The 576,716-nt window shown below is 44.9% G+C and overlaps 5 protein-coding genes and 1 long non-coding RNA gene across 11 annotated transcripts in view; 2 read left to right on the top strand and 4 right to left on the bottom strand.

Moving 5' to 3' along the window:
- Window positions 1-17,789, bottom strand: part of CRY2 (cryptochrome circadian regulator 2) — a 19,947-nt gene extending 2,158 nt beyond the window's left edge. Inside the window, exons 1-11 of the mRNA XM_051964319.1 lie at window positions 17,489-17,789; window positions 7,955-8,063; window positions 6,929-7,071; window positions 5,961-6,145; window positions 5,601-5,689; window positions 4,400-4,540; window positions 3,318-3,629; window positions 2,993-3,144; window positions 2,572-2,774; window positions 2,234-2,323; window positions 1,868-2,053 (exon numbers count right to left, since the gene is read on the bottom strand). Of these exons, the coding sequence (XP_051820279.1) occupies window positions 1,911-2,053; window positions 2,234-2,323; window positions 2,572-2,774; window positions 2,993-3,144; window positions 3,318-3,629; window positions 4,400-4,540; window positions 5,601-5,689; window positions 5,961-6,145; window positions 6,929-7,071; window positions 7,955-8,063; window positions 17,489-17,721 (1,800 nt within the window). The 5' untranslated portion in view covers window positions 17,722-17,789 and the 3' untranslated portion in view covers window positions 1,868-1,910. The remainder of the gene's footprint in view (window positions 1-1,867; window positions 2,054-2,233; window positions 2,324-2,571; window positions 2,775-2,992; window positions 3,145-3,317; window positions 3,630-4,399; window positions 4,541-5,600; window positions 5,690-5,960; window positions 6,146-6,928; window positions 7,072-7,954; window positions 8,064-17,488) is intronic.
- Window positions 17,790-45,703: 27,914 nt separating this feature from the next.
- SLC35C1 (solute carrier family 35 member C1) lies at window positions 45,704-51,574 on the bottom strand. 3 transcript variants are annotated; one of them, XM_051964750.1, is made up of 3 exons: window positions 51,489-51,574; window positions 49,527-50,053; window positions 45,704-46,347 (listed from the first exon to the last, which is right to left on the bottom strand). In XM_051964750.1, exons 2-3 carry the CDS (start codon window positions 50,020-50,022, stop codon window positions 45,788-45,790), a joined length of 1,056 nt encoding a protein of 351 aa, XP_051820710.1. In that variant the 5' UTR covers window positions 50,023-50,053; window positions 51,489-51,574; the 3' UTR covers window positions 45,704-45,787. The 3 variants fall into 3 exon arrangements, with proteins under 3 accessions (XP_051820710.1, XP_051820709.1, XP_051820708.1); XM_051964749.1 differs by lacking the exon at window positions 51,489-51,574 and adding an exon at window positions 50,486-51,117 and having other exon boundaries at window positions 49,527-50,381; XM_051964748.1 differs by lacking the exon at window positions 51,489-51,574 and having other exon boundaries at window positions 49,527-50,889.
- A 129,169-nt stretch (window positions 51,575-180,743) lies between these two features.
- LOC127541540 (basic salivary proline-rich protein 1-like) lies at window positions 180,744-183,556 on the bottom strand. Its single transcript, XM_051966768.1, has 5 exons — window positions 183,305-183,556; window positions 182,357-182,680; window positions 182,005-182,210; window positions 181,421-181,854; window positions 180,744-181,288 (listed from the first exon to the last, which is right to left on the bottom strand). The coding sequence occupies exons 1-5, from the start codon at window positions 183,554-183,556 to the stop codon at window positions 180,744-180,746; spliced, it is 1,761 nt and encodes a 586-aa protein (XP_051822728.1).
- On the top strand, window positions 181,389-197,091 carry CHST1 (carbohydrate sulfotransferase 1). Of its 2 annotated transcripts, none has more exons than XM_051964692.1 (3): window positions 181,389-181,485; window positions 194,205-194,313; window positions 194,961-197,091. In XM_051964692.1, exon 3 carries the CDS (start codon window positions 195,003-195,005, stop codon window positions 196,263-196,265), a length of 1,263 nt encoding a protein of 420 aa, XP_051820652.1. In that variant the 5' UTR covers window positions 181,389-181,485; window positions 194,205-194,313; window positions 194,961-195,002; the 3' UTR covers window positions 196,266-197,091. The 2 variants fall into 2 exon arrangements, with proteins under 2 accessions (XP_051820652.1, XP_051820651.1); XM_051964691.1 differs by having other exon boundaries at window positions 181,391-181,485; window positions 194,202-194,313.
- An 8,241-nt stretch (window positions 197,092-205,332) lies between these two features.
- LOC127541087 (transmembrane protein 263-like) lies at window positions 205,333-553,785 on the bottom strand. Its single transcript, XM_051966179.1, has 3 exons — window positions 553,513-553,785; window positions 505,962-506,052; window positions 205,333-207,262 (listed from the first exon to the last, which is right to left on the bottom strand). The coding sequence occupies exons 1-3, from the start codon at window positions 553,516-553,518 to the stop codon at window positions 206,970-206,972; spliced, it is 390 nt and encodes a 129-aa protein (XP_051822139.1). The 5' UTR covers window positions 553,519-553,785; the 3' UTR covers window positions 205,333-206,969.
- On the top strand, window positions 222,292-225,080 carry LOC127541089 (uncharacterized). 3 transcript variants are annotated; one of them, XR_007948363.1, is made up of 3 exons: window positions 222,292-222,568; window positions 224,030-224,302; window positions 224,399-225,080. It is a non-coding gene; the product is annotated as an uncharacterized LOC127541089 (long non-coding RNA). The 3 variants fall into 3 exon arrangements; XR_007948364.1 differs by having other exon boundaries at window positions 222,292-222,702; window positions 224,402-225,080; XR_007948362.1 differs by having other exon boundaries at window positions 222,292-222,702.
- Window positions 553,786-576,716: the final 22,931 nt, after the last annotated feature.

The raw sequence follows: 576,716 nt of genomic DNA, 5'->3' as shown, positions 1-576,716 counted from the left end.
AACGTCACAGCAGCTAAGTGGGAGAAGGGGCAGAGTTCAGGGGACCGGCACTCCCGTCTGCCCCTTCTGATGCATCAGCCCCCCTGTCTGCGGATCCAGCCTCCGGGTGGGCTCTGACCGAGGGGCCAGCGATGCTGTAATTGGCACGAGACATGGTCTATCTGTACAACCCTCCGGGGAAGGACAGAGGTAGGCAGGCCGGCAGCTTATGGTTTGTCCCCATTTCACAAAGTACTGAGAAGGTGGCGAGTGACTGTGCAGCCACAGAGCCTAGTAAAGAAACATTAGAATTGGGGCAGGGAGAGACAAGTTGGCAAGTCTTTCTTGAAGGCAAGTCTCATGGAGCATCATGAGATGTAAAATGGATAATTTTATAATACATCAAAAACGGTTTGCACAAACAAAATCAATGCAGCCAAGATTAGAAGGAAAAGAGAAAGCTGAGAGAATTGTTTAATAGCAACAGTGTCTGTGATAAAGGCCTCATTTCTCAAAGAGATGGAGAACTGAGTCAAATTTATAGGAACACAAAATGCGTCCGGGACCATCCCAGCAGGACGTGCCCCTCCTAGCATGATGCGGGACACAGAGCCACAGCTCAACAACTGGCTGCTGGTTCAGGGCGCGCCGCTCGGTCGTGGCCAAAGCACCTGCTTGCCTCCCCCAGCTAGGCCAGCTCCCTGTCTCCTAACCAGGACAAGTTTCAGCAGGCCTTCAGTGCTCCCAGGACAATGCAGGACGACTCAAAAAATAAAGGATTTGGGAAAGGAACAGAGGGCAGGGAGCCGATGCTGCCTCACGGAAGGAAAGAAAAGAAAGGAGTCGGCCGAGGAAAAAGAGACTCCGAACGATGTGGGCGGCGGCAGCCTCAATTCAAGAACCAGAGAGAGACTAAGATGGGGAGACGGGTTCCCGTGACGGGGCCTCGGTGGCTCTGGGTGGGAAGCCCCAAGGGGAAGATGGAGGCTTTTCTCCAGAACCAAGGGAGCTCCTATTAAGACAAGGAGTTGTCCTGGCCCCTCTGAGACGGGCAACAAGGATGAATGCCCAGGACAATGGCGGCACTGACCCACAGTGGGACTACACAGTACTCCCTGAGGGCAGGAATCGCACTCTGACCTCCCGGCTAGGTCGTACCTAGCATGTTCTGGGCAGGGCTAAGAAAGCACTGTTGGCACAATAACCCAATGGGCTCCTCCGCAGCTCTGGAAGGGTGAGTGCTGCTCTCTGCTGGCTGCCTAAGGAATCCAATTCCTGGGAAACAGCAGGTGGGGACAACTAGGAGGGAAACTAGAGAACAACTAGAGAAGGGAGAAGGGGAGGAGAGAAGTGAGAAGGGGGAAAAGGAGGAAGAGGAGAGGGGGAGGGGGGCAAAGAGAAGGGGAGAAAGGGGAGGAAGGAAGGAAAGAAGGGGAGGAGGGGGAAGAGGAGCAGAGGAGGGGACAAAGAAAAGGAGAGGGAGAGGGGAAGGAGGAGGGGGACAAAGAGAAAGGGGAAAAGAGAAGAGAGGGGGAAGGGGAGAAAGAGAAAGGAGGAAGGGGGAGGGGAAGGACTGTTGCCTCAGGGAGCCTGTGTGAATGCCAAGAAGTCTCTCCTTCCGGTCTGCAAAGGCAGCACAGCCCCCCAGGTCCTGCGTGTGGTGCTCCCTCTCTTGGTCTTCCCTCCCCCTTTTACAGATTCAGCTCATTTTGAGGTGAGGAGGGATTAGGAAACACTCTCTTTGCTGGCAAAGGGAGGAAGGATTCTGATTTTCTTTCCCCATTAGAAGCTCTGAAAATGTCCAATCCTAAATAACCCCCTGCAACTTGTGGAGGGTGGGGGCACAAGGGGGCTGGGGGCTCGGAGTCGTCCCCTGCCCGGCACTCACCATGTCCCCTCTTCTGCTGCCCTCCGGCTGGTGCCCCTCGCTCTCACACATCTCTGCCCACCAGCTCTGGTCCGGGCACTGCCACCATCACGCGGGCCCGTTTGCCGTGCTCCCCTCCACAAGCCTCGTCCGGGGTCTCGTGTTTGCGTTTAGGGGACGCTGGGGGGCAGGGCGGGACCTTTGGGCCTGCAATGAAAGGAGAGCTAAGCTCTGTGGGCAGGGGAGAGGCCGAGGCGGAAAAGAACAAGCAAAAGAAGGGGGAAGTAAAGGCCCCTCCGGGCACCAGCACAGCTGGGCCGCAGCTGTGTCCCCTGGGAGGAGCCCGCCACAGCGGCTTTGCGGCTGACTTGGGGTCCCGTGGCTCACCTGTGCTGCTAAGGCCCGGCTGGCCCACGCTCGCTTCCACCATGGGGCTGCTGAGGTCTTCCATGCAGGACGGGACAGAGGCCAGTAAACCTGAGGAGGGGTTGGCACAGAGAAGGGGGGATGGTGAGATGGGGGGAGGAAGGCCGGATGGGACTCTGAAGCTGCTCCCCCATCAAAGTGGGGTCTGGAAAGGCTCAGCATCAGGCGCCCCCTCTGCTCCCCCCAGAGCCCAGTTCTCCTCCCCCTCCCTGGGGCTCAGAGAGAGAGAGCTACGCCTCCCCCTCTCTCCCTCCCCCCCGCCTGGGACAGGCTCGGCCCACAGTGGGACCCACACTCACAGAGGCCTCGGTAACGTGACAGCTGCTGGTAGATCTGCTTCATGCGCTCGATGTTGAGCCGGCTGGTCTCCGCGTGGTTGACCATGGGCTTGGGGTAGTCCACCCCGATGACGCACTTGGCCGCCTTCTGCACAGACTCGGGGGCGTTCCAGGGCTCATAGATGTAGCGCGAGGGGAAGCCCTTCAGCTGGGGGAGGTATCGCCTACAATGCACGCAGGGCCCGGCTTGCTCACACTCCACGAGCCTCCCCTCCCCCCCAGACTCGCTCACACTCCACGAAACCACCCCCCACACTCCCTGACACTCTACAAGCCCCCTCCAACTTGCTCACACTCTCCATGGGCTCCCCCCACTCAACTCCCCACGCCCCCCCACCCACTCGTGTTCTACAAGGAGCCCCCAGCACTTTCTCTCCCCCACCTGACGTAGTCTCCACTGGGGTCTGTGCGACGACCAAAGCCCACTGGGCAGTAGCAGTGGAAGAACTGCTGGAAGAAGGCGCTGCAGGACAGCCACATCCAGCTACCTGCATTCACGCTGAAGTCAGCATCCAGGAGCAGCTCATCAAACACCTAAGGGAGGAGGAGACTGAGGAAATCAGGGTGAGTGGGGGAGGTGTCTTCCCAAAGCCCAAGGACTAGCAGAGTCAGCGCTGGAACCCAGGCCCCCCGTGGGGGCTTCTGGGAAGTGCCTCCCCTGCCCCGTTGGGTCCACGTGCCCGGTCCTGGCTGCGGGAGACACTCACCCGGACGCCGCTCTCCCAGCTGACCCAGAGGTCTCCGCGGGTCAGGAAGCAGGCCACCGCGTGCCGCGCCAGGTGGTGGATCCAGCCCTCCTGCCGAAGCTGGGTCATGATGGCGTCGATCCAGGGGAAGCCGGTTTTGCCCTCGGCCCACTTGGCCAGGGCTTCTGGGTTGCGGTCCCAGGGGATCTGGATGCAGATGGGGTTCCCCTCCATCCGGTCAAACTTGGGGTTGTTGGTTGCCGCGGTGTAGAAAAACTCACGCCAAAGGAGCTGGCCGTACAGAGACAGCGGCGGCGTGTTATTCCTCTTGACCTGAAGGGAGAAGGGAAAGTCCCCAGTCATTGGCCCTCCATCCAGTCCAACCCTCGGCTTAAGTCCCTGCTGCGGGGGGAATTTGGGGGCCTGTACGGCGCTCTGCTCTCAGCTCTGCTCTCCTGACCCGGGAAGAGCCAGATCAGATGACGTCCTTCTCTGGGTTTTCCTTCTCTTAGAGGAGGGGTGGGCTCGGTTCTTAGCCCTAAGTCCCCTGGAGCAATGGCGCCCAGTGTGAAGGGCCACAGCTCCAGCCCCCGCCAGAGGGGACAGAGCAGCAGCAGGAACGGGCAGGGGGTCAGGAGGTCCCCGCTCGCGATCTCAGACCCAGGCCCCCGTCTCTCTTCCTTTCTACGCACGAACAAGGCTCAACCTCTGAAACTTGGCGAAGGAAGCCCACGAGAGCCGGGGCTGGGAGGCAGGCAGCCCTCAATTAAGCATGTACTCTGCTGCGCGAGATGACCGGTCCCTGGCTATAAAGTCAGCAAGGACCTGCAGACCCCAACCCCTCATCTACAGCCGAGGAAGCTGGGGCACCCGGAGGGCAGAGGGGGACACCTGTGGGGGCGGCCTGTGCCACGCTGCCCATCGATCCTCTTGCAAGGCTGGGACGGCTCCCGACAGTCCCAACCCAAGGGAACCGGGGCCAAATTCCGGCTGGCCGGCCGCCACTGCCTCTGAGCCCGAGCCCCTCTCCCCTCGGGGCCGGGGGGCCGGGAGCTGGGCCGGGCTCTGCAGGGGGCTGGGGCAGGGGCAGCCGCGGCCTTCACCTTCTTGTACAGCTCCCAGAGGCGGTAGTAGAAGAGGCGGCAGGAGAGGCATCCGAAGCGCAGGTAGGGGCTGAGGCCCGTGGGGCTGGCCAGCAGTGAGGCGGCGTTCATCCGCGGCCTCTCGTAGTTGGCGACCCAGGCCTGGAAGAGAAGAAGGAAGACAAGGAGCCTCCCGCCTCCTCTGCGGCAGCTCTGCCGGCCAGACCCTCCAGCCTCACCCTTCCACAAGCCCCCCGGCCAGAGCCCGGCCTTGCTTGTGAGCGGGCTGGCTGCAGCCTGAGCTGGAGAGTCTCTGGGAGGCGGGGGCTGAGCCACTGACAGGACGCTCTCAAGTCTCCCCCTGCAAAAAGCTGAGGGCCCTGTGCTCAGGGGCAGCCGAGCCACCTTTTTCACCTCTGAGGAGACCCTTGGCCTTGAATAGGCCAGACGCTGACCTTGGGCTCCTCCTCGCTCATGGGAAGAGATCCGGAGATCCCGGGGTCAGGGAGGCTCGGCCCCCGAAGTGTGACATTTACGCCTACGTCATCTTTCTGGGTCTAGAACCCCAGTGCTCCTCCCGCCTGTCTCCCTGTGGCTGCCCGGGGGCCCACGCGGAGGGGCCGGCACATCGCTCCGGGCTCTCAGCTCAGAGTGGAAGGCCTGGGACCCCCATCCTTCGCGGGACTGCGGACCAGGCCGGCCGTGGGGGCGCCCGGGGGCCCGTCTGTGGGAGGAGGGAGAGCCGCGCAGCCCAGGAGCCCGTGGTTTCTGAGCCAGCTCCCTGAGTCTGCCCCGCTGCCCGGGGGCTGGGCCCTGGCGGGGAGGACGGAGCGCGCTTGCGATACCGACATCACTAGGACCAGGGCAGCCCTCAGCAAGCCCACTCATCCAATTCAGGGAGTTGGAGCAGAGGTGGAAGAGGGGGGCCCAGGGCCACAGGCTCAGAACAAGGGCTCTTCCCCCAGGATCACTGCCCCCTCCTGTGCCGGAGGACCCAAGGCAGCCGGGCACTGCCCCTAGCGCTCATGGGGCTCCCGCTCACAAAGCAGTGTTTTCACAACCGCAGCTCAGCCCTTCCCCGCTTTCACTGAGAAGACCGAGGCAGAGACCAGGGGCGAGGTGAACCAGAATCCAGCTCTTTTGCACCATGTTTCCCTGGGACTTCCCAGCGCTTGCTCCTGCAGGGACGGGAACCCACTTCTCCCCCAGAGGGGCTTCCTACCTTCCTTTCCAGGTGCTTGTCCAGTCGGGCCAGAGCTTCCGTCTCGCCTCCTTGCCAAACAGCCGGGCCCAGTCCGTCGGTGGGGAACCCTGGCAGAGGAGAGCCGAGTCAAAGGGGCGCAGGTGGGTCTCCCCAAGGAGGAGGGCGCCACCCCCGGGCTGCCCCCTCTCCGGGATGCGGCTCTCCCCGGGCCCAGGCTTCCCTCCTCCTGGGGCTGCTCCTGCCCCTGCTCTCGGCCCCTCCGGCCCCATCCCCAGACCCACGGCTCCCGCTCAGCCGGCTCAGCCTTGGCGAGCTTCCCATCGTAGGGGCCAGCGACCTCAGCAAGGAGCCCCCCTGGGCCCGGGAGGGGGGGCCTACCGAGCTCCTCGAGGGAAGGCACGCCGTAGGCCTCGTCGTGGTCCTCCCGGATCTCAGCCTGGCACCGCTCCATCTGCTGGCGTGTCACGCCGCTCACGGGCTTTTTAGGCAGCTCCATGCGGCTGATGATGGCCTGAAAGCGCTTGTAGGTGAGGGGTGGTTTCTGCCCATTCAGCTCAATGATCCTGAGGATCCCAAAGGACACTCAGCATCACTCACAGGGCCTGCAGCTGGGGACCCCGCCTGCTCACCCCAACAGGCCCGAAGCCTCCTATCCTTCACTGGCCGGCTGCAGCACCATTTTACAGGGGGGGAAACTGAGGCCCCGACGGGCAGACTGCCAAAGCGGGGCACTGAGCCACCAGGGCCTGAGCTGCCAAGAGAAAAGAGGGCCCGCCGGACGTGGTCAGCCCTCCCGGGCCAGGCTCCCGGGTCACCAGATCGCGTCCCTGGGAGCCCTGGCCAGCACGGAGGATCCTTAGGGACACTTCTTCCCCCCCACTCCCCAGGAGCAGCCCCAAGGGCATCCCCTCCCTCTTGGGGGGCGGCCGTAGCCTCGGGGTGCCAGGGACGGCCTCCATCCCTCCGGAAGCCTCATGTTTGGGGAGCTCCGAGGGGGTGTGGGCCGCCCCTGCCCAGAGCCAGGCTCCCTGCCCTGCAGATGCTGCAAGCCCGGACTGGGGGGGCTGGGCTCTCAAGCTTCCCGGCAGCCAGACAGCCTGTGGGCGGGGCCTCGGGCCCCACCCCCTCACGTGGCAGGGGGAGGAGCGCCACGCTCACTGCTCCAGCTGCCCCTGCTCACGTGCGGGGCTGCGTGAGGCAGCTTCCGGCAGCCGCCACTAGGCGGGGTTCCTGGGCCGGAGCAGCGGCCTCCCTGCAGCGCCGCTGGCTAAGTCCGCGGCCGCCCCACGGGTGCCTCGGGGGCCTGAGCTGGGTCCCCACTCCCAGGGCCCCGCGCGGGCCCTCACCTGTCCAGGTCATAGAGGGTGTGGGAGTTTTCTGTTACCACCTCCACGCCGGCCTCCTTGGCCATCTTCACGATGGCCGCGTCCCGCTCTCTCCCAAAGGGCTCCGAGTCATATTCGAAGGTCAGCCGGGTCACGCCCCATTCCTGTGGAGAAGTGTCCGCTAGGGCCGGGCCTGGGGCCCAGCTCCAAGGAGGGAACGGGGCTGAGGACGGGAGGAGGGGCGGCTCTGGGGGGGCCCCCAAAGTCAGCCCGCTGACCCCCCCACTCTGCAGATCTCGGCCCCAGGTGCGGGCCCTGTTTCCCGGGCAGACTTAAGCAGGGAAACCTCCTGAGGTCACTGGCAAGCTGAGCCGCAGCCCACAAGCCCTGGCTGGTCAGTGAGCCTCACGGCCTCCCCTCCGACTCTCCTGGCAGCTCACGGGGCAGGTGAAGGCACTGGGAGAGTCGGGCAGGTGCCGAGGGCCCCCAGAGCCGGCCCCTGCGCCTCAGCACCAAGGCAAGGCTGCAAGCCTCCATCCAGAGCTGCAGGAACCAGCTGGCTGAGTGTGAACACAGGGCCAGGGGCAGCCCCGGAGCCCCGCGGCCCAGGCTTGGGCTGCTGGGGGGTGGGGGAACAGCTATCCCAGAATGCCCTGCTTTGAGAGCTGGCTCTCTCCGCCGAGCAGGGGAAAGCAGTGGGCCTGGACCCTTAACAAAGAGCTGGATGCAGCAGGAGCCGTGGCCGCTGTGCAAGATGCAGGCACTCCCTCAGGAAGGCAGACATTCCTCTCACCCCAATAATCTGGCCGGGCCGTCCTTCATCCAGCCTGGCTGGCTTGGAAAGGAAGCCACAGCCCGGGTCTGGGCTGGATGAAAAGCCTTTCTAAGGAGAACCCGTCTCCTGGGACTTCTCAGCGCTCCCCCCCAATCTGCCGGGGCTCCCCTCACTCGGCCTTCGTCCTGCAGCACCCGGGAGCCTGGGGGAGCCCCCAGAAAGCTGGAAAGGGGGGACGAGTTGGATTTCTCTCACCACCTACAAACCCTTACCTTGAAGAGTCTTGGGAACACATCAGTGGGTTGTCCTCGCACTACAAAGAGACGAGAGTTCAATTTCCTTAAGCTGATGTCCAGGTCTTCCAGGGACTGGAGAAGGAACCTGCAGGATTGAAGCAAGATTAGTGACATGAGACAAAAAAAGCAGTTCTCTGTATGAACAAAAGTTTGTGGTCAGATCTTTTTTTTTTTTTAAACATCACCTTAACTTCCCTCCTCTCCCTTGCCCAGAAAACCATCTCTTGTACCAAAAAGAGAAAAAAAAAAATAGAAGAAAGCAATAAAGCACAACCCAACAAGCCACAGCTGGGTCAGCCATCCCCCCAAGCCCCTGTGGTCCCAGAGGTCACACAGCACTGCATCTGGGGCACTGTCTTCGTTACTCTCATCCTGGTCGGTGCCGTTATTTTTCTGACTTCATCTAAGTCTCCCAGGCTTCTTGGAAGCGGAAGTGGAAGAACCACTTCTCCCGGTGCAATCAGTCCATCACGTACCACAGCTTGTTTAGCCACTCCCCAGCCAACAGGCATTCATCTCATTTCCAACCCTGAGATCTTTGGGTCAAAAGGTTTGGAGAAATTAGTGATTTTTCTCTCTTCAGATGAGAGGGCCTGGGTCTGCGGACCACAGAGCCCGCAATGGCAGTGGCCTTCTGCTGGGTAGTACACACAGAGAGCCAGACAGCTGGACAACGTCCTGGTCATGTGACCAGGCCGATTCCTTCATCTTCTTTGGCTCCTTTATTGAATAGCTTCATGCTGGGAGTCTGGAAGACCTAAATTTGAATCTTTTCTCAAATGGTAACTGTGAGATCCTGGGCAGCAAGTTGCCTAACTTCTCAGCCTCAAGTTTCCTCATCTATAAAATGGGGATAACTTATCTTATGGGGCATTTTGAGGATCTGAAGAGATGATGCATGTGAAGCACCTTGCAAACTTCAGAGCATCACAGAAACACTGGTTATTTGTAATCAAACTGTCAGGGTAATTTTTTAGAAACTGGTCCCACCTGTTTCCCGTTGTTGGTTCAGCAATGGCCCCTGCACACTGACAAGCCCAGTGGGTCAAACCGAGCCCTTTTCTCCGGCCTTTCCATGTCGGCTGCTCTGTGCGAGTAGAGGAAGAAGCCTTTACTGTTGCCCCTAAGCTGACAGCTTCTGGCTCATCCAGGGGACCTGCAGAGACTGCCGTCATTCGTCATTCCTGTCCTTGCCCTTTCACTGTGCTGCCAGGTGGTTTCTGTAAACCAGAACACTTTCACTCTATTTCTCAGGAAAACTTGAATCTGACTGTGGTAAAACCATTGGCTCTCAGGCATTCTGACTTCAAAGCCCATTCTTGATGTCTGTCAGCCCTGGAAACCCCATCATGGCTCCATCAGGGGACTTTTATTCACTTGTAGGCGACCGTTTGTGTCCCTACACTTCCAACATTCTAACGGGCACCAAGACAGAGAGGGTGGCAGTGTCTTCTCTGCACGTGGACGCTTCCACACTGCCCATGATGGGGCACGGACTCTCGTTGCACGGGGTGGGAAGGAGGAGTGTCCAACAGGCCCCAGCTGACACCCTCCAAGGCTGCAGCTGACGTCCACTGCTGGGTGGCTGCACAGGCCCAAAGCATCGTGTCAGGGACCGTCCTGGGAAGAGCGGAAGGACAGGGATCATCCTGACAGGAAACGAGAGCTTGTGCGAGCTGCCGAGTCTGGAAAAGCTGACAGCTTCAGCAATGGAAAGCTGAGGCAAGAATGAGCCATTTTTGTGCCATCACTGTGCCCTGAGGAAGTGAGGATGGGCCCCTGGCGATGACCTGTGGGGCCCTGGTGGGAATTTACATTCTAGGCCATGAGGCAATGTCTGGGGGGGTGGGGGGAGGCTAAGCTGCCCCCAGAAGACAAACCCATAAACAGAAAGCTGGACCCTTCAGGGGTCAGCAACGCCTCCTGAGGACTCCCTGGTGCTCAGCGTCACCCATTCCCCTTGGGCAGTTGGGCAGCTGCCAGCAAGTTTACCCTTACAGCCTTCTCCAAACCAGGCCCCTCTGGCTCCTTCTAGGAGTTCCTCCCTATGTTGCTTGTCCTTTTCTGGCCACTCTGGTTTGTCAGCAGTCTGCTAAATGTGGCCTTCCAGGCTTTCTGCGGCCACCAGAAGCTGCTCGGGCTTGTTGTGGGCTTAAGGCCGCAAGCTATCACTGCTACAGAACCTTTGATTTCCAGTCCGCCACCTCATTTTACAGATAAGGAAAGTTAAGTGATTAACCTAAAGTCACACAGAAGTCAATGGCTTATTAATAATCAAATTAACAAAAACCATATGATCATCTCAATAGATGCAGAAAAAGCATTTGATAAAATCCAACATCCATTCCAATTAAAAACGCTTGAGAGTATAGGAATAAATGGACTTTTCCTTAAAATAATCAGTAACATCTATTTAAAACCAGCAGTAAGCATCATATGTAATGGGGACAAATTGAAACCATTCCCAATAAGATCAGGAGTGAAACAAGATTGCCCACTATCACTGTTACTATTCAATATTGTATTAGAAATGCTAGCTTTGGCAATAAGAGTTGAGAAAGAGATTAAAGGAATAAGAATAGGCAATGAGGAAACCAAATTATCACTCTTTGCTGATGATACGATGGTATACTTAGAGAACCTGAGACTACTGAAAAGTTATTAGAAACGATCCACACCTTTAGCAAAGTTGCAGGATACAAAATAAACCCACATAAGTCATCAGCATTTTTATATATCACTAACAAAATCCAGCAGTTAGAGTGACAAAGAGAAATTCCATTTAAAGTAACTACTGAGAGTATAAAATATTTAGGAATCTATCTGCCAAGGGAAAATCAGAAACTTTATGAGCAAAACTACAAAACACTTTCCACACAAATTAAGTCTGATCTAACCAACTGGAAAAATATTAAATGCTCTTGGATTGGGCGAGCAAATATAATAAAGATGACAATACTACCTAAACTAATCTATTTATTTAGCACTATACCAGACTCCCAAAAAACTATTTTGATGACCTAGAAAAAATAACAAAGTTCATATGGAAAAACAAAAGGTCAAGAATTTCAAGGGAATTAATGAAAAAAAATCAAATGAAGGTGGCCTAGCTGTACCAGATTTAAAATTATATTATAAAGCAGCAGTTACTAAAACTATCTGGTATTGGCTAAGAAATAGAGTAGTTGATCAATGGAATAGGTTAGGTTCAAAGGACAAAACAGCCAATAACTTTAATAATCTAGTGTTTAACAAACCCAAAGATCCAGGTTTTTGGGAAAAGAATGCATTATTTGACAAAAATTGCTGGGAAAATTGAAAATCAGTATGGCAGAAACTAGGCATTGACCCACACTTAACACCGTACATCAAGATAAGGTCAAAATGGGTTCATGACCTAGGCATAAAGAATAAGATTATAAATAAATTGAAAGAGCATAGGATAATTTACCTCTTAGACCTGTGGAAGAGGGAGGAATTTATGACCAAAGAAGAACTAGAAATCACTATTGACCACAAAATAGAAATTTTTGATTATATCAAATTGAAAAGTTTTTGTACAAACAAAACTAATGCAGACAAGATTAGAAGGGAAACAATAAACTGGGAAAACATTTTTACAGTCAAAGGTTCTGATAAAGGCCTCATTTCCAAAATATATAGAGAATTGACTCTAATTTATAAGAAATCAAGCCATTCTCCAATTGATAAATGGTCAAAGGATATGAACAGACAATTCTCAGACAAAGAAATTAAAACTATTTATAGACATATGAAAATATGCTCCAAATCATTATTAATCAGAGAAATGCAAATTAAGCCAACTCTGAGATACCACTATACACCTGTCAGATTGGCTAGAGTGAAAGGGAAAGATAATGCGGAATGTTGGAGGAGATGTGGGAAAACGGGGACACTGATACATTGTTGGTGGAATTGTAAACACATCCAATCATTCTGGAGAGCAATTTGGAACTATGCTCAAAAAGTTATCAAACTGTGCATACCCTTTGATCCAGCAGTGTTTCTACTGGCCTTATCCCCCAAAGAGATACTAAAGAAGGGAAAGGGATCTGTGTGTGCCAAAATGTTTGTGGCAGCCCTGTTTGTAGTGGCTAGAAGCTGGAAACTGAATGGATGCCCATCAATTGGAGAATGGGTGAGTAAATTGTGGTATATGAACATTATGGAATATTATTGTTCTGTAAGAAATGACCAGCAGGATGAATACAGAGAGGACTGACGAGATTTACATGAACTGATGCTAAGAGCAAAACTAGGAGATCATTATATACCTCAACAATGATACTGTATGAGGATGTATTCTGATGGAAGTGGATTTCTTTGACAAAGAGACCTGAATTTCAATTGATCAAGGATGGACAGAAGCAGCTACCCCCAATGAAAGAACACTGGGAAATGAATATAAACTGCTTGCATTTTTGCTTTTCTTCCCGGGTTATTTCTACCTTCTGAATCCAATTCTCCCTGTGCAACAAGAGAACTGTTCGGTTCTGCACACATATATTGTATCTAGGATATACTGTCACCTATTTAACATGTAAAGGACTGCTTGCCATCTGGGGTGGGGGGGAGAATCAGAACATAAGTGAGTGCAAGGGATAATGCTGTAAAAATTACCCTGGCATGGGTTCTGTCAATAAAAAGTTATTAAAAAAAAAAGTCAATGGCTGAGTCCTCTGCCTCTTGATCCTGTGACATCTCCCCCCTCCGCCCCGCTTCTCCTGCTCATCCTACTTATTCTTAAATGTTTTAAGGTACCATGATGCCTCCCCCCCACCCAGGTGACCCTCTGTGGCAGTCATGAGTTTGGTGGCTAAATTAATTTATTGCCCAGTGTCTGGCCAGTCTGTTTCTGAACTGAGAAGGGTCAAGGCTGGAAAGTAGACCCGCTTTGTTGCTTGGTCCCTTAGTGAAAGTGACCCTACTAGGACTTGCTGCACCCCTAAAATCCAAGAATTATATTCCCATTGGGATGAGGCGATAAAGAATGTCTTGCGGGAGAACACCTAGAAAATGAGTTCTTTTCTTGGGACAACTTGGTATGGAGGGCAGCTTTACATGGGTGAGGATCTAAGACAAGTGTAATGGGATGATGACGAGTCAGAGGGCTGGCTGGAGAAAGCAAAGCTCTCGAGAAGAGCCTGGCCCAGGCAGGATGACCATGGGAAAGGTGACGGAGCCCATGTTGGGCCTCCTCTGGCAGGACAAGGAGCCAGCCTGAAGCCAGGCCTGAGGAAAACTTGTTAACAAAGAGAGCTCTTCACTTCTGGAAGTCTTCAACCACAGAGGGAAGGCCTGGTTGGCGGATGTGATGGGAGATTATTATTGAGCAGGGGGATTATTATTGAGCAGGGGTAAGACCAAATAGTCTCTGATCCTTCCACTTGGAGCTCTGGGAGTTTGATTTAACTCCCAGAAAACAGAGCCGGAAGCAGCCTCCTCTGAAGCACTCCAGCCCCCAAACCCACATTCACCTCTTCAGTGTCTGGGCAGAGCCAGGGACTCTTAGGATGAGCATCGGGCCTGCTCCCTGAGTTATCCCTGCTGCTCTCCAGAGAAGCCAGCCTCCAAGAACCTTACCTGGGCAGGAGGATTTCTATCAGAAAATGTCACCGCTTTGCTCAGTGCCCACAGAGCACCTGTTCTGCAGCCATTTTTAATCTGCAGGCTACATTTTGCCTGTTTGATTTGTTTCATTCTGATTCTCATCATTAACATCAAGCTTCCTCTCCACCTACTTTCCCTGGTTTCCTTTTTTACTGAAACCTTTCTAAGCCCTCTTAACAGAATGACCTCTGTTAATTATTTCCTATTTATCTCGTATCTCTCTCGCTTTGTACATATTTGTCTGCATGTTGTCTCCCTCATTAGCCTGGGTGCTTCCCAAGGAAAATGACTCTTTTTTGCATCTTTTGTAGCCCCAGAGCACAGCATAATATTCAGTATACAGCAGGTGCCTGCTAAATGTTCAGAGTGATTTGTCATCTAGGGAGACACGACGCCCTTCTTCTTCCCTTCTTAGAGGTGGCGCCCGTTGCTGTGCTCCCTCTGCTGTGCTAGTGTTACAGAGGAAGTTCAGGCAGAGGCCTGGCTGAATTTCTTTGTTCTTTGGGTCCCCCTGAAGGCAGAGGCCTCAGGCTGACCCCGGCTGTGGGCACAGGACCCCCGGCCTGGGGGAGGCAGCAGCCCTGGCCCTAGCTGAGAGCAGAGGCCCTGTCTCCAGAGCAGTTGGCTCTGCATAACATCAGGCTGAGCTGGAGCCTGGCCAGTCAGCCCTGGCAGACAAGGACCTTCTTGCATCAGATATAAACAGAGGCCTTTCCTGCAGTCCCACCCAGCTCTCATTCTCTCTCAGTGGGAGGAGGAAGAAAATAAAAGGCCCCGACTGCCCTTCCTGGCCTTCCAAGCCTATCTCCCCAGAGCAAAGCTTTAATTCGGAGTTCCCTGACCAGCTGGGGTTCCCAGCAGAGCCAGCCGGGATGGTGGAACAGACTGCAGGAGAGCCACCATCCCGGCCACAGGTACACAAACAAGTTGGGGCCAGGTGGTGGGAAGGTCAGAGGTCCATGGCCAAACTGAAGACCGACCCTCTTTATGGACAAAGATGCAAGGGACAAATGAGACCTTGCCAGGTCCAGTCACTTCTAGCCCAAGTCCTTAGCAAAGAAGACTCCCCTTATAAAATGGCTGAAAGTCCGTACCCCTCTTTGTAAGAGGGTGTAGAGTCTGCTTTTGTGCAGTGGAGACCTTTTTGGGTCTGGTCCTTGCCCTTGGCCAGCCTTCCATCATCACTGGGAAGACACGGGACTCAGCTGGCTGCTTATGTGGGGCACAAAGACACTGAAAGCAGCACTTTTCCAGTAGGATCAGGTTTCTTGGTCTGTGTTGTATGCATTATTACCCCAATAGGAAGGGGATCCAGGGCCTAGGGGCCGAATCTTTTGCCCTTATAAAAAGCTTTCCCTGCTACTAATTTAGAAAGGTGAGGATGGAGATTGCCTTCCCCTATGGACAAACAGAAAAGCAGAACCTTGAAAGCAGAAGGATCAAGTGACTTTCTGGGGCATTTGTTAGAAAAAGCAGGACATCCCTGATGAGTGTGCTCAGCTCTGCCCTGTGCTACATAACATCCCAGGCAACACCCATCAATTGCCAGGCAGCTACACGGGTGCTGGAGTCTGACTGCGCGGGGGGAGCCACTCCCAGTCAGCACGGGCCAATGGCCCGCTCCACCTGCCGCCACCCTGCAGGGCCCCCACCGGGGCTGCCCGCTAACCACTGCACCGGCCCTGGCACTCCCTGCTGCCCCGGAGCCCACACGGAGGGGCTCTACCTTAAGTTTTAAATGCATTCCCTTCTCTGGTTCTCCGGTGTGGCGCAGTGGAGGGGAGTACGGGGAGAGGGCGCATTCTGGGTGCAGCTGGTGCGTGCCAGGCCATCTACAAGTGGCCAAGTGGGCTTGGTGGGTGGGGGAATGCCCGCTGCCTCCACCCAGGGAGGAGTCCCTTGGCTCCAAGGCCTCAGGCTAGCCTATTCTCCCATTTTAGGCTGCTGCACCTTCAGTTCTGTCCTCCTGGGCCACTCCCTACTAGGCATGGAAAAGCTGCACCTGGGCAGGGTGTGAAGGCTCAGAACTAGCCCCATAACATACAAATCAGACGCCCATGGCTCGCCGTGTCACACCCCTCCTCCATTTAAAAAACAGTCACCGAACATTCATGGACAGTGCCCAAATCCTGCCAATCACTGCCCCTGCCAAATTCAAATGCAATTCGGAACCGGCACTTTTCAGGGAACAGCACGGTCCTGTCCAATCTCCATTAAATACCGCAGCTGGGGGAGGCAGTTGCTCTGGCCTCTGGACCTCAGGGCCCTGCTCCGTGCGATGAAGAGCCAGAAGTGAGAGGAGTCCATGCCCATGAGTCAGGAAGTGCCCCATAAAATGGTAACGAGACGAGCAGCTGCAAGACAGCCTCTCCCCTTGGCCCAGTGGGAGCGCTGCCCTCGGAAGGACGCACAGAGACAGGCCCGGCTCCGATTCGGATTGCTAATTAAAACAGATGCTGGGGAGGGAGGGGCAGTGATGGTGATACGATGCTGGGCCCGTCATCTGCTCTCTGAGGTCATGAGTTTAACATCCTGGGTGCTATTTATGGAGAGTGGAACACAAGCCTGGGGAGCGCCGCCGAGGCACCCAGCTTCGAGGGGCACAGCTCCGCACAAAGGGGGCAGACGGGGCATTAAGCGGCCCCAGAGTCAGAAGCTGCAGCCAGACGCCCGCGGGGAGCAGCCACCACGGAGCCACTAACGGAGGGCCCGGGACAAATGCAAACAACACTTTCTGCTGCATTTCGGAGAGCCTGGGGACACGGTGTCTCAAACCTGGCTGCAGAAGTAAACACAAGCTGTCATGTGTTCAGCCCTTGGAGGGCCTGTCCCCATCCTCTCTGGAATATCGGCAGAGTCCTGACATCACAGTGTTCCCGTTCCCTGTTCCCAGTCCACCCGACACAAAAATGACTCCACAGATATCTGTTCTCTACATGAAAAGGGAGAAGCCAGCTGCTCATTCAGCGACTAACCCCGGCTAGTGAGAATTCTTCGCAAGCAGCTTAATCCCCCGGGCACAAAGCATCTCTGTCTCAGGCGGACACGGCCCTTCCTCTGGCACTGGCTGAGACAAGGCCCGGCAAGAATTGGGATGAGAAGGGTCATTCAGGAAGCCGGAGATTTAGCAAGAATCTACCCAGGTCACGACACAGGAACCTAAGAGACTGTCCCACAAGGATGGGGGCTGTACTTGGAAGACCAGCCCCCACTAATGCCAGCTCCAAGCTCACACCCTGCGTGCCTCTTTCTGGTGAGGGTAACCAACCCTTTCTTCCCAGAGACCCAACTTCCCTTCCATGCTTCCCTAACACTCCCTAACTTCAGAGATCCTTCTCAGATGAGCTCGACCCCTCAATCCGGGAACGACTCCAGTGCACCTGCCCTGTCCCCAAATCTTCCTCCCCTTTGTTCCTTAAAGTGACGCCCTTCCCTCCCCTATAACCACCTCCCTCCATTTCCCCCTCCTTCCCCCGCCAAGTCCTTTCCCTATCGCCCCTTCACTTCAAGGGTCTTCCTTTCCCCTCCTCTCTCGGCAAATAAATTAATATTTATAAAGGGCTTGACAGTGTCTGGCACACAGTAGGCGCTTAACAAGCGCTTCTTTCCTCTCTCCCTTCACCTTCCCTTCCTTACAGAGGCCTCCCCGTTCCTCTCCCGCCTCCCTCCGGGGAGTTCCCCTTGCTGTCTCCCCTTGCATCCTCTCCGGATACGCCTCCCGGGACGGCGCCTCTCTCCGGTCCCCCCCCTGCCACCCAGCCATCCCGTCACCCCTGCTCTTTTCCCACCGTAGGCCTCTCCTACCCGCCCTCCAGCCGGCCCGACGGCCCTCGGGAAGCCAACCCTCCTCGCTCCCTCCCTCCGCCCCCGGCCGCTCACCTCCAGCGGTTGATGCCCACTGAGGACGAGGCCGCGAACCACGGATCGAGGATGTACACGCATCGCACGCAGCGCGCCCTGCGCAGGGCCGCCTGCAGCGCCGGGTTGTCGTGGAGCCGCAGCCCCTTGCGGAACCAGTGCACCGAAGAAGCGCCTTCCTCCGGGGCCGGGGTCTGGGCCGGGGTCTGGGCCGGGGCCGCAGCCGTCACTGTCACCACAGCAGTCGCCGCCATCACCGCCCAGACTGCGGCCGGCGCCGCCGCTCCGCCCAGGTTGGGCCCTTAGGCCACGCCCCCTCTCGATACCTCGACCAGTAATCTCTTTTCTATGTTTTCCTGCCCGCTCCGCTGCTCTCAGAGAGCCAGTTCTACTGGCTCGGAGCTTTCCGCGAATTGATTGGCCCAGAGGCCCGGAGCAGGTCCCGCCCACTCACGTTCCCACCATGTGTGTCGGTCCAGGCAGGGGGAGGGGCACGCGGGTGGGGCGGTGGTGACGCACTGCGCCTGCGTAGGCCGGCTTTCCGGAGGTTTCGGGCTACGTATGCTTTTCATTTTCCACTCTGACTAGCCAAGGAAGCGTCTGGTACCGGGCTAGCCTGGGCTGCGCGGACACGCGTGCTCCTGCCTTCGCGAGAATGCTCCACCTGCTGCTTTTGTCTCCCTTTGGTGCTGTTGGTTCCCGCCCTGCAGGCCCCGCCTCTCCCTCAAAATGTAGTTCTGGAATGGAAGAGGGAGGGGGCGGAGCCTGGACGGCAAGGGGCGGGGCTCGGAAGGTCCGAGCCCAGTGTCCAGTCCAATCCTCTCGGAGGCGTGGGGGAGCGTGGCCTGGGCTGCCGACCCTATGAATACTCTATTGGATGAGAAAACCCGACGCCCAGCCCCCTGCAGAGCAGCTGCACCTGGCAGGCAGCGAGCATTTATTGAGCACCTATGGTATGCGAGGCTACTTATAGACCACCGATGCCCCAGGTACACGCACAGGGACCGTTTCTCTAACACTGGGACTCAGCCTTTTTGCGTCATAGACTCCTTTGGCAGCTGTTAAACCCTATGAACCCCTTCTCAGAAAACTGTTTTTAAAACAATACACACAGGACTACAACGGGCCAATTATTATTAAAATTCACTTATCTAAATATCTTTAAAAATGAGTTCAGAGCCCCACCCCCTTCCTTCTTCCTCTTTCTTGAAACGGAGCTAATATGGAAACTTTTTTTGTGATATATATATATAATTGATACCCTATTGCTTGCCTTCTCAATGGGTAGGGGAGGGATCGGGAGAGGGAGAAACTGAAAACTCAACCTTTTTTAAATGCATTAAAATGCTTTTTGGGGGCTGAGGCATTTGGGGCTAAGGGACTTGCCCAGGGTCACACAGCTAGGAAGAGCATAATTATTAAAGTAAATTAATTTTTAAAAATCTGAAGACTCCTTGAGCTAATAGAATGTAAGCTCATTGAAGGCAGGAACCATTTCATTTTGTCTCCTGGTACCTGGCCTAGCTCAGTGCTTGACAGACACGAAGTCCTTAATGTCTGTCAACTGAGCCAGAGATCCACTTTTCTAGCCCTTCCAGAGTTCATGTTCTGTCGTCTCTTCCAGCTCTGTGACTCCATGATGCTTCCCTACAGCAATTTGGAACCCGGAAGTAGCACTGACCCTTTAGGCTTGAATCCTAACTCCACTGTGGGCTCTAAACTTAAAAAGGGACCGGGAAAGATTGGAGCCAGTCCCAGGAGTCCCTGGGAATCCGGCCCAGGAAGCGAGGAGGAAGGATATCGAGTTACTACATCTGGTGACGTAATCCTGAGCCTGATATAATAACTGCAGGTACAATTTGTGAAAAATGTCACTTTATGTTCCAGGAGCATGGGTTCCACTGAGAAACTGTTCCAAATGGACAATTAGGTAAATTGCCTTGAAACTGAGTTTTGTTTTTTTTTTTTTTTTTTTTTTTTTTAAAGTGAACTCAATACAGTGTGGACCAAGCTAGAACTACCCCTAGATTTAGAGTCAATGAAAATGGAGCCCATTGTGAGGATGGAGTAGGATCAGGTATGCTTTGTGAGTTCAAATCTGGCCTCAGACGCTTTCTAGCTGAGTGAGCCTGAGTAAGTCATCTCCCCCTGCTTGCCTCAGTTTCCTGAGCTGTCAAATGAGCTGCACAAGGAAATGGCCAATCATTTCGGTATCTTTGCTAAGAGACTCAACGGGGTTGAGTCAAACGGGGTTTGGGAGGAATCAGAAATAACAGTAACAACAATGCAAAGTCATTTGCAAATTCTGAAGCTCTTGTTCATATCAGTTATTATTATAATATATTTGAGGATGTCAATGGTTAATAATATTGGTCAGGACAATCTTATATAGAGTTTGTTCCTCTACGTCTCTATCGACTGGACTAAATCAGTCTCTAGTCTGTTATTGGGCAGAGTGGAGCAGACTAGGAAAGGAGAGTCAGGAATCAAAGAAATTTAATTTCAAAATGGGAGAAATAGCTGGGCAGGAAGGAGGCAAACTAGACACCTGTCAGGGCCTTGATTGATGTACTTGTCAAACAATGTAGCGAATCAGCAGGAGTTTGAGGCAAAATGTCCTGTGACAAAAAGTCCATTCATGGCAGGGCTTCATATCTGGGCCTGGTGGAGCTTGCCTGAGCTCAGGAGCCATCAGGTCAAAGGTTGAACGCAAAGGATTACTGTTACGTCAAGCCCGGGGCACGGCTTGTGCTTGCTGGGCCTTAGCTCTGGAAAATGGGGTGTCTCCTGACAGGATAGTGATACCTCTTACTTATAGTTATTGTAAGAAATGTGGTAGTCGTCTCCAAGAATGGACAAATTAAGAGAAAATGGCTTAGCCTGAAATAAGAGATTTACTGGAAAGACTCATGACCCGATATAAAGTGAAGCGAGCAGAACCAGGAGAATGCTGTAGCAGCGATATTACACAGTGAAAAATTGTGAATGACTTAGCTACTCTTGGCAAGAAAATTATCTAAGACAATTCCAAAGGATTCGTGATAAAGTCTTCTATTTGCCTCCAGAGAAAGAACTGATATTGTCTTTTAAAAAGGGACAGTTTGGGGTAGCTAGATGGTACAGTGGATAGAGCACTTGCCCTGGAGTCAGGAGGATTCAAATCCAGCTTCAGAAACTTAGTATTTCCAAGCTGTGTGACCCTGGGCAATTCACTTAATCTCAGCTGCCTCCAACAAAAAAATAAAAAGAATTTTAGATTAGATTTGAGAAATATCTTTTTATCAACAAGTATTGTTCTGCACCGGAGGAAGCAACTGATAGAAGGACTGGAATTTTCTTCCCTGATGATTCATAAGAATATAATCAGAATTTAGACACTGAGCTTAATAAATATAAAGAAAATCAACCTTGGAAAACCTTTTTCAGGGGTGTGTTGCAGTTGGCTTGAAGATTGTTAAATTTACCTCTAGGAAATTAGCAAATGCTACGAATTGGGATTGATTTATTGTTTTCTTGATTATGGAGCAAATGTTAATGATATAGATTAAATGTAAAAGCATGTTGCATGTACATCTTTTTTTTTTTTTTCAGACAGCCATACCATCTGAATTCTTATTGATGCCATAACTAGCCAGAATTTTAGAGAACTCATTGTGACTCCCACTTCTCACCTCTTGGCAGAGAGGTGGTGGACTACAGGTATGGAATGGGGTATACCTCATTAGGTACACCATTGTGAATATCTGTATTATTTCAATCGTACTTCTTTGTGGGAAGGAAAGTTAAGGAGGAGTGTGGGAAATCATTGAGAAGTGACAACAATGTAAAAAAAATTTTAATTAGTGAAAATGGACATAATCAGCCTTTTTTATTATATGTTTGAAGTATAGTCAGTTAGCAAGTATTTAGTAACAGCTTATCACATTTTAGGCACTGAGAAACTGCTATAGATACAAAAAAGAGCAATAAACAATTCTTTTTAAAATTGTTATCATTTTTATTATATTTGCACTGCCCAGCCTCATATATTCCAAAAACAAGCAATATTTAAGGCCTTTACATTCTATTTTCCCCTATTATTTAATTTAGCATTTTATTTCCCCCAGTTACACGTGAAAACAATTTTTGACATTCGTTTTTAAAACTTGGAGTTCCAGATTCTCTGGAAAGCCCCCATGAAGGGGATTGAGGTGAATGCGCTGTTCAAGGTCCTCCCTTGATGGACTCATGGCAGAAGGAGGGGATGGTGGCAAAGTCCTGTCTCAGGAAGGGATGGTCTGGGCTGGATGGGGGGTCCCCATGGAGCTGGGAGATGACTCCAAAGGCCTTTCCCAAATACTTCTGATTGCCGGGCAAGCGGCTTTCTTTATTGGGAAGGGACTTTCTGGTTCCACAGTCCAGGAGCTCAGATCAAATCTCATCTCCGTTGCTTAGTCTCCTGAGGTCTTGTGTAAACAATTACACGTGTCTGGGCCTCCGTTGGCTCCTTCTAAAATGGAGCAGTTGGATCAGGGGGCTCTGGAGCCCTTGCAGCAGATCCTTGCTGGGAGCCCCCGGAGCATCCATCATACCTGAGATGATCGCGCCCCCTTGTGGCAGAATCACTGGCTGCAGCGCGGTCCCCAGGGGCAGGTCCAGGCAGGTCCTCAAGCTCCTTGGTGTCCTTAGCAGACATTGTGGGAGCTGTCCTGGTGCTTTCCTAAGCAAGAGCCCCTCTCACGTGATCTCTGAACTTGGCCGCAGAAAATAGGAGCTAGCTGGGGCCTTGAACCTGCTACTTATTTGGAGTGTGGTCTCCAAAAGTCAGTTTCCATCTTCCTGTTCCTTGTCTGTAAATCTGCTAGTGATCCCTGCTCTTCAGACATCACGGTTTGTGGTGAGATGATAATAAACCTATAAATAACTATTTATATATATAATATACATAATATTGTATTATATAGTGTCACATATAAATATACATAATATTATATTATATATAATATGCATAATATTATATATTTTCATATATAATATATAATATATATGATATATAATATAATTTATATATTATATAATAGATGATATATATCATATTATTATATATAATATATATTACATAAAACTTTTAAACTTAATATAATCAAAATTGTCTATTTTGTGATCAATAATGATCTTTAGTTCTTTGGTCCCAAATTCCTTCCTCCTCCACAGGTCTGAGAGGTAAACTATGCTATGTTCTTCTAATTTATTTATAATCTCATTATAATAATATAATATATAATGTTATATATTATATATATAAAAGAAGTAATAAATTAAGATGAAGTGCTTTGATTGCCTGGAAAGTGCCTAATGGGGCGGCTGGGTTGTCTAGTGCCTGGCCTGGAGGCAGCAAAACCTTAATTCAAATTAGATCTCAGATATTTCCTAGCTGTATGAGCCTGGACTAGTTTGGCTTGCCTCAGTTTCCTCATGAACCAAAGAAGGTAATGGCTTCTCTGCTAAGAAAAACCCAAATGGGATCACAAAGAATAAGTCTTCAGAGCTGGAGGGTTTCGTAGGGATCCACCTTCTTTCCCATTTTACAAATGAAGACGTTATCTATTACGTGTGTCTGTTTTAGACACATGATTGTGGACTGAATAATAACTCAGGCTTTGTAATTCATAATAATATAAATAATGAATAAACAATAACTGACGATTTATAGTAATAATTAAAATATGAATAAAATGTTGCCATTTCTATAGAAATATTTTCAGTTTGCAGAATTTTCTTACAATGATTCTGGGAGACTGTTATCCAGTTGAGCCTTAGGAAGGGCAGGAGATGAGATGATATTTGTTTCTTTTTTTTCCAAGGATCTCTTTTATTTTTATTTTTATTTTATTAAAGCTTTTTCATTTTCAAAAGCTATGCATGGATAATTTTTCAACATTAACCCTTGCAAAACCTCTCTCTGGGGCTGGCTCTTCATCGGCCATCCCACGCTGTCTTTCCACAATAATAGATATCCCAATAAACTTTGCATGGAAAACGCCATCTGCGTCCAGAGAGAGAACTATGGAGCACGAATGTACATCAACGCACACAAGATAATAATCTTAATAATAACAAAAGTCAACGTGGCGGAGGCTTAGTCACTCACGATTCCTTATACAAACATTCAGTCCTTATATAAACATTCGTTCCGTCTTCATTCTTAGTGACGGCAATATTTACTGAGAGAACACTCTGGTGTGGGGAATCTTGGATTCAGATTCTGCCTCTGTTAATGACCAGTTGTGCAACTACTGACAAGCACTAAATGGTCTCTGAGTATAGCTTTCCTCAACTATAAAATGGGGTTAATAATGCCTACCACAACTACTTTATTCCCCAGTTGATAAGTAATTAAAGAAGATGACGGGCAGTTTTCAGACAGATCAAAGCTATAGATAGTCATTAAAATGCTCTCCATGACTATTGATTAGAGAAATGCAAATTAAAACAATTTTCAGGTACCTTGTACCTATCAGATAGCTAATAAGACAAAAAAGGAAAATGAACCTGGGACCTTTGATGCAAATTCCATCCTGTTTAGGTCAGTTTCCCGAGCCTGTCTAGTTAGCATTGTTAGTGGAGTTGTGAACTGATCCGACCATTCTGGAGGGCAATTTGGAGCTCTCCCAAAGGGCTATAAAACTTCATTTCCTTTGCTGCAGCAAGACCATTGCTAGGTCTGTATCCCAAATAGATTATAAAAAAGGGAAAAAACCCACATGTGCAAAAATATTTATAGCAGCTCTTTTTGTGATGGCAAAAAATTGGAAATTGAAGGGATGCTCATCAATTGGGGAATGGCTGAATAAGCTGCATTATATAAGCAAGACATGGGGCAATTCTTCTCTTTATGTCTGATCGACTCTCTCCCTGGCAAATGTTCCCAGTTTTCTCCTCCTTCCTCAAGCTCTATCCATCCTCCTCCTCCACAGATGTCTTCAGCTCCTACTTGCTGAGGAAGCTAAGGTTATCTCCCTGATTTTCCTCTTCTCCCTCTCTTCTCTCTCTCTTCCCCCATCATACTCTCAGCTCCAAACTCTGAGGAAGCCTTTGGCCCCATCCCCTCCAGGATCAGTCATCTTCAGGCTTAGGACCTCCAGGCCTCCCTGCTCCCTGTGACCTTTCAACTCCCATCTTCCTTCCCTTCACTTCTGCCATGGTTAGAGCATTCCCTCCAACTTGGGGCACAGAGTCATGAGTATCATAGTCACATTACCAAAGACAGAATTACTAGGAACAGAAACATTTAAATTGGTTCATCAGCCACCGTAGTGGAGTGACTTCTCATGGTACATGGAAGGGTTTTGCCAAAATCTTTGTCCTTCTCCCTCTTGGCTTTGCATTATATATTTTTGAGCGTGCATCCCATCCCTGTATTAAATGAGAAGTTCCTTGAGAGTAAAGATTATACCATGTTTTTATCACACATCTCATTTCTTTGGGATTTTCCAGGTGTGGAAGCTTCTTTCTCTGCCGTTGTAGCTCAGTGGAGCTCCCCAATAGGCAGGGCCAGGATTGATGATATCCATTTTACAAAGGAGCAAACCAAAGGCTGTGGTAAGCCTGGCACTGGCACTAGGTTTCAGAATGCCAAGCTCAGAGTTTACAATAACAAGTCTCCCGTCCTCCTCAGAGAACATCAAACAGAAGAAAAAATATTTAAAAAATCAAAACAAACATCCCAGAAACTAGACTTTGGAACAAGAGAGAGAAGATAAATATTATTAATCAATTCATTAAGCTCAGCAAACACATTTTCTAATGCTAATATATCCAAAATTGAAGAGGGGAGCCATTAGTTAAATTAAGAAACTGTTAACTGGGACAGGCGGTGTCAATAGAAATCTGACTAGAGGATTAGAGAACACAGCTCTGGAAGGGACCTTAGAGTTATTGGATCTCAGTCCTATTTTCCAGAGGAAAAATCGAACACCTAAGCTGGGGGTGCCCCTTTTCCTTTCCAAGATGGCAGCAGAAATTGGGTGGGACTGCTTGGTTATTTGAAAATTCTGAGGTTCAGCAAGGACAGGAGACTTGGCCAACATTTAGGGTTACAATTAGTGAGAGCCAGTCAGGCCCTATTGACTTGCCACTTAAAGTTCTTTTAAAAAGTTTTATTTCTACTTTTTCTATTTTTGATCTCATAGTCATTGTCTGATTTATTGCTCTTTGTGGATGGAGAACAAATGCTAAACTGAGAAAAGCTTTAGAAGGAAGTTTATGAGGTGCTCCATCACAGGGGAGATCCCAAACGGGCCCTAGTCCCACAATCTCTCCAAGTTTTACATGATATCGAGCTCAAACAAAAGGAAGAAGAGGATGGGCTAGCAGGAAGAGGTTTCCAAAGAACAGCATAGATTGTTTGGGATGTACAATGGGAGAAAGCTGCTCATGTTCCTGGCCACGAGCTTCCCTCCCTTGGAAGACTGGGGGTCAGTATAACCTGATGTCCTGAGGTAAGTATTAAGCAAATCTGGTCTGGCAGCCACACAGGACTAAGTTCAAACAATGCAATAGTTTCCCTACACCCTGAGGTTTAACCTCCCTGTTACAGAGGAAAACTGCTTTTAAATAAAACTCAGTGACCAGATTTTCTTATCTGGCAACGTATACAACATTCTGCTCCTGGAGGTCCCCGCCTTTTCTTTATCAAGAAAAACTAAGTGTGGGGCAGCTAGGTGGAGCAACAGATAGAGCCCCAGCCCTGAAGTCGGGAGGACCTGAGTTCAAATTTGACCTCAGACACTTAATACTTCCTTGCTGTGTGACCCTGGGCAAGTCACTTAACTCCAATTGCCTCAGCAAAACAAATAAAAAGCTATTTTATACAAATTATATGAATATATATAATAAAAACTAAGTGTGTTTCATCTTTTAGTTTTAATTTTGGTCCAAGAAACTAATCTGAGTTTCATGGCTTTCTAGTGTCATTTTCATTTGAATTATTGTCTTGTATACGTTTTTTCCTTACAAAGCGATGATTCTCTATTGTTCTGGTACACACAATGCTGGTATTCATTTAGTTCAGCTCTTCTGGAAGTATTGGACGAACACTTTGCTTTCAATTTTTTGTTACCATAAAAATCCTGCTGTTAATATATGGGGTCTTTCTTTTCATCTTGTATGAACAGGCTAGTCATCTTTTAAATAAGTTCAATTGTTTTTCCATAGTGGTTGGACCAAGTCATAGCTCCACCAATCAGGGGCTCAAGGAACAGAGTGCTGGCCCTGGAGTGAGAAGGACGGGAGTTCAAATTCTGCCTCGGACACTTATGAGCTGTGTGACCTTGGCCAAGTCATTTAATCTTCGGACAGCTGCCTTAGTTTCCCCACCTGTGAAATGGGAATAATAACAGCACCTATTTCCCAGAGTTGTTGTGATACGCACATATAGAGTGCTATTGGAAACCTTCAAGTGCTATATAAATGCCATTATTATTGTTTTTATTATTGTTGGTATGTCTATCATCCCATAATTCATCTAGGCGGTCTATTTCTGTCTTTGATCATCGTTGCAAAATTGATGAATGGAAAGCAGGCAGAATCTCAGAAGTTGTTTTAATTTTTGGTTTTCTTATTATTAGTCATTTCAATTCAGTTCAACAAACATTTATTAAGTGCCTACTGTATTCCGAGATACTGCTAAGCACCGATGATACAAAGGCAAAAATGAAAATAGCTTCTGGTCTCAAGGGGCTTAGCACAATCTGACACAGATAAAGCAAATCTACAGTATACCCAGAGGACCTACAGAGTGACTTCAGGGTGTGTGGGAAGGAAGCACTAATAACCGGAGGGAAGGGCCAGACCAGCCATCCCTCATTTTCTGTACTTAGTCACTCTCTCCCTCTCCTCCCCCTGCCTTTCCAACTTCCTTTTAGCTGTGGTCTGGAAAGTAGCCCCATGAGAACGGGGACTGCCTGTCTTTTCGCATATATTTGTACAGCCTCTATTTTGCACAATGTTCCACCACATAATAAGTGCTTAATAAATGCTGGTTAATGTGACTTGTCGACTTAGCTTGACTCAGACACTGACAATGTGCTCTAATAAATCAATCCCTTTATAATTTGTCAGTGCCGGATGTTCTAGCTGGGGAGAGATGGAAAGTAGCTTAAGTTCTAACTGGTTGGGAGAGATAACAATCACTCTTACTTAATGGAAATCAGCAGCTACAGAAATCTTTCCAAACCGACCGTCTCCAAGGAGAATGAGAAAATGTATTTTTGGGGGGGGGCAAGGAGATGAAATTCAGCAATCGTGTTTAGAGAACTTTCCACTGAAAAGGGAACTAGGTCCCATGGGCAACAGCTGTTTGGCAACCTAGATTCATTTGACCAACACAGCTGTCCAGCCTGGTATATCGCCCATAAACTGATAACATATGTCATGGAACTGACAATATATGTAAAGCCCTTTTGCAAACTTAAAATGAGATATAAATGCTAATAATAAAGTGTTATTATTATCTTGGATAGGTTGATAAGTTAATGTGATGTCATAATGATTAATAATTTGACTATTATTATAGTCAATATATTATATATATTAATATATGTAACTAATTATATATTATATTAATATAGTTACTAATCATAAAGGCAACCAGGCAGTATAGCGGATAGAGTGCTGAGCCTGGCATTAGGAAGACCTGAGTTCACATGTGGCCTTAGATGCTGATTAACTGTATGACCCTGGGGAAATCATTTAACCCTGTTTGCCTCAGTTTCCCCACCTGTAAAATAAGCTTGAGAAGGAAATGGCAAACTTCTCCAGTTTCTTTGCCAAGAAAAACCCAAAACGGGATCACAAAGAATGGATGTGACCGAAATGACTCAACCACAACAATAATAATGATTAACTTTCTTCTGTTGGTCAGCTCATCCTTTTAGTTATTATACAATAGAATGGGCAGTTGGAATTCTTCCACGTTTTCTTCCAATAAAGCCATAACTCATCCAGACAATGTTCTTGCTATTATTTATTCCATCCAATCAGTCTCAGCAAGAACAGCAACTGCAGCCTCATGTCAAGTTTATGTGCACACTGCAACTGGATAATTATAAAAATCAGAAAGTTAATTTATTCCCTTTTCCAGATCAAAGAGCTGACATCGTTCCAGTACTTGCCACTCCAACCCCGAGGGTTTGAGCTCCCACTCAGCCCCACATCCATCCTTCCCAGAGTCCTTGGGTCAGGGCTAGACTCCATGAATGAAGGCAGAGGCGTGGGAGATATACTGCTAGGACAGGTTGCCCTGTACTCCCAACCTGAGAACTTCCAGACATAACTCCGTGACTGGAGGTCAGAAGGAACACTTGATTCTTGGAATTATCTGGGCAACCCATTGTTGAGGTCGTGATGTTTGGCCCACAGCTGGGTCTGCAAGAAATTGTGGACCTTAGAACATAGCTGTGTCCCACTGGACTCTTCCAGTCTCATATAAAATCTCATTATTGAAGAGAATCAGTCAGTAAGTGTTGATTAAGTGCCTACTTTGTGCCAAGTAGCGTGCTAAACATTAGGAATACAAAGAAAGGCAAAAACGATCTCTGCTCAGTAGGAGCTTCACAGTATCTTGTGAAGAAATTCCCAGGAGCTCTCCCAAATCCACCTGGAGCTGACTCAATAGGCTCTTGTCTTAGGATAGTGGCTTTTCTAATAATACTAACTATGTACTATATCCTAATCCTCTCTCTTTATATATTCTGTATATATTATAGAATACTATATATATTCTATACATATACACTATATACTAATATACTAAGTGGAGGTCTCTTTCTAAGTCTTTATATACATATTATCATAGCGATATCAGAGAAAATCTTGCTTGCCTCTCCCAGGTAGTAAGTATACTCTGGTCCTTATTAAGTCCACTCAGGTTGTGTCAAATTAGATACCTGTGATCTTAGAGCAATAAGCATGCTGGGAAACCATAGATTATTAAAAAGAACATTTTAAAATCCCTAGCATAGCATTTGCAAGTATCTCCTTTCTTCCCGATTTTAGATTCTGTAATAAAATGGCATTATGGTTTTTTCATAAATCAGCAGAATCAGGAACGCGGGTTAAGCAAATCTACTACCCCGTAAAGCACCATCATTGTAAAGAGAGTAGGGTCATCACTGGCAGCAGTCTGTACAATAAATCATTACGGATGTTCTGTAACCAGCTTAACAAACAATTTCTGAAAGATCATGTGTCTGGCTACCGTGGTAGGAAGCAGCAGGTAAAGAGATATAACAATAAATGTCTCTAGCTGTTCCAACATTTAGTTACCAAATGGGTTGTTATCAAGGCACCTCACATTTCCAATTAGACCTTTCACAATTCTTCCCAGAAGTCTCTTTCTCATCAGGGATTAACCTACAATCTTTTGCCCTGGACACGTAGCCACCACAAGACACAACCTCATTGCCCTGGAGCTGGATATCCTGTTTTCTGGACAGGGCAGAAATTATTGGCACAGTCACTAAGTCCTTTTAACGCTAAATCTTTCGGTTCCAAAGTTCTTTTACAGTTCAACATCCATGAATTCCTGGCTTCCGGCATTTACAGAGTAAGAGATCTGATCGTGAAAGTTTTTTAATTGTTTAATTTGAAACTGCCTTGAAGTTACTAAGTGGAGGTCTCTTTGTAAGTCTTTATATACATATTATCATAGCGATATCAGAGAAAATCTTGCTTGCCTCTCCCAGGTAGTAAGTATACTCTGGTCCTTATTAAGTCCACTCAGGTTGTGTCAAATTAGATACCTGTGATCTTAGAGCAATAAGCATGCTGGGAAACCATAGATTATTAAAAAGAACATTTTAAAATCCCTAGCATAGGGATTTTCTTATGTTAGCAGTGGGGTAAACGCCAATTTATCCTAAAAACATATATCCTTTTAAACCAGAACACATTTATCATTATAGCATTTGGTCCTTTGAATAAAATTGACTTATATGATAATCAAAAAACCTTTCTACCGTGTAGGGAGATCTCTGTCGTAATGGCTAACATTTTAACCTTTCTAAAACACTTTGAAGTTTGTAAGATGCCATATGGATTTAATCTTCCTACCAACACTGGAAAATAGATATTATTATCCACTTGTCACCAACAGAATAACAGCCTGAGAGAGGTTAGTTTTCTTGGGCCACTGTCATCTTGCTGGCAATCGTCTTGAATTGGATTTGAACTCAGGTCTTGCTGATCTCAAATTTAGCATCCCATCCACCTTTTTAGCTTAGAGTATTTTCCCAGGCAAAGCCAATGAACATCAATAACACAAATTTCCCCCTTCATTAAAGTGTATTATATCAATCAGTCAGCAAGTAAACAAGCATTTATAAAGCACCAACCAAGTGCCAGGTTTTGTGCTAAACACTGAGAATACAAAGAGAAAGGAGATAATCTCCTCCTCTAAATCTAATGGAAAAGATAAGGAATAACAAAAATAAACCTCACAGAAAAACACAGTCTTCCAATTAAATCATAATTATTCTTCTTGACATGCGAGAAAGGCTGCAATGTTTGGCTAAGCTGTCAACCTGGATCTCCATTTCTAAATTACCCAGTTGGTCCCAAGATGCCTAAGATTGGGAAAAATCCTTCCTTGAAATCTTTGGGCGGTCTGCCAAACAAAAGGGCTTGAATTTTCACTTAACTTTGGATTTTCCAGAGATCAGTTGACATTCACTCCAGAAGGGGCCTTCATGGTTCTCCAATAATGGCATATCCCTTCACCTTGATGAGAAGGGTTCTTGGACATTTGTCTGGGGTTACGCGCTAGGGTTTCCCAAACATCCCCAGATAACCGTCCCAAAGTTAGTGTGTTCTGATTCCTGAGGTTTCATAACATGTCTGCTTTCAAAGTCTGCTGTACTATTTACCGATTCCAAATACATTAGTTGGGTTTTGTTTTTTAAACAACCAGAGCATGTATAATTGAATACATAAGATAGTAATTAATCAAAACAATTTATTTTACAGACAAAAGTCTCTAATAAATAATCACAGCATTCAGACCTTAAGATCTATCCTATTACACTGTCATTTCAAAATGAAAATCACTTGTGATCTATTTTCTTTTCCAAAATCACGATGCAAAAAAGCTTAATAAAACCCTCAACATAAAACAATTTCCTGGACTTAAAACATGAACACAAATCCTATCATCAGTCTAAATGTGAATGAATCTTTGAGCCAGGCACATGAAAAAAATCATTCTATTCCTCTACCAGTTTGAGTATTCTACAGCAACTACCCAAACTGGTAGATCCAGAAACTAGACAAGAATAATTATTCTTTTTCCCTCACAGCTACAAAGATATGGCAGTGGTAGTTACTTTTTGGAGCACAGGTCAATTACGTTGAGAATAATAGTAATATAATATGCTTTATGTATTTTATATTAATCATAATGATTTTTCCCAATTATTTAATCAAATCCCTATGACCCAAATTTAAAATAATTCAATTTTAAAGATCGCCATGTGATTCTATCTACTTTTCCACATTTACAATTTTTATGGTTGCTCAATCAAGTCCAACTCTTGGTGGCCCCAATTAGGGTTTTCTTGGAGTGTTTTTTGCTTCTTTAGCTCATTTTATAGGTGCAAACAGCATTCAGTGATTTGCATACGGTCACACAGCTACTAAGTGTCTGGTGCCAGAATACTAGTTATCCTTAAAAGTAAGCTTGGAAATTATTAACAATCCCCAACCTCCAATTTCCTAAGGAAGAAATTATTATTTCTCTAAGGGTAGTTTATAGCTTAATGGCAATCTTGCTATATTCTTTTTATCTCAGTGTGGTTTAAAGAACTTTCTTACTCTTTCTGCAATACTTTCTGAAATCTTGGCTTTTTTTTTTTTCCTATGCCTTTTTTCCCCCTTCTTTTAAGTTGGTCATTAATGGAAAATCTGATGGCTGGCAAAAATGAATGCTTTATATAGTTCCCGTTTAAGGGGACTTTTCACAAGTTCCATTTTCATGTTGGTGGGGAATCTGGAATTGATATGGCTTCCCTCGGCTCTAGATGATGCAACCCTACATACATCCCTCATTCCTACTAATTGAACTTCCAGTCTACGTGGTTCATGTAAATTATCTTTAATTTCTTTTTTTTCCCCTATACCGACCCCCATTAACCCAAATTTATCTTAATTGTACTTTATGTTAATTCAGTATTTCTCTTTCTTTCTAATATCTAATTAGATATTAAATAATAATGATAATCTAATTATATAATTTTAATCTAATATCTAAAATCTAATTAGATTTCTTTGATTAAGAGCTCATGTTTCAAAAATGGAAAAAATCAATACAAACTTATTTTAAAAAGAAAGACAGAAGGAAAGAAGAAGGTTCACATTTCAAATTGGTTCCAGTTCTAGTTTCCTCCACTGAATCTTTTTCAAATTAGCTCAATTAGAGCTGAAACTTTCAAGTTACAGGCAGTGCCTCATTTTACTATGTAAAACCTTCAAGTTTTGTTTCTAACTTAAGAACCTGAAAATGCATGATACAGTCCAATTCCTTTTTAGGAAACGGTTTCGAAATTAGCTGGGCAATAAAATTCTGCCAAATAATTCGGAAAAACTTACTGTGGTCTGGTAGCCAAACTCTTAGAATGAAATTTTGCTTATTTTCTTAATTTCTTGACTCTGGATATTAACAAGACCTTTTTTTCCCCATTTGGAGAGAAAAAAGGTAAGCTAATATATGCAACAGCCATTAAAAAAAATATTGGAACTACTTTTAATTTAAACAGGCATTGATATTTTTGTGTGAATAAGAAAATAGTCTATTAAAATTCATCTCATGGTGGGTTATTTAAAAACCAGTACTAAGTGATGATCATATTTTAGAGCTACTTTGGAGGAATATGTACACACACACACACACACAGACACACACACACACACACACACACAGACACACACACACACACACCCCGAGCTTTCATATTCAATACATTGGGAGTAATGATACTGTGTATTTCCAAGTTTAATAGATATGAAAATGTCATTTCTTCTCTGATTTTAGTAGAAACACTGCAGTCAATAGTAAAATGAATTATATACAGAATATAAATATGTTCTACATCCAGAAATATCCATGCACATACATAATAGTAGCTATTAAAGTATACATATATCTCTTGATAACACCTAATGCATTTTTAATCATTGAATGAAAATTCTCAGGATAATAATAAAATTCATAATTTTTTTTTATGAATCAAGGCCATTCTTAAACACAAGCTAGAGCTTAACTTTGAAATTTCAAGTTGTAAACCCACATTTTTTCCTATGTTCTTCAGGTCACTGGAGACAATTTTTTTTCTTCCTGAGACAAAACTTTAAAACCAGTTTCATTTCTATTTAAGGACTAAACATCTTTTTACTCCACAGACAGAAGGCAGAATCACAGAAAAGACAAGAAACATTTCCATTAAATATGTTAACCTATATCAAATCTCCTGTTGTCTCTGGAAGGGGAAATTAAGGGAGGGAGAGTGAAAAAAAAAATGAAACTCAAAATCTTACAAAAATGAACGTTGAAAACTCCTTACATATAGTTGTAAAAATAAAATACTATTTTTAAAAAAGGAAAGAAAAAGAGGGGAAAAGAAGCATTTCCATTGAAGGGAACATTTTTTAATAACCAAAAATCCACTTTTTAAACCGAGATTAAACATGGATCCTTTGAAAAAAGTTTGGACAAAAATTTGCATATTTCATTTCTCTACTGAGAAAGATTGCAATGTTTGTTTTCTTCAGAGAGGGAAGAATTTTACGTGCTCTCCTCCCCAGTTTGAGGTTCCCCCAATTTCTCCCAAGGTGACCATTGAGTACTCACCTTACCTGCTAGTAAAGGAGTTGTTTATCCCAGCTTTCTGACCAATATGTCAGAGTCCATTTCTGCCTTTATAACCATAGATCTGGTCTTTTTTTTTTTCCCCAGGTACAAAGGCTGTACATCTTGAAGTTGATTATTCTCAAACTAGACTATCCATTGACCAGTTTTGGTCAAACTCTCCTAAAGGAGCGAGAGAATCTCCTGAGCGAATGGTCAAGAGCTTCTGGGGATCCCCCAAGTCATCTTCCGATCCCCCTTCATTGTGAAGGAGTTCCTGCTTTTAAGAGCAGCCTTCCTCTTTCGGCCTTTCTATCTTTAAGTACAGAGCTGGGCGATAGGTACACATCCAAACGAGCCAGAGCAAAAACTGAATAAAGTATGGCAGATTTATGACTTTTAACCAGCTGACTTGGCCAGAGGGCCACGGGGCTGTGGAATTCCCCAGTCAGCTTCTGCTCCCGGCCAGGGCCATCTAGTCCCCAGCGATGGGCTTGCCAAGATTTGAGGGTTCACGTCGCCTGGCTCACAAGTAGTTTGGAGGGGCTAAAATTGGCTTTAAAAAGTGGCTTCAAGTCACTAACAAAAGAAGGGTTTATTCTGGCGTCATATAGGGCTTCCTGTAATCAACACACAAGAAGGCCATCAAACAGTCATGAACGGACATGAGCAAATGGCTCTTCCTAAATTTGAAAATTTGGCTTTTTTTCTCAATTTGATGCCACGATGCCAGAAGTTGGCTGGGCTAGGCCAGCTCGGGTTCAAAACACTTGCTATGGGGTTTTTAAAATTCCTCAACCTCTCTTGGGGTGGTCGTGGAAGCCCTTCAAGAGGAATTAGGTCCGATCTGGCTTTCTCTTTACTTCTTGTGTTGACTTGATGGGAAGCCATGATTTCTTTCTTCTCTCAGCCAGAACCTCCTCTCTAGCTCTGGGTGGATGCTCTCCTAAATGGCTGCATCCCATCTCCCCCTCACTCCCCTCCTGGTACAATTTCCCTTTTTTGACAACTCTTCTTCCTTGGCCAAATCTGTTTCTTCAAGTCTGCTCTTGATGGGTGAGCCGGGGGCAAGCAGCAGGCATATCAGCTGCCCAAGACAATTTTAGTTGGACAAGGATGGGGGAAAGAGGGAGGATTGGGGAAGAGAACTTGAACCTAGGGACGCAGGCCCAGTGGGTAAGAGGCTTGGGATGGTGCCCTGTGGGGAGGAGGCCGAGGGAAGGGTGGGGAGAAAGTGGGGCAGGGCCAGGCGGGGAGAAGTGGGTTGGGGGAAGTAGGCCAGGGGGTAGTTTCTTCATGAATTATTTTTGCTAATTAGGTCATAGAATATAGATCTGGTACTGGAAGATTCCTCAAAGTCCCAATGACCCAACCCCCTCTTTTATAGATCAGGGAACAGAGGCCCAGGAAGTTTAAAGATGTCACTCAAGATTACACAATGGAAAGCGTCCGAATCAAATATCATACATGAAAGGTCATTTGTCCCAGAATCCATCCAGATATTCAGGCAGCCGAAGACCCATCTGGATTGGGTTTGCCTTCCTACCTTATCCTTTGCTCTTACCCAAAAACCCCTGAACCCACCCAGGAGGCTTGACTTATGAGATAGAAATCTGTAAAGGGCTGAAACTCTGAGTAGGTGCACTGGAATCAGACAATGGAGCGCTTAAAGCTAATTACCGATTGGACAATACTCTATTAGCCTATGCTTGGGAAACGTCCCTTCCCACTATCCTGTGCTGGCTCGATCTTTTGGTGTATACAGAGAATGGTGGGAGGGATTAGGGGATGGAGTGAGACAAGCCAGGGTCACTTTGGGGGAGAATGAGGAGGAGAGAGGAGGTTGGTGGTGAGTCTCCTGGAGTTTCGTCCATCTCCTTTACTTCTCCCCCTAAAGACCAAGGACTTTTGCTGATCCTGACTCTGGCTGATCCTGAGGTCAACAGGGAGCTGACCCGGACTTCACAGAAATCTATTTCCCTACTACATTGCCATCTCGCCGATGGAGGGACTTTCCTTTCCACTTTCTCTATAGCCGGATTTCTTTTATATAACGAATCCTTCCATTAGAGTATGAGCTCCTTGAGAATGCGGACTGTCATTTTTTCCCTCTTAATATCATCTGTGTTTTACATGTTGCCTGGCACATAGTAGGTACTTAATGCAGCCTTTTTCATTCACTCATTTCTATTTCTGGAAGAATACAAGTGAGATCAGCAGACTTTAAATTTGAGTTGTTGTTTGTCATTTTGGCCGCGTCCAAGTCTTTGTGATCCCAGAGTGGTTGGCCATTTCTTTCGCCAGCTTACTTTACAGATGAGGAAACTGAGGTAAGCGTGATTCAGTGACTTGCCCAGAGTCACACGATAAGTGAGATTGGATTTGAACTTAGAGAGATGAGTCTTTCTGACTCCAGGTCTGGCACTCTATCCATTGTGCAATTTGGCTGCCTTTCAATTTTAGTATTTTGGAACAATGTCTTATCACCCCATCCTAACTACAGCTTTGCATTTAAAGTCTTTTTCTGGGGCAGTGGATAGAGCACCAGCCCTGAAGTCAAGAGAACCTGAGTTCAAATCCAGCCTTGGACACTTGGCAATTCCTAGCTGTGTGACCTTGGGCAAGTCACTTAACCCCGATTGCCTTTCCCAAATAAATAAATAAATGAAATAAAGTCTTTCTCAGCCCTAGTGATGATTCAGACCCCATCCTTCTGACTCAGGGAAGGGTCCTGCCCCTCCTCCTCTGCATGTCCTTCTCTCTGGTTCTCTCTCTCTCTCACACACATACATACATATGCAGAAAAAAACAGGAGCTGGAGTTTATAGTTTTCCACCTACGCCTCTCTCAGCATTAGCTGATTCAGAAAAGGCAAGATCTGCTGTCCTGATTTTCAATTCCCTCTTTCACGACTGCTTTTCTTTCTAAATTAGGCTGAACAACCAGTGAAGGAAGCCCCTCTGAACATCCTGGGGGTAAGAGCAGGGCCAGCCTTGTCAGGTGGGAAGGCAGCTCCCTTCCCCAAGGTCACCCAGGGAAGAACAAAACCAACCAACAGACTCCAAAGAGCTCGGGTTCAGGCTGCTCTGACACTGACTGACTGTGTGATCCCGGAGAAGTGACGTAAACTCTCTGGCATCAGTCTTGCCTTTGTTAGAGATACTATCTCCTGTACTTAATTCATAGAGCTAATGGCAGTGTGCTGGAAGGAGCCGGAGTCAGCAAGCCTGTGAAGTCCGACTCCTGTTGCTGTCCAGCTGACATCATCTTTCTGAGTCTCAGTTTCCTCACGTGTAAAATGCCTTTGTATAAGCCACATAAGTCTACCTAGCTGATTGTGAATGGGAAGTCTACTGGTGGGGGCTCAGAGCAGTAGTATTACAGGGACAATTCTATATGTATAAACTTATAGATAGCTCACCAGCTTGGGAAGAGGAGGGAAGGAGGAAAGGAGAAAAAAATAAAAATAAAACTTTTATAAAAGTAAATGTTGAAAATCTTTATTTTTAAAAAATAAAAAAAAATTCAAATCTGGCCTCAGACACTTAACACCTCCTAGCTGTGTGACCCTAGGCAAGTCACTTAAGCCCAATTGCCTTAGTAAAAAAAGAAAAGAAAAGAAAAAGAAAAAAAATATAAAAGAAGAGGGACAACTTCACAGAGTTATTCTTTTTTTAAAATTTTTAATAGCTTTTTATTTACAAGATATATGCATGGGTAATTTTACAGCATTGACAATTGCCAAACCTTTTGTTCCAATTTTTCCCTTTCTTCCCCTCACCCCCTTCCCTAGATGGCAGGTTGACCGATACATATTAAATATGTTAAAGTATAAATTAAATACAAAATACAAAATAAATACATGACCAAACCGTTATTTTGCTGTACGAAAAGAATTGGACTCTAAAATATTTTACAGTTAGCCTGTGAAGGAAATCCAAAATGCAGGTGGACAAAAATAGAGGGATTGGAATTCTATGTAGTGGTTCCTAGTCATCTGCCAGAGTTCTTTCGCTGGGTGTAGTTGGTTCAGTTCATTACTGCTCTAATGGAACTGATTTGGTTCATCTCATTGCTGAAGATGGCCAGGTCCATCACAGAGTTATTCTTAAAAGAGGACTAGGACTTCTGGCAGGAGCTCTTGTGTGTATGTGTGTGTGTGTGTGTGCCCTAGGCAAGTTTTTTTATTTTATTTATTTTTTATTAAAGCTTTTTGTTTTCAAAACATATGCATGGATAATTTTCAACATTCACCTTTACAAAACTGTGTGTTCTAATTTTTTTCCTCATTTCCCTTCACTCCCTTCTTTAGATGGCAATTAATCCAATATATGTTAAAAACAAGCACAATTCTTCTATACATATTTCCACAATTATCATGATGTACATGAAAAATCAGATCAAAAAGGGGAAAAAATGAGAATGAAAACCAAATGCAAGCAAACAACAACAAAAAGAGTGAAATGCTATGTTGTGATCCGCACTCTCTGGGTGCGGATGGCTCTCTCCATCACTTTATCTCCTTTGGAACTGGCCTGAATCATCTCGCTGTTGAAAAGATTGGCACGAGGTCTTGCTCAGCTCTTTTCAGGGCTGCTCACCCACCTCTCCCCTGTGCACCCTGGTAAAACTCTCTTGGCAGATGGGCTAGACCAAGCTGAGGGGAACTGATAGACCTCAAACCCCTTGGTGAGTTAGGGCACATGAAGACTTCTTTCTGCAGAACGGGCAGAAGAAAAATTTGTTCCAATGGCCACGAAGACAGCGTGCTGTGGAGGGCTTAGAGCTCGGTCAGACATTAAAGACAACAAAGTGAAACAAACATCCAGTGCATCCTGGACCATCACCAAGCATCCTGACTTTCTTTTGTCCTCCCGCTGCTCCTTGATTACTCAGGAAGGAGCTTTTGAAACTTTCTGCCTCACTTAAATTCAGTTTAAGTGCAAATCAAGGCGTCATCCCATATCATCACTGGTTCTCTATGAAAATGAAGGAACAACGATTACAACATCTGCGTATTGTTAATGGGAAGCACACTGGTGGGGGCTCATATAAAGTAGTGTTAGAGGTATTGCACGGCAGAACGACTTCTTCAAGCTAAAATCCCACCTTCTACAAGTGGAAAGTCTTTCTTACTCCCTCTTAATTCCTCCTCTTGAATTATTATTTCCTGTTTGTCCTTCGTATGGTTTATTTGTACAATTTTATTTACCTGCTTTTTTCCTTCATTCTACTGTGAATTTTTTGCGGGCAGAGATTGTCTCTTACCTTTCTTTGCATCCCCAGCCTCAATACTGTGCCTGGAACATAGTAAACACTTAATAAATGCTTATTGACTAACGGATTTGACCTCCAACCTTCCAGAATAGTTGTGGGGAACACCTTTTACATACCTGAAAGTACTGCAGAAATGATTTGTTATTATGACAATGATAAATTCCAGTCCTTGTTCCGCCACAAATTGCTTTCTGACCCTGAAGATGGCGTCTCTCTTTCCTGGACTACAGTTAGTTCCTCTGAAAAAGGGAGGTATTGACCTAGAAGGCCTTTGAGGTCCCCCTCCAGCTCCAGATCTAAGATCTTACAATCCTAAATGGCTTTTGAAAGTTCTTGGCTATGCTTTCTCTTAAAATATAGCCTGCATCCTTCTTTGAAATGAAAGCTTTCTTTGTTATCCTGGAGATGGGTAGGTGGACAAGCCATAGTAAAAGAAATCACAGGGGCTGTGAGAATTTTCTGTTTCTCTGTCTTAGGGAAAGTGGATTTTCTTTCTCCTTAGGATTAAACATTACTAACAGTCAGTCAATTAACATTAATTAATTAATTTTTAGGGTTTTTTTAATTAAAGCTTTTTATTGTCAAACATGTGTATGGATAATTTTTCAATATCGACGCTTACAAAACCTTGCATTCCAAATTTTCCCCTTCTTCCCTCCACCTTCTCCCCTAGATGGCAAATATTCCAAATTATGTTAAAATATATGTTAAATCCAATATATGAACATTAATTTATTAAGGGCCTACTAGGTGCCAAGCACTGTGCTGGAGCTAATCAAAAGGCTGCTTTAAGCTAAGTATGGTACAAAGACAAACTTTTTTTTTGAGAAATTCAATTTATTTATTTTTAATACCCATTGCTTTATGAATAATGTTGGGAGAGAAAAATCAGAGCAAAAGGGAAAAACCACAAGAGACGAAAATAAAACAGAAAAAAGAAGTGAACAGAGTATGTGCTGATTTACATTCAGTCTCCTCAGTTCTTTTTCTGGATGCAGATGGCATTGTCTGGCCAAAGTCTATTGAGATTGCTTTGGATCACTGAACTGCTGAGAAGAACTGAGTCTTTCATAGCTGATCATTGTATCTTCTTGCTGTTATTGTGTGCAATGTGTTCCTGGTTTTGCTTGTTTTGCTCAGTATCAGTTTGTGGGAAAAAGACAAACTTTAATATCCAGCAGCACACATGGTTCCTAGCTTTTCCTACCCTGCCCATTCTGGGGGGAGAGGATGGAAGGGGAAAGGTAGAACCAAAGTTATCTTGGACCTTTTTTAAACACAATAAAAAATTCAACTAACCTGTGTTTAAATCGTGTGTTTAAATACTCACAATATTTTTTTTTTCTTTTGACTGTCCTTTAGAAGAAAGGAAAACATGCAAATCTACCAAGATCTTAAAATATCTAACCTTTTGATGCTTTGTGAATAGTGGAAAAGCTCGGATCATTGATGGGAGAGCAAGAAAAAACCTTAGAGAAACACTGAACAACAGTCCCACTTCCACCTCCATCCTCCCTCTTACACATGTGGAAGCTGAAGCCCACAGAGTTGGAAATGGCCCATTATCCAGCTAGTAAGTAGCAGAATCAAGATTTGAACCCAAGATTCTTACCTTCAGATTCTACAACCAACAAGAAAAACCAAAAAAACTGAAGAAGTTAGAATATTAACTGGTTTATTGTGAGCATCAAGTGAACCACACTGACTTCTTTCTTGTGACTCAATGCTGGCTTTGGCTCAGTTCCCTTCTTATTCAATTGGGAGTCTGGTCCAACTTCTATCTTGTGGGAAAAAACTTTATTCAATTGTGGGAATTGGGAGAAGACCTTATTGCATGTTTGAACTTAGCCCTGAATGTCTGGGAGCTGGACCACCTGCTGCTTCCAGATCCCTAAATAAAAATCTAGTTAATAAAAAATGTTAACCAGATATCCATCGGGTTGAAAAACTGAAGCAAGGAAATTTCTAATAATTGTCCATTTCAAACAACTCATATGTCTTACCTGGAAACTGGTGCCATATTAATCCATCAGTTACTGTTTTCAACTTTCTTTGATTGTTTATAGACACATGGGGATGGGGGAGTGGGACACCTCCATTTCTGTTTTCAGGGGATTGTATCTATTCACTCTCCCCCTCTTGATTTGGAAAGTCCCTAATAATCGTTCCTCTAATTAGAAATTAGACTAGTAGTTTTATCATTTCCTTTTAACTAATTGGCCTTGTTTGATTAATTATTTTTAGTATATAAAAGTCTATTGTATTTGGGGTCCAGCCCTAAACTGAGGAGGCTTAATCCTACTTTATTAGGCAAGTGTTGTTTAATAAATCCATATTCTCAGAAGACTGAACCTTTGTTTTTCCTCAGTCATTTCATCTTTTCCCACTACTAAGCTAAAACCAAAACCAAACACCCAGATTAAAAGAAGGAATGGGACTCTGCTTATACAAATTGCCAGGAAAGCCCTGATTGAGGTCTTCTAGTTTTCTGTGAGCAACTAGATGTGAAAAAACAAATGTGAATACAATTTGGAAAAGAAAGCTCTTGGCAGGAATTATAGAACGGATTTATTTTGCTTAATTATGCTTATTTGTTATGTGAGGGTTTTATTTGGAGGGTTTTTAGTGGGAAGTAATAGAGATGTAAAAACAAAGAAAAAGAAAGGAAGGGTAGAAGGAGGTATAGAAAGAAGGAAGGAAGAAAGGAGAGAAAGAAGGAGGAAAGGAAGAAGAGAGGGAGAAAGGAGAGAGGAAGGAAGCAAGCAATGAAGGAATAAAGGAGGAAAGAAAGGAAGGAGAAAGAAAGGAAAGAAGGAGGGAAGAAAGAAGGAAGAAGGAAAAGGAGGAAGAGAGGGAGGAAGAAGGAAAGAACATTAAAAAAATACAGAGGAGAAAACAAAACATTATAAAGATATGCTAACAGGATAATGTTATATTAAATTTAATATTCATATTTTAAAAGAAAATATATGTTACAGATGCTCATGGTTGCATTAATGATCTTTGTTGTTCTTTGCATTTTCCTGTTTATTCACTAAATTCATATTAAGAAAGAACATTTTTGAAAAGTGTGAGTCATATAATTGATAAAATATTGTATAATTGATCTAATATTTCCTGCCCTCTCACTGGGTGGGAGAATCGTGAGAGGGAGAGATTTTGAAACTTTAAATTTAAAAAGAAAAGAATTTACTTAAAAAAAAAGCAAATTAAAAAAAGCACAAGTGAAAAGGATCTTAACATTTAGGATCCTGTTGCTGTTTAGTCATGTTCCACTTTTTGTGGCCCCATTCGGGATTTTCTTGGCAAAGATTCTGGAATGGTTTGCCATTTCTTTCCACGCCACATTTTATTGATGAAGAAACTGAGGCCCTTGTCTTTCACTTGTCTGGGAATTCTTGTAGGGCTTGTGTCCAATTACCATTTTTTCTTTTGAGATTTTGGTTGTAGTTTTCACAGTGTATCTTTTGAGTTTATGTCTTGGTAGTAGCTTTTTATGGTCAAGTTTTTTGTTTATTCGTTTTCTCGGCCCATTTCTTTTTATTATCGAACTTCATATTAAAGTTTGTTGTTGCTCACCTTGGGGTGAGCACTTTCTCAAGCTTCTGACTTTTGGGGGCTGCTGAATTCAGAGCTAGTTTTGGGGTTTTCCCTCCTGCAGCCCTCCTAAGCTGTCTTAGGCTGAAAAAAAGTTTCATGCTGACCTTTGTTTTGTTGCTCCAAAATTACATCTGAGGAGTTATTTTATTTATTTATTTTTGCTGAGGCAATTGGGATTAAGTGACTTGCCCAGGGTCACGCAGAGGAGTTTTTTAAAGTTGTTTGGGGGGAATGTCAGGAGAGCTCTTCTGGCTTACTGCCTTTATTCTCCCAGTTGTGGGGCATTTTTAAGTTAAACATTTTACAATTTAAAAATGCACCGAGACTTTTCAGACACTATAATGTGTGGGATGCTGATAGGTTGGCTGTGTTCACTTCTGGGATTCTACCTAGTTTCTCCCACTGCTGTTTTTCTCTTCTTGAATGATTTATGCCTCATGAAATGGATAATACCCTGTCCCCTTCACTCCTATTTTTCCTTCTTTTGGGGGGCTGCTTTTCTAGCTCTTCAATTTCTACAAATGAATTTTGTTGTTTTTCCTAGTTCTATAAAGTAACCCATTGGCAGTTTGATCGGTATAGAACCAAAATGGTAAGTCAGTTTGGGAAGTATAATTAGTACGTTGCTCGGGGCAAAGTACCTGATGTGGAACCAGTGGGCCTGAGTGCAAATTTTGGATTTGCCACTCACTTCCTATGCAGATTTGGGTAAGATCTATGAACCTTTCTTCACATATATAATTAGAGAGGTTGGATTATTTACCCTCTAAAAATATAACTATTATGTGGGTACATCCCAAACATGATCAATGAATACCTTTCCATATTTTATTCTTTGTTCCTGTTGCCTCCAAAAAAACCATACCACACTGCACCTCCTTCCTCTAAACCTCAACACAAGATACGAAGCAGTGGAGAGAACCTAGATTCTTTTTTTCCTTCTGCACAAAATGAATATAGGCTAGCACCAAGTGAACTGAACTTGAAGTCAGAAGAGTTGGATTCTCAGGCCGGCCTCTTATTCGCTGTATGACCACAGACAAACCACTTGGCGTCTCCAGTCTTCAGGACTTGGGTCAGCTACCTCAGATAACCCTTTTATGACTCACAGTGCATTTATGAAGCACCTATTGTATACAAAGCATGTGATGATCACTAGTGTAGACGAAGAAAGTGCTTTGCAAGCTGTAATGTAATCAATCAACAAGTATTTATTGAGCACCTATACATGGCAGATCTTTCACCCCTTTCCAAAATTGTTTCCAAGACTGAGAAGACTATGCCCCTCACATATGGCCTTTTATAAATCACAACATCAGTCTACCCAATATTTAGCATGTGGAGGAAGAGGATGGGCCGACAGAGAAAACTCTGCAGTGACCTCCAAGGCCTCTTCACTCCCCAGGGGCCAGATGGGAATAAAACGCCCTATAGCCCCCATTTGGGAACAGGGCATAAGCAGCAGTAAGAAAGAAGTCACATTTCCCTGGCCTGTTAGGAACACTGAAGGCATCATTTGAATCTCCCAATTTTAGGTGGAGAGGATGAGAATGGTAGTGTAAGGTCAGACACTTTTTTCACATGGAGAGCCTCCCCCATCAAAGTCCAGTCCAGAAAGTAAGTGAACCACAGACCAAGGTGAAAGGTTTGCCCACGGGTCACAGTAACCGGAGGCCCCATCACCTTAGAGACAGATCATCGGGGGCTGTGGCTGGGAGCAGACAGGGCAGCTGGAGGGCTTTCATCCGGGCTGGAGTGCAAGTCTGGGCTGTCCCCTGCTAGGGGCGGATCGTCCAATTTTCTCCATTTGGGCCAAGGTCACGCTTTCCTTGGAGATACGGCAACAGCAACTTTAGTACCTGCTTTCAAAGGGGGGTGGGGGGTGGGGAGGGGGAGGGCTGCTTCTGGCACATTCACATTTGCCTCCCACTCCTGACTTTAGTGGCTCCCAGGGATCAATAAGGATCTTTACAACAGCCATGAACAGCTTCTGATAGAGCATCCTCCATGGGAGAAGAGAGCACGAGGGAGGGGCCTGTCCTTCTGGCTTGGGTAATATAGCAAGGACAACTCATTTCTTCTGTCCTCTCATAGGCGACCCCTCCTCCAAGGTCTAAAAACACCCCAGAGATGGGAGAGGGGCCAGAAGACACTTACACAGCGCTTACACAGCACTCTTTGGCTAAATCTTACAGAGACTGATGCCTCTTTTCAGGCAGTAGTGAGAAAATTTCTGGGAAAACCTGGGCTTGGATGCCAGTTTTAATATTTATTGGCTAGCGCCACTCCTGAATCTCAGTTTCTTTGTCTGTAAAATGGAAATAATACAAGTACAACTGTACAAGACAGTTGTGAGGAGAGGATGCTGTAAACTGTAAAACACTATGGAAACGAGGATGATGAGACCGGAGCTTCTGGGTCCAGGAGGCGACCGACCGCCCCCCAGCTTCCTTCCCCGTGGCCCTCGCTCTCCCAGACTCCAGCTCCCCCCTAGGCTCTGCCCCCCACCGTACCCTGTGCTCTCCACCCCTGGGTAGGACTCTTCCTGCCCTCTGCCCAGGGCAGGCTCACACGCCCATCTCGCCCTTCTCGCCCTCCCTGGGGGCCAGCTCCTCCTGGGCCTTCTTCATCTCCAGCCCCTTCACCCAGGTGTAGGCCGAGGAGCCGCCCAGCACCATCAGGTTGCTGGTCCACCAGAGGAAGCTTTTGGTCTCCTCGAAGTACAGGACAGCCAGGACCGTCTGAGCGCAGGCTTTGGCCGTGCCGGACACGTTGTGCGTCAGGGGACTGGTGAACTTGATCTGCAGGCCCGTCACGTAGCCGATGGCGAAGCCAAAGAGCCCGCCCAGGGTCATCATGCCCCAGAAGTGGGCGCTGTCCAGCTTGTCGAAGACGGCCACGGTCTGCAGCTCCCCAAACAGCAGCAGCAGCGGGAGGAAGAGGACGCAAGCATTGACGTTGTTGTAGAAGGTCAGCCGCCAGATGCTGCCGTCCACCGCCGGCAGCACCTTCTTGGTGTAGATGGCATTGAGGGAGACGCAGAGGCTGGCCAGCACCCCGAACAGGGTGCCCACCCACGACAGGGTGCCCTCTTCTCCCTCCTGGTCCACGCCCAGCCAGAAACCACCTGCAGCCAGAGGAGAGGGAGAGAAAAGGAGTGGGGACGAATGTTAGACCACGGGAACATCATCCCCTGCAGGAGTCAAGAACGAAGCATCTGGAAGGGCAGAGTTCAAATCCCACTATTACTTGTCTCTACCTGCCTCAGTTTATTCATCTGTAAAATGGGAATAAGAAGAGCAACTATAACCTAGAGTTGGTATGAGGATCAAAGGAGAAAATCTATATGATCCACTTTGCAAACTTTAAAATGGCATATATCCATGGCTTGTCATTATTCTTAGAAAGAACACTCCAGAAGATCCAGGTTCAAGCCTCTTCTACCAAATACACCCATGACCTTAACCTTCATTATTTGTGGAATTAAAGTGTTGAGATAGATGATTTAAAAGATGACTTCCTGCTCTAAATTCTATGATTCTCTAAAAGCCCAATCACTTCCCTCATTTTACAGCTAGGAAAACAAAAACACGGACAGGCCCACGTGAGCATCTATTAAGCATCAACTGTGTGCCAGGTACCGGACATACAGAAACAAGTGTGACATACTCCCTGGCCTCGAGAAGCTGCATTTTATCCGTAGAGCCGGCATGGACATAACTAAGTCAACTCTGCAGCTGCTGGATCTTTTTTCGTTTGGACTTATTTTTATGATGATTTATTACTGACAGTAACAATCATAATAATCCCAGCTAGCATTTACATAGAGCTTGAAGGTCTAGAATGCTTTACAAATATCTCATTTTATCCTCACAACAATCTTGGAAAGTAGATGCTGTTCCCATTTTATAGAGGAGTAAAGTGAGATCATGTAATGCCGGAGAAACTGAGCAGGACAGAGAGTAGAGACCAATTCAATAGTTTATTAAATGGAGAGAGATACTGGGACCAAGGGATCCACGTTTGGTCCCAGGACTGGATAAGACTTTAGTCTCAAAGAGTCCAGCCCTTAAGTATCAGAGGGAAGCTTTTTATAGGATAACGAGAACAATGACATAATGGCGGAGGTACCCGGTGGGGGGGAGGCCCCAGGATGACACAATGGAGGGAGGTTACTAATATTCTAATGACATCTAAAATGGATAAACCTTTACCCTGTCAAACATTAAGAAGGAAAGTCTATAATCCAAAGATATAAAACCCTTATCAACCATTTAAGAGGGAATGATTAGAGCCGGGGTTTTGGGGCAGAGCAACTGAGGTAGACTTTTATCTTATCAAACATTAAGAAGGAAAAGTTATAACCTGAGGGAGAATAAATAGGACAATGGGGAAACTAGGTCAGGACATCGAAAGGGAACTTTGCACAACAGTCAGAAAAGCCATATGAAGTGTCCAGAGTCACACAGCCAGGGCATTAATGCTTCCAAAGCTGAGCCACGAGGGGAGGGCTGAGAGGGACTGGAAAGAGGCCTCAAACACTGATCTCCCCTCCTGCTTCCTTCCCCATGAAGCTCCCACAAAATCAGCTCCTTTCCTCCAGTCTCAGCCTCCAGGCCACACTCGGCCACAGTAATTATCTGATATTGCCTCAGACCAGAAAGCTAGAAAGTTAGTCCCATTTTTTGGATTCAAAGGGAGGCCCAGAGATTAAGCAAAGTAAGAATCCAGGTACAGAATTGGAACCTGGGTTCGTTGACCATAACAGAGTCCAGGCTCTTCTACCGGATGACTGTTGGGGCCGAGACGCCATAAAGGTCTCCAGCGCCGTCTCCTACACGAAGCCCGACCCTGGCCCCTTTTCTCCATAAGCGATCCTGGTATTCACTGTGTGTCCATCACGCAGACACTAATATATATATAAAGCTATATCTATATATGGGAATATATATATATATGAACAACAGCCGACATTATGTATCACGTCAGTCTGCAAATACTAGAAATGTCCTTTCTTTCGACCCTCTCTGCCACTGAGCTGGGTAAGTCCCTTGCGGGCAGACACCCTTTCCCCCAGTCTTTGGCGCCGGCCCATCAGGTTGGACTGGATGCCTCTGAGGCCTTTCCCAGCTCCTAAGCCTGCGCCCGAATGTTTCCTGGGGCTGATGACTCTTTTTTTTAACTGCTAAGTCACAGGAAGACCACATTGTCCTTGGAGACGGTAGGAGAGGCTATTAGGAAGGCATGAGCTGTGACGATTACGTTATAAATCTGATCATCAGCGATCAGCGGCCTGGGTTGGCCAAGTTCTGCTAGGATAAGGAGGCTCAGGGCGGTTCCAGTTATGCCAATAAGACCACGGAGCTGGGAGGAACCTTGGTTCAGGTCATTTTACAGATGAACAAGCTGAGGCCCCCAGAGGGAAGCAGCACACTCAGGGCCTCATGGGCATCTGGAGCCTGGCCTTCATTCTACTACATGTGTCTCAAACTAAAACCTTGAGTTTTGTTTCTTATTTTTCCCCAAACTCCGTCTCCATCATCCTAGACACGTGGTGCTGATTCTGAGAAATCAAGCGGCCCGTCCATGCCCAGCTGGCAAAGCTTAGAGGTCGGACCGCCGCTCCCCAAAGGGCTTACATTTCACCGGCGGAGCCCCGGCCAGGGCCTCCTTCCTCTTTGACCCGGGCCTACTGTCCCGCAGACAGCACCGGGTGGGGCTTCCTGAGTGATGCACCGGCACTCCCCTGCGCTGGTAGAGTAAGCTTGTCTGAAAAGGTGAGCTGGCTCTGGCCCTCCTGTTTCTGACGGAGCCCACCCGCCTCCCAGCGACTTCACCTTTCTGAGCCAAGAAGGCTCAAGGCTGGGGTCCAGTCCCACCCCGACCCTTCCGAACCAGGCGGTCCCGGACAAGCCTTTTGTCGGACAATCCCTGAATCTGGGAGCTGGAAGGGACCTCCAGGGACCTCCAGCGGGGGGAGCTCACGCCTACAGTGACCCCATAACGCCAGAGTTCATGGGAAATTCCTTAACGTGGGGACCTCAGGGGGCAGTCACTCCACTGGGGGACGGCTCCGATTGTGAGGAAGTTCTTCATACCCAATTGGCCACTTTGCTGCGTAACCCAGTTCCTAAGCCTCCCTCCGGCCCCCAGCATTTTTCAGCCGGTTCGCCCAGTCCCCGCGTTTCTCCCGGTTCACGGACGACGCCAGAATGGAGCTCCCCGAAGCGAGCACTACTGGGGTGCCGGGACCAGTGTGCGGGGACCAGCGCCCCCTAGGGGCGGGGGACGGGGCCCCGGACTCACCAATGATGACGCCACAGGTGAGCAGGGCGTAGAAGGAGGTGGTCTGCTTGAGCAGCAGGTAGGAGAGCAGCACGTTGAAGACGGTGGTGAGGGAGCGGCCCACGTTGTAGAAGGCCACCCCCACGTACTTGAGGCAGAGGTTGTTGAAGGTGATCATGCTGATGAAGACCACCGACAGGGGCAGGACGCTGCGGGACACCTTCAGGTCCATGCGCACCGAGGGGAAGTCCACGGCGCCGGGCCAGCACGCGGCCAGCAGGCTGAGGGCCTTGCACAGCAGGGCCGTTATCAGGCACTGGTAGAAGGTGACGAAGAGCGGGGCGTCCAGGCGCAGCGAGGGGCTGTCCAGCAGGTACTTGTTCAGGAAGACCATGGAGATGGAAATCACCCAATAGAGCGTCACCACCAGGGCGATCTGCACCGCCCTCAGCAGAAAGGGCTTCTCCTGCCCCGAGCCGCCCGCGGCGGGCGCCTCCAAGGCCCCGGCGAGCGCCATCCTCAGGATCCTGGAGCGCTTCAGGGGGGTCCTGTTCATGGCAAAGGAATTGGGGGGTGGGGGAGAGGTGAAGTCTGAGGTCACTGGGGAAGTCGGCTTAGGGCAGAAGCTGGGAAGGGTGAGGGGGTGGGGTGTGAAAGTACAGAGCCTTAAGGGGGACCGACGGGACGCGAGGTTCTAGGCAGAGAACATTCTGGTAACAGAATACTGGAAGTGGAGTCTTAGAACAGAGGACGCGGCTCTGGAGCTGCTGAGGGACTGCAGAATGCTACAGCATGAAAGGGTCTTGGAACATCGAATGCAAGTCCTCCCGCGGTCCTCCAGACTCTGAACCAAAAATGTGAGGAGCTAACACGGGCCTTCCGACCCGGAACATTAGAACCCAGAGGAGTCTTAGAGCGTGGGTTAAGTCCTCGAGACACTGAATAGTAACGAACCAAAAATGTGAGGAGCTAACACGGACCTTCCGACCCGGAACATTAGAACCCAGAGGAGTCTTGGAGCGTGGAACGTAGAACGTTACATTTGCCCGTAGAATGTTAGTAACGGAAAGAATGCAAACAGACGGAACGCTGGGAACTCCGAGCCACAGAACATTTGCAGACCCGAGTGGAACGTTCGGGGACGCAATAAACGGAACGTTCGGGCCGAAAGAAACGACCCTTGCGGCTACAACCAATGGAACTCCGGGAGCGGGGAGGGGCAGGGCGCTCCGGGCTGCAACAAAGGAAATGGAGCGGTGGAGCAGGAAGAAAGCCGCCTCCGAGGGTCGGTGGCCGTGGAGAGACCCGAGAACGTTAGGAGGCAGCCGCCGGCCGCCCGGAGCGGGCTTCCAGCCCTTTCATTAGACTGGGGCCGGGGCTGAGGCCGGGGAGGGCCAGGGACCTGCCCGGGGTCACCCAGGGGGTCGCTGGCTAGGCTGGCTGGGGGGAGGGAGGGGGTCCAGAAGAGATCTGCCTGCTCGGAAGTCCGGGGCTGAGTCGGGCTCGGGAGGGAGAAGCTGGGGGCAGCAGCGGCCGGTTCGGCGTCCCCCTAGTGCTCTGGTTCTAGCCAGACCGCTGCTCCGGGACATACTTCCTGCTCGCCCCTCCCCCTCCCGCTCCCGCTCCCGCTTTAAAGGGCCAGCACACCGGCGTTTCTTAAAGAGACCGGCCGCGGGAGCATCCCGCCGCGTGCGTTCCCAGCTTTTTTTCTACCTCCCGGTGTGTCGGGACCAGAACTCCCCCCATCCCTTCCCCATCTCCCCGAGATCAGTTCAGAGCCCGGCCCTTGCTCTCACTCTAGCCCGAGCTGTGGCTTGGTTTTTCGTGGGGGTGGGGGCGGGGAGTTCGGCTTTTCCTACCCGGGGGCGCTCGGGCATCCACGTCCTCAACCTCTCGCTCCCACCCTCCAGCTGCACCCCGAGTCCCCTCCCCTGCCTTTGCCGGCCCCTGCGGCCAGGCCCGCCGCTCCCCCAAGGCTCTCACCTGCCGGGTCTGGCTGCCAGCCTGTGTGCCCCGAACAGACCTGCACCTGCCGCCGCCCCGCCCTGGGGCCGTGCCAAGGGGAGGCCGCTTCCTGCTCCGGGGCCGGGGAGAGCCCGCCGGGCCGTCCGAGCCTACGACAGCTCCCACCCCTTCCCCAAAGCTTGCCCCACCCCTCCCGCGCCCTCCAGACTGAGGCGCTGCGAGGGACGAAGCTGCCCCAGGGCCTCCCAGCGCCCGCTGCCCCCGGGCATCGCGGGGCCTAAATCTTGGGGTCAGGGCCCACCTTCAGCCTAGGCCTAGATTCTGAGCTGATAGGGAAAGCCAGTGTTCACTCCTCCCCCCTCCCAAGATCCGGAGCGTAAATGGCGGGAAAGTGACCCCGCCGGACCCGGCGGCCCGGCAGGACCCGGCGGCCCGGCAGGACCCGGCGGCCCGGCAGGACCCGGCGGCCCGGCAGGACCCGGCGGCCCGGCAGGACCCGGCGGCCCGGCAACCCCCTGACCTTGGTCTTTTTTGAAGGGTTCTGGACAGGGTTCACAAGGAAGTTGTGGAGAGCAGATGTGCCTGTTGGGCTCCTATGAAGGGACTGGGACTTGGGAAATTACCAAAAAAAAATGAACTCCGGTTCTTAGGAAACTTTTAAGATTAAGGAAGATCTGATCTCACAATTCTTGGTAGAATTAGAGAATATTTATATTCTAGAATATTATAGAAGCAAGTATCTCCAGAAGACAGTGGAGAATTCGAATTCAGATCTCGACTTTAGAGGTACCTTTAGCTTTACCCTTGTGGCTTTTCTTAATTTACCAAGTCTCACGCTTTAGAAGCAGATCTTCCTACAAGTCCTCAAATCCAGGGTCAACGGCCCTTTTAAAAATGGAAAATGTCCCCAATGGGACAGAACTAAGGCCTGGATTTTAGGGGGGAATCATATTTCTACCTCAAAACATCTCCCCTACCAGCCTGGAAGGTCTAATTTTTCAATCACTAACGATTTCGGCAAAGAAGGAGGTGGAATGCTGCCCCTGGTACAGGGGTTCTTAACCCGGGGTATTGTGAAAAAATTTTTTCCACCTTTATTTTTACTAATCTTGAACCAAAGGTAGGGTTTTCTTCTATTTATTTAATGCATTTAAAATAGATTATTCTGGGAAGAGGTCAGTGGGCTTCCCCAGATTGCCAAAGGGGTCCAGTGATATAAAAGTGGTTAAAAATCTTACCCTGCCTTAGAAAGTCTCTTAGTTACTCCATAAGCATTTATTAAGTACCTACTGTGTGCCACATGCAGGGTTAAGCCCTGGAGATGCAAAGAAAAGCAAGAAACCGGTCTTCCTTCAAGGAGTTAATGAGGGAAATAATATTCAAACAATCACATGATATTAGAGATGGACAGGATAAATGAGAAAGAATCTCAGAGGGAAGAAGTTAACATTTAGAAGAATTGAGAAAGACTTCTTGTAGAAGAATGATTTTGGCTGGGATTTGTAGGGAAGCAAGGGAAACCCGGAGTCAAATCTGGCTTCAGACACTTCCTAGCTGTGTGATCCTGGGCAAGTCACTTAATCCCGTTTGCCTCAGTTTTCTCATCTGTAAAACGAGCTGGAGACCCCAGCAACCCCAAATGAGGTCACAAAGAGGCAGAAATGATTGAACTACAAAAGCAAATCTGGAGGCAGAGATGAAGAGGGAGAGTCCCAGGCTGGGGAGGCAGACGGCCCTGGAAAATGCCTGGATTTGGGGAGAGTTTTGTTCTGATCAGTAAGGAGACCAGTGTTATCACCCGTAGCCTCCCTGGTGGAGAAGGAGGAAGGAAGGTTTAAGAAAGCTGGGAAGATCGGAAGAAACCAGGTCATGAAGGCCTTTAAAAGCCGATCGGAGGATTTGATATTTGATCTTGGGGACAATATAGGAGCCATGGGAGTTTGCTGAGTAGAGAGGGACCTGGGTTGGATCGGGCTGCACTTTAGGAAGATTGTTTTGATAGCTGAGTGGAAGAGAGATTAGAGGGACTGAGAGAACCTTGAAGCAACCGGGCTTGGAGGGGATGGATGCCTTGACTGATTTTAAGTAGAGAAGGAGATATAGACAAGAGATATATCTGTAGGATCAATAGGACTTGGCAATTAGACATGGGGGGGTGAGTGAGGAGTTGAGGAAAATGCATTTGGATTATTTGGGTCATTTGTGCCTTTGCTGGTACATTAGCAAAAATGAATTGATCTAATGAGCTTTGGTGACAGCGTGGATCTGGATCGATGACCTAGGAATATTCTCAAGTCTCTAGGGAGAGAGCTAAAAGTGGCTAAAAGTGCTGGGTCATCGGAAACACTTTCTGGGAGTCTGTTATCTTCATAGGATCATGGAATCCCAGCTATGCTACAATCTCAAAGGATGGCTGCTCTGACCTTTCCCTTTTTTTTTGTTTTTTGTTTTTTTAAAGTAAGGTGGAAAACAGTGGGCTTACACTTACCCAAGGTCCAATACTAGTCAGGGAAGTGGGGGAGGGGTGGTCCCTGGGAGTAGTAACCCACCCGATCCTCTGGGCCACATCAAGCAGCTCTAAGGCATTTCAAAGAAATGAATTATCAGCTTTTTGGAAAAGGAAAGACAAGAAGAGCGGACGTTATTTATAATGCAAAGCTTGGGATTCGTAAATGCGACTTTTACATGCTATGTCAGAACCAGAAAGTCCTAATTCTAATTGAATGTCAGATCTAGAAAGGACCTTTGAGAACACAACAACACAGATCCATCAAGCATCTTGTTAAGCTCCTCTTATGTGCCAAATACTGTACTGGGAACACATGGGTAAGAAACAAAGCACCGTCCCCGCAAAACTTCTCATTCTTCTAGTGTAATACCAACAATTAGTGTTTTTAAGGTTTACAAAGCATATTTATTTACCTTATTTCATTACGTCAAACCTAGAAGCAGCCTTCAGACGTTGTCACAGCTGAAATGGATCTGAGAACAGTTTCCGTGTTGGAAGGGATCAGAGAATGCCTAAGCTGGGAGGGACCTGAGAAACTGGAATGTCAGAGCCAAGAGGGACCTTAGAAACTGGAATGGCAGAGCCAAGAGGAACCTTAGAACCTGGAATGTCAGAGCCAAGAGGGACTTTAGAACCTGGAATGTCAGAGCCGGGAGGGTCCTTAGAACCCGGAATGTCAGAGCCAAGAGGGACCTTAGAACCTGGAATGTCAGAGCCAAGAGGGACTTTAGAACCTGGAATGTCAGAGCCGGGAGGGTCCTTAGAACCCGGAATGTCAGAGTTGGAGGGGCCTTAGAACCTGGAATGTTAGAGCCAAGAGGGACCTTAGAACCTGGAATGTCAGAGCTGGGAGGGTCCTTAGAACCTGGAATGTCAGAATTGGGAGAGACCTTAGTATATTTAATATCTGAGCTGAGAACAGGGACAGTCAGCCATGGGAGGGACAGAGAGGACAACCTTAATGCACAGAAAGCTGGCTGGGTAATATATCAGTAAAGAGGGTATTCTATTTTCTTGCTACAGTACATGGAATTTCCATTATTGAAACCATTTTATTATTTTCCCCCCATTCATTTATTGAATAATGATGAATGTTTTTGACCATTTTATGGATTTGTTTTGATTTGATTTGAAGGCTTCCAAAAATTTATTCATTATTACTGGTGGAAAATTTGAAGACAATTATAAATAGCAAGACTAGGCTAAGACTCATTCGACCTTCATCTACTAATACGTAGTAAACTAATAATGTTTGGGGATTTTTTTGGTAGTTGATTTTTCCTCCAAAGTTAGGTCACATACCAATGTTTCCTACTTCATGGTCAGTAAAATCTCATTTAATCTGAACGATAAGAAAACATGATATTCTTTATGTAAAACTCTTAATATTTCTCAATAAAAAGCTCTTTAAAAAGGAGGAGATTCTTTTTCCAACATTAAATAAAATAATATAAATTCACAAAATCTTGTTACTTTATAGTCATATCGCCAATATTGAAGGAAAACTGATCTCTTTTTGATGACTTATCACAAAAATCAATTTAGGATGATGCTGCTGGGCCACCAGCTTTTTAAGTGGAAGGAAAGAAAAGCACCTACTATGTGCTAGGTGAATTTCCCATAACAACCCTGGTGGGTAAGTGCTACAAATACCCCCACTTTTCAGGTGAGACAGAGTTCAAGGGACATGTCCGGGGTCCCACAACGAGGAAGGAGAGGCTAGGTTTTAATTTGGATGCTCTGGACACCAGGTCTGGCACTCTTGCTCTTGTCTAGATAGTTAAGCCTCGGTTTCCCCTGCTTTCGGGGCTTTAGCATCTAATTAGGGGTGGACAGAGCTATACCCAGATAGCCAGAACACAGGGCAGGGGGTGATAAGCTGGTACTCTGGCAGCGCCCCAAACCACCCCAAACGGTCTCTACTTCCTGCCAGCAGAGTCAGGCAGGGATGGGCCTGGTTTTGCAGGGAGGGTTATTTTAATGGATTCTTTATTAAAAAATGGAAAACACCGTTCTCCGCTCAAGACCCATGCAAAGCCAAGGAGGCTGGATTTGGCCCCTGCCAACCCCGGCTCTAAGCTAAAAGGACTTGGGTAGGATCAATGAGACATTCGAAAAACTGCCAGCTCGGAGCTTTTTACCACATTTTGGGTTTTTTCTTCTTTGACACTGATCTTTATCCTTCATGACGGAGATGGGGCTTGAAGGGGAGGGCATTTCAGGCAGTACAGGGAAGTGTTGGAGAGCAAAGGACCGGAGGCTGGAGAACACGACATATTTTCCTAGAGTAGCTAATAGGCTTGTAAGTAGCCAGATGTCGCTGCGGATCTGGAGGCGGGAAGAGCCGAGTTCAAATCCAGCCCAAGACATCGGCCAGTCGTGTGGCTCTGGGCAAGCCACTTTCTCAGCCTCAGTTTCCCGAGAATGGGAATCCCAGTAGCACCTTCCTGCCACAGTTGCTGTGAAGATCACACGAGTCGGTCCTTGTAAAATGTTTGTGCTCTGCAAACCTGAAGACGATACAGAAACGCCAGCTTTTATTCTTGGCTATTATTATTCAGCTCTTGTTCCGTATTAATCATCCGTCGTTTATTAGAACTCTATGTGCTAATGAGATGAACCTGCCAATTAATTTTGCACTCACTTCTAACGTGATCTGTTGTCTGTGTCATTTCAGTCTTTAATTTTCATTTAAAACATCGGATGGATATAGTAGCAAGAGTCCTAGTCCCGGAGTGGGAGGATCTGAGTTCGAAAATCAGCCTTTGCGACAGAGGAAAGTCCTTGGTCCTCTCTGACCCTCTGTGTGCTCCTCTGTAAAATAAGGGGGCTCCAAGCCAACCAGAAGTCACGCCGTCTCCCTCAGTAGCTCCTCAATGACGGAGGTGGTTTTTGCCTTTTGTTTGTATCCTCAGTGCCTGGTATACAGTAGGCATTTAATAAATGCTAACTGACTACTATCATCAGCTGCTTTTAGTACGTTCAACAGGATGCCAGTAGGCGTGGCTACACCATCTGTAGCTGCCCGGCATTATCAAACACTTTTTAAAAATTACAATTCTATTTCAATAGGCGTTTGTTGTTGTGAAATTGTATGGGACCCCATCAGCCGCGGTATACCAACGCTACCCATAGGCCTTTGGGGGCAAAGATAAAAGAAGTTTGCCATTTCCTTCTCCAGGGAATTAATGGAGTAGAAGGTAAGTGACTTGGCCAGGATCACAGAGCAAGGAAGAATCCGAGGCAGATTTCTACTCAAGGAAGAAGAAACGAAGGAAAGAATGAGGAAGGAAGGAAGGAAAAGGGAGGATGGAGGAAAGGAGAGAAAAGGGAAGGGATGGAAAAAAGGATGGAAGAAATGAATAAAGAAAGATGCATTTATTTGTAAATAGAAACAAGGTTATTAATAAACAACCTGATAAAGAGCTTTCTAGGTACTGTGCTAAGTTCTGTCTCTATATTGGGATTTTTGGTTAGGAAAAGCAGGCCATTCAAAGCTGAACTGGAATTGAGAAGAAAGAGCTTGCTCCCATGCACTCTCTCTCTGCAGTTTGCTCCCACCTGCTCCCTCTGCAGCTTGCTCTCTTGTGCTCTCTCTGCAGCTTGCTCTCTTGTGCTCTCTCTGCAGCTTGCTCTCTTGTGCTCTCTCTGCAGCTTGCTCCCACCTGCTCTCTCTGCAGCTTGCTCCCACCTGCTCTCTCTGCAGCTTGCTCTCATCTGCTCTCTGCAGTTTGCTCCCACCTGCTCCCTCTGCAGCTTGCTCTCTTGTGCTCCCTCTGCAGCTTGCTCTCTTGTGCTCTCTCTGCAGCTTGCTCTCTTGTGCTCTCTCTGCAGCTTGCTCCCACCTGCTCTCTCTGCAGCTTGCTCTCATCTGCTCTCTGCAGTTTGCTCCCACCTGCTCCCTCTGCAGCTTGCTCTCTTGTGCTCTCTCTGCAGCTTGCTCTCTTGTGCTCCCTCTGCAGCTTGCTCTCTTGTGCTCTCTCTGCAGCTTGCTCTCTTGTGCTCCCTCTGCAGCTTGCTCTCTTGTGCTCTCTGCAGCTTGCTTCTACCTGCTCTCTCTCTGCAGCTTGCTCTCTTGTGCTCTCTCTGCAGCTTGCTCCCACCTGCTCTCTCTGCAGCTTGCTCTCATCTGCTCTCTGCAGTTTGCTCCCACCTGCTCCCTCTGCAGCTTGCTCTCTTGTGCTCTCTGCAGCTTGCTTCTACCTGCTCTCTCTCTGCAGCTTGCTCTCTTGTGCTCTCTCTGCAGCTTGCTCCCACCTGCTCTCTCTGCAGCTTGCTCTCATCTGCTCTCTGCAGTTTGCTCCCACCTGCTCCCTCTGCAGCTTGCTCTCTTGTGCTCTCTCTGCAGCTTGCTCTCTTGTGCTCCCTCTGCAGCTTGCTCTCTTGTGCTCTCTGCAGCTTGCTCCCACCTGCTCCCTCTGCAGCTTGCTCCCACCTGCTCCCTCTGCAGCTTGCTCTCTTGTGCTCTCTGCAGCTTGCTCCCACCTGCTCCCTCTGCAGCTTGCTCCCACCTGCTCCCTCTGCAGCTTGCTCTCTTGTGCTCTCTGCAGCTTGCTCCCACCTGCTCCCTCTGCAGCTTGTTCTCTTGTGCTCTCTGCAGCTTGCTCTCTTGTGCTCTCTGCAGCTTGCTCTCACCTGCTCCCTCTGCAGCTTGCTCTCTTGTGCTCTCTGCAGCTTGCTCCCACCTGCTCCCTCTGCAGCTTGCTCCCACCTGCTCCCTCTGCAGCTTGCTCTCTTGTGCTCTCTGCAGCTTGCTCCCACCTGCTCCCTCTGCAGCTTGCTCTCTTGTGCTCTCTGCAGCTTGCTCTCTTGTGCTCTCTGCAGCTTGCTCTCACCTGCTCCCTCTGCAGCTTGCTCTCTTGTGCTCTCTGCAGCTTGCTCCCACCTGCTCCCTCTGCAGCTTGCTCCCACCTGCTCCCTCTGCATTTTGCTCTCTTGTGCTCTCTCTTTGGATCCCGCTGCTGGGGCACAGGCAGCCTCTCCCTTCGTTGTCCCTGGAAGATGGTCAGGGCTTCTCTCTCTTCCCTGCTGGCAGCTGTAGGGCTGGGAGAACATGGGCTCCTCAGATAATTCAGAGCCGGGACTTGGCGCCCAGGGCGACCTCCCCTTTCTTTCCCAGGGCTCAGGGACACTGGTTTCTGGCCTCTTCCCAGATGGGGTCTGGGGGAAGGCGCTGACTGTTAAGAGGCAGTGACCCCTGGCCTGCCCCGCAGCCCTCTGGGAGAAGACTGCTCCCTCCGGGCCCCAGGAGAGTTCTCCAGGCCCCCAGTTCTGGCCGGGCCCCCCCTGGCCTTGCTGTTTAGTGCTTTGGGGCCAATGAAATCCTCTTCCTCAGTCTAGCAAAAGGCTTCCCATTCTGAGGGTAAATGAAGACATCCTCACGAGCTGCTTGTGTGTTTGGGGCAAAACTGAAGTAAATGGCTGCCCCCCGCGGTCATTCCCAGTGTGGCTGAAGGCAGGCGGGACGGAGCGCTTATTTATCCGGGGCTTTTTTGGCTCTGGTCGTGGCTAGAAATACAAGCAAGAGCCTCGGGAGCTTCTGTTCCAATGGAGCCGAGAGCACCCCCGAGAGGGGGGCACGGCTCATTCTAGGCCGACTCACACTTGGTTTCACTCTTTCCCAGGATGCTGCATCTTTTTTAAAGTTTTTTTTCTTTTTCTTTTTTGCTGTTTGTTTGTTCCCGCCATTCTTAGCCCTCCAAGGAGTGAGAAGCTTGTGGGGACTGGAAAGACTTCGGAGTTGGAGGCCTGGAGGAGAACGCCCCCCGCTGTGACTCCGGGCCCCTAAGTCACTCCTCGGGGAGGACTCGGTTTAGCTGGACTTGATGACCCCCAAATACCTCTCTGCACTCCCCCCCAAACCCTTTGACCCTGGATTTCAGGGTTAAGCGGGGTCAGCCTCAGAGGTGAAGAAAGGTGACCTTTCTAGCCTCTGAAGGAGACCAGACCCCCCCACCCCCTCGGCCCCTCTGGGGGCACTTTGGGCTGTGAACTTCGTTAGTGGAGACTCACCAATGAAAGCCAGTGGGCAGTACGAGCGTCTCACCACCAGAGGGCAGCACAGGCCCGTAGCCCAGGGCAGCCGGCCTGGCCAGGCACCTTGGGGGGGTGGGGAGGGGGGGGGGCTGTGGGCAGGGAGAACTGCCAGGTCCGTCTGACCGGCCCCGCCCCTGCCCTCCCACCCCGTGGGGTCCGAGTCCTGTCCCTCAGCTCCCTTCCAGGAGGGCCAGCCCTTTCCCACCCTGGTGTAAAATTCTGGGCGTTTACAGTGGGAAAGAACTGCGGAACTTAGACTAGAGGAGGTCAGAATGAGGAGGGACTTTGGAATACAGAATGTCAGAGGTGGGAGGGGGCTTAGAACCTGGGATGTCAGAGCCGGGAAAGGGCTTAGAACCTGGGATGTCAGAGCCGGGAAAGGGCTTAGAACCTGGGATGTCAGAGCCGGGAGGGGGCTTAGAACCTGGGATGTCAGAGCGGGAGGGGGCTTAGAACCCGGGATGTCAGAGGTGGGAGGGGGCTTAGAACCCGGGATGTCAGAGGTGGGAGGGGGCTTAGAACCCGGGATGTCAGAGGTGGGAGGGGGCTTAGAACCCGGGATGTCAGAGGTGGGAGGGGGCTTAGAACCCGGGATGTCAGAGGTGGGAGGGGGCTTAGAACCCGGGATGTCAGAGGTGGGAGGGGCCTTAGAACACAGAATGTCAGAGGTGGGAGGGGGCTTAGAACCGGGATGTCAGAGCCGGGAGGGGGCTTAGAACCCGGGATGTCAGAGCCGGGAGGGGGCTTAGAACCCGGGATGTCAGAGGTGGGAGGGGGCTTAGAACCCGGGATGTCAGAGGTGGGAGGGGGCTTAGAACCTGGGATGTCAGAGGTGGGAGGGGGCTTAGAACCCGGGATGTCAGAGGTGGGAGGGGGCTTAGAACACAGAATGTCAGAGTGGGAGAGGGCTTAGAACCCGGGATGTCAGAGCCGGGAGGGGGCTTAGAACCCGGGATGTCAGAGCCGGGAGGGGGCTTAGAACCCGGGATGTCAGAGGTGGAGGGGGCTTAGAACCTGGGATGTCATAGGTGGGAGGGGGCTTAGAACCTGGATGTCAGAGGTGGGAGGGGGCTTAGAACCCGGGATGTCAGAGGTGGGAGGGGGCTTAGAACCCGGGATGTCAGAGCCGGGAGGGGGCTTAGAACCCGGGATGTCAGAGCTGGGAGGGGGCTTAGAACCCGGATGTCAGAGGTGGGAGGGGGCTTAGAACCTGGGATGTCATAGGTGGGAGGGGGCTTAGAACCTGGGATGTCAGAGCTGGGAGGGGGCTTAGAACCTGGGATGTCAGAGGTGGGAGGGGGCTTAGAACCCGGGATGTCAGAGCTGGGAGGGGGCTTAGAACCCGGAATGTCAGAGGTGGGAGGGGGCTTAGAACCCGGGATGTCAGAGCCGGGAGAGGGCTTAGAACCCGGGATGTCAGAGCCGGGAGGGGGCTTAGAACCCGGGATGTCAGAGGTGGGAGGGGGCTTAGAACCCGGGATGTCAGAGCCGGGAGGGCTGTTAGAACTTAGAATGTCAGAGCTGGAAAGGACTTAGAGATGACCTCTTCTTAGGAGAATGAAGCCCAGTGTGAGGGGGAGTGGGGTGCAAGGAAGCCCAGGGCCATTGTCAGCATCAGCCAAGGAAAAGCTTCCCAAAGGGAAACGTTCACAAGGAGGAGTCACTTGACTGGAAGCCGTTTTCTACTCACCTCTGGGGGGATCTGGGGGGTCCCCGAGGTGTGGGTCTGGGCCAGGCAGAAGCAGACATTGCTGGGAGGGAGCGGGGAGCGCCCTGGCTGACCCACCCCGGCCAGCGGATGCTCAGATGCGGTGGGCAGAGGCACACGAGCCCCCGACTGTCTCTGCAGGCCTTACTCCGGGAGGTGACTCAGGGGGCCCCCTCCCAGGTCAGCACTTCCCGCAGCGCTGGGAGGTGGCCGAGCCCCTTACAGGCTCTGAAGAAGGGAAGGAGCTTGTGCACGTGCAGCTGGTGATCAGTGCTACAGCCCAGAAATCCCCCCTCCCAGCTCCGCTCTCTCTGCTTTCAAAAATTGCCATTGACCTTTTGTTTTTACATTCCTTTCATTTCTGACTTTCTCCTCCTTTTACTGAATATTCTCAATAAAAAAATCTCTGATTTCCACTTACGCTTCCCAATGTTGCTCCATGTTCTCACTCATCATGGGTTAATTTGTCCGTTCACAAGCTGTCTTCTTCCAGTAGAATACAAGTCCTTTGCGTTCAGGGACTATTTTTTGCTTTTTTTTTTTTTTTTAAATATCACTGGGGGATCAGCACAATGTCTCGAATATACCGGGTGCTCAATAAGTGGTCTTTGGATTGGACGAGGGCCTTTTTTTGGATTGTGGCCTTTCTGCAGCCTGCCATGCTGTCCATCCCTCTCTCCTGAACACCCCCCTTCTCTCTCTCTTCAGGAGAGACACTTCTCCTCTTCTCCTCTCTGTCTCCCTCTACCCCCGTCTCCTCTGCCGGCTTTTCGACCGTATTACACCCATTCATTGTGGGTGTCCCGGCTGTAGGCCCTCTTCTTCCTCACGTTAGTGATGTTAAACACTCCGAGGGCCGCGGTCGGAACCAGATCAAAATGGAATAGTGAACAAAATAAACATAGAGAATGTGGCATTTCAGAATCAAGTTTCTATGCAGCCCTTTATATGTGGGTGAGTGGCCCCTTTTCTGTTGTAGGATGCAATGACTGCTCTGTTCTATCCTGCTTGATCTCAGCGGCTCCCATAAGTACCAGGATCTTCTCTATGCTGTTCATTCCCAGAAACACACACACATACACGAATCTATGCTTATGCATAATAAAATCCAGGTTTTTACTTCTATAATTTCTACATTGTGGAGAGAGACACACACAGAAACACACAGAGACAAAGAAAGACACACACACAGAGAGAGAGAAACAGACAGACAGACAGAGACAAAGAAAGAGAGACAGAGACAAAAAAAGACACACAGAAAGAGACAGACAGACAGAGACAAAGAAAGAGAGACAGAGACAAAAAAAGACACAGAGAGACAGACAGAGACAAAGAAAGAGAGACAGAGACAAAAAAAGACACACATAGAGAGACAGACAGAGACAAAGAGAGACAGAGACAAAAAAAGACACACACAGAGAGAGACAGACAGACAGAGACAAAGAAAGAGAGACAGAGACAAAAAAAGACACAGGGAGAGAGAGACAGACAGACAGAGACAAAGAAAGAGAGACAGAGACAAAAAAAGACACAGAGAGAGAGAGACAGACAGACAGAGACAAAGAAAGAGAGACAGAGACAAAAAAAGACACACACAGACAGACAGAGACAAAGAAAGAGACAGAGACAAAAAAAGACACACACAGACAGACAGAGACAAAGAAAGAGAGACAGAGACAAAAAAAGACACACATACAGAGACAGACAGACAGAGACAAAGAGAAAAAAAAAGACACACACACACACACAGACAAACAGACAGACGAGAGAGAGAGAGAGAGACAGACAGACAAAGAAACAGACAGACACAGACAGACAGACAGATACATTCACAGGGCCCTCGCCTCTCTCTTAAACTGGTCACACATCTTTAGCTGCCTCCAAGAAATCTCAAACTAAACATCCAGAGGCATTTAAACTCAATATGTTCAAAACAGAACTCGTTATCTTTCCTCCCAGTGTCTCTCTTTCTGTCCCTCTTCCCAATGTTTCTATGATTGCTGAAGGTATCACGGCCCTCCCAGTCACCCAACTTTGCCGTCTGGTCCTCACCCCTGCCTCCTCACCTGCACTTTCCCCACATATCCAATCAGTTCTCAGGTCACGTTGTTTCTGCTATTATGGGAGAAATATCTCCTTTCTGTGTTCCTGGAGTACATAACTGCTGCCTAAATTGATCTACCACAATGTAGAAATTATAGAGGCAAAAACCTGGATTTTTTTATGCGTAAGCATCAGTTCATATCTCAGACAGACAAATAAACCAGAATAAAGATTAAGACTCTAACAAGGCCTCTTATAGAAAAAATTACATCAAAGTTATAGAGAAATAATTCTTTTATATATTGCAATCTTAGGCTATAAAAGTTAAGGAAAAGATTCATAATCCCATGCTTCTTTCAATGGCACAAAAATTAAATTTAGTTAAGGAAAGTAATAATCTCATATGTCCCCTAAGGAAACAAATTTAGTCAAACAGATTTTATGGGCGCACTAAGTCAAATTATAGATTAAACTACATTTAGAGGGTTCACAATAAGCTGATTGAGGGGGCAGATTTATAGGTTACCGAGATAACCGAGAAAATTGGTGTCACGGAAATCTTTCCCTGCACAATCAAGCTAGGAGAGTTAACGAATAACTAAATCACTCTGGGGAGTTCAAACTCTGGTTTGGCTTGCACTGGAGAAATGTTAAATGGTCTACTCTAATGCTGTTATTCCAAGAGAAAAGTTTTGGTCAGGCGAAGTTAATATTAACAGAAGACAGGCTTGGAGTTAACTAAAAGTTGTAGGAAGAACGACCATGAGCCCTAAATAATAAAAAACAATACAAAATTCCCATAACACCACCTCTATCTTTCCTATTTGTCTCCTTCCAGCCATTTACACAGCCACCCATATCGCTTCTCTCTTGGATTGTTTCATTGACCTTCTCATTGTTCTCCCCGCCTCAAGTCTCTCAGCACAGTAATCCATTCTGAACTCCAACTGCCAAAGGGATTTTCTTAAAGAACAGGTCACTTCCTTTTCTCAGGAAAGTCCTGTGGCTTCCTAATACCTCCCGAATCACTTGTAAAATCTTGGTTAAATGTTAACGTCACATGCTAAAGCCCTTGATAAATATATCCCTTTTTGTCTCTCCAGTTGTCTTATACCTCGTCCCCCTTCTAAGATCTAGCCACGATGTCCACAAGAACTTGCGTTCCTCCCACACGACAGTCCATCTTCAGACTTGATGCTTTTTTTTTCTGTCTCTCATGTCTAGAATGTTCTTTCTTCTCATTTCTGGTACCCAGATTTTCAGGTTTCCCTCAAGATTTAACTCAGATTTCACCTTTTCCTGTCCCACAATTCCCAGTTCCTTCTCTTTAAAGTTATTTTCTTTCTAAAATATCTTGAATATACGTAATTATTTGGTGATAGTCTCCTGCTTTAGAATGAGTTCCTTGAGACTAAAAATCCTATTTTTGCTTTAGGCCCCGTTAGAGGAACTTCATAAATGCTTGTTGATTCATTGGATTAAAGTGCACCGAACTGATCTAAGTGGAGACCAGGGGCGGTAATCTTGTTATCTTATTTCCACCACTCTTGTGCTGAAAGGGTACAGATTTAGGGCTGGATGGGGGTAATAACTGAGGATTGAAGGGAGTTTTATAACCCCAAATCAGAGAGCTGGCAGGGATGGGAGCCCAGCAAGACAACACCAAGGTGAAAGAACTTGCTTTATTTTAGCTGGAAGCTTTCTCCTGGGTTTTGCTTGCTTCCTGGCCTGGTAGAGCAACCATTGCCCCCCGCCCATAGTCTGGGATTATGACCAAAAATACCGAGCCGTTCTGTGAAACATGGAGATCTCTTGGAACCTTCATTTCCACAGGTAGTAGCAAAGAGGAACTGAAAGGCTGTGTAGACAGAAGAGCCACATTTCCTAGGGTCTTGAAGACCCCTTAGTCTTAAAAATTTTTTTTTTAAAATAGCTTTTAATTTACAAGTTATATGCATGGGTAATTTTACAGCATTGACAATTGCCAAACCTTTTGTTCCAATTTTTCTCCTCCTTCCCCCCACTCCCTCCCCCAGATGTCAGGTTGACCAATACATGTTAAATATGTTAAAGTATAAATTAAATACAATATAAGTATACATAAGACCCCTTAGTCTTTCAGCATTTTCTAATAAATTCAGTCTCTTTAGGAAAGTGGATTTTAGAGGGGATCAGGTTATATGAACTTGCCCTTAAATCTGGCACATAGTCAAGACCTCCAAAAACAAAAAAAAGACATTTAAGATTTAGCCTAGATTGTGTGTTTTGGGGAAGACTGCTGGGCAATCTACTTAATGCTGTAAAATTTGGGTTTTGGATTACAGGGTCATTTCATTCTCTTTCAGATCTAAATCTCAGAATCCTACCTTTTGGGCCAAAGTGGGTCTGGGGGTAGAATAGTTTCAGAAGGACAAGAATCACAAATAAGAGATTTTGCAAATGAAGTGGCCTAAATCCAAAAAAAGTAGGGACTCCAGGTTAAATGGGAGTGGGTGGGAAATTCAAGATTTGTATTCTATCTTCAGTCAGTTAATAAGTATTTATTAAGGGAATTTATTAATTAAATTAAGTATATAATTAAGTTAATTATTTATTAAGGGAATTTAGTAGTAAATTAATATTTTATTGTTATTATATAATATAAGGCATATTATCTATATGCCTGTCACTATGTTAAAGTATTGGGGATACTTCAAAAAAGGCAAAAGACCATTCCTCTCTGTAAGGAGTTTGCAATCTAATAGGGAGAAAATATTCATATAAAATGTATAAAAAATCTTATAGGTTAAATAAGAAATAATTAACAGAGGGAAGATGCTGGAATTGAGAGATTAAGAGAGGCTTCCTGTAGAAGGTGAGATTTTATTTGATTATTTAAACCAGGGAAGCCAGTGAGTGGATATAAGGAGATCTGGGGTTTGCAACATCATATCATGAAATTTCTCTGTTGGCTCTAGATTCAAACAATCAGCAAGCATTTATAAAGCGACTACTGTGTTCCAGACGCTCTTAGATTCTGGGTTTATAAAGTGTGTACTTACCCTTCCTGCTGCCTCTGTATATTTTGCAGAAGAGGGTGCCTTGGGTTTATGGGGCTTTTTATTTATTTATTTATATTATTACTATTACTTATTTGTTATTATTATTATTGTTTTATTTATTATTGGAGTTTTTTATTATTATTGTTTATTTTATTATTATTATTTTGTTTTATTATTATTATTCACTTTATGCCATTTTTATAAATGCCTTTGGGTTGGCTTAAAAATCAACTGGCTGTTTAAGGTGCATTCACTAGCGGGGACTTGTGAACTTAGTTTAGGAGGGCAGACTCAGAGAGTACCTTGAACCCAGTACAATTTTAGGTAGGAAATCTCAGAGGAACACCAAAATACACACCAAATATGGCACAAGATATACAAACATATGGCAAAATACAAATCCCTATGAGATGACTTTGGGAGGGAGGGCCATAACATGAGGGGTTCTGAAAAAAGCTACATGTCAAAGCACTTCGGTTCCGTCTGGGAGGAAACCAAGGAATCGGACAAGTGGATATTGGGACCGTGTTCCAGGCTGGGGGGCGGCCAGAACCAAGTGTTGGGGAGGGGAAACTGAGAAACAGTAAGAACAGAAAGACTTGAGTGTAAGATGGAGAGTTATTCCGGGCCATTTTGCTGCAAGTTTAGGGTCAGTGATGGAATAAAGTGAAATGCTTGTAGCTCTTGCAACAGGAGACAAGAGGAGGTTGACTTAGCTGTAGCAGGAGGAGGTTATTCCACAAGGAGAAGCACTGAGAATACCTGAGCAAAGCTCCCATTGTGGCCTAGCAGCCAAGCGTGTGGGGACCGCTCTAGGTCCCAGGAGCTTCTTCTTCCTCCTTAGGAAATGAGAAGATGTCAGCTGTTTCCGCTGAGCCAAAAGAGTCTGTTTTAAGGAAAAATTAACCCAAAGCACCTGGGGCAGCGTGGATTAGAGTACTACTCTCCTTGAAGGAATTATATGGGAAAAGGATGGCAGGCTGAGTTTGGACTTTTGTGTAAAGAACTTTGAGGGTCCAAATGTTGCTCTCCTTGTAGGAATTATATGTGAAAAGCATGGCAGGCTAAGTTTGGACTTTATTGTAAAGAACTTTGGGGGTTCTAGTAGTTTGCAGAGCTAATAGGGAGCCATTTCATTTTCTCGGGGAGAAGGATTGGAAAGGGGAGAGATTTGAGGCAAGCAAAGCAGACCCTTAGGAGGCTTGAACTAGGATGGCCGCTGTGAGCAGGGAGAAGGCACCTAAGGCAGAAACAAGGCTTTCCGATAAATTGGGGTGAGGGAGGTCAGGAGTCAAGGATGAAATCAAAGTTGCAGACCGGGTAACCGGAAGGAGGTGGTACCCTCCTTGGAAGTTCAAGAGAGGGATGGCTTTGGATCTGTCCCAGCGCAGTCATGAATAACCCTGGGCAAGTCCTGTGATCCCTGCCTCAGTTTCCTCACCTGTAAAATGGGGCTAATGATCACTCCTACCTCTCAGGGTTGTCATGAAGACTAAGGAGATGTTTGTAAAGAGCTCAGCAGGTACCTGGTGCAGAGTAAGAGCTCTGAATGCTTGCTCCCTTCCCCCATCCAGAAGAGGACTCCCACGGTAGCCTCTGAGTTGGAGAAAGGGCTGGGGATACGTTTAGAGCCAGACACGGGTTCCAAAGTGCTGTATGGGCCCAGATAGGAGCCCACGGACCAGCAGCCTCCCCATCATCCTAGCCCTCCCCCAGGATCGAGGACCTCCCCCAGGAGGACCCCTCTCTCATTGCTGGGTCAGGGGATGTCGTGGCCAGGAGGAGGAGGAGCTGCCGGCCAGTGCCAGGACCCCAGAAGGTCCAGGGGAACGGGCCTGAGAGAGCGATCCGAGACAGCAGCGGGCAGACCTTGCGCAGGAAGGAGAACCAATGGGTTTAGCCTCAATGGAGGAAGCCACCGGGAATGGGCCAGAGCTTGGACTCTTCAGCTTGGTTCTCCAGATTCCGCAGCCAGCTCCTGCTTTAGGACCCCTAGAGCTGAGCATGGTGTCTGGCACTCAGAAGGCACTGACCCCTGGTGGGTCCTCCTGAGCTGTGTGCTTTGGGGCAGCCTCAGTTTCCCTACCTATAAAGTGAAGGGGTTGAACTGGAGGCCTTCAGGTCCCCTGACCCTCGAGGAGTCCAAGCAATGGTCTGATCTCCCTAGTCAAGGTCTCTTTCTGGAGTCTGAGCGTCCACTCCTGCTTTCCCCTCCTCCTACTCTGTCCTCTCCTTTCCCTCCCCCTACAAACCTGTTCTATCCAGAAATCATTCACCTTCAGCTTTCAAAGGGATCTCAGCCCCTCATCTACCAATCTCACTTTAAAGATGGGGAAGTGGAGACTTAAAGAAATGGTTAGGAACTAGATTATCTCTGTGCTCTAAGCCCGGCTTATCTTCAAAAAAAAAAAAAAAAGGTTTTTCTATTGATCTTTTTTATTGATCCATTTTCTCTTCCTCCATCTAGTCAATCATGCCTTATAACATATTTATAAAGGAGAAAACAACATTTGCCAAGACAGCATATACAGTATTCCGCTGCCACAGCCCCCACCTCTAGTGCATTTTCCTTAGAGCCAAACTTCTTCCTTGAATTACCCAGAAATCTGCTTTGGCTTTTTTGTTGTTTGTTTACACTGATGTAGACATCTTGGCTATTATTTTCCTTCTTTTCCTCAGTTTCCTCCTGTGTAAAATGGGGGCAGGAGAATTAGAATATTTGGAGGCTTTTTCTGAGTTCAATTCAATAAACCTTTATTAAGCACCTGCTGTTTGTGCCATGCATTCCCAGTATCCTCTCTGGGGCCTCTGGGACGTCTTCCTCTATAAAGCCTTCCCCGGAGAGCTCCTAGAGCCTTACCTGGCTCTGCCCCAGCTACCTGTGTGCCTGCAGGTAGGCGCCTTCCCTTCCCTCAGCCTCATTTTTCCCATTTTCTCTGACCTCCACACCTCCTGCCTCCCTTTGTGGCTGGCCTGCTCCCTGTCTGTCTGGTCTCCTCAGTGAGAGGGGATGTTCCAAGAGGGAAGAGGGGGCCCAGGAAAGGAGGCGGGATCCCCCAGGGTCCCTGCCCCCAGCCTCCCCTCCCCACCCTGTCCTTTTCCTTCCCCAGCCCCAGAGCAGTCAGTGTTTGGGGCAGATTATGCAGTGTTGACATTGGCATATGAATGAGGGGAGAGATGCAGCCAAATATTGGAATTAGGGAGAGCAGGAGCCCAGGCTGGGATCCAGGAAAGCGGGACAGCTGTGATATCTGGCTGTTCCAGCTGCCTGACCCTTCCGCCCACCCCAGTCCCAGGAAGCGCAACAGTCTCCAGGGGCTGCTCCCCGGCCCCGTGGAGGGAGGACTCGCTGAGGGGTAAGGGAACGAGGCAGCCCCCAGCCTGCCCGCCTGCTGGGATTTGGGGGGCACAGGGAAGGGCCCCCACTATTAAAGCATTCTGAGGTACAGTGGGAAGAGCATGGGACATGGATTTGAAAGTTCCAGGTTCAAATCTTGCCATTGCTACCTATTTCTTGCCCTTGATTCTTCAGCCGTGAGTTTCCTCAGGGAGTTATGGTAGATGAGCTTTAAGTGTCTTCTAGCTCTAAATCTATAATCTTTGGTCCCTGAGCTTTTACAGTCTGTGATTGATTCCTTTGGACAGAACAATGTTGTATTTTTATATCCACTTTTTCAAAATGTGAATCTTCTTGGGAGGGGGTTGGCCTGAGCAGCAATGGTCAGGAGGTACTACATAAGGACCCCAGGTATAAGGCTGGTGGCCAATTAATTTTATTATTATTTTTTCAAGGCAATTTCCCGGAGCCATACAGCTAGTAAAGTGTTTGAGGCAAATTTTGAACTCAAGGCCTTGTGACTCTGCTCTATCCATCCAGCTGCCCCAAGACCAATTCATTTTATATTCCACTTGGAGGGGGGAAGACTCACAAGGGCATTTCATTTCCCCTTTGGCTTCTAATTGGATACAAGTCCTGTATCGGATATTCCTCGTATAGAAACACATTTAAAAATCTTCCTTTTCATACTAAGAAATATTATTTCTCTATTGCCAGATTCCTGGGAAAAGCTCCCGGGGAAGGAGGGTGTTGAGTCGAAGACACAAAGGCTTTTTCAGGGAAAATAAATCGAAGGCAAAACTCAGGGATGTGATGTTAAATGTTTAACAACTGGCTCTCTGGGTGAGGGTGCGAGGAGCGTCTATGACACACTTTTAAGTTTAAATCACATCATTACCATTTTCTGCACCATTTTCTTAACTATGGAGACAATCAGACGTTAAGTCAGGTCCTGCTTTGTGGGATTTGCTGATTTCCCAGGTATACATTCCCTCCCAGAAAATTTAACAACTGGGTTCCTCTGAGTCCATCAGTTGGTGGTTCTCAACCCTTTTTTTTTCACTTAAAAGTATTACATTCTCCCCAAGCACATGTAAAGATAGTTTCTAACACTTGTTTTTGTAAGATTTTTGAGTTCTCCTTGCCTCCCTTGCCTCCTCCTTCCCCAAGCCAATCTTTGAACAAAGAGTAAGTCTTGTCTTGCTCACCTCATTACCTCCGCTGCTCCAGAATCAATGTTAAACTAAATGAAAGGGTTTCTGGCAGATGAACCTAAAAACGCCGAGTTGTTGTTCAGTCGTTTTTTTAGTTGTGTCTCCTCTCCATGACCCCGTTTGGGGATTTCTTGAAAAAGACACTGGAGCACTTGGCCGTTTCCTTCTCATTTTACAGATGAGGAAACTGAGGCAAATAGAGTCAAATGACTTGTCCAGGATCGCATAGCTAGGAGGCGTCTGAGGCTGGATTTGAACTCAGGGAGGGGAGTCCGGGCCCCGCACTCTACCCACTGCAGCGCCCCCTAGCTGTCCTTGTGTCTAGAAAGGTGACAGGCAATTAGTAGGTGATTAGAATAGACTTTGAGCATCTCTTTCCAACACACACAGGGATACACACAAACAGAAATGCCCATGTATACAAGACCCATTTATATCTGTACAAAATACATAGACAGACATATACACATACACACATATACATACACATTTGTGTACATACACAACACATACATAGACACACACACGTGCATATATAAAATACACACAGAGACATACACACATATAGATTTTATATATATAAATACATACACAGACACATGTACACAACACATATTTGTGCATATACACACTACAGCGACACAGACACATACACAATGCATATACAGGTATACCCCCCTCCCCCCCCTCCCCCCGGCGTTATGACTGTGCACATTTAAGCCGGGCAGATCGCGCTCCCTTCTCAGGCCGGGTCTTCCCGTCTCCGCCGCAGCTCCTCACTGTATGACGGCTACAGCCGCTTGCGGGGGAGGGGGGGGGGCGGCTGGGGCTGTTTGCTGTCGGACCGCCAAGCGTCCTTTCGTTCCAGGAAGGGCCGGGAGTTCACCCTGCAGGGGGCGCTCACCCCGGACCCCGGCGGTCTGGGACTGAGGAGGCCGCTGGGCGGGCCGGAGGAGACGCAGGCCGCAGACTCCGGGAGCCGGGGTTCGGGCTTGCCGCGGGTGACCGCTCCGGGTCTCAGTTTCCTCATCTGTACGAATGAGCGCGCTGTTCTACATGGGCCCTGAGGTCCTTTCCAGCTGTAGATCTATGACCCTAGGCAGTGAGTGACCTAAAACACAGAAGTTTTTTGCTTTTTCTGAAACTTACAGCGTTATTATTACTTTAATAATAGCTTTTTATTTCCCAAATCTGTGCCAAGGTGGATTTCAACATTCACCCCTGAAAAACCTTGGGTTCCAATTTCCCCTGCTTTCCGCCATTGCCTTTCCTAGACAGCAAGTAATCCAATATATAAAACAGAAACCTTAAAAGACTTGCCAAGAATCATGCAAATCTTAAGGGTCAGAGACAGAATTAGAATCCGGATCTTCCTGTTAGCGTGTCCAGTATTTGACCCACTTCCCCGCTTCTTAGGCCTAAATAAGGAGAAGAATTGTTGGGCGGGGGGCTTAGGCTGCCTCCCCCGGGGCCACCCCCCGCATAGGAAGCCCACACATGTTGCATGACGTGGGAGGTGCTGGGAGGGGAACCTGGGGCTGGGGCTGCGACGTGGAGCGGGCCAGCAGAACGCCCCCCGCAGCAAGGGGCCTCCCTCTCCGACCCCTGATTCAGCCTCGCTTTACGCAGAGGGGAGGCAGCTGCCCCCGGGCTAGCGATCCGGCCCCGGGAGGCTGAAGGAGCTTAGGGTGCAGTACCTGACCTAGCCACGAGGGGTCAGGCAAAGCTCGGAAATGCTGAGACTTCTCCCAGTCCCTGGGCTCTGGCTGGTCACGTTCCAGCAGGACCTGAGCCAACCTGTAACGCGGCAGCGTCACCTCCCCTTCTCCGGCCAGAGCCGGTCTTCCTCTGTGCCTTTGCCGGCTGGCTTCTGCTCTCCTCCAGCAGCGCGGGCCCCTGTCAAAGCAGGAAGCCATTCGCTCTAGCTGACTCTGGGGGTCTGTGAGACAACTTCTGGCTGTGCCCCGAGATTTAGGAGCTGGAGTCTCAGGGTTTTTTTTTTTTTTTTTTTTAATTTAATGATATATTTTTTCCCAATTACATGCAAAGATAGATTCCAGTATTCTTTTTTCTTCTTCTTCTTCTTCTTCTCCTTCTTCTTCTTCATCTTCTTCTTCTTCATCTTCTTCTCCTCCTCCTCCTCCTCCTTTTCCTCCTTCTCCTCCTCTTCCTCCTCCTCCTCCTCTTCCTCCTCTTCCTCCTCCTCCTCTTCCTCCTCCTCCTCTTCCTTCTCCTCCTCTTCTTTCTCCTTCTTCTCCTTCTTCTTCTCCTTCTTCTCCTTCTTTTCTCCTTCTTCTTCTTCTTTTCTTCTTCTTCTTCTTCTTCTCTTCTTCTTCTTCTTCTTCTTCTTCTTTTTCTTTTTTCTTCTTCTTCTTCTTTTCTTCTTCTTTTCTTTTTTCTTTTCTTCTTCTTTTTCTTTTTTCTTCTTCTTCATCTTCTTCATCTTCTTCTTCATCTTCATCTTCTTCTTCTCCTCCTCCTCCTCTCCTCCTCCTCTCTCCTCCTCCTTCTTCTTCTTCTTCTTCATCTTCTTCTTCATCATCTTCTCCTCCTCCTCCTCCTCCTCCTCCTTCTTCTTTTCTTCTTCTTCTTCATCTTCTTCTTCATCTTCTTCTTCTCCTCCTCCTCTCCTCCTCCTCCTTCTTCTCCTTCTCCTTCTCTTCTTTTCTTCTTCTTCTTCATCTTCTTCTTCTTCTTCTTCTCCTCCTCCTCCTCCTCCTCCTCCTCCTTCTTCTCCTTCTCCTTCTCCTCCTTCTCCTCCTCCTCCTCCTCCTCTCCTCCTCCTCCTCCTTCTCTTCTTCTTCCTCCTCCTTCTTCTCTTCTTCTCCTTCTTCTCCTTCTTCTTCTCTTCTTCTCCTTCTTCTTCTCTTCTTCTTCTTTTCTTCTTCTTCTCCTCTTTCTTTTTTCTTTCGCTCTCTTTTTCTTTCTTTCTTTCCTTCTTTCTTTCTCTCTTTCTTTTCCTTCCTTCCTTCCTTCCTTCCTTCCTTCCTTCCTTCCTTCCTTCCTTCTTTTCTCTCTCTCTCTCTCTCTCTCTCTCTCTCTCTCTCTCTCTCTTTCTTTTGCAAGGCAATTGGGGTTAAGTCATACAGATAATAAGTGTTAAGTATCTGAGGCTAGTTTTGAACTCAGGTCTTCCTGACTTCAGGATTGAGGCTCTACCCACACTGCCCCTTTAGCATTTATTTTTTTAATTAAACATTTTTATTTTCAAAACAAAAGCATAGATAATTTTCACCATTCACCCTCCCAAAACCTTGTGTTCCATATTATTTTTTCTCTCCCTTCCCTCCACCCTCTCCCCTAGATGGTAATAATTCAATATATTTAAATATAGGCAGTTCTTCTATACGTATTTCCACAATTATCATGCTGTACAAGAAAAATCAGATCAAAAAGGACAAAAATAAGAAAGAAAACAAAACAGCATTCATTTTAAATTTTTTTCTATTTTTAATAGTAACTTTTAATTTTCAAAATATATGCAAAAATAGTTTTCAACATTCATCCTTGCAAAACCTTGTGTTTCAAGTTTTCCACCCTCTCTTCTCTCCACTCCCTTCTCTAGACAGCTAGCAATCTACTATATGTTAAACATGTGCATTTCTTCTATACATATTTCCAGTTATCATGCTGCACAAGAAAAATCAGATTAAAAGGGGAAAAATGAAAAAGAAAACAAAACAGCATTCATTAAATTAAAAAATTTTAATAATAGCTTTTAATTTTCAAAATACATACAAAGATAGTTTTCAATACTCATCCTGGCAAAACCCTGTGTTCCAAGTTTTCACTCTCTCTTTCCCCCTATCCTTTCCCTCAGACAGCAGGCAATCCACTATATGTTAAACATGTGCAGTCCTTCTCTATATATTTCTACATTTATCATCAGCATTCATTTTTGAAGGATTTTGAGTCCTAAATTTTTCTCCCTCCTTCCCTTCCTTCTCCCCTCCCCAAGACAGAAAGCAATCTGATATAGATTATTCATGTACAGTCCTTTTAAACATATTTCCATATTAGTCATGTTGTGAAAGAAAAATCAGAACAAAAGGGAAAAACAACAAAAAAAGCAAAAATATTATACTCTACTCCACATTCAGTCTCCATAGCTCTCGCTCTGGCTGTGGATGGCATTTTCCCTCCCTAGTCTATTGGAATTGTCTTGGATCTCTGTTTTGCTGAGAAGAGCCAAGTCGATGATAGCTGATCATTGCACAATGTTGATGTTACCATTTCAGAGTCTTTAATACCATGGCATAAAATACAAAATTATTAAACCTCCTTTACCATACTCACATCCTCCCAGATGTTCTGTGTGAATCTGGGTAAGTCACTTAACTCTGGTTACCTCAATTTTTCATCTATAAAATGAGCTGGACAATTTAATTGTATAAATATGTATGTACATATTGAATTTAACATGATTTCTACCATGTTTGATATATATTGGACTATTTGCCATCTAGGGGAAGGGAAGTAGGGGAAGTGGGAGAAAAACAGGAACACAAGATTTTGCAAGGGCTAATGTTGCAGAATTATCTCTGCATATGTTTTGAAAAGTAAAAAGCTTTGATGAAAAATAATAAAATAAGATAGAGAAGGAAATGGTGAACTACTCTGGTATCTTTGCCAAGAAAACCCCAAATAGGGTCACAAAGAGCTGGACACGACTGGGAAAAAAAAGATTCAATCCGGATATTTCATGTAAGTGAGAAGCCCAGACTAATGGAAGAGGAAGGTGTATGTGAGTGGGAATAACTTTCCCAGCTCATCTCATTTGGATACCGGCTGATGCTTATTGTTCCTCATATTCTTGCTTCTTGGACTGGCCCACCCCACTTTCTTTCAAGACCTTGTTCTTGGGCTCTGCCGCTCGCATCAGGGAGCAAGAGAAAAAAGACGAGAGGAACACGAGCGAGGACAAAAGCCAGATAATAAGTGTTAAGTATCTGAGGCTAGTTTTGAACTCAGGTCTTCCTGACTTCAGGATTGAGGCTCTACCCACACTGCCCCTTTAGCATTTATTTTTTTAATTAAACATTTTTATTTTCAAAACAAAAGCATAGATAATTTTCACCATTCACCCTCCCAAAACCTTGTGTTCCATATTATTTTTTCTCTCCCTTCCCTCCACCCTCTCCCCTAGATGGTAATAATTCAATATATTTAAATATAGGCAGTTCTTCTATATGTATTTCCACAATTATCATGCTGTACAAGAAAAATCAGATCAAAAAGGACAAAAATAAGAAAGAAAACAAAACAGCATTCATTTAAATTTTTTTCTATTTTTAATAATAACTTTTAATTTTCAAAATATATGCAAAAATAGTTTTCAACATTCATCCTTGCAAAACCTTGTGTTTCAAGTTTTCCACCCTCTCTTCTCTCCACTCCCTTCTCTAGACAGCTAGCAATCTACTATATGTTAAACATGTGCATTTCTTCTATACATATTTCCAGTTATCATGCTGCACAAGAAAAATCAGATTAAAAGGGGAAAAATGAAAAAGAAAACAAAACAGCATTCATTAAATTAAAAAATTTTAATAATAGCTTTTAATTTTCAAAATACATACAAAGATAGTTTTCAATACTCATCCTGGCAAAACCCTGTGTTCCAAGTTTTCACTCTCTCTTTCCCCCTATCCTTTCCCTCAGACAGCAAGCAATCCACTATATGTTAAACATGTGCAGTCCTTCTCTATATATTTCTACATTTATCATCAGCATTCATTTTTGAAGGATTTTGAGTCCTAAATTTTTCTCCCTCTTTCCCTTCCTTTTCCCCTCCCCAAGACAGCAAGCAATCTGATATAGATTATTCATGTACAGTCCTTTTAAACATATTTCCATATTAGTCATGTTGTGAAAGAAAAATGAGAACAAAAAGGAAAAACAACAAAAAAAGCAAAAGTATTATACTCTACTCCACATTCAGTCTCCATAGCTCTCGCTCTGGCTGTGGATGGCATTTTCCCTCCCTAGTCTATTGGAATTGTCTTGGATCTCTGTTTTGCTGAGAAGAGCCAAGTCGATGATAGCTGATCATTGCACAATGTTGATGTTACCATTTCAGAGTCTTTAATACCATGGCATAAAATACAAAATTATTAAACCTCCTTTACCATACTCACATCCTCCCAGATGTTCTGTGTGAATCTGGGTAAGTCACTTAACTCTGGTTACCTCAATTTTTCATCTATAAAATGAGCTGGACAATTTAATTGTATAAATATGTATGTACATATTGAATTTAACATGATTTCTACCATGTTTGATATATATTGGACTATTTGCCATCTAGGGGAAGGGAAGTAGGGGAAGTGGGAGAAAAACAGGAACACAAGATTTTGCAAGGGCTAATGTTGCAGAATTATCTCTGCATATGTTTTGAAAAGTAAAAAGCTTTGATGAAAAATAATAAAATAAGATAGAGAAGGAAATGGTGAACTACTCTGGTATCTTTGCCAAGAAAACCCCAAATAGGGTCACAAAGAGCTGGACACGACTGGGAAAAAAAAGATTCAATCCGGATATTTCATGTAAGTGAGAAGCCCAGACTAATGGAAGAGGAAGGTGTATGTGAGTGGGAATAACTTTCCCAGCTCATCTCATTTGGATACCGGCTGATGCTTATTGTTCCTCATATTCTTGCTTCTTGGACTGGCCCACCCCACTTTCTTTCAAGACCTTGTTCTTGGGCTCTGCCGCTCGCATCAGGGAGCAAGAGAAAAAAGACGAGAGGAACACGAGCGAGGACAAAAGCCAGATATTGTCCTTTTATCCAGTTTCTTCTGCTCCTGTCACAGGGAGAGAAAGGCTCATAGCCATCCCAGAATGGGAAAAAACAGTTCTTTTCACTGCCAAGGTAAATAGAAATTGATATTCGGTCTTTATCTCCTGTTCTCTTTTTCTCTTCTTCTTGCTTACTCCCTCTTTTTTCCCTTTTCTTTTTCCTTCTTTTCCTCTCTCCCCTGCCTTTCCCTCCTTATCTCCTTCTGTTGTCCCTTCCCTCTCAAAATATCCACTAGGCAAGAGTTCTAGTTTTGTTCTTCCAGGCCAGGCCACGTTTAGCTATCCCATGTCCCAAGATGTCTGGCTCCTCTGGGTAACTGTCCTTCACCTATTCCTGCCTTCCTATTGGCTCCACGTTCGGTGCTTCTCCCATGGTCGTCAGCGGGGATCCTACTGGCCATTTCCTCCCACTGGCCACTGGAGGACGGTCCCCGGGCTTCTTCCCGCCCCAAGCCAGGGCCCAGCTCGGGCCCCCTGGAGCCCGGGCTCTCAAGGACTGAACCAGCCTGTCTTCTACTCATCCTTCCCCACCACCAGATTCCTCCTCATTAAACAAATGAATCACCATCCTAATTAATTTGAGCAACAGAATTTATGTAACTGCTCCCAGCAGGATGTCTGCTCTCAGTCAGAGGCAAAGAGATTAATTCCTCTCCCTGGGAAATACCAGCCGTGCTGGTCAATAAAGCTTAATGATGACTGAACCCTCCCATCTGTCCCTGCTCAGGGTCAGTCCCCCCTGCTGGCCGGGCACCCAGTTGGCCCAGTGCAAGCCCGCGCCCGTGCCAGGGAGACAAGGGCACCAGCTGCAGGCCACAAGGAGCCTGGGGATCATCCCGTCCTATTCCTCAGCTCATAGCCGGGAAGGGGAGGCCTGGAGAAGGGGTTGGTTCGTCTGAGGTTCCCCAGGGAGTGAAAACCAGAGCTTGGGTTCGGACGGAGGTCCCGGAGACCAGATATGGGGATTTGGCTGTAGCCAAGTCTATATAATGTGTCAGGGTATGATGTCCCTTGTCCTGAACCAGTGGGAGCATGGAGTCAGAGAGGGAGGAAGAGGAGGAAGGGAGGGAGGAAGGAAGGAAAGAAGGAAGAAAAGAAGGAAGAAAAGAAGGAAAGTAGGAGGAAGGGAAGAAAAGAAAGAAGGAAAGTAGGAGGAAGGGAAGAAGGAAAGTAGGAGGAAGGGAAGAAGGAAAGGAGGAAAAGGAAGGAAAGAAGGAAGGAAGGAAGGAAGGGTGGGAAGGAGGAAGGGAGGGAGGAAGGAAGGAAAGTGGAAGAAAAGAAGGAAGAAAAGAAGGAAGAAAGGAAGGAGAGAAGGAAGGAAGGAAGGAAGGAAGGAAGAAAAGAAGGAAGGAAGGAAGGAAGGAAGGAAGAAAGAAGGAAGGAAGAAAGGGTGGTTTGGGGTTGCGCCACCAAGGAGTTAGTGGCCACATTGAGAGCTTTGGAGAAACTGAGGCAGGGCAGATTGGAGGGCTGCTGGGGTCTCCGATTATATAGCCTGCTCTTGCTTTGCAGGGCTCACTTATAGAAGCAGAGTGGCTGGAGGGAGGAAAAAAATTGGGCTCCTCTCCTTCCATAATCCCCCTTAGGCTTGGCTCCATGGACAGTCATTCTGGGAAGGTTCCAGTCTGCACTTTGGATGCCTACAACTCTCATCCATTCTACAAAAAGAAAACAATTTGAAATCAGCAGGGATTGGGGTGATAAACTGGAGGTCTGTCAGAGGCAGTAAGGAGAAGCTGTTTCTCTGTAACTCTCTGCTTTGGGGTGCTGGACTCCAGTACAAACTGGCGATAGTCACCCAGTGTCTAATCCTCCTCGGAGGCTTAAAAAATTCCTATGGGACATTGACCGTGCTCCCAGGATGCTCTAAGACAGGAGTGCTCAATTTTGGGGAGATATCATGGACCCTTTTGGACCACAGACACCTCAGAATAATGTTTTTAAATGCATAAAAAATTTACAAAGGATTAGAAAGGACACCAATGGAAAAAGTTATCAAGATTAAAAAAATGTCATATCCATTTGTAGTACATCCTTCCCTCTACCCCCGGAAATCTATCTGTGTACTATCGGTATCTTTGTAATTCAGGGGCCTCTGGTTGAAATCCGGCCTCAGATACTTCCTAGCTCTAAGATTTTGGGCAAATCACTTAACCTATGTTCTCTGTTTTAAAATGGGGATAATAGTAGCATCTCCCTGGGTTATTGTGAGGTTCAGATCAAATGAGATATTTGTAAAAGCCTTGGCACAGTGCCTGGGGATTATAAATGTCATATAAATACTAGTTGCTAGTATTTTTATATTTATTTGTTATTTTATTATTTTGTCTGGTCCTTACTACAAGCCCACTGACAGGTGTAAGATGTCTAATTTTATCAGCGTGGAAATGTGACACAAAGCAAAGTTCTCTGGATTAGAGTCGGAAGAACGGCCTTGAATCCCATCCAGATGCTCTTTACTGCCTGGTGGGTCTGTGTATCAAATGTTTCATCTGTCTGGACTTGAGCCTCAGTTTCTCCATCTGAGAAATGTGGAGATTGGACTCTATAAGTTCCATCTAACTCTGAATTTATGATCCTTTGAAAGCACTAGTATCATCTGCACCATCTTGCCTTGCAGAGTTCTTCATATCTTAAAAAACTATTCATACACCACCTCCATTTCATGAAGCCATTGCCCATGTCCCCAACTATTAGTGACATTCCCCAATAAAACTTAATTATTTATTTTGTTTGATAGCTACTCATGTATGTGTATATTTTATCCCTGACAGAATATAAGCTTCTTGAAGGCAGAAATTTAGAGAGATAAAGCATTTAAACACTATGTATCAAGTTCTATGCTAAATTTTGGAGATGCAAATACAAGTGAAAAGAGATGGTCCCTGCCCTCGAGGAGCTTCCATTTAAATGAGGGAACTTCAAGTAGAAAAGGGAGCTGAAAAAAAAGGAGAAAGTTATACTGGGGAGGGGAGGAGGCAAGGAGCCCAGAGAGTCCTTAGGATACAGTGCTTGACCCAAGTGGGCGAGGAATAAAGGCTTCGTAGAATTATAGCTGGGTGCTTCAGTGGGTAAAATGCTGAGCTTGGAGTCAGGGAGTTCAAATTCAACTCAGATTCTTATAATTGTGTCACTCTAGGCAAGTCTTCACCCTATTTACCTCAGTTTCCTTATCTGTAAAATGAGCTGGGGAAGGAAATGACAATCATGCTACTATCTTTGCCAAGAAAACCCCAAATGGGTCACAACTGAAAAAAAGACTAAAAAAAATAAAAAAAATTACAGAATTTGAGACTTAGTCACCAGTGACCATTTAGTCCAACTCATACCTGAAGACATGATCATGACCACTACAAATGATTTTCCAGTCTCAGCTTTTTGACTCGTTATTTTTTATTGTTGTTCATATTTCTCTTTAAGGTTCTCAAAGCACTTACTTCATAACTTTGAAAAGTAGGTTGCAATTCCAGTTTTCCAGTCAAGAAAACTGAGGCTTGGAGGCTTAGATCTGGAAAAGATCCTAGGGGTCACCTGGACCTGCCAGTCCCTTCATCATGCACAGGAGAAGTAAATCCCAGGGAGCTTTAACAATTTGGCCCCAACTTCCCGATGGTTAGTGGGATTCGGACTCCAAGCCTTGCACCTTCTCCCATGGCCCCATGTCCCACTTGCTCAAAACTACCAAGCAAACTACCAGGTGTCAGAGTCAAGATTTGGATAAAGGTCTCTTTCTGACAATCATTCAATCAAATAGTATTTAATATTAAGTACCTTCAATGTGTCAATCACCATCCCAGGTACAAAAAAATGAAAAAATCCTTGCTTGCCAGGACCACTGAGATGTGAATTTTCTGCTCCTCGAACCTTTCCAACTCCAGTCTATGATATTAAGGATTTTTATTTAATTGGACAATGAATAAGTTTGTGGTTCAGTCATTTCTGACTCTGTTTTCTTGTTAAGGTTTTCTTGGCAAAGATACTAGAGCTGTTTGTTATGTTCTTCTTCATCTCATTTGACAGATGAAGAAACTGAGGCAAACAATTAAGTGACTTAGCCAGGGTCACACACCTGTTAAATGATCTGAGACTGGATTTGAACTGGGGTTTTCTTAATTCCACTATCCAGCTCTCTCTGATATATTGGAGCTTGCTCCTACAGGCTCCTGAGAGCCAATTATTACATTTTCAGAGTACCTACACCTTGCACACTGGCAAACATGCTACAAATCAGGGCATGATTTATTGTTTTGTTCATTTCTGAACTTAAGAAATATGGAGAAAAGGTTGATAATGCAGGTAATGCAAGATTACCCTTAAAGATGTGTCATGTGTATATCTCCCCCAAAGCCTTTGTTCAATGTTTACCAGCACACTCTTGGATGAAAGAGCGTAGATCTAAGAAAGGACAAGCAGGTCAGGGTACCTAAAATTCAGTTTAATTGGAAGGGAGGATATTAATCTTGTGAGACTGGGAAGAGGGGAACAATGGGAAACCCAGAATCACAGAATCTCAGGGTTGCAAAAGCCCTCCTGAGACCACCTAGTCCCATGTTGTATACCACTACCAACAAATGGTCTCTGGAACACCCCCAGACAATTGGTCATCTGTCCTTTGCTGGAAGACAGCTGCAAATTATTATCATCTGTGGCAGTGCATTGCACTTTGGGATGTCTCTCATTGTTGGGAAGATTTTGCTTCCATTGAGACAAAATCTGTCTCTCTGAAATTTGTTCTCATTGCTCTCAGTTCCTATTTAGCCTCATCTAAGAGGCATTTATTGAATTTGTCCCTCTTTCAAATGGCAGCCCTTCAAACATTTGAGGATAATCATGTGCCCTTTAGTCTTATTTTCTCTAGTTGAAACATGCCCAGTTCCTTCTTCTGATGTGTTTAGTCCCCTCTTCATCCTGGTTAAAAAAAAAACTTAGGGCTAGTTTGTCAACATCTTTGCTAAACTAAAGGATCTAGACATACACACTAATCTCCACGTGTGATCTGATCAAGAAGAACAATTCCAGTCATAGACAAGGGATCCTCAGCTGGCCAAAGTTCTCATTTTTATAAAGATTTTAAGTTCCCTTTTTTCTCTCTCCCTTCTTTACCATTTCCTGTCTCAATTTAGCAAGCAATCTGATACAGGTTATACATGTATAATCATTTTAAATTTATTTCCATATTAGTTATGTTGTGAAAGAAAAATCAGAACAAAAGGGAAAAACCACAAGAAAGAAAAAACAACAACAAAAATGAAAATAATTTTCTTTGATCCACATTCAGTCTCCATAGCTCTCTCTGTGGATGTGGATGACGTTTTCCATTCCAAGTCTATTGGAATTGTCTTGGATCACTGCATTGCTGAGAAAATGTTGATCATCACACAATCTTGCTGTTACTGTGTACAGTGTCCTCCTGGTTCTACTCAGCATCAATTCATGTAAGTCTTTCCAGGCTTTTTTGAAATCAGTCTGTTCATCATTTCATATTAAACAATAATATTCCATTATATTCATATATTATAATTTATTCAGCCACTACCCAATTGATGGACATCCAATCAATTTCCAGTTCCATTGCTACCACAAAAAGAGCTGCTTTTTTGTGCATCTTTCCTCTCTTTTATGATCTCTTTTGGATACACACCCAGTAGTGACACTGCTGGATCAAAATACACAGATATATAGCCCTTTGAGCCTAGTTCCAAATTGCTCTTTAGAATGAGTAGATCAGCTCACAACTCCACCAACCATGTATTAGTGTCTCAGTTTTCTCACATCCCCTTCCTTATTATCTTTTCCTACCATCTTAGCTAATCTGATAAGTTTGAAATACCTCAGAGTTGGTTTAATTTGCATTTCTTTAATCAGTAGTTATTTAGACCATTTTTTTTTTCATGTGACTATAGATGGCTTTAATTTCTCATTTGAAAATTGTTCATCCTCTTTGACTGTATATCAATTAGGGAATAACTTTTATTCTTATATATTTGACTCAGTTCCCTTTATATTTTAAAAATAAGTCCTTCATCAAAAACCCTGGTTATAAATTTTTTCCACAGCTTTCTGCTTCCCTTCTAATCTTGGCTGCATTAGTTTTGTTTATGCAAATCATTTTTAATTCAATGTATTCAAAATTATCTCTTTTGCATTTTGTAATGTTCTCTGTTTCTTTTTTGGTCACAAATTCCTCCCTTCTCCAAAAATCTGACAGGTAAATTATCCCTTGCTCTCTTAATTTGCTTATAGTGTCATCCTTTATATCTAAATCATGAACCCATTTCAACTTTATTCAAGTCTTTCTTTGAAATGATGACTCTTTTTTTAATACCCATATTCTCTTGATGATAGAGTATGATGGAACCCCATGGTTACTGAAATGTTGAAATTGAGGATTTTAAATGATATGAAGATTAAATAATCTTACTAATCCTTTTCATTGGCACAGCCCAGTTTTTTTTTTTGGGTAATCTCATTAGCACCCTGTGTGGTTGGAAGCAGTAATATGATAGCTTATTTCTATAGAATTAAAATGGATTACAAAACACTTTCCTTACAACCATCCCTATGGAGGAAGTTGTACAAATGTCATCGGACAGTTATGGAAACACTTTGCAAGTCTGAAAGTGTCCTGGAAGTGTGAGCTATTGTTCCTTCCTGCTCAAAATATTTTCTCTATTTTCTGGATATGATACTTGGGTGGAGTACAGTTGAATTAAATCGACCAGCAAATTGACTCACACTTCCTTTTCCTTTTTGAAGGGCACAAAAAATGTTGCAGGTGGACCCCACGATGCAACAGAAACCCACATTCCAATCACTGACCCAGTCTTGCAACAAGCTTCAGATGAAGGAAGAAGCAATATTGCAACAGAGGGTGAGGAGATTCACACTCACTTGATAGAACATTTAATGGTTAGGAGGAGCACAATCTGAATAGGAGATTCAAGGAGTATGGCATAGAGGGAAATAGAGGATTTGTTGAAAGAAACCTGGGGTCAAAACCTAGCTTTGCTACTTACCAACCTTCTCAGAGGAGATACTTAACCTTTTTTTTGGAAATTCACTTTTTTTTGATTACAAAATGAAAAGATTGAGATAGATGTTTTAGGACCTTTGAGTGAGTGTTCAAAACCATTCATAGATAAGTTGGAAGAAAATCTTTTTTTTTTTAAACTCTTAAACCTTCTTAGTTTATGAAAAGTAGAGTTTACCAAAAAAATACAATCTTCCAAATATACTTCTGTTTTGAAAAAAAGTTTTGTTTCACGAGTTCCTTGTAGGTCTGGTTGTGTGAATGTGTGATGTTTATCCCTTCCAGTCCACAACTTTCTCCATTGCAGTTTCGATACTTTGAGGGCCAGCCTAGAAATTAAATGGGAATTTTTTGAATTTTGCAGATGCTGAAGACGACCCATAAAGGTCAGCCAATAACAAAAGAAAAGTGTAGAAACTCAGAAATGCATAAATTTATGTATAGTATTTATGATACCAACAATTTTAATTTTAATTCAGACCTCTTTTCTGGTATGAAAAATTTCATGCAGATTTTTCAGATTGCAGGGCACTGCACCCTAATCCCTGCGATGTGGAAGAAATAATTGTAGGTATAAAGGCGGCGACAGACAGGTCTCCTTGGAATACTGTATTCCACATAAGCTTGTGACATAGCTCCACTAATTTGTGGCATCCCTCCTAATTATTATAATGGTGAATATTTATTTAGTACTTACTCTATGCTAAGCACTATGCTCAGTGCTTTACAATTGTTAACTTGATTTGATTCTTACAATAACCTTAGGAGGGGATGCCATTATAATTTCCTTTTTATAAATGAGGAAGGGGAGATGTCATGGGCTGAAGCTCGAGTTGATGCACTGAGGTCCCAAGCACATGAGGCTAAATAGTAATTGGACCATACTCTATTAATATATGCTTGGAGAAAGAATGGCCCCGCCCACTCTTTGCGCAAGTTTTGAGGTGTTGTATAGGAAATGATGTAGGGACGATTTTGGTGGGTGGAGAGAGAGGTAGAGAGACTGCTGGCTGGGTTTGTGTGACGGCTGCACACATTCCTATCGCCATCCCCTTCACCTCCACAAAGAATAAAGATTGAGGATTTTCCCTTAACCCGAATTCCTGATTCTGGCTGATTTTAAAATACGCGGTCATCACAGGTAAATGGCTTGCTCAGGAAATATCCGAGGCCACATTTGAACTCGGGTCTCTCTGATTTTTGATTCCTGGAGTTGCATTTACTGCTCCCTTTAGATGCCCCCTGCTTCCTGCGCCCTCAGTCTTAAGCCACGTTGTGGAGTGGGTTTGGGCGGATTATTCTGTGAATGGCAGGAGGATGGATGGATGCTCTGGTTACTTTGCTGTGATGATTAGCACCTGTGGCGTGGAATCAGGAACCCCTGCACAGGGTGTCTGGAGAGGAGAGAGCCTGCAGGGGAATAGATGCTGCAAATGTCTGTGTTGTATGACATGCATGTAATTATTCTCTGCGTACGCTTCAGTGACAACCATCCCACGCTGCAGGTCGGAGCCCCAGAGGGAGGGGAGCCCTCAGTTCTAGAGCTGAGCCCGGCACGGTCACTCGTGAGCCCTCAGTGGTGGGCCTCCTAGCAACAATCAGCCGGGAGACCGAAGGAGCTTTTAGCAAAGGCCTTTCCTGAGATGACATGGTAAGAACGGGAGTTACAAAAACGTTCCTCCCACCGCTGGGAACCTACACACGGGGGCTACAGGGCTCAGACTTGGAGTGCTATTGCAGGGAGGCACACAGGTGGGATATACATAGGACAAATTAAGTCCTGGCCCAGCAGGCCCTGGAAGACCTTCCTTTCCTTGGCCCCCTTTAACACAACTTGCTTAGCAAGGTCACATTTTTGCTTGCTCCCTCACAGTCTCCGTATCTGGGTCTGTTTCCAGCTCAGTCCAGTTTCTTCATTCTCATGGAGGAGAGAAAGAATAATGGGGCTGAGGGTGGCTCAGTGTACAGCATTCAAGGTCTGGAGTCAAGGACTTATCTTCCAGGTTTCAAATCTGTCCTCAGACACTTACAAGCTGTGTGATCCTGGGCAAGTTACTTAGCCTGCTTTGCCTCAGTTTCCTCAATTGTAAAATGTATTGGAGGGGGAAATGGCCAATTGCTCCAAGAAAATTTACCAAGAAAATCCACAATGGGGCCACAAAGAGTCAGACATGACTGAAAACAGCAACAACAATAGGTAAATCATTAGTAGACTGTTTTCTTCTCTTTCCCTACTTTTTTTTTTTTTTTTTTTTTTTTTGGAAAATCAGAACATGTGCGATTCTCCAGTGAGGTTTGTTTCTATTTTATCCACAATATTTCAAATATCATTCATGAAGGCTCAGCAATCATTTTATTGGTTAAAATATTTTATTTTTACATCACCATTTCCAAAGAAATCCTTCCTTTCAGTGAAAAATTTCTCGTAACAAAGATGAAAGGTAACAGGTTCTTTCCCTGGAAGCATGCACATATATTCTCAAATTGGCCTGGGGAAAGTGAAGAGAAACTTGGGCTGATATTCTCTGGTGGATGATGGATCACTTGCTTGGTTCTCCCCTCCCCTCCAGTTGGTGGCTGAGCTTGGAAAGCTGACGATGCTAGGTGCTGCATCTGGAAGAATCAGGGGTGACTTCAGGCTGATAGGGCTTTGGGGACAGCCTCAAGAAGATGAGATGTGATTTCATTTGGGGAGGAGGTAGAGGGAGGAAATTTGCATTGCCTTTTTCCTAGCATTGACCTGTAAGCTCTAAAAAGTGCCAGTGAGAAGGACAGCTTCAACTGGAGGCTTGTGCTTCCATCACAACGAGAAGGGAGGCTCCCAGAAAGATGCTCCCATTAGGATCAGATGGCATTCAGTGGGGTCAAATGTACACTGCGCTAATAAGCGGCTGTGCAAAACCCATCCCAAGGAAGTCTGCATGTTCCCTTTCCACCTGATTGTCCTGGTGATGATCAATGACTGGATTCTGTTCTAATCAGTTAATGACTATTACTAAGCATTTTTCTGGGTGCTAATAAGCCACTCATTTCACACCTGATTTATAGCAGTACATCTCGGGTACCTAATGGTGCTTGGGAGGAGCCTTAGACCCCAGGCCCATTGCCACTTCTAGAATCAGTGGCTCTGTAAGTGATGACTTTCCCAGGGGTTTTTCAGGTGAGGGAAAGGGCCAATGGATTTGAGGACTTGGGAACTTACTCCGGAAATCCCGGGGCGATGAACGCAGGGCAAATGGCATTGACAGGTGAGGGATAAGGATAGGCGAGGGCTGGGGGACCCTGGAGCTTTGGGAAGCAGGACCTGTTAGTCTCTGTGCTGGGGTGGGGAGAGGGAGGAAGATGAAGAAGAGGAGGAGTGGAAGGAGAAGGAAGGGGAGGGAAAGAGAGCTGAGAGAGACAGAATGAGAAGAGAGACAGAAAAAGGATGGAGTGAGAGAGAAGGGAGGAAGGGAATGAAAGGGAAGGAAGAAGAAGAAGAGAGAGAGGAAGGGAGAGGGAGGGAGGAAAAAAAAGGAGGGAGGACAGGAAAGGAGAGAGAAAAACGGGAGAGAGAGTGAGAGAGAGAGAAAGAGAGAGAGAAAAAGAGAGAAAGAAAGAGAGAGAGAGAGAGAGAGAGAGACAGAGAGAGAGAGAGAGAACACAGATTGTCAAAACCAAGCAACAAATTAATGATGTTTCAGTGTATATAATATTCCAGTTCTACAAAGAGGGGAGCAAGGTGATTTTTCTAATCTCTTCTCCAGATCCAAGCTTGGTCATTATAATTACATGCTATTCAGTTTTTCTCTTCTTTCCGTTCCCATTGTTGTAGCCACTGTGTGGGTTATTTCTCTGATTGTCATTGCCTCCGTTGCTTCTTCCACTTATTTCTCTACACATCCCATGATCCTACGAGACTAGCCCTCACAGACCACGATTCTGTGGCCATTTCCCAGCTGAAGGCAATCTCTCTGGGGGAGACATCGAAAGGGCTGCCGTGGGCATTGTGAAATCTCGCTTGTCTCTGCCCTCCCCGCTTTACCTGCTTGGAAGCGGCACCTCTGGGTCACCCAACCCAACCCCTTCAGCCACTTTCTTTTCACGTTTCCCGATTGTTTTCCAGAAGGGCCGGGCCAGTTGACATTGTGACCAACAGCGTGTCAATGTCCGTCTTTCAGTGGCGGGAGAGCTGCCCTGTGCAGGGCCTGATTCCAGGAGAGGGGACTCACACAGGGCACCTTCCTCACCCACTCTCCTTCCCTGAATACTCCCCTATCTTAAAATCCATTTTTCCCGGTTGGTCCCTCGGTGACCCACAGAGCCATCTCCTGCCCTCTGGTGCCTGCTTGCTGAACAACAGCCCGTGTTTTCTATCTCCAGATTTTTCCAATCCATCCCTGGCGAGCTGCAAGGAAAAATCTGACACCGGGATGCAGGAGACCCAGCCAACAGAAGCTGCACCAGAGAAGGGGATTCTAGAGAGGGGAACCTTGGGAAGTGGAGGATGTCCTCAGAGTGAGAATTTCCCTCATCTTGGGAGAGAAGGGACACGACCAGGACTGAGCGGTTTTGGAGAGGAGAGATGCTGGGAGAGTTCCCAGAGATGGGATGGTAAAGGCAGAGCCAGCTGGAGCTGCCCAGTACCTCTAGTTCTATTCTGGGCACTTCCAGGGTCCAGTAAGAGGCATGGGGCAAAGGGAGGGCAAATGAGCAGGCAGGGTCGTTTTTTAAAAGATTAATTTGCGTTTTTAGTATCTTTTGTTTTTACATCATTTTACCTTCCAAAGGGGCGTCTCTTATCACAAAGAATAAAAAAGGGGGGAAAGTTCAGAAGAATTAACACATCAGAAAAATGTTCTTGCATGCAGTCCATAGTCCCCCACCTGGGCAAAGCTTCTTCTCTGGAACTAAGCTTGGTCCTTATAATTTCACATCATTGAATTAATCGATTTAAAGCTGGAAGAGATTATAAACGCCATCGAGTCCAAATATTTGGGAGGTGAGAATGACCTCTGCACTGGGAATGAAAGAATTAAAATGGCTGATGAAGGGCCGGTTCTCAAGATGAAGAAAGGGCCTAGAAGGATGCAGCCAGCCCAGATGGACTAGATTCTCAGGAAGAACTGGCGGAGATAACTACTGAGCCATCGTCAGGGATGGTTGGAAGACTGGAAAGCGGGACAGACACCCACAAAGTTGGAGAGGGCAAATATTGTCCTGATTTTCAAAGCAAGGGGGGGAAATGAAGATTGGAAATTATAGACCGGTGAACTTGAAAAATTCTAGAATAGACCATTAAAGACCGGATTGGTGAACATCTAGGAAGGGAAGCAGTGATTACAAAGAGCCAGGGACAGACCACGCCGGACTAACCTTCTTTCTTTTGTTGGACAGGATTATTAAATGAATAGTTGGGGAGGATGCGGCAGTTTTTCATGTATGTTTTTCCTAATATCAAAGTTTTGGACAAAGTACTGTATAATATTCCTGATGGAGAAGATGGAGAAATCTGGATTGGAGGCCAGGTGGTTCAGGATGATTGGGTGATTGGACTCAAAGAGAAGTGTTCATGGTTGTTAATGGATCAATACCAACATGGAGGTCTCCAGCAGGCCGCTTCCGGGATCTGGGATAGCCTGGGCTAATGACAGGCAAAGGCCCAGAGGACGTGCTTTTCCACGTCCTCTCAGTAGGCTTTAGTCAATCGGTAGGCCCTAGCCAGGGCTCCGGGGATGACCGCCGCTCCATCCACTTTCTAAGTATCGGAGATTAGAATGTCCTGACTCCCCTAAGCCCTTCCTTTCTTTATTCTAGAACTTTTCCAGAACTCAAACACCCGCTTCTTGGAAGGTAGTTTAGAAAGATCTTCTGCTGCTTCCTCTTTTGGAAGGGACAATTCCAGGCCTGCGGCTCCTCTCCCATCTCCCTCGGGTCTTTCAGGGCAGCTCCCAGTGCCTTGATTGAGGTTTGGAATCTAAGCCCAGAGAAACTGAACGGTCCAAAGGAGGAAAAGTGAGCAGGGAGTGGGAGCCACGCTCCCCATCCCCCTCCTGGGAGCCACGCTCCCCACCCTCCTCCTGGGATTCTTTTTCTCAGGCTCAGCAGCTGTTGGAGAAGTGTTCTTGTTAATTGTTGTCCTTCCTTCTGGGAGAAGAGCCTGAGATCAGGGAGGTGACTAGGATGGGAGGAGATAGATAGATAGATGGATGGATGAATGAATGAATGAATGAGTGAAGGAATAAAAGGGTGAATGAGGACTCAATGAGTGCATAAATGGGCACACGGGTGAACGAATGGGTGCATTCATGTCGCTTCTGTTTGTCCTTTGCTCCAAGAAGGACGAGACGTCAGGTAATGGGAGCCAGGATGCGGGGCGGAGTTGGGTTTCAGCAAGGTTGGCTGTGCAGTCATAGGCCTCTCCTCGCCTCCAGAGCCAGCCCGGGCATCGGCAAGGGATGAGAGAGAGGAGAGGAGGGAGAGAAGGAAGGCAGCAGAATGGCCAGAAAAAGGGTCAGAGGTTGTAGGGGATAAAAAAGCAGGAGTCAAAAAGGCGTCACGTGGGGCTGGTTGGTTTAGAGTGAGACACTGATTCACGAAGTCAACAAGCATTTATCAGGCACCACCTAGGTACCGGGCACTGTGCTTAACGCCCATGCAGGGGGTCCCACATTGCCCCCGGAGCTATCAAATGAGACAAAAATTTATTAAAGCTTACAGTGAAGCAGTCAAAAGGCATTTATTAAGCACCTACTATGTGGTAAATGTTGGAGATGCAAACAAAGGCAAAAAAACAAAGTTCCTGCTTTTTTTTTTTTGCTGAGGCAATTGGGGTTAAGTGACTTGCCTAGGGTCACACAGACAGGAAGTGTTAAGTGTCTGAGGCCGGATTTGAACAAAGGTCCTCCTGACTTCAGGGCTGGTGCTCTATCCACTGCATCACCCAGCTGCCCCTGTTCCTGTTTTTAAGGAATGGTATGACAACATGTAAACAATGATGTCCATGGACTGAATGTACATTGGAAATGGGACGCACCTGGAGGGGCAGAGCAAAGCCCCCAAACCATCCTCTGCCTCTAAGTGGCTCCAACATGCCCCCGTCCTCAGCCCTCCAACCCCTCCCCCCTTCCCGTTCTGCTGGACTTCAGGAGGACAAGCTCAGGCTCCTGGGCAGCCTCCCTGGATCTGGCTGGATGGATGAGGATCGGCTGTCAGTTAAACAGAGCAGGTGCCCATCTGCTGAGAGACACCCTCCTGTCAGTGAGACCAGGGGATTTTTCTTACGGCCACTTCCCTTCCTTTCCCTGACCTCGCTGGGGACTGAATAAGTAAGGCTCGACCCCACCCCGGACGGCCCTGACCCCGGCCCCGGACGGCCCCGACTCCGGCCCTGGACAGCTCCGACCCCTCTCTGCCCGGGGAGGCAAGGGGCTGTTTGTGGGTCAGATGAAGCCAGCCGGACGTTTGGCCTGTGGCCCGAAGGGTGACCGGCATCTGTCCTCGGCCAGGCTGGGATGGAGAGGCGAGCTGGGGAAGGAGTGGGAAAGGGGCAGCGATGGGGATGCTTGAGTCCAGTCTAACTCACCGTGCAAGCTCACCTTTGCACAGAGCTTTCAGATCTGCCTGCAGGGACACAGGGTCCCCAGACTGTGAAGTCAGGGCTCCCTGCGGTCTCTGACGCTTCCCAGATGCTTCCTCTCAAGCCGCCCCTTTGTCTCTGCCCAGAAAGGAAACGTGGGGCTGCTGGGTGAGGGACCGCAATTTGAATCCTAGCCCGGACACTCGGTGGCATGAGCAGCGTCAAGTCCTTTCCTTGTTCCTCTCTGAGCTATAAAATGGGCACTTCCATCGTTTTTGTAAATCTTTGAATTATGATCATTGCTATTAATTGTTTATTCCTGGCTTCCCGGCACAGTGGAATCTGCCCCTGACACATGCGACTGTAGGAGCTTAATAAATGCTTGGCCGATCTTGCTCCCAGGTCAGTTTCTAAGGCCCTGAGACAGGTCTTTCCATATACACTGATGAGAAAAGATCATCCACGAATTCGAAACGCAGGGACTTCAGAGACCATTTGACCAGTCTTCCTCATTTGTCAGCTAAGGATACTGAGCCACGGGGACGAAGTGTCTGCCTGGGACGGCAAGGACGGTCAGTGACAGAAAGGAGGTTTGAATTCCTGTCACCCAACTTCAGATCCCAGTGCTCTTTCTACCGTACAGGGGCGGAAAGTGTCCGGGGGAGCTCCGGGGGAGCGGCTCGCTGTGGTGGCACAAATCCAAGCCAAGAACTGCTTATTGAGCACCCAGGGTGTCTGTGAGTGCCAGCTGGACTCAGGGCCCAGAAGACATCCTCCTCCTTCCTTCCCTGGTCACGAGCCCCGTTCTGGGATCTCTTGAAACCTTCTTTCTCTCCTTTTCGAGTCCTCCCGCTCCTTCCCCTCTGCCATCAAACTTCATCCTGTCACCTCCCTCCTGCCTTCTCTCTCTGTCCCCCCCGGACCCCCCTTTGGAATCCTCAGCTTCTCTCCAGGTATATCCGGGTGTGCACCCTTGATGTCCTCCCCAAATCACCAGCCGTTACTCCCCGCTCGCCACCTTGTATTTATTACCCATGTCTGCACTATTCTCATGGTAGAACTTATGGCTGCTGAGGCACAAAATTTGCACGTCTGTAGGGAATATAATTATTTCTGACCCCCTGTGGGGAACAGGGAAGTGGGTGCTTAATAAGTGCTTGTGCTAGAGACTGGTCCAAGTGGAAATAACTCGCTTCTGCTCACATGTCCAGTTCCTGAGGCAGGATCCAAGGGGACCTTGTTTCCCCAGCCACTGGGCTACCCAGCCTAGCTGGCCAGGGACTGAGAGATGACCTCAGGAAGCCTCTTGATTTAACGATGAGACAATGGAGATCCACAAAATGGAGGGGACTTACTTTCCTGGGAACCGAGTCAGGGGAAGAGGAGAACCTGTATTCCGGCCCTGGGCTCTGGCCCCCCTTCTAGTTAGGAGAAAAGTGCTGGGGTTTCACTAACCTTCACAGGGGCTATTTTTTTCTAGTTTATTTAATTTTAATAAATTGCTTTATGAATCATGTTGGGAGAGAAAAATCAGAGCAAAAGGGAAAAACCACAGGGAGAAAATAAAACAGAAAAAAGAAAGGAACAGAGCGTGTGTGATTTACATTCAGTCTCCTTGGTTCTTTTTCTGGATGCAGATGGTGTTTTCCTTCCAAGGTCTATTGGGACTGCTTCGGGTCACTGAACCGCCGAGAAGAACTGAGTCTCTCACAGTTGATCATCTCACTTTCTTGCCGTTGTTGTGTTCAAGGTATCCCTGGTTCTGCTTGTTTCACTCAGCATCCGTATTTTTTTTTCCTGAGGCAATTGGGGGCTAAGTGACTTGCCCAGGGTCACACAGCCAGGAAGCATTAGGTGTCTGAGGCTGGATTTGAACTCAGGGCCTCTTGATGCCAGGGTCAGTGCCATCTCACTGTCCCAGAAGTCGGCTGTTGCTTGGGATCAGGGGGAGCTCTTAAAGGAGGCTGTCCCCTTCCCTCCTCGGAACCCTGGCAGACCCAGGGCCACCCTTGATGGGAGGTACAGAAGCCTCCCCGGCACCTCCCACAGACCCGTTTCCCAGGAAGCTGCTGCCAGTCACGTTACCCTCCCTCCTTTATCATAGTTTCTCCAGAGGGGCTCCGGTGGGGAGCTGGTGGGTCGTTAATTCAACAGGAACCACGAGCTGGCGAGGACTTCGTGCGTCTCCTGGATCTCTCTCACGTGCCTGTCAATCTTCGGGCCGGTCCCTATGACTGGAGGATGCACTGCCTCTCTTCCCCAGGGGCTGCCCTCTGTCCTGGGGGTGGGATGGGGTCTGAGCGTCCTGGGCTGGAAAACTGGCCCTTGGGAGAAAGGAGGGAGGAGCCTCAGCAAAACAAGAGAGTCCCAGAGCTCAGAGGGGCGCAGAGGGGCCTAGTCCCGTCTCCTCTTAGGGAGGAATTCCCCGTAGTGTTCCTGCTGAGCGAGCCTTTCCCATTTCCAGGAGTGGGAAATTTACTGAGGCAGCTGGGTGGCACAATAGGTAGAGCGCCGGGCCTGAGTTCAAATCCAGCCTCAGATCTTATTGTTATTGTTGCTGATGTTATTTTCAGTAGCAGCGGCAACTTATTTTCCTGAGGAAATCTTTTTTTATTCCTTTTTTTTTTTCTAAAATAGATCAAGAAAAATACCATTGAAGACAAAATAAAACAAAACTGTCCTTCCCTCCTCACAAGCTGCTGTGATTTTCATAGGTGTAACTCTTACATGTTCATGTTACGCTTGTATTTTCAGCTTCTTTTATTTTATTTATTTATTATATTATATTATTTCTTTATTAAAAACCTCAGGTGAGGAGTTCTCAATGAGTCAGAGCAATTGCCCTCTTCCTCTGTGTCATAACGCTTCCCCTTTGTCTCTGGAATTCTCTTTTTTAGATTTTCCTGTTCCTCCCGAGCTTACTTCCTCCTTAGACCATCTTAGATAGACCATCTTAGGCCAGGAGATCCTTCCTAACCCTTCTTGGAATATTTTATAATTTGTGTTCCTTAAAGCCGTGTCAAATGCTTGGTTTTCCTTCCATGATAAATTCTAAGACGAAGCGGTCAGTTCCCCACAAGACTCCCATCTACCCCTTTGTGGTGAGTCTAAAAGGAAGAAAAGGAGTCGTGTTCATTAATTTCTCCAAATTTTGAGGGATAAAATGATTGCTGAGGCATCCAAACAATTATTAGCTGCTCTGCTTTTGGCAGAGAGAGACAGAGACGGGGCGTGTTCTGTGAGTTTCATTTTGCCAGGATTCAGTGATCCTTAGGAGCTTAGGTTTTCCTTCACACATTAATACCTTGCTTACTACTGGTTTTTGTACATATATACAAGGGCATGTGAGGCTCAGATTTACCGCTGTCTCCTTTGGATTTTATCTTCTATGGATTTCTGACCATCTCTACTTGAATTTTCTTCTATCTTTTGGCTGTTCTCGATGATGTGTAGCTCGGTCGATCTGTGTATCTGTATTGTTCATTGATTGATCTTCTACCTCTATATTATCAATTATTGCTTCTTTATATCATATCATGTCTGTCTATCTGTCTAGCTTATCTATCTCTATGTCTATCTATTTTATCTATCTACCTGGCTGTTTAAGTCTGTATATCTATCTATCTATCTATCTATCTATCTATCTATCTATCTATCTGCCTATCTAGCCATCCATCTACCTATCTATCCATCTATCCATCTATCTATCTATCTATCTATCTATCTAACTTATCTATCTACCTGGCTGTTTATGTCTGTCTATCTATCTATCCATCCATCATCTATCTATCTATCTATCTGCCTATCTAGCCATCCATCTACCTATCTATCCATCTATCCATCTATCTATCTATCTATCTATCTAACTTATCTATCTACCTGGCTGTTTATGTCTGTCTATCTATCTATCCATCCATCATCTATCTATCTATCTATCTGCCTATCTAGCCATCCATCTACCTATCTATCTATCTATCCATCCATCTATCTATCTTATCTATCTACCTGGCTGTTTATGTCTGTCTGTCTGTCTATCTATCTATCTATCTAATCTATCTATCTGGCTGTCTATGTCTGTCTGTTTATTTATCTATCTATATGTCTGTCTGTTTATATCTATCTACCTATCTAGTTTCCTCTCTCCCTTTCTTCTTTCTTCCCTCTTTCCCTCCCTCCCTCCCTGCCTCTCTCTGTCTGTCTCTCTGTCAGTCTCTGTCTCTGTCTCTGTCTCTCTCTGTTTCTCTGTCTCTGTCTCTCTCTCATGTATTTGTATATCTGTCTGTTTTTCTGTTTGTCTCTCTATTGATCTCTGTCACTTTCTCCCTTCCTTTGTCAGCTTAAAGCCCCTTAGGGGTAGCTTTGCAATCTTATTGTTTACAAAGTCACTAGTTCTTTGGTGGTTCTCCAGTCTAACCCTGTGCCTGCCATTTTTTTATTTCATGAGCCGCAGCCCACAAATCCAGATTCTGTTCTCAGACTCCCTCTTCCCAGGAGCTTGTGCACTTTGCATAAGAGCTTCGAACTGGGTGATCTCCTCCTTGAAATCTCCCACTTGATGTTACTGAGTTTGGTTCAGCGCTAATGGGAACGGAGGCTGGATTCAGCTCCGCGCGAGGTCCCTGTTTTCAGGAAGCTCATTGGGAGGATAGCTGTCGGACTGAGATCTAGGAACTAGATGATTCCCTAAGGTGCTAAACTTGGTCTAAAGACTTTTGGTGTCCAGATCATGGATTGGGAGGGAGGAGTTATCTTGGAGACCCCTGAATCCGCCCCCTCCGTCCTGCAGACACATAAAAGTCCTCCTTGCTTAGGGTCTGACTCTAGCCCCCACACTGCTCCTCGGGAGGCAGAGGGACCTGCCTGCCCCGCAGCTGTGAGGGGAGGCTTCTCGGAATCTGGGGGCCCTGAAAGATGGAAGTGGAGGGAGGAAGGCCTTTAGTGAAGAGGGGCTGGGCTCCTCACAGCAGAAGTTCCTAGCAGGAGTATTCTGGGCTCCCTCCATCTAGGTTTTCTTCCCAGCGGGGCTGAACAAGAACTTCAGGGGCCTGTAGTCCCACTGAGGGGATGCAGACTGTGGCTTTGGGTGAGAGCGGCCCGTGGTCTGTCTGGTGACCAGAGTCTCTACAGTGAGCCAGGCTGCCCCTCTGGGGACGAGCTGGAAGGAAGGGCCCGAAAGCTTCACCTCCCAGAACAGCCAGCTCGCCACTTCCCTCACCTGCGATACCTGCTTTCCCAGGGTGGGGCTTCCCAAGGCCACGACCCTCCGCTTTCTCCTCGTTCACCTTGACCCCCCGCAGACCTCCGGGCTCGGGGATTGGGTCAGCCCGTGCCCTCCCTTCCGGGGAGCCTCTGATCCCAGCAGCTGCCAGCTCTTTTCTTCCCTCATCGCTGAAGTACCATGTACAGTGATTAATACCCTCTCTTCTAGTAAGTAATTATAATTAATGTGAAATATCAAATCAGGAAATCAGGCATTATTAGGAAGAATTAGCTATTTATTTTCATTTTATGCTCTGTTCCCCTTACCATCTTCCTCTTTCTCTCTCTGTGTCCCTGGTCCCCCAGCCCCACCCTCATGCTGGGTGGGAAGGACAGAACAGTCTAAATTTCAAATGAGAGAACTTTTGAAAAGTGTTTGGACATCTTGGGAAATGATTGTGACTATTATTAGCCTTTTAAGTGGGGAGCAGGATCTGAGGGTTGTTCCTGACACAAGGACAGGGTACTCCTGGCTAAGTCAGCTCTCAGTGCTTGTGGGAAATTCCAGATCATCATTCGCAGAGCAAGTGTTTACCCGAATTGGTAGAATTTTCTCATTGCCAGGCCTTTACACCAATGAAATCACAAATCTAGTATTGGGGGAAAAGCAGGGGAATCCATGAGGATTTTAAGGGACCCCATGATTTTGGTGAATCAGGTATCTGGAGGAGGATGATGGGAAGGAGATCCTCCAGGGGAAGTGATGAAGGCTTTGCCAAGTGGGAGACTTCAGGCCCCTGACAGCATCATCCTTCGAGAGCTTCCTTTCTTCCCAACCTGACCTTCTTGGCAAGAATGGCGTGGCTGTGACCTTCCCAGAAGATGGTTCTGCTGGGAACACTAAGGAGGGTGGAAGGACTTGGGAAAGAACCGATTTAAATATGTAAGAATGAGGCCATTTGGATTTCAGAAAAACCTGGAAAGACATGAATCGATGCAAAGTGAAATGGCAGAATTAGAACAATATACACAGTAGCAGCAACACTGGGTGATGATCCACTTAGCTCTCCTCAGAAATACAATGATTCAAGACAATTCATGATAGAAAATGCATCCAAATTCAGAGAAAGAACTGTTAGACTCTGAATACAGATTGAAGTATACTATTTTCACTTTATTTTTTCATGTTTTTTCCCTTTTCTATTTATTTTTTTCACAATATGAATAATATGGAAATGTGTTTTATATGATTCCACTTATATAACTTATATGAAATTGCTTATTGTTTTAGGAAGGAAGGAGAAGAGAAAGGAAGAAAAATTTGGAATTCAAAATTTTAAAAATGAACATTAAAAATTGTCCTTACAAGTAATTGGAAAAAATAAATTACTATTAAAAAAGAATGACAATTCATTTTCCAGTAGATAGAGAATAAGAACAAGCAGTTCTCAAGGGAAGAAATCCAAGCCTTGTGAAAAAATTGTTCCAAATCACCAACAGTAAGAGAAACGCAAGTTTAAATAATTCCTACCCGCCAAATTGTAAAAAATGACAAGAAAAGAAAACGACAATTGTTGGAGGGGCTGTGGAAAGATAGGCACACCGAGGCAATGTGGTGGAGCTGTGATTTGTTCCTGCCAGTCTAGAAAACAATTGAAAATGAAATCTCCCAAATCATTAAACTGGTAATACTCTTTGACCCAGAGATAGCCTTGATAGGTATATATTTCCATGAGATAAAAGAAAGAGGGAAAAGTACAATTTATACAAACATAGAAGACCTTTCTGTAGTAGCAAAAAAAAGAAACTAATAGGATGTTCCATTCATTGGGGAATGGCTGGATAAATGATGATATGTGCAAAATAATGAAATATTATACCCTAAGAAAAAAAATGATAGGAAGAGATGATATTCAAGGATCAAAAATTCACACTGCCATCTAGCTAGTTATCCCTATGGTAACTTCTCTGATACTTCCCGCTTAAAAACTCAACAGTCAGAAGGGAAGCAGCTTGCTATGGGAGCTGGAGAGGAAACCTTGAAGCCAGGAAGACTTGGGTTGTCCCACTTCTGATAAATATTGATTGTGTGACCCTGGACAAGTCAATTAACTTCCAAGAAACTCTCAGACTCTATATTGCAGAGAAGTTGCCAAGTGGTAAGAGGGAGTTTCCTTACCTGAGTTTTTCCTGTATCAGTGAAATCCCAGGTTCATTCTCCATCCTCAAGAAATGATGAAAGGATGAACTCAGAGAAGCCAGCAAAGATGTATAGAAAGAATGAATAATGAAGCGAGCAAAATTATGGAACAGCAATAGTATTGTAAATACAAACAACTTTCAAAGAGTTAAAGTGAATCAGAACATTTCCTGACCGTGACTCAGAGGACTGGTCATTAGGTATGTTACTCCTCTCCTGAGGGAGAGGTAAGTGGCTCGAGTTTAGTAGGTCAAGTATTTAATCAAACAGTCCTACTATGTGACATGCTGGGAGACATGCATTTTGGGACATGGCCACTGTGTGGATTTATTTTACTTGACTATGCTTATTTGTTAAAAGGAAATTTCTTGTATTGTTTTGGGGGAATAATTGTGGGTAAAAGAGAGAAAGTCTAGTGATATTTTAAAAGAAAAGAAAAAAAGAAAATAGTATCATTGAAAGACTTTTTAAAACGTGCAGGAGAGAACAGAAGGAAGTTCAAAGGGAGACAAAGACATGCAGGACAGCTTTGAAACCAACTTGCTGAATTTGTGGAGTGCTTAAACAAGTCAGCTATACAGGACAGATTTGTGGCTTATACACAATCCTATTTTTCTTTTCTTATTTGTGTATATGGTTTGTTCTTGTTTGGTGCTTGTCAAGTTCAGGATAACCAAAAAAAACCCATTAAAATATATCTAGGATCCCAGGAAAAGCCACCCTGATTGAGGTTTCCTCTGAAATGAAAACCCTAGTCCATTATCACAAGAGGGCAGAAGTTTTGAAGGTATAGAACTGTAAGTTTCAAGAATCCATTCAACTCAGTTATCCAATTCAAATCAATGGAATAAATATTTTTGAGCAATTTTTACATTACATGCTGGATGCTAAGAATACAGGGAAAACACTTTTCTCCACCTGAAGGGACAGGTCCCACCCTCAAGAAGTTAGCATTGGACAAGGAGAAAAGAATCAGGAAGACCTCTCCATCTGAGCTTGAGGGTGGGACTCAAGTGGGCAGGACACAACTTCCGACTGCTACCTTGGGGATGGACCATTCTGAATTCAAGGACCCTTTGATATGATTTAGGTTCAGTAACTGATGAGATTGTAGGCGCCAAGGGTTGGGGTTCGGTTATGAGAAGCTCACAACGGCCATTCTCTTTGGCAAAAGGTAGCTTTATTTAGGAGAAGAGATTACAGACAAAATGGAGAAATAACGTAAGCACCAGGAGTGGGAAATAGGAAACAGTTGGGGGATCATATAGTTAGCAAGGAAAAGGGGTTCCACAATTAATGATGGAAGAGGCAAGTTCCCACGTGGAACTCATAATTAACCAAGAGAAAGGGGACACCCCACGAGGTTGGAGAATGCCCTTAGCTGACAGAGGAGTTTAGCGTCCTAAAAGTTAGTGAGCTACGAAGAGAAAGAATGGAAGAATGGGAGGGATGACAGCAGAAACGTCACACGGCATGGGGGACGGTGAAGAGAAAGAGGCAATGTTGTGTGGGCTATAGCCCAAAAGGGGTCGGCAAAGATGGCGTGAGCCATAGGGGAAATAGATTTATATATAACTCGGATTTCTGACTGAACATAGCAAGGTGGGGCTGCCCGCGACCTCCACAGAGGACGGGACTGTGAGGTTAAGCTGATTCCCACCCGGTCCTTCCCTGCTTGCCAGGGGTGGGGGTGAGGGCCGAGGAGTTCCATCAGTGTTAGTCTTTCTCTGCCAACCGGAACCTCAGGGCTTCGTGGCTTTCTTAACGAAGAAGGGGTCAGAGGAGGGATAATTCCTTTCTATTAGATACTCCCTTGGGAGAGAGACCCCCAGGAAAACAACAGGAAGGGGGTGGGGGAGAGGGAAGGGCTGTCAATCCTTTTTATTTTGAATGCAACGTGGTGATTGGGGGGAAAAGAAGCTAAGGATGAGTCTTCTCTATTAAAGTCTGAAATAGATGTAGAGTGAGAGTCAGATCCCTGGAAGTGGATGAGGAAGAAGGAGAAACCATCTGGGAAAGCTTGGCTGGCTTGGACGACGCTGGTGAGAAAGGACAAAAGTGTTGGAAGAGCTTCCAGGAGACCCCATGAAAGGAAGAGAGAAATCCTGTGGCTGCTGAAATGGGAACACGTTCAAATCTAATAACCATAACCATCTCACCCAGGAAAAATCTTCCCCGAGGTCCCTGCGATGGATTCGGAGATTCAGCCACCGTGTCGTGCGCCCCGGGGGAAAATGGGGGCATGGAGAGGTGTGTGGCGATGGGCCCGAGAACAGGAGATTCTGGGGAGGGAGAAAAGGAGAGGCAGCTGTGTGCCTGCTGCTGCAGGGGCATCCAGCTGTTCTAATCGGGTCCCAGCTGCCCACAGCAGCCCATTATTCCCTTGGCCTGTGTCATTTCTTAATATAGTTTTCGTAATATTTTCATATGATAATTATTTCAGAATATTATTGCCCCCTTGGTCCCTGCCTCCTACAAACCCCAGTAGAGCTCCCTTGGGGAAAAAACAGCCAAGAAAAATCTTTGGATAGTGCTCCTTCCATCATATTTGACTATCTCTCTGAAACCTTCTCTGCTAAGGGAGCAGAAAATGTTGGATCAGAGCTATAGCTACTTGAAGCAATTAAGTAGATAAGAAAATGCCTGGAAATATAGTTTAGCCTTTTAGGATCTTGTGGCTTTGAGGAAGGGGTGGAGTTTCCTGAGAACCTCCCTTCCCTCCCTCCTCTTTCCTTTCTCTCTTTCTCCCTTCCTCTCTCCCTCCCTCTCTCCCTCTCTTCCTTCCCCCCTCTCTCTCTCCTCCTTCACCTTTCTCTTCCTTCCTTCCTTCCTTCCTTCCTTCCTTCCTTCCTTCCTTCCTTCCTTCCTTCCTTCCTTCCTTCCTTCTTCCTTCCTCCCTCCCCTTTCTCCCTTCCTTCTTCCTTCCTTCCTCTCTTCCTTCTTCTGCCTTTCCATCCTTCTGCCTTTTCCTCCTTTCCTTCTTCCCTTCCTCCTACTTTCCTTCTTTCTTCCCTCTTTTCTTCTTCTTTCTCCTTCCTCCTCTTCCTCCCTCTCTGACTCCATGCTCCCACTGGTTCAGGACAAGGGACATCATACCCTGACACACTATACAGACTTGGCTACAGCCAAATCCCCATATCTGGACTCTGGGACCTCCATCCAAACCCGAGCTCTGGTTCTCACTCCCTGGGGAACCTCAGACAAACCAACCCCGTCTCCAGGCCTCCCTTTCCCGGCTATGAGCTGAGGAGTAGGACAGGATGATCCCCAGGCTCCTTGTGGCCTGCAGCTGGTGCCCTTGCCTCTCTGGCACGGGCGTGGGCTTGCACTGGGCCAACTGGGTGCCCGGCCAGCAGGGGGGACTGACCCTGAGCAGGGACAGATGGGAGGGTTCAGTCATCATTAAGCTTTATTGACCAGCACGGCTGGTATTTCCCAGGGAGAGGAATTAATCTCTTTGCCTCTGACTGAGAGCAGACATCCTGCTGGGAGCAGTTACATAAATTCTGTTGCTCAAATTAATTAGGATGGTGATTCATTTGTTTAATGAGGAGGAATCTGGTGGTGGGGAAGGATGAGTAGAAGACAGGCTGGTTCAGTCCTTGAGAGCCCGGGCTCCAGGGGGCCCGAGCTGGGCCCTGGCTTGGGGCGGGAGGAAGCCCGGGGACCGTCCTCCAGTGGCCAGTGGGAGGAAATGGTCAGTGGGATCCCTGCTGATGGCCATGGGAGAAGCACTGAATGTGTGTATAATGGGAAGATAAGAATGAGGAGAGAAACTGAGGCAGCCGAGGGGGTTTGGGGCCTTAGCAGGAGAACAGAGAGCAGTCTTTCACTGCTTCTTTCCAGATTCTCCCACCTTTCAGATGAGAGTAAAGATTAAAAACAGTACTGTGCAAAACTGTCCAGTGTCAGAGGGCCCGGGACTTAAGTCTAGCTGCATGGCTCACTGTGTGACCTTGGACAAGTGACTTAGAATTCCTGAGTTTCTGTTTCTCAGTAAAGATGAAGGAGTTGTACTAGGGGACCTCAAGGGTCCTTTTTTAGCTCTAAATATATGATCCTATTAATTCCTGGCCCACAGGACTGAGAAATCACATTAGAAAAGGAAATCTCTTTCCAAACTAACTGCAAAGGACATAAAACATTGGGTAGCTAGGTAGCACAGCGGACAGAGCGTCCACCCTGAAGTCAGGAAGTCTCCTGAGTTCAAATATGGCTTCAGACACTTACTAGCCATGTGACCCTGGAAAAGTCAGGTTGCCTTGTTTGCCTCAGTTTCCTCATTTGTAAAATGAGCTTGAAAAGAAATGGCAAACCACTCCAGTATTTCTGCCAAGAAAAGCCCAAACTGAAGAGTCAGACAATACAGGAAAATGGCTAAAAAACATAAAATATCTAGGGATCAACCTACCAAAGCACACAAAAGACTTGTGTAGATCTGATTACCGAGTACTCATTTAATTAGGTGGATTCAGTGCCCATGGCTGGGCCATGCCAATAGGAAAAAAAATTATACCATCAAAATAAATTTATACTTTAAGCGCTGTGCCAATCAAATGATTACAGGAATATTTTGGTAAAACTTGGTAAAATAATAGCAAAATTTATTTGGAAAAACAAAACCTAAAATTTCAAAGGAAATGATAAAAAGAGGCATGGGCAAAGGGGAAATAGCATTTCTGGACTGTATTATAAAGTAGCAATCATCAAAACTATCTGGTGTTACAAAAACAGGAAAGAAATAAATATTTATCAAGTGCAAACTACAGTACATAGATTTAAGTGCTTTACAGTTATTATCTTTTTTGATCTCTATAACAACTGGAATAGTTTGTCCATTTCTTCTCCACTTCATTTTATAGATGAGGAAACTGAGGCAGAGTGAAGTGACTTGCCTAAGGTCACACAGCTAGAGGCTAGATTTGAACTCAGATCTTCTTGACTTCAGACCTGGTATTCTAGCCTTTGTGTCACCTACCTTCCTTCATACGCTGCAAAAATGGCAAAAAACGGCAATTCACTCAATGCTGGAGAGATTGTGGAATGAGACGCACTAATACATTGCTGATGGAGCTGTGAATCGGTATCACTATTTTGAAAAGCAATTTGGAGCTATGGAAACAAAGTGACTAAAATGTCCATGTTCTTGGACTCAGATGTTCTATTATTGAATTTATACCCCAGGGAGTCATTGATAAGAAGAGAGTCCCCTTATGTACCAACATATTTATAGCAGCACTTTTTGTTATCACAAGGAATTAGAAACAAAGGAATGGCTAAACAACTTTCCTTACAGAATGTAATGGTATATAACTGCATGGGATGATGTAGAAAAGCATGGGGAGATTTACCTGAACAGGAGAAGTCAACAGAACCAGGAGAATAATATTCACAATGAGGACCGCAAGTGTCAATGGAAAAAAACAATCACACAGACAAAAGTGAATATTGCAAAATTCTAATGATCGAGCTTTCCTTGAATGAAGCAATATGAGAAGACTCTCAGCCTAGTCCTTTATAGGAATAAGAGGGCCATAGCTGTATCGTGAACATATTTTCAGGTTTTTTCTATGTATTAATCAGCTTCTTGTTCTTGTCCTCCTCCTCCTCCTTCTCCTTTCTTCCTCCTCTTCTCTTCTTCCTCTTCCTCTTCTTCCTTCTCCTCTTCTCTTCTTTTTCTTCTTCTTCTCTTCTTCTTCTACTCCTCCTACTCTTTCTTCTTCTTCTACTCCTCCTACTCTTTCTTCTTCTTCTTCTTCTTCTTCTTCTTCTTCTTCTTCTTCTTCTTCTTCTTCCTCCTCCTCCTCCTCCTCGTCCTCCTCGTCCTCCTCCTCCTCATCCTCCTCCTCCTCCTTCTTCTTCTTTCTCCTTCTCTCCTAGTCCTCCTCCTCTCCTAGTCCTCCTCCTCCTCTTTCTCTTCTTCTTCCTCCTTCTTTTCCTCCTCCTCCTCTTCTTCTTCCTCTCCTCCTCCTCTTCTTCCTCTTCCTCCTTCTCTTGCTTCTCTTCCTCCTTCTTCTCCTCCTCTTCCTCCTCCTCTTCATCCTTCTTTTAAAAATACCATTTGTCATGTGGAATGACTCTCTGGGCAGAGAAAAGAGATAGCAATTGAGGGAAACTATGGTGATGTAGAAAAAAACAAAAGGCATCAATAAAAACTTATTTAAAAAACAATCAAATTGAAGAATTTATATTTGATCCTGGAGGCAACAGGAAGCCACTGGAATTTATTGGATAGGGAGATGATGCAGTCAGACCTATACTTAAAGAAAATGACTTTGGCAGCTGTGTGGAGGATAGATCAGAGTGGGGAGAGATCTGAGACCAATTAGGAGGCTTCTAACAATAGTTCGGGTGAGCTCTGATGAGGGCTTGGACTAAGGTGGGGGCTATGTGAGTAGAGAGAAGGGTTTGGATGCTAGAGAGGGAAAAGGTAAAAACAAAAGAAATCTGCCAGTCAAACACTTGGAGAAGATGAGAGGCAATGTAAAAGAATTGTGAGGGAAGGAATTGGTTTGTGTCCCTGCCTTCCTAGTGCTCTGCACATAGTAGGCACTTACTCAATATTTGTTTAGTTGAATGGAGATTTTGGAAGCCCTGGGTAGATCAGGAATCAAGATTGCTTGTAAAAAAAGAAAGATTTATCAGGACTTCCTTAACAGATTATTCCTAATGAATAGGATATGAGTTACCCAGAGTTGTACTTAGGGTGGGGCGAAGGAGGCTTTGCTCCAGTATGCTATTATTTAGGGGTGCTGATAATGCTATTCCAGGATGCTCTTCCTTCTGATGGCAGCTGTACACATGTCCTTTGATCATCCCATTCCCTCCTCCCCACTCTGTATGACTCCAAAAGCAATTCTAAAGATCTTGCTTATTCTGAGGCACATTTCCTCCCCATCACTGAATCTCTGGCAAGCCCCTTCCCCATCACTGAATCTCTGGCGAGCCCCCTCTCCATCACTGAATCTCTGGAGATCCCCTTCCCCACCCTTAATTCTGACTTCCCTTCCTCTTTTCTCATGTCAGGTACACATAGTGCCAGTTCTGGTTCTGGTGCCACTTCCCCAAGTACCAGACTCTGTCCTTCTTGGAGCACTTCTAAATATTTGTGGAGCCCGAGCTGAGCTTTTAGAGCTTGCAGAGTTAATCGGCTGCAGGAGGGGAGCCGCAGGCTGGGCTGTTTCTCCCCTTGAGGTAATTAGGCATTAAGCTTCCTCGAGAACATTTTTCACGTCAGGCAGACAATGTCTTCTAGGAAGGAAAAGGGCAGAACTACGGGAGAGGGAGGAAAGAAGGCTGCATCGATCCAGTGGCAAGCCGAGCCGAGAGGGACATTAACATTTCCCCAACAATATGCCATGGAAAGTGTGCAAGTGGGAGAGGAGGAGGCTCAGACCGGTGTGGCTGCCATCAATCACGAGATCTCCGGATGTCACCGTAGATGGAGGGACCTGAGGGATCTCCTACCCAAGCCCCCTCATTTTATTTCTGGGGAAAATGGGTTCCAGAGGGGACTCGCCCGTACGAGTCAAGTGGCAAAGCCAAGCCATGATTTTAGAGCCAGGCTCCTTCCTTTGACCAAGGGCATCATTTTTAGGTTCATTGAGGACTTTCCTATCAATGACTTGTGAGGGAAGATGCTACAAATGTGTTTCTCCCCATTTTACAAGTGAGGACGTGACTTGCCCCAGGTCACTCAGCTAGTCTTGTGGCAACTGGAACTCAAGGCTTGATCTTCTGATTTTTAGCAGAAGGCTCCTCCTCCTCTGTGATATAAGCTCCTTGAGGGGCAGGAGTTATTTTTACTTTTTTCTGTGTACCCTCCGTGTCTAGTACGTAATAAAAGCTTACCATATGTTTGTTGAGTGGTTTCCATTCTATGTATTAAACAGTAGTATTAATGTTATTAAGATTCACAGGTTAGTTAGTCATCAGTCAGCATTAACTACCTTTTGTATACTAGGCATTGGACTAAGCTCTGGGAGCACAAAGAAAGGTAAAAACACAGTCCCTGTTTTCAGGGGGTCAAATGGGGGAGACGATGTGCAATATCCAGGGAATTAATCACGGTCTCAGAGGGAAGGTGCTTGAGAAAGGATTCTTGCAAAAAGGTGGGATTTAGTTGGAATTCGGAGGAAGCCAGGAGGGGGAAAGTTCCTGGAATGGGGTCAGGAGAGGGAACGTCCTATTAGTGGAACCACCAGAAGGCCAGTGTCTCTGAGCAGTCACAAGAAGCCTGGAAAGAAGGTGGGAGGGGGCCAGGTTAGAAAGGACTTTACAAGTCAGAGATGATAATTGAACCTGGAGGTAATAGGGAGCCATCAGAGTTTATTGAGGATTGGATCTGTGCTTTAGGAAAATTTTGGTGGCTAAATGGAGGATGGGTTGGAGTGGGGAGAGATTCAAGGCAGATAGACCTCCCCTCGGCTATCATAATAATCCAGGTGTGAGGGATGAGGGCTCCAACCAGGATAATGGCAGGGCCAGAGGAGAGAAGGGGCTGTGTGAGAAAGATCTTAGGAAGTAGAAAGCACAGGACTTGGTGATTGATTGGGTATGGGCAGAATGGGGAATTGAGGATGACCCCAGGTTTCAGGTTTGGGAGGATGATGGTGCCCTTGGCAGTGATAGAGAAGTTAGGAAAGGGCCAGGGTTATCCACAATAGGTACTTGGCAAAAAGACTCCAATGTCAATAATAAAACCAGTCACACTGATATAGGACTGGAAGGTTGCGAGCACTTTGCTCATCTTACCCTTGTGATATAGGGAGTTCCAGGAGTCTCGTCTCTATTTTCCAAATAAGAAAATGGAAGCTCAGATAAAGTGGGGTTACTTGCCCAGCAACATCCTGAGTAGAGGTGATAAATAATTTTAGACGTATAATAATAAGTACCAGGGATGAGATCTGATGGAGAAGAACTATGGACAGAGGGTCATAATATTGTACAGGAGGCAGCAACATAAAACCTTCCAAAGCAAAAGAAGAGTAAGAAAGTATAAATGACTGCCTGGCCAAGCTTTACAAATATCCGAGGAAAGAAGGAAAGCAAAAGCTAAAGGAGAAACATTAAGAAATACTTAATGAATGTAGGATTCCAGAGAATAGCAAGGAGAGAGAAACACGTTTTCTTAAATGGTTCTAGGACACATCGCCACATTGTTCCCTTGGCACAGAACCACAGAATCTCAGGGGTGAGGCCATGAATGGGAATCCTTTCCCAAGGCCGGCCATTCCCCTTTTGGTTAGCTCTGGTCTGCCTCCTGGTCTGCCATAAGGAACAACTTGTTTGTTGGTTGACTCTGCAATCTCTCTCCAGCAGAGATCAGCTTGCCCCGAGACTTTGGCCGTGGGACCCTGACGCCCAATCTCCTGACTCCTATTCGGACCCTTCTGAGACGACGATTAACCCAGGTAACTGGCAAGGATGACTAACTGTATCCCAGAATCCCAGGCCCGCCGAATCTGAGAGTTGAAATAAGCCTCTGCAGCCACTGACTTTGACCCATAGGTATCTATGAGTCATGATTTGGATAAGTTTCAAGCTGGGTTTTTGCCTTTACAAAGAAGAGAACTCAAAGTAATTTTTGCGGCTCATTCCAGCCCCAAGACATTCCATTCTTTGAACTTCAGTCATCTAGGTCTTACAGACCTTTTTTTATTTCTTTTTTAGACCTGGAGCTGACTATGGCTCAGAGGATGAGCTTCTTATTGCAAAATTCAGACTTAAATTGAAGAAAGTAAGGAAAACCATCAGACCGTATAGGTATGACCTAAATAACATCTTTTTATGAATATAAAGTAGAAGTGATGAATAGTTTTAGATGTATAATAAGTTAACAAGGATGAGATCTGCTGGAGAGAGTGCCTGAAGAACTATGGACAGAGGTCCACAATATTGTACAATATTGTTGCGGCAGCAAAATAAACCATTCCAAGGAAAAAGAAGAGTAAGAAACTATAATGGCTGCCTGGTGAGGCTTTAGGAATATCTAAGGAAAGAAGGAAAGCAAAAGGTAAAAGAGAAATGTCAAGATATACCCAGAATAGGGCTTATACCCCAAAGAGATACTAAAGAAGGGAAAGGGACCTGTATGTGCCAAAATGTTTGTAGCAGCCCTGTTTGTAGTGTCTAGAAGCTGGAAAATGAATGGATGCCCTTCAATTGGAGAATGGCTGGGTAAATTGTGGTATATGAACGCTATGGAATATTATTGTTCTGTAAGAAATGACCAGCAGGATAAATACAGAGAGGACTGGTGAGACTCACATGAACTGATGCTAAGTGAAATGAGGAGAACCAGGAGATCATTATACACTTCGACAACGATATTGTATGAGGATGTATTCTGATGGAAGTGGATTTCTTTGACAAAGAGACCTAACTGAGTTTCAATTGATAAATGACGGACAGAAGCAGCTACACCCAAAGAAAGAACACTGGGAAACGAATGTGAACTATCTGCATTTTTGTTTTTCTTCCCGGGTTATTTTTACCTTCTGAATCCAATTCTCCCTGTGCAACAAGAGAACTGTTCGGTTCTGCACACATATATCATATCTAGGATATTCTGTAACCTATTTAACATGTATAGGAATGCTTGCCATCTGGGGGAGGGGGTGGAGGGAGGGAAGGAGGGGAAAAATCGGAACAGAAGCGAGTGCAAGGGATAATGTTGTAAAAAAATTACCTTGGCATGGATTCTGTCAATATAAAGTTATTATAAAATAAAATAAAAAAATATATATGTATATAAAGATATACCCAGAATAACAAGGAGAGGTAAAAAAGCTTTCTAAAATGAGTGACACAAAGAAATAGAAAAAAAAAACAGAATAGAAAGGATAAGAAATCTCTTTGAGAAAATTAAAGAAATCAAGGAAAAATTTAACTTTAAAATTTAATGAAAAAGATGAATATGATAAAAAAGAACCATGGCAGGGGTTTAATAGAAACAGAAAAGATTAAGAAAAGGTGGCAAGAATACACAGAAGAGCTATACAAGAAAGAGCTTAATATCACCGATAACCACAATGGTTATTGATCTAGAGTGAGACAACCTGAAGAATAAGAGGTCAAAGATCAGTTTACATTCCAGTCCTAAAGCAGGGCAATGGTAAAGAATGTTCAGTCACTGAACAATTGGGCTCTTTTCATACACCAGAAAGGTGGGGCTTAAGTTTCTGCAAGACAGGTGCCCAATATGTGAACCGAGAATTACCAGAAGAACAAGAATTACTCAGAGAGGCAGGGGAAATAGAGATTAAATTGCTGAATTCTGGAGAAAGTAAGGGAATTTCAGAAAATCTACTTCTGCTTCATTGGACTACACTAAAGCCTTTTACTGTGTGGATCACAATAAAACATGGCAAATCCTCACTGACATGGAACAGGTCTCTGGAGGAGCTCGTATGTAGGGCAACAAAGTTAGAACCGAACATGGAACAATTGATTGGTTCAAGTTTGGAGAAAGAATACGGCAAGAATGTATGTTGTCATTTATTTAACTTTCATGCAGGGGGCATCATGACAAATGTCAGACTGGATGAATCGAAAGGTTGCCTGGGGAAATATCAACAATCCTAGATACACAGATGATAGCTTTTTGATGGCAGCAAGTGAAGAGGAAATGAGAAGAAGCCTCTTGATGAAAGTGAAAAAAGAGGGTGTAAAAGCTCGCTTAAAGATTGACATCAACAAAAGCTAAGATCATGGCAAGTGGTCCCATCCCTTCCTTTAAAGTGAAGAAAAAGAAAGAAAAAGAAGTAGAGTTAAGTTTTCTATTCTCGGGCTCAAAGATCATTGCAGACAGCAATGGCAGCCATGAAATTAAAACAATAATAACAATACGTGCTCCTTGGAAGAAAAACTAGGCCACGCCTGGGCAGCATACTAAAAAGCAGAGACATCACCTTGCCAACCAAGGTCCCTCTACCCAAAGCTATGGTTTTTCTAGTGGCCACAAACGACTGCGGGAGCTGGATGATAAAGAAGCTGAGTGCCCCAGAAGGGATGCTTCTGAATTGCGGTGCTAGAAAAGAATTTTCAGAGTCCCTTGGACAGTAAGAGCAAATCAGTCAGTACTTAGAGAAATTATTTCGGACTATTCACTAGAAGGTCAAGCTCAAATACTTTGGTCATATAATGAGAAGATGGGACTCAATGGGAATGACCCTGATGTTGGGAAAGATTGAAGGCAAAAGGAGAAGGGGAGGGCAGAGGATGAGATGGACTTGGAGTCATTGGACATGAGCTTGGACAGACTTGGCTGGTAGTGGCTGAGAGAAGGGTCACAAAGAGCAGGACAACAAATAAAACAACAAAATCTAGTCTTTAAGCTAACATCTTGTCTGGGACAGGTAAAAAGCCTCCATTTTCTAGTTTCCTTTGCATTTGTAGCTTGGCTCCAGAATGACATAACTCAAGAGGGAGGGATGACTGACGAGGGTGTGGTATTACTCATATAGATCACCACATTTCTGAGTAAATGTCTGATATTTTTAGTAACGCGGAGTCAAGTACGAGGGGAAATACACCCTAGATCGGTGCAGATGTTCCTGGAAAAAAGAGAAAGAATTTATTTCTCTGAAAGGTTGTGTAGGATGTTCGGTGGCTGGAACATTGAGCAGAGAAGGAGAACTCAACAGCTTTCCTTTCTCTGAGAAAGGTTAAAAAGGGATGCTTGAGACATGGGTAAGGGCAGAGGGGTGCAGTCCACACGGTGAGTAAGCAAGCTGATCAGGCAAGTGTTTGTTCCCACCGCGTCTGCATCCCAGGGAAAGCCCCTTCCTCGTTCTTAGCTGCAAGCTCCCTTTTAAGGGAGGGGGTGCTATCCCAAATCCCAGGGGCCTGGACTGTTGACCATTGTGTCCCTAAACACACACACACACACACACAGCCCAGTGTGACGGCCTACAGGCATTCATGGGGTGTTAACTACAAGTTCATACCTGGAAGATACATTGCAATATAAGAAACATGTATCAGGTAATTTATTCGGGATTAGAGCTAGGTGATAGTCATTTTCTAATAGGGCCTAAAGCCTCAATAAAGAAAGAATTCTGGCTCTGGAGTGCAAATTTCAGTCCTGAAGGCAACGACGTGGGTGACTTTGGGCAAGCCCTGTACTTCCCCCTTTTCATTTTTTTTTTATCCTGTTCCAAACCTATGATTCTATGAATGATACAAAGAGTTATGGAAATAGAAGTGTTTTGTGAGATCTGGGGTAAAGATCATTGCTCCCCAAAGGTATCATGGAAGGCTTCCTGGAGGAGGGGGTCCTTGAGTTGGGATGTATAAGCTTTTTGTTCAAATCCTACTGCTAGTGAATGTGGGCTGTGTGACCATGGGCAAGTGCTTTAAGCTCTTCTAAGACTTTGTGGCCAAAAAAAGCTGTCGATTGACTCTGGTGGAGGGAGCATCCACAGTGGGAATTCCCTAAGGATGAAATCAGAGGCCCAGGCCAAAAGAAGCATTTAAGGAAAGAGCATTTCAGTGTTTTGTGGCGTGGTGGATCGGGGTGGAGGACGGAGGGTTAGGGTCAGTTTGAAGGGTGGAGGACGGAGGGTATGGTCAGTTTGGCTGGAGTGGAAAGGAATCACCAGCGATAAGACCGGGTGAGTCGGGAAACAGCAGTTTTGGGGGGGCCTTGAATGGCAGGCTCTGGTGTTTGTCTGCTCCTCATTAGGCAAAGAGAGACAAGGAAGATTTAGAGCAGAAGAATGATGTGACTGAATGAATGCACAAGAAAGGCGATTCTGACAGGAAGACCCAGGGGCAGCTGGAGGCACAGTGGAGAGAGCTCCGGGCCTGGAGTCACGCTGCCTCAGATCAAACCTTCCCTCAGACACCTACTACTTTGGGGATCCTGGGAAAGTCTCGGATAATTGCTGGCTGAGACCTGGGCAAGTGACTTCAGGTCTGTCTGCCTCAGTTTCCTCAACTGTAAAATGGAGATAATCAGAGCCCAGTCAGCCAGAGCTCCAAAATGATTTGGATTGGTGGGAAACTTAGAAAAGCAAATCCCTGGGAATAGAGATTTTGGAGCAATCAAGCACAAACCTGACTATTGAAAACATGGGAAGAAATTTCCTATAGGATGAGAGTCTATAAAATGAAGAGTCAAAGAGTCAGTCCTGGAGAATGTCTGTAGTTTAGGGGGCAAGAGGAGGAAGTGAGTGAACAAAAGAACCAGAGAATGGGTCCCTTCTTCTAGATCCTCGTGATCCCTGAGGAGTTTTTATGCAGCCCTGGGCATATAAAATAGGTAGACAAATCAAACACTGATTGACAATAAATCATAAAGAAATGTATTTTTTAAAGCACTTCTTTGGCATACATGGAATCTTACCACTTATTAAAGATGAAAGCAAATTTGTAGACTAATGAGATGGATGTGCTTGTTTATTTTTATATAAAAAATTAAATGTTGGCAGAATATTTGATACTGCAGGACACAGAGCATTCAGAAACTTTTTGCTGTTGCCAAATTTTCACAACCCCCACATTCAGTCGGGGACCCACCATTTAAGAAGCTTTGTTATAAATGGCTCCCTTCCACATCACCCATGATCCCATCACACGTTCCTCATGCGGAAGGCCCTACCTCCCATTTCTGGCTGTCCTCCATACCTCATTATCCTTCCATAATGCCATTTTTTGGATTCCCTTAAACCGTGGCTCACGAGCCACCTTCTACAAGAGGCTCCATCTCAATGCCTTTTCTCCCCAAAAGTCTTGTACCATTTGGTCCCATTAGAATATAAGTTCCCTGAGGGCAAGGACTTTTTGATTTTGTCTTTTTATCTCCATTCTTTGATTTCTGACACTTAGTGGATACTTAATTAAGGATTGTTGATTGACTGCTGGTTGGAGGAGAACTAAATGGAAGAGGGAAAGTCCCTTGGGATTGGGGATTAGGAGATTGTTGACAATTCTGATGAAAACAATTCCAGGAGGGGATTAAGTGAAAGGAAGATTATAGGAGATTAAGGCGTGAGGGATGAAGAGCCCCACAAAAAGGAAGGGGAGAAAAAAGGGCTGGCAGCAGGTGTTTTGGATTCACTTTTGTTTGTCCAAAATCGCAACGTTTCATTGTGATAAGCAGGGTATCTTCTGCAATATGGAGAATTACTTAACTGGTGTAGTGTAAGGAGCCCCAGATTTGAGTTAATAGGATTGAGTTTGAATCCTAGCCCTTCGTAACCAGGGTCACAAATCTTCTCTCTGGGCTTTGATTTCTCCATCTGTAAAGTGGGGAGGGGGTTTGGACTCCATGAGCTCTAAGGTCTCGTCCAGCTCTCGAAATGCTGTGATTACGACTGTACCCTCAGCTCTGCTGCTATCTCCTTATTTATTAAAGGAGGGAATTGGTTTTGTCCAAGTACTCTCTAAGGTCCTTCCCGGCTCTAATGTCTGATTTCCTAATTCTAATTTCACTCATATAAATATCGGAGAAAGGAAAATGGATCGGATGATGGACTACTCTCTGGTATTGGATTTGTCATGATTAAGGCTTTTAAACTTCATCAGTGAGTGATGAGTTTGTTGGTTTTTTCCTCTTCCAGAAAAAAAGGTAGAGCTCCATGGTATGATTTATAGACGACCAACAATGAGAACATGAAGACTGGGTTCAAATCCTGTCTTTGACACAAACTGGTGTATCACACTGCAGTGCCTCTAGACAGTTCCTTAATTCCAGGAGTTGTTAGTTTTTTTATATGTTCTATATCCCTTTGGCAGCATGGTGAAAATTCTCAGAATCCTTCTTAGAATTATAATTTTATTTTCCCATTTGATAGTATTTTTTTAAATGACATGTAAAGGTTTTCAACATTCACTTTTTATAAGGTTTTGAATTCTAATTTTTCCCCCTCCTTCCCTCCCATCCTTCCTCCCCAAGAGAGCAAACAGTCTGATATAGGTTAAACATATACAATTGTATGAATCATATTCCCACATTACTGAATTTGTGAAAAAAGAATCAGAACAAAAGGGAGAAACCATGAGAAAGAAAAAAACAAAAAACAATCAAAAAAGTGAAAAAGAGATGCTTTTATCTGCATTCAGATTCTCTGGATGTGGACAGAATTTTCCATCGTGAATTTTCTGGAATTGTCTTGGAAGACTGTGCTGCTGAGAAGAGCTAAGTCAATCACATCTGATTACTGCACAATGTTGCTGTTACTGTGCACCACGTTACCCTGATTCTGCTCACTTCACCCAACACCAGTTTATCTGAAATCCACCTGCTCATCATTTCTTACAGCACAATGGTACTTCAAAACATTCATACACCACAACTTGTTTAGTCATTCTGCGATTGATGGGCATCCCCTCTATTTCCAAGATTCGTATTTCCAAATGCAAAAATAACATCCAAAGAATTGCAAAGGAAACCAGTTATATTGAAATATTGAAGAAGGAGCCGGGCTAAGAGCTCCTGTATCAGATACGATTTGGCAGGCCAGTCAGTTGCTGGTCTGAACTGGTGGAAGGATCTTTCACACTGGGAGTTTCCTAAATTGATGGATTCATGGATTCTGGACAAAAAAATCAAAAAAATAGTCCAGGAGAAGAGTCTCAAGAAAAGCTTTAGTCTAAAATAAGAAAAGACTGCTCTCTGTCTCATTCTTCCTGGAGTGGCAGGTTTAAAATCCCCATGGGGCAATGACTTTCCCTCCCGATGTCCAGATAGTACTTCATCCTCCTGTAACAAGTGAGAAGAGGCTAATACCTGGTGACTCAGAGGGAGACATGATGTGGAAAGGTTCTAAGGTGAGGAAACTGCCCCTCCCCCTATTCCCTCTATCTTTCATCCACAGCTGTAACCATTTCTTCAAACTGGGGGCCCAAGATGCTCGAGAAATGCCAGGAAAAGGAGATGGACTTGTTGCTGGGGTTGGGGTGGGGAGCTGAGAAGAGGGTGGATTGGTTGTCATAGCAACCAGAGCTCCCAAGATCAAGGGGAGGGAAAAAGGCAGGACCAGCATGGGAGTTGCCATAGTAACCGGGATCCTTAAGGCCAGCTTTGAAAACAACCTCTCCCTATCCCTCCCCCCCTCTCCAACATCACAGAGAGAACACCTCAGATTCCTAGAGATTTCTCACACAGACTAGTGGCCAGGGTCTCTCCGCCAATCACCTGTCAAGTCAGTTGTAGCCAGACACTCTCTTGGAGCCTAATGGAGACCTGAAAGATGGGGCCGGAGCCCCCAAACCATCAGAGTGCGGCCGATCTGGGGAGCCCAGGTTGCTCAGCCTCTAGCACTGGGAAAGAAGACGTGGTGGGGGGAGCGGGTGGGGGAGGAGCGGAGCCTAATAGCTGTCTTCAAGCACTTGTAGCGCTGTCATGTGGAAAAGGGATTAGGTTTGTACTGCTGGGCCACAAAAGGCAGAACCAGGATGAAGGACTGCAGAGAGGCGATCTCAGTTCTGTGAGGGGAAAACTTCCTAATGATGAGAGCTGGCTGCCTCGGGAGGCGGTGGGCTCCATTCCCCTGGAGATCTTACAGTACTGCTGCACCATTTATCAGGGATACTGTTGGGGGTGGAGGGGGGGATGCATACCTAGATATGGCTTGGATTAAATTACCTCACGTGCTCCCTCTGACCCCCAAAATTCCAGGTCTGAGTTGGAAGGTCAAGGAAAAGACCTTGCTCTGGGTGGTGTGCCCAGAATTTATCTCCTCCACCTAGCATGGTGCCTTTCCCTCTAAGATTACCTTCTATCTACCCTGTAGGTTTTAGGTATATAACTATTTGCATTTATGGAAGCATATTTTTTAAAATCCTAGTTTCTTCAGAAATATTAAGAAAGAATTTTTTTTCTTTAAAGTCCTTTCCAGATACATGAAAAAAGCCTTTGGCTGAATGGGGAATTGGTGGGTGATAGTCCAAAAATAAAAGAACCAAAAAACTTAGAGAAATAGCGTAAGGGTGACACCAGACTTTGCAAATAGAGTTAACTCCATTGTTCATATTAGCTTGTTTGAATCATTGCCATCCAGAAGTCACTGAGTTAGTGACTGCAGTATCTTTGCTCACCTGTCTGAAGTGAATGGGATGTTCTCCATTGAGAAAGAATTGTTGTTGTTGTTTGCCTTCTGTTCTCTGAAGAGATCCATGACATCAGGGAGGATATGTCGTGACATACAAGTGAATTAGGTTTGAGCGAAGAAGGACAGTGTAAAGTCACCAGCCTTATTTCTCCTCCAGCTTCATCTGGGTCCAATGACAAGATCAGGACAATTGGAGATGGTCCCGGACGCACTGGGAGATCTTGACCTTTTGGGGCTAAGATCTTTAACAGGTCTCAGTCTGACCGATGTAATGCCTGTTCCATAATTAAGACTAGGTAGGAAATGAGGCAGAGAATGGCCTCTTTTACCTAGTCAATCTGGGAGCGAAACAAACATGGCCACAGCAGAGGAGGACAATGCTGGGACTAAGATACCAGTGGAAGGGATGAGGTTTCTTTATCCAATTCTTAGGAGGAATGGAATGATCAATGGTAGAATGTTAATCTAATGTTAAGATATCTTTTCTTTGTTCAAGAGTCCTATAAATGTTGCCTTCAATCGTCTTGGGGCAGAAAATTATCGTTGAGTCCAGGCCATGGGGCTTTGTCATTTTGGACTATTTTTTTCTTTAAACAAGAAATGACTTGGATATAAAGGAACATAAATTAAATAAAATTGTTTCTGGCAAACTTGCACCTAAAACTGAGTGCTGATTTGAATGAATATTTTTGTGTTAGTATTATTTAATGGAAATTCTATTTGTACAGATATTTTCCTTCAATGTACACATGCCATCTTTCTTATTGGAATAAAAGCTCCTTGAGGGTAGGAAATGTTTTTGTCTCTTTGGGGGAGTATTCTTGGCCCATAGGGGAAGGGTTTCCCAGCTAAATGCTTGTCGATTGTCTGATCGATTCATAGAGGCCCGTTGACTTTTGCCATGTAGATGAATTTAATTTGGCTTTTAATCTTTTTCTGAGCCATAGTCTCTAACCTTTCTGAAGCAGTGCCTTGCATTTGTACAAGACCAATTACATTGGGGCTTTGCATAATGAACGCTACGTTGGATTGAGAATCAAGGAAATGCCAGCTGCGACACACTTCGCTTGATCATGGGTGAACTGCTTGAGGAGCTTGGGTTTCCTCCTCTGTAGCTCGGGCGTATTCTTACTTGTCCCGGCTTTCACAGGGAGGCTTAAATGAGATCATGTGTGGGAAATGCTCCGCAATCCTTGAAATCTATGTAAAGGACAGTGATTGTTATTAGTGGCGGGCAATCTGTTTGAGCCTCTGTGGCCAAAAGTGGTCAGATGGTGGCCAGCTCCCCGGGGAGAAGCCTGGCCAACCCAGCTGGGCCGGTTCTGTTGTCAGACGCACAGCCCGTCCCGGGGCGGTACTTGAAGTCTCTCCAGCTTGGCAGCAAAGGCAGGAATTGAAGGTCCTCTGACAGAGCTCTCAGGAAGCTTCCCAGAGGATGAGGACTTCAGCGGGCATCTGTCTTCCCACTGAGCTCCTCGCAGAGGCAGAACTCTGCCAGCCCGTGCTCCTGCTCACAGTGGTACCACGGAGAGCGCCCTGGAGATGGCGGCAGGAGCCCTGGCTCTAACAGCTCATTTGGAGCTTCAGTTTGCCATGTGTCCAATGGGTCACATAAAGCTGGCACTGTCCTTTTACAGGAATCATAGTTGGGAGAAGGGGATGACTGGCTTTTCTGACTCGGTTTAAGTTAGCAAGAATAGTTAGATGGACTCGACTGAACAAAATGTGGTCTATGAATGGAACAGATGTCACTGTGTTATAAGAAATAGCCAATATGATGCTATAGAGACAGAGAAGCGTAAGAAGACTTGAGCCAACGGATACACAGCATAATACATACACAAAACCACAACAATGTGAGTGGAAGGAAAAATGACAATGAAAATAATAAAACCCGAATGCAGGGAAATTATAATGACCAATCTGAGCCTCCAAGAAGAGATGTGAGAAGCACTTTGGGAGGAAGGGGTCCAGGGATGTGGACTTTTCTGATTGGCCGATTTATTTAGCTGACATGGCTTTTCTTCTTTTTCACAAGAGATGGCTCCCTAGAAGAGGGAGAAGGAAAAAATACATTGGGAAAAATAAAATACATCAATTAAAGTGTATTGTTTTAAGGAGAGTCCACTGTGTTTAGTGTAATGGGCTGAATCTGAGTTGATGCACTGAGATCTGAGCACTTAAGGCTAATTACCGATTGGACAATACTCTATGAGTATATGCTTGGAGAAGGAATGGCCCTGCCCACTACTCTGCAGGCTTGGTCTGTTGTATAGGAGACTGGGTGGAGGATTTGGAGGGTGGAGTGAGAGAGCCAGAGTCGCTCCTGGCAGATTCCTGTCGATTCCTCTCTCTTCATATCACCATTCCGTTCACCTCCACGAAGAATAAAGAGCAAAGAATTTTGCTGATCCTGACTCCGGCTGATTCTAAAGTATCCAGGGTGCTAATGTGGGTCTCACAGTTTAGAGTTCTATACTAAGTATTGGAAGTAGGCTTAGATATCAAATTTAGGCTAGAATGAGTCTTACCTCCATGGAGTTTATTCTAGTTTAAGTGGGGAAGAGTACAAGTAGCCATCACTCATACTCTCAATTTCACTATAGAAACAAAATTCTTTGTGAAGTTGGATGGGGAATATGGGAGATTTGACACTTTAGATAGCAAATGCACTCCAGACCACAAGTTTCCACAGCTCCCTAATGTTGTCAGAGAACAGAATCTAATAGTATGACTAGAGATAACTGGACTGAGATTTTACTCAGTGGAGACACAGTGGGAGCCAATACCCAATGGCTATTATTCAGAGCTGAAATTGGGGTCTGGTCCCCTCCCCCACGAGTCCAACTGTGAAATATTTTCCTCCCCATGGTATATATGTTGTAATTACTTACCAGGATGCATCTTGTTCCCTGTGATGGAATGTTAGTTAGCTCCTTGAAAGCAGAGTCTAGTTTAATTTTTTTTTATCTTTGTACTCCAATATTGGGCACACAGTAGGTGCTTAGTAAATGCTTATTGAATGAATGAATGATTAGGCTCTCTCTAGCCCCAAGGATTTCTATTCTCTGTATAGCTCTCCTGATAAATTTATTTGCAATAAAATACTGATACTAAGAAGAACTCCCTGTCTCTTTTACAGTGTAAATATATATATTTAAAATTATTATTATAGCTTTTTATTGACAAAACATATGCTTGGGTAATTTTTCAACATTGACCCTTGCAAAAACTTCTGTTCCAATTTTTCCCCTCCTTCCCTCCACCCCTTCCCTTAGATGGCAGGTAGTCACATACATGTTTTTTTTTAAATAACTTTTTATTGACAGGACCCATGCCAGGGTAATTTTTTAGAACATTATCCCTTGCACTCACTTCTGTTCCGATTTTTCCCCTCCCTCCCTCCACCTCCTCCCCCAGATGGCAAGCATTCCTATACATTTTAAATAGGTTACAGTATATCCTAGATACAATATATGTGTGCAGAACTGAACAGTTCTCTTGTTGCACAAGGAGAATTAGATTCAGAAGGTATAAATAACCCGGGAAGAAAAACAAAAATGCAAACAGTTTACCTTAATTTCCCAGTGTTCTTTCTTTGGGTGTAGCTGCTTCTGTCCATCTTTGATCAATTGAAAATTAGTTAGATTTTCTCTTTATCGAAGAGAACCACTTCTGTCAGAATACATCCTCAAACAGTATCGTTGTTGAGGTATATAATGATCTCCTGGTTCTGCTCGTTTCACTCAGCATCAGTTCATGTCAGTCTTGCCAGTCCTCTCTGTATTCATCCTGCCGGTCATTTCTTACAGAACAATAATATTCCATAACATTCATATACCACAATTTCAGTGTAAAATATTAAAAGTTTAAAAAAGCTTCCCTCAATATAATTTTGTGGGAGATGCTAAGGAAGTGAAATGGATTGCTCAAGCAACTGGTAAACCTTGGATTCAGGCACCCCAAGTCAAGCAAGCCCTCTCCCATAGCTTCCCGAGTGTAAAACACTCTTGGTCTGGAGTCAGGAGACCAGGATTAGAATCTTAAACATGGGACTAAGAGAAAGTCATTTCACCTTGAAGAGCCCCAGTTATTTCATCTATAAAATCAGTAAATTGACACTCATACTACTGCACTTGGAGGAGAAGTGCCAAAGAACTGAATTTACTGCTACCTTCTCTTCCCACCTCCCTGTGCTTTCCCCCCATTGACTGAGGAGAGGCCCTGGATCTGGGATGGACCAGTAGAACTTGAGAAATTTGAAAGCATCTTTATGGGAATAATAAGAATGATAGTAGTGGACATTGATATGAAGAGAACAAATGACTTACTTAGGATCACACAGCTAGTCTGAGGCTGGCTTTGAATTCCTGACTCTTACGCCAAGCCCTGTGCCCACTAAATCACCTGGCAGCCTCTGTTCTCATACTCTTTGGTTTATTAAACCCCAGCCCTAGTAGTACCCCAGGGGAAAATGTACTAATAGCTTAGGTTTTGGCTTGCCTTTAGAATTTCCTTACAAGAAAGGATTTAAAATAATGCAGATCATGAATCAAGTATGGGACAGATAATTTATTCCCCCCCCCACACACACAATGCTAAACATAAAGACAGCACACACGAACAGAATGACTTAAAACCACTGGTACAATGTCTGCTGGAACGTAAACGTCATGGGAACACAAAGCAGATCACAGCGCTGTTAATCAGGTTAATCACTTTGCGTTTCACCTCAGTTCTGTACTGTCCAAACAACTTCTGCTGGTAAAACAGTCAGTGAGCTCGGGCCATCAGCGGTCACTCTGGCAGCGCTGGAGGAGTTTCCAAGGAGTCTTGTCCCGTGGTCATTCAATTCCGATCTGCTACGACCCAGGATCTTTAGATCTCTTGATCTCCCACAGTTCCCTCCAAGCCAGGATGTCCAACTTGGGAGAGTCACTCACTGACCTTCAACCAGGAAAGAATAAACTGAAATGAAAAAGCAGCCAGGTAACCGAGCCCTTCTACACCAGCTGCCGTGTGGGCGCGGTCATCATGATGCTGGGGGCCAGGTAGTTGTTCTTTACTTCCTGAGCCTCAGTTTCCCAATCTGTAAAATGAGGTAGCTGGACTCAATGACTTCTGGGTTATGGGACTTGCTCAGGGTCTCCGAGCTGCTAATTCTGAGACCTGAATTCCAGACCAGACCATCCAGACTTCCATTTCAGCTCTCCATTACAAGGGGAAGAAGAAACAAAAGGGAGGAGGAGGGGTGGGATTAGAGAGCCACATTTGTCAGGAAATGAGAGCTGGTCTGGAATTTGGAGAAGGGGAGGTTGGTTCTGGATGTGTAAGTACAACAAATGGGGTGAAGTGTCCTGTGATCATCCGTTCCCAGAGCTTATGGGATCTGGGGGATAATCTGGTGCATCCCTTCCTCCACCTGACATAAGGAAAATAAGATTCAACGATGGGAAGAGAGTTGTTGCTTTCTGACTCCATATTTCGTGCTCTTCCCACTGCACCTCAGAATGCTTTAATGGTGGGGGGCCCTTCCCTGTGCCCCTCAAATCCCAGCAGGCGGGCAGGCTGGGGGCTGCCTCGTTCCCTTACTCCTAGGATTGTCCTCCCTCCACGGGGCCGGGGAGCAGCCCCTGGAGACTGTTGCGCTTCCTGGGACTGGGGTGGGCGGAGGGGTCAGGCAGCTGGAACAGCCAGATATCACAGCTGTCCCGCTTTCCTGGATCCCAGCCTGGGCTCCTGCTCTCCCTAATTCCAATATTTGGCTGCATCTCTCCCCTCATTCATATGCCAATGTCAACACTGCATAATCTGCCCCAAACACTGACTGCTCTGGGGCTGGGGAAGGAAAAGGACAGGGTGGGGAGGGGAGGCTGGGGGCAGGGGGCTCTAAGAGAGAGGGACCCGGGGGATCCTGCCTCCTTTCCTGGGCCCCCTCTTCCCTCTTGGAACATCCCCTCTCACTGAGGAGACCAGACAGGGAGCAGGCCAGCCACAAGGGGAGGCAGGAGGTGTGGAGGTCAGAGAAAATGGGAAAATGAGGCTGAGGGAAGGGAAGGCGCCTACCTGCAGGCACACAGGTAGCTGGGGCAGAGCCAGGTAAGGCTCTAGGAACTCTCCGGGGAAGGCTTTATGGAGGAAGACAGATTTGGGTGACAGAGGGAGGGAACGAGAGTCCCAGAGCCAAGCTTCCTGGGTTCCTGGCTTGATTCTTAATTCATCACGCGACCTTGGACAAGTTAATGGAGAGGTTGACCTGGATGATTTCCAGGCTTTGATTTTTCCAAGGCTGAGGATGGTTTCTGCCCCCTCCCCATCCCCCAACACCCGATGATTCTGTGAATGCAGCTCTGAAGGATGAGGACCTTAGAATAGCCAGAAAGAGGGGGAGGAGCAAGTCTGGGGGAGGGGAGGAGGATTTAGGCAGAGGGTCACCTTAGGAGGGACATCACAATCCGGAGCAAGCATGGTCCACACAGGGAACGATCCGCAGAATGCAGTCACGGAACCATACTGATAAAATGTCAGTGGTGGAAGGGACTTTAGAAAGTAAAGCAGAAATTTCCTGCCATCTGGAAGAGACTCAGCATCCAGAACATGGGATGTTAGAGCTGGAAGGGACCTTGGGATGTAGAACATGGAATGTCAGATGAAAGGTGTCTTAGAACATAGAATGTCAGAGCTCGAAGGAGCTTTAGAACCTAGAACCTCATCCATCACTCCCTCTTCCTCCCTCCTCTTATATCTTATAGAATTGAAAGTTACATAATAGGTAGATGCCTTATGGGAAGTCTTGGGAGCCAAAGCTGGAGGACTTTGAAAGTTGGTTTAAAGAGTCGGAATCAGAGCTCCTTTGTTCTGGGCTAAGTCCACCTGCTCTCACCTTTTCTCCAGGAGCATCTCCTCCTCCTCCTCCTCCCCGCTGTGACCTCCTTTCTCAGAGCCCCATTTCTCATCTGGCTGTTGATTTCAGTATCTCCTGGGCCCTCCTTCAGTGCTGACTTTCAACTCTTTTCTAACTAGAATCTTCCTTTTTTTTTCTTCCCCTTCTCCTCAATTTCCCAGGGGCCACTTATAAATTTGCATGTGATTTAAATCAAATTTACATATATTTATGGGACCAGAAAACTATTTTCCTTTGAAATCTTTATCATGATTCTCCTTCAGGACCCTCCATTTCTTCTTCCCTATTTCTCTTTTTAGCTGCTCTGTCCCTAAATCTGCAAGACAGAGGAGGAAATTAGGGATTGGGGAGTGATTTATCCAAGATCACACAGTGAATGAACGGCATAGTCAGGCCCAGAAACCTGATCTGCTGTCTCCCACCAAGTTCAGTGAATACCAGTTTTCTCCCTATTCCATTCCATGAGTAGACAGCATAATTTAACCTTCAGGTATATGTTTAAGAGTCCAGAGACCCGGGGCTGAATGGCAGATATGTCCCTTAGTTCTGTAATGTTAGCTAAATCACTTAACTTCTATGAACCTCAGTTTCCTCATCTGTAAAATGGGTCTAGATTTGGAATCAGAAAGCCCTGGGTTTGAGAACTGTCTTTAACAAAAATACCAGTTGTGAAGCTACAAACAAATGTTAACTTCTCTGTTTTCCAAGAAACCCACGAATGCTAGAAATTAGCACCTCAGCTGCTGATCTGTGTCCATGGAGGGAGTTTCTATATCAGGAATTCAATGGGTAAATGAAATCACAGGTTCAGATCCTCCATTTCTCCTCTTTCCTCACACTTACCCTAAGTATCAATGAAAGCAATATGATGAATAAAGCATTTTGTAAATTGAAAAGTACAGATATATTTCTTTCTTCTTTTCTTTCTTTTTCTTCCCTTTTTTCTTTCTTCCTTTCTTCCTTCCTTCCCTTCTTTCTTTCTTTCTTCCTTCCTTCCTTCCTTCCTTCCTTCCTTTCTTTCTTTCTTTCTTCTTTTCTTTCTTTCTTTCTTTCTTTCTTCTTTTTCTTTCTTTCTTTCTTTCTTCTTTTCTTCTTCTTCTTCCTTTCTTCCTTCCTTCCTTCCCTCTTTCTCTTCTTCTTCTTCTTCTTTTTCTTCTTCTTCTCTTCTTCTTCTTCTTCTTCTTCTTCTTCTTCTTCTTCTTCTTCTTCTTCTTCTTCTTCTTCTTCTCCTCCTCCTCCTCCTCTTCCTCTTCCTCCTTCTCCTTCTTTTTCTTCTTCTCCTCTTCCTCCTCCTCCTTCTCTTCTTTCTCTTCTTTTCTTTTTCTCCTCCTCCTTTTTTCTCTTCTTCTCTCTTCCTTTTTCATTTGTCCTTATGCTCTAATGAGTGTCAATGTTCTCTATCCAATCAAATAGCAAGTTTCTTGAGGGCAGGATGCATCACATATAGCTTTATATGATTTGATAGCAAGAAAGAGATTCTGAAGGTCATTTAGTAAAAAATTTTCATTTAAAAATTAAATTTTTTATTTTTTACTTTTATTTTTAGTACTATTGGAGTTACCAACCAATTCCAGACCCTCAGTAAACCCGCTCTTGTAACAAAAAACATAAGCAAAACCAGCTGACACAGAACAACATTCTGAATTCATAGTTTTCCACTTCTTCATCAAGAGGAAAGATATATTCTCAGCTTTTATCTGAATCCAAGGCTGGTCATCATCATTACAGAACTCCATTTCCTTGCGGTGCTTGTTGTGTATACTTTACTGTGATTCTTGTGGAGATGGCTTTCCTTTTTTCTGCTTCTGTTCAGGAGGTCTTCCCATGTTTCTCTAATTCCTCATATTTGCAGTTCTGTATGATCTATCAACACCACAGTTCTGTCACAGTCTTCCATCATGTTCATACACCACGGTTTTGCACCTGGTTCTCAATCCAAGTGGACCTATTTTATTTGCAGTTTTTTTTATTAATATAAAAAGGACTTTGCAAATATTTGGACACATATAGCACTTTTCTTTCTGCTTTTGATTTCCTGGGGCTGGGACCCTTGTACCCAGCAGTGGGATCTCTGGAGAAAGGACATCTTCTCATTAAAAAAATTCTTTCTGTTGTTCATTCATTGACAATATGTATGGTGTGGGAGGGAAGGCTCTTCCTGGATCTTGGACTCAAGTCTCTCCATATAATTCACTGACAGTAGAAAGGGGGAGGGAGGGAAAGTTAGGATTTCATTTTATAGATGAGAAAAGAATTCATGAGCTGGATGTCCAGGGGTCTTCCCAACTCCACAACCCTTTCCCTTACAGCCCTCCACTCATGACTACAGACTTATCCAAATTCAGACCCTCAAAGATTTTGTGGGCTGGAAGGAACCCTTAGAGGCCCGCACTCCTAACCCTTGTTTTACAGAGGAGAAAGCCCAGGTCCAGAAGGGGAGATGGTCTGCCCAAGGCTCCAAATGCTGTGGCCTCCTTCCCATCAGCCCTTGCTCACAAAGCTGCCTGGTCAGCCCCAGAGAGGAAGCAAAGATTACAATCTGCGGAGGGCTAATCTATAAGATTCAATTGTGGTTATCCGACAATTAGACTCCAGCAGCCCAGATGTTGCATAATTGATGCTCAGCCCTGGTCTCTGCAGCTTATGGAAATGAGGCAGCCGGGAGAAAATGTATGTGAGTGTAGGTTGGGAAACGGGGAGAGGGAATCATGGCAGGAGTCCCTGAGAAAGACCAGACTTCTTTCCTCCGTTGCTCCCTCTCCCCCTCCAAGGAACAGGGTGGCAGGGAATCAAACCAATGAGAAGCTGGAACTTCTATAGAGCAAGCAGGGGCTGTTTCCTATTTATCTCTTAATCTCTTGGTCCTCTGAGCAAATGACTCCACTAAGGTCATGCTAAAGGTGTATTTGTAGATCAGTCTTTCCCACCTTCACTCATTTAATCCTGCCAACAACTCTGTGAGATAGAAGCTATTATTTTTTAAAATTTTAAAACATTTTTATTTAAAGTTTTGAGTTCCAAATTCTACCCCTCCTTTCCTCTGTTTCCTCTCCTCTTCCCCTCCCTGAGATAGTAAGCAATCAGCTAGAGGTTATACATGTGCAATTATGTAAAACACTTCTCTATTAATCATTTTGTACAAGAAGACTCAAATAAAAAAAGTGAAAAATAGCACGATTCAGGCTGTATTAAATCAATATCAGTTTTTTCTCTGGAGGCCGATAGTTAGTCCTTTGGGATCTCCTTGGATCACGGCCCTGCCGAGAATCGCTAAGTCATCCACAATTCTTCGTGGAACAATCTTGCCGGGAACAACGTCCTCCTGGTTCTGTTCCCTTCACAATGTGTCAGTGCACGTAAGTCTTTCCAGATTTTTCTGAAATTGCCCTGCTCATCATTTCTTCTAGTACAATAATATTCCATTGCAATCATATGTGAGTTTATTTAGACATTCTCCGATTGATGAACATACCTTTGATTTCCAATTCTTAGCCACCACAAAAAAGACAAGAATTTGTATTTGGACACACAGGTTCTTTCCCCTGTTTTTGGATGTGTCCGGGATATAGACCCAGCAGTGGTATTGCTGGATCAAAGGGGATGCACAGTGTGATAGCCCTTTGGGCATAGTTCCAGGTGGCTCTCCCGAATGGGTGTATCAGTTCACAACTCCACCAACAATGTATAGGTCAATGCCTGACTTTGGGCAGACCATCTCCCCTTCTGGATCTGGGCTTTCTCCTCTGTAAAACAAAGGTTAGGCGTGCGGGGCCTCTAAAAAAATCTTTTTTTTTTTTTTTTTAAATCTTTTCCATGAAATCCATGAAATCTTTGAGGGCCTGAGTTTGGATGAACTTATAGTCATGAGTGAAGGAGTGTAAGGGAAAAAATTGTGGAGCTGGGAAGACTCCATGACGTTCTCCTTTTTCTCATCTATAAAATGGAATCCTGAGTTTCCCTCCTTCCCCTTTTCTATTTTTAATGAATTACATTGGAGTCAAAGACCCAGGAAGAGCTCCCTTTCCCTCCCACACTCTGGTAGGTGTGAGATGGTAACTCAGAGTTGTTTGTAATTTGCATTTCTCTGATTAATAGTGATTTAGAGTATTTTTTCATATGACTATAAACAGCTTTGATGTCTTTGTATGTCTTATTATTATTATTGTCATTTCACAGATGAGGAAACTGAGGTTCAGAGGAGTTAAATGATTTGTCCAGTGTCACACAGAGTCCCCAGCTTCCTTCAAGGTTTAACTATGGTACTGCCTCTTAAACATGAAGCTTTTTCTGTTCTTCCTGGGGTTGCTAATGTTCTCTCCCTTCTTAAATTGTCACATGTGCAAACTTAATCAACAAACATTTATTAACCAGGAGAAAATTGTACCCAGCAACAAGACTGCATGATGATCAACTATGATAGACTTAACTCTTTTCAGAAATACAGTAATGCAAATCAATTCAATAGACTTGGATGGAAAATACCATTCGCATCCGGGGAGAGAACTTTGGGGACTGAATGTGGATTAAAGCATAGGATTTTAACTTTTTTCCCCCTTTCTTGTGGTTCTTCCCTTTTGTTCTGATTTTTTTCACACCATGACTAATATAGAAATGTGATGGTAAATGCATAATCTATATAAGATTGCTTGCTATCTTGGGGAGGGAGGAGGGAAGGGAGGGAAGGAGGAAAGATTAAGCAAAAAAAGAAAGAAGAATAGAGTAATCATAGTTAAAAAAATTAAACAGACATTTATTAAGTGTCTGCTATGTATCAGGTACTGTGCTAGGCTTTGGAGATACAAAAAGGTAAAAATCCAGGCCTTTTCCTCAAGGAGCTTACAATCTAAATAGGAGAGGGGGTGGGAAGGGTGGAAAGGGGGGAAGAGACAACATGCAAACAAATACATAAAGAGCAAGCTATATGGATAATTAACAAAGGGAAGGCACTACAATTAAAGGGGTTGGGTAAGGCTTCCTGTAGAAGGTGGGATTTTAGTTGGGACTTAAAGGAAGTCGGGGAAGTCAGTAGTCGGAGCAGAGCAGGTAGAGCACTCTAGACATGGGGGACAACCAGAGAGAATGATCGGAAAAGGAGATAGAGGGTCTTGGTCTTGGAACAGTCAGGAAGTTGGGGTCACCAGGCTGAAGAGTAGATGTTGGGGAGTGAGGTATAAGGAGACTGAAAAGGCACGAGAGGCTGGGTTATGGAAGGCTTCTAGGATGGAAGCCATTTAAAGTTTCTAAACTTTTAATTTTATTCTTGTATCTCCAGTACTTGGCACACAGTAGGTGCATAATAAATACTTATTGACTAGGATAAAATTGTCCAGTTAGTGTGATTTGTAAGTTTCCTAATGAGGAACAACTTCCCTTCATCCTAATCTACCTGTCTCCTCCTTGCTTGAAGCTCTCTCTGCCCTTGGCTTTGAAGACACTGCACTATCTTAGTTTTCCTCTTCCCTCTCTGATTCTGTCTCTTTCATTTTCATCTTTACAAAAGTACAATCCCCCCTAGTTCTCTCATTTCATCTTGAAGTTTTCATTCCCATCCTCTTTGGTGATGACTCATATCGCTTCAGCTCTGAGAGAGAGAGATCACTTAGTAAAGTACTTGGCACATAGTAGGTGCTCAACAATTTTTTTAAAAAACAGCTTTTATAATAATCTAGTGTTTGACAAACCCAGAGACCCCAGATTTTGGGATGAGCATTCATTGTTTGAGAGAAACTGCTGGGAAAACTGGAAATTAGTATGGCAGAAAGTAGGCATGGACCCACACTTAACATGGAACACCAAGATAAGATCAAAATGGGTTCATGACCTAGGCATAAAGAATGATACTATAAATAAATTAGAAGAATATAGGATAGTTTACCTTTTGGATCTGTGGAGAAGGAAGGAATCTGTGACCAAAGAAGAACTAGAGATCTTTATTGATCACAAAATAGAAAATTTTGATTATATCAAGTTAAAAAGTTTTTGTTCAAATGAAACAAATGCAGACAAGATTAGAAGGGAAGCAACAAACTGGGAACAGACAATTTTCAGATGATGAAACTGAAACTATTTGTAGCCACATGAAAAGGTGCTCCAAGTCATTATTGATCAGAGAAATGCAAATTAAGACAACTCTGAGATACCACTACACACCTGTCAGATTGGCTAGAGTGACAGGGAAAGATAATGCAGAATGTTGGAGGGGATGTGGGAAAACAGGGACACTGATACATTGTTGGTGGAGTTGTGAACAAATCCAGCCATTCTGGAGAGCAATTTGGAACTATGCCCAAAAAGTTATCAAACTGTGCATACCCTTTGATCCAGCAGTGTTTCTACTGGGCTTATACCCCAAAGAGATACTAAAGAAGGGAAAGGGACCTGTATGTGCCAAAATGTTTGTGGCAGCCCTGTTTGTAGTGGCTAGAAACTGGAAATTGAATGGATGCCCATCAATTGGAGAATGGCTGGGTAAATTGTGGTATATGAATGTTATTGAATATTATTGTTCTGTAAGAAATGACCAGCAGGGTGAATACAGAGAGGACTGGCGAGACTCACATGAACTGATGCTGAGTGAAATGAGCAGGACCAGATCATTATATACAATAATACTGTATGAGGATCAATTCTGATGGACGTGGCCATCTTCAGCAAAGAGATGAACCAAATCAGTTCCATTTGTTCAGTAAAGAAGAAAACCAGCTACACCCAGAGAGGGAACTATGGGAATTGAATGTGAGCCACAACACAGCATTTCCACTCCCTCTGTTATTGTCCACTTGTATTTTTGTTTTCCTTCTCAGGTTATTTTTACCTTATTTGTAAATCTGATTTTTCTTGTGCAGCAAGATAACTGTATAAACATGTATACATATATTGTATTTAATGTATACTTTAACATATTTAACATACATTAGACTACCTGTCATCTAGGGGAGGGGGTGGGGAGACGGAGGAGAAAAGTTGGAACAGAAGGTTTTGCAAGGGTCAATGCTGAAAAATTACCCATGCTTATGTCTTGTAAATAAAAAGCTATAATAAAAATTAAAAAATAAAATAAAAAAGTCTTATCGATTTATTGAATGCTCCTATTTCTGTTACCTCTAGCATATTGTGTAGACTTTCTGTAGGGAATCTGGGAGAAGCATGGATAAAAATTGTACAGAAAGGATAACTGAATTCTGACCTGCATGAATAGAAAAAAAACCTGTCTTGGACAGAATACACAAATAATATTTGCAATATTTACAAAGGACTTCCTCTCCTCCTTAACAGCGTGGTGTAGGTAGTGTAAGTATTATGTCTATTTCTTCTTTTTTGAACATTTCAAACATAAACACCAAATAACACGAGACTTTCCATATACAAAGTAGAACAGACAAAGATTGCACTCTCCTGCCTATTTCCTCAATTTCCTCCCTGTACAACGAGCGGGCTGGACCAGATGCCCTCTGGGGTCTCAGGTAGTACTGACCCTACGACTTCTTGCCTGAAAAAGGAGGTCCCAGAGATATGTGAAGGACAAATCATCAGGATTTGAAAAGTGAATATTTGTGGGGAACGAGGAAAAGAGAAAGATCAAACGTAGCTTTGGGTTTTGGAATCTGGGCTGATGGGAAGACAGGAAGACAGCAGGAGCTGGGCAGTCAGGGACTGGCTTAAGGGGGAGAGAGTGGGCTCAGTTTGGGACCTGCCACAGGTGAGGAGCTCCCAGGAGGCAGCTGGCAAGGAAGGTCTGGAGCCTGAGTGAGAGAGAGGTCAGAGCTGGAGAAATGGCTGTATGAGTCAGCAGCAAAAAGGGAGGGAGCAATGGTTCCAAGATGGAATGAGATCATTAGGAGGGATTTTGTTTTTGCAAAGATGAGAGACAGAGAGAGAGAGAGAGAGAGAGAGAGAGAGAGAGAGAGAGAGAGACAGAGAGACAGAGACACAGAGAGAGAAACAGAGAAGGGGGTGGAGGAAGGGTGAGAGAGAGAGAGAAAGAGACAGAGAGACAGAGAGAGAGAGAGAGAGAGAGAGGAGAGAGAGAGAGAGAGAGAGAGAGAGAGAGAGAGAGAGAGAGAGAGAGAGAGAGAGAGAAAGAAGGAGGGAGAGAGCAAAGGAGGAAAGGAGAGGGAGGAAAAGGTGGAGAGACAGAAAGAGAGAGAAAGAGACAGAGAGAGAAGATTCAAGAGACAGAGACAGAGAAACAGAAACACACAGAAAGAAGAAAAAGGCAGAGAGAAAAAGAAATTTATATGTGTATATATGCATATACATACAAACATATTTCTATATTATATTATATAGAACATATTATAAACTTATTCTTCTCGTGAAATGTAAATCATAAATATATAGATTTCTACACAAACACACACATTTCTCTATATAAAGGTTATGTGCAAATTTAAGGATAGAAAGTGGTGAAATCCCGAGAGTCAGAAGTTCGTCTGGGAGGGGAAAGTTCAGAAAAAGTTTGGGCTGAGGGTGGGGAAGGAGAGGGAGAGATGATGATGTCTCTTTCAGACGCCAGATTAAAGATTTGGGAACTTGAGGGAGGAATCTAGTCCAAGCCCTTTGTTTTTACAGAATAGGAAACTGAGGCTCATAAAGGTTAAGTGCTTTGCCCATGGTCCCTTCGCTCCAAGATGAGGGTTTACCGAACATCCAGTTACTCTCAGGCTCTTCTGTTTCTGTGTATGGGGATTTTACACCACAGTCACACTCTCCCACCCCAGCTCTCCCACTTTGAAAGTTTCCCTCACCTTCACTCCAGACTCAGCCCAGATTGTGAATCTGACTCAACCCACCAGAGGGCGCACGGGAACCGTGGTCTTGGGGTCACTCTGCGCCTCCGGGGGTCCCCTCTTCTCCTGCCCCTCCTGAGCGCCAGCCCGGGGTAACTCCCCACTCCCACTCCCCTTTTGGGCTTCAGCAGCGCATCCTGACGCTCTCTGCCGGGGCTGGGTCTTAGCGGCTGCCAGACATCTTGGCGGGGACATGGGTGGGAGATGGACCCTCCCTCTGACCCCCTCCCAGAGATATGGCCGGGGAGGGGTTCCCCAGAAGCCTGTGTGTTTTGCTGACGGGCCCGAGCCTTCCGGGGGGAGCCCAGGAGAAGGTGGTCCCCAGTGCCAGGGCCAGGGAAGAAGGCCCCAAACCATCCCGCACCATCCGCTCTCTCCCCAATGACTTAAAATTCCTGGTCGGGGAGGAGACCCCGCAAATAGGATCAGAGACGGAGCTGCCTCTCAAGGGCATCGAGTTCCGCTCCCATTTTCCAGTCGAGGAGACTAAAAGTCACTCGAGATGGCATATTTTTCCTGAGTCACAGCTAGAAAATAAAGCAGCCGGAATTCGAATCCGTGCCCGCCTGTGCCAGGCCATCCCCCTCCCCCTGAGCCAGCTTGAGCTAAATGAGGGTCATCATACAGGGATCTATCTCGGGGAGAGGGACCGGCTCTGCCTTTCATACCTTGGCCCTGCTTAATGCTCTCTGACCCTGCTGGAACGTCTCCCAGCTCTCCGGGCATTTTCCCAGCTTGCCTCGAATGCTCTCCCTCTCCCTCTCCTGCCTTCCCTCCCTTCCTTCGGGACCTCTCCATCCGCAGGAAGCCTTCCGCAGCCCCTCCTCACGCTAGGGCTTTTTTCCTGTACTTATTTCCCAAGCATCCTGCGGACGTCCTGCTTGTACAGATTTATTTTCTGGCCATTAAATCATAAGCTCCTTGAGGGCAAATATTGTCTTTTGCCCCTTTTCGTATCTCTAGGAATGTAGCACAGGGTCTGACTCAGATTAATTAAGCTTCATAAAATTAACTAAATAGCCTGAGCATAAAACACAGAATGTTGGAGGCAGAGAGAGCCTTCGAAGCTAAGCACGGAACATTAGAACCAGAAGGACCCTTAGAACGTCGGAGCCGCCGGACTTGTGAAGGGTCGAAGAGCGTAGAATGTTCAAACACGGATTTTATCGGATCCAATTCGATGATTTTATAAAGGATTTGAGAGAGGGAAGTAATTCCTCGGAGAACGCGCAGGGAGCTGACGTAAGCCCTCCATGGTTTAACTCCCAACTGCCTTCCCGGCCGCATCATCCCTTTTGTTGCTTTATTTCCGATCCAAACGGCTCGCTGGCTGTTACTCCCCCTCCACAGGCCGCCTCCCACCTCTGTGCCTTTGTGCAGGCTCTTTCCCATGCCCAGAACAGACCAGTCCCTCATCTCCATCTTTTGGAGTCCATACCTTCCTGTCTTAGCTCAGGTGCCACGTCCTATAGGAAGCCCTTCAGCTCTCCCCAGTTCTCTTCCTTTCCAACCTGCTCCTCTAAAGGAAAGCTCTTTGCTGGCAGGAACTGCTGCATTGTTTTTGTTTTGTTACTCCAAACTAGCACTGGGCTTTGCACACAGTAGGCGCTTAATAATTTTTTTGTTGTTGTTGAAATAAATGACAGAACCTGGGTTGGGGGGGGGACCCAAGTCCTTTAACCATCCCCAACGATAAGAGAAGGAGCCTGGCAGGGGCCCAGCAACTCCTTTCCACTCTCTCTTATACTTTCTCTCTTCTTCTTCCCTTCACCTTTTTCCTTCCCAATTGAGGGAATCTCAGTGCTAGATTTGGATTTATTCAAATGATAGCTTCCACCTCTCCTGGTCCTACTCTGGGCAAATCACTTCAATTCCCTGGTCCTCAGTTTCCCCATTTGTAAAATGAGGGCTTCATTAGCTGGCTTCTCAGGTCACTGTCTCCGTCTCAGACAAGTCTCTTCATCTCATTGGGCCTCTCCTGGACTAGAGGGTCTCTCGAGTCCCTTCAGGATTCAGATTGACGACCCTGTGGCTGGATCTCACTATTAAGGCCCCTTGAAACACAAAATCCATTTCCCCCCCTCCTCTCTGTCCTCCATCTCTATTCCTGACTAGGCCCCAGAAGTCCAAGGCTTTGTTTGTTGGGAAAACAGTGATGGAGAGATAAGGTCAGACGGTGTCCCCAGAGCCCCCCGGGGGAGCTCTCTCTTTAATCCCCCACTAATCCAGGCTTAGTCTCCTTCTCTAAGCCCATATAGGTCCGTGAGAAGGGACTGAAGGGAGAGCAAGGCTGTGGTCCGGAAACCCCAGGCTCTCCGCTGGGGAGTAACCCGGAGCAGGAGGGCAGAGCCCGGGCGTCCAGGCCGCAGGTCAGGCTGTGCTTTTGAGAAGCAGAAATGAGCCAGCGATGGCGCCCACTGGTTTCTGTGGGCCCGGAGTGAGGGGAGGCCCTTGTTTATCCTTCTGGGACAAGATGCTTCCTGGGTTTGGAGCTGCATAAATATTTAGATCCCAGACCTGGAGCTTAAAAGGGACCTCCCATCATCCAGCTCAGTGAGGAAGCCCGGCCCCACTGAGTGCTCCCTGGAGATTTCCGAATGGGAGGGCTTGGAGATGAGTGCGAATCTCTGACCTCCCAGACCCCAGAAGGAACCAGAGAGAACACCTTACAAGGTGACAAAGGTGGATGTCTTCTCATTAGAGCCACAGCCAGAGCTCCCAAGCTTCATCCTTTAATGCTTTCAGTGCGTTCCACAGTCCAGCAGGCTCACTTTCTCTTTCAGGAGAGCGGTCTTTGGTTTCCTCCTACCGAACCTTTGCCCTGGCTGTGTCTGTGCCTCCCATGCCTTCTCCACTCAGAATCCCACAGTTCCTGTATGACTGGGGTTCCGGCTTCCTCTGCCCGAGGCCTTTGCAGCCCCCCCAGCTCCTGGAGCCTCTCTTACCTGTTACCCGCTGTCCACTTTGCGTGGATCTTCCCAATCGGACGGGCAGCTCCCCGAGGAGTCTCCTTTCCTTCCTTTGCATCCCGAGCACTTGGCAAGGGCCTGACGGAGACTCGGTGCCCCGTAAGTGCCTGACTGACAGAGGAGTGGGTACCATCACCCCACTGTGGCTGAGGATGCTTACGGGACCTGCTACGACTACCTGACTCCCGGCTGCAGAGCGGCTCAGTGGGGAGAGAGGGCAGAGCTCTGCCCCACCCACCATCCCAGTTCCTTAAGCGAGCGCTGGACACGAAGGAGCTCTTGGCGTCCCCTTGGCCTTGGCGAGCGTCAGCCAGCTGGGCCTGGGGCCCCACCCGCCCCTCGGGGAGCCGAGGCCTAGGAGCCTTTGGAATGACTTGGGCCTGGGGTCCATTCCAGGGATGCTTCCAGGGCTTGGCTCAGGGACTGGGCCACTGGGAGTGTCCAGAGGCTTTTGCAATTGCTTCCCCCATTCTGCTCTTTCTTTTGGGTCTCAGTTGATTACACAAAGGCAGAGCTGGGAGGGAGCTTAGAACATAGAATATCAGAGCTGTGGAGGGAGCTTAGAACCTAGAACACCAGAGCGGGGAAGGGCCTTAGAACATACTATGTGAGAGTTGGGAGGGAGCTTAGAACCTAGAACACTAGAGCTGGGAAAAAACTTGGAACATGGTATGTGAGAGTTGGGAGGGAGCTTAGAACCTAGAACACTAGAGCTGGGAAAAAACTTGGAACATGGTATGTGAGAGTTGGGAGGGAGCTTAGAACTTAGAACACCAGAGCTGGGAAGAAACTTGGAACATGGTATGTGGGAGTTGGGAGGGAGCTTAGAACTTAGAACACGAGAGCTGGGAAGAAACTTGGAACATGGTATGTGGGAGTTGGGAGGGAGCTCAGAACTTAGAAGACAGAGCTGAGAGGGAATTTAAAACAGAGAACACACACACACAACTATATACACAATGAATATGTCTATGAACTTATATACACGTGCATGGAGATCTATATTAGAAATTGGCTTCCCATAGAGAATGGGGGTTCCTGGAGGAAAGGGGCTATTTCATTTTTTCCTGTGTAATCCATCGAACTTCCTCCACTTATCCCGTGTGAACCTGGGCAGGCTGGACCGGATCTCCCAAGTGTTTGTTATTATTGATTCTGTGAAAACCAGGAGGGAGATGGCACAATGAGGTGGACAGAGCTTTATATCTGAACTCAGAGGCCCTGAGTTCAAATTCAGCTCTGTCCCTCCCCCCCCCCCCCATCTAAACCTGGGCAGGTCCTTTGTCCCTTCAAGGCTTCCTCTACAAAATGAGAGTGGGGGTGGAGTGTGGAGTAGACAACACCTAAGGTGTCTTGCAGTTCCGTATCTATGATCCCGTGTGTCACGTTAACCTCCTGGCCTCAGTTTCCTCATCTGTAAAAAGAGAGGGTGGGTCCAGATGACTTCTAGGGGATCCCTTCTAGCTCTGTGAGCCTTGAATTGGAGGGACCAGGCCCACTAGGCTTTGCTTTTAGACCCCAGACCCAATTCGCCCTGGCTGCTCCTCTTTGGAGCTGGGAGAACCCAGGCTCTGCTCCCCTGGAGGGGGAGGACACTTCCCCTGACTTCTTCCCTCTCAATCCATCATCATTAGTAACCATAAACGTCAGAGCCGGAGCCATTAGGCGGCTGCTCCTGGATAAATAACGCTTTTCATATTTAATTTATGAGTGGTTCTGCTGCCTCTTTGGGGTGTGCTGGGTTAATTAAGAGCTGAATTAGATGGAGATGCAGCTCCCTGAGGAGACTCAATTAAACTCTTTTTGGAAAAAAAAGAAAAGAAAAAGAAAAAAAGAAGAGAAAAAGAAGAAAAAATAAAGAGAGGGTACAACAGGAACGCAGGGGACCAGAGTCTGGTCTGTTCGGGAAGAAAGACCTGGATGGTGGCGGAGGTGATGGGTAAGGGTCTCCCTTCATTGTGGGTGAGGACTTTACCTCGGGAGAAACATTTCACACTATGAGAAGAGGGGACTCTCCATCTTTCCTCTCTGCTCACCTGCCTGGGATTGTCTGGAGCTGGACACCGGGCTCTGAGAAAGATAATCCCAATTAATCAATCAACGGGACTTCATTAAGTAGTCAGCCACCACATGCAAGGCATTATGGTCAACTCTGGGAACCAAGAAAAAACAAAACATGGTCCCTGCCCTCATGGACCTTACAGTCTCCAGCGGGAGACAGAATTCTGTACAGGAGACATGCAGAGTCAGTGGCAGGTGATCTCCAGGAGAAGCTGGGGACCGGGTGGGTCAGAGAGACCTCCCGAGAGTTCTGGTCTTTGGACCGTCACAGAAGAGCATTGGAGCATGAGGGACCCCAGGGCAGAGACCCAGAGAGAGGAGCCTCTGTGTTAGAACCGCCGAGTCAGATGTTGTCACTGGTGGCTGGGTAATACGTGGAGGGAGTAACGCGTAAGGAGACGGGAAATGTTGGGAAAGGGCAGGCTGTAAAGAACTTTAAACGGCCAGGGAAGGAGTTTAGAGTGAATGTCGGAAGCCGCAGAAAGTCATTGGAGTTTATTGAGTATGACGGTGGGGAGGAAGGGGTGACGTGGTCACAGCCACACATCAGGAAAGAGTTTTTACCACTGGGGGAAGGAGGGCTTGGGATGAGGACAGATTTGAGGCAGGGGGCTTAGTAGGAGGTCACTGTAACAGGCTAAGTATGGAGGATCTGGCCTGGGAGGCTGGCTGGAGGAGAGAGAAATCATCCAACTTAGCGATGGATTGGGTGCACGGCGAGTGAGAGGGGGGTTAAGGATGACCTAAAGTTGGGGGTCTGGGTGATTGTGGGATGGGTCCCCTTCCCAGCAATGGGAAAGTGAGCGAAAGGAGAAGGTTTTGGGGGAAAAGATAAATTCTGTTCAGGGCCTGTTGAGTTTGAGCCTGCAGGGTGTCCCATCATCCGATGGGCGGTTGGTGAGTCTGGCCTGGAGTTTGGGACAGAGCCTGCGGCTGGAGAACCCGCAGTAACCCAGAAGTAGCAGTGAAGTGGGACTGGGGCGTTTGTAGTTTGTAGGTGTGACTGAATGGGGAAGGAGCGTGAGAATGGCCATTCGCCATCACTGTTCTGCTCCGAAGGGAGAGCGGAAGCCAAATTACGGGTGATTAGAAAAGGGGACGAATGGAGGCATTTTTCATGGTTTTAGCTGAGGAGGGGAGAGAGACACAGGACAAAAGCTACGAGGACGGACCCGTCAGGGAAGGTTTTCCAAAGTGGGGAAAGACATGGGCGAGTTTGTGATCGGGGAAGGAACCGTATATAGGGAGAGAGCAAAGATCAGAGAGAAGAGTTGTTGGTGTGGCAATCCTCTGCGGAAGGGGAGGGAGAAGGAGGGCATGGGCAGAAGCTGGAGTGAAGGAGGAGGAAGGGGGGCAATATCAGAGAGAAGGGAACGGCCTACACCTTTGGTGAAGTCCGAGGGAAGCGGGGGAGTGTTGCCCTGCTGCAGGGAGATCCCGGCTGATATTGGCTGCCGTGTTTGTGGTGACCCGGGATCCCCGACTTGTAGGATCGAAGGAGGCAGATGGAAGAGATTGTCATTGAAGGGGGGAGCAAGAATAGGAGAGGGGAGTAAGAGATGTGAGAATAGCCCAGAGTTAGGCCGCGTTCGGCTAAAGTGAGCAGATCCCGCTCACTGTGTCACCTGGGGAACAGCTCTGCCCTCCATGTTCCTCAGTCTCGTGAAGTCGGTCAGCTAGGGCCGATTAAGTGACTGCTGTATACCAGGTGCTCTGCTGAGGGCTGGAGAAACAAGGAGCACCAACTAGCATTGATTAAGTGACTGCTGTGTACCAGGTGCTCTGCTGAGGGTTGGAGAAACAAGGAAAGGCACCAACTAGCATTGATTAAGTGATTGCTGTGTACCAGGTGCTCTGCTGAGGGCTGGAGAAACAAGGAGCACCAACTAGCATTGATTAAGTGACTGCTGTGTACCAGGTGCTCTGCTGAGGGCTGGAGAAACAAGGAGCACCAACTAGCATTGATTAAGTGACTGCTGTGTACCAGGTGCTCTGCTGAGGGCTGGAGAAACAAGGAAAGGCACCAACTAGCATTGATTAAGTGATTGCTGTGTACCAGGTGCTCTGCTGAGGGCTGGAGAAACAAGGAAAGGCATCAACTAGCATTGATTAAGTGACTGCTGTGTACCAGGTGCTCTGCTGAGTGATGGAGAAACAAGGAAAGGCACCCTCTCCTTGTCAAGAAAAGCCAAACAATTAACCTGATCTCTTCTCTTAAGGAGCTAAAAAATCTAATGGGGAAGCTGAAGGGCTAACAGCTGTGTGCAAACAAGGCATAGACAAATGTGGGAGGGATCTCCAGAGGGAAGTTAAGGAGAACTGGGGAAAGCTCCTTGTGGAAGGAGGGACTTGAACTGAGGCCAGAGAGGGCTAGGAGAGCCAAGGGCCAGAGAGGGAGAAGAACTTTTCAGCTTCAGGTGGAAAACAAAGGGTTGGACAAGCATTTCCTCCCCTTGTTGGGGAGGATGTTTTATGGTCAAAGGCTGCTTTGACGGTCTGTGGTTCCAAGACAAGATGCTACTACTTACTACTACTACTACTACTACTACTGCTATTACTACTATTACTGCTATTACTACTACTACTACTACTATTACTACTACTACTACTACTATTACTACTATTGCTATTACTATCACTAACTACTACTACTACTACTACTGCTATTACTAACTACTACTACTACTATTGCTATTACTACTACTATTACTACTACTACTGCCATTACTATTACTAACTACTACTAACTGCTACTCTTATTGCTATTACTACTATTACTAACTACTACTACTACTACTATTGCTATTACTACTACTACTACTGCTATTACTATTACTAACTACTACTACTATTATTGCTATTACTACTACTACTACTACTGCCATTACTATTACTACTACTAACTGCTATTACTATTGCTATTACTATTACTATTACTACTACTACTGCTATTACTAACTACTACTACTGCTACTGCTGCTATTACTACTACTTACTACAACAACAACTACTACTACTATTAACTACTACTCCTGCTACTACTACAACCTGACACTTATATGGCACTTTAAGGGTTTCCAAAGCCTGACAACAACCCTGGAAAGTAGGTGCCGGTTCTCGTTCCTATTTTGCCAATGAGAAAACAGGATTAAGGACTTGCCAGGGTCAGTGGGAATGTGTTCTGAGGCAAGATTTGAGCTCAGGTTTTCCTGATTCCAAGCTGGGCACGGTCTGGACTGAGAGGGGTCCCTGCCTAGATGCACAATAGACCAACTGCTCCCTCCTCAGCCTCCACCTCTCAAGAGCCCCCTTCACAGGCCCTCCCTCTGAATCCTGAGCCATCCCATGGGTTCTCAGGACAGTCAGGCGCTCCCCTGGGCACACTGACCGAAGGAGTAGTTCCCTGAGCCAGGGGCCCTTACCCCCAGCCTTAAGATCACACACTCAGATAGTAGCCAACAGTGTGGGGCAGTGGCTCCTCACCCACCTGGCTGCAGGGAGCTCTGACCCAAGGGGAGAGCTTAGGCCCAGGGAGGGAGCTCAGGCTCAGGGGGGAGCTCAGGCCCAGGTGGGGAGCTTGGGTCTGGGGGGGAGTTTGGGTTTGGGGGGGAGCTTGGGCCTGAGGGGGAGCTTCCTCCCCCTCTGCTCAGCCCTCTGTGTCTTCCTCAGGGCTAAGAAGAAGGCTGACTTTGATATGCAAAGAGGGGCCGCCCCACTTCTGGGAGCTCAGCTTTGAAGAGGAGGTCTGGGGAAAAGGAACCTGCCGGAATGTCCACTGAGCGTCGGGAGGAGGGCCTGCGTCCTAGTTCTTCCAAAGAGTCTCAGAGCAAGCCAGGCCAGGGGGGACAGGACTCTCCTGTGTGAATTGGGAGGGGAGATCTGTCCCAGATCCATCAGCGAGCGATCCGCATTTATGAAGCACCAACTGTGTGGCGGCCACTGTGCTAAGCCCTGGGAGTACAAGGAGAGGCGGAAGGCAGTCCCTGCTCTGGGGAGCTTACAATCAGATGGGAGACCACATACAGGGACCAAGCAAACTATGGAAGAAATAACCGGCAGAGGAAAGCTCTAGGACTCGGAGGGAGTGTGGGAGGCTTCTCACAGGAGGCGGGATTTTAGACGGGCCTGAAAGGAAGGCAGGGAGGTCAGTCACAGAGCAGAGAAAGGAGACTGTCTCAGGGGAGGAGCTGATCGTGGCTGGGCCACGTGCTATGGGTCTCGCTTCCTCATCTCTCCAAAGAGGGGGAGCAGCTGGCTGACTCTAAGACCCTTTCCTGCTCCCAAACCTAAAGCTCATCTAGGAGAAAAGCCCAGGGCTGGACTCCCGTCCATTTTCCCCTAGTCTCCCTCAGGACCGGGGGCAGCTCCCAGCCCACCCGAGCCCGAGGTGGACAGTTGTGGGAAATCACTCCCGGGACCCTCAGGGGTAATCAAAGCCTCCGTCTGGCCTCTGCCATCACAAACCCGCTCCTCCTTTGCCCACTTCCCTGATCTCTTATTTTATGCAATGGACACGTTGGTAAAAAGTCATATAAAAGCTGTTTATAAATCAGAACCCGGAGGAGCTTGAGCTTGGAGGCAGCTCCACAATAAGCCCCCTTTACAGGAATTTTGTAGAGCAAGAGTCCAAGGGCAAAGTAATCTTTTGCAAATAGATTTCATACATCCATTCAACAAACACTTTATTAAATTGTGTGTGTGTGTGTGTGTGTGTGTGTGTGTGTATAGGACTTGGGTAGATATGAATAAGTATGAGTCATGGTTCCTGCCCTTAATGCATAATATTGTAAAAAAGCTAAAGTGGGTGGATATTTCTTTTTAAAAATACATTTTTTACCCTCCCAATAATGGGGAGAAATTGAGGAGGGCTCCCACCACATAGGAAGGAAAGACTCCTTTTTGTCACACGGATGGTCCCTGATCCTTGCCACGTCCCCTTGAATGATGAGACTGTGAGAGTATGTGAATGGGCCTGAGAAGCCGTGGCTGCCAACAGCCTCCACTGGGAATTAGGTGAAGAGCTTTTGACGTTTAGCTGCCATTTGTTTAGGATTTTAAGGTTTTTCCACCCACTTTTATATGTGTGACTGAGTTGATTCTCACAATAGTCCTTGAGTGGACGAATCTGATATTATTATTCCCATTTACAGATGAGGAAAAGAAGAGATGGATATGGAAGGGAAATTCAGATGTAGCTCTGGGCAAGAGAGAATAAAAGCTCGTACCTTCCTTGGTGGAGGAAAAATAACTCTGAGCCCTGGAACTGCAGGACTAGAGCTAGAAATGACCTGAGGCCCTCACATTCCGCCCCCTCGTTTTACACGTGGGGAAACTGAGGACAAGGGAGGTAAATGAAGGGAATTGGTTAGGGCAAGCAGTAAGGTAGAGCTTGAACCCAAACCCTCTAAGATTTCAGAGCCAGTGCCCATTATTGCTTCACAGATGATTGATGATGAATTTGAGGCGGGAGGGAGGAGACAGACAGACAGAGAGACAAACAGAGACAGAGAGAGAGAAACAGAGAGGAGACATACACACAGAAACAGACACTTACAGACAGAGACAGACAGACAGACACACAAAGAGACATACAAAGAAACAGAGACAGACACTCACAGAGAGAAGACACACATACAGAAACAGACACTCACAGAGAGAGACAGACAGACAGACACACAAAGAGACATATAAAGAAACAGAGACAGACACACACAGAAATAGACACTCACAGAGACACACACACACACAAAGACAAGCACAAAGAGAAACAGACTTACACACAAAGAAACAGACACACAGAGAGAAATAGACACATACAAAGAAACAGAGACAGAGACAGGCACACAGAAACAGACACAGAGATAGAGTAACAGACACACAGGGTAACAGACAGACACATACAAAGAAACAGAGACAGAGACAGGCACACAGAAACAGACACAGAGATACAGAAACAGACACAGAGATAGAGTAACAGACACGCAGAGTAACAGACACATACAAAGAAACAGAGACAGAGACAGGCACACAGAAACAGACACAGAGATACAGAAACAGACACAGAGATAGAGTAACAGACACACAGAGTAACAGACAGACAAAGAAACAGAGACAGAGACATGCACACAGAAACAGACACAGAGATAGAGTAACAGACACATAGACACAAAAACAGAGACATGCACAAAGAGAAACAGACTTACAAACCTTTGTGTTTCTTTAAACAGACACACACACACAGAGAAATAGACACATATAAAGAAACAGAAAGACGCACACAGAAACACTCACAGAGATAGAGTAACAGACACACAGAGTAACAGACAGACACAAAAACAGAGACATGCACACAAAGAAACAGAGACACACAGAGACAGAGAGAGACAGGTGAGAGAGAGAGAGACAGAGAGGAGAGAGGGAGACAGAGAGAAGAGACAGAGAGACAAGACAGAGAGAGAGACAGAGACAGAGACAGAGAGAGAGAGAGAGAAAGACAGAGAGACAGAGACAGAGACAGAGAGAGAGGAGAGAGAGTCAGGGACAAGGAGAGAGGGAAGGAAAGAGGGAGAGAGGTTTGCTTTTGAATAATTTGAGCCCCCTTTCCCCCCTTTCTTCTCCCTCCCTTTCCCCCTTCTCCTCTGCATGGGCTTTGCTTAGCCCAGTAGGGACCCATAGAGCTGGGCCTGGGGCCGCAGCAGGGAAGGACAGATGGATGACCGATAGCCGTAGCTCAGTTTCCTTGAGCTCCTCTTGCACCCACATTGTGACTCCAAAAGGGGTTCCCATGGAGGCAGGTCATTGGGAGCCCCCGACCCCGGCCCAGGGGCCCCACAAGCTGGAGCTGGATCCCACACAGCTGCTGCAGATGCAGATGAAAAAGAGCCTCCCACTCCTTGCTCTAATGGAGCTCATTAGGAGCTGTGCAAACAATCGGGGGCCCTGGAGAGGAGGGAAGACTCCACCCCCACCCCCACCCCACTTGGAGGGAAGTGGGGGGAGAGGCTGCAGAGCTGGGGGTGGGGAGGGCAGTCATAGCTCCGGAGGGAATGGAAACTCCTGGCACATCAGTGGGCGCAGCATCCAGGCCCAACACTCCTTATTGGAGGTCCTGCCTGTAAACAATCGTGGGGCCAGAAGGGGTGGCCGGTCAGGCCCCCTTCCCTCCTCTACCAGCTTCGGAGCTCCAACCGGACAGGCTGCGCCTGAGCAGGAGAAGCGGGTGATGAAACGCCAGCCTGCTGGGGTGGGGGTCAGGGGGAGCACTTCAGGACAATGGCCAGTTCACAAGGGACCAGACTCATTCTCGCCAGCAACATTCTGTGTCCTGCCCTGGGGTCACTGTCCAGTTCTGACATCCCTTGTTCTAAGGTCCCCCCCCCCCAAGCTCTGACATTTCCTGTTCTAAGCTCCCTCTCAGCTCTGACATTCCCTGTTCTAAGGTTCCCCCCAGCTCTGACCCTTCAGGTTTTAAAGAGCCTCCCAGCTCTGACATCCTGTATCCTAAGGCCCCTCCTAGTTACCATATTTCCTGTCCTAAGGACCTTTCCATGCTCACCCATTTCACATTCTAAGGTTCTTCCCAGCTCCCACGGTCCATGTTCTGAGCTCCCTCCTCTCTCTGACAGACCATGGAAGTCTGTGACTAAGAACCACAGCCCAGAGTGCCTGGGGTACCTGACATCGCCATAAACTACCAGAAAGCATCTACAAAGTCTGTTCGGAGACCACCCAGTGACGTGGGACTTTCGAGCCCTTCCTCGGGGCCTGTGTGTCTTTGGGTATGGAGGCCCCCAAAGCAGCCCCTGAGAGGGCGTCCTTCCCTGGAGGGTGCAGGGGGCCGGGACCAGAACGAATCACCCTCACAAGAGCAGGCTGGGAAAGCTGCGTGCTAGGTGGGCTGTGGGTGACTTGATATTGCTGGGAGAAGGGCAATCTTGTCACTTCCTGACACGTGTGTTTAATGGAAAGCCCCAACTGGGCCCTAAAAACAAATGTCTGTCAGGCATCTGCACGGAACCTGTCCCCAGTCCGGTGAGCCCCCGGGGGCCGCGGGTACCGGGCTGCCCAAGGAGGGCCAGAGTGACTCACATTGGGACAGAGGAGATGGGAGCTTCTGGACCAGCTGGCTGTGGGCGTGAGCTTGGGAGTGGATCACCCAGTCTCATTTTTTAAAGTTCTGATCTATAAATTCATTAGGAGGGGCTTCCAGTGAGGAAGCCAGTGTAGATATGCACATTCTGGAAGGAACCTTAGAACGCGAGCTGCCAGAACTGTTAAGAACACAGAAAGGTCCCTACCTTAGAACCTAGGACTTAGCTAGGATCACACAGCCAGGCTGTATCAGACAGGAGTCGAATCCAGAACTTCCTGATTCTAAGGGCAGCTTTCTGTTCATGATGGGGCACTGCCTCTCTATCTATCCTTAACCTTTTCTGTGCCGGGGATCACAGGTCTAAAGTACCCCCATCCATATGCATGTATGTATGTGTACATCCCATAGGATTACGAAGGAAACCACTCTATTGAAATACAGATTTAATTTTTTTCCCATCCAAATTCGAGGGTCCCTTGAGGATTTGTGGATCCCAGGTTAGAACCTTGTGCTAATCTAAGGCTTCATTTAATACTTCTTTTATAAGGAAGTTAATGGAGGTTCTGGCAAATTACCGAAGCTTGTTTCAGTGATCAGTAGCGGAGGCAGCTCTTATTCCAAGGCCAGTAGCAAGCTTTCCTCCATCCCATTCTATGCTTTGATCCTTTTTTTTTTTTTTTCTGTAGCAATTTATTTATTTATTTATTTATTTATTTATTTAAATCCACATTGCTCTATGAATCATGTTGGGGGAAAAATTAGAGCAAAAGAGAAAGATTAAAAAAAAAAGTAAAAAGAAATGAACATAACATGTGTTGATTTCCATTCAGTCCCTTTAGTTCTTTTTCTGGATGCAGATGGCAGCCAGTTGGGCAGTAAAGTCTAAAATCCAAAGTCTTTTGGGATTGCTTTTGGAGATGCTTTGATCTTGAAGCAGGTGCAGGGCCAATGTTCTTCATCGCAGAGACAGGAGATCTGGAATCTGAGGCTTTTTCCTTCTTTTTCATCATTTTTTAAAATTTACTAGAAATGTTAGCTTTAGCAATAAGAGAAGAAAAAGAAATCAAAGGAATTAGAGTCGGTAATGAAGAAACAAAATGATCACTCTTCTCAGATGATGTGAAGGTATACTTCGAGAAGCCTAGAAAATCAAACTACAACTAGAACTAGAACTACAACATAGAACTAGAAAACTACAAGAAATAAGAAATAAATAGCAAAGTTGCAGGATCTAAAATAGTATTTTATTTTTACAATTACATGTAAAGATGGCTTTCAGCTTTCACATTTTTAAGATTTAAGATTCCAAATTTGTTCTCCCTCCCTTACCTCCCTCTTTCCCAAAATAGCAAATAGGTTATACACGTACAGTCATTTCAAACATATTTCCATATTAGTCATGTTATAAAAGAAAAATCAGAACAAAAGGGAAAAATCATGAGAAAGAAAAAGCCAACGGCAACAATAAGATGAAAATACTATGTTTCGATCTATATTCATTCTTCACAGTTTTCTCTCTCTGGATGTGGATAGCATCTTCCAGCCCAAGTCTATTGGAATTATCTTGGATCCCTATATTACTGAGAAAAACTAAGTGTATCATAGTTGATAAACATACAATGTTACTGTGTACAATGTTCTCCTGGTTCTGCTCACTTCCCTCGGTATCATTTCATAAAGGCTTCCCAGCCATTTTGGGGGCCAAATTGCTCTTCAGTTTGCAACTCCACCAACAATTCAATAGTGTCCCACTTTTCTCACATAGGATATGGGAAAATTTTCTTATATAAAAGTCTCTTATTTGGCTGTTGTGGATTTTGGCTCCTGGGATTCTGTTAGTGGTTCTCAAAGGGGGATGCCGTGAATGTCCGATAATTACACACAAACAAGTGAGTCTCCTGATTCTTTGGAAATGACCAATTTAACAATCCGTGAATTCTAACTCTTCCTGGCAAGGATACTTTTGTGCCCTGAGCAGGAAAAAAAAAACCTGGATAGCTACTGCCTTATTGCACAGTCTCTTCAAGAGGGACCCTCCCCCAAAGTTTGCTCCCCGTGAGCTTCAGTCATGTCAGGCAGTAAATCCTCAGTTTACCATTGGACCAAGCTTCTTCCCAATTCTCTCTGATGTAACCTTCTTTGCACTCTTGCAATATTTGAAGCTCCAAAGTTTAAAGACAATTACCATGGCTCTTGCCCAAACATTAGCAGGTAAATTCTGTGGCTCCTTCCTGTTGCATGTCTTGCAATGCAGTTTGAATGCCATATGCTGGCTTTAGTGAGCCTTCTGCTGGGGCCTCCAGGCTCCTACCCAGCATGTTCACTAGCTGAGGTTAAAACACTCGGGCTGTTGCTCTCCTGGAAAGCTTTTTATTCCTGCCAAAGCCAATACCTCCTTAAGTAGCTCGATTCCCAATTCTCTGAAATGTAGAGCATTAGGACGCAGTTATGTGACCCATCAGGTCCCAAAGCAAGGTTGTGTCAGAGATAAGATTTGAACTTAAAACTTCCTGACTCTGAGGACAGAATGAATCTCGGCGGGGAAGTCATAAGCTAGAGATTTTTATTTTTTTAAAATAATAGCTTTTTATTTTCAAATTACATACAAAGATAGCTTTCAACATCCACCCTTGCAAAACCTTGTATTCCATTTTTTTCCTTCTCTGCTTCTCCAACCCCTCCTCTAGAACTAAATAATTCAATATATGTTAAACATGTACAATTCTTCTCTACATACTTCCACATTTATGCTGCTGTGCAAGAAAAATCAGATCAAAAAGAAAAACAAAGAGAAAGAAAACAAAAAGCAAGCAAACAACAGCAAAAGGTGAAAATACTATGTTGTGATCCACCCTCAGTCTCCACAGTCCTCTCTCTGGATGCAGATGGCTCTCTCTATCACAAATATACTGGAATTGCCCTGAATCACCCCATTTTTGAAAAGAGCCACATGCAACAGAATTGATCATCACATTATCTTGTTGCTGTGTACCAAGATCTCCTGGTTCTGCTCATTTCACTGAACATCAGTTCATGTAAGTCTCCCCAGACCTCTCTGAAATTATCCTGCTGGTCATTTCTTACAGAACAATAGTATTCCATAACATTCATTTACCATAATTTATTTAGCCATTCCCCCACTGATGGGCATCCACTTCGTTTCCAGTTCCTCCCACTACAAAAAGCACTTATTTTTGCACACGTGAATCTTTCCCCCTTTTTTGTGATCTCTTTGGGAAAGCCAGAGGTTTTTAAAAACCTTGTTTCTATTGTGGATCCCTTTAGCAGACATCTGAGGAAACCTATGGGCCCTTTCTCAGAATCCTGTTTTTTAATACCTAAATTAAAATATCTAAGATTCCAAAGGAAATTAATTACATTGAAATAAAGAAACAATTTTCTTCCCATTAAAGTTTATAGACCCTCTGAAATCTGTCGAGGGACCTCCATGTTAAGAACCCTGCCATAACTTATTTCCCTTAACAACTTAGCAACTTAATATGCCTGCATCTACCAGGTGAAATGATCTTACTACCAATGGGCCACATGTGAATTTGCCATCAGATGACCTGGATTCGAATTTCATCTCTGCCACTCACTGCCCATGTGGTCTTGGGAGCGATGCTTCCTTTCTCATCGATAAAAAAGGATTGGACTTGGTTGTGTGGGAGGCCCCCTTTAATTCTAACCGTACTTCCACTTCTAACCTAAATTTAGTTTCTAATATAATCTAACCCAACCTGAGCTAATCTAATTTCCCTACTTTTTTCCAGACATCACAAATCTATGCACGGAAGCTCCGGCAGTTCGCTGGCATTTATCCCCATTCTCCCCCTCTTCCTCTCGCCCTCCGATTTCGCATACAAGTTGGGAGCCCCTGGAGAACAAGTTCCCTGTTTCTTGTAATAGAACTTCTGCTCCCATCGTGACCCAAAAGGACGTGTTTTGTAGCAACTCTGGATACAAACTGCCTTTCACCCACATGTGCGGGATTGAGGGGGAGCAGAACGGCTTCATGACTTCATTGTCCCCAAAGATCCACGAGTAGTTGAGGGAGTCTCCGGTCACTGATGTCACCCACAACCCCCCAGGACTTTGGAAATGCCCTCTAGATGCTCTGGGAGCTCGGTCTTTGTGCCCGATGGTAAAGTCTGCATTGGCTATCGAAGGATTCACAGAGCCAAATTCAGGGCGGCCGCCAGAAGGCTGACCCCCAGGGAAGTGAATGCTCAGTCTGAGCAAATACAGATTTACAAGTGCACAATCTTTATGTTTCCACATATATGAGCAAACATAAATACATATGTATATGTATTTTTTACATACACACTGAGAGACAGAGCAGAGAGAGACCAAAAGAAACAGAGCAAGAGAGACAGACAGATATAGAGAGTATGTGTGAGAGCAAGAGAGACAGAGACAGAGGGAGAGAGAGAGAGACAAGAGACAGAGAGCAAATAAAACAGAGAGACAGAGAGATAGAGACACAGAGAGACAGAGAGTTGGGGCAAGGGGAAGGGGAGAAGCTGAAGGAGAGAGCAGGAGATAGAGCAGGAGAGAGGGAGAGGAAAAGGGAGAGACAGAGAAAGAGACAGAGACACTGATAGAGAGAAAGAGAAAATACTGCTGAAAATGCCATGGAGAGGTCTATCAGTGGGGTGTGTCTGTGTAGCAGCCCAACGATGTTCCATTTGGTTACCATGGCATTTCTTATTTTGGTCAAGGTATCCTTGTGTCTTAGAAGATGAGATCCTGTCTTTAAGGAGTAAATGGTGAGTGGGAGGGACCGGCGGGGTAACCCTGACAAACACCTGGCGGGAGGAACCAGCTGGAACAAGGATCTCTGGGGACGAGCGTCACAGGGATGTGGAAGAAAGGAATTAAGATTCAGGTTGGCTAACCCTGGAAAGACTTCTGGGAGACTGGATTTTGAAAAGGGCCTTCTGGGAAGTGATGGCTGGAGATTAGACAAGAGGGAGAGAGGAGAATGGGTAGTGGAGGGCATAAAGTGCCAGCTTCCTGGGTTCAAATCCGGCCTCAGACACTTAGTAGCTATATGACCCTGGCAAGTCACTTAGACCTATTTGCCTCAGTTTCCTCATCTGTAAGATGATCCAGAGAAGGAGAAGTCAAACTGCTTAAGTTCTTCCTAGAAATCCCCCAATGGGGTCACAATGAGTTGGACTGAAAACAACTGACAAAGAAGAATATTGCAGATTGGAGGAAGTGGCTTGGATAAAAAGCATGGAAGAGCTAGGAATCAGTATGATCTGAGCCCCCCCCGTCTCTTCCCAGGGATTTGTTTGCACATTTTTCATTTTATTGATTTTTGAGCTGGAAGAGTTCTTAGAGAGGCTCTAGACTCCCCCCCTCACTTCCTCACCTCCTCCATCTTCCTTGGAGCTCAGTGAGGGGCCACTTTTTATGCAAGGTCTTTCTTCACACCCCCACTGGTTAGTGTGCTCATTCCCTTAAATTACTTCCAATATATCTCCTGTTTACTTGTTTAGTAAGCTATTAGATAGAGTTGATTTATGCTTACTTGTAGGTAAAAACTTACTTGTTGCTATTTTCCAAATTTATCATCCAGAGTTCTTAAGCAATCCAGAGGTATCTTAAATATTTCTTATTAGCTAATAAAATGAAATTTTCTTTTTAATTAATTAATTGGTCGGCGAGAACCTTAATATGTATATTTAATAAAGTGGAGAAATTTCCTTTCCCAGTAATAGCTACTCACATACAATTTAATAACAAACGAAATCAATCATAAAGCAAAGAGATAGATAACTATTTACAGTATTTTAGCTATGAAAAAGATCTTAGCCAGAGTCACTTTAAACCTCACTATAATAGAACAATACCCGATTCCTCTTCACCATTCAGTTTTTGCTAGATACAATTAAAGTCTCTTTAGGACTTTTTTTCATATTTCAAGGTAAGAGTTATACTCGATCTCTCAGTAAATAAACTTGGTTAGTCCTTTTTTTTGGTCCTGTATTCATAGGAAACGCTCTTTCTAGAATACGCTGTACTTATCATCCCCTCATAAACTCTTCAAGGAATTCTCTTTATAATATTTCTTTATATCAAGATAATTAAGATATTTCCAATAATTCACTTTTTCCTCTTTGTTTTCACCACAGATTTTTCATAGATCAAACATGAAAGACACGGATGTTCCTGGTTCTACGGAGGGAAGCTTCTCAAAGTAAGATGTCTTTTTAAATGGACGTCCACTTGCCTCAAACTGCCCTTTTTGGGGCACAGTTTGTTCACAGTTAAATATTTTTTAATAGTATTTTATTTTTCCAAATATATGCAAAGATAGTTTTCAACATTCACCTTTGCAAACCTTTGTGTTTCAAATCCCAACTACCCTTTTCAAAACATTCTATTTGCCTTTTAAAGACAGCGGGATTGCATTTGGAGTCTCTGTGGAATATCCTGATACAACAGGTTTTAATGGCACTTGGATCCTAGTTCATGAATCTAGACCTGGAAGAGATCTCAGGGGTCGCCTAATTGAGTTCTATCAGGGACTTTAAGTCACTTGCCCAAGGTCATACAGGGAAATGCCAGAGGCAGGGAGCGCAGTGCATCAAGCAGAGACCTGGTGATGGGGAGACTCAAAACCCAGCCCAGACTGGGTGACCCTGAATAAGTCGCTTCACCCTGTTTGCCTCAGTTTCCTCATCTGTAAAATGAGCTGGAAAAGGAAATGGCCGACCATTCCAGTCTTTCCCAAGAAAACCCAAAATGGGGACATGAAGGAGGCTCATGAAACAACCGAACAATAACAGCAACAACCAAAGGCTCCTTGAAATCAGGCTCTGTTTCACTTCTTGATATTCTCGGCATCTAGCATGGTACCTGGGCAGGTCCGCAACAAACCTTTGTCTAGATGAAATGAAAATAATGAAAATAAATCTAGTCTGTCACCACTCACTGGCTCCACCTGGACCTGCAGACTCTTCCCTGCTCCTTGAAGCTTCTAGTGCCTAGAAGTATCTGTATACAGTAGGCACTTCATAAATGTTTCTTGTTTGATTCTGCAAGTACGTGGAATGTGCCAGGCGCTGTACTAGTCACAGAGGCTGCAAAGACAAAAATAACATTCCATAAGCTCAGAGGTTACATCTCCCAGGCGCTCTAGCCCCCGGCTTCTCAAACTGTGATTTATGGCCCAATATGGAGTCTCGTAACTGAGTGTGGGGGTTGTGAAATTATGATTTATTATCAGCAAATGTTTGATTTGTGCACCTATTTTATGTGTCTGTATACCTGGAGTCACGTCAACATTTCTCAGGCATAAAAGAGGTCACAAGTGGAAAAAGCTGAAGAAGCTCTGTTCTAGATTTTCATTTTACAGATGAGGAAACTGAGTCTCAGAGAGGTTGATGGAATTCCTCATGAAGAGCCAGGATGGAAAGTTGCAGACCCCTCAGGGCCTCCCTCCTTAGTTCAATCTCTGTTTGGGGACTTCCCCCCTCCCCTTTTGTTTTCCGCGAATCCTCTTCTTCACACTAAGGCAGGAACCCAAGCCTGTCCCTGTCCCCTGAGCTGGGCTCCCCTCTGCCTGGCTGCTGGGAGGGGGGAGTTATTCATGCGTGGATGAAACCCCCAGAAGGGAGGTCGATGACACACTCTCGGTCTCTTGCCAAACGGCACAAATGGTTCAGTGAGTTTGACTTTAATATCTTTGGGGGGAGCCCAGCAGCCCAGCTGCGGGAGAGGGGGCTTTTCCTGATTATGTTGAGTGGGACTTAAAAGCCCTTCCTCAGTCACCACCAGCTTCTCCTCCCTTCCAAGCAGTTTGAACAGGGGATCTTTGGGGGCCCAGATTTGACTGACAGATCAGAGATCAACTAATTCAATTCGCTCATTTTACAGAAGGGTAAACTGAGAAAGGGACGTGCTGAGGCGCACTGCTCTTGGGGATTGGAAGTCTGGACCCTTTCATCTTTTCCCTTTCCCTGTCCCTTTCTTCTGTCACAGTGTCTCCCCATCTTCTCCCGCATTACTTTCAGCTGGATGTCAACTAATAAGTGTTTGGGGGTAGAGATTGTGAGGTTCCCCCCCAGCCCAAGGGTGTTTGGATGAGAAAGCCTTCTTGAGCAGATGAATGATTCTCAGAGACCGGCAGAGGGAATGGGCTCTTGTGGGAAGTACATCAGCTTTGGAGAGAAAGGTCTGGGCTCAAATTATCCATGGCAATCTTTGTGATTAGGGAAAAGTGACTTCTGGTTTTTGATCCTCAGTTTACCCATCTGTAAAAAATGAAGAGGTTAGAGTATATGGCCTCTTAGGTCCTTTTCAGTGTTAAACCCTCTGAGTTTTGGGCATCCTGACAGGCTCTATTAGAAAGACATTTTTAAAACTAGAGGGAGTAGCCTTCACATTTGATCATTGGGGTTTTGAGGCTCCCAAATCTGGGGACCTTAAAATCCCTGGCCAGTGCTGGGAGAGAAGCAAAGATCCTAAGCTCTTCTCCCTTGGCCTGTCCCCAGCACCCCAGTTTCCATGCCCAAAGTGCCACACTGGGTGACCAATAAGAGGAGTGAGAGTGGGCAGCCGCCAGCAGTCTTCCTCTCTGTCTTGGGTTTCCAGCTGACTGATGTGGTTTGTGTTAAGATTTTAATCTGCCCGGCTTGTTCCCTCTGCTCAGTCAAGTGGGAAGTTGGGTAGAGCGGGGAAACTGGTGAGGCCGGTGGCTGGGCAGGAATAGCTAGTGTCTGCCTCTGACAGGGCTCCAGAGTCCAGCTCTGGGCACAGGAGAGGCTGGGATCCGGGGCAGGGGGAGCTCCCCCACCATGGGAGGAGAAAGACCCCTTACATCCAGAGCTCAGGCTCATTTTTATTTCACTCTTGCCCTCTTGCTATTTCTCTATTTAACATTCTATTCTTTCTGTCTCTGTCGGTCTTCTCTCTCTCTCTCTCTCTCTCTCTCTCTCTCTCTCTCTCTCTCTCTCTCTCTCTCTCTCTTTCTATCTCTGTCTGTCTGTCTCCCTGTCTGTCTGTCTCTCTGTCTGTCTGTCTGTCTGTCTCTTTCTCTCTCTCTCTCTCTGTCTCTGTCTCTGTCTCTCTCTCTGTTTCTATCTCTATCTGTCTGTCTCTCTCCCTCTCTCTCTGTCTCTCTATCTCTCTCATCCCCCCCTTTGTTTCTGTCTTTCCTCTTTGTCTCTCTCTCTGTCTCCCTGTCTCTGTCTCTTTTTAGTCTCTGTCACTCCCCCTTTTTCTCTCCCCATTCTGTCTGTCTCTGTGTCTCTGTATTTACTATTTGATCTCCTTTTCTTCCCTTCCTATGTCCCCCTTCTCACTCTTCCCCTCCTCTTCCGCCTCTTCCTGCTGCTCCTTCCAGCTTCCTCATTTGTAAAATTGGATGGAATCAGTTGGGGGTTAATTTCACTTCCCAGAGACTGTCATTTTTTGGTCTTTTGTCCTTTTCCTTGTTCCCTCCCTCCCCTGTGGGCTCCTCACCTCAGCCCAGCCCTGGGGCAGCGGGGCTGGAAATGGAGAAATCCAGTCACTTGACACTAGGAGAAAGTGTGGTCAGGGCTCCCCCCAGTCCAATACTTAGCAGCAGCGCTCCCCATTTTCCAGATTGCCTTCAAAAGTGCTGGAAAGGACTTACTGGGAGCTCTTGCCCGGCTAAACTCTGAGGGGAAAATGCAGAATGGAAACTTTCAGAACTGGGGGCCTGGAGGGTGGAAATCCCCGAGTCTGAGGGAGCGGCTGCTTGACAAAGACCCTCTTTGTCCCCATCCCTTCATACCTTCCACCGCTCTCTCCCTTCCCCCCAACACTCATCAGGTTACAGGTGCTTCGTTGCTACTGAAGTTAGAATCTGGAATGTAAGAGCTGGACAGGACCTTAGAAGACAGAATGTGAGAACTCAGAATGTGAGAGCCAGGACGGGGCTTAGAACATAAAATGTGAGAGCTGGGAGGGGGCTTCGAACCTAGAATGTGAGAGCTGGGGGTGGGGATCTTAGAACCTAGAATGTCAGAGCCGGGAGGGGGCTTAGAACCTGGAATGTGAGAGCCAGGAGGGAGCTTAGAACATAAAATGTGAGAGCTGGGAGGGGGCTTAGAACCTAGAATGTGAGAGCTGGGGGGGGGATTCTTAGAACTTGGAACATGAGAGTTGAGAGGGATCAGCATGTGAGAACTGAACCGCTGAATTTTACAACTGGAAGGGACCTTAGAATACAGAATGTTGAGATCTGAGAGACCTTAGAACATGAAACATTGTCTGTTAGATTTGAAAGAGATCTTAGAATATGGAACAAATAATGTTAAATTAAGAAGGAATCTGGGACCCAGAAAGCTGGAGCTGGAAGGGATTTTAGAACCTAAAAGGACATTAGAATCTCTCCTTCAACCAACCAATTGACCAATATTTATTAAGCACCTACAGGATTAAGCATTCTGTGAAAAGTGCCCACAATAATAATGACAAAAATGAAACAGTCCCCATTTAGTCTCCAAGTGCTAGAACATGGAACAGAACATCGGAACTGAAAGAGAGCTTGGAAAAAGTCATTTTAAAATTCGAGAGAGTGTTAGCATCCCAGAGCAGATTGTTAGATCCGGAAGGGAGCTGTGGGCCCATTAGGGCTTTGAAGGAGACCTGCCACTGGCAGCCTGTGTTAGCTGGAGACAAGCTTCCATTTTTTCCAGCAAGTAGCACCATTTGTAAAAGTCACAGAGGGGAGAAAAATCAATGATGCTCTAAAGCAGACACGATAAAGCAGCCCAGAGGAAACAGCCTGGAAACGGGCTGTGCTGGGACACAGGGGGGCAGTCCTCAGTGGGATGGCGTACCCCATCCTCCTGAATGACCACGGCATCTCAGCATGGCTGGGGGCAGCGACTCTGTTTTGTCCTGTGGCTCCAGATCCTTGACCAGGAGTAAGTAACAAATCTCTTGTGCTAGTCTTGCTCTTTACAATCTGCTATCAATCTGCTTCCTTCACAACCCGGTCGGTGGGGTGAAATTTCCATTATACAGATGGAGAAACTGAGGCTGAGAGAAAATCAGATCATAAAGATGATCAAGTCTTCTAAGTGGGACAATGCATCAAGTTCTGGGCCCAGAGATGGGAAGACCTAAATCTGAATGCAAACTCAGGCACTTACCTGCGCAAGTCAATTAACCCCATGTCTGCCTCAGTTTCCTCATCTGTAAAATGGAAATCACAATAGCATCTAATTCTCAGGGTTATTGTGAGGATCAAGTGAAATGATCATTGCAACAAGTTTGGCAAAGTTTGGCCAATATTGTTGTTATTATTGTTATTAATTACATTAATATTATTATTACTGACAAAGCAACTGAAATCCAAAGAGAGAAGGTGATTTGTCCAGAATCACATGGCAAGAGACCGAACGAAAAACCAGGTGTCCGGTCTCTTAACCCAATATCCTTTCCTTCCCATGCCTCTTGTTTCTAGAACTCTAGTCAAAAATCAGAAAATCAGATAAAACACAGCCAATCAGATTCAGGTCTGAGACAGGATGGAGGAGAGAAAGAGATACTTAGTTATGGGCAGAGTGAAGGGAATTCCTATACATTTTTAAATGTAGATTTTATTTCATTAAATATTTCCCAATTACATGGAAATAATTTTAAACATTCATTTGAAAAAATTGGGTTTCAAAATTTCTACCTCCCCATTCTTCACTCTTTCTTCCTTGAGAAGGTAAATGATTTGACATAGAATATACCCATAAAGTCAGGTGACCGTGTTGCAAAAGAAAACACAAAAAAGCCTCAAAAAACCCCCCAGTTTTCTTAAAAGAATGCTTCAGTCTTTCATTCAGAGTTCGTCAGCTCTCTCTCTGTAGGTGGATAACGTTTTTCATCACAGGAATCGTCTTAGATTATTGTTTTCATCAGATCGGCTAAGTCTTTCACAGTTGATGATCTCTGTTATTTTATATTGCTGTTATTATGTGCAACCTTCTCCTGGTTCTGTTCATTTCACTTTGCATCAATTATGCAAGTCTTCCCGTGTTTTTCTGAAACGATTCCACTTGTTATTTCTTATAGCATGAAAGTATTGTCACAATAATATACTATAACTTGTTTAGCCATTTCCCAATTGAGACATTCCCTCAATTTCCAATTTTTTTTGCCACCACAAAAAGTTTATATATATGTAACACAAATAAGTTGCTTCCCTTTTTTTTTTTTTTGATCTCTTTGTGATATAGACTTAGTAATATTCTTACTGGATCAAAGGGCATGCACTTTTAAAGCCCTTTGGACAGTTGCAAATTGTTCTCCAGAATGGTTGGAGCAGTTCACAACTCCACCATAATGCATCGGGGTCCTGATTTTTCCATATCCCTTTTGGGAATTGTTATTTTCCTTTTCAGGCATGTAAGCCAATCTGATAGGTGTGAGTTAGTACTACAGCATTGCAGTGATTTAGTGATTTAGAGCATTTTTTATGTGACTATTGATGACATTGGTTTTTTCCCTCCTGAAAACTGCATGTTCCTGTCCATTGATCCTTTATCAACTGGGAATAAATTTGGCTCAGTCCCTTCCTATTTGAGAAATGAGGCGTTTTTCAGAGAAACTTTCCATACCCACCCCAGTTTCCTGTTTTCCTTCTAATTTTGATTGCATTAGTTTTGCTTGAACAAAATCTTTTTAATTTCATGCAATTAAAATGCTCAGTTTGACTTCCTGTAACCCTCTTTATCTTTTTTGGTGATAAACTCTTTATTCATAGATCTGACAGGTATACTTTTCCACGTTCCCATAATTTACCTTTGATATCACCCTTTATGTGTAAATCATTTATCCATTTTGACTTTATCTTTGTATAGGATGTGATATTGTTTTATTCCTAATTTCTGTCAAAATACTTTTCACTTTTTTCAATGATTTTTGTCAAGTGTTAAGTTCTTGCCCCCAAAGCCTGGATCATTAGACTTCTCAAACTCTAGATTACAATGGTCCTTTACTATTGTGTATCACAAACCTAATCTACTCCATTGATCCACCACTGTTTCTTAGCCCATATCAGATTGTTTTGATGCTTATTTCTTTGTAGCATAGTTTGAAATCTGGTATGGGCAGGCTGCCAATTTGTTACATTTGTTTTTATTGGTTCCTCGATATTCTTGTCTTTTTATTCTTCCGGATTAATTCTGCTATAACTTTTTCTACTTCTATAAAACAATTCTTTGGCAGTTTGGTACGTCACTGTAAGTAAATTAATTTAGGGAGAATTGTAATTTTTATTCCGTTGGCTTGGACTTCCCATGAACAATGACTATTTCTCTAATTGTTTAGACCTTCTATTATCCCTAGGTTTGTCTTGGCAGGTAGACTCCCATGTGTTTTATATTGTCTGCAGTCATTTTAAATGGAAATTATCTCTTCCTAGTGGATTTTGTTGGTAATCTATTGGAATACTGATGATTTTTGTGAATTTATTTTATATCTGGCAACTTTGCTAAAATTATTAACTGTCTCAACTAGTTTTTAATTGACCCTCTAGTGTTTTCTAACTATATCATCACATCATCTTCAAAGAGTGATTGGTTTTTTCCTCATTGTCTATTCTTATTCCTTCCATTTTTTTTCTCTTGTTGCTCTAGCTAGTGTTTTAGTATGATATTGAATAATAGTGGTGATAATGGGCATCCTTGCTTCATCCCTGACCTTACTGGGAAAGCTTCAAGTTTATCCTCATTATAGAAATTTCTTGTTCTTGGTTGGAATTCCTCTTTTGTTCACGGCAAAATTAATATAATGCAAACCCCAGAATTTGATTTTGGAGGCAACATCTCAGTTTGGGACCCTGATGCTGACTTCCTAGCTCCTCAAGCTTTAATACTACAACATCACCATTTATATGACACTCTTCACTTCTCAGTGAGAGTTCACACCTTTTATTTCATCCAGTGCCCACAATATCCTCTTGTATCAGCCAGGAAGGGTGTTTGTGTTCATTCCCATTTCACAGATGGGGCAAGCGAGGTACCAAGAGGCTACAGGACTTTCCTAGAGTGATAAAACCAGCTTGTGGCAGAACTTGAAACAGACCTAGATTTTCCCGATTCTCAGTCCTGTGTGTGTGGTGTCACAGGGTCTGGAGTCAGAATGGGATTTTTTGGCTTGTGTGTCGTAGATTTTGTTGGCAGCAGCAGGGGGAAGCCTAAGGGCTTCCTATCTTTAAAAGTAGAAAATAAAATATGCAGGATTATAAAGGAAGCCAATTTATATTGAAATGCAGATATTAAAAAGGATTTTAAGAGAAGTTCACTGACCCCAGGTTAAGCGTTCCTGTTACTAGAAAAATCCTAGAGTTTGCTGGGACAGTGCTGGAAACAATAGACTCTTTTATTTGGTGATTTTACGGGAAGGCCCTGTGACTTAACTGTAGATACTTGGGGAGCACAAAGGAGGAGGTCATAGTAAAAATTATAATAGTTAACATTCCTGTAGTGCTTTTAAGATAACAAAGTGCCATATGTGAATTTATCTCATTTGATCTTCACAATAACCCTGAGATGTGGGTGCTGTTATTATCTCAGTTTTACAGATGAGTAAACTGAGGCAGACAGATTACATGGCCAGCCCAAGGGCACACATTTAGCAAGTGCCTGAGGTAGAGTCTGAACTCAGATCTTCCTGAATTTAAGTCCAGAATTCTACCCACTCTATCATCGACATATCCAAACAAGAGTTTCGGAGGCTCCCTGATCCCCCCAAACGGAACGAATCTTTCTGAACTGCCCTGTAATAAAATGAGTAGTAAATGCCATGCTACGGTCTGGGAGTCAATAAAACTCAAAAGTGGAAAGAAACCTTAGAATACAGAACACAGAGTGATAGAGCTGGAAGGGACCTTAGAACATGGAACATGGGATGTCGGAGCTGGAAGGGACCTTAGAACATGGAACATGGGATGTCGGAGCTGGAAGGGACTTCAGAACTCAGAACTCGGAACACAGAGTGACAGAGTGAGAAGAGACCTCAGAACTCAGAACATGGGATGTCGGAGCTGGAAGGTTCTTTAGAATATAGAACACAGTGATAGTGCTGGAATGGACCTTAGAACATGGAACACGGGATGTCGGAGCTGGAAGGGACCTTAGAACAGAGAACACAGTGATAGAACTGGAAAGGATCTTAGAACTCAGAACAGAGAACAGAGTGATAGAGCTGGAATAGACCTTAGAACTCAGATCACGGGATGTCGAGCTGGAATAGACCTTCAAACACAACACAGAGTGACGTGCTAGAAAGGCTCTTAGGACATAGAGGGGAAACTGAGGCTGCTGACTTCCAGGGCAGTTTTCCCACTCCCCGTGGCTTCCTGATGAGCCCCAGTTCTCCCCCCTCCTCGGGCTGCCTCCGCCATGAGCTCCTGACGTGCTGACGTCAGGGAGACTTTTCTGCGAGCTCGCGGAGCATCTCAGCGGTCCCAGACGGAGCGGACCCTCGAGGCCACCCAGCCTGACCTCCCCACGTGGCGGAGCAGACAGAACAAGTCGCTCCAGATCCCTGAGGCGGGAAGCGGAGGCCTCCAAGCTGCAGCTTTCCTCTGCTTCCCGGCACCTGAGGGTCTTTGACCCCGAGAGGGGAAGCCAGGGCCTCATTTCCAAGCTGAGAAAGGACCCAGAGAAATACTCTAAAGGCTCACAGGGCGCCGCCTCTCAGGGCCCCGAAGCACCTGGCGGCCTGTCTCATTTGAACCTTGGCACAAACTCGTGAGCCGGGTGCTACCATTATTTCCATTTAACAGATGAGGAAACTGAGGTTAAGGGTGCCGGGCTAGCAGCGTCGGGGACAAGGTTTGAGTCTTCTTTGTCTCCAGGCCTTTTTCTGGAAAGAGCCCTCTGGGTAATGTCTGTGGCCCCGGGACGGCCGCCTGACTCAGCCTAGGGGCGGGGTGCTGCTTGGAGGCTTCTGGTTACCTTATGTCTCACTGGGCACTCTCCCCCTCCCTCCCCCCCAGACAGGCAGGGAGACAGACCGAGAGGGACATTGTGGGCCATCCAGGGACGACTCAATGGCCTCATTGTTCCCTCCTCATTCTCAGAGCCCGGCGGGCGGCCCTGGCCAGGCTGGGGCGACGGCCGTCCACAGGCCTCACTGCCTGTGTCCTCGGAGGACTGCCCGCCGGGCTGCGCACTGGGAGGGGCACGAGTCGGGCTCCCTGTAGTCAGCTTTCCCAGAGAGCCAGGCAGCCGGACCGGGTCGGGAAAGCTCCAGCCCCTCCCAGGGGACTTGTGTCCTGTGGAGCTAGGGTTCTGATTCTGGATTCTGGGAGACCGAGGGAGAGCCGCCCCGACGGCCGTTGCCTGATTCCTTCCGGGTCACTCCGTAACCTGATTCTGGGTCAGTCTGTAGACTGAGACCTTTTCATACCATATGCTCAATCAATCAACAAACGCTTCTTAAGCACCTGCTGTATACCAGGCATTGTGCCCTCAATCAGCTAACTTTCTACCTCACTGAATTGTGACCCTATCTGCCCAGCTCTTCAGTATGACTGAGGGAAACACACTTCTTAAGCACCTGCTGTATACTAGGCATTGTGCCCTCATTTGGTTTACTTTCTACCTCAGTGAATTGTGACCATATCAGTTCAGCTTCTTGCAGTTTGATTCAGGGAAACAGAGACATGACTGACTTGGTGCTGGAAAGAAGGAAGAAAACAAGCATTTATTAAGTGCCTGATTTGTGCCAAATACTTATACATAGGATCTTATTATCTTCTCTTATTATAGGATTATGTTATCCTCTCTGAGGGGTGGAGCTATTATTATCATTCCTATTTTATAGTTGAGAAAATTGAGTCAAATGAACCTTGCTCAGGGTCACACAGCTAATATTTATCTGAGGTAAGATTTGAATTCAGGGCTTCCTGACTCCAGGCACTGCTTAGCTGCCACTGGTGTAACAGGAGTGATGAATTTGGAATCAAAGAACCTGGATTATATTGTGGCTGTGGTTCTTCTCACTTGCATAGTTTGCGCACGGTCACTTCCCTTGGGAGGGGCTCAGTTTCCTTCTCTGGAAAACGAGGTGTTTAGGACTTTCCGGCCTGAAGTCCTTTGGTCTTTGAGAGATTGAAGGCAGCCTGGGAAGACGTTGTGAGCTCAGAGCTCCTCCCACTGCTCCTGAACCACAGGTCATTGTTCCAGGTGGAAACTGAGGTCCCAAAGACAGTGCTGGAATCCGAACACCCATTATTATCCTCTGGTAATTGCTCTGAGGCATGAGGTGGGGAGAAAGGTGGGGTATGGGCAGAAAATGGGAGAGTGAGAGGAAGGAGCTTAATTAGGCTTTAGAGGTGTAATGGCTGGTCAAAGAAAGTGTGGGTCCTAGAGATAATAACTTGGATGAAAGTCACCAAGATGATGGTAGACAGTCAAGTATTAATTAAGCACCTACTGCATATAGGACACTGTACTAATCACTGGAGATACAAAGGAAGAAAAAATGCTGTCCTCTGTCCTTTAGAAGCTCGTCTTGAGAAGATGAGAAGTATATACTGTATAATATGTATTCAAATATATATTTTATATATAACATAATATGCTATATTATAATATATAATATATATTCCTATATATATGTAATATAAAATACCATATATATATAATATACCCTAGCTTCTTAAACTTTGGGTCATGACTCCATATGGGGTTTCATAACTGCATGTGGAATCATGAAATTATGATTATATCAGTAAATTTTTGATTTCTCTCTATATTTTCTATACCAATATACTTGGGGTCACATAAAAATTTCTCAGGAGAAAAGAGTTCATGAATAGAAAAACTTTAAGATGCCCTGGTAGATACAATGTAAAACCCTGTGAATGAATATATATGTGTGTATATATATGAGATACTATATTCTAGAACATAGAGAATATGAAATACTTGATATAGGATACAATGTAAAATAACAGTTATAATATAAACAATGTAAAACACTATATATGGGATGTAACATACTATATTCTATAACATAAGCAGTAGGAAATACACACAGTGTAAAACAGCATAGAGGTGACACACACAGTGTAAAACACCGTATGTCCATCCAATGTAAGATTCTCTGTTTCTGCCATGGGCACCGCGTGTGTGTGAGTTAATCTCGGAGGAAAGGTGCTAGCCATGGAAAACTTGGGTAATGTCTCTTGTGGCTGTAGAAAAGAGTAAAACAGAGACTTCAGACTCAGTCTTTTTTCTTTCTCGTATTTGAGGATGTTTCGCAAAAGGGAGGAGAGGTGGTGATTTCGAGGGCGGGCCTGATTTCTTTTTTTCCTTTGAGACTGGGTTTCCTGTCTCACCCGGGCCGAAAGCACGGCCACCCCGGGGGGCTGTTCCAAGCAGGGAAGCTTTCTTTAACCTGTTCCTTCTTTCTGATGTGGGCAGAATTACCCCTTTTGGAGGTAGCCCGGTGAACCTTCAGTTGTAGGGGTTCACCGCGCTGGCAGATTCCCGATGGATATTAGCTGTGCTGAGGCTCAGAAACTGAAAAGGTCTGCCAGCCTGGAGCTCCCGGGCAGCAGGGACCCCCGGGTATATGCCATCGTGTGCCCCAGACCCTTCATTAGAAAATAATCATTTTTAGAGCCTGGATGGTTTCATCCTCTGAATTTGAGTTCCCAGCCCTTAATACATAGCGGGTGATTGATAGATGCTTGCTGATTGAGTCTCTGTGAGGAACCAAATCTCAGGACTCGGCCACATTCTAAGCGGGAGAGAGAGGTCCGCCAGTGAAACTCGGACCCCGGATCTCATCCAAGTCTCACCATCTCTCGTCCCTCCCTCCTCAGCTTGTTGATGATGCTTTGCTTGGATCTAAGGATAATGGAGAGGAGACAGGGCCATGGGGACTGGGAATGAGACCTGATTTACAACCAGAATATCAGAGAGAGGAGGGACCCAGGGACCATAGCTCATTTCCTTCATTTCCCAGAAAGAAAAGGGACTCGTTCGTGTCCTGTAGCTAATCCGGGACAGTCAGGAGCTTGGGATGGATGGCCTTTGAGATCCCTTCCAGCCCTAAGTCTGCTGCTCCCCTGTTCAGAGGGAGTGCAAGGCCCAGGCTTCCTGACTAAAGCACTGTCTGTCCCAGGAGCTGAGTCAGGGACCTGAGTCATCTGTTGATTGGATCGGAGTGTCTCTGCCCACTTCTGGCTTCGGGCTCTGCTAGCTCTGGGCCCCCACCCTTCCAGCCTGACCTAGGTGCCCAGTCTCTCTGTGGCTCATTAATTAATCCTGGCTTTGGGCCCGAGGGGACCTGGCATTGGATGCGGTGCCGGTGGGGGGGGGGGGGAAGCTCGGGGAGGGAGGAGCTGTCTCTGTCCTTCCCTGCTCTAGTCTAGAGTCTGCTTAAAAGAGAAAAAGGAAAAAAGAGAAAAGTGGAAGAAAGAGAATTCATAAGAAGCTAATTCCTCTTTAAAAATGAGACGCTGGTTATTGCTTCTTCCCCACTGCTCCCTCAGCCGGCTCACACCTAAAGGTGTGCTGGAAGCCGGCTGGGCGCGCAGGAAGTCGGGTCCTGGCCAAGGAGACCACTCATTTACAGTCGGGGTGGTGGTGGGGGGTGACACACCTGTCTCTCCAAGTGCACCTCCAGGAGGAGCAAGGCTCCCCCATCCTTCATCCCCACCAGGGAATTCCGGGAGCATCCATCGGAGAGAGCAGCAGGAGTCACAAATGGCTGCCAGACAACAATGGCGACTTTCTCAGAATCCAATGTAGCATCTTTGTAGAAAGGAAGAGGATAAAGACACAGTAAAAGGGTGCAGTGGGGGCTTCTTGTGTTCTGAGATCAGCACTCTCTGGGCCTAACAGGGACCGTACTAGTTGGTGAATCAGGTTCTGGCGGCCCCGGTGATGGGCAACATTCTGCTCAGTCTGATGCAGTTATTCCAAAGAATCACAGAAACAGATTGGGCAGGGGCAGCTGGGTGCTGCAGGGGGTAGAGCACCTGCCCTAGAGTCAGGAGGATCTGAGTTAAATCTGGCTCAGACACTTAACACTTCCCAGCTCTATGACCCTGGGCAAGTCACGTAACCCCAATTGTCTCAAGAAAGGAAGGAGAGAAGGAGGGAAGGAGGGAAGGAGGGAGAGAGGAAGGAAGGAAGGAGGAAAGGAAAGAAAGAGGAAGGGAGGAAGGAAGGAAGGAAAGAAGAAGGGAGGGAAAGAAGGAGAGAGGAAAGAAAGAAAGGAAGGAAGGAAGGAGGGAAGGAAGGGAGGGAGGAAAGAAGAAAGGAAGGAAGGAAGGAAGGAAAGAAAGAGGAAGGGAGGAAGGAAGGAAAGAAAGAGGAAGGGAGGAAGGAAGGAGGGAGGAAAGAAAGAAAGAAAAAAAGGAAGGAAGGAAGGAAAGAAAGAAAGAAAGAAAAAAAGAAAGGAAGGAAGGAAGGAAGGAGGAAAGGAAGGAGGGAGGAAAGAAGAAAGAAAGGAAGGAAGGAAGGAAGGAAGGAAGAAGGAAGGAAGGAAAAAAGGAAGGAAGGAAGGAAGGAAGAAGGAGGGAAGGAAGGAAGGAAAGAAAGAAGGAAGGAAGGAAGAAAGAAAGAAAGAAAGAAAGAAAGAGAAAGAGAGAGAGAGAGGTTGGCCCTACTCAAAACTGGTATTGGTCAACTTGATGCAGGAAAGGGGAGCTGATGATGTTTCTTTGTGTTCTGCTACCACAAGAGATACCATAAGATACTTGGGAACAAATTAGAAAGAGCAATATTTCACCCGCTAGTAAAATAATGCAGTGAGTGCTGATGTCTAAAGTAGGCTAACAATAATAATAATCAGTTATGTTTGTGTAGAGTTTTACAAAGCACTTTATAATAGATATTATCTCTCTGGATCTTCCCAACAATTCTGGGAGGTTGGCGCTATTATTATTCCCATTTTACTGACAGGAAATTGAGACTAGGAGAAGGTAAAACATCTACAAATAACTTACTATAATTTCTTTATTTGTGCAAACATGTTTTAAATAGAAGTAATTACAAGTGGATATCATAGTTTTATGTTTGAAAATTTTTTTTCATTTTATTCCATTTTCTTTGCCTTGTGGGTAAAAAAACACATTGCAGGGTCCTTCGAGGTATGTTAAAGGATTCCCCAGAGTTACGTAGCAAATAAGTATTTGCAGAAGGACTTGAACTTGGGTCTTTTTGACAGTGACTCTAGTGTGCTATCCATGGCTCTGACCTCGCTGTCTAATCATTGCCATTCGGGGAGCGGACTGAAGCCGTGAGCACTTTTATTATGTCCAGTGCTATATTCCAATGTGTTAATGATCCTATCAGTTTGGGAGTTCCCTCCAGTTGGGGCACTGGTAAACCATTCATGCTGCCCATTGCGGGGCCAGAACTAGGTCATGTGTTCCTTCTTAAGCAGAACTAAGGATAAAAGGGAGCTCATACCAAAGCCTTATTAATAACAGCTATTTTACATTTCTCTGGAGCTTTAAGGTTTTCAAGATGCTTTATGTGGGTCATATCATTTGATCTTCACGACAACCCTTGGTGGGAGAAAAGTGTTGTCACCACTTCCATTTTACAGCTGAGTAAACTGAGGCAAAGACTAAATTACCCAGCCTGTAAGGGTCTTCCTGGCTCCAGGTTCGGCGCTCTATCCGCTATCTGACTCATTAATCATCTGATCTGCAGAAATGACATCCAGTTATAGGGCTTCAAAAAAGAAAAAAACAGCATTAAATAGCTTCATTTGGTAGAATCTTCCTCCAATTATATTAAAATGAACTTGATAATGTAAGTTTCTTAATGTATATGAAAGATAGAAATGAGGGCTTCGTGCTTGAATATTGAACCAATGGATAAAAGCGATCATTAGAAATACTCTGCTCCCCTTTAGGCGAGACATTTGGGGCTTAAAACTATTAAGGACAAAACTGTGGCTATGGGTGCCGGGAGACTGACGTCCTCAAATCCGACATCAGCAAGGAGATCCCACTAAAAACAATCGGTATTTATGCCGTACCGATCCTAACACACACTCTCAGAAATATAAACAAGGCCATAAAAGATCTGAAAAGTCTCCTAAATCTCTGTTATTAATGAGACACAAGGCCCATCCCCATAAGGGAGCAATGGAAAGATGAACACATCCTAATCTAACCATTAGGAGGAGGAGGAGGAATAGTTAGAGCATACGATAAACTAGTTCAAAAACCAACAGAAATGCTTTTGGAACAAGTAGGTGTCACTGTGTTGGACAATCAGAGGTACTACCAGTGGATGGATGCCCTTCATTTGTCTGAGGTAATTGAAAGAGGCTGACTTCTCAAAGGAACCCATAAAACACCTGAGATCCAAGAGGGAACTCAAAGGTCATATGGCCTTATGGTCTTAACTATCAATATATTGACAGAGCTTTGAGCAAAGGGCTGTAATATGGATTTGTTAAAGGAATGGAAGATTTTTTTTTTTTTTTTGGCAAGGCAATTGGGATTAAGTGACTTGCCCAGAGTCATACTAGAGGTAGGACGTGTTAAGTATCTGAGGCAGGATTTGACCTCCTGACTCCAGCGCCTGTGCTCTAACCACCATGCCATCTAGCTGCCCCAAAGTGGAAGCATTTTGAACGGCAATTTAGAGCCACCGCCAGAAACTTCAAAAGGATTACTTTAAAAAGCCCAGATTATTGAATTCAAGGAAAGTAAGGAAATGGAAATTGTACAACACATCACCGAAAGCTGCAAAACTTTAGCACCTACTTAATGCTTAAGCAAGGTGAGATTTGGTGGTTAGAATTATCTGACTCTCATAATTTAGCAGGTGACAGATCTCTATTCTACAAAGACAGACCTCAAGAATTCAACACTTGGTTCATCACTACCGACAGAATTCATGTTCCTATCGGTTCGGGCACAACTTTGATTTCTAAAAATTTATGAATAGGGTATTGAGACAGCATCCAGGAGATACAAGGAAGACTTATCTTCCCTGAGTTCAAATATGGCCTTAGGCACTTTTTAGTTGTGTGATCCTGGGCAAGTTATGTCACTCTGCCTCAGTTTCCTTATCTGTAAAATGGACTGGAAGAGGAAATGGCAGAGTGCTCCAGGATCTTTGCCCCAAAAAATCCCAAATGAGGTCATGGAGAGTTGGACACGATTGAACAATAGTAATTGAATCCAGAACAGGGAATGGGTCTGTGATTTTCCTGGTATAGAAAGCTTTAGAATAAGGAAACTCTCCTGTTTTATATATATATATATATATGTATACACACACACACACACACACACACACATACGTACACACATATATATGTTATAAAATAGTTGTGTGTATATATATATTATAAAATATTTGTGTGTATATACACACACACACACACACACACACAAATTTTTTATAACATAATCTTAAAGCACTGCCTAGAGAGATGAGAAATTTTATGATTTGCCCATGATCATGTGCTCAGGATGTATCAGAAGTGGGATTGAAACCCAAGTCTTGCTCTCTATCCACATCACCAACATGTCTCTCCAAAACCCAAGAGCACAATTTTAATTGCTATTGCCATACATACTCAAAATATCATCCCCACGTACAATGAAATGCTTTCAAGATATAATCTACCTAGCAGAAGAAATCAAAGAAAAATGGTCACTTTATCCATGTAACAGTTTGCAGAAATTCGGGATGGTTTCTGTCTAACCTCACTTGAAAGCGATGAGATCAAGATGAATAATAATCATCATGATGAGAATAACAATAATAATAGACATTTATACTACACTCTCCTATTTCAAAGTGCTTCATCACGTTAGAGACATCACTGCAGGATCACTCAATCAGGGACCTGCAGAATGGCAGTGCTCTTAGTGACTTCAGAGCTGTCCAGTCCAACGAAGACCTAACCAGGACGCCTTTTGATGACATCTCCAAGACATAGTCGAAGGCCGCTATTAAGGGGAAAACGTTTTCTCCTTCTACCTCTGGAGACTATCAGCTCTCCTTTGGAATGGTTTTAATTGTTTTTCTCCAGACTACGTTAAAATGTGTTCTCTGAAATTTCTACCTGTTGCTAGCAGTTTTGTCCTCAGAGTTGCTTCTTGCAATAATGTTCCAGCATTATATTTTGTAGGGGGTGAAGAGACTTGACTCTGACACTTTGCCTAAGGTCACACGGCTTAGTGAGTGGAGGATGAACCTCCTGACAAGATGGGGCATTTGATTTCATCCTGTACAATAGACACCATTTCAGCGTGGGTCCCATTCCCAGGATTTGGTCATAAAGATAAGATTTTAGAACTAAGAGAAATCTTAGAGTTGATTTTGTGTCATCTTTTTCAGTTTGTAGATAGGAAAACTGAAGTCCAGAAGAAGGAGAGAGCATGGTACAATGGAAAGGAGGCTGACTCCAAGATTTCTACCTGTGTAATCTCAGATGAATCTCTTTGGGCCTCAGTATCCCCATCTGTCAAAACTGAAAGGGTGGACAAAGTGGCCTCTGAGATCTCTTTCAGTGCTAGCTTGGTGATTCTAGGAGATGACTTGGCCAGCCTAGCATTTCACTGGAAAATGGATGGATAAGGAATTAAATCCATTTCTTCTCAGCCCAAATGTGTACTTCCAAGTACAATACATTGCCACTCAATAAACATAGTTCATGTTTATTTTGCACAAAGGGATGGAATCAGGTGTGGTGCTCATAAATGTTTAACAATTGGCTCTCCATCCCTTCCCTCTCCCCCAGTATGTAGGACAAGCTTTAAAGTTTCATCTCTATTATTAAAGTTTTGTCCATTTCTCCTTTCTCAGATCTATGCAACCAACAATGCAATAATTGAAGCCCTAAATTTTAGCATTTGCTTATTTCTAAGGTATAAATGCTTACACTGAAAATTTAACAATCAGCTCTCATGAGCTCCAACACACCCCTGCGTGTAATTCTACTATAAGGACTCCCATAGCCTTGCTGATTTAAAGCCCTGCTCTCCTGATCAAGCCAGAGGATAGTTCAATGGAAAAAAAGGAATTAAGAGTCCAGCTCCTTTTATCGGCCTTCAAGGATTCTTGACGCTTTAGTCATAGCAGTCTTAAGTTGGCTCCATGAATTGCTTGGGATAGGAAATATAATTATAGTCAGTGGATTTCTACTGCCTGTCCTTCACTCCTCCCTCACCACTTTCCATTAGCAGCTTATAAAATATTATGACATCTTATTTTTAGTTCTAATTGGAAACCTGATTTACATACTCAGAATTCATCCTGTTGCCTGTCCGTCCATCCATATGTCCATCCACCCATCCATCCATCCATCTATCCATCCATCCATCCATCCATCCATCATCCATCAGCAAGTATTAAGTGTTTACTATGTGTCAAGTATTGTCTTAAGTCCTGGGGAGGCCGAGTTCTCCTCTCAAGCAGCTTACGTTCTATCGGTCAATCTTCAGCGTTGCCGATGACTTTAGTCTGATTGGTTCCTGTTTGAGAGCCAGGTAAGAGCCCGGGACTGGGAGTCAGGATTTCTGTGTTTGGGAGCTGGTCCTTCTAATTTCTAGCTGTGAGACTTTAGGCAAATCAAGTTAATTTCTTTAATCCTCAGTTTCCTCATCTGTAAAGGATGGGAATTATAATGCTTATGTTACCTATCGAGAACCACCGGATTTCAGAGTTCAGTGACCATCATGGCCCCAGCATACCCCCAAAGAATCAGTACAGTACCCTCAACTAGTAGCCATCCAGTCTCTGGGTGAGAGAGACCTTTATTGTCTCAAAAAAGACTTTTATTATCTTAAGGTCTTAATTACCGAGGATCCCACTCCCTCTTTTGAGATGGCCCACTCTCCTTCCGATACCTCTATTAGGGAATTTTTCCCGATCCTTCTCTTTTTCCTAATATAGCTAGAGAAAATCCCTTTTTGTTGTCTGCAGCTTTCTTTATCAGCTTCAGTTCTGAACTTTTGCCCTCCAGATACAACTCTCACAATAATCTGCCATGCTTTTTATCTCTGCCCTTCTTATCTCCCCTGCTGTACTTCTCTTAAAATCCAAGTTAGGGGGGAGCCTCCGTGCCTCCATGTTGGTCTGCTCCGCCGATGGCCGACTTCCCTCCACACCGATATTGCTTTCCCTTTGTTTCTTTGGAATCTCATTCTTGAGACTTACCCATCCTCCTTGTGCGACTCCTCCGAAGAGTTTTGTTTTATACGTTTGTTGTGAGAAAAGTGTCTTGTAAACATCAGAGCCCTATTAAGTTATTAATAAATAAGTCAAATAAATCATTACGCTATTAAGCACTAACCACACGTGAAGGATGTGGGATTTCCTAAGTGTGGAGAGTTCCTTAGGTTTCTCTATGAAATCCTAGAGGTGAATGGATTTGGAGGAGCACAGGTTTCAAGCTGGTCATCCAGGTAAATACACTCATTTTACAGATGGAGAAACTGAAGCCCAGAGACGGAGTAATTTTCCCAAGATCCATCAGGAAGTAGGTGACAAAGGTGGGGCCTGAATCCAGGTGTCCAAGTGCATAGTTAGTGACCGAATATCCGCTGGCTTACTAAAGTTCATACAGCTAGTGCCGCTAGGTGGCGCCGTACTGGATCAAGTTCAGGACCTAGAGTCGGGAAGACTTCTCCCTGAATTCAAATTCGGTCTCAGCACTGCCTAGGTGAATGATCCTAGCCACGTCACTTCACCCTGTCTGCCTCAGTTTCCCCATCTGTAAAATGAGCTGGAAAAGGAAGTGGCAAACCACTCCATGAGGTCACCAAGAATCAGAGAGGATTGAAATAAATCCCTGATTTCAAACTCAGCACTCCGTCCACTACAAATAACCCTTTTTATAGTAGTAATTAATTATATTGATTACAATTGCCAAAATGAATGAGGAGCAGCATGGTATAGTGACTGGTGAGCCGGCATCTAATGCGTCTGACTAGATGATTCTGTGCAAATCATTTAACCACTCGGTGCTCTGTAGCGAAGACTATTAGCTGCATAGCAGGTGTTCATTCATAAGGAAATGTTCTCATGAGAAGCTCCTTATCCTGATGAAATAATAGGTTTGGTTAAAAGAAAAATCACATGAACAATAACCTATTTTAGCCTCAATTTTTTAATCTGTAAAATGGGGCTAATCATGCTCATACTATCTACCTCATAGGGTCATTGTGAACTAACCACTAGGTAGCGCATTAAGTTCTCTAGTCTATCATATTAATTTTCCATGAGAGAGTCCTCTCTAGCCTTCATCAATGGAAGCCACTTATCTCCTTCCCTCCATGTTGACTGGGAAGTTCTCCCTACATATTATGGGAAGCAAAATTGAGCTCAGAGAAATCAGAAATATTTTTTGGCAGAACTAGAAGTCAAGGCCTGGATTTGGATTCAGAGGCTATAGGGAAAGTCTCTTCTTCGCTGTGTCCTCAATTTCCTCAGATTGAAGATAAAAGGAATAGTCTGGATCAATAATCAATTAACGCAAATTATTAAGCACCTGTTGTTTGCCAGGCACTGTACTAAATCCTGGGCATAAAAACTCCAAAGTGAATCATCTAGCTGAGGGTGTGTGCATCTATAGGTATAGAAAACAAGACAGGAAAAAAGATAATTTTGAGGGTGGAATCAAGAAAAGGTTTGTTTCCCAGGGCAAGCTGAACTTGGGAGGAAACTTTTTGCAGTCTGCTGCCAAGAGGGGACAGTTTTTAAAAATCATTTTTATCATCCACTCATTGATTAAACAAACATCTACTAAGTATACATCATTGCAAAGCTCTGAAACAGGCACTGGGAAGAGGACCTTTGGACAGACCTTACTTGGTCAGGGTCAGGTTCACTGTCCAGAGAGCTCCTTTGCCTCTGACTTCTTGTTGGGCCTTAGAAATTTCGACCAATTTCCTTAGAATGAGAGACTTAAGGGAGGGAGAACCTAAGGGTTCAAATAGGAAAGAGGGGAAAAGAGAATGCTGGGAACTAATGTTTTCCCCAGTCCACGGTGGCTCCTGCCCTTTCACCAGATGAGAACAGGAAAGCCAAGAATTCCTGAGAGGAAGAGGCTGGATGTTTGGCAACATCAATGCAAACGCAGGTGCCTTTAGTAGTCAAATAGGCCTTTATACTTTTTGGGCTCTAAGGGAAAATAGAGTAGGATAATAAATCAATTATGATTTTATATTATTATATATTAAAATGATATGTATAATATATAATTATAATAAATAAATAAATAGAAACTAGAACCAAAAGAGGTAGCTTAGAACACCAAATATCAGAATTGGCAGGGACCTTAGAACAGAGAACAAGGCAAAGTCCAAGATGGACTTTGGAACATAGAATGGATGTAGAGATAGGAGAGACCTTAGAACATAGAATGGATGTAGAGACAGAAGAGACCTTAGAACATAGAATGGATGTAGAGATAGGAGAGAATTTAGAACATAGAATGTTAGAACTGGGGGGACTTGAGGACATCAGAAGTGGTGGGGATTTTAGAACACAGAATGCTAAAACTAGGACCTTAGAATATAGAACACAGCATATCAGAGACTCTAGAACATAGATCAGATGTCAGAAATAGGAAGTATCTTAGGACACGGAATGTTAAGTACATAAAATACATAGAAAATCAGAGTTGGAGGGTCCTTAGGAAAAGACCATAGAAATTTGGGCACCTTTGGGGTCAGCTAGTCCAGCATCCTCAAATGGAGGGAAACTGAGGCTCACAGAAGGTCAAGACCCTTAATCAGATACTGGAACCGGTGGGTACCAGAGTCAGGACTTTAAGCCGGACCTCCAGACCTCTAGATTGCTTTATAGTACCAGTTAAAATATGATTGCTTTTTTGTATCTTTTTTTCTCCTTCAGTCTCCTGAGACAGAAGTTTGGGGAAGCCTGGGAGCCATTGTTTTATTGTGAGAACCCTCAGAGAATGAGTCAGGAGGTGGCAGATGAAATCAAAGTCTGAGCCTTCAGTCTCCCAGAGCTAAATACGCTAATGAGGTGGGTGGCTTAGACAGCCAGTGCTATGGAGATACTAAAAATCAGTCTTCAAGGACCCCAAACCTGATAATTGTCCTGTGCTGCCTGGAGCTGATGCATGAAGGGAGGAGAAAGAGGGAGGGGAAGAATACCTTCTGCTTCCCTTTTCCAAGCTACTCTCACAGGGTCAGCGGGGTCTGAGATGGCATCCTGGATCTGGAGGCACAAAGACCTGGGTTCAAATGCTGCCTCCAACCCTCATAACTGCATTCTGCTGAATGTTTTCTTTTTTAAATTGTTTTATATATTTTTCTGGTTATATCTGAATATTCATTTTTTTAAATACACATTTCTTTATGAATCATGTTGGGAGAGAAAAATCAGAAAACCACAAAAGAAAAAAAAACAGTTCTAAGCTGAATGTTCTGCCTCAGTTTCTTCAACATTAAAATGTTGCTAACAATGCTCTCACTAAACACCTGCCTCATAGCATTTTTCTAAGGGTCAAGTGAGATAGCAAAGATCTGGGCAAAGTTTAGAATATTAGACAGATGTAGGTTATTCTCCTGTTTGCTTTCTCTGGCTGGCATTCCCTGTCCTCCGCGCCTGGCCCCATCCTCCCTTTAGGTGGCAGGAAGGACCTGTCGTCCAATCCCAGCTCTGAACCGATAACAAGCCCATTTTTCTGAGCCTCAGTCTTCCCAAATGTACAATGCCTACAATTCCATTCATCTTCCATCCCTCCCAGGGTTGATGTTAGGGTCCAATAAGAGAAACAATGGAGAAGGAGAAGCTTGGAAGCCTGTTAGGAGTACCAGTGATTACTGGGAGCCTCCATCTCAAGCTGGAAAGGACTTTGGCCCTTCACTTAATCTCATTCTGCAGGTGAAGAACCTGGGTTTGAGGGGGGGAGTGACTTGCTCAGGATCACTCAGTGCTCCAAGTCTGCCCCTCTGGTCCCAGATCCAGGACTTTTCCCATTCTGCCTTTCACCCACTACTCCTACACTTGTCAAATCCTATTCATCCCTCTTCAAACCGATGATGTTCGTTATCACTGCTTGTTTTTGTTCAGGTTATTTTTTCTTTTTCTGCAGATCTCTGACTGGCTGGCTTGGGAATTTTCCAGTGAGGAAATTCCTTCTATAGGTGCCCAGCCTTCCTTCGAGGTAACTTCCAGGCCCGGGGTGCTAAGGGTCACAGCTCAGCGTGATCAGGGGGAGGACTCAGACTCAAGGAGGGCCCCTCCCTGGGCGGCCTTTCCCCTTCTTTCTCCTTCATCGCCTTCCTTCCCTTTTGCTTCTCCAGACCTCAGCCCTCCAGACCTAATGAAACGCAGGGAATTCGGTTCAAGCGCTCAGTGGGGACTGCGCTCAGTCTGAGTTCGAGCTCAGATGTGGCCACGGCCGAAACAGCCGGACAACATTCACTGAATCTTCCCAAGCCTTACAGCACGCGACATGACAAACGCTTGGGACTTGGGTGCAAAGACAGAAGTGAAACGCTCCCTTTCCTCCGGGAGTTTGCATTCACTCAGACACTAGAAGACAAAAAAGTAAAAAAAAAAAAAACTATGTGTCACATAACACAAAACAAGGTGCTGCTAAAAGTGGGGGAAGGAGTATCAGGAAATGGTTTATAGCAGAGGTGGCCCCTGAACTGTGCTCCCGAGGAAACCAGGGACCCTCGGGGGGAAGTGGGAGGGAGGCCAAGTTTAAGGACCTGGCTCAAGTCCCACTTCCTCCATGAAGTCCTCACTAATAGCCCTTTCCCTCTGGACCGCACAACTGAACTCCGAATCTCAGACGGCCTCACGGTTTATTTAACTGTTTTATGGATGCTCACTCTCTCTGTATGGGGGACTCCTTTATGGTAGGAACTGGGTCTTGCGCATCCTTGCAGCCAGCCACCGTTCAGAGCTGAAGCACAGTCAGGACATATTGATTGACTGATTCCAGGAAACTGGAAAGAAGGTCCTGGCATCCCTCAGATTAGCTCTGCCAAGTTGTAGTGCCTCTTAAAAAAAGAAAAAATAAGCTTCTGGATTCTTTTCTATTTACTACTTCCTTAATCCCTTTATTTTGGCTATTCAGGTCTCTTTTCTTTGCCCAAAAGGTAGCAGAGTTTGGCAAAACAAAACAGAACAGAACAGAAAACCCCCCAAAAGCAAAAACCCCAAACTTCCCCACTAATCGATAAGGTCACAGCAGAGACAGAGGCAGACAGACCTACTGAGTCAATTACTGTTACACACACATGTGCACAGATAAAAACGCATTCAGAGATGGAGAAAGGAAAAAGAGAAAGAGGGAGGGAAGGAAGGAGGTAGAGAGACAGAGACAGAGAGGCAGAGAGAGACAGAGAAAGCGAGAGAGATAGAGATGCAGAGAGACACAGAGCTAAAGAGATAAAAAAAAGGAAGGGGGACAAAGAGAGACAGAAAAACAGGGAGAGAAACAGAAAGACACACAGTGATCCAGAAAGAGACAGAGACAGAGAGACAGAGACGAGAAACACAAGCATATTCTGTTCAATTCAACTCAACAAGTAAGTTTATTCCATAAACATTAAGTGCCCATGTACAAATCCCTGTAGATGCACAAACAAAACAGAACAAAAATTGGTCTTTACCTTCCAGGAGCTGAGCTAACATACATTCACCTTATTTTATTTTCCAGGGATGTCTGAAAACTCCAGAAGCCCCAAATAGCCCTGGGCAAAAAGGAAACCCGGGATTTTAGAAGCAGATTGCATCAGGCCAGGTTTCCCACAAGAACGACTGGCAGGAGCAGGTAGAGAGTGGGTTCTGGGCTCCTTGCCTCGCGCTTTCCCGGGGTGGCTGGCATCTCCATGGTGGCACACCCCCCCTTCTGAGCCGGGTTGCAACATGTTGACTTTCCCATGCCAGAACAAACAGGACTTTCCCACTTGGGGAATGGCAACCCTCGCTGAGGATTCCAGGGCACGGCATCTTGGAGAGGAACATGAGAATGTGTTGGCACCTACTGGTGACCCCATTCTTTTATTCCACCGGATCAATGTGACCTTTTACGTGGTCCCGGACTCTCCCCATCAGTTGTTCCTTGGGCCTCTCTAGGGCTGAGGGACTCCTCGGGGAGGGATGGCGTTTGCCCCATTCCCCTTCATGCAGATTCCCCACTCCTCTAAGTCCCTGCACAAGGGCAGGGAGCAGGGATGGATGGGCAGTCTGGGGGCCAGACAGGATCTGAAAGAAAATAAATAGTAATGACCTTCGCCCTGGCGGCCACAGTTCTAGGATGCTCTGAGTGGGAGAGAGGGAGATTTATAGAATTAATACAATCATGTGTCCTGAGGGAACTGAGGGAGAGCTCTGTCTATCTTGAGCCATCTGCCAAGGGACTGTCACATCTTTCTGGTTCTGGGCCTTGGGCTGCAGAGAGAGCCGGCCCATGCATCGGAGGCCGGCCTGGTTCTTCTTCAAGGCCTGGAGCTGGCAGGAAGGTGGGGCTGATTTTGTTTCAGAATTTCCTGGGGAATGCATTCATGTATGCTCTCTCGCCACAGGGCTGCCTCCAAGCGTGGGGACTGTCTAGTTCTTAGACCCATTCTTCCCCTTTCTTAATAAAGGAAATGTGTGTGTGTGTGTGTGTGTGTGTGTGTGAAAGAGACAGAGACAGACAGAGACACAGAGAGAGACAGAGAGAGAGACAGAGAGACAGGAGAGAGAGAGACAGAGAGAGACAGAGACAGAGAGAAACAGAGACAGAAAGAGAGAGACAGAAGAGAGAGAGAGAGAGAGAGACAGACAGACAGGAAAGAGAGAGAGACAGACAGACAGGAGAGAGAGAGAGAGAAAGACAGGAGAGAGAGAGAGAGAAACAGAAAGAGAGAGAGAGAGAGAGAGAGAGAGAGAGAGAGAGAGAGAGAGAGAGAGAGAGAATGAGAATTGTATGGGTCTGGGAGGAGGTGCTGACCTGATACATGGCAGCTTTTTGACCCCTGCTCTTTTTTGGCCCTATGCAGAAGCACAGAATTGGGAACAGCTTCCAGCCCTTAGGAAAGCTCTGTGCGGGTGGGGCCGAGGAGGGTGGGGGACGCTCAGCAGTTTCTCACTCTTCTACGGGAGAGGATCCTATTCATAGAGCCAGAGGTGGCCTAGGAGCTCTGACATCACCGGGAGGGGGAAGGGCACGGAGCTGAGTAGTGGGGAGCACCATATGGCCCTGAGGAGCGGCGGGGGAGACCCACAACTGGGCAGCCCGATTCCCTGGCCAAGTGAGAAGAACCGAGGCTCGGGGTGGGCCAGTGGGGAGTGACTTAGGCCCGCTCCTTCCTCCACTGTTGGTGCTGGTGGTGGGGATTGGCAGGAGACATTTTGGCTGAGGGATCTGGGTGCCCGGAGCTGGGAAGACGGAAAAGGGGGCTCGGTGGCGGTCAGCCCGGTGGGGAGGTGAAGAGAGGGGAGGGAATTGGATTCGCTAGTCCCTCCTCACGGAGCTCTGCCCCCTGAGGCTTCTGCTGTATGGAGGAGTGAGGGCAGAGGTCATGCCCCTGGGTCCAAGGCGGTGGGAGAGAGAGAATAAGAGAGAGACAGAGACAGAGACGGAGAGAGAGAAACAGAAAGATAGAGACAGAGAGAGAGAGAGACAGAATGAAAGAGAGCGAGAGAGAATGAAAGAAAGAGAATGAGAGAGAAGCAGAGACAGAGAGAATGAGAGAGAAAGAAAGAGAGAAACAGAGCGAGCGAGCGAGGGGAGAGAGAGAAGAGAGAGAGCGAGAGAGAGCGCTCAGCTCAGCTCTGGGGGCCTCGAGGGGTGGGGAAGGTGGAGGAAGGAAGGAGGGAGGGAGTGGGGGGAGCCGGCCGGCGAAGGGGCGGAGTTGGGACCCGCAGTGCCCGCCCGCCCGCCCGCCCGCCGGTCGCTTTGGCTGCTGCTCGGGCGGCCGAAGCTCTCGGCTCCCGGACCGGAGGCGCGCAGGCGGACGGGCAGGCGGGCAGGCGGCTGCGGCGCTGCTGCTGCGCGGCCGGCCGAGGGCTCGGACAGCGGGGCTGTCCCTGCTCTCTCCTGCAGACGCCGGGCGCTGCGGCGCGCCCGGGCCCTCCCTGCTCCCGAGGCGGCTGCGGCTGCGGCAGTGGAGGCTCCCGGCTCCCGGCCCTCGGATCCCAGCTCCCGGCGTAGCCGCCCACCCCGGCGGGCCCCGGCGAACCAGGAGCCCGGGGGCGACCCGCTCGGGGCTTGCGTGCGCCCCCGAGTCATGGAGAGGGGCCGGTAAGGGGCGCACGGAGGCGCAGGAGGAGGAGGGGCCGAGGAGGAGGAGGAGGAAGACGAGAGATCTGAGAGGAGGAGAGCCCGAGGAAGAGGAGGAGGAAGAGAGATTCGAGAAGAGGAGGAGGAGGAGGCTGAGAGGGCCGAGGGCGGAGGATGCCGCCGCTGCCGCCGCCGGCGCCCGCGGACTCGGACGGAGCCTGAGCCCGAGCGGGATGGAGCCCGCGCTGGGCGCTGCAGCGGCTCCCGGCGCAGCCCAGACCAGGTACTGGACCGATCGGGCAGGGGCGGGGATGAGGGATCCCACGGGGCGCCCCCAGGCTGTCCGCGGAGTTCCCTTCCTTCCCCGCGCCCACCCTGGGCCACCAGGGCGGTGGCGTGTGCTGGGGGGGGGGGCGGCTCTAAGCTGGGGACCCGGGTCCCGGCAGCCCCGGAGACGACCCGAGAGAGGGCTGATCGGGGACCGGGGCGGGGGAGGCAGGCGGAGTCTCGCGGGGGAGGGCTCGGGGGACTTTGCCAACACGAGCGCTCCCCCTCCAGGTTCCCGGGAGCTGGGGGCGCCGGGGCCGCAGCCGGGGGGTGCTCCGACGGGCTGGGGCGCCTCTGATCGCCTCCATCCCCCGCCACACACCGACTTAAGAAGGAAAAGCAAACTTGTCCATTTAAGTTCCCTTAAACGAGGTCCCCCGCCTTCCTCCCCTGGCGTTGCCCGGAACGGGCTCAGGACCAGTTGAGCCGGGGCTTGGCCGACTCCCTGCCCGTCTCCCCTCCCACCCCCACCCACTGGGGGCTGCTTGGCGTCCTCCGGGGCCGACTCCCGGCCCCCTTACCTGGTTCGGGGGCAGGGCTGCGCGCCCGGTCGGGGTCAGATTTTCGGGCTGACCGGCACGAGGCAGGGGGGACAGAGTCGGAGGGGAAAGCGCCCGGAGCCCCGGGCCTGCTTCCCTCCCCCGGGGGCTGTGCCGTCACTTTCTCCTCCAGGCTCTGGGGCTAGAACCCAAGGGGTCATTCCCGTCCGGAGGGGAGGGGAGGCCCCTGCCGGGGGAACGAGGGCTCGCTGCCCGGGGAGTGGGGAAGGAGCAGGAGCTCGGTTTTCTGGCTGGACTTCAGGGCGCCCCGCGCTGTGTGTCCCCCACTTCCCTCTCCCAGCCTCTGCCCTCATCTGTGTTCTCAGCCCCGCTCAGCTGTGGCGAATAGAGGGAGGCTCGCGAAGCCAGCCCTTTGGAACGGAGACCCTGGGGATCCGTGACTTGGGGCACCCCCTCATCCCTGACCCCCCAATAATAGGATCTAGCATTGGGCTGGGAGACGGGGAGGGGCTTTTTGCAGGGACTGTGCCCGTGGGGCGGGTGGGGGATTAGTCCCAGGGAGAAACGCTGGCTCCCAGAGCTTTCCAGGGTGGGTGCTGAAGATGGATCCTGGCTGAGGAGGAACCAGGAGGAGCGGAGAGGCTTCTGGGGCTTGGGAGTGAGGGGCAGTTAGGCTGGAGAGAGCCTGGGGGGAGCCGACCCTCTCCGCCTGCCCTCTACTTTGTCTTTGGGAGTGAATGAGGATGGGGAGGGGGCCGCTCCCCGGCACAGGCTCCTAGGGATGCTATTTCAAATGGTTCCTGGAGGCTTCGGGGAATCGGGCCCACTGACAGGAGAGGAGTTTCCACCCCAGCCCCATCTCTGGTCATGCAAGGGCAGGGGGAGGGAAGGAAGGGTTTTGGGGGGCCTTTAGGGGTTGGGAGAGGGGACAGCCATCTGCTGCCCGTGTCTGATTGCGGGCTCTCCTCCTTTCCTTCCCCTTCTGGCTAGTGACGATCTCTAGGGAGAGGGCAGGTCTTGAGGTGGGGGAAGAAGAGAGAGGGACAATGGGGGGCTGCCGATTCGGCCCCTGCCATTAGCATGTCCCCCTTTCCCCGGGTCCCCCTACGACCCTCCTCTGCAGCTTCCTGGATCCACAGCACAAACATTTGCTTTCTAAAATCCGAATTTCCCTCTCTCCGAAGCAGGGCTGTCTTCTGGGGAAGCTTCCTCCTCCTCGTCCCTCAGTTCCCTGTCTCCTTGCAGCTGCTCCCCGAGCCCAGACCCCCCCCCCACCTGCTGGCCTCCCCGGGGTCGCCTCTGGGAAAAGCGGCCTCCAGGAGACACCCCCGCGGGGCAGTGCCAGCTGTGGCCAGGGGGAGGGCGCGGGCAGCCCAGGCCGCCCGGGGTGGACGGAGCTGGAGCCAAAGTTGGGCAGGTGTGGCCCCCGGGGAACGGCGTCTGTGGGGCCGGGCCCCAGGCACAGGTCTGTCTCAGAGGGCCCTCGAGGCGCTCCCGGTGGGGCCTCCCCGCTGCCGGGGTCCGCATCTCCGCGCTTTCCTGCCCCGCCTGTCCCCCTCTCACTGCCCCCAGCTCCCCTCCTCAGGGCCCAGGGCAGCTCTGATATTCACAATCTGGTTCAGAGCAGGTCCCGAAGCCCTTAGTCACTGTATGGTTTCCATGGAAACAGACTTGTTCCCCGTAATCAGTGATGTGGTGGTGAGAAGGGAAATGTATAGTGCGGGAGCCTCCACCAAGTCCGCCCAGGAGCCCGGAGGGGGGCCGGCCCTCTGGGAGCCCCCCGGCGTTTCTGACCCGGGGACCGGCCTTGGCAGAGGGGGCTTTCTGCTGTGGCCTCCGGGGCTCCTGCCTCTGGTGAGATTCTCAGCACCCGGACCACGCGCTGATGTTGGGGATCTGAGAAGCAGGGGGTCCCCCCATCTGCCCAGGCAGCTGAGCCCAAGCCCCCCGCAGGACTCAGAGAAGGGCAGCCTCCGGCCCCGTCCACTCGTCCATCAGTCTCTGTCCGTTCAGCTGGCAGATATGCGCCGAGCCCCAGCCGGGCCTGCTCCTGGTTCCCTCCCCTCCCTCGGGGGCCACACGGGCCCCTTTCTCTGGCCGGACCGCTGAGGGAGGCCGGTGGCCTTTGCCCTTCGTCCTGGTGCTGGGTGGGGGAGAATGCGAGCCAGCAAGCCCCTGGCTTTGGGCCCCGGGAGCCCCCGTCCCGCGGAAGGGAGCCGAGAGTGCTCTGTTCTGCACACAGATGGTGCTCCCTACAAGGGGACCCCCGCCCCCGCAGCTCACCTGTGAGGAGCCAGCATTTCGGGTCCCACCCCTCGTTCTGTTTGCTGCCTGTTGGAGCGGGAAGCTGAAGCATCGCAGTGGAGAGTGGGTCTGGGAGAGACCTTTGATGTCATTTAGTCCAATACACCCATTTTAAAGATGAGGAGCCTGAGTCTTAGAGGAGTAACTTCCCCAAAAGCAGGCATGATTTGCACTCAGGTCTCTGCCCCTACGCCTGTTACTTCCCACTTTCCCAGAAGTCTGAGGTACCTCTGGCCAACTCCCAAAGTATCCACCACAGAAGGACTCACTGTTACCTTTACTCTGGGATCGCCCCAAGTCGGGCCAGAACCAGGCCTTGGGTCTGAAACAGACCGATGTTCGTGCTGGGCTCCCGCCTGCTTCCTTTCATCCCCACTCTGCCCATGGCTTCCCCTGGCAGTGCCCGAGGGGAGGTGATCGTTGGCTCCCGCTGGCTTTTTCACACCCTCCCCAGGGCTCCCAGGCCCCTCTCTCAGGACCCCCAGAAGCTTCCAGGTTCCTTAGCACTGAAATCACTCCTGGCTGGGGCGCTGGGCCGGCTGCCGCCTGGCTCCCTCTCCCTCCATCCCATCCTTCTCCGTCGGGGGCCAGGTGCCCCAGCGCCCTCCCGAGAGTCCCTTCTTTTGGGCTTCCTGTCTGCTCCCGGGAACCATGCTGTTCATGGTTCAGCGTAAGCCCCGGGCTCGGCGGCATCGGGGCCCGGGGCCTCTCCCTGCCCCCCCTGCTCCTCATTCTTCCTGCGCTCCCAGGCAGTGCTGGGGGCACCTCAGAGGGGAGGGGCGCTGATTGGCACCTCCCCTCCCCCAATCCCCTTTTGCTTTGCCAGAGCTCTCACCTTGGCTCCCTGCTGCCCTGAACGGGGCCTGGCACCCTCCCTTTAGCGGACAGACCCGGGAGCCGAGAAGGTTGACAGAACTCCCCGGGCACCCCCGAGAAAGCTGGCGGAGCTCCCTGGGCACCCCGGCTGCTCCCTCCCAACTTAATGTCCTCTGCAAATTTCATTATAGGCTGTTTACTCCCGTTCTCAGGAGCATTGATGAAGAGCAGTGACCTAAGACCTGCCCCATCCCCCCTGCACTTTCCTCTCCAATCTGTGTGCTCCTCCCCCTCCCCCCTCTCCCTCTGACCCCTTTCCTTCCTCCTCCTCCTCCTCTTCCTCCTCCCCCTCCCCCCTTTCCCACCTCATAAGCTTCGGCTCTCGGCCTCCACCGACGAGTGCTTGGGGCCCAGCCTGTTTGAATTAATTTGGTGAGATTACACGAGGCACGGTATCAAATGCTTTGCTAAAAAATCAAGATATATTACCCCGCTTGCGTTTCCTTCATCTACCAGGCTTGTAATTCTATCAGGAAAGCTATCGAGTTTGTCAGGCGTGATTTCTCCCTCCCAGAGCCCCACAGGACGCTCCGACTACAGCCTTCCTTTCTTCTCCAAGTGCTGGGAGAATCTCCCTTTGTGCTTGTTCCTGATTAGCGAGGGAAGGGGCCCAGGATGGTGGAGCTGGCCTGGGGTGATGGAGCCGGTCCAGGGTGATGGAGCTGGCCTGAGATGGTGGAGCTGGCCCAGGGTGGGGGAGCTGGCGAAGGATGGAGAAGTCGGCCTAGATGGTGGAGCCGGCCTGGGGTGATGGAGTCAGCCTGGGATGGTGGAGCTGGGGAAGGATGATGGAGTCGCCCGGTGGCAGAGCTGGCCTGTGGTGGTGGAGCCAGCCCGGCTTTTCCCTCTACTAAGAGGGCCACATTTTTTGGTAAAAGATGGAGGTTGTGTTTAGAAGGACCAACCACATCAAGAAAGGTCTTTCTAGTGGATGAGATCTGGAGGGAGGAGAGAGAGCAAAGATGTAGTCCCTATCATAAGGAGTTTATAACTTAGGCGAATAAAAAATTGGAGAACATTCATCCACTCACTCACTCATTCATTCATTAATTCATTCACTCATTCACTCATTCTTTCATGTACTCATTCACTCATTCATTGATTCACTCACTTATTCATTCATTCATTCTTTCACTCATTCCTTCTGTGTCCATTAAACACCTGCTCCATGCTAGCCCTGCAGACAGAAATACCAGAATGAACCGGATCTGCTTTTGAGGACTTTTGCCTTCTTTCAGTGGGACTGATGAAGAATAGCTTGACCTAGAAAGCAAGGGGGCTGCTCTAAGAGATCGGAAGCCCTGAGTTCAAGGTTTACTTTGATGCGAACTGGCTGTGTGACCCTGTTAACCTCCCAGTGCCCTAAACAGCTTTCTAAGATTAATAAATTATAATTTCCATTCCCGCAAGGAGTTTCCATGTGGGGAATTCTCTACATGTGTGCACAGTGTCAGTGCGCTGGACTTGGGGGTCGGGAATCCAAATTTGAATTTTGAATGTACTTGACCTCAGTTTGGACTTCAGTCCCCCTTTGTAAAATCAGACCAGAAGACCTCTAAGGTCCCTCTCAGTTCTGGCCCTCTGACCCCAGGAAGTAAATCTCAAGCAGGGCGGCAGGCTGCAGTTATTAAGTGCTTATTCTACATTAAGTGTTGGGGTGACAAGTATACCAAAGAGAAAGAACCCCGGTTCTTAGGAAGCTTAATTTCAGCTGAGGGGAAACATCGGGCAGAAAGGAGAGGGAAAGTAGGCAGGGGCTGGTGGGGGGAAGGTGAACCAGCGTTTGCTTCTTAATGGTTGGAGGAAAGCGGGCCCCCTACATGAGGGGTGAGCTTCCCATTACCCCCTCTTGCTTCTGCCCTGTGTTTTATAGCTTTCAGGGCGAATGAAGAAGTAAAACGCTGGTTCCCGGGTGCCTGGATGCGCCCGCAGTCACGGCTCACCCTCTGGCCGGTTTTCACGGCTTATGAAGCCCTTACTTTCCCATGTGAGGCAGACAGTGTTACTTCTGTGTCCCAGAGGAGCGAGTTCACAACTGAGGCCCTTAGGCTCCAGCCAGGGTCCTTCCCACTGCACGGTGCGGCCGGGAGGCTGGGAGATGAGGGCCGGGAGGCCTGGTGGTCAGAGAGGCTGGGAGATGAGGGCCGGGAGGCCTGGCGGTCAGGGAGGCTGGGAGATGAGGGCCGGGAGGCCTGGCGGTCAGGGAGGCTGGGTGGTCAGGGCCAGGAGGCCTGGCGGTCAGCCTGGCAGTCAGGGCCAGGAGGCCTGGCGGTCAGGGAGGCTGGACGGTCAGGACTGGGCCCTGCGGCCAGTGTCTGGGAGGATTGGGCTGGGCCAGCTGGTGGGGAGAGCGCCTGGCTTCTGTTTGTGGCGCGCTGTGGGTGCGGGGAGACGACCAGCCTCGGGACTCTGGGAGAAGTATTAGAGCGTCTCCTCCGGGTTCCTCTCCCGCCTGAGATTTTGGCAGGTCCCCGTCCTTCCGAAGGCCTGTAGTTCCAAGGACTCCAGCCCTCTGAATCCTTAGCTCCTTTCTGGCCTAGCTCAGGGGTAGGTCTGAGTTCAAATCCTGTTGCAGACATTTCCGTGCTTTCTGGCTTCCAGTTGCAATCCAACAATTCAAAAACTCTTATTAAGTTCCTACTGTATGCACAGCCTAAACTAGGTGTGGCTTCCCTGGATTGTCGCCCCAGCCCACGTGAGGTTGTGCTTCTATTTAAATGTTCTATATTGCAATCCCCCCCCCCCCTCCCCCCGAAGAATGTGAGCACTTGAGGGCAGACTTGACTTTTGTTTCTGTGTCAGAGCCTCAGGCTCGGTATAACATGGTATAACTCGGAATGACTCGGAATCTCCATTTACGTCCCGACACTCTGGGCCCAGGCTCTGAAGCCTCGGAGCCTGGAGGGGCCCAAACGGGCTGTGGGGGCAAAACTCCTCGGGTTCCAGTCCAGCCTGTTCAAGATGGCCGACCCCGACGGCCGCTCACGTTCCACAGGGACTTAGGGATTCCGCCGTAATCAGCCCCGAAAATGTGGGGTGCAAATGGGGGGGCGAGGGGGACCACACGGCTGGGCGAGGGTCTCCCCAATTGTGTGTGTGTGAGAACAGGTGCTTGCCTGTGTGTGTACATGTTGTGTGTTTGGTGTATGTTTGTGTGTGCATGTGTATGTGTGTAGGTGTGTGTTTATGGGGGCGGGGACCAGGATCAGGGGTGGAGGGTCATCGCCTAGTCTGCCCCCCATTCCCCGGCTTTCTCTGCCCCTTCTCCTTGCTGATGTACACCCCCGGACACCAGCCCATCTGACCTGGAGCCAGGGGACAAATAAGGTGTCAGGGCCCTGAAGTAAGGACGAGGGGCAGCCGATCTCCCCCCAAAAGGTCTGGACCGCTTCACCCTTGGCAAAGCCAGGATGTGGGCCTTCCAGGGCCCGCCTCTGTCCTGGCTCCCGGCCAGCAGACACGCGGGGGGCCAGCTGTCCCCTAAGTCAGGGAGCAGGGCCGGGACCCCCGGGCTTCTGGCGCTCTTCGAGAATGGCTTTCTCAACTCCAGATTTCTCCCTTAATCTTGGGATCTCCCCCAGAACCTCATCCAGGGCCCCTCCCAGCTCCTGTTTTCCTAGGCTCCCCTCACAACAGCCCTGGAGCAGGGAGGGTCAGACAGGCACCCTTGGCTCCATTTCACAGATGTGGAAATCAACCACTGGAGCCTTTCGGCCAAAATCTTCATTTTAAGACGCGCTTAAGAAAGCCTGAAAGATTTAGTATCCGACAAGGGAACATTTTTACAAAGAAAATTGGTCTTGAAGGTGAAGGGCCTGCGTGGAAGCCTCCTCGGGAGCTCTGTGGTGGCCCAGCCGAGACTTGGGACCGGAAGCTTCTATTCGGGTCCCTGGGGCAGCAGGACCCCCGGGGGCGGCGGAGGGACACCAGTCTGAGCACCTTCCTCCGGGGCTAGAGAAAACCCTGCCTGCATTTCGTGCCTGTGAGCCCCACGCTCGGAGGGACGCTCCGGGCCTTGTGGGGAACCACATGGACTACCTTCTGATGTTTCCAGGGAAAAGGCGAGGGGGCGGGGAGGGGGGGCGAGGGATTATTAGCCAGCACTCCCCAGGAGTGGTCCCCCCAGTGGGGGAAAGTGCAGAGCTGGGACTTGGAGCCTCCCGTCCATCCTCCCCACTGTCCTCCCTCAGGGAGCAAATCCAGTGGAGGCTGAGCCAGTGAGAGGGGTGTGGGAGGGAGGGCCCCCATCCCACGGGCGGCCGTCTCTGCCCCAGGGGCAGAACCCGGAGCGTGCTGGGGGGCCGGGGAGAGCGGGCCGGGCCGGGCCGAGTGAACAGCTCCCTCGCCAGGCAGGGCCGCCCCCGTCTCTGCCCCTGGAAGTTTCCACAGAGTTTAGAGGAAAGTTTCCTTTCTCCGAGGGGCACAGAAGCCATTTGTGTTTATGGAAAGGGCGGGGCCGCAGGTGAAAAGTCCTGGCCCTGAGCAGCGAACTGGGCTGACTGGGCCCGCCAGCTCGGAACCCTTAGCAGGGGGGGAGGGGAGGCGTGGACCTTGGAGCCGGGTCGCGGGCAAAGGCAAAATGAGCCCATTTCCTTCCGGGGGGCTGTGTTGCAACAGCGGAAAAAAACCCGGGGGTGCATCCCCCAAAACGGCAGGACAGGGAATCGGTAGGGCCAGAGGCTGCAGTTTCCCACGCGGCCACTAGTGGGCGGAAGAAAGACTAAGCGTGTATAAGTGGGGGGGGCCCAGGGAGAACGGACGCAAACAGCCCGCGGACCCCACCTGGAGCCAAGGGGGCGGGGAGGGGGTCCGGGAGGGCCCGAGGCCGTGCCCCGGGGTCATGGCGCTTCTGTGGAAGCAGACCCTGGCTTTCAAAGCCCTTCCCCGAGCCGTCCCGGGGCGGATCCCAGGTCCCTGGGCTGGCCCTGGGGGAGCTGAAATCTCCCAACTTTCTACGTGCAATGAACGAACGAGTGAAAAAGCGCTTCATGAAGCGCCCAATCTGTGCCGGAAATGATCTGTGCTAAGTGCTGGGGCGGAAAACGAGACAATTCCTGCCCTTCCCCCCCATAGCATCCCCCCAGTTACTTGTTAATAGTTTTCAACGTCCCGCCTGGGAGACCTTGAGTTGCAGTTTTGTCTTCCTCCTCCCTCCCTAAGACAACGGGTAACCCGATGTAGGCTACGCATGTGCAGCCACGTTTCCAGATTAGTCCTATTGGGAAAGAAACAGCAGAAAGGGGGACCGGTCACGTGAAGGGAAAAAAAATAAGGGGAAATAACGTGCTCCTGGGGGCATTCAGACTCCATGGCTCTTTCCCGGGATGTGGACGGCCCTTCTCATCACGACAGCTCCTGCCTTTAAGGAAAGACATAAAGGAAAAGTTGGTTGCAAGGAAAAGGCCAAGATCTCGCGTTCTTCTTGGTCCGTCGATGGCGCTCATGGGAAGGCCCTGCCCTCAGGGCTCGGGGGGCACAGCCTGTGTCCCCGCTGCCCGGGCTGGAGGGCAGAGGTGGGATCGGGGGATCTGCTCAGAGGGCACTGAACAACTTCCCTGGCGGATTTAGAGCAGGAGGGAATCTTACGCTTCATTATTTCTACCCTGGGACAATGGGCTTGTTTTGTTTTTTAATATTTTGATAATTGTGTTCCAGTATAATTGGTTTCTCTTGTAGTCATATGTATTTGATTTTATGCATTTAAATCTATATAGTGCATTTATACTTGTGTTCAAAAAATCGATTGCTCAAGTCCTTGGGCTTCAGTTTCCCTCCCAGTAAAACATGAAAGGTTGGTCTGGATGACCTCTCAGATTCCTGGTGATTTTAAATCAGATAAACTGTTCATTCCCCCCAATCAATCTTCCCTCTCCTTCTTCCCTGTATTCACCAGACTGCCCAAGGGGAGGCCGAGAACCCCTAAGCTAGTCCAACTCTTACTGGTGAAGCATTTAGGCCAGAGAGGTTCAGCTGCAGCCACCATCAGGAGACCTTAATCCAGCCTCCAGGACACTCGGTTTCCAGGAAGATCCTCGCCAAGCCCCGATTGGGAGGAGGGGGAGCCTATGGGATTTTAAAAGCAGGCTGTCTCTTCCCATCACCCCTGATTTCCTAGGGTCACCCCATCTCTATGGACAGAACCGTGAAAGGAGGCTCTTGGAACCGAGGGCTGGAGACTCTACATCCTTGTTCTCAGACACGGGACTGGCAAGGATCAAAAAACAGGTGTAGGAGGTGTGAGGCAGTGGGACAGGGAGATTATGTCATAAAGGAGGGTTTCAAGAGTTTAACACAGTAGAGGTAGAACTGTTAGGCCAGTAGTGATTTCCAACCTGTCCCTCCCACGGGTGGCTGAGGTCCAGTGAACACGGTGGTTCTGAATTCAAATTCTGCCTCTGACACTCTTGGTGTGATACTGAGTAAGGCACTTCCCTCAGTTTCCTCTTCTGTAAAATGGGGATGGGAAAACTTTGACTCCTTAAACTGTTGTGTCATTGTAAGGAAGGCACCTTATAAACCTGAAAAACATGCAGAAATGTGAGTTATTGGTGTTCTAGGTAAGAGAAAATAGTTATTTATAAAAATAATTAGAATTCATCAACTACCAAAAATCACCTAACCAGTCCTCAAGAATGCTCCAGAAGGAAAAACACAACCAACCCAGGAAATGTATGTTGTTTCTTTTCACTGGATTTGAGAACCCGTGAGCTTTCTTTGAGTTTTTTCCACAGCAGATTTTAAAACTACACTCTGTGATCAGACACTGGGCTTCGTGCTGTTCCTTGTACAAGACACTCCATCTTCAGACTCCTTCTGGTGGTTTTCCTGTCCGAAGCTCTCTCCTTCCATTCCCTACCTCTTGGCCTCCCTGGCTTCCTCTGGGTCTCAGCTTAAATCCCGCCCTCTCCAAGAAGCTCTTCCGGATCCCCACCAATGCTCATGCCTTCTCTCTGTTGCTTCTCTCCAGTTTAGCCCGTGTATCTTGTTTGTCCATAGTTGTTTGCATGTTGGCAAGCTACCCCTTGGCTGACTTGTTCTAAGCCCATTTTCCTTCCTGCTGATTTCAGTTAAAAGGCTTCCAGCTACATGGGACAACTTAGCAAGTTGGCTTTGTTAATTCCCCTGTGGGGGACTGACAACAACATATATTATATAAAAATTCAGTTCAAGTCAACACGAGCCCTATCTAGTAGATGGTGAGCTTCTGAGAGAAGAGAGCGCCTTTTGTCCCTTTTTGTATCCCCAATACTTGGCACTGGGTATTGGTAAATATTCCTTGACACAGTTACTACTTTTTGGAAGGTATGGCCCTATAAGGATACAACATAACATATAAGTAACTACCAGGAAGTGTGAGGAGGTAGAACATATGAACAACTGGGAGACGCAGGGAATTATTATCAAGATGGTGGCACTTGAACCAAGGCTTCAAGGAAAAGAAGGATTTTGAGAGGCTGAGGTGAGGGGCGAGCGCTTTCAAATATAATTTGTGTGAACACAGGGAGAAAGGAGACAGAGTATTGATTTGGGGGAATGGGTAATTTATCTATGATTCAGAGTCACCAGGAGTCTGAGATTTTACTTTCATTTTACTTGGAAGGAAACTGAGGCTCAAGTACTTGGGCAATTGGTTTTTTGAACCCAAGTACAGAACTTTACATTTCATTCTTTTAAATTTCATCTTGTTAGATTTGGCTGAATCAGAATCCTGGCTCTTCCTCTTGATATTTGTGTAATTGACTTCAGGTAAATCATCTTAACTCTTTGGGACTCGGTTTCACAGGATAATAGATGTCTTGGAAAGGATGATTTTTCAGATGAGAAAATGGACACTTAAGAGAGGCTAGCTGATGACTCTTCAGCTTAATAAGTGTCTGAGACAGTATTTCTGATTTCAGGTCCAGGGCTTTAACCACTGAATATCGTCATGATGATAATGATAATAATATTTAGGGTCCACCAATAAAAAGGTGGGATAAGAAAAATAATTCTTTTATTTAATATTTACAGAGAGTGTTCAGAGGCAGTTAGTACAAGTATTATCTTCTTATTGTTGAGAAAACTGAGGCTTTATAGAGTGACAGAACCAGCAAAGGGTCAAAGCTAGAGTTATGAATCTGTGGATTCCCAGATTCTGTGGGATACCCAGTGCCCCATCCCGATTCCAGGTAAAATCACAGTAAAAACATCAAGGGGCAAAGGACTCAAAGCTATTGTTGGTGGACACAGAACCATCCTAATGACAAGTTTCTTGATGTGTCCTAAAAATGGGCTGCCTTGGAATATAAGTTGTAGCCCTAACATTAGTTCTTTGAAGGGAAAAATAGTTGTGGGTTTGGGGTTTTTCTTTTGGGGAAAGATTTTATTTATTTATTTGTTCGTTCATTCATTCATTCATTTATTTTCGGTCCAAGACCAACGATTTCATTGGTATAGGGAATTCCTGGTAGGGAAACTTCCTTGATTAATGTAGATAATTCTGCAATGGGACAAGTCACTTAACCTCCATCTGCCTCAGTTTCATTAATTGTAGAATGGGGACAATAAAAGTCCTTGTAGGGTGGTTGTGAGGACCGAATGAGATAGTATTTATAAAGCACTTCTATAAATACCAGCTGTTACTGTTATTTTCTTCTAACTTCTCCTCTCTGTAGTCAGTCTTAGGACCAGATGCTTTTCCGTTATTTTCTTTCTATTGTGCAGGTGGATAAAGTGATTGCTTTGGGTAATGGGAAAAAGGCATTATTATTACTATTATTGTTATTACTAATCTCATTCTCATCTTTTTCAATAGAATTCAGATAGAGAAAGTCTTTGGACAAGTCACCCTCTCGCTATTGTTCATTTCCATTTAATATTCTATAGACTATCTCACGGGCAGATAAAATGACTGCTTTTTGTAATCGAATAAAAATTATGATGGTGATTATTATGAATAACAACAATAAGCGCTGCCGTCTTCCTCTCTCTCCTCCCCCCCCCCGTGTCTCAGCAGGGCAGCGGCATGGACTTAAGCGGCCCCTGACTGAGCCTGGAGACCCTGGTAGCAGAAGGAGGTTCCCGAGGGGGCACCCGTGGGCGCCTGCTTCCCAGTAGCCCCCCTGGTAAGTGTCGGGGGAGGTGGTGCTGGTGCCGGGGTGGCCCTTGTCCTTCTCGGGACTTCAGCAGCCTCTGGCCCCCTCCCCTCAGGATGTGGGAGCTTATCTCGGAGGTTCCGATCCCTGGCCCCACACCACCTTTCCCGTTTCCTTTTCCTGCCCGGCAATGGGAGCTTTGGGACCAGCGCCAAAGGGAACCCTGTGCAAAAAAACCGATGGGGCATTTCTTCCTATCGCCCCTTTTCTACTTTTCCTGCTTATTTTAGTTGCTAAAATGCTCAGGGTCCTAGGGCCAGTCCCCTGGTGTGCACAACCTCACACCGCTACTAGGTTCCCAGGGAGAGCAGGGATTCATTTCCAGAGCACCAGGGATGAGACTGGAACTCTGGCCCGGCGCCCAAATCCAGCGTTCTCTCCCCGCAGGAAGGTTACTCTTTTGGAAGGGACTGGGAGTCTAAGCTTCTGTGTTACAGATGGGGAACCGAGGCAGAGAATGCGGCCCTTTCCCACACTGTCAGGCTCGGCTCGGAGCCCCTGAGCTCCCGGGATTCCGGGGAGAGGAGGGGGGATGCGGGGAGGGCGCTCCGGGAGCTGAGACCCGCAGCAAGGGGGCCAGAAGGCGCTCCCGCCCTGACCCTGCCCTGTGTCCCCAGATCCCGAGCCGCGGAGCCGCGTCCCCATGAAGGAGTCCAGTCATGCAATGCTCCTGGAAGGCTGTCCTCCTCCTCGCCTTGGCCTCCATCGCTATCCAGTACACGGCCATCCGCACCTTCACCGCCCGCTCCTTCCACAGCTGCCCGGCCGCCAGCCCCGCGAACTGTAGCCCGGGCCCCGGGGAGGCCGAGCTGGCCGAGCGGCTGTGCGAGGAGGGCCCCACGCTGGGCTACAACCTGTCCCGGAAGACGCACATCCTCATCCTGGCCACCACGCGCAGCGGCTCGTCCTTCGTGGGCCAGCTCTTCAACCAGCACCTGGACTTCTTCTACCTGTTCGAGCCCCTCTACCACGTGCAGTACACGCTGCTGCCGCGCTTCCCGCAGGGCAAGAGCCCGGCCGACCGGCGCGTGATGCTGGGCGCCAGCCGCGACCTGCTGCGCAGCCTCTACGACTGCGACCTCTACTTCCTGGAGAACTACATCAAGCCGCCGCCCGTGAACCACACCACGGACAGGATCTTCCGGCGCGGGGCCAGCAAGGCCCTCTGCTCGCCGCCCGTGTGCGAGGCCCAGGGCGCCGCCGACCTGGCGCTCGAGGAGGGGGACTGCGTGCGCAAGTGCGGCCTCCTCAACCTGACGCTGGCGGCCGAGGCCTGCCGCGAGCGCAGCCACGTGGCCATCAAGACCGTGCGCGTGCCCGAGGTCAACGACCTGCGGGCGCTGGTGGAGGATCCGCGGCTCAACCTCAAGGTCATCCAGCTGGTCCGGGACCCGCGCGGCATCCTGGCGTCCCGCAGCGAGACCTTCCGGGACACGTACCGGCTGTGGCGGATCTGGGACGGCACCGGGCGCAAGCCCTACAACCTGGACGTGAGCCAGCTGACCACGGTGTGCGAGGACTTCTGGAACTCCGTGTCCACGGGCCTCACGCGGCCGGCCTGGCTCAAGGGCAAGTACATGCTGGTGCGGTACGAGGACCTGGCCCGGAACCCCATGAAGAAGACGGAGGAGATCTACGGCTTCCTGGGCATCCCCCTGGACAGCCACGTGGAGCGCTGGATCCACAACAACACGCGCGGGGACCGCTCGTCCTCCAAGCACAAGTACGGCACGCTCCGGAACTCGGCGGCCACGGCCGAGAAGTGGCGCTTCCGGCTCTCGTACGACATCGTGGCTTTCACGCAGAACGCCTGCCAGCAGGTGCTGGCCCAGCTGGGCTACAAGGTGGCCGCCTCGGAGCAGGAGCTCAAGAACCTGTCCGTCAGCCTGGTGGAGGAGCGCGCTTTCCAGCCCTTCTTGTGACGGGCCGGGACCAGGGCGGGGGGCGGGGCGGGGGCTCGGACCCGGAGGACCCTTCTTAACTGTTGCCTTATCCCCTCTCCCTCCCCGGACCCCGTCTTCGTGCCCTCCCTCCCCCCGCCCCTGCTCTTTTCTCTTTGAAATTGCACTACGTCCTGGACGGACGTCACTAGGGAATGGAGGGGGATGAGGGGGGGGAGGCGCCCCCAGCCCACGGAAGCCAGGGCTCTCTGTGGATGGTGACCAATGTTTACAAATCCCCGCCCCGCCCACAGTCACACACGCTCACTCACCCACCTGCCGGAGACGGGCGGGACACAACTGTCGAGTTTCCCCGACGGAAGGGACCCGGGGTTATTGTACTTTTTGCACTTTTCCAAGGTAAGAGATTAAAAAGAAAAAGACCTTCTCGAATTCATGAATGGTGTCAATCCCCGCCCGAAGCCACCATTCTCCCGCGTCCCCTCTCCCCGCCTCCACGAGGGCCCCCCCCCCCCAACATCGGCCCCGCCCCCAGCCCCTGGCCATTGCCCAACAGGTTCTTTCTTCTCTGTTTTGTTTTTCCCTGTGAGGTGAATGTGGAGCTCCTTGTGCCCCTCGCCCCCCAGTCTGTTGCAATAATGTCGTTTGTTTGAGTCTTGTTGCCGGGCCTGGTCGCTGATTGGTGTATGAGTCTCTGTTGGCTTTTAGGGGTTCACCTGTGACAATTTTTTGTGCCAAAAAAAAAAAAAAGGAAAAAAAAAAGAAAAATAGTCGGGTTGGTTTGCTAATCAAAGAACGAACTGCTTTCTCTGTGTTTTCTGTAAATAAAAGAGGTCATTGATGCTCATTGTGCCAGAGGCACCCTTCGGGAGGGAAGGGGATGGGGGGGGGCGGGAGACACCCCTTCCTGGGGGTCGAGGTGAGGTTGATGGGCGGGGCGGGAGGGGGGAGAAGGGGGGGCGATGGTACTGTCCCCGCTGCCTGAGAGAAGGAGCCCAGTCTCTGGGACTAAAACCTAGAGGAAAACCCTCCCTGCTCATCCTCAGGTCCCGGGGACTGAGGCATCATGGGACCTGGAGTTAAACAAAATCGTCCAATCCCATCTCATCGTACAAATGAGAAAACAGATTCAGGGAGGGGCCATCACCGGCCTAACATCACCCACGTATTAAGTAACCCCTGGAATTTAAACCTGGGGGTCTCTGCCACCGGTGTCTGAGCCCCGCCTGCAAGCCCAGTTACTGCTTTACCCCTTGTGGGGGGAGACCCATAAGCCCCTGCGGGGACAGCCGATTAGGGCATCTTTCTTGGGCTGACCCTAGGGGCCCAGTCCCCCCTCTCCGCTCCGTGGGTCCCAGAAGTTTCTCTGGCCACAAAGGCATTGGCCAAGTCCCTTAGGAATGGGGAGGAGGAGCAGGAGAATGGCGGCTGGACCGGGACCTCTCCCTTCCGCTAGAACGGAAGCTCCTCAAGCTACGGGGCCTTTCTGGTTTTGCCTCCGCATCCCTGGTCCCCAGCACAGGCCTTGGTGTGTTAATAATAAATAAGGGGTTGGGGGCTTTCCCCGTCACCGCTCCCCTAGCACCCGGAGAACCGCCTCTGCCGTATTCAGGTGGGGCAAAGCTGGTGTGGAGCCCTCTCATAGGCCTGTGGAGGCTCCAGGTTCTCGGAGAAAACTGGAAAATCCCCCTCCCACATCCCCCACGTAGGCTGGTGTTGGGAGGCCACATGGGACCCAAGCAGGACTGGGTTAGAGCCGGGAAGATCCGGGGATTCAGAGCCGGGAGCCAGTGTGCTTATTAAGCACCTACTGTGTGCCGGAGGAGAAGCCACACAGAGTAGTCTGGGAGGGAGGAAGATTCGGATCTGGGGCTGCCTTTGACCTGCAGGGGCCGGGGTCTCTTTTACCCTCAGCGGCCCAGGCAGGATGATAGACTGGGAGTTCTCGTGTCATTGAAAACCAGGGACGTAACACGTAGACCTCCAAGCTCTCCCCGACCCTGCCAGTCACGGTGCTCAGCGAGAGGGTCTGGGAAGTTCCTCAAGGGCTGCAGACGGTGAACTAGAGCGCACCTCAAAGTGCATCACTTTACAAATGTGGAAACTGAGGCACTGGGGCGGGGGAAGGGACACAGAGATGCGCTTTGGGGTCCAGGCTTTTCTGATTCCGAGCCCGGCACTCAGTCCGCTGCACCACACCGCCTTCCTAAAGAACCTGCATTCTACTGGGGGCGGGGGAGGGAGGCAATGTCTATACAGGTAAGTAGGGAGTGATTTAGGGGGTGGGAGGGGCAGGGGGAATCACGTGAGGACCCTGTAAGGTAGAGGAGTGGGGGGGAGTGGGCCTTCTGGGCGGGGGCGGGAGGTGATGGGGATGGCCCCGGCCCTTGGAGCGCTGGGAACTTCTCCCAGAGGCCGATAAGTTTGGTTCGGCCCAAGCTGCGGCTGCTGGACAGTTTCCTCTGGCTCAGACGGTCACTGGCTGTTTTATGAAGGGAAATTTCCCGTCTGCCCCTAGTTTCTTCTCTGAGTGGGGACATTATAGGGTGGCCGGGCTAACCACGGGCACCGGCCCAGGCTCTCCCCTTGCGGCTCCGGGGGCTTTTCTGGGCCCTCGGTCTCCTAGTCTGTAAAAGGGACGAGGCGGGACTGGACTTCTGGACCTGCATCTGTGGCCAGATGGGCTTTTGGGGCCCTTTTAGGGTATAAGTGAACCATTCTACAAGGACGTAAGTCGGGCTGTAGATCAGCATCCCCAGGCCTGGGACGGGGAGGGCTCCGCGCCCGAACTTAAATGGAGGAAGTGACACGAATGTATCTCTCCTGGTTGAAATAAATGGTTTCGCTCGTGATTGTTGCTGTTCTGACATCTCCTCTCCCAGGGGGCTAACGCCCCCTCCCCGGGGCCTGACGCCCTTTCCCCTCCCCTCCCTGCATTGACAGCGGGGTCAGGCACCTTCCCAATTTTAGCCAGCTCCTTCCTGCAGCCGTGTCCATGGATCCCTGAATGGAGGCTTCCCCTGTAGCCCAAAATCTCCTGGCGGACCAACCCTTCAACAAACAGCCCCTCTTAGAGCGACCCCCGGGGGAGTCAAGAATCTCAGAACTGAGCCCGAAGGACACTCGGAGGTCAGGTTAGGTCAGTGCTCTCCCCCTGCACTTCTGAGTTACCTCCTAGCCTCTCCTTTAGGACCCTGGGTTAGGGGGAGCTCCTCCCTAAGTCAGCCATGTTGATCTCTTTGGGGGGGTGTCTTTGAGTTATTTTCAGCCCAAATTGGGACCAAGACGAGAGTTTTGTCCAGATGGGAGAAAGGGATCCAACGGCAGATTTTATTTGATTTATTATTGATGCCTTTTGTTATTATTTCACATTTATCTACACATTTATTCCCTTCCCTCCTCATCCCTTGTAGCCAAGATTAAGAAAGAAAGAGAAGAAAGGGCATTTCAGTCAGACTGGCCACCAGTGGCTGACGTTTCTCTGTGATATTCTCTACCTGCGGTTTTTCAGAGGAGAAAAGCCTTTTCTCAGCCCCCTAGGAGCACCGTATTTTCACAATATTCAGTGTCATTTAATCATTGTTTCCTTGGCTGCAGTGATGGCATTTGTTGTTTTCTGGATGCGCTTCCTTCGCCCTCTCTCTTCGAGGGAGTCTTTTCAAGCTTCTCTGAATCCTTTGTAGTGACCGTTTCTCACAGTCCAGTATGACTCAGATTCCTCCAGAGAGCTGAGACTTACCGAGCTCTTTCCTCAGAATAATCCCATGGGGGCAAGAAAGCGCATCCCTGCCTTACGAGTGGTGCACAATCAGCGGGATGAGGGGGTGCGGGGCTAGGCCGGAGGGTCCGGAGTCTGGAGGTTTGGGGTGAATCCCACCTGTGACACCCACTGCATCTTCCCGGCAAGTTTGAGGCTCCTCATCTGTGGGGGGAGCGGCTGGCCTTGAAGGCCCTGCCCCATCGTCAGACCCCCAGCACCAAGAGCTCCACTACCCGACGATGACATCAGGGCTGTGAAACCTTAGGGAGTCATCTGCTTCCTCCTTAATCACACGGGAAAGGGCCCGGATTGAGTCAGGATTCAAAACTCGGTTCTGTCAGCTTGCTGTGTGACCTTGGATAAGGAGTCCCTGTCTGAGAGCATGGTTTTCTGTAAAATGGAGGGGAAGGGACGGATCTGGGGGCAGAGGAAGCTGCTTCTGTCCTCCTTGTCTCCGAGTCTCTGCTTATCTCAGTCTCTCTGTTTTTCTCTGTCTCTGTTTTTCTGTGTCTTTCTCTCTCTGTCTCTGTTTCTCTGGTTGTCTTTGTCTCTGTGTCTCAGTGCTTCCTCCTCGTCTCTGAGTCTGTTTATCTCAATCTGTTTATCTGTGTCTCTTGTCTCTGTTTCTGTCCTCCCCTTCCCGTTATCCCATGTCTTTATCTCTGCTTTTCCTGTTGTCTTTGTCTCTCCGTCTCGCTGTTTCCATCTCTCTGTGTGTCCGGGTCTGTCTGTCTGTCTCTGTCTTGGTCCTCCCTTCATCTCTGTTTCTCCTCTCCTGACGTCCATCCAGCCTTTGAGATAACTAAGGGCAGTTACAATAGGAGAGCGTTATTGGTGCGGGGAACTTCCAGGTGGGAGAGGTTTTCTCCCAAGCCTGGTGAGTGCCTCCTCTGCAGTTCATTGCCTGAAAGTGGTGGGATGTTAGGGAGCGCAGCCCAGCCCAGCCAGCCTGCCCCAGAATGGAGACTTGAGCCTTGGTCTCCCTGGTTCCAAGGCTAGCCTTCTATCCATCGTTCCATGCTGTCTCATAATAATAAAAATATACTAAAGTAGTTAAGGTTTACAAAGCACCTTGTGTCTATCATTACTCCAACTGAGCGAATCTTTAGGATCACTTTTGATTCCCATAATAATCCAGAGCGGCAAATATTGCAAGCCCTGTTATTTTTAGTTTACAGATGAAGGAACTGAGGCCCACCCAATTTGAGTGCTGGGTTTGGGGTCGTTGAGCGAGTTGGAACGCATCCAGAGTAGGAAGCTTATCTCCATGTCTCAGGGGGAGATGGTCGCTTCCAGTTCTAAATCCCACGATCCTAATCTTTCCTCTGCCACACACTTGGGTTACTTCCTGTTGCCCAGGTTCCCCCCACTTTTGGCCCCTTCACGTTAGCCTTGAGGATGCAACATTGGCTATTCAGGCCTTTGAGGGCGCCCCGGGCAACCAGAGATGGGTGTTCTTTCCTCTAGGATGGGAATACTTGTTCTAGGATTCAGATTTCCCTGGGAAGCAAAGGCACTCACATGAGGAAGTGGGAGAGGAAGTGGAAGTCACTGTAGAAGCTGGAATTTACAAATGGGAGGAGAAAACTTTGGAACACAAAATTTTACCAAAATGAATGTAAATGTCCTGGGAAAAATAAAACACTACTGAGAACAAAAGAGATCTTACGGGGGAGCTGGCTGATTGGGAATGGAAACTGAAGCTTCCCCTTCTGGGAGGGCCTCCTTATTTCCCTTAAGCCTCATTACTTTATGCTGAACTAGGTTACTCTCTCTCCGTCTTCCATGTCCGTTATTCAAGAGCTGAGCTCGCACTAATGGGATTTCTCGGGGGTCTCCAGCTTGTGGTCTCACCACTGGTTTCCCCCCGGAATATCAGAATTCGGATGGAGTCTAACGGGAGCTTACTAAGAAGCAAACATTCAGGTGAACAAAACACTAAATAAAGGGCAGACCTGCTCTCGATAGAAACACAAAGGACTTAACCTGAATTTATAAGCAGTCTACACATGTCCCGTGCCCTTTCTTCTGGCTCTCTGCCTCTGCCAGGGACTTAAACTTGAAACCGGGCTCCCAAACAAATCAAGAACGTTGAGATGGACCGAAGTGGCCTGGACGGAGCTAGCTCGCCAGTGGAAGGAATCCAGGATTCTTAGGGAGTTATGGCTCTCACCACTGCACACTCCCCGTCCCGGGGCCTACCTGCCTTCTCAGGGACTACTACAACTATGGAATTGGAATATTACCCAGCGGGGAGAGCTCCCTTCTTCGAGAGGAAAAAACTCAGCGTTGCCACAGAACCAATCAATCTTCCTCGTTAATCAATCACTATCTCCCCCAGATACATACACATGTACATATATATATATATATATTTATATTTTAGACCTTTCCACAACTCCTTTGAATCATAGATCTACAACCTATAGAATTATAGAATCTAGATCTATAATATCTGGAGCTGGACATCTCATCGATCCCCCCATTTAGAGATGAGGAATCCGAGGACTATTGGGGATTTGCCCAAAGCCACACATGTAGTAGATGTTGGACGTAGGATTTGAAATTAGACCCTTTGGCTCCAGAGCTAGTATTTTTTCCCTCAATAGTATTTTATATTTCCCATTATATGTGAAGATAGCTTTCAACATTCATTTTGGTAAGATTTGGAGTTCTGATTTTTTTCTCCTTCTCTCTCTCCTTTCACTCCCCCCTCCTCAAGACTGCAAGTGATCCATATATTGTATCTAGGATATACTGTAGCCTATTTAACATGTATAGGACTGCTTGCCATCTTGGGGGGGGGGGTGGAGAGAGGGAGGGGAAAAATCGGAACAGAAGTGAGTGCAAAGGATAATGTTGTAAAAAATTACCCTGGCATGGATTCTGTCAATAAAAAGTTATTAAAAAAAAAAAAAAGACTGCAAGTGATCCTATTGATTGTCCGTGTGCAATCATTTTAAACATTTCTATATTAGTCATGTTGTGAAGGAAAAATCAGAACAAAAGGGGAAAAATGTGAGAAAGAAAAAGCAAACAAATAAAAAAGAGGTGAGGACACTGTGCTTTGATCCTCATTTGGTTCTTTTTTGGATGTGAATAGCATTTCCATCCCAAGTCTGGATGGGAATCGTCCTGGATCTCTGTAGTGCTGAGAAGAGCTAAGTCTGTCATAATCGATCACATAATTTTGCTGTTACTCTATGCAACCTTCCCCTGGCTTTCCTCACTTCTCTGAGCATCCAGAACTGGAATCTTTCCCACTATAATGTTTGGATGCACAAGGACACTTGGGTTCCGGGAATGGAACCCAAGCTCAATGAATTAGCCACTAACTTGAGTTAGAGCTAGAGTTGTCATCCAGGGGGACATCAAGATCTCTGCCCTTTGCCTAAGGATCCTAAGTGACACAAGTGAGAGGAGGAGCTTCCGATGAGAGCATACCCATTTACAGATGAGAAAACCAAGGAATAAAAATGGTACATCTGTGCATCTGGGAAGGAAAGCCCAAGGCCCGACCCCCAAGCTCTTCCCCGTGACCTTGTTTAACAAGCTAGAGGCAAATCATTTCCGTTTCATGAAATCTGAACCCCAGTTCTCTGACTATAAATGCAGCATTTTCCATTAAGTGTATTGATTAGCCAGTCAATCAATAAGCACTTATTAAGCACCAACTGTGTGCCAGACAGAAAGATAAGCATGAAACTGTCTCTGCTCTTAAGGAGCTTCACGTTGCCTGGAGTGGAGAGGAGGGCAGGCTGGTAAATTTGGGGAGTCAGAGAACAGGAAAGTCGGGGAGATCAGCAGCTGGAGAATCCCTACAGGATTCAGGCTCTGGAAATCAATCATGATCCCAAAGAAAGCCACGGGCAGGAAAGGAATCAGAAGGACCGTGGCTGTCGGCCAGCCCTGGGAAGTCTCCCGGTACGTTTTCCGGGAAAGAGTTCCCTTCTCCAGCCTCTCCACGGTTCCCAGGCAGCCATTCCCTTGTGAACGTCTCCATCTGCTCCTGAGAGTTGTATGGTCGAGACCACAGTTGGCGGCTTCCGTGAAATGTGTCAGTGTCCTGGCCTGGGGAAGGCCCCGCTATAAAGGAAAGGGGCTGTCTGAGCCCGGGAAGGCCGAGTCGGAGTGCTCCCCGATTCCTGGCAAGCCGTTTTTTCTTTTAAGGAAAGCCAGGTTCCCCAAAGCTACGGTCATGGAGTTCAGTCCTCGCTCGGTCATTAGCAACCCACAAGTGGCAGGGAGCAGAGAAGATATAAACAAACAAAAATTTTGTATAGAAACATATGAAATATGTATAATGTATATATTATATATGATGTAATATAAAAATATATATTATATATTTTATACATATATAATATAAAAATATGTTGCGTATAAATATATAAAATGAATATAACATAACATATAAATATATACATAAATATAAAATATATAAAATTATGAATATATATTATATATGTACAAATATATAATATAAATATATAAAATATCATATGTTGTCTATATGCATAATGGGCTTCTATCTGTGCCCTAGAAAGATCTCTGCTAAGGGCTGGTCTGGTTTTCCCATAAGGTTCTCCAAGGAGTGGGAAGGGGCCATCCCACCATGAGTAACTCTGCCCTCATTGTTAGCCATTTTCCCTCACACTGAGCTTGTGGAGGCTTCCAGGCTCCCCCATTGTTCCTGCTTTTGCCCTTTGGGGTCAGAACAAAGCTAGCCACTTCCCCACAGCTGCTGAGTCATTTTCAGTCCCGTCTGATTCACTGGGATTTGTTTGGGGTTTTCTTGCAAGAAATCCAGGGGTAGTTTGTCATTCCCTTCTCCAGCTCATTGTACAGATGAATAAACTGAGGCAATCAGAGTGAAATGACTTGCTCAGAGTCACCCAGTTGGGAAGCATCAGGTTGAATTTGAGCTCAGGAAGGTGAGTCTTCCTGATCCCAGGGGGCTCTAACCACTGCACCACTAGCTGCCTCCTTAACAATCTCCAAATAACACAGTAATGATATGTTTTCTCTACTACAGACTAAACATCTCCCCTTCTAGCAAGGGTCTTAATCCTGGGTCTTCACCATCTTGGCTGACCTTTCTAAAGGGACTCGGGCGTGGGCAGTGCCCTAAATGGGCTCGGGTCGGAGCCGGGTCTCCAGGACAGCCGTCGCCCTGGTTCTGGACCCCCCCGCTCCTCTCCGGAGCAACGTTTGCTTTCCCAGCTGCTGCTTCCTTCCGGGGCCCAGTGGGAGAACCCTCATGTCCCTGGCCTTTGCTCCTTGTGTTCAGGCTGCCATCTTTAACAGAAGAGAGCCGGAGGCCAGAGATCCTCAGCTTCAAACTTTATTGTCATTACAATTACACGGTCGCCTCCCACCCCGGACTGAACATCCAGCCCGCCCCAAGCCAAGGCCTCGGGATAGTCCCAGAGCCCCATCACTGCCCCGTCCTGGGCTGAGGGAGGGAAGGGCGGGTCTCAGGCCTTTGTCTGCTCCCCTGAGAGCTCTGGAGGGGCTGAGGGGACGAGAAGGGGGCCGCTGGCCAGCGCCAGAAAGGGTCCTTCCGTAGGTGGGCGGCTCTTCCCCTGCAGGCTTGGACTTTGCACCAGAGCTTCTTGAGGGGGAGAGCAAGGACCAACTCTTCATTCAGACCTGGGGAAGCTAGTTAACATCTGAGCTTCTTCCAACTTGGGGTCCCTGGGACCTGGCCAGTGGGAGGGAGGCTGGGAGACCCTCATGTGGCCCAGTCTCGGGTGATATTCTTTGGTGATGGTCCTGGGGGGAATTGGGGGGCTTCAGGCGTCAGGCTCTTCCCCACACGCCTCATGTCACAGACAAACATCTGAATCCTGTTCAGCCTCGCCTTCTCCACTGCCCGAAGGTCCGCCAGAAGAGGCAGGACAAAGGTAGCCATGGGGGGGGGTCATTTCTACTGGGAGTCCCACCTTCCATGGACTGGCCCTTTCCCTCCCGACCCCCGCCCAGAGAATGGCCTTTGTGGGACCGGAGGGAGTGTGTTTTGGCCTTGTCCCTGTGTGTTCAGAGAAGAAAATGTCATTTTCCAGGGCCCTAAGGAAGGGAGAACCCCTCACCCTGGGGTTAAAGAAACCATGGAATCGGGGGCATGCAGACTACGGGTCGGGGCGAGGCGCTCAGCCTCAAGTTGGGCAGTGGGCGAGGGTGAGCACGGCATCGTGGCAAGGCGGAAGGAGCGCTGGCCTTGGAGGTAGGACACGTGGGCTCTGGCCAGGCTCTGCCCCTGATTCCATCCATAAATCACTCCCCAGGCGCCGAGCGCTGGGGATTCACGGACAACATGAGAAGGGCTGCCCTCAGGGAGCTTTCAGAGGCGGTCACCCGTTCAGACCTGGCCATTCGTGGTTGCTGCTCCCGATCCCTGCCTCCCACGAAAGTCACCCTGAGGGGTTTCCCCCATTATCCCAACAAGGATCCGATGATATCCCCTGTGAGGGCTGGAATTCTGGGAGTCTATGTCTAGAGGCCACAAGTGCTGGGGGGAACTGGGAGAGAGCTTGCCCTATCCATGCTGAAGGAGAAGGAAGCTCTGACCGTGGCTGGGGGCAAGAACGTGGGGTTTAAGCCAGGTGGGCAGAAGAAGCCGCCCGGGCTCTGGCCGGCCATGGTGCTGTGGGATGCTTTTCCAGCTGACCCCGGTCAGGACCCAGCCCCTTGGTCCCCGTATCCCTCGGAGGTCATCCTCAGAGGCCCTGGGACCATCTTCCCTGCCTACAGTGAGGGATGGAGCTTCAGGCCGGGGATGACACCATGAAGAGCAGTGTCCAAGGTGTGGCCTGGGCCCAGCAGGGGCGGTGGTGGGAGGGGGGAACAGAGGAAACCGCTTCTAGCATGGCCTGGGGAGCAGTGAATGGGGCAGAGGAGGGCTGGACCCATCTGATGGATGAAGGGAGGCCTGGGGAGGACGAGGATCTGGCTCTTCCGCCAGATTAATCTGCCTTATCCTTCTTCCTGGTAGTGAAAGGGACTTTCCCGGCCACGGCAGAGCCCACGGCCCCCACGCCGCTGCTCACGGCCGACACGCCGCCCTTCACCAGCCCCATGCCCGCGGTGGGCACCGTGGTCACGGCCGATTTGGTGAACGCCAGGCTCTTGCTGCCCACCCAGGCAACGCCGCCCAGCGTGGCCCCCACAGCGCCCTTGGTGATGCTGAAGAGGCCCCCCGTCATCCTCCAGATCACCCCTCCCTGCTCTTCCAGCTGCCCGGGGGCCTTTTGTGAATCTGTGGAGAGAAGGAAGAGAGACAGGTGAGAGAGACTCCCTTCATCCTTTCCTTCCCTGGTTCTGAGCCACCAATGAGCACTGATTAAAAGCAACTTTCTACAGTGGAAAAAACATTAGTTGGAGGATCTGAGTTCAAATCCTTTCTCTGCTTCTGGGAGAGGACACAATCTTTCTGGACTTCAGTTTTAGAGGGATATTGTGGCTTAGTAATAGAGAGATGGGCGCAAAGTCAGAAAAACACAAATTAGTGTGAGGTCGGAGGCTTGAACCCAGCCCGCCCTACCCCTAACAGGTAATCCCCCAAAGGCGGGCCCATCTCACTTTGTATCTGTATCCCATCACCTGGGATGGGGGGACAAGGGCCTGATAAATCTTTGCTGAACAAACCCCAGTTCTTTTATAAAGTGAGGTGTTGTGGACAGGGCCGGGGATTTGGAGCTGAGATCTGGGTTCAGAATTGGGCTCTCAATCTGTCGCAACCTCAATTTCTTCCCCACCTTGGCTGGTACCGCTCAGGACCACTGGGAGTTAAATTCTGCACAGACCTTAGCCAGCTACAGAAATGGGACCGGAGTGGTTTTGTCCCCATTATCAATGAGCCCTGGCCTGGATTTCAATCCGAGCTCTTGGGCCAACAAACAAGTGCCTCCTACATAAATACATCATGTAGCCCCTCTGGGCCTCAGTTTCTGCATCTGTAAAATCAGGAGCCTGAACCAGCCTGAACTAGAGATTGCTTCCCCTTCTTTTGTGACAATCAGTCTGGCGTGCTGTGAAATCCCTCAGCCTGCGCCTTCTCTTTAGCCCTAAAACAGAAGGGGGAGGTGCATGCCCAGTTTCCATGCCACTGGGAAGTGATGGCACTATCTTGCTGCCGCCTTGCCAAGGCCCACAACTCTCCCGGAGCGGTGCCGCCTCCGTGCCATGTTTGGATTCAGGAGAAGCCAGATTGGCTCAGTTGGTGAGCCTCGGTTCCAATGAGGCCAAGGTCGTGGCTTTGTCCCTCCAAAGGCCAGTTCCCTTTTCTCCAAGAAAAGTTTATTTCTTCGTCACAGGCTAGCCTCGGGCTCGGCGGCACTCTTAGCCCCAGTCTTGTTTTAAGAAATTCAACCAACAAGTATTTATTAAACATCTACTCCTCATCGGGCACTGTGCTCCTCCCTGGAGGCATCAAGACAAAATATAAGGGTCCCTGACCTCAAGGGGCTCACATTCTACTAGGGGAGAGGTGGAGACAATCAATAGAAAGTTATATCAAGCGGAAGGGTCAGAAAAGAAAAGATTTCATGGATCAGGCACCTCTGAAGGCAGCCTGTATTTCCAAGAGGCAGAGGTGAGGGTGGGACCTCATTGTGCAAAGTATAAAGGCGGGAGAGGGCACCCCTGTATGGGGAATGGAGAGCATCGGAAGGAGAATTATATGGAATCAACCAACTTTGAGTATTTAAAAGAGGGTGGGTCCCTTAGGCTTTATCATTCTGCCCAAAGGATCTGTGATAGATTGCCTTAAATAATCCAGCCCTTCTCCCTGCCCACACTTCCTTGCTGGCATGTCTCTGGTCACTTACTGTAACCAAACTCTTAGCCCAGGCTACAGATTCTGATCCTGTGATTGGCCATAGACTTAGGGAGAAATCACAGACCCTAATCACAGATCACCCTCTCCTCACACTGGCTTAAATATGGCAGCCCTCATCACAGAATGCTCCCTGTTCTACACTGTACTCCCCCTTTTCCAAACCAGGGTCCTCAGGCTCTTCCTAGTTGCTCCCTTGTAGCTCCTCTCCTCTCAGCAGCTCACAGTCCCCAGGAAAGCAATGAATTCCTGGGCAAGATAAGGCCTGGGATTTGCAGCAGCAGGTTAGCAGCTCAGACAATAGAGCAGAGGGATCATTCTAGTGGCAGCCCCAGAAGAACCCAGATAAGGGCAGAGGCAAGGCAAGGCTAGCAGCACACACAGCGGATATGAGAAAGTCATTTAAAAGAAAAGAAGCCGGCGAATCCTGGAGACTGTGGTTGAAAATAATAACAACAGCTTGCATTTATATCCTATTCTAAGGTTTGCAAAGTACCTTCTGAGCAACAGTCTGATAGGGATGGATAGAGGTATCATTAATTTCATTTTACTGACGAAGAAACAGAGGCACAGGGGCACTTGCCCAGGTTCATTCAACTGTCGTGTCCAAAGCCAGATATAAACTTATGCCTTCCGTCTCAAGGCCAAATCCCCTAGTCGCTCCACCACTCAGCCTCTTAGATTCACAGGGTTTCTAAATTTGAAGTCTATGAATTTATATATATATATATGTATATATATGTATATACACAGGTATATATTTACGTGCATGTATATATACACGCATGCATGTGTGTGTATGTATGTAACTATTTCAATATAAAAGTTTTCTTTTGTAATCCTACAAATTTACTTAAAGCCTTTAAAATATTATTTTGAGAAAGAGTCCATAGATGTACTAGATTTCCAAAGGCCAGGACACAGGAAAAGCTTAAGATTCCCTGCTTTAGAGAAATCAGGAAGTCACTTAATAAACATTTATTAAGCACTTATTCTGTGCCAGGTTCTTTGCTAAGTGCTGGGGATGCAGATGAAGACAAAAAATAGTTCTCGTTCCCAAGAAGCTCATAGTCTAATGAGAAAGTTTCTTGTCTCTGCAAATGCCTAGCAACAAACATAAAAGCCTAAGCTTTCATTACTAAGGTAGGACACCTTCCACTCTACACTGAGAGATCAGGCTTACAAAGCAAATACCCCTGGGAGGAAGAACAGCGGATGACAGAAATTCACACTAAAGCAAACAACCGTGATGACTAAATACACCTTAATTTATGCTACATAATCTCACCTGGATACTCACTGAGGCTTGGTAATCCTTTTAGGCTTCCCTGATTGACTTTCCATCTTATTCCCTACCATGGGGGTTCTAAACTCTTCTCACATCCTCCACTTCCCAGTTCTCTCTCAGCAGAGCTCCTTGGTTTTTGCTTTTCTGAGAAAAATCAAGGTTATCTGCCCTGAGTTCCCTCTTCTCCACTATTCCACATTTCAAAACCCCACTGTGTCATTTCTCATTTTTGCCTTCTTTGGTCCAGTTTCTGACCAAAAAAAAAAATCATCTTTTTTCTTATTTGCACCAATTATGCTTAGATTTTTTTCCTCTTTTCACAAACTCTTAGAAAAGACTTCCGTGTTTGTTACCTCTCTTTCCTTACCTCCTTTCTCCTTCTTATCCTCACTTCCTTATTTCTATTACCATTCTCTAATGACCAAGGTTGGCAATTTCAGAATCAAGAAAGATTCTCCTCCTTCCTCACTTTCCATATCTAGTCAGCTGTCTGGTTTATCTTTATAACATCTATCTTCACAACATCACTCCTATATGTTCCTTTTGCACAGAGCTACTACCTTAGCTCAGGTCTTCATGATCTCTGGTCTGGACTCTTGCAACAGTCTTCTAATTGGTTTCTCTTTTGGGACTCTCTCCTCTACAATCGATCCCCAGGATAACTGCCTAATAATCTTCTTAAATCCCAGGTCTCACCATATCACTCCTCCATTCAAAAATTTCAGTGACTTCTTTATATATACAACTGGCTCTACCCTCCATCATATCAACCCCTTTTATGAATTCTGTGTTTCAGGCAAATCAGAATTTTACCTATTTCAAAACAGGTACCATCTCTTCTATGAAGTCATTGTTGATCTACCTCCTTCTCACACCCTCCCTCCCTCAAAGGCCAAATGGTCTCTCCTCAAATTTCTTTGCTCTCTGCTCTCTCCCTCCCTCATTTCTTTTCTTCTTCTTCTTTTTTCTTTTCTTCTTCTTCTTCCTCTCTCTCTCTCTCTCTCTTTCTTTCTCTCTCTGGCTTTCTTTTCTGAGTACCATTGTTTTGTACCTATCTTTCTTCTTTCTACTCATTTAAGTTTCTTAAAAGAAAAGTCAGTGCTCAATCTACCTTCTTATCCTCAGTTCTTTAATAAGTTTTAATAAAGCTTTGTTGAGGACCTGATATCTGTATTTTAAAGGCTGCCCTGTGGAAGATGATTAGACTAGTACTGCTTGTAATCCTAGAGGGCAAAATGAGCAGCAAAAAGTCGAAGGTGAGGAAGGTAGATAACAAAGAAAATTTTCTTATAATTAGAATTTCCTTGAGGTGCTATGGCCTGCTTTGGGAAGATGATGGATTTCCTGTCCACAGGGACTTCAAGTAAAAGCTGGATGGCCATTTTCTGTGGATGTCAGAGAGGGGATTTCCATTCAGGTCCTGTTTGGACTAGATGACCTATGAGGTCTCCTGTATAGAGTATTCTGGGAATTATTCTTCCCTGTAACCTAAGGCACAGGCTCGGCAGATGGCCAAGGTCAGGAGATCAGCCTGTAGCCACGGATGAGAGCAAAGCTAACTGGCCTTCAGAGGGATCCAGCCCTAGACCTTGGCCTCATTAGCTCCATCTGACTGTACTAACCAGAGACATAGGCTGAATCATTGGCCTTTACATTGGCTGATTCAGGAAGGGGGGGCATTTAAAGTTCAGGAAGGGGGTTGGGAGGAAGACTGAGAGAGTGAGTGAAGCCGCACTTCTGGGTAAAATCCAGGGAATATAGAATCTTTCCACCCTCCTTAAAATTTCCCCTTCTAACTTTCTACCTTTCCCTCCCACCCCAACAGCAAGCTCCATTCTGCTGCCTCAGCAAGATTCTTTGCTTCTTTTCACAGTTGCTAAGGCAACGACGTGTCCTGGGTACAGTGGGACAGCCCTTGGATGCTTGAGGATGTGAAGATCTGAAGTTTCAAAAGCAGCGATGGCCTCTCTTGGGACACTCCCATGATCATCCGATTTACAAATGATGTTGCCATCAACATAGATTTAGAGCAAAAAGCAGCATTGAAGGTCATCTGGCTCAACCTTTTCCTTGAGGAAACAGGCCCACGAAGGTTATAAGGCCACAGAGCCAGTCTAATAGAAGATCCAGGATAGAACTTGGATCTTCTGATTCAAAAATCAACACTCTTTCACTCTCTCCTTAAAGTTGGATCATCGGGTCCTCTCCTTTTTCATCAATGAGAAAACTAAAGATTAAAAATTGTCCACGGTCACACAGATAACAGTGGTCACTCCAGTTTCAGGATATCAAGGTTTACAAGGGGCTTCCCTCACAATAACCTTGTGAGGCAGGTAGTATAATCCCTCTGTTATAGATTTCAGAGATGAGGAAATTGAGGTTTGGGGGAAGGAAAGGCCTTGCTCAGTCTCCCAATTAGGAAGTATCAGAACCAGGATTTGAATTTAGGGTTCTGCTGACTCTGAGTCACATGCTCTCCTGCATCTCTGTAAGGCTTCTCCTTGTTGGCAGGGGAAGATTAGAATCACAGGAAATAGAGTGAGGAATAGGCAGCCAACATAGGACTTCTGATTTGCAATCCCCTGTTATTTTCGCTGCCTTGTGACATAATAGCAGAATTTTAGAGGGGGGAGAGTCCCACTCATCCTCCAAAGGAGTCTCTGTGATAATACATCTGTTCTATCCAACCTTTGCTTGAAGATTCCCACCTAATATTTTCTCTGGAGGGAGGCAATCAGGCTTAAATGACTTGTCTAGGGTCACACAGCTAGTAAGGGTTTGAGGTAGGATTAAAATTCAGGTCTTCCTCACTCCAAGTTCACTCTATTGAGGACATTCCATCTACTGCTGTCCCCATTTTGTCCTTCCGAAAATACGAGAATGATACTTTAGCTATGGTTTGACACCACAGTGACCTAATGAAGCATCTCTCCAGGGGGTAGGTTGGCAGCCCAGCTGTTCCTTCTCGCCAAAGCCCAGCCGTTGGCAGTATAAGATATGCTCCCTGCCAGGCTTTGAACTTTGGGGACAGTTCAAGAAAGATTTCTGTGAGTCTTGAGACTTTTTGCCTCAGTGAGAGCAGGGCCATAAACTTGGAACATGCTAGGCCCTGAAAGGGGATTTGGGCCAAAAATATCCTCCTTCTAATTGTAACAATAGCTCATGTTTTTATATGTTGTTAGCATTCTTCCCCTAGGGGAAGAATGTCTTCTCATGGCCTAGCGGTGAACCTGGGTTCTCTAAGGATGAGCTAGCTGGGCTCAGGCTCAGTCCGAGGCCTGGAAAAGCTTAGCAATACCCTCCCTCCCCCCTACCCTGTGCCTGTTTCCTAAGGACAGCCTGCAAGGAAGTTCCACACCAGAGTGCCCTTGTAATGTTGTTCACAGAGTATAGTACAGGTGTCCAGTAAGGGGTGGAGGGGCCATGCTCTGGTCATGGAGGATGCATCACACAGATGGAGTCAAGGAACTATCGAAGCCAATGGTCACCATCCCCATTTCACAGTGTAACCAGATTTCCACCCAAGCCTGGGGTATTTTGTATGCTGCTGCAACAGATGCAAGAGACATTCTCCTAATTGGGGGACAGAGTCAGAATCTAAAATGAAGCTCTCTGAGAGACCGGTGGGGATGGTACGTGAGGTTCTTGAGAAAGACAAATGTGAGGTTCTAGATATTCTTTAGGAGAGAAAGGTTTTGGAAGCTGCAGACACGTAGAGCTGAGCACAGTATCTAAGACATAATAGGTGCTTACAACATGCTTCTTGGATTGAATCAAATTGTTTTATACATTAAGGAATAAGTGTGTATTAAGTGCCTACTGTGTGCCAGGTACTAGGCTAAATACATCATACATATTATCTCATTTGATAATTTGATATTGAATCATTCCCGACTTTTCCTTGATTTTTAAAAATTTCTCTTTTGAATACTGGTATTCTCCCAGTGATGCATATGGGAATCATGGTCTTTAAATAGTCAAAAGTCTGGAAGGTCCAGTGGGCAATGGAAAATGCACGGTGGTTGGAAGGAGGCTGCCACTTGTGCAGATAAGAGAGACACAAATATTATCATCCAGGAAATGGGTGCTAAGACATGGAGTGGGCGGATCAGCTAATGAGCTCAGAGAACTATGGATGGACAAGTTGGTTACGTCATTAGCACTCACAGAATGTAAAGTCACGGGGACAGAGGCATGCAGCACTTTGAGGAAATCTCTTGTTGGGGATTTATGGGAGGACAAGAGCAAGAATTGTGTAGGATGAGAAGGTCACAAACTGCACTAGTGAACCCACTGCAGAATTCATTCCAATATATATCATTTAAAAAAGCTTTTTTACACATATGATCTCACTCGAGTCTCACAACAATCTCGGCCTGTGAAGTGCGGAGTACGGCAAAATCACGTGGAACTTACAGATGGGAGAAGCAGGGATGTGAAGGCCGTTGGGCTCCTGGGGGTCTGCAAGGACTTGGGGGCCGTCACCAACAGCTGGTCTTCTGCCTGAGTAGGAACTGATTCCTTTGTGCCTACAACAGGGCCAAGCACACTGTAGGCCCTTAATAAGTGTGTACATTGCCTGACAAAGGGACTGAGTCCAGTGAACTTAACAAGAAACCTCAAGAAGTTCCGAAGGACTGTCCGTTCTCCCACTCAAGAGGTGGGCTCAGTTGGCCGGAAAGCCCTCCCTTCTCTTTGGCCTAAGTCAAGTCCCTGAGGTGATGAAGTAGCTGAGATGGAAGGGGGAGAGCCTGGCTTGGAGATGCTGCATACCTAGGCTGCCTAGGAACCTCCCAGCCTCAGGTTTGGAAGGGCCAAACCGTAGACCCCGGGGCCTGAAGTCTCTCTCCCCCATAAGACCCAGTCCCCATTCTTCTTTACTGCTTTATTAAGATTTATTTGGTGTGTGAGCTGCTTTGTGTGGGCTATGCTTAGTTTAATTAATTATGGAAAAGTGGAAAAAGCATTGAATTAGGGGTCAAGTTCAAATACTGATTCCGATTTTGTTTTGAACATGCTCTGGGGGTCTCAGATTTCTTGTATGTAACATGAAAGGATCAGAGTACAAGGACGAGGGTCCCTCCTAGCTCTGGCCTTCTTTGTTCTAAGGTTCCTCCCAGGCCTGACATCCATGTTCTATGGTCTCTCCTAGCTCTGACATCCATGTTGTAAGACCCTTTTTAGGTCCAGCATAGTCCAAGCTTTCTTCCAGCTCTTACATTTTATTGTTTTATCGAAGGAGAAATCATTTGGAAAAAGAACTTTTTAAAATCTGTGCCTCTGAGCCTCAAGACCAGCCCCAGAGGACCGATGATGAAGCAGCCTCAGCCGCCACCTTCCAACCCATCCTGAATCTGAATTTCCCATCCCCAGCTTGTCTGGGCATCCCCAGTTAGCGCAGGGGCTTGACATGTCTGCAGACAGACACGTCCCCCAATGGGAAGTGACAGGGGGCTCTGTCAGAGGGCTGAGGGTCCCAGAATACACGCAAAACATGGTTACTCTCTGTCGCAAGGTCGGGGCTTGCCTCCTCCCTGGGGAAGGAGGCAGGCGGGCTCTGAGACTGAAAGCTGGGAGGGTGAGCGGGCTTCCAAAGGGGCCGAGAGATCTGGACAGCAAGGACTCCGGCTGCCAGAGAAGGGCCAGGTCCAGCCCCAAATCAGTGTTCATTAATTGGTCAATGAGCCTCTGTCTACTGTGAGGTCCTTGAGGGCAGGGACAGGGACACTGTATATTCCAGAGGAGGACATCACATTCTCACGGCTTGGAAGGACTTCCTTGTGTTGAGGTGAGAGCTCTGTCCCTATCCCCAGGGTCATCAGGTCCTGGGCTACAGAATGAAAGACCTCAGAAACCATAACATCCAATCTCCTCATTTTACAGGTGAGAGAAGTGACTGACCCAAAGTCACACAGCCGGCAGCCGGCAGGGCTGGGGTTCCACACCAGTATTGCCCCAGGTGACACCTCTGTAGCCCTGTGACCTTGGGTCACCGTGGAACCTCAGTTTCCTCATCTGTAGATGGAGGAGGAGGCTGGGCCGGGTGTGGTACTGGGCTTTGTGTTACAATCTCGGCAAGGACCAGAGGGTGACGTTAGGAAGGAAATGGAACAAGGAGGTGGAATGACTCAGAAGGAAATAATAACGGTTGATTTTTCTCTAAGGCATTTGAGTTTGCAAAGCTTCTTACACATAGCATCTCATTAGATCCTCATAACCACCATATGAGGTAAGTGCTGTAATTATCTCCCATTTTACAAATGGGGAAACTGAGTCTCCCAGAGGTTTGGTGAATTGCTCAGAATCTTGCACCCAGGAAGTATTGGAGATGGAATTTGAACTCAGATCTTATTGACTCCGAGGTCAACCCCAATTCACCGGGCCACTAGGTGATCTTTAAGGTCTCTTCTATCCCAAATCTATGATCTGTGTCTCAAAATTCACCCCCTCCCCCATTACCCCACATTGACATTTCTTTTGGACTCTAGTCCCTGCCACTGGCCATGGGAAAGTCTTCTTCGATGTCTCTCGTCTGCAAATGGAGGGTATTGGGTTACTGGATTCATGAGCACTTTTTGAACTCATAATTCTCTGCGAGGGCAGGGATACGGGACTGGGAGGAAGGAGGCAGGAGCCATCTTTCTACAAGCTCTTAAACTGCTAAAAGTACCATGGCCATGATGATTTTCTCCCCACTTGACTTTTATCCTCTAGGACTGTAGCAGACAAGCCAGATCCTTTTCTCCGAGTTACAGGGAAATCCCTTGGTCTTTCCACCTAGCTTAGCCACGAGCTGTTAGCTTTCCTTTCAAGGGAGAGAATCTGAAAAGTCAGGTAAAGACAGTCCACACATTCTCCCAAGAAGGCCCCGAGAACCGGGGGACTTACGGCTGGAAGGGATTTAGAGATCGCTTTTGGGGACCCCTTCCTTTTCCAGACGAGGACAGGAATCGGAGGGAGTTTGAAATACCTCGTCCAGAGACACACAGCTTGTAAATAGCAGAGCTGCATTCTAAGCTGTTGGGGGAACCGTGGAAAGAAGGCTGGCTTTGGAGATGGAGAACATGTGGCCATTAAAAGTAAGTCAGTTTGAATCCTCTGGAGCCAGTCTTTTCTTAGACAATGACGATGGAGGGCGGTTCAAGGAGATGATCTCTAAGATCCTTTTACTTCCAAATTTATGGTCTGTCATTCCAACTGCATGAACTTGGTCACTTACTCCCTCTAGACTCAGTGTAAAGTGAATGGGTTGGACTGGACCAGGGCTTTTTAAACTTTTCCCACATGTGACCCCTTTTCTCACATGACTCCAAGTATATAGGTATAAAAAAGAAATGGCTTCTGCCCACAGTTAATAACCTAGGTTAAGTGGTTAGGGGCTAAAACTCTCAACTAACTGATTGTTAACTTTGTTATTGACCTGGTCTATGGGGATTTAAAAATTTACTGATAATAAATCACAAAGAAATTTATTTTAAAACAATTTTTGGCACACATGTAATTTTCCCAATTATTACCATAGAAAACAAATTCGTACAGTAATGGGATAGCTGTGCTTGTTTATTTTTATATAAAGAAGTAAATCTTGGCAGAATACTTGATTCCTTTTGCTGCCGTCAAATTTTTCATGATCCTGACATAGTTACATGACCCATAGGGGGTTGCAGGCCACAGTAAAACTTTGGACTAGATGATCTCTAAGGTCCTTTGACTTTAGGGGCAGAGCTTAAATTAGGATTGAGCCATTGGGGCTTTCATCAAAATTTAAAGAATACTGAAAAGTTGCCCTTTAGCTATATAGAAAGAGGAGAGAGTAATACCCAATTAGCAAAAATAATTATTTAAAATGGAAATCTACCAGATGGTTGTCAAATGGAAGGTGAAGAGCTCCCCTACTTTCTCTCTCTCCTAAGCCTTTGCCACAATCACTGCAGGTTACTCCTGGTGTGTGTGATACTTCCTCCCAAGAGGCAGCTCCTGTTCCTCTTGGGGAACTGTCAGAAAACCATCTCACTCAGCCAGGCCAGCATCTCCATGGCTGCCACGCTTCTATATTTGTCTGCAATTATGTGGCTTCTGCCCACAGTTAATAGCCTAGGTTAAGTGGTCAGGGGCTAAAACTCTCAACAAACTGGTTGTTAACTTTGCTATCGACCTGGTTCAAGGGGATTTAAAAAATTAGCTATTAAGAGCCTCGGTCAATGAATTATTATCCACAGGGACTACAAGAAGTGGTGTGTGTAGTGAGGGAGAGCTAGCCTCGGAGGCCCAGCCATCAGGGCCCAAGGCCTGTGACTTGCCCTGCCTGTGTGTGTGGGATGCTGGGCAGTCACTCACCTCTTAGGGTTTTAGGTAAATCTCTAAGCTTAAATTGCACGCACTTGCATTGCTAGAGGGAATCTCCACTTTAGGGAAATAGCAGTGAAATCAAGGCCTAAGCCCCTCTCCCTATAGTTTGGTAGGGTTATAGAGTAGGGGCCCTGAGGAGTGTATGTGGAGACTACTAGAGCTGGGGGAAAACCAGAAGTTTCTTATTAGGCTCCAGAGAAATATGTGATGTTCCTTCTTTCTCTGACTTAAGTTATTTAAGTTATTAAGCACTTAAGTAACTCATGTTATCTCTGAGTTTGACCGGGCTGGGTCTGGATGGCAGCTCCATGGCATTGTGGGTAGATTGGACTTGGAATCTCAGGGAGAAGACCAAGACTGAAACCAAGGCTGGAGTTCTTCTCCCTTCTGCCCCTCACACAATTCTTTTTCGAGGGACTGGCTCTCTTTCCCCTCAACTACTAGTTACTCAAATGTTTGGGTTCTAAACCGGCTTTCTATTTTATTGATGATCCACAAAACGTGACTACAATCCCATGACTTTCAAGGATGTTTTAATTAACCAAGAACTTTTTGTAATTAGTTGGAAAATCATTGAATTTTTTCCCAGGCTCCCCCCCCCCCCCGCATTGGCTATACTTTCCCCATTTTGACCCCTCTGGGAAGCAGTTCAACTCTACACTTCCTCTTCACTTTAGTCTCTCACCCCCTCATCCTATTGAAGGTCTTGCTCTGACAAGCATCTGCCTTGCATTACTCCCACCATTTTCCACCTTCATTTCTACTGACACGCTGCAGAACAAAACGGGAGAAATCGTGAAAACATGCTGACCGGGTCCACTACAAATTTATGTTATGTAATCTCAAATGGGCTCTCACTGTGGCAGGGATGATAGTAATTAACTCACTATCCCACTTACCACAGCATCATTTCCAGACCTTTACATCCCTCCTTTCCCCTCCCTTCCCAGCTGAGAACCTTGCTTCATATTTCACTGGAAAAATTGAGGCCGTTTGCCAGGAGCTCCCTCTTCTTCCCTCCTCCCTATTTCATATTGCTTAGATGTCTTCTGCAACGGTTTCCTCCTTCCCATCTCACACGAAGAGGTGGCTCCTATCATCACCAAGGCTACGCGGTCTAGAGTGCAAGTGGTCCCATCCCATTCCATTCCCCCAAGAGGCTGCCTTCTCTCACATCCCCATTTTCTCATTGGTCTCCAACCGCTCCCTTTTTACTACGTTCCCCCCTATTGCCTGTACACAGGACTAAGTCTCCCCCATCCTCAAAAAGCCCTTGATCTATCCATGCCAGGAGCTGGGGTCACCCATCTCCTTCCCTTGTGAGAAACTCCTAAGTTCTCTTCAAAGTTACCAGTGATCTCTTAATGGCCAAATCCAGCGTCTTTTTCTCGACCCTCATCTTTCTTGGAGTCTCTCTAGCATTTGAAACTGTGGATCATCTTCTTCAATCTCTCTTTTCTCTATTTTTTCACCTATTATCTTCTGCTTCTCCTTTACTGGGTCTTCATCCACGTCATGTCCCCTGTTTGTTCCCCAAAGCTCTGTCCTGAGCTTTATTTTCTTCCCCTTCCGTACTATTTTCTTTGATGAGCTCATAGCTCCCATGGATTCAATTACCATTTTTTCTGATGATTTCCAGATCTATTTATTGAGCCCTAACCTCTCTCCTATCCTCCATTCTCCTCTTTCTAACTGCCTATTAAACATCTTAAACTGGATGTCCTGTAGACATCTTAAATCCATTGTGTTAAAGACAGAACTCTTTATCTTTCCTCCAGAGCTCCTTTCTCCTCCATCTTCCTAATTTTCTGATTCCTGCAGAGGACACCACCATTGTCCCAGTCACCTGGGTGAACAACAGAGGTGCTGTCATTGACCCCTCACTCTCTCAGCCCCCATGTCCAATTTGTTGGCAAGTCCTGCTCCCTCTAAGTTGGAAATCTCTCTCCTGTATTTTCTCTTCTCTCCGACACTGGTGCAGACCCTCATCACCTCATAGCTAGACTATGGCAACAGCCTGCAGCTTGGTTTTCCTGACGTGGCTCTCTTCTCCTGTCTATCTTCCTCTGAACTGCCAAATTACAAATCTGGCCATGTCACCTCTTCCCTCCAACTCCAGCGGTTCCATGACGTCTCCAGGATGAACTATCCAGTCTTCGATTTAGCATTCGATGTTCTTCCTATGTTCCCAGCCTTCCTGTACCTAACTCCTTCCATGTGTTCTGTGATAGAATGACTTTGGCCTTTTGGGGTTTCCGTCTCTCAAAGTGGGGGTTTTTCTGGTTGTCTCTTATGCCTCAAACTCTCTCCTTCCTCATCCTGACTTTCCTGGCTTCCTTCAGATCCCAGCTAAAACCCCTCCTTTTAGAAGAAGCCTTAATGCTAGTGTTTTTCCTCCATTGATTGCCTCCATTTTACCTAGTCTTTGTGCATATTTTTTGCATGCTCTCTTTCCATTAGACTATGAGCTTTTTGAGAAAGGGATTGTTTTTGCCTTTATTTGTATCCTCTACACCGAGTGCAGTGACTTACATAGGGTCACACAGACAATTAATATTCAACTTATAACTCAACCCAGGTCCTTCTGGGTGTACCTTGAAGAAAGCTGAGGCTCAGAGAAATAAAATGATTTACTTAAGGTAGAAGAGCCAGAATGGAAGATAGTTTTAAAAAAGGAGAGAGGGAGAGGGTGAAAATCTGAAGAATGGACCATAATGTCCTGAATGAGATAAACACAGAGTGCTCAGAAACATAACCCAAAACCAAGACTTGGAATTAGGAAAGACTTGGATTTAAATCTTACTAGTTGTGTGGCTACAGGCAAGACATTAGCTCCCTGGGAACTACTCTGTAAAAGTAGGACACCGATGTGACCGGATATTGATGATGGATTGGAATCGATGACCCAGGGCTGTTCTGTGAGCTTCAGGGGTACGACAGATGCCTGGCCCCAGCTCGAACCTGTTCCTTTCCCTCTTCCTGTGGCCAGCCACGGTGGAGATCTGTTGTGCTCCCTCGGAAGAGATAGCTCCACCATGTCTTATCTGCTTTTCTCAGCTTCCCTGCAGTAGCAACCTAAGGGTAATTGTGACAAGCACAAACATATGTCGATGGTGTAGGGCCAGCCCGGGAGTCGCCAGGGATGGTTGCCGGCGCCAGTTAGACAGGGGCAAGCCCATCCGTCTAAATCTGGGGAGAATCCCTTCTCCTCTCTGGGTCTCAGTTTCCCCAGCTGGTAAAAGACATATTTGGATCAGATGATGTCCAAGGTCTCTTCCAGTTCAAAACACAGAGGGAGGAGGATGTATGTCCTGGCTGGGAAGGGCTGGGGATGAGAGTAGCCTGAGCGTACCACTGAAGGGTCTTGGTGGGAATTCTAGCTCTGCCATTGGTTACCGGGATGCGACCTTGGCTAGGTCACTTCTTCTCCAAGCACCTTGGTTTCCCCATCTGTAAAATGAATTGGCTGGACCAGACAGTGTCTGAGGCCCCTCCCAGCGCCAGATCCTCGGAGAATAATCACGGGGCTGTTTTCTCATTCGCTCAATTCTTAATGGCGACATTAACAGCTCTAATTGTGCCCATTACTGGAGGTTATTAAAGCTTTCTGTCATTAGCCGTCCTGGCCGGGCTGCTTAGAGCAGCAGGGAGCAGACACGGCGCCGACCAGGGGCTAAGCCTTGAGGATTCCGCCTCTCCCCCCTCCATTCTGCCACCATGAATTGTTGCCATGGCGTTCCTCCTCACAACAGCAAGAGAGAAAGGAAAAGGGGAGGAAAGGAAGGAAGGAAAGGAAGGGAGGGAGGAAGGACACCAGAACAACTTCTCTTTGGCTTGGACCCATACAGGGAGAGCAGAAAAACTCCTTATGGGAAAGTCTGGGGTTGTCTGGAGTCTAGGGAGGAAAATGAAGGCTCTTTACTGAGGATAACTGCCTCCAACCCCTCTGTACTGGAAAGGACCAATGCTAGTGATTCCTTGCCCAGTCATTCTCTCTGTCTCTTTGACCATAACTCCATGAGGACCCCGGTGCCATCATTATCGCCCTGTTTTGTAGCATAGAGCCGAGAAGGGTCCCCGCCAAAGAGCATGTAAGAAACTGGGCCAGGCTTGGAACTCAAGTCCCCTGACTACTGAACCAGGACTCTTTCCTCCTCATAACTCCAGAAACAAGGACCTTGAGTTGAAGGTTGTGTGGAGATTGTGTTGGCCACGAACCTTCCATGTAATATTCCTGACAAGGAATTTCTGTTTATGTGGGAAGGGTGAGAAGGGAGCAGAAGAACAGGGAATGAGTATAAAGCTGGAGTCCGGGAGGAGGGTTATGCCCTGGTCAGAAACTGGGACATCTGGTAGTGAAGGTATTAGGCTCCATTGTATACACATCGGGGATGTCCGGGGCAGATGGCCAACAGACTGGTAGCACTAGGGGAGGAAGGTCGCACAGGGACGGAGCGGCAGGGATAGCATCTGACCTCAAGCACTGGACTCCAAAGCCAATGCTCTCTCTGCAGTTTTGGCCCGGGCGCTGGCCCTCAGCTTCCTCACCGGCACGGGGAATAAGCTGGATGTGGATGGTCCCTGCAGCTCTGAGAGAAGTCACAGTTGTAGTAGCGATCTGGCCCCCATGTCTTCTGAATATCCGGCAGAAACGACCCTGACCTTGGGAGGTGCCTTCTTGCAAGGCTGGTCAAGGCCATACCTTGTTTGTGTTGGAGCTGGGAAAGCTGGGCTCCTGAGTCTCCACTGTCAGTCAATCAGCCACAGGGATTTTTTTCAGCACTCGCCAGATGGCCAGTTCCAAGCTCCTGGCCATGGTGGGCAGGGAGACCAGGAGGTGGGGGCTTCTTGAGGGACACACTCTCTGTGCCAGGAGCACCACGGACAGCTCCGGGGCTTGTGGGGCCCCCAGAGGCACATGCTGTCTGCCAACTGTGGCCCAGGCAGGCGAGGCGAGGCAAGCCTCCATCCCCAGAGCCCACCTTAAAGCCTGGCCCTTAAAGCTCTCCTGGGAATAATAGATAGTGGAGAGAAGGCTGGGTGTGAATCCTGGCCAGACCCCCTATAGCCTGAATGACCTTAGGAACAACATTTCTCTTACCTGGGACTCAGTTTTCTCACTTGTAAATAGATCTAGTTTACCTGAAAACATTTCTTTCAGCCCTTAAGTCTAGGATCCTTTATTTAACAGACGAAGAAATTTCCTCTCCCTAGAGGGGAAAATGACTTATCTACATCACTAGTAAATAGCAGAATTTAAGAGGATTTAAGTCCTCTGATTCCAAATCCTGTGCCCGGAGGGAAGGGGAAAAGAGAGAATGCACTGGATACTTGTGGCAGCAGGACTCAGGCTACTGGGATGGGGCAAGGGGAACATGAGCTTCATTTGCATCAGAGTTTTGGAACCAAAAATCATCCCTGGGATGCTTAGAGACAGCAGTGGGAGCCCCTGCAAGGCCAGATCAAATCTGCTTTTTTCTGCCTTTTCTAGATCCCTGGATCTAGAACTGGAAGAGCTCCTTCTTCCTGAATCTGACTTCTTCATTTTATAGATGAGGATTCTGAGGCTGGTGTTGGGGGCAAGATTCAAACTCCAAGTCTGGGCTCTCCCAGCGACTCCCCCAGCTCAAGACAAGCTTATGGCAGAGTGGAGATGAGGAACAAGAGCATATCACATAGTCTCCTCCCTCCCACAGCCCTGATCTTGGTATCCTCTCTCCCACGGCCCCGAGGGGGCTTATGATCTCACAAGACACCTACATGGCCACCTGGGTGGTCCATCTCTGATACCTTACCTTAGTCAACAAGAGAGCTGACAGAAGAAGGTGAGTAAAGGTGTGTGTGTATATGGGTGTATGTGGGGGGGTGGGCTTCCTCTCTCCAGGAATATGGATTTCCTCAGACAAAATCTTCCTGCGTAGCAGACCTTCCCCCACTAAGCCAGGAGAATTCCGGCAACTGGCTCCAGTGGAAGAGTTTTGTTAGAACCCCCCAAAGCAGGAGGCCGGAACCGGGCAAGAGAAAATTTCCGATACTGTTTATCCAACGATTAGGCTTCTCCTTGATTTATTTACATCGAACATTTTGGTAACCATCTGCTCTTAAACTAAACGGAAAATTATCCTCCTCCTGCTGTGACGGCATTTCCCTTGGATGTTTTTAATAAAAAAAATCTATCATTTTAATGTAGACAGCTCAGCTAATAAAAATGATCTGTGCCATTAGTAATTATCCCACAAATACAATGCAAACAAGCTGAAGGGTCCTTGGAAGCCTGGGCCCAGGGTCCCTACTACTGGATATGGGACAAGACTGGGGCTGGGGGGTCTGATTTCTTTCTCTTGACTGGGGACGGGAGAGGAAAAGGTCCCTGAGAATCACAGGGGAAGGATCCAGGTGTGTCAGGTCCAGCTCTTGAATCGGTGGTGAATTCCTTGGAAATATACTTATTATGGGAACTCTAGGATGGGGTGGAAACTTGCAGGATCATGGAATCTAAGCTGGAAGAAACTTTTAGAGATCATCTTGGTTGTCAACCTGGGGCCCCCAGGTAGATGTCAGAGGGTCTTTGAATTTGGATGGGGAAAAAATGTGCATTTTTATTTTTCCTAACTAAAATTTAGGATGTCCTTTGATTATTAAAGACAAATAATTCTGAGAAAGGTTCTTATAGGTTTGCATGCTCTGACTCCAAATGTCATGATTCATCCCTCCCTGGACTATTCCCTCTGCTCTATTTCTCTTTAAGTGGAGCTAGCTCAACCAACCAACCAACCAACCAACTCACCAACAAATATTTATTAAGCTCCTACTATGTGCCAGCCACTGTGCTAGGTTTGAAATTACAAGTACCAAAAAGTGGGGAAAAATCCCAATTTCACTAAGAGCTTATAGTTTAATGGTAGTGGAAGGTACATATATATATAGGATCAATATAAAGTTAATATATACAGTCAAATGGAAGGTCATTTGGAAGGGAGGGCAACATGACCCATCTTAAAGAAAAGGGACTCTGGGTGAAGGGGAAGATGAAGCATACTCCAGGTGTGGGGGATAGTCAATGGAAGATGGAGGGTCACGTATGAGGAACAGAGAGAAGGCCAGTTTGGTTGGATCGAAGAGTACAGGGGAGGGGATGTTAGTTAGCATCAGGTCTCTGGGGCAGTCAGCTGCCCCATCCTGCAGAGACCTCCCACTGCATCCAGGGCCGTCTCTGGCCGTCCTGATCTCTATCTGGCCATTGGATCCAGATGGCTCTGGAGGGGAAAGTGAGGCAGGTGCCTTTGCCCAGCCTCCATCACTTAAATCCCATTGACTTGCATGTCACGGCGTTCCCTCCCTGATGTCATGGTCCCCTTCAAGAATGAAGGTCAAACAACCATCACCACCTGTAGAGAGCTCCAGCTCTCCCGGTGTGGGCAGCCCTTCTCAGATTTCATTTTCTTCACCGGCCATGCCCAGATTCTAGAATGCCCCAAGAAGATCCAGGGTGCCCTTCTCATTTTACAGATGAAGAAACTTCAGCCTGGAGGTGGGAACTGGCTAGTCCAATATCACCATTCTTCGGCAGGGCTGGATTCCCAGACTCCTTATCTGATCCTCGATGATGTTCTAAACCTGATTTTACCCAGATCAGAATACATGGCAGCTCTCTCTGGAACCTGAAGGCATCCCTCATGCAAAGGCCTATGAAATTATCATTATAAGTAGTATTGTCCCTATTTTATAGATGGGGAAACTGAGGAAAGAGATCAGCCTGTGCTTTGACTTCAGCCATATTGTCTCTGAGAATCCAAAAGGGAAGGGTGTTTATCCAAAGGAAGCCCTTTCACAGGTCTGGGCTCAAAGATAATTATGTAAAATACATACACGGGCAAGAATGATATTATTCTCAGCCTCAAGGAGCTTACTTTCTATTGGGGAATGACATTATTATAAATGCTTGTGAAATGAGAAGAAATCCATTAATTATACGTGTCGGTGAACCTACGGCTGCTTCCATTTCATTCAAATCCACAAATATTTGTTGGGTAACAGTCGCGTACCAAGTTCTGGGCAATGCAGAGACAGAGGGGGCCGGGCTGGGGTGAGGGGAGAGAGTCCTGGGCTTGGAGACAGAAAGCCGGATTCAAATCCCACTTCAGACACTTACTACTGCGTGACTGGGAGCAGATTCCCTCACTTGTTCTGTACCTGGGCTTCTGCTTCTATAAAATGAGGAGCTTGGGGCTCCATGGTTCCTAAGCACATTTCCAGCTCTAAATCTATGTAATCCTCTGGAATAATCCCTGCCCTTCAGGATCACACCTCCTCTGGAAGGTTTTGAACCTGTCAAGAAGTGGGAGCATCTTTGCGAGCCCCGGCTCTGAGCAGGGGTGTCTGGATTCCCCATTGTGGGGCTGGGGCGGAAGGAGGCAAGGGAGACACAGCAATCGGAGCATCTCATGGATCACATACCTTAATTACTTTCAACCAGGCCGCAGAAAACCGACTTTGAAAGCTGAAACGGGCTTAGCAAGACAATCAGCCGACTCTGGGATTTATCAGGGGGCACTGGAGTGTGGGGGAGGGCTGCAGGAGGGGGGGCTCCCGCTCCTGTCACCCCCACACTCCCCCCTCCCCTTTTCCAATCACATCAACAATTTTGCTCGGCATTGTTTCCAGGCCTATTAATATTCATAAGCAGCTTTTCTATTGTGTTTGCAATTTTCTCTTCAGCAGACAGGCCTGATGCGCGCTGGTGTTAATAGGATGCAGAACTCACAAACTCAGATCTTATTAGCAAATACCCATTAGATGCCATCGGTGCAGAAGAGCTCGGGCTCATCGGGGCTGGGCCCACGGGCTGATGGGGAGGGAAGCCTTTCATCCGGGTGACATCCGAGGAAAGTCTTCATCTAACACGACTCTTCGGGCCTGACAATAGGAGCGGCCGACATTAAGGGCCCCAAGCCATGGGAGGGGGGAGGAAGGAGCCAGGCTGGTCAAGGTCGGGAGGGACCAGTGAGGTTGGACTGCTGATATGATCGAGAACAGGGTGGGGAAGGGCTGGACCCGACAACCCGGCCCTATCTCTGCAGGACCAAAGCTTTGCCAAGCCCAGGAGCCTCTGAGGCAGGGAGCAACAGCACCAAGAATCCCATTTTCAGGTCAGACATCTACAGGGTGGGGGAAGTAATTATGGAATTGGAACAGGAGGATGGAGATTCCCATCCTGATTCATCTACTCACTGTCAACGTGACCCAGCACTGGTTATTTTTCCTCCAAGTCTCACTTTCTTCATATCTAAAATGTCAGGGTTGGAATAAACAATTTCTAAGATTCCTAGTAGCTCTAAAACCTTGTGGAGAAATTAAGGTTCAGAGAGATGACTCCTTTTTAGCACTGACATTTTCCATTTCTTTCCTAAAGTTTTTTCTAGATATAATAGACATTTTGTGTTCCAAGATCCCTTCTACCTCTGGCATTCTGGGTTCCAAGATTCTTTCCAGTTCTGACTTTTCATATTCTAAGATCCCTTACAGATTGGGTATTCCATTTTCTAAGATCCCTTCCAGCTCTGACATTCTGTGTTCTAAGGTCCCTCCCAGCTCTGGCATTCGGCATTCTGGACTCCAAGGTTCTTTCCAGCTCTGACTTTCCATATTCTAAGACTCTTTCCAAGATTGAATATTCCATTTTCTAAGATCCCTTCCAGCTCTGACATACTATGTTCTAAGGTCCCTCCCAGCTCTGGCATTCTGGACTCCAAGGTTCTTTCCAGCTCTGACTTTCCATATTCTAAGATTCCTTCCAGGTTGGATATTCCGTTTTCTAAGATCCCTTCCAGCTCTGATATTATTTGTTCTAAAGTCCCTTCCTGTTCTAACATTTCTTATAGTTTGGATAGTTTGTTTCCTAAGATTTCTTTGAGCCGTGGCATTCTTTGTTCTAAAGTGTTTTCCCAGTTCTGGCATCCTGTGTTCTACGACTCCTTTCAGCTCTGATAATTTGTGTTCTTGGGTTTCTTTTAGCTCCAGCATTCTAAGATAAGCTATGTTCTAAGAAGCTTTTGATCTCTGACTCTCTTTGATTTAACAAATGGTCAGAAAATCATTACGGGAACACCTAGAGTGTTGGAGGCAGTGTGGCTCACTAGCTAACTGAACTAACTAGAAATAATTCTGCCAATATTATGACATGGAACCTGTCTTGAAGTGAAGGAAAATCTGGGACTTGGGCTCAACAGGTCAGAATTCACTCGACTCCCAAATGTTTATGAGGTGTCTAAGACAACCCCAAGCTGGATGTAGTAGGGGATTCAGTGATGTCTCCATAGGGCTGTCAAGGAAAATTGTCATCAGGCTGAGGAGCTAAAACCACATCTGTAACAGAACAAGATGGCTGCTAAATTGTGGGGCCCACAGTGGGATAAAAACTCAAAATTAGGGGGACTGCATGAGGGCTGTAAGAAACAAGGAATCCTTTCTGAGAGAGAGGGCTTAAGCAGGACCATGAAGAAAGGATGGGATCTGGAGAGGGAAGAAGGAATAAGAGAGAGGAGATGACATTCTAGGAGGGGATACAGCATGGATTAAGGCATGGAGGTGGAAACATAGGTGCATTAATGGCATGACAAAACCAGCTCAGTAAGAATAGGAGTTGGGTTCTGGGAAATTATGGAAAATAAATACTTCTCATCTCCTTTAAAAAGACCTCATGACTCTCAGAAGTATCTCTGAGTCTGCCTGTGATCCAGAGTAAGTGGCATCGCCCTTTGGTTGAATGTATTCTGGGAAGAAGTCTCAAGATACTAATCTTGAAACCTGCTTGGCAAGTCAGCAGTCTTGGTTCAGATATTATCATCTTCTCAGCCTCAATCTCCCTATTTGTAAAAAGAGTGGATTCGGCCAGATAAGATCCCTTTAAGGTTTTTTAGTTCTAAATCACAAGAAAATGGTTGAGGATCAGTCATCCAAGAAATGAAGCGACATCCCCTCATCTCTATTCCGCCACAGTCTTTATCCCGAGGTCTTTTTTTGTGGCGTAATTTATAAACATGGACAAAAGTAATCACGCTATCTGATAGCCAGTTGTGAGGAAAGTGTTTTGTAAACCTTAGAGACAATGTGGCTCAGGAGAGGCTTCTGGCTTTGGCATCCCAATATCTGGGAGTGACTCTCACCTGGCTGCTGTCTACATGAGGATACCCCAAACTCTTCCCCCTCTAGTCCTCAATTTCCTCCTCTGGGAAATGGAAAGCTTAGATGAGATGACTTTAGACGCCAATCAACAAGCATTTATCGATGAGGTTGTATGGATAGTGCAAACTGGAATCCACCCTTCACATTGGGGCCTCCTAATGAAGTGACCTCCCTAGATGCCCCTTGTCTGCTTTGATGGTTGCCTAAAACTCTGTGAGGCTGATGAGGGGCTGATGACTATCCGAGGGTTGCAAGGATGGGCTATGTTAGAGGCAGCACTTGAACCCAGGTCTTCCTGACTCTGATACTAGTTCTCTATCCATTACCATATGAACACAAATGTGAAAATGAGACTAGGTCCATATTCCACAAGTTTATATTCTGTGGGTCCGTAGATTCATTAATCTAAGCTGGAAGGGATCTTGGAGGTTAGCTTGCTCCTCTCATTTTATAAATCAGGAAGCTGAGGACCATGGAGATGAAGGGATTTTCTGAAGGTCACACACGTAGTAAATATCAGAAATATTTAGAGAAGGGACTCGTATTTACATTGCACCTACTATGCGCTAGATTTAGCAGCAAGGTGGCACCTGGAGTAATCTTGATTCCAAATCTGGTCTCAGACACTTACTAGCTGTGTGAACGTGGATGAATCGTTTCATCTTGTTTGCCTCAGTTTCCTCAGCTGTAAAATGAGCCGGAGAAGGAAATGGCAAACCAGTCCAGGATGTCTGCCAAGAAAACCCTAAATGGAGACATGAAGACTTGGATACAACTGAAAACAGTCCAATACATGTGCCAGGACTGCACCAAGTACTTTGCAAGCAATATCTCACCTGGTCTTTACAACAACCCTGCAGGGTAGGTGGGACTGTTATCTCCATTTTACAGAACAGGAAACCGAGGTAAATAGAGATTAAGTGACTTGTTCAGGTTTTGTAGTAAATACCAAATCAACAATTTAGGACTGGTTTTGCAATTGTCAATGCTGAAAAATTATCCAGGCATATATCTTGTAAATAAAAAGCTATAATAAAAAAATAAAAATAAAAAAAGGTAAAAAAAAAACCACACAAAAACAATTTAGGATCAATATCTGATTTCAAAATGTCAAATCTTGAGATTTGAACTAGGATCTCTGAATTTACAGCTGGTGCTCTTAGCCCCCTTAAAGCTCTATTATCTGTGATTTATCCACACTTGTCTTGGGAACAGAAAACCTGACCCTACTAGCTTTATGAACATGGATAAGTTCACTTTTGTAAGCCACAATCTGTTCATCTGCAAAATAGGGGTAATTGTTCTTTCGCAAACACTTTACAGGTCTGCTGCCAGGTAAATCCTCTGTCATTGTTAACACTTTTACTATTATTATCCCTGCTATGGGGCAGCTAGGTTGCATAGTGGATAGAGCACTGGCCCTGGAGTCAGAAGACCCTGAATTCAAATCCAGCTTCAGACACTTACTAGCAGTGTGACTCTAGATAAGTCATTTAATCACATTTGCCTCAGTTTCCTCATCTGTAAAATAAACTGAAGGAGAAAATGGCAAATCACTCTAGTATTTTTGCCAAGAAATCCCCAAATGGGATCATGGAGAGGTGGACATGGCTGAAACAATCCAACAGCAAGTTACAAAGCTCTGCTCTGGCACTAAGAGCCTTGTCAGGTGGGGCACATTCCCTTTCCCAGCTGTGTGCCAACTCCTGGTCAGAGCGGGGCCCTCCTAATGCCTGCCTCCTTTTCTACAATTTATGTTCATTATCCATAGGAACTCTGACAGCAGCCCCTTTTCCCCACGAATAAGGACCACGGATGCCTCGGCCTTTAATTACCAGAACCCATTTGGCTAAATTAATGATCCCCACTCAGTGTCAATAATGAATTGCAGGCCGGTGAAAATGCTGATCCAATATTCTGGGCTCCCCTGCGGTGGAATTTGATATAGAGCCGTTCTCCCGCTCTGGATAGATGGGAGGGCTGAACTCTACCAAAGACTACTTCTTGGCAGCCTGCAAGAAATGTCATTGCGAGCCATCTGATTCCAAATTGCCCAGGATAAAGAATGGATCTAATAATATCCCCGCAAGAAGGGAAAAGTTCTCCAAAATCCACAGTTAGCTTTCAAGGCAGAGTGTTTTATCACCTACAAATCCCCCAATGTTCTCCAATGCGTCACCAGTACAAGTGAGGAATAAAGCTCTTTCAGAACACTTTGCTCTCTAGGGTTGATGGTTTCATTTTTCCCTGGCTGGTCAGGGCTGCAGAATGTTCCTGGTGGGCTGGGGGAGGGAGGTGACGGGCAAAGGATCTGGGCCATCTTTCTAGAATCTTTGGTTACTTGGGGCGAGGGAGATGAGGGCCCTTTGAAGAACAGCTCAGGGCGGAGGGGTTCAAGAATGAGTGGACTGCGGGCTGGTGGGAATTGTACTGGGAGCCCAGTTTTGGAGTACGTCATGTTTTGTTTTTCCCAAAGTGGACTCAATACCCATCAGCAAGCAGACCTACCCAGTTTTGGATCACCAATGAAGACATGTCGACCAAGGGAATGATAATAGTAATAGAACAATAAGATGTCAGGATGGACAGCATAGAATATCAGAGCTGGAAAGATATTAGAACATGGAACATTGGAGTTGGAAGAATTCAGAACACAGAATGTTGGAGATAAAGAGAAGCTAGAAATGATTACGTCCAGCCCTCCTACCTATCACTTTTGCTCTCCTCCCAATTCCCTTACAATAGTAGAAGGCAGAGCTGCTGGAGATAGAAACAGCTCCCTTCCCAAAATGGAAGGGAAAGAATCAAATGTATTAATACCCATCTGTTTAATGCATTCATATCCATACTTAACACTCCTACCATTTTAATTCTGGGAATTTAAGTCTGGCACAATTGTTTCTACAATAAAGCCTGATTTTTTTTCCCCTACAATCAGATTTTGAATATGTGTGCTTTTCATTCAAACACAAAAAGGCTCATTTTACTATAAAAATCACTTTTCATTGTACTAGCGATTCAGAAACACGTCAGACGCACATGGAGTCAAAGTCCTCCCTTCTTTCCCCCACTGCCTCTTTGTCCAGGCTTTGCCTATAACAACACACGCCTCGGTTACCCACCGCCATGGCTGGTCCAAGAGTGAAGAGACTTGGGTTTCCTTCCTAGCTGATGCCTTTGCATGAGTTGGATGATGAGGCAAGACCTTAACAAATGGCAGCTCTGTAGGAGAGAGAATGGGATAATGGGCAGCGCTGATCTTTGAGATGACAAGATCTGAGTTTGAATACTCCTCAGGGTACCCATTAACTATGTGATCCTTGGCAAATCACTTAATTTTTGAGTCAGTTTTATCATCTATAAAATGAAGAAAATAATATCTGGAGTACCGAAAGTCAAGGGTTGTTGTGAGGATCAAAGAAGAGAAAGTATTATACGTTATAAATATTATTATTTAGGGTTTTCTACCATGTCTCCCCCAATGTTAATCCAACTCCCTGTTATTTTGTCGTTAAAATTTTATTTCTTGAATTTGAATTTGATTCCCGAATTGGATATTTGATGGATTTGGGTCTTTTATTGTCCTCTAATAATATGCTGATATCTCTATGAGGGACCACACCTTAAATTCCTTATCAGGAAGCATTTTCCTTATCAGTTAATAGAAATCATAAACCAGCCCAGCTGTAAGGCAGCTTTGAATATAAAGCAGGAAATTTCAGAACTGGGAGGGACCCTAGAACCTAGAAGGTTTAGGAGGGAATCTTAACATCCATATAATTCATCCCCTTTATTTTACAGATGGGGAAACTAAGGCCCAGAGAGAGGAGGAAAATTAGCTAAGATCACATAGTGAGTCAGTTGCAGAGGTGGAAATCCCACTCAGTCAGTCAGTCAGTCAGTTAGTAAGCCGTTATTAAGTCCTCATAAGTGCCAGGTTACAAAGAGAGGCAAAAGATGGCCTCCGCTCTCATGGCACCCCTAGTCTATTGGCAGAGATAACATGCAATCCTTGGAGAAAAACAGTCAGAAGTCCTAATCATATTTTATAATAAAGAGAATTTTAAACAAAAGAGATACTCACTGACTTTCATCTATCAAAATATGGTTCAAGGATCCCTGAGAATCCTCAAGGAGATCCACAAAGTTAAAACCATTTTCATAATAATTTTTCATTTTCATTTCTAAATGGTAAATATGTATGTAGATTTGTAATCCACATGACCCAACGCTCTTTGGGACTGTACAAACTGGATAGACAGGATAAACAGGAGATGATCCCTAGAGGGAAAGCATTAGCCTTAAGGGGCAACTCCAGAAGCTGGGATTCTGCCCGAGACTGGGAGGAAGAATTCAGGGGTTGGACGTTAGGAGGGACGGGGTCAGCAAGACCAGCATTCAGCATATTGCAGAGAACCACGGTGGAGGGGAACAGATAGGAAGGAATCAGGTTATGGAGGACTTTAAAAGCTAAACAGAGAATTTTATATTGGATTGTGAGGCAATAGGGAGCCACTGGGATTGATTAAATGGGGTTGTGTGTTTGTGTGATATAGTCAGGCTTTCAAGTCAGAAAGATCAATTTTGCAGCTGAATGAAGGATGGATCGGAGGAGGGAGAGAGGCAGGCAGATCTGCAGTGACTATTATAGTGAGCCAGGTGCAGGGTGAGGAGGACCTGCACTCGGGTGGGCCAGGGTCCGAGGAGAGAAGGGAGCATCGTGGCTCAAAGGTGATTGGTAATGGCTTGGCTTTAGGGGCTGAGAGAGTGGGAGTTCAGGGCGACTCCTGGGTTTCAAACCTGGGGGACTGGGAGGATGATGGTGCACTAGACAGTAATGGAGAAGTCAGGAAGAGGGGGCAAGGCAATGAGTACAGTTTTGGACAGGTTGAGTTTAAAATGACAGTTCAAAATGTCGTATAAGTAGTTGGAGACATCAGGAAAAAGGCTAAGACTGGGGTCAGGTCTAATATCCTGTGTCCTCTATTGGATGATCCCTTTCAACTCTAACAGTCTATGTTCTAAGATTCCTTCTAGTTCTGACATTATATGTTCTATATTCTCGGATTCTTCTGATTCTGACAGTTCTATGTTCTAAGGTTCCTTCTAACTCCCACATTATATGTTTGATGTTCTAAGATTTCTTCTAGCTCTGACATTATATGTTCTATGTTCTAAGAGTCTTTCTAGTTCTGATGTAATATGTTCTATATTCTAGGATTCCTTCTGATTCTGACAGTTCTATGTTCTAAGGTTCCTTCTAGCTCTGACATATGTTCTATGTTCTAAGATTCCTTCTGACTCTGATAGACTATGTTCAAAAGTTCCTTCTAGCTCTGACCTTATATGTTCTATGTTTTAAGGTCCCTTCTAGCTCTGACATTATATATTTTGTTCTAAGATTCCTTCTGACTGACATATTTTCTATGTTCTAAGTTCTTTCTGACTCTGACAGTCGATGTTCTAAGGTCTCTTCTAGCTCTGACATTATATGTTCTATGTTCTAAGATTCTTTGTTCTGACATCATATGTTCTAAATTCTAGGGTTCCTTCTGATTCTGACAGTTCTATGTTCTAAGGTTCCTTCTAGCTCTGACATGTTCTATGTTCTAAGATTCCTTCTGACTCTGATAGACTATGTTCTAAGGTTCCTTCTAGCTCTGACATTATATGTTCTATGTTCTAAGGTCCCTTCTAGCTCTGATATTATATATTTTGTTCTAAGATTCCTTCTGATTCTGACATATTTTCTATGTTCTAAGATTCCTTCTAGCTCTGACATATGTTCTATGTTCTAAGATCCCTTCTAGCTCTGATAGTTTTATGTTTTAAGATTCTTTCTGACTCTGACATATGTTTTATGTTCTAAGTTCTTTCTGACTCTGACAGTCGATGTTCTAAGGTCTCTTCTAGCTCTGACATTATATGTTCTATGTTCTAAGGTCCCTTTTAGCTCTGACATTATATATTTTGTGTTCTAAGACACCTTAACTCCGATAGTCGATGTTCTAAGGCTCTCTCCTGGTTCTGTCATTTTGTGACTATTTTTTTTCCCATTTGGAAGACGGCACTGTGAATTTCCATCTTCCCTCCCTAACTTCATAGAGGGCGAGGAGACAAAACAAGCATCCTCCCCTCTCCCCCGTGCCCGAGGAGCCAGGGCACAGAGAATTCTCTCCGGAGTCCCTGCAGGGAGGAATCCAATATCTCCTGCCTCATTACAAATAAATAATAAGAAATCAGCAGCTTCTTCCCAGCTGCAGAAAGACCGAGAATATGCCGGGTCACCCACAAGGAAGCAGACAAAGGCACCGAGGTAATTGTGCGCTTCTGGGGACCCGGCGGAGGGGAGAGGGCTGGGGCGGGGGTGAGGCAGTCTAGGGGAGGAAGCGGTGAAAGGAAGGCTACTTTCAGGCCCTGAAGAGGAGGTGGCAAATCATAGAAGGGGAGAAAAATCAAATCAAAGTCCATTGAATCTCCATGATTGGGAGTGGGGGAGAGGAGAGGAAAGGGCTTCTCTGGCCCTGTGGTGATTGAATTTCAGCCTCAGGTCTCATCCCACATCCTGCCATTGGGCGCTGTCTGATGTCCTTCCCGCTACACCTTTGATTAGTAATGACACTGGGACCAATTGATTTCCTCATTCTCTTCTTATCCTCCCCTCCCCCCCTCTCCCAGATGTCATTAATTCCCTTTGGGCCTGTGAAACAGGAACAAGGGCCCAGGGGAGAAGCTCAGCAGGTAGTTGTGGGGGAGGGCATGAGGAGGACAGAGACAGAGACAGAGACAGAGACAGGCAGAAAAGAGCAAGGGAAGGAGAGGGAGGAGAGAGAGAGGGAGGCAAAGAGATGGAAGGAGGGAGGAAAGAAGAGGGGGGAAGAGAGAGATGGGTAGAGAGAGGAGAGAGAGAGAGAGAAGGAGACAGAGAGAGAGAGGAGAGAGAGAGAGAGGAGAGAGAGAGAGAGAGGAGACAGAGAGACAGAGACAGAGAGACAGAGACAGACAGACAGAGAAAGAGAGAGAGAGATAAAAAGAGAGAGAGAAAGAAAGAGACAAAGAGAGAGAGACAGAGATAGAGAGACAGAGAGAGAGACACAAACAGAGAATGGGGAGAGAGAGAAGAGAGAGAGAGAGAGAGAGAGAGAGAGAGAGAGAGAGAGAGAGAGAGAGAGAGAGAGAGAGAGAGAAGAGAGAGAGAGAGAGAGAGAGAAGAGAGAGAGAGAGAGAGAGAGAGAGAGACAGACAGACAGAGACAGAGAGACAGAGACAGAGAGACAGATTGAGAAATAGGAGAGAGACAGGGTGGGGAGAGGGAAAAGGAGAAGTGCTCTGGGCACAGGTGTGCTGGCCCGAGCACAGTCAGCATCTTCCCTCTTTAGCTGATCTGCTCCTCAGAGGCCCCGGGCCTGGCTTGCTGATCTTTGCCCCTGAAGTCCTACTCACTTCCTGCGACCAGGAGCCCTTGTGGATGACTGGGTCCTGCTGCTTCAGGCCCGTGGAACTCGTTGAATAATGGCTCTGAATGGTTGGCTAAGCCGGGATCTGGTCTCTCAGCTGTTTTAAATCATGCAAACCGGGTCAGATTGATGGCACTGCAGATGGAGGCTCCCCTGCAGTTTCATGGGAAAGTGGCCATGGAGGAGACCTCCCCACAGCTCCCCACATCCAGGGGGGCCTCTTCTGTGGATTCCTGAACTTATTCCAAGAAAGGCTCTGTTAGAGCTGGAAGGAGCCCGAGCATGTCAGTGTTCAGAGGGCCTAGAACATAGAATATCAGAGACCGAAGGAATCCTGGGAGCCTCGGAGTTGAGAGGGGCCCCAGAACCCAGAATATCATCAGTGAGAAGGAAACCCAAGAAGAGATCACTATAGCTGGGACACAGGGCCTTGCTCAAGCCCTAGGATACAGGGCCCTTTGAGATCATCATGGATGAGGAACACGGAAGCTCAGTCTTGTCCAAGGTCCCAAAGCTAGCCACTAGTGGAGCTGCCCTCCGAAGCCAGTTCCTCTGCATCCTGACACGACTGACCGCCCTTTCCTCCTGCACACACTCTTCCTTCTGAACTTTCATGAGCTCACTCTATCCTGGTCCTTCTGTGATCCATGCAGCCATTCCCCATTCATCTCATGCCCAATAACTGTGGATGTTCCCCAAGACTGTGCTGGGTCTTTGATCTCTACCCTTTCCTACCTAATGATCACATCGTTGCTCAATGCAGATATTGTCTCAAATACAACAGATCTGACATAAAAATTGTGATAGAGGCGTTGGAGTGTAAGGGGAAAAGCACTGACTTTGGAGGGAGAGGTTGCATCCCAATTCCTCCTACATAATCTGTGTGATGTTGATCAAGTCATTTAACTTCCCTGGGCCTCAGTTTCCTCATCTGTAACATTTGGAGTTGAGCTTCTGAGGTCTCTAGACTATCATTCCCCAACAATCCACCCCTTTCCCACAATGGCTTTTTAGTTGTTGAGGGCACCAGCACCCTTCCAGACGCCCAAGTCTACGTGTCCCTCCGCACACAAATCCAGCGGGCTGCCAGATCCAGGTTCTTAGCTCTCAGCTGCCCCTCTCTTGCTTCTCCCCTCCCTAGTTCAGGCCCTTGTCCCCTTTTGTCTGGACTTTTACAAGAACTTCTCCCCCTGCCTCAGATTTCTCTGCCTTCCAACCCCTCCCCACCCAAGTTGTCAAAGGGATTTTCCTAACACCGGATTCAGGCAGAGCCATTTCCTTCCTCAGCAACCCCTGTGGCCTCTAGGACCAATTACATTCTCCTCTGTTTAAGTTTCCCACTTCTTCCCCATCAGGCCCCAAGCCAGCTTCCCAGACGTAGCTGTTAGTCCCCTTCCCTCACCTGGTCGGGCTCCATGTCCTGCTCCTCCCGTATCATGCTCCGTCTCTCACCTGTATGCTGGGCAAGCTTCTCTCCAAGCCCTGGAAGGCCCTGCCTGCTTCCCTTGGGCCCTGTGAATCCTCCCTTTCCTTCCCAACTCAGGCTCCACTTTCTCCCCAAAGCTTTTCTCCCAAGCCTCAGAGGCCTCCCAGAGAGAGCTTACGCTCCTTGGGGAGTATATTTGTGTCCTTACACTAAAGCATGTTCTCAATGGCCTCCTGACCATTCCCAAGGACGTGAAGTGGTCCATTTCCCCCCTTTTTGATCCAGCCCGCAGGCAGGCGCTCAGCATCTGTTGCTTCATTTATTGATCGTCTCTAAGTTTCTGAGCACAAGTGCACGGATAAAGGCAGGCTCTTCACCAATTTTCTAAATCCGTGAGATCCTATTCTCCAAAAACCGAAAGGCGCCAGACGCGGGGCTGGGCACTCGGGCTACGGAGCCCCAGTGACGCAGTCCCTGCTCTCGAGGTAAAAAGCCGTGCATTTTAGTGGGAGCAAGAGCCTGGTCTGTGGGGAAGGCCCAAGGGAACCAGGCCCTGCATGCAGATTTTCAAGCATCTGCAGTCTGGGGAAGCCTGGGGGGGAGGGGGATAGAGGGAGAGGGGCCGTAGGAGAGAGAGACTTGGAAGAGCCGGCCAGGTGACCACGTGGGCCGCCGGCACCGGCGGGACAGATCTTTCTCAGCCCATAAAGCAGACAAATGAATATTTGATAGAAATATAATTTGAGCGAATAAGGGCCTTCGTCAGCCCGATGGTGAAATACAATGGTTATCTGACCTCTTGGAGGAATAAATCTGCCGCGCACAGCAATTAGATCCAGCCCGCGCCGCGGAGAGCCCTCGGACGCGGGGCCTCAGGAAGCAATATAAACCTTTAGAAGAGCGGGATTTATTACACGGCGCGGCCCGCGTTTCAGAGGTCACCGCCGCTCCGGCTTAACTGCTCGGCCTATTAGTGCTGCCCAGACACGGGGTGACAGCCACAGGCTCCCCGGGGGTCGGCAGGTGGTGGAGGGGGCACCGCGGGGAGGGTCAGCCCTGGAGGGGCCACAGGGACGGAGGGCTCCCCAGCTTCTGGTTTGGAGCACAGAGGAGACTTGTGCCCCATCTTCCCCTGCTGACAAATGGGGACCCGGGCAGCCAATGGGAGGCAGGGAGCCACGGGGGGACGCTGTCAGAACTGGGCCTGGGGGTCAGACAGGCAGGCAGCTCCTGCTTCTCAGGGGCCCACTCGGTGCTGGGCTGCTGGAGGCAGAGGGGAAACAAAAAGACAGGCCCTGACCCCGGGGGGCTCATGCTGAGGGGACACAACAGGCAACCAAAGGATGGCAGTGAGAGCCGGGAGGAGGGGGAGGGCTTAACTCCAGCCCTCCAAAATGGCGGCAAACAAGCAAGGCCCATGGAGCCACGGTGGTCTTTGGGCCTGTGTGGTGCTGCGGGGATGGCCCAGTCAGAGACCCGGGCCCCAGCTCGCTGCTTCCGGCCACAGCCCTTCATCCCTAGCCCCACAAGGGTTTTCCTTCCTACAAAGGGTTTGGAGTAGTTCACCCCTGCAGGTACTCCCACTCTGCTTCTGTAAACAAGACCCCTGAGAGAGCATCATGTGGCCGTGATGGGGACAGCTGCATCAGCAGGAGGCAAAGGTCTATGGGGGAAGCTGGAGCTTCTCCCCATAATAGAGACTGTGGAGCAGTCCTAGATGTCCCGAGCCCTGTCTGACCTGCCACAAGGCTGGCTCAAGGGCTGGCCTGGATTGGAACCACCTTCAAAGGGGCTCAGCGGGCTTTCCCTTTCTGGTGGAACTTCCTCCTCCTCCCTTCCCCTTCTCTCCCTCCCTCTCCTTCCCTTCCTTCCTTCCTTCCTTCCTTCCTTCCTTCCTCCCTTCTCTTCCCTTTCCCTTCCCTTCCTTCCTTCCTTCCTTCCTTCCTTCCTTCCTTCCTTCCTTCCTTCCTTCCTTCCTTCCTTCCTTCCTTCCTTCCTTCCTTCCTTCCTTCCTCCTTCCTTCCTTCCTTCCTTCCTTCCTTCCTTTTCTTCCTTTCTTCCTTCCTTTTCTTTTTCTTTCTGTCTCTGTCTCCCCCTCTCTTTTTGCTTCTCTTCTTCGCTCCCTTCCTTTCTCTCTCCTCTCTGTCTCTGTCTCTGTCTGTCTCCCCTTCCCTTCTTTGCTGACGGCATCTGGTGGGAGACAGAGTTGAAGGCCACACGAGCCTGTTGACTTTGGGTCTCAGTTCTTTGCCTGACTCAGCATTTGTTCATTTTAGGGGAAGGAGGTTAATCTGCAAGCTCTAACCTCCTGTGTTTTGAAAGGTCAGGAGAGTCTGGGAGTCCAGTCCACGATGGGTTTGGCAGCCAGGCCAGTACTGATGCCTTGAGAATTGGGGAGTGACCTTTGGAACTGACGCCCACTAGTATGGGAGACCGGGGCCCATCATGCTGCATTTGGAAGCAGACTCGGAGGGATCACTGTTCTGTAGAAATTGGGCTGAGTCTGAGCTCTCTTTCCCTAGAGACCAAGGGGGTACAGGGAAGACCGGGTCGCTGAGGACTTGGGGGAAAGGCTTGTAGTTTTGTTCCTGCTATATCTTCAAAGTAAATACCCCTTTGTAAAAGCTCATTGATGCTGTCTGGTTAAATGGATGCTGATTTCTGGAAGCTAGCAGTGAAAAGGAAACCAACCAGAATGGAGGCTAGAAGGGGATGCTCGCAGAACCCCGACAGGGAGGTGTGGAAGGCCAGGCCCAGAGTCTGTCTGCTCTTTGGCACTAAAGTTTGCCAAGAGAATCGTGTCCAGAATCTCACCCTGAATCAAAAGTAAGAGACTCTGGCCCTTGCTGAGGCTCAGTCCCCGCCTCTGCTCCCTTCACCAGGTGAGTGTCTCCTACCAGCCCTGGGTGAAAATGTCACTAGTTATGCCTTTGACAGGATCGTGGGACTTAGAGCCGAAAGCCACCGTCTGGTCCAAATCCTCTTTTCCTCTAGAGGAAGAACTTAAAGGCCCAAAGACAAGAGATCACATCTCCGGAACCATTCAGGTAATCACCGGCAATGCTTGAATTTGAACCCAAGCCTTTTGATAGATCATTGCACTCTTCCCTACACTTCACCAGCCCAACAGAAAGAAAGGAGGAACGTTTCTTCAGCCACCTCTCCTTCAGTTTGGGAGCCCCAGTATGCAGAAGCTGGTCACCCCCCTGCCCTTTTCCAACCATTCCAAACCTGGGGGGCAGGGGAAGGACGCTGAACCCCAAGTGAGAAGGCCTGAGCTCCAGTCTAGATTCTGACACGTACTTCGGTCAGTTCACTTACTAAGCGCCTCAGACAGCTTTCTAAGGAGGTAAGAATGGAGGAATGAATCCCTGTGTCAGTGGAGGGACTTTTCACACCTAAACTGATGGAATCTCAGGTCTGGATGCTAGAAAAGTGAGAGCTGCAGAGCGAGCCGGTGGGGCCATTCCCAGCGACGTAGTCTGACTTGTTGCTTCCAATGGCGGAGGCGCCGTCCTTCCTCTCGTGGGCTGCTGAGAAGCGATGGCGGTGTCCCCTTGCTCAGCGTGGGGCGTCTGAGGTGGAGGCCGGAGGGGGAGGACTGTGGATCAGACATCCTTCTCACCCGCTGGGCTGCCCTGCTTCCAAAGGTCCAGGGCACCCCTGTGGGTTGGGGAGGAGGTTATCCATGAAGCACCGGCCTGCTTGTTCGCTGCGACCTCAGCGGAAGCGCGAGGATCCTCTTCGGCTCACTCTGGTGTCTGTCAGTAGCCACCTACGGAACCTTTCGTGGCCAAAACTTGGGGGACTGTTTGTGGGTTTGTTCCTGCCATCTACCCAATGTAAACGGCCCTTCTTAAAAGCTGGCAGATGCTGACTGGTTAAATGGAACCGGGGTATTAATCCCTGCAAGCCAGCAGTGGCAGGGAAACAGGGGACGGGGGCTAGAGCAGAGACCTCCCAATCTCACGGGAGCAGCCCTAGACTCCTGAGGGGAGAAGGAGAAGCTTCCTGGGAGAGCCACCAGAAACATTTAAAGTCGTTGAAGCCGGGATTTCCAGGAGGAAATGCATCCCAGGCCCACAATCCTCCCCTACCCCGTCCTACATATGGCAGCCTTTCCAAGGGTGACCCTGTATCACTCCCAAAGAATGGCCCAAATGAGACCTTTCCTTGAAAACACAGAAAAGGGGAAGGGATCGGGAAGGGATCTTGCAGACCAATTCAGGTCAACCTGAAATTACCTTGTATTTATTTACTTTTAAAATGGACATGTTATCACTACCAAGCCCCGTCCCAGAAGAATGAAGCTCCTCAAGGGCAAAGACTTCCATCTTTGATTGCGTACCTCCAGCGCTGGTATATAATAGGCACTTAATAAGTGCTGGCTGAATCTAACCCGTGTCTGGACTGGCCATTCCCCTCTCCAGCCTCCCTGAATTCAGGCCAGCTCAAGTATCAGCCAGGCTAATGCGACCCCTGCCACTCCGCTTCTTCCTGCCCTCTGTCCTCCCTCTTCCACACTGAATCTTCTCTTCTCCAGAACAAACATCCCCAATTCCCTCAGCCAATGACACAGCACGGATTCCAACTTAGTGAGACCAGCCCCGTCTCTAGAAGGCTTTTGGGCTTCCAAACGATTTCTTACCAGACTGTGTGGGAGACGCTGCAAAGATTATTACCCCCATTTGACAGATGAGGAAGCAGAGGCTTAGGGGACTGGCCTGTGACTCATCAGGAAGCGGCGGCGAGCCCTGCATGGGATGACGGGGAGTCAGTGTGGTAGGGAGCATGGCCCACAGATTTTCAGGAGTCACAGGGCCCGAGGTCCCGGGAAGCTGCTCCAGTTTGGACAAGCAGGGACTTTGCATTTTGGTCCCTTATTTTTTACTTGGGACCAGCAGACAGTCTGGGTCTTATCCCAGTCCTGGGGATCACCCAGTTTTCGGGTGGCAGACTGTCTGCTTTGGGGTTGTGTCTGCCCCCTTCTCCATCTTCCCCAAGGTGCCGCGGTGAGCACTTCTCCCTAATTACTGGCGCTGTGAGCTCTGCCTTGGATGGGGCTGAGACCAGAGGGGAAAAGGGGCCTGCCCCGATCACACAGGATCAAGGCCGGGTCTGGGATTCAAACGAAGGTTTCTTGTAACAGTCCGGGCAAGGACTCCTCCTACCCAGCTGAAAAATACCGAGCGCTCTGGCTTTGGCCCAATCAGGGAAACTGAGTCTGAGAGAGAGTCAGTGACAATGAAACCAGGGCAAAGCTACTAGGGTCTCAGTCCCCCATAGTTTTAGGGCGCTGATGGCTGCTGTGGTCTTTCAGCAGGGCAGAAACGTGGCGCTCGGCATCTAGTTAGCGAGAATAATTCATTGGAAAAGGAGGTTCCAGGAGCTTTCTGGAACGCCGGCTCTCGCCAGGTGAGCGCCTGCCCAGTCTGGCCCTCGCTGTGGCTCCCCGCCCAGACACGGCCCCAGAGGGCCTCAGGAGGCCGCCCCGCAGGGGGCTTTCCAACGCCCCTCTGTCACCCTGCTCCTCCCCGCCCACCAGCTGTCTGGGGGCGGCCATGTTGGGTGTCCACTAGCTCAGACTTCTACAGTAAAGACTCATGGCTTTATCTCTCTGGGGATCCCAGGGCTAATGAGTGAGACGTTCTGTCCCTTCCCTCCGGATCTCATTCACTGTCTCCCTTCGCTGGAAGCCGGTCCCTGGAAGGCATGGCCTTCTCTGCGCTGCTCCTCAGAGTGTGGTCCAGAGGACCTGGGGGGCTCCGAAACACCCTTTTAGAGGGCCTACACAAGATTCATTTTTATTCCTCATATGTTACATCTCTATACATTTAACCCACATAAACAAGAGCTCTTTGGACAGGTGCTCAATGATTTTTAAGGGCAAAAAGATGGAGGAACAAATTTGAGAGCCAGTGGTCTAGGGGCTGGAGGTGATAATTAGCTTTGCTGTGAGAGGGGGTGGGTAAGAAAAAGGGAAAAGTCCATTACTGCCCACGTTTGTCCCAGGCCTCTACAGGGCTCCCAACCCTTTTATGAGAGTCCCATTTATGAGAGAAGCCGCTCCTAAAGGCAAACCTTTGAAAGAGGAAAGAGCTTCAGAAAGCGCCACAGGGATACAGAAATAATGGCTCCAGGACAGTCAGCACTAAGTCTTTTGTGGGGAGGACCTCGGGCAACTCAAAGTACAGCCTGAGCCTGCACATGTTCCTCGGGATCTCTCTCTATTTCTTTCTCTCTCTGTCTCTGTCTCTGTCTATCTCTGTCTGTCTCTGCCCCCCCCCTCTGTCTGTCTCTGTTTCTGTCTCTCTCTGTCTCTGTGTCTCTCTGTCTCTGTCTCTGTCTCTTTGTTTCTCTCTCTCTGTCTGTCTCTCTCTGGTTCTGTCTCTCTCTCTGTCTCTCTGTCTGTCTCTGCCCCCCCCTCTGTCTCTCTCTGTCTCTCTGTCTGTCTCTGCCCCCCCCTCTCTGTCTCTCTCTGTCTCTTTGTCTCTTTCTCTCTCTCTGTCTCTCTCTCTGTTTCTGTCTCTCTCTCTGTGTCTCTGTCTCTCTCTGTCTCTGTCTCTATCTCTCTCTCTTACACACACATACCCCCCCCCAACAATAATACAGGGCCTACCATACAGCACATAGAGAAAACAGGCCGGTGAGCAGGTACGACACGTCATGAGTGAGCCGCCCTCCGGTCCCCAAGCCCCGACAGGTGCCGCTGTCCGCAGGAACAGCCTCCTACATCTTACCCAGAGATCCACCGGAGTCTGGTCTGTGCACTTTCTTGGACAGACGCCTCACACTGAGAAAGGGACCGCCCAGAGGTCACTGCGGGGGGCCGACCACCCCGTGTCCCCCGTCCGAATCAGCGACCTCCCAATCAGACATTTGGGCCAAATGCGCCTCCGCCTTCACTCTGGGGCCACAGGACTGAGAGCTGGAAGAGGGTCTTAGTGACCTCTCCCTAATTTTGTGGAGGGAAACTGAGGACCAGGGAGGTTAAATTCCTTATCCCACAGTAAGTGATGACCAGAGATTCCACCCCCATTTACTCCCAATCCAGGTTCCTCTGGTCACTTTTTGGCTCTCAGCAGGGGCTGGGAGTGTCAGAGAGAGGGGCAGATCTGAGGAGCACAGCACAGCCGACCTGTCCAACAGAAGGAGCACTAGGAAACGGGGTCGGGAGCTCCTTATACGAAGGGGAGAAGAGGCCGAGAAGGGGGTGTTGTGACTCAGGGAGCACTGCCCTAAGAATCACAAGTCCGTGTTTTCACCTGCATGCACCCACTGACCAGCTGTGTGATCCTGGATGAGTCCCTCCTCCCTTTCTCTGAGAGCCACCTTTCCCATCTGCAATGGGTATAATTCCATAATAAATGCTTATTCCTTCCCTTCCCATCCCCCCTTTACCCAGACTTTTTATGTATGTGGCCCTTACGCACATTTGGCATCGGACATTAACAAAAGGAAAAGGGAGGCACACATTATTCCCATTAGGCAGGTGAGCAAACTGAGGCTCTGGGAGGGTTCGGGGTCACCCAGGGCAGCAGGGTCAGAGCCGAGGCAACTGCAGGGCTCCTGATTCTGACTTAGGAAAGATCATTCTCTTCCCTCTGCAACCAGCTTAATCCATCGATCAATGCTCTGTATTGAATTCCTCCCTGTGCTCGTTGGAAGTCTTATCAACCCAGCGGGCTCTGGGACATCTCCTCCTCCCCTCCTCTCCTCTCCTTACCCCCCCATCCCCAGCCCAGATGTCCAGTTAACTCCTGCCTGCCAGCGGAGCCGGAGCAGGAGGGGCCGTCCGGTTGGGCGGACCTCAGATCCAGAATGAGGGGGACCTCAGTTTCAATCCTCCCTCTTATAGCCATACGCCCATTTTACTTCTCTGAGACTCAGTTTCCTTTTCTGAAAAATGGGGAAAATATTGGCACCCCTGTTAGGATTATAGTGAAATTCAGCTAAGATGATGTCGTTAGAGAGATCTGCAAACCTTAGGACAGTAGAGAAATATCGGCTATTGGTGAGATCTTAAGCAAGAGCCGTCCCCTCTCTGAGAGCCAAGTCTCCTCATCTGTAACACGGGTATAATTGTACTTTCAGTGTTCACCACATAGAGCTGTCGTTGGGAAAAGTGCTCCCAAGTAAGAATAACAGTGATGGGAATCCTTATAACCTTTCTCATTTTGCTGGATGCTTGGGAAGGAGGCCCGTGCCTCCTGTAGTCCCTGTGCTTCCCATAGCCCCCTGCTCCCGGGCCTTGGCCCCCCTGTCAGGAGTCTCTATCGTGAGGAATAATTATCAGTCAAAAAGCACTCTCCAAGCAGCAGCCCTGAATGGCAGGATTGATTCTCGGCTCCCCAGGAGCCTCTGCTTCCCCTCTGCCAATCGGGAGTCCTGCTCTCCCTGGGTGGCCTCTGAGTGGAACAGACCCCCTGTTCCTGGCCAGCCCTTCCGGGGTCCGTCTCTGAGGCTTGTTTCTAATGCCCCCCGGAGTTACTGGCGTTTGAGTTCCCCTCCCAGGGCCTCTCTTCTAACGGAAACCCTGCCCCCTCCTCTTCACTCCCCACGTCGTTATGGGTGCGCTCTTCTGAACAGGCCGGAGCAGAGGGCAGAGGCCAGGGCACAGAGCCGGGTGCCGGGTCCTGGAAGTCCTGCCTGGCCAGCGCCGTGACCTTAGGGAAGTCTCTGAGGTCAAAGGGATCATGGGATGGAGTGTGAGAAGGAATAACCTTCACCCAGCCATCGATAATTGAGGATTGAAGAGCACTGGGCTAGCTAAGTCTTAACAGTGGGGTCCCAAGCTGTGTGAGTGTGTCCCCTTAGCCTGGCTCTGGATCTCAGGTGGTCTCTGGTTCTCCCCCCTCACTTTCCTGAGGTCCAGAGAGGGAAAGGTCATAGAACTAAATAACAGAACCAGAGTTTTAGGACCGGGATCCCCAGGCTTCAAAGGCTAGATCTCTTCAGGTTCTAAACTCAACTTTCTTGCTCAACAGCTACATTAACTCAAGCTACTGAATTACTCTGATGTTCGATTCCTTTCTGTGTTTAGGCCCCTTACAGTTTTAACACTGTGCCGCAAGCTCTTTTTTCTCCTCCTTAACTTTAACTTAAAATCTTAACTTCTCTCTCTTCCTCTCTTCTTCCCTTCCTTCCTCTCTCCCTCCCTCCTTTCTCTCTTTCTCTTTTCTTTCCTTCCTTCCTTCCTTCCTTCCTTCCTTCCTTCCTTCCTTCCTTCCTTCCTTCCTTCCTTCCTTCCTTCCTTCCTTCCCTCCTTCCTTCCTTCCTTCCCTCCTTCCCTCCTTCCTTCCCTCCTTCCCTCCTTCCTTCCCTCCTTCCCTCCTTCCTTCCCTCCTTCCCTCCTTCCTTCTCTCCTTCCTTCCTTCCTTCTCTCCTTCCTTCCTTCCTTCCTTCCTTCCTTCCCTCCTTCCCTCCTTCCTTCTCTCCTTCCTTCCTTCCTTCCTTCCTTCCTTCCTTCCTTCCTTCCTTCCTTCCTTCCTTCCCTCCTTCCTTCTTTCCTTCTTTTTTTCCTTCCTTCCTTCCTTCCTTCCTTCCTTCCTTCCTTCCTTCCTTCCTTCCTTCCTTCCTTCCTTCCTTCCTTCCTTCCTTCCTTCCTTCCTTCCTTCCTTCCTTCCAAGGCATTTGGAGTTAAATTCATGGGCTAGTAGTAAAAGTTCTGGGGAAACTGGGGCCCTGAAAGGGAAAAAGCTTTCCAAGGGGGAAGGTTGGCTGTCATACACAAAGCAAACTTCAGCAGTTTCAGCTGTGAGGACCCTGTTTCCAGGCTCCATTTCAATCCGGAGCCTAATGCAATAATAATGACTCCGATAATACTGCACTGCAGAGTGGGACATATTGACCTGCTTCAACTCCTTGGTAGCTCCATCCCAAGAAGCTATGAAGGGGGAAAATACAGTCTCTCTCACCCTGGTAACTAGTAGCAAACAAGCACAAGCATAGACTCTTACATAAAATATTGGAGCTGGAGCCTTAGAACGGTGAATTCAGAGCTGGGAGGAAACTTAGAACTTAGAATATCAGAGCAGGGAAGAGTCTTAGAACATAGGATGTCAGAACTGGGTTAGGACCTTAAATAGAAAATGTCAGAGCTGGAGGGATCCTTAGAACACAGAAAGTCAGCACGCTGCCAATTGACAATAAACTTCCTATTAAGTGCTTACTCTGTTAGGTGTTTAATGAAAGTTGGAAAACCAGCCCTGCTTTCAAAGAGGGCACAATCTTTTGGAGGAGAGTTGTAGTTGGAAGGCTTCTCAGGGCACCTCGCTAGTGCAGTGCACAGAGGGCCAGGCCTGGAGACTCTTTCTGAGGCTCTTTCCGAGCTCCAATGTGGCCTTGGACACTTGTTAGCTGCGTGACCCACGGCAAATCACTTTATCCTACGAGCCTCAATTTCCTTACCTGCAAAAATGAGCAGGAGAAGGAAATAGCAAACCCCTCCAGAATCTTTGCCCAGAAAACTCCAAATGGGTCATAAAGAGCCAAAGGCAACCAAACGACAACAAATCTAATCTACTTTGACGCAGGAGGAAGCCAAGATCTTGCTCAAGAACTCCTGGCTGGGGTTCTGTCTCTCAGTCACAAGATCACAGAAGTTTAGGGTCATGGGATTTAGAGGCCCAGGATGATCGAGGAGATCATTTTTCATGTGAGGAAGCTGAGTCTCAGAGAAATGCCTAATTTGCCACCTGTAGTAAACAAATTCAAACCAGGATTTGAATCCAGAGCTTTTGATTTGAAATCCCCCCACCCCTGGCCACTGCATCTCATCCCAGCGGCGTGGGCTCTCTGCCCTCCGGCCACAGGGACACGCTCAGCTCTGGAGAGAACTGGGTGTACCCACAGAAGAATATTTTAGAAAAATAAATGCTACAAGATGTCCGAGGCTGCAGCCGGGACCTCTCTGGCCGAAGGACGGAGACGCTGTGCTCTGCTGACAGGAGGAAAGCGGGGGACGCACTGGTATGGCCGCCCCACTTAGGAAAAAGCCCTCAGAAAACCGGCAGGAAAACTAGACACGTGTGTGGCTCTGGCAGAGGAGCAGCAGCAAACATGGGAAGCACAGCAGCGGGCCCAGAGGCCGGGCTCTCTCCATCTGGAAGAGCTCCGGGCCAGAGCTCGCCATGGACGGTGGATCCCAACCCTGAGTTCATAATCTAATGGAAAATTTCAAAAGCAACCGTTTTTGAGCGACATGCACAAGGTTAGTCACACAAGATTAAAAAAAAATTAAGAGTAGAAAGCAGAACACGTTATTTAGTGAATTCAGCAAAAATTTAAACTTCTTTTAATTCTAGGAAAGAGAAGGTAGAAGGGTGTATGCGAAGGCTGGGAATATATCCTGAGAGACAAAGAGGAAAGATGAAATGCTAGGTTTTTAATTAATCACTCTCCACAGCTCCTCAATTACTCTAATCTTTGAACCTTCAAAGACTTTATTCTGGGAGATACAGTCACCATAGCCCAGGGAGTGAGGAGCGGGACGGGGAGGGGGGCGGGGGTCTGCCGGGAGTGCTCACGTGCTGGGTTGGGGGCCAGTCAGAGAACCGTGGTTCAGAGTTCAAGTCTCCCACGACTGACCTGACTTTGGGTGACTTCTCAGTTTTACCAGCTGAACAAATCAGGGGATTGATCTGGCATGTCCCTGACATCTCTGTATCCATGAATCTCTTATTAAAGGAAAAAGCCAGGACCAGTGGGCCAACAAGGAGCACCCCATTTGCAAAATCCTTTCAAAGGACCTTTTCTCTCCCCGAGATCCGGCCTGGGCTGGAAAATCTGGGCCACGGCTCCGTACCCATGCTATGCCGAGGGCCAGGGGGACCTGGCCGGCAGCTGGGCTCATCCTTAGGACGGAGAGCTCCCCATGGCTTTCGGGCAGGTAGAGTGATGTCAAGAAGCCAGAGGGAGCCGCCGAGGAAGACGATGGTCGAACCATTGGCCAGATGTCACCCGGGGTCTTTAGGTAAAAGTCTGAAGAGCCACAGGCTCATTTTAAGGATCCCAAAGACCTCTAGTTTATATTTCAGCCCAGCACGGTAAGCAGAACTCCCAGTGCTCCCTCTGAATCATTTAAATGGAGGTTAAATTATGTTCAATAGAATCTCTCTAAAAAGTCAGGAAAGTGTGAAATCGACTTCAGAACAATTTCCATCCCCAGCTTTTCTGTCTGCCTTTATATACACACATACACGGAGATACGAGCCATATTCAGACATATCTGCCCCACATATAGCTGTATCTATACACTCATGAGATCATACATCCCATCACATACATATGTATATTAGAACAAGACATAGTTATATGGCAATAAATGAAATTAACCTGTATGAAATTATAGTAAACATGTGGATATCTATATCTCGACAGGCGAGCCATGCTTTTCTAAGACTTAGCATCTTAGGGGATTGTCTAGGGAACTGAGAGATTAAATGACTTATCTACAGTCACTCAGCCAGGATATATCAGAGATGGGACTTGAATCCAGGATTTCCTGCACTCTGCGGCCAGTTGTCTATCCACTATGCGTGCTGCTTCACACTATACTATAATATATAAAACATATATAATATATAACATGATTTTATGATATATAACACAAAGTGACATAACCCAACACAATATAACATAGAACATAGGGATTATTATTATGATATATATTATGATATTATGATATATAACATAAAGCAACATAACCCAACACAATATAATATGATACAATATAGAACATAATATATTATGATATATAACATAAAGCAACATAACCCAATATAATATAATATGATATAATAATATTATATAACATAATATGATGTGATTTATAACATAAAGCAACATAGTCTAATATAATCTAACAGGCTATAATATATAAATAGTATATGATGTGATTAATAAATTATAATGTAATATAATAATATACAACTTTATACATAGACATGTATATCTGTGTGCAAAGTTTTGATTCCTGACGGGATAAGCGTCAATCTAGGAAATCCATTTGCTTCTTCATTGATCTGACTTAGGCCAGCGTGCGATACTAGAAACAGCGCTGGATTTGAAGACGAAGGACCAAAGGTTCAAATTCTGACACTGCTGTTGGCAATCTCCATGGTCATCGAACAGGAGGGAAATTTTGAAATTAGCTAGCCCCAATCTTTCCTTTCATTTTAATTTTTTTCTTTTTCTTGGGAATGGTATTTTACTTTTTTCTAATCGCAGGTAAAGATCATTTTCAACATTCATTTGTAAAATAAGATTCTGAATTTCAAATTTTTTCTCCCTTCTTTCCTCTCCTCTCCCCTTCCCAAGATGGCACCCTCTGATACAGGTGATACACGTGCAGTCATGTAAAGATACTGGTGAAGAGACAGACCCGCCCCGTGCTGTCTGTCGGGGAAGGGGAAGGTACCATTTGGGCCAAGCTACCCCTCTTGTAGAGCCATGTGCACAGTTGTGTACGGTGCACCGTGACTTTATCACTCTGACTCTGGGCCAGTCAAGAGACCTCTTCAACCTCCAGTTTTCTCATTTATAAAAGGAGAGCGTCAGTCTGTTTTAGTTTGAAATCATAGTTGTAGACTTAGAGCCAGAGAAGATACCAATGATCCTCTAGTCCAATTCCCTTTGGACTCATTCTGTATTCCCTCCTTTGCCTACACTTTGTTACTCCCGTGTAGACGGAACCTAAGCTCTTTCCAGGTAGCAGCTGTCTCCTTTTTGAATTCTCAACCTAGCATAGTATCTGACACGGGCTGAAATGAAGGGACTCCCCCAAATCACATGCTAGTTAGCAGTCTCCATGAACTGCCCTGTCACCCAACCAAATGCATTGTGATCTAGAGAGAACCTGGTCCTTGTTCCTCCGGTCTTGCTCACATATGTGATCTTGTGCAAATCACATCGCCGCGAACCTCAGTTTCCCCATTTGTGAAGTGGGGACAGAAATTCTTGCCCTCTCTCCTTCCCAGGACTCTCCAGAGTCAAAAGTTTTGAAATCTGAACATTATGAAAAAAAATGCGTGTTTTGTTAGTGCCATAGTAACAAAACACCCATTTCTCTCCTAATTTTCAGTTTTTTAACCTGATCCTATGGTTTCAATTTAAGGCGTGTGGGGGTGGAAATGGCTGAAGGCTCTCTCCTTCCTGTTGTTCCCCTTCTCCGGCCCTTCCTCGGAGCCCACACCCCCGCGGGAGAGAGCTAAGAGATAACAGCCTCTCAGGCAGCCCGCGCCGTCCCAGGCTTTCTGGGAAAGGTCAGGTTTGGCCGGGCAGCCTTCAGAACAGTGACATTTCAAGGATCAAAGAAAAGGTTAAAACATTCCTATAAATCTCTTCTTGGGACTTTGAAGGATTTCCAGTGAAAAGCAGGGAAAGAAGGGAGCTTGTTTTTCCCTTCCAGGAACCGGCCATAGCTGCCTGTGGGGATGTTTGGGGCCAGGGGAAAGGAGAGGTGTCTTGGGCTCATGTGAGTGCCCTGGGGAACCCCTGGCCACTGTCTCTCTTTCCTAGAGTGTGTTTGTTCTTTGCCTCCATCTTATAGAATGGATCTTATATCTTATATCTATCTTATAGAATAGATTTATAGAATAGAATATAAAATAGCCTTACTATAAGGAAGCTTGTAGAGCCTTTCAATGCAGGGAAATGGGTCCTTTTATGATGTCCATTTTACAGATGAGGAGACTGAGACTACTTCAGTGCCTGAGGCAAGTTATGAACTCAGGTCTTCTGACTCCAAGACTAACGGTTTTCCCACTTTATTTCCCTTTAAGCAGGTTTTTAGGTATTTTTTTCCCTGCTCTTACCCAGGTCTCCCTTCCCCTTTCCCCTTTCTGGTCAGAGTTCCGGCTTTCCTTCTCTATTAAATTCCAATTCCCTTCAAGCAGTCTGATATACCAAGTCAGCCACAAGGAATAGCTGCATTTTTGAGTAATGGGTACAAGAACTGAATTTCTAATGGAAGAATTTCAGACAATGTAAGAAAACGAAGTACGGCAAATACCATTGGGACAGATGTTTGGGGGGGGGGATTCTTTAAAGGACACAATGTCAGGGGATGGTATGAGCAGCTTCGGACGCAAAGCCTGGCTCTGATATTGAATTCCTGGGTTACCTCAATCAGGTCATTTTCTTCCTTTGGATCTCACCTTGACAGCGTTCCTGGTGCCTTAGCTGGTTCCATCCCAGGCTTTCTGGGAAAGGTCAGGCTTAGCCTGACCTTTAGTCACTTTAGTTATTACTAACTTTAGTAGTTAGCCAGGATAATTGGTTAGGCTGGGAAGCTGCCAGATGGCCGGCCTGCCCTGCTCCTCCCTGGGTCCCGGCAGAGCCTCCTGGGAGCTGCTCTCATGGCCTCCTGCTCCTGGGCAGTTTGGGGTCTCCCTCTCCATGGTCAGTCTAGGGGGTCATTTAGTGATCCTTACCCCGGGCACCAGATTTGCTCTTACGGTACCAGAACATTGCCCCTTCACATGCCCATGATGCCCACTGATGGGAGGCCCCGGGCACAAGGTTTTCCTCATTTGTTGCCTCAGGCTGTTCCATCAGTAACTCTGGGCCACTCAGAGCCAGGGTGAGGCTGGTTCAAGGCGGGGTTTTCTGGCTGGAAATCTCTCCAGGAGGCGTAGGGAGCTTGTGCGTGGAACCCCAGCCTGGCGAGGACGGTTGGATTGCCTGACCCGTTCTCGGGAGGTGAGGGTCAATAACAAATTAATGGGATCAGTGGCCCCATTAATCTTCCCATAATGAAGATCTGCTTCGAGCAAAGCTGGCTCTCTGACATCTTGGAAGACATTTCAGGCCAGAAGGAGGAAGGATCTGAACAAAGAAATGCAAGCGCCAGGCCTGGGAGTCCCCCCCCCCCCCAATGCAGAAGGCCCCGGGCAGTCCTGCAGAGATCTGTGACCCGAGGACCCTGGTTGGGGTCCCTGCAGATGGGCTGCTAGGTGTAGGATGAAGGGAAGGCATATCCTCCTCCTTCCCTTCCCCTGCTTTGCCTTCCTGTGGGTGTCAATCACTCAGTTTCACAGAGACAGTAGGGGGGGTGCTGGTGGGGAAATTTCTAGTTCCGGTTCTGCCATTAATTTTTTTATGATTTTATTTTTAATTTATGGAATAAAACAAGCATCTCCACAATACAGCATAATTTAAGAAGGCAACATCACATGAAACTGTCATTAATCAAGTCACCTTGTATAAAATAGCTCCTTGCCCCATGGCCCCCAGTCTCAGTTTCCTCATCTGTAAAATGAATTCAGTTACATCTAATAAACATTGAATACGTACTCTAGGGCGAGCCCTGGGTGGGTAGAGGGATACGGAAGGTACCTATGATTTCTCTGGTGACTTCTAGGTGAGGGAAATCCCTCTGACAATACTTGTAGGAATCTTCTCATCAAAATGCAATCTTGGAGAGTTTGGAGCAGAGGAGATTAAGTGACTGGCTCAGGACACTGTTGTGTCATCTGTAAAATGGGGACACAGGCCTCAGAGGGTATTGTGGGAATTAAAGTAAATTACATATATATTCAGTCCTTTGCAAAAAGCTTTGTAGGAGGTCTATGGGAATGTCAGTTATTATTATTATTATTTTATTATTATTATTATTATTATTATTATTATTATTATCATTATTATTAGGCAGCCAAGTCTGATGCAGCATAGGCCAGAAGTGGGCTTCATCCAGGTCTTCCTGGATCCATTCTAACACTCTTTCTCCTAAGCCATGAATTCTCTCTATAAAATCTAACTGGAGGCAGTCACTTCTCAGGTCCCTCCCAACCCTATCTTTTGAGTTTTAAGATCCCGTCTGGTTCTTCATGATAGAGTGGGAAGAATATTGGATTTAGTGAGAGTAATGTCACTCAGAAGCTGTGTGATCTTGGGCAAGTCACCACCCTAAATCCGTTTCCAAGACTATTTTCCTTTCCAACTCTAACATCCTATGCTTAAAGAGCCCTTTCAGTGTCCCGAGGGCTTAATCCCATGAGTCTAAAGCAAAGCTGACGGGGATGCTGTGGGGGAAGCTGAAGAAGGAATGGTTTGGGGATTGGGTCCTATAAGTAGCAGAATGAGAAGATAGTTGGTCGATGGGGTGCTAGGATCTCTATTAATTTTTCCCCTTCCCCTTTCCTTAAATACCACCATTAATGTTCGTAGCCTTTTCTTTTGGATAATTTAGTTGAATTCAATTAAGTCTTTACTAGTGGAAGGCACTTCACAAAGGGATGGGTATACGAACATGGACACAACATAAACTTTGCTCTTAAAGAACTTCCATTTGATGATGGGGGATGGGGGTGGAAGGAGAAGTATCCAATTAATGATTCTAAGGAGAAGTAACAGGAGCCTAGGGGAGGTCTAGCAAACCTAGGAGAAATTTGAGGACAGAGATTTCTTTCTTTTGGGAAGGGAAAGACCAGGGCCGGCTTCACGGTGGCGAGGGCGCCTTGGATTGGGCCTTGTTAGGAGCTTCAGCAGATGAAGCCTGGGGAGTGGGGGGGCCAGCATGGGTGAGCGGGGAACAGCCCAGGAAACTGTCCAGCTGGAGGTGTGCCGATCTCCGGCCTGCCCCGGCAGAGGCCTGAGATTGCTCTCAGTTGCAGGGTCTGGAGTTCACCTGGTGACTGCCTTCTGCTTGTCTAGGAGGGTGGGGGGGGTGCATCAGCTGATGTCCTGGAAGGGTCTTGATCTAAAGTCAAGAGGTCACCTGCTGACTCCCCAAAGTCTGGATGGGGGGGTCTTCCTGGCTGCCTCCGTCAAGGCTTACGGTGAATGAACTGCTGAACGTTGCTTGAATGACTATGGGAAAAGTCTCCCCTTCCCCAAACCAATAGGGCCACGTTCTACTCAATGAAGAGCCATGGAGCTGGCAGGGATCCTAGTCAGGTCCCTCCTTTTAGAGGTAAGGAAACAGCCCCAAAGAACCCTTGTTCTTGGGGTCCCTCCCTTGTTTAACAACGAGTTTTGGATGGTGCTACGGGCGCACACCTGTCATGGCAACCATACATGTCAGTCAACCTAAAGCGTCTGGGAAGGACTGCTAAACACTGGGCGAAAGGGTAGGGAGCCTGGAGCAGCTTGTAATGGGCTGAATAAGGAGATGTAATTTAACATCACATTGTTAAGGACTCACACTTACATTTTAACACAACAAGAACAGCATGGGGAGATTTTGAACTGACCACATGGCCAGGATGAGCCAAAGCTATGGCGTCCCCAGACACTAATTTAATTGTAGGTTGTGTTCAGCAAATCTGAGTCTAAAGCCAGCGTCCCGTGCTTTCTATTGGTCCTGACCTGCCAAGGGCCCTCTCACTGTGGCTTCTGGGGGCAGGGGCTGGAAGGGGGGGATATGGGACACTGGGTCCTGCCTCTCTGTGGAAGTCCCAGGGCTTCAGTCCCTCCCCAGACCGAAGGCTTTGTTGGGAGCTGATGGCTTAGGAGATGAGCAAAGGCTTCCTCTGAGCAGAGGTGAGATTTGGGGCTGGCAAAAGTGCGCTTCTCATCCCCACACTTCCAGCTTCTGAAAAACGCAGCCTGACACACATTTTGATGCTTGCTGTCCTTAGGGAAGGATACCTTCCTTCTGCCTGTCTCCCCTCCTCCCAACCAATCATGTCCTCCCACTTCTCCACCCTTCCTCATGGCCACAGCTCTCCCCTAAAGGCCCAGGATGAGAGTAGTTATCCAGAAACCCACCATAAATCTGCACTGAAGCCCAGTCTGATCCCCCCAACACACACACACACACTCACACACACACACAGAACACTCATAAACATACACATACAAACACACACAAACACACACACTTACACACACACACATATAGACACACACATAGAAACACACTCACAAACACAAACACACACACACACAAACACACCCACACACTCACACACATCCTAGCAAGATGTGAAATGACACAGCATCATAAACTCCTTTCTCTTCTCCCCTGGCTTTGCAATCCCAGGGATGGTGGGATGTGGGAAGTCCCCAAAATCTTGGGGAATTTCCAACTACCATTTCAAGATATGGAATTTCTTTTTGCCACTGAGGGGCTACGGCTGGCAATGAATGGGATGGAAGTGGGGGCGCCCTCCCTCTCTCATCCCTCCCAACAAACACATGGTAGACACATCTGAGAGAGAAGCTTCTGGGGCCCAGCCTTCGGCACCCACCGCACTGTTTGCCTCTCAACTGGAGGATTTTGTTAGAGTTCTGGGTTTTTACTGGAAGACTGGAGCCATTTCCCCTCTGAAGGCATTAGAAGACCCACCAAATTCTATCACCGTTTTATAGTTTGGAAATACAGTATAGATTTTATCGTGCACCGCTGCATCTTCCTTTAAACAATCGCTTGGCCAGATAAAGTAAGAACCTTGTAAAGGAGATCCCAAATAGGCCGTTTTATAGCTATATTTTGCCCAGAGTTTTCCAGCCATTTTTATGGGGACCTCTTGATTTGAGCCTGGGAAGGGTTTAACGATGCTGGGTGCTTGGGACACAAATTACAATGAATGAAATAATCCTTACTTGAAAAAAAAGTTTACATTCTAACAAGAAAGATAACAATTCCATAAATAAAAATACAATAGAAATAGGAAATGAATCTGGCTTTTTGGTCAGGGCTACATATACTTTAAAAGAACCCCTTGTTTGGAAGTCTTATTCATGCCTTGATATCATGAAGTGCCTATTAAATGCCAGGAAGTATGCTAGGTGCTTGGGACCCAAATTATAGCGAAGGAGACAACCCGTACTTGAGAAACAGTTTACATTCTAATGGGAAAGATAATAATATTATATATATACAGTATAAATAGAAAATGAATAAATGCATCTACATACAAAGTCGATTTAAGGCTGTTGGAAGAGAGGGCACTAGCAGTTAGGGGTGGGGAAATAGCAAAGGCTTCCTGCACAAGATGGTGTTGGAGCTGTGTCTTAAAGGAAGAGAGGATTGTTGATCTGGAGAATATATATATATGTATATATATTTCAGGTGTAGGGAACAGATTGTACAAAGACTCAGAGATAAGAAATGAAGAACAGACCAGTTGGGCAAGATACAATGAGGGGCAGGCTGGGCTAATTGTGGAATCAGAATGCCTCAGATTCAAATTCTCATTTTGACACGTACTGGCTGGGTAACTATGGTCAAGTCATCCAACCTTTGGACCACCCTTTAAATATAACTTTCAGACAACTGCTGATCTGCATCAGTGGTTGTTATGAGCCAGAACTTGAAACAAGGTGTTAAATCATCAGAGTTGATAGAAACAATGCTAGTTCACACATTAGTTTACACATTAGTTCACACGTTGGGGAGATGTCCAAGTTTACACCGTCCACAATCAAGGTGATAACTCAATGGAACATAGAAACAATGCTTGTGTTCACATTTTTAGAGAGCTCATATAAGCAAGAAGCTCTTAGAGCCACAGAGCACTCTGGGAAAGTCAGAAGCCCTCTCTCACAGGCAAGACAGATTCATTCCAACTTTCACTTTGGTGCTGGCTGGAAACATTAGGAGTTGAGCTAGAGGCAAAAGACTAGCAGCGAGAGCTCTGGGAACCAAGGAAAGCTGAAGCCTCTAAGAACGCTACCCGAGCCCAAGGAAGGAGAAAATAAACATTTGGATTTTATCATCTGGCTGCATTTGGAGTGATAATTACATTTAGCTCAAACTAAGGCTGCCTCCAGAAAACCTCCCCAAGAAACCTGCTCCCAGAGAGAACCATCTTATATTATAAAAAAGAAGAGAACACCACAATTTCTATCTAAGAAATTTTCCCCATAGGTGAAGTTACAGGTCTGGATCAAAAAAATGGATTTCTCTCTAACCCTGTAAGGTTTACAAAGCACTTTCAGAAAACCTATCAGGAAGCAGTGTAAACTTTATTAGATATTTTATAGATATAAAAATTGATGCTTAGAAAAGAGAAATGATTCTCCTATTGTCAGAAAGAGTAATATTTCCAGTTTTAAAAGCTAGTGTCGTTGCTGAGTTCTGAATCAAAAACTCTTTTTTCCCCCATTTCCTGACGAGGCAGTGGGCTTCAGTGACTTGCTCACAGTCACACGGCTAGTAAGTGGCAAGGGTGTGAGGCTGAACTTGAACAGTTAACCTAGAACTTTTGGTACTGTCATTCAGTACATGATGCTCCATCTAGCATTTCTCACTCACTGAAGAAGAGACCTTACTGACTCATAAATGGACCTTAAAATAGTCTATTAGGTCTGGAAAGGAACATAACGGAACACTGAATGTCAAATCTGGAAGGGTCAGGGTTAGACCCTAAGCTAATGAAGAAAGATAGAAAAGGGCTTAAAGGAATCTTAAAGACCATTTAGTCTAATGCTCTTATTTTATAGCTGGGGGAATGGGCCAAACAGGAGCTGAATCAGGACCCGAACCCGTGCCTCCTGAGATTTCTGCTTTCTGCTGCCTCCCCGTGTTGGGTGTTGCTGTTTTTTTAATAACAGAATCTGACTCCTCCAAGAGAAAGCCTGCAAGCTCTCAGGATCCCTCCTGGGTGCCTGAAATCAGCCTCTCTGGTGCCCGGGGTCAGGGAATGGTGCCCAGGGTCAGGGAACGGTGCCCCAGATGGCACCCTGCAATTGTCCAGGGGAGCCCTGCCCAGCCTGTGGTTCTCTGCCTAGGAATAGAAAGGAGCCCTCTTACCCTAATACCTGTCCAAGGAATTAACCCATTAAAATGAGAGATGGAAATCACCGGCCAAGGTTTGGTCTGTTCTCAGGGTTCCAGGGGGTTTCTTTCATTTACATTTCAAAGACCGTATCAATGTTGTTTCATATCTACAAAGAATTAATTCTCAGGGTGTCAGGCTCTCAGCAAAGCATCAGCCTCTTGAGGGGGGCCGCCAGGCACGTGGCTACTCCTGCACCCCAAGCCACTGCCCCAGAGCCGGGGCGGGGTCCCTGGGGCTGCTTGGTGCCTGTGGTAAGGTGAGGCGGCCTGAGGTTCTTGTGGGAAGCAGGAGGAGGGCGGGAGACACGATCCATTGGGTGTCCTTTTATTTTCAGCCTGTTCTTCCCACACTCTTTGACCTCCCTATTCCCTCCACATGCTGTATTTCACTGGAGTTCATCCCCAGGTTCGTCTTACTGGAAGTTTAAGAACCAAAGGAGAGATGCTCCTCTCAGGGTATGAGATAGGCTGGGAGGGGACGGCCCTACTCTGCTCTACGTGGGGGAGCCCTGAGTGGGGGCTGCAGTCAGTTCTGGCTGCTCTTGGAGGACCATCCATGAGCCAGAGGGCCTTTGGAGGGGAGCAGCTGGAAAGAGAAGGATGGCGGGCTCATGGAGGATGGTTTAAAAGAGATATTTTACCCAGGGTAAAGAAGCCTTGGCTTTAGAGGAGATGTGAGAGCTCTTTTCAAGAATTTGAAGGCTTGTCAAATGGAATGACACGTAAAGTGCTTTAAAACACTGCATAAATGGGAGCTATTAGTATTATTATCAATAATAATAATAATTGTCGAGTGCCAAAGGGATTAGATTTGTTTTATCTGGCCCCAGAACTGGAGAGAAGTGTAGAGATTGCAAAGAGGTGGGAAAAGAGGAAAAACTGTTCTAACAAGGAGAGCTGCCCTGCAGTGGGACGTGCTGTCCCGCAGTGGGACGTGCTGTCCCAGCAGGTTTCCCCTTGTTTAAGATCTTCAGACAAAGGCTGAATGGCCGCTTGCCAGATATGTTAGGTATGTTAGGGAGAGGAGTTTTGTTTAGAAGTGGGCTGGATTCTGGCCCGTGTGATTTCTTCCAGCCCTAAGACTGTGACAGCGATTCTATGGAGGATCTATATGGAAGGGCGGGGCTAGAAGGGTCCTGGGACCATAGAGAATATTAGCTGGAAGGGGACTCAAACACACAGTAATGTTGATGCTGGGTGATATGGGGAGGGGAAGAATCCAGAACGTTAGAGCCCAAAGGAGTCCTGGAACCTATAATGTCTGAGCTGGGAAGACCATAAAGCATCAGATAGACCTGAGAATGCAGAATATCAGAGCACAGAGGATGCTAGAGCTCATCTCATCTAATCTCTGATGTTGACAAGGAACGAACTGAGACCCAGAGAAGAGAAATGGTTTATTTGAGGCTACCTGAGTAGTAAATGGAAAAATAGGATTTGAACCTAGGTTTCAAATCTGGTGATCTTTCCATTGTAGAAGAGGAATGTAATGTTTTGAATGAATAAGTCAATGTTTGGTTTGCCATAGTTCTGGATAAAAGGGCTGAGCAAAAGCCAGGAGCCTAGAGCTGCCCTTTGGGGGCTATTTCTGGTGGGTCTGTTCAGTACGCTCCATTTTTCTCTCTGCAAGCCTGATGACCCGCTCTTCAATCTCTGGCTGGGGGTGGGGGAAGTTGAGTAAAAAGGCCTGGAAATCCTTAGAGACACACAGAACAAGGTCATTCCCACTTTCATGGAAGACTCTGGAACATTACTGTTGAGAGGTTGGAGGAATTGGCTGGATTCCAGGTAGACGCGTCTAACCTTGGAGGAGGGATGGACTGGTGCAAAGGCCTGAGCATCAGCTAGAACCGATTGCATGTGACCAGATGCTTCCCCAGCTGGAGGCATCTAGAATGCATTACTGCCCCTTCCTCTCCTCACTCAGGGCACCTATTAGGAGATTACACACTACCAGGCTAGGAAGAGTCAGTGAAATGGAACACAGGCTTATGACAATGATAGTGAAGGGGAGGAGGAAGAGGGCCGCTGGCCTAGATAGCTTTAAAACTTTACAAGGTGCTCTATGGAGAGTAGTGTGAAGACCGAGTTAGCATCCTGGATGCCTTAGAATCAGCCAGAGTCAGGATAAGCAAAAGTCCTTGGTCTTTATTCTTGGTCTTTGGGGGAAGAAGTGAAGGGGATGGATGCAAGCTCTCCCCGACCTTCCTTCTCTTTGTCTTCTGCCCAGAAGTGACCCAGGCTAGTCTTACTCCACCCCCTAATCCCTTCTACAATTCTCTGAATACACCAACAGATTGAGCCAGCACAGGTTAGTGGGAAGGACCATTTTCTAAGCATATGCTAACAGAGTAGTGTCCAATCGGTAGTTAGCCTCAAGTGCTCAGCTGTCCTGACCTCAGTGCATCAACTCAAGAGTTTCAGCCCTTTACAGAATAGGTCCCTATAACATGCTCTTGAGGTCGGTAGTACAAATCTCACATATCTATTGTAGAGTTAAGGAAACCAAGGCTGGACTTGCCCAAAGTTTTAAGATTTAGAGTTGGGAGGATCTCACCAATTGGCTAGTCTAAGCCTCTCATTTACAGATAAAGAAACTGAGGCATGAAAGAAAAAATGATTCATTTGAGATTCACAATAATTAATAAGTGACAGAAATAGTATTTGAATAAAGGACCTTAGAGTTATAGGATCATGGAGTTAGAGTCGGCTCTAAAGGAGCCTTTCTCCACCTTCTCTTCTAAGACTACCAATTGTACATACATCTCTTTTATATTTATTTACTTATATGTTGTGTTCCTTTTAGAATGTAGACTCCCTGAAGGCAGGGACTGTTTTGTATTTCTTTGTCTCCTTAATTCTTAACATAGTGACTGGTACATAGTAAATATTCAATAAACGCTTCTTGAGTGACTGATTAGATCTGAAAGGGACTTGAGGGCATGAAAGACAATCTCCCTCATCTTACAAATGAATAAATTGAGGACCAGAGAGGCTCAGGAAGCAAGTGGCAGAGTTGAGCCTTTACCACTTTGCCTTCCACGTCTGACTTCCCTATTAATGAGTCCAGCCATCCATTGGGCCAAGAACTTTAGGTCTGGTGCCTTGAGATCTGGCTTTTTCCCTGAATTTTACCCTGTCTCTCTTCTTCCCACTCCCGGTCTAACTAGAGCTTTCCTGTTAAGTCTCCCACATATATTGCCTTGGGTTCAGAGACTATTAACTAGATAAATCTCCTCCATCTTGAGTGATTCTTCTTCCTAGCTGGATTCCATCCCTAGAAGTCTCCCTCTTAATGCATGGTTCAGATGCTAAATGGAATAGAAGGGAAGGAGGGAGGGAAATACTAATCAATCCAAAACTCATTTATTAAGTGCTTACTATATGTAAAGTTACCGCCTCGCATAGCTACATCATAGGTCCCGACAATTGTTTTTTTTTTGCAATGACACAGCACTGTCTACTCCTTCAAAACGACGGCATGCCAGATGCATTCTGGGCTATGATCATATCTCTTGAAATCCTTCCCACTGTCTCGCCTCCATTTACCTCCAACCTCACTGTAGATTTTGAGGCTAGATAAGATCACATTGGGTGGGCCAGAGCTGGGATCCTTGCAAGGGATTTGCTCCATGAATATCAGTCAGCACTCTTCAGGTTTCTCTGTAATGCAGCCCCTCATTACCTGTCTGCCTTGAAATCACTTGTTGAAGTGAAGGATTCCCACTTTGGGAGCCTTCTCTTTTTTATAATAATAATAGCTTTTTACTTAAAAAAATACACGCAAAGATAGTTTTCAACATCCACCCTTGCAAAACCTTGTGTTCCAATTTTTTCTCCCTCTCTCCCTCCCCCTTCCCTCCCCAATATAGATTACACATGTGCAATTCTTCTAACATATTAACACATTTATCATGCCGCACAAGAAAAATCAGATCAAAAGGGGAAACATGAGAAAGGAAAACAAAACAAGCAAACAAACATCTCAAGGGCAGATTCCACTGTCCTGTCAACAAATTAGGTTTTTTGGGGTTTGTGTTACCGTCATTCCCATCACTAAGCCCCTTCCTGGAATGCCCTATTACCACACTTCCCAATTTCCAAGTTGCTCCTCCCTTCCTGAACCATTACAACCAGAAGCTAAAAGGCTGGAAGGGATCTTGTAGGATTTTATAGACCCTCGGTCTAATCTACTCATTTTATAGGAGGGAGAACTAAATCCCAGAAAGGGAAAAAGATGTTCCCTTATTTACAGAATGAGTTAGTGACACAGTTAAGATATAAGTCAGTCAGTAAGAGCCAAAATCTGGATTCAGGTCTCCTGTCTCCTAGGACAATGCTCTTTCCCCTTATGCCATACTGTCTTCTCTGAAAACTCTTGTCTGGTATAGACTGCAAACTCCTGAGGGGACAGGAATTAATTCCTTATTATTCTTGAAGGTGGAGGAATGTAGTGAGAGGGATGATATTCTGAGGGGCATGGGCAACAAGCATGAAGAAGGGAGGAAAGACTCTGGTTCATTTGCATCCATCTGGACATTGGGGAAGGATGGGGGATTATGGTTGACCCCCCCTTAGATCAGGGAGTTGGAATCCTTCAACAGGTGATTTCAGGGCAGACAGGTAATGAGGGGGTTCAAAGAGAGGAGTAAGAACAGTCTGCCAACTGGTAGTTATGGAGCAAATCCCTTACAAGTTCACAAGCTCTAGCTTGACTCATCTGATGCTATCCATCCCCAGATTTTGAGTGAGGTTGGAGGTCAATGGTATTGTAGGTGAGAGCCTGGGGAGACCCATGCTGCCGTAGAGGAAGAGTCGACATAATTGTGTGACTCCAGAATAAAGAATTATCCGATTCCAGGATGTCGGTGAAATAGTTGAATAAGAAAGAAACGTGGTGATCAAGCAACTAATGCAAGAGAATAATGTCACGGGGAGAGAAACTGTGAGGGAAACTCCCTTAGCTGATACTGCTTTAGTTTCTTGGATGTTTCTGCTTTTGTGCAAATGCCTTCCGATTCCCACCTCGTCCCACTGATGATGATGATGATGGCAGCGCGGTTTGGATAAGGAAAGGAAGGCAGGAGGAAGTATAGTACCATGTTGGAGAGACATCTGCATTTGGGGTCAGAAGATCTGGGATCTGAACCTGCCCCTCGGGCCCCGTGTGACCTTCGGCAGCCCAGCCACCAACAAAGGCTTCAGTTCCTTCTAATATAAAACAAAAGAGATGGACTAGAGGCTCCTTCTGGATTTCCAGCTATGATACCCCGCCTCTCATCCTTGACCTACGGTCTGATGACCTATTTTGGGGCGCCTGGCCCTGGCTCATCACATCCTCAGACTCAGAAAAGGAAGATGGAAGATGTCAGGCTCCTTGAGATGCTCCCAGTTTAACAGGAGAAAATTTCCACTGGAAGAAGGGTCTGAGGTGGGGGGTAGGGGTGGGTCTGGCTTTGGGCCAGTGTAAGACTTCTCCCTTTCTATCCCCCCCTCCCCGTTCTCCTTGAGCACTGGGGGCCTCATGCCCAGGGGGACTCTACGGCAGGGATGGGGGGAGGAGAGGGGGTGTCGGTCCCCACTGTCTTTGTTCTATTTCCAGGCCAGCCTCTCTCTCCTTTCCTGCTGACGTGCCAGACATCAGTGCTGCACTTTCCCTGCTGTTGCTGCGGGAGGACATTATCTGCCACAAGCAGCCAGAGTTTTGTCCCCCTCCCTCCCTCCCACGTCCATGAGAGGCCCCGAGAGGCCAATTGGCTGCAGAGTCACACCTGAGTGGCAGGAAAGCAGGGAAGCTCCTGGTCTCCATTTCCTCTGCCTTCCAGACTGGGCATGTTCGGCCAATGAAGAAGGAAGCCCGCATGGCTGAGGGATTCAGGCCCGCAGGAGGGGAGGCAGTAGATCATGCAGTTCCTTCCTGCCAACGCGTGGCCTAGTGGGAAAGGCTGGGAGTACGGGGCGAGCTCTCCAGCCTCAGTTCTTCACCTGCACATGAGAGAGCTGGACAACACGGTGCCCAAGATTCCTTCCAGCTCTAAATGTATGATCCACACTATGGAAAGGTGCAGGAGAGGGAGCTGGAGACTATCTGTGGAAGAGGGATGCAATAAGGGGCCCTTGAGGTCATTTGTCCTCATCTTACGGAGGAAAAGACTCAAGCATAGGATTTGCCCAACAAAACATAGCTAATAAGTGGGAAGATCAGCATTCTAACCCTGGCCCTCTGACCCCAAATCCGGTGTCCTTTCCATGGCATCATGCTGCCTTCTATCGTGTGACTTGGCCACAGGCACATTTCTAGAAAAATCTGAACTAAGCTTCCAAGACCAGCTTTCTTTTCATAACTCCTCCAGCGCTGGCTCTGTCCATTCTGCTCTCCCTTCTAGTTGCCATGTTCTTCACATGGAGTGATGGGTAAAGAGGGAATGTGTGGACTTAGCAGACTCCTTCCCTTTGCTTGGCCACCAGATCATCTGAGACTTTTGAAGGACACAAAAGAGTCTTTTTCTTTTTTTTTAAGAACATTGGGACATTTGTCCTTCCCCAGTCCCATGACACCTTTCCCATTTTCCAAAACCTTTTAAAGGACACAAAAGTAACAGAATCTCAGAGTTGAAAGGATCTTGGAGGCTACCCAATCGAACCTATACCCAACTCAATCCTATACCCAGTATGGGATGAATGAGGTCCTCCAGTCACTGCTCCAGGGTCTTCACTAAGGGAGCAACCCCTCCTCCCCAGGCAGTCTGAGACAGCTCTGATTATTGGGATGGTTTCCTGATACCAAGTCTAAATTTACCTCTCATCTTGTAGTTCTGCTCTCTGGGACCAAGCAGAGAAAGCATAATCCCTTTTCACAAGACAACTCTTCAAATATTTAAAAGCGGCACTCATGCTACCCTTTAGCCATTTCTTCTATAAATTAAAACATTGCCAGTTCCTTCAACTAATTCTTCATATGTCTTGTTTTCTACTCCCCTCACCATGCTGGCTCCCCTTTTCTGGAAGTTTCAAATAGCCTAGGTTTTTCTTTAAATAGATTGATTTTCATCGACCCGATCCAGCTGGAGTATAGAGTAACTATAACTTCATTTCTTCTGGACAGTGCAGCTTATGGAGACACCAGTTTTTTCACACACCCAATCACATGTCTAATATCGAGCTTGAAACTCACTGAAACCTCAGCTCAATTTTTAGAAGATCAAGACAATATTTTGTCATGGCAAAGATGACTTTTTTGAACCCGACCAGGAGGACTTTACACTTATGCCTACTAGATTTCACCTTGCTATATTTGGTTCAATGTTTATGGCTTCCTGAGATCTTTCTGGTGTCTGGCTGCCATCTAAAATGTTAACTGTATGTTCCAGTTTCTTGTCATCTGAAAATCTGACTGGCACATCATCTATGCCTTCATCTGGATAATGAATGGCACATGGCTAAGAAAAGAGGTCCTGAGCTTTCCAGCTAAATTGATATTGAGCCCCTGATAACCTTTGGATCCAAGCATTGAATTTGTCCCATATCCACTTGACCATATAATCGTCTAGCCCCTAAGTCACCCCTAACTCTCCATATTTGTCCATAGGGAGAGCATAGAAGATTCTGTCCAATGTTGTGTCGAAATCTAAGTATATTCTATTTATAGCATTCTCCCGATCTTCTTACCCTGTTAAAAAGGAAATGAGATTGGTGTGGAACGGTCTGTCACAGATGAAGCCATTTTGGTCTTTGGTGATCACCACTTCCTTTTCTAGATTTTTGCAAACCTTCCCTTTAATAACATGTTGTAGGATTTTGCCAGGAATTGAAGTTATGGTCATTGGTCTATGGTTTGCAGACTACACCCTCTTTCTTTTTTTAAAGAAAATTGGGACATTTGCTCTTACCCAGTCCCATGGCACTTTTCCCATTTTCCAAGACCTTTTAAAGCATCCTGTCAGCAGCTCAACAGACACATCTGCCAGCTCTTTTGGTATTCTAGGACATTGTTCATCTAGCTTACTGATTTGAAGTCACCGAGGCAGCTACACACTGTCTTAGCATTTTCACACATATCTTGGGTTACCATACTCCCTGTCAGGATTTTTGTTTTATCTTTCCCAGTCTAAAGAGGTCTTAGTCAGCTATGCAGAGGTCAGTGTTGAAAAATTAGCTGTGCATATGTTTTGAAAATAAAAAGCTTTAAAAAACATTTCTAAAAAAATGAAAAGATGAATAGTAAAACTCTTCTAAGATTTCCTATGGCTAATATGGGAAATTCTGTGCATAAAAGCAGCAATCATTATTCTTATTCAGTGATGGAAAGTTGAAATAAAATGTGAATTAAATTTTTTTAAAAGAGGTCTTAGTCTTCTTGGCAGAGAAAACAGAAGCAAAGCAAGAGCTGACTAGCTCAGTTGTCTCTTTGTTTCCCATCCATTCCAAAGAGTGGTCCTAGTCTTCTTAGATCATATTCTCATGCCCAAAAGAACTTTAAAAAAATCTTTATCATTGGCATTGTCCTTAATTGCCAGCTTTGTTCATTTTGGGTTTTCTTGATCCTCATCAACTTCTTATAGGATCATGTTACTCTTGCACATTTATCCCCACCACTTGACAATTGCTTCCATCTTCTGTATTGTTCAGTTTTATTCAGTCATGTCCAACTTTAGTGACCCCATTTGAGGTTTTCTTGGCAAAGATACTGAAGTAGTTTGCCATTTCCTTTTCTATTTCATTTTACAGATGAGAAAATTGCAAAAAACAAGACTAAGTGATTTCTTTAGCTAATATCTACGGCTGCATTTGAATTCAGGTCTTTCTAATCACTCCACCAGCTCCCTGAGAACAAGAAGAGTGTCATTTTTGTTCTGTGTTACTGGTACCTAGCCCAGCACCTGAAGCAACCTCCATGAAGATCCAGCAAAGGCAACTGAGAAGAAGTAGTCACATTAGGAAAAACGGGGCAGGAGAGGGGTATGAAAGGGCAGTTCTTTTTCTACCAGAAGCCCAAGCATTACACTGATATTTAAACATCTTAAAAAGACCCAAAGCATTCTGGGCCAATAGTGAAGGAGACAGCATAATTCTGAAGTCAGGAGAACTGTGTTCAAACAGATTTGACAATTGCTCTAATAAGAACATTTGGGACACTGGGGGAAATCACTTTCCAGCCCAACGCCTCTGTTTTACAATCTGTATAATAAGGGAGTTTCACTAGATGGTCCCCGAAGTCCCTTTCAGTTCTCTGATTTTGGGGGACCCAGAGAAGAAATGCAGAATCTGAGAGGACATAGATGGCTTGGGGTTTCTACAGCAAAGGGGGTACCCACAACTTTAGGACCATAGCATTTTTTTCTCATGACACCTTTTCAAATCCTTGAACATGACTCCCCCTCTCCTGGTCTTCCTGAGGGTGAGCATTCTTACTTCCTCCTACCAGTCCTCACAAATCCATTAACTTGAAGCCCTTAGACATCTCTGCCCCTCGATAAATTATTAAAATATGTCATCGAGAACTGAATACAGTATTCCAGACGTGTTCTGACCAGGGCTGAACAATATTCTCGCTTCCTTTGTCCTGAAGTTCATGCCTCTCAATATAGCCTAGAGTTGTAATTTTCAGGTGAGGAAACTGAGTCTCCAGGATGAGACGGGGCCCAACAGGGAGAAGGACCCAGGGGGCACCTGTGCTTTCCCAACTGCCTCCTGTTTCTTCTCTAGTTCCAAAGTTAAAAGATGATACTGACAATGGTTTAAGATGGAGTGAGTGCTGGGAGGAGACCTGGAGAAGAAGTCAGAATGGAGGTGCATGGGGGCAGCCCTCACACAGCCTCAGTCATTCCTGCTGGGTTCAGCTAAGCCCCCCCACTCTTGGACCAGCAAGCCAACTGACTCCCACTTGGGCAATCGGATGTGAAAATGATGAAGAGCTCCAGTGAGTGTTTTAAGTCCAGACAATCAGTGGGAGGTTAAAAAAAGGAGAAGAATCTAAATTGTTTTCTTGGGGAAAAAGAAATCTCACTTAAAAGTGAGCTGGGGGGGGCAGGAGATGGTGGGGGGTGGCGGGGTCCAGAATCTGGCTGTCTCCATCTCGGCCCTGGAACTGTGGATGGCGTTTCTAGTGAGGCCCTTTCTATAACATCCTAATTAAAGGCTGTTATTCATCCCAGGAGTCACCTCAGCCCGAGTGACGGGCGGCCTAACCCGAGGAGCCAGCCGCTGGCTCCGTGACTCAGAGCCTGGTGAGGAGCCGAAATCTGAGGAGGAGCCTGGGGACTGCTGCCCACTGCCGGGCTCTAGGGCTGGGAGCCCTGGGGGGGTGGGTGGGGCCTCCGGCTCCTCCAAAGGCTGTCCCGGGAACCGGGGATGGACGAGGGTCTCTTACACTGAGGAAGGTGTGTGTGTGTGTGTGTGTGTGTGTGTGTGTGTGTGTGTGTGTGTATGTGTGTGTATGTGTGAAAGAGAGACAGAGAGAGACAGAGACAGAGAGAGAGGGACAGAGACAGAGACAGAGAGACAGAGACAGAGACAGACACAGAGAGAGAGAGAGACAGATAAAATCAGAGAGAAAGAAAAAGGACACACAGAAAGATCAATGTGGGAAACAAACAGAAATAAGAGACCAAAAAGAATTAAGGGAAGGGAGAGACAAACAGTGAAAACAGAAACAGATACAAAATAAGGAGACACATCGACATTTGAAAAGGGGATGAGGTGAGCTATTCGGGGCTCAGCTTTTGCCAGCGGGAGCTCCATCCGAGGTCCAGGACCGGAGGCTACCATCCCTCGTGCACCACCATATTGTGCCAGGCCCGTGATGGGATTCTAACTAACTCCTTCCTGTCCCCTCTCCCAACAGGCGGTCTGCAGGACACTCTGATGAGGAAATATTTCTGTTTCTCCCTCCCTTTTTCTTCACCCAAAGGCTCCCTCACTCTGCTCTCCCCCTGGTTCCTGAATTACCTCACATGAGGATGTACTTTTATCACATGCTGCTACAACTGTAGAAAGGTGTAGACCAGATGGGTCTTGTCTACACCTACCCAAACCGACATAGCAGCTCTATTTTTTTAGTCTTACCAATTCTCAATGATATCTATGAGGTCAGATTCTCCTTCTTGTATTAGGATCATTAATTCTTCTCGCTCATTGCCTAAACTGTGGACATTTGGAGGTTAGGGCTCTCACGGTACTTCTTTCTTGTACGTTGTCTTCTGTGAATTTGGGGGGATCCTCCAACTGCAATTCCCTTTCTTCCCTTTGTGGCTACTCTCCATGGAAGCTAGCTTGGGGATGGATGTAGGCAGTCCTCCCCAACTCCCACACATTTTAATTTAAACCCTTTTTGCTTAGATTTGTGAGAAATAAAGCAAATAGATTTTCCCACAAAATCCATCTCTGGCTAGGGATCTGCCCACCCTGAATTGTAAGCCCTGGTCCCCAAGTCCAGATTTCACCCCTCACTTTCTGCATCCCTCTCACCACTCAGGAACACCTTCTTGATGTTTAGGGTTATCCAAAAGTGAATGGGCTTCCTGGAGAAGGGATGGGCAGGGGGTGAATGACCCCTTCTGATATATTCTAGTTCTGTTTTACACCCAGAATCCTCCTCCAAACTTCAAAATTCTGAGATTCCATAAAAATGGGAAAGGGAGGAGAGATCCTAAAAGAGAGCTAAGGAAGGGGGAGGAAAGGCAGAGACGGAGAGACAATGAAAATAGAGCTGGGAATGGAGAAGAAAGAAAAGGAAAGAGAAAAAAGGGATAAAGGGAGACAAACAGGGAGAGAGAGAATCTTCTTTGGATGGAAAAGGAGAGGCATAGAAACAGAGAAAAAGAAAGAGAGAAGAAGGAGAAAATGATGGAAAGAGATAGAGACAGGCCTGAAAGCAAATATTCGTTGCAAAGTCTTGGGATTGTGTCAGTCAGCTCCAGGGAAGGGGGGGGCAGCTGCTAATAAGATCATTTCCCCCAGAACAGCAGCTGGAATGGTTGCCATTGAGGGAAACACAATATCTGAAGAAAAGATTTAAAAGGAGGAGAGGGAATTCTCCCCACACTTTGTTCAGGGGTTGGGGAACTAGAGGAGGGAGGTGGCTGAGTCCCCTGGTGGTAATTTAGGCAGAATTTTCAGCTGTTCTGCAAGGGAGGGAGAAGGGAAGAAGTTTTCCATTCTGGAAGCAGCTGTTTCCTCTGTCTGAGTCAAGCCCCAGATGGGAAACGCACCTCTCCAGGGGCTCATGGAAGGTGTGAGGAACAAAATGAAGGGCTTGGGGGGGGGGGTGGGACCGAGTCCTGGGACCAAGGGAGGAGGAACTGAAGTCAGGTCCAAGCTGCTGGAGCGATTCCTGCTGTTGGCTTGTCTGAGGGACGGGGGGCTGAGCTCAGGCCTGAAGCTGGAAGGACCGGCGGGAAGGCCCAAGGAAGTCTGACCCCAGAACATCACGCCACGCCTGGACACACGGGACACATCGAATCTGCTCTTGGTGACTGACTGGCTGGCAGAAAAGGACCTGAAGTGATCATAAGAGTGTCTTTTGGAAGGCCTAAAAGATTGGGCACTAGGAAGACATGTGTGACCGTAACCATTTATGCTGCACAAGCCTCAGTTTCCCCAACTGTACAAGTAGGAGATTGGACTAGATGGCTTCTGAGAGATCCCTCGGGTCCTATATTTATTTCTGACCCAGTCTGATCTTCATTTTCCTCCATGAAAGAAAGAATCCCATGAGCTGGAATTAGAACTCAGATTTTTTGGCACCAAGTCTAGAGAACCTGGATTATACCAGACAGACTAAAGGTAAAAGTGCTGCAGAAATTCAATTACAGCCCTGTCTCCCCTCCCCTTAACACACAGGCTTAACTTGACTGCACACCCCGGTCGCGTGGGGCTCCAGCTGGTTCCCCAAATTAAACGGAGTGTTTAATTGCCAGAGCTGAGGCACTTGGCAATAAGGCACCTTAGCCAGGGGAGGAGAAGGAAGTGGGGAGCTATCAGTCAACCAGGCAGTGCCTGCCAGGGATGCCAGCTGTGGGACAGGAACAGTCACTGATAATTCTCCTCCACCCATCAGAAAAAAAGGCGCTTCGAAAGGCCCGGGGCTGGGTACCACAGCCGAAGAGCATTACAGGGACAGCTGAGGGGCTGGGCTTTACCACTGATTTTAGGGTCACATGAGCCGGGATTTAGGAATGGAAGACCTAGAGATCATTGCATCTACTCCCTCAACCCCTTTGGGTCTTAGTTTCCTCATCTGCGAAATGGAGATAATTATTTTGTCTGCCAAGAATTTTTGAGAGAAGCAGAGGAGGTGATGCTGGGGAAAGAGCTTTGCAAAGCATCAGTCCCTGGGCAAGACTTTGCTGCCTCTTTGGAACACTGCTGGGTCAATGTGGTGGGCACAGGTTGGAACTTTAAAAAACAACAACTCGTTTGTGTGTGGTGTGTGTGTGTGTGTGTGTGTGTGTGTGTGTGTGTGTGTGTGTTTAAAGGGATTTCTTTCTATTAGGGGTGAGAGAAGAGATATACTGGATAATATCAAAATAAGAGATGTTTATTAAAAAAAAATACTTGGGTAAGATAGTATCACCGGGCAATGGACTTTTGTGGTGTTTACGTGAGTTGGAGGAAGGATTGCCAGACCAGATAGAATGCTTTTGGGAGGTTGAGGTGGGATGGCAGGGCCCAAGGGTGGAGACTCAAAATTACTTGGAAACATCTGGGGAATTGTGGGCCCGGGGAAAACTGTGTCTAGGGAGGGACCATTCATCTCTCATGCTCTCCAGGGGATGAAAGGCTTTGGGCAAGATGGGGTGATGAGCAAAGGTGGGGGAGGGCAAGGTTCTGGGCCAATTAACCTAGTATTTGGAACATGGAACATCTTGCAGGGAGGGGAGGATGCTGCAGAGCAAATAATACAAAACACTCTCCTTCAACCACAAACTGAACCTTACTCCCAGCCACAAAGTGACTCCAGATTTGGCACATGAGCGGCCTCCAAACCCGCTCTTCCTCCCCCAGTCACAGCCAGAGCCACTGGTTCTAGCCACAGACTCACTGTCCAGTAACTTCATTTCCTTTTTGAACAGTGACTGCACTGGTGGACCAGAAGCAGCAGCTTCTTCTTGTTGTTAAGCCATTTTTCAGCCATGTTTGCTTTTCTTCAGCTCTTTTTACAGAGGAGGAAACTGAGGCAAACAGGTGAAGTGACTCAGCTAGTGAGTGTCTGAGACTGGATTTGAACTCAGGCCTGACTCCAGGTCTGACACTCTTGCACCACGGTGCAGAGTGGCTCTCTGTAGGTACTACTAGTGACTCAGTTGTTGCAAACTCTGGTGCCCTTGTGGGGGAGATAGAGGGAATTATGTGACAATCCAATATTGGCCAGAGGATGAATAGTTAATGGTCAGTGTCAAGGGGGAGGGGGAAGTCTACACTGGGATGTCACAGGGGTCTGTCATCAGCCGCACATCCCTTCTCTGGATGGCTCGGAGGAAGGTGTGAAGGGCACACTTATCACCCTTCAGACCGCCATCAGGAATCAGAATCCCAGACAACCTTATTGGATTACAGTGATGGGTCAGTCTGATAAAATAGGACGGAAAGCTGACAGGACCTCGGTGGCCCAGGGAAGCGAGCTCTGCTTTCAGGGGCCATTGATGGAGGAAGGGGGGATGGGGAGACGAAGTGAGTGGGGGCTTCAGGGAGAAGATCTGGGGGCAAGATGGGCACCTTGATGGGCCTCTAGAGAAAGATCAAGTTATCCTTGTCGTATCTTTGCTGCTTCCTTCATCACCCCTAATTTCTGGGTCACCTTGGTGTACAGTTCTGCTCTTAGCTAGTGAGTAGCTCCCAGTACATTGGGTAACAAAGATTTCTGGACTGGGGCCAAAGGGCCAGTTTGCTCTGTTCTTGACTCCATCACCTAGGGGACTGTATGACCTCGAGCAGCTCCCGTAAACCTACTTTCGAGCTCAATTCCAGGGTGATGGTGGGGGACTGGGGGGGGAAGGCATTTGACTCGAAGGCAGATTTAGGTTTGAGTCCTGGCTCTCCCATTTACCAAACACACACCAGAGAATGATTCACAACTTCCCTAGGATCCTCAATTTCTTTATCCATAAAACGAGGATGACAATATTTGTATTCTCAACCTCAGAGATTGTTTTAAAACCTTTCTCAACGCTGTTTGTATTTATATCCCAGTCATTTCTGGATATGGCTCCCTCTTCAACACTGGCCTCTCCTTTGTGACAAAAACAACAATAGTAGCAGCAAAACAGTTAAGCAGAAACAACCAGTGATTCAGACAGAGGATGCAACATTTTGTCTCCGTAGTCTCCCCGACCCAGCCAAAGGAGACAGATAGATAGATGAAGGGATGGATAAAAAGATGGATAGATTGTTAAATGAGATAAAAAGACAGAAAAGCATTTATGAAGGGCTTATTATGTGCCAGACACTGTGCCATGCTAAGAGAAGAGGATGGTATATTTAATAATTTCCTCTCTCAAATCAAGGTTCATTATTATGATTATTCAGAGTTCAATGGCCATTTCACATCCTTTTTAATTTACGCGATTCGTCATCATATACACATTATTCTCTTGGCTCTGCTTATTTTGTCTGACAGCAGTTGGGTGACCATGGACAAACTTTTCTGAACTTCAGTCTCTTCATCTATAAAATGGGACAATAATCCCTATAGTATCTGTCACAGTGTTGTTGTGAGGTTCCAATGAGCCTACATGTAATAATATGTATACACACATATATTAAACTTTGCAAACTTTTAAAGCTCTGAAGTAAATATTAGTTACTATTGTTATGGCTAGATCATTATCATCATTTTTATTTTGCTTTGCATCAGTTCATACTAGTCTTCTGTGGTTCTCTGAATTGGTCATTTTGTTATTTTTATGGCCCAATGAGATTCTAATACCATGCGTGTGTCCCAATTTTTCAGGTCTTTTCAAATCTATCAGCACCGTCTTCTTTCTAGTCCTTGCCTACTGAAAACAGTGCTGCTCTAAATGTTTTGGTGTTTATGAAGCCTTTCTCTGTGTCCTTGGTTTTCTTGGAGGTACAGGCCCAGTGGTTGGCCGTGTGGGCTAAAAGGTAAGAACAGCTTAATCATTCTCTTGCTCAATTCCCACTTGTTTTTCAGAGCCAAATCACCGCTCCACCAACAGTACACCAGCATGGCTGCCATCCCTCAGGCCTTCCAACATTTTGACCAATTTTTTTTTGAGTGGGGGAGGGTGGCCTTATTTGCCAATCCATTGGATCTAAAGTAAAATACCAGAGTTGTTTTAATTCTTATTGTTAGTGATTTGGAACATTCCTGAATAGTCTTAGAGGGATTTTTGTGAGGAATATATTTTATAATCCATGGAGGTTTAGATAAACTCTCAATTCTAAAATTCTATATGTTTGTTTGTTGCTGAGGCAATTGGGGTTAAGGGACTTGACCAGGGTCTTATAGCTAGGAAATGTTAAGTATTTGAGACCAGATTTGAACTCAAGTCCTCTTGACTTCAGGGCTGGTACTCTTCCACTGCCCCTATTAGCTGCCCCTAACATTCTATGTTCTAAGGTCTTTCTCAGCTCTGACATTCTATTTCTAAGATCTCTCAGCTCCATATTCCATAAAATCCCATCTTTGACATTCTGCATTCTAAGGTCCTCCAAGCTATGACATTTCAAGTTCTAAAGCCCGCCCAGGTCTAACATTTTGTATTCGAAGATCTTTCTCAGCTCCTATGTTTTATGATCTCAGGCCCTTTCCACCTCTGACGTTCTATGTTCTAAGGTTCTTTCTCGCCCAGACATTTATGAAGTAATGATCCATGGGTCATTTGGTAGGGTGAGAGAGGATCATGGGATTGTCTATCTAGGACTGGAAAGCCCCAATATGGACAGTGTGGTATAATGGAAGGAGCACTGGATCTGAAGCCAGACACATACTGGTTGTGTGACTGTGGGCAGGTAATTTCCACTCTCTGATACTCTTTGTGTACCTGGTCTTCATATGGGCAGTACTTCCCTGGTGGATATGAAGTTAATTGAGAGAACAAATTTATCTTCTTCGCTTGGTCAGCTCCAACCAGCATAACTACTCTTTTAGGCCAGGTTGTCCCCTGCCCAGCCCCAGCCAGAATGTTCACTCTCAGTGATTCAGGACTTAGCAGCCCTTTAGGATAAATAGCACCATTGTTACTCAGGGTTCTTCCTCTTTTTATCCTCCCTAACACAGAGGTTTTTTTACATTTCAAAATGGATGAGTCTCCTTCTTTCCCTTTCTTCCTACTGTGTCTCAGAGCTATAAAGGAAGTGAAGGGGGGAAAAATGGCTGAGAACCTTCCAAAGAGCTTTTGCTAATGTGGTTTAGACTAATGAGCATTCACCATTTCAGTATTATTATAAACATAGTTTTGATCTTCAGACCCCCCCCTCCCACAAGTGTTTTGGGGACCCCCTGGGAGTCCCTGGAGCATCCTTTGAGAACCCTGATTGAGTTTCCAATCCCAATCCCAATCAGGACAGCTAGAGCCAGAAGGGATCTGAGAGAACATTTAGGTTTTCTCCCTTCCCATTTTAAGCTGGGAACTCTGAACCTCAGAGAGAATCATTTGCCTGAAGCAACATGACAGACAAGAGGAGGGGCCAGAACTCCCAGGTCTCCTGACTCCAACCAAGGCTGAGGAGAGTTGGAGCCCAGGCCCCAGGCTGTGTGGACTGTCTGTCCCCCCCCCCCACTGCCTCCTGTCAGAGGGTTTTTGGTTTGTTAAAATAACAACAACAAAGACATGGGTGATTTCATTATAAAAGGCAGTTTGTTTTTCGAGGGCCTGAGGGTGAACCTTTGGGTGTGCCTTTTGGTGCTGGCAGAATCTGCCCACGGTCTCCCTCTGGGGACAGCAGGCCCCCTTGCCAGGCTGGGGAGGGCTCACAGACAGGGAGCTACTTTAGAACTGTAGGTGAGCTTGTCCTGTACTGGGATCTCTGCCCGGATTGGAAAGGGGCTAATCTCCAGGTCTGGCCTCCAATCCCCGAATTCTGAACCCCAAGAAAGGAAGCTTCAGAGGCAGGGTCCTGTTTTGGAAAGGCCATTGGGTCTGAAGCCCTAAGGAACCTCAATTCCACTAATGGATCTTATTAATGTGGGCATAAATCAGTTAATCTCTGAATCTCCATCCCCTTATCTGCCAAATGGTCATAATAACCACCAGAGCACCTCCCTTACAAGGGTTATGGGAAGGATCAGAGGAGATACTGTTTAAAATCCTGCTTTGCAAATCTTAAGACACTACACAAAAGCTGGCTTACAAATGCTAGCATCGCCCTAGGAGTATGAGTCAGTGACTGGGACTTCTTGCTTCTCTTCTGAGAACCACAGGATATGGAAGGCCCGAGCTGGAAGGGACTTTGGGATGAAGAATATTCAAGCCAGAAGGAATCGGAGAGCACAGAACTTCAGTTCAATAAGGAATCCCAGACCATGAACCATAGAATGGTGGCCTTCGGGGCCTCCTAGAAACAGAGATTATTAGACCTGAAAAGGCTCTTAGAAGATAAAATGAAAACATGGAACAGAGAAATTTAGACCAGGGAACAAAGAATGGTAGAAATGGGAGGGATCTTAGAACCTAGAATGTCAAAGCTAGGAGGGACCTGAGAACTTAGTAGGTCAGAGCCGGGAGGAACTCTAAAACCTACAAGGTCAGCTGGGAAAGACCCTAGAACCTAGCAGGTCAGAGCCGGAGGGACCCTAGAATCTAGTAGATAAGAGTTGGGAGGAACCTGAGAACCTAGTAGGTCAGAGCCAGGAGGAACCCTAAAACCTACAAGATCAGCTGGGAAGGACCCTAGAACCTAGCAGGTCAGAGTCGGAGAGATCCTAGAACCTAGCAGGTCAGAGGTTTGGAATGTAGAATGCCAGAATCAGAATCGTCTTGGACTGCTGGGACTAGAAAGGACAGATGGAGAAAACGAAGCCCAGATCTGCTCTAGATCACACAAGTAGAAGGTGATCCCAAGGGCAACCCCTGAGCCCCAGACCCGGGAAGGCCTTCAGAGATCATCTTGAGCAGCAGAAGCTGGGGAGCCCGACCTTGTGTTTCTCTCAGGAGCCCCAGGGTGTCAGCTGGCCCTTCTAACCAGAATTCTCTCTTTTCCCCTGCACTTTTCTGGTGGATTTTTCAAAGGCTCCTTCACCGCAGTTTTTTTCCTTTTCTCTCCAGGTTGTCAAATCCTATCTTTAGGGGTGTCATGACACATCTCCTAAGAGGGACAGGCGCTTGGATGATGAAGTTCCCAGCGCAGAGCCGGGAACAAACATTCCGTGTCTGTGGTGGGAGGGAGGCAGAGTCTGCTGAGAGATGGGGGCAGGTGAAGGGTAGGCAAGATTGGGGAAGGAAGAGGAGGCCCTGGATCTGCTGCATTCTGGGCCTTCTGAGAACCAGCTTCCTGCCCAGGCATGCACTCGGCCCTCTGGCAGCAGAGCTTAAATCCCGACGGAAAGGGAGTAGAAAACCAGGAGGCAGGTGATCCAGGTTCGAGCTCTGGCTTTGCCATCAGTGAGCTTGATGGTCTCTATCTGGAATCAGCCAGCCTCTGAGGTCCCTCCTAACTCTAAATCCTATGAACTTTGGAGGGGAGATTCCCTGCCCCACCACCATCTTTTTCCCAAAGGTTTTGCAAGTATGAAATTTAGAATAGGAAGGAAACTGAGTCATCTAATCCAACTCGGCCTTTGTAAAGGTCCGGAAGAAGGGACCTGAATTTCTCAAGATTACATACGGAAGCAGCACTGGCTCTTGGATGAATTCGAACTCGCTTCCTCTGACTCCGGATCTAGGGCTTTCCCCAACAGTCCCACTCTTCTCACTTGGCTTGTAGGGGCCATCACTCTTTTTTCTAAGCTCTGACCTTCCCTGTGACCCTGGAGGGTCTCATATGACCACTCAGATGGTTAACACTAAAAAAACACATCCTGGACTTCCACTGTCCAGAAGCAGGGAGCGAAAGTAAATGATCTTCGAGGTCCCTCCTAGCCTGAAGCGTCCAGGAAATACCTGAGAGTCACTAAGCCATGTGTTTGTGGGGGCCTGCAGCTGGGATGAAATTTCCTTCCTCCCGGCCTGGTCCTCCCATAGACTAACTCCAGATGGAAGTGGGAGGGAGTGGACGGTTCCATCTGACCACATTGCCCAGCTTCCCTCTCCCCCTCCCCCCCCCCCCCCACACAAGGGAAACTTTCTCAAGGTTGGACTGCACGACTAACTCCCCTTTCTCTGCCCACTCGGTCCCCGCTGCTCTGACCACTCTGGAAGCTTTCTCCTCTCAGCAGTAGCCGCCGTCAGCTTCCAGGCAGGAAATATTAAGTGAAGCATTCACTCCCTGTCACCCCCCTGCCCTCCCTCCTGGCCCCCTGATTCTGCTGTCTGTCCAGGAGGCAGAAATCCATTATAGAAACTAGGGCAAGGCCATTCTCAGAGCCCGGGCCATTTCCAAAGGGACCGAGAGACGGACGCCATTCATTACCTCCTTCCCTGCCTGGGCAACTGGGCTGGAGGACAAAGGCAGCGGAGGGGGCGGGGGGCGATATTCTGATTCCTTTCCATATCCCAGCAGCCTCTGGGAGCCAAGCCTTTGTTATACTGGCTTCAGTTTTAAGCTAGGGGAGTGTGGGAGGAGGAGCAGGGGAGAGATAGGGTCCACCTGGCAGTGTGGCTGCTTGTGATGAATAGCCCCTTATGCATTTAGGTGAATAAATTAGTGCTACAATGGGAAGAACCCTGGATGTAGAATCAGAAGCTCTGGGGTTCTACTTGCTGGCTGTGTGACTTTGCCAAGTAGTTTACCCTCTTGGCCCTGTTTAACCATCACAAAATGGGGACAATAATCTTGATTCTACCTTCCAAGGTACGTGAGAATTTTGAGAGAATCATATGGGCCACTGTCGGTTAATGTGCTTTTTAAAGGGCAAAGTTCAATAGGAATGTGAGGTACTCCTGGGGATTCAGAGAAAGGATCCTTATCTTCTCCTCTCCCCTTAACCTTTGTTCTATCCGTTTTCTGCTCTAGGACCTTCAGAGGCTCCCTACTGCCTTTTGAATACAGTTCAGACTCCTGGATGCAATAATCAAAGCTCTTTACAAAATGGCACTTCCCAAGTCTTCCATCCATTATTACTTTAAGTCCCTATCTGATGGCCAAACCCTATGACTCCGAACTAGCTCAGTCTGTGCTCCCTGCACATGCTCTGCCTTTTCCTACCTCCAAGCCTTTGCTCAGGCTATACCCTCTGCCTGGAACACGCTTCCTCTCTATCTTTGTTTACTCAGTTCCCAACTCCTAGTTAGCTTCTTCCTGCAGGAAGCTTTCTTAGATCCCCTTGGTAGATGTTTCTCCTCAATTCTTAGAGCACTTGTTTTGTACTTCTTGTTATTAATCACATAATATTCTACCTGCACTAGAATCTTCTTCTAAGTCTGAGCTCTGTGAGGGCAGGGATCATGTCAAATCTAAAGCATCTCTTAGTTCTCCTGACTTCGGCCTCCTCAGTGAAGAAGGGGTGGTTGGGCTAGGTGACCTCTGAGATCCTTTCCTGCTCAAGGTCACCTCTCCTCGGATTCCCGAGGTGCTCAGGTCACAGCACGAGTTTAACAAATGTGTGTTGAATTGGAGAGATTTCCACAAAGCTCTGATGCAGGTAGGATACCGACTGTGCAGGGTCAGCTCAGGTTCCTTCTGGCTCCAACATTCTACATTTGGAAGTCCCTCCCCAAGCTGCCAAATGTTCTAAAGCTTCTTCCGACTCTGGCATCCGATGTTCTATGTTCCAGGGTCCCCTCCAGCTTTAAATTCTATGTCCTATATGCTCTAGCCTTAAAATTCTATGTCTTATGTCTCGAGCCTGATGGGGATACCTGAGGTTCCCTCACCTTGACCATCTCTCGTCAAGGTCAGGGTCATCCCCCACGAAGAGATGAGCAGCTCAGAGTTTAAGCACAGCCTTCTCTGCCTCCCCTTCCCCCAGCTGCAGCTGCATGGCTGGCAGAAACAAACACCCCCACCCTCCACAGGAAGCAGGGAACAGCCTCATCTGTCACCTGTCCCCAGGAGCTGAGCAATTTTCAGAAATGTCCATGCAGAGTTGGCTGGTGACTAATGAAATATAACCTGCAATTCAGCAGAGGGGGAGAGGAATCAACTGGCAATCTGGGGTACAAGGAAGAGCCCCTTCTTTTGAGGCTCCCTTCCATGGCTAACCCCTTCTCCATTGACTCAGGCCAGCTGTCCAGCTGGATTCCTGTGTGAGTCTGAAACCCTAAGGACCAAGGGAATCCCAGGATACAACTATCTATGTGGCTGCCCTTACACCTCCCACCCTGTTATGACTTCCTTTGGGAAAGGTACCTGCCCTGAAGCCTATAGAAGGAAGGATGGGAGTACAGGAAAAAGGAAAAAAATGGAATTTTGGTCTTGGAAGGCTTTTAGAAGTCCTATACCCAAATAGGAAGGGGATGCTGAAATGAAACTTAGCAAACTTAAAAACAGTTTCCCTAACTGTAAAACGAAGGGATTGAGCTAAACAGCCCCTAAGGTCATGTCTAAGTCTGGGATCTCCAGTCAGTTCCCTCCCAATGTTGATTTATGTTCTAAAATCTATAGAAGTTGGAATCTTAGTTGGGCCTGGAAAGAAGCTGGGAAGCCAGAAGGCAAAGAGAAAGAATTCCAAGCATGGAGGATAGACAGTCAGTAAATGTACCTGAAGTTAGGGGATGGAATATTTTATGGAAGGATCAACAAGGAAGCCATCACTGGATTAAAGAACGTGGTAGAGTGGGGCAAAAATAAGAAGATTGGAAAAGGGGAGCAAATTAGGAGGATTTTAACACAAAAAAGATTTTATATCTGATTCTGGAGGTGATAGAGAGGAAGTACTGGAGCTTTGGTTTGGGGGGTAGGGGCCATAGTTAGATTTGAATTTTAGAAAGATCATTGTGATAGCTGAGTGAAAGATGGGCTTGATTGGGGAGAGACTTGAAGGCTCTCACCAGCAATTACAGGAGTCCAGCTATGAGGTGATGAGGGCCTGCCCTACAGTGGTGGTTGTCAGAGGAGAGAAGGGGAATATTGAAGAGCTGTGATGAAGGTAAAATTGACAGGCCGTGGCAATAGATTAGCCATGAGGAGGGAGAGAGGATGGGGAGACAAGGATGACACTTCAGTTTCAAGACTAGAGAACTAAAAGTATGATGTTGCCTTCAATATCAGCAAGAAAATTGGGAAGATATGAGGGAAATATCATGGGAAAGATAATGAGCTCAGTTATAGACATGATGAGTTTTAGATGTCTAAGAGAGATTCAACTTGAAATGCCCAACAGGCCGTTGAGATGCAAGTCTGGAAGTTAGCAGAGAGGTTAAGACTCATTAGCATTTGCATGATAATTGAATTGAAGGGAACTGAGAAGATCACCAAGTGAAATAATCTAGAGGGGGAGAGAAGAAGAGCCAGCATGGAATCCTGGAGGACATCCTTGGTTAGTAGGAGTCGTCTGGATGAAAAATCCCGCAAAGGGACTGAGAAGGACTAATGAGATAAGTAAGAAGAGACCCAGGAGAGAGTAATGTCACAAAAACCTAGAGAGAGATTATCAAGGAGAAGAGGATGATTGACAAGAGTCAAAAGTTTCAGACAGGCCCCAAAGGATGACGATTGAGAAAAGGTCATTGGATCTGTCGATGAAAAGGTCACTGGCAACCTTGGAGAGAGTAGTTTTAATTGAATGGCGAGGTCAGAAGCCATGAAGAGAGATAAGGAGGGAGAGAGAGAAGCCCCCTCTCATTCCCTGTAAACATCATCTGATCTTTTCAAATTTCTTAGGGCATTGCTTGGATCTCTTCTTAGTACTGATTTCTTGCCCCCTGGGTCTTAGATATTTGTGTCCTTCCCATCATTAAGCTCTTGATGAGTAGACCTGGGTCATCACTATCCTCCAAACCTAGCACTTTTCCACTCAGCCCCCAAATTTAATCAATGTAAGTAAACTCCCTCCATCAATATGGATTGATTCTCTGGACTTTACAATCTGTAATTATTCTGCAATTGATAATCTTGGGTCAGTGGTTCTGAAAGAGAATCCGATAACCCATTTCAGAGGGTCTGTAAGCTCAAAACTTTTTCATAATGTTACTAAGATATCACTTGTCTTCCTTTTCCAACTACATATCTGTGTGAGGCTGGATTTTCTTCAGGTATTTCAGTCCAAACAATGCATCAAAACAGATCGACTATAGAAGAAGAATTCAGTTATCTTTTGTTAAGCTAGACATGAAAAAGATTTGGAAAAAATATAGTTAAAAAATGCTACTCTTCTCGCTAAATTTCTTTCACTTTGGAAAATAATGTTATTTTCATAAAATGTTATTTATATTGATAACATATAAGGTTGTTTCCCATTAATTGTTGTTTGGACTTAATAAACATTTCAAAAATGTATCATTTAAAATTTTGAATATGGCAACTACCAGTAGCTGTAACCCACATAAACAAAAACTCTTTGGGTTCCCCAATAATTTTTAAGAGGTTAAAGGAGTCCTGAGACCAAAGAGTTTCAAAACTGCTAGTCTTAAATAACTGAGAGAATCACACAGTCAGGATGAGGCAAATGTGGGACGTGAACTCCGAGGCCATCTTTAACCATGGCTCTTTGCAGATACTTAATGCTTTACAAATGTCCACTGAGTGACATTGACTTGAATTTGCTGGATGGGTAGGAATGATTTGGCTCCCTAGAGAATCCACTGACATGTATTGAGGTAGCCTGCCCTTTTTCATCTGGGGGCGGGGAGCAGGGCAGCTACTGCCTTGGCCAAACCTCCATGAGGAGCAGTATTCCTGGAATGTTATCCACGCTGCTTCACTGGGGTTATGTAACTCTATCCCCACCTACCCTCTCTCCAGAGACTTCATCTTGGGGAAACAGTTGATGGAGTGGAAAGGAAAAAAAAAAGAGTCCCCAGATTTGGGTTCTAATCCTGTCTCTATTTATTGCGTATGTAGCTTTGGACAAATAACCCAAGTTCTCTGGGTTTCCTCTTCCTTGCCTATAAAATGAGAGGGTTGGACTGGATGATGATTTAAAATAAAATTTAGGGAGCAGCTTTACAGTTTGCAAAGCATTTTTACAAAACACATTATCTCATTCAGCAAACAAGCCAGGTGAGGTAGCGCAGGCCTGTAATCTCAGCCAAGACTGGCGGATCACATGAGCTCAGGAGCTCTGAGCTGCGGGAGGGCTAAACCCTAAAGGGGTTTGGTGGCGCCAAATGGCAAGCCCCTCGGATCTCGGGTTGGACACGGAGCAGGTGAGCGACCACTCTGGTATTACCAGTGGCCAGGCACTTCCATCTTGAGCAAGGTAGGAAGACTGGATCTCCACAACTGAAACAAGACAAAATAGCTACAACCACAAGACCAAATAATTTAATACCTAATGGATAGAGCGCTGGTTCTGAAGTCGGAACAACCTAGATTAAAATCCTGTCTCTGATATATAACTGACTGTGAGATCCTGGGAAAATTCCTAACCTTCCAGTGCTCCAAGAAATTCTAAACATATAAATTGCAGACCGAGCGGCAGTGTCTTGGTCAAGGAGGTTTGCTCACCAGAAGTGAAGTCACCAAATATTTATTAAGCACCTACTATGTGCCAGGCACCACGTTAAGTGCTAGGATATAAAAAAGGCAAACAAGTCCCCTCAACTCCAGAAAACAATCCCCTTGCTCCAAGAGCTCACAGTCCAGAGTCCTTTTAGTGATGCAATCATAGATCTTGCAAAAAAAGAAAAAAAAATCTCAAGTAAACATCAACAGAATCAAATCTAGTTCTCACGCTCACTCCCTTGGCAAAGCTGGGCAAGTCACCTTCCGGGGTTTCCATTGCCTCATTCAAAAAGGAAAGGTTGGGACTAGGAGGCTCCTGCGTCCCTTCCAGAACTAGACTAGGATGCAAGGGCTCCCCGGAAACCCGGTGGGGGGTAGGGCCTGCAGCCAGTGTCCTCCCGGCAGGCCGGCTGGAGGCCAGGTGATTGAGTGCTGATGTCAGGTAACTGCTGGCTGCCTCAGTTTCCCCGTGGGTAACGGGGGTAGTAATAACCACAGACTGGCGAGGAGCCAGACCTTCAAGCCACGTAGGGATGAAGTCATCACTGGCAGTCGTGGTGGTGATTCCCTCACGTCACCAGTGAGGAAACTGAGGCCGGAGTTTAAATCCCCGCCCAGGGTCCCGCCAGGAGGGTCCGAGGCGGGGCTTTAACTCTTGGCTCCGAATCCGCTCCTCTTCTTGCTTCCACTCCCTCAGCGCGGCCTCCCGCGGCCGGTCCTGGTTCCCCACCCCCGGGAGCGGGCTGGGAGGCGTTCTGCTCCGAGGACCTCTCCCCTCCCCTAGTGGCCGGGCCGGGCCTTGGCTCCTGTCACCCTCCCCACCCCGCCCCCTGCTCCGGCTCGCGGGCCAGGAACGGCCTCCCCACCTTGGCAACGGACAAACTACCTCCTGCTCCGGTGGGGCCTGGCGCTGTCCAGCGTCTGTCTCCCGGAACAGAGGGCCCAGTGTGAGCGCGCCCCCGAGGGGGGCGCCGGGATCTCCGGCCCGTCTGACGCAGTCATTGTCTCAGGCCGTTGCCCCAGATTCCTCGCCGGGCAGCAGTGACCTCAGCCGGGCGTCCGGGAGCCTGGCGGCTCCCGCCCTGACGTCACCGGCCGACCCCGCTCCCGCCGGGCCGCGGCCGGCTCACATGGCCCCGCGTCGGGAGCTCTGGCTCCCTGCCACGCTCTCCCCGCCGGCCTCTGCGGCGGAGGCTGCCGGGGCTCACCGGGGACGGCCCGTGCCTCTCCTTTCCAGCAGAGGAGTTTGGTGGGTGCTGACGTCAACAGCCGGATCGCCCTGGGGAAGGGGGTAGCAGGGCCCGGGCTGTCCCCTCCCCCAGCGCCTCCCCCTCCCCAGCCGACAAAGGCAGCGCTTTCCCCACAGTCCCCGGGCCTGCCTGAGCAGCCCTCTCCCCCCGGCCTTCTGGGGAGCCCGTCAGTTCTCAGTGCCTTGCCAGGGGCATCGGGGCAGGGGTCCTTCCCAGCTTCGGGGCGCCCTATAACCAGTCTGAGCAGCGAGCCTCTCCCGGCGTCCTAGCCCCCCCGCGGGGCCTCTGCAGGAGCCAGGGTCGCCAACTTAGTGACCCAGGTGGTCTGAGGGGTGCGTGTGTGCGCGCGTGTGTGCGTGCGTGTGTGTGTGTGTCTGTGAGTGCGTGCGTGTGTGCGTGCGTGTATGTGTGTGTCCTTCCCGAGGCCCCCACCCCCGCCCCCAGGTAGGCTACTGGTGCTGGGGGGGAGGGGGTGCTGCAGGGAAGCGCTCTCCACGTTCCGAGAATTCTCTCCCCCAGCTCCCATTCGGAGGCTGCCGGGAGGGCTCCTTCCTGCACAGAAATGGTTCCCGCCGCTCCGCGGTCCTGTCACCTTCTGCTGTTCCTCAGGCGCCCACACTCATCACTTCTCCCTCCGTGCTCCCTTCGATTACCCCACGGCGGCCGTCCTGGGTCGGGGTCTCGGCGCTCCTCACGGCACTGGCACAGTCGCTGCCTAACTGCTCTTCCTGCCTCAGCTGTCTCCTTTCCAATCTGCCCCCGTCCACTGCCAGAGTGCGGCTCTGCCCAAGTGACTCTGCTTCTCCACAGACTCCTCTGGCCCCCCATTATCCCCGGGGTCAAACATAACCCTACCTAGTCCTTAACCCCCCCCCCCCCCTTACCTGTTCCTGCCTTACACCTCCCCACACACTGTGGTCTAATACTCTCATCTCCCACCTCCGAGCCTTTGCCCCGCCTATCCTATACCTAGAACGTCCTTCCTACTCCTCTACAGCTCCTGAACTTTCAAGTGATTGTGAAAACTCGCTGCAAGTGTCCTTTTTCTACATGAGGCTTTTTTTGTCCTCTCCCTGCCTCCCAATATTCGATTCCCTCCTTTCTCCCATATTTACCTCAGTCATGTCTGATTCTTCATGTCTCCATTTTGAGTTTTCTTGACCAAGATACTGGAGCCATTTGCCATTTTCTTCTCTAGCTCATTTTACAGATAAGGAAACTGAGTCATACGGGGTTAAGTGACTTAGCTTCACACAACTAATAAATACCTGAGGCTACATTGGAACTCAGGAAGATGAGCACCCTATCCACTGTCTCTTCCACATATTATCTTATTTTTTTGTATTCTGCACATAACGTATGTTCAGGTTGTCTCTAGGTAGAATGTAAGCTTCTTAAAGGCAGAGACGTCTATATCTTTTATCTCCATCACTTTGCATAGCACGTAGCACACAGTAAATGCCTAATAAATGCTCATAAACTGAAGGCTTGTTTCATTCCTTTACTAGTTTGATATTTAAGTACATGTCACCAGGAGCTAGGTCAGTTAACCACCAACTATTGGCAAGCATTTATTAAGCACCTACTCTAAGTGATGTGAATGAAACAATCTCGACTTCCAATGAGCATACATTCTGGGGCTAACTTCCTGGGAGACCTCAGTTTCAGACATCTATCTGCATCTTGGTTTCACAGAATGACCCAATGAGAGAATCCCATTGTCAGAAAAGACCTCATATAGCCTCTAGCCCTTAGCCGAACAAGAAACCTCTTTACAGAGAGCCGACGATAAACCATATATCTGGCCAGTTGTTATCCAGTCTTTGCTCGATGACCCCCAGTATTCCGGGGTCTCCTTTCTCTACGAGATAGGCTATTCTACTCCGGAATAATTCATATTCTCAGGCTGGTTATGGGATTCTCACTTTGGGCAGGTCATCAAATTCTTGGCTATGCTTCCATGAGAGCAAACAGGTTATTGGGCAATTACTTAGAACAAAGAATTTTCAAATTGGAACTGCCTGTTTATTGCTTCTGTGAACCACCAGAAAGCGTAACCACACTGAACCTTAGTTTCCTCATCTGTAAAATGAGAAAACAGAACTACATAGTCTCTCAGGTCTATCTCAGTTCTAAGTGCATCATCCTATGACCTTTGGTCATGGAGAATTGACTACCTGCTGAGGCAGTTCATTCCATTTGAGAATATCTCTAGCCCCTCAACTAGGAAGTTTTTTTCTCACAGAGATCCTAAATCTGTCCTTCTACAACTTTACCCTCTCCTCAATCCCTCCACAGATCTTAGCTCTGACCTCTAAGGCAAAAGAAAATCCCTCTTCCGTGTGACCACCCTTCCAATATTTGAAGACTGCTATCCCATCTCTCTTAAAACATTTCATCTCCTTTTTAAACTGTAGCTTTTTGTTTTCAAAATATATACATGGATAATTTTCGACATTCACCCCTGTAAAACCTTGTGTTCTAATTTTTTCCCTCTTTTCTCCCCGCCCTCTCCCCCAGTTGGCAAGTGATACAATATATGTTAAACATGTGAAGTTTCTCTATACGTATTTCCACAAATATCATGTTGTACAAGAAAAACTTTTCATCTCCAAGACAAACATTCACCACCAACTTTCCTCATTTTCTTATGGCCTGGTCTCTATTCCTTACCATCTTGGTGCCCTCCTCTGGACATTCTTAAGTTTCTCCATAGGATATTCCAAAGGTGTTTTGACAAGGGTAGAATACAACGGAACTATTGTGTCCCATGTCCTAGACACAAACTCTGTTTTAAGGCTGTCTGAGATCACATTTTTGGGCTGATGCATCATACTATTTACTCAACTTTTAGACTACTAAAAACTCTTATATTCCTTTCATCTTTCCTTACCCACCATGAACAGCTGTCTGGCCACACTTCATCCATCTTGTACTTATAAAGTACCTTTTTTTGGTCCCAAATGAAAAACTTTACATTTATCCCTATTAAAATTAATCTCATTAGATTCAGCCCAATATTCTAGCTTGTCATTAACTCTGTGAACCCTGACCCTGTCCTTCAAAGTGTGACACAATTCTCCTAGCTTTGGGTCATTTGCAAATCTGATAAATTTCCTAAGCGTGCTGTCTGTATTTTTATCCAAGTCACTGATCAAAATGTTAAATGACACAGGGCCAATTACAGATTTCTGGGGACACCGCACTGGAAACCTTCCAAGTCTGAATGATTAATAATTACTTTTTGGTTCTAGCAATTCAACCACTTCTAAATCTAACTAAGTATGTTATCATTTAGCCCGTAGCGATCTACTTTGTTCCTGAGAATGGTGTGAAGGATTTTGTCAAATGCTTTAATAAAAGCTATAGTCACAATATTCCTCTTCCCTACTAGTTGAGGAGCCCTTCCAAAAAAGAGGAAATGAGGTCAGTATAGCATGACTGGTTCTTGATGAAAGCATGCTGGTTCTTTGTGATCATTGCTTTCTTTTCTGAATATCCACTATCCATCCCTTTAATGATGACTTCAAGTTTTCTGAGAAAACAGTCAAACAGACCTATCGATCATGGGCTCTATTTCCTTTCCTTTTTTTTTTTTGGGGGGGGGGGAATTGGAATGTTTGCCCTTCTCTAATCTTATGTTGCTCCTCTCAGCAGCCTGACTTAGATCACATGTAGTGACTCAACAATCATGACCAGATCTTTTTACACACCATAGACTTGAGCACATCAAGAGCATTTAGAGGGCTCCCTTGGGAGCTCTTTACTTATCTTGGACCTATCCTTCCAGTGGTCATTTTTATTCTGTCCTTTCCGGTCTCTCTTTGTTTTAACAGAGAAAATCGATGCAAAATTAATAGATAGATGGCGTGGTGAACAGAGTGTTGAGTCTGGAATCAGAAAGATTTGAATTCAAATCCAGTCTCAGATATTTACTCAGTTTTATGTGCCAGAGCCTGCCGCTTTATCTCTGTTTGCCTCAGTTGCTCTCATTAATAAAAAAAATGGAGATTATAACAGCACCTAACTTCTGGGGGAATTGTGAGGATCAAATGAAGTAGTATTTGTTATAAAATGCTTAGCACAGTTTCTGGCCCATAGTAAGTGTTATGGAAATATAACAAAGCTGAGCAGCTCTGCCTTCTTTTGGCCATCCATTATTCTCTCTACTCTAAGAGGTGGTCCCATCTCTCCTCCAATCATTCTCTTTCCCCCAATATAGTAAAAATATTAAACTGTCCCTTCTTGTTACCATTCCATATCCTCACTGGCTTCAGTTTATTTGAGCCTTAGCATTCCTGACACTATTCTTATAGGCCCATGTCGTGCTTTTATATTCCTTTTCTACCATTTGCCCTTTGTTCAATTCTCTGCATGCTTTTTCCAGGATCATAGCATCATAGATTTAGAACTGGAAGGAACCCCAAACTTTCTTGTTATAAAGCAGAAAACAGAGGCACAAAGGGCCTGTCCAAAGCCACACAGGCAACAAATAGGAGAGCAAGGATTTGAACTTCAGAATTCTAAACTCCCAATTTAGAAGTCCCCCCCCCATACCATCTGCCTACCTAAAATAAAATCCCAGGGCATGGCTGAGGTGGAAACAAAGCTAAAGAACTTCCTCCATTCCTACTGGACAAAGTCCCAGGTTGGTGGGCCACGTGGCTGTGTTTCCTGAGGCTATCCTGTTTCTTCTCCCTTGGTCTTTAAAAGGATTGGCTACCCTAGAAAATGCCAGTGTTTGTCCTCTGGGAATTCTGATGCCAAATCCTGCACTTTTCCCACCCTATCATGATGCTTTTCCGTTCTATGCTTGTGGATGAGTCTCTGTACATGCATACATCAATCTGTTTAAACAATTCCCTCTTTTTTCTCAACAAAATTGTTTCCCTTTATGTGTTCAGATTTTCATACTCGGGTGATTTGTTATCCCTTACAGACTGACATCTCATGTAGAATTTGGTCCAAGGGAATCTAGTTATTCTTTCTCTAATCACTCTGAAACGATTTCTTCCCCATATTAGGGTACATGACTGACTATGGCTAGATTTCCTCTGCTTTGCTGGCACAAATTCTAAGATGAAATTGTAATGGCATCCAAAACTGACCCCCCCCTCCAATTTCTACCTAGGAACCAAATCTTCCTTGTTGGCAAGTCTCAGGTCCACCTTTTCAAGGATGAAATGATCATTAAGGCAAATAAAAAAAATGATCAGCTCCTCTTTTAGAAAGTGTTCCAGTCAATTTCCAGATAACTAAAGTTTTTCCTTTAGCCCTGCCCAAGCTGTTCTCCATCCCCCCTAGAATATCATATTTTTTTGTTAGAGTTTTGACCTATTTCCTGAGCTCCTCATCTATTTCCTCTTTCTGCTCAGGCTGTAGTTTATTCCAATCATAATATCATTGATTTTTTTTTCCCTCCATCGATCTTTACCCAAATACTCTTCTAACTATGCTTTCCTCTCTAGTTTCTTAGTTTCCTGCTTTGAAAATGATTTCTTAATTTACAATGATATTCTGCCTTACCTTTATATCCTGTTCTTTTTGAAAAAGGTTTCCCCTTCTAGAATCATTTTCCTGCCAAGTTTCATCCTAGTGATTCCAATACAAATTTTTTTCTCTCTGTTTTAGGGGTCTTTAATTCACCTCATTTGTTTTGTGTACATAAAATGCTTGTGCATTTTTGTCAGTACCCAGCTCATGGGTTTTATTATTGGCTCCCTTCTTAGAGTTTATCTCCTGTTTCCTATTTATTATCTAGAAAATGAAGACTTGACCATGTGGTTTTTAAGGTCCCTTCCAGATAAGGACTCTTCTAATTCTATTGGTCTAAGTCCTAATGTCCCCATTTTTCTGTGACATTTAATTTGCTATGAACTATTTTTCACAAAGGTAGGAAAATAGATTTATAATTGGAAGGGATCTTAGAAAGGCAACAGCTTCAATATCAACCCCCCCTCTATCTTACAGATGAAGATGTCAAGACGGTGAGATTGATAAGAGGTACACAGATAGTAAACTGGATGCTGGAATTTGGACTTAGGTAGTGGCTGTCACTCCAAATACAGCTGAATCCCACTAAAGATTCTGGGCTAGATACTGGGGAGTATACAGATATAAAGATGAGTCAGATCCTGCCTTAGAGTCAACATGATAATAGAAGTTATAGGTACATATAAGCTATAATATGTGAATTACTTAGGACAAGTGAATAATTTTAAAGCAGTTTCATTTTGGGGCAGCAGTGGTCAAATGTTTGTGTTTCTAACACCAGCCTGACTTGGATCAGGCTGAGCTGGTTTCTCACTTTGGGTTAGTTCCCTGTTGGGGACTGAATTTTATGGTATACACATATTTCACTGCCTTCTTTTGTCGTGCTTTTAATTCTTTGGGTTTAAAAAATAACTATTCAATGAATTGAACAAAAGTTTTAGCTCTTACCAGCATGCTTCAATGGCTGTTAGATATATTGTTGTGGTTGCTGGTGTGGAGAAGTCAAGCATTTTAAGCATCACTCAAACCCATAGTGGAATAGGATTAGTCACACCAAAGCACAAAGAAAAATTGAGGCAAAAATGAAAAATCAAAGATCAAGAACTATTGTAAAACAGCCCAATGAACCTTCAGAAAACAAGTAAAGCTCTTCGGGAGACCTGGGAGCTAGGAGGTTATTAAGGAGTCAATCATAGTGTGATATAGAGGCTTGAAGTTAGTTGAATAGTGAGGAACTGGTTGGAGGGGGAACCTAACTGCCTGCCATTGCTGTGAAGAAAAGATGCTTGCCATAGGCAAGACAGTACAAAAACTGGAGTACTGAAGAGTGGAAAAAGATAATTTTTCCTGATGAAACAATTATTTCACTCAAATTCTACCACACCTATATGAATGTTATGGAATATTATTGTTCTGTAAGAAATGACCAGCAGGATGAATACAGAGAGAACTGGCGAGACTTACATGAACTGATGCTAAATGAAATGAGCAGAACCAGGAGATCATTATACACTTCGACAACGATATTGTATGAGGATGTATTCTGATGGAAGTGGATTTCTTTGACAAAGAGACCTAACTGAATTTCAATTGATAAATGACAGACAGAAGCAGCTACACCCAAAGAAAGAACGCTGGGAAACGAATGTGAACTATCTGCATTTTGGTTTTTCTTCCCGGGTTATTTTTACCTTCTGAATCCAATTCTCCCTATGCAACAAGAGAACTGTTCGGTTCTGCAAACATATATTATATCTAGGATATACTGTAACATATCTAACATATATAGGACTGCTTGCCATCTAGGGGAGGGGATGGAGGGAGGAAGGGGAAAAATCGGAACAGAAATGAGTGCAAGGGATAATGTTGTAAAAAAATTACCCTGGCATGGATTCTGTCAATATAAAGTTATTATTAAATAAAATATATATAAAAAAAAACAAATTCTACCATACCTATTGTCAGAAGTCCAAATAAGCCTGTAAAATCTGAACACAATAATATCTAGCATTTATAAAACAGTTTAAAGCTTGCAAAACACTTTACAAATTTATCTTCATAATGGCCCTGTCAGGTAATTGTTTCCTCCTCCTCCCGCCCCACCCCATTTTGCAGATGAGGAAACAGTCTGAGGTTGAGTGACTCACCCATGATCACATAGACAGGACTAAAACTCAATCTTCTCACTCCAGACCCAGCCCTTTATCTACTGTGTCATATAAACAGCAGGCTATAAAATTTCTGTCCTTAAAATGATTTGGAACTTTTTAAAAAAATGTCAGCATACCTGTATTTCTTATCTCTGTTGAGAGAATGATGGGCTCTGATAAATAGATAGAGTAAGAAGCAGAACTGTCCTCAAGTTTGCAGAAATTCCTAAATGGAGATTGGCTACTGTCTAATTCCTTTGGCACCATCAGAAAGATGAAGACATTTAAGAGATAAAGATAAACATGCTGGAAACTCGCTTGAGGAACCTACGGTAACTATCTCCTGACAGAGAGGTGACACAGTTAAGATTTAAGATTTTTTTAAACACAGCCAATACGGGAATTTGTTTTGCTTGACCGTGCGCATTTGTTCCAAGGATTTTAGGGTAAAATCTAAATTCATCCTCTTTCACTTAGCTTTGAGGCCAGAGGTATGTCAGTTATAATGTTTCTGAGTCGAAAGCGGATTGCCATTTGCACACTCAGCAAATGACTGACATACTGATGGGAAGATCCCAGAACCAGAGAGGTTCAGAATCAGGACTCAAATCCATGTCTTTTTAACAATTAGACATTTCCCCCAAGCCATAGCTGCTTCCTATGGTCTCTTCGTGAAGAGATGTTCTATAGAAGAAAAAGGGACCGTGGCGATTATTTAGCTCAATCCCTCATTTTGCAGATGAGGAAACCAAGACCTACAGTGACTTGTCCAGAGTTATTTAAGTGGCAAGGTATGCTCCAGGAGGACAAGATTCCTTGACAACAGAATTTGACCCGGTGGCCACTAATACAAAACTCATGTTCTTTCCATACAACTACATCTATTATTATGTCTGAGTAGTGGAAGCTTGTCCAGGACTAGCCCAGACCCAGACTTCTTGGTCCTTGTCACTTAAATGCCATATCACAGGTTGGGAGCCAGAAGTGATCTTAGAGACCATCTAATCCAACCCTCCTCATTTTAGAGAGCTAGAAACTGATGTCCAGAGTGGGCAAGGGGCTTTGGATGCACTAGGAAATCACCAAATAGGGAGCGAGAGGAGGATCTGGGATTTGAATCCACTTCCTCTGGCTCTTCGGTCCCCATTGAGCTTTCTTTAGTTGAGGTGCAAAGCGAGGTGACCTCAGAGGCACTGCTCTCCCCGTTTTGCCAGGCTGGGCACTTGCAGACCCAGTGCCAAGGAAAAAATCCCCTCGGGGACCCGGGCTTTGGATTTTCAGTGGAGTCTGTCTGGCTCTCAGACAATGAGCCCGGGATGCTCGGCTCCATATTAGACACGCCTCAGCGGGGAAGCTGCTCAGTGTTAATTTCCCAGCCCCAAGAACTCTCCATGGAAGATGGAGCCTCCAGGAGCAGACAATCCGAAGGCAGGAGCGAGGCTAATCCATTTACCTGAGACTAAAATGGCATTTATGATTAATAATAAGAAAAAATAGGCTTAACTAGTGATGCCAGAAATTGTCCATGTCGGTCAAGGAGAGCATGGAGCAGGGGGGCTCTTGGTATCTCGTCAGAGTTGGCGGGGTCGGCACTAGAAAGGAGAGGGACTGCTCAGGGATGAAGGCAATCCATGATAATGAGCATTACGCCTTTACAGATCACTCTCTGGAAGGCTCTGTGAAGAGATATCTGAGAATTATTAGGCCCATTTTATTGATATGGTAAGGCAAGGCTGAGAGAAAGGATGAGGCAGTAAATGGGATAGCTGAGACTCAACCCAGTCACAGTAGAATGGAAAGGATTATATTTCCAGAGACAGGAAAACTAGGTTCCAATCCTCTTTCCGCTAATTATTCTCTACATGATCATTGGCAAATTATTCAATGTCCTTGGGTCTCAATTTTCTCAACTGTACAATGGAGGGGGGGGGATGTTGGGCTATTATAGAATCACAGAATTTGACAACTGAAAGTAAGTGTGCTGACAAATACTTAACAATTGACGGAAAAATGTACCCCAAATACGCTTTTAAGTTTTAATTGCATTATTAACAATTTCTCCATCATTTTAACTCTACATCCACAAATCAATAAAACAAGGCTTGACGATAAAATTCGCCAGTTTTCAAGGTGTAAATAAATGTTCATGTTCAAAATTTTTTAATCAGATTTGGGGAGCTTTTATGAACTGGCTCTAGCAAAATAGCCAGCCTAATCAGCTAACTAGCCTTTTGTTAGAAAGAGCCTAGGCAGCTATTCAGCCTAGCCCTGATCTATAGGAATCACCACTACAACACATCCAACAAGGGTCATTTAGTCTCTAATTGCAGACCTCCAAAAAAGAGAAAAAATCCCCTCTCAAGGCAGCCTATTTTGTTTTTAGATGACTCTCACTGTCAAGAAGCCATTCCTGAAATCAAATCTCTTTGGAACTTCTACTCATTGCTCCTCCTTCTTCCCTCCGGGGCCGAAAAGAAGAAGTCTTCAAATAAATCTATCATGTTCCACCCAAATCAATTCTTTTCCAGGACAAATAGCCCCAATTCCTTCAGCCACTTCTCATATGACATAAATTTAAGGTCTCTGGGACATATATCCAAGAAAGAGAACATAGCAAGATTTACAAAACTGATGACAACTATCTATTCCTAATGACTGACACTTTCAGAAAGAACCTCAGAAGTATTGCCAGTGATTATGAAGTTTTGGGTAAGAATCTGAAGACCATAAAGGTATAGGTTATTTTTTTCCCTTTTGCCCACCATATCTAAAGGATTGCTGAAGAGAAAAAATAATTTGGGAAGTGAGCAGTTGACTAAAAATGTGGGGGTCTGAGAATGATTTCTGGACCATAGCTTAAAATATAAGGATAACAGACTCCTGGCCAGAGATGGAGTACGCCTAACAAAGATTGAAAGAATTTAGTTGCCAGATGTCAGTCAGTTAGTCTATAAGCATTTATAAAGTACCTACTATTTGCCAGGGACTATGTCAGGAACTGGGGATATGAAGAAGGACATAAAATAGTCCTGGCCATAAAAGAGCTCACAGTGTAATGTGGGAGACAACCAGCAAAAATAAAAATAAAAATGTACAAACAAGATAAACACAGGTTATATAAGAAATAATTAACATATGAAAGATTCTAGAATTAAGAGAGATTGGAAAAAGCTTCTGGAGAAGAAAGGATTTTAGTTAAAACTTGAACCAAAAAGGCTTTAAATCTTAAAAATGGGGCTAGAGGGCGAAGGCTGCCTTTGAAAAGAGAATAGTCACCAAAAAAGGAAGAATAATAATTATAATCCACAAACAAAATCCAAGAAAGGATCCAATAGTAAAAATCCATGGCCCCAAGTGTTTATGCCCAAATGCCCAAGTTTAGCAACAAACAGGATCTAGAGATCAAGTAAGATGATTTGATCTCATAGGTATCACTGAAGCTTGGGAGGCTAAAACCAGGACTGGACTATGGTTCGGGATGAGTATACTTTATTCAACAGAAACATAGGTAAGGTGATAGGCATTAAGAAGGGATATTCATGTGAAGAGATCCAGAAACCAGATAGGAAGAATATGATGGATAATATTTAGGTAAAGGTCAAAGGAGGGAGAAACTTTTTTTTTTGAGGGGACACTGAAGTATACCATAGATAGCTGGATAGAAAGAAGAAACAAAGGAGAAATCTGGGAAACAGATCAGAAATGTAGCCAAAACGTGTAGATGACATAGTAGTGACGTTGATTTTGCAGTTATCCCTCTGTTTCTCTGCCAAAACCAGAGCAGCTAACAAAATTCTTAACTTTCCAGAGCGATATTTTCATCTTTCAAAAAACAGAGGAATCAATTAGGGAAAATTCTAATCTGATCTGAATCTGATTTTCACTAATGGGAAAGATCTGGCTGCTGGGGTAGAAATGATGGGAACTTGGAATCTGTGGTAGAGAACAGGAAATATGATCATAATCTAGCATTTAATGCAGTTATTGGGAAAACTGATTTCAGAGAGTTCAGAGGAAGGCTAGGTAGGATCGCATGAAGTAAATAAAATGCTCCAAGGGAACTCATTCCTGAAAGTGTGGAAGATGCTAAAGGATGAAATTCTGAGGACTCAAGGGAAACAATTTCAAAAAGGAAGAGACCAATGGCTGCACAAGGAAATCGCCAACCAACTTAGATTTTAAAAAGAAATGCACAGAAGGTGAGGCAAGGCTGGGTAACAGAGGATGAAAATAAGTTGTAGAACTGGTCTGTAAAAATAGTGTTAGAAATGCTAAAGCTGAGAATCAGGTGAGTCAAGCTAAAACAACGGTAACAACAAAAGTCTTTTTTTTTTTTTTTTTTTTGGTGGAGACTATCTTGGAAAAAAAAGAAGGAATAGGACCATAACTCTGGCAGGTAGGATGATGATAAATGAGAACAGAAAAAAAGGCAGAGCTATCCAATTCTTATATTGCTTCTATTTTCTCTGCAAACAAGAGTGACCATTATATTGGAAATGATAGAATAAAGATGACTAGCAGGGGCTTTATAGCTTTGATAGGTAAAAAGATTAGAAGAGAACATATAGCTGCCCTTGATGATTTCAAGTCATCTAGCCCAGATGAACTCTATCTTCAGGTCCTGGAGAAACTTGCTGATGTGATTACTGAACCACTGACAGGGATATCTGAAACACTTTGGAACATGGGAAAGGTGCTGCTGAATTGGACAAGGGCAAAAGTCCCACTTTTGAAAAAAGGGGGGAGAGAACAGACTATGCAAAATTTAAGCCAGTCAGCATCTTGATTCCTAGAGAAAATGCTAGAATAAATGATTAAAGAGTCGGGCGGCAAATATCCAGAAAGGGAGTGGTGAAACAGTCAATGTCTTTGTCAAGCTTTGTTTGTCAAGATAAACTCATGCCAGACTAACCATATTTTGTTTTTTGACACGATTACTGAATTGGCAGATGAGAAGAATTTCATGGATATGGTTTGGGAATTTTGGGATTTTTCTGGATTTTTCAAGATCTATTCCAGCTCTGACATTTTGTGTTCTGTGACCTAAGTTCCTAAGTTCCTTTGTAGCTCTGACATTCTGTGTTTTATATCCTAAAATTCTTTCTAACTCTGACATTTTGTGTTCTATATTCTGAGATCCATTCCAGACCTGACACTATGTTCCTCAAGTCCTTCCAACTCTGGCATTCTATTTTCCAAGATCCCTTCTGGCCCAACGTTCTATATTCTGTGTCCCAAATTCCCTTCCAACTCTGGCATTCTTTGTTCTAAGGTTCCTTAACTCTAACATTCTATATTCTGTGTCCTAAGTTCCCTTCCAACTCTGGCATTCTTTGTTCTTAGGTTCCTTAACTCTAACATTCTATATCCTATGTCCCAAATTCCTTTCCAACTCTGGCATTCTATTTTCCAAGATTCCTTCTGGTTCCACCATTCTTCTATTCTGCGTCCTAAGTTTCCTTCCAATTCCAGCATTCTATGTTGTAAGGTCGTTGTATTTCGCACACATTGTCTCCCCTTGTCTCCTCTCCCTTCTAGAATGCTCTTCATTTCTTTTTTCTTTTTCATATTCAGCTCTGAAATCCCTCTCTTTCTCCAAGTCTCAGCTACCCCTTCTACATGCATATCTCCCAGTCCTAACTTCTCTTTGAAAATGACTTTGAATTGACTTCCCCACCTATGTGATGTTTCCCCTCCAGGAGAATGAATGGAGGCTACTTGAGATATTTTTCATCTTTGACTTTTTTTTTTATCTCTAGCACCCAATAAATAAGATTGAATAAATACAGGAACAAATGAATTAATGAATGAATGACAGAGGTTGTCTGGTGCTGAGAAGAATCTGCAGCCAATGCCGGCCAGCAGGGAGGGGGCTGGGACTGAAGGCTAGGGGAAAATGGTGAAACTTCAGCTCTGGAATTTCCAAGGCACTTGCTGAGGGAAGCAGGGTGAAGCGGCCTGGCCAGGGTCACACAATTTAGTGTCTGAGGTTGGATTTGAACTCCTGCCTCCCTGACTCCAGACCTGGTGCTCTCTGCTCTGTAACGTTGCCGTATGGTCCCCAAAGTTAGAGGAACTTTGTTCTAATCTCAGCTCTTCCAATTATCTGTGTGGCTTTGACCAAGCTGTTTACCTTTCCCGTGCTTCCGTTCCTTCAACTGTAAAATAGGAAGTTTGTATTCTAGGACTTTTGAGGTCTGTTCTGTCTCTGATTTCCTACCTCTGATCCTCACTAGCTGCAAAATACTGAGTAAGTCACTTAAAACCTGCCTCAGTTTCCTCATCTGAAAAATGAAATGTATACTCTAGGACTTTTGAGGTCTGTTCTATCTTTAGATCTAAGATCCTCCTTCTGCTCCTCACTAGCTGTGAGACATTGAGTAAGTTACTTAAAACCTGCCTCAGTTTCCTTATCTGAAAAATGAGAGTAATAATAATTACAGGACCTATTAGGAGGGCCGGTGTGAGGGGAGCATTTTGCCACCCTTTAAGCTCTATGGAAGGCAATAGAGTCCTTTATGGCTCTTTCCCTCAGGACAAGCAAGGGTAGCTTCAGATCCATGGGACATCTGAGCACGTGGTGGGGCAAGAGGGCAAAGAAAGCACCCCCTGAGCTGGAACTCTTCCTGTGGCTGGGCAAGACCCGTGATACACACGTGGATATGGACAGGTACTCTCAACCATACTGGCTCACTCACAATCTAGTCACACCCATGTATCAGCACTGATTCTTTTGTAAAGCTGGATCCCCCGGGGGTGACGCTGGCACTGCCCGCCAGACACTGAGCTCCCCAACCCCTGTCTTCCTCCTCTGCCCTCCCCTCAAGCTGCTCCTCCATATTTTCTGATTATAATTTTATTGACAGACAGAGATATAACAGTTAACTCTAGTGCATCCCGAGGGGGGATAATTGGATGTGGGTTGTATTCTGTGCTGGGGAGATAGCTCTTAAATGCATCTAAATCTCAGAAACAGACTAGCCAGGGACGGGCCTGCAGGTGGAGGGGGAGAATTATGCATCGGAGGGATTACAAAGTGCCCTTAATTCCATCATCCCCTTCACCTGCGTCAGTCTTGCTGTCTCGCACCCTCAGAAGTCTAACACAGAAATTGTGGTAACAACACCGCAAATCTGATCTGTTTATTAGGATGTGTGTGTGTGGGGGTGATAGATAAAGAGCAGACTTTAGCCGAAGTCCTTCTGCTGACATATGCTGACTGTGAGCTAGGGAAGTCATTTGGCCCTTCCCGGCCCCAGATGACTATGACTGAAAGTAGCCAGCGAGGGGCCGGTCTTGACTGGCAAAGGGAGGTTTCTCACCACTGATGAGATCCCCAAGAGAGTGGAGAAGCACCTACTGTGTGCTAGGTAGGAACATGAATTTGGAGGAGAGAAGGGCCTGGATGGTGCGATACATGGACACCACTGAAGGATGACAAAATGTGCCAGTTGCTGGGTCTACAAAGACAAAATGAGAATAATTCCTGTCCTCGAGAAGCTTACATTCTGGAGATGTGAGGGAGAAGGGGAGGAAATATAGGGCCTCATGTACACAGGGAAGTAAATGCAAAGTAATTGCAAGAAATAGAAAGCATGGGGTAGAGGGGCAGGAAAGGTCTCATGGGTGAGATGGAACCTGAGATGTGCTTTGAAGGAAGCCAGGGATTCTATAAGACTTAGGAGGAGGAAGAGGAGAGCATCCAGGGAGAAGGGACTTACCTAGGCAAAGGCTCGGAGGAGAGAAATAATATGTTACGTATGGAGAACAATCCACAGGCCAGTTCTACTGGAACAATATAGACCGAAGCTTCTTAAACTTTTTCTATCTGTGACCCCTTTTTGCCGGAGAAATGTTGACAGGAGCCCAGGTTTACAGGTGAATAAAATAGATATACAAATCAAACACTGACTGATAATTTAACTTAAACAGTTCGTTGGTATACATATAATTTTACCATTTGTTAAAGATGAAAGCAAATTTGCCTACTAATGAGATGGATGTGCTCGTTTATTTGTACACAAAGAATTAAATCTTGGTAAAAGAGTTGCCAAATTGTTTTGACTCTCACTCTCAGTCCCGTGACCCCATCTGGGTCTCGACCCACGGTTTAAGAAGCTTTGATATAGATGTCCACACTGGTCACTGATGTTCCTATGGCTTTTTTGAGTCTGGTCCCCTCCAGCCAGGTTTCTGTGAGTGAAGGAAGGTTTATATCTTCTCTCCTTGTAAGCTTAGGGGGGGTTGGGACCTCGTTTCTGACTTTTTCTACCTAGCTCGGTGATGGCACAAGTCATTCGGACACAGAGAGAGCTGATTTGAAAGGTCTCCTTCAGCTTTCATCTTCTGTGCATTAATATCTCCCCCAAGCCCGGCACGCTGGGTTCTCTGCATTAAGGCTCATTCTGAGTCTGTATTCTAGGGTCCTGTCCGGCTCTCACGCTCTAAGCTCTGTACCGTAAGGCCTTTTCCCGCTCGGACGTTCTGGCCTCTATGTCTGATCTCCTTCCCAGCCCAGACATTCTGTGCAGCCTATGTTTGAAGGTCCCCTCTCGTTCTAAGATTCCATGGTCTGTATTTAAAGGTCTCTGCCGGCTCTAACATTTTGAAATTTTATACTCTGAGGTCCTTTCCAGCTCTCCTAGACTATGTTCAATTAAATTGAAATCCATCATTTCAGAGAGACTTTGATCTAGCTTCCAGCCCTGGGGGCTCACTCCTTAAAACATTATCTAAATGTGAGTTATCGAATTATCTTCAGTACATTTTGGTCCGGAGAAAGGAAGCTTGCTCTTTCTCCCCTGCCCCACGTGGCTCTCCGGGAGAATCTGGCATTTGTCTCAAGGCCCGGCATGGGGGCGGGTGCTTGCCCCAGAAGCCAGGCAGTCGGGAACCCAGGAAAGAGAAGAGATGGATGACATGGAGACCAGATGGCAGGCCCACCAGAAGCTAATCCAAGCCCTTTGAAGCCTTTGCTGGTCATTTTCACCCCCCCCACCCGAATGCTCCCTCCAAATGGCCCAGCTTTCTTCTCCGACTGCAGAACCTTACACACAATTCTGTAGCAGCAAAAACCCCGAAGCCCAGCAAACATCACCCCCAGACCCCCTGAGCCTCCTGGATGCTAAACAATTGGATTTCCAATCGCAGATAAAATATGGAAGGGCTTTGTTAGACTTCGGGGCTAGCGAGAGGGAGAGGGGGAGCCCTAAATCCTGCAGATTAGTGGTTTCAAACAGCCAAGCCGTGCAGCTCACCCAAGCCTCTCAGCTGAATTATCTGAGAAAAAATTGGATAGTAATCCCAGTGATTTTCAGGCAAACCCCTGCTGGGTCTGGAAGCCACGCATGTGTGGACTAGAGAAGGCTGCGGGAAGCTGGGGGTGGGGCGGAGCGGGCTGAGAGAGGGCCAGGCGATCGATGGGACTGAGGGGCTCCCAGGGCTCGGAGAAGAGAATGATTTGACACCTCTTGGTGCTGTTTCATCATCCTCCTGGCAGGGAGACCTGGCTCAGGCTCAGCGGGCGCTGAGGAGGAAGGGGCAGAGGGAGCTGGCTGATTTCTGAGTCTGTCCGAGGGGTCGGGCCTTCTGGGCACATCCCTAGCCAGCCCCACAGAATCCTCAGGGGCTCCCACCTGCCTCAGCCTCAGATTCACAGCCAATTTTGCATGGAAAGGTATGGCAGGGTACGGTCCAGATAGTCCAGGTTAGGAACATGAGGTTTAAAGCCAGAAAGGAATACAGGGTCTTTCTTTTACAGGTGGGGAAATGGAGATCCAGAGAGGGGAAGAGCCAACGCCTCATTTGATAGATGAGGTGCTTGAGTCTATGAAAAGATAAAATTATTTGTCATGGGCAATAGTAGTGGATTATGATTCGAACTCCAAGTCTATAAAATGGGTAGACAGAGATCTGTCCTGTCTTTTTTATCTTGAGGAACTCCTGAGACTGTGGGGCACTGAAAATTATAGACTGTGGACTCTGGAATCCAACCCTGCCTCTGTTGCTTACCGTGTGTGACTTGCCTCAGTTTCCCCATCTGTCAAATGAGGGGGCTGTATGAGATGGTTCCTTCTGGCTTTAGATCTATAGTCCTCGGAGCATCTGTGGAAGACCTCATATAGACATCAGTTCTCATTGAACTTCAAGGATATTAGAGAGTTTTGCTTCATTTTCAGCTTTGTATCCAAGTGCCTAGCACAGTGCCTTGGACATTTGCCACGTTAGAAAGTTACAGGCCTGGCTGAAATGCTGAGCTGTACATCTATCCATGAGGGGGGCTCCCCCACAATCTGGACGGTCGCTGTTCTATCTAGGGGCCTGGGACAGCTCCAGAATTGAGAAGTGGGAAGGTACAGAGTTGTTATTTTTGCTTCAGAAGGGAGCAGGAGCCATAACTAGGGTGAAGTGACAAGGGCTTCCTCCAAAGATTCTAAAGTCTAGCCAGTCCTGATAGTATGGTGCTAGAGACAAGCCAGCTTCGCGTGCAGTTGGAAAGAATGACTGGATGGAAGCAGCAGCTGCCCTCGTACATGGGGTCATGGGCTGGGAGAATCCTCTGTGATCCCTGCCCTCCAGAGCCTCCCCAGAAGCCCTGTCTGGCCACCAGCCCTTCGGATGAATAAGCTCAAGTTCCGAGATTGCCAGTGACAGCTTTGCACACAGAGGCCCGGTTAGGAAGGAGCCCAGAAGACTCCCCAGCCCCGAAGTCCCCGGGTCCTGCAGGGACTGGGCAGCGGGCTTCTGTTCCAGGGCTTTCCCAAGGAGGCCTCCATTACTGTCAGTGGGAATCAAGCAGATGCTCTGAGCATCCTTTAAAGTTTACCCAGCACTTTGTAACTTAATGGGGTCAATTTTCTAACTCCCTCGCAAAGGAAGCCGGCGTAATGTCAGCCAAGCTCACAGTGAGCCCGGCTCACCGAGGTTTCATCTCCGGCGGATGACGTCTCTTTCTGCTTATGGGACTACTCCAAGGGAGGGGGCCCTCCTGCTGGTACCAGGTACTAGCTCCAGTTCTGGGGGACAAGGGATCGAGGCTTGCTGAAGGCCAGGATGGGGGATGCTGATGGAAGCACAGAGAGACATCAGAGCATCGGCCCACTTGGGTTGTTACGGACTGTCAAGGAAAGGGCTCCCCTTGGCCTTCCTGGGGAGCGTCTTCTGGCAAAAAACAGCCTCCAAAGTCCCTTTCAGAAGTCCCTCCTAAATCAGTGATTCTAGAATCTCAGTCAGATCTTCTCCAGGGATTCTCCTACAGCTAAATTCAGGGACAAGCGTTCAGCTTCCCACTTCTTCAGTAAGAGTAGGCCCCTCCCAGATCCACATTCTGGGTTCCAAGGTCTCTTCCAGTTCTGACATCCTATGTTCTATGTTCCCTTTCAGCTCTGGCATTCTGTGTTCTATGTTCCCTTTCAGCTCTGGCACTCTGTGTTCTATGTTCCCTTTCAGCTCTGGCACTCTGTGTTCTATGTTCCCTTTTAGCTCTGACACTACTTTGGGAGGCCTCTCTCAGCTCTGGCACTCTGTGTTCTATGTTCCCTTTCAGCTCTGGCACTCTGTGTTCTATGTTCCCTTTCAGCTCTGACACTCTGTGTTCTATGTTCCCTTTCAGCTCTGGCACTCTGTGTTCTATGTTCCCTTTCAGCTCTGACACTCTGTGTTCTATGTTCCTTTCAGCTCTGACACTCTGTGTTCTATATTCCTTTCAGCTCTGGCACTCTGTGTTCTATGTTCCCTTTCAGCTTTGACATCCTATGTTCTATGTTCCCTTTCAGCTCTGGCACTCTGTGTTCTATGTTCCCTTTCAGCTCTGGCACTCTGTATTCTATATTCCCTTTCAGCTCTGACACTCTGTGTTCTATGTTCCCTTTCAGCTCTGGCACTACTTTGGGAGGCCTCTCTCAGCTCTGGCACTCTGTGTTCTATGTTCCCTTTCAGCTCTGGCACTACTTTGGGAGGCCTCTCTCAGCTCTGGCACTCTGTGTTCTATGTTCCCTTTCAGCTCTGGCACTCTGTGTTCTATGTTCCCTTTCAGCTCTGGCACTCTGTGTTCTATGTTCCCTTTCAGCTCTGACACTCTGTGTTCTATGTTCCCTTTTAGCTCTGACACTACTTTGGGAGGCCTCTCTCAGCTCTGGCACTCTGTGTTCTATGTTCCCTTTCAGCTCTGGCACTCTGTGTTCTATGTTCCCTTTCAGCTCTGGCACTCTGTGTTCTATTTTCCCTTTCAGCTCTGACACTACTTTGGGAGGCCTCTCTCAGCTCTGACACTCTGTGTTCTATGTTCCCTTTCAGCTCTGGCACTCTGTGTTCTATGTTCCCTTTTAGCTCTGACACTACTTTGGGAGGCCTCTCTCAGCTCTGGCACTCTGTGTTCTATGTTCCCTTTCAGCTCTGGCACTCTGTGTTCTATGTTCCCTTTTAGCTCTGACACTACTTTGGGAGGCCTCTCTCAGCTCTGGCACTCTGTGTTCTATGTTCCCTTTCAGCTCTGGCACTCTGTGTTCTATGTTCCCTTTTAGCTCTGACACTACTTTGGAGGCCTCTCTCAGCTCTGGCACTCTGTGTTCTATGTTCCCTTTCAGCTCTGACACGCTGTGTTCTATGTTCCCTTTCAGCTCTGGCACTCCGTGTTCTATGTTCCCTTTCAGCTCTGGCACTCCGTGTTCTATGTTCCCTTTCAGCTCTGGCACTCCGTATTCTATGTTCCCTTTCAGCTCTGGCACTCTGTGTTCTATGCTCCCTTTCAGCTCTGACATCCTATGTTCTATATTCCCTTTCAGCTCTGGCACTCTGTGTTCTATGTTCCCTTTCAGCTTTGACATCCTATGTTCTATGTTCCCTTTCAGCTCTGGCACTCTGTATTCTATGTTCCCTTTCAGCTCTGACACTCTGTGTTCTATGTTCCCTTTCAGCTCTGGCACTCTGTGTTCTATGTTCCCTTTCAGCTTTGACATCCTATGTTCTATGTTCCCTTTCAGCTCTGACACTCTGTGTTCTATGTTCCCTTTCAGCTCTGGCACTCTGTGTTCTATGTTCCCTTTCAGCTTGACATCCTATGTTCTATGTTCCCTTTCAGCTCTGGCACTCTGTGTTCTATGTTCCCTTTCAGCTTTGACATCCTATGTTCTATGTTCCCTTTCAGCTTTGACATCCTATGTTCTATGTTCCCTTTCAGCTCTGGCACTCTGTGTTCTATGTTCCCTTTCAGCTTTGACATCCTATGTTCTATGTTCCCTTTCAGCTCTGACACTCTGTGTTCTATGTTCCCTTTCAGCTCTGGCACTCTGTGTTCTATGTTCCCTTTCAGCTCTGACATCCTATGTTCTATGTTCCCTTTCAGCTCTGGCACTCTGTGTTCTATGTTCCCTTTCAGCTCTGACACGCTGTGTTCTATGTTCCCTTTCAGCTCTGGCACTCTGTGTTCTATGTTCCCTTTCAGCTTTGACATCCTATGTTCTATGTTCCCTTTCAGCTCTGACACTCTGTGTTCTATGTTCCCTTTCAGCTTTGACATCCTATGTTCTATGTTCCCTTTCAGCTCTGACACTCTGTGTTCTATGTTCCCTTTCAGCTTTGACATCCTATGTTCTATGTTCCCTTTCAGCTCTGACACTCTGTGTTCTATGTTCCCTTTCAGCTTTGACATCCTATGTTCTATGTTCCCTTTCAGCTCTGACACTCTGTGTTCTATGTTCCCTTTCAGCTCTGGCACTCTGTGTTCTATGTTCCCTTTCAGCTCTGACACGCTGTGTTCTATGTTCCCTTTCAGCTCTGACATCCTATGTTCTATGTTCCCTTTCAGCTCTGACACTCTGTGTTCTATGTTCCCTTTCAGCTCTGACATCCTATGTTCTATGTTCCCTTTCAGCTCTGACATCCTATGTTCTATGTTCCCTTTCAGCTCTGGCACTCTGTGTTCTATGTTCCCTTTCAGCTTTGACATCCTATGTTCTATGTTCCCTTTCAGCTCTGACACTCTGTGTTCTATGTTCCCTTTCAGCTCTGGCACTCTGTGTTCTATGTTCCCTTTCAGCTTTGACATCCTATGTTCTATGTTCCCTTTCAGCTCTGGCACTCTGTATTCTATGTTCCCTTTCAGCTCTGACACTCTGTGTTCTATGTTCCCTTTCAGCTCTGGCACTCTGTGTTCTATGTTCCCTTTCAGCTTTGACATCCTATGTTCTATGTTCCCTTTCAGCTCTGACACTCTGTGTTCTATGTTCCCTTTCAGCTTTGAAATCCTATGTTCTATGTTCCCTTTCAGCTCTGACACTCTGTGTTCTATGTTCCCTTTCAGCTTTGACATCCTATGTTCTATGTTCCCTTTCAGCTCTGGCACTCTGTGTTCTATGTTCCCTTTCAGCTCTGGCACTCTGTGTTCTATGTTCCCTTTCAGCTTTGACATCCTATGTTCTATGTTCCCTTTCAGCTCTGACACTCTGTGTTCTATGTTCCCTTTCAGCTTTGACATCCTATGTTCTATGTTCCCTTTCAGCTCTGACACTCTGTGTTCTATGTTCCCTTTCAGCTCTGGCACTCTGTGTTCTATGTTCCCTTTCAGCTCTGACACTCTGTGTTCTATGTTCCCTTTTAGCTCTGACACTACTTTGGGAGGCCTCTCTCAGCTCTGGCACTCTGTGTTCTATGTTCCCTTTCAGCTCTGGCACTCTGTGTTCTATGTTCCCTTTCAGCTCTGGCACTCTGTGTTCTATGTTCCCTTTCAGCTCTGGCACTCTGTATTCTATATTCCCTTTCAGCTCTGACACTCTGTGTTCTATTTTCCCTTTCAGCTCTGACACTACTTTGGGAGGCCTCTCTCAGCTCTGACACTCTGTGTTCTATGTTCCCTTTCAGCTCTGGCACTCTGTGTTCTATGTTCCCTTTTAGCTCTGACACTACTTTGGGAGGCCTCTCTCAGCTCTGGCACTCTGTGTTCTATGTTCCCTTTCAGCTCTGGCACTCTGTGTTCTATGTTCCCTTTTAGCTCTGACACTACTTTGGGAGGCCTCTCTCAGCTCTGGCACTCTGTGTTCTATGTTCCCTTTTAGCTCTGACACTACTTTGGGAGGCCTCTCTCAGCTCTGGCACTCTGTGTTCTATGTTCCCTTTCAGCTCTGGCACTCTGTGTTCTATGTTCCCTTTCAGCTCTGGCACTCTGTGTTCTATGTTCCCTTTCAGCTCTGACACTCTGTGTTCTATTTTCCCTTTCAGCTCTGACACTACTTTGGGAGGCCTCTCTCAGCTCTGACACTCTGTGTTCTATGTTCCCTTTCAGCTCTGGCACTCTGTGTTCTATGTTCCCTTTTAGCTCTGACACTACTTTGGAGGCCTCTCTCAGCTCTGGCACTCTGTGTTCTATGTTCCCTTTCAGCTCTGGCACTCTGTGTTCTATGTTCCCTTTCAGCTCTGGCACTCTGTGTTCTATTTTCCCTTTCAGCTCTGACACTACTTTGGGAGGCCTCTCTCAGCTCTGACACTCTGTGTTCTATGTTCCCTTTCAGCTCTGGCACTCTGTGTTCTATGTTCCCTTTTAGCTCTGACACTACTTTGGGAGGCCTCTCTCAGCTCTGGCACTCTGTGTTCTATGTTCCCTTTCAGCTCTGACACTACTTTGGGAGGCCTCTCTCAGCTCTGGCACTCTGTGTTCTATGTTCCCTTTCAGCTCTGGCACTCTGTGTTCTATGTTCCCTTTCAGCTCTGACACTCTGTGTTCTATGTTCCCTTTCAGCTCTGGCACTCTGTGTTCTATGTTCCCTTTCAGCTCTGACACTCTGTGTTCTATGCTTCCTTTCAGCTCTGACACTCTGTGTTCTATATTCCCTTTCAGCTCTGGCACTCTGTGTTCTATGTTCCCTTTCAGCTTTGACATCCTATGTTCTATGTTCCCTTTCAGCTCTGGCACTCTGTGTTCTATGTTCCCTTTCAGCTCTGGCACTCTGTATTCTATATTCCCTTTCAGCTCTGACACTCTGTGTTCTATGTTCCCTTTTAGCTCTGACACTACTTTGGGAGGCCTCTCTCAGCTCTGGCACTCTGTGTTCTATGTTCCCTTTTAGCTCTGACACTACATTGGGAGGCCTCTCTCAGCTCTGGCACTCTGTGTTCTATGTTCCCTTTCAGCTCTGGCACTCTGTGTTCTATGTTCCCTTTCAGCTCTGGCACTCTGTGTTCTATGTTCCCTTTCAGCTCTGACACTCTGTGTTCTATGTTCCCTTTTAGCTCTGACACTACTTTGGGAGGCCTCTCTCAGCTCTGGCACTCTGTGTTCTATGTTCCCTTTCAGCTCTGGCACTCTGTGTTCTATGTTCCCTTTCAGCTCTGGCACTCTGTGTTCTATTTTCCCTTTCAGCTCTGACACTACTTTGGGAGGCCTCTCTCAGCTCTGACACTCTGTGTTCTATGTTCCCTTTCAGCTCTGGCACTCTGTGTTCTATGTTCCCTTTTAGCTCTGACACTACTTTGGAGGCCTCTCTCAGCTCTGGCACTCTGTGTTCTATGTTCCCTTTCAGCTCTGGCACTCTGTGTTCTATGTTCCCTTTTAGCTCTGACACTACTTTGGGAGGCCTCTCTCAGCTCTGGCACTCTGTGTTCTATGTTCCCTTTCAGCTCTGGCACTCTGTGTTCTATGTTCCCTTTTAGCTCTGACACTACTTTGGGAGGCCTCTCTCAGCTCTGGCACTCTGTGTTCTATGTTCCCTTTCAGCTCTGACACGCTGTGTTCTATGTTCCCTTTCAGCTCTGGCACTCCGTGTTCTATGTTCCCTTTCAGCTCTGGCACTCCGTGTTCTATGTTCCCTTTCAGCTCTGGCACTCCATATTCTATGTTCCCTTTCAGCTCTGGCACTCTGTGTTCTATGCTCCCTTTCAGCTCTGACATCCTATGTTCTATATTCCCTTTCAGCTCTGGCACTCTGTGTTCTATGTTCCCTTTCAGCTTTGACATCCTATGTTCTATGTTCCCTTTCAGCTCTGGCACTCTGTATTCTATGTTCCCTTTCAGCTCTGACACTCTGTGTTCTATGTTCCCTTTCAGCTCTGGCACTCTGTGTTCTATGTTCCCTTTCAGCTTTGACATCCTATGTTCTATGTTCCCTTTCAGCTCTGACACTCTGTGTTCTATGTTCCCTTTCAGCTCTGGCACTCTGTGTTCTATGTTCCCTTTCAGCTTTGACATCCTATGTTCTATGTTCCCTTTCAGCTCTGACACTCTGTGTTCTATGTTCCCTTTCAGCTTTGACATCCTATGTTCTATGTTCCCTTTCAGCTTTGACATCCTATGTTCTATGTTCCCTTTCAGCTCTGGCACTCTGTGTTCTATGTTCCCTTTCAGCTTTGACATCCTATGTTCTATGTTCCCTTTCAGCTCTGACACTCTGTGTTCTATGTTCCCTTTCAGCTCTGGCACTCTGTGTTCTATGTTCCCTTTCAGCTTTGACATCCTATGTTCTATGTTCCCTTTCAGCTCTGGCACTCTGTATTCTATGTTCCCTTTCAGCTCTGACACTCTGTGTTCTATGTTCCCTTTCAGCTCTGGCACTCTGTGTTCTATGTTCCCTTTCAGCTTTGACATCCTATGTTCTATGTTCCCTTTCAGCTCTGACACTCTGTGTTCTATGTTCCCTTTCAGCTTTGACATCCTATGTTCTATGTTCCCTTTCAGCTCTGACACTCTGTGTTCTATGTTCCCTTTCAGCTTTGCCATCCTATGTTCTATGTTCCCTTTCAGCTCTGACACTCTGTGTTCTATGTTCCCTTTCAGCTTTGACATCCTATGTTCTATGTTCCCTTTCAGCTCTGACACTCTGTGTTCTATGTTCCCTTTCAGCTCTGGCACTCTGTGTTCTATGTTCCCTTTCAGCTCTGGCACTCTGTGTTCTATGTTCCCTTTCAGCTTTGACATCCTATGTTCTATGTTCCCTTTCAGCTCTGACACTCTGTGTTCTATGTTCCCTTTCAGCTTTGACATCCTATGTTCTATGTTCCCTTTCAGCTTTGACATCCTATGTTCTATGTTCCCCTTCAGCTCTGGCACTCTGTGTTCTATGTTCCCTTTCAGCTTTGACATCCTATGTTCTATGTTCCCTTTCAGCTCTGACACTCTGTGTTCTATGTTCCCTTTCAGCTCTGGCACTCTGTGTTCTATGTTCCCTTTCAGCTTTGACATCCTATGTTCTATGTTCCCTTTCAGCTCTGGCACTCTGTATTCTATGTTCCCTTTCAGCTCTGACACTCTGTGTTCTATGTTCCCTTTCAGCTCTGGCACTCTGTGTTCTATGTTCCCTTTCAGCTTTGACATCCTATGTTCTATGTTCCCTTTCAGCTCTGACACTCTGTGTTCTATGTTCCCTTTCAGCTTTGACATCCTATGTTCTATGTTCCCTTTCAGCTCTGACACTCTGTGTTCTATGTTCCCTTTCAGCTTTGACATCCTATGTTCTATGTTCCCTTTCAGCTCTGGCACTCTGTGTTCTATGTTCCCTTTCAGCTCTGGCACTCTGTGTTCTATGTTCCCTTTCAGCTTTGACATCCTATGTTCTATGTTCCCTTTCAGCTCTGACACTCTGTGTTCTATGTTCCCTTTCAGCTTTGACATCCTATGTTCTATGTTCCCTTTCAGCTCTGACACTCTGTGTTCTATGTTCCCTTTCAGCTCTGGCACTCTGTGTTCTATGTTCCCTTTCAGCTCTGGCACTCTGTATTCTATATTCCCTTTCAGCTCTGACACTCTGTGTTCTATGTTCCCTTTTAGCTCTGACACTACTTTGGGAGGCCTCTCTCAGCTCTGGCACTCTGTGTTCTATGTTCCCTTTCAGCTCTGGCACTCTGTGTTCTATGTTCCCTTTCAGCTCTGGCACTCTGTGTTCTATGTTCCCTTTCAGCTCTGGCACTCTGTATTCTATATTCCCTTTCAGCTCTGACACTCTGTGTTCTATTTTCCCTTTCAGCTCTGACACTACTTGGGAGGCCTCTCTCAGCTCTGACACTCTGTGTTCTATGTTCCCTTTCAGCTCTGGCACTCTGTGTTCTATGTTCCCTTTTAGCTCTGACACTACTTTGGGAGGCCTCTCTCAGCTCTGGCACTCTGTGTTCTATGTTCCCTTTCAGCTCTGGCACTCTGTGTTCTATGTTCCCTTTTAGCTCTGACACTACTTTGGGAGGCCTCTCTCAGCTCTGGCACTCTGTGTTCTATGTTCCCTTTTAGCTCTGACACTACTTTGGGAGGCCTCTCTCAGCTCTGGCACTCTGTGTTCTATGTTCCCTTTCAGCTCTGGCACTCTGTGTTCTATGTTCCCTTTCAGCTCTGGCACTCTGTGTTCTATGTTCCCTTTCAGCTCTGGCACTCTGTGTTCTATGTTCCCTTTTAGCTCTGACACTACTTTGGGAGGCCTCTCTCAGCTCTGGCACTCTGTGTTCTATGTTCCCTTTCAGCTCTGGCACTCTGTGTTCTATGTTCCCTTTCAGCTCTGGCACGCTGTGTTCTATATTCCCTTTCAGCTCTGACACTCTGTGTTCTATTTTCCCTTTCAGCTCTGACACTACTTTGGGAGGCCTCTCTCAGCTCTGACACTCTGTGTTCTATGTTCCCTTTCAGCTCTGGCACTCTGTGTTCTATGTTCCCTTTTAGCTCTGACACTACTTTGGGAGGCCTCTCTCAGCTCTGGCACTCTGTGTTCTATGTTCCCTTTCAGCTCTGGCACTCTGTGTTCTATGTTCCCTTTCAGCTCTGGCACTCTGTGTTCTATTTTCCCTTTCAGCTCTGACACTACTTTGGGAGGCCTCTCTCAGCTCTGACACTCTGTGTTCTATGTTCCCTTTCAGCTCTGGCACTCTGTGTTCTATGTTCCCTTTTAGCTCTGACACTACTTTGGGAGGCCTCTCTCAGCTCTGGCACTCTGTGTTCTATGTTCCCTTTCAGCTCTGACACTACTTTGGGAGGCCTCTCTCAGCTCTGGCACTCTGTGTTCTATGTTCCCTTTCAGCTCTGGCACTCTGTGTTCTATGTTCCCTTTCAGCTCTGGCACTCTGTATTCTATATTCCCTTTCAGCTCTGACACTCTGTGTTCTATGTTCCCTTTTAGCTCTGACACTATTTTGGGAGGCCTCTCTCAGCTCTGGCACTCTGTGTTCTATGTTCCCTTTCAGCTCTGACACTCTGTCTTCTATGTTCCCTTTCAGCTCTGACACTCTGTGTTCTATTTTCCCTTTCAGCTCTGACACTCTGTGTTCTATGTTCCCTTTCAGCTCTGACACTCTGTGTTCTATGTTCCCTTTTAGCTCTGACACTACTTTGGGAGGCCTCTCTCAGCTCTGGCACTCTGTGTTCTATGTTCCCTTTCAGCTCTGGCACTCTGTGTTCTATGTTCCCTTTTAGCTCTGACACTACTTTGGGAGGCCTCTCTCAGCTCTGGCACTCTGTGTTCTATGTTCCCTTTCAGCTCTGGCACTCTGTGTTCTATGTTCCCTTTCAGCTCTGGCACGCTGTGTTCTATGTTCCCTTTCAGCTTTGACATCCTATGTTCTATATTCCCTTTCAGCTCTGGCACTCTGTGTTCTATGTTCCCTTTCAGCTCTGACATCCTATGTTCTATATTCCCTTTCAGCTCTGGCACTCTGTGTTCTATGTTCCCTTTCAGCTCTGGCACTCTGTGTTCTATATTCCCTTTCAGCTCTGGCACTCTGTGTTCTATATTCCCTTTCAGCTCTGGCACTCTGTGTTCTATGTTCCCTTTCAGCTCTGGCACTCCGTGTTCTATGTTCCCTTTCAGCTCTGGCACTACTTTGGGAGGCCTCTCTCAGCTCTGGCACTCTGTGTTCTATGTTCCCTTTCAGCTCTGGCACTCTGTGTTCTATGTTCCCTTTCAGCTCTGGCACTCCGTGTTCTATGTTCCCTTTCAGCTCTGGCACTGTGTTCTATGTTCCCTTTCAGCTCTGGCACTCTGTGTTCTATATTCCCTTTCAGCTCTGACACTCTGTGTTCTATGTTCCCTTTCAGCTCTGGCACTCCGTGTTCTATGTTCCCTTTCAGCTCTGGCACTACTTTGGGAGGCCTCTCTCAGCTCTGGCACTCTGTGTTCTATGTTCCCTTTCAGCTCTGGCACTCTGTGTTCTATATTCCCTTTCAGCTCTGGCACTCTGTGTTCTATGTTCCCTTTCAGCTCTGGCACTCCGTGTTCTATGTTCCCTTTCAGCTCTGGCACTGTGTTCTATGTTCCCTTTCAGCTTTGACATCCTATGTTCTATGTTCCCTTTCAGCTCTGACACTCTGTGTTCTATATTCCCTTTCAGCTCTGGCACTCTGTGTTCTATGTTCCCTTTCAGCTTTGACATCCTATGTTCTATGTTCCCTTTCAGCTCTGACACTGTGTTCTATGTTCCCTTTCAGCTTTGACATCCTATGTTCTATGTTCCCTTTCAGCTCTGACACTCTGTGTTCTATATTCCCTTTCAGCTCTGGCACTCTGTGTTCTATGTTCCCTTTCAGCTTTGACATCCTATGTTCTATGTTCCCTTTCAGCTCTGGCACTCTGTGTTCTATGTTCCCTTTCAGCTTTGACATCCTATGTTCTATGTTCCCTTTCAGCTCTGGCACTCTGTGTTCTATGTTCCCTTTCAGCTTTGACATCCTATGTTCTATGTTCCCTTTCAGCTCTGGCACTCTGTGTTCTATGTTCCCTTTCAGCTCTGGCACTCCGTGTTCTATGTTCCCTTTTAGCTCTGGCACTACTTTGGGAGGCCTCTCTCAGCTCTGGCACTCTGTGTTCTATGTTCCCTTTCAGCTCTGGCACTCTGTGTTCTATATTCCCTTTCAGCTCTGGCACTCTGTGTTCTATGTTCCCTTTCAGCTCTGGCACTACTTTGGGAGGCCTCTCTCAGCTCTGGCACTCTGTGTTCTATGTTCCCTTTCAGCTCTGGCACTCTGTGTTCTATGTTCCCTTTCAGCTCTGGCACTCTGTGTTCTATGTTCCCTTTCAGCTCTGGCACTCTGTGTTCTATGTTCCCTTTCAGCTCTGACATCCTATGTTCTATGTTCCCTTTCAGCTCTGGCACTCTGTGTTCTATGTTCCCTTTCAGCTCTGGCACTCCGTGTTCTATGTTCCCTTTTAGCTCTGGCACTACTTTGGGAGGCCTCTCTCAGCTCTGGCACTCTGTGTTCTATGTTCCCTTTCAGCTCTGGCACTCTGTGTTCTATATTCCCTTTCAGCTCTGGCACTCTGTGTTCTATGTTCCCTTTCAGCTCTGGCACTACTTTGGGAGGCCTCTCTCAGCTCTGGCACTCTGTGTTCTATGTTCCCTTTCAGCTCTGGCACTCTGTGTTCTATATTCCCTTTCAGCTCTGGCACTCTGTGTTCTATGTTCCCTTTCAGCTCTGGCACTACTTTGGGAGGCCTCTCTCAGCTCTGGCACTCTGTGTTCTATGTTCCCTTTCAGCTCTGGCACTCTGTGTTCTATATTCCCTTTCAGCTCTGGCACTCTGTGTTCTATGTTCCCTTTCAGCTCTGGCACTACTTTGGGAGGCCTCTCTCAGCTCTGGCACTCAGTGTTCTATGTTCCCTTTCAGCTTTGACATCCTATGTTCTATGTTCCCTTTCAGCTCTGGCACGCTATGTTCTATGTTCCCTTTCAGCTTTGACATCCTATGTTCTATGTTCCCTTTCAGCTCTGGCACTCTGTGTTCTATGTTCCCTTTCAGCTCTGGCACTCTGTGTTCTATGTTCCCTTTCAGCTTTGACATCCTATGTTCTATGTTCCCTTTCAGCTCTGGCACGCTATGTTCTATGTTCCCTTTCAGCTTTGACATCCTATGTTCTATGTTCCCTTTCAGCTCTGGCACTCTGTGTTCTATGTTCCCTTTCAGCTCTGGCACTCTGTGTTCTATGTTCCCTTTCAGCTCTGGCACTCTGTGTTCTATGTTCCCTTTCAGCTCTGACACTCTGTGTTCTATGTTCCCTTTCAGCTCTGGCACTCCGTGTTCTATGTTCCCTTTCAGCTCTGACACTACTTTGGGAGGCTTCTCTCAGCTCTGGCACTCCGTGTTCTAAGGTCCTTCCTGACTGGTTTAAGTCCTCTCTACCTTTAGCATTTTGTGTTTGGCACAGAACGGCCTTCTGCAGATGTTGTTAGTCATCTGTTGATTTTAGTGCCCTGTAGGAAGCCTCCCTTACCATTCCCTTAGCTATAGCTCACGCTTCTCAGCTTTCTATGGAGCGAGCTCCCTTTCAGTGCTAACCTCCCTACATGCCCCCTCCCCTCTCATCCCTTCTCATCCCTTCCCATCCCCTCCCTCCTCTCCCCTCTTGTCCCCTCCCATCCCATCCTTTAGCAAAACATTAAACCAGAGCCAGGGCTTGGCCATCGGCTGCCTTCGCCACCCCGTGCCTAGGGCCACGGCCCCCCTCAGAGGACCAGGTTCTCCAGCTTCCGGCGGCGGATGGGTTGGCCGGAGGCTGCAGTGGGGGTGGGTGGGTAAGGCCCTCGGGGCTCGGTCCCCTTCCCGGTTCCGCCCGGGGCTGGGGGCGGGGCGGGGCGGGGCCGGCGGGCTCCGGGCCTACTTGGGGCTTAGCCGGGAGGCCCGAGCTCATTTTCATATAAATAGATCCCCCTCGCGCCCTCTCCCCGCGCGCCGGGCTCTCCGAGGATAATTAATTGGAATGAAAGCGCTCGCCCGGCTCCTCTCTCTCCTCTCGGGGAGAATTCACAATTCTGTCCTCTGCCTCCGTGCCCACGCGGCCGCCGGGGCGGGTTTGCGAGCCCCCCCCCCCTCTAGTCCCAGATTCCTTTGAAGAACTCCCCCTCCCCCTTCCTCCCCTGGTTGGGTCCCGTTTCACCGAATAATATTTATTCAACAAACGCCCACAGGCCAGCGCGAGAGAGAAAACAAAACGGGGGGGGGGGGCCGCCCGCCCCCAGGAGGAGCTGGGCTTGGCCCGCCTCCTACACCCGACCCCCGGGGCCGTGACGGTTAAGGGGCGGGAGAGAGGCCGTGACCGTGTCCCAGGCGGGGGAGGTGGGCCGGCGGCAACTTCTTCCGAGTGGGGGCTATCCCTCCTCCCCCCTCCCCCGCCTTCTTCCCTGACGCCTGACTCCAAGCACAGAGAAGTCAGAAAGAGCCGCTGGATTTGGAGCCCGAGGCCTGGCTTGGCGGCCCACTGGCTGGGTGACCTTGAGCGAGTCCTCCCTTTGGCAAATCGAGGGGCTCAGAAAGAATGAGGGTGCTCCCCACAGCTACGTCCGGGGAAAAGCCTCCTCTCCCACTAAAACTGTATTGGGCTCCCTCTCTCCCCTCCTCCCCCCACTTTCCCCCAACGGGAGAGTGATTTCTGTTGTTCTGTCTTCAGGAACTGGCATTGTGTTCCATTGGCCACGGTGCTCCCCTGCCCTCCCGAACACATGCCCCCTGGCGCTGCCCCATCTCTGTGGTTTCATGAGGATGACTTCCCACGTTCCTTTGCTGGCTCATAATTCCCTATCACACCTCCTAATGGTGGGTGTTTCCCAAGGATCTGTCCTCCCCTCTGTCCTCCTTTGTTCTTCTCTGTCCTCCTCCAGCCTCCTCTTTCCTCCTCTGTCCTCCTCCAGCCTCCTCTGTCCTTCTCTGCCCTCCTCCAGCCTCCTCCAGCCTCTTCCGTCCTCCTCTGTCCTCTCCTCAGTCCTCTGCTGTCCTCTGTCCTCCTTTGTTTTCCTCTGACCTCCTCTGTCCTCCAGCCTCCTCTAGCCTCCTCTGACCTCTTCTCTCCTCCTCGATCCTCCTCCATCTTCCTCTGTCCTCCTCCAGCCTCCTCTGTCCTCTCCTCCCCTCTCTTCACTCCCCACACCCTCTTCCAGAGTATCCTCACCAACTCCTTTGGGTTTAATTATCACCTCAATGCTGAAGACTCAAGTCTATTCAGCCCTTCTCTGATGAACTTCAGCCCACTTCATCATCGCCTGTGGGATACTAGAAACTGGATGTCTTGTGGACATTGTCACCTCAGCGTGTTCAAATTGAGCTCATGATCTTTCCCGCCTATCCCTGCTCCCCTTCCCAAACTTGCTTCTTCCTGTCAGAGACCCCCCATCCTTCCAGCCTCATGTCTGTAACAGCAGCGTTCCTCATCCCTTATCCACCGGTCTGGCAGTCCCCGGCCTGGCCACATCGCTCCATCCTGGTTCGGACTGATCCCTCCTTGCCTAGATCACTCTCACAGCCCCAAGTCCCTCCCTCTTCCAGTCCATTCTCTGTCCTGCTGCCAAAGCCATTTTCCTTCAGGGAGGATATGACTGCGTGACTCCCCACTCAATCTACTCAAGCACCTTCCTATTTGTTGTCTCTAGGCTAAACTATAAACTCTTCTGTTTAGTTCACGAAGCTCTCCCCAAACTGGCTCTGGCCTATCTTTCCAGCCTCATTGGACTTTACTCCATCTCCAACATTATTAATTCAGTCCGAATTGTCTTTTCTGTTCCCCCTACACTTTGGTGCTGCATCTCTTGTCCCCATGTATTTCCACTGGTCACCCCGCCATGCTTGGAATGCCTTCCTTCCTTCCTTCCTTCCTTCCTTCCTTCCTTCCTTCCTTCCTTCCTTCCTTCCTTCCTTCCTTCCTTCCTTCCTTCCTTCCTTCCTTCCTTCCTTCCTTCCTTCCTCCATCTCTTCCTTTCCCAGGCCGCTCCAGCACTGTCTTCTGCAGAACAATTTTCCTGAGCTTTCCAGATGCTCCCACCCTCTTTCTAGACCACCTGGTACTCCACCATTTTGTCTATATTTGTATTTATTCACTGTATTTTTGCTGTACATATTTTTGTATGTGCTTGTCTCCTCCATCAAAAAGTAAACTCTTTTCCAGTAGGAATTATTATATTCTCTGTCTTGTAATCTAGTGCCTAATAATAATGTACCTGGCACATAGTAGCCATTTAATAAAGACTTCTTGATTGATAGGTGCAAGGGGCTGTCCTAGGTGCTAGGAATAGAAAGGTTAAAAAAAAAAAAGAAAGAGCTTCCTTCTTCAAGGAATTCACACTGTACAGAGCTGGGGCTAGACTTAGAAATGTGCCCAGAGAGTTGCAACATAAGGAAAGAAGTGACAGGCTGCAGAACTGAAGATTTCCCTCAGCTGCCATCTAGCTCAACTCCTCACTTTCCAAATGAGGTGAACAAGATCCATGAAACTTGACCTTCTAGAGTTTGCCGGTAGTGGAGCTGGATGGTGAATCCGGGTCTTCTAAGTCCACATCCAGCAGTCTTCCCCTCAGTGTCTACTGCTTCATCATTGCCAGAAAGATGGCAACGGAACAAAGGAGAAAAAAAAAGTCCAATAGGAAAATGAAAAAGGGAGAGTCAAAGCCAGGGCACCCAGGAAGGTTGCACCGAAGAGGAGCTCTGAGGTGGGAGAAGAAGGACATGGAGAGTAAGAGGGAGGGGTCCCTTCTCGATGCGGTGAATGCCCAGGTGCCAGCAATGTCATATTGAGGTTGGGGATGAACTAAGGCTGGCAGATGCATGGGGTTTGTGAAGGAAAAAGGAGAAGTCACAAGTGAAGAGGAGTAATGTGGAATAAAGGAAGAGCCAGACGGTGGAAAACCTTAATCGCTAATAATAATATCTAGCATTTCTGTGGCATTTACTATATGCCAGGTACTATAATAAGTGCTTTACAATTATTATCTCATTTGATCTTCATAAGGGCTCTGGGAGTTATTATTATCTTCATTTGATAGAAAAGAAAATTGAGGCAAACAGAGATGAAGTGACTCATGAAGAGTCAAACAGTTAGGAAGTAGCCCAGGCTGGATTTGAACTCAGGTTTTCCTGACTTCAGGAAATTTTGCCTCTAAATACCTTAACTATCAGGCTGAGAATCAGTATTTTATTCTATATATAATAGGCATCCTTTATTCTATATGTAATAGGGATCCTTTATTCTATATGTAATAGGCATCCTTTATTCTATATGTAATAGGGATCCTTTATTCTATATGTAATAGGGATCCTTTATTCTATATGTAATAGGCATCCTTTGTTCTATATGTAATAGGGATCCTTTGTTCTATATGTAATAGGCATCCTTTATTCTATATGTAATAGGAATACTTTGTTCTATATGTAATAGGCATCCTTTGTTCTATATGTAATAGGCATCCTTTATTCTATATGTAATAGGCATCCTTTGTTCTTTATGTAATAGGCATCCTTTGTTCTATATGTAATAGGCATCCTTTGTTCTATATGTAATAGGCATCCTTTGTTCTATATGTAATAGGCATCCTTTGTTCTATATGTAATAGGGATCCTTTGTTCTATATGTAATAGGCATCCTTTATTCTACATGTAATAGGCATCCTTTATTCTATATGTAATAGGGATCCTTTATTCTATATGTAATAGGCATCCTTTATTCTATATGTAATAGGCATCCTTTATTCTATATGTAATAGGGATCCTTTATTCTATATGTAATAGGCATCCTTTATTCTATATGTAATAGGCATCCTTTATTCTATATGTAATAGGGATCCTTTATTCTACATGTAATAGGCATCCTTTATTCTATATGTAATAGGCATCCTTTATTCTATATGTAATAGGGATCCTTTATTCTATATGTAATAGGCATCCTTTATTCTATATGTAATAGGCATCCTTTATTCTATATGTAATAGGGATCCTTTGTTCTATATGTAATAGGCATCCTTTGTTCTATATGTAATAGGCATCCTTTGTTCTACATGTAATAGGCATCCTTTGTTCTATATGTAATAGGCATCCTTTGTTCTATATGTAATAGGCATCCTTTATTCTATATGTAATAGGCATCCTTTATTCTACATGTAATAGGCATCCTTTATTCTACATGTAATAGGCATCCTTTATTCTATATGTAATAGGGATCCTTTATTCTATATGTAATAGGGATCCTTTATTCTATATGTAATAGGCATCCTTTATTCTATATGTAATAGGGATCCTTTATTCTACATGTAATAGGCATCCTTTATTCTACATGTAATAGGCATCCTTTATTCTACATGTAATAGGGATCCTTTATTCTATATGTAATAGGCATCCTTTATTCTATATGTAATAGGCATCCTTTGTTCTATATGTAATAGGGATCCTTTATTCTATATGTAATAGGCATCCTTTATTCTACATGTAATAGGCATCCTTTATTCTACATGTAATAGGGATCCTTTATTCTATATGTAATAGGCATCCTTTATTCTATATGTAATAGGCATCCTTTATTCTATATGTAATAGGGATCCTTTATTCTATATGTAATAGGGATCCTTTGTTCTATATGTAATAGGCATCCTTTGTTCTATATGTAATAGGCATCCTTTATTCTATATGTAATAGGGATCCTTTATTCTATATGTAATAGGGATCCTTTATTCTATATGTAATAGGCATCCTTTGTTCTATATGTAATAGGCATCCTTTATTCTATATGTAATAGGGATCCTTTATTCTATATGTAATAGGGATCCTTTATTCTACATGTAATAGGCATCCTTTATTCTATATGTAATAGGCATCCTTTATTCTACATGTAATAGGGATCCTTTATTCTATATGTAATAGGGATCCTTTATTCTATATGTAATAGGCATCCTTTATTCTATATGTAATAGGCATCCTTTGTTCTATATGTAATAGGCATCCTTTATTCTATATGTAATAGGGATCCTTTATTCTATATGTAATAGGGATCCTTTATTCTATATGTAATAGGCATCCTTTGTTCTATATGTAATAGGCATCCTTTATTTATATGTAATAGGGATCCTTTATTCTATATGTAATAGGGATCCTTTATTCTACATGTAATAGGCATCCTTTATTCTATATGTAATAGGCATCCTTTATTCTACATGTAATAGGGATCCTTTATTCTATATGTAATAGGGATCCTTTATTCTATATGTAATAGGCATCCTTTATTCTATATGTAATAGGCATCCTTTGTTCTATATGTAATAGGCATCCTTTGTTCTATATGTAATAGGCATCCTTTGTTCTATATGTAATAGGGATCCTTTATTCTATATGTAATAGGCATCCTTTATTCTATATGTAATAGGCATCCTTTATTCTATATGTAATAGGCATCCTTTGTTCTACATGTAATAGGGATCCTTTATTCTACATGTAATAGGCATCCTTTATTCTACATGTAATAGGCATCCTTTATTCTATATGTAATAGGGATCCTTTATTCTATATGTAATAGGCATCCTTTATTCTATATGTAATAGGCATCCTTTATTCTATATGTAATAGGCATCCTTTATTCTATATGTAATAGGGATCCTTTGTTCTATATGTAATAGGCATCCTTTGTTCTATATGTAATAGGCATCCTTTATTCTATATGTAATAGGGATCCTTTGTTCTATATGTAATAGGCATCCTTTGTTCTATATGTAATAGGCATCCTTTGTTCTATATGTAATAGGGATCCTTTGTTCTATATGTAATAGGCATCCTTTGTTCTATATGTAATAGGCATCCTTTATTCTATATGTAATAGGGATCCTTTATTCTACATGTAATAGGGATCCTTTATTCTATATGTAATAGGCATCCTTTATTCTACATGTAATAGGCATCCTTTATTCTATATGTAATAGGGATCCTTTATTCTATATGTAATAGGGATCCTTTATTCTACATGTAATAGGCATCCTTTATTCTACATGTAATAGGGATCCTTTATTCTATATGTAATAGGGATCCTTTATTCTATATGTAATAGGCATCCTTTGTTCTATATGTAATAGGCATCCTTTATTCTATATGTAATAGGCATCCTTTATTCTATATGTAATAGGCATCCTTTATTCTACATGTAATAGGCATCCTTTATTCTACATGTAATAGGGATCCTTTATTCTATATGTAATAGGGATCCTTTATTCTATATGTAATAGGCATCCTTTGTTCTATATGTAATAGGCATCCTTTATTCTATATGTAATAGGGATCCTTTATTCTACATGTAATAGGGATCCTTTATTCTATATGTAATAGGCATCCTTTATTCTACATGTAATAGGCATCCTTTATTCTACATGTAATAGGGATCCTTTATTCTATATGTAATAGGGATCCTTTATTCTATATGTAATAGGCATCCTTTGTTCTATATGTAATAGGCATCCTTTATTCTATATGTAATAGGCATCCTTTATTCTATATGTAATAGGCATCCTTTATTCTATATGTAATAGGCATCCTTTATTCTATATGTAATAGGCATCCTTTATTCTATATGTAATAGGCATCCTTTGTTCTATATGTAATAGGCATCCTTTGTTCTATATGTAATAGGCATCCTTTGTTCTATATGTAATAGGCATCCTTTGTTCTATATGTAATAGGGATCCTTTATTCTATATGTAATAGGCATCCTTTATTCTATATGTAATAGGCATCCTTTGTTCTATATGTAATAGGCATCCTTTGTTCTATATGTAATAGGGATCCTTTGTTCTATATGTAATAGGGATCCTTTATTCTATATGTAATAGGCATCCTTTATTCTATATGTAATAGGCATCCTTTATTCTATATGTAATAGGGATCCTTTATTCTATATGTAATAGGGATCCTTTGTTCTATATGTAATAGGCATCCTTTATTCTACATGTAATAGGGATCCTTTATTCTACATGTAATAGGCATCCTTTATTCTATATGTAATAGGCATCCTTTATTCTATATGTAATAGGCATCCTTTGTTCTATATGTAATAGGCATCCTTTATTCTATATGTAATAGGCATCCTTTATTCTATATGTAATAGGCATCCTTTATTCTATATGTAATAGGGATCCTTTATTCTATATGTAATAGGCATCCTTTATTCTATATGTAATAGGGATCCTTTATTCTACATGTAATAGGCATCCTTTATTCTATATGTAATAGGGATCCTTTATTTTATATGTAATAGGCATCCTTTATTCTATATGTAATAGGGATCCTTTGTTCTATATGTAATAGGCATCCTTTATTCTATATGTAATAGGGATCCTTTATTCTATATGTAATAGGCATCCTTTATTCTATATGTAATAGGGATCCACTGAAGCTTTTTGAGCAGGTATGACATGGTTGAGCTTATGCCTTAGGAAGTTTATTTTGAGAGCTATGCAAAAAAGGAGGAAACAAACAAAAATAGACACCTCTTCCATGAAGATACCTTCCATTCCCTCAACCCTCAACTGTAAATGATTTCTGTTTGGTATCTCTTTCAAAGACAAAAAGATCAATTAAGAGGCTGTTACATAGTTGAGATGAGAGAGAATTAGGGGAGCAGTGGGGTTAGTGGAGAGAAGGTGATGGAAGGGAAAGCTGTAAATGAAGGAGTGAGGGGGGAGGGTATGATCAAAGCTACCTCTGTATCTCAACAGCAGTAGAGCAGGAGAAGGGTTGGCTATAGAGGGATATGTAGGGATATGTTACCTTTTGGACACGCTGAATGGAGTGTCCTGGGGACAGGTGTGGATGGCCAGCAGGGAGCCACCAATGGGGGACCGGAGTTTAGATGCGATCAGAATACAGCTGGATACGCAGATCTAGGAGTTGTTTGAGCAAAGATGATCATTGGATTTTTGACACTTTTCACAAGCTGACATAACATAGCTCAGAGGATTACAGGTCTGGGAGCCGGACAAGAGCTACTCAGTAAATGTTAGCTGCCTCATGCATTGAAGATGAAAGAAAAAGCCAGCATACTTGCGCCCTTGCCAGAATCCATCCTCTGCTTTTGACTGCTTCAAATGTGGCGGAGCTTTTTGGAGGTCCCAAGAAGCCCCCCTCTAGGAACACATCCCACCTCTGAAGCACGAAGTACCTCGTTTGTCCAATTTTAAGCTACCTAGCGATATTAAAGCTTGAACTTTACCCTCCGACCTACGACTTGCCAGAGCATCTGACCAGAAGACTTATTACATAATATTTATGCTACAAGACATACTTATATATAGGATAGCTTGTCCATAACTCTGTGACACATATTGGAGACACAGTAAGTTTAGTGAACTTCCCTGGCTTAGCTCCTGAGAGGAGCTTCACACTAAGTGGATTAACTGACTCTCCTCCTGGGAAAGGAGATGAACATCCTGTTTGGGCTGTTCCAGGTGAGGAGGAGGGGTAGGCAAAGCAACCTGCAGATCGTACGATGCCCCAGGGGGATGACTGGTTGACATTTAGACCACAAGATGGGAATTATATGTGCTCAGCCACCTCCCAGAGTTGTGGAAAGGATGAGGTATCTTGGAGTAGTTTTCATTATTTGGAGGCTACTTAGAGCAATCACTTAAAGCATTTGCTCCAAAGCCACGTGAGAGACAAAGGGCTTGCCTCCATGGAACTTGTAGCTTAACAAGTTTTTGCTATCTGGGTATGTCATCTATCCAGGTCAGTCCTGAGTCTCAGTTTCCTTATCTATAAAACTGGAGGCAGGGAAAGAGATCTGCCTAGATGGCTTCTGACAGCTTTAATTTTTCAATTAGTTAATGAATTTTAATTTGTATACTATCTCAATATTAACTTTTTTTCGCAAAAAACTTATTACATAATATTTATGCTACAAGACATACTTAGACATAGGACATTCATATATATTCCCCTACCATATAAGCATGTAATTGGTTGTGATCTGAGACCAGTTATTTATTCAAGGCAGATTGACAAGGAAAGAATTTAGAAGTCATACAATTAGTTCATTTTCCCTATTTAAAACCATGTTTCCTAGATGGCTTTTATTTTACTATCACAATAATGTACTGCCCGACCTCTCCCTCCCGCTGCCCCCCCCTTTTCGGCGGAATCTTCCCAACATTCCATCTTCCATCTTCCTGTCTTTGTTTTGGCCATCCTACAGGCGTAAATAACGCCCTCCTTCCTTGCCTCCCTCCCTTGGAATCCTCATTTCCTTCAGAGTTCGGCTCACATGTCACCACCTCCAAGAAACCTTTCCTGATCCTGGTGATGGGTTCCTTCTCTCTCCCTGCCCCCAAGAGCCCAGCTCTTCTCTTCTAGATGCAGACAGGTTTTTGTATGTTCTTCTTGGCTTAGCTTCCCGTGGGCAGAAACCGTTTCCCTGATCACAATGCTTGACATGTGCGTAATAGATGCTTTGTTGATTGGATTAAGCAACAATGCCTAATATGGCAGCAGTGTGACCACATTCTGTCCTGGAAGCTCCCCCTTCCCCCTGCCCTGGCTCCTCTTCCGAGAGGCTCAGAAGCACCCAGCCTGAGCTGGAAAGTTCCCTGGAGGTCACCTCTCTGCAGAAGTGGACACAAGCAAGCCCAGAGAGCTCACACAGGGAGCATGCAATAGAGCTGGGATTCGATTTAGGACCCCAAATCTGGTCATTTCCCACTCTAGCTGAATAGGGGACCAGGGAAAGGACAAACATTTAAGAAGGAGCCATGTACCGGGCTAAGATTTCCAAATAGGATCTCATTTGATCTTCAAGACAACCCTTCGGAATATGCTCTTGTTAATATTAGCTCTATCTAAATCATAAAGGAAGCAAAAGGGCCCACGTGTACAAAATGTTTGTAGCGGCTCTTTTGTGATAGCAAAGGATTGGAAAATGAGTGGATGCCCATCGATGCGGAATGGCTGAACAAGCTGGGGTACATGGAGGAAATGGAGTATTATTGCTCTATAAAAAATAATGAACAAGCTGATTTTAGAAAGGCCTGGGAAGATTTACATGAACTGATGCTGAGTGACACAAGCAGAACCAGAAATACATTGTACACAACAGCAAGAATGTGCGATGATCGACCAGTTCCAATGTCTTGTGATGAAGAAAGCCATGTGCACCCAAAGAGAGGACAGTGGGAATTGAGTGTGAATCACAACATGGTATTTTTACTCTTTTTGTTGTAGTTTGCTTGCTTTTTGTTTTCTTTCTCATTTTTTTTTTCTTTTTGGACCTGATTTTTCTTGTGCAGCATGATGTTTAACATATATTGAATCATCTGCAGATTGGAGGAGGGAGTGGGGGAAGGGAGGGAAAAATGAGAACACAGGGTTTTGTAGAAGTGAATGTCAAAAATTATCCATGTATTTATGTTGAAAATGAAAAAAAATATAATATACATATATATATATATAATTTTAAAAAAAGAATCCACGATGATCAATTATGAAACACTTGGTTCTTCTCAGTGGTTCAGTGATCCAAGGCAATCCCAATAGATTTTGGACAGAAAACGCCATCTGCATTCAGAAAAAGAACTATGGAAACTGAATATAAATCAACAAATGCTATATTCACTTTCTTTTTTCTGTTCTTTTTCTCTCCCATGGTTTTTCCCTTTTGTTCTGATTTTTCTCTCCCAAAATGATTCATTAGCAATGTGCATTAAAATAAATTAATGAATTAATAACAAAAAAATAGCTCCATCTTATAACTGAAGAAGTGGTGGTAAACAGAGATTAAGTGATTTGTACAGAGTCACACATCTGAACACTTATAAGTCATTTAACCTCTGCCTCAGTTTCCTCATCTGTAAAATAAGCTGGAAAAGGAAATGGCAAACCGCTCCAGTATCTTTGCCAAGAAAAACCCAAATGGGGTCCGGAAGAGTGGAACACGACTGAAAAATGACTGAACAACAATGACTTCCTGATGCCAGGCTTTATCCATTGTATCATGGCAGATTCAAAGAGAGTTGAAAGCTCAGGCTAGGGAAGGCCTGAGTTGGTGGCATTTTCTGAGATCGCCCTCGATTAACCCCTATGGAGGCAGAAATAAATTCAATCTTAGGCAGAGAAGGAAGGACTTGGAGAGGATTCTTGTTGCTCATTTTCAGTTTGAATTGGGAGTTGAGCTGTTTTTCCAAAACTCACCAAATGTCAGCACTAGAGCTACAGCCTCTTGGGAATGATACCAGAGGCCAAGGATTCATCAGGAAATCATGACTTAGAACTGAAAATGGACTTAAAACAGGGCTCCTAGAGCCAGAGGCGGAAGGAGGAAAGGGAATAAGAATTTAATATAGTGCCTACTATGTGCCTGCACTGTGCTAAGTTCTTTACAAATATCTTCCCTTGGTCTGATAAAAATCACAACTCAATTACTTTAGAATATAGAATGTCAGGGTTGAAAAATTATAATAATGACATTTGGATCATGATAAAGTTTTTTCAAATTCTTGGAATGGAAATGATAGGCTGTCAGATTGATAGCCTTCAAGTCAAACCAATAAGCATGCATGAAGCACCTACTATGTTCCAGCTGCTTGCAAAGCATCTCAAGTTTGAAGCACCTACTATGTTCCAGCTGCTTGCAAAGCATCTCAAGTTTGAAGTATCTACTATGTTCTAGCTGCTTGAAAAGCACCTCAGGTTTGAAGCACCTACTATGTTCCAGCTGCTTGCAAAGCACCTCAGGTTTGAAGCACCTACTGTGTTCTAGCTGCTTGCAAAGCACCTCAGGTTTGAAGCACCTACTGTGTTCCAGCTGCTTGCAAAGCATCTTTTTTTATTAAAGCTTTTTATTTTTCAAAACATATGCATGGACAATTCTTCAACATTAGCCCTTGCAAAACCCTGTGTTCCAACTTCCACCCTTTCCCTCACGTCCTCCCCTAGATGGCAAGTAGCCCAATATATGTTAAACCCAATATTTGCATCCGTATTTATACAATTATTGTGCCACACAAGAGAAAAAGTGAAGCAAAATAAAATGCAGGCAAACTACAACAAAAGGAGGAGAGATGCTATGTTGTGGATCACACTCGTGTGCAAAGCATTTCAAGTTCAAACTCAAGTGGATGAAGGAATTTGACATGCTTTGATTGGATAAGAAAAGATTCAGGATGGGGGCACTGGGTGGTGCAGTGGATAGAGCACCAGCCCTGAAGTCAGGAGGACCTGAGTTCAAATCTGACCTCAGACACTTCACACTTCCTGGGTGTGACCCTGGGCAAGTCACTTAACCCCAATTGCCTCGGCAAAAAGAAAAGGAAAGAGTCAGGAGAATGGGTGTCCTTGAACTTGTGAAAGGCTGCCCTGTGGAAGAGGGATCATTCTGCTGGACCCCATAGGGAAGAACCAGGAGTTGGGGATGCAGAGCATCAGCTGCTATTAGCAGAGAGGGCCTTGGAGATAAAAGCATGGAGGACTTTAGTTGGGGCCCTCAGCGGGACCTGGCCCCGTCCTTACTGCCCAGAGAGCCCGACTTGCCCTTCCAAGGTCACAGAGAGGCAGCCCCAGCCCCGTGGGGAGGAGGGATCAGTTTTGCATTGGAAGTCTCCGTCCCGAGGCCTCCAAAGACTCCAGCTCAGCAGAAAGAGAATCCGAGGCCATTGTCTGCACCGTGGGGCTGAGCCAAGGCGGCAGCCGGGCTTTGCGAGCCCTGAGCAGGTGACCCCGGGAGGCCGAGCCGGGAGGTTTTATTTCAGGAATGCCTTTTCAGAGCGCAAGAGGAGACATTTCCTTTTTAAAAGCAGCATAAAAATAAACGTTCCTGGCCCCTTGCCCACTATCTCCCCATCCTCCTAAGTGACCTAGCTAGAGGAACTTCCTACTCCCGGCAAAGCTCTACCCTGGGGAAGTTGGGATGTAAAACACAGAGGGATGCTGGACAGAAAGCTCCCCCAGCCTTCCCATATCTGCCTTTTGTGTGTGTGTGTGTGTGTGTGTGTGTGTGTGTGTGTGTGTGTGTGTGTACTGGTATAGGTACATGTGTGTGTATATGTATATAACACATAGAGTGATTTGCAAATCTTAAAGCACTCTATAGATATTCTCTAGAAGGTACAATGAATACAACATTGAGTATGAGGTTGGGAAGACCTGAATTCAAATCCAGTTTCAGACACTTATTAGTTGTGGACACTGGGAAAGTGACTTAATTTCTGTTTTTCTCAGTTTCTTCAACTGTAAAGTAAGACTAATAAGAGCACCCGCCTCCCAGCATTGTTGTGAGGATCAAAGGAGTGCTTTTCAAACTTTGAAGTACATAAATGTTAACTATTACTACCACCACCACTGCTACTAGTGCTATTACTATTACTACTACTGGAATTATCCCTACCAATACTACTATCACTACCACCACTACCATTACTACTACTACTACTATTACTATTACTAGTACTATTACTACTACTGGTATTATTATCCCCACCCATACGACTATCACTACTACTCCCACCACCACCATTACTACTTCCACTACTACTATTACTACAACTACAACTTTCATTATAACCATCCCCTATCACGGGCCCTAGAACCCCTAACCTGGAGTTTTAAAATAAAAACTGAAGACTGCATTGCAATAAATTAATTTTCTTTGCAATTTCATGTATTTTGTTCTATGCATTTAAGGCGTTGTTCTGGCCAGGAGCCCCCGGGCTTCCCCAGACTGAGACACTGGCAAGGGGAAGAGCCTTTGGATTAGCAGGAACAGAGTCTTCCTGAATGCTGAAGGTCGGGCGCCAATCTCGCCATCATTGTTTAGCTATTGGTTCCCTGTCTCCTAAGAGGTCAGAGCTAGATGAGGCTTTTGAGACCATCTAGTCCAACTTCCTCATTCCCTTTTATTTTACAGATGGAGAGCGTGAATCTAGAAAGGGAAACGCGGCTGTTCCATCTCACATGGCCCATTAGCAGCGGAGTTAAGGCTGCGACCCAGGCTTCCCGACTCCTGCACTTTCCCCTACACCAGAGGAGGCAGTCGGAGGTGATGGAGAGAGAGAGGAGGGGACTTGTATCCGGCTCCTGCCCCAAGTATTGGGCAAACCACTGTGCCCCCTGGTGACTACTCCCCTTCCCCTCACTGGGAAAGCTGCATGAAAACTTTCCTTCTGCCTGTGAAATAAATGCAGCGTCCCTTCTCCTTTCCTGACCCAGGCAGAATCTCACTCTTCTCACAGGAAAGAACCCTTGGGGTCTAATCCACGGATGCTGAGAACCTTGCGAAAGGGAATATGAACATAACCAGATACTCCTGAGAGGAGAGTGTGGTTTGGAGGCTGAGTCCTGAGGGATCCAGCACATGAGGGAGTAATGGGATTCTCAGAATTCTAGCTGCTTCCCATCCTTATGGAAAAGCAATCCAGACGGGCAAATGGAGGCGAAAGGAGCGGAGCAGCTTCAACTTTTTCCACTCGTGACACTCTGTTGCCTGGGAAATTTTTGTGTAATCTACTGTACGTTGGCATATAACGTAGGTATAGAAATCAAACACTTACTGATGATAAATCATGATTTTGTGATCCCCACGGTCAGCTATGAGACCCCCCATGGGGGTCTCAGGAAGCTGAGACCTAGAGACCTCCATCTCTAAGCCATTAGATACTAATGAAAACAACTGGAGAATCGTGCCCCTTCAGAGCGATTCCTGAAGCTCTGTCGGAGGGATCTTCATTATCACTGAATCACAGACAGCTTTGGAGGCTGTCTGGGAGTGTGATCCATCAGTGGGTCACTCTCTCTGCCCTCTCTGCCCAATCCCCAACAAAGGATCTTCCAGTCTTCAGTTGCAGACCTTCTAGAAAGTGAAGCTTATTGACCCAGGGCAATTCAAGCCATTTTAACCAGTCTAATTGTTAGGAAATTTGCTATCACGTGGGAATGAGCTCTGTCTTTCTGCAGACTTGCCTGCTTGTGGAAGGGCCTGTGAAAATCTCTGTGGGCTGGTGGATCTTGAAAGCATATGCATGGTTGTTTTATCATACATAATAAGACTTAATTATGAGCCCTGGCTCTTTTGGACGCACCTCTCTACCTTCAATCATCAGGAACCAGAATAACTTACTGCGATGCTCTATTTCTCTCCTGTGCAGAGCTGTGATTTCTGGTGAGAAAACTCTCCCTATGAATGAGGTCAGAATCTTCTCAGTAACTTGTAGTCTAAGATGGATGTTTAGAGTTCTGACAGGTTCAGGGACTCACGTAGGGTCTCATGTCCAGTATGTGTCACTGGTAGAACTCTATATTCTTTCTGTTTCCTGGCCTTGCTTTTACTATTATTATTATTATTCCAAATAATAACACAACAAACCTCATATCTAGGATATACAAGGTAGTGTTGAAGGGCAGGAAAATGTGGATTTAAGTCCTAGACTTGACATTAACTATATGACTCTTTTGCTCTTTGACCTTCAGCTTTCTCATCTGTGAAATGGGTATTGTTCATACTTTTTACTGCTTACTTCACAGATCTATTGTAGAAAAGTGCTTTGTAAATATCAAAGAAATAAACAGGAACTTGCAGGGAGAGAAATAACATCCTCTCTTCTATCTCTTTCTCCATCTTTTCTTTGTCTTCCTCCTCCCTTTCTTTACCCCTTCTTGCCTCATTCTTCCTTTCTTCTCTCCATTTTCCCCTTTCTTTCTTTTATTCTAATTATCTGTTTCTCTGTCTCTATGTTTCTCTCTCTCTTTGTTGCTGTCTCTCCCTATTTTTTTTTCTTGTCTCTGTCTCTGTAATAAGCTCCATTTTCCTGGATTGTCATAGAGGAGGAGGAGAGAAATTATTCCTGTTCTGGTCCTGGAAAACTTTAAAATGTTATCTCCATGGAAACTGCTCTCTAGCAGCAATGGAGTGTGCTTATGTGGTGGTGGGGTGGGGGTGAGGGAGAGAGAGAGAGAGAGGAGGGAGCATGTGTACTGCCTGCCTCTCAGTTCTCACCCTGCCGGATTCAAGACTCCCAGAATCTCAGAGTTGGAAGAAACTCCCTCCCCGCCCAGTCCGAGCCCTAGTTGAACAAGAATCCCACTGCAGCATTCCCAACAAGTGGTCATCTAGCCTCAGTTTCGGGGGCTCCAGTGAGGGGTCACTCTAATTTTATGGGTGTTTTCTTCTAGATATCAAGCTTTTTGTCACTTATTTCCACCAATTACTTCTAATCCTTCCCTTTGGGGACAACAGGAACGTGTCTGATTTCTCAAATGACCTGCCTTTTATATACTTGAATATGGCTTTTGAGCCTTCTCTTCTCCAGGTTAAAGTCCCTTCAAACAGTCCCCACATGCCATAGACTCAAAGCTCTTCAAGAGCCCAATGGCCCCCCTTTTGGACACTGCCCAGTTATCAACGCTTTTCCTAAAATGTGGCGCTCGAGAATACGAGGAGTGTCTGGACACTCCTTCAGATGTAGCCTACCTGAGGCAGAATAAATGCACAGGGGCTATCACCCTCTCCTTATTCTACAAGCAGTGCCTTTCCTAATGGACCCTAAGAAGGAATTCATTTATTTTTTTGGCCGAGATATCACATTATTTATTCACATTGAATGTGGGATCCACCAAAATCTCCCAAATCTCTTTCAGACAAATTACTGTCTCGTTAAGTTGATTTTTTTCAACCCAAGTGCAAGACTTTACATCGACTTATCAAATTTCACCTTCTTACACCTCTCATTTGTATGGTGGAGATACTATCAGCATCTCTCCCACAGAGTTGATATGAGGGGCAAATGAGATAATTTCTGTAAACCTTTATTGCAAACCTTAAACTACTACTACCACAATCACCATGACCACTATCATCATCATCATCAATGACTGTTTCTCCCTATTTTGCTGTGCAGTGTTCACCCATGGGCAAGATTAAATTGTAGACCAGCCTCAATAAATGTGAACTTATTATGATTATTGTTATTATTATTAGATTCAGCCTAATGCTCTAGCCTGCCAAGATCTTTTTGTAATCTGGTGCTGTCATCCAATGTGTTAGCAATCCTTTCCAATTCTTAGTCATCTGCAAATTTAATGAGTCTCATTTATGTCTTTAACCAAGTCACTGATAAATATGTTAAACAGCACAGGGACAAAGCACTGATCTTATGGCTGCTCTTTAGTCTGATGTTAGCCCCTGGCTAGTGAGATGTGCCTTAGACCCAAGTGACACCTTCAGATCTTTGGACAGGACCAGATGTTGCAGTCAGAGCCCTTCTAGGCACATCCTTTGTTCCTTGGTCCTCACATTTCTGTAGTTCTCCTGCCATTTAGGATATTAGAATCATCTGCTTTAGAATTGAAAAGAGGGTAGGAGACCATCCAGAGCAACTTTTTAGAACCCAGGACATTTTATTCTGAAGCTGGTTCTCTTTCTGTCACAGTAGCTCCAGTATTCTCAAATGGATATCATTGATATTAGCAATATAAGAGGTAATCTCATTCATCCCTACTCCTTTTGCATCCTTGCTTTTCCCCTGTACTTTATTACTCTTTTATGTACTTTAGTCACCATCACTATCCCTACAACACTATCATCATTATCACCATTTTCATTTTGGAGACTGGTTCTCCCTCACTTGCCCAAGCTGGAAGTACCAATCCCTTGTGGGAAAGATCCATTTTTGGATCAGACCTTGGCCAGCTGACCCCTTATTAGGCAGCCTGGTGCCCCCAGCCCTAGGACTCTTACTGTTTTGGTTCTAGACAGGGTATAGATTTAGCCCTATAACAACTCAAAACTCCAGAGGATGATGACTCACTAATCTCCACCTCTCTTAGTATCAGGGGTTATAGGTGTACCACATCTGGGCAAGCTACAACTACTTATGTGAGTGTCAAGTCCTCCTCCCATATACTATGGCTGATAATGTGTGTCTCCTTCTGCACCTGTTTCCCCATTTCTCCATGGAGAGGATGGAGGAGTAGAATTCATGATTCATTATTTTGGCAGAACATAACTTCTTTGAGGGCAGGGACTGTTTTCATTTTTTGTCATTGTAACCTCCAGTGACTGGCACAATACCTGAGATACAGGAGAGGTTGAATAAACACGTGTTGAATTAAATGGAATCAAATGAAATCATTAGTTCTCTAGAAACAAGACTTAGTCATTGCATTAATCTGAATTCTAACACCTTCTAAAGTTGTTTTCCTTTTTAAATTGTGGTTGGTGTGTGTATTTTTTCTTGATTTTGCTGACTTCTTTAGGTTTAGTTCATATATCTTCCCAAGTGCCTATTTTTTATGGAATAGTAATATTCCATCAGATTCACATACATCAGTTTTTTAGCTAGTTTTCAAAGAACATCCATTTTTCTTCCTCCCTCCCTCCCTACCTCCTTTTCTCCCTTCTTTCCTCTCTCTCCCTCCCTCCTTCCTTCCTTCCTTCCTTCCTTCCTTCCTTCCTTCCTTCCTTCCTTCCTTCCTTCCTTCCTTCCTTCCTTTATTTCTTTCTTTCATACAAAAACCACTACTCTGAATATTTTGGTAAATGTGGGACCTTTCCCTTCATCTTTGATCTCCTTAGGATGTAGACCTAGTAATAACATTGCTGGGTCAAAAGGTATGGATAATTTAATTTGGTCACTTTTCAAGCCTGGTTTCAAATTGTTTTATAGAATGACTGGACCAATTCACACCTCTGCCAGCAGCATGTTAGCAGGCCTGCCTTTCTACAGTCAGTTTCTCTAATATTAATTCTTTTCAGTCTTTTATTATCTTTACCAATTTGTTGGGTGTTAGAGTTTTGCATTTTCTGCAAATTGCGATTTCTGAGTTTTAGCTTTCCCATCTATAAAACAAGATAAAATATTGGCACTATCTATATTACACAATGTTATTGTAAAGATTTAATGAAATAAGACATATAAAGTGTTCGATAATTCATGATGTGCTACATAACTGTGAACTATTATTAGTAGACTATAGGCAAGGTATCTAAAGTCAGGGACTATGTCCTCTGGTACAGTAGGAAAGGGGATGAATTTAGAATTGGAACCCTGGCTTAGATCCTTACAATAAACTTGTAGAAGAAACTTATTTTGTCCCTTCCCAAAATCCACCATCCCATCAGGGTGAGTTTTCATTTTGCTAGAACCTGATCCCGACACTATATTGTTTCTCTCAATAAGAGGCAGTATGGTTTAAAGAAAAGGATATTATTTCTGAATCAAGACTAGGTTTAAATCCCACTTCATATTTACTAGTATGAGATCTTAGGTGAATCATTACCTCTCTGGCTTCATGTATAGGATGGACTACATGATTTTCAAAGACATTTTCTAGTTTCAAAGCCCCAACCAAAGGATTGGGGTCCGTACCATTTGAACTAAATACTTTTAAAAGGCCTGGTCTTCTAGAAGGACATAAACTAGATTTAAATAAGTCCTTACTCGGTTTGGGAAGAGTGAAGTATTTTGGTCACTGGATGAAATCAGGTGGTACATAAGAAATGAACTGGGATATGTTCAGAGAATCGGGCAGCTTTTTGCCTCTGTATATTATACCAAGTCAGTTCAGGACCTGGCATTCCAGCAACAAGCCAGTCTAGTGGTGGTTGAGGTAACTCTCCCTATGGAATGAGGATTGGATTCCCTTCCCACCCCAGATGATTGAAAGATGCCCTTGTGGAACAGCAAGGTTAGGGAGCTTTGGACTTCCCCTTGTGTCCAAAACCATCATCACAGATGGCAGCATCCACTTTGGGGGCTGAAAGACCTACTAAGGACAAATTAGACATGCTGAGGAAAAGAGGCTTTAGGACTCCACAAGGGTAATGGCCCTGCAAGTGGAAAAGAGAACTACAGTCAAGAGGAGCTTCCTGAGGACTTCCAGAAGATGTTGTGAGTTACAACTTTGCTATATGAGCTCTCTAAGCCTGAACCAACTTTCCCTATAGACCCCAGACATGACTGTGGCACACTGTGTGCTAGACTTTGGATGGATTGTTTTTTCTTCCAACTGTTCCATATCTATTAGGTGAGTATCACTTTCTAAGAGCTATTTAAGACTGGCTGATAATTAGAGGAGATCATAATTGGTGGGGGCTCCTCAAAGATAATACTAAACTCTTCCAACTCTTCAGGGTTATTCCTAGAACCCTGAAGGGAGAAACAATCAACTCTCTTCTGGAGATCTTGCCTCCAAGTGTCAATGAGAAGTTGAGAAGTATCCCAGAGGCCTTGGGAAATGCAATGGATAGAATATTGGACTTAGACTCAGGAAGATCTGAGTTCAAACTTGTCTCCCATAGATTGTGGGAGACAGTTCTATGACTCTGGACAAGTCCCTTCATTTCTGTCTCAGTTTTCTCATCTGTAAAATGGGGATATCAAGAGTACCTGACTCCCAGAGTTGTTGTGAGGATAAATAAGACCAAATTATCACAATGCCTGGCAAATAGAAGGTACTTTATAAATGCTAACTATAACTAACTTTCCTTCTAGCTCTGATGCTTTTTATTTTATATTTATATGTTATTATATATTGTATATTATTATAAATTCCATATTTATAGATGGAATTTATTTTATATTTTAAGATCTTTTTAGATGGCAATCTATATCCTGATAGAATGTAATCTCCTTGAGGACAGAGACTATTTATTTTGCCTTTGATTTCTCAGTGCTTAGCACAGTGCAGGGCAGGCACTTAATATTTGTTGACTGATTTGTTGATCGATGGGCCCTTTCAGCTGGCAGTCTCTGTTCTTCGTTCAAAGGTCTTTCCAATTCAGTTTAATTTAATGGACATTTATTAAGTCCCTTTAATGTGCCAGGCTCTGTGCTAGTCACTAAAGATAGAAAGAATAAAACAGAACACCCCCAGCTCTGGGGGAGCTTCCATTCCAGTGGGGAACACAATATGGCAGCAGATGAGTTCCTGCAAGGCAGTCTGGGGAAAGAGAAGGGCTGGCACCCAGGGGGATCTGGAGAGGCTTCCAGGAGATGACGCCTCCAGGAACCTTGAAGGAAGCCCGAGATGCTGGGAGGCAGAGCCCTGGCCCCTGAGATCTGCCAGGTGGTCAGCCAGTCCCTGGTCCTTCCTTCCCGCTGTCGGGGACGGCGGTTCCTCATGAGGCATCTCAGTCTTTCTAATTATCTCCATCAGGCTCTTTACCCAAGAGCCCACACATTACCAGAAATGTGGCGCCTGGAAATGTCAGAATGCTGAGAGTCCTGGGTGTAATGACACCAGCGCGGTGGCGTGGGGCGGCTTGATGGGGTGGCGGTGTTATTCTGGTCCTTGCACACACTGGAGCAGATGGGCCCGGGATCTGCCAGCCTGCCTGCCTGTCAGAGAGCCTGGAAGCCCGAGCACAGATTACAGCAAGTCAGACTATACTTAGGCACGGATTGTTCCCTGTCAGGGAGGGAGGAGGGGCTTGGGGCCCACCTCTCGGTGCCCGGAGCCCGCAGACCACCTGTTCCCTGTCAGTCCTTCGGACCTCAGCCCCATGGACTCCAACCCCAGCTGCCACTAGCAGAACCTGGCGTGGGGACAGGGGGACGTGCCCCAAAGGACCTGATTTTTCTCTACTTCTTCACAGTCTTCAAATTCAGTCCTCAGGAGTCAGAATCCTTTCACTGCAGTATCACTGATTTCAGAAACAAGGGACACCTAGTCCATACCTCCCAGAGTGTTCCTACTTAAAACGTACCCAGCAACTGTTGGCCATTCAGCTTTTGCTTAAAAACCTCCAGTGAGGGGGAGCCCATTGCTTTCTGAGGCCGCCTGCTCCATTGTGGATGACCTCTAAGACTTTCTACCCTTCTTCTTTACATCAAATCCAAATTTATCTTTGTGTAACTTCTCCCTGTTCATTCCAGTATCTGTTCCCGGGAGCTACACAGACCAATTTTGATCCCTTTCCCATTTGACAATCCTTTAAATGCTCACAGACTGTTATCGTGCACCCCTCCCCTCCACGCACATTCTCTCTTCTCCAACTTAGACATCCCCAGTCCCTTCAACTAATAATCTTCATACGGCGTGGTCTCTCTAGGCCCTTTCTCATCTTGGCAACCCTTCTCTGGGTGCCCTCCAACTTCCCGATATCCTTCCCAAACCACAACACCCAGATATAGTTGTGTTATCAGCCATGGTGTAAATCACGGGCAGTACTCCAGATTCTGCTCCCAAATCTCATTCTCACTCAGGAATGCCAAAGGAATAGAGATTTTTTTTTTTTGTCCTTGGGCCGAGTTGTCTTGGAATTCTTCACCTCCTCTTATGGAAGGAAGAAACGCAATCCCTAAATCCTTTCTTGTTTTTTCTTTACTCTGCAATCTTTCATTTCACAGGAATGGATTAGATATTTAAGCTCCCCTTTTGCCCTGAAATTCTGGAATCCTGAGGCCAGGATCACAGGCATAAACTGGATTCATTCAAGTTGGGAAGAATTACTTGATATCTCAGAAGAATCTTTAGCCAAATATTCTCTATATTCAGCGTTCCCTTGTGTCAGATAAGAAGATCCTCTTGGGTCATTCATCTGCCATTTTTTATTTCATTAAAAGGATAAAGGAAGTGTCTTTAGAACTTTCTCAAAGTCAGGAGAAAGAATCAACTGCTTCCACTTTCTTATTTTCAATAACTTCTCATCTGTCTTCTGGCCTCTTTCACTGGACTTTTCTCAAAATTCCCAAAGATGTGCTAAATCAGGAGGCTTTCCCCTCAGTGTGCATCGTCCTTGACCTCTCCACTACTGTTGACAGTGCTGACTCCCCTTTTCTTCTGGATGTGCTCTCTCCCATCCCAGCTTGGCCATGTTGACATGGCTCACTGGTTCTTCTGTGTAACAGATCACAAGCTTCTGCATGACAGAATTTTTTTGTCGTGTTTTGTTTTTGTGACTGCAGAACCTTAAAGAGTATCCTGTAGACAGCAAGCACTTAATAAATGTTTGCCAAATTGGAAGAATGCTCCTGAATTTTTTTTCATTCTCCTTTATTCCATTGGCTTCCATGCTCCTTGTTCTTACATGAGGCTTTATCATGGACCCTTTTCTCTTTCTCTCATCTGCTCTCATGGATTCAAGCATCACTTCTATGTTGATGATCCCCAAATGTGTAAAACTAGCTCCTTTTGAAACATATTTCTACATAAAACAGGTCTCTTGATATCATAGACTTTTAGACATTTTATAGCCATTTACAAACTCAAACTGTCCCAAACAAAACTCATTACCTGGGTAGCCAAATGGCACAGTGGGCAGAGCGCCAGATCTGCAGTCAGGAAAATCTGAGTTCAAATCCAGCTGCAGGCACTTATTAGGTGTGTGACCTTGGGCAAGTAATTTAACCCTGTATCCCTCAGTTTCCCCATCTGTAAAATGAGTTGGAGAAGGAAATGGCAAACCATTTTAGGACCCCGGATGGGGTCACAAACCCCATCCAACTGAAACAACCAAACAATAAACCCACCACCTGGGCCTTAATTTTCCTATTTCCAAGAAGAGTACCCTCATCCTTCTATTCTGGTTGCTCAGGTTTGTTACCTTGGAGTCAGCCTTGGCTCCTTCTCCTTCTTCACCTGCCGCTTCTTAGAAATTGCCAAGTTTTGTGGATTCGACTTTCAAAATCTGTCTCACATTTGCTACTTCTCTCCCTCACATGGCTGTTACCCTCATTACTTCTCACCTGGACTACCTTAATAACCTTCCTAATTAGTTTCCAGACTCTCCTTGCTCCAATATCTTTTCTACACAGCTGCCAAAAGAATCTTCCTAAGGCCTGCGGCTGACCGAATCACTCCCGTTCTCCAAAATGGTCAGTGGCTCCCTACTTCCTTCAAACAAAGGACAGACTCTTAAGCTTTGCACTTGGGGCCTCCATGATATGATGCCAGGCTACTTTGCCAGCTTTTTTTCATGGCACCGCTTTCTGGGTTCCTGTCAATTTGGACCAGTAAGTATTCCCTGAATTCAGCATTCTGTCTCCTTCTTTCTCACCGTCTCTTTCCAAGGACTTGCAGAATCCTTATGTTCTGGGCTGCTTTGTACTCTGTGGAACATCTTCAAATCTCCTGGCACTCTCCCCTTCTCTAATCACCTTGTATTTACTTCTATATGTTCACATTCTCTCTCTGCTCTATCCCCATCCCAAGCAGAATGCAAGCCATCGGAGGTGAGCTCCTGCTTTGTCTTGCCTGTTTCCCACATCTAGCATCATTCTTTCTTCGAGCACAGCAGGCATTTAATAACCCCCCGCTGCACTGACGTGAAGGGACACCTAGAACACAGAACATCAGAGCCCAAAGGGACCTTACAGGTCTACTCCCGCTGCCTCATTTGATTTTTTAAATTATAAATCTAAAAAGCAACACACATGAACACACCAATATGCAAAACCCAGAGAAATAAGATTGTATATAATGAATATTACATTGTGTTTAATAGATCGTAGAAGATCGTATATGATGAATTTCTATCATGGATATTATGCATTCTTTTTAAACTGCGTACTAAATTTAACATGATAGTACCAAGTCTGTCCTGCTTATCTGTTATTTATGCCCCTTTCTGAACTTCCTTTTGTTCTCTTTTGAATAATTTCTAATGTTTTGTTGATACTATATTCTTTCTTTTTTCTTTGCATTATTATCACCGCTGACCTCCTCCCTCTCTCCTCCCTCCCACAAAAGATAAAAGCTCCCCTTGTTATGAATAAATATAGCCAAGCAAAATTAATTCACACATAGATTGTGTCCTTTCCCTCTTAGTTAAGATATGGGAGGCAGGTTTCCAGTGACTCCTTTTTACAGATGAGAAAACAAACTCAGAGAGGTGAGGTGACTTCCTCACCTCTTCTTCCTTCCTCATCTCGCCTTCCTTGCTCACAGCCTATAAAGGGTCACCTGGCTCCTAGGCCACCTGGATGGCCGCTTCTGCCAGCGCCAGGTTTTACGAATCCACCCCCAAGTCCTGTGGATCAATTTCTTCCTCCTCTGGGGCTCCACCTCTCCCCCCATTCTCCATCTAGTCCCCCTTCCCGCTCCCATTCTTCAGCCCTGGAGAAGGATGTTTTTGAGAGAATTTCACCTTTTTCCTGCCTCCTTTCTCCCTCTCCACTCCCAATGGTTGTAAGCCATGTCGGGGAGCCTTGGCAAACACTTGTGTTGCTGTCAAGAGCAGTTAGAAATAAACAGGCTGGAAAGTGTTCCCTTGGGCTCCGGGGCTGGGAGGCCCTGCGGAAGGCCGGAGCTCCAGGGGACTGGGAGGATGGCCGGCCCAGCCCATCAGAACCGCGTCCAGGCCATTGCACAGGGCAACCTAGATCTATTCCTTCATGTAATGAGGGAGAAACTGGGGCAGGTCTTGTTCGCCTTCTGCAGGCAGCCACAAAGTGGGAGAAGGGAAGGGGGGAGAGCTGAGGAAGGAGGAAAAAGGGCAGAGCCCGGGCAGGAGGTGAGCCCCCCAACAGAGGGGCCGTGAGCTAGGAGGAAAAGACAGGGCAAGGGGACCCAACTCTGCCCCTCACTGTGTGCTTGAACTTGGACTAATAACTTGTCGGTCCTGGGACTCGGGCTTCTCAGCTGTAAAGTGGGAGGCTTGGACAGGAGCCATGAAAGTCCCTGGCAACTCTGCTGCACGAGTCTCAGCCTGGGAAATGATGGGTCCAAAAAACCGAGAGGAGAATTAGTGATATAGCCTCTTCCTAGCCCACTCCCTGCCCCTCTCCTGCCTTTGCCCCTGGCTGGAGGAACCAATCAGGACAAAGGCAGGGGGAGGAAAAGGGGGAATGGGGACCTGGAGCCAGAGGCCTGGCTGGGCTGTTTGGTGGGAAAGCCAGAACTCAGACTTGGTCACGGCGATCAGAGTAAGGGAAGACAATTTAAAAATGGAAGAGATCTTCAAGATGACCTCATCCAACCCTCCCATTTCACACAGGTAGAAACAGAGGCCCAGGAGTTGCCATGATTTGTCCAAGGTCACACAGATAAGGAGGAGTAGTGAATTATCAAAAACTCTCTCTCCCTCCTCCCTCCCTTCTCTTCTCTTCTCTTCTCTTCTCTTCTCTTCTCTTCTCTTCTCTTCTCTTCTCTTCTCTTCTCTTCTCTTCTCTTCTCTTCTCTCTCTTCTCTTCTCTTCTTCTCTTCTCTTCTCTCTCTTCTCTCTCTCTCTCTGTCTCTGTCTCTGTCTCTGTCTCTCTCTCTCTCTCTGTCTCTCTCTCTGTCTCTCTCTCTCCTCCTCCTCCTCCCCCTTCTTCTTCTCTACCTCTCTCTGTGTCTGAACTCTTTTTCTGTCTCTGTCTTTGACTCTGTGTCTCTGTCTCTCTATTTCTCTGTGTGTGTCACTCTCTGTCTCTCTGTCTCTGTTTTTGTCTCTATCTCTGTGTCTCTGTCTTTCTTTTTCTGTCTTGCTTCACTTTCTGTTTCTGTCTCTGACTCTCTGTCTCTGTGTCATTCTGTCTCTGTGTCACTTTCTGTCTCTGTCCCTGTCTCTATTTCTGTGTCTCTTTCTTTTTCTGTCTCACTGTCACTTTTTGTTTCTATCTCTCTGTCTCCGACTCTGTGTCTGTGTCTGTGTCTGTCTCTGTCTTTCTCTCTCTCTCCTTGATCACCTCCCCCCCCCCAATGTCTCTATCTTTCTCTTGTCAGACCCGGGGAAGAGGAAATCTATCTTTGCTTTCTGCTCACTTAACTTCATTTTTTAGATATAGGAAACTGAGGCCCAGAGGGGCTAAGTGACTGACCCACCCTCATCCAGTGGTAAACCAGGACCGTAAGCCTGGCACCTCAGCTTTGGGCTCAGCACTTGTTTTGCTGAGTTCCCTCCCAGTGTCCTGCCCCTTGGTTCTCCTCCTAACTCAGGGCATCAGTCTTGGAAGAAAGTCACATTTATTTTCTGCCAGGTGGGATGAATAATATCATTGTTACCTGAAAATCTCAGGGAAGAAAATGGAAACTCTGAGAGGGGCCAAGAATGGCAGAGCACTAACTGCTCATCAGTCAGGGTTAGGGAGATAATTGGTTTTGGTCGGCCTCATTTGTGGCTCCAATTCCCCACCTTTGGCCTGGCCTTTGAAAGGAGTGCTTTGGTCTGAGCTGCTGTCATAAGATCAAAGCTAGAGGGGACCTGAGAAATCTTTTAAGCTATTTATAGCTTATATATGTGGGGTTTTCTTGGCAAAGACTGGACTGGTTTTCCATTCCCTTCTCTGGCTGTTTTTACAGAGGAGGAGACTAAGGCAAATAGGGTTAAGTGACTTGTCCAGGGTTGCACAGTTATTGGATTAGTCTGCCATTTCTTTTTCCAGAGCATTTTACAGATGGGGAAACTGAGGCAAACAGGGTGAAGTGCCTTGCCCCGGGTTACACAGCTGGTCAGTGTCTGAGGCTGGATCTGAACTTGTGAAGATGAGTGCTCTTGACTCTGGGCCCGGAGCTCTGTGCACTATGGCCTCCCCCAGCTGCCCCAGTCAGTCGTGGTGATATTTGTTTCTCCAGGACAGCCGTATCTTGCTAAGAAGCACACCGTTTCTAAGTCAGAGTAGCTCCATCTGCTTGGCCCTTGAAACAGTTCCCCCAGGATGGTTCTTAAGTATTCTGGATCCTGAAGCATCATAGGATCCAGAGGTAGAGGATCCCAGAGGCCAGCCCCCTCATTCTAGAGGGCTGGGTCCCAGAGAGGTGAAATATTAGATTTGGGGGGGGGAGGGAGGATTCCCTCTGTCACTGTTGATTCAAACTTAACCTGAAGCTGTCAAAACTCCCAGGTGTTTTTGATGGCTTGAAGCCTCTCTTGAAGCGAGTTGTTGTGAAGTTAATTTCTGAAACTCATATGTACACGGGTCCATATGTATTTCATTAAAACACAACAGCCTAATATTCCAGCTGTGAAGAACTTTTGGGATGCTAATTTTGGGATTTTAGATAGGGTCACTGGATTATAGCTGTAGAACAGAAAGGAAATTTAGAGATCACCTATCCAACCCCTTCACTTTACAGATGAAGAAACTGAGGTGCATAGATGGAAAATGATTTGTTCAAAGTCACACAAGTAGCAAGCAGGCTTTGAACTCAAATGTTTCCTCTGAAGTGAAGGCGGGGTTGGGGAGATGAGGTAGGAAAGGGCTCTCTCTCTCTCTCTCTCTCTCTCTCTCTCTCTCTCTCTCTCTCTCTCTCTTTCTGTGTGTATGTGTGTTTCCTTCTTAGAGATGCAATTCCCTGAAATGGAAAAAGGGTTGGATTTCTACTTGGAGGACCTGAGTTGAAATGCTGGCTCTGTCATTTACCATTTGTGGGACCTCAGGCAAGTGTTTTCCCCTTTCTAAGCCTCAGTTCCCTCATCAATAAAATGAAGGGACTGGGTTGGACGAGCTTTGAGGTCCTTTCCAACTCTTAAATGCTATGATCCTATTCAAAAAGGAGCACTAAGACATGACAGTAAGAGGTAGTTTCTTAGAAACCCAGAGGCCAGATTTAAGAGGAAAGCTGAGGAAATCAGGACCATTTATCTTGAAGAAAGGGAGGTTGAAAGGTCCCTTAATAACTGTCCTCAAATAGCTGAAGGGTTATTATAAGGAAGATAATGACTGGCTATTTGCTCTGAGGACAGAGCAAAGTGAAATGAGTTTCAAATGAAGCAGGAAAGATTTAGGTTAGATAGAATTTCTGCTGAGGGCACTAACATCTTCCTGGTTGTCCAGGCTCAAGACCAAGGAGGTATCCTTGCCTCTCTCCTGCCTTTTACTACAATTTATAATCTGTTTTCAAATCTTATTGATTCTATCTTCATATCATGTCTCACGTCCATTCTTCCTCTTCTCCATGGTGACCATCCTTGTTCAGACTCTCAACACCACACTCCTGGATTACTGCAATAACTTCCTTATGGGTCCAACTCCAGTCTCTCTTCTCTACTCTTAAAAACTGACCAGACGTCAAATGATTTTCCTAAACTGCAATACTGTGTCACTCCCCTGCTCAAAAGTCTTCAAGTTTTCCTGACTAGTCACTGAGGTAGTTTTTCTTCTTGCAAACTGAAGGTTCACTCTCAGGTTCTAGGGATAACCTGTGACATCCTACACCGATTATTGTATCTTGCAAACTCCCACTAGCTTGTCTTCTATTGACAATCATCTTGTAGATTAATTATTTTGAAGCAAAGGCATTTTCTAAGATGTAGTAAGAGCAGTTGGTATAAAACATTTCTTACAAAAATTTTAGGGAACATTTCTACAAATAGAGACTGTATGTAGAGAAAAAGTGGGCTGAAACACAGAGCAAAATGGTAGCAAGGGACAGATGGAGGTACACATGAAGCAAAGGATAACTCACAATTTTTAATACTGTTGATCCTGGAAGTTCCTTCTGTATATGTAGGATCTTTATGCAGCACCCCCCTTGGATGCATCATTTCTCCTGACTGGGTCACTCAGGGGAATGGTCTCTAAGGTCTGTTCCAGCTCTGATTTTCTGTATTCTGGGAAGCATGGCAGAAGGAACATGAATTTGAATTCAGGAGACCTGGGTTTGAATCCTACTTAATGGTGTTGACTTGAGTGATATCAACCTTTACTTCTCTTATATAGGCTATATAGAAACATAGGTTTCTATGTCTCTAAAATGAAAAAAATTAGAGATAAATCACCCTGGGATCTACACTTTTCTTGTGCCCATTAATGTCTCTCTTTGGGGAGACACTTTGCAGCTGCTTCCTCTTATGAGTAACAATCTCTCTTAGCTTTGTGTCTCCTCTGTTCCTGGATGGATGCATTGGTTCAGCAGCTCTGAAGGCATGGTCAGATGGGAAGAAGTGACCTAACCCCTATGCAGAGGTTCTCCCTCACAGAGCACTCTCGAACCTAGAACTCTTCAGCCCTGGAACTGGAGAAATTCATCCAGTTATTTAAAGATCCCAGATTGTTTGCTTAGACAGTCTTGCTGTTTCCATGAGTCACAGGTCATAGACATAGACATTGTTGACACAATGAAACTTCACTATGTCTTACTCCATAAATTAAAATGAGGAGGAAACTCCTTCCCTTTTACTAAGGTAAAGTACAAACCTCATCTTGGCATTCAGGCCTCCAGCAATGTTTTACTAGTGAACCTTTCCAACCTTATCTCACATTGTTCCCCTCCATGAACTTTTTGTTTAAGTGAAAGTGCCCTCTTCTGCCTCAGTGCAATCTGTGCTGGTCATCCCTTAAGCATATCTTACTTAGAAGGCACTTACTTGACCAAGGTCACTCCAGGAGCCAATGGCAGGACTAAGGATAGAACTTGATCTCCTGGCTTCGGGCATAAGCCTTATATATGCCTATTATAATCCTTCCCTTGCTTCTAGGTTTAATTCATATGCTATTTCCTCTATGAAACCTTTTCTGATGACCTCAGTAATTTTTAGTCCTTCCTTTAAGTTTTCTTGGTGCAGTTTTTCTAGATCTCTCCTTTGCCCCATCAATCCTACCCGATATTTAAGCAACCAATCAACAAATACTTATTAAAATTTAATTTTGCTATGCCCCAGACACTGAGGAAATGATCCTTATGAGCAATGAGCTTATGTTCTAATGGGGGATGACAAGTACCTATAATATATGTGTGTCATAAATATAAAGTTAATAGATACAAATATATACCAAGTAGTTCAATTCAAGGGAGGACATTAGAAGGGAAACAGGAAACACTTATGTGTTTATAAGTCTCCTTCCAATCTTACCAACAATAGACTAGAAGACAAATGCTCCCTGTAGTCAGACACTGCATCATTTAAAAAATCTTTGTAACCCGATGAGATTTATCCTTAGATCACTTCATTTTAGAGACATGGAAACAAATAGAAGCCCAGAGAAAGGAAATAAAAATATCATTCAAAGTCACACCAATGCGTAACTAGGATTCAGACAGTCTCCTGAATCCAAATTTATTGCTCCTTTTGCCATGTTTTCTGGTGTCTCTTGAACCTGAAAGTCAGAGACAGAGAATGGACTTTGGCGACCAAATGGCCCAACTTCCTTGTTGCTTCGGTACTTGGATGGACTGATAATGTTATCCATGTGAACTCTCTTCTCATTGGTTCAGATCACATCCTGCCTGCACTTTCCTCTCCTGTGCAGCTTCTGTCCCTGTTCTCATCATTCCTTCATGAGGGAGGAACTGTCCGATGTGCTGGAAGGCTTCCTTCAGGCCTTTTGCATCCCTTGGGTACCAGTGCAGCCCAGGGGCTGTCAATCATTGTACCTTGCTGTTCTTTTTTCAGTCGGTTCACATCCCTTTCTAAGCATGACTTTCATAGGATCGGAGTTCTGGAGCTGGAGATGTCAGAGGCTGTCCCCTTCATTTTACAGAGAAAGAGACTGAGGCTCAAAGAAGGGAAGGCACTTATTTGGCCAAGGTCATTCCAGGAGCCAATGACAGGGCTAAGGATAGAACTTGAGCTCCTGGCTCTTGCTAAAATGCTCTTTCTCCTACATCAAAGCTATTTCTATATTGTAGGATTATGGGATCACAGGATTTAGAGCAGATAATGGTGAGGTTGGTGTTTTAAGATAAGTCTGGCTGAGGAGCCAGCAGGTTATGAGGGTCAAATAAAGAAAGCCGCTATTTTAATTGTCTTTTGTGTTCTTTGCTACCCAGGGATAATAAGAATCATCAAAATGTGAGAGGGGGCCTAGGTAAACAGGAGTGGGGCAGGCTGGCACCTGGGGACTATTGAATCAGTATCTGTTTTTCTTTAATTTAGACACTTTGGCAGGTTTTCCAGCCACTATAACTCTTTATCTCAATTGGTGGGAGCCAGGGAGGAAGACTATATACTCTGGGAATGGGTCAGAAGGCCATGTTGCTTCTGAAGGGAAAAGCAGAAGAGTTTGGGAGGATCTAGAAGGGATCATCTGGTCCAGAGCTTCTTCAACTTTTGCAACTTATGACTCTTTCACCTGAGAAATTGTATGTGACACTAAGTATATAGGTATATAAAATAAGAATACAAACCAAAAAGTCACCGATAATAAATCATAGTTTCATGACCCCCATATTCAGTTTTATGACCCTGTATGGGGTCATGACTCATAACTTAAGAAGCTTTGACCTAGTGAACCTCCTGCCTTTATTTTAATTTTTAAAAACATTCATTTAAGAACATTTTCATGTCCAGTGTTGCTATTCAGTCCTCCTCCCCTCTTTCTCTTTCTCCTCCCCTCTTCTTCCTCTTCATCCTATTTCTCTTCCTCCTCATCCTCCTGCCGTTGCTGCTTTAATTGTAATTCCCTGTGACTCTGGTGTCTGTGTTCCTATAACAGCCTGGTACCCACCTACCCCTCCTCCAAAAGGTGGACTCAGACTTTGCCTAAAGTATCCTCAGAGATGGCTCTGCTGGCTTTTTTTTTTCTCGATGGAACTCCACGTTTTTGCTTGGAGATGGGGATCCCAGTTATTCACTGGCCCCCTGCTATATACTTTGGAGACTTTAAGAGAAGATAATCCAGATTGTGCTCTGGGGGAGCTCATAATCTAGGCAGCAAGACAAGATTAAGATACAGAAATTCAATTCAATTTAATCAGTGTCTATTAAGTGCTAAGAACTGGAGATATAAAAACCAAAGGAATCAGTCTTTTCCCTCAATAACTTCTTAGGTAAAGACATTAAAGAGCCCCAAGGAAGAGAGAGAAATGTGTTCCAGGCCATTCGAACCCTTGTCAACATCTCAACCACTGCCTCCCCTCAGACCTCCTATGACTCCTTTTCTCTCTCATTATTTCCTCTTTCTCTCTTTATGTCTCTGTCATTCTATTTCTCTTTCATTTTCTCTGTATCTCTGTCTGAAGACAAGCCAGAACCTTGAACCCAAGCATCCTGGGAAAGGCTTGCTCTCTAACGCTGAGATTCATCCCAGGAAGCAACCTGGCTCTAGGGAAATGCAATCTAAAAACTGCTTCTGCATGTTCTGCTGGCCCTCCTCCTTAACAATTGCAGCTCATGAAGACCCAGAAAAGAAAGCTTTGACAGTAAAATCCTTCACATCATCAAGTGGCTAAGTGTCAGAAACATGAATTTATCTGTGGAAATAGCATTAAAGAAGCTGCATTATTATTTCTTTGCTCTTGCACCCTAAGGACCAGCCGACCTTTCTGTCTGCCTTGCTGCAGAAACCCGTTTCCCCTCTCTCCAAGGAAGTCCTTCCTTGACAGTTAGGATTGTTTTTCCCATCTGATTCCCCAGAGCTTACTTAGCTCGTGAATTTTGCACATAGTAAACACTTAATAAGCACTTTCTCCTTCATTCCTTCTACTGCAGAGAAATGACAAGATACACCTGTCAGAAAATATAAAATATGTACAAAGAGATTTCTGGGAGGAGGGCACAGATCCAATATGATGGAGTTTGTCAACAATGGAATGGAGACTGCATGGACAGCTATGAGGGAAGCAGGGAGTGGCTTCAGGGAAGTGAGCTTTGTCCTGGGCAATCTGGACACAATTAGAGTATGTAAAATTATTGACTTGTAGCTGAAAGGGACATTAGGGGCCATCTCAGCCAAACCTCTTATCTTACTGATAAGAAAGCTAAGACATTGAGGGCAAAGTGATTTTCCCAGAACCACACATAGATTTGAACTTAAAATCTAACGTTCCACTGTGCTTTTCTCTTGATGGTACAAGCTGGAGTATGGATGAAATATTACTGCTGTGAGCTCCATGAGGGTGGTGATAGTATATTCTTTCTAAAGACTAGCACAAGGTTCTGTACACAGCAAGTGCTTAATAAATGTTTAACTGATTAAGAGATTCAGAATCTTAGAGCTGGAAAGTACTTTAGAATATAGACTCTGGGGCTGATGAAAATGAATTAGATTTGAAAGGGACATATTTGACAAATCAAGAAACTGAGGCCTAGAGAGGGAAAGGTCAGAAAATGAATTAGCAGCAGAGCTGAGATTATATCCTGCCAAGCTTTATTCCAAACTTGAAGCTTTAAAAAAAACACATAGCTAGTTTTCTCAGTTCTTGCAGACAAATACTTCTCTTACCCACCAATTACTGCCTGATATCCTCTGAAAGCATTATTCAGGACTGAGTTTTAAGCTTCTAATGTCATTAAAATGCAAATGCTTCTGGGGGAGAGAGAAAGAGAGAGAGAGAGAGAGAGAGAGAGAGAGAGAGAGAGAGGAGACAGAAAGATGGCAAGAGAGAAAGAGAGATAGAAAGATACAGAGAAAGAAACAGACAGACAGACATGCACAGAGACAGAGACAGACAGACAGAGATAGGGATACAGAGACAGAGACACAGAGACAGTGAGAGAGAAATAGAATGACAGAGACATAGAGAGAGAGAAAAGAATGAGAGAGAAAAGGAGTCATAGGAATAAAGGGAGGGAGAAGGGGGAAAAGAGTGAAAGAGGAAGGAAAGGGAGAGAGAGAGAGAGAGAGAGAGAGAGAGAGAGAGAGACAGAGACAGAGACAGAGACAGAGAAAGGGCGATGGGAGAGGGAAAGGGAAAGACCACTTTAAACTGGAAATCATTCCCACTTCACCCACAGGGCAAACTGAGGGTTTGGGAGGGAGAGAAGGGAGAGGGAAGAAGAGGGAGAGAAGAAAAGAGAAAGGAAGAGAAAGAGGAAAGGTGGGGGGAAGAGACAGAAAGATGGAAAGATACAAAGAAAGAGAGAGACAGAGACAGACAGATAGAAATAAGGCTACAGAGACAGAGAAAGAAAACAGAGACAGAGACACAGAGACAGTGAGAGAGAAATAGAATGACAGAGACATAGAGAGAAAGAAAAGAATGAGAGAAAAAAGGAGTCATAGGAAGAAAGGGAGGGAGAAGGGGAAACAGTGAAAGAGGAGAGAGAGAGAGAGAGAGAGAGAGAGAGAGAGATCAATGAAAAAAAGCGAACAAAGGCAGTTTCATTTTGTCAGCGAGTAACAATACCATTCAAAGAACAGGTGGGGAGGAGAGAAATTGACTGCAGTCACATTATTTTTGTTTCCAAATTGAAATTAAAGATCATTTTTAACTCCAGATGCTAAGAAATCTGAGGCTCATTACTCCCTAGCATTTTGTCCATGCTCTCATTCTCACTTCAATTAAAGCCATTTAGTGTAATTAATTAAATTTGTTATTCGATTAATAAAGATATAAATTCTGTTAAGTCACCGCACCACATAAGTTCCAGTCTGGATTTGTTTCTTGGCAATTATTGGAAAATTCTCCCTTCTCTCCCCCCTCAGCTCTCAGATCATTGATTTTCTAAGTCATTTTGGTCCGGGACTAGAAGATTCCTCCTCAGAAGTAGGAAGCAAATTCTACAGCTGGGCTCCCTCTTTACGTTTAGAAATAATCAATCAGTTTATCGACAACACTTATTTTTAAACATTTTTCGACAGCACTTTATTTTTTAAACATTTTTTCGACAGCACTTTATTAAGTACCTATTATGTTCCAGGCACTATGCTAAGTAATGAGGAAACAAAAACAAAATGCAAACAGTCAGTCCCTGCTTTCAAGAAGATTCCATTTTGTTGGAGAAGATAATGAATCCATAAATGTATGCAGAATAAATTCGAAAAATATATCAGGCAGTTCAGAGAGGAAGGGCACTAGTACTGGGTGTGGTGAGCGATGGATGGGGAATCAAAAAGCTTTAAAGAGAGCAGGACTTTCAAAGGAGTAAGGAGTTTTATGAAGTAGAAGGGAGTAATTCTACACATAAGAGACCATGTGCTGTCTTTAAAATCAAGGAATCCATTTCCATGACTTCTTACTCATGTGACTGTAATCACCATATCTCTTTTATCCTTATTTTTGTCATCTATAAAATGAGAGGGTCGAAGGGGAAAAAAATCATCAATTAAATGCCTAACATGTACCAGGCCTTGTCATGTGTTTTCTAATGTTATCTCATTTAATTCTCACAACAGTCCTAGAAAGTTAGGGTTATTATTATCCCCATTTTACAGTTGAGGAAACTGAAGCAGACAAAGACAAGGTCATGAAGCTATGTAATTGTCTGAGGAGGGATTTCAGGTCTTTTAAAAAACCCAGTCCTCCTCACTAGCTAGTAGTGACCTCTTGGACAAGATGGTCTTTTAGATCAAGTTTTCCAAGACTTAGAAGGAGAGTTAACAACATAGCAAAGAAGTATAGGACTTTACCCAAACATCTGGGAAATTAGAATGACTTGAATAGAAATTAATGACTCCACTAGACACCAAGAAATAAAAAGTCAAAAGGCTGAAAAATATAATAATATGTAGGGTATCTCACATCAAAAATGATTGACCTGGAAAATAAGATCTAGGAAAGATAATTTAAGAATCACTGGACTATCTAAATGACATGGCCACAGAGAGGTCATAAAAGAGAGAAAAAGACGCAGGTGTGCAAAAATGTTTGTAGCAGCTCTTTTTGTAGTGACAAGAAAATGGAAATTGAGCAGATGCCCATCATTTGGAGAACGGCTGAATGAGTCATGAGATATGAATGTAAGGGAATATTATTGTTCTATAAGAAATGATGAGCAGGCTGATTTCAGAAAAGCCTGGAAAGACTTACATGAATTGATGCTGAGCAGAACCAAGAGAACAGTGTACACAGTAACAAGATTATGTGATGATTAGCTATGATGGACTTGAAATGCAGAGATTCAAGACAATTCCAGTAAACTTGGGATAGAAAATGTCATCTACATTCAGAGAGAGAACTATGGAGACTGAATATGGATAACAGCATAATATTTTCACCTTTTTGTTTGTTTTTTTCCTTTCTCATGTTTTTTTTTTTATCTTTTGATCTGATTTTTCTTTTACAACATGACAAACATGAAAAGAACTGCACATATTTAACGTATATCAGATTGCTGTCTTGGGAGGGGGGAGGTAAGGAAGGGAGAGAGAAAAATTTGGAACACAAAGTTTTACAAAAATGAACATTGAAAACTATCTTTATATGCATTTCAAAAAATAAAATATTATTGAAAATTAAAAAAATAAATGTCATGGCCAAAAAAAGAGCTTAGACATAATATTTCAAGATATATAGAAAATTACCCAGATCTCTTAGAATCTAGTGTCTTCCCCCCAAATTATGGATCTTTAATGAAACAAAAGACTTCCCAAGAATTCCTGATAGAAGCACCAGAGCTATGTAGAAATAGAAATACAAGAATCAAGAGAAATATAAAAAACATTTAGTTGGGGGTAGGTGGGTGGATGTGGGTATGTAGGTGTTAAGCAACAGAGTAGGATATGAACAATAATCATCCAGGATGGGTAGAAATGGGTAGTTTGCCATCCGTATCAATGGAGAGAACATCTACTACATCAATGAGATGGAAAATTCACTTGAGCAATTTTTAAAAAATTAATTAGCTAAAATAAGCCAATGACAATGTTCAATTGTTGATAATATTTACTTCTCAATACTATATTACAGGAATATTTAATGTCTAAAAACAGTGCTCTAATCCAAAGCAGAGACCCTAATTGAAGAAAGTTCGAGTAAATGACAGACTGGAGTAGAAAAATACATCAGGCATCTTTTAAATCACAATACATATATGGCAAGCTCTGGTACCAATAACCAAAATCTGGCATATTTTTAATATTCTCCCCAAGACTTGGAGTAAATAATTATAAAGTGATGAGCACAATGTCTGGCACATGGTAAGGTAAATACTCTACAAATGATATTTATTATGATGATGATACCTTAGTTTTCAACCTGTTTTAATATAACCTTTACAAAAAAGAGGAAAATAACAATTAGATTAAATAAGCATTCCTCAATTTACACACAGATTCTTTCATAACATTTATAAAAGCTATGTAAGTTGTTGCAAATGACACTAAGAATCTGTCAGAACACAAAAGCTTATTCAATGATAACATATCTCAAATATACAAGTATAGCTTTTCAACTATTTCTACTATTTATAACACTGGTTCTAAGGCAAAACTCACTCCATGCTTGAACATAGGACATTTGAAGAGTATCACTCTACTCAAATTATCTTGTGATTATTTTGTGCACATGTTGCATAATTTAGATATGCTCATGTTGTCACAGATAAGCTCCTTGAAGTCAGTGACTGTTAACTTTGTATGTCCAGTATGGCTGGCACACAGAAAGCACTTAATGTATGTTTGGTGACTGCCGATTAATCATCTGCCCCAACTACCTCATTAGTGGAAGCGGTCACGGTGGTGATAAATTGCAGATTGGGATCCAAAGGCACTAACTTTAAAGTCTCTGCCTTTTATATTGTCACCAAATGGAGACTTTGGCCAGGACTGATGGGAGAGGAATGTGGCAAGAGGGAGAAATTGTTCCAGTCCTTTCTTCTTCCTTATACCAAACGCTAGTTTTCCAGACACAAAGATTTTAAGTCCTGAGAAAGTGGGATGAGCTCCTGCTGTGCGAGATGGGATTAGCTGCCCTCTAACTTAGTGATTCTAATTATCAAGGTATTGGGGGACCCTCAAAGCTCTCTACCCAACATTCTTCTCATGTCAAGGACGGGCCATGTTCTGTAAGGTTTTGCCCAATGGTGATAATAGTGTGGCAGGGACTTTCTGAGAGCAGCAAGGAATCAGCCGCTGATTCAGAACCTGAGCTTGTCAATCAGGCCACTTGTGGAGAAAGGAAAGAGTTATCTAAGCACAATTTTTCCATGGAGTCATTTCTATTGGCTGCCCAGAAATCAAAAAGGAGCCCAGGGTGATGGATGATCAAGTGAGGCTATTTTTTATTTAATAAACAAGTAAGGCAGGTGCCTGAGAATAATTCATCACTCCTTCCTCTCTGCTTGCTAAACAGCTTTTTAATAGCTGAACAAAAGACCCTTTAAAATCTGAGATCTTCATCATAAAGTAGTTACAGCAGGCCCAGGAGGCAGAGTTTCTGGCCCTCTTCAACACCAAAGGATTTATGTAACAGGGGAAAAATACACCAAACATCAGAGTCTAGAGACTTAGATTTTAGATCTAGGTAACTCATTGAGACCCTAGGTAAGTCACTACCCATTTTTTGAACCTCAATTTCCCCAACTATAAAATGGAGGGTTAAATCAGATGATATCTGAATTCTCCTCAACACTCAATCTTCTAATGTTCCTTCTACTTCTATCATTCTGTATTCTAAGCTCCTTTTGGTTCTAGCATTCTACATTCTAAGGTCCCTTTCATTTCTAGTATTCTTTGTTCCATAAGACCTTGAATTCTAATATTCTAATTCTAGGGTAATTCTGTGCTCTCTTCTAGATTCTGTTTTTTCCCAATGAAAATATTTTGTATTTCAAGGTACCTCTACCTCTAAAATTCTATATTCTGAGGTGCCTTCCATGTGTCACTTTTTGTAAACTTGTAATTCATTTTAAGTCTTATTGGATATTAGGAGAGAGATGGAACCAGATGTTCTCTAACTTGGTGATTACAATTATTTAGTATTTAGGGGGACCTCCAAGACTCCTCTAACCCAGCATGGTTCTTATGTTAGAGGATGGATCATGGTAGGGTGAATAGAGTGCTGGGACTGGAGTCAGGAAGACCTAAGTTCAAATGCAACCTGAGATACTTATTATTTAATCTGGGCAAATCATTAAACTTTTTATTTCTCAGTTTCCTCATTTGTAAAATGAGAAGGAAATGGCAAACCACTGTGGTATTTCTGCCAAGAAAACCCTAAATGAGGGCATGAAGAGTCAGAAAAAAATGAACAACAACATATTTGGACATTGTTCTGTAGATTGGCGCTAAGAATAATTAAATTGCAAAAAAAAACCAAAACAAAACCAAAAACAAACACAAAACAAATATTTTTTTCTTCCCTAACCACTCATTTTGCCCATCTTAGAAACTAATAGCTATCAGAGGACATAGTTCTAGGAAAGGTGTGTTTGGGTTTGTTTTTGGTAGGAAAGTTTCCACCAGGGTCGATAAGAGAAATTAGGACACTGAGGAGAAGCTGGATGTGGACACTGTCCCTGAACTTTCTTTGAACTTCATAATCTGTTCTTTGGGCCTCATACCTCGCTGAGCTTTTTCATCTGGGCCTTGGGAAGATCAGATGCTAAGCACCAGCTGTTGACCCACCTGTCCCATGAAAGGTCACCCAAATGATCTAATTCAATCAAACGAGCCCTTATTCAGAGCTTACTATCATCATGGCACTCTTCTAGGTGCTGGGGAGATAAAGAATAAAGAAATACAACCCCTCCCAACCCCACTCCAGTCCCTACCTTCAAAGAAGATGCACATACATACAAATAAGGGAATAAAAGATAGGTTAAAGAGGGAGATGGCACTAACATCTGGTAATCAGGAAAAGCTTTCTCTAAGACAAGGTCTATAGGTGTGTTTTCATATGGTCCCCAGCTAGGAATTTTTTGTACATTTGTAAACAAAGTTTTATTGTATTTAGTTTATAATTTATAGTTATAAATATAATACATTATAATTTATATTATATTATTATAATATATATTTATAGTTATTATAAATATATTATACAATATAATACATCTTAACAATGTGGGTCTTATAAAAATGGATAGCAGCAGATGTAGCTCTCTATTGTAGTCTCCTCCAGGAGGAAGCACCTCAACTGGGCTTTGAAAGAAGTCAGGGGATGAAGGTGATGAGGGGGTGTCTCTCAGGCATAATAATAAAAATTAAATTACCAATAACAGTAATAATGATGCCTTATCAAATACTTTGTACATGTAACCTCATCCCTTCTTGTTCTAGATTCTATGACTCTGTGACCTGGTCCAGACCCATCTCTGATTCTTAGTAGAATCATTTCCTTTTCTGTTCATACTTGAACTGCACTTCTCACAGGATTGTTGGGAGGGAAATGCTTTGGAAACACGAGCTGCGATCATTATCAGGCTGATCACTTGGATCACTGCCTGATGGATGGACAAGGATGTAGAATAGTTTGATGGAGAGAGTGATGGACCTGGAGTTGGGAAGATTGGGTTCCAACTGCCACAAACACTCTTAGGTGATGCTGAGTAAATCATATAATCTCTCCAGGGCTTGGATTTCTCATCTGTAGAATGGATTGGTTGTGAAGAACAAGTGAGATTATTTATGTTAAGTGCTTTACAAAGTTTCAAGTGCCATATAAATATCAGTTAACAATTAAATTATTATTTCTTAAAATCTATAATCTTAAAAAGTTTGACTTTTTTCTCCTCCTTTTCAATTTCCTTCTTTCCCCTTTCTTTCTTTTCTTTTTTTCTTCTTGAGGGCACAAGCTGTTTCTACATAGTACTTAATACAGTTCCAGGAACATAGCAACCACTTAAATATTTATTGGATTGAATTCTTTCTTTCTCCCATTCTCCTTTTAAGCCTTTTCCTCATCCTCTCTTCTTCCTCTTTCCTTTTTCTCCTCTTCTTTCTAGCTTCCATTTCTCTCTTAAGCAAAATACAGACCCTCGCCAGGGGCTGGGCCTTGAAAGACCTCCTGGCGAGGGTCTGGATAAAATTGAAATGCTTACTACCACATAGTCTAGTATGAGTTAGGAAGCTACTTCCTTGTGGGAAACTGGTTGGCTGGGCATGCAGAGGTCATGATGATGGGTGGCACTTCTGTTTCTCTGGTCCCAAGGTTTTTTTTTAGCCAGACGGACCCCTGAGCTTCTCAAGGATGACCCACTAATTCTGGAAGGCACCCTGGAGAAGGAGTCGAGCCCCTTCACTGTTATTTATGAGTCAGAAGAAAGGAGAGTTTATTCTGGATGGATATGGCAACAAACTGAACTTGACAAAGCTAGAAAAAGATCAGAAGGCCCCAGAAGGCAGAAGAGCAGACTGTGAGCTTCTCTGGGAGATAAAAAGTCTAATAATTCCCAGTGACAAGAAGACGAGTTTTGGATTTTTTGTTAAGTATTTACTTTACTAGTTCAAATACAGAGCTAGATATGGCCTATAATCAGTTATTTTTTCTAAGTAGATCTATAAATATTTATAATTTTTCTACTACAATGAATATTATTCTAGGGACATAGTCTATATTGTAGTCAAAATGGTAATATCAAATAATCATGCAGGTTTAATAATAAGGTGAGAAAAGTGAGGTGAATCAGGGGAGATGGAGAGAAGGGCCATAGCTCATTGTTCAGAACAAAATCTCCCATCAAGGGGTCCAGGTACCAGGACTTGGAAATGGGGTCAGCATGGAATGAGAGGGCTGCTAGAAGTAGATAAGAAGGCAAATCCAATTCATTTCATGGCTTTTTAGAAATTCAGGCCAGGTGGCCAATATCAAATCAACTACCCTTAGTCCAACCCTCATCTTTAAATTAAAACAAAACAAAACAAAATCCAGAGGATGTTAGAACTGAAAGGGGATTTAGAACCTAAAACAGAGAAAATCTAAACAGGAAGACTCTAAGAACGTTGGAATATCAGAGCTGGAAGAATGGCTAAATATCACATAAAAACAAGAATTCTCAAACTTATTTGTGTTATGGCCCTTTTAGAAATTGGCGGAGCCCAAAGATCCCCTTCTTAGAATCATACTTGTAAAGGCATAAAATAAAATACAGATGATTACAAAGAAAACAAATTATATAGCTCTATGATTTTCAAAATAATTTTAAAATAGGTTCAAAGGCCCCAGTTAAGAATCTGTGTGAGGAAAATGAGACCCGGAGAGAGGCCTTCTCCAAAGTTATACAGCTAGAAAATAGCACAGTGTGTGCTTGACCCTAGGTCTCTTGAACCTTAGCTTAATGGTTTTGCTTATAAGCCTTCCTAGTGTCTCCCTTCCTAACTGGGGGTACTTACTGGTCCTGTGGATTGAGGGTGGGAACGCTGAGCTGCCACTGAAGAAAGGTGCTGAATTTCTAAAGAAGCCAGATTGCCACTGACTCCAAAGTCGCTTTTGCCCTGTGGTGAATGCCCTTTCGATTCAAAGCAAATCACCTCCTCCAACCCATTACTTTCTTCACAGGAAATTTAAAATGCGCACCAGTGTGTGCACATGCTACCTGGCCCAGCTCTGCGTGTCCCAGCTCCACCGCCTTCCCAGCAGCCGCTAATTAAACACTCTTCCAACAGCTGAGTGCGGGTGAGTGCGGCTGCCACCCGGCCCACAGTTGGGGCCTGGGCAGAGAAGTAAACAAAAGAGAAACGTGGGTTGGCTTGTAGTACTGGGACTGAGCTGGAGAGCAGAACCTTTGTGGCTGCCCGCTAAGCGGAAAGGGATCAAACGTTTTATTTTCAACTTTGGAAGGTGTCATTAAAAATAATTCAGAGACTAATGCCCTGGGAAAAGAGGCAGCTTTTCAAAATAGACCTGTTGGAGTGCACTAGAGGAAATGAACTGGTAATGAAGCCAAGGCCTTTAGGAACGGAATGCTGTTATTATTTTCATTGTTGTATCAGTAATCATGGCGTTGTAGAATGTAAGGGCTAGAAGGGACCTTAGAATGTGGAACATTTGAGCTGGAAAGGACCTTACAGAAAAGAATTTTAGAACCGGTATAAGAGAGCCACAGATTTAGAGGTCAGTTAATCCAACCCTTCCTATCATACAGATGAGAAAACGGAGGCTCCAAATTTTAGTGATTTCCAAAGTGGTATTTGATATGTCCTCTAAATTCAAAACCAGGGCTGTTTTCATTTTATCATAATATTATAACTTCCTAGAAGGTTAAAACTAGGGGAAATCTAGGAACGCAGAATGGAAGAATGGGAAAGGCTATCACATAATGGAACCTAGAACATCAGATAAGGAAGAATGTTTCACGAGGGTTCCTGAAAAGAAATAGAGATATTTAAAAGCTGTGAAAACAAAACCAAAAGTCTCTCTAGGACAAGTCCAAGCAGAGGTCAGCTTCTGAAAACCAAAGGGTCTGTTCTGTTAGAGAGGGGATAGGGTATGGTGAAAAGCACACTGGACTTGGAGATAAAGGTTCCGATCTTAGCTTCCGTGCTTAAAGCTGTGTGAGTGTGAATAAGTCACTAAACTCTCCCAATCTATTGTCTCATCTCCCACGAGGGGCCAATAAGACTAGGATTTTACCTATTTCATGGGACAAGAATTAAAGAGATAATATGTGCCAAATACTTCATCAAAATTAAGAGGTTATATAAATGCTGGCTGCTTTTTTTCCTTTCCCCACTGGTTTATGATTACTGGTTTGAATAGGGAAGAAGATTGACATTGTGAGGGCAGTGGAGGCTATTCTCAAACGGATTCTTCCATCAAAATCCCTTTCTGCTGTTGGTCCTCAAAAGACTAGGTTGGGGACTGGGGTTGGGGGGTGGGGGTGGTAATGGAATGGGCTGAGGTGATGCTGTCCATGGTCCTGATCGGCTTCATCTTCCTAGAAAACATTATCCCAACATTAGTCACCTTGAACAAACAAGGGATGGCTAACCTGGAGAACACTTCAAGTGTGTGTGTGTGTGTGTGTGTGTGTGTGTGTGTGTGTGTGTGTGTGTGTTTGTGTTTGTTTGTATCTTCAACTATGTGATGGGTTGTCATATAGGAGAAAAATTAAATTTACCTAAGTCCGGGAGGATAGGACTAGATGTGAGAGAAGTAGAAGGGTCAAAGAAACAAAGTAAGGCAGGATGTCAGAGAAAATGTCTGAGCAATCAGAGCTCTCCAAAAAGTGAAATGGGCTGCTTTGGGAATGAGTGGGTCTCTCCCCTTTTCCTCCCCAACTTTAAGAATTTAAAAAGAGAATGGATGAGCACTTAGTAGGTATTTTGTAAAGAGACACTTTTCAGGAACAAATTAAATTAAATGGATTCTGAAGTTCCCTATAGATTCTCTGTTATACAACAGTGGGAAGAAAGGACTGCAAGTCTCCCATTTGGGAGATTTCCTGTTCGTGGGATTTCCCTATTTATTCTCCTCTTCTCTAAACTGAACTGGAGGCAGGATGGGCAGGGATAGGGGAGTTCTTTCTTCTTCCTCCCTTCCTTTCCCTATACTCCTGCTTAGCCTAATTCCTAATAACTTCCAGTGGGCCTAGGCTGCCAGAGCCTTCACCTCTTGTATCCATGGCAACTAACATCTCTGCTAGAGTATGGGAAGGTCAGAGGGGCTGTCAGTACCACTGTCATTGTTGTCACTGAGGGAGGGAAAAAAGAGAGACAGAGAGAGAATCAGAGAGAGAAGAATGAGAAAGAGGAAAGAGAGAGAAAAAGAGAAGAGAAAAGAGAGGGGAGGGAGAGAGAGAGAGAAGGAGGGACAGGGAGACAGAGACAGAGAGAGGGGGGAAATTAGAAAGAGGAAAGAAAGAAAGAAGAAAAAGAGAAGGAGGGAAAAAAAGATGGAGAGGGAGAAGAGAGGAAATGAGAAAGAGGAAAGAAAGAAAAAGAGAAGAGAGAGGAAGGAGAGAGGGAAGGAAGGAGGGACAGGGAGAGAAAATGAGAAAGAGGAAAAAGAAAAAGAGAGGAGGGAGTGAGGGAGGGAAAGAGGGATGGAGAGGGAGAGAGGAAATAAGAAAGAGAAAAAAGAAAGAGAGGAAAGAGAGAGAAAGAGAAGAGAGGAGGGAGAAGGGATGGATGGATGGAGAAAGACACACACAGAGAGGCAGAGACAGAGACAGAGAGAACACAAAAGAAATAAATTGAGACTTGGAACATCAATATTCCCTGGCTTCCTCCTTCTGTGCCTCATTATATACAGAGCTAACCCTGGGTTTTCATAGTCACAATGGACCTTGTAGGAGATCCTTCAAACACATTTGGTCATTAAAGGACCAGCTCACATGGTTTCTCCCCAGAAGGAGTTGAGAATGGGGAGCAAGAACATCAAGGTTGGAAGGGGCTTTAGAGCACTGAATGCCAGGTGTGAAAGAACTCCGAGTCCAAGATGGTGGAGATCAGACCAGAGTCCAGCCCCTCATGTATCTGACTCACCCCAGAGGAGGAGAGACTTTCTGAAGGGGCCTGGCTGCCGACCTCAGAGCTCAGCCTAGGCCTCAGGCTTGCTGCTGCTGCTTGGGCTGGGTCCATTTCACCCTCGCCCCCTCCCACGAGCCCCCATGCAGGGACAGCGCGCTTGGGTGGGTGACTGAGTGCGTGAGAACATGCTGAGCCATGAAGTAAGTACTGCAAGATGGCTGTTCTACTCCTTTCCCCAACGATGACCCCAGCAGAGATCTGGCCCTGATTTCATTGCATGGCTGGGAGCTGGGATCCCTGAGGAAACTGGGAACACTGCCTCCCAGGAGCATTTCCCACTGCTCAGAGTGGGTTCACATTTATTATCTCCTTTAAGCCTCACGGCACCTCTTGCTATAGGGAAGGTAAGAACCAGGCGCCAGATAAATCTGTTTCCATCTTGTCTCTTTGCATCCTTCTTCACTTTTCAGCCTCCTTCCCACCCACGGGCTTGTGGTCTGTGACTGCTTTGGGAAAGGGTGAAAGTTATATCAGCTCATAGCTTCACAGAATGTCAGAAGGGGAACTTAATAAGCGAAGGGGACTTAATAACTGAAATAATGGTAGTGATAAAGATGATCTTAATTAAGAATTTATTAATTATGAAATAATCTTAATAATAGAAAACAGATTTAGAACTGGAGAGGACTTTGGAATATAAAATGATAAAGCTTGAATAGATTGGGGGGCAGGGAGTTGAGGATGACATCTAGGTTGCAAGTATGAGGGAGGGTTACCCTCTGTGTAATTAGGAGGTTAGAAAGAGGGGGGAACTTGGGAGAAAAATATTTTAATTTTGGACTTGTTGAATTACAATGTCTATGAAATGTCCAGTTAATATGTACAAGAGGCAGGTGGAGATATGAGACTGGAGGTTATATAGAAGGAGATCTGAGAATCATCAGCACAAAGATGATATGGAATGTATGGGTACTGATGAGATCACCAAGCAAAACTGTAGTGAGGAGGAAGAGAAGATGGCCCAGGACAGAGCCCCCGTCCAACAGACAAGAGGAGAACCAGAAGAGAGTGGGCTCAGGAAACCCTAGAAAAGAGAAAATCTTGAGGAGAAATGGGGGACTTATAGTGTCAAAGATTATATGCTGAAAGGTCAAGGATGAGGACAAAGAAAACGGCATTGGATTTGCTGATAAAGAAATTGTTGGGAACTTCTTTGTTGTTCCTCTCACAAGACGCTCCATCTGCTGATTCTAGGAATATTCTTTGGCTGTCCTTCATACCTGGAGTCCTTTTTCTTCATTTCCACCTCCTGGTTGCCCTGACTTCTTTCAAGTCCCAGTTAAAATCTCATATTCTGCAAGAAGTCTTTCTCAACCTTCCTTAATGCTAGTGCTTTCCTAATGTTGATTACTTACAATTTTCCTTGTGTGTGTGTGTGTGTGTGTATACATATATTCACATGTATTACATATATGAAGAGAGAGACAGAGAGAGGCAGACAGACAGAGAAAGAGAGAGAGAAAGAGAGAGAGAGAGAGAGAGAGAGAGAGAAGAGAGAGAGAGAGAGAGAGAGAGAGAGAGAGAGAGAGAGAGAGAGAGAGAGAGAGAGAGGAGGGAGGAAGAGATGTTTTCATGTTGATTATTAGACCAAGAAACAAGGACTGATTTTTTGTTATTGTTGTTGCTCTTTTTTTTGCATCCTCAGCACTTAACACCTGGCATATAGTAGGCATTTAATAAATGATTGTAGAGTGACTAACTGGAAGGACCTTAGACCACCGAATGCCAGAATTCAAAAGACCTTAGAACACAGAATGTTGGAGCTGTGAAGTACCATAAAACACCAAGCATAAGATCTCAAAGCTAGAAGGGAATTTCACAATCACTCAGTCCAATGATTTTCAAATTTTTTAGTCTTAGAACTTCTTTGCCTTCTTATAAATTATTGAGGAGCCTCTTACTTCACCTGCCAAGAGCTCTTTCTATGTAGGATTTATCTATCAATTTTTATCATATTTAGAACTTAAAATGTCTTAATCCTATTACAGAAATAGCTTTGATCTAGCAGACCCCACGAGAGGGTCTCAGGAACCCCCCGGGTGCCCAAAGCACATTCTGACAATTGCTTGTTTAGTCCAAATCCTTGATTTTACAGACACTGGCATGTATATAGAGTTTTATGGGCACAGAGAGGCTTATTTAAGAGTGACGCTCCACCTTAACCTCAATCAATCAATCAAATGAATACTAAGTATTGAGGAATTTTCCTACAATCTCATCACAATGTCTGGTCAAGCCCTTAACTAGTACCATAGGATTTGGGACCCTTGGAGAAAAGGCTGATGATGTCCCTAGACTGCACTGAAGCTGAATTGACCTCAGTTCTGGACTTACCAGCCAAGATATGGGACTGGATTTTTTCTCCCAACTAGTCACAAGATGTTTGCTTTTGGGAACCCAAGCTGTCAGTGCTGGTGATAATAGACAGGGGGATTATTACACACGTACTGTCTCACATTTAACCTCTTTAAAAAATTTTTTTTTATTTTATAATAACTTTATATTGACAGAATCCATGCCAGGGTAATTTTTTTACAACATTATCCCTTGCACTTGCTTCTGTTCCAATTTTTCCCCTCCCGCCCTCCACCCCACTCCCCTAGATGGCAAGCAGTCCTATATATCTCACATTTAACCTCACAAAAATCCAGTGAAATAGGGACTCTTGGCTCTTTTTTACCAACAAGCAATCTGAGGCTAAGTGAAGATTAATCCTGCTGTCCAAGGTTACAGGGGAACTAAGTATGTATATTAGGTGGGATTTGAACCCAGGCCTTCTAGGGTCCCTTCCAATTCTGAGATTCTGTGAGATTATATTAGGGCCAAGAGAAGAAAGATCCAAAAACCTTGTTCACACTAAAGTCTTCAGCACTCCAAGTGTTAACACTTACTAGGGATCCTGGCTTATAAAAAAGAGATTTAAGGCCTTTATTTGCTTCCTCTAGCTTAGAGGCTCAGAGATTTAGAGGTAGAAGAGATGGAGGCAGTTATCTAGTTCAGTCTAACTTTTTTTTTTTTTAACAGATTGGGAAACCAAGGTCTGAAAAGGTTAGATTGCCTAAAGTCACAGGGGTAGTAAATGGAAGAGCTGAGCTTTGAACCCCCAGGGCCTCAGACTCTGAATCCATCATCCTTTCTGCTACGCTGTGAGAATATGCAACAACTTGTCATTGTCCCTCCTCAAAATTATGGGGGGATTATCCGTCCTGCTTTTTAGCACCCTCCATTCACAGCCACTTAGCCCTGGCAGGGTTTGGCAGGCTGGAGCCCTTTGTCTTTGGAGGAAAAAAAAAATCCATCTCATTTTTTATGCCACAAGCTGCATTAGTCATCCCTTAGCTTCTGCAGACAACCCAGCCCCAGGTATTGTTTTCTGACAGGCAATCACGCTTGGTAACTGTGAGCTGCCATCTCCTCTTATCAGAGGTAACAGCTCTCTCTGTGATCCCCAATTAATGGGAAAGAGAAAAAAAAGACAACACCTTCCTCAGGAGATTTGAAAGCTACCTTAGGAAATAAGGGAGACATTTTTTAAAAGCCACACTTTGGGTGCCATCTTCTCCCGATCATAGGACCACTTTTGTCTAATTATCATCCCAATGGCTTTTGCAAATTAGTGTATTCTCCTTCCAGATTCAAACAGCCTGGTCTTCTGCTAGCATTTTCTCTTCTGATAAGACAAAGGTTTTTCACTATCTGATTTTTCAAGCCAGGGTTTGGACAGTTTGGAGTTCTTTGGGGCTGGAAATTCTCTTGAATCAAAATATTAACAAGGAAAGGGATCTTAGAATTCAGACATGGAATGTTAGAGCTGGAAGGAACCTAAGAATGCTGGAAAACAGAAAGACCTTTGATTGTTAGATCCCCTTTCTAGTGGAAGGAATTTTGGAGATCATCTAATCCAAACCTAAGATTTTACAGATGATAAAACAGACTTCAAAAAGCAAACTGACTTTTTAAATAAAGCTAATTAGTAGATTTTAAACCTAGATCCCTGGATTCTTAATTTAGTCTTCATTTTAAAAAAAAGTTTTTCAGCTGTGGGTCTTCCAAGACCACAAGGACATCCTATTCTCTGGTGGTCCTTCAGGTTTGGGTGCCCCTCCCTAAAAAAGCAATCTCAGGGGGCACTGTCTATCTGGGGTTTTCCAGCAAAGAGGTTTACTAATGGCTCTTGCTGACAATCTCATTCATCACAGAATTCTGGACCACCTTGTGCCAGCTGCCTAGTGAATCCCCATCCTCGCTTTTTGTGATTGAATGTGATCTCAGGGCAGGTGTGTCTATCCCTCCTCTCTCTTATGAAGACTGATGTTTCTTTGGCCATGATTATCCATAACAATTAAGATTTGAGCAAAGTGAAATATCCGTGACCCAGAGGATGCATAAAGTCCCTGAGACCTTTAATAGGGGTGAATTTCTCAGATCTTTCTTTTGACCATCAAGGAGTCGCAAAGAATTTAAGAGCTGGAACAGACCTCAGAGGACTTGGGTTTAAATACCAAGCATTTTCTAGGACTAGCAAATCACTTGGGCAAATCATTTAACCTTTTTTGGTCTCAATATCCTACTTTGTAAAAGGAATGGATTGGATGTGATGAGCTTTATGGTCTATTATCCACAGTCCTGACTGCTATTGAGCCATCACAGGGTAAGCAAGGGAGGGAAAAATGTCTCCAAAAGTGAGCCTTAGGGGATAAGGTGAGGTAGAAAGGATCTCTTGTTTCTTTCTTTTTCCAGTTCATGCCCTATGAAGTCTTCTGTTTCAAATATAATTGGCCACAGGATCAAATATAGTTGGGGATAAGATCACTTAGACGTCCTATCTCAGAGGCTTGTTCATAGACTCCTGGGAGTATGGATTTAGCTTTGGCTGCTGAGTCTAACCCTTAAATTCTACAAATAAGGAAAGTAAGGCTCATCGAGGGGAAGGGACTGCATTATCATTGATCTAGCGCTAACTCCTCTCATGAGTCCTTTAAGGTTAGATGGTCAGTCAATGGTAGATCAAAGGGATGCAGTGCCAGCCAGTGGCTCCACTCTGAGAATGGTGACACAGTAATATAATGACAACCAATTCCTACTCTCAAAGAGTTTACCCTCTCCTGGGAAATATAATGTGTGCTTATAAATATACATATATAGGTATATATATAAATAGAAAGTACATACATACAACACAGTACAAAACACACATATTGCAGAAAACATACAATACACAAAAAATATAAAACCTAAATAATGCATATTAACATGTACACATACAATATGTAAATATGTGGAGAATCAGTCATATATATTATAGATGTGAATTTTATATGTGTACATGTATATTTGAAGAATCAATATATATGTTTTTACATGTCATGTGCACGTGTGTATTTGGAGAATCAGAATATGTGTTCATAGATGTGCATTTTATATGTGTGTACACACATATGTATTTCAGAGAATATGAATATATGTTTATAGAGGTGTGTTTTATGTGTGTGCATGCACATGCATATTTTGAGGAAAATATATATTTATGGATGTGTTTTGCATGTGTGCATGTTCACATGTACATCTGGAGAACCAGGACATCTGTTTATTGATGTGTTTTATGCATGTGTATGCATATGTGCATCTGGAGAATGAGCACATATGTTTATAGATGTATGTTTTATGTGTGTGCCTGCACATGTATATTTTGCAAATGAGAATTTATATCTATAGGAGTGTTTTACATGTGTGCATGTTCACATGTACATCTGGAGAATCAGGACATCTGTTTGATGTGTTCTATGCATGTGTGTGCAATGTGCATTTGGAGAATCTGCACACGTGTTTATAGATGTGTATTTTATGTGTGTGCATGCACATGTATATTTTGCAAATGAGAATATATATATCTATAAAAGTGTTTTACATGTGTGCATGTTCACATGTACGTTTGGAGAATCAGGACATCTGTTTGTTGATGTGTTTTATGCATGTGTGTGCATGTGAATATTTGGAGGACCAGTAAGCTGCAGTCCATCAAGAGAGAGTGTTGACCCAGGAAGACCTGGATTCTAGTCTGGGCTCTGTCACAAACTGTCCGGGTAACTCTAAGCATGTGACTCAGCCTCTCAGTGCTCAGCCACACCATCCACTGCAGAAAGAGCCCCAGGTTGCCATGGTAGAGGGAGATTTCTCGCCCTAGCGTTCCCGGTGCCAGTGAGATCCCAGATCCCAGTACTGGGGAGAAGGGGAGGGAGGGAGCATATTCCAGGCACATCTGCCAGGAGACAGAGGTGGTCTGCATGGAGAGGTACCAGCAAGCAGCTGGAGGGTGTGCAAGGATGTGCAGAGAGCCAGGGAAGGGAGACTGGGGCCCGATTAGGAAGGACTTGAAATGCCAACCAGAGGCATTTGCATTTTATCCTCGAGCCAATGGGGAGGCTCTGACCTGATTCCCATCCTGAAGAGCTCTCCATGACAACAGGCTGCTTCCCTTCATCCCACCCGCCCCAATTCTAAGACCTGGTCTCCAATAAAGGGCCTGGTGGGACCATGTCAGAGTCACTCTGGAAACAAAACACCGTTTTCTCCCCCAGGTAACTTGGAAGAGGGTGTGCTGGAGAGTTGGTTTTACTGATTGAATAACCACGTCTTGAGAATCCCTCGCAGTGACTCAGGGTAAGGGATGGGGGGCGAGGAGGAGAGCAGCATCCCCCAGGATCACAGTTAAAATACTTTTAATTTTCCTACAAAGCCAGGCCGTACTTCATCAGGCACAGATTCCCCACAATGAGCTGCTTACAGGCGGCTCCCAGAGACCAGCGGAGCAGCAGAGTTTTCCCTCTTCCCTCTACTTGATATAATTGCTTCATCCATATTTAAAGCCCATGATTGGGAAGCGCTCCCTGGCAGGGTCCTGACGAGAGAGAGGAGCTAACAGCTTCCCACATCTTGCTTTGCCACCATCTTCCCTGCTTTCTATTGTCCAGATTATTTGGAGCAAATTAACGGGAGGAGCTCCAGCCAAGGGCCGGCTCTTTGGGTTGGCTTGCCTCCCCGATGGTGCTCTCCCCTAGCCCATTCTCAGGCTCCTCTGGGCCCTATCCCTCACAGACTAAGGCTGCAGCCAGGAGAACAGGAGTTCGGGTCAGTGCCCAGATGAATGGGGGACTGAGGAGAGGAGCTAGTCTGGGGAGATGTGTGGTCCGAGGAGGCTGGGGCCCAGGAAGGGGAAGAAACAGTGCAGAAACACAGGCAGCCCATAAAATGGACCGGCTTTGTGGCAAGTTCCATCAAGATCCCCGTTAAATGGATTTTTAACTCCTCCCTAGTCCTCCTGCTTCCAGTCTCTTCCCTATCCAGTCTGTCCCGCACATGGCTCAGATTAATTGTCCTAAAACATAGCTCCAATCATGTCGTTGCCCTGATCACAAGTCTCCAACAGCTCCCCGCTGTCTACCTAGGCTCTTTAACCGACATTCAAGACCCTCCACATCTGGCCCCTTTCTGGCCTTGGCCCCCAGTGGTCCACTTTGTTCATAGGCTGCCACGTCAGGCCGGTTAATTTATGTTTCTCACCTGTCTCCTTCGTGCTTTGCCCAGTCTGGACCCCAACCTTGTGCACCCGCTATTCCCTTTCGGCTTCGTACCATCTCTTCTCTGGGGACACTGCTCCCAGGGTGTGGCTGTCTGGTCCGATGAAGACATTCGGTTCTGGGACCGAATCTGGTTTCACGGTTTCCTCATCGCCCTCGAAGGACATCTTTGTGATAGTCCCTTCCCATAGTTCCAATGCTGACATGTAGGAGGTGCTCAAAATCTATTGATCTGTGTCTAACCCTGGGATTGTTATCGATATGGAGAATTCCGGGTAGCATGTCCCCCCCATCACTGCAGCTCACAGTGAGGGGGCATTCTACCCCAAATTCTCAGTAAAAGTTAAGGGTGCTGAGGAGGTAGATGATTTGCAGAGGGTCCCACAGCCAGATGTGCTACAGGGAGAGCATGCTTTCCAATGGCTCACTATCATTTTACTCCTCTCAACCCAGTGCAAAATACAAAGGCTTATCAGAACTGGAAGTGACCTCAGAAAATGGAATTCAAATGGCAGAATGTCAGTGCTAGAAAGAACCTCGGAACAGAGAAAACAATGTCAGAAAGGCGAGGATTCTTGAACACTGAATGCTAGAAACAGAAGGAATATGGGAATGTAGAACATGGAATGCCGGAACTGAAAGAGACTTAGAGAACAAAATGGTAGAAAGAGGAATGACGGAGTGAATGGGCCAGCCCGCTAGCCTTTATTAAGGGCCTACTGTGTCAGACTTAGCTTAAAAAGACCAGGATCTCCCACTACATCCAGAACCATCTCCTGATCTCTCTCTGACCATTGGACCCAGATGGCTCTGGAGGAAAGTGAGGCAGCCCTTCCTCACCTAAATCCAATTCCCTTTCTTATCATGTCTCATCTCCCTGATGTCATGGTGCTTTTAGAGAATGAAGGACAAACAAGGTTTTCAAAGCACTTCACAAATGTTATCTCTTTTGAGCTTTACAAGAACCTGGGTAGGTGCTATTATTATCCCCATTTTTTAGATGAGAAAAGTGAGGCAGAGTGACTTGCCCCTGATCACACAGCTAGTCAGTGTCTGAGGCTGCATTTGAACTGAGAGCCTTATGATTCCAGGTCCATTGTTCTATTTGTTGTACCACCCAGCTGCCTGTGAGATCACGGAGCACTGGAGCTTGGAAGGATTGGAGAAACAGTCCTGTGCCTCCTTATTCTTCATTTTCCCTCCCCTAACTTGTATTTTACAATTAAGGAAGGCAAGACCAGGGGAAATCAAGTGATTCAATATAGGTCATATAGCAGAAGTGAGACAAGAACTTAGGTCACTGACACCCAGGCTGGCAAACTAGCTAGAATTTATCAATAATAGTTATCTTATAAATAATATTATAAATAATAATTATAATTAATAATAATCTTATTTCTTTCTTTCTTCCTCACTCCCCATACCACCTTTTAGTAAAAGGCCAGAAAAAGGCTTCAAAAAAAAGCTCAAGGCTCTTAGTATAATTGACAAGGGGGAAAGAAGGGGAAAATAGAGAAGAAATATCATTCATTATCCACTCTCCCTCTTTAAGAATTAGTGGGTTTTAGAGCTATAACTGTGTCTCTTAGATGGAAGTGAGGCAGGAGCCCTAATAGTGGGGACATTGTTCTCCACAATGCTTTTCCGAGGGAAGCAGGGATATTAAGGCCACTTTCACACACAATTGATAAAAGGCTCCAAACTGTCTAAACTCCAGCCAGGGGCTGCAGAGCTCCCCGGGCTTATGAAGAATAAGGAGGCAATCTGGGCCAGTCTCCTTCTCCAGCTCGGCCCCATCATCGGGGACTATCAGTCATTATTACATCTCCTGGAATCCTAATGGGCTCCAGCAGCTTAATAATGATTGCAACACCCTGCCTAATGAGGTTGGTACATCCACTCTGATGTGAATATTCATACACCGGGGGTCCGGGATGGGCTGCTTTCTTGATTAGCAGCTTGTGGGCCTGCCCTAAGTTTGCAAGACATCTTCCTGAAGCCTGAGAGGAAAAAAAAAGGAGGAGGGGGAGGAGGAGAGCGGAAATCAAATTATATCCTTGTTTCAAGCAGAGTAAATGAATTTGACTTTATGTGATCAAGGGGTGGGGGGCTTCTTAATTAGTCACAGAAGCAATCACACAGGGACACAGAATCTGAACACGCCTCTAGCCCCCTCCCCTTTCATCCCCATCACTTTTGAGATAAGTGTTAGGGATGGGAAATGAAATGTAATTAAAATTCGTCAATCTGATGCACTTTCCATTGATGGGGTTTGATATTTCAGCTCTCATTTGCCTTCCTTCTTTCCCCTCTCTTCTCGTCTTAGCTCCCTGGCTCCTATTGGCGCTCCTCTTCAGCCAATCCCCAGTCAGTGGGGAGGAGAAGCAAGGTACTAGAAGCAACCAGGAATGGGTGGGGGGAGGTTAACCTGTTTGGCTTGTTTTCCAGCACTAGCCTGGCTTTCGAATTCAGAGCGGCCCCAGAGGGTCAATTCCATTCTACACAAGTGTACTAAGTCCTGGACAGATATGAACATTCGAAGGGTCGGTGATTTTCTAGGGAGGGGAAGCTCCTGATTGGGAACGTCTTTTAAGATGTGGATTTCAAGAGAGTTCCTTAAATTATTGCACTTAAACATTTTAGATAGCAGCATTTCAATGTAATTTGTTTCCTTTGTAATCATATATTTTATTATATTTATTTAAAGCTCCTTCTGAGATGTGGTTCCTGGGTTTTACCATACAGTCAAAGGAGTCTATAACACAAAATAATTAAGAATCCCTGGTCTAAACACTGTTAGGTGATAGAATGGGCTTAGGAAGTTGTTTAGTTGACTAATGGTATCCAGCTCTTTCTGAACTCATTTGAGGTTTTTTTTTTTTCGGCCGAGATATTGGATTGGTTTGTGCCAATTCCTTTTCTTACAGATGAGGCAGAGTTAAGTGACTTGCCTTGTCTGGGACTTGCCATGGCTGGGAAGTAAAAAGTCCTCCTGACTTCAGCTGTATCCACAAAGTCTTAGGAAGACCTGAGTTTAAATCCATCCTCAAACACTTATTAGCTATGTGACCCTGGGAAAGTGACTTAACCTATCTCAAACTCAGTTTCCTCATCTGTAAAATGGGGATAATAATAGCACCTATGTCATAGAATTGTTGTGAGGATCAGGTGAATAACATGTTTGTAAAAGACTCTGTAAAAATAACTTAGAATTATTACGAGCTCCTGGCTTAGGGGATTCAGTCATTCAAGGCATATAATAAAGATGGGAAGAGCATATCAAAAAATGCTTTTTAATATGACATCAATGCCCATGATTTAATGACCTCAGGCTTAAACCAAAGGCCATGTTTTTACATGATTTTTCTTCTGTTAGGTTACATGGCTGGAAAACATGTAGGAAACACTTTTCAATAGTTAAACACATCCAAAGAATTAAAATGTTGTCTGTCCTAAAGGGTCACAGAAGGTACCAGGAGGCTGCTGCATGTGACTAATGAAGAGAGCATGAGAGAAACAGTATAAGAGATGTTAACAAAGAAATGTCTGACTAAAAAGGAGGTGGGTAGTCATGGATGGAGAGGGGCAGTGTGGGCAGGGAATACTATGAAACAAGACAGGAGAGGTGGGCGGTTTTAACAGGCTGAGAATTTTGTATTTTATGTTAAATGGAATAAGACACTGAATATTTCTGAGCCCACTCTGCAGGGTCCTCATGGAGGATTTATAGGAATATATGGGCAAGAAATGCAGGATCCCGGGAGACATCCCATCAGAGGAAGAGAGTATCTACATTAGTGAGAAGACAAATATAAAAGATTTGTCTTAACCTTTCTCCTCCACCCCCAATTCCTGCCCTGTGCCCCCCACTGCACTGGTTGCTGGTATCTCAGGTCTCCCACTAATCTAAGGTTAGGTTTCATTCCTCAAATGTATCCTCTGTTCCCCTTTCCAGTTTTTGAACCATAATCAAAACAGTTTTATCACCATGCCTGAAAAGGGTGTCAGTGTTCAACCCTATGGTTCCACTCACAATTTCTGTAATTTTCCCAACCAAACCATTGCCACCATTCCCCTTTATGTATTGTAGTAGATTACAAGTTGCTGAGGGGCAGGGGCTGTCTTTACCTTCCTATCTGCATCCTCACCCCTTAGCATAAGGCTTGGTCTATTCTAAGTGCTTAATAAATGCTTTCCCATCCATTAGTTAATACAAAAATGCACATTTTTAATGCCAAAAAATTCTACTCTCTCTGGCTTTAGTTGGGGCTGCGGTTCTGGATTTGGAGTTAGAAACCCTTGGTTTGGCCCTCAGTTCTGGTCATATGTAACTTGGTACCCACGGGCTTAGTTTTCTTATTTGAAAAATGAAGGGGTCGGAGCAGATACTTTTCTAGTTCCAACATCTCTGCTCCATGTTCTGGTTTCTCCCAGCTCTGACACTCTCTGTTCCAAGGTTCCTTCTTGCTCTAATAATATTTGCTCTGAGGTCCCCTATAGTTTAATAATCTATGTTCTAACATTCCCTTCAGTTCTGGTACTCTATATTCTAAGATGTATTTATTCCATGGCTAAGCTGCAGGACACAATGGAAAAGTCAGATGGATCAATGACTGACATGGATCATAAGTCCTGGGCCAATTGCAATGAGGTATTAGCATCCAGATTTTATAAATGGGGCAGGACCATTAGGGCTCTGCCCCCGAGGTCAGGCTTCAAGGGGGTGATTTTTCTCCTCTGTGGCTTAGGCTCCCCCTTGTCCAGCTCCAGGTATTGCTCCCAAGGGTCTTGGTATCAGCCCCTCCTCTTGACAGGTGTGGGCTAGCAGCTCTTCCCCCACACTGAGTCTGCTCCAGGAGCTGAGCTGCAAATTATGGCTCTGAGTCCTTCAGATGAAAGAGGGAGCCTGGTCCAGCAGATAGGAGGTCCTGATTTGTTTAATACCTTAATTAGGAAGTGCTGAGCAGACCGAATTTCTTCCAATACCCCTCTCTGGGAACTCTTCTAGGAATGGGCAATAATAGTCTGCCAGAGGCTAATTATTAGTCTCCCTGTCACCCCTCTGTAGGTATCCACTTTACTGTTCTTTGACCTCTGTCTCCACCTCCCCATGTACCCAAACTATTCTACTGTGAGGGAAGGAGAAGAGGAAAGCGAAGGGGAAGTAGAGAAAGGGAAGGGGTATAGGAAGAAGAATGAAAAGATGTGGAAGGGGGAGAGGAAGGAAAAGGAAGGGAACAGAGGACAAGAAAAGGGAAAGGGAAAGATGAAGAAGGGAAAAATGAAGAAGAGAAAAAAGGAAAGGGGAATGGTAAGAAGAATGAAAAGATGGGGAAGGGAAAGAGGAAAGAAAAGACGAAGAAGGGTAGGAAAGGGAAGGGAATGGAGGACAAAGAAAGGAAAAGGGAAAAGAAAAGATAAGGAAGAACAGAAAAGGGTAAGAAAGGGAGGGGAAAGGGAAGAAGACTGAAAAGATGGAGAAGGAAGAGGAAGGAAAAGAAGAAGGGTAGGAAAGGAAAAGGGAAAGATGAGGAAGGGAAAAATGGAGAAAGGAAAGAAAGGGAAGGGGAATGGGAAGAAGAATGAAAAGATGGGGAAGAGGAAGAGGAAGAAAAAATGAGGAAGGGAAAAATGGAGAAGGGAAAGAAAGGAAAGGGGAATGGGAAGAAGAATGAAAAGATGGGGAAGAGGAAGAGGAAGAAAAAATGAGGAAGGGAAAAATGGAGAAGGGGAAGAAAGGGGAATGGGAAGAGAGAAAGGAAAGAAAAGGGGAAGAGGAAGGGCAGATGGTGAAGGGGAAGGTGGAGGCAGCATGTTTACTCCCGATCGGTGACATTTTAGAACTCCTGGCACGTAGGTGCTCCAATGCAAGAGGCGTTTGGTATCTCAGCGAGCAGATGCTGTGTCACTAGCAGACTTTGCAGGCTGCAGACCTGGGCTGGCCTCCTGGAGACCACTAGGGGCCTGAGAGCAGATGGCTTATCTCAGAGCCTAATTATCAATGCTGACTGAAGCCTCCAGCCGGGCCTGCTCCCCCACTCACAACAGAATTGTTTTCTTTCTTTCTTTCTCTGCTTTTTATCTTTTTCCTTCCAGGTGCACCGAGGGTGGAGAGAAGGGGAGGAGGGCAGTATAGAAGGCCGACTTGGTCAGTCCCCGCAGTCCCACCGGGGGCAGAGGGTGGGAATGGGGGCTGCGCTCTGGTACATTTACATGGCGCTGGAGGGGGCCACTTTTCTTCCCGAGCTCTCCACAGCTTCTGGGGTGCTCTACTAGCCCGGGCTTAATTGTTCCTAGGTTAACCACCTTCGCCTCCACCCACCTGGGCCCACTGCCATCACTTTCATTGCAGGGAGGAGGAGAAGACTCTCGGGAGAAGGGTCCTGTGTGTCCCCTTCCCCTGAGCTTGCCTGTCACAAATACTCCTGGTTTTGTCTCCTCCTCCCCAGGGAGGGGGGGGGGGAGGAGGGAAGGGATGCCCTAGGACAACTGGCATGGAAGATTGGGGGGTTTGGGTAGAAATGGGGAGACTGGTGAGGACCCACTGAGGATTATTCTATGACATTCAACACAAGACTCATTTATGAAAAGCCTGCCCGTGAAGGATGCTGGGCTAGGGGCACAGGAGGGTCTTTTGGAAGAAGGGGGTAATGTTTAGTCTGGGAAGGGGGAAATAGAACAGCCCTCTCCAGGTATGTGGAACACACAGGTTTGACTTGTTTTACTGGAATCCAGAGGCCAGAACCAGGGCCAGAGGACCCAGAGGAGTTTGGGGGACAGGGTAACACAAGGTAACAGAAGCAGAGGAGAGCCAGGACCGTTTCACACGGGGTGCTTCCCATACAGATTCTGCTCCGAATCAGAGGGCAAAAGACTCGGTCCTAGCCTTTGGGTCCGTTAGGTTCTAAGGTTCTGTCCGAACACTCAAAGAAGAGAATGCACAGAGTGTGGCTGGACAGGATCCCAGCAGTATCCTAAGTGCTGAGGGGACTTGACAGATTTACAAATATAGAAACTGAGGCCCAGCCTCTGGGTTAAAAGCTTTGCTCAAAGCCTTAAAGGTAGTAAGAAGAGGAGTCAGAATTCAAATCCAGGTTCTTTGGCTACAAATCTGTGCTTTTCCTGTGAGTCAATTAACCTCTCTTTGCCTCAGTTTCCTCATCTGTAAAATAGGTACAATAGCACCTACTTCCCAGGTGTGTGTGTGTGTGTGTGTGTGTGTGTGTGTGTGTGTGTGTAACACAGATAAATAGATACAAAATATATACCCCAAACACAGTAATCTTTTGGAGGAAAAGCACTACTAACTTGGGGGAGTAGAAGACTTGTTTGCATTTGAATTAAGCCTTGGGCAATTTCAATAGACTTGAGATGGAAAAGCCAATCACATGCAGAGAGGGACTATGGAGACTGAATGTGGATTGAAGCATAGTATTTTCACCTTTTTGATTGTTTTTTTCTTTCTAGTGTCATTTCCCCGCCCCCATTTTGTTCTTATTTTTCTTGTACAACATGACAAACATGGAAATATGTTTTAAAAGATTGTACATATTTAACCTATATCAGATTTCTTGTTGTCTTGGGGAGGGGGGAGAGAAGGAAAAATTGAAACTATAAAAATACATGTTTGAAAACTATGTGTATTTGGGAAAATAAAATACCATTGGAAAAAAGAGAAAAAATGAGTAAAGCCTTGGAAGGAGACAGAGGTGTCATGAAGCAGGGGTGAGGAGGGGGAGCACTTCAGGCTTGGTGCTCAGCAAACAAATCGATTTGGAATGCTGGGTATAGGGAGAACAAAACTGGGAAGAAGGGTGTGGGTCAGTTCTACCCCTGGGTCAATTTTTTCACTTGTGAAATTAAGAGCTTGAATTTTAGACTATTTCTAAGCTCATATTGCTGACATTCCATTTTCCTTTCTAAAACAGCATTTTAATTTTTCCTCCAATTGCATGTTAAAACAATTTTTAAAACATTAGGGAAAAAGTTTTGAGTTCCAAATTCTATCCTTTTCTTCCCTCCCCCTCCCTACTAGATAAGTAATCCAATATAGTTTATACTCCGAATTCCACTTTCTAAGGCCCCTTCTAGCTCTTACTGGACGCTCCCTCTTTTGTTTAAGGCATCTCCGATTCTTTCCTTCCCTGACTCTGGTTCTTTATTCTTTCCCCGAAGGTGCTCTCTCCTCTGACAATGGGCACCAAAACAAAAATTTCTGTCCTCTGTTTCACCTCAACCCACATCCATCTTATTTTTTATTCCCTGGAGGGCTTTTCTGTCCATTAATTCCCCATAAGGTGTTCCTTTAGAGTAAGCTTACTCACATGAGTAAAGTGCTTTGAAGTTTTACATATATACATATAAAGGTGTGTATGTGTGTGGGTGTGTATGTATGTGTGTATATATACACACATACATACACACCCACACATACATACACCCCCATATATATATATATATAACTTGACTCCTAACATGGTGCTATCATTTTAGTTCTCTTTGAGAACAAAGGAAAACAATCATATATATACACCCACACCCACATATATATATTACACACACACACACACACACATATATATATACACACACACATATATGTACACACACACATACATATATATAATACAAACACAAAAATACACATAATACAAATGTGGCTCTGCCACAAGTCAGGCACAAATAGTTCACATGAACATCTGGAGTAGAGATGTCTAAACTTATGCATCTCACGTTTCCTTTGAGCTACTGCAATTCTGCTTTGCTTTTAGAGTACAGAACATCTGCTTGTATACACATACAATATACACACGTATATATATATATATGCAATATATGTATGCATATATTTGCCATTAACATTATTGTTGTTATCTTTATAAGAGCTTTATTACTGGAGACTCTTTTAAAAAGTCTTTAATGGGATATCTAACAGTGGTGTTTTGAGCATTAAGGTAGACTGTGGGGAAGATATTTTTAGAAAAAAGCCCTGCAAATCTCACTCTTCGGTAGTCCCTGATTCATAAACCTAAGCCAGATCCTTTATTTCTCTTCTTCTTCCAGCTCATTAGTCTTCTGGCCGTTTTATTGCCAGGGAAGTTGAGCGAGGAAGTAATAAAAGAAGATTCAAGTCAATCTGATCGGCTCTGTAGCAGGTGCTCTAGAATGAAAAAAAAGTTTCATCGGGAAGGGTTTTGTAATCAATGATAAAATAAAGTTTTCCAAGGATTTCAGGCTTGCAATGGAATCACCATCAATGCTCTGTTATCTTTGGGCAATCAACCAATCAAGTATTTGTTACTTATGTGCTGGAGATTAACACACACACACACACACACACACACACACACACACACACCCCAAACTCAAAATGGAATGCCACTTGCTTTCCTGGGGCTAACATTTTCTTGGGAGAGATACATAAAAAATAAAAACAAATAATTTCTTTTAGAAGGAGATAATACTAAGCAATCTGGGGAACCAGAAATGGCTTCCTATTGAAGGTGATAGGAAAATCACCTTGATCTTGAGCAGAGTTTTGAAGAAAAATAAGGGATTCTGACTGGAAACAGAGTGGATGCCCATCAGTTGGAGAATAGCTGAATAAGTTATGGTATATGAATATTATGGAATATTATTGTTCTGTAAGAAACGACCAGCAGGATGATTTCAGAGAGGCCTGTAGAGACTTACATGAACTGATGCTGAGTGAAGTGAGCAGAACCAGAGATCCTTATACACAGCAACAACAAGACTATATGATGATCGATTCTGGTGGATGTGGCTCTCTTCAACAATGAGAGGATTCAAACCAGTTGCACTTGTGCAGTGATAAAGAGAGCCATCTACACCCAAGAGAGAACTATGGGAACTGAGTGTGGATCACAACATGGCATTTTCACTCTCTCTGGTTTGCTTGCATTTTGTTTTCTTTCATAGTTTTTTTCCTTCTTTCTTGATCTGGTTTTTAGTGTGCAGCAAGATAACTGTATGGATATGTATCCATATATTGAATTTAACATATACTTTAACATATTTAATATATTGTGCTACCTGCCATCTAGGGAAGGGGGTGGGGGAAGGAGGGGAAAATTTGGAACAAAAGGCTTTGCAAGGGTCAATGCTGAAAAATTACCCATACATATGTTTTGTAAATAAAAAGTTTTAATAAAAATAAATAAATAAAAATAAGGGATTCTGCTAAAGAGGAATATATTTCGGGCATGGGATTAATTTCAGCCCCTGAAAAGGTTGAGAGGCAGGAGAGAAGGCTGACTCACTTAGCCTTTCCTAGCCTCAGTTTCACCATCCATAAAATAGAAAAAAAATACTGTTTTTACTTCCTATCTACAGGGCCATTGTGAGGAAAAACGAGTCACATAACCTGAATAAAAGCTTGAGCAAATGTGCATTATCATCAAGATATCAAATATCCTGGAGCTCCCAGGCCCCCATTAATAATTGAATAATTCAGGGCTGTGACAGTAAGTTCTGAGCCCGAGAGCCGCCTTGGAAAAAAGCATGATGGCTTTGTTCGTTCAGAGCATCCCTGGAAACAATGGGGGAGAGAAGGGCCAAGCGCAGGGATTTAGAGGGAGCCGCTCCCGCTGCTCCCCTGGGGGCTCATTAGGGATAAAGGTCTAAGAGTCCACGATTGTGGCTGGCTGACATAGCTTTAGCCTAGCCCTAGGACTCAGAGTCCACTTCCTGACTCCTCTCCCTCCCCCAGCAGAGTGGGGCACCAATGGCCAAAGTCTGGGGTTCCTGAGAGCCTCTGCAGAGGCAGATAACGGAGAAGGAGGGCCCGAGCCCTTGCCGTGGAGGCCCACGGGGGATTTCTGCACGCCTGCTCCCGGGCAGGTCACTGCTCAGAGGCTGTTTCCTCAATCTGTAGAATGACGGAGTTACCTCCTGTTTTGGGTTCCTACAGGGTCTCTATTTCACAATATTATAAACGACTGTAGGAGGCTAGAGTTCCAAACACTCTCTCTATTCAGCTGGGCTTCCCACGCCTCATCTGGGAAAAGGGACCTGATTTAACCAGCCTTATTACTTGTCAGACAGAATAGGGCACCCATTTCATAGATGAAAAAACTAAGGCTCACAGAAGAAGCCATTTGCCCAGGGTGGCCACCCCGCTCAGCAGGGGGTTGTGTTTGGCATCTGGGCTGAAATCCTGGCTCTGCCATTCCATGGGGCCCTGACCTCTACCGGACTCGGTCACTTCATCTACAAAATGCTAGGATTATAGATGGAGAGACAGATCAGACAATCCCGGAGCTTCCTATTGTCCCTTCATGTGGCAGACCCAGGGCCAAATCCTGTGAAATGACCCCGGCTCACTTCTTGGCTCCAGGACCAGCATTATTCCCTCCCCCCGAAAGGGACAGACACAGCTCAGTCTCTCTAGACTGCAGCCCATGGAGTCCAAATTCCCATAACTGCTGGAACCTGCCACGCAAGGCCGAGCAGGGCCTGAGGAGAAGGTCTCCCAAGGCACACTGGATGGTTCCCCAACCCGACCCCCAGCAGCCAGAGGCTCCCGAGGCTTCAGGCCTCAGAACCCTGTCCTTCCCTGGGTTTCTGAACCTTTGAAGGAGATGATTTCTGACTCAGTGCTTTGGGGGTGGCCCTGCCTGGAGCCCTAGCGGGCCATTGAGGGAGCGGAGGTGGATGTGTCGGACCGGGGCCCAGCAGGCTTGATCTGATGCAGGAAATCCCAGAAGCATCTGTAGGAGCATCAGTTATTGATAATCCCCAAACTTGTGGCCAGGACCCTGGCTAGGACGCAAACCTAGCCCACTTTACTTACATCACCTTGGTCGAGTCATTTGTAAGACTGTAAGAGCAAACCGTGTAGTCCCTGTCTCACAGAGGGAAGTGAATATCCGAGGGAATCTCATATACAAAGTGCCACATATAAATGTCAGCTCTTTCTGCTTAAGCACCACCATCACCTTTTTTTCGACAACCACGGATGATTCTACCTGCTTCATAAGTGGGGAAAACAAGTCACTGATAGTTGCTTAGAGGGTTTCAAATATTGGAAGAGCTGTCACAGTTGCCAATTTATCTCATGTGGTAGCAGGGGGCAGAACAGAATCAGTGTGTGAAGATTGGAGGAAGGCCAATTTCTACTCAATATGGAGAACAATTTCATAGCAATGAAAGCAGTCTTAAAAATGGAGTGGCGGAGAATTCCCTGTTGGAGTCCATCCCACTCACTGTCTAACAGGATGTTGTGGGGGGTTTCAGGTTCAGGTATGGGTTGGATTAGTCTAGAGGGTTTTAATCTGGGATAAATTTCAGGGGTCCATTGTTTGGGTTTCAAAAATGTGTTATTCAAAAGAAATGGTTTCCTTTGTCATCCCCTGCATTTTATCTCAAGCATTTTAAAACACGATTCTGAAAAGGCATCCCAGTGTTACATCAAACAGATGCCAGAAGGGCACATAGTAGGTGCTTAATGAATGGTTACTGACTGCCTGATTTGCCCGATGTCACGCAGGTACTAAATGGCAAAGCAAAGATTTGAACCTAGATTATGAAACTCCCAAATCCAGAACCCTACCCACTGCACTGGACTGGCTTTCCAGGTCTAACACCACCTTTTTTTTTTTTTTTTTTTTCCTTGCTTGTTGACCATTATACAGAGAATCTAGAGCACCTGTTTTTGTTACATGGCTGACTTTTTTTTCTTAGATATGAGACGAAAACAATGTCAGCTGAGTGCCTGGAATCTAACTTGTTTCTTCCTCAGATTTTTTGGTGCAGGAAGAAAAGAACCCAAACCCATAGACTTTGTTTTATCAGAGTCTGAAGACATACAGACAGAGATATGGTAGATGGATAGATATAGATATGTGTTAGATAGACATAGATGGATAATTGACAGTTGACCCCTTCTCTGAAATTTTAACTAAGAATTGCCCAGAACACTGAGAGATTTAAGTGACTTTCTTAGCATCACATAGCCAGTATGTATCATAGGTGGTATTTAAACTCAGTTCTTTCTAGTTTCAGCTCTCCTTGCTTCTTTGTCTCTCTATCCTTTCCTTTCCCTCTCTTTCTCTTCCTCCCTCCCTTTCTTTCTTTCTTTCTTTCTTTCTTTCTTTCTTTCTTTCTTTCTTTCTTCTTTCTTTCTTTCTTTCTTTCTTTCTTTCTTTCTTCCTTTCTTTCTTTCTTCTTTCTTCCTTCCTTCCTTCTTCCTTCCTTCTTCCTTCCTTCCTTCCTTCCTTCCTTCCTTCCTTCCTTCCTTCCTTTTTCTTTCTTTCTTCTTTCTTCTTTCTTTCTTCTTTCTTTCTTTCTTCTTCTTTCTTTCTTTCTTTCTTTCTTTCTTTCTTTCTTTCTTTCTTTCTTTCTTTCTTCTTCCTTCCTTCCTTCTTCCTTCCTTCCTTCTTCCTTCCTTCCTTCCTTCCTTCCTTCCTTCCTTCCTTTTTCTTTCTTTCTTTCTTCTCTCAGCATTTCTCGAAGATTGAGTTACAGAGTAGGTACTGACCTGCATTGTTAGAGAGAATTTCCTCCCTCACATGGGAGCTCCCCATATAAAGAAATACAGGTATGAGCCCTATTCACACTGCTAGTAAATGTTAGAAATAGGACATGAATCGAGGCCTCTCCAGACCCCTAGCCTAGTGTTCTTCTCATTACAAGACAGCATTTCACTTCTAAAGGAGATAACGTATATAAAAATGATTTACAAACCATAGAGTGATACATACACATATTATAAATGTCAACTATTATTATAATTTTATCCATCTTATCTTTTTCAATGGGGCTCACATAGAAACGGTCCTGGGACAAGTTGGTATTCCTACCATTAAGCTTTTATATTTAATGTTCTATGGACTACTGCTCAGGTAGATTAAAAAACCCCACAACACTGTTTTTGGTAGTTGAATAAAAGTATCAGGATGTCAGCTTGTTCCCTGTGGGTGCTCTGCCAGCATCCTCTGTACAAATGCAGCAGCAACAGCAGACAGGATGATAAGTATAATGTATACCACATCCTGTTCCCATATGATTTTAATCTCCTCTGCCAGGACTCTAGATTTTGAAAGAAATATTATGATGATTTCTATTACTATTGTCCTTATTTCCAACTGCCTGATGAATATTCGGTTCAACAAGGGTCCCTACTATGTGCAGCATGCCGTGCTAGATGCTGAACAACTCCGGATGGATGCTCTATATTTATTCACTGACTCTCCCGAACATGTTGCTTCTCCCAACTTCCTTTTTTATCTGATGTATTGCCATTCTCCCAATTATCCAGATTCAAACTTGGGAGTTTTCCTTATCTCCCTTTCCTCCTTCCCCTCTGTAGGGTCCTTTGCTAAGTTCCATCTAGTCTACTTCCATATTACCTCTCACTTCTGTTCCTTCCACTGGTCACAATAGTGCAGGCCTTATTATGTTTCAGCTGGCCAATTGCAATAGCCTCCTGGTTGGTCTTTATGTCTGATTGCTTCCTCCCAGAGCCACCTACCAATCTTCCTCATGTTCAGGTCTGCTCCTGTTAATGGTCTGCTTTAAAACATTACATGGCTCCCTAGTACCTCAACAATAAAAGAGTTGAAATGCTTGCCTATTGTTTAAGATCCCCCACAGTCTGGCTTTGACCTACCTTTCCAGACTAATATTGCATGATTTTTATATTTTTTGGACACAACGTGCATGTGTTTTTCTTCTAGATCTGTGAGTCCCCATTGCTCTAAGTGACTTCTTCCATCTTTAGAGGTTTTCTTGATGAACAGGAATCAGGAGATGCTTGATTGAAAAGGAAACAAACTAAGACAGGGTAAGTGACTTGTTTGATCCCTGGTAAAAGTCTTACATTTCTATAGGGGCTTATGGGTTATAAAACACTTTAATCAAAACAATCCTCTGATATGGATGAAGAAAGTAATGTTCTTCCTATTTCATAAATGAGGAAACTGATACTTAGAGAGCTAACTGAACTTCTCCAGGATTATAGTAACCAGAGGATCTGTTTTTAATTTTATTTTTTTAATTAACAAGCATTTATTTCTTCCTTTCCCATCTCCCATATCTCGGGTTTTTTTTTAAAAGCAACCATAGTAACAAATATACAGTCAAGAAAAACAAATACCCACATTGGCCACGTCACTCACATATGTGTACATATATGTGTGTGGATGTGTCTGTATATATATGACATTATATCATATATGTATGGGAATATATATGTATATGGTATATTTTATATCTGTATGGGTAAGTATACAATTGTATGATATGTTACATCTATATGTGTGTACACATACATAAACATACATGCACGCACAGAGCCAGACAGTGCAGTGGATAAATGACCAAGCCTGGAGTCAGGAAGACTCATCTCCATGGGTGCAAATCTACCCTCAGACACTTACTATGTGCCTAGCCCTAGGAAAGCCAATATTCCTGTCTGCCTCAGTTTCCTCCTCTGTAAAATGAGCTGGAGAAGGAAATGGCAAACCACTCCTATACTTGGCCAAGAAAATCCCAAATGAAGCCACAAAGAGTGGGACAAAACTGAAAGGAGTGAACAACAACTATCCACATATAATAAATACACATACACAGAAAAACACACATACATGTATATAGGAGAGAGACAGAGAGAGAGAGCGATCCAGACACACACACATATACACACAGAATCACATCTGGAGTCCTGAAGACCTGAATTTGAATCTTTTCTCAGCCACTTACTAGTTAAATGATCCTGAACAAGTCATTTTACTGACTGATTGACCAATCAATCTTTGGGACAGGATCAGTGATTTTTCCTTGAGCAGGACCATCCTTAGGCCTTGGTTTAAGAGAATCTTGGATGTAAGGGACCCAGGTTCAAATTCTATTTCAGCCATATGTGATTTTCTGGGCGAGTCACTCAGCCTATCCTGTGCCTTGATTTCCTCACCTGCAAAATGGTGTGGGTGGGGGCCTTGGTGTGGGCCAGGTTCCTTCCAGCTCTGAATGTCTGATCTTTGATTCCCGTTTGGCTTTGAGCTTGCCTTGGCTAAGCCCCTTCCAACAAACTCGGCAGAGGGTCTGTCTCTGGCCCGAGGGCTGACAGGTTAAAAGGCTTGCATGTTGCACAACCTTTCGTAATAATTGGAGTGAAAGCTCCGTCCGGTTGTTTCCTCCTCCCCATTATATCTATTTTTAAAGAGTTGCTCCCTCCCAGAGGGTCTTGGGGCTCTTTTGATGTCTGGCAATTTCCTTCTGCTAGATGGACAAAGAGGGGGTAGGTTTTCAGAGTATTAAGTGAGGATCCAGCTGTCTGACCCCTCATTAAAGCCAACTGTCATGTGGTGAGTTGTTGGGGAGAAGCGCTGTGATATGTTCCGATGTATAATTCATACACCAAGCCCTGGCAGCTCAATACTGCATTTATCTCCACAGCTCAGGAGCACGGGGCAGGCTGTGCGCAAGAATTCAGCCCCTGCTCTCCACACTCACACACACTCACTCACACACTCACGACTCCGGCCTACACTCCCTTTTATCCCCCACGGAATTCTACTTCTAGGCTCAAAGAAAACATTGAAAACCAGGCTGACAGGAGGGCTGGACTCAGAAAATGTCCTCAAATCTTATGGATAAAGAAGCTGCAGGACGGTCCCTAGACAGGGAGTTTGCCCCAACATGGCAGCCGCAGGAAATCAGAGCCGAGCCCTCCTGCTCACCCTCTGGTAGCCATTTTTCTTATTTTATTTCCCCGGGTTCCAGTTTTCTAACCATTCCTTGTAGGATTTAGAGTGGGAAGGAAACATAGGAATCACCTAGTTCAATCTCTCTGTAATTTAATAGAGAGAGCAAAATTTGAAACCGGGGAGGGAGGTTCACTCGACAGAGTGTCTGCAACCCTAGTAAGTGCTTAATAAGTGCTTGTTGGCTGATAGATTGCAGAGAAAGGGCAGCTAGGAAGTTCAGCGGACTGAACTTAAATCCTGGGGGCTAGATGGCCCTGTGGACACAGCACCAGCCCTGCACTCAGCAGGACCAGAATTCAACTCTGGTCTCAGACACTTAATACTTCCTGGCTGTGTGATCCTGGACAAGTCACTTAACTCCAATTGCCTTTGCAAAAACATCCTGTCTTAGTCCCTTATAATGTATAGATTATTAATCAAGTGCAGTCGCTTTAACCAGTTTCTCCATCTGAGCCTACTAGGTGGTGCGATGGATGGAGCACTGGCCCGGAGATTTGGGGATTAGTGATACCTTACAGGACAGGGAAGGCAGCTCAGTGGAAAAGTGGCTAGAAGACTGGTTTTGGAATCTGGAAGCCTCTTGCTGAGTTCAAATCCAGCCTCGGACACTTCCTAGCTGTGTGATCCTGAGCAAGTCACGTAACTCTGTCTGCCTTGGTTTCCTCATCTGTAAAAGGAGCTGGAAAAGGAAGTGGCCAAGTGCTCCAGTATCTTTGCCAAGAAAACCATAAATAGGGTCAAGAAAAGTTGGCCACAAGTGAAAAAGTATTGAATAGTCCAATGGCAAGGGAATGGGTAGGGGTGGGGTGGGGTGGGCGATAATAAATTAAATGATAAGAGGCTCCCTCTCCGCTTGGGTCTCTCTATGTCCATCACAGTTTCTATCTTCTGTACTTGATGAGCATTCTTAGAGGGTGGGAACTCTGGAAGAAGGAGTTGACAGCTGTGACACTAAACTGGTGACCTTAACCAAGCCCATGTCATATGAAGGTAATTATACCAATCAATACCAATTCCGAGTGCTTGCAAATTGTCAAGTATCAAACACATTATCAGATAATATATGTATATATATAATAAGATAATAAGAAGTGGATCTCAGAAGGAATTCTATGAGAAGCAAATGAGATAATGAAGACTAAACTGCTTTGTGAACTTTAAATGGATCATATAAAATAAATCCACGTGTTGCTATTATACCAAGAATGTAAACTCCTTGAGAGTAGACATTGTCTTTTATTTTTATTAACAAAAGTTATTATTTTTTCCCCTGAGGCAGTTGGGGATAAGTGACTTGCTCAGGGTTACACAGCCAGGAAGTGTTAGGTGTCTGAGGCCATATTTGAACTCAGGTCCTCCCGACTTCGGGGCTGGTTCTCTAGCCACTGCACCAACTAACTGCCCCAACAAAAGTTCTTAATACTGTTTCTGCATGTAGTAGTGCTCGGTAATTGATTGGTTGATTGATTAATAAGGTATCATGGGCTCAGGGACCCTGGATTTAATACTTTGTATCATGCCACGTATATAGTAGGCACTTAATAAATGCTTATGGACTAAATAATTGGCTTAATGTACATGGTAAGTACCTAAGGAATATCTACTGAATTCAGTTCGATGTGGAGGCTGGCAATAGTAATGAGGTCCTTGGCAAGCCCTTCTCCTTTCCCTGTCTAGTCAAATCTCAGTCCTCCAGAAGGCTTTCTCTTTTAATATCTTTGCACAAAGTGATGTCTGCATTTATTGAACTCACAGGTTTCCCTAAGCAAACTGATGCTTCACTGTATACTGTTTTGCCTGTGTAAGGTGCATGTGTGTGTGTCCCATCCCTCTGATCTGATTGTAAGCTTCTCGAGGGTCCAGCACGTTTCCTTCCTTAGACTCACACAATGAGAACTTCTAGTCACACACAAGGGGCCGGGTGCACGTTTGCTGGTTAATTAAAAATGGCTTAGACCCTCCTGTTTCCAATACAACTGTGAGAAGGCTATGGATGTTTCCCCAAAGAGTCAGGCAACAAGCATTTATTAAGTTCTCATTGCCAGGTACCGTGGTAAGTGTTGGAAATTCAAAGAAAGGCAAAAACATCCTCCAGCCTCAGAGCTGAGTAGCACATTCCAATTGTAAGAAAAGCTTGAGTGAATGCAAAACTGGAGTGAGGATGGTGATGATGATGATGAGGAGGAGGAGGAGGAAGAGGAAGAGAAAGAGGAAGAAGAGGAGGAGGAGGATGTCAGACACCATTGATGTAACATTCCAAGGATTGTGGAAGCCTTTATATACATTATCTCACTGGATACACACAACAATCTTGTGAGCTAAATGTAATTATCATCCCATTTTACAGATAAAGAAATTGAATATGAGGATGATAAAGCAGTTGGTCTAATATCTGGGGAAGGACTCAATTTCCAGCCTTTCCAACTTGGAATCCAGCTCCCTTTCTTCTGTGCTCAGCTGCCTGAGGAACAGAGAATTTACAGAGCATATGATTACCCTCTCCAAGTAGAAGACAAAGTCTTCATAGGGCCATTACTAGAAAGATGGATTAGTTTTGTCCTTTGGGGCCACAGAGAAGCCACAAATTTGTTGGCCACAAAACCTCTCTGATTTCCTTCAATATAAATGAGGGGACTGGATTGGATTAGGAGTTCTTAACTTGGGAGGCTTGTAAGGAGAAATGTGTGAACAGTATAAAGAGGCAGATTTTTATTGGATGTCAAGGGGGAAAAATGAATTCCCTGACAATTAGAGCTGTCCCAGATTGGAAGAGACTGCCTCATAAAGTAGTGAGCTCCCCATCACTGGATGTCTTCAAGACAAAGACAAAGACCATTAGCTCAAAAAGAATGCAGATGGGGATCTTGGCCCAGTTGGTTAGGTTAGATAGCCTCTGGAGTTCCTTCAAATGCTGCCATTCTGGGGCTTGGAAACACGGCCATTCGGAATCTGTTGTGATAAATCTGTATTACGGGCTATTTTATTATTTCATATTAAAGACTATTCCAGAAGAAATGGAGTTTTATTCTGTTTGAGCACCCACAGTGATTCTGTGAGCAGCACAGCTGTCACTGCCAGATTTCACTTGTTTTGTGGCCTAATTTCTCTCTGACCGGAGCCCCCAGGCCTGTGCTACCTTGCAGGGCTGCATTAAGAGAGCCCCAGTCCCTCAGTGAGGATGCTTCTGCCCTCTGTCCTGTTGCCATAGAAACAAATGCATTTGGCAGAGGACAAAGCACGGGAGAAACAGGAGACCAGAAAATGGATGAAAACTCACGAACGTGTTAGGTGGTGTTGAAAAAAGCCCCTTTTGAGACTATGGTGGGCCAGTAACGGTTTTATTGTCACTTTCTTTTAAAAAGGAAAAATCGTGCTGCACCCATGTTTAGATGGTTGAAAAGGGATGGATGGATGGCCACGACTCAGCCACCCTCTCACCAAAGCTGGCTGGCAGCTCATGGAATGGATTCTGGAGTAGTTAGAAAAGAACCCTCTATTGGGAGCCATCTTAGTCCTGTCATTCCTTACACTCATCCCCTTCTCTCCACTCACCATTACTGGGTCAGTGAACTCCTAAAAAGTCAATGTCCAATGAGAGTCTTGGATTGGATGGTCACCGAGGTATCTCTCAACTCAAAAGCTAGGATTCCTGGAACCTCTCGAGTCCTCAGTTGGTTAAAAGATTCTTAATTTAAAAAAAATAATAATTGTATTCCAATATCATTTGGTTTCCTTTGGATTTTATTTTATGCACTTAAAAGCATGATTTTGAGAGGGGGCCCATAGACTATCTCAGACTGGTGTATGAGTCACAAAATGTTCATAATCTCCAGACTAGATGAGCAGCTCTGAGGCCTTTTCTAGCTGTAAATTCTATCACCCTCTCAGCTTCCCATCAGCTTATCTGAACACAGAAGTTTTATTTACTCTTTCCCTGTGCTATGGTTCCAGGACTGAGTGGGAATGTGGCACACTCTTCTGAGACAAATAAAGGATTGTTACTGGTTAAATTCTGTTTTAGGTTTTGCCTAAGGTCATACAGAAGTGATATAACTTGCATTTGAAACCAGAACCTCTGACTTTTTTTTAGAAAGGCAGAGAAAAGAATAGCAATAATCACTTGTTCAAACTATTTTCAGTTGTGTCTGGTTTTTCATGACTCCATTTCAGATTAACTTTCCACTGCTCACTTTTCCTCACCCCCCGTATCTATGTAGAGTCATCCTCACTTTCATGTCTCCTGCATCTATTCCCTGAACTCTACTCTTATGGCTATCATCCTAGCTGCAGGTGATCTTGGAAGAAGTACAATATGAGCCAGGCTGTAATCATGAGGGATGAGGAGGATGTGGTGGAATCCAGATGGCAGAAAATGCATAAGCAAAGTGGGATAACAAAAGTCATATTCATGAGTTAGTGAATAAATTTGTCTGACCAGAGCATAAGATTCAGAAAAGGGAGAATCAGGAAGTAATATGGGTTGGAGACCAATTAGAGAAGGATATGGAAACAAGGTTAGGCTATGGGGCAGATGTTCATGTGCTTTAGGACTACAATCCAGTTAGAATCACTAATTTCCCCCATGAAGCCTTCTTTTACCAAATAATTGGGGGGTTCAGAGCTAAGGGGGACCTTAGATACTATCTATCTTATTTCTTCTTAAACTGGGATCCATGAACTTTTTTTTAATGAATTTTTTCCTAATGATTCCTTTTTTTCCATTGAAAAAGAAAAAAAAATCCCGTTACATACGTGCATAGTAGAGCAAAACACATTTCTGCATTGTCTATATCCAAAAAATATATGTCTTAATCTGAGCTCTGCATCTATCATCTCTCTTTCAGGAGGTCAGGAGGCTTGTTTCATGATGAGTCCTCTGCAATCATCGTTAGTCATTGTGTTGATCAAAGTGGTGATCAGAATTCATAAGACTTTCAAATTCGATTGTCTTTACAATATTTTTATTGTGCAAACTGTTTTCTTGTGTAAATTGTTCTCCTGGTTCTGTTCACTGCACTCTGTATCAGTTCATACTAGTCTTTCCAGATTTCTCTGAAACCATTCCTTTCATTTCTTGTAATGATAGTATTACATTATATTCATAAACCATCATTTGTTCAGTCTTTCCCCAGTTGATGGCTATCTCCTCAGTGTCTGTCACAGCAAACAGAGCTGATATAAATATTGTTGTATGTGAATCCTTTCCCTTTTTCTTTAATCTCTCGGAGCATAGAAATAGTGGGTGGTATCCCTGAGTCAAAGATAATGCACAGTTCAATAATTTTGGAGTCATAGTTCCAAATTGCTTTTCAGAATGGCTGGACTAGTAAAACAGTTTGACCACCAGTAACATTAACATTAACAGCTTGTTTCCTCATAGTCCTTCCAGCATTTGGCATTTTCCTTTTATTGTTTGGCTTTGCTAATCTAATGGGTGTGAGTTTGTATTTCAAAACTGTTTTAATCTTCATTACTTTAATTTTAATGGTATCTATTAATAACTTGGATTTCTTTCTCTGAAAACTGCCTGTTTTAATCCTTTGACTCTTTATCAGTTGGGGAAAGGCTCTTATTCTTACAAATCTGAATCAATTCTCTATAGATCTTAGAAGTGAGACTTTTCTCAGAGAAACATGTTACAAAGATTCCCTCCTCCCATTTATCCATTTTCTTCTAATTTTAGCTGTATAACCTTTAAAATTTTATGTAATCAAAATTGTCTACCTTCTATGATTCATCCTATAACTCTTGTTAATTCTTACTCTAACCATAAACCTGCTCTCTAATTTGTTTATGATATACACGTTGTAGATGATCTAAACCATGTTCTCACTTGAAGTCCATATGGAATGATATATTGGTCTAAATCCAGTTTTTGCCTAACTGCTTTCCAGTTTTCCTAATGGTTTTTGTCTAATAGTGAGTTTCTGCTCCAATAGTTAGGATCTTTGGGTTTATGCTTTTTCATATTGTGAACCTAATATGTTCTATATTTCTTAACCAGTACCAAATTGTTTTGGTGATTATTACTTTCTATAATTACTACTCAAACTCTAGTTTGAGATCTGAAGCTCCTAAGCTCACTTTTCTCCCCACCCCCTCTTTTTTCATAAATTCCCTTGAGACTCTTGACTTTTTGTTCCTCTAGATGAAATTTGTAATTATATTTTTTCTAACTCTATAAAGTAATCCTTTGGCATTTAATTGGTATGACATTGAATAAGTAAATTAATTTAGATAGAATTGTCATTCATATTATATATAGAGTGATAATTAACATTTCTCCAGTTTTTTCAAAAAAATATTTTGATAACCACATTTCAATGTAATGAGTTTCCTGTATAATCCTATGTATTTTATTTTATACATTAACAACAATTTTCTAAGAAGGGCTTTACCAGACTGCCAAAGGGATATAGGGCAGAAAAAAAAGATTAAGAGCCTATGATCTAGTCCAATCCATTCCCCTGAGATTCTTTCCATTGTAAACATGCTAGATAATGTTTACTCCCCTGCCCCTCCTCATGCTCCCTGGATAGTGTGCACATAGATCTTTTACTTCTCAGAAGATGTATGATATTGAGTAATTTTTCTCTTCTCTGGGACTCAGTATTACTCTGGGTAGTGTAAGTACCAGCACAGTATATAACCCTCTTGTGTCCCAAGATCCAAGTTCATGACCAATGCTCTCACTTGAAAAGAAGGCTCTCTACAGATTGGAGAAGACTAAAGAGGGAGATCCGACAGACGGGAAAGGTGCTCTCCAGGGCTTCTCGTCCCCTCCCACCTCATGACACCAGAGACGGCAACAAATGGGTGAAAGCAGAGGAAGTCTGGACTGTGTAGGGCATGACGATGGTGGGCCTGCAGGGCTGTCCCTAGACAAAGCAGAAGAACTCCTGGTGCCAGCCAAGAACCAGAGCCACGAGTCATAAACCCATCAGCACGTGGGCATCTAGACTCTGACCTTCACTGGTACTGTGAGTTATGGACAATACAGGGCTGCAGGTCAACTTTCTGGTAAGCCTGAGGTTCTTTCTCCGCTGAGGGATACAGGTTGATAGTAACTATACAGGTTCTTAGAGAATGGGGGCTCAAGGTTCTCTCCCTACTGAGGGGCTATAGCACAAGATTAACTATATAGGCTCTTAGGGGAGATGGGCTCACCATAGACAAAGCTGCCTTGACTTCGTCACCTCAGTTCTTTTTTCAGTTCTTGGAAGAATGGCTCTCAAGCCAAAGGTAGCTCTGTGATGTCTGGAAGTCAGGCCATTAGAGAACGCAGAGGTTGCTTGACTGATCTCAAGTTCCTTCCCTTTGCTTGGGAGTGTGGGGGCACTTAGGATAGAACTGTAAGACTGGAACACTGTATAGATTTTTAGGGAAGTTGGGACTCATCCAGATTTGATTAATCCTCCCCCCCCCCCCGCCACCAATCTTGAGTGCTCTTCTCTTCCAAGGGTACCCTGTTCAGATTATGGCCTGGGGATCCATGGGTTCTTAAGAAAAAAACACCCCTTAGAGAGAAGAGGACTTGACTTGATGGTTATTGGCTAGTATATGGTTTTATTGATTTTCTCTTAGTTGAAGAAAACCTTCCCTATTTTTGATGTTTTTTTAGTCTGAAAACTTGCACGGTTTGGAACCTGATTCTGATGTTCCCAGAGGAAATTTTGGGTTGGGGTATAAGCCAAGTGGAAATTTTTAGAGAGAAGCCCCCAAGGATGAGCTCAGATTGAGTCCACAGCCGAGTCTGGGACATAGCATGCATCTATAGAATGAGGAAGCCGTGTAACATTATGCGTTCTACGTTCTAAGTCCCATCTAGTCCCCAAATGTTGTCCTTATGTCTTTTCTAGCCCTAGCATTCTCTGTTCTGTTTTGAGATCCCTTCCAGGTATCTGTGAGTTCTGAACCCTAAGTCCACACACCATCCCTATTTCCCTGGTATATCAATCAATAAGATCAAATCATATCAATCAAAACATTTACTATTTGCCAGGTCCTGTGCCCTATAGACGTTGGGGTTCAGGGACAAAGATGAAGTGGTTCCTTCTCCCACAGAGTTTCTCTTCACTTGGAATAAATGCCACTTTAGCTGTCTACTCCTCATTCTCCCCCTATAACGTGTGCACTGTAGCTGTCCCTCTGGCATAGATTACACACCACACAGTCATCCCCTGTTGCGTTCACCATAGCTTTTTTTCCTACATAATTCCCTTTCATTTCAGTTAAAGCCTCATGAAAGCCAGTATGTGAAAACAATTAAGTTTTCATTTTAATTGGAAGCTTTTATTTATCTTTTTTTTTTTCCTTATAAAGAAAGCAACCAAGGAATTGTCTTTCTGCTGGCAATAAACTGTTTGGCTGGCATTCTCTTTGAAGTGCACAGAAGCCTCCTCCCGCCCTCCCACCCCCTACTCCAGCCCCCCAGTTGGGAGCTGTCCACAAACACAGCCAGAAAATGCACTCCCTCCACAGTTCTGACTAAGGGGCCTCCGCTTTCACCAAGGGCATTTCCAAACGGAAGTCTTCCTCCCTCTTAGTACCCCTGGTCCCAGGAACTTGGGCTGGGTGACAGCTCAGAGACGCCATCGTCTTCCTTCTCAATGGGGAGGGAGAGTCAGGATGGGATGGAAACAGGGATTCATGACTCATTAGGAAAAATGGCACCGAGAAAATCAATTTCTCCAGACCCTGCAAGGTTGGGCTTTCTAATTACTCTATCATTAGGCAGCTCACTGCTTCCCTAGCTTCAAACACCCCTTTACCCTGAAGTGCTGGACTCACAGACAAGGCCCAATTTAACGAAGCCTCATCTCGAGTTGCCTGGAGTTCTGGAGGGGTAACAAAACAGTCTGTTCTCCTCATGCCCTGGCTGATCCTTCCCTTCTCTCCCGCTAAGGCTCCCTCTTTTATTTTGCTCCTATCCCTACTTTCCTCCCCCTTCCTCTGCCACCTCCATCTCTATCCACCTTCCTTCCTGTTTGTTTTTTTCTGGAAACCTTATCCACGTCACCTGCTGATTCTTGGGACTGATTCAGCATGCTGGGAGAGAGGGAAGGAGAGGTCACGGACAGATGAGTAAAGCAAGGAGCAAAGTCTGGGGCTGCTGAAAGTACATGTAGAGGACTGACCCAATTTGTCCCCCCCCGGAGGCCTTTCTGACAGTTCCTGTGTGGGCCGAGTTAAGGCCTCCATTGGGCGGTACAATAAAACATTCTCAGGCTGAGATCTGGCATCTGGTCCCAGACCTTCCCGTGACTCATTAGTGAGTTCCTTCACCGGGCCCACTTGCTCATCTGGAAAATTAGGGGACTAAAGGATTCTGAGGGTTCTTTTCAATTTTAACATTGTATAATATTATGTAATTAATACATAAAAATTAATTAATGTAGTGAGGTATCTCACTACATTGTTGTTGTTCATCCTTAATTCTTGAAAAGGACCAATGACATCCCACGGGTGAAGTGGATGATTTGGATGAATTGGATTTAAATAAATCAGAATCATGAATATCATGAATGCATGAATTGGATTTAAGTGAATTCCAGAGCTGCACAAAGTGGTCAGCCTCCCTCTGTCCTCCAGTCACAAAAATTTGGTGGTGAGACAAAGATCAAGATGTTTTTACCAAATGACCACAATTATGCAGGAAAAAATATGAGAAAATGTATCTCTCTCTCTTGTTTGCAGAAGTGGGGAACTATGGAGATGAAATGCTATATATACTACTATATTCAGTTGATGTTGAATTGCTTTTTTTTGTTCCCTCTTTTCCTCTGTTACAAGGGTAGTTTTCTTGATAGGGGAAGAAGGAACGATGTATGTGGAAATAAAAATGGGTATAAAAACAAAAGATGTCAGTTTGAAAATCTTATATTCTATTATTGTTTTGTAAGAAATGACCAGCAGGATGATTTCAGAAAGGTCTGGAGAGACTGACATGAACTGATGCTGAGTGAAATGAGCAGAACAAGGTGATCATTATCTACTTCAACAACAATACTATATGATGATCAATTCTTATGGACATGGCCCTCTTCAACAATGAGATGAACCCTCAGTTCCAACAGAGCAGTAATGAACTGAACCAGCTATATCCAGTGAAAGAACTCTGGGAGATAACTATGAACCATTACATAGAATTCCCAATTCCTCTATTTTTGTCTGCCTGCATTTTTGATTTCCTTCACAGGCTAATTGTATTTCAAAGTCTGATTCTTTTTGTGCAGCAAAATAACTATTTGGACATGTATACGTATATTGTGTTTAACTTATACTCTAACATATTTAACATGTATTGGTTAACCTGCCATCTGGGGGAGGGGGTGGGGTGAAGGAGGGGAAAAGTTGGAACAAAAGATTTTGCAATTGTCAATGCTGAAAAATTACCTGTGCATATATCTTGTAAATAAAAAGCCATTAAAAAAAAGAGACAAAAAAGGAAAATCCTATATTCTATATTCAAGAGTTCCTAGTCCAGTTCTATTTCCATCTCCTCCCTGAGATAGGGCCTCAGGCACCAGCTGTTTGTCCCAGGAAAGTCACTTAATCCCATTTGCCTCAGTTTCCTTACCTGTAAAATAAGCTGGTGAATAAAATGGCAAAGCACTTCAGTATCTTTGCCAAGAAAATCCCAAATGGGGCTATAAAGAATCGGATATGTCTGACAACCACACTGCATTTGTTGGTCCTGGAGTCTGAGGTTCTGGATTTACACCTGACCTCTGATACTGGCCAGTTGTATGACCTCGGGAAAAATCACCTTGCCCTCACTCCCAGCTCTGACATTCCATGTTCTAAGGTTCCAGCTATCTGTAAAAATGAGGTGATTGGCCAAAGTGGCCTTTGAGGTTCCTTCTAGAATCTTTGTTCCATAGTTCCCCAGAATATATGGCATATAAGTAACACACAATCAGGACTTGATTAATTAAAATGAACTGAACAAAACTGGACTCAACAGAAGCATGAGGGGCAGATCTCACGGACTTGTAAAGCCACGGTCCCAGTCTGAAGGACGCCCTGTCTAGAAATATGGACACACATAAAAGACAAAAACACCCTAAGGGAGAAACCTCACCCAGAGTCAGTGAGGGGGAAGCTTCTGCAGGAATGACAACTCCTCCAAGGCAAACATATTTCCCCAAAATCTTTGACAAGATGGTAATTCCCCCTCCCCTGCTCCACACCCTTTTTAGACAAACAAATGTGCAATCTGCTAAGCAAACCTGGTTTGAGTGATTAGTGTTGTCAGACTAGATTTTCTTCGTGGAAAGTCGATCTTTATTTTTAATTTTCGTATCAGCTTCTGGAGACGGCCAGCTTCCCACAGTGCCCAAGATCTGCCAAAGCTTGGAGGAAATCGAGGGAAAAAAGACAGGATCTACGAGAAAATCCCTCAGATGGATTCGCTGATTCTCCGTCATAATCTTGCTTTTTTGTTCTTTTGAGGAGATGGGTACGGACAGGAGGATGGGCTGCGGCTCCTTGATCTTGTTCTGTTCCAGCTGCTTATTCCCCTTTCTGAAGTCACCAGCTTCTATTTGTGAAGATGTTGTGGTTTCCTGGGTAACCAGTTGGGATGGACTGGGCAATGAGTGTAAGTGGAAGATCAATGGCAGGAGAGCACAAGCCCTGAAGGGGAAGGTTGCCAGCTATACCCTCCTTGGCAATAAGGATGGGCAGAGAGGTCCCTACGGGCCAGCGCTGAGATGGTGGACAGCAAGAATGAAGCTGTAGAATCTCTCATTCAACAGTCCCATTTTACAGATGAACAGACTGATAGAGGAAATATGGCAGAAGTCTGTAGGTTGGGCTGATGAGGCCACTAGAAGACACAGGACCGTTGGAGAAGGAAGGAGGCTGGAGGCCCTTTGTGTTTTCTGCGGGGCAAAATAAAGCCTGTCTTATGTCTGAGGTTCTGTTCTAGTGTTCACATGGGAACAGAGTCCTCTCCCCACTTCTTTTTTTTTTGCTGTGAAGACCAAGTTTTAATGTTCCCAGAAGAAACCCTGGGTGGGGGCTTGGTGAGAAGTCCTTGAGACTGAGCTCCGGTGTATAAATGTGGAGCTGTAGCCTGAAGCACTTCATATCTCTGGAATGAAAGGAAGCTGGAGATGAAGCTTCTCTGGCACACTGGGACTCTGGAGGACCAGGGTCCAAGGTCTGACACACTGGCTGGGGGATCCCTGAGCCAATCATGTCTCCTCCCAGCTCCTGACCAGAGGCCAGCCGGTATCCGTGGAAGAGGCTGCTGGCTGGGATTTCTGGGCACCTGGGAAGGCACTGGTCGGTTCAATATTGTGTGTTCTGTGTGCCCAAAGTCCCAGCTGCTCCCAGCACTTCTTACTCTGGTATCTTCCAACTCTGACATCTTGTTCAATGGTTCCACTTTCTTCTCACATTCCATGCTCCAGGGCCCCTTCTAGCTCTGGTGTTCCATGTTCTAAGGTTCCATGTACCCCTGACAGTGCATGCTCTGAGGCCCCTTCTGGCTCTGGCGATCCATGTTCTAAGTTTCCACTTTGTTCTAACATTTCATGCTCCAAGGCCCCCTCTAGCTCTGGTGTTCTATGTTCCAAGGTTCCACCTGCCCCTGACATTCCCTGCTCCAAGGCCCTTTCTAGTTCTGGCATTCCATGCTCCAAGGCCCCCTCTAACTCTGGCGATCCACGTTCTAAGGTTCCACCTGCCCCTGACATTCCATGCTCCAGGGGCCCTTCTAGCTCTGGCGATCCACGTTCTAAGGTTCCATGTACCCCTGACATTCCATGCTCCAAGGGCCTCTCTAACTCTGGTGTTCCACGTTCTAAGGTTCCACCGCCCCTAACATTCCATGCTCCAAGGGCCTCTCTAACTCTGGCGATCCACATTCTAAGGTTCCACCTGCCCCTGACATTCCATACTCCAAGGCCCCTTCTAGCTCTGGCGATCCATGTTCTAAGGTTCCATGTACCCCTGACATTCCATGCTCCAAGGTCCCCTCTAGCTCTGGCATTACATATTCTAGGGTCCTATCCATGACAGGAGGGGGCAATCATGCCAGGGCCTCCACCACCAGGGCTCTGGCTGCACAGGCGGTGCTTTCATAAGGCCACAGTGTGACAGCTCTGCGTGCCAGGTGATGGCCAGATGCTCTGTGCTCCTGCTCCCTGGAGGCACAGAGAATAAAAGAAACACCCTCAGAAGACCAGCAGCCTCAGCAGCCCAGGTCACGCTGAGTCGGCAGCCTGCTCCTCTGCTCAGAAAGGCAGCCTGCATCTGGCCCCCTCTCTTGTCCATCAGGAGGGGCTTTTGCCTCTGTTTGCCCATCTGACCCTCCCAACAACCCTGTGATGGGGGAGGGAAGGGGTCACATTTCCAGATGGGGAAAACTGAAATATGCAGGGGAAGGATAACTGCTTAGAGCTGCCACCAATAAAGGCCAGTACCAGAACTCAGACCAAGTTCTTGGGCCTTGGGCCCTTTTTACAGGCTTAGGTGCCCCTTCCAGATACAGGCAAGTGCCAGAATTGCTTGCTCAAGATCAGGACTTAAGGTTCACAGGTTTCTTCTTTGAGCTCCCTCTGACCTCGGCCCTCACCAAAGCTGAACCTCAGACAGAGGAGCTCCGGGGAGTGCAGGTTCTATGATAGAAGGGGCATCCTGACCCCCCAGAGCCTGATCTTCTCCCTTCACAGCCAGGGGAGCTGACAGCCACACACTGTCCCTGTGACTTTCTGCAACCAGCCGTGCACCTTTAAGGACATCACTCCCTTGAGAGTGTTAATTTTCCCCTTCAGAATACAAACACTTTTTGGACTTTTATGCTTTTTCATTCAGTCCAAGGCTTGATCAAGATCACAAAGGGAGTCTCAAAAGAAGGATTTGAACCCAAATTTGAGCTTCTAATTTGAGATCTGCCCCTTACCACGATACCTCTCATCAAAACACATGACTTCACGCTTAACTCAAGCACCCCCAAATCTGCTAAAATAACAAGGGATGTCCAAGTATGAGGAAGGTCTCATCTTAGAGCCATAATTGGGGAACAGGGCCTTAGAATCCAGAGTGCTGGAGAGGCTTTAGCACCTGGAATGTCAGAGGCAGAGGGGACCTTAAGACAGAGCATTCTCTCTCATTAGATAGGGCTTTAGAATATGGGATATCAGAGAGGGCCTTAGCACCCCAAATGTCAGAGCCAGAGGGAGCCGTAGAACACAGAATGTCAGAGAGAGCCTTAGAATATGGGATGTCAGAGAGGGCCTTAGCACCCCAAATGTCAGACAGAGGGGGTCTTAGGACAGAAAATGCCAGAGCCAGAGGGGGCCTTAGAACACAGAATGCCAGAGAGAGCCTTAGAATATGGAAAGTCAGAGCCACAGGGGGCCTTAGGACAGAAAAGACCACAGCTGGAGGAGGTTTAAACACAGAAAATATAATCCATGGAGGGAGCCTTAGAACACAAGGTGTAAGTACTGGAAAGATCTTCTAATAATATATCTCAGAGCTGACCAGACCTTAGAGATTTTCTGTTCTCTCCCCCATTTTTGGAAAATAAAGGCTCTGAGGGCTGGAGAGGTGAAGTCCGTTGGCCGGATGATTTAGTGGCGGAGAGAGGAATAGAGTCCAGGTCTCCTGGCTTTTAGATCAATGCCTGGCTGGTGAAGATTAAATGAAGAAACCTGGGCTGCAATGCCCTGGGGGTGGGGGAAGAGAGCAGGCCTACTATATCTTTATGGTGTGATTCCAAATCCGTTTTCTGAGCAAACAGTGGAACCAGATGGGACAGAGACAAGAGACTCTTTCCAAATCAGTGTTTAATTATTTAGTTTAACAAATTGAATCTAATTAAGTTGCAGTGGCTGAATACACATTGCTGTATATCTGAACAACAGTCGTATCAAAAAGGGGAACAGAATAGGCGGGGAGGGTTTTCGACTTCTAAGCACCCAAGATATTCCGAGTATGATTCCGATTCGGGCCAACCCTCAATTATTAAAGGACGGATTATCCCAGTTTATGGATGCCCAGGCCCCATCCTGCTCGCCTCCTGGCCACTTACAGGCTCATTAGTACCTTGGCCTATCTGTTATACTAATGATAATTCATTAAAGCTGCATTTTCTCAGGGGAGAGACAAAGGTGAGGAGGAAACGGGCTCTGCCTTCCGGAGGCCTCCAGTCTGATACAGACTCTGTGGCAGAAGGAGTACCAGAGCATCCAGGTTCAAATCCCAACTCTGCTACTTCCTACCTGGTGTCAGCCACATCACCCAGCCCCTGGGGCCTTTAGTTTCTTTTGTGAAGAAGACCCCAATTGCTTTCATTGACATTTATGAAGCCCCCAGCCCTTTGTGCCCAGCACGAGATGGTCTCTGAGGAGCCTTCCAGCTCCCATACTCAACTGCGTCCTTTGACAGAGAAGTTCTCCTTCCTGGAGAACCATCTTCAATAAATGTACAAATGAAATCAGACTTGGGATTCTAGGGGAAGATGAGAGGCTGTTAGTTTGTAGTCAGAGGAGGTCGCAGAGGGCTAGATAAGGTCCCAATCTCCTAGGGCTCTTCCCACTCCCCAGCAGACCCTCCTGAGGCCCCCTCTGCCTACTTATCTGCATCTTCTCCCTGTCTTATTCCCCCTACCCCCTTCCCCCTCACTCAACGCCCCTCCCAGCAGTAACATCTGCCCCAAACTGGAGCATCTCTCCACTGGGCCCTTCCCTGGCTCCGTCTGGCAAATTGCCGCCCTGTGATTGATCGCAGCTGAATCACGGTATCCTTTATAAAGCCGCCCTCCTGACAGCCCATCTCTCCCGTCAGCTCTGACTGGCAAGTTTACAAGGTAAATTTAAAAATCTCCTGGACCAGGAGTTAGTTTACATGCCTTCAGGGGCCTGCGTGGCTCACAGGTTTATAATGAAAACAGACTTGTGATTCCAGGGGGAAGAGGAGAGGCCGGCTCAGTTTAGTCAGAGGATACACTCTGGAGAGCCCTATTTGGCACAGGGGCAGCCTAGGCTGTGGGGCCTCCAGAATTGGGTCTGGCAACCCGGCTGGCACTGCCCCCACCCCCTCATGCACGCTTCCTGCCTGCCCCTTAGGCCGGGCTATCAGGACCCTCTCCCTACCCTGATAATGACTGAGTCAGTTTGCATTTACTTGGGAGTTACTCATTGCTGCATGCTCTGTCCCACCCTTCCCCACTAGCTTCCCGCATAATAAGCCCCTTGAGGACAGGGACTGGTTCTGTTTGGTTTTTGTGTCCCCATCACACAGCATAGTTCTGGCACCGAAAAGGTGAACCGCATTGTTGGGAGAATAAATGAATCTTCTATTTCTTCTCCTTCCTTTATCTTCAGTAAATATATCAGGGATGTTTTGTGTAGTACAGAGATTGAACAGGAATGGCTGAAGGTTTTAGGTTCTGATCAAGGAATCAACCCAGCAGAGCTTGCTGAAGGAAAACAAAAGCCAGCAGACTGGGGAAGCATCGCGAGACTTCCTTGAAAGGGACCCTGGGATAAGATATGGGGATTCTGGGAATCAGAAGGAAAGAGTTCTAGTCTCAACTCTGCCCTGTGGGATTTGGAACAAGCTGCTTTTCCTCTCTAGATCCGGGGTGTCTGATGATGTCGACTGAACTCTGACGTCCCACATTCTCTGTTCCTTGCTAGCTCTGACGTTTTAAGGTTCTCTCCAATTCTAATCTTAAGGGCTAGTTCAAAAGCTCCATTTCACTTTGATATTCTAAGCTGTAAGGCACTTCCAAGCTCCAATAGTCTGAGTTCTATGTACTGAGTGCCCTTCCCAGCTCTTGACATTCTGAATTTTATAATCAAAAGTCCCTCCCAGTTGTAATGTTCTCAGTTCTAAAGTCATGTCCAGGTGCTAGTTGTAGGCCCTAAGCTCTCTGTTGGTTCTGACATGCTAGTTCTAAGTTCCGTTCTAGTTCTCATATTCCAAATTCTAAATAATCTCTTCCATTTCTGACATTCTAGGTTTCACTGGTAGAAGGACTGACTTCCATCCCACCTCTTTTTCATTTAGTTGACCTTGTAAGAACATAAAAACCAGAGAACAATGGAGACAGATTTCCTTTCCCTGGATTTCTAATGAATGGCACAGAGTTAATGAGAGTTGTTCACCTTGACTGAGGGGCAGATCAACTGGAAATATTAGAAGTTTGAAAAGAAATCCTCACAAGCAAAGGACAGACCTTTAACTGGATAAAGAGGCAAGTGGTTGATTGGATGAAGAATGGACATCTACAACCATGCAGTCAGTGCATGAACAGGCCTTGTTACCAGCTGATGAGACGTGGTCATCATTGCTGGGACAGCCCATTAAAAGTCCAGAATCAGAAATTAGCATTGCAATTAAGCACTGGGAGAGTTCAAGGAGAAAATGATCCAAATAAAATTTTCCCTTTAAGGATTCAGTGATAGGGACTTTTCCCTTAAGCCAGACTTTAGTGATTGAGAATTTCTTTGTGTGAATAGGTTCAGTGGAAAGTTCACGAATTTGGAGTCAGAGGGCCAAATTCAAATCTCAGCCCTGCCTCTTCCAGATTTAAATCTGTGATCTTTTAGCTTTGAGAGTCGTTTTGGATCCAATAAAGACTGTAAGTATTTGCTCCAACCTCACAGAGGCACTGTAAGAAAAACCCTTTACAAACCTTTGTGCAGTGATGGAAGGATGAATAAACATGTTATCTATTCAGCTCTAAACAGATGGATCCCAACCTTTAATATTTATATATGTCAAAAGGCTTTTATATGTCCATATTGTCCATACATGCTGTTCTCTCCCCCCCTCCCCCCATTAAGATGTGAACTTCTCAGGATCAGGGACTGTTTCTTATTTGAATCCCCAGGGCATGGCACGGAGTTTTGGATTTAGCAACTTCCTTCTCTTCTTCATTTACCCATTCACTCATTCATTCACTCTTTCTTTCAGTGGATCCTCCCATGGCAAGTTGTGCAGTCTCCTCACTATCCTGGTCACCCTTGTCTAGATCTGCTTTGACCTCTCTTTCTTCAAATATGGTACCCAGAACTAAACATAGCACAGCAGACCTAATCTTGAGTCTAGGGGAAATTATGGAGATTTCTGTAGGCCTGAACATTAGGCCTTTGCTCTTTATTTGATCCTTTTGGCTGCCTTGTCAAACTAATGACTCACCCTACGCTTGGAGTTTGCTGAAAAAGAGAGTCACCTTAAAGGATATATTTTCTATTTCTTTTCCCCCATTTTGGGTTTGGGAAGTTGATTTTTTTTAAGCCCAAGAACAGAATTTTACGTTTATCCCTATTGCTTTTCATTTTGTCTGATTGGTCCATTCTTTGTGGGTCCCATGTCTATTACCCAACTTATTAGCTACCCCATCCTTTGTATCGCATACAAATTTGATAAACATGTCACCTATGTCTTCACTTGAATCATCATCTGTTTTAAAATGGCCTGTGTGTACATGGGAGGGAGGTAATTTCTATGAAAGTTGTACCTGGCAGCCTTAATCAAGAACACAACCTCTCGCTTCTCCATTTTTCCCATTGGAATATCAGATTTGATTTTATACTGCTTCAGTGTACAATGCCTTTTCCAGGAACATAACCCCTCTTAGTATGAAGGCCACTTGTCTCAGGAAAAAAACAACTACATATGTAGGTGTCCCACCAATGGAGCGTATCAGGGACATTTTCTTTGTACACAAAAGACAACAGGTTCTCTCTGTAAACACAGATGTACACCTTGCAAGAAATGTGTAAGATCATGGATGAGTAATAAGGAACTCTGGGCAGCCTGCCCAAAAGCATCCAACCCAGTCTAGTGGCAGAAGATCAACTAGCTTGGGCTGGTTAGTGGAAAAAACCCCAGATTTTGAGTCAGGTGACTTGAGTATGAAGACCAGCTCTCCTATTGGCTACCCCATGGGCTTAGGTGAATCACTCTGGGCCCCCAATTTTTTTAAAGTGGGGATTTGATTAAATGACCTCAAAGCCTCCTTTTGTATCTAAGTTTGGTAACTTGAAATTTATGGCTTCATCTAAGTTAAAGGTCTAAGGCCTGAAGGACATTAAGACCAGCTCTAAATGAGAAAAAAAAGAGCCAGGTTGGGAAGCAGTACAAAACTGATAAAAACGGAAAGTATGACTCACAGGATTAAGGCTATATTTCTTCAAGCTGAAGTTGCTGTCAGAACAAATGAGATAATGCATGCAAAGCGCTTTGTACCTGTAAAGCGCTCTAAATGCATGAGATATTAGTATTACCTGGCTATTATTAAGCATGGAGATTTATGGTGGAAAAGCTCATCTTGCATAAAATGAGATTGTGCTGGAGGATTGGGAGGAAGGGAGCATATTGCACTGAACATTCTAAACCAAAATTTGACTCCCACCTCGAACCTTTATTAGACATGTTCTCATGGACCAATCACCTTGACATATATTCCCCAGTCCCAATCTTGACTAAGGTCCTGATGTGAGGATGTGGCAAGTTGCTAATAGGTCTCAAAATGGGCAGCCCAAAAATAATTAAGAAAAAATTAAATCCTTTGAGGGCAGAAATTGTGTTTCTCTGTTGCTTTCTCTGTCTCTGTCTCTCTCTTCTTCCCTTTCTTTCTACCTCCCTCCCTTTCTGTTTCTCCCTCCCTCCTTCCTTTTCTCTCTCCCTCCCTCTTCCTTCCTTCCTTCCTCCCTCCTTTTCTCTCTCCCTCCCTCTTCCTTCCTCCCTTTCCCTCTCTCTTCCTTTCTCCTCTCCCTCTCTCTCTTCCCCTTTTCTTCCCCCTCTCTCCTCCCTTTTTTTCTCCTTCTCCCTGTCTTCTTACCTCCCTACCCTCTATTTTTCTCTCTCTTCCTCCCCCCTCCCTTTTTCTCTTTCCTTGGGCTCCTTTTCTTTTCCTCTCTCTTCCCCCTACTCTTCTCCTCTCTCCCTCTCCCCCTTTTCTTCCTCTCTCTTTTTTCTCTTCCTCGCCTCTTCTTTTCTTTTTCCCCCTCTCTCTTCCACCACTCTCATCCTCTCTCTTCCCCCCTTTCTCTTGTTTCTCTCTCTCCCTCTCCTCTTTTCTCCCTGTCCCTCCTCTCTCTTCTGCCCACTTTCCTCCTCCTCTCTCTCTCTCTCTCCTCTCTCTCTCCTCTCTCTCTCTCTCTCCTCTCTCTCTCTCTCTCTCTCTCTCTCACTTTCTCTCTCTCTCTCTCTCTCTCTCTCTCTCTCTCTCTCTCTCTCTCTCTCTCTCTCTCTCCCCTCCTTCCTCTCTCTCTCCCTCTCCCTCTCTGTTTATTCCTCCATTCTCCCCCCCTTTCTTTGTATGTGTTTGTATCCCAGTTCCAAGCACAGCAGTGTCTGTAGGATACAAGCGTTTAGCAAACACTTGACGATTGGCCAATGCTGGTGGGCCACAGTTCCCTAGGTGGATCTGCAGACTATCTGGCTAGTCACCTGAGGTCCATGAAGCTGTGAATTATTTAGCCACACCTGTTCTACCACAACTGATCATGTTGGTTGCATGTGAAGGAAATTGTCCTTCCAAAGAAGAAAGTGTTGGGGAAAGACCCCACAACCAGAAGCTAGATCCTGTCAGGCAGAACAAGAGACAAAAGCAAAGGATTGGGAGGAAGGACTTGCTATTTACCTGGTCATTCATTAGGTGTAGGGCTTTGGGCCAATGGCTTCTCCAGCTTGGGCCAGGGGGTCCTTTGTACGAAGGCAGTATCAGAATTGGAAGGTACCTTAGAGACTCTGTTTAAACATTTCCTAAGGTCCTTTCTGGCTCAGATAGTCTTGGAATTTTCAGGATTTAGCACTGTACCTGGTATACAGTAGGAGCTTAATGAATGTTGATTGAGTCTAAGACCCATTTCAGTACTAATATTCTGTGTGGTATTCAGTGGCCACAATCAACTCCAGTATTCTGTGTTCTTGCCCTTCTAGCATTAATATTCTATGAATCTGTGAGTTAGGGAAAGAGAGTTCCTGGGTTGGAAATTTGCCCTATGATTTAAATTATCAGACTGGACATGCTCACATTCACTCCTAACTTCAGACTACCAATTATTCGCTTTTCCTTTTTTTAAAAAAGGGGTCTTGGATCATAAACATATTGATTTTACATCAAAAGGACAAGTTGGACAATCACCATGAACAGAACACTCTGCAGAGAGGGGAGGCACAGCAGAGACCTTTGGTTTTGCTGAATCATCTTGGAAAATGTTAATGTTGCACTGGGAAAGGCCAAAGGGACTTGTCTACTTAAGTCAGGCCCGAGCAATAACAGGGGCGAAGCTTTTTTGCCGTCTTCATTTCTTTAGGGCCTTACTGATTTAAAAAAGTTCCCTAAGAGCTTTGACAAGTTCTATCTACGTTTTAAGAAGGACAACATCTAAAGAGAAAGGGCAGATCACGTCTTAAGCAAGCTAATTGCTCAATATATTCTCTCTTTGAGCTGTTTATCAGAAAAGGGCCTGATCCTTACTTTTGTGTAACATAAGAGAACTGTAAAAACCAGCCCAGTCCAGTTCCCGGTGAGATAGATGGTCTTAAAGGGCCAGCTGGGAATCAAGGCCATTAGGCTGGATGGTCGGCGAGAGAAACATCTTCTCATCTCTCTTTCTCATCAGGACAGTATTATCTGTAATGTTGGAAAAGAAATGAGAAGGTGGCGGGAGCAATGTGGCAGTCCGCAGGGGATATGCTGACTGAGGAGCAGATGCGTGACTCCTGGACCAGTGGAGAAGAAGCGTGGTCAGTGATTGTGTCCCCTCCTCACTTTCCCAGGAGCTTCTAGCACAGTTCCAAAATCAGGATTGATTTTGTTTTTATTTCTGAAGCTTTTTAAAATGGAAGACCAACTAGATTGGATGGCAGGAGATCTGAGTGTAGTCCTCAACTTTGTTACTTACTTAATGATCTTGAACAAAACACAAAGAAATGCTATAAGCATCTTGTCTAGCTTGTACCTGTATCTCTTCTACAACATCTCCAACTAGAGATTTTTTACTGAAGGGAGTTCACTATCTTCCCTTGCAACCCATTTTTCTAGTAAATTTATTTTTTTAAATACACATTGCTTTGTGAATCATGTTGGGAGAAAAAAATCAGAGCAAAAGGGAAAAACCCTGGAAGAGATTTTTTAAAAACAGAAAAAAGAAGTGAACAGAGCATGTGTGATTTACATTCAGTCTCCTTAGTTCTTTTCTGAATGCACATGGCATTTTCTGTCCAAAGTCTATTGGGATTGCCTTGGATCTCTGAAACTCTGAGAAGAATCAAACCTTTTGTAGATGGTTATTGCACATTCTTGGTGCTGTTACTGTGTACCACGTATTCCTGGTTCTGCTTGTTTCACTCAGCATCAGTTCATGTAAACCTTCCCATACCTTTCTAAGATCAGCTTGTTCATTATTTTTATAGAACAATAATATTCCTTTACCTTCATTTATCACAACTTGTTCAGCCATTCCTCAATTGATGGGCATCTACTCATTATCCAATTCCTATCCAAAAAGAGCCACTACAAAAATTTCTGTACATATGGATCCTTTCCCCTCCTTTATGATTTCCTTGGGATACAGACCCAGGAATGGCACTGATGGGTCATAGGGAATGCACAGTTTTATACTCTTTGGGCAGATTGCTCTTCAGAATGGTTGGATTACTTTATAACTCCACTAACAATGTATTAGTGTCCCAGTTTTCCCACATCCTCTCCAACATTTAACATTATCTTTTCCTGTCATCTTAGCCAATCTGAGAGGTATGAGATGGTACCTCAGAGTTGTTTTAATGTGCATTTCTCTAATCAATAGTGATTTAGAGCATTTTTCATATAATTATAGATGGCTTTAATCTGAAAATTTAGCATTTTACTTTTGCACAGCTCTGAGACACGGTCTTTATGTTGTAACTAAATCTACATTCTGCCACTTCTGTCCACAGCTTTCACCTCATATCTTCTCTCTAAGCCTCAATTTTACTGATCTGCAAAGTGGACACAGTGACAGTAGTAGTTTCACAAAGCTATTATGGAGAACAAATGAAGTGCATATTTAGGGTGAAAATGCTCTGAAACAGAAGGAATACATTAATGCATGGTAATTCTGGGCCCCAGAGATAGTCCTTCCGTTTTCAATGCAGGGCATGCCAAATGCATGACAAAAACTGGTCTTGAATTGGAGAACCATGAGGCTGAGTCATGGTGGCCCATGTGGACACATGGGGCGGAAGGCAGCCCCAGTTCCTCAGACTATCTGGGCCCCTGCTTCCCCACAAGACAGACCCCTGTGATGGTGCACTGAGGGAAGCTATCGCAGAAGCTCAGAGCCGGAGGGGACCTTCAGTCTTGTTTTTCAGTGGAGGGCCTGAGGCTCAGAGAAATGATTTGCTTCACTTTCCTTAGGCAAATTGTTCTGGTGTTTTTGATGAGGATAGATTTCAGAAGGGTCTATAACCTTGGGTGTGGAAAAAAAACTACATTATTTCACTTATTTTCTACATCTTTATTTTCACTAATTAACAGAAATTTAGCATTTCCACCAATTACTGTGAAACATTATTCTGAGATGGGGCTCATAAGCTTTGACAGATGTGAAACACTTAAGGGGTCTGTGACCCTGAAAGGATGAAGAACTTCTGTTCCCAAACCATCACTAACAGGTGAATCTGGCCATATGCATTGGTAAGGGGGATTTTAGCACATTCATGAAATCAGAGACTGCATCCAAACCGTCCCCAGTCCTCCAAACTATTCATATGCTCTCCATAAGTGAGATTAACTGGTGGCCCATTTGCTAGATGAAGGGACTGAGGTAGAAGGAGATTGAGTTTAGCCAGATGGGGAGGCAAGGCATGGCAGGAACGCAAATATTTATCCATGTATCATGATCAGAGAGAAGGGAGCAGAAGAAGAGTTCCATTTTTTCTGATGTCATTCCTTTCCCGAGATTTTCCAGCAGAGAAATGGCCTTACCACATGTCACCATGGGAACTTTGGAAACCACAGAGCCCCCATTATCTGAAGTGCAGGAGTGATAGGAAAATATAAACTCCTGATTAGTGTTTTAATTTTAAGGATCTTTAGAGAAGGCTAAACAGCATGGGAGGGCCAACTGAGAAAGGCGCCATTATTAAAGCCATAAATCCACTCTGGATGGGTGGGAAGGGAGAGGATGGAGAGGAGGGCAGGCAGGCTTTCCTTGGGATACCCGAGGGCTAGAGAGAGGAGGGTGGAATGCGAGTACTGGAAAGGTTTACAGGAAGGATGGCCAGTGGGGGCTACTGTGCTTCATTCCCTATTCATGACTTCATCTCGGAGTTCTCTGGGACCCTTCTGTGGAAAATCCCTTCTGTTCCTCGGGCCCCAAGTCCCCGTCTCTAAAACGTAGCCTATATTGTAACAGTAAATGAGAAAGTGTGGCCAGAGAGGTCTGGGTAATAAAAAAAGGGAGGGGGAGAGGGGTGCTGACACCTCCTTTCTAAGGCTTGAGGAATGTCTTTGTCCTGGGCCCTCAGCGAATTAGTATACAGAAAATGGGATCCCATCCAAGGCTGGGATTGCCTCCTGATAAAGCTGTTGCTAAACCCTGCACGCTCCCCCTCCTGTACCTCAAGCAGCCTTCAGATTAGCTAATTAGATTAAGGTGACTGAGCTCAAGAAACCAGCCTCGCTATTGCTTTCTCGCCGTCTGGGCTGAAAAGTAGAATGTTGGAGCCCTTGGGATCACGGGGGAGAAGGAGTGCCCTGGAAGTGGTTACTGCTATGCTTTCTCCATGAGCTCTAGGAACTCCTTCTTCTGTTCCTAATAGTGTCCATAGCTCCACGCCAAGGTCAGAGACACAGAAGAATGTCAGAGCCGGGAGGAACCTTGGAACACAGAATGTCAGAGCTGGGGGGGGGGGGTATGGGAAAGTGATGATTTTAGAACCTAGAATGTCAGAGCTGGGAGGGAACTTAGAACCTAGAAGGTCAGAACTGTGGAGGCATCTTAGAATCTAGAATGTCAGAACTGTGGGGGGCTCTTAGAACCTAGAAGGTCAGAACTGTGGAGGGGCCCTTAGAACCTAGAGTGTCAGAGCTGGAAAGAACCTTAGAATATAAAATGTCAGAGCTGGATGGGGTTTGGGGGAACCTTAGATCACAGAAATGCCAAAACTAAAGGGGCCTTAGAACATACTGTTGACTTTGAATGGGGCCTTACCAAATTGACTCATGTAGTACTCACATGACACATAGTAGATAATGAGAGCCATTTACTGAAGGATTGAGTGTATAGAGTTCAAAGGGACCTTAGCAATCTTTAGTTCCATCATGAAGTAGTCCTGGTGGGTTCATGTCAGAGCCAGGACTAGAACCCAGACCTCCTGGTGACCATTAGAGGCATCTCCACCCCTCCACTCTATCTCGTGGGCCACAGCCTGGGGTGGGGAGGGTGGTGCTTTTCCAATCCCCAGCTGACTCCCTGAGGAACTTTTCTCAAATAATCATTGACCTGTTCTCACACCCCCTCATTCTCCCCAACCATTCCCCCGTGGGTCCTCTTGGTCCCCACCTAGGCCATCATGGTGCCCGCAGATCTGCTGGGCAGATTTCTGCCCCACAAGGGTCGCTGCTTCTGAGGGGGCCAGGAGGCCAGACTGTCCAATCTCTGATTTTGCACCGGAGACAGTGCAGTCCCTCACACAGGCTGCCAGCCTCAGGGAAGCCTTCCCACTTCAGAGCGTCAGCTCCTTGAGGAGTCTTGGGACCTGCGTCCCCACCTGAGGGTCTATCGACACATCCCAAGATCCAGATTCTAACCCCGGCTCTGCCTGGACCTGGCTGACACTGGGGGAGCTCCCTGCCCCCTTGCCCCGTGCACTGGCACACCCAAACAACGAGCTCCCTTTCCCGATTTGTCCCAATGTGCACGTTGGAGTCTGTGTGGGAATCAGTTCTTCAGGGCTGTTCACTTTACCCGACCCAGCGAACACTGCGGGAGCACTGCGTAGGGGCAGAGCATCTTGGCTGGGGCTGGGAAAGAGGCAGATTCAGTGCCATGTCTGCCCTCGGGGCAGTGTGACCCAGGCCCAAATGGGTTAATGCGGGTCTATGAAGAAATCACCTCAAGCTGGAGCCCTCAGTGGGAGACGGGCTCTCTAGGGGAGAAGGAGCCCTCTGTTTTAGAGCTGTTTGGGCCTGAAGGGAGCTGCGAGCTTGGCCTCCCGGCTCTGAGGCCTGAAGGACCACAGTCCCCGCTTGGGCTCAGCCCGGAGGTGGGATCTGAGTCTGGGCCCCACATCTGCTCCCCGGCTCTCTCAGGGTGCACTCTCCCCCACCGACTGCAAGCTCGTCCCCCGGTACCTACTTCTCCCCCTCAGACACCCTGTGGCTGCCGCTGCTGGAGGCTCCCCGGGCTTCTGAGCCCTCTCCTGTGCCCTTGATAAACAAAGAGAAACTTTGCCTTTTGTTGGGACCCCCAGAGAGAGGGACTGTTCACAGCTCCCCAGGTTGGCAGCTTGAGAAGACACAGAAATCTTTTCTGGGGGGGGGGGCGCTGAGCGTGGAAGGTGGGCTGGTTAGGGAGCTAGTCCCCGGTCTGCGGCAGGGACGAGGCGGATCCTGGCTGACCCCCTGGCCCTTCCCTGTCCCAGAGAGCACCGCTGTCTCTCCAACTTGCTGGAAAGCCTCTAGGCTCCATGATGAACCCTTAGAGAGGAGGGGTCTGGACCTCTCTCCATGGTGGGCAGGACTGAGCCTTGGACTAAGAGTAGGGAAGGGGGCCTTTCCGGGTGGCTGTTGGGGCTATAAAATGCCCAGTTCTTCCCCCCATTCCTCCCCCCAACACCATCTGCTTTTAAAAAATGCTCTAAATACAGGAGCAGTTCCAGGCTGTGGGATCTCAAGCGGCCATGCTTGTTCGTGGGAATATGTTCTGTACTTCCCCCATTCCTTTTTGAGCTGCTCATGGCTGAATGGTGAGGGACCAATGAAATGCCTTGATTCTACTAAATAAGGGGAAGCTCTGGCTGGCACAGGAGGGCCACCAAGCAGCTCAGGCCACTTCCTCCAGATTCAAAGGGTCCAGTTCTCCAGGAGCCACTGGTGAAATTTTTTTAAGTTGTCCTTTGAGCAGAAGGCCTGGTTGGGCCTGGCGACAGAGGGATAAAAATGGCTATGAAGGAGGAGGGAGGGCCAGCTCCAGAGAGACAGAGAGGAGAAGGGGGAGCCCCAGATAACAGCCCCCTTGTACCTCGGACAGGGTCAGATTCACAAGGAGGCAGGAAGCAGATCACCATCTTGGTGAGAAATAAAAAGGACTTCCCTCTTCATTATTAAACATCTCCTCACTAAGGTATGGAAGAAGCCTGAAATTCCACTATTAGTTATTCATTCCTGTATATCCATTATTATATGCCCTTGAGCAAAACACTCCAGTTTTCTTTATCTCTAAACTCTTTAAGTCTCTTTCAGTCTGAACATTGTTCTATGTTCTATTTTCTAACATTCCCTTCATTAGAAAATAGGAAGGAAAAAAAGAAGGAAGGAAGGAAGGAAGGAAGGAAGGAAGAAAGAAGTAAGGAAGAAAGGAAAGGTAAGTAGGAAGGAAGGAAGGAAGAAGGAAGGAAGGAAGGAAGGAAGGTCCTTCCTAACGTTAGAAAATAGAACATAGAATAGTGTTTGGTCTAAAAGAGACTTAAAGAGTCTGAGTGCCCTATATTCTAAGGTTTCTTCCCACTCTAGCACTGTATTTTAAGATCTTTCCACTTCTTACACTCTCAGATCCAAGGTCTCTCTCCAGATACATTCTACAATCCCAAATTCTTTTCTTCATGTTCAACAAAAGAGCAGGCTGGAGGAGGAATAGGGGAGGGGAGCATGTGCATGTGGTGCGATGTGGTGCATGTGGACGATCTAATGGAGCCTTTTCTACAGTCTCTGGGATGGTGCACTGCAAAGTAAAGGAAAGGCTTGCATGGGTGGTCTCTAAGGCTCCCCACAACTCCAAAAATGACTTCTTATGAAAGAAGAGAGCTCTCCTTCTCTGAATGCCCAGGCCATTGTTGGTACAAATCTTGCCCACCCTACCTAGGAGACACAGAAAACAGGTACTGTCTGTGTCCCTCCCAGGACCTGACATAACATTCCAAACTAATTTTGCTGCTGACCCTGGGGTGGGAAGGGCACGAAGAAAGGGAATCAGATCCTCTGCCCTTTATTTTGGCCCAATCCATCTGATCCTGGTGCAGGAGCAGGCAGGATGCCATGCACGGGGAGAACTCCCAGCATTTCTCACCAATGCTGAACCAAGTGCTTAGAGACACATCAGGCTTGTGACCATCATGCTCTGGAACGCTGAATATATTCTCTCAAGGGTCAGGGGACTTTTGAACGCACCAGTCAACATACACTGAGCTTGTTATCTTTAGATTGCTTCAGATCGCTCAAGAAGTGAGGAGCTAAGTCTCATTCCCATCCTGCTTGCATAATTTCTCAGACACAAGTCAGCAAGTATCAGTCCATACCCTGGGGCATAGCTGTGGAAACAGAGGCCCATCTTTTCATTTTAATTTAATTGATATCTTTTGTTTGTATCTCACCTTCACTTATGAATACAGCCCCCCTCTCCTTACCCAGTGAGCCATCCTTTGTAATAAGGTATTAAATTGAAAGAGAAAAAAGAGGCAGCCTGGCAAAGCTAATCAACAGATCCAGGAAGCCTGACAGTATGGACAGAGTTCTCCATCCCTAGCGCCCCCCCCCCCCCCCCCCCTTGCAAAGAAGGGAGGGAGGTTATTTATTTATTTTTTTACTTCTTGGCTATCGGGTTTTGTTTTTTTTTTTTTTAAATACAAGTATTCTACTGATGTTGATGTGGATTGTGAGTTGTGAATATTATAAGTGGCTGAAAAATTTAACAAAAGCATCCCCCAGAAAACAATGGAGAGGGTCATGGCCAGTGTGAGCTAGCTATAATACACAACAAAACAGGAACTGAGGAAAACAAACTGAAGAAATAGATATTATTGAGTAAATTTATGATTGGAAAAGACCATGAGCTGATCTCAAAGGGTAGACAAGACTTTTATCAACCAATGGCATTCAGAGAAGGAGAGATCTCTTCTTCCATAAAAAAATCTGTTTTGGAGTTGGAAGGAACCTTGGAGATTATTAGATTCAAGCTCTTTCTTCACTTTATAGCTGAAACATTCATAATTATTCCAGCCATTATAGAAAAGGCTCCTTTAGGCTATCTCACTCCATGCCCCAAACTCCCCTCCCTGGTTCTAGGGTCCACAGGGTGACCACTATTCGAGGGCTGTACTGAATCTGGGCTTGTGTACTTCAAGGGTATCCTTGGGATGTCAAGAGAATCCACAAATTGTGAATGTTGGGTAGATTAAGTCACAAAGGATGGAGAGATGCATCGTGATCTGCACTGTTGGAAGGAACATCATATCAGGGAGAGCCCAGATTCACTAGAGTCCTTAAATATTGTCACTCCGTGGTGACCAGGATGCTGAAATTCAAACAAAGCACAGGAAATCTTTCTGAGGACAGGCTGGGGCAGAAAGCCAAATACAGGGTATACAGCCAGCAGACAGACTACTGCGCAGAAAGGGATGGGGTAGGAACAGCCCCTTTAGCAAGATGATTTAAGGGGATTTGAGGAGGGAAAGGAGAACTAGAGAGAAAGGGAGCTGGCTCATAAATGAACCTTTAAAAGAGGACACTCAAATGAATAAATAGAAAAAAAGCATCTTAGAGCCATGTTTTATGGACTTCTGAAATACTGCGCCAGACCCAGGAGTAAAAGAAAACCTTCAGACATATACCCGAGCACATCAAGCTTGGATTCATTTAACTCTGGATACAAATCCTGAGAATTGGGGCTTTTAGTATGCTGGTGACTATATTTATGGTCTATATATGATGAATATATTTATTCTCCAACTTTCTGAGCATATGGCTTTGGAGGGATAACAGAGGCCTTTCAAGGGTGAGGGATCCATGGGACACTGTGGGTTCACTTGTGTTTCCTTGTATCAGAGGTAGAATGTAAGCTCCTTGAGGGGACATTATCTGTGATTATGTCATAGTATCTTAAAGTCAGAAAGTATCTTGGATATGTTCTAGTCTGATATAACACCTCCAAGGAAGAAAGGGAAGAAGAAAGGGGGGAGGAAGAGAGGAGTGAAGGAAGAGAGGGAGGGGGGAGGAAATAAAGAAAGAAGGAAGGCAGGGAGGAAGAAAGGAAGGAAGGGAAGGAGGAAGGAAGGGAGGCAGGAAGGAAAGACTAGAGGGATGGAGGAAGGGAGGAAAGTTGGAAGAAAGAAAGGAAGGAGGAAGAAAGGAGGGGAGGGAAGGGAAGGAAGGGAGGAAAGGAAAGGAGAGAAGGAAGAAGGAAGGAAGGGAGAGAAAGGGAAGAAGGGAGGAACGGAAGCAAGGAAGGAAGATAGGAAAGGAGGGAGGAAAAGAAGGAAAGGAGGGACGGAGGGAAGAGAGGAGGAAATATCAGTAAAAATTCATAGCTTCAGCCCTCGAGATGATGATGATGATAACTGACAAAATGCTTTACATACATATCTCCCTTGCATCTCACTCCATACAATATCCCCAAGAAAAGGCCAGCCAGGGTCCCTTTGAAATCTCTACTGAGGGAGAAGGCACAGAGCAGTCCCTTACCTTCAGAATGGCTTTGCTATTAGGGTCTCTAGACTAGAGCTTAAAGCTGACTCTCTACGACTTTTGCCGTGGCTCTGGTCCTGCCTTTTCGGGCCAAGCAGAGCGAGCCAAGGCCTCCCACACCTGACAGCCTTTCAAACCCTGGAAGGGAGTGATCCTGGCACTTCTCCCGTTCTCCCCATCTTTCAGAAATCACTGACAGCAGTTCAGCATCTGCAGCTGTTGGTTCTTTCAGCAAACAGGATGTGGGCCCGGAGCTCGTCAAGGGCAGCTAGTGCTTCCTTACCATCCCTTTACCTCCCTGGGGTTTGGGCTGCCCACAACCCTCCCTATTCGTTTGTTCGGTCTGTTCCAGGCCAAAGATCATTGGTTCCCCTTGGCAGAGAACAAAGTAGCCAAGAAAGAGTAGTTCTGCCTTCTTCCCCTGCCCCCTCAGCAGCACGGCCCCACCCCTGCTTCTCCTCTTCCCAGCGAGGCTATAAAGAACTCTGGGCCATCCTTGGCCTAGCTGCCCCCCTCAGCTCTCCTGTGTGTGACAGCCAGAGCACTACCCTAGAAGGACGTTCAGCTCTCTGACTTTCATCTGCACTAACTTAGCCTTGGTTTCAACTTTCAAAAATGTCTTTAAATCAGGTGGTGGATGGGCCCCCTGGGCATCCATATGGGCCTTTTTAGCTAACTAACAGCACCCAACCCTTCCTCTTTGTTGGGGTTTTCTCTCTGCCGGTTCTGAGTTCACCCTGTGTTTCATAACCCTGTGTTTCTTCTTAGGGGTGCTGATCCCCACTATTTTGGGGCCCCTACCAGGCTGGGGGGCTTCTCTGTCCTCCCTTATCTGTCCAGGTGATCTGTAAAGTCTCCCCTACCATGCTGCTTTTCCTTCTCCCTCTGCTCATCTTCACTCACATGTGCTCCCCAGGCTTTTCACCACGAGTAAATCTTAATAAAATGCCATGACACTTCTCTCCCTCCCTCAGATCCCCTTATCATTTCTGCTCTTTTGAATGGAGAGGGCATCCTTTGGAAGCCACGTTCTAGTCAGCTCTCATCTCATGGTTTGCTTCTTTGTGCTTTGATCTCTAGTTCATCTTGCTCAGCACCCATCCTGGGGTGGGGTGGGATGATGGAGCAGACAGAATGCTGGGCTTGGGATTAGGAAGAACTCACTTCAAGTCCAACTTTTCATTCTTATTAGCTGTGGTACCACGGGCAAGTTCTGTGGGTCTCAGTGTTCTTGTCTCTAAAATAATTATGATGATTAACTTATAGATAATCAGGCTATAGGGCTGGGGTGAGACAGGGGAGATTCTGTATATAAAAGCATTTTATCAGTTATCACCATCATCATCTAGAGATCTGGGGCTATGAGTTTTTATTGGTGTTTCCTCTCTCCCTCCTTTCATCTTTCTCTTTCTTCCTTCTTTCCTTTCCCCCTTTCTTCCTCCTTTCCTTTTTCATTCCCTCCCTCCTTTTTTTCTTCTTCCTTTCCTGTCTTCCTATCTTCCTCCTCTTCCTCCTCCTCCTTTCTTCCTAAGGTAGCTAGGTAGCAAAATGCATAAAGCATTAGGTGTGGAATAAGGAAAATCTGAATTCAAATCCAGCCTCAGGCACTTACAATCTGAGTGTCATTTTACTACAAATCATTTATTAGCATCGGTCTCAGTTTTCTGAGGATCATAATAGCATCAACCTCCCAGGGTGGTTGTACAGATCAAAAGAGATGTGATTTGTGAAATGCTTAGCATATAGTAATAAATATTTTCTCTTCCTCCTCCTCCTCCTTCTTCCTCCCCCTCTTCTTTTCCCTCTCCCCTAATTTTTCTTGTTCTTCTTTTACTCTTCCTCATCATCCTTTTTCTCTTTCTCTTAAATTTTCTCCTCCTCTTCTTCCCCCTTCTTCTTTTCCTTCTTCTCAAAAAGATTTTTTCCTTTGAGTTGCTAACAGTTTCTACTGCTAGCTCTTTTCCTGTTGTAACTGCTACTCTCTATACTTGCTCCCTTTCCTTTCTGTAATCCCTTTTCTTTTAAAGTTTAAATTCTCTTGAATAATTCTAGTTCTGCTTTCTAATCCATTCCCTAGCAATCTGCCAAAAGAATTTTCCGATGAAGAGATCACTCCTCTGCTTAATAAATACCAGTGATTATCTATTGCCTTGTAGAATCAAATTATCTACTCCCCTGTTTGACAATTAAAGCCTTTAAGAACCTAGCCTTCACCTTCTTTCCAGGCTCATCACCTATTCCTCTTCTCTACTGGTTCTCTTGCCATTGCACACCACAATGCAGTCCGTGTCCTATCTCCTCATACCCAATCCTCATGGCCTGGAAGGTACTCCCTTCTCACGGCTGTCTCAGAAACCCTTGCAACCTCCAAAACCCAAATGTTACCTCTTCTGTGATGCTTTTGCTTATTCCCTCAGCTTCCACTGCCGGCCCCAAATTAGCTCGTTTTTATCATGTAATTGTTTCTTCTGATAGAATCTAAGCTTCCCGAAGACAAGAATGGTTTCATTTTTGCCTTTGTGGCTTTGGAGTTGAGAAAAGTGCCTGACACATAGAACGTGCTTAATAAATGATGGTAATTCGATCTAATGTATAAGTCTCCAGGCAAATATATTTTGATCAGTCTATATTATGTGCACTCCACCTCTGCCCAAGAGCTCACCATTCCATGATCAGAAATCCAAAGTCCTCTTCTCAGACACCATAAGTAACCAGTTGCTCCTTTACTTAATCTCTATCTGCCTTCTGAAGCCTTTCTTCCAATACCTTAGCCCCTAAGGCCTTCCTTTATTTCCCAGCACTTCATAATCCCCAGAAATACTTTCTAAATTTTTTCTGGAGGTGTCATTGTCCCTATGAGAACTACCAGAACAGGGAAGTAGTCATAAGGTTTAAAGGTTTTCTTAATTATTGCCAGGTCCATAAACAGAGTATTACTATTTGACTTTTCTTCTGACTCAGGAGAATCTCTTTTTAATATCAATTGTGAATCATCACTGTCCCCACCCCTGCCTTTCCTACAGTTCTTTTTCTTTTAAGGTTCACAAAATATTTTACATAAGCATAGTATCCTATGACTTAGGTCCTATATTCTATGTTCTCTTTCAGTTCTAAAATTTTAAGTTCTATATTCTAGGGTCTCTTCTGACGCCTCCATTTACATGTTCCATGTTCTCTAATATTTTATATTCTGTATTCAATGTTCCCCTTCCCACTCCCATATTTCTATGTTCCATGTTCTAATTCTCTAAGATTTTGTATTCTATTTCCAATATTCCCCTTCTCACTCCTACATTTCTGTGTTCCATGTTCTAAGTCTCTAACATTCTATATTCTATGTTCTAGGACCCCTTCAGTGCCTAAATTTCTATGTTCCATGTTCTAAGGTCTCTGTATTCAACATTTCCCTTCCCACTCCCACATTTCTATGTTCCATATTCTAACTCTCTAAGATTTTGTGTTCTATATCCAATATTCCCCTTCTCACTCCTAACATTTCTGTGTTTCATGTTCTAAGTCTCTAACATTCTATATTCTATGTTCTAGGGCCCCTTCAGTGCCTACATTTCTATGTTCCATGTTCTAAGGTCTCTGTATTCAATATTTCCCTTCCCACTCCCACATTTCTATGTTCCATGTTCTAACTCTCTAAGATTTTGTGTTCTATATCCAATATTCCCCTTCTCACTCCTACATTTCTGTGTTCCATGTTCTAAGTCTCTAACATTCTATATTCTATGTTCCAGGGCCCCCTTCAGTGCCTACATTTCTATGTTCCAAGGTCTCTTGCAGATCTAACATTCTATGTTCTGTGTCCTAGGGCCTCTTCCAGCTCTGACATTCCAGCATTCCAAGTCCAAGCTCCATTTCTCCTTTCACCCAAAGGGGTTGGAGACTGTGGAAAGCACAGCAGAGAGGGTGCTGTGCTCCACTGGCTGACATTTCAACTTACAAAGATCTCTCCCCTAGGAGCCGATCTAATTTCCGTCCTGTGAAAAGCTGCTGTCTCACACAAACACAAGCAATACCCTCTGTGGCCACAGATAGCTGCTTCAATAGTATTTAATTTACCTGGGAGCTGAAGGCAAGGAAGAAAAATATGTATCAGAGATGGTGCTGGGATTGGGAGCCATGATAAATACAAAATAACTCAGCCTTATGTACTGGGAGTTCTTGGGTGAGGGAGGCGAGCGGGAGCCAAACTGTGTGTGCAGGTGGGGGGCAGAGCTGGGGCCAGGGAAGGCCTGAGCAGCTCGCAGAAACCTCTCTGGGAAGGTCCTCCTGGTTTCTGGGCCTCATTTACAAGACCAGGAGGCCAGCCCGTGTGGTTGCTCCCAGCTCTGACCTTTCCTTACTTCCTAGTCTTCCTTGTCTGGTCCCAAAGAGCTCTGACATTCTCTGCTCTAGGGCCCCTTCCTGCTCCGACACACAAGGGCTCTATGGCTGTGTCTCAGTGCTGTGGGGGCAGCTCTCAGGAAGAGGGGATGGGCAGTGGGTGAGCGGATGCATCATCTGTTCCCTCTCATCCCAAGTAGTCTCCGGGGGAGGTGAGAAGTGTTGATGGCCTCCCACCGTTTCAGGACACAAAAGGAGCGTGATATCCTCCCCCATAGCGAGGTGAAGGGAGCATTTATTCAAACTCTTCCAGGCTGACCCGCATCCCTGGGTTCCTTCTCTTCCCTTCGCACCCCTCCCTCGGGTCCCTCATCAGTCCTGAGGTGAAGGTCAGTCTGGACCTGACTCTGGTTTCTGTCCAATGGCTGATCCAGCCCTCAGGGGCCTAGCTGTAGCTTTTGCTGAGATGGGCTTTTTATGGCCATCACAACACTCTAGAGTGCTGTGTTCCAGGCCGTGGACCCAGAAGAAATCTTGGAGGTAATTCCCCCTTCTAAATTTACAGATGAGGCAAGTGTGGTCCAGGGGAGTGTAGTGGGTTGTTACATGGCCAGTAAGTGAGCAGCAGAGCTGGGATTGGAACCGAGGTTTCTGACTGCAATTCTAGTGTTCTTTCTGCATCTCAACCTGCCCTTTCCCCACACAGGTTGCACTTTGTTCTCTCATGTCACATGCTCTGTGCAAGTGAAGATATTCTTACCTGGACTGCCAGGTAGGGTTCTTTTAGACTTCTAGGTACATAGTGGGACTATCATTCTAAAATCATAGCTAATAAGCCCTCACTGATGTACTTACTTATATTAGTCAGAGTATAGAAATAATTAATTCAAAGCAAAAGCATTTACTAAAATGGCCTTAGAGCGGGGTTTCTTAAGTTGGGGTCCATGAGCTCGTTTTAAAAATATTTTGATAACTCTATTTCAATATGATTATCTTTCTCTCAAACCCCATCATATGGATTTAATTTTCTGCATTTTTAAACAGTATTCTGAGAAGAGTTCCATAAACTAAACCAGTCTCCAAGGAGTCAGTGATTTACAAATGGTTAAGAATTTCTGCCTCAAAGGGGCAAATCAGAGCTGTGTTCTCCCACAAACACTCAGAGCATCGTGGGAAGAGTAATTATGTAAATAGAACATCCTGATGAAGCAGTGCACACTGGGGAAACACGTATGGCCAAAATGGCTCGGGCCTGGATGCTGTGGGAACTCGCGAGCCTTTCTCTCTTTGTGCTAAGATGACAAGTCTCCACTTTGACACATCTTGGGCGACCTCTCGTTGTTCCCTATACCAGGGTCACCCCAGATTCAGTCTCTCCCCCAGCCCTCTGGGAGCTGTTTTGGAAACAGAACCATCAGTGCTTTCCACAGCCATTTTTAACCAGGTAGGCAACGAAGTGGAGAGAGTGCTGGGCCAGGAGTCTGAGTTCAAATCTGGTCTAGATATAGGCAAGTCACAACTTCTGAGTCTGATAATGGCATCTACCTTTCTGGGCTGCTGTGAAGATCAAATGAGATGATACTTTTAAAGTGCTTAGCACAATACTTGGAATGTAATAGGAATGATAAAATACTAGCTACTATGAGGAGGAGGAGGAGGAGGAGAGGAAGAAGAGAAGGAGGAGGAAGAGGAAGAGAAAAGGAGAAGGGGAGGAGGAAAAGGAGAAGGGGAGGAGGAGGAAGAGGAGAAGGAGAAGGAGGAGGAGGAAGAGGAGGAGAAAGAGGAGGAGAAAGACAAAAAGAAGGAAGAGGAGGAAGAGGAGGAGAAAAAGGAAGAAAACTGACTAAAGCTTTTTTCCTTCTTTCACTCCAAACACAAGTTGGAAGCCTGTTCTGAGCCATATCCTTTGGTACATTTAGCTCATGAATGCCTGGCTACTGGGGTACCTGTGGACTTTCTGAGTGCTCTGCAGTCTAGACGCAGAGACCAGCCAAGAAATGAGATGATCGTTGGTAAGAGGACCAACTTTGGGTATAGAAGGACCTCACAGGGGGGCTGCAGGAGCCTTGGCTGAGGAGGCCCCCTGGTTCCCAGGCTGGAGGATGGACCCCTTAACCTCAGAGGCAACTGGATATATACAAACGCCCCCAGAAAGCCAAGCAGCCAGAGTCTCGCGAACCCTTCCTAGAGCCCCAGTGGCAGTGGCGAGCCAGGAAAGACAAAGCAGAGCCTGCTTGGGAAACTTTCCCAAGCTGGGAGATAAACAACATGCTTTCTCCCATCTATTTTACCCCAGGAGGGGAGAAGAAAGGGACTTGTAATTCTAACCAGGAGCCCTCGGAGGAAAACTGAGGAGAAAGAGCCCTTGCTGTGGGGCCAGGCCAGGGGCTCTTACTAGCAGTGAGAGTTCTGAGGGGCCAGGCTTGGAGGCAGAAAGGTCTGAGTTCAAGCTTTGCCTTTGACACATTCTGGGGGGGACCATGGACAAAGTTGGCCTCTCAGCAGATGGTGTGGTAAGGACACTGGTTCTGGAGGCAGAGGACTCAGATTCAAATCCTACCTTGGATGCTTATTATCTTGGGCAATTCATTGATTCCCAGAGTCTCAATTTTCTCATCTGTAAAATGACAGTGTTGGATCCGACACCTCCAAGGTCTCCTCCAGCTCTAAACCAGGTATTACCTCTAAACTGCACCCATGTCCCCCTCCCCACCCTCCACCACCATAAGGGTGGCTGTCTCCCCACCATGATAAGGCAGAGGGACTTAACTTAGTTTGTTTTGTTTTTATAATTTTCCCTATTTTAATAGCTATACTTCAATACTGATTTCCTTTGTAAACCAACATGTTTTCATTTTATGCATTTAAAAATATGATTCTGAATCGGGGCCATGGGCTTCACTAGACTTCAAAAGGTTGACACAACATGTAACTTCTGTAAGCCCAATTAATGGGGAATCAGGGGAGGGGCTTGTGCTTCAGGATAGGAGATAAAATGCTGCCTTTGGAGTTTCAAAGGTGTGTCTACTCATCTGAACATCCATATTTTCAAGAATGTAAAATAAAGCTTTTCTGCATTCAAAAAAAAAAAGTTTAACACCAAAAAGGTAGGAACCTCTATAACAGAGAAACATTACATCATGTATGAACACAGTGATGATAATATTTATTCTTTTTTTGCACAAACAAATCAACATGCTTTATGTTCTGTGATATAAGGTTCTTTCCATCTCTGAAATTCTTTGTTCTAGTTATCTCTGGGTTTCTAATTTTATTGTATGTGTATAAAAATAATTTCTGTATAAAATAAAATTCATATATAGAATTGTAATATAAAAATAAAATGTGTCTATAAAATTATAATTTGTACATAAAAATAATTCATTTGCCTGGGGTATTGAGAAATTAAGTGACTTGTTCAGGGAGACATGAGATGAGAGCTGACTCCATGTCTTCTGGGCTCTTTATCTGCTTCTTTTCAATCATTCTCTAAGGTTGTCAATTGTAGAGAAGCTGCCTATCCACATTGATAGAAGATGTTCCTCATAATGAGATTTTTCAACCGATAAAAGCATAAAACGTGTAAAATACATTTAAACCTCTCTAATATTATGTAAATATAGCATTGGGTATTATGTCCAGCCAAACTGACCTTCTTGCTCATCCTTCCATATGTCATTCCATCTCTAAAGTTCATGCCTTTGTACACGTGGCCCCTCCCGCTTGATGTGCATTCTCTCTGTTCCCTCTCTCTTCTAACTTCCATTCTTGAAATCCGTAGCTTCCTTAAGTTCAGGTGTCATTTGCTATCATAGGACTTTCCCAATTCTCTCAGCTTTGAGCACCTCCACCCCACCCCATATAAATAGTATTTTACATATTTTGTGTATATTGCATGATATTGTGTGTGTATATATATGTATATGTGTGTGTGTGTGTATGTGTGTGTGTGTGTGTGTGTGTGTGTATATATATATATATATATAGAGAGAGAGAGAGAGAGAGAGAGAGAGAGAAAGATGGATGAGAGAGAGAGAGACAACAGAGAGAGAGAGAGAGAGAGAGAGAGAGAGAGAGAGAGAGAGAGAAGAGAGAGAGAAAGAGAGAGAGAGAGAGAGAGAGAGAGAGAGAGAGAGGGACGAGAGAGAGAGGGACGAGAGAGAGAGAGAGAGAGAGAGAGAGAGAGAGAGAGAGAGAGAGAGAGAGAGAGAGAGAAAGATGGACGAGAGAGAGAGAGAGAGAGAGAGAGACGAAGGGAGGGAAGAAGGGAGGGAGGGAGGGAGACTCATATAGATTATAAGTTCTTTGAAGGCATGGATTCTTTTTTATTTTGTCCCTGGCATCCATCACACAGTAGTTGCCTTAGTTATTATTTTTATTTTAAAGATGGAGAAACCTAGATTTAGAAAAAGCTAAATAACTTGGCCAGGATCTCAGAGCTAATATATATCAGAGGAGGGATTTTAACCTGGCTGGGATTTTTGATTCTAAGTTAAGTCCAGGTTCTTATTTTTTTATCTTGTGAAATGAAAAGTTAGACTAAATTACGAGTTCTTAATCGTGTGTGTGTGTGTGTGTGTGTGTGTGTGTGTGTGTGTGTATCATGGACCCCCTTGGGCAATCTGGTAAAGGCTGTTCACCCCTTCTCAGAATTTTAAATGCATAAAATAAAATACATTGCCAAGTAAACCAATTATATTGAACTAAAGATGTAATTTTTTTTCTATCCAATTTCATAGCCTCTTTGAGATCTATCCAAGAACCCCTAGGGGATCCGTTGACCCCAGTTTTAAGAACCCTTGGGCCAGAAGGTCCCATCTGGTGTTTTATGTTCTAAAGTTCTTTCCAACTTTAATAATGTTCTAACATCCTTTCCAGCTCATCCTATGTTCTACGGTCCCTTCCAACTCTGATATTCTTTGTTCTAAAATGCCTGCCAGGTCTGACATCCTTTGCTTCTAATGATAAAAAGGTGACAAGAAGTGGTTCCTCCTTCTCCCCTCACCCCCCAATGTGGCCTTCTTCCAGAAGAGTCTGTTCCCAGACCTGATGGATGAAAAGGTAATTCAAGCAACTGATGTGCACAAACAAGTTGGCAAAGTCCTTTGCAACACAACGGAAATTAAAATGTAGAGTCCTGATTGATATGGTGAATGGAAAACAGCAGCCGGCTTGGCTGACACAGTGCAGAGACAGTGGGCTTAAACAACACTTCAAGTCAGTTTAATGAACATTTCTCGACATCTCCTCTACCTCCAAGCAGCGGGAGCCCTGCAAGCAATAGGGGACCCGTTAAAACTATTTATATCCTACCTGCCGACTGACAGTGTAATCGCATTTCCTCTCCGCCTTGACTTCTATTCTCCAACAGCATTTGGGGAAAAAACCTAAGAAACTTGACTAGCGAGGAGCCATTCTCCAAAACTCTAGCAAGTTTTCTTTGGAGAGACCTTGGAAAAAATTAAAAATAATTGGGAGAAAAAAGGGAGCATTTGATAGAATCGGGAGAAGTGGATTCTAGACTCATTGTGTCACTGCCATGGCGTCCCTTGGACCTCGGTGTCTTCACTCACATAGACCATCTCAAAGGTTTATCTCATTTCTCTGAGGGTCTGCAGTCTACAGATGGAGAACATTCTAGATCCCAGGGCCCTTTCACATTTGACATTCTATGGTGACAGGCTTTGTCTGGTCCTTCCCATTCTGTGGACTCTGGTCTCAATTCCATTTTCTTAAACTGGGATTCCCAACTCCGTATGGGGTCTCAAAACTGAATGTGGGGTCATGTGCTTATTTTATATACTTGTGTACCCGGGTCATGTAAACATTTCTTGGGAGAAAAAAGGTCACAAGTGGAAAGCGTTTAAGAGGTCTTGGCCCAAAACCCCTTTCGGCTCCCTTTTCTCCCGCTTGCACCTACCCTCTTAAAGCAACATTTGCTACAACCTCAGCAGGATTCCCCACAGGGACCAGCACTGACCCAGCCCTGCAGCCCACCCAGCAGCAGGATGTGACCCACCATTCACTAAGCGGCCTTGGAGTAATCACAGAAAGCTCAGCGGCCACGAGCCTTGTTCTCTGGGAGGGGAGGGCCCCCTCTTCAACTCTGCTCAGGGCAGAATGGGACAAGATGGCAGCCGGTGGGAAAGGGGATTTGATAATGAATATCCCAGGCCTAGGGAGGCCTCTACTGCTCAGGAGCGGCACAAAATGTACCCACAGGGGTTTGGGGATGGGATTGGAGCTGGCCCTTGAAAATTTCCTCAGTCATTACAGGATCTTAATGTTATTTTAACACATGTAACCCTTGCCCAGACATGTTTCACATCTCAGGTTGTGACTGAACAAAAACCTTTAAAATCCAGCCTGAAGATCTGGTGGATGGGTCCAGCTTCTCAGAGGCGGATTTTTTCCCTTCTCTGTATTCCCATCTCCTCTACCCCAGGAGTCGGACGGAGGAACCTTCAGACAAGGCACGATGCAGCTGGTCATCTACTTCTCCCCTAGTCCCCCCGGCTCTGCTGACTCACAGCGACAGCTGCTACTTGTGCCTGAGAAGAGCTCCCCGATCCAGAACCTCACCCCCTCCATGCCCTTACTGAGGGCTGGCAGAGAGCAGCAACAGGTGGGGCCTTCACGCCTCCTCACTAGGGTTTACAAATGCTTTAGGAATTTGGCCTGAGGCCCGAAGGGTGGCAGACGCTTGGGATCAGACCGTGGCTCTGCTCAGGGGTCTCAGGCAAGGTCTGGGCCCAGGTGGGTCTCGGGCTCCTCACCTGTAAAGTGAAGGATGTTGAAGTGGCAAACGCCATCAGTAAGAGGCAGACTTCATGAGGCAGTCTCCACAGGACAATCAGTGGGAAATGTCACCCACAGAGTAATGCAGCCCTTTCCTTGCCATTATGCCCCCAGTGCCTCATGGTACTTTGCTTATGTCTGGAACACAAGTTCATTGAACTAAACTGAATTTTATAAAGACGCTGAGAAAACTGAACCAAAGAGAGGATTCCACATAGCTCATCAATAAGCCAACAGAGACACAACCTCGACTCAGGTTTTCTGACTCATGCTAGGCACTTTCTGTTATATCATAACAGTTCCTAGCATACTGTGTTTTATGTTTTAAGGTTGCTCCCAGCTCTGACATTCCCTGTTCTGAGGTTCCTCCCAGATCTGTCCTTCTGTGTTCTAGGGTTCTTCCTAGTTTTGGCATTCCATGTTCTAAGGTCTCTCCCAGTTCTGACCTTCTATGTTCTAAAGTCCTTCCTACCTCTGACATTCTATGTATTAAGGTCCCTCCCAATTCTGACATTCCATGTTCTAAGGTACTTCCTACCTCTGCCCTCCTATGTACCAAAGCCCCTCTTAGTTCTGACACTCTATGTTCTTTTTTGTGGTTAGATTTGTCTAATTCTGAGAGGGAGAAGTGGAGCTACCCCACTAGTGTAGTTTTGCTGTTTGTTTCTTCCTTTAACTTAACTTTCTCTTTAAGAATTTGGATGCTGTGCCACTTGGTGCACATATATTTAGTTAACATTTTTTGTTCAAAGGCCCTTCCTAGCTCTAACATCCTAATGTATCTCCCCTTCCATGCAGGGAGTTAAGCATCACAGCGGATAGAGCCCTGGGCCTGGAGGCAAGAGTCCAAATCCTTCCCCAAACACCTATGTGTGACTCTGGACACATTTATGTGTGACAATGCTGTTTGCCTCAGTTTCCCTATTTGTAAAATAGGCATGACAATAGCACCTACCTCCCAAGGTTGATTGAGGATCAAATGAGATAAATATGTGAAGGCCATAGTACATGTGATATGAATGCTAGCCATGATGATAATAATGTGACAAGTATGATGATGGTGATGATGTTCTAAGATTTCTTCCAAGCTCTGAGATATTGTGTGTTTTTAAGGAATATTCTAGCTCTGAAAGGCTATGTTCTATAGATGAATGAAAAAGCTTTCATTAAGCACTTACTGCTGGGCTCTGTGATATATTCCCAAATCCCGCTCCCCTCTCTAAGTTCATGATCTGTAAGTAACCCCCACCAAAGGCATTGCAGAACAATGATACACATGATCACCGGACAAGCAGTCCCCCCTTCCCCCAGCCATCCCTACTCTTTAGAAACAAATCAGCAGATAAACAAGAAAAATACCCAGAATAACAGACATCAGCAACTGGCAAGGCAGAGAAATCCTGCCAACAGCTGGGATTGGGGGGCGGGGGTATCTCATAAAGCCTAGTAAACTCTACTCTGTGAATTTAAAATGCTGATCACTGGCCCAGTCTTATCGACAGGGATGTCTCGTTTCCTGCCAGAGTCCCTGGAGGGGGCCAGCAGTCATACGGCATTACTCTGGCATGGAGCATAAACAGAAGCTCCCAGGCCCAGATTCACTCGCATCCTGGCAGAGCCTCTGCTGCCCACACTGAAAGCAGACCCTAAATTCCCACCCAGCAGGGCCTTGGCCTGGTAAACCTTGTTGCCCCATCAGCTTCAAAGCACCAACTTGGAGCCAGCTCGGGCCTGGCTGCTGGCTCAGGGGAGAATTAACGCTGTGGACCTCCTGTATCCTGACAATAACATTTTTATTGGGACTGGATCTGTGATTTCACAGCCTAGGGAGCTTCCTAAAAGAAAATGTCCTCTTCCAATGCAGATCGATTCCTAGGCACTGGAGAGCTGTGATTTGCCTAGGTAGGTGTCTGCCAGAAGCAGTACCCAAATCTAGGATTTCCCGGGCCTTTAGAACCATCACCCTTGATATCCCTAACCATCACCTCTTGATAACAGCAACTGATATTTCTGTAGCATATTAAGGAAGATTTGCCAAACCCTTTTCAAACATATTATCATTTGCATTTCACACACACATACTCTCTCACACACTCACACACTCACAAACAAGTAGATGATATAATTCTGATTTTTAAAGGTGAGGCTCAGAATGCTCTTTGAAGACAAGGATTATTTCAGTTGTATTTGTGTCATCAGTGTCTCCCCAATGTCTGTCACAATGTCTGCCTCATTGTAGGTGGCTAATAAGTATTTGTTGAGTCGCAATGGAACGCCAGCTGTGACACTGGAACCTGAGTTAATCAGTCAGCAAGAACTGAGGACTCCAGTACAACAGTACCAGCTGCCCAATCAAGAAAGTTACATCCTGGACAACCTTGGGGGAACTGGGGCTCTCTGAGGCCCAGGAACCTGCTACCATCATTCACTCCCACTTTCAGAACCTTGAGGCTATCGCTGAGAATCCTTTCTGTTTTCTCTTCCACATCCCATCTGGTTTCAGGTCCTATAAGGCCATGAGTCTGTCTGCTGGACATCTGCCACTTCTGCTTCTTTCTTTGTATTACTACAGCAAATATTTCCTAATATTATTCCAAACTTTCGTCTCCTTTATGCAATCCATCCTTCATACTGTCTTCAAATCAAATTTATTTAGAAGTGGCGAAGAGACCATCTTCACGAGTTCAGATGTGACCTCAGATACTTGCTAGCTGGGCAGGTCCCTCCACCCTGATCGCCTCAGTAAAACGAGCTGGAAAGGGAATGGCAACTGGGTGTCTGCCAAGAAACCTGCCAATGAGAGTCAAACATGGCTGAAACAACCAGCAGCAAGGATGTGGCCCCATCACAGCCTTCAGCGGGTACCCCTTGCCTCCCATGAAAATCCACTGCCTTAGCATTCAGTCCCCAGTTCCCGCGTGCAGCCATTGGGATGCACACGGCGGTGCTGGGGATGTGTCTGCTGAACTGAAATCCATGTACAAACATGTCTTTTGAGATGGTGGAAGGAGAACAAGACTTGAGGGAGAGATTTTTCATCCCGCCAACAAAAATACACCCAAGTATGGACACACACACACACACACACACACACACACAGACACACAGACACACACACACACACACACACACACACACACACACACACACACACTGAAAGTCTTAAAAACTTACAACCCCACTAAGGCTTTCAGGTAAAATGAGCCACGCTCAGCTCCAGAATATAAAAGAGAAAAGTATCATTCTTCAGGCTGAGTCCCAGTAACAAGGATGGCTACTATTTCTAGCCACTTTCAGCTTAAGGTGTGTAAAGCACTTTGCCTATATTACCTCACTTGCTTCTCTGTGAAGAAGGCACTATTCTAATTCTTAACAGCAGAGGAAGCCGGGGCTAAAGGACATTAGGTTGGGGACTAAAAGTCATATACCCAGGCAGGGATTGATCTTCTTGCCTCCCAATTGAGCAGTCTATCCATTACACAGAGTAGAATGGCCACTCCTTTGTCACTTCCATTAACAAATGGGAGATGAGAAGAGAAGTGAAGAAAAAAGAAAGAAGCAGAAAATGAAAATGGAGAAAGCAAAAGAGATGAAGAAAAAAGTAAACACCCAAAGAGATACTAAAGAAGGGAAAGGGACCTGTATGTGTCAAAATGTTTGTGGCAGCCCTGTTTGTAGCGGCTAGAAGCTGGAAAATGAAAGGATGTCCATCAATTGGAGAATGGTTGAGTAAATTGTGGTATATGAACATTATGGAATATTATTGTTCTGTAAGAAATGACCAGCAGGATGAATACAGAGAGGACTGGCGAGACTTACGTGAACTGATGCTAAGTGAAATGAGCAGAACCAGAAGATCACTATATACCTCAACAACGATACTGTTTGAGGATGTATTCTGATGGAAGTGGATCTCTTCGATAAAGAGAGCTAATTCAGTTTCAATTGATCAAAGATGGGCAGAAGCAGCTACACCCAAAGAAAGAACACTGGGAGATGAATATAAACTGCTTGCATTTTTGTTTTTCTTCCCGGGCTATTTATACCTCCTAAATTCAATTCTCCCTGTGCAACAAGAAAACTGTTCGGTTCTGCACACATATATTGTATCCAGGATATACTGTAACCTATTTAACATGTAAAGGACTGCTTGCCATCTGGGGGAGGGGGTGGAGAGAGGGAGGGGAAAAATCGGAACAGAAGTGAGTGCAAGGGATAATGTTGTGAAAAATTACCCTGGCATGGGTTCTGTCAATAAAAAGTTATTTTTAAAAAAAAGAAAAAAGTAAACAGATGAAGGTATATCCAGGTGTCCTGACTCTCACTGGAGTCCAGCGTTCCCTTGAGCTGCTTGGTATCAGGCATGGGGACACGTTCCTCCCCCATCAATTTTCTGGAGAAGCAGAGCAAAGAGCAGTCTTTCTCCCCCACAGAAGTCAACAGAAGCATAACCCAGCCTGTGATGACATGGCTTTAATGGTCAGGTCTCCTGGCAGCTTAGGGCCTGGGCCTGGACAACAGCCACTCGGCAGGCTCCTTCACATGCCCAGAGAAATTTCACCTCTAAGCACAAAGGGAGGGGTGGTGGGATGCTTTCTGACTGTCAAAGACTGTCCTAGCTCGCTTGCCCCCTGGAGAAGTCCAAGTTGAAGGCCCCCTAGTGTGCCTTTGGCTGCCGCTGGTGTGCTAGGAAGGAGATAGGCTGGGCATCTGGGCCCAGATGGCTGGCACACTGTGCCACAGCCTGGCTTGGGGGACACTGCCAAAGCCTCACCTCCGCCAGGTGCTGCTCTGCCTACAGTCACGAGTCTGGCAACAGCTCCCGTCCCTTCGCCTCTCTGGGCTCTCCGCGGATTCCTGGTCCTGCTACAGTGAGGCAGATCCCACTCCCCTTGGTTCCATCCTGTGGCACTCCTGTCTGTGTCCTCCAATAAATCCCCCCCAGAGGACACCTAGAAGCCACTTATGATTTCAGAGTGAGGTACCAGTGTGACCCACCAATAGTATCCCATGATCCTGGACTGTGGGACTTTGCACAGCTGACTCGGAGCTGAGAGCTCCTGTACAGTATTTCCCCCATTAGAATGTGGGCTTCCCCCCTTCCACATTGGGATGATTCGGACCAGTGCCACTTGTGCAGTGACGAAGAGAGCCATCCACACCCAGAGAAAGGACCATGGGAACAGAGGGTGGAACACAGCATAGCATTCTCACTCCCTCTATTATTATTCCCCTGCATTTTGTTGCTTTTTTCTCAGTTTTTCTTTTTCTTCCTTCTTGATCTGATTTTTTCTTGTGCAAGCGGATGGCTGTGTGAATATGTATGTATGCATACTGGATCTGGAATGTATTTTGGCGTGTTTGGCATGTATTGGACTGGCTGCCAGGTGGGGGAGGAGATGGGAGAAGAAGGGGAAAATTTGCAGCAGGGGGTTATGCAGGGATCACCGTTGGAAAAATTACTCATGCATATGCTTTGTGAATAATAATAATAATAAGTATATTTAATTTATAATAAATAAATATGTAAATAAAAATAAATAAATACATAAAGTAAGAATGTGAGCTTCCTGCGATTAGAAACTGTCTCCCCTTTCTCTTTTTATCCCTAGTACTTAGCACACGGTTTTGGGTATGGTAAGTGTTTAATAAATGCTTTTCCCCCATTCACTCATTTACGTGGACTGTCCATCTTTTATTTCCTGCTCTTGCACATTACTTGACCAGCCCATCTCCTCTTCCAGGCCCACCTGTTCACATACCTCTCCTTGAGCACAAGTCACATGTTTTGCTCACACTCACCATATATCTCTGCATCGTCCTTTGGGCAATGTTGCTGTCTATAATATGTGGCCACAGAATGTCACCAGAAGAATACTAGTGTCCAAGAGAGAAGATTTTGAGCAGCAGACATTTTGGGACATTTGAAATGGGATCCTATCTGGAGTCTTGCTCTCACTCTATTCTGGGCCATCTCATTTCCCATCGCTAGAGTCTAGTAGAATATGTTGCCTGGAGAAGTTAAGTGTCACAGAGCTCAAGGTCACATAGCCAGCAGTGCTGGGATTTGAATCTAGGCCCTTTAGATGCCAAAGCCAGGACTTGTTCTGTTGGAGACAGGAGATACAGCTTCCTTTCGGAAGGGCTGTCACATGGAAGAGGGATCGGATTGACTTGGGACAGAAGAATAATTGCCTGAAGTGATAGGAAGGAAGGTCTTGATGTAATACGTGAAGATGAGGGCAGCTATAGCTGAGTTGAGGAGAGAGGATCAGGATTGGAGTCAGGAAGATCCATCTTCCTTGGTTCAAATATGGTCTCAGATGCTTACTAACTGTGTGACCCTAGGCATATCACTTAGCCCTCTTTGCCTCAGTTTCCTCATCTGTAAAATGAGTTGGAGAAGGAAATATCAAATCATCCTAATATCTCTGCCAAGAGAACTCCAAATGGAGCTTTGAAAAGTGAGACATGACTGAATAACATAACAATGACTAGGAAGACATTGTTTAACAATTAGAGCTGGACAACAGTAATGTAGATTGCCTAACAAAGGAGTGAGATCTCTATCACTAGAAGTATTCACCATTACAGCTCTAAATCTATGCCTTTATTTTCCTAAGTAGGGGCAGGATATAATTTTGGGGTAAAGCTCTGGAAGGGATCCATGCTTTGGGTGAAGGTTGGACTCATAAGAAACATCCTAACGTTGCTTCTATATTAGGAATTTGAGAATTCTATTCTAATCAATCAGCAAAAATAAATCAAGAAAAAATAAAGAGAAAGATCCTGGAGTTAGTGAAAGGAAATATAGCTTAAATATTCAGAAAAAGATAGAATCAGTAGAAGACTTCCTGGCCATGGTGGGAATGGGTCTCATACAATATGGCGGCTCCTCGCAGGGAGGCTTTACCCTTGCTCACCAAAGAGTGAGACGTTAAAATGTCTTAGGGTGAGATGTACAGGGCAGTGTGGCCATGTAAACTGGATGGAGAGCAGAGGCCCTGGGCTCAGTTACAGCTCTGACACTTACTGGGTTTCTGCCTTTGGGCGAACCAGTTTACCATTCTGATAGAATGTGGAAAATAACATGTCTGCTGCCTATCTCACTGGATCGTTAGAAAGAAAGGACTTTGGGAGTCTTGAAATGTGAGCTATTATTACAGAATTGCAAAAACACAATTTTTAGGAACTAGAAGAACTTCAGCAGGACCCTAATTCAAACCATATCCAGAGGAAATCCTCACTAAAATATGTCTAAAAGAGGTCGTTCAAGCTCTGCTTGAAGACCTTCAGGGAAGGAGATCCCACCACTTTTCAGGTTCATTCCATTTTTGGGGTCTGTTTTAATGGTTCAGGAGCGTTTCCTGACATCCAGCCTCAATTGACCTCTTTGTAAATTCCACATAATTCCCCTGGTTCTGCCATAAATGTAATCCCTTGCTCACATGACAGCCATTCAAATATTTGGAAACATCCATTGCTTTCTCTTGCCCAGGCTAATTTCTTCTAGTTCTTTGAAACAATTACTATAACAAAACATCAGGCCTTTCCCTGTCCCATGTGCCCTCCTTGGACATGCCCCAGCCTATCACTATCCTGCTTAAATCATGTCACTTAAAACTGAATGAAACAATTCAGACGAGAGATGGGAAGGGAAAAGTAAAATGTGTCTATCACTTCTCCTGCAGGATAGGATTTGCTTTTTTGAGATACTGTGTCATAATTCTGACATAGTATCTATGAACACAAGCTCCACTAAGTCCACTAAGACCCCCACATCTTTTTCTGAACAAATGCTAGCTATGCATGTCTCTTCCATCTCATGTTTGTGAGTTGTTTTTTTTTTTTTTTTGGAGCCAGCTGCAAGACTCTACTTTTACCCTTGTTGAATTTTATCTTACTAGATCCAGCCCAGTGCTTCATAGCATGTTAAGATCTTTTTGGATCATTCGTCTATCATCCAGCATGTTAACTTTCCCTTGAAGCTCTATGTTATCTGCAAATGTGATAAGCACTCTGTTTATGCCTTTTTCAAGCTACAAATAAAAATGTTAGACAATACAAAGCTAAGCACAAATTCCTGGGACACGACACCAGAGACCTCCCGTTGGCATTTATGATTACTCTTTGAAGTCCAGCCATCCAACACTCCTGGACCTACCGAATGGTTTGATCACCTGGTTCACATATCACCATCTTCTTTTGGATATTTTGGAGATAGGAACAACATTTAGCAAGTGAGTGGTTATGTGAAGTGAGAACAGCGGGCCATCCAGAATAATGCTGAGGTTGCAAAGCAAGGGAATTGGAAGGATGGTAGTACCTTCAACAGAGAAAGTAAACTTCAGAAGGGAGATGAGTTTGAGGAGAATATGAAGTTTATTTAGGACATGATGAATCTGAGATGTCTTCAGAATAAACAGTTTGAAATGTATACTATGTAGGTGTTGCTACAGGGGTGGAAGTTCAGGGGAGAGCCTAGGGCTAAATATATAATTTTGGCAGAATTTACATAAAGTAAGCTGATGAAATCAAAGAGCATATAGAGAAAAGGTAGCAGGGTCAGATCTTGGGGTACAGATATAGTATTTGAGATGGAGCTCTGCCAAAATGGCATTTCTTCAGTGAATGGTAAAGTTTAAAGGTACAAAATGCTCTGCTGCCTGCAGTCAGTCCTGAGTCCAGGCAGGAAAAGGACGAGAAGCTGAGGTTTAGAAGTATAAGACAAAGAGGCAGATCAGATTGAGGATCTGCTCCTGGATAGGTGGAGACCTACAAAGCAACCATAATCCCCAGGCCTGAATGTTACTTTGGGTGAGGGTCTAAGGTGGACTAAAGGAGTCTATGGACCTATTTTGAGGTCTGTTCTGTCCATTTTTGTCTTTGAGGTCTCCTGATATTTAAGTCTTCGATTTCCTCATTTAGATGGAAACAATATAGATTGTTTGGGCCTGGAAATAACTTTAGCAGATAAAACCTAAAATGCCAGAACTGGAAGAACCCGACTGTAAAGACAAGGATGAAGGAGTTTCTAGAGTCTTGGAATTGTGTAGGTTCGGAAGCCCTAGGGATCATTACATATATTTTCCCTATGAGACAGGAGCTGAAATCCAGAGAAGAGACGTTCCCTTAAGTTCACTGTCTCCTGAGTCCAGTGTTCTGTCCATTATTCTACACTGTGTCCTTGTCTGGTGGTAGAGAGCTGCAATTCTCAGGACTGATGTGGAGATCATGAACTCCAGAACTGGGAATTTAACTCCATTAAAATGCTTATTAAATTCCCACTATGTCCCTGGCATGTACTAAGGAGCTACAAAGACAAACATGAATGTATCTGCCTTCAAGGAGCATCTGTTGCACTGAAGGGATGCCATATATGTACAGATTAGTAAATCAAAGTTAACTGGAGGAGAAAGATAGCACTAACAACTGGGAGGAAGAGGGGTCCAGGAAGACTTCACAGAACATTTGGACCCTAAGTCCTGAATTGGGCCTTAAAGGAAAGAAAGCAAAGATTCTAAAAATTAGCGATGATGGGAAAAGTATTTTTCCAGGAAGAAAGAGGAGCTGCATCAATGCACCAAAGTGGAAACTGCAATGTCAACTCTGGTAAAGAATAAAGACGTGCTTTTGGCTCTCCTGGAGAGCCCTTAAAAGGTAGACAATAGAAATAAGTTGGAAAAGTAGGTGGGAGGCATACTGCAGAAGATCTTGAACACTAGGACAAGGAGTTGGTCCCATCACTCTTGAAATAGCGTCCTAATTAGTTTCCTTTCTCTTCAATCCATCTTCCACACAAATGTCAAAATGTATTTTTTTCTAAGGTATATATCTAACCATATTACTCACTTTCTCAAAACTTTTTAGTGACTCCCTATTGTCTCCAAAACACAATAAAAAACTCCTTGGGTCCTGAAGGATAGATGATAAAATATATCTGTTTTCTTTCTTTGCAACAGTGTGGTACTGTGGGTGGAGAACACTGATTACACTATCAGATTCTGTTGATATATTGGTGAGTTTTGCCAGACTGTTTTCTCCTCATTTTTGATTCTTTGTTATAACTGTTAACTAGAAGAGGGGAAGGGGACATATTTAGAAATGAAGATGATGTAAAAACAAAAAAATCAGCATAAAATTTAAGACTATTGGCAGCCTTGGAAAGAGTAGCTTCTGTTGAGTGGTAGGATGGGAAGCCAGATGAGGAGCAGTGAAGAGATGTTGAGGAAGTGGACATATGGATGTACCTTAGATATCAATTCATGCAAATATTGCATTTTACCAAGGAGAAAAATCAGAGAGGTGAAAAGATCTATTGAATGTCACTCATTCACTTAGTAAGGAGCAGATCATCAAGTCCCGATTTCCTAACTCTAAATCAGGATTATTTAAATCAGTATCTCCTTTCATGCCCCAGTCCATGCAAACTGCTGCTCATACACATCAATCACTCTGTTTGCCATCTCTTCCTCACATCCATGGCTGCAATGTATTTCCTTCTCACCTTCCTGGGAATCTCCAGCTTCCTTAGGTCTGAACTCGAGCTCTGTCTTCTACATGCAGCCATTATGGATCCCACTCACCTGCTATATCTCCTTTACCCCCAAATTATCTTGTATTTCTTTCATCTGCCCCATGTATGTGGCTTTCCCAGGCTAAACTGTAAAGTGCCACAAGTGAAGGAGTTGGTTGTTTGGCTAAGTGCCTAACAGTATCTGACACTTGATTAAAACAATAACAGCCAAAAAACCCCAAACTTGTTGGTAGATTGATCATAGACTATCTGTCACTTTCATGGTGTGACTTGTCATATATTCCTTTTCCAGTGTGAACTCTGGTTGGAGAGATGGGGGAATGATGGGGGAGTCAAGAATACAGGTCTCAGAAGAAGGTCTCTGTATTAATGTTGCCCTCTCCCACAGAGAAGCCCTCAGAGATGGATCAAGCTGAGAGGATTTCTCCTACAAGCAGACCAATTAGGAAGTGGGAGGAAGGAACAACCATCAAACAGATGTGGTGCCTGTAGCCTGAAACATAAACCCCAGAACGGTTTCACCTGGACAAGATTCACCAAGGTTCAAGCCCCTGATACACAGACCCTGATGCAGGGACTCCTGCACACTTATGCACGGGCACAGGTGTAGACTTGTATATGCTCAAATCCACATGTACACACTCACACAAATGTACTTGCCCACCTGTGTACTTCCACATTTGGGAACACAGGTACAGAGACTCACACACACATGCTCACAAGCAAATACCCATTTATAAACCTAGACAGAATCTCCCTTTTTACCTAACCTGCCATCCCCTAGCTAATACAAACCAAGGAGGAGAGGAGGCATTCTGGTAATTTTAACCAGTTCTGGGATTTTCAGAAGGCCTCATTTCCCTTCATCTGCCTGAAGTCCCTTACTGTCCCATGAGACACTGGTCCCTTGAGGAGCACTGGTAGGGTGGAAGTTGGTCCTTCTGGACTCTTCCCAAAGGTCTCATCCAAAGGCTGAGAACTCAATCCAATTCTAGAGAAGATTGGGTGGAGGTTGAGGAATCTCCCTCCTTTGACTTTCTTCTTTTCCCAAATCACCTAATGGATACAGGAGAGCACATCAGCTCATTTTGCCAGCAAAAATCAACTTAGTCCCCTCTCCCACTCTTCCCTATACATCCTCCTTGGAGCCCCACTCCTCTCTTGCCTGAGAGCATCAAGAGATGATTTGATATCTGCAGTGTGGGCTGCAATTGTATTTTCTTGAAAAATGGGCCTCTTTGGCTCACGAGGGGCAGCCCAGCTTTAAATGAGTCAGAGCAGAAACTGACATGCGGCAGGTCAAGGCTACGGCGTATGAACAGAACTGTGGAGTTACGAAATCCCTAGAGCTCTTAACCTGGCTGTCATCAATCATGAAAAGAGTATCGGGGCAGCTGACTCATCATCTGTCTATCAGTCAGCCTTTAGGCTTGACTCCCTCTCTGTGATAGGCAGCGAAGATCAATGGGGACCCGAAGCCAGCAGCTCGTATCAAGAGCCAGAGGATTGTCAGAATGGTGAAGGCTTTACTGGGATGAGTAATTAGTTACATTACCTTACTTCTATTAACACAGAATGTTTAACATGGAAAGAACCTTCAAACAAAAGAGAATGTTAGAACTGGAAGGAAAAACCCTTAAAATATAGAACATAGAGAGAAGGGACCTTAGAACATAGAGAATGTCAGACTGGGAAGGGGTCTTAGAATATAGAACGCAAGAGTATCAGAGCTGAAAGGAATCTTAAAACATAGAATGTCAGAGCCAAAAAGGGCCTCAGAATATGGAATACCAGAGTTAGAAGAGACTTACAACACAAAATGTCAGAGCTAAAAAGGACCTTAGAACACAGAATGCCTGACTTGGAAAGGGCCTTAGAATACAGAACACCGAATACCAGACCTGAAAGGAACTTTAGAACACAGGAACAGATAATGTCAGAGCCAAAAGGCCTTAGAACATGGAATGCAAAATTGAAAGAGACCTTAGAAATAGATAATCAGATGTGGATGGAAACTTTGAATATAGGACATAGAATTTTAAACCTACAAGGAACTTTCGAATACAAATGTTTAATCCTGAGCTATTTTCAACATACATCTTCTTTCACCTTTGACCAGTGGACTAGTAAGAGAAATTGCCACAACACTGATGAATAGATTCACTACAAATTTATGTTCGCTAATCACAAATAGGTCCCCACTGCCATATGGTAATCAATCTTTCTCTTTTGCTTTTCTTTGTCTGACATATAGCAATTATTCCAAAACTCTTTTCCACTCTATTTCAGTGGAAGACCTCCTAATATACTGAAAAAATAGAGAGCACGTGCCATATGTGCCCTCTTCTCTCCCTTTCACACCTAAAAAGCATTTTCTACTACCCTATGTTCTTCTCTCCCCGAGTCAGCTCTGACAAAAAGGTACCCTTTTCTTTGCCCAGACCAGTTTTGTCCTGGAGTCTCCTAGAAGTTTTCCTCTGTTTTACCAGCAGCCTTTCCTTATCTGTATATTTGTCCATTGCCTATAAACATGAGTAGTCTTTCTCTCAATCTTTTCTCAAGCTTTTGTACCATCTTTTTTTCTCCTGTTCACAGTCAAACTCATAGTTGTTTGCTCTTGTTTCCTCAATTTTCTCACCTCCCACTAAACCCATTGCAATCTGGCTTCTGATCCTATCACTTGACTGAAATTGCTCTCTCCAATTTAAACAACAACCCTCAATTGCTAGATCCAATGCCTCTTTCTCAGTCTTTTTGGAGGTTTTTGGAATTGTTGATTTCCCTTTCCTAAATACCTACTCCTCCCTTAATTCTCTGTTTTCTCCTGGATCTCCTCTTACCTATGTGATCACTTTTTCTCACTCTGTTATTCAGAAGCATTTATCTAAATCCTGCCCAGTTAGTATGGAGGTATTCTGAATCCTCTTCTCTTTTATTTCTATACTTTCTCCCTTAGGGAATTTTTCTGCTTCTTTTACTTCAATTATAATCTCTATGAAGATGTCTCTCAAATCTTTATATTTACTAATCTCTCTCCAGAATTCTAATCCCTCGGTGACAACTATCTGAACATTTCTGCTTAGAATTACCATCAGCATCTTAAATTCAATGTATCTAAAATAGAACTCATCATCTCCATACACTCTGCACACTTAAAAGTCTGCCAAATGTCTCTCATCCAGTCTTCTAGGTTCTTTTAAATTTTTATTTTCCAAGTAATAAGAATTTTTAAAATTAATCTATCCTTCCTACTACTTAACTATCCATTCAACAAATTAAACATATTTTAAAAACAAATTCCCTAATACAGATTTATATAGTCTGGCAAAAGAAATTCCCTTAAAGTTAGCCATGTCTATAAATGGATATTTCTGTGCATATTAAGTTCATTAATTCTTTGTCAGGATGTGAGTGACATGCTTCATCTCTTGGCCTGATGATCTATGAGCACGTTGATCACAGTATGAAAGTTTTTCAAAGATTTTTTTCCTATAATATTATCATTGTACAAACTGTTCTTTTAGTTCTTACTTTGCATTGGTTCATAAAAGTTCCTTTGAAATTATATATTTGATCATGTCTTACAGCACAATAATATTTTATTACATTCACATCCCATAATTTGTTTAGCCATTTCCTCAGTTTCCCATTTTTGGCTACCACAAAAAGAGCTACCATAAATATTTTTGGACAGATCCTTTTCCTCTTTGATTTTTGGGAAGATAGGCCTAATAGCAATTTAGGTCAATATGCCTAGGGTGATAACTTTCTCAGCATATTTACAAAATACTTTTCAAAACGGTTGGACTAATTCACAGCTCTACCACAGCACTAGAGAAGTAGAAAAGAAGGAAAGGAGGAAACAAGCATTTATTAAGTGCCTATTATGTGTCAGGCACTATGCTTAGAATTTTCCCAGTATCATTGCATGTGATCTTCAAAACAACCCTGAGAGGTAGATTATATCATCATCATCATCATTAGTTTATAGATAAGGAAACTGAGGCAAACAAGGGTCACCCAGCCTGTTAAGTGTCTGAGGCTACATTTGAACTCAGATCTACATGACTTTAGGCCAAATGCTCTTATTTACTGAACCACTTAGTGTAGAGAGCCAGAATTCTGGACAATATACTTGAAACAAGGTGTTAACTCAGAGGAACTGATGAGCTAATGGTTATCTAGTTTACATATGTACTTAGTATGGTGATGTAATGGTTCTCTAAGTTCACACATGTATAGTGTACTGTAATGATGTAATTGTAATAGAGTCTATAAGGACCAACAAGGACTAGAAGAGATACATTCCATCTCCCACCATCCTGGTGACTCTCCTGCCTCCTGCTTCCTCCACTAAGACCAAGGCCCATCTGAAGGCCCCCCAGAAAGCTAGCCCAGCCCCAGGCGAAGGAGACAGGCTGTGAAGGAGATAATAAAGACTTTGGACTTTATTCTTGACAATTCTTGTGGTGATTAGTCTGCTGAAACCAAGGCCCATTCGGAGGCCCTCCAGAGAGCTAGCCAGAACATTACATTACAACTTAGCTGCCTCCACTGCATTAGTGTGCTCATTTTCCATAGCCCTTCCAACCCTGCTCATTTTCCTTTTTTGACATATTGCCATTTGGATGGGTATAAAGTAGACCCTCAAAGTTGCTTTAATTTGACTTTCTCTAATAATTATTTAAAGCATTTTTCATGTGATTATTGACAGCATGGATTTCTCCCTTTGAAAAATTCCTATTCACATACTTTGATCATTTATCTATTGGGGAAAAGCTTTTAGTCGTACAAATTAGAATCAATGCTTATATATCTTATAAATGAGACCTTTTATGCGAGAAATTTACTGCAAAGATTTTTCCCAATTTCTGACTTTTATTAATTAAATTTGTGTAAAATCTTTTGATACACTCAAATTTTTCTATTTTATCTTGTGTGATCCTCTCCATCCCTTGTTTAGTCTAGTCATGAACTCTTCCCCTATCATTAGTTCCAAAAGGTAATTTCTGCCTTGCTCTTCTAATTTATGTGACTTTCTAAGTTATGCACATATCTGAAGTCTAACTTCGATTTTTCAACTTCCGAGTCATTCTTGATTCTCCTGTCGACTATCCATTCAACAGCCAAGCTCAAAATTCTGCTTGTGTCCAACTCCTTTCTCTTCTCACCATGCATGTGGCCACTAGCTTAGGCTGGGGCATCCAAACTGCCTTGGACGACTGAAAAAAACCTCCAAATCCTTCTGCATTCTTGGTCTTTCTCCTTTCTCCAACACAGTGTCCACAGAGACACCAAATTTTCTTCCTAAGACCAGGGACTGAATACTTCAGTCCCTATCCCCCAAAGGCTTCAGCAGTTTCCTTTTGCCTCAAAGAAAAGAAACAACCTTGACCCTCCACAATCTGACTCCCATTTGTCTTTTCAAATATATTTCATGTTACTTTCCTTCATGAATTGTTTTAGCCAAACTGGATTGCATGTTTTCTCCAGAATTAAACATTTAACAATATAGAATTCTATTCCTTGTCTTTTGTCTTCTCTTCTCACAGGTGGTATGTCATGGGATTCAAATACAGTTCTTCCTCACTCCCATGACCAAATGTATACACACATACACATATATACACATATCATAACTCTTTCTATAAAATTATAAATTAATCCATTAAAACTATGAATTAGTCCATTACAAGCTACTATATATATGTGTGTGTGTGTGTGTGTGTGTGTGTGTGTGTGTGTGTGTGTGTATAAAACTGTGACAAATATAAAGCAGTTATATTGCATATATATGTTTGTATATGTGTATATACGTACGTTTGTGTGAGTCTGGCTGTGAATTAATCTATTACAAACGGCTATGGATGTGTATATGTGGCTATATAAATAACACTAGTAGTCACTTAATAGCTGCAGCCCCCACCCTTAAGCTACGTGTGAGTATTTCCTTCTTCGGACTGGTATCCTGAGGGAACAGTGAGTGCTGGCACATAGTAGGCACTTGATAGATCTGTTGGTTCATCAGTAAATTACTGCAGAGCCCAGAGCCAAGGAGGAGGCCAGGATGCCACGTTCCTTGGCTGCCAGAGCCTGACGTTTTCCCCCCAGTACCATCCGTCCTCAGCAGCGAGCACCATTTTGTCCCTCCAGGTTGCCTTTGTCTCTATCCACTGAGCCAGGCCTCTTCCTCCTATTAATGTGATTTATTTACTGGTGTTAATTGCCATCTGCTGCTCTCCTCCCTTCCCAAGTTCCCAGCTTCCTGCTCTGCCTGGTGCTGCAAGGGCAGAGTGCGTCACCAGCTCAGGGATGCTTGGGCCCCAGGGGCTGACCAGGGGCTCTCCTGGTGGAGGAGGTCGCCCACAGAGGGCCTGAGAGGTGTTTGGTATGATCCTATCTTCCCTGAACACCTTCTGACCTGGGTCATTCACTCAGTAGAAATTCATTTTTTTTCCAAGTCTGAAGACATTTTGGACATTAGAATCAATATGATTTAGGAAGCATTTATTAAACACCTATTATATGCCAGGTCCTGGGCTTAAGCACTGGGAATGCAAAGACAAAAATCGAACAAAGTTTGACCTTCACAAGGTCAGATTTGTGACATAAATCTCTACAAGGCTCTGTAAGGCCCAGTCACACTGGACACACCCAATGTTCTTGGGGCTCCCACTTTGCATGTCTCCTTCCTCACCCCCACCTCCTAGAACCCCTTGTCTTCCTGGGGCCAGAAATCAGCGTGGTACCTGGCAGGCAGCAGGTGCTTACCACGTTTTCTCCACTGGCTGAAGTGTGAGGGAAACAACATGGGCATGGAATTCCAGACTCCCCCATGGGGATGCTAACAACGATGGATTATGCTCTACAGCAGAACAGAGGACTCCTGGGGGGAGGTTACCTTCAGATAGGAGCCGGGAGGGGATAATGGGGAGAATCCTGCACAAACCCGACTTTCTTCATGCAGCTCTGCCTAGAGCTGGCTCTATAACAGCAGGATGGAAAGAGCACAAGCCACAAACTAGGTCCTGAGTCAGCAACTGCTGTGGTGAGAGAGGGGCTCCCTCACTGAGTCCCTTCTGTATGACCTGAAGGGACTGAGCTTCCACCTTATTCTAACCTCCTGTGCTTTGAGTTCTAGGGCCCTTCCAGTTCTAATGTCTTTGTTCTAAGGGGCAAACATTCAGGGTAGATGTTCCAAAGTCCCTTTCCAGCCCTTTCTTTTGTGTTCCTGCCCTAAGAGCCTTTCTGCTTCTAATATTCTGGGTTCACAGACATATATTTAGACAAAGAAGGAACTTAAATGACATTTAGCGTACCCTTCGCTGGTCGACAGATTAGGAAACTGCACCTTAGAGAGGTGAAGGGACTTTGTTGGAGTCACAGAAGAGTGACTGGAGCAAAGTCAGGATCCACAGGCAGGTCTTTCCACAAAACCAGTATGCCCTCCTTTATACTACGCTAACTCTCTTCCAGCTCTAATGTTCTAGGTTCTAAGGTCCTTCTCAGTGCTAACATTCTAGATCCCGAGATTCCTCCCACCTCTGACATCCCAAGTTCTGATGTCCCTTCCAGCTCTAAGGTCCCTTCCAATCCCAGACACAAACAGAGATAATACAATCTTGTACTTAAAAACCCATGAGAGACTCAGGATATAGAGCAGTGGGGCCAAACTCGACAGGGGAGGGCTGCTAATCAGTAACTAAGGATCCTTATGGGCCACAAATCAATAGTTTTAGAATGTAATATCATTTATGTTGTATTATACTTTTTATTGTGTTAGGTATTTCCCAATTTTCACCTAGTTAGGGCTACCCTTCGAAGGGTTGGGCCACATCTACACATCCACACATTCACATACAAGCTGCAAGTTGGACACCTGTGCTGTAGGGAATGGGGCACCTAGAAATCAGGACAGAGATGGGCCAAGCTGGGTGAGCCTGGGGAAGCCTTGTAACTACTCAGTGCTCCTGGCCCTTCCCTAAGGGCAGGGAAAGGCCAGGCACATTGCGCAAACCCCCATCAGGAACATCTCTCTATCTCTGTCTCTTTCTGTCTTTGTCTGTCTCTCTCTGTGTCTCTGTTTCACTCTGTCACTGTCTCTCTTTGTCTGTATCTCTGTTTTTGTCTCTCTCTGCTTGTCTCTCTGTGTTTCCTCCAACAAGATCAAAGGACTTTTCCCTCTCATTCTCTTTCCCCAAGAACTCATAGAACAAAGAGTGGTCTGATTTTCAAATTATTCCTTCCCCTCCCCAAAGGTGCAGGTGAGGGGGATGGCCTTTTACACATTTCTTAGCACTTGTACCTCTACTGCCTAAAACAGTACCTTGCACACAGTAGATATTTGAATACTTGGACAGAAATGCAGCGTCCCCCTTAGACAATCCCTCCCCGGGGCTGGCAGCAGTAGCTTCCCAAGAGCTGGCTCCTCAGTCTCCTTCCTGATTCCTGGCTGTGCCTTTCTGTAGCTAGTCCAAGGAAACTGAAGAGCAAGGCTGCCATTCTTTTTTTCCTTCATCTTATTTTTTCCCTCTCATGTTCTGCTCTTATAATTTTATTGATCTGCTTCGCATTACAGATGTGAATTTGCTACCCCCCAAAAAGCACAAAAGAAAATAGTCTATACCAAAAAGGGGGCGGGGGTTGTAGCTATGTGTGCTGTTGCTCATTTCCTGACTCCCTGGACACTGTTAGAATGTGGTGCTGCATTTTAAATCTGCTGCTGGGACTAGACTATCTCAAGCCAATGAGAACGAACTGGACAAATGCGCTGTCAAAGGTGAAGGATTGCTCTTCATTTGTCCTGAAGTTCAAACACACTGAATACCCCCTCCCATTAAAATAACACTGAGGGGCTGTCAGCCAGGGCTGGACCACAAGCCAAAAAGCCCTTTGGAGGCGAGGGGCAGGAAAGGGAGGGACACGATTTCTTCCCCTGTTTGTTCTCCCCATCCTCCACCAGAGCTCTTCTCCCTCTCTCCCCCTCTCCCTCTCTATTCTTCTGTCTCTCCCTCTCCCTTCTGTCCCTCATTTTTATCTGTTTCTCCCTCCCTCAGCATCTCTACATCTCTCTATTTCTGTCTCTGTCTCTGTCTCTCTCTGTCTTTCTCTCTCTCTCTCTCTCTCTCTCTCTCTCTCTCTCTCTCTCTCTCTCTCTCTGTGTGTGTGTGTGTGTGTGTGTGTGTGTGTGACTCTTTTCTACTGCCCACCATTGGGATGGCATTCTCAGAGAAATCAGATTGTGGGGGGGGGGGAGGGTGTTTCCTCTTCTGTACCTCACTCCTGGCTGCTCTAGCTTTGCTTTCATTGACTCTCCCCCTCCCCACCCCAGCCTCCATCTTCCATGATTCAATCAGTACTGACACTTCTATTGGAAAAGGTGTGTCAAACTACTTCCCCAAAGCCTTATACACCTTTTATGTCACTTTCCAAACCAAAATGCTTCTCCCTAGCAATGATTTCCCTACATTTATTGATTCCCCCATTGAAACATAAGCTTCTTGAAGGCAGGGACTATGTTTGGTTGGCTTTTAATTAACAAAACACTTAACAAGTATAACAAGTAAAAACAAGTATAAAACAAACATTTTTCCATCATCCTTCCATCCATCCATTCTAGATGCCCTGAGATTTCTTCATAAAGCAGGGAATAAATAGGAAAAGCATTGACTCATTCCCCAACTTCACTTCACAACCCACTTCACAAAGAAGCCCCTGGGAAATCATTCTGTTACATTAAGACCCACAAGAATGGCCGAAGTAGCCTTTGAGCACAGACTGGACAACAAATCCCCCTGGTCCTTGTACTTTCAACATGTCAGCACCAGCCCAACCGTCACTACACACCAGGTCCAAGATCCCTGCTGCCTCCCCCCCACATGCTTGGCAGTCAAACTGTGCATCAGCGGGCAGAAGCAGGACTCCAAGAGGTACCCTGCTTCTTCCAGGGTACCGTAGTCTCTCAATGGCTGTCTCAGTTCAGGAGACCTATCCTAAATGTGCCATAATCCCTGTCTGCCCCCTTCATTTCCCAATCTTCTCACTCCCAGAATGGTGGCTCACTGTTTAATTGTCTCTGTCAAGCTGTATCTTTTAAAAACTGCTGCCAGCAGATGTTAGCAACATCAATTCCCTGCTTATCTGGAGTGATTGAAAAGACTCTCTCTTTCTCTTTCTCACTCTGTCTGTCTCTCTGTCTGTCTGTCTGTCTCTCTATGTATCCCTCTCTCTCTTTCTCTCTGTCTCTGTCTGTCTCTGTCTCTCTGTCTCTCTCTTTCTGTCTCTCTCTTTCTCTGTCTGTCTCTCTGTCTCTGTCTCTGTCTCTGTCTCTCTGTCTCTCTGTCTCTGTCTCCTCTCTCTCTTCTTCTGTCCCTCCCTCCGTCCCTCTCCCCCTTCTCTCTCTCCATTACCAACAATCCCCAGAGAAAAATCAATTTAGGAATTAGTGACACTTGGTGTAGGTGAAGGTGAGTTTTCATGGGGGGCACTAGGAGCACTTACCTTGGTCTCCACAGATCCACAATGTCAGGGGTTTCCTTTTGATAAACATGGCCCATCCATGTAGACTAGTTTCAAGGCCACTCTAGGGTCGGCCCCCATTAGTTTGAGAGGCTCCGCTCTCCTCCCTAACCTTTGCCCCCACCTTTAACCTGGTGGGGGTCGGAGAGTCAGGCAGAAAGCCCCATTGCCTCTCCTCACTCCCGGCCCAGTGAGCATCCAGCAGATGACAGACGATTATGGTTTTAGACAATGAAACGGATCATTTCCTTCTATCTTGGGCAAGGGTCATTACCCCTCATTTTTGCAGATGCACATTTCTGGCTTATTTGTTGTTGTTGTTGTTTGTATATGAAATCATTTCAATTAAAGATAAGGGGAAACATTTCCCTCCGTTTCTTTAGCAAACAAAGTCTTATCACCTCTCACAAAAATGAAAATAAAAATTCCTAACTAAGGGACAGACAGGCTGTGGGTGAAAGGACATTTATATACAGACTCAGCACTGGTAAAAACACATCCGTCATCCTCAGCCATAAATCACTGTACAGTGACACTAATTGAAAGAATCCAGAACACTCAAGCCTGCAGAATTCAGGGAGAACGGTACTGACTGCGCAGCAGAACTCGGGTTCAAATCCCAGCTCTGACCACTTGCCCCCTGTATGGCCTTGGGCAAACCAGCCAATGTTCGTAGGCCTTGGTTTCCTCTGCTGTAAATAAGGGGGTTGGACTAGATGGATTCCTTAGATACTTTCTCGTTTTAAATCAAAAGAAATAATACATTTAGAACAAGAAAGTTCTAAATCAAAAGAAATAATACATGAAAAGAGCTTTGCAAACTTTAAAGCATTTTAAGACTGCTAGTTATTCAGAGACAGAGAGCCAGTAATGTGGGGACACATTGCTGAACTTGGCATCGGCAACACCAGAGTGTGAATCTTGCCTCAGATCTTTCCTAAGCTGTTCTACTCTGGATAAATTACAACCTCTTTCAGCCTCAGTTTCTTCATCTGTAAAGTGGGGCTAATAATAACCCCAGCCTTTAGGGTTGTTGAAAGGATAAAGTGAGATAATATTTCTTTTCTTTCTTTCTTTTTTTTTTTTGCTGAGGAGGTTGATTGCTGGGGTCACACAGCTAGAAGTGTTAAATATCTGAGGTCAAATTTGAACTCAAGTCTTCCTGATTTCAGGGCTAGCGCTCTATCCACTGCTTCCCCTAGCTGCCTAAGATAATGTTGTTATTGTTACCATGATGATTATACCACCTCCTTACTTATTTTATCTCATTAGAAACTTATCAAGTCTTTTTCAAGATCTTTGAGAAATACAGTTATGTCCAAATGTTCATGAGAACAAGGAAAATGGAACCAACTAGAGAAAAAAGGAGAAAATACGTCAGCAATCTTAGGGGGCTTTCACATTTACAGCATTGTTAGAACAAGAAAGGAAGTTAGAACATGGCGAGAAGGGTGAGGGGCCTTGGAACATAGACTAGGGGTGACAGAATGCTTCATTAGGAAGGGGAGACTGGATAGAAGGAACACTGGCTGGAGGCAGAGGGCCGATCAAAGTTGAAATCCCACCCCGACACCTACCACCTTACTAAGCCTCAGTTTCCCAGCCTGTGAAATGAGAGGGTGGGACTTGATGGCCTCTGAAGTCTCCTCCAGCTCTGGGCTGGGGTCCCCTGAATGCCAGGAGATGCAGATGAGTCCAGGGAAAACCCAAAATGGGGACAGAGGGACTGCTTTCGGGTTTTCTCCAAGGAGCCTCCATCCTTCAGAAATTCAGCACTGCCTTAATATGGGTTCTCCACCACCACCCTTTAAATATGTCTACTCTGCAGCAGCAACCTTAAATCTGTCCCCTTTATTAATGAGCCCGGCACAGTCTAAAGAGAAATGGGAAGGGAAGCTCTTTCCACAGAATCATTATGCATTAAAAATTAAGGGATCAAGTAGGAAGCACAGCTCAGCACCCTGGTGATAAACACACTTCTCATTTGCATAGATGCTTCAGCTGAGCTCAGGCTCCCACAGGGGCAGCTGGCAGAGGAGCCCAGAGCTGCTCTGGCCACCCCGAGTCTGACCCTTTTTCCCTTCTAGGGCAGCCATGGGAGTGCAGAAAAGTGACGGGGTCAGGGAAGCTTCCCTCCCATTCTCCCTGTCCTGCCTGCCTGGTATTGTTCTCGGCTCTGGGCAACAGTGAGGTCATTCCTGTATTGGGGCCAGGCTGATCACCTCCCTCCTCTCTACCTAGCCCCATCCTTCAGGGACCAGATCAATGGCGACTATTATTTATTAACTATCAAATTGCTTATTATTATAACATATATTATTAAGTGCCTACTATGTGCAACACGGGTACCATGTGTATGGGGGCATTAAGTTGGGATAAGACAGAGTTTACAGTCTAACGTGAGTGAGGCACATACAGAGATATCACACACCTGATATTCCTGAACATTAAAAACTGTATTTTGATGTCATTTGTTTTTAACATATGTTAGTATAATTAGCTTCCTTTGTAATCTTATGTGTTCTCTTTTATTCAGTGAAAGACAGTGTTCTGCGTAGCCCTAGGCTTTACCAGGCTGCCAAAGCGGCCCTTGACATAACCAAGGTGAAGAATACTGTCAAAACTGGACAGGAATTTCATAGGCAAATTGAAGCCGGGACCTGCTAGATTATTCTGCCCCGTGGTCTGGATTTCTTATCACCTCTCCCTCAGGCCCCAGGGATAACTCTCTGGTCTCCTGGTCTCTATTCTCCACCCTCTTTAATTCATCACGGACAATGTTGCCTAAATCATCAACTCTGACACGGACCTCCCCACCCCCAACCCAACCTCCCTGGTTCCAAAACCATCATTCAGAGCATCAAACCCATTGTTCTTGGCCTGGCCTTTCAGACTCAAGCCCACCTTTCCAGCCTCCTACCTCTCATGTGCCCACATTCGGCCAGGTCTCGGTATTCATATACACCATTTGTGCCCGAACCTTCTGAGCCGGTGTTATCTGATCAGCCACAGCCGGACACTCTGCTTTTGAACCCAACGTGATGTCATTTTGAGCCTGAAGGAAGACTGACCAATTGTCCTCTCCTGTTTCTTGCCTTTGCTCATACCCCTCTCTCTGTGACTCTCCACAGTAACAGCTATTAAGATTTCCGCCCTCCTCAAGTTTTCTTTTTGGTTCTCACCTTTGATTCTTATAGTCCCTACTTTATTGTGTTTTTCTGCATTCATACCCATATGCTTCCCAGAACATAATGCCTTCCCTTGAAAGCCAAGGCAGGTGATCCAGGGCCCTGCACACAGTTGGTGCTTAAGTCATGCTTGCTGAATCTTAATTAAATGAATTTTTTTTCATGCTGACCCTTGGCAGGCAGGACACCTATTTCTACTTTACTCCTTGGCTTTGTATGTTGAAATCTTTCTTTCTGGCCCCTCAAGGTCCAGCTCAGCACCCCCTCCTTCCCTATGAAATTCTTCCTTGATTTCCCCATTAGAATGAGACATGATCTGCAGGGAAAAGACTTGGGTGTCTGAATCTGACCTTTCTCAATTTCCTCATTTGTAAAAAGGGATTGAAATGGAAGATATCTACAATTCCTTTCCCCTAAAAAATAAATCCAATGGGTCCTTAGTGATTCCTTCCCCCTTGAATCTTTTTCTTTTTTTGCTTTCCTTTGTACTTAGCATGTCATAACTTGTACTCTCATTCTCTATGCATATATCCTATCCTCTACTGATCTATAAACTCCAGGATGGCAGGAAATATCTTTTATTTATTTCTGTACTTTCTGTAGTGCCCAGTCTTCAGTAAAAAAAAAAAAAGTCCTATTACATACACACAAAATTCTGCTTTCTTCACAGCATGCAGTGCCTTGGAGTGTTTCTCTCTTTTAGGTGGGATTCTCTTTTTCCAAATGGGATTATTAATGTCCTTGAGAGAAGGAAGTAGAAACTCCTTTTGGGAAAGAACCCCAAATCTTCTATCATTCATGTATCTCCTACAGCCTGGTAATTGACTGGTAGATAAATGGTATTCTCCAAATGCTTGGCAAATAAAATTGAAATGAATTGACCTAAGGCTTCCATTTTGAAAATAAAGAGTTGATGTCGTTGGGATTCAATATGTTTCTAATGGCAGCAAGGATGGCTTTCAAAGACCTTTTTAGGGATGGGGGAGGTCGCTATCTGTCTCCAAACAACCTCTTTCTAACTGATATTCAGAGCTCACAAGGAGGCACCATAAATTAGTTCAACAGTGTAACTTTCTGCTTCATTACCCAATGTAGTGATGACCTAAGGAGGGGCCATCAGATAGTTCTCCTCTCCTCCCTCTAAGTTTCCTGTGGGGTAATCTTATCTTGATAACAAACCTTGTGTACTAATACTAGGTAACATTCAGTCTATATAGGAACTTTCTAATGGATTTTTCCTCCAAAAAATGAATTAAAAAGTAGGTATCCCCCAAAGAATAGGATTCTTGAAAGAATAAAGAAACTATTTCCCTTTCAGAAGGAGAAATAATGTGGTGTTCATTGTTTAGTCTTTTTCAGTCATGTTCAACTTTTTATGACCCCATTTGGAATTTTCTTGGCAAAGATATTGGAATAATTTGAAATTTCCTTCTCCAGATCATTTTCCAGATAAGGAAACTGAGGCAAACAAGAATGAAAAAACTTGCAATACCTATTAAGTGTCTGAAGCCAGATTTGAATTCATGGAGATGAAGTTTCTTGCCTTTAGACCCAGCACTCTAACCACTGAGTCACTTACCTGTTCCTAACACCTTGTTATAGCTCACTATTACAGAAACATGATTCCATTATGTACATTAGCTCTCATTTCTATAATACTTTTGGGTAAGGGGCTCTTCTTAACTGAATGGAGAAGATGATGTCACTTCTACCTTTTAGAAGAGGGTGGAAAGAATCCTTTGCACCTTCTTGCTGTTATGGGTGGGGTCAGGTGACTGATATATCTGGAAGGAAAGGTGAGTGATTACATTTCTGATAGGAATATTTAGAAACATTCAAGAAGTATAGGCTGTGCTGACGTAGCTGATCTTGGGGTATCTGGAAACCAGACTGCATGCTGTGAGTGTAGAACTGATTACTATGAATGTGCATTTCGGCTGTGAGAATTTACAGTGTGTGCAAATGTGAAATCATGTGATAAGAGTGACTAAAATCTCCATATCTTCTGACCTAGAGAGCCTATTACTGGTCATACCCTCCAAAATGGCTATTGACAAAAACAGTAACCTCATAGACATCAAAACAATGATTTAAAGTCACCAAGAATTGGAAACAAAGTAAATGCCCATCAATTGGGGAATGGCCAAACCAAGGTTCATGAATCTGTTGGAATATTTCTGTGTTGTAAGAAGTGATGAATATGATGAACATGGAGATGCATGGGAACACTTATAGGAATTGAAGCCGAGTGAGGTAAACAAATCCAGGAAAACAATATATACAATTACTACAACAATGCAAGCGGAAAGATGTATCCACAAACAACTGAAACTGAATGCTTTGACAACGTAATGGATAAGTCTAGTTCCAAAGAAAATATAAGAGAAGGTAGCTCTCTTTGCTTCTTTGTACAGATTGGGTTATAGAGATAGAACATGGTAGGGGAGACTAGACTTTTTTAATATGTTGATTTGTCTCCCTTGGCTGAGTGTCCCCCTTTTCTATTTTTTTTTGTCTTTGTATATTTCTCTTTGTTGTTTTCTATTGTTCCTCCTCCCTCCCTGAGAAGGGGAAACAGAAGGGATGCCTGTATAGTATATATAAAAATATAAATGTAGGAGATGTAAAAATCAAAGATATCAATAGTTATTTTTAAAATAAAGAAAAGGAGTATAGAGGCTAAGAACCCTCAGAAGTTAGATAGGGATTGCTGTGGAGTTCTTTCCTCTGCAGGGTTATCATGGCATGTTCATGGAGGTAAAGTTAGTGTCTATTTCCCCCCCTTTCATCCCCCTCCCTGATAACATACACCTATCAGAAATCTGTAGAGAATGTGTTGTGATGAGAACCATGAGATGAGATTATAACACAACATCCTCGGAACCAGGCAGTTGGACTGGCTTTGGGGTTTCTGTCTTTGCAGGACATCCAGTGTCCAGTGAACCCTAAATAGCCTTGCACCAAGGTTCAGAAGGCTGCCCTTCCTTAGATTAAGCCCACATGGCATGACCTCATGACCCTTCCTCATCCTTTCCAGTTAATCAGCATCCTTCCTAAAATGGGGTACTCAGAATTAGACACGTTACCAGGGAGGTCAGACTAGGGCAAGAGGAAACACCATGACCACTTGCCAGCTTTGGACACTCACTCTCTTAATGGCTAATTTTACTGCCTGATGGATCACATTGTCTGCTTATTTTCAGCTTTCAGTCTGAGATCTCTTCCAGAGGAGCTACTGTTATCTAGCCACACAACCCGCATCTTGGGAAGCTATCTTTGAGTCCACGAGTAGATCTTTACAAAGTTCCATCTTCTCCTGCATAGAACCAAGAGAACATTGTGCCCTGCAGCAACAAGATTATTCATGGTCAATTCTGAGGGGCGTAGCTCTTTTCAACACCCAGGTGATTCAGTCCTGATGATGTTGTGATGGAGAAAGCCATCTGCACCCAGAGAGAGCACTGTGGGGACTGAGTATGGATCACAACATGTTTTCACTTGTTTTGTTGTTGTTTGCTTGCATTTTGTTTTCTTTCTCATTTTCCCTTTCTCTTTCCTTGTGGAAATGTGTATAGAAAACTGCACATGTTTAACATATATTGGATTACTAGAGGCAGGGAAAAGAAAGGGAGATAAAAACTTGGAACACAAGACTTTGCAAGGGCAAATGTTGAGAACTATCTATGCATATGTTTTGAAAATAAAAAGCTTTACAAAAAATCCATTTTCTTGTGTTCAGTCCAATGTTCTTATTTGTCCCTGACAGTAGATCCCTGTAACAATACTACAGTCTAGCTGAAAACAATGTTTTAATTGGATACCAACCGTACCTCTATAAAGAGGCTCTGTCACACTCAAAAGTCCCCAAACCCCAAGCCTAGTTTTAAGTTGGGACCCTCCTTTGCATTCTACATATAGCATGTTTACTCTTCAAGGGCTTTTGCCTCCCTCCTCAGTTGCCCTGCATATATGGAGTGGATAACTTAGGAATTATATCACCCCGGCCTTAGAGGATAAGAAAATAGAGATCTGTAAAATTATTAAATGACTGCTGACATCACAGAAATAGTGACTGAAGAGCTGAAGAATTTGAACTCGTACCATCTTACTCCAACTCTTGCATTCCTTCCATGGTGTCTCCTTGAATTCCTCCCACTAAGAAGTAATAAAGCAGAACCTCCTAGTTATTCCTATTTACTATTCATGTGATTTTCAGCAAATCAATTTTCTTCTCTGGACCTCAGTTCCCTTGTTTATGAAACAAGGGAATTGAACTACACGCTTCTAGGGTCCTTTCCAGTTTGAAGCCCTATGATCACAACAAATCAGAACCCAATTGTGAATACTGTGGGGAAAGTTAAAGAGCACAATGCTTCTTCAGGGAAGTATACCTGGCTGGAAAGCTTAGTGCCATTAAAAGTCTCATAGGAGATGGAGGGGAGTGATAGAAGGCAAAATCTTTAAATTGGTAGAAATCCCAACAGTCACTGCTAAGCACCTTTCCTCCAAAGATATCTGATAGCTCCCTTTTCAATTGCTTCCTGTAATGAGACGCTATCTAGAGATAGCCATCACTGGGCCCAAAGGTATCTTATATTGTTAACTACCAACAAAGAAGACCCAAGAGTAGGGAAAAATGAAACAGTGGTCACTTCAGCCAGTGACTATGCAAAGGAAGGTGTTATTAAAAAGATACTCTTCCCCCAAATTACCTTACTTGATGTAAAAACTGCCCTCCATTATGACCTAAAAAGGAATTATTAAAGAGGTGAACATGGGATTTAATGAATGTAGAGTAATAATGTACCTTGTATCAAATTAAAAATTCTCATGCCGCCACAAGAAGCAAGTTGAATATGAGTATCCGACTCTGTATTATTACTACTGGATTGCATGATTATCCTACAAGTTTAGGAATAATAGAAGCTGCTCTCTTCATCTTGTATTTAAATAACTGAGCCTTCCTCCTCAGACAGAGACGTGTTCCATTTAGAAGCAAGACTATCAGGCTGTGGAAGCAGCTGAAATATTAAGAAAAACTGACAAGATGAATAAAAGTGTTTGAAACCAAGCTCCGGCATGGTGCGGTAGGAAGAGTGCTGGATTAAGAGGGTAAAGGTTTGGATTCGAATTCCACTTCAGTGATTTTCTACCTTTGTGATTATGGACAAACTGGACCAGTAAGATGTAAGCTCCTTGAGGGCAGCAACTTTGCTTGATTTTGCCTTTGTGTGTGTGTGTGCATGTGTGTATACATATATCTCCAGTACCAGTGCCTTGAATGTAATTGCTTAGCAAATATTGAATTTTAAAATTTAGGACCCTTTTCCTGCAATCTTACATATTTTTTAAAATGTAGTTACTCATGCTATGGTCTTTCTAGCTAGGAATTCTTTCTAGTCTGAATGTCCTGTCCCCTAAATATGCAAAAATGGACCTTACTCTGTTTTCATGATCTAAAAAACCCAAAATGAAACTCCCGCACAAAACACAACCATATCATAAAATCCTAATAGATTTTTATGTGTTCTGGACTCCAGACATTATCCATTTGCCAAGAATGGAAGGACAGTCCCAGACTGAAAAGTATTCTGGGAAAGTGGGTGGAGATATGATCTGGGATGGATGCTTTAGAGGAAAAAAGAGTTATAAAAATCTGGTTATTGCTACTGTGCAAAAAATGAATTTGAGGCATTTATGGGAAAATTTCACAGGAGAAGAACTAATAGTAAAAATTATAAAGAAGCAGATTCAGGCCTGATGTGTGGGAAAACTTCATAACAATTAATTATAAGTTATTCAAAGGTGAAATGGTCTGCTTTGGAAGGTAGTGGGTTCCTCCTTGATTAGAAGTTGTCAAAGATTGGATGACCATTTAAAAGAGATATTGGAGAAAGGAACTTTGTTCATGTATGGTCTGGACTAGATGCTTCAGAGATCTCTTATGATGGTGGGATTATCTATTTCTACTGAGGCTTCCTTGCACCAGCTTTCCAGATCACCCACATGAAGACATGTAGAATCAACCTGAATCCTTACCTTTCCCCTAACTCCTATATCTAACAAGTTTTTAAATCTTCTCAACTCTGCTGGCACATCTCCAGCAACTTTCTCCTTCTCTCTAGAGACACTCTAGGAACCACCTCCTTCTTTCCTTATCTTGTCCTATTGCACTAGATCATCCAACCAGGTTTTCCCGCTTCCAAACTCTCTCCTTCCTAATCCATCTAATAGTTTCCTCAAGACACAGGTCTTCTGACCAAAAACTTTTAGTAGCTCCCTACTTCCTCTAGGATGCAAATTCCTCAGCCCCCCATAAACTGGTTCCTATTTACATTTCCAAACTTATTTCCTAATACACATTGTTCTATGAATCACGTTGGGAGAGAAAAATCAGAGCAAAAGGGAAAAACCTCGGAAGAGAAAAAGAAACAGAAAAAAGAAGTGAAACTAGCATGTGTTGATTTATATTCAGTCTCCTCAGTTCTTTGTCTGGATGCAGATGGTGTTTTCTGCCCAAAATCCCAATTAGGATTGCCTTGGATCAGAGAACCACTGAAAAGAACCAAGTCTTTTCATAGATGATCATTGCACATTCTTGTTATTGTGTACAATATTCAGTATTCCTGGTCCTGCTTGTTTTGCTCAGAATCAGTTTAGGTAAATCTTTCCAGACCTATCTAAAATCAGTCCAAATTTATTTCCTAATATTCCCCCTTAAGGACTCAGGGACCCAGACAAACCAACCTACTAATTCTTCTCTGAAATTGAAACATCAATCTATCTCTGGCTCCTAAGATCTTTACTGCCTGCATGCTTCCCTTCTTCACTTCTGCTTTAGAATCCCTTTGTTCCTTCCAGGCTCAATTCAGACATTAACTCCTGCATGAAGCCTGTGGGAGCCACTTTTTCTCCAGTGGTTCATGTTTATACCTTCACATGCACCCTAAAAGGATATGGCTCCTTGCTACATAGGTAAATCATTGCTTAATGTCTGTCTTCAGGTACCCAGAGTTGAGCACAGAGGATGGCACATTTTAGGAGGAGGTTGTGGGTCCTGGACCACTCCTGGGGAGGAAGTCCTCTCTGCCAATTAGCCCAGTCACCAAGTCACTCTGTATCAAACTCAAGACTCTGCCTCCAAGACCATTCCCCTTTTTATCATGCTCTCATTGAAGAGGGATTGCCAAATTAAAGTGGATTATAAGAAAAATAACTTTGCTCTCAGAGACAAAGAACCAAATTAAGTGCTGGAAACCTTTATTCTCAGCTTTGCCATTAATCTGTCATGGCACATTTGGCTAAACATCGCCTCAGTTTCCTCATCTGTAAAATGAGCTACTCTAGTTTCCCAGTCAAGAAAACTCCAAATGGGATCACAAGAGTCAGACAAGACTGAACAATAATAACCAAGTTTCCTTGTAGCTCTGATGTTCTCAGAGGGCCAACCCGGGGTTGGCCCTCTCTGTTTTATGTTTTAGGTGTCCTAGCTCTGACCTCTACATTTTCTTTTTAAGATCCCCACTGTGCCATCCTGAACTTCTATGCATTTGTGGAAAAGTCCAGAGTTACTAGCATATCTACTAAGGCAGGATTTAAGACCCAGGATGGAAATAGAATATGGAAGGGGAGAGATGAGGGTGATTGGTGGCAAATAATTCCCTTTTGCCAATTGCAATAAAAACAACATTTGCTAGAGAGGAAGCACTTATTCCTCTCCATCCTCGTGGCGTGATTTTGAAATATCTCCAGAGCAGGAGAGATGACTGAGAAAATACAAATCTATTAAACACAGGGCCAAAGAAAAAGTGGCTTCAATAAAAGAATGTCTAGCCTATATCAAAGGATTCTGAGGTCAGAGATGGATGTCGGGACTCTGCCAATTAGACTAAATGGGCAAGAGCCTTAAATCTCAAAATTAAAGATGAGGGCTGGCAATTAACCTGTCATCTAACTAAAAACAGAACCATTAACGCTCAGTATAATTTAATATTTAAAAAATGACTGCAGCTACTATCTACGAGTCCTGTTAAACAACATACAACAAAAGGCTCAAATCAGGTCCTAGACGTGGCTAAAGAGATTCCAAAGCCATCCATCTGTTTGGGAGATGCTCACTCATTACAAAACATCAGGGCAGTGCAGAGAGGACTAGAAATCACCCAAGAAGCTACAGCCCAAGCTCTGGCTCTCCTAGATCTGAGCCATTTCCAGTCTGTGGGGTAGGCTTTTAAGGACTTCTATTAGGATCTGTTAGGATGGATGGTCCTAAAATGGGGGAGAATGCCAGCAAAGACCAACCACAGCCTGTGCCCATGGAAGGCACCACACATGCTGATTTTTGCCTACTTCTGGCCTCTAATTACTTATTGATGAAAAAAGGAGGTTGGAGGTTCCTGATCCCAACCTGACCCCTGAGCATTCCAAGCAACTGAAAATCAGGAAATATATTATATTAAATACATTAGGATTGTCAGCTCATGTCAACATGAGGAGATTCAGCACAAAAAGGGATCAGACTCAGATTCAAAAGCCTTGGTCTCTAGGCCTGCTCGGGAAGTTCTCCTACCTGGATGAACAACCAGTTATTTCACTTCTCTGAGACTTGGAGAATAGAGATCATAATACTTGTTGTCTATCTCACTGGGCTGTTGTGAGAAAAAAAATACTTTGTAAAACTTCAGGCGTTAAGTTACTATTATCCAGCAGGAGGATTTCAGAGAGGCCTGGAGAGACCTGCATGAACTAATGCTGAGTGAAATGAGTAGAACCAGGAGATCATTATACACGGCAACAAGAAGACTATATGATGATCAATTCTGATGGGCGTGGTTCTTTCCAAAATGTGATGATTGAAGCCAGTACCAATGATCTTGTGATGGGGAGAGCCATCTGCACCCAGAGGGAGGACTGTGGGAACATAGAATTCTCACTCTTTTTGTGTTGTTTGCTGGCATTTTGTTGTCTTCATCATTTTTTCAGGTTTGATTTTATTTTTCTTGTACAGCAAGATAATTGTATAAATATGTATGCATATATTGGATTTAACATATATTTCTACCATGTTTAACATATATTGAACTACTTGCCATCTTGGGGGGGGGACTGGAACACAAGGTTTTGCAAGGACTAATATTGCAGAATTATTAATGCATATGTTTTGAAAAATAAAAAGCTGTAATAAAAAAACAAAACAAAGTTACTATTATCCCCATTTTATAGACAGACACTGAGCCCCAATATTAGAGAGCTAGTGAGTAGCAATTGATTAAATAAAATGCATTTATTAATTTCCTGTTTTGTGTCAGGCACTGGGCTGGGGGCTGGGTGTATAGATACAGAGAAAAAAACCAGGCAAGGATGAACATAAGGAGAATGCAAAAACACACAAGGCAGTGTTCTTACGGGCACAGGCCCCATGCCAGGTGAGGGAAATGGCGTAGAACTGGGATGAGGGAGCAGCATTCTCATTGCTGCTATAGGCCAGACTTCTCCGGCCCTGTGTTTGCCTGAAGGGCTCTTCCCTACACACCCAGGGCCGACCCAGGACCTCTCATCACCGTCCCCCCAGATCTGATTAGCTTCGACAGCACTTAGTCTCCCAGGTGGTTCTGAAGATGCTCCAGACAATGGGACTTTGCTGGCATCTCTTGATGCTCTTCCCGTTCTGAAGCCGAGCCTGTAATTATCATTCCCTGCTCGGCCCCCCAGCACCTGGTGTACAGAAAGGGAACATCTGCACTGAGTTTGCCTGGAATAATGTCACAAGGAAGGAGGTTTGAAGGCAAAATTGTAATAAATCACAATTAGACAGATAGGTAGATTTAGATACAGATATATAATTTTATGGTTACAAAGCACTTTCATCTATATTAAAGAATACTGACAATCTGGCCTCCCAGAGGAGTGGACCGGAGTCCATTAAGAAAATGGACAGAAGGACTGAGAAAATGTCACAAGGACTACCTGATCTTGGGTGGGTTCTGGGGATATTTTATGTGGAGAAGGAAAACCTTTGGGGAGAGGGGGAAATATTAAATGATGATTGCATTTAAGCATCTGAAGAGCTTTGGATATAAAATATCATAGTTTAGTGCCAGGAAGATCTGAGTTCAAATCTTTTTTCTGACACTTAGTACAACCGTGGACACATTATTTCTGAATCTCACTTTCCTCATCCATCATATCATGGGGATGATAACATACCTCAGAGGTTGTTGAGAAGTATAAATGAATGCAAACTTTAAAGTAATATTTAAATGAGATGAATCATCACCATCACTATTTTTATTTTTATTGATGATGTTGCTGTTGTTAAATAAGGAGATTGTATACAAGGGATACTGGGGTTGGAGCAAAAGATCCTGGTCCTGCTGTCCCTTCATCCCTCTGGGTCCTCATCTGCACAACCTAGAGGGATGATGCCTTCAAATTGGATGATTCTAAGCTGTGTCAAGGCAGACTTGACCTTGGTTTAAGCTAAGGAAACTGTAACCATTAGAGCCATTCAGAAAGTGGGCTAGCCTCTCAAGTTGTGGGATACTTAGTCCTCAAGATAATTAAGTGGGGTTAGAGGATTACTTGTCAGTATTGTGTTGGGGATTCCTGTCCTGGCAGGCTCTTAGCTGATTACAGGATTTCCTTTCTACCCCCAAGATTCTACAATCTCTTATTTTTCCAACTAGTCTGGAAAGGCCATAAGAGAAAGGGCAATATCAGAAATATCTTGCTATCACCTTCAGGGTTTTCACGGTGCCCGAAACATTCATGGGGCTATAAATGCTAAAGGGTTCTGGAGGAATCGAGTTCAGATCAAAACTCTAGTGGCTCAAATCCAAATCCTGATGCCTGGAATGACTGCCCCAGCACCTATAGTCTCAACACATCACATCGGATGGGGTGAGGAGAAACAAAAGGAGATGATTTGGTAGCACGCCAATGCTTTTCTCTTGTGAAGAAAGAGAAACCTTTTTGATCAGAAGTTACCTTAAGCCATACAATCTTTCCTTATTAATAGAAAGGGATTATCCACAGAAAAAGACCAATGTAGATCCAAGACAATTCCAAAGGACTCATGATGAAAAATGATGGAGTTTGGATGCAGATAGAAGCTAGTATTTTCACTTTCTTTTTTTCCTGTGTTTTTTTTCCTTTGGGTTTGTCTTCTTTCACAAAATGATTAATGTGCTAACATATTTTGCATGATTGAACATGTATAACCTTTATCAAATTGCTTACTCTTTCTGGGAGGAGAGAAGTGAGAGAGAGAAAATTTGGAACACAATTTTTTTTTCAAAATGTTCAAAATTGTTTTTACATGTAACTGGGAAAAATAAAATAGTATTGAAATAAATAAATGAAATAGATAAAACTAGCTACAAAATAAATGAATGAATGAATTAAAAATAAATTAGAAATTCCCTGAAATCAGGGACTTGGCAATCTAGCGCATGCGAAATGAGAGGAGGCAAGAATTATGTAACCTCCTGAACACAATGCTAGTGAAGTTGAAAACTCTGTTGTATTGTCAGGCCACATAAAAACTACATATCTTATCCATCGCATGAGTGCACAAAGGTCTTTGGTCATAAGAAAGGTGAAGTGGAAGCATTTGGAAAGTTCTATAAAACTCATCATTATCTTAGAAAACAACTAAATTACTTCTATTGAAAATTGTTCGGCATAAGGGTCTTTTTAAAAAAGCATGTTATTGTGAAAAACTCTAATAAGCTGAACATTGGTTTTCAAAACTCACATAGCATCTTAGATCACGTATTTAAAAGCTGTTATTGTATGAAGTCTATAACACTTTTGTTCTTTTCATGTTAAATAGCAAATAGATATGTCAATCATTTTGCCAAGACAGATATCAGGGGAAATTTTCAGGAAGAGTCACAAGATACTGGAGTTCTACTTGCTCTCTAAAAGGTCTGAAAAACAAAGGACTGTTCTAAGTGATTTCAGGGTTTCTTCTTCTATGATTTTTTCCTTCCAGAGGCAATTTACAGGATAAAAGGAATAAAGGAAAGGCCAGAAAATTTTAAAAATTAAAAAAGAACACCATTGTAATCCTTAACAAATAGATTTTGAATGAATAAATCCCATAAGGTAGGCAGGATAAGTATTATATTCCCTGTAAATTGAACATTAGCAAGATGAGTACCATATTGTTAATAATTTTATTGTTCAGTCATTTTTCAGTTTGTTGGACTTTTCATGACCCATTTGGGATTTTCTTGGTAAAGATACTGGAGTGACTTGCCATTTCTTTCACTAGCCCATTTTGTAGATGAGGAAACTGAGGCAAACAGAGTGACCTGACTTGTCCAGAATCACAGTTAGTATCTGAAGTCAGACTTGAACTCATGAAAATGAGTCTTCTGGACCCGAGTCCCACACTCTTTGCACTATGGCACCACCTAGTGGCCCAATGTTGGTAATAATAGCCAGTTCTTGTATGGTATCTCAAATCTCCCAGATCCTTTCAAATACTCTCCTATTTGGTTCTCAAAACAATCCTGGGAGGAAGTGCCATTATAATTCACATTTTACAGGTGAAAAAACAGATCCCATAGCTAGTGAGCGTTTGAGGCAGGACTGGAGAGGTCTAACCTCCTAACCACTGGGCTACATAGGGAGTGATTTGCCCAGGACACAGGTAAGTGACAGATTTCCACCACATTGAGGAAGGAAGGAGAGAAGGAAGGAAGGAAAGAAAGAAGGAAGGAAGGAAGGAAGGAAGGAAGGAAGGAAGGAAGGAAGGAAGGAAGGAAGGAAGGAAGGAAGGAAGGAAGGAAGGAAGGAAGAAGGAAGGAAGGAAGGAAGGAAGGAAGGAAGGAGAGAGGGGAAAAAAAGAAGAAAGGAAGCAAGGAAGGAAGGAAGGAAGGAAGGAGGGAGGAGGAAGGAAGGAAGGAGGGAAGGAGGGGAGAAAGGAAGGAGAGAGGGAGGGAGGGAGGAAGGGCAGGGGGAGAGGGAGGGAGGGAGGGAGGGAGGGAGGGAAGGAGGAAGGAAGCAGAGAGGCCACAGGGTGGAGATAAATTCCAAAGAAACAGGTACTGGTCCCAACCTCGGGGGCCAGCTTGAAATTTTCCAGGATGCAAAGGGCCATCTCCTCCAAGGCAGACTTGAATAAGGATCATCCCTGAGACAGGAGAGTGGTCAGCCTGACTTTATGAGCATCCTAGCTTGTAGAGATGGGGAGCTCCCTTCCTCCCAGAGCCCGCAGCCCTTCTTATTTAGGTTTGTTCTGATAGTTAGCAAGCGTTTCCTCACATTGAGTCGAATCTTGACTCTCTGCCCCTGCTGCCCATTGATCTTACTCCTGTCTTCTGGGGCTGAGCGGAGCAGTCTAATCTCCCCTTTGCAGGATAGATCTTCAAATGCTGAAAGACAGCTACTGAATGTCCCCCAAGTCTTTTCTGCTCCACTTTACACACCACTAGCTTCTTCAATTGATACTCGTATGTGTGATCTCTGGACCCTTCCCTCTCCTGCCTGCCCCTTCTAGAAACTCTCTAGCCGATTTTGTCTTGTTTTGTTTTTGTATTTTTGCCAGACCAGATTTCACTGGTATAGGAAACTACATTCTACTTCTACTAGTACTTTACGGTATTAAGATTAACCTGGAGGCACAGCAGTTAAGTTACCTAAATATAACACCCAGAATTAAATGTAAAACAGTAATGACTGACATTTCTGATGCAGTGATCTGTCCTGGGATTCTCAACCCATTTCAGGGACATGATTGAAAGTCCCAAACATAACACGCAGAATATTAGGCGTTACAAGGGACCTTAAAGACATTCCATTCTGACCTCCCTTTTTTACAGGTGAAGAACACCAATGAAAATTTATTAAGTGCCTACTATGAGCCAAAAAATGTACTAAGTGCTACAGATACAAAAAGAGTCAAAACACAGTCCCTGCCTCATGGAACTTACACTCTACTGGATCATGAAGCCCAAGGTGACATGTCCACGGTTTATCCCAAAGCCGGGCCTAGATCCCAAGCTGGTGCTCTTTCCTGTATGTCAGGTTACCTCTGGCTTGCCATGTGTTTTCTTTTAACCATCTGTCTTATGGAGTGAAAGGAAATGAGTCTTTCAGTCTTTGCAGATGTTGGACTGGCTTCAGAGAATGTCTCCTCCCTGATGTCCCCCCACTAACCTCCTCCAGTTGCTTCCCTGCTCTGTTTTCCCAAAGGGTCTGGCCTCTTGGACCCTGTATCACCAGTGGTTTTGTTCTCACCCAGGACATCCAGATCTCTCCCAAAAGGATGATGGATCACAGGCTTGGTAATGGGTCTGTGAGATTCTTTTTTGAGTAGTCAGAGCTGTGTCTAACTGAAGGCTCACAGCCCAAACTTAGCAATCTTGAGTTTTATTGAGACCAAGGAGTCCTCTTCCCTAAGTACCTGAGAAGAGGGATGCAATTGCTCCCAGTGTATTACACCTGGGGCAGGCCTCTAGTTATTCTATGACTCCTCCCAGTTCTAACATTCTATGTTTTATGTTCACTACATGTTCAAAGTGAGTCATCTGAGCAATATGGCAGCCATAAAAGCTACTGTGATTTTGGGCTGTGGAATAACAAGGCATGTATGCCCAGGAACAGGGAGCTGAGAGTCCCTCTAAGTTCAGCCCTGGTTAGCCCATCACTGGGCCTATTATATCAATAATTGGCCCATTTTAAGCAGGAAACTGAATAGCTGGATAGAATATAGGGAAGAACAGAGTTCAAGTCCAGCCTCAGATGGGAAATCCTGGCAAGTCATTTAACTCCTATTTACCTCAGTTTCTATAAAATGGGGACACACTAGAGAAGGAAATGGCAAACCATTCCAGTGTCTTTGCCAAGAAAAAAATCAGACACCATTGAACAATCACTGCAACAAGTAGAACACACCAACATGACCATCATGTGGAAGCCAAATAAGAGTAAAATAGGATTCCTTCTGACATCAGGGGCTTCACTGAACAGTCTCAGTGATTCTAGATGCATCAGCCCACTTTTGTCTGTGAGGAAAGAAGCCTAAACTAGACAGATGCATGACCTCCAACTCTGGGATGAAGGGATTTCAAAGTCTCCTTCCAGCTCTCAAAGTTCTCTGTTCTGGGTTCTAAGTGCTCTCACTCTGTTGGTGTGTGATTTAGGTGGCTATTGTCTCTCTAAGGATCTGCCAGAGTTCTCCCTGAGGCAGCCAGAGACTCCCCCTGGCCACAATTTCCCTTCCTGTTTGAGAATAAAAACAGGACCCTCTAATGGGTTTGTTAGAGCTTAAACAGGTGTAGTGATACCTCAGTTAAAATTAAACTTTAACACCTCAGGTCGGTCATGTCAATTTTTTCAACATAGTGAAAAAGGTAATTGTCAATTAATGAGCCCATCAACTGAGGAGGGGAAAAAATCAATAACATGGAATAATATAGAGCTATATAATCCCAATCAGGCTTCTATAATGGAAAAGCTTTCACCCAGGTACACAGAATAATTGGTTTCTCCCCTGTGACCTGTCCTGTCGACTATACAGCCCTTCAATTAAAATGTAACGCTGACAGCCCAATGGTGATTTGGGTTTTATACATACCCGTCAATGTGCAATCAAAACTTGCAAACATGAGAGAAGCAGACATGGAATTGCTAAGGCTAGATTGGTGTCCAGGGAAACAAGCCAGTGGGACCGGCCAAATTGCAACTGCATTTTAATGGAAGTTGCTTGAGGGATTTCCCTGAAATCAGGGCAGCCCAGATGGAGGCTGAGTTTCCTTCCCATCTGAGTAGCCCTATGCGGGCCTTGGACCAATAGATAGAGGCAAGAAATGAAGCATTCTAGGAGAAAGACGGTCCCCCTCTCTGGTAAATGGTTGTCCAAAAACTAGGGAAAAACAGGGAAGGGATGACGGTGGCTTTGTATGGCTAACTTCATCGGATTTTCTCTCACTGTCCTCTGTGCTCCATCCTTGCTACAACCACACTTGGTGATTAATTTCCCCCCTTTATTCCCCTGCTCATTCCCACCCATAATTTTCCCCTTTTATTCCCCTGACAATTCCCAACCAGGCCTGGAATGCTCTCACTCCTCACCTCCCCTTCTTGTAGTTCTTGGCTACTTTCAAGCCTCAGCCCACGGGCCATTTACTACAAGAGGTCAGATCATGGTTACCAACCCAGCCTCCTCTGCCCTTCCTCACTGAAATTACTTTGTATTTCCTGACTACGTACATGCTGAGCCTCCTCCCCTCCAAGCCCAGGAAAAGGTCAGCTCCCTGAGATCAGGGGCATATAAAATGTTTGTATTCATAGCTCCTAGCATACTGCCTGACACATAACAAGTGTTCAACATAACTGAATTGAATTGAATGAAATTGAATATATACACATAAAGAAGAAAGAATAATCCACCATGTATTAGCCATGTAACAGATGTAAGCAAGTAATTTCATCTGTCTTTACCCCCATTTCCCTCTCATATGAGTCAAAGAATATAAAGCCCCAGAGAAGAGGGTCTTAACTTGGGATCCATAGACTTGTTAGGGCTAATAAAAAGATTTAAGTTGATCTATAAACGTGGATAGAAAAATTTCATACACATAGTAAAATATATGAGTATATATGTTTATGTATACATATATATGTACATATACAAAGAAAACTATAGGTTAGTGAAAATAAGGATATAAACACAGATATAGATAAAAATATAAAATAGTGTGAGTATATATATTGTATAATATCTATGTAGCATATATTATGTATGTATATATGATATATAACCTAGCTTATATAAATGTGTCTATTTCTCCTTATTTTCACTAATCTGTATACTTTAATCCCATATATTATAGATATTTTCAAACAGGATTCAGAACAGGAGCCCACCAGGTTCTCCTGACCACTCCTGCCTGAGGGGCCTAGGACCCACACAAGGCAGAGGAAGGCCTACTCTACAGTAATGTGATAGGTGCTTATCTACATGATTATATATGTATGTGTGCATATGGAACCCCAAATTGAGCCAGGAGAACATATCAGAGCTGGAAGGGAATCTAGGGACGAGTTAATCCCCTCTCCACCATTTTACAGATGGGGAAGCAAATGCTCAGGAAAGAAAATGAACTCATCTAAAATCACACAATTTCTGTGATAGAACCCAGATTTGAATGGAAACCTCCTAATTACTCTTACTTCCATTTTTAAGATGAAGAAAATGAAATACAAAGAGGTGTTTATTGAATAGGGACTTGCCCAAAATTATACAACTAGAAAATGGAAGAACCAGTTTTCAAACTCTAGAGGCCCTTCAATCAATAAGTATTTATCGATAGGAATTTAAGTGCTGACTACTTGTCAAATTCTGAACAGAGGCACTGGGAAACAAAGACAAAAGAATGAAATAATCCCTACGCTCAGGGAGCTTCTATTTCATCAGGGGAGGCAGCAGTTACTTATTTGAGCACATATAGAATAAATAATATGTAATCATTACAAAAGAAACACAAAAATGTTCAATAGCTGTGGAAGGAGGGAGTTAGCAGTTGGGGGAGCAGGAAAGGCTTTGTATAGAACATAATGTTTGACCTGCATCTTGAAGGAAATTAGGGATATTATTATGAGATGAAAATGAGGATGGAGTATATTCTCAGCAAATGGGGGGAGTAATGGGAGGGAGGGAAGAGAAGGGAAGAGAGCAAACAGTTATTAAGCAATTATTCTGTGCCAAGTCATGTGTTGATCACATTACAAATACTATCACAAATATTCTTAGATCTACCTGGAGGGGTGGGTGCTTATATTATCTCCATTTTACAGTTGAAGAAAGGAGTCAGAAATGAAGTGACTTGCCTATGGCATATACTTCTCCAGAGTGTCTGAGGCTGAATAAATTTAGTTCCAAGTCCAGTGCAATGTCCATCCATAGCATTACCTACCTGCTTCAACGAGTGATGGAGTATCATATGAGAAAAACAGAGAGAAGGTCATTTTACCTGAACTTTAGAGTATGGGAAGAGTAATGTCCAATGAGTCTGCAAAGATAGGGTGGTACCGGTATATGAACAGCTCAAAAAAGTCAAGCCAAGGAGTTGATCCATGACCCTAAAGGCAATCAGAGCTACTGATTTATTCAATTCATTGAATAATTCAATTTATTTAATTCAAGGTATCTATAAGCAATTGACATAGATATGCACTTAGGGAAACCAATATGGCAAGCTCTGTGGAGGATGGGTTGGAGTGGGGAGAAATGTGATCCAGAGAGACTAGTTGGAAAGCTGGTGCAATAGTTCAGGTGAAAAGTGGGGAGGGTTCTGATTTAAGAGATGGAAGACCACCAGAATTAGCAACTACTTGGATGAACTGGATGAAGAGTGAGGATTCAGGGTAACACAGGTTAGAAATCTGAGAGACTAGGAAGGGGGGCCCCCTTAGGAGGAATAGGAAAGTCTGGAAGAGGGGATGGTGTGTTCTGTCTATTTGTCTGCGTGAAGACGAGTCCAGTTGTGGCCATATTGAATATGAGGTGTCCCAGAGGTAGCTGGTATTGTGGAAATCAAGCTCCCAGGAGAGGAAGAATAAATATGAAGATCCTTGTATTACTCTGGGTTGATTTGCCCTGTTTAGTGGAAAGCATGTGGGATAATCGGTTTGAATAAGGCTTTCCCAACTCAATTCAACAAGCCTTTGTTAAGTGTGTACCTGTTAGAATCCTTACAAAGTGTTAACTCACTGGAATTGATAGAAACAATGCTTATGTTTACACCTTTGAGAGTTCACACATTAGCTCACACATTAGAGTTCACAAGTCTCGGAGATTCACAAGATACACCTCCCACAATCCCACTCTCTCAGAGGAGGAGTCAACCTTTGGGTTCACACCTTTAAGAGATCATGTATAAGAAACTTTTAGAGCTTCAGTCAGGAGAAGAGGAGAACCAAGATTCAGAGAGAGCTGAAGGCTGAAGCTGGCAGAGACAAAAGGACTAGCTGCAAGAGCTCTTGGAACCAAGCAGAGAGATAGGCCTCTAAAAAAACTAACCGGGCTATTTTGGAAGCGATAATAAAGGATTTGAACTTTTAACAGCTGGCTGCATTTGAAGTGATTATTACTCTAAACTGAAACTAAGGCTGCCTCCAGAAACCCCCCAAGAAACCTGCTCCCAGAGAACGATCATATTTTAGAAAAGAAGAACACTACATGTACCCAGTTCAATGAACCTTTGCTGGTTTGCATCTGATGTTTTTTGGGGAAGAACAGCCAGTCTGGCAGTCTAGAATCCTCATGGAGAAATCCTGGTCCTAGAATCTCTATTTGCTGTCTACCACCAGCTTTGAAAACAGCTCTTCTATTTGGCTTTAGGGGAGGTATCTACAAGAACAGCATCTGCACATATTCACATCAATGAGACCTTCCTCTCACTGGCCTCCCCCTCCCCCCTCATCCTGCCTGTGTTCATCAGATTTATCTGCAGAAAACACTATTTTCATTTGGCCTGGACACTGCTATCCTTCAGTGGCTCCCTCTGCCCTCAAGGTAAAGTCCCAACTCCTCAGCTTGGCCTTGGAAGCTCTCTCCCATTTTCAGCTCTTTTCTCCTTGTCCTCTTGGCTTTCCCAGGGAAGAATGTGGTTTCTTAAAGTCCCAGGCTCTAGAGAGGGGGATTTTCTACACAAAGCAGGTGTCCTACTTTCATTTCCTCATGAAGGGAGAAAGAAGCAGATCAGAGGCAATAAGGGGAGGGGAGGAAAATAACATTGCCGCTGGTTAGCATGAGCAAGCAAGCACTGAGCCCAAGGAAAAACTGAGAAAATCAAGTGCAGAGTAGAGATGGAAGTGACCTTGGAACACAGACTCTCTGAACAGAAAAAGTCTTTAACAAGAGCTGATATTTACAGTGATTTAAGATCTGCAAAATGCTTGACATAATTTCATTTGATTTTTATAACAATCCTGAAAGAGGAACATTATAGCTGTCATTATGCTCATTTTGTAGCTAGGGAAACTGAGGCTCCCTAAGGTTATATGGCTTGTCCATAGTCACAGGCAGATTGTGTCAGAGGCGAGGTTTCCATGTTAGATCTCTCCTGCCTCCAAGTACAATTTTTTTCCGGCATGCAGAATCCTGAATATTGGACCTGGGAGCAGCTTAAGTACCCGAGATGTCAGGGCTTTAAATGACTTTAGAAAATAGAACGACAGAAGGGAACCACAGAACACTGAATGTCAGAGCAGCCAGGGACCCAGAAATGGACAATGTAAGACCGGGAAAGTCCCTTAAAATACACATTAGCAAAGAGGAAAAGGGATCTTAGAATATAGAACAGAAAGTCGGCAGCCAGTGGAGCTGTGCTATTTTACAAAAGTTGGGGAGGGATTGCAAGCAGAGGTTACCCAGGAAATGGAATTTTTAGGACAGAATAAAGTCATTCTGAAGACAAAAAAACATTCTGGTGAAGAAAAACCATTGCAGACTTCACACAACCCCAGAAAGCATCATTCCGAGTGTCTCCATTAAGCATCGTTCGCTGCTCTGTTTGCTTATCCTGGGGCTCCAGGCAGGTAATTTATCTGAGCAGAAATCTGTTTTCAGATGGGTCAAATAACCTGCTAAGGCAAGGGACAGAGAGGAAGAAGAAAGAAGAGGGGAGGAGAAGAGACAGAGAGAAATAAAGAAAACACAGAGAAATAGAGACAGACACCCAGAGAGACAAAGAGAAGGAGGAGAAAGAGAAAGGGAGGAGAAAAGAAAGAGAAAAGGAGGAAAGGAAAGGAGAGAGGGACAGAAAGAGAGAGACAGAAATAGAGAAGAAGGAAGGAAGGAAAGAAGAGAGGGAGGGAGGGAAGGAAGAAGGAAGGAAGAAGGAAGGAAGGAAGGAAGGGAGGAAGGAAGGAAGGAGAAAGAAGGAAGAGAGGGAGGGAGGGAGAAAGAAAGGAAAAGGAAGGAAGGAGAAGGAAGGAAGCAAGGGAGGGAGGGAGGAGGAAGGAAGGAAGAAATGTAGGAAGGAAGGAAGGAGAGAGGAAGGAAGGAGAGACGAAAGAAGGAGAGAGGGAGGAAGGGAGGAAAGGGAGGAGAGCAATGGTGGTATTCAAGGCAGAGGAAAATCCAATGGCTGCTCTGACCAGTTCCAAGGATGTGTTCTTGTTATACCCATCTTTAATAGCCTGGTATTGAACAAGCCAAGTCGGCCTGCCCTTTTCAAGGATAAGAGACAAAACACTACCAAAGAGCCTCAGAGGAATTGCTACCTTGAACAGTGGGAGAATTTTGAGTCCAAAAGCAAATATATCTTACTCAGATGGGAAACAAGAAAGAAAGTGTGACTCTTGCTGATCACACCCAGCCTTAACTACCCTGGAAAACACTTTCTGGCCCTGGTCCCCGGGGCTCTCTGACAGGGAGATTCATCTTGAAATCCCTTCTAACTTTAATTTAGAAATGAGGCCAGACAGAACTCTCCCTCTGCCAGGCCTACCTTCCAGTCTGCAAGGCTTACTGCAGGCAGCCCCACTGGAATAATCTGGGTTTCCAGCAAGAGCTAGACCGGCTGTTTTTTTATTTGTTTGTTTTTTGTTTTGTTTTTTAGAAGCTGTGTTCTTTCCAGAGACCTGAAGTTCACTCCTCAGACCCCAAGGCTGACTTCCACACTTCCACACTTGGATTTCATGAGCTCTCAGGCCTCCCTTCACTGGTGCAGGCTATGGCACCTCCAGGCCTCAGTAGGGAGTTTCCATGAGCAGCTGCGACCTAAGTCCCTTCCTTTTAGCCCCTTGGAGTTAGCAGGGCTCCTCCTTAGAAAGCAGAGCCATTGTCAAACACTAGGTCCAATGATTGCGCCTGTGCCAACTTGGGCTCCACTTAGAGAGCTTTTGAGAACTAGAGTCATCCCCAAAGGCCCTGAAGTACCAGAGGGTATGGCTGGAAGCAGCCATCAACAAGGGAGCAGAGAAAACCAACAAAGGATCCCTAGAGCTGGCCAGTAAGGGCAGAACAGCGAAGGGTGGGGCCTGCTGGCGGGCTTTGCCCATATCTTCCCATGTCCTATGGTAGGGGAACGTGGTCCTGGGTTGGGAATGTGGCCAGAGGAGCCCCTAGGGACAGTGCAGGGCTCAGCTTGAATCTCCCTGTAGTGTCCTCCAGACTTTGCTTGAAGATCTGCTGAGAAGGAACCCACTCTGGACAAACTCTCACACAGCAGGAAGTAATCCTTGGGTCATTCTCCAGATTATCAGCGTCTTTCCTTGGGTCGATGTATATTATATATATTGAACATTTACTCATAGGCCAATGCGTTGTCCACCTCTAAGTTCCTCAGAGGTAGGGGCTACCTCATTTATCAGAGTACATACCCATAGCAGTGCTTAATGAATGAACACTTATTGACTGACTGATTTCCTAAAATGTAGGTACCTAGAACTTATAAGTGTTCTCAGGGCCAAGGATCACGAGGGTATCATCTCCCTCTCCCTTGACACTATGCCCTTCTTAATATACCCTAAAATCAAATTCATTGTTCTGCCTATCAGAATATACTGCTAATTTATATTCAATGGCTGGCAGTTAACTAGGATTCTCAGCTCTTTTTCAGATGAACTGTGATATCACTGCTAAGTCCTATGAACCTATAATTATGTAAGGCTTCAGATGTTCAAATGGGATGAATCTCTGTCTAATAGTGGATTCTGGCACTATTGCAGGTGTGGGGAGATAAATAATTGTGGGTCCAGAAAGAACTGCTCCTGACCTCTCAAAAATACCCCCATGTCCTATTGGGTCTATTCTCATGACATCTAATAACTGCTTATTGAATGAATGAATGAATAATGGATGGAAGGAGCTAATTAGATTTCCTAAAGTTTCTCCCCTTTGACACCAATAATTGTGAACTCTAAGATGATGGTATAAAGTCCATCCAGAAGCTATGAATTTTCTATGCTGTCTGCGAGTCTCATAATACTGAAGCTGGGTAATGAGCCCGGGGTATTTTTCCCTTCAGCTTGGGGTTGTGAAAAATGAGCCTTTCTTCTTGCACAGCCTCAGCTAGCCACAGGGCCTTCCTTGGGGGTCCCTTCCAGGACCAAGGTTCCACGCTCCTCATGCTAAGTGGAAGAATAGGGGGAGGGAGTTTTTTTTAGCACAAATATGTGATTTCATTAGTGCAGGGACTCCTGGTAAACACACTCTCCACAGACACTGACTGAGGTAGATCTCAACCTGAAAGTCTCAGAGACTTGTGGCCTCAAGAGAATTGTCTGAAACCTTATCCAAGGTCACACAGCCAGGCTTCAGAGGCAGGACCTGAATCAAATAATCACTGAATTGACCAATATTGATCGGGTGTTCGCTATGTGCTAAGAACCGTGTACATATGGCAGGATTCCAGCCCCGAGTGGAGCTCTGAAAGATGACGAGAGTTTGATGGAAAGAAGGAAGGGCATTTCAGGCGGAGGCGATGACTCCTTCGCAGGGGAGCACAAGTGCCCACTGTTTGATTGATGGGAGAAGAGACACAGGTGAGCCATGTGCACACAGGTGCGAACGGGAGTACACCCTCCTCCGGAGCCAGTTCCAACAGTTTGCCTGAGCGGTTTATTTGCAAGACGATTTCCAGGGAGATTTAAAAACAGATGGAGAGTCGATGAGATGAAGAGAGAAGGGAAGGCAGCTACAGATGCAGGGGAACTGGAGGGCCTTGGGCCTCGTGCTGAAAGTCACAGAACCAAAGAACATCAGGGCCTTTGAACACAATGTCAAGGACTGGGGGAAGGCAAGAGGGGGCCCTGGGAACACAGAACATCAGAAGGGGACGTGACTTCAGAGATCATCTCCAGCCATCTCCCTCTTTTGTACCAAGCCTGATACAGATGCCTAGGGTGAGAGAAATTACTTGTCCAAGATCACACAGCAAGTAGGGCCAATTTTCCCCACAGACGGCTCGCCTCCCCAGCCTGGGAGTCCAGACACACTCCCTCCAACACTTATGTCCCGCCTTAGAGGTTGGCTATTTACTCATGAGGATCCATTCAGTCTCTCCATTAGACTGCATGTTCCTCGATGGCAGGGGTCTTGCCTTTCACTTTGTTCTCCTATTCAGGTTTCTAGAAGAGGGGCTCCTTACACACAAAGGCTGTCGAGTCAGCCTTTATTTGTTACTTTTGGTCTAAGCATCACACATTTATTTTAAGCCCAGTCTCTTCCTGATTCTACATACATGCTATGTCCCATCTGAGAAAACATTTGGGGGTTCTTTAGAAACCACAGAGGGCTCTCTCTGCTGCTTCTCTATTCATTTCACTTGGTGATCTCATCAATTAAATCCCATGGATTTAATTACCATCCCACACTGACCCTTTACCACTCTCCTGCCCCAGACCTCCAGTCTCCAACTGCCTTTCAGACCGGCTGTCCAGGAGACTTCTGAAACCCACCACGTCCCAAACTGAACTTATTTCCACCTCCAACCCCTCCCTTTCCCCATTCCTTCTTCCCCCATCTCTGTAGAGGCCATCGTCTCAGCCTCCCAGGCTCACAACTTGGAGTCTTCCTGGCCTCCTCTCTCTCACCACCTCCATCCCCCAGCCTGGGGATTCGTCTTTGAGACCCTCTCAAATGCATCCCTTCTCCTCCTCTGACACTTCCCCAACTCTGGTGCAAGCCATCACCCCTTCACAACTGAACTATGGCAATAACCTCCTAAGGGGGGCGTCTCCTTGCCACAAATCACTCCCCTCTCCAACCATCCTTCATTCAAACACTAATATTATTGTATAACAACAACAGTAATGATTAATATTTACTTAGCAGCTAAAACCCCAATCTCTGTATTGTCTGCCCTTGCTCAATTATTCCTGTTTATCCTGTGTAGAGCTTGCTTTGTATAGATCATTTGTTGTCTCCCTCATTAGACTGTAAGCTCCTTGAGCTCTGTGATTGCCCTTTTCCCTTTTTGTACCCCCAATTCTTAGCACACAGTAGATACCTGACATGTTTATGGAGGATGATCATGAAACCTCTTTATTCTCTCTATTCTCTGTGCTCATTGCTGCTTTCCTGGTATAGACCTTTATTTTTTATGCCTTTATATTTCCTCACTGCCTTCTCACCCTAGCCCTCACCTCAGTCCAGCCCCTACGATGCCCTAAACCAGACCTAGTAACATGTTCATCATTTCTCTTCTGTTTAAGAGCCTTCTATGGCTCCCTATTGCCTTCAACATAAAGTACAAAGTCTTGGGTTTGACTGTGTATGATCTCACCACACTCTCATTGGATTGGTAAAAGGTACTCCTTAGCTCCAGACCTTAATAAGATTCTAAAGACCTGAAAGTTGGGAGGAGTTTAGATGATAGGATATGGTGCTAGGAAGGACTTGGAAGATTAAGTTTAAATTTGTCAGGAGGAATGGAAGTTCAGAGAAGTGAAGACCTGGTTTTGTTGGTGACTGAAGCTGGAGGATTAGAACCCACATCTCCTGCCTCCTAACCTATAGGAACTAAATTTCTGGAGACAAATTAGAGCCCCTCGGTGCGTACAGAAAGAAGCATCAGAGAGTAGTAAAATCCTCATAATAGGTAAGTGGGAAGGCCCCGCTGGGTAACTGGTTCTTTAAATGGCTGCATTTCATTCTAACTGAGGCCTTTATCAGAAGATCTAAATGCCTTCAAAAAGGAGGAGCTCCTCTCTCCTCAGGTGAGAGAAAGAAAAGCCGGAGCTTTCTTTTTTAATCTCTAAGCTGGGGGAACCCAGTTAGAACCTGGTGGAAGAGTGCAGAAGAGCATCCTTGCCAGAGAGAACTGCCCAGGTCGGGAGGGAAGCCTTGCGAATGCCCGGCACTACAAGGGTTAAGGGGGGAACTGGAGTTGGGAGCCGAAGAGGGGCCCCTGGAGCAGGGCACATTCAGCTCCCCGCCTCGGTGGCAATCTGGGTGCCTGGGGAAGCAGAGAAGGAGGCTGTGCTCCAGTGCTTTTCCCTGTCACTTTCCAATGATCCTCTTAATGACAGAGGCAGGGGAACTGGGACAGGGATCCCCTGATGCTTCTACACGGCCACCCCACTCCAGTGCTCTGGCCCAATGCTCCGAAAATGACCTAGAAACGTTCAGCCTCTAAACCTGCAGGTTTCCCAAATAAGTCGGTGGTGGTCTGAGGGGGGTGGGGGCTGACTGAGGGGATCCTGTGAATGTGACTGGTTGTTTCTTTTTTTAATTATCCTTGGGAGTTGAATTTCCCATTGAACACTTGGGTTCTACGGCCATGCTTTAGTTTTTTGAAAATCAAATAGATTTTTCTCTTCCCTTTAATGAAAAACTGCACTGGGTTATTACTTGCAGGCTTGAAAGGGTGAGTCAAGTTAAAGATGTCCTGATCCCTCAGGCAGCTCACTCTATGGAAAGGCTCTTAAAAATAAAATAGAAATTGGGGAGCAAGAGGGAGGGAGAGAAGGGGAGGAGAGGGGAAGGAGAGAGGGCAAACAACTTGAAAAATAAATGTGGTGTTAAGTGAGGGCTTAAAAATTCCCCAGGTGATTCTGAAGGCCTGAGCAGGGCCAGGGAAAGCAGAGCCAGGAAAGGGGTGGGAGAGGTGGGCTGAGCAGTTTCTATAACAGCCCATTTGTTTGAGGTGTCAGTTGGGAGACCCAAGACCTATGGGCAGCTCATTAAGACCCCAGTCACCAGTTTGTGTACAAAGCAAACTTCACCTTCAAAAGAGCTCCCTGAATTTTAAGGCCCTGGAGCCAGAGTGAGAGGCTGTTCCATCTCCTAGGCGGGCTTTTAATGGTCCAGATCTACCTGAAGCGAGCACAGGTCAGTCACAGGCTGGGAAGGCCACCCCAGGCCTGGGCTCGGATGGACGGGAAACAGGGACCGCGGTTGTCATGGAGAGACTGTTTCCCAAAGAGTCTGGTTTTGGAGGTATTTGTTTGAAAGAACTACTGAACCTGTTAAATTTGATGTCAAACCTGAAATCAAATACAGCAATGGATTCAACATGTTAAAGGGGGAACATTGCCTTAAGTATCTGCATTACATTTCTCCATTAGGCAGCACATTCCCTATGGAGGGCAGAGGCAGGGAAGGAGGGGATGGGGAGGAGGGAGGAAATCAATGCAAACTGAGGCATTAATTTAGTCTGGTAACAGGGGCCTGGATTAGTCAGAGCAAACAGGGAATGCCAAGAAAGGGCCAGGCTCGGAGGGGCTGCTGGGCGTCCCTTGAGACCCACAAGGGAGGTCCCTACCTGAGTAGTGAATCCTCCCTCCAGTGGGAGGGAAAGATGGCAGCACCATCAATGCTGAGTGCTATCAAGGTTGCTCACAGTCATCCACCCCAGCCCAGGAAACCAAGATGTCCCCAGGCTTCACTAGGCAAAATCCTCCCCCTTTAACTCCATAGCCACTTCACTCCACAAAGCTGTGGCCCTCTGTGGGAGGGCCACAAAGATGGTCCTCCTGGCGGATTTGGGAGTTTGCTAGACCCTGTGTGATCTTGGGGCAGGTTTCAGTTTCCTAATCTGTCTACAAGGGTAGACTCTAAATTTCCGCAAAATAACTTGCGAGTCCTGTCTTGGGATAATATCATATCTGATCTTATTTCCCTTCTAGACAATCTTCCCCCATCCCACCCCCAACTCTGACTCTAGGCTCTTTATTTTTTACTTTATTACTTTACCTGGGCATTTTCTCTTGTCTCCCTATCTTCATGAGCAATGCTAATTCTTAAGGTTCTAGCTCAGAATGTTGGCTTTTTAAAAGCCATGTTAAAGGAATTTTTCTGTTGCTAAACCTCAATGACAGAATTTGAGAAGCGCATATTCTAGGACAGATGGCTGGGGCAGGGTGGAGGGAAGGTGGATGGGTTTCCAAGAAGAACCAAGAAAGGGGGTTGGTTGTGAGCGGAGTTTGCTCAGTCATGGACTCAGGATATGTGGATCATTTCTGTGGAGGGCAAGAGGAAGGCTTGAACATCATAACTGAGCTTTGACCCTGGAAGTCAGAACTAGGCCGAAAAGTAGAAGATCGAAGAGAGGTAGATTTTAGCTCAACATACAGAAAACCGTCCCAACTGCAAATGGAGGAACAAACTGCCTTGGGCCAGGGGGCTTCCTGTTGCTGAAAGTCCCCAAGCATAGATGTGGGGGCACATGACTTGGATACACGAGGAGAGAAACTTTTTAGGGCCTTTCTATTGCGCAGTTCTAGGATTCTGTGATTCCAGTGGCTTTCCAAGTGCAAAATGTGGCTTGGGATCACCATGGTGGGGTGGGGCTGATAGTGATTCCCTACAAGATTAGGAATTGGCTTACGACTTCATTTTGGAAAGAGGGAGCCATGCTTCTGGGGGAGGCCAGACTAAATGATCCGGAGGTTTATGGATTGATGAGCTGGGATCTGCTTCTAAACATCCAGAGGGTAAAGCCAGTGAAACTTCACAGAGGCGGCACTGCCCCAGCCTCCTTTCTAATATCATCTGCAATATTATGAAATGCAGTTTATAAGAGCAACAGGCCATTGCCTGGTCGGCACCCCTGCCTGGCAGCTGCCCCCGACAACACCATAAGTCTTCACTTCGAGACTCATAATTCATGCCGCGATCAATGGCTGGTGCGGGGCTAGAATAAGTCGGAGATTTGGCAGAGCCGAGGAATAGAGGGAGAAGAATGGAACAGGCTTCCGAATTAGAGTCTGAGTTACAAGCTCAAGGTGCGAACAATTCCTTTCCTTTCCCTGGGCTTCGGTGAAAAATAGTCGTCCTCCCTAATGGCAAATGAGTCTTGAGTAGTCCTGCTTTGCTGCAGACAGAGAGATGCCTTATATGTGTCATGATGCAAAGGAAGGTTTTCTTTTTTTTAAAGACTCTCTCACCCAAGCTGGAAATGCAGGGGTGACTCGGTCTGATGCTTCTCTGACCATCATGAAAGCTGGGGCCTGCCCTGTTATGCTCCTCCCCATCCCTAGCCCAAGGGCTCACTATATCCATGCAGGGCTTGACCCTCTGTAAGTCAGAACTCTAGGGCTCAAGAGATCTGCTTCCCCGCTTCAGCTACCATGAGGAGGAGCCAATGAAGAGCACTGAGAGCCCATCATAGTGGAAGAAGGGTCCTTGGGCCCTTCCTTCAGGAGAGGCAGGAAAGCCTGTTTTGTGGGGGACTCCATCCAGCCTGTCTACTCCAGGGCGACAGGTTAATCCATCAGGAGGCAGCTGGAAAGCTCAGCCTTTTTATTCAACGTTCATTCATGTATCCATTCAACAAGTATTTATGAAGCTGCTGTTGTGGGTGGAGCCATACCCCGAGGAGAGCACCAGAGCCCAGCAGGGCAATGAGTGACCATTCTGAGCCCTAAGCCAGCTGTGACCTTCAGCAAGGGCCTTCCCCTCTTGGGGTTCGGGTACTGCCCTCTGCAATGCCGCAGGGATTGCTGCTGAAGCCAGGACTGACTGTAGCCCACATGAGAGCCCTCTCCTTCTCCCATTGAAGTTCTCTCTCATTTCCTCTCTGCGGTTTTCTACTCACTCACACGGATTCCATTTTAACTGTCATTTGACTGGTGTGTGTCCATTGGTCCTGTCCTGCCAGACTGCACTCTGATCCAGGAAGGAGCTCGGTCTCTTTTGTCCTTGCCCACCCAAATTTGTTAGACAAATGTCTTATTTCCCAGATTACCGTGATTGACGCCCAGCTGACTTTCCTCTCTAACATATTTTTTAATTAAATTTTTTATTTTTCAAAACATATGTGTAGACAATTCTTCAACATTAGCCCTCGCAAAATCTTGTGTTCCTCTCCTCCCCCACACCCTTCCCTAGATGGCAAGTAGTCCAATACATATTAAACATGATAGAAATATGACATGATATTTCTAAAGCACAACTCTGACAGTGTCACTCACCTACTCAAGGAGATTCAGTTGCTCCCTATTATCTCTAGGTTAAAGTACAAACTCTTCTGTCTTAAATTTAAATCCCTTACTAAACTGGCTGTAAGCTACCCTTCTAGACTGATTTCACTCTCCTGTTCTTACCCTCTGCAGTGGAACCAAACTGGGCTACCTGCTGTCACCCCACCCACCATCATCTGCCTCCCACCTGCTGGAATCCATGCCTTCCTCACCTTTGACTCCTAAAAGTCCTGCTCCCTTCCAGATTCAATTCAGGTATCGTCTCCTCTAAAAAGTCTTTCCAGGCACCGCACCGTCCCCCCCCTCTTTCCCCCCCCCTCCATGCTCTTTTTTCTTGCCACTCCTTGGAGAAATTAGTGGTAGTTCTGAGGTCCTTTGGTGACCCGTACAGTGAATAGTACAATATACTTGGATCAGGAAGGCCTGAGTTCAAATGTTGCCTCAGGCACTGGTTGTGCAATCCTGAGCAAGTGAGTCTAACTCTTCTGCCTCAGTTTCCTCAAGTTTAAGATGGTGATAATTATACCATCTACTCCCCAGGGCTGTTGGGAAGAGTAAATGTAATAATATTCACGTAGTGCCTTGCAAATCTTAAAGGGTCTCCTCAAGGCTGGCTATTCAGTTATCCATGTACCTGCATTCCCCTTGCAGAAACTCAACTTCTCAGAGCAGGAGGGATTTGGTTTTGTCTCTTATCTACCTGGAAAGCTTCATAAATTCTTCTTTAATTGAATTGTACCTTCCCCACTTCCTGGTATAGTACAGAGGGCATTAAAGCCACCAAATGAACATTTCTAAATGAATGAATGAATGAATGGTTTCCTACTTTAATCTTAACCTTAGCCATAAGACTACTATGGAGGTAAGCTATGGAGGTAAGCCTGAGTTATGGAAGACTATGTCAGGAGAACACAGTTACAGCAGATTGTGTCAAGCTGAGAAAACTTCCCAAGAAGTCCCTGGGACCCACTGGTAGCTGCTATGTGTCCAAGAACCATCCCTGTTCATGCTGGAAAGACTCTCATCACAGCAGCACCTGATGACCTTTATCTGGACCCCAAGAGTACCTACATGGATGAAATCCTAGCCCCTTGTAGGACTAAAGTCCTCACCTTGACAGGAGAGTGAGGGAGACAGGAAGGAAGCTGGGGACAGGTCCTGGAATAAAAATGGCAACAAGATCTAGTGGAAAGAGCCAACAGCAACACAACCTGGTTTCAGCAGATCACTCAGTCTCCTCGGGGTTCAATTTCTTGTTCTATCTCATGGAAGTAGTAATAATAAGTTAGATTTAGTTAGTGTTTTAATGTTTACAGAGTGCTTTATAAATATTGTCTCATTTGATTTTCATAACTACCATGGATATTGGGAATATTATTACCCCCCATTTTACAGATGAGGAAACTGAGGTTGAAAGTAGTTTAAGTGACTTGCTCAGGTTCACACAGTAAGTATCTGAAGCAGGATTTGAACTCAGGTCTTGCTAACTCTTCTCTACCTTTAAACTGACCAGCTAAGATGAGTAGGAGAAAATGAGAGATAGTTTTAAAGTGACTGTTGTCACTGCTTAGGCCCTCAACTCTTGGTTGGATTGATGCAATAGCCTCCTAAGTGGCCTCCCTGTCTCAAGTCTCTCTTGTAGTTGTTGTTACCCATCTGTGTCAGTCATGTCTGATTTTCCATTTCTCCAGCCGTGTTTTTCTTAGCAGAGATACTGGAATGCTTTGCCACTTCCTTTTCCAGTTCATTTTACACTGAGGTCAACAGATGTCAGTGTCTTGCCCCCATGGTCACACAGCTAGTAAGTGTCTGAAGTCAGATTTGAACTTAAGAAGATGAGTCTTCCTGATTCCAGCTCTAGTACTCTACCCACCACACCATGTAGCTGCGCCAATATTTATTTTGTATTTGCTTATGTGTAGGGAGAATGTAAGCTCCCTGGGTACTTTGGTTCATTTACTGTATTTGTATCCTGGAGTGCCTGGTATATTGTAGGTGTGTAATAAATGCTTGTTGATTAATTGAGTGGCTGTCATCAGGTGGAGATGGGTGGATAGAACAAGTGTTATGGAGTGTGGGATGTGTGAAGGGGGTGATATGTAACACAGTCTATGCAGAAAAGGACCAATGTCAAGGAGTTAACTCACAACCCAGAAGTCACTGGGAAAAGAGACTCAAACTATCAGAGTCTGAGAGCATGCGACGTGGGGAAAGATGCTTTGGGCTTGTGTCCAAGCTCTGCCACCTGCTAAGAGTGTGACTTTGGAAGGGCCACCGTCAGCCCCAGACTCTCTGTTCTGATGAAAACATCTCTCTAAGTGTGGAGGTAATGGGAGCTGGCAAACCAAGAATGGGCCACACTGGATAGTTAGTTAGGGCTTAAAGAGACTTGAGAGGTCTGGAGTCCATCCCTCTCATTCCACAGAGAAAGCCCTTGTGGAGTGATCTGCCCAACATCACACAGGAAGCTTCAGCCCTCGCCCTCCTGGGGTCTGGGCAGAGAGTATACTTATCCCAGATGGGACATCATTATAATAAAACTCATTAGAGAGGTTCAAATATACTGCCATTCAAATAGAGTTAGTTTGTGTTCTGAAAGGTAGCAGTAATTAATATCCTATTCCTGGCTTTCTCAATGGATGGAGGAGGGGAGAATTCAAAGTATAAAATAAAGGGATATAAATGAATGAATGAATGAATGGCAGATCAGAAAAGCAGCAGCTATCTCCAGCCAAAGCCAGATACAACATTTAACTAACAAGGAGGCACCAGCCTGGGAGGGGAGAGGTATGCATCTTGTCCTAGGTCTTAGCAGTTTATCCCTCAGGGACAATGGACAGCACTTTCCGTCTCTGAGATTGTTTCTTCATCTGTAGAACGGGGATGATGGACTGGGTGGTCTCAAAAGGCCCTTCCATTGCTAATGTTTTCAGTTCAACAAATCTTCATGAAGTACCTTTTCTGTGGGAGGTATCGTGTTGCAAGTTTACAGTCTAGTGGGAGATACTTTGTGTACACAGATAAATAACTAGAAAGAGGTGGGGATCATTAAGAACTGAGAGAGATCCCAGAAGGCTTCACAGAAAAGGAAGCGAATAAAGCTGGGCCCTCCAGCCAAGATTCTGCAAGATGGAGATCCCGATGGGTTCTGGAACCAAGCCTCACTGCTCTGGAAATTGATGTTCTGTATGCCACTGATGTTCTATCTCCTAGTGGACAGTTGCTAGCTTCAGGAAGATGTCACTTCCATCTGTAGTGTCCTATATTTCTTTGTTTCAAGGTCCCTCCCATTTCTGACATTGAGTTCTAAGATTTTAAGTCTATTTCCAAGGGTTTTTTTGGTGGAGGGCATGCTAGGAATGAGAGGAACCACCCCGGGAGAAGAGCTGGACAAACAAAAAACCAAGAAGGAAAATACATGGTGTATCTTTTACCTCTGACCCACAAAAGACCGGAGTGACTCAGGAATCAGCCATCTCTGTTGTTATTCTGGAAAGGTACCACCGAGCCGATTTTGCTAGTCCTACCTGCGGCCCTAGATTTAAACACAATCTTGGTGCAGAGGAAGCTCGCTGCTATCTGCTCCAAGCCTGTGAGGCCCTCTCCTGGACCATCTCTTGGAAAGGACTGTATATAAGCTTGTTAGAGCAAGAATGATGAAAGATCCCCCTTAAGGTCCCGCTTCCCATCATCCAGAAAGACGCTTTTAGGGAAGGAGGTGCAGTGAGAGCAGGATCAGGTCTCATGTTAACCTGCTCAGTGCAAAGAGAATGGAAAGAACGAGTCTTCAAGGTCATCAGTTGGGAGTTAGCTTAAGCACCCAGCCAGATTTCAGAGCATCATCAACCACAGGCTAAAACACCAGTCAATGCTTTCATTGAGAGTGAAATCAGCTGTGGACACAAAATGCCCCTCCATCCCACAGGGAGCCTGCCTAGTCTTTAGCTGCTCAGTCAAGCCAGACAAAGGCTTGAACCTTTCACAGAAAATCACAGGCTAGGGGAGCCTGATGAGGAGCCTTATCAGCCCCCCCCCACTTGCTATGAGAGGGAGATAATGGATTTCTAAGACGCTGTTGATGGTACTAAGACACTAAGGATCTGTTTCATTGCCCCTCTACCCTGACTGGGTGCAAAGCCAGCTCTTTAGAGAGAAAAGAAAAAGTTGGGAGATAAAAACATAACCTGTCATTGGAGGGACCTCAACTGTCTCCCAAGCTGTCAGCCCGGGGAGTGGAGGTGGCTTCTGGAACTGGCAATAGGGAGGAAGGCAGCACCCCCAGAAAGGCCTGCAGGGATCTCCCAGGCCTCATAACCGTGGCCCTGAGCTCTGCTTAGCTTGCCTTTTACATCAGACCTTTAACTAGTTCTGGAAAATATCATGGATTTCTGCATTTTGAATTATGAATCAGAGGTTCTGGTTCATAATCTGGGTTCAAACGTCACCTCACCTGGTATGACCTGGGAGGAGTCAGTTTATCTGATAACAATAGCTGGCATTTATACAGTTCTTGTAGGTTTGCAAAGCACTGTATAAGTATTATCTCATTTTATTCTCACAACAACCCTGCAAGGAAAGTTATGTTATAATCTCCATTTTACAGGGAGGAACCTGAGGTAGAGTTAAATGACTTGAAGAGGATCACACAACTAACATATGTCAGACTGTTTTTGGACTTGGATCTTCCTAATTCCAGGTCAAGCACTCTACCTATAGCCATACCCAGCTGCTTCTAGTGAATGGAATAGGGAAGATACAAGTTTATGTCCTATCTCCGACAGATATGATTGGGCTCATGGGTTTGCCAATCAACCCCTAGAAACTTAATAATTAATCAATCAATCAAGTATTTCTCGAGGAGATTTTGTGCCAGCTGCTAGAACAACAAAGACAAAAGAAATACTTTTCTTGCCTTCAAGAAGCTTCCTTTCTACTGGGGAAGGAACATTTATGGATCAGAGCACATATGTCTATAAAATAGAGAAGAGTGATTCGGGTAGGGAGGGCATGAGCGGGTGGGGCAATCGGGGAAGTCGGCTGAGCTGAGACTTGGAAGAAATGAATGATTAAGAGGTGGGGTTGAGTAAGAACAGAGATGGCCAGTTATGAGAATAGATGTGTCTGAGGAACCACAAGGAAGTCCACTGATAGGAACACAGACAGGGAGAAGAAGAGTGAAGTGATAAAGGCAGAAAGGCAAGTTGAGGCCAGATTGTGAAGGGATTTTCTTCTGTATAAAAGAGGAATTTATATTTGTTAGTGGAGATAGCAGGAAGTCACCAGAATTTTCTGACTGGGAGAAAAGTATAGATGGATGGGAATTTTGGCATGGAGGATGGATTGCAGCAGGGAAGGGAAACCAACTAGGTCATCACCATAGTCCAGATAAGCAATAACAATGGCCCGAGCCTTAGGGTGGCAGCTGTGTTGCACGGTGAGTAGGAAAGTGTGTGCATTATGGAGGTAAAAACGAATGACAAGATTAGATGTGAAGGATAAGAGAGAGTTAGGAGTCAAGGATGACACCAAATTTTTGAGAAGTTTGAAGGAAAAATGGGTCTGAGAAGAAAAACAGCAAGTTCTGTTCTGGACACACTGAGTTGGAGTTGTCCATGGGGCATGCACTTTGAAATGTTGTGTAGGTTCTTGGTTGATGAGGGACTACAGCCCAGAACACAAAGGCTAGGACAGAGGGAATCAGCAACTTCCTGCTGATAACAAAGTCCTGGAGCTGCTGAGGTCACTGAGTGTACAGAATGATGAAAAAGGGGGCCCGGGCAGAGCTTTGGGGGGCAAGGGTGGGATAGCATGAGACAGTCGATCTCCATTTTACTTATAAGGAGATAGTCAGGGCAGTAAGTAATTTGCTCAAGGTCACACAGGCAGGAAGTATCAGAGCTGGGACTAGAACCCAGATCTCCTGAGTCCCAAACCTGCAAATTTCAACAGCACCAAGGACAATTTTTACGCTTTCTATTGCTCACCTGCAGGATGCATCTGAACATTCTTGGGTCTTTGCTTTTATATCACAGAAACCCAGACAGGAAGCTAAGACTTGAAATCCCAGCTCTGCTTGCAGGTTTTAAAAAAGATTTGACTGCTGCTGTTGAAATTGGGGGGTGGGGGAGAATCAAAAGCAGTTGAACACAAACTGGGAAATAAATGTATGATCAGCTCCGCTGCAGCCAACAGCCTCCACAAACGGGATCAGTGGCCTGGAATCCCAACCCAGAGAAGTCTCTGTGGAAAACAGAGCCTGGCTTACCCATGAAGCGTGCCTTTGCCAAGCAGTGCTGTTTCATTATTCAAGTGCTATTCAGCCCCTGCTGGGGAAGGGGAGGGGGAGAAGGTACCGAGATTGGTGCAGTGGGGAGAAAGTTCCAGAGCTGAAGGCAGAGGGCCTAGATTCAAAACCCACCACACTCTCTGTGCCCTCCTGGCCAATCCCTTAACCCCTCTAGGGGTCAGTTCCCTTATTTGTAAAATAATAGGGTTATGAATGAATTAACTAAATCTATGATCATCATCACTCCATTATATAAAACTGTCCCTGAAGGAGATAGTTCCCTCCAAAGTCCTCCCTCCTCCTCTTCTGGGCTTTTGTCCATATTCTCACATACCCACTCCCCCAGGAACTTCAGAAACCGTGTAGTTTCAACCTTTTATATTTTATAGATGAGGGGTCTCTTCCCCCACTTCTATTGACTTCAAATCCCCAATGTATCCTGTCAAGCTCATCTCAAAGCCCCCATCCTCCTGGTCGGTAAAGACCTCTGACCTCCAGCCTCCTTGGTTTTGTTCCTCTCTTATGCACTTGTCACCTTTTATTATATCCCACAGTCCTTTCTGTATGTGCCCTTCCCCCTCATCTCTTTTCTCTAAAAGGTCTCTCCCCCATCCCCATCACAGGGCTTTGTGCCTGGCAAGGGCTGAATAAATGCTTTCTGCATTGAATTGAGTTGACTTTTTCTAGGGGCAGATAAAGCCAGACAGAAAGGTTGGGGGAGCTTATTGTAGAGGACATTCTGAATCAGTCGGTCCAGCCATATGAGTTACTAACAATTTAACGATTTTCCTGTTTCAATGAGGCCGTTTTCATGGCTCAAATGACACAGTGGTAATGCAGGCTGATGGAACCTGGGTTTGTGTTTTTTTAAACTAATCCTCTGATTTCCTCCCATTGTTCAGGTCTTACTCATTCTGTGCTGTTTATTAGAAAATTAGTATCCCCCTCTTTAATAGGCCCCTTATCGACCTGCCTTTTGTATGGGAAGGCGAAGAATCAGAGAACGTGAGAGGCCAGATCTAAGCCCTGAATAATTTCCAGCTCAACTTGGGTTTGATCCCAAAGGAAAAAGGCAAGAGGGGAGGGGATGGGGAGAGAAGAGGGGCTGGCCTGACGAACCCAAGGAAAACTTCAGTGGAGAGGAGCCTCACCCAGGATGCCCTGGGAACCACCCTAAAGAACAGCTCCAAACTCCCTGTGCCCCAGGAAGAGGGCCTGTTCTAGCTTTACTGTGCCTGGGGTAAAAACACGTCTTCCTGATCTCTGAGGTCCTGAACCCTCTAGGGTTCCCCCTTCACATCCCATATTTCCAGCCTTCCCTTCCCTCCCAGTCCTTCCTTAGGAGACCCTCAGCTTCTAGCAGCTTGGTACCCAGGAACCCCACATGTTCCCAAGGTCTGGGTTTGCCATTTGACGATCCCAGTAGTCTACAGAGTACTTTATCTCAGATGCACAGCATTGGGACTTTTGGGAGCCAGCATACAAACGTATGCAAATGAAATGCAAATCGGACAAACCCTCCATAAACTCATCTATGGAGAGAGAGAGAGAGCTAGGACTTCACATTTTCAGGCTCTTTGCCTCATGTGGACACTTAAAAGAAAATTGGATCTGGAAACAAAGGACCTGGGTTTGAATCATCCCACTTCTGCTCAGAGCCTATGGGGTTCAAATGCTGTCACTGCAAAGTGAGGGAGTTGGACCTTGGGATTCCCTTCTCCAGCTAGTCCATCTATAGTCTCCAGTAACCCAGATTCTTCCTCTATCCCTTCCAGCCCTTTTTGTACTGGGCCCCTTGAAGGACTGACTCAATAAGCATCAAACCCGGAAGCATTTACTAAGCACTTGCTGTGTAGCAGGGTCCCCAACTGAGGCTCGAGATACAAAGAAGCAGCAAAACAGGTCTGCCTCCAAGGAAATTATGGGGGGGAGACAATGTGTACATAAATAGGGATCTACAACAGACATAGAATAGAAACCTTAGAGAGGAAGGCAATCACTGCTGGAGGGCCTAGGAAAGGCCTCTTACAGAAGGTATCCGGAAGGATGATAACATTTAAAAGGTGAAAATAAATAGAGAAGGTGTCAGGAACAGTCAGTGCAAAGGCATGGAGAATAGAGATTAAGAACTGTGTGTTAGGAAGGACACATAAGCCAGCTGGCCAGTATCCTGGATTGCATGGAGGGAAGTAATGGATAAGACAGTAAAGATAGAAAGGGCTTAAGTTGTGAAAGTCTTTAAATGAGGAACAAGAGAGTTTATGTTTGAACCCAAAGGCAATAAGGGGCCACTGGGAATTTTATAGAGCATTAATGTCAATGACAATATCAGATCTTCACTTCAGAAAAGTCACTTTGGAAGCTTTACAAATAATAGGATGGAGAGCTGCTTGGCTCAGAGACAACAATTAAAGGACTGTTGGAATAATCCAAGTGAGAAGGGATAAAGGCCTGAATTAGGATGTTGGCTGGGAGAGTGGAAAGGGATGTATGTCAGGCATGATGTAGAACAATGTTGTCAAAATCCAAGAGAAATAGAGGTCATTAATCCTAATGTAAGGATCCCGGTGGGCCAGGCTATGGGCCAGACTATATAACTGACTTAGTTTTAAAATGTAATGGTATCTATGATTTATTGAACTTTTATTTATTTTGCTAAATATCTCCTACTTAAAGTTTAATCTGAGTAAAGGGCAATGAAACATACAGCCTGTGTTTGAAACCTCCACTGTGGTCATAGAAGTGATAATATTTCACACATGAAGAAGCTGAAGATCCAGAGGTAGCTCTTTTAAACACCAGGTCAGCAGGGGAAAAGAACTTGATTCTTTTTTGGAGGGAAGTGGGATGCGGTTCCGTACAGTAGGGTGATGGGAGCAGAATGAACAAAAGGATTATCAAAATAAAGTAAGGTATACTTGTTTTCAGTATCCCTAAGTCCTTAAATCCGGCTATCATAAGAGACGAAGTAGCATCTCATTCTAAAGAGCCTTCATCAATATTGATTAATAGATCTAATATTCAAAGGGAAGTATAACTGCAATCAGGCTCAAACATAGATTTGGAGCTAAAATGAAGCTGAGGTCATCTACTTGACCCAGGCCTCTCTACCCCTTATTGTACAGGTGAACTCCACAGAGATAGGAGGACTCGCCCAAAGCTTCTCAAACACTATTGCTGGACTCCAATCTAGATCCACTTAATTCCAAGGCCAGGATTCTTTTCTCTGCAGCACACTTCCTGGGATTTTAAAACCAAGATTACGATTTCTAAGGCAAATGATTAGCTACTCTATCACCCCCCCCCCCAGCTTATTCTAGTTACTCTGTACCCCCCCCCCCAGATGATTTGGATTTCTGCATTTTCAAGAGCAGAATATGTAGGGACTAGGATGCTATAACCAAGAGTCCTTCACTTTGGGGCTCCAAAAATATTTTAAAAATTATTAGTATTTCATTTTCCCCCAGGTATAGGTAACAACAAATTTTAATATTCGTTTTTAAAACTTTGAGTTCCCAATTCTCTTTCTTCCTCCTTTCTTCCCCCCCGCCCCATGAGAAAGCAAGTGATTTTATATAGGTTATATATGTGTAGTTCTACAAAACATATTTCCATATTTGTCATGTTGTTAAAAGAAAACAGACAAAAAATGGAAAAATGCAAATCTCAAGAAAAGCAAAGAAAGTAAAACAAAATGCTTCAACCTGCATTCAGATACCACCCATTCCTTGTCTGGGGATAGATGGCATTTTTCACCATAATTCCTTCAGAGCTGCCTTGGGTTATTGTATTGCTGAAAATAGCTAAGTTAGGTAATTCTCAGATGATTCTCTTACAATATTGCTGCTACTTTATATACAGTACATTTTACTTTGCATCAGTTCATGGAAGTCTTTCCAGGTTTTTCTGAGAGCATCCTGCTCATCATTTCTTGTAGCACAACAGTATTCTGCCACAACCATATACCACAATTTGTCTGGTCGTTCTAATGATAAAGCATTCTGATTCTTTAAACCCAGTCACCAATGCTCTTGTGCCCTTTTGCACACAGTCTATCTTCCCTTTCTTCCTCAGGCCCCATTTACCAGGCAGGGAAGAACTCCAGAGAGCCAGGAAAGGAAGAAGGCTGCTGTACCGGAGATAGGTGGCCCATGCTGCCAAGGTAAGGTATAGGAAGACCACCGAGGCAAAAAGAAGCCTGGCCCAGATATTCCTGATGTTCTGGAGCAAAGCCCTGATGGCCCCATCCTAGAAATACCTCTGGACTAGGAGACAAGTACTGACTGCTCTCTCAGCCCAAGTGAAAGGCTGCTGGTAACATCCTAGTCCCTAGATAGTCTGCTCTTGAAAATGCAGAAATCAGAATCATCTGGTAGAGTGCAGGATAGCTGGAGTTAGCAGGAAAAACAATAGGGTGGCTAATTATTTGCCTTAGAAATAGTAATCTTGGTTTTAAAATCTAAGTAGGATAATGGTGTGTTTTTCTTGTATTAAATGTTTAATTGTTTGTTAGGAAAGGAAAGCCTGAAACTAAGATGAGCTGGCTGGATGATGGGGTAGCACTGAGCCTGGGAGAGGAGACCTGAATGGTAGCTTTGACTCTATTGCTTCCTCACCATGTATCCATTTCTTTCTCTGTAAAATGAGGGGACTGAACAAGATGATCCCAGAAGCCCCTTTTTGCCCTGTCCTCCTTTTAATGACCTCTAGCACTCCCCATCTTACCCATGTGCCTGAGCTCCTCCAGCAGGTCAGATTCGGGAGCCTACACTTGGGTGGGCCAGGCACAGGGCCGGGCCAGCCAGCCCCACTGTAGCCCTTCTCCTGACTCTGGCCACCTCACCAAACCAGCAGCCCAGCAAAGCCCAGAGCCGACAAATCCATTAAGGTGACTAGGAAATCAGTGAGGGGGGAGCAAAATGCCAGCCAGCCTTTAGCAGCTCTGGCTCAGAGAAGAGCCCAGAGAGCTATCTCTGAACCCTGGGGAGAGAGGAATCCTTTCTCCTCTCATGGAAAGGCCGGTGCAGCTGGTTCTCAGTAAGGTGACCAGCAGCGAGCTGAGGTTTGCACATGCTAATCGGGGCTTTGTCCTTCTCAAGGGATTAAGTTCCCAAAATGCAAAAGCAGAAAAAACAGAACTTTTGACTGAAAAGCTGCTCTTTCCAACGTCAATATCATCGTCAACATCGCTGAATGGTTCTGACTCAAGAGTAGGTGTGGTGCACGCATGTACAACAAGACAGGAAATGGAGAGAGAGAAAGAGAGAGGAAAGAACAGGGGGAAGAGAAAGGAGAGAAGCAGACACAGAGATATATGTAGAAAGGAAAAGGCAGAAGAGAAACTTTAAAATCTACTGAAAGAAATGGAAAGGAGCAAGGGAGAGAGACAAAGAAATAGAAAGGAGAGACAGAGACAAAGAAACAGAAACAGAGGGAGGTGGGTGGGACAAAGAGACAGAGAGAAAGGGGGAGAGAAGAGAAATAGACACAAAGAGAGGAATCCTGGAAGAGACCCAGATCTGAGAGAAAGGAGGCAGAGGATTTTATATAGAGACCCAACCAATCCACAAGCATTGAAGTGCCTGCTATGTGCTAGTACTAAAGACACAAAGAAAAAGAACAAAAACAGCCTCGTCCTCAAAAAAAAAAAAAGGGAGGGAGGAAGGGAGGGAGAGAGGGAGGAAGGAAGGAAGGAAGGAAGGAAGGAAGGAAGGAATGAAGGAAGGAAGGAAGGAAGGAAGGAGGGAGGGAGGGAGGGAGAGAGGGGAGAGGGAGGGAGGGAGGGAGGAAGGAAGGAAGGAAGGAAGGAGGGAGGGAGGGAGGAAGGAAGGAAGGAAGGAAGGAAGGAAGGAAGGAAGGAAGGAAGGAAGGAAGGAAGGAAGGAAGGAAGGAAGGAAGGAAGGAAGGAAGGAAGGAAGGAAGGAAGGAAGGAAGGAAAGAAGGAAGGGAAGGGAGGGAGGGAGGGAGGGAGGAGAGATCGAGGTCATCCTGGGGAGGGGCTTGTGGAGAGGAGCAGAAACAGCAGGGCCGCAGTAGAGAAGACAGACAGAGGGAGGGGAGGAGAGAAGGGACGGAGAAGGCAAACGTGGCCGGGGAAGACCTCTGGCCGAACTTGGGCCGGACAAGGGCTGGTGGGTCAAGGACCAGAAAGGTACCTGCTCATGCCTATTGCAAAGGCGAGGGACCGCCCCCTGCCGGCTAACGAGAGCCCGAGAAGAGCCCCCGCTGGCCAGGAGCGCGGCCCCGCCGCCCCCGCCCCTCAGACCGCGGCCTTGAACCTGGGCTCCCCGGGGACACAGCCCCAGCAGCGGTTTGCGAGAGTGTGGCGCCCTCCTGTGGCTGACGGAGGAACTGCGGGGCCGGAGGCTGGGAGGGGGCCTGGCCGCAGAGTTCTCCCCTCTCCATTGCTGCTCCATCACAGCCGGTCGGGGCTTGCTTACTGTCCTTGCCCAGGCTCCCTCCGCTGCAGGGAGCGCGCGGCCGCCGCCCATCCTTCCCGGGGGGCTTCCTAGCTAGTCACAGTCATCGGAGGGGGTGAGCCCGGGCACGCTGCCCTCCTCCGACCCTCGGATGACCCCCTCCGGGCCTTTCCCCTTGACCTCCCGGAGGCCCTTCGCACGGCAGCCTGGCAATGCAATCTGGAGGAGGTGTGAGGCATGCTGGGGGGTGCGCCCGGGTCTGGGTCCGCCACTTCTGGGCGGGGCCGGCCCCTCTCTGGGCCTCGGCCTGCTTCTGCGTTCTGAGGCTGCGCACATGCCTTCTAAGGCCTTCTAGGACCAGTGACATTAAGACCCCTGAGTCTCAGCTCTAAACTATGACCTTACAACAGGCCCAGACACAGCCTTAAAGTATCAAAGCATTTCTCTCAAAGGGCTGCTGGGAGTAATACCCATTTTATGGATGGACAGGTTAAGGGCCAGGAAGCAAAAACCTTTGTCCAAGGTCCCAGGCCCAGCTGGTGTCAGCTCAGGGGGCCCAGATTCCCACTACGTCCAGATTTGATGCTCCGCTCCACTCGAGAACCTGATGTGATGGTCCCGTGAGCGGTCACTCTCCTCAGCATCTTCACCTGTGCAAGACCCAGTTCTAAATCCTGGACTCCTTTCTGGACTGGTCCCACGCCAGGCAGACAGGACTCATGGCCAGCACTTCATTGTGCCCAGCTCCTTGCCAATGGACTGGGGGGGGGGGTATCGGGTGACCTGGAACCTGACAGTCTCTGGCCCCTCCTGTCTGTCTTGATTGGCTGACTAGTAAAATGAGGGAGGGGGAGGGCTGAATGACCTCTGAACTCTCTCCTGGCCAAGTTCAGGGATCTTTCCATCAGACCAGGATTTCTTAACTTTTCCCACCCCTTTTGCCCAAGAAATTTTTATGCACCAGGTATATAAGCATATGAAATAAGTATTCAAATCAAACATTTACTGCTAATAAATTATAATTTTGCAACTCCCACCTTCAGTCAGGTGGTTGTAAGCATTAGACCATTCAGGGCATCACTTTGGACCAGGGAGCCAACCTTTAGATAGAAAGATGGAGCTGGGAGGAGGCTGGTCTAGAAGCTTGCCTCCTTGGGGAGGCAGAGGGATACTCAGGGTCTTAGACGGAAGCCATCTATCTACTCCGGCTCCCCTCTAGGCCTCAGTTTTCATGTCTGTAAAATGAGCAGTTTGGTCTTCACTAGAAAATCTCTGAATACACATTGAAAATTCTAGCACTCAATTGAGAAATCATATGCTGAGTTAACACATCCTTCCCTCTCCTTTCCAGCTCATAGTTCAAGGGGAACTAGGGAAAACCCATTTGGGACCAAAATCTTTCCAGTTCCTAATCGACCAGATTTAAAACCCAGATAATAGAAGCCAATTTTTTTTTGTCTTTTTATTTCCCAAGTCCCTGTTAGTGATGTGCACACAATAGGCGCTTAATGTTGGTGAGTTGTACACTGAATAAATCTTCTCCAGCACTTCACAGAGTGCTCTGAACACAGAGCTTAATCAATGATGGTTGACTATCAGAAAATTGAATGAATGAGTGAATGATGAATCTACTCTTGGAGAAAGGTAATGCAACCCTATTTATTTTATGCATTTAAAATAGTATTTGGAGAAGGGTTTACCAGTCTGCAAAGGGGTGAATGACATACTAAAAAAAAGTTGAATTCCAGGACGAGCACATTAGTAGGGGCTTAATAAATGTTGACTGATGGATTAACCTCGATCTGCCACTTTGATGCTGTGGGAGCAAGGAAAATAAATTTTCATTTCTCCGTACCTCAATTTTCCCATTTGGGAGGATGGCCAAGATTGTTCTGGCAATGGTAAGGATATAGTGGGGTTAAGTAAGGATGATAAAGAATAAAAACCAAACACCCCCCCTCCAATTCCCCATTGTCCAAAGAGAAAGGATATTTCTGGAGGAAGGCATTTGAGAGACATCAAACATTATGTTTCCTTTCTGGATTTCCCTCACTAATTTCTTAGTAACTGGTTTATTTACACAGAGAGACCCACAGTTAGACTCATAAAATGTGCTTTTGATAGCAGACATTAAGATTATACCAAAGGACAAGCAGCTTCTTGGCCATCTGAATAAATGGCATACAGATGGTCTGGGGCTCTGCCTCCATTTTGGATTAAGGTCCCTTCTCTGTCCCCAATCCCTCCTCTTAAGAACATTCGATAGCCTCTTTTAATGATTTGTTATTCTGCAGAAACACTGGGGGACGCCCAGGAATTTGAGCCTGGCATCTGTGGAGGCAAAAATGGCAGTATTTTTTGTAATAAATGTAATTCTCCGAGGACAGGTCTTTTATTTCAAGAGTATTTATACCCTCCCATTTCTTCCCAGTCCTCCTCCCCCACCTCCTACAAGCTGGGAGTGAATATACCTCACCATCCTGAGACTAAAATCACAGTGATAGAAGTGTGAAATATTGGTCCAAGGCTGAGGATGGAAGGCACGGAATATTATCTGGGCTCCCCTGGGCTCTCATTACATTAAGGCTTAGCAGACAGTGCCTTCAATTCATAGATCCCAGAAAACAAGAAAACGATTCAGTTACACTAACATGATTTATTATGTTTTTTGCTAAACATCTGATTTAATGCGGGGGGGGGGGGAAGGGGGGGTGCTACCAGGAGGCAGAGAATGAGATAAAAAAAGAAATAGAAAAAAATCCAGCTGTTAATGACACCTTCTATTTAAAAAGCCTTAGAGATCCCTCGCTTATAGGAGGGCATTTTGTTTAATGGCTATTGAGAAGTTCTCATCTCAACTCCAATGTGGCTGAGTCCTGAGGACTGACTTCCCATCTCTGGCCCCCATCCCCTTCCTGGTAAACTAAAAGGGGGAGGAAAACGCGCTCATTTCTGGATGGACCTGCTGCCTTGCCGCTTCCTCCCTGGACTGGCTGGGGAAGTCCATCCTCGAGAATGCTGGGATCAAAGGTTATTTTAGCCTTTCCTGGAGCCTCCCAAGATGGCCTGGATCCCTCTGTTACCACTGGCAGGGGCTTCTAGAAGCAGGGCCAGCCACAGGCATCCCTCCAAGCTCTGCAAGCATGCTCCCCCTCCCCTGGGAAACTCAAAGCAGATGGGCATGGGAGCATGGTGTCCAAATACCTTGGTGGGCTTGAAGGCCAGAAGCAGAGGAAGGGTGGGAGGTGAGGACAAGGAGGTGCTTGCAGAAAGCATCTGACTTCCTGTGCTGAGGCTGAGGTGGGGAATGAGGCTCCCGGATGAATTTAAAGTGGTGGAGGGCCCTGAGACACCTCCAGCAGAACCTAATCTTTTTGTCATCAGAGACTCCTTTGGGGGGAACCTATGGATGCCCCAGAATGTTTGAGAATACATCAAATCAAATCCATCAGATTTAAAGGAAACCGATTTTACTGAAATACAATTATCGGAATATTATTTTGAAAAACAAGTTCATGGCCCTCCAGTTTAGAATGTCTGTCTAGCTGAACACACTCACCTCCAGACCAGGAAGCTGAGCTGAAATGATGTGCTCCCCATCCCTGTTAGCCAGTGTAAGAGCCCAGGGAGAGGGCCAGGTCTCCCAAAGCCAAGTTCAAGGCTCTTCACTCAGCACTGGGCAGCCTCTTAGACCCATTAAGAATCAAAGCGGGCACTAGCAGCACTTAACAGGGGCTCCTTAGCATACTGAGATCAAAGTCAGCCATTAACCCATCGATAATCCCTCAGGGAGGACATTTACAAATGTAAATTCAATGGGGGGAGGGAGGGAGAACCGAGAGTAGGAATTGAAGCAGATAAACCTGGGAGCTGTCACAGATTCCCTCCTGTAGATCTACTCGGACCTACCGGCTATGGTTACTGATGGAGAAACCGAGGCTTCTGGGAAGGGAAGGGACGTGGGAGGCTATCCAGCTATTGTCTCAGGCTCCCTTGGTGCCTCCTGGCCCTGGGAAAAGCTCATATTTAAAAAAACAAAACTCCAAGAAACAAACCCCATCCCCTGGGGATTGCTAAAAACAGTTCCTGCGCCAGCCAGGGAGAGGTTCAGATGACATTGACCAGGTCACCCCCATGTGATGTGGGAGCCCCAGTTCTCTTCTGGGAATTGGGGGGCTGGCTGAGGTCATTCAGGCTTAGTGAAAACTCTCCATTTCAGAATGTTTTCCCATTTTGAGAAGTGGAGAGAGTCGGAGCGGAGTGGAGAGTAGTCGCAGGCCCTAGTCCCTACTGTCACTCACTCACTGTGTGACCTTCCTCCTTCTGAGTCCCTGACTGCTTCTCTGCAAAATAAGGGCCCTAGGTGCCTGCACAGAGCTGACCTACATCCTGTGTTCCTTTATGTCCTTAGATAACTTGCAGCTCTGGTGTTCTAGGTTCTAAGTTCCCCCCATCTCACGTTCTAGGTTCTAAGTTCCCTTCCATCTCGGACATTCCATGTTTCTGACATTCTGGGAAACACAGAATGGGTAACAAGGCTCCCATTGCTGCCACCTTACCTGCAACTCCCCTACCTTCTATTTCTGCACCAGGACCCTGAGCCCCAGGCCCAAGAAGCAATTTCACCCTTAACATCGATTTTTCTCACCTTTAAGATTCACAAAGTACTTTACACACAACAGTTCCGGAAAGAAGGCAGTGAAAACATTTTAATGCCCCATATCCAAATTAGAAAAATGGGATTCAGAGAAGCAAAATGATTTGCCCAAAAACCCAGACCTCGATCTTGGAATCCAAGACTATGGTCTTCCCACCTGGGAAAGGCTTAGTTGCTATGGGATCTTGGATATACTGAACATATTTATATATATATATGATTTATAAAAACATTGGTTCTATCTCCTTCTCTGACAGCCTGTTGTAAAGTGAGGGAATCTCCATAAGGGCTTAGTAATAACTGCTAATTGATGTATAAATCTCAGCTCTTATTGGTGGGAAGCTGCATAAAAGAATGAGACTTATAGTTTGCAAGTTGAAGAGCTGGCTTCCAGTCTTCCCCTTTCCCCGCACTCCCGCCCCATGACCTTGGCTAAGGGTTGGGAGGCAGACCACTGGACAGCTTGTATTAGAAAGAGGATCCCAGCTATAATTTACCAGAGGAGTGACCATCTAACCATGGCTTAAAGAGCACAAGTTAGAAGGAAGTCACTAAGTGCCCATTTTCACATCCTTTACAAATCACAGAAGAAATATCCCCTCTTCTCTTGAACTATCGCTTCAACTCTCTCCTCTGGGTTACAGATCTAAGATATGTCATTTATTCCCTTCACTTCTATTTCCTCACCTCCCATTCCGCTCTCACAATCTGGTTTCTAATTCAACCATCACTAAGATTGCTCCCTAGGGTTACCAATGACATCTCAACAGCCAGATCCACTGGCTTTTACCAGCCCTCATCCTTCCTGACCTCTCTGCAGTCTTCAGTATGGTCGCACGGAAGCCACAGGCTTGTCAGTAGACCACGCGAGAGATGGAGGCAAAATGCTTTGCCCAAGAACTCAGAGCCCGCTCTTGGAATCCAAGGCTAGGGTTCTTGCCAACCCTATGGAAAGGCTTCGTTGCTGTGAGATGTTGAAATTCCAAATATATTATCATCAATCTAAAGCTGGACAGAACCAAGCCCATGGCTAGTGGGAGGGGGAAGGATGATGAAGATGCAGCAAAGGAGCCTGAGAAGGGCAAGGCCGGCAGGTTGGGAGAACCTTGGTAATATGTTCAGAATTTCAAAGGAAAGGGAAACGGCATTTCAGTCCCAAAGTGAGACTTTCCCTCAGCCCCTCAAACCATCTAAATCAAGAACTGCCTCATATCTGGGTCATTACTCTTATTTAAATGCATATGGATGGGCCCTACAAATTCTGCCTTCAGACAGTCCAGAATCATCCCTTCAGTCCGGGAGGAGACTTGTCCAAGATCATTCTGTTCTGACATAGCAGGGCTAGGGCTCCCTTTCTCCTCTGCCAGGAGTCTGTTGACCTTCCTTCTAAAGGAGACTAACTGGCTTTCTTGTTTACATGATTGATTTGCTGCAAAACTTTTTTTTTTTTCATAGATAGCAGGCAAAAAGAAATGCCCAGATTATCTAAAAATTCCACATTTCCTGGAGTCTGAATTAATGAGGTTTTACTGTATCCCTACAGATTTATTTTATTCTTCCTCCCACTGCTCATTAAAGCCTGGGAAGAGTCAGAACCAGATTTAAAAGGTGACCTAAAACAGAAGTCCAAACAGTTTGTGTTCATCTGAAAAGAGCAAAGGGGACGGGAAGATCAAAGTTGGTTGGCTTACTAGGGGGCAGGGAAGGACTCCCCATTCAAAGAAACAAAAACTCCTTTCCCCCCCTAGAATGGGAGACTGTTCTCTGTGAGAGATCTGACTTGTAATTCATATTTCCTTTGGGAGGAGAAAAAGGTGGCTTAAACTCTTACTAAGGTGCACATGACTGATAGAAGAGTTCTTCCTGAAGGCAAGTATTGATGAAGGTATCTAAAGCGGGAGGGAAGAAGGAGGAAGAGACTTGAGGAAGTCAGTGAAGCCAGTCCCATGTCTACAACTTTATTGCACATAAATAGGATCACAGAGTTGGAGACCACAGAGGCCAGTCTCCTTCTTGAACAGATGTGGAAATGGAGGCCTAGGAAGGGGACATGACCTGGCCCGCCATCACACAGCCATTTGGGCCCGAGGAGGCCCGAACCCTGACTGTCCCAATGCCAAAGGAGACTGCTCTCTCCTTCCCCCATTCCCTGGATCTAACCTCTGCCAGGCTTTTCACACTGGGACATTTTCTGCCCTCCAGGGACACTGCCTCTCCTTCTCCTGACCATGCCTCCTGGCTTTCTGGCCACTAGGATGGAAGGCTATCAGACCTCCCTTTTGGTTCTTCAATGCCCTGGCTTCCTTCAAGCCCCAGCTAAAATCCTGTCATCAGGAAGAAGCCTTTCCTGATCCCCCTTAGTCCCAGGGCCTTCTTTCTATTGATTATTTCAAACTGATCTTGTCAATAGCCTATTTGTATCCGGTTATTAGCATGTCGTCTCCCCCTTTAGACTCCACGAGAGCAGAAACCATCTTTTATCTTCCTTTGTGTCCAGTGCCTAGCACAGTGCTTGGCACACAGCAGGCACTAAATAACTATCGCCCAACTAACTTTATTGCTGGGCCTCCTGACTGGGCTCTCTGCCTCAAGTCTCTCTCCACTACAGGCCACCCAATTTGCTGATGGCCAGAGAATTTTCTTTAGGCACAGAAACGAACCACATCACCCCATTAGGTCGCCTCCGGGGGGTTCTTGTCACCTCTAAAATAAAAGAGAGACTCCTCTGTCTGGGTCTTGAAGCCCCACAAACTAGCCTTCTCTGCGTCCCTCAGACACCCTCCATACCTGAACTCCATGACTTTGCACACGCCTGGCACGAGCTCCCTCCAAGGTCTCTTGAGCTCCTCTCTTTGGGGAAGATGCAGCCATGGCTTGAAAGAAGCCTTTCCTGACCTCCTTGTAAGTAAAGTCCCTTGCATTTTACTTGTGTGTGTGATTTATATTATACGCACATGCACATATACACATAAGCCCACATGCACACGTGTGAGTGCTAGCTGTCTCCCTCATAAGAATGCAAGTTCCTTGTGATGAGAGATTGTTCTATTCTTGTGCTTATGGCTCCAGAGCCTAGCATGGTGCTGGTACGCAACATGTGCTTAATAAATGCTTATTAACTGATTTTTCTTGGAGGAGCACACCAAATCCTTGGCTTCTGAGGGCTCACAGTCTATAGGGAAGGAGGCACTCAATACAAGATGGCTTTGCACCCTGATCAGCCTCTGATAGCCTGGCTGGCTTCACTGGGTCCAGCATGTCCTCTTCTGCCCTGCTCCCTGCGGGTCAGGGGGCCAGCCACTGCCTCACATGGCAATCACGGCTCCTTAGCCCAGAGGTGGTGGGGGGGATTCCTGCGGCACCAGCGTTTGCCATCTCTCCTCTCAACTATGAGCAACTTTCAGAACCAGAATAAAGGAAGAGGGCCACGTGGGGAGGGGACAAGGGGGCAGTAGCTGGCCGGCCAGTCACCAGGGAAGGTGCTTGCTCCTTGGCAATGGCCCAGCAGACACAACTTGCCTGACCTGAAAGGCCAGAAGGGAAAGGTGGTGTGCTGATTGGGCCAGAAGCCGGGCCCAGAAGAGGAGGCTGCGCCGGGCAGAATTCTGACACGGTGGAAAAACTGCACTCCTCGCCCTCTCCCAACAGCTCTGGTTCTGTCTGATTCTGTCAAGGACGACAAGCCGCGTGACAGGAGGCTCAGACATAATTGCTTTTAATTAAAACCCCTCATTTTCCCCAATACAGACTCCCTTCCCAACATGACAAGGTGCCACGTGCACCCATCCCAGGCCGCTGGCAGCTGCCACTTTCCTTAAACTCAAGTGACACCTGGGAGCTGACGGATGCATGCTGTCACCCTGTCGCTGTGGGGGGCCTGCCGGGCGCTCGCCCTCCCACCCACATTGATAAGAGGAACGTCGCAGATGCAGAGAGGGGGGGAGCCCCAAGAGAGGCCCAGGCACAGTACCTTTGGGGGGACCCTCCCTTAGGGGTGGTGGCAGCTCTTCCATGGGGGTCTCCATATCCTCTTCTACCATCTCCTCATCCAGGCTCTGCTCCTATGGAAAGAACATAGGTGAGGGCAGGGAGGGTATCTGGGTGGGCCTGAGGCAGCATTTGCCAGCCTTACTGCTCTTTGCCAACCTCAGCTTGTCTCAGGGACTGGCCTCATGGCACAGTCAGTATTGGAGCCAGCTACAGAGGGGCCTCCAAGTGCTCTGGGAAGGTGAGTACACCCCAGGTCCAGAGCAGCCCAGAAAAGGGGGATCCAATTAGATAACCACAAAGGGACTTTCAGGCATAGGATTTTGGGGTCCTGAAATGGCTACACCATCTTGGTGGCAGCTAAGACAAGAGTGATGATAATGACTGCATGCTAAGCACTTTACAAAAAGTGTCTCATTTGATCCTTGCAACAGCCTACAAAGTAGGTGCCATTTTACAAAGGAAGAAATAGAGGCAAACAGAAGTGATGTGTCCAAGGTCACATTCTTAGAAGTATCTGAATTTGGATTTGAATTCAGGTCTTCCTGACTCCAAATTACTGTTCCACCTATCTGCCTCCTGCAAAACCAAAATACAAAACTCTCTTTATGGTCCAAGAAACAGTAAAAATCCCGGATCTAGGATTTGGACCTGTTACTCATCCACTGATGCCCTAGAGAGTAATAACCATGAAGCTGGATGGAGGGGCCACAGAATACTAAGATATAAATCTGAATGAGGCTCTAGAGTAGGAGCTCTTAACCTGAAATCTGTGAACTGACTTAAAAAATAGCTCAGTAATTGTATTAAAATATAACTGGGTTTCTTTGTAATCCCACGTGTTTTATGCTATGCATTTAAAAACACCGTCCTAAGCAGGGGTCCTTATACTTCCCCAGAGTGTCTCAGGGGGTAGGGGTGGGGTCTGAAATCCCAGCTTTAAATGTTCCCTAGTAAAATCACCCATTTTATAAGTAATAAAAGCTGAGGCCTAGGGAGAGGAAGTGATTACCCAAACTCCAAGGAACAAGGCTGGGATCTGAGTGCAGGGCTTTGGCATCCAAATCTAGGGCTCCTTCCTTTTGTGTCCCATTCTTGGACATCTTAGTCCTCAAGGGCTCTTCCCTACAGCTATAAAGGACCTGGAGGGTTCTTGTTTAAAACCCTCTTTAAAGGGGAAATTGAGGTCCAGAGAACTCTAGCACCCTAAAAGCTTAGAGACAATTGGCTGTGAGGAAAGCATCTTGCAAATGATCCAGTGTTTCCAGAGAGTGAGGATTTGGAGGGGGGGTTCCCTCTGCCCCCTAGATAACCACTCACTCCTCAGTAGCAGATCAGCAGACAAACTAAGTGCCCGTCGATTCATCACAGGAAGCTTTGGCACTTGCAGTTCCCTAAGACACACCAGAGCAAAGCCTCTGAGACCCAAGTTCTTCTCCACCCAACCAGGAGGTAGCATCAGTGTGCAGTGCAGGAAATGGAAGCTCTTGTCACTGGCAGAAGTAGGCCTAGAAGCCAGGCCTCCGCCTCCTGCCCTTGTCTCTTTCCTCCAGACCACACTGATCTGAGTCAGGACTGCAATCCCAATGGTGCTGTTTTACAGACTGGCCCAGAAAATGGAGAAGAATGGTTCTAAACTTTGAAGAGTTCAATTGGACAGATTTTTAATAAAGGCTTTCAATGAAATGATACCTAACCTTGCCATGCTGCCCTCAGTGCCCGGCCGGGCTCGATGCCTGACGTGTAACTGGTACAGTCCATTGCTAATGACTAACACCCTTGATTAGCTTCTTTTCTGCTCATTAGATACCCTGATTCCCCAGAAGTGTGCCAACTGAAAGGGTTAACATTCCCAGAGTCTCTTATAAATATTTCATGAAAAGATCTTCTGAGATAACCTTAGACTGTTGATGTTGAAATTATCGCACCTGCAAATTTAATTGGTCCGAGAGAGAGAGAGCACATAATTGGTGCCTGCAAATCTAGGAACCTGACTTGGTTGTAAAATTGGAGATTTTGTTATCTGGAGAACTTGATAACTACTTCAATCTAAATGAGAGCAAATGGGAAAGAGGTGGGCAGGTCAGGGCTGAGAGGGGAAAAGCATGTCAGAGACACCTCCCCACCACATTTGTCTGTCCCCTGGGAAGATGCATCCTTTCCCCATTGTTCCCTTTGCTTTGGTCTAAATTACAAATAATGGTCTTCTTTTCAGCAGAATTTTAGTGTTTGGCAAAGGCAAACCGTGTGTGTGTGTGTGTGTGTGTGTGTGTGTGTGTGTGTGTGAGAGAGAGAGAGAGAGAGAGAGAGAGAGAGAGAGAGAGAGAGAGAGAAAGACAGAGACAGAGACACAGAGAGACAGACAGAGAGATCCAGAGAGACAGCTGTGTCAAGTGGCAGAAGTGATGAGATGCTGAATTCAGGTTATGGCAAGAGTTTGGCAGGAGCAGAGAACATAAGGAGGGATGTATAATAAATCTGCGAATACTGGGAGAAGCAAGGTAGCCAAGGACTTTGGGACTCTCAATGCCAACCTTAAGAGTTTACATTTCAACAGAGGCAATAACTAGAGAGCCAGAAAACGTTCTTGGGCAGGGAAGCAACATGACCAAGACTTAGGTTTCAAGAAAGTTATTTGGCAGCTGTGAAGCATGGCTTGGAGGAGGAGAGATTAGAGGCTAGGAGGTAAGTGAGAGGTTGATTCTGTAGCCTAAGGGTATAACCAAGGATGCTGAGATTGAGTTCAGAGAGACTCTGAAGCCAGAGTTATTTCCTTACCTTCTACTATTCTCTTGTTCACTAACTGACAATTTCAATTCGGCCACCAGTTAATGGAGTTACCCCAAACTAGGGTTTTCTGTCCAGTTCTGCCAGCCCGATGTTAGTGTGCCATGAAGATCTTGGATAAATTCTAGATACTGGATTCAGAGCTAGTGACTCCTGATGTCAGTGACCTGAGTTATAAACTTGGCACCCTACAACCAAATTGTGAGGATTTAGGTTGTTTCCAATTGTTCTTCCATCTCTCTCTTTTAAAGAAGTCTTCAGTTTAGGATCTGAAAAGGGGCCTTAGAAATAGAACAGGGGTCCTCAAACTTTTTAAGTAGGGGGTCAGTTCAGTGTCCCTCAGACTGTTGGAGGGTCAGACTATAGTAAAAACAAAAACTTTGTTTATGGGTCTTTAAATAAAGAAACTTCATAACCCTGGGTGAGGGGGATAAGCGTCCTCAATTGCTGCATCTGGACCGCAGGCCATAGTTTGAGGACCCCTGACATAGAATGTGAGAGCCAGGAGAGAGACAATAGATCGGACAATGTCAGATCTGGGAGGGCCTTTAGAACATGGAATGCCAGAGTTGGGAGGAACCTTAGAATTTAGGAAGGGATCTCAGAATGTCAGAACAGAACAGAGAGGAAACTTGGAACAGAGCAGGGAGAGACTTTAGAACAGAGCAAGTCAGGGCTGGGAGAGAGAGCAGAGAATGTCAGAGGCATAAAAGTGAGATCTCAGAAAAGAGCAGGACCCTAGAACACAGTATTGAGAATGCAGATTATAAGAGCCAAAAGGGATCTAAGATGTAGGATTTTAGATCCAAAAGAGGCTTTGGAGACTGTCTAGTCTATCCTATTGAACATTTTACAGATGAGGAAGTTGAGACCCAGAGAAATGAAGTGCCCTTTCCTCAGTTGGTGAGGAGCAAAGCTAGAATTTCAGTGTCTTGATTCTTTCCAATACACAATGTTTATTACCCAGTGTAAAAGAGTTATGTTTTGATGCCCCAAATAACTTAATCTCCATCTCTCCTCATGACCAAGCTTCTTAAATTACTATTAAAGCATGAGAACAGCTTGGGGCTCCTTGGCCAAAGTGGCTCAAGGTTATCTGAGATACCCTAAATTAATCTATTTATTTAGTGCTATACTAAACCAAATCAAATACTGACCTAGAAAAAATAAAATTCATCTGAAAGAACAAAAGGTCAAAAATTTCAAAGGAATTAATGAAGAGAAAAGCAAATGAAGGTGGCCTAACTGTACCAGATCTAAAATTATATTATAAAGTAGCAGTCATCAAAACCATTTGGTAGTGGCTAAGATAGAGAGAAATTGATCAGTGGAATAGGTTATATTCACAGAGCAAAATCGTCAATGACAATTGACTATTTTGCAATATTGCAATTGATTATATATTGCAATTAAATAGCAATCTAGCATTTGACAAATCCAAAGGCCCCAGCTTTTGGGATAAGAATTCACTATTTGATAAAAACTGCTGGGAAAATTGGAAACTAGTATGGGAGAAAGTAGGCATAGACTCATACCTAACACCATATACTAAGATAAGGTCAAAATGGGTTCATGATTTAGACATAAAGAAGCATATTATAAACAAATTAGAAGAACATAGGATAGCTTACCTCTCATATTTGTGGAAGAGGAAGGAATTTGTGACCAAAGAAGAGCTAGAGATGATTATTGATCACAAAATAGAATTTTTTGATTTTTTAAAATTTTGATTATATCAAGTTTTTTTTTGTACAAACAAAACTAATGCAGCAAGAGTAGAAGGAAAGCAATAAACTGGGAAAACATTTTTTACATCCAAAAGTTCTGATAAAGGCCTCATTTCTAAAATATAGAGAGAAGTGACTCAAATTTATAATAGTTTGAGTCATTCTACAATTGACAAATGGTCAAAGGATCTGAACAGACAATTTTCAGATGAAAAAATTGAAACTATTTGCAGTCACACGAAAAGGTGCTTCAAATCACTATAGATCAGAGAAATGCAAATTAAGACAACTCTGAGATACCACTACACACCTGTCAGATTGGCTAAGATGACAGGAAAAGATAATGAGGAATATTGAAGGGGATGTAGGAAAACTGGGACACTGATGCATTGTTGATGGAATTGTGAATGGATCCAATGATTCTGGAGAGCAATTTGGAACTATGCTCAAAAGTTATCAAACTGTGCATACCCTTTGATCCAGAAGTGTTACTTCTGGGCTTATACCCCAAAGAGATCTTAAAGAAGGGAAAGGGACCCACATGTACAAGAATGTTTGTGGCAGCCCTGTTTGTAGTGGCCAGAAACTGGAAACTGAGTGGATGCCCATCAATTGGAGAATGGCTGAATATATTGTGGTATATGAATGTTATGGAATATTATTGTTCTGTAAGAAATGACCAGCAGGAGGATTTCAGAGAGGCCTGGAGAGGCTTACATGAACTGATGCTGAGTGAAAGAAGGACCAGGAGATCATTGTACACAGCAATAACAGGACCATACAACAATCAATTCTGGTGGACATGTTTCTCTTCAACAATGAGATGATTCAAACCAGTTCCACTTGATGATGAAGAGAGCCATCCATACCCACAGAGAGAACCATGGGAACTGAGTGTGGAACATAATATAGCATTCTCACTCTCTCTGTTATTTGCTTGCATTGTGTTTTCTTTCTCAGTTTTTTTTTCTTCCTTCTTGATCTGATTTTTCTTGTGCAGCAAGATAACTGTATAAACATGCATACATATATTGCATTTAACATGTATTTCAATATATTTAACATATATTGGACTACACCAGCTGGGAGGGGGGGCGGAAAGAGGGGAAAATTTGAATCACAAGGCTATGCAAGGGTCAATGTTGGAAAAATTACCCATGCATATGTTTTGTAAATTAAAAACTTTAATTAAAAAAGATTATCTGAGATACCCTGCTATTTGCCACTTATATGGCTCTGGACAATTCTCTCCAGGTCTAAATTTCTCTACCATAAATAAAGAGGACTAGACCTCTGAGGTCCCTTCTGATCCTGCTCCCTTAGGTTCTAAGCTCCTCTCCAGTTCTGTATCCTCTGTTCTGAGGTCATTCTTAGCCCTAAGACTCTATTGTAAGATGTGTTCTAGCTTTTACATTCTGTGATCTGACAATCCTGCACCTCTTGGGGAACAGGAAGAAAAGTTCAAGTAGCGTCACCCCAGCTGTCTCAGCTTCTAGCTAGGAGAGCCCCCAAGAGTATCGTCAATCACCGAAGCTTGTCTAGTCCTTGAACCTCAATTGCTTCTAGATTTAGCAAGCCAAGTGGCCTTTTAGATGCAGCTTCCACTGAGCAACTGCAGATAGAAACAAGTCTGGCATATGTGGTGACTGGCATGTTTCACGTCTGAATTAAAGTGCCACCTTTAGGATTATAAATAAGTGTACTGATCTCTCATCGTGTGAGAAGCAGCACCTCACTCACAGTACACAGCGATGTGTTAGCCAGGAATCCAGGGCAGGTGGTGAGTTCTTGGGTCCTGGCCAAGTTGTCAAGGACCAGAGGGCAGGAGGATAAAGCAGACTCTTGGCCCCACCCCCTGACCAAAATGGGGGCTCTTGGCGGAGTACTTAAGATGGAACAGATGGTCACTCAGCCATGAAGATCCCTGTGGGGGACAATCACTGAAGGAAGCTTTTGCCTCTTCTTCCCCAGGGCCAAAACATTTTTTGGCTTTGTGGCAAGCTTCTCTGGTCCTCAGTTTCCTTCCTAATAAAAATAGGGGGCTGTACTAAATGGCAATAAAAAACCACATCTGTACAGGGATTTGCAGGTGACAAAGCAGCTATCATTATAAACCTCATTTTACAGATGAAGAAATAAAGGCTCCAAGGGAAAAACATGACTTCCTCAAGATTGTATTGGTTTGTGTTGAGCTTTCCACTAAACTGCATGGCTTTTGAGGGAGAAGGTTAGGGGACACAGTGAGAAGGGCACCAGGATCTGGGTTCAAATCCTGGCTTTGGACAACAACTAGTTGTGTGTCCAGGAGCCACTCACTGGCTCTGGGTGGAGTTCTTCATCTAGAACTTGAGACCCCTGAGGTTACTGACTATAAGACAAGGAGTCAGGAGCCAGAAGGTGCAGTCTCAGGTCTGATGCTCATGGGTTCACTGGGTCTATCTATAGACAGTAATACTCTTATCTCTGGGTCTGTATCTCTGAAGCTCTACAATACAAGAGTGTATTAGAGGCGTTCCTGGCTAGAGGTCCTGGCTGTGCCTCTAAGCCATATGGTCTCCCAGAGGCCACCCACTTAAGAACATTTTCTGTGAGCCTCCCTGGTGTAAAATAGTATCTCCAGGGAGTCTTTTTAGAGACCATTGCATGGAGATAATTGGCTGCAGAGAAGCAAGAAATTTTCCAAAGAGACTAAAGCTCCCCATGATGGGGAGGAACAGTCCTTTCCAGAGGTTCACTTGGAACTTAAATAAGTCCAAACTTCATGGTGGGGATGGGGGTAGGAGGGACAGTGTGATATAATGTAAAAAAAGATGAATTCAGCCTCAAAGGAGCTGAGATTAAATCCCTGCTGTTATTAAGAAGTTGTATGATCTTGGGCAAATCCCTTTTGTTTTTCTGGACCTCAGTTTTCTTGTCTATAAAATGATGCTGTACAACTAGATGGCTTTTGAAAAGACCTTCCAGTCCTATGACCTCTTTCAACAAAGGCTTAGGGTTCTATGTGGGATCCCCATGTATCTGAGGTCAGGAGATGTTTAACCTGAAGTAGAGAAGACATAGCAGGACTTGTCAGCTGTCCTCACTATTGAAGAGTGGCCATGGAGATCAGATATTAATTCTTCTCCTTGACCTCACAAGGTCATAAATGGGAGCAGAGAGTGGAGTTATTAAAATGGCCAGCTGAAGTCTGATTAATCAAATGGGTCAGAGTTAGAGATGTAGTTTGGGGTCCACATAAAGAAAAATGTTCTAACCATTAGAAGTGACAGGTGGAGTTCGCAGGCTCTGCCTTGTGAAACAGTAAGTTCCTCATCAGTGGAGGTGTTCAAAGGGAGGTTGAATACCAGACCATTTATCTGAGAAGTATTCAAGAGATGCCCAACAGGCACAAGCTGGCAGAAGGGGCCAATTAGGTGCCGTATAGATGTACTGTCAATTGGATCAATAAGCACTTAGCAAGTGCTTATTATGTATCAGGCACTATGGGAAGGAGTAAGAGCACAAAGAAAAAGTCAAAATAGTCTCCTCTCAATAAGTTTATTTTACATCTAATTATTCGATAATCTCCAGGCTTCTTCTCCCTCTATGTTCTGTTTGAAGGTTATTTTTACCCTTTAACATTTTATATTCTAAGCTTAGCCCCAAAGGAGACTTATGAAAGGATACTACCTCCTCACTCCTTGGCAGAGATGGGTGTGGGACCTTGCATATATTGTCAGATTTTTACTGATATATTGATTGGTTTTACTGATTTTTTTCTCTTTTGCACAAAATCTTTGTAATGGCTCTCTAGGGAGGATGCAGGGGAAAATTTAGGCAATGTAAAAACAAAAGATATCAATGAAAATTTATTTTAAAAAACATTCCATGTTCCAAGTCTCTTCCAGTTATAAGATTCTGTTCTGCCTTCTTGGGTTTCTACAAGACCTGGCATTCTGCATTGTAAAGACACTTCAAGCTCTAACATCTTGCATTATAAGTTCTACTTCTAATGATCTACAATTACAGATCTGATGATGAGATGTCTAGATGGACACTGTTAATATTACCAGTACAGCTTGAAGGAAACCTCCAGGAAAAGATTCTTAAACCTTAAACCTCGGTACTTAAATTTTTTTTTTCTGAATTGGAGTTTGGGGAGTGGGGTGGAGCTGTGATCATACAATTTTCTAGAAATCTGCCTTGTTGTACAACAATTTTGTTGGGGTCTAGTTTTTGGTTGAGAGATAGTCAAGAATGCTTAAATGCATCACTAATGTCAAAAAATGCCAATGGCAACAGCTTAAAGAAAACAGGGCTCACCCCAAATCCCTATCAACCCTTGCACATGGAGCCTTTCAGCAAAAATGGACTCTATCATCCCTTGCTGTGCAGTATTAGCTCTTCAATCCTCCCGAAGAGATTGAATTTCTGAAGTTGCTGCCCAATTGGATCCTTTTGGTTGGAGAGTTATCAACAAAGACTGGGGCCTGATGGGAAAATCCTGACAGAGCTGTAAAAGTAAGCTGCATCTTCCTATAATTAGGCACATGTTTATTTAAAAGGGGTATAATTTAACCCTAGTTTCCTGCTAGATAAATACAGAGCTGAAATGTTTTTTTTAAATTTGCAGCCCTGGAAAAACAAATTCAGGTTTTGACATAAATAGGGTCCCACATGCTTATTCTGCATGACATCTCCTGAATAGGCCACAACCGAGGCTGGTTAAACAAGTCATGAGGCAATAGGAATCAGATCTACTCCCCTTTCTGAGACTCAGTTTCCTGGAAGTCTTCCTAAGTAGCCCGCACTGTGGATATTTACACATAAAGGAGACTTTATGAGAATACTATGAAAGGGAACAAAAGTACTTTCGGGAATGATGTTGAGAAACACTCTTTTGTAATACATTCTCTACTCATGATGCTTTCCTGTCTAATGTAAAACTTAAAATCCCTACCCACAGACTTTATATATTTGTAAAAGTGCACATTTTGGTGGGGGATGTTTTATATCAACTGTTCTTTTTACATTTCTAATTAATTACTTTTTCTAAAAGGTAATTGAGCCTACTGGATTGCTATTGATGGGGAACAATCTAGTGGGGGCTCAAGAGCTCCCTCTTATAAGTGTATTCCTCAAGACTATGCATATTACCCTGCTAAGGAAAATGGTCATATTCCCTACTCTGGGAGGGAGAATTCAAGTTGAGGCAACTAAATAGCATACAGATAGAATACTACATCTGGAATCAAGAAGACCTGAATTCAAAACTGGCCTGAGACATTTACTAGTTGTGTGATTCTGGGTAAGTCTTCAACTATATAATAGGGATAACAATGAAGAATTTATTAAGTACTTACTATGTGCTAAGCCCTGAGTTATAAATAGAATAATAAAATGGCTCCTGTTCTTAAGGAGTTCACATACTAATTGAAGAGATAATACATATGGAAAGTTTCAGCTACAAGTCAGATAGAAAAGGCCATGGTCCTTAAGGTGCCGCAACAAAGCACATATTAATGCCACTTCTTAAATGATATTAATGTTTGCCTACCAGAGCTTTTGGGGTTTGGGGGAGCGGGTGGTGGTTTAAGCTGCCTGGTCTAGGCTGCCTCCTGCTTCCCATTCAGGGGCCAGATCCATCTGCCAGGCTGGCTTGCCTACCTTGGGTGGGGATGACTGGCCTCTCCTCTACAGAGATCATTTCCCCAAATGACAACTGTGGGGGCTGGGCTGGGAGCAGAAATGGTAGTTGGGGTTATGGAGTACCGCCACTCCCAAGGTCTCTGGGGCTGTCTGCCCATTAGTGGCAGATGAGCAGCGGTGGTTGCTGGTAGTGATGAGGAGGGGAGCCCTCCCAGTGATTTCTCCTCTCACTAAGGGCAGTGGGGATTGGGTAGAAAGTGCATCTGGTGCATTGGAGGGCCCTGTCATTTCCAAGGCAAAATTCTCTCTAAAATAGCATTTACCTTCCAGGACTCTTTTGAGGATAAAATGAGATAATATTTTTGAAACGTTTTGCAAATTTTAAAGAATTATCTAAATGCTAGCTATTAATTGCAGGCAGCTAGATGGTATAGTGCACAGAGAGCTAGATCAAGCATCAAAAAGAACTGAGTTCAAATCTAGCCTCAGATACTGACTGCCTGTATGACTCTAAGCAAGACAAAACCTTTCTCTGTTTCAGTTTATTATTGTTCAGTTGTGTTGGATTCTTTGTGACTCCACATGGGGTTTTCTTGGCAGAGACACTTGGGGGGGGGATGTGCCATTTCCTTCTCCAGCTTTAGTTAATTCATCTCTAAAAGGGGCTAACTACAGCACCTACTTCCTAGAGCTGCTGTGAAGATAAAATGGGATAATATTGGTAAAATATTTTGCAATCCTTAAAGTGCTAAATAAATATCAACAATTATTATTGTCCCACAGAGGGTGTAATACCTACTGCAGTAAAATCAAAAGTTCAGTCCTGTGCCTATCCTGAAAGTTCTTTATAATTGGAAAGTTCTTATGAGGAGCAGCAAGGGGAAATATGACATGGAATCAGTGAGGGAGAAGTGAAATGTTAACCTCATGATTGTTAATCTGTGTCCTCCCATGTTTAACCCACTTCTGGGATCCCCTGTTACCTCTACAGTCAAATATGAACTTACCTCCTTGGCTTTCTAAATCATTCCCCACCTGGCAATTATGCCCTTTCCTGGACTCTACAATCTGCACAAGCTGGTCTTTGCTTTCTTCCTTACCCATCACCCTCCATCTGCCATGACTGGACTATACCCCAGACTGGCTGTCCCCCAGATCTCAGCCTCATTGAAGCCTTTTTTTCTTCAAGGCCACCTTCTCCAGGAAGCTCTAATTTCCTCATTGAAGGAGGGGTGATTTTGTTTTTATTGTCTTTGCATTTAGTTAGTATGTATACATATGTATACATGCACTTATCTCCCCCAATAGAATATGGGCAGCTAGGGGACACAGTAGATAGAGTTCTGGGCCTGAAATTAAGAAGACTCATCTTTCTGAGTTCAAATCTAGGCCCAGACACTAGCAAGTCTCTTTACCCTGTTTGCCTCAGTTTCTTCCTCTGTAAAATGAGCCAGAGAAGGAAACTGCAAACTCCTCCAGTATCTTTGCCAAGAAAAACCCAAATGAGTTTTACAGTCAGACATTATATAAATCATCAAAGAATAACAGAAGAACATAAGTTTCTTGGGAGTCGGGATTGTTAATTTTTTTGTCTTTGTATCCATCTGGCACATAGTGGGTGCTAAATAAATATTTACTTTGAGGTACCTTAGTCCACCTCAGGCATGAACAAAAATCCCCTCTGCAACGTCCCTGATGAGCTTTTATGCATTCGAGGAAGGACTCCAGCTCCTGAGACAGCTTGTGCCACTTCTGGTCATTAGTGACAGGCATGTCAAACTGAACCAACCCTTTTGCTAGTCCTTGATTGGCCCTAGTTTTGGCCTATGGGTCCAAGTTGTAAAGTGTGAGGATCTCGGTTCAAGACACTACTAGTTGTGCCACCATTAGCAAGTCTATGGTCTCCAGACCAGTAAAAAGACAGGGCCTGACTCCTCTGGGCGATAATCCTATGAGAATCTGCTTCTTCTTCCACATTATGGGTCCTTTAGATACCCGAAGGCAGCTATCATTCCTCTAAATCTATTCTTTTCTAGATTAATCCCCTCCAGTTCTTTCAAATGATCCTCACATGGGCAGTTCTCCAGGCCCTTTATTATCTTTCTGGTTGTTCTCCTCAGAATGTTCAACAGATTACTGATCTCCTTAAAGTGCAGTACTCTGAAATGAACACAGGCGAAAGCAGAGAGATTGCTGCCTCTCTATCCCTAGATACAAGTTCTTTCGGAAAGCAGCTTAAGGACTGACTACCTTTGCTGGCTGACATATCTCACTTTAAACACTTACTAAATTTGCAGTTCACTCAAACCTCTAGATTTGGTTTGATGTAAACTGCTTATTGAGCCCGATTTCCCCATCTTGTACTTCTGAAGTTTATTTTTCAACTCCAATATAGAATTTTATCTTATGTTAATAACTATTAGTTTATATTATAAGAAATAAAGAAGGGGGCAGATGCAGACCAAAGAGAAGAATTTATGCAATCACAACAATATTGCAAAGACAAACTGCTTAGAAAGACTTGGGAATTCTGATCAACACAATGATTAACTGGAATTCCACAGGGCTCATGATAAAACATATTGCTCACCTTCTGACGGATGATGGACTCAAGAGTGTAAATTAAGACACACGCACACAATTTTGACAGGAGCACTGTGGGAGGTTTGTTTTGTTTAATTGTATGTGTTTAATTGGATTTTGTTTTCTTTCTTTCTCGTGGGGGTTAGTAAGGAGGGAGAGGAGATCTCATTGGGAGGGAAAGATGATGGATCTTCATTTGAAATTAAATACAACTTAACTTTTTGAAAAGCATGTTTTCAAATCAAAGGCAAAACTCACTGACAAAGCTGTAAAGTCCATTCTCTGCCTTTCTGCTTTTTGAAAAATTAACCCTTCAGTAGTAATGCAGCACCTTTCCCATTCTCTATCCTTTTAAAAATCACGATGGTTCAGCATTTCAGGACATAGTTAATCTAAGACTAAATGGCTTGAATCCATAAAGAACAGTGAGGTACTCTCTTATTTTCTCCTTAATTATATTGGCTATTGACTGACTTTTAGTCATATTGTTCTGTCTTTTTTCAGTTTAAGAATCTTTCTCCTTGTCCAATAAAACAGAAGCAGAGCAAGAGCTTCAGCTTTCTCTGTCACTGCCAATAATGTTGTTATTGACTTATCCACATTGAGAAGCACACAAACCTCATCTTTGATTCTCCTTGTTTGCTTCAAAAAGTCTAATCTCTCCCCTACCAGTTTTTTAATCTTTGCTTTTTTGGGTATCTTCAGTTCATTCTAAGCTTCTGACCCTATTCTTACAAGACCACATCATCTTCTGCTATCTGTTCAGAAAATTTTAAAAATTTAAGTTGTTTGATAAGTACCCTGTGTATTCATATCCCAGTATTCTTCTCTTTAGAGTTATTCTGTGTCTTTTGAATATAATCAATGGGAACATTCCACCTCTTTCGAGTGAGTTTTAATATGGAATCCCACTTATCCTTCCTCAGAGCACTTTTGCAATCTGTTTTCCTGCAACACAGAGGTCATGGGAGGTCCAGGCTTTTCCTTCTTTTTCCATCATAAACTCCAGGAAAGCGTGATTACTTCCCTCCAAGATTCTCATCAATTTCACTTAATAACAACCAGTTTCTCTTATTAAGGAGAATCAATCTAAAAGAGAATTTTCTCTTATTGATTCAAGTCTAATCAAGGACAGCTAGGTGGCGCTGCAGTGCATAGAGTGCCAGGCCTGGAGTCAGGAAGATTTCTCTTACAAGCTGTGGGACTTTGGGCAAGTCATTTAACCCTGTCTGCCTCAGTTTCTTCATTTGTAAAATGAGCTGAAGGGAAAAAAACGGCAAACCACTCCAGTATCTTTGCCAAAGAAGCCCCAAATAGGATCACAAAGGGTCAGACACTACTGAAATGATCGAACAACAATAACCAGTCAAGAAATAATGGACTTCTCTGCTTTTGGCAGAAAGAAAATTATATCTGGATAAATGAAGTTCCCTAGCACTACTAAACTAAGTTTTTGTGACTGAACTGTCATCTGTTTCCTGAACTTGCCTATTTCCTCTATTTGAATGTGGGAAGATAGGAATGAATATAGAAGAGGAAAAAAGACAGAAAGTGAGAAGGCACCTATCAGATAGTGGTAACCAGGAAGCAGGTATTGTGGCTTAGAAAGTTACAGGATGGTGAGTGGAGCTGTCTCAGAGTGGACTGATAGCCTTTAGAGTAGAACAACAGCATGCATTGATTGTGTTCTGCCACTGGGAAGCAGCGATGAGAGAGAGGCTAACAGTACTAGAGTGGCAGCAGGATAGAGCCTGCCTAGATAAAGTGGGTCCTTTGAGCCTCCCCAGTCAGAAGAGCAAGGTCTAAGAATAGGAGTTTGGGGGCTTTAAGGGTTAGGTCTTCCAGCACTTGGCAAAGTGGCTGATAGGGGATGGTCAGGGCAGGTGTCAGCTTCCACAGGGAGCTTCTGTTTTTGCCTCTACCACAATGTGCTCCCACTATGCTTCTCTCTGGTTTGTATATTTCTTCACATGTACATAGCTCTTTTAAAGAATTTTAACATCAATTTTATTGATAATTTTTGTTTTTACATAACCTTTTCTCGATATATCTCTTCCCCTTTCCCTACTTAAGAGTTATCCCTTAACATAAAGTAAAAAAAAAAAAAAAAAAAAAAAGGAAAAGCAGTTCATCAAAACTAATCAACACATCAGGCAAATTGGACAGCAAATGCAGTGTTCCATATACACAAAGTCCCCTCCCCCCAACCTACCTACATGTTGAAAGTTGTTTTCCATAAAGGATCTACACCTTATGTAGTATAATGGACTACGAGCTGGATTCAGAGTCAGAGAGACCTGGGTTCAAATCGTATCATTTACAGAAACTGACTGTGAGACCCTTAGTCATTCATCACATCAGGGTAAATTAGGAGCAATAAAGATTCCAAGTTTCCAAATTGTTGCTGATAGAAAGAGCTTCCTCAAAGGGAGTCCCCTATACCAGTAACAATCTCTCCAGTACCCCCAAGAGCTTTGTCTTTGAGCTTCATTTCAAATATGCCTCCTTGAGCTGGGCTAGTTGACCTGGTGCATTATCCAAGTTTTATGTATTTGTGTATAGGTCAAGGGTTTGATTGGTGTCCCATCTTTTTAAATTGTTTTTCTTTTGCACCTCTGACTCCGCCTAAGATATTTTGATTAGATTTCTTAAGAACTAAGCTTTAAACCAAAACCAATCTGATTCTCAGTGGCCACCAATGAGTCCTAGGAAAAGTTCCATTTGGTCATTATTTGGGTCCTTATTGACTCAGATTGATTATAAATAGCAGTTAATTCTGTTTTGGCCAGAAACCCTGAGGGTTTTCTGCTCCCAGATTCATTTATTCAGATTTTTTTTGAACAAGGTGAAAGAGGAGATTCTTTGCCTCAATTTCTACCTAGGCTTAATTACTGAATGGGTGCAGCCTCAATTAAACTGAGACCTGTTGAAGACTTAACTTACAAAGACCAGAGTCTCACTATATCCCGGACCACCTCCAGGAGTCCTGATCTGTATCTGGCCACTGGACCCAGGTGGCTCCAGAAGGGACAGTGAGGCTGGTGGCCTTGCCCAGTCCTCCCTCACTCAAATCCAATTCTCTTGCAAGTCATAGCATCCTCTCCCCACTGTCATAGTCCTCTTTGAGAACAAAGAACAAAAACAACAACATCCTTTGAGTGTCTGTGCTTCTTCCTATACTGCAGCAGTTAGTTTCTATGGTGTGGAGGTTGCTGGATACCTGTGGACAGTTTCTCCCTTGCTCCCCCTCTTCAGTTTGGAGAGCTTTGGAGGAGATTGGCAATGCTCTAAGCAAATGAATTCTTACCAATTCTTTGTTGGGGGTGCTTCATCTCTGGCCAGAAGGCTGTCATTTCTATATTCTAATCTATGAAAATGCCAACCATATTCCAGATCAGACATCATCTTCTGACTCAGCGGTGTGATCTTGTTTCTGAAGTCCTTGAATTCAGCTGCCAGTGGTCATGAGGACGCCACTGATGTTTCTCTTGCCCGAAACTTGGAAATTGTTGGCTGGGCTTATTACTAGATTTCTCATGGAAGTGCTGTCTTTGTCCTTGTGAATGAGCAGATAGTGGCTATCTATTTTTATAAGTTGTGCTCCGGACATACCAGTCAACAAGGCAGCCAACTAAGTTTTCTGTTATGATCGGGTCATCAAAGAGCTGCCCCAGAAGCCCCACTTTGGACCCTCCCTGAAAATCTATCCTCTGGCCACATCTCTTGATCTACTAGATCTCGAGAAGCCAGAGAACTGTTCTTTTATGTAAGATTCAGTCTCTTATTGGAAGAGTCTCCTATCACAAGAAATATGGCTATCACAAGAGAAAGTAACAGAATTCCTGCTCCTGATAGAATAACCTGGAGAAGGAAGACTGTTTTCTACCACAGAAGATCTAGATTTTAAAAAAAGAAGATAAGATTTGGAGTCAGAAGCATTGAGTTTGAATCATGACTTAAGTCCAGATTGATGGAATGATCCCTGATGGCCCTTATCCTGAGATTTCTAAAGTTATGAATACAGAACCACATACAGCCACAGCCAGTTTGTGTGACTCAGCCATTAAAACTGAACTTGTATGTGACTGAAGCCCATTAACAACTAGGAAGTATCAGAAGAGATCAGAGTTTTTCCAGTAGACATACACACAGACACCAGACATATCCATACACTGACACAAATGCAGACTCACACAGAAACACACATACACATACACACACATATACACAAATATCCTGAATCTTCTCACCCACCAAGGAGAGCAGTTAATGGGACAGCAGTGGTCAGCACTCTGAGAACTAGTATTGGCAGAGTGCATTTTAATGTAGATTAGGGCATAGAGTCAGCCAGCAAGACTGGGAGCCTACCCATACTTAGTCTTCATCAACAAGAGTCAAGCATTTGTTCAGCAATGGCCCTGCTGGTAAAAGAGAAAATGATAATTTCATGGGAGTTCTAGGGTCCCTTCTAGCTCTGAAATTCTTTGTTCTATTTTTCAAAAGTCCCTTCAGCTCTAGCATGAATGAGGGAGTAACTTGCTCCAAGTCCCAGACCTGGTAAGTATCCCAGAGCGATTTTTCTCTGTCCCTCCCCTTCCCAGCAAAGAGATTTTCTGAAATCTACCTACTCATTATTTTTTATAGTACAATAGCATTCCAATACATTCCTTTACCACAATCTGTTGAGCCATTCTCCAGTTAATGGGTACCACCTCAATGTCCAATTCTTTTCTACAACAAAAAGAGCTGCAATAATTATCTTTGTACATGTGGGCCCGTTCTCCTTCTTTATGATCTCATTGGGATTCAGATCTAGGTATCCCTACCCATGATTTTCAACAGCTTGGCTGAAGTTCTACTTTCTACATTAGGCCTTTCTGGATCACAGTTTCTCAGCCGCCAATGATTCCTTCCAAAAATTATCTTGTATTTTGTACCTATTTTGTATAATCACTTCCCCATGAAATGTAAGTTCCTTGAAGGCAGTAACTATTTCAAATTTGTATTTGTATCACCAGCACCTAATATACAATAAATTTACATATATTATTATTGTGGTCCAATTATTTCAGTTGTGTCTGACTCTCTGTGACCCCATTTGGAGTTTTCCTGGTAAAGATACTGGGAAGTGACTCACCATTTTCTTTTCCAGCTCAATTTACAGATGAGGAAACTGAAACAAATAGGATTAAGTGACTTGTCCAGAATCAAACAGCTAGGAAGTGTCTGAGGTCAGATTTGAACTTAAGAATATGAATCTTCCTGACTTCAGGCCAGGTACTCTATCTATTTCATCATCTAGGTTTCCCGTGGCACATAGCAGACTCTTTATAAATGCTTATTGTCTGACTGATTGATGTAGAAGCCTTCAGGATCATCCTTGGAGAGAAAACTGCTCAGGATTCAAGACATATCCTCCTTTGGTCTGTATCTCTGGCCTTGGTAAAACCCCATGCTAGTATTTGTGCATTCTGTAGCATATTTGCCAACGATGAAGAGAGAGACTAAGGAAATCAATAGCAGATTTATACAAAGCCAAGTTCTCAAAATATCAGGAATTTACTGAAAAGCCTAGAAGCAGCCCAAACTCAGTGCACTAGACCTGTTTTCTATCCATTCAAAGGATGTTTCAGGAATGCAGAGGGCTGGCAGAAAAGCAGAACTTAAGATTCAGCTGTGTACACAAAATTCTTCAAGACATGTTTGGGGAATCAGAACAAAATCAACCCAGAAATAAAATCATCTGAGAAGTCAGCAATAAGCTGCTTGATTGCGAGGTCTTGCTTTAAGTGCTCTGGACACACATAGCAAATGAATGGAAACAGGCCTGCTGAAAGTAAGCACAGAGAGAGACCTCTAGAGGATAACTCCAAAACATGGAGCAGCCACAGAGGTGGAAAACAGAGCTTCCCCAGACCTCCCATGCCAAGCTGCTGGAACCTCTCCAGAGGCTTATCATGTAATATTGTACATTGCTTAGATGTGATTCTCTTTTGTTCCTGCTAGACTGGAAGGTCCATGGGAGAAAAGAGTTCTCCTTTTCCCTACCCTAGCACAAGTCTCAGCAAATAGCAGATGCTCAGATCAGTAGAGAGAGGACCTGCTGCAGAGGCAGGAAGACTTGTGTTGAAACTCTGCTTGGACCCAGTGGTCGTGTGATTCTGGATGAGCTGCTCACTCTCTGAAGGAGCCAGGCCCTGCCAAGAAGCATAAGCAGCAGAGAGGGGCTCTCAGTGGAGGGAGTTTGCATATTGGACACATTTTATACCAATGAAAGCACAGCTTTGTGTCAGCAAATTCTATGAATTAGCAAACCTTTATGAAGCATCTACAACTTGGGGACTGGTACAATGTTCGGCATACAAGAGATGCTTAATAAATTCTTGCTGAATGAAAGAATCAAGGGCTGAAGGATATCACAATCCAATGATGGCAGGAAGGACCTTCGAGATACCAATCAGCCTACCCACCTGCCTTCAGTGGGACTGTGCACTCGATTCCATCCTGTACACTCACGTCAGGGCCATCTTCCTAATGTCCAGCTCACATCACTACCCTGATCAAAAACTATCAGTTCTGTCACTTTGACTACATGATCTTGGGCTAATCACAGGCATTATCTGAGACTCCATGTTATCTATAAAAATAGGGTCATGAGTGGCTCTTTTCAACAGCGAAATGATTCAGGCCAGTTCCAATAGTCTTGTGCATCCAGAGAAGACTATAGGGATAGAGTGTGGATCTCATCATAGTGTTTTCACCTTTTTAATTGTTGTTTACTTGCATTTTGTTTTCTTCCTCATTTTTCCTTTTTTATCTGATTTTTCTTGTACAGCATGATAATTGTAGAAATATGTATAGAAGAAATACATGTTTACCATATTGGATTATTTGCCATCTAGGGGAGAGGGTGGAGAGAAGGGAAGAAAAAGAAATGGAACACACCGTTTTGCACAAATGAATGTTGAAAATCATCTATGCATATGTTTTGAAAATAAAAAAGTTTAATTTTAAAAAATTAAAAATTAATAAAAATTAAAAATTAAAATAGGATCATGAATACTAATACAATGACCTCCCGAACCTATCTCAAAGAAAGTAGAACATAAATCAAGTCTATCAAAAGTATAAAGGAGGAGGAGGAAGATATTATTCCTGTTTTACAGTTTAATGCTGGAAGTAAGTTAATTGAGGCCGGGGCTATGTGTGTCTTGTATTTGTAGTCTCATATGTGCATAACGTATGTGCTATGTACATAATAGCTGCCTCCAAACAACTTCTTTGAATGAATTTAATGGAGAATTTGACCCTGACTTAAGTAAATAACTGCCATATGAAACTATTTCCTATTTTATCCTTAAGTCACTAAGACCTTCTGGCTTTCTGTCCAGGGTTTTGTCTATGGGATCCAGAACTCTACATTACAGGATATATATTGTGACGTCAGGACTCACTTAAAGGGATGTCACATAGTACAAGAATGTGGAGCGGCTCCAATGCCATGTCCAAAGCCATGAGCCAACTGGAAGGGGTTCCAAAGAGTAAAGCACAGGACTCTAGGGCAAGGTTGACCAGCATTCCAGAAAGATCACCACAATGGTGGTCTAGACCAGAAGTTAGTAGAATAAGTAATCACTGAACAATTTGTCTCAAAATGCCACACTATCTATAGCATCTTTATTGGCTATTGCAAAGTTTCTGTCTTAGTTCCCCACTGGACTTTGATGACTCTGGAGGAAAGAGTGAGACTGACAACTTTGTGCAGCTCAGTTAAATCCAATTCATGTACAAGTCAAGACTTCACTCATGTGATATCATGGATCTTCTTGGAGAACAAAGGATGAATAACAACAACTTTGGCTTATTCATATACTGCAAATGTTGAGAACAAACTCAAGTATAATGAAAATGCTAGAGTGGCTGATAACTACATGTAAAGCTCTTCTCTAATTAAAACATGCTGCCCATGATGATGTGAAAGACAACTGATAAATTGTATTATGTTTTTCAAGGAGAGTTTAAGCCTTTTATGGTTCTGCCTGCCTTTAAACTTTTTACTATCTCTTCCAAATAAAGCTAGGAATGGTTTCCAAATGAAAGGGGCAGTTGAACCAAAATGTCTTATCAATTATTTGATGTACATAAATGATAGCAAGCTATATGGATTCACCAAAAACCACATTAAACTTTTTTCATGTTATCTTTCTCCAATGTTTTGAAAAATGTCATATAGACTCTCTAACTGTGCTGCAAATGAAGATGGAAACTGAAGACTACAAGCACTTGAATCTAGAAGTCAAATTGAAGCAATGGATGAAGGAAATACAAGAAACACTTTGGTCTCCTCCTTCAGGCAAGACAAATCACACATAAAACTATCAAAGAGAATTAACAGAAGATAGGGCCCATCACTTTAAGGCAGGCATTAAAAAAAGAACACTTTCCCAGTTATCAAAAAGACTAGGAGATATTCTCGTAACACATACTAAATAGTTATTTAAAAACTTAGATATATTTTTGGAATAAGCAGATACCACTTCAGCAGAGAAACAAATGATGATAATGGGTATATTCCATCAGATGGGTGGAATCAAAAAGTCCTCTGCTGACCATATGAACTCTACCATAACCATATATCCAAAAAGAAACAAATGATTGGGTCATATGACTTTGTTTATGGAAATAGAATGAAAGTTAATAGTGTCAATTCAGAGCCAAGTCAGTGCCCCCAAATTCCAGAAAGTTTATCCTTAAGAAGCTTGTCTTTGGTGATCAATGATTATGCAATTAATCAAACAGACATTTAATATGGAAATAACCAGAAATTGTAAAAAAAAAAAAAAAAGCACCTAGCTGTTTCCAGCAAGATATGCCTTAGTAGAATTATATATTATCAGAAGCTCACTATGTCTCAACACAATAACCTTGTGAAATGGGAGCCACAGATATCATTAGCCCCATTTTACAGATAAGGAAACTGAATCTCAAGAATAGGTCACTTGTCCAATGTCCTATGCCACTAAGTGTCTGAATTAATAGTCTCATTAAGTCCCAGGCCAGTGTTCCATCCACTAGACCCCACCAGTCTCTCCACAGCTTAGGAGGGGATCTTCATGAGTAACTATCACCTGATCATCTAGGCTGACTCTGAATTGATACATGCACAGTATGCTTCCAAATTCACACTGCAGGCACTTAATCAATGAGTGTTCATTAAGGGCTTGCTATAATGCCAAGGATACAAAGAAAGGCACCCAAGTAACACACACTTCAATGAGGGAGACAACATGTAAATAACTAGGTTTGAATAAGACAAATAATGTATAAACAGAAAGTAATCTGAAAAGGGACGGCATGAGCAGGTGGGAAGATTGGGAATGACCTCTCCAACATATGGTAGGATTTGAAGTTTTACAGGAAAGGAGGGCTGGAGATGAGGGGGCTGAGCATGGCAGGTGGGCCAAGCTACAGAAATGAGAGATGGAAATGCCGTGTTTCAGGAATCATACTAGCCCAGCCTTGGCAGCTTAGTTGGGGATGCCCTGCCATGTTTCTCTGGCATAGCTTTTGAAAACCAGGTCACACAAAGGAGAGTCTTTGTGAAGCTGTCCCTAAAGAAACAGTCTCGGAGGCTGGCCATGAAGCTTTTGTAAGGGACTATGGGGAAGGCAGGTGTCTTCTTCTGAAATCAGTGAATTTTTAAAATGTGAAAGCTGTATTAATGTAGCTCAAAAACCATTTTCCTAAAGGCAATCCCTACGTATCCTTCACGACAGTCCCAGATCCTTGTGCCCCTGAAGATAGGTTTTGCGGTGAACGTCAGGTAGAAGCAAAATCTTTCTCCACAGTTCCTACTCCCATAGGAGACAGGACTAGGAAGCAACAGGCTCAGGCTCCTACAAGCCATCAATGATCTTTCTCAGAAGTGACATATTCTGTGGCAATTCTCTAAAGCATTTTTCAGCCACAAGATACAACTGTAAATAATGGCCCCCAGTTTCTTGGCGGGAATAGTGTATATTTCCAGAAGATACCTCCTGACATCACTAGTGTATTAAGGGCTTAGTAGAGGGAGAAATACAAATCATATCAGTTGGAGGGAATGAGAATCAGCATTTAGGAAAACTAGAAAATGCTTTCAAAGAATTTCAACTGCTTGATCCTTTTACATTCTAGTCTTGGTCAACCTTTCCAATGATTTTACACATTACTCTTTCAGGTAATCTGTGCTCTGGACAAACCAGCCTCTGCTGTTCCTAAAACTCAGCCTGGGGTTTTTGAGCCTGCATAGGCTGGGGTCACTCCCTCTCCACCATCCCCCACACTAGACTTCCTTCTTTTCTTCCCTTTCCCCTGAACCTGAGCTTGTCCTCATTGGGATAAATGGTTAATATTCTCTTCCTGCTCAGATGATCTTCTTGAGGGGATATTCAATATAGGGCTAGGGAGAAGTGTTCAGGGGAATGACTGTGGTATAAAAACAAAAGGCAACTTTTTGTAAGAGGGTGAAAATAAAAATTAATGCTTATTAAATTGTCCTGGACTAAAAGAGAAAACTTCAAGTCTGAGGCTGCTGTGGAAGAAAGGCCTCCACAGGGGGTCTCTCAGGATCCTGTTCTCTGGTCTGGGGGCTGCCCCTGACTGCCAGGGTCCTTTAGCATTTTACTTGCTTCCCTTAAGCATGTTTTCTCTAAACTCTTTCAGCTCTAAAATCCTTCCATATTTTTCTATAATTAATTATTAGTTCAAATCATTTCAGCTTTCCAGTTTGTTAGCAGACTTCTTCAACAAAGATAAGTACAGATTAGACTCAATTGTCACTAGAGAATCAAGAATCCCCAAAATGAAGCTGTAAAGGCATGCTAGCTTGGCCCCCAACTAATTATGTAAGTGGAAAAAGGAGTAATACTGGTGTTCTCTATTAAAAAGTTATGCTTTCTCTTACCAAATTGGAAATTCTGAGCTTTTATGATACCAGGCACCATAAATGTCCAGCTAACAGTGGGATGAAATAAACCCAAAGTCCCTATCCCACAGGATTACCACTCCTGAGAGGAAAAATGGGAGACTTGCCCCCCATTCTAGCTGAGAATGTCAGCTTTGAAGGAGATTTGGTAAGGCAATGTCAGAGCTGGAGGAAACTTTGGAGTTGAGAACATGGCATGTCAAGGCTCGAGAGAGCCATACTGAACTGGAAAACTTCCTAATACTGAACACCTATTTTCCTTTATGGCCTGAATTTCAGAATATAGAATACGGTGTAAGAATTAGAAGAGGCCTTAGAATAGAGAAGCCAAACAAGACCTAAGAATGTAGAACATAGAATCACTGCCTCAGAAGGGACTTTAGAACATAAAACACACACTCCTAGAATTGCAGAGAACAAATAACAAATAAAATAAATCACATCAGAGCTGCAAGAGACCACAGAACCTAAAATGTTAGAAATGCCTTAAAACATAAAATGTTAGAGACTAGAAACAAGAGTTTAACCTAAAATAGGAGAAACGGGAGGAACTTTATGGTATAGAACATTACTTAAAAGAGACTTTCAATGTCATCTTGCCCCCCCCCATTTTTTCCAATGAGAAAGCCCTGGGGTGCATGAGATCAGCTTAGGGTCACCCCCAGTGAGTCAGTGGCAGAACTGGGCCCAAAAGCCCTATCCCTTGGCTTTCTGCTGCAGGGCCTGCCCTCTGCCAGGTTTTGTTAAAGACTATAAGGCTACTAGGATCACTACAATGTATAGGGCACTACTCAGATCCTTACTAGCTGCTGTCTGCCTCAGTGTTCTCAGTTGCAAAGTGGGAATTATGATATCACTCACCTCCCAAGTTTTGCTGAAGACCAAATGGCATAGTATTTCTAAGACATTTAGTGCAGTGCTTAATAAATGCTTATTCCCTCTCCCCTCTCCTTTTCTATGTGTAGTAATGGTTACAAGATGCAACATCAACACGCCATTCTCTGCTGGAAAGAAAAGAGCCAAAGAAAACAGACTGAAAATTTTAGAAATTGCAAATGGACGAGAAGAGAACAGCTCTGAGAAAGATTTCATTTGTACTGGCCAGAAAGTTTCCACATCCTAAGCTTGTGGGCTTCTGCTAATGGAAAGCATCACTGTGGGCTGGAGCATTAGAATGGCCAGACTCAGGCTCCAGGGGGGCAGAGGACACTCAGCAGAAATGGAAGTGAGTGAAATGGACTGTGGCAAAAGAGAGATGCAGAAGGGGAAGGGGGAACAGTGGCTGCAGGATTTCCATGTGAGTATCTGTTTCTCACCTCCTCTGCCTGGCTGCCATGCTGCCATGCTGCCCAAGTCATTCTTTGCCACCTTGGATTTAAGTTTCAACATCAATAAAATGAGAGAATTTATATAATTTTAAAAGTCTGAATTTATACAAGTCTGGAATCTGAGTCTGTGGTGGGAAGTCCTGTTCTGCTCCCTCCTAACTAAGCAGCCTTGTTCTTCCTCTATGAAACAAAGCACTTGGCCTGGGTGATCTCTCAGTTCTCTTCCCAGGCTCAAGGTTCCATGAGCACGACTATCAGGATGGTAATTACATTTGATGCCCTGACTTCTTCTGCTGTCACAGATTCTCATAGTGGATCTTGTCTCCCCTGCTGGATCACTTGCTTCAAAGCACAATAATATGAAATGATTTCTGAGATAGGTACATTTGGGAAAGGGAAATGCTCTTCCTGACAAATGTAAAACAACCAATGTTTAAGAAGAATCCCTCTCCCTAAAACTTAGTCATTATCTAAATTAATTCTCACAGCTTCCCCTGAAGTAAGAACTATGTATTATTGTCCTCAGGAGATTGCTGAGGTTGGCATTTAAACTCTGGAGAACTTGAGTGTGCTGTGTGGCTCAAAGTCTCAGGTCTTTCATTTGCAAACTACTCTCAATTAGAATTCATCTAGCTCAACTTTTCTGTAATGGTTTCCTTTGGTCTTATGATCCTCCTTCTGTGAATAATTTTTAATCAGAGTTTCTTAATTTGGGATCTGCGAACTTAAAAAATAATTTGATAAGCTTCAATATAATTGATTTTCTAACATGTATTTGTATATTATACATTTTAAAGCATTATCCTGATATAGAGTTCATATCAAGGCTACATCAAATTGTCAAAGTGGTTCATGACCAAAAAGTTAGGAATTCCCATAAAGTATAAAATAAAATACTTAGAATTACAAAAGAAACTATGTTATATTAAAATGTAATTTTTTTCTGCCATTCATCATGGACCCATAGAAATCTAGAGCTCCTAATCTGGCTCCTTGTTTTAGAGTTCAAAAGCCAATGAAGTTGATGATCTGGAAAGTGATTAAAGGATAGAATGTCAGAATTGAAAGAGATTGTAGAATACAGAACTTGGTACAGCAAATTTTAGTTGGAATATATCTGAGAGAGCACCTACCCTCTCATTTAACAGATAAAATAATGGTGGCCTGGAAAAGAAAAACTCACACAAGGTCACTGGCAGCTCATTTACTCCCAAACTCTCTTTAAGGAAGGGAAGACCAGATACTATTACATTTGTGTGTACAAAAACATTACGGGGCATGGTAATCAAGGAAGGCATCCTGGAAGAGGCCACCTTGAAAAAGAGCTAGGATTTCAGTGAGCAGAGACAGAGACAGCAGAGACAACTGTGGGAGGCCTCCACACCATGCTCTCTCTCACAATGTGGGAAAGATGTCTCCATTTGCCAGTGTCTATCCTAAAAGGCTTCACTAAGTTCTGTCACTGTGGTGCCCACCAGTGCACTGAAGGATGGTATTAAGCTCCTATGCACAAAGGGAAAAAAGAAAACAGCTGTTTTTAGGAGGAAAATACAACCATCATCAGTGTGTATTGCTGCCTAAACATTTCTCACTCCCATTCATTTTGCCAGCAAACATTTTCAGACTCGGAATGGGTTTCAGTTGTTTTCACATTGGAAATGCTCCATCGTGGTGGCTCAACAGGCTCTTCGTTCTGGCCACAGAGCTGAGTAAATGAATTAGCAAACATGTCCACTGACCAGTGGCCACTCCCATGCCAGCTGGTAGAAGGGCTTATAAAGAAGAGGTCACAAATATTAGAAGGGGAAAAATACCAAGGGCTCCAAATCCGCTCTCTGTGCCAGATCTTCCCATAAGGTTTTTCCTAGGTAGAAGCCCCATGGGGTCTCTAACACTAGGCAAACTGCACAGACAATTAGTAAATACATATCACTGCTGGAAACCTATTAACCAGCTCGTATTTACTATTCACAGGCTGGTACACTGGTCAGCTGCTCAGCTCCTTCTAAGTGTTGGTAGTGGAAGAGGCACAGAACAGGCTCTGTCCTTTGAGAAATCATAAGATTTTTAGAGCTGGAAGAGCCCTGAGAACACAGGATGTTTGAGCAGAAAGAGCCTTTGAATGTAGATCAGGCTTAAATATTCTCCTTCCAGGAACACATCCCAGGGAGGTCACTGATATAGAGAAAGGCTCCACATATATAAAAATATTAGTAATTGCAAATAATTGGAAACAACACAGATACTCATTGATTGGGGAATGCTAATATTATGGTAATATATTTAAATATAACTGGTTCCTCTGTAATCTTACACATTTAAAGGCATTATTCTGAGAAAAGTCTAACAGGCTTCAGAGGGATTTATGATACAAAAAGTAGTGAGAACTCCTGATTGATTGGGCAAGTCACTTTTCTTCCTCCTTGTAAAATGTGGGGGATGGACTAGATGGTCCTAATGAGCTTGAAAGGTACCATCCTATGCCCTTCAGCACACATAAGCCCTTTGAGCATTGACACCTCATTGTCCACATGTACCCTGAGCTTCCTATGCATGCATAGTCTGTTGGTAAATGAACACCTCCTGGCTTAAAACATCCCTTTCTTAAAATCCATTGCTTAATAACTAATTTTGTAACCATTAGAGCCAGGGCCTGGGAAAGTGTCTGGCTCTATAATCAGGGTAAGGACAAGCTCATAATCATTCCCAGACCCAGCCTGCCTTTAATTACAAGTCTTATTCAGCCTGGAGTCACCCCCAAAGGCTGCAAAGCAGTTAATTACAGAAGCATAATCCCCTTCTTCAGGGGAACTGATCTTCTAGGGTTGTGAGAAGATAAGATTTATGCCTCTTTCATTCCTTTATTCTCTCATCAACACCGATTCATATTTCAGTTTTCCACATCTGAAACAAAGAGGAAAGCCTTCTCAGACTACTGCTGCTAGAGAGAGATAAATTAGGAGACACAAAGAACCAACCCTATAAACTCAATCTCTTTCTCTTCCTTTCATATTTGTGATTATAAACAGAGTCAAGGACAGATGAAATATATCCTCCTGCTTTCTCAAACTGTAAGGGAGAATAAAAATATAGTGATAACAATCGGGATGGAAATGGGTAACTGAAACCCCCACACATGTCTAATGCACAGGAGAGCAGCTGAGGTGCCTGAAGAGAGCTTTGAATTTACAGACAGGACACACAGAGGAGCTGAGTGTGAATTCTCCCCAGCATGGCTCCTAGCTATATGACTATTGAGAAAGTCACCTTAGCAATACTTAGACCAGGACACAGGCAGAAGGCTAAGGATCAGTCTTGGATCCAGAAAAATCTGATCTTAGGCCCTATCTCTGACCCCCTGTGCCTGTGAGACCAGGGCTAAGTTCCAGGAGAGCTGAGTGTGCAGGCAGTCATTGAGAAGCTTCAGCTGAAGCCACAGCTTCGACATTTTCCTGTTGCTTCCTCATAGACCAAATGTAGAAAGATATTTGTACGATTAAGCTCCCTCTGTCTGTAGATGTGAGGAACATTCTTTGTAAAGCTTAGATGTCAGAGATACAAGTGTCATAATTATGTTATCTTACTTTTGTCCTTCTAGCCTCAAGTGCAATGCCTGGGATATAGGAGATGATTCATAGATGCTATTAATATGTCCACTGATCTGATATTTCTAGTCGTTATCTCATGAAGAACTTATTTGGAAGCCCCACCTTTATTAGCAATCATGAAAGACCATCTTCAATAGTATCAGAAGCTCTCAAAGCTTAAAATTGGACCAAGACTTTTGGGACACTGTGTTACATTAAGGTTTAAAATTTGCAAAGTGATTTATTTATATATTGCCTCATTTGATCCTCAACCATCATGGCAGATAGATGCTGTTGTTATCTCCATTTTATGATGTTGGAAACTGAGGAGGAGAAAGATTAAGTGATTCCCCTAGAATCACACTGAATGTAAGTATCTAGAGTAGGATTTGAAGACCTTCCTGACTTCACCCCCAGAGTTCTCCTCACTATTTCACTGGACTTCTTATTGGAGAAGGGCCATGGTACAACAGGAAGAAAGCTCAATGTTAAGTCAGATGTCCTGCAAGATCCTTCAGCTCTATGAGTCTCAGCCTCCTCATTAATAAAATCGACCTAATAAGCCTTGGCTCCTGCCTGCACGGGATGATGGGGAGGACAGTGGAACAGAGATGAGACCACAGAGGCCAACCAACTTGCCTGAAGTCATAAGATTTGTCATCAGGTGACAGGATTTTGCCATTTGCTCCAAAGAAAGGACCTTTAGGTTAAACTAATATGTGGTCACCTTACTGAGCACAGAAATTGGGACAGTTTTAGGATTGAAATTAAATATATATATATATATATATATATATACACACACACACCCACACACACACACACACATATATATATATAATATAGTATATAAATATATAATATAATAAATATAATAATATTAAGTAAATATTAAATATATATATTTAATTTCAATCCTAAAACTGTCCTAATCTCTGTCCTAATCTTAAATTACTATATATAGTAATTTAAGATTTGCAAAAAGCTTTTAAATATTAGCTCATTTGATCCCTACAAGAATCCTGTGAAGGAGGCGCATTTTATAAATGATAAAATGAGGCAGACATGAGGTTCAATGGGTTACCCAGGGATGCCTAGCTTATAATTGCCAAGGCAGGATTAAACCATATCTTTCTGACTCCCGGTTAGTACTCACTCTACCACACCACCTAGATTCCCAAAAAAACACAACCATTTCACCATTGGCAAAGATCTCAGGGGTCATCTAGCAATCCATTCCTGCAAAAGTATTTCCCAGGATAGTAAATCTGACAGGTGGTCCTTCAGCCTTCATCTGAAAACCTCAAGTGAGGAAGGGGAATGAACTCCTTCCTGAGCAGCTCACCATTTCACTGAACTTCTTATTGGTGAAGGGCCATGGTACAACAGGAAGAAAGCTCAATGTTAAGTCAAATGTTCTGCAAGGTCCTTCAGCTCTATGAGTCTCAGCCTCCTCATTTATAAAATCGAGCTAATAAGCCTTGGCTCCTGCCTGCACAGGATGATGGGGAGGACAATGAGGAAGTGAGGAAGGGGAATGAACTCCTTCCTGAGCAGCTCCTGCCATTTTTGGACCCTTTAATTATTAGGAAGTCCTCTTTGACATCCAGCCTAAGCCTGTTTTTTTTGTTTTTTGTTTTGCTGTTTCTAATTACTGTTCCCAGTTCTGCCCTCTGGGTCAAGCTGAGCATGTCCAAGTACTCTTCAACAACATAAGGCTGTGGAGACAAGTGATAAGGACCCTCAGAAAAAGTCAGTTTTTCCAGTCCCAAGGTAGAAGCTTCCAGATTTTTTTTTCACATGACAAGGACCTACCAGTAAAAATCCCCCTTCAGGCCTCACAATGCCAGATTGTAAACTATACTATATAGTAGTAATCCAAACAATTTGGTAAGAGATAAGAGACAGAGGTGAATGGAACAGAAGCAAATGAGAACAGTAGCCTTAGAGGTTAAAAAAAATTTAATTTACATAAAATTAAAAACTTTTGTATAAACAAAACCAATTTGGCTAAAATTAGAATAGAAGTAGGTAAATAGCAAAAAAAAAATCTTTATAGCAAGTTTTTCTAATAAAGATCTCATTTCTAAGATAGGAAATTTCAAATTTTTAAGAATAAGAATTATCACCCAATTAAGAAATGGTCAAAAATTGGAATAGGCAATTTTAAAGGAATAAATACAAGCTACCAATAGCCACATGATAAAATATTCCAAATCAGTAATAATTAGAAAAATGCAAATTAAAACAATTCTGAAGTTCTGCTCCACACTTATCGGAGTAGCAAAGCTGACAAAAAAAGGAAAATGACAAATGCTGGAGAAGCCGTGAGATAAGATACATCGATACTCCATTGGTGAATGGTGTGAATTGGTCGAGTTGTTCTGTAAAATAATTTGAAAAGAAAGTACTACCTTCAAAAGTCCCACTGCTGAGCTAAACAGAAGCAATCTTAGCTTCAAGGGATGTCCATTTAGCTGGTGGAATGGAGATGTAAGCATCACCCAATTGTAGAGTTGGCAAGTCCTCATCCAACAGATCCATGAAAAGGCATTTCTACAGCAACATAACTGACTTCTGCTTAGTGACCATGAGCCTGATCCTTCTGAAGAAGGCTGTCCACTCCATTGCTGGGCAGCATGAATTGTTAGGAAGCTTTCCTGATATTCAACCTACGTTTTTGCCACTGCCCCCTGTTCACTGATCTTGATTCTGCTCTGAAGTCTATAAGGGACTAATTAGACTGTCATCTGGTCCAGGTCCTCAACTTACAGAGGAGGAAACTGATAGCCAGTGAGAGAGGCAGGATTCACCTAATGTCTCCAAGCTAATAAGTACCAGAGCTAAGATTTGAATTCAAGCTCTTGGATTTGAAATCCAGGCTATTTTCTATTATATCACACTACTTTTAAGGTATTAATTCTGTACAAATCCAATCAGTGATCTTTTTTTTGCAATTTTGGATTAATGATCCTCCCTCTACTTGCCTGGACCCCAAAAAGGAAAAGAACAAGTAGATAGAAGAAATCTAATTTTCTGAAATGTAATGAAGAAAGGGAGGAACAGGTAGGAAGAAACTGAATGCAAAAGTCAGGTTAGGCCCTATTATAAAATGCCATGCTGCAAGATGTAAGACAACAGTGTTTAATAGACTTTGAGATTCAATTATCCCTTTATATTTTCCAGTAGCCTCATTCTCATCTAAATTATCCTTTCACTATAAACATGTCCTAATTCATAAATAGGATATAAAATAAATCATGTTGGAGAGGCGACTATGTTCTGAATCATCAATCTTCACAGAAATAAAACTCCAGAATTCACTCTTGGAGGAGGAAGGTTAACAAATAGTCTCCAATGCTGTTCATTGGGCTTTGTTGCCCAGAGGAATGGCAGAGATCACCAGGTTGGGAGTCAGGCAGTTTTCTGCCATAAAGTAGTGAGTCTGTCACTTCAGCATCATGTTGACTTTCTCTAAACTTCTGTTTCCTCATTCCAGATTCTGGGAGCTAAGATCCCTTCCAGAGTTGAAATTGGCTGCCTGGGCTCTAAGATTCCCCATATTCTAAGGTCTCTTCCAGTTCTAAGCTTCTGTGTTTTGACAATCTTTGGCTGCTGACATTCTGATTCCAGACTGACTAATTAGCTTGAACCATCTCTATAAATATCAATAATGTCCTTTAAACTTTAGGTCTCATAACAATGTGTTCTTCTTTCATTTGACCATCTTCATTCAACCCTTCAGAAACCCAGTTTTCCTGAGGCAAAGATGTTTTCAAATGAGTTATTTACTTTCTCCAGTGATTCATCTAAGTGTCACACTTCGACACAAGAAGCAAGTTTTATAAAAACAGCTGTGAGTCATCTCAGCATCTCCCATGTATCATATCATGAAGCAACCCACCATGTGGGCCACTGTCTGAAAAACAAGCTGACCAAACACACCTGAGCAGACCCACATGCTGACCCATGATGTCCAGAAAATGCATGCAACCACAGATATGCCAAAAGGATTTAAGAAACCATATTAGAGGTCAGAAAAGGTGCCCCAGAGAGATTTGCTATAAGCAGGATAGTGAAGATAACACTGGACCAAGAGGCAGGAGATCCGGGTTCAAGTTCTGGTCTTGATACTTTCTGGCTATGTAGAAAAATCATTTCACCTCACTAAGGCTGAGTCTCAAAAACCCACAGAAAATGATAGTGCCAAGGGACCTCATCTTATCTCTGAAATAGAGACAGTAACCCTTTCAGTGCCTATCTAATAGGACTTTTATGAGCCAAGTGTTTTACATATTAGAAAACACTAGGGAAATGAACTTCCTTCATTTCTCAGAGAATCAATTTCACTTGTTTCTACCAAATGACAAATCTACTCCTTATAAAAGGGTCTTTGAGAACCACTATAGAGGAGAAAAAGACCATTTGTGTGGCCCACCTAGAGGAGGATATCTAAAGCTAGGGGGCCTGGCTCTAGGCCAGCCCACTTGAGGCTTCTCTGGGCCTTCACTTAGGGTAGCTTCTGTTTCCCAGGGAGAGCCTTAAAGAACTCAGGGTTTGTCTCCTCTGCTTTGACTTTTAATCTCTAGCACCTAGTCCAGTCCCTGGCTTACAGTAGGTACCTCCATAAGCAAAGCACCAGGCTAGATGTTGAGAAAGAAACAAAGATAAATTAATAACCCTCAGGCCTCAGGATTGTGGAGAAGGAATACTACAGCGGGAAGACAAGGGACTGAGCTCTAATCCAGATTATGTCATTTACTGACTGGCTGGGTGAGACATTGTGAATCACTTGCCCTCTCTAGATGTAGCAGGAAAAATTAGATTGAATGATTTCTAAAGAACCTTTATCTATAAGCCTAGTGATTCTATGATCCAAAGGGCTTAATAAACAAGTAGAGCAACTACTAACAGTAGGAGAATCTGCTTCCTGTTATGGCATCTAGGAGGGGGTAAGAATTAAGAAAAGCTTCTTGTGGAAAGTGGCCTTTGAACTGATCTTTGAAGCAAACTGGGGATTATCTAAAACAAAGGGGGATGAAGAGGCATTGAAGATCTAGCAGATGTCAGAAAGTACATAGAGACAGAACATTGAGTGCTGGACCAAAGAGCACATGGAGGGGCACAATATACCATAAAGCTGAAAAAGCAGGCTGGAGACAGAGGGAGATGGACTTTCAATGCCTGTGAGGTTGATACTATCCCCACTTTACAGAGGAGGACAATGAGGCTAAATTAAGTAACTTGTTCAAGAAAGGATAAAAGAACAGAAGGAACAACTATTTATTAAGCTTCTACTTTGTGTCAGACACTATATACCAAGTGCTTTACAAGCAGTACCTCACTTGATCTTGGATTCTCACCCAGAAGCCATCCTCTAACCCCAGCTGTCCCACAAGGTTCTGTCTTGGACCCCCTTCTCTTCTCCTATAATGCTTCACTTGGTGATCTCATCAGCTCTACTAGGTTGAATTATCATCCCTAAACTGGTGATACTCATATCTACTTCTCCTGCCCCAACCTCTTGGCTGACCTCCAATCTCACATCTCCTGACTTTTAGCCATCTCAACCTAGATATCCAGGAGACAATGTAAACTCAGTGTGTCCAAAACAACATGCAATATCTTTCTCCTTAAGCCCTCTCCCCTCCCAAACTACTCAGGCACAGAGCAACACCCTTCTCCTAGTCCCTCCGGCTCACAACCTAAGAGTCACTCTGGACTCCTCATTCTCTCTCATCCCCCATGTCTAAGTTGTTGCCAAGGCTTGTTGATTTTCCCTTTCCAGCAACTTTGGATATATCTCCATCATGCTCCTGACCCTGCCCTCATACTGGTGCAAGCCCTCATTGCCACAAACCTGGATTCTTGCAATAGTGGCAGGTAGGTCTCCTTGCCACCATCCAAGGACTCCAATCCATCATCCATTCAGTCCCCAAAGTGATTTTCCTCAAGCACAGGTCCAACTATGTTGCCCATACACATTCAATACATTCCAGAGGCTCCCAGTCACCTCCAGGAGCAAATACAAAAAGCTATTTGGTGTCCAAAGTCCTTCATCACCTAGCCCCTCTTCCTCCTTTCCAGTTTTTACACTTAACTTCCTGATATGTAGTCTTCAATTAAATGATATAGGCTCCTCAAGATTCCCCATCTCTCTGGCTGTCCCCCATGCTTGGAATGCCTCCCTTCTCTATTTTAATTATGACCTCTCTAGCTTCCTCTAAGTCCCAGCTAAAATCTATCTTTTACTGGAAGCTTTTCCCAACCCTCCTTAATTGGAATGCCTTCTTTCTGTTACTTATTTCCTATTGGTCTTTTGCTTCTTTCTGTATCCCTAGCACTTAGCACAATGCCCAACACCTAGAAGGAACTTATTAAACATTTATTAACCAATCTTTACAATAACCTCCCCATTTTATAGCTGAAGAAACGGAGAAAGACAGACATTAAATCGCCCTCTATCACACATCTCCTAAGTCTTTGAGGCCAGATTTAAGTTCAGGTCTTCTTGAGTCCAGGCCTACCATGTCATCAAGGCAAAATTTGATTTCAGATCCTCTTGACTCCAAGTCTAGCATTCACATTAAAAAAAATTCACCGTATTTTTGTATGCAGGGAGATCTGGATATCTGCTACCGTCGACTCAAGATCTCAGGATCCAGGCAATGCCCTAAGTTCATAATGTATAGATGAATTTCTGATGTGGATCGGTGGGGGGAGATTTCCATCCTGAGAATTCCAAACAAATAAAATCACAGGTATAGGAAGGGGGGAAAGCATGAGAGGAGAGGAAGTGGAGGCAGCTTTTTCTAGAAGTTTGGTTAGAAAAGGAAAGAGGGAGAGGAGATCAGCTTGAGGGGATGGTAAGGTGGAGGAGGGCATTAAGAGTGATATCAAAGCATGGCTTCTGACAACAGGGAATGAGAGAAGATTCCCAAAAGAGAATCATATAGGACAATCTGTTAGAGGGCAAAGGAAGGAGTAAATCAGGGGCACAAGTGAAGGGTTGACTGATGAGGAGAAAGTCATTTCTTTGGGGAAAACAGTACTTACTTCATAGGATTGTGGTAAGGATCCAAAATCCTTTACAGAGAGTTTCATGAATCTTTTAAGTCCTATTGAAAATGAACTATTATTAATATTACTACAGCTAGGATATATAAATCACATCAATTCAATAAGCATGAATTTGTACCTACTATGGACCAAACAGTATAGACCATGGCATCCAGTAGTGTTTTAAATGGCATGAAAAATTTGAAGTCATTACTCTTTATTTCCCCTCATTTGACAAGATTGCTTGGAACATTTTGTGCTTTTCAGTCCTGATACACATTGTACAAGGGAAGGAGACTTTGGCTCCTCGATGTTCAGTACAGTATGTTGCACACATAAGGGACTTCCTGTCTCCTGAATGTGTTTAATACAGAATTACCTATGCCAGCATCATTTTTGTAGGACATAGGGAATTCAAAAAGAGAATCCAGAATCTATATATGCAACAGCTTTCTAGGCAGGGTAATGGATGGCAAGTACTGGATCAGGATTCGATGGTGACCTCAATTGGGATTCTGCTTTAGACACTTACTGGTTTTATCAATCAGTCATCTTTACTGAACCCCTACTATGTGCCAGTTACTATAGGGTTATGAATACAAAAGTGAGACTATTCCAGCCCTCAGGGAACTTCTGTTCTGCTTGGAATGACTAGGCATGTTCTTAAAATACAGGATACATACAAACATAAGGAGACTGAAATTTTCCCTGGTTAAACTACAGCAGGAAATGAAACCAAACACACAGGGTTTACTACTTACCAATATGCACAACAGAGACAGACTTCAGGCAGTGAGTAGAGAATACTGACCCTGCTTCCTTAGCCTAGTTTATGTTCCTGCTAAGGTCCCACTATGAGTCCAGCCCTGTGTGAAGTGGTTTTATATAAAGGACAAAAGATAGTCGTTTCCTGAGCTTGAGGAGTTCAGTCTAGAGGGGGAGACACTATGCAAACAAGATAGAAACAGAGTAATCTGAAGATAATCAACAGAAGGAAGCCATTAGCAGCAAGGAGAATAAGGCAAGACTGCCACAGAAGATGGGATCTTAGCTGAGACTTGAAGAGAGTCAAGACAGTCCAGGAGGTAGAGATGAGAAGGCAGAACATGGCAGTATGGGCAGTCAGAGAAAATGCCCAGAGCTGAGCAATGGAAGAAGCAATTGGAAGAATAGCAAGAGGCCAGTGGCACTGGGTTGTAGAGTTCATAGTGGGAAGTAAAGTATAAGAAGATTGGAAAGACAGGAGGGAGCCAGGCTGTGAAGGGCTTTGAATACCAAATAGGATTTTTATATTTGATCCTGGAGATAAGTAGTCACTGGAGCTTCCAGAACGGGGGAGTGTGTGATGTGCATGACAGTCAGATCTGCTCCTTGGAAAGATTAAATTGACAGCTGAGTGAAGGACAGATTAGTGGGAAGAGATTTATGGGAAGGAGACCAACCAGTAGCCACTGCAATAGTCTAGGTTGGAAGTGCTAAGGGACTGCACCAGAGGGTGGCAATGTCACAAGAGAGAAGGGGGAACAAATATGAAATATAAAAAAAGGTGAAATTGATAGGATTTAGTAAGAATTGGATACTGGAAAGCAGAGTGAGGAGAACAACTGAGTTGCAAGCATGAGGGACTCAATTGGGATTCTGCTTTAGAACTTACTGATCCTATCAGTCATCTTTACTGAACACCTACTATGTGCCAGATAATGTAAGGATATGAATACAAAAGTGAGATTATTCCAGCCCTCAGGGAACTTCTGTTCTGCTTGGGATGACTAGGCATGTTCTTAAAATACAGGATATATACAAATATAGGAATAGGGAAGTTCAGAAGGGAGGATGACTTGGGGAGAAAGATAATGTATTCCATTTAGAACACATTGAATCTAAGTTGTCTAGGGGACATCCAGATCAAGATGTCTGATTGTCAGTGAGAGAAGAAAGTATGGAGGTTGGGAGAGGGGTTAGGGCATAATATATAGATTGTAGAATCATCAACATAGAGAGGATAATTGAATCTATGGGAACTGATGAGATCACCAAGTGAAATAATATGGAGGGAGAATAAAGGCAGCCCAGGACAGAACCCTGGCACCCACTTTAATGGGTGACTTGGATCAAGATCCAGCAAAGGAATCTGAGAAGGAACAGACAGACAGGTAAAAAGAGAACCAAGAGTATCTAGGGGAAAGGGGTGATTGACAGTGTCAAAGGCTGAAGACTGGTCATGCAGGATGAAAATTGAAAATGGGCCCTGAGATCCTAGAAATGGGTCAGATTATATAAATCCTAAGATTCTAAGCAACAAAGTCTTTGATTTCACCGCCAATTTGGAGTGAGGAGCATTCTGCCTGGCTTTTGTTGGGTGGATGTGGTGATTATGACCATAGGCACATATGCCCATTGAACACTAATCCCATTGACTCTCCTGGCCAAGAGGTATGTTTTACTCCAGGACATCAAGTATGTTTTACATCCAGGAGTCTGGGACTTGCACATGCTCTTTGGCTGTGAATAAAAAGGTGTTAGTCTGTCCTTCTCAAACAGAGGTTTAAGTGTTTGCAGCTGACATGGCTGAATTGATTGTAGAAATGAGCACATCAGCAGACAGAGTACCCCCTACCCACCCATAAGAATGGGGCCAAGAGAAAGGCAGTGCTCAGAATGGAGCAAGTCCAGTAAGTCTGGTGGAATGGTGGTAATTTATTGAGAAAAGCACAATGTCATCACCAGAAAGCACCAGCGATCATGCAATATCAGAAATATGGGTTGCTCCTCTACACATTTTTCTAATGTGTACATAATCATTTTTCAGGTTTATTCTCTCCACTGGTACTGTGTTTATGTGTTGGAGAGTGCACCCTATATTTACAGAAAAATGTTCTACTTTAAATGCTTGTACTATGCTATTTTGTTAAATGTTTCTGCTTTGAACCATCTCCTTTGGCTAACTAGAGAAAAAGTAACCACACAGTAGAAGCTAAGAGCTATTGTTTTGAGTGTACTTACACAGCACATTAAATCTGGGCTAGCTATTACAGGGACCTCATTGTGAGAGAAAATAATACAGAAACTACATGAAAAAAATGACTGGAGGTGGGCCCTACACAACTTGGGGAATTTAGGAAAGACCTCCTAACAGAGTTGACCCTTGAAATAAGTCCTGAAGACAGAGTATCTAAGAAGCTGAAGGAAGGATATCTTTAACATTCTAAACACAGAGCACAGCATATTCCAAAGCATAGAGACACAGAATATTGTGTATAAGGGATAGAAGGCAGGTCGGTGTGGCCAGAGCATAAAAAGAAGGGGAAAAGAGTAATGTATAATTAGGCTGGAAAGGCAGGTAGGGTGAGAGGCTTTAAATGCCAAACAAGGGAGGTTGCATGTTATCCTGGAGCAAATTGAGGAAAGCACTGACAATTCCTGTACAGAAGAATGACATGAGCTGTTGTGTGCTTTGAAAATGTCAATTTGGCATCTGTGGAGAGAATGGAACGGAGCAGGAAGAATGGAGTACAGAAAGACCAATCAGGAGGTTATTGCAATAGTGTAGGCAAGAGGTGATAAAGGTCTAAATCAAAATGGTTGTGGTATGGAAAGAAGAGGGTGGATGTGAAAGATAGGGAGCAGAGGCAAATCTCTTGGCCTTTCTGCACCCTGGTTTCCTCAACTGTAAAGTGGAAAGTCAATAATAATGGTGGCACCTACCTCAGTGGCCATGAAGATTTCCCTAGAGTGTAGAATAACAGCTGCGATTCAATTCTACAAGCAATTATTAACTGTCTGCTATGTGCCAGGCACAGAAATCACAGTGTCTCCAATCTTATACACAGTCACACACTTGCATGCAGGTGAGAATCAAATTAAAATGAACATCGGGGAAATGAGAAACAGGAGAACAACATAAACAATGCCTACAATAATGTTAATAAAAACAACACTTGCAAGGAGGCTGAATTTGACTTGAAATTGAGCTTATTCCAGAGGAGAGGATGAAGCGGTCTGTAGAAGTGAGGGGACTCCAAGGAGAAGATGTAACAAGCTGGTGGACGCAGGTGCTTGGTCAATTGCTTTTTTAAAACCATTTTGCAGTCATGAAGGTGGGTTGAATGGGATTGAAAATGGGGGTAGGTTTAGAGGGAAATGACTATGGTGCAAATAGGTATCAATAAAAGTTAAAAAGAGGTGAAGAAAGCATAATCTTTGAAACATGTTTGGAAAGAGGATATTTTTATCCAAAGGTCTGGTGACAGTTGGAGGGCTCAAAGAGGAAATGTAAACTCCTAGAAGGCAGGGATTATTTCATTTTTGTCATTTTGTATATAAACCCAGAACCTAACATTGTACCTGACAAATAGTCTGTGCCTAATCAACAAAATGCGTGTTGATTATTACCTACTCTATGTATAAGATACTTGGGTCTTAATACCAGGTAATATAATAATAAAATAATTAACAAATTAATAAATTCTTTTAAATCAGAGGATTTAGCATTGGAAGGCACCTTACAGCTCAGAGTGCTGAGGTTCAGAAAGGAGACACCAAAATGTTGGGGTTGCAGATCTGTGTCATGAGGTGTCTCAAAAGAATATGCAGGCTTGAACCCATATCCAAGTCAAGGGATAAAGTTTATTGTAATTGTAATGCCAATTGAAGCAGGCTAAGTTCCAAAAGATTTAGCAAAGAACCCGGAGCAAGAAGAGAAATTTATAGGAAAAGACAGACAGATCTGGTTCTTCCTGTCACTGATATGCTAATTTTATGGCCCAGAGGTAGAGCTGAGGAGTGGTCTATTCACGATTGTCTCAGGAACTTGGTTATCATTGACCAGCGGATTAATCTATCTGACAGTCAGTCGGCAATGTTTGTAGGACTATTTTAAGGCCAGAAGACTTTAGACTCATTGACAGACAGATTGCTAGAACAATAAGCATTCTAAGGTCAGGGGGCCTCAGGATTATGACTATATTTCCCCTAAAAGCTATACCTTATCTAGATGTAGAAGACTCATTTGAGGTCAATTAATCCAACCTCTTTTTACAAATGAAGAAAATGGGTTCTAGAGAGAAGTCATAAACTTCCTATCCCCCTGGTAGTAAGTAGGTCACAAGTTAGGGTGCTGGAATCCAAATCCTGACCTGGAGCTTATGAATAAATTAAAGCTTATTGATCTTAGCTTCCTGCCAACATAAACAGCATCAATTGCTGGCTCCTACCATTCTGCTGTTATCAGGAAGAATCTTTAATAAAATGATATATGGCCAGTGCTATTTGAGTGAAGGAATTATTACGATGCATACATCAGACACACAAGTTTTAGTGGGTAGCCCTTAGGAGCAGGCTTCAAAAGAAATTAGTCTGCTTACTACTCCCTCCTACAAAAAGAAAAATCAGATTTTGGAGAAGTATGAATTTTTAATGAAATCAGAAAAGAAGCCCCATGGCACAAATGTCACATTTAGAATTCTAGAAATTCACAAGGGGAAGGGCCTTAGATATCAGAGTCTAGGCGTGCTTAACCATTTTTTTGTGTCGTGGACCCATCTGGCAGTCTGGTAAAGATCAGAGATTCTTCTTGGAATGTTTTTGGGAAAAAATGCTAAATTTCAGTAACAGATTAGTGAAAATAAAGATGCGATTTTTTCTCTCATTAAAGTTCAAGGACCCATCTAAAACTGAACTCCTTGGAGGGTTGTAGATCTTAGGATAAGGAATCCTCCCCCGCCCCCAAATCTGGTGCAACAACCCCTGCTTTCTAAGACTGACACACAGAAAAATAATACAAGTTGCCCAAGATCATGTTGAGAATAGGTTTCAGAGGGACCAGAAATGAGGTCTCTCACTCTTCAGCACACAGCAGTTCTTAAGGCTATTGTTGCTAACTCTAACCTTGTATGATCTAGGATTCTATGACTTGGAAGTTGGAAGGAATCTTAGGGATAATTTTGCCTAATCCCCTCATTTTACAAATAAGGAAACTAAGACACAGAGATGAGAAACAATCTGTCCTAAGGCACCTGGACAGTAGATGCTAAAAATCAGAATTTAAACCCTGGCGACAAATCCACAGCTCTTTCCTTGCTGTCTGCCTCCAAGGTATAGCACAACTAGAGCTCACTTCAAAGAATAAGAACTTGTGAACATTTCATATAATGGGTTTTTTGAAAGGTAAGATTTTTAGAGCCTTAGAGCCCTGACCAATTGCCGTTCATAAGTTCTTGTGTAAACTACTCCAGTGATCAGTGAAGCTGAGGTGTATTGGCCCTGGCCTTGTAACAGGGTAGTCAGCTGCACCCTTATTCACATGCATATGCACACGCATGCACATGCACGCACACACACATACACACACACACACACACACACACACACCCCTTTATATGGACACAAAATAATAGCTAACATGCATGGGGTACTTTTAAGTTTCAAGAAGTGCTTTGTATCATTTAATCTTGTCAATTCTATGAAATAGGTGCTATTATTATCTCTACTTTATAGATGAAAAACCTGAGGGCAAGAAGTTAAATGACTTGTGCTGGGTCGTATAGCTCATAAATGTTATATCTTTGGTTCCTTACAAAAACCTTGCGAAGTAACTGCTATTATTAGCCTCATTTTACAGACAAAGAAGCTTAAGTCTTCTTGACTCTGATACCCAAATTCCATGTGACATCTAGGTGCCAAGGTAGTTGAAGACCCTGATTGCCTTATGATATACGGGAAAGAGGGGACAAAGATAGCCAAGAATGCAGTCAGTCATGCGTTATAAATTTGTGTGTGTATGTGTGTGTGTGTGTGTGTGTAGACATATGTGCTCATATATAACAGATATACACACAAAGAATTTTCAGAACTTAGTAGAACTGTATTATTTCCAGAAGGCTTAAGCAGACATTCAATCACTGTGTCACTCTAAGCAGTTGTTAAAGGTATAAACTAATTAAAAAATGTAAACTTGTGATTTCATCTTAATCTCACTTACTCATCAACTTTACTCTACATACAATTTATCTCTACATACAATTTAGCTGCTGTCTTCATTTAGATAAATGACTGAGTAGCCTACCTAGTCTTTTTATTAGCAATCAGTGAACTGCTAACATTCTCCTGCTCATGATTAAAAAAAAAAAACACACTAATTTAAAAAGCATTTTTATTAGCAACATCATTTCGCTCCAGACACAAGGAAATACTCTTTAATTAGTATTACATTAAGTCTGCTAACTGTGCAAACAAGTCTTCCTATTCTTTAAGTCAAATTGTAGTGTGCTGAATGTAAGAGGGAGAGTCAATAAATAAGGTGAACTGAAAAGAGCACCAAAACAGTTTATTACTGAACTAAGAAGATCAACAGTTTTTTTTTTTTTTTCTCCCCCTTTCCCAATTAGGGAATGACAACAAGTTTTGAAGGAATACTATTGTGCCTTAAAAAAGAAATTTCAGAGAATTTTGAACTGATGAAAAGGGAAGTGAACTTAACTAGGACAATCTATACAAATGAAAAATAATACTATAAAGGAAAACAATTTTGAAAGACTTGGAGAACTTCAATCGATACTGTGTGACAAACCATGCCTCCAGAGAAACCATGATGGAGCATGTTACCTCTTTCCTGACAAACGGAGGTGATGGACTCAGGATGAAGAAAGATGTATTTTTGGGGTTACTGAATGGATTTGTTTGGCTTGACTAGATATATCTTATTACATGAGTCTTTCTTTCTTTCTTTATCTTACTTTTAAAATTGAAAGATTGGGAGGAAGAATTAATAATAGTGATGTAAGAAAAAGGGCTACTGAACATTAAAAGGTCATTCAGAAGGAAGCACAGACAAGTGGGGCAGTTTTGAAAGTAATGTAAAAATAATCCTCTGGATTCTGCTTTGTGTATGGAAAAGTTTTTTTTTAAGTTCAGAATGAAACCAAACCAAACAAAAAGTAGCATCCTCCTATCTCAATACATTTGTTTTAACAATCGACAAGTTGTTAGATTCCTTTGATCTTGATCCTATAGAAGATATTTTTGGTAAAGAGCAGAACCAATTATGTATACCAATCTGATCATTTGTATTACCCCTGAACTTTTAATTCCCTTGAAACATATTTAAGGCCTCAAAATGTGAAAATTTGAAGACAAACCTGAGGTATGTATGGCGGATATGATAGGAGTTCAAAATTCCACTTCTCTATTCAATGCCAAGCGGGCGAGGTAGGGATGAGGACTTGCCTACTACAGAATGATTCTTAAGCACTGTACCCTTCCCGATAGGATTAGTGACTTCACTGTGTCATAAGGAAGTTTCTTAAGGAGATACTTGCCACCATATTCTTGCCTTCATGAAAATGTATCTACCAACATAGGAATAAACTCATCCCCAAACCTTACTACCTTTTACTCTCTGCTGGTGAGGAATGTGTGGGCTACTACCAGAGGCTCTTGGAGATATGATTGTGGACTTACACGTTACCTTCCTTGTTAGTGGACAGCAGAACTATGTCTCCTGTGGCAGTTGGGTGGGTGCTTACCTGCCCCCATGTATGGCATTTCTGGACTGTAGTTTGTTATGCCTGATGACCATGGCTTTTATCAATATTGGGCATATTTTATCTACTGGGATGGAATGAATTTCCTGAATAAGCATGTCTGCATGGAGAAATGTGTTAAGTGCAAACTGCTTCAAGCACTCTAGAGAGGCATCTAGTCACTATGCATGGGTAACCATTTCAGGATGGAGCACACTATGAGTGCCCATTTCTGGAAGTGAATAGCTTTCACGTCCTAGACCAAGATGCTACAGTAAGTCACTTGGTTTAATGCCTTTGGACAGCAACAAGCAGGTGAGACATCATCATTCAATTGCTGTGCAATCAAATCAAGTGGCCACCCTTTGGAAAACCCTTCATGAAACTCTGCATAATTTATACAGAAACAATGCATAAATTCAGACAGTCTCATGGGATGTGGCAATGAGGACAGAACTGGTATGTGTGTCTGTGAAAACTTTTAATTCACTTTAGCAACTGACCTTTCCCAACTTAGAATGAGTCCTTAGAAAATATTAGCATCCCTCCCCCTGAGTGTGGTCCATTATACAAGCCAAACTGCAAGTTGTGCCAAATTAAGAGGATTCCACGACCTTCTCAATTACCTGAGGACCTCAGCTGCACCCTACAAAAAAAAAGAATTCAGGCTAAACAGCATCAAAGATGTCACTATATACAAAGTGAATGGAGCTGGTGGAGATGTTAAGAGGGGCTTCAATGCTGCCAAGCAACTGTTCAAGTTAAGGAAATATGGGATAATTTAGGGGCATACATATTACAAACTGCAAAATCAAATTTCAGCTTAAAAGGAAAAACAGGACAAGCTGCTTTAACAAAACTGGATTACCAATTGTTGGCAACATCTTTAAAAGGGATTTCTGGTCAGATGCAGTTTAGATAAGTTTAGATCTGATTTAGATCAGATGCATCAGATGCAGGATGATGGAAGGGATATATATAGTGGGGTACTTGGGAATCAGGTCTGGAGTAGAATCCTGTCTCGGAAATTGGCTGAATCAACCCACTGCAACTTAACCTCCATGGGACACAGTTACCTCATCTAAAAAAATGCTGTAACATGTAGCTCACAGGATTGCTTTAAATATCATAAAATATATATAAACACACAAATATATGTGAATATATGGATCTATGTATATAAAGTGCTTTGCAAACCCCTTAAGATGATGTGTGTATGTGTATATAAACACATACTGATTATTATGACGATGCCCTCTGAAATAGTTCATCAGGAGATAATGACTATTCAGACTTATCTTACCATGCAAATTTGACAAAACTGTTACTTTCCCAAAATAATGCCTATAGCTCTAGTTACAGCAAGTGTTGTATGTGCTTAACATGAGTAACAAAAATCTTCAGTATATATTACATTTTATTTTTTTGAGTCTTGTGTTAAACCTGGTTTACTACATTGTACTATGATTATCTGTCCTCTTAATATCTCAAATATAGTCCCAAAAGCAATGCTGAAGCATTTCAATCAACTATCACTGATTGATAGGTTGGAGAAATGGATCTAGATGGAGAGAGACTTTGTTCACAGTGTAGCCACATTTGGACTAGAGATGAAGAGCTTGGTAGAAATACAACAAAATCTTACTAGAGAGAACACTAGATTCTATCTTCTCTTATGTTTTTTGGTGACTACTTAGGTGCTCATAACTTATTAACTGGCTACTGTTAAGACTTTACTATCCCCTGCTTAGATCCTCTACATTGTCCTGCCTGGGGCCATGTCTTAGTTCAAATAGGCCCAACAATTTCTGTCATTCAAACTGGTCAGTGGTTGGGGAGAAGGAAGGCATTTCTGTCAAGTAATCAGCCCTCCTCACCTCATCTCTGTCAACTTCTTGAATAATCCACCTTCCCAATGAAATCCTTATTTATCATTCCCCGGCTTTCTCCTCTTCCTCTCTTCTCTCCATTTCTTAGTCCTTAATCTTTCTACTTTCTATCATATAACATAGTAAGAAATACTGGGTCTAGAGTGAAAAGACCTGGGATCAAGGTGAAACAACTTGCTGTCCTCAGTAACAAAACTGCTATGTCTAAGGTAAGGTCCCATGGTCTCCAATTCCAAATAAGAACTGCTACCACTTCACAACACAGACCGTTAATAAGGTCTTCAAAGACCATCTGGCCATTTCCTGAGAATGTTTCTTAATATTTCTAAGTAAGGATAAGGATCTAAGGTCATTTCTGAAATTTTATGGACAGTTCAACTTACAAGCACCTGTACAGCTCCATAACAATCCTGCAGTGTTTGTGGCAGGTAAAGAGAAGATTAAACAGTTTGGATACAATGCTCCCCCTCTAGCATTCATGAGCACCAGGGCTTGAAATGAGAAGATTTGACCTAGAATTTTAGACATGTCAACTTTCTACCTTTGTGGTCCTAAAAAAGTCACTTGTTTTTTCTGAGAATCATCTTCCCCATCTGTAAAATAAAGGAGTTGAGTAAGATGAATTCCACAGTCTCTTCCAGTTCTGATATTTTGCGTTTTGTTTCAGATATTCTCTGTTCTAAGGCTCTACCAAGCTCTTGACATTGCATGTTCTAGGGCCTCTCCCAGCGCTGTCATTGCATGTTCTAAGACCCTTCCCAGCTCTGTCATTTTCTGTTCTAAGGTTCCTGCCAGTTCTATCATTCTCTGTTCTAAGGTCACTCTCAGCTCTGACATTTTGTGTTCTTAAGTGTCCGGCAGCTCCAATGTTCTATGTCCTAAGTCGCCTTCCAGGTATGAAAGTGTATGTTCTCTGACGTTCTAGGACACTTCTGGACTCTGGCCTTCCGGTCCCGACACCCTACGCGCTAGGCCCTAAGCTCTCTTTCGGTTCGAAGACTTTTAAAGCTGCAGGCTGGGTCGGCTCCTTGGCGCTCGGACCCTCAGTTACTGTCCACCTCGGACGCTCTGCACACTCTGCGCTCCTGGCCCAGCTGAGCCCGCAGCGCGTCTAGGCTTCCTCTCAGGCTTGAGGTTGCTCGGGGCCATAACAGGTTCCAGGCTCCCCACCCCCCAACCCCAGTGACTCCCGCGGCCCCTCCCCCAGCCCAGCTCTCCGCTCTCCCATTCTTCTGGGCACGGTCTCCGTTCGGTGCCTCCTCCTGATCCGCCACTGGGCTCGAAGATGTCCCGTACTTCTGAAGAGCAGCCCTTGGAGTCCAAAGGCCTTTCAACCAGTTCTAAGGCCCCTCCCACACTCCGCGTCCTCTGACATCCCTCCCTCCCTCTCCACTTCCCGCCCCTCCCCCTCCCCCTCCTCCTTCCCCGGCCGGGCCGGGGCCGCCTCCCTCCCACACTCACTTTCATGCTGGGCGCTCGGGGCGGGGTCGCCGCGCCGGCAGAGGAGGGTTGGCCAGGGCGGGCAGGGCCGAGTTGGGGCTGGGGCGGAGCCCGGGGGCTGGTCGCGCTCCCTTTCCCCAGCTCCGCTCCTCCCTCACACCCTCTTAGGCCCCAGCGGAAAGAGGCCGGAGGCGGGGAAGCGGAAATGGCGTCATGGAGCCGGAAGCGGAAGTCGCCCCCGCAGTTGCGCAGCCGCACAACCGCGCCTGTTTCCTCGGCCTTTCCTTGACCTGTGACCCTTCTCTCCCATCAGCCCCAGTTCCATCCTATGTCCTCCCTGGCCCCGTCACTTCTTTCTCTGGACCCGAGTTTACAGAATGATAGTTCCTGCACAACACTCAGTATAATAATAATGACTTTAAGACTTAACCTCTGAAGCTCCATCCGGAGGGGCACGGGGAGGTAGATGAGACACAGAGGGATGGAGAGATAGCGGAGAGATGCTTAGGTAGGATTTGAACTCCAATCTCTGGTTTGGAATAACACCCGTCTATTACCATTTATTAAGCACCTACTATATACCAGGCTAAGCACGAGGGATGCGAAAGAGCAAAGTACGTTTCCAGATCTCAGGGAACTTACAAATTTGCTGCTACTGATTTTCTCCTTTGTTTGGATATCTTTGTATCAAAGCAGGGGTATGAGGTCCTCAAGCTATAAATGCTTTTTCCATCTTTAAACTTATTTAAAAATAAGTAAATGTAAAAAATGTAAAAAAACCTTAGCTTACTGATCATAGAGAAACACAAACAAACCCCAGTAGTTTGCTGTCTTCTGCCTTGTAAGAAAAGAAATAACTGATGAGAAGTGAAATAGGTTCTGCAGACACTGAAGGGAATCAAAGAAGGTAGTCAAATGCCATAAGTAGTTCAAGGGGGAAAAAAGAACAAGAAGTTAACCTTCCTTATGTAGAATCAGAGAGGTAGAAAGTGCTCTTCTTCAAGAAGGAAGAGTTAGACTAGACTTTTAAGAATTTAGACTTTAGAGTTTAGAATTTTGGTAGAATTTGACTTTTTCTCCGTTTTTTTCCTTCTGGAACTTTATGCAGCCTTTACCTTCCCTGGCTCCCTTCCTGCTGGATTATTCCTTAGCTGCCTTCGCTGGCTCTTCATGTCCACAAGTTGTGGGGGTCGGCCGGGGCTTTGTCCTAGACCTTCCCTGGCGAGGTCATCCTCTCCCACGAATTCAATGATCCTCTCCATGCTGGTGATTCTCATATCTATTTGTCCAGTCTTTTTTTTTTTTTTTTTAAATAACTTTTTATTGATAGAACCCATGCCAGGGTAATTTTTTACATTATCCCTTGCATTCACTTCTGTTCCGATTTTCCCCCTCCCTCCCTCCACCCCCTCCCCCAGATGGCAGGCAGTCCTTTACATGTTAAATATGTTGCAGTATATCCTAGATACAATATATGTGTGCAGAACCGAACAGTTTTCTTGTTGCACAGGGAGAATTGGATTCAGAAGGTATAAATAACCCGGGAAGAAAAACCAAAATGCAAGCAGTTTATATTCATTTCCCAGTGTTCTTTCTTTGGGTGTAGCTGCTTCTGCCCATCTTTGATCAATTGAAACTGAATTAACTCTCTTTATCGAAGAGATCCACTTCCATCAGAATACATCCTCAAACAGTATCGTTGTTGAGGTATATAATGATCTCCTGGTTCTGCTCATTTCACTTAGCATCAGTTCATATAAATCTCTCCAAGGCTCTCTGTATTCATCCTGCTGGTCATTCCTTACAGAACAATAATATTCCATAACATTCAAATACCACAATTTACCCAGCCATTCTCCAATTGATGGGCATCCATTCATTTTCCAGTTTCTGACTCCTACAAACAGGGCTGCCACAAACATTTTGGCACATACAGGTCCCTTTCCCTTCTTTAGTATTTCTTTGGGGTATAAGCCCAGTAGAAACACTGCTGGATCAAAGGGTATGCACAGTTTGATAACTTTTTGAGCATAGTTCCAAATTGCTCTCCAGAATGGCTGGATCTGTTCACAGTTCCACCAACAATGTATCAGTGTCCCTGTTTTCCCACATCCCCTCCAACATTCCCCATTATCTTTCCCTGTCACTCTAGCCAGTCTGACAGGTGTGTAGTGGTATCTCAGAGTTGTCTTAATTTGCATTTCTCTGATCAATAATGATTTGGAGCATATTTTCATATGTCTATAAATAGTTTCAATTTCTTCATCTGAGAATTGTCTGTTCACATCCTTTGACCATTTATCAATTGGAGAATGGTTTGATTTCTTATAAATTAGAGTCAATTCTCTATATATTTTGGAAATGAGGCCTTTATCAGAACCTTTGATTGTAAACATGTTTTCCCAGTTTATTGTTTTTCCTTCTAATCTTGTTTGCATTTGTTTTGTTTGTACAAAAACTTTTCAATTTGATATAATCAAAATTTTCTATTTTGTGATCAATAAGATCTCTAGTTCTTCTTTGGTCATAAATTGCTCCCTCTTCCACAGGTCTGAGAGGTAACTATCCTATGCTCTTCCAATTTATTTATCATCTCATTCTTTATGCCTAGGTCATGAACCCATTTTGATCTTATCTTGGTGTATAGTGTTAAGTGTGGGTCAATGCCTAGTTTCTGCCATACTAATTTCCAATTTTCCCAGCTATTTTTGTCAAATAGTGCATTCTTATCCCAGAAACTGTGTCTTTGGGTTTGTCAAACACTATATTATTAAAGTTATTGGCTGTTTTGTCCTTTGAACCTAACCTATTCCATTGATCAACTAGTCTATTTCTTAGCCAATACCCGATGGTTTTAGCAACCGCTGCTTTATAATATAATTTTAGATCTGGTACAGCTAGGCTACCTTCATTTGATTTTTTTTTCATTAATTCCCTTGAAATTCTTGACCTTTTGTTTTTCCATATGAACTTTGTTGTTATTTTTTCTAGTTCATCAAAGTAGTTTTTGGGGAGTCTGATTGGTATAACGCTAAATAAATAGATTAGTTTAGGTAGTATTGTCATCTTTATTATATTTGCTCGCCCAATCCAAGAATATTTAATATTTTTACAGTTGGTTAGATCAGACTTAATTTGTGTGGAAAGTGTTTTGTAGTTTTGCTCATAAAGTTTCTGATTTTCCCTTGGCAGATAGATTCCTAAATATGTCCAGTCTTAACCTTCCTCCTGACCCCAGTTCTGTAACCTGCTTTACAGCTGCCATGTCTTCTGAAGTCTCTTCAGACCCTTGCTACTTCTCACCTATACTGTTGCAATACTTATTAATTGTATTCCTGGATTCTAGTTTCTTCTTACTCTTATCCACTCCCCACAAAAGCTGCCACAGTAATCTTTCAATAGTTAAAGTCCCGGCTCAAGAACTTCCTTTGAAGCATTTTCTTCTTCCTTATTGATTCTAGAATAAAATTCAAGTTTATAAAAGTTTAAAAGCATTCAAAGCTCTTAGCTTGGTTCTGCCTATCTATGATTATTTCATATTATTTCCATTTCATTCCAGTCAAATCTACTATTTCCCAAAGTCATCATTCCATCTTCCAAGTCAAATCCTTTGAGCAGGCTGATTCTCTGGATTGCATTCAGACCTCATCATCTCTTAGAATGGACTCAGAGCCCCTCTAGGCTCAGCTTCTGGATGACATCCTCTGGGAAACTTTTCCTGGTCCTACGGTTGGTGGTGCTTTTTCCTCAAACTACCATCTATATATTTACTTGTGTATATATTATATTCTTTTGGTAGGATATAAGCTCAATGGGGAGGATATTTTAAATTTTTCTTTGGTATCCATTGTCTAGCATGGTTCAGTGCCTTGAATATAATATCTATTGGAGAAGATTGAATTTGATTCCAGCTCTGACACTGCTAGTTCTATGAGCCTATAAAATAAGATGGATAATAAAGATGATCAATCTATAAACAGTTTGTGTGTGTGTGTGTGTGTGTGTGTGTGTGTGTGTGTGTGTGTGTATGTTGTTTTTTAACCTGACTGGTGATTGCCATGCAACAATTCTAGTTTATAAATCAAGAGAACTTCCTGGGGCCATTGAGATTTTGAGTAACATTTAAACTGACACGGTCAATATATATCATAGGCAGGATTTGAACCCTGGCCTTCCTTGCTGAAGCCAGCTTTTTCTCCCTTAAATTTTCTCTAGTACACTAAATTTTATGTTTTGAAGGCAGAAATCCTGTCCTAGTGACTTAAGTTTTGAGTTGGGAAAAGTTTGAATAGCGTAGTCAGATACTACTCTCTTATTAGGATGTCCAAAGAGCAAGGTTCAGCAGGATAAAGTGGTTTTGAAGCACAGTAAGAGGATTCCAATTTGTTTGAGCGCTAGTCCCAAATTACCAATTGCCAGATGGACACTGGACCCAGCAGAGAGGCATGAGAATGTAGAGATGAGGGACTTCGACTATCTAGACATTTTCTGGAGCTCTTTCTGACAAAAGCATTGCAGCTTCTAACCTTTTGACTTAGTGATACTCATCCCTATTCTGGATGTGATTCTCACTAACAGAGGAACTAATTTATTATTTGGAAATGATGGAACCTTGGGGGGAGTGACTACTTCGTGATACAGTTTATAAAAAAGAAAAGAAAAACTGGGAATAATCTAGATTTAGGGAAAGCAGATTCCAGTTGGCCCAGAGGAAAGTTAGATATATAAAATGGTTCATATAAAATTAACCCAGTAGGGATAGGAGAAATTCCAGAATGAAATACTGATGACATCAAGGAAAACAATTTCAATGAAGAGGTACAATGGAATTTATCTGAAAAGACCAGGGTGCTTGCATGGGGACCTCACTGACTTAGAGTTTAATGTGCAGAAGATAGATGTCAAGGCAGTTCACAGAAGACAAATGTAAGAGCACTGCAAGGTTGTATGAACATGGTGCCAGGGATGCTAAAACTCAGAATGAGCCAAACTAGAAAGGAAAGGACAACAGGTTTGCAGAACCCTTTACAAGTATTTTCTCATTTAATTACTACAACCACCCTGCTAGGTAGTGGTTATTATTATCTCCATTTTATAGGGGATGAAACCAAGGCAGAATAATGGTGACTACATGCCTGAGGTTGGATTTTAACTCACATTTCCCTGGCTACCAGTCGGGCATCTTATCTGAGTGCCACCTAGCTATCTAAAATAGACTTTTTGGAGGACAGCTAAATGGTGCAGTGGATACAGCCCCAGCCCTGCAGCCAGGAGGATTGATTTGAAATCCCCACTTCAGATACTTAACATTGACTAGCTATGTGACCCTGGGCCCAATTGCCTCATCAAAAGAAAAAAAAGAAAGAAAGAAAAGAAAAGAAAAAAGAAAGGAAAGACTTTCTAAGGTATTTTGGGAGAAAAGGGATGAAAAAAGATGCTACTTTTGATTATGCTAATGAGACAATGATAACAGATAATAAAGAAAAGACAGAGATAGTCATTTCTTATTTTGTTTGCTTTCTTTGCAAAGGAAAAATACCCTTACAGTGAAAATGCCAAACCCAAACTGACTTAATAGGGCTTGGATATCCAAGATAAGTAAAGAGATTTCAAGAGATCATTTTGCTGTCATTAATAAGTATTATCTGGCCCAGTTGAAATACATCCTTAAGTCTTTGAAAGAACTGGAAAATGTGCCTTCTAAGCCACTGTCCATGATATTTGAAAGATGGAAATTGAGAAAGGTTCCACAAGATAAGAGAAAAATGCAAATATTCTCTCATCTTTCAAAAATAATGAAGAGAAGAGAGTTTACAAATCATGGGCTTAACTTGCATTACTGGGAAAATTCTATTAAAAATAATAATAGCTTTTTATTTTTCCAAATACATGCAAAAATAGTTTTGAACATTCACCTTTGCAAAACTTTATGTTCCATTTTTTTCTCCCTCTCTTTCTCCCTTCCCCCTTCCCTAACCAGCAAGTAATCCAATATATGTTAAACATGTATAATTCTTCTAAACACACTTCCACATTTGTCATGTTGCATGAGAAAAATCAGATCAAAAAGGAAAAAAAACCATAAGAAAGAGAAAAATAATAACAACAATAAAAAAGGATGAAAATTCTATGCTTTTATTCACCAATCTCCATAGTCCTCTCTCTGGATGCAGATGACTTTCCATCCCAACTGTATTAGAATTGCCTTGGATCACCTCATTGCTGAAAAGAACCAAGTCTACTGGGAAAATTCTAGAAAAGATCATTAAACACTTGACTGGTAAATCTCTAACAGAACACACTTGACCAACCTCACTTCCTTTTTTGATGGGTTAACTGGTAATGAGGAGAATAATGTGGATATGATTTACCTAGATTTTGTCAGAGTTTTTATACAAAGTACAGTATCTCCCATACTATGCCCATGGAGAAGATGGAGTGATATGGATTAGATGTTAATAGAATCAGATGGATTCAGAATCGGTTGGATGATCAGACTTATTCATTGTTCCTGGTTCAATGTCAGCATGACAGGAGTCTTGGTGGAGTGCTCAAAGTAAACTACTTGACCTTGTGCTGCTTCAATTTATATTAATGATTTGGAAAAAGCTCAGCTGATCAAAATGACCAGAGATGCTTCAGGTGCGGTGGGAGACCTTGGCTTTTTCCAGCTGAGGTCTAAGATACTAGTTGCCAGAAGCAGAATCCAAAAGGATCTTGATACATCTTTGGGCTGGATTTAGTAGAATAAAATTGAGTAGGGAGAAAGACTTACCTTTGGGTATAAAATATCATGGGGAAATCACAGGTGGACAGCTATTCTGAAGAAGGATTTCATGATTTAATGATTTGCAAGATTGAAATGAATCAGTAATGGGATGTGGCAACCAAAAAAGCTTGGTTAACTTCACGAAAGGTTGTCAGGAATTGGGAGGTGATCATCCAAGTGAATTTTACCCTTTTAAGACCTCTTCTGGAGTATTTCATTCACTCGGGGGCTTTCTAATTTAAAAAAGATGTTGCTCAAACAGAATGTCCAAAATAAGCCTTTATCATGATGGTGAAGGGCCTTGAGTCCATGATATATATGAGGATCATTTGAAGGAAATGGAGAATGTTTAGTCTGGAGAAGAGAAGATTCAGGGGAATCTAACAGGTGTTTTCAAATATCTGAAGATTGTCATGTGGAAGAAGGATTGGCCTTTATTATTTTTGACCCCGCTAATTAGAATCAAAGAACCAAGTTTATTCGCAAGATCAAGAAAAACTTGGTAACATTAAAGCTGCCCTAAAATGGTGAAGGCTTACTTTAAGAGGTGTTTGTTTTCTACTACTTGGAGACCTTTTGGCAGAGATTGGAGAACCACTTCTCAGGGAGATTATAATAAGGATTGGATGGTCACTGAGGTCCTTTCCTTACTCTCAAATTCTGTGATTTTGTCATTCTATGGTACCTGTGTAACCTTGAACAAGTCATTTAATTCAATAACTATTCATTTGCAAGACATGTTCTTAGAGTGGGGATATAGAAATAAAAAGTTTATTTTTATTTTTCTATTACATTTCCTAAGGGAAAGACATTTGGGAATCCTACATGTAGACAGGGAAGCATAATAAAAGTATGGTGTGATGGGGCAGTTTGTTAGCTTTTCTGGGCCTTGATTTCATAACATGACATGACATGACATAAGGTAAATTGGATTATTTGGCTCTTAAAGTTCTTTCCAGGTCCAAGCCTGATCCCTCCTTCCCTCTTTCTTTTAGCACAGTCAGAAGGGTAGGACAGTAAGGTAGCAGCCTCTGAGTTTTCCTGTAGGCAGTTTAAGGGATTTTATGAATTTTGGGGCTGGTGTTGAACCGGTTTTTACATTGTGATTATGGAACTGAGTGTTTCAGAAGAAGGAAGAGTAAAAGAATCATAAGAAACTTGTTTGGGCCAGACAGGTATAGTTTAAGAAATCATGGTGTCCATTTTGCTTTCCCCACAAATCTTAAGATCATAGGTACTTTTGTTCTGTCATTTTAATTGTATTCAACTTTTCATGACTCCATTTTGGGATTTTCTTGACAAAGATACTGCAGTGATCTGCCATTTCCTTTTTCAGCTCATTTTATAGATGAGGAATTGAGGCAGTTAGGGTGAAGTGACTTGCCTAGAGCCACAGGTAGGAAATATCTGATTTAGAGCATTTTTCATATGACTAGAAACGGTTTTAAATTCTTTATCTGAAAATTGACTGTTCATCTCCTTTGATCATTTATCAATTGGAGAATGGCTTATATTCTTATAAATTTGAGTCAATTCTCTATATATTTTAGAAATGGGACCTCTATCAGATGGTAAATGTAAATTTCCCCCCTAGTTTTACTGCTTCCCTTCTAATCTTGTCTGCATTGGTTTTGTTTGTACAAAAAACTTAATATAATAAAAATTATCTATTTTGCATTCCATAATTTACTCTAGTTTTTCTTTGGCCACAAATTCCTTCCTTCTTCACAGATTTGAGAGGTAAACTATCCTTTGTTCTTCTAATTTGCTAATAGTATCACTCTTTGTGTCTAAATCATGAACCCATTTCAACTTTATCTTGGTATAAGGTGTTAAGTATGGGTCAATACCTAGTTTCTGCCACACTAATTTCCAATTTTTGTCAAAGAGTGAGTTCTTATCCCAGAAGCTGGAATCTTTGGGTTTATCAAACACTAGATTACTATAGCCAGTGGCTATTGTGTCTTGTGAACCTAACCTATTCCCCTGATTTCTTAGTCAGTACCAAATGGTGCTGGTGACTGCTGCTTTATAATATAATTTTAGGTCTGGTACAGCTAGGCCACCTTCCTCTGCATTTTTTTTTCACTACTTCCCTTGAAATTCTTGACATTTTGTTCTTCCAGATGTACTTGGTTATTACTTCTAGTTCTGTAAAATAATTTTGGGGAGTTTGAATGGCATGTCACTGAATAAGCAGATTAATTTAGGTAGAATTGTCATTTTTATTATATTAGTCCAACCTATCCGTGAGCACTTGATATTCTTCCAATTGATTAGATCTGACTTTATTTGTATGGAAAGTGTTTTGTAATTATATTCATATAGTAACTGTAATTCATATAGTTCCTCACTTTGTCTTGGCAGGTAAGCTAGGAAGTATCTGAGACCAGAGTGGAATTCAGAAAGAGGGCTACCTCCTAGCTGCCCCCTAGGAACACAATACACCGAAGGTCTAGACAATGATGGATCTATTGCTGACAATATCTTCTGAACCTAACGCTTCTTTCTGGGGAGTGCCTCCCCCCAGGGGGGTGATCTTTGTAGCCAGCAATCTTTAAATCCCCCATACTTTTAAAGCCCACCCCAATCTGTCTGACCCTTTTATTAAATTCACACTTTGCCTCTTTCAATTCACTTGATTTCCCTCCGATAATCTTCATCTCTTAGGATCCATCTGTACCCCCAATCTCATAGGCCTTCCCCTCATACCTACTGGAAATGATAAATGAGGCGCTCTTAATGAAATGCTAAGTAGAAGAAAAGAAAGATCTAGTTGAAAGCAGGCTGGCTATATAGGGTGGAACAAAGAATCTCGGTCCCCAGTGTCCAATTTTATGTTGGTGACTGTCTCTCATTTTATATAGGTTTGAAAAAAGGAGCCATGGTTTCACTGTGAAAGGGCACTGTGCCTAATCTGCTGCTTGATCTCTGAAGGAACTTCAAAAATAAATGTTTGAAAGAAAGACTCTTAGATTTAGAACATAGAATAATATCAAAGAATTCCACTTTTTGGTGATCTGATGCTATTCTGCAGGTCATTTGTGACAGACACATTTATGGCAAAGAAAATTGTTTTACAATTTAACAAGAGGTTTCACCTAACAGACTTCATCGCTTCCTTTGGAAAAGGCCACTTTTTAGAGATCTTCTCATTTTTGCTGCAAAGAATGACCTAACATTTGAACAAAGCCTCACTAAAGTCTACTTTAGAAGTTCAAAATGCTGTACTTTGCCATTTATGTGACACACCACATGAACAGTGCTGCTCTCACTGTGTCTATAGCTCAATTAACTGCTGACATGTTGCCTCCTACTGCAGTGATTTCCAAGATTCTCTTTCTCCCTCAGGATTTTAAAATTTCACAATACCCCCTGAGACATTTAGCAACATCGTGAAGTGTTGCAAAAGCAAGATAGAAAATTCCTGAGGAATATTAACTCATTCCTCACCAACTTGTGTGCCATTCAACGCTAAATCAAAGAGATATTTGCACACTTTTAGTAAATTTGAGAATCCTCTCTCTGGTGTTAGAGTTGGAAATTTTATTATTGCATATTGCACTGAAAAAATTAATAATAATTCACATTCATAGACTGCTTTATCATTTACAAAACACTTTTCTTACAAAAATTTTGTGGGGCAGGTAGTGGACAAATGTTGTTCACATGTATAATATAGATCATGTGGAACAGAATTGTATGACATTAATTATATATCAATGAATATATTAACAAATATGAATATATGAATGTCTTATTCTACCCTATATATTTTTTTTAAATTTAACTTTTATTTTATTTAATAATAACTTTGTATTGACAGAATCCATGCCAGGATAATTTTTACACGACATTATCCCTTGCAATCACTTATGTTTCATTTTTTCCCCTCTCTCCCTCCTCCCCCCCCCAAGATGGCAAGCAGTCCTATATATGTTAAATATGTTGCAGTATATCCTAGATACAATACATATTTGCAGAACCCCGCTGCACAGGGAGAATTGGATTCAGAAGGTAAAAATAACTCGGGAAGAAAATCAAAAATGCAAATAGTTCACATTCATTTCCCAGTATTCCTTCTTTGGGTGTAGCTGTTTCTGTCCATCATTTCTCCAATGAAACTCAGTTAAGTCTCTTTGTCAGAGAAATCCACTTCCATCAGAATACATCCTCATACAATATCGTTGTCGAAGTGTATAATGATCTCCTGGTTCTGCTCATCTCACTTAGCATCAGTCCATGTAGGTCTCTCCAAGCCTCTCTGTATTCATCCTGCTGGTCATTCCTTACAGAGCAATAATATTCCATAACATTCATATACCACAATTTATCCAGCCATTCTCCAATTGATGGGCATCCATTCATTTTCCAGTTTCTAGCCACTACAAACAGGGCTGCTACAAACATTTTGGCACATACAGGTCCCCTTCCCTTTTTTAGTATCTCTTTGGGGTATAAGCCCAATAGAAACACTGCTGGATCAAAGGGTATGCACAGTTTGATAACTTTTTGGGCATAATTCCAGATCGCTCTCCAGAATGGCTGGATTCGTTCACAACTCCACCAACAATGCATCAGTGTCCCCGTTTTCCCGCATCCCCTCCAACATTCATCCTTATTTTTTCCTGTCATCTTAGCCAATCTGACAGGTGTGTAGTGATATCTCAGAGTTGTCTTAATTTGCATTTCTCTGATCAATAGTGATTTGGAACACTCTTTCATGTGAGTGGTAATAGTTTCAATTTCTTCATCTGAAAATTGTCTGTTCATATCCTTTGACCATTTATCAATTGGAGAATGGCTTGATTTTTTATAAATTTGAGTCAGTTCTCTATATATTTTGGAAATGAGGCCTTTATCAGAACCTTTAATTGTAAAGATGTTTTCCCAGTTTGTTACTTCCCTACTAATCTTGTTTGCATTTGTTCTGTTTGTACAAAGGCTTTTTAATTTGATATAATCAAAATTTTCTATTTTGTGATCGGTAATGGTCTCTAGTTCATCTTTGGTCACAAATTTCTTTCTCCTCCACAAGTCTGAGAGATAAACTATCCTATGTTCCTCTAATTTATTTATAATCTCGTTCTTTATGCCTAGGTCATGGACCCATTTTGATCTTATCTTGGTATGTGTCTACCCTATATATTAACAGGTATGAATATACTAACAAATTAGAAGAAAAAGAATGGCTTATTCTACCCTTGTGTCCCTTTTTGTGTCATGTCCTAGGCAGCTGCCTACCCTTTGGTTATAATTTTATATATTCCTTCTTCTAAGTTAAGAATTAATTAATTAGAAACCTCATTATTCTTTGATGCATAGAGAAAAAAGGTAAGAAGAATAGAGGGGCAGAAAAGGGAAGCACTTTGGTTATAGATGATCTCCAAAGGCAGTTATTTGATTTGCCGTGACTGAGAGTTCTCTGTGTAGAAATAGACTTCAACATTAACAATAGAAGTGTTGTTAGGGCAGACTGGGCATGATGATTTTTGCTTATTGGTTTATTTCAAGATAAGAAGTAGACAAAATGAAGCTAGAAAAATTGGATTTTAGTTGAGATGACTCATCTAACAAAGACAGAGCCCTATTACAGGATAAAGAGCATTAGTTTTGGATTAGATTTAGGTTTGGATATAAATGTGCTATCTGAGGTAGTTTAATGAACTAATGCTTACTTAGCAGCCCACCTCTCATGCCATTGGCTGTAGCTGACTTAAGGACTGGGTTTGCAGTAAGATCCAAGGACCCAACAGGAACACATTCAAAACCCAGATTTACACCCTGATGCCAGTACCCTCTCCCTCGTTGCATGGAGATCCCCATTCCAGGCTACGGAAGTTTGTTTAGGTCACAGTAGAACCAATGTGGAGACGGCTGCCAGGGACAGGAGCTTTCTGAGGCTCCGATAATGCTGGGGCACAAGTATTCTGGGCTGCAAAGAAACAAAAATCTGCAGGAAGGTGGAGAAACTGAGGGAAAAGATACGTCATAGATGTGAAGGGGCCGGATACAAAATGGACTCGACCACGGCCCTCATCCCAGCCCTCCTTTAGGGCCTAAGGGACCCAACTGACCAAATTCAGCCCCATGGCACCCCGAGGTGGCTCTCCACTGGAGATGGGGGCCGGAGAACTGAAGAGCTGTTAGTGATGGAAGGCAGGGGCTCTGCAGAGAAAAGGGCCCAGTGCCCATCTGGCAGCTGGGGGGTAGAGACCTGGGCCACTGAATGGTGGGTTCTCCAGCACAGAAGGAAACTGAGACATTCTGAGATTCCCCCCCCCCCCCAGAAGCCACTCTGAGAGGAGGGGGAGACAGTGAGCAATAGAGAAGAATAGTGGGGCAGGAGAGTGGGGAAACGGGAACCACCAAAGATGTCAGGAAGAAGAAAACTTAAAAAACTAGGGAGAGGGAGAGAGAGAGAGAGAGAGAGAGAGAGAGAGAGAGAGAGAGAGAGAGAGAGAGAGAGAAACAGAGAGACAGAGAGAGAGAGAGAGAGCAATGGAAGGAGAGAGAGAGCAAGCAATGGAAGGAGAGAGAGAGAGACAGAGAGAGAGAGAGAGAGAGAGAGAGAGAGAGACAGAGAGAGAGAGAGAGCAAGCAATGGAAGGAGAGAGAGAGCAAGCAATGGAAGGAGAGAGAGAGAGAGAGAGAGAGAGAGAGAGAGAGAGCAAGCAATGGAAGGAGAGAGAGAGCAAGCAATGGAAGGAGAGAGAGAGAGAGAGAGAGTGAGAGAGCAAGCAATGGAAGGAGAGAGAGAGCAAGCAATGGAAGGAGAGAGAGAGAGACAGAGAGAGAGAGAGAGAGAGAGAGAGAGAGAGAGAGAGCAAGCAATGGAAGGAGAGAGAGAGCAAGCAATGGAAGGAGAGAGAGAGAGAGAGAGAGAGAGAGAGAGAGAGAGAGAGTGAGAGAGCAAGCAATGGAAGGAGAGAGAGAGCAAGCAATGGAAGAGAGAGAGAGAGACAGAGAGAGAGAGAGAGAGAGAGAGAGAGAGAGAGAGAGAGAGAGAGAAAGAGACAGAGAAACAGAGACAGACAGAGAGAGACACACACAGAGAAAAACAGAGAGAGAGAGACAGAGACAGAGAGAGAGAGAGAGAGAGAGAGAAGGAGGGGGAAAGAAACACAGAGACATACAGAGAGAAATAGAGAGGAGAGACACACAGATAGAGATAGACAGAGACATAGAGAAACTCAGACACACATAGAGACAGGAGAGAGAGGGAGGGAAACAGATAGAGAGAGACAGAGAGAGAGAGAAAGAGAGAGAAACAGCAGGAGAAAATATGGACTCTAGATCTAGTAATTGAATTCAGGCATCTATGAATAAATACTGTAAAATGAGAAAATGATTCATCTCGCATGAGACAGAACTCTGTGGGATTTGAGGAGAACATGGACCCACCACATATAGTTCCTGAATTGTTTAAGAGAAATGAGAATTATGAGAGTAGAATTTATGTTTTGTACATTAACAATAATGGGCACAATAGAAAAAATGGAAGCTGCAGTGGCAAATTTCGCCGAAGAAAAGAGATTAGGAATGTAAATACAGAGAAGTGAAGGACAATCTAGAAGAAGAGAAACAAAACACTAGCAACATTAAAAGAAAATATGCTCTTTATCCAAGTAAAACACAACCTAAGGATCAGAGGTCTCCTAAAAAAATGACAAAATCAAAAACCTTATGACAATGCAGGCAATAATACAAGAGAGGTGCCAAGTATTTCTGAATAAATAAAATAAAATACCAATTGGAAGAATTCCACCTCCTCCAGGAAAAAAATAAACAAAATAAAAACAAACAAATCCAAGGCTGCAAAGTCCAAAACAAATTTAATAATTCAATTCAGGAACAAGTATGACAAGCAATCAGAAGAAAGACTTTCAAATACAAAGGAAAGGACTTTTAATAACTCAAGACTATTCTTTCTACCGGAAAATGAAAAAAAGGGAATGGTACAATGTTTTCTGAACAGCTCAGGATGACACTCAAGGTAACCTATCCTGAAAATCTGAGCTTAACCATAAATGATAAAAGATGGGTGTTCAGTGATAAAGAGGCATTTGAAACATTTTTAGAAAGAAAACCAGACCTGAAGAGATTTTTTTCCTTCTCAAACACTCTGAACAACAGAAATGCAGGAGGGATAAAAATGCAGCAACCAAGGACAGGAATTTACAGAATAATGCAAAGAGACCAAGAAGAATCTTTTTTCTAAACATACACAAAGAAACAGCGCAAAGGTGAAAGTTAGGTGGAAGTAATAGTGAAGAGGCAGACCCGGAGCATTATGGGCAGAATTTTGTGACATATTATTTACAATATGTTTTAAGGGACTACATCATAAAATTGGAGATTGGATGAAAGTAGGAGAGAGGAGTAAAGAGATAAAGGGTGTATGTAATGTGCTTGGTTCAAATTGATGACTAGCAAATACATGAAGTTGAACCTTATGGTCTCAGGAAGACTCTCTGCAGAGGAATGGGTGAGGAGGAAGGAAGGAGAATTGAAAAGATGAAGAAATGCCCCTATGGATGAAGAGAGATGGTCTGAGAAGATATTATCTGGAAGATTTGGTGCTTGAAAAGAATACTACCTCATAAGAGAGAACTGGAATTTTTAGAGGTACCTAGGAGACTGAGAGGATATGGACTCAAGGAGGAAATGTTGAGATAAATCAATCAACCATTTATCAAGCATCTACTGTGTATCGGGCACTGTGTTGAATAATGGGGGATACAAAAAGAGGCAAAATACAGTCCAAACTCTCTCAAGGAGCTTATAATCTAATTGATTATATGCAGACTATATATGCAGAATATATGCAGAATAACTTATAAACAAAATAAATAGAAAATAATAAAATAAAGGAAATCACTGGCATTTATTAAAGGGGTTAGGGAAGACATTCTAGAAGATGGGATTTTAGTTGGGACTTAAAAGAAGCTGGTAGTCACAGGGGAGGAGGGAGATACTATCTTCCAATAACCTAAATCTGGGAAACCATGTCTATCTAGTTCATGGAACAACTAGGAAAAGGTAAAAACTCTTGGTGAGTTGTATAATTAGTGTGTGTGCAGCATCCTATTCTATTGCTATGTCCTGTTTTCTGTGGGAATTGTTATTGTTTTGAGAGTGAAACACAATGGAAAAGGGTAATCCATGGAACAACTTCTGTATGAGAAATTGCTTAGAAGGGAAAGCCCCTAAATAGAAAACTTAGCAGTTTTGATTCCATGAGATATACAGAGATTAGATAATAAGGGTTTTAAATGAGAGACTGAGGATTTAGAGAAAAAGAGACTGGATAATGAAAAGAATGATAGAAAGCCTCCCTGAAAAGGGACACAAAAATGAAAATAAAAACAATAACAGCAATTAATGAACAGGACTAATTGAACAGGAGGAGAAAAAGGGAGAATCTATTTGACTGAGAGGAAAAAAGGTAGAGAGGAAGAACTAATGAGATGAAATCAAGGAAGAAAAAATAACTAATAAAACTCTAAAAGGAAAGGAGTTTAAAAAAAAAAAAGCAGATCAGGTAGGAAGGTGAAAAAGCCAGAGGTAATAGAGCTCCCTTGAAAAAGAATAAGTTAAACTAACTGAAGGAACATGGTACTGTGTTTAAAGTGGAAGAGGGGGAAAACCAAACAAAACTTGGATTAAAAAAATAATTTTAGAGAATAATGAGGAAAATATAAATCTAACTCACAGTTTTAAATGTGAATGGGTTAAATGATCCCATAAAACAAAAAAAGAATAATAGGCTCAATAAGAAAATAAAATCTCACAATCTGTTACTTTCAAAAAACCCATTTAAAAGAAAACAAAGATGTACAAGAATAAAAAAGGATGGGAAAAATTACTATTCATAAAGTGAATTTTTTAAAAAGTTGCAATAATGCTATCTGACAAAGCAAAAACAAACATTAAAAAATAAAAGGAACAAATGATGAATCAACATTATGCTGAAAGGCATCATGTATAACAAACTAATATCAATAAGAAACTTATATGCTCCAAATATCTTAACATCTAAATTTATAAAGGAAATATTAAGTACAAAAAGACATAAATACTAACACAGTACTGACAAAAAACTTCAGTATTCTCTCAGTTTTGGATAAATCTAAGAAAGATAAAAGACAAAATATAGAACAGAACAAATTTCTGGAGAAAATAGAGTTAAAAGATTTATGTTGTCTTTTAAATAGAATTGCAAAAACATTTGTCTCAGGACCATATGTAACTTTTATTTTAAAAAGTATATCTTTGCCATGCATAACTAGGTAATTAAATAATAATGATACCAAAGCACATGATCATCTCAACAGATACAGAAAAATTATTTGACAAAGTATATCACTCTTTTATGCTAAAAACCTTACAATGTGTAGGCATAGAGGAACCTTTTTTAAATATAAAAAACATTTACCAAAAATTGAAAGCAAGCATCGTGTGCAATGGGGATATAGTAAAATCTATTCTAATAAATATGGGATTGAAACAAAGATGCCAACTTTCCCTGTTATGATATGCAGGGAAATATTGTGGATTCAATTTCAGACCACCACTATAAAGCAAATATTGCAATGAAGCAAGTCACACAGATTTTTTGGTTTCCCAGTGCATATAAAAGTTAGCTTTATACTATACTGTGGTCTATGAAATGTGCAATAGTTTAAAAATACAGCATATATAACTTGATTAAAAATACTTTATTACTAAAAATGTGAACCATCATCTGAGCCTTTAATAAACCATGACTGGTTTTTGTTTTGTTTTGCTGGTGAAGGGTCTTGTTTCTAAGTTAATGGCTTCTAGCTGATCAGGATGATGATCACTGAAGGTTGGGGTGGTTGTGGCAGTTTCTTAAAATAAATTAACAATGAAGTTTCCCACATCAAATAACTCTTCCATTCATTTCAAAACTTAGAGGCTTTTGTACGGTTATTCATTGATCTAATTTCAATATGATTGCATCTCAAGAAACAGGGAAGTCATTTTGGGCAGCTAGATAGTGCAGCTGATAGACAGCTGGACCTGGAGTCAAGAAGATCAGAGTTCAAATCCAGCCTAGATAATTTTTAACTGAGTGACCCTGAGCAAATCCCTCTGGGTCTCAGTTTTCTTATCTGTAAAATGGAAGGAAGGAAGGAAATGGCAAACCAGTCCAGTGTCTTTGCCAAGAAAACCCCCAAAGTGGGTCATGAAGGCTTGGACAGGACTGAAAATGACTGGACAACAATATCATTCAGTCTTTGCTTGAAGAACTCCAAGAAGTGGGGAATCCACCACCTTTTGAAGCATCATATTTTGTTTTTAGACAGTTTTCATAGTAATTTTTTCTTGAACCTCAAGCCTAAATTTGCTTCTTTCTAATTCGTTGCCCACTGGTGCCAAATAGCATAAGGCTCCCCCCTTCTCCACATGGCATCCGCTCATTTACTTGATCATAATTATTATTTTCCTCCCCGAATCTTTTCTGATCCAGAATAAACGCACCCAGGTTTTTATCTGATGCTCTTGTGGTTTGGATTCAATGTCTTTCACCTGATTCCCCTTCTCTCAACATTCACCCCTCCATTGTCCTTCTACTGGGCTTTGATGGAAGATGGAGTGCAACTGTCTCACTTAAACTCATGTGCAAGTCCAAACGTCCCCAGTGATGTCATTTGTCCTCTGAAAATGAAGGATGAACAGCAGCGGCAATAGAGAAAGAGAGCAACTTTGATGACTTCCCCACTAGTTATTATCCCTCTTGTGGCTAACTTCCTTGTGAAAACCATCTAAGATCGACCGTCTCTCTACTTTTTTTCCTCTTCCTCTCCTCCTAATTCTCTACATTATGAGTCCTAACCTCATCATTCAACCCACGCTGCTCTCTCCAAAGTTTCCAGTGGTCCCTTAATTGCCAAATCTGAAAGCTTCTTCTTCATTTTCATCCTTTTGGTAGCTTTTGATAGTCTTTACCATATTCTTCCTGATACTCGCTTGTCTCTCTAGGTTTCTGTGTCGTTGGTCTTTCCTGGTTCATTTCCCACCTATGGGATCACCTGGAACTTTGTCCCAGTGTCATTCAGGGTCCTGTCCTGTCTTCTTCCTCCATACTACTTCACTTCTGATCTGCTCAGTTCTCTTGGATTCTATTTTCTTCTCTCTACTGATGATTCTCAAATCTGATTTAAACCCCGACCTCCATTCTCACATCTACAACTGCCTTTTGGACACTGTGAACTGAATAAACCCTAGATATCTCAAATTTTACTGTCTAAAGTTGGAGTTGTCCTCTTTCTCTCAAACCTTGTCTTCTGAACTTCCTGACTGCTGTCAAAGGTACCACCATCCTCCCAGTTTTCCAGACTCAAAATTTAGGAGTCATCCTTGACTTCTCCCTCTCTCTCACCATCCATCCAATCAGTTACCAATCAATTATATACCATCAATGTATATAACGCATATACATTTTATCTGCACAATATCTCTTGAATATGTTCCCTTCTCTGCTCTCACACTACCCCCACTATGCTGCAGGTCCCCATCGCCGCATGCCTGGAAAATTGCAGTGGGCTGCTTGTTGGTCTGTCTGTCCCTCTGTAGTCCCTCCTGTAGTCCACCTTCCACTTAGCTGTCAGGTTAGTCATCCTAAGGTACAGCTCTACCCCCACTCAACAAACTCCAGCAGTTCCCTATTAGCTCCAGGATTGAACAGAAAAATCCTTTATTTGCATTTGAAGCTCTTCAGAAAAAACCATCACTACCACCTTCTACCATTTCCAGCCTTTTTATATTCTCTGGGAGCAGAGACACTGGCTTTTTACTATTCTTCTTGCAAGACACTCCAGACACTTTTACTGCCTGTCCTCCAAACCTGTAACACTAGCCCTTCTCATCTCAGCCTTCAAGTACCAGCTAAAACACCTCCTTCTAGGGGAAGTTCTTCCTCCTCCCTTTTAATGCTAGGGTCTTCTTGTGGATTATTTCTTATTTCACATATCTGTATATGTTTTATACATATAAATAATTCGTATGTGACTGTTTGCGTGTTGTCGTGTCCCCTATTAGATGGTGAGCTTTTTGTGGATAGGAATATCTTTTGCCTTTCTTTGTATCCCCAGAGATTAGCATGGTGCCTGGGATATAGCGGGCACCCAATTAATGCTAATCGACTGACTGGCAGCCAGCCATGGCCTGTGTTTGCCCTTCGTGTGTCTTTACGTGGTCCTTTGTGTGATTTGAAAATTTAATTCTTCTGAAGCTATGAAGCTTCATGATTCATAGGCACATGACATCAGTGGGAAATTTGGCCACGTTAATTTGTACTTCCAGACACAATGGCAAGGTCCCAGAAAGTGTCCCTAGAGTCAGATTATGGGGGATGAATTCAAAGAAGTGGCCAGGTCATGGGGAGGTACTCTATGGTGCTACATCAGCAAGAGCCTTGGGATGGGAGTTTGTCACCCGGGTTCTACCTAGCTTTAGCTCCATCACTAACTCACGGTGGAATCTTGCTTAGGGTCCTCAGCTGTAAAATGAGGGAGTCTTGTTTCAATTCAACACACATTTAAATGCTTCCCACATACAGGAAATTCTACAGTTTATGTCCTCGCAGAATTTTGAGTCTGTTGTAAGGATGATCCTTTCACACATAAAAATGAGAGGGACAAGGAAGAGATCTTGACCATGTCCTTTAAGAAAATATGAGGTAGAAGAGAACATTTTATTTGGGGAGAGTAGGGAAGACTGTGGGGGAGATTAAACACTAATCCTAACTAAGCCTTGAAGAAATAGGATTTTAATGGAGAGGGCTGGGGGTGAGGTGGAATAGAGAACAGAGAATACATTTTTTGTATGGGAAATGGCCTTTGTGAAAGCATGGAGTCAGGAGATAGCAGGCTGATAATATCACCCAATTAACAAGCATCATACTGTGTGTGTATACTAAGTACATTGATCAGGTACTTTGCATGTGTCAGGCTCTATGCCATTTACAAAAACAAAAAACAGGTTTTGGTCTCAAGGAAGGTTTGACTGGACATAGAAAACAGATCCGTCATGATTCGGAGCTTAGGAATTGGACTAGCAATGAGGGAGGGGTCAGAGATCAGAGGATTTATCAATCCTCAAAAGCAGGATGATAAATTACTTATGGGAAATTAAAGCCACATAAACTTTGGAAAAAAATTTGTGATGATTGGTTGATTCATAAGTAATTAAGAATTTCTGTTGCAAAAAAAAGCAGGATGATGTGAAGAGGGAGAACATTTGGGCCACAGGAGTCAGACAGAAAGCACGAAGGCATAGAGGTACTGTGTATGGAGAACAGTAAAAGACCAGTTTGGCTGAACCACAATGTAAGAGCATGAAGTAGGGCTGCAAAGGTGGATAGAGGACAAGTTGTATAGAACTTTAAATTCTAGATAATTTATATTGGATCAGTATGGGAAGTGATTGTTGGAAGTCCCCAAATGTATTTAGGAGAGATTGACGTGGTCAGTAATGTGCTTTTAGAAAATCACTTTGAAGGCTGTGAGAATGATGAGTTGGAGAGAGGAGAGACTTGAGGGAGAAAGAAGAATTAGGTTATTGCAGTAGTGAGAAGTGATGAGGTTCAGTATTAGATTGGTGGCTATGTGACTGCAGAGGAGAGCCCAGATTCAAGAGATGTATAGGAAGAAGTGAAAATATTGGGGAACCCAGTGAGCATAAATGAGAATTCAGGATAATAATTGAGTTAGGAATGAAACACGATCACTGGAAGGTGCTGGTGCCTTTTATAGAAATGGGGAAGTTCAAGAAAAGGAGGAAGTTGGGGAGGAGGGAATGGAGATAATGAGTTTGGGTTGGAGTTTGAAGTGTCTATGATTCATCAGATTGAAAGTGTCCAAGCAGGTAATTGGTGAGGTAAGTCTCGGAAGAGTCTACAGCTCGAAAGCGAGATCTGAGAAGCCTCAGGAAAGAGATGGTGCTGTCGTGAAACCTGTGGGGACTGATGAAGTCTCTAAGTATGAGAGAGTGAGAACAAAACCTTGAGTCACAGTCACAGGTGGAGAGTGAGCTGTGGGAGAAGTAGGGAAAGGAGCGGTTGGGCGGAGAGAACAAAAGTGAGAAGGAACAGTCCAAAAGGAGGAGAGAGAATCCAGGAGAAGAGAGCTCGAGAAGATGGAGTACTGGAAATGCTCATTATATTTGGACGCTCAATGAGCACTGGTGGCTCTGAAGAGGATGGCTTCTGCTGGGGTAATGAAGTGAGCCTGGAAAAGGAGAGGAACTTTTCATACTTTATCCCATTGGGAGACACTGAAGGCTTCTGGTCAAAGTAATGATATGGTCAGACTTTAGGAAGATTGCTTTGACAGTTGTGTAAAATATCAACTAATGATAGGCAAATAAGTTGTGTGCTATTAACAGTAGTCCAAGTGAGAAGTTTAAAACTATATATTTATCTATTGTTCTCCTCTCTCTCTCCCCCCCATCTCTCTGCCCCTCCCCTCTTCTCCTCCCCCTTCTCCCTATTCCTCCTCTCTCTCCTCTCCCTACCTCCTTCTCCTTTCTCTCCCTCTTTTTCTCCTTTCCTCCCTCTTTCCTCTCTCCCCTCCCTCTCTCTATCTCTCCCTCTCTCTGTCACTCCTTCTCTCTCCTCCCTTTTTCTTCTCTCTCTCTCCCTCTCTCCATCCTTCTGTCTGTCTTTGTCCCTCCCATCCTCCCTCCCTCCTTCCCTTTCTTTCTGTCTGTCCCTTTCTCTCTCTCTCTCTCCTCTGTCCCCCCCCCTCTCTCTCTCTCTCTTCCTCTCTCCATCCCTCTCTCTGTCTCTGTTTCTCTGTCTCTCTCTGTCTCTCCCTCCCTCTTTTTCCCTCTTCTTTTTTTCCTCCCTCTCTCCATCCTTTTGTCTGTCTTTGTCTTTGTCCCTCTCACCCTCCCTCCCTCCTTCCCTCTCTTTTTGTCTGTCTCTGTCTCTCTGTCTCTGTCTCTGTTTCTCTACACACACACACACACACACACACACACACACACACACACACACTTCCTCCCTCCTCCTCCTTCTTTTTTCTTCCCCTTCCCTCTATCTTTTGCATCTTTCATAATTAGTGTTGAAGACAGAAAAGGAATGAATATAAAAGATGTGTCTTTAAAAGTCCTGGGTCTTTGCTGCTTGCATCATAATTGTGGAAATGCATATAGAAGAATTGCACATGTTTAATATGTATATTGGATTGCTTCCTGTGTAGGAGAGGGGGTGGGGGAAGGGAGGGAAAAATTTGGAAGACAAGGTTGTGAATATTGAAAATTACCTGTGCATATGTTTTGAAAATAAAAAGCTTTAATTTTAAAAAAGGAACTTTACTTCTGGAGAGGAAAGATTAGGGAGAGGGATAATCTGAAATGTCTCTTCTAGTTCTCATGTACTGTGATTCTGTGAAGCTGAAGGTTATGAGAATGAGCAATAACTTTA

The sequence above is a fragment of the Antechinus flavipes genome, chromosome 6 (genome assembly GCF_016432865.1).
Source record: "Antechinus flavipes isolate AdamAnt ecotype Samford, QLD, Australia chromosome 6, AdamAnt_v2, whole genome shotgun sequence".
NCBI lineage: Eukaryota > Metazoa > Chordata > Mammalia > Dasyuromorphia > Dasyuridae > Antechinus > Antechinus flavipes.
This window is presented reverse-complemented; position numbering and strand designations above follow the sequence as displayed.

Coding starts and splice junctions, on each gene's coding strand:
- SLC35C1 (XM_051964749.1), bottom strand. CDS start 50,061: ATGAACAGGACCCCCCTGAAGCGCTCCAGGATCCTGAGGATGGCGCTC. Junction 46,348..49,526: donor CACCTGTGGCGTCATCATTG/GTGAGTCCGGGG, acceptor CTCTGGCTGCAG/GTGGTTTCTGGCTGGGCGTG.
- LOC127541540 (XM_051966768.1), bottom strand. CDS start 183,556: ATGCGGACCCCGGCAGCGGGGAGGCCCCACCGGGAGCGCCTCGAGGGC. Junction 182,681..183,304: donor GACCCCGGGGAGGCCAGCAG/GTGGGGGGGGGG, acceptor CTCACTCCCAAG/CCCCAGAAGCCTCTCCGCTC. Junction 181,289..181,420: donor TCCATCCCGCTCGGGCTCAG/GCTCCGTCCGAG, acceptor TCCTCCTCTCAG/ATCTCTCGTCTTCCTCCTCC.
- CHST1 (XM_051964692.1), top strand. CDS start 195,003: ATGCAATGCTCCTGGAAGGCTGTCCTCCTCCTCGCCTTGGCCTCCATC.
- LOC127541087 (XM_051966179.1), bottom strand. Junction 207,263..505,961: donor AAGGGAGGGTCCCCCCAAAG/GTACTGTGCCTG, acceptor TTCTCTCCACAG/ATTCACAAAAGGCCCCCGGG.